Below are 448,761 nucleotides of genomic sequence, written 5' to 3' on the forward strand. Positions count from 1 at the left end.
ATTGCATCTAGAAATGAAACTCAGGTGTCTGATATTTAAAGGCTAAAAATCACTAGTTTGAATTCCTACATGAACTGTTTCCCCTCGCATTAATGAAGGCACATAGTTATTGAAAATTTAATTATACAGGCATATATGAACCTATTTCAGGAAAAGCCAAGTTTTCAACGTGATTAGTTTAACACCATAACCTCCTTCCTCCTCACACACAAATATAAAGGCAAACACAGCCTATTCAGAGACTGAACTTTAGCTGACTCTTTTTTTTTTTTTTTTTTCCCCAGTCATCATCCTCCAACTGCTTTGATGTTACAAGAGATTACATTGAGGTATGATTAGAAGGGATGCTGGAATTATGCCCACCTCTCCTCCCAGGATTTTTAAGAGAGATGTGAGTAGAACTTTCAGACTTTGGCTAAAGATGAAAGACCCTAAATATATGAAGTGTGGAAACATGAAGAACTCACTACATTCTCTGTAATCAAGTAGAACTCTCACAATTTTCTTCACTGCAATATCTCACTTGAGAACCTCCTCAAAGAAACAGAATAGTTTAAAAAACCACGTTTTGTATCAGATGTCTAAATCTATTTTTCAAATAATCCAGGTAGTGAATGTTTTTGTTCAGTTCTTCAACTGAGGTTAAAAATAAAAAAATAAAATAAAAATACTTGTTTATTCATAAAAATAGGGTTTGCACATTAGAATCTTAGTGCTTTTTTTTGCTACCAAGTATCTTGTCACAAAACAACCCCTCTCACCAGTCAATAAGGCCAGCACTTGAAATACAGTACCCTGCAGTGTGATGGTATGCATTATTCCTGAGGAGTAAATAGCTCCTACTCTTCCAATACCATCCAGGAGCTGGAAAAGAACCCTGTAAGATGCAGCTCCCATGACCCCATCAAAAGTCTTTGCAGAAAGCAGCTGCTCTCTTAATTTTTACCCACACCTCATCTCTCACATTTCGCAAAGTCAATTAAAAAAAAAAACAACAAACCTTTTGAATGTCTTTACATTAGGACATGTTTTTTAACTGAATATTATAACCAGCAATAGAATTGCTGAACATACTACAACTAGCAAATGATTAAGTGCAGCATTTAGGGAATTATTTTTTACTGACAATAAAATTGCTAAAATTAAACTTTCCTCAGTCTATCAGAAAATTATGTTTTATTCAATTACTACACGATAAAACAAATTCTCCCTAAGACCTGTTGAGCAAGCAGCATTAATCCTGCATTTTGACCATCAGCCAACGTAAAACTTTGCTCAGATTAACATTTAATAATACTGTGGGACCTGTGTTGGGAACAAAGTCAAAAAACAGTATCTAAATGTGATCATCTATTTTTAATTTGACATATTTTTTCCAGATCACCAAAAATGGTAGGATGCCCATAGAAAATATCTGTTCTCCATGTTTTAGAAGTCCTAAGCACAGAACTGAACATGTTGCTGCATAGGGTGCAGAGCTGTCATGCAGAAAATTTTTCCATGATAGGCAGAGGTTTTCCTGTTTGATGCATCAGCACAAATCTTGGACAAAATTCCATAAGGATTTTCCCAAATAATTTTAAATCAGTCCAGAGAGAATACGGCTTGAACAAAGGATTGAGAGTCAGCTTTCTGATTTTTATATGTAGCTCAATTGTTTATTTTCTGTATGATTTTGGTCAAGATCACAGGTATGCATCAGGGTACTCACCAGAATTTCAAAGGACTATGCAAAGTAGGGAAACCAAGACTAAAAAAAGAACAAATATGCTGCTCTTATTACCAAGCCAGTGATATCTTAACTGTGGCTCACCAGAATATCCAGTAAGAGAGGCTTTGAACAGGAGATTGGACTAGATGGCCTCTTGAAATCTTTTCCAACTCAACTGATATAGTAAAAAATGTCACGTTCCAAATGTCATGTTGTTTAGTAGTGCTGGTTATAGACCAGAAGTAATAAAAACAGTAATTAAAAAAAAAAAAATACTATTAGACTTTCGTGTGGGAGGAGGAGGGTAGAGATAGTGTTGAAGGTAGTCTTGCCCCTAATAATTGCAGCTGTGTTAATTACCAAAGAGTGGGAACTGCCTTGCCCTCACAGATGTGTCCAATAAGGATGGGAGTTATAAAAGAGTGGGTTAGGTGATGGAGAGCCAGCTAGAATCTGTTGGCTATGCTGTGAGGAGGACTAAGTGTGCTGGGTGCTGTAGCAGGCCTGAGATGGGTGCTGACTAGGTACTGCTCTGACAATTTATCTGTATATTAGATTTTTGGAGATGCTTTATCAAAACAGCACTTTCACTGTGATGATAGCTAATAGGATGAAGTGCACTGTGGAGTCAAAAGAGTATAAAGATGCTAGGTATGGCCACAATAAAAACTTGGATGAAGTTTCTTAAGGATCTGCTTTGTATTGTGTCTGCTCTGACAAAAACATCACAATGATACTTTTCCATTTAGTAAACTTTGGCTTATAAATAGTTTTCTTCCATGTTCAGGTAAGTAATCTTTAATAAATTTATGACTATTCAAAGTGCTGATATTTCTTGAGGGGAAAAAACCCCAGTCTATCAAGTTCTTAATATATTAGTGGCGTTTATCAAACTCAAAATGTGCTCTCTGAATAGTACACAACTCACAGAAAAGTACTTCTAAGTTCGCACATTTCATTATCACAGTGAGAAATGCCAAAAACAATAGCATTTTGAAGAACTGAAACAGCTTCCTCACACTGACTGTGATTTCATCTGTAAATTATGTAATCTAAGATTTATTCCAGAAGCATATAGGAAGCAATGAAAAAGCAGACAGTTACATAAATTGTCTTTTGTTCTTAAACAAATGAGAAGGAAACAAATATGCCAAGGTTAAGAACACAGAGTGAAAAATAACTGTACTGGAAAAACAGTTGCTCCTGAAATAACTGGTCACTTGTCTGAACTTTGGGATGGGCAGATACTGGAGTGCATGTTAGTGTGATTGGTCCTGACTAAATCAGTTGTAGTGAGAACTGGGCTTGCAATAAGAAAGATATTGATTAAATTATTTATTATTTGCCAGCCACTATCCTGAGCTCCTTATATATTATGCTGGAATTCCTGGAGCCAACCATTACTTTCCCCAAGGCTTGACTCTGCATATGTGAAGGCAATGGGTATCCTGCTCTTGACTTCAAGTGGAGAATGACTAAGTTCTGAACTTGATTTACCTAAAGTATGAAAAAATCCTCACTTGTTAATCACAAACCGAAGTCATGGCTAGCATTGTATTGTTATTCTCACTAAAAGCCTTGACCTTATTCACCAAAGTAACTACAGCTACAGTCAAAAGCACAAAATTTGTTTATAATAATAGCTGTGAAAATCCAACCTGCCCTGAAGCCAGGAAAGAGGCATAGATCCTCACCTACGTAATTTCCAGGAGGAGACTCTAGCAAGAAACACCTATAGATCATCCAAAGGAGACTGTCCCCTGCATTGCACTGCATCTGATCTGATCAGAGACTGAACCATCTCAATAGCTGTAGCTCCTGATAGCAAGCACTGACTTTGCTGCAAGGCTTTTTCCTGGACAATTCATCTTCAGTAATTCTGAGAATGAAGTTTTCTGAGAAAGGCAATATGATTTGGAATCATGATATATTTTTGGAAGATTTTTTAGAGGGGAGAAAAAAATACTTTCATACTCAATATGCATTTGGCTTATTATGACTCTGCCTCTTCTGCCAGAATGGTATCTGTATCACAAAAAGTCTTAAAACACCAGTCAAGTATACACAAAGATTGTTGTTGTACTAAATTTCTGGAGGAACTCTGCCTCATAATTTTATTCTGAATTTTCATAGAAAAAAAAGTGGTGATACTTGTTTTCCTTCAAAGTGTTTTGTGACCAGTGCTGAGCATCCAAATAGGCGTAAATTACATGACATAAGTACTGATAATCTCAGTCTTGCCTGCTTCTGTGTTCTCTTTTAAGCTATAAGTGAAAGCATGCTTTGGATCAGGAATTCAGCAAACACCCAGCTTTGAAGCTGGGTGGCCCTGACTAACCTCTCACTACTTTCTGCACAGCTTCTTCAGGAAAGGTAGCAAGTGCCCAGAGAGAAATCTCTCATGTACTGATTAGGAAATCCTGTTGGATGTTGGTGTGAGTACCTTCAAGAACAGCTGAGGATTAAATTCAGAATATATATGCTTCAGCTACCACATTCTAATCACAAAAGGAAGGATGAGCCTAACTTGTATTTTAAGGAAAAATGACATGAGCAACTAACTCCAGGAGGGAACTTAGTGCTACAGATCCTGTGTAAGAGGATCCATCCCTGTAGACTGGAGGAAATAGTCTGAGGAATGGGATTTGAAATTTCCCCTCACCTCAGATTAGATATTGGCTGAGATTCCTTCTTAGCAATAGAACGTTATAAATCTTTCAGTTCAAACCCACTCTTGAAGTTGTGTAGCAATAAAAACTGGGTTCTGTAGAGTAATCCAGAGGGAAAGTTCATAAACTAAATTTTATGATGTCAGACTTTATTGAATATAGCCTCTAATTTATTTTTCTTTTTATTACCAAATAAAAACAACAAATTATCAAGATATTTCCAGCAAAGAAATAAAGCTGTATGTATTATTACTCTTAAATAAACTAGAGCAGACCAAGACATACTTCTCTTTCTAAGGTCAGTCTTGGTTTCTTTAAATAAAAGGAAGACACAAGATGAGCAAAATATTTGTAACAAAAAATGTTTAGATGACTGTTTTGTTGAAGTCCTTTAATCTCACAGGTGTACATTTTTTATTAAAAACTTGTAAAATAAGATAGAAGTCCAGTAATTAAAAACATTTGATAGTGAAGATTCTGTGGCTGCTCCTCTCTGTCCTAAATGTTAAAATGAACAGTAGCAGGAAGGCATGTGTGCTCTTAGAACAATTTCTTCTTGTTTACAATTTCAGTAGGCTAAAATGAGTCATCGTTCTGTACAAAAAGAGAACTATGTGCTCACAAAAAAATGTTTTGGTACTATCAGAAAAGTTTCAGTAAATTACAATGTCAGAATGATATATGCAATTTCTTTGAATATAAATTTTTAAGTCATAGTGCCAGCAAGAATGAAAATATATACAATTTCTTGGAGTTCTGTTTCATGCTGCTAGCCTAGAGGACAGTATCTATTTTTATTTGCAACTTCTCAAAGGGCAGGTGTTATAAAACTGAATTAAGATCATTGCAATATTTTTCCCTCAGGAATTTCTGAAATAGAACATTTTCTAGGGTTATAAAAATTATATGTAGCATTTTAGGAAACGTTAAAAATTCTTTTCGTCATTAATTTCTCCAAGATTTTATGAAAGGCTCCTATATTAAAACATAAGCTTTAATGATACAATTTTTAAAAGTTTCCTGTACTAACCAAGAGTGTGACAGTTTTAGTGATGATTCAAAGGCAGTAGAATAAGACAAGCACTTTGTGCTTGAATATAACTCAGAAATTAGTTCTTAAGTGTAATTCTGCTCAAGTTACATTTTGGTAAATATTATCATGTCCATATAAATACTACGTCTTTTCTCAGTTTAATAAAAAAAAAAGTTGCTTTTCTCTTACCTTTGAAAGCTACCATATATTTCAGTAAGTTATCAAATCAGTTGGAGAATAATGCATACAATACATAAACACAAACTTCACTCTATATTACAAAAGATCCATGAAGGATTTGATTTATTCTTCAGCTTCAGTGTTGAAACATAAGCTGAGTTTAGGTGAAAAAAATGAGGTCATGGGGTTCTAGACAAAGAATGAACCGTACTTGTCTGAAAATTCAGTGAAGTAGATGAAGAGGCTAAAATCTTTTCTTCAGGAATGGAAAATCAAACAGAAAGGAGACATGTTCCTTCCTGTAAGTATTCTCCATGAAACAAGCTACTAGAAAGGTAAATCCTGTGTACTTTAGCAAATATTCCAGGAAAGGTATTTGTGTTTTGTGGTAGAGCACCAACACAGAAGAGGGCTTTTGACTTTCTTTGAAGGTCACAAAAGGGGAAGAGCAACAAGGACTTTTAAAGAACAATATCCTGTCACATCAAAAATCAAAACACTCTAGAAAGTACAGAGACAAAAGCATTCACAGCAAGTTTGCCAGTCATTTCTCTATTGACCTAAAAATTTCCACATACATGAAGGATTACCTAAACAACTATATCAGGCTTATTGTGAAAGCCATTTGGTATGAATAAAAATACTAACTCAGATCTGTGTGCAACCCTGCTCATGATGTTAAAGATGCTCTTTTTTTGCTGTTTTATATGATAATAAAGTACACAAAAGAGGAAATCAGTCCTTACCTTTGTGAAAATCAAAATTCAATGTACACAGGAGTTGTAAAATTGCACCCTTTTTTCTCACTGTATCTGGACCTACATGCAGGTACAAATTAGGGAAATGAAAATTTTAGTAGAATGAATGGACAGTTATCAGAGCCTCATATTTTCACTAAGATTTATTTCATGAGTAGAAATACTAATATTCCCATAAAACTTGTGTAGAATATGAATTTTAAGCAATTGAATGGGGTCAGAAGTGTTGGCTCTTTCCCTGTGTTTGCTGTCTTTTCTCCACGGATTTGGCAGTGAAGTTTATTAAGTTCACAATAGAAATTGTTGCTACTTCACAACACATCTCATTATGAAAGGGATTTATAAAGCCCATGCTGATTGTAGCAATGGGGGCTGTCTTACAGAAAAAGCAGAAGCTGGACAGGTAAGATTCCTAGAATTTCAGGCAGACTGTAAATGAAAGCAGAATGGGAAAAGACTTGTTAACTTCTCCATAGAAAGTCCCCTTAGTCACTTTGACCTGTCACTGCTTGGAAAATCACATAGAAGATTATTTCAGAGGGGTTTCTACAATTTTAGTCACAAATGTGCCATTCAAACTTTCTGAGGCAAGTCACTAGAGTTTATTTGAACTATAAAACATCAATGAAAGCTGCTTGTTCAAGAAAACAAATTGTAGTCAACTTTCATTGCTACTAAAACACATCTGTTTTGGCTACATGGAATCCAAATGAAATCCCATGTGAATTAATGTGTAAAACCAGCCAAGTTTAACATTCATTTCTTTATCATTGCTTTGATTTCTATTCCACACAGAAAATTTCCTTAGGATTTTGCAGATTAAGTATGAGAACAAAAAATTAAAATGTGGTGTGCACGTCATTGTATCATAGATACGCATTCTAATTTGAAGAAACATCTTATAAGAGGAGGGTGTGGATAAAATGCAACCACTTTGGCAAACATCCCAATAACCCACCTTGAAAGAGCTGTTAATTTCAAAGACAAGTTAGAATAAGTCAGCACTAAAGGAACAACAGAGAAGAAAAGGAGACAGAAGAGAGACAGGAAAGAGCTGGAAATCCTTAAATATTAAATTCTTCTCTTAGAAAGTTGTTGATTTTACAACATCAAAAATATAGAAACCTTACATAAAAAAAATAAATTAATCTCTCTATTCTGAAAACCATACTGTTTCTTGAGAACATGTGTATATGTATTGGGAATTGGGGAAGAAAAGGCACAGAATTTTAAGAAGGAAGCAGGAAGGCTGTATAAATATTACTTCCCTGACCACTGTCTGAAAAGTTTCACTATGGTCCTTAAATTTTTCCAGAGCTTATGAGGTTAGGTCTCCTACAAACAGTTTTGTATTCAGTTGTATATAAAGGTATTTGGAAGAAAAGATGAGTTTACTTGCACATTGTAAGTTAATGTAATAGCCTTTATATTTTTTTTTAAGTCCCAACTGACTTTCTGCCATACAGTGTTACATGGGGGAGATATGTGTTATATAGGTTGGACAGGTAATCTTATAAAACGCAGTTTATAGGGAAATATCAAACTGACCACAAGCATTTCAGGAGTCCCAGGAATTTTCCAGCCTGTGAATCAAAACAAAAAAGGGGAAAAAGCAGTGGACTTAAGAGGCTGTTTTCTTGTGGTGCTTTACATTGTTTGAACAATTGAATCTTTCACCTCATAATTTTTAGGAGTGCTTATTCTTCCTATCACTCAAAAGAAAGTATCTTTCCCAGGATTTTCTGCTTACCTAAAGCTGTCAGAAAGCTGGCTCACAGGGGACTAATGGGCTGCACCAAAAGACACATGGCCAGCATGACAAGGCAGATGATTCTTTCTGCTCTGCTCCTCTCTGGTGAGACCCCAGCACAGGAAAGACAGGGACCTGCTAGAGCAAGTCCAGAGGGCCACAAAGATGATCAGAGGGTTTAAACACTTCTCCTGTGGAGACAGACTGAGAGAATCAGGGTTGTTCAGCCTAGAGAAGGCTCTGGGAGGACCTTATTGCAACTTTCTGGTATGTAAAGGACACCTAAAAGAAGAAAGATGGGGACAGATATTTTAGCTGGGCCTGTTGATACAGGACAAGGGGTAATGGTTTTATACTAAGAGAGGGTAGACTAGATATAAGGAAGAAATTCTTTACAAAGAAGGGTGGTGACACATTGGAACAGATTGCCTGAGGGGGTGGTAGATGCCCTATCCCTGGAACCATTCCAGGTCAGGTTGGATGAGGTTCTGAGCAAGCTTACCCATTGAAGATTACCCATTGCAGGAGTGTTGGATTAGATGGCCTCCAAAGGTCCCTTCCAACCCAAAGTCTTCTATGATTCTGTATGTTTCTATTGCTGTTGCATATGCCACTGAGCATAGAAATTCCCATCTTCCTTTTAGTCATGGATTTATGCTGGCATTCTAAGTATGTTCTTCATAGACACCCAGATACATGACTATGGAGAAAATATAAATATAATTTTTTTTTAAAAGTCATGAGTGCAGAAATGCTAGTGTAAGCAAAAAAATTTGAGACAATTGGGTTAGTTAAGATGGAATTACTATATAAAAGATTTGATCAATAAAGGTATAAATTGGATTAGCAAATGTGACTGCATAGATTAAAAAATTGTATAAAATAACAAGTTATTATATTAACTCATTTTTTTTTATTTATTTTTATTATTCTGGCAGGTTGACTTCATTCTGATACACATGTAGAACTCAACCCAAGCCAAGAAAGTCTCTGCTCTGCCATATCACTCTATAGTAGTACTGCACAGTGGGATCTTACTTCTCTGTCCTGCTACAGATTTTCACCATACTTGAAAAACATTTGATATTCTTAAGACTTCTACACCTATTGGAAACCTTTAAATTAATCAATGAGTTCAAATGTTACTTGGAGAAATACAAGAAAAGAGACTTCTGCTTTACTGTGATATGGCACTAGGGCTTTGAGTTCTCTTTTTTAAGTTAAGAAATTATCCATTAAAAACAAACTTAAGAAAGTATAATTTGTGTATAGAATCAAGCACTAAACAATTAGGAACTGCTTGAATTTTCATCATTTTTGACTGCATTAAGATACAGCCTTTAACTACATAGTGTTTTCTTCAAGCTCATTCTTGTCCCATATCACACTTCTGAACTCCTGTGCAATGCTGACAAATCAATTAAATTGAGCATTTTACAGACTGCCAGTAGAGCATGTTCTAGATGACAGGCTTACTACCTTATTAAACATATGAAATGTTTAATGCCAAATTCAGTGAAGTGACTAAATCATGCCACAACTCACAGTAGTTCATAGAATTCAGTCTTGGCTTCCTTTTGCTGGAAAAACTGGCAGCCAGAGTCTGAAGAGTGATTGATTTACACCACTACTTATTATCTTGAATTCAGATCACATGCAGTCCTTTAAATCTGTGTCTTCCCTTTGCTAAGCAAGGTAATAATCATTCCTTTTGCAGAGTTGTGGTGAAAACGAGCAATATCTATACACTTCTGAGATAGTATTTATAGATGGAATAAAAAGGTGGATGAGGGGATTAATCATTTTCTCTGAAAAGCAGAGTTTTAATACTGAAAAATATATGTGGTGCTGGACAGTTTTATTGTCAGATAATGAGAATTATTGTGGATTTTTATCAAGGCCTTTACCAAAATGGGCACTGTTTTAAACTATGCTTCACAAAATATATGCTTCAGAAAACATATGTTTTCTGTAAAAATTCTCTTAAAAACCACCTTTGCAATTTACTAAAATGCAAATTACTATCGTAAATAAACTTCCAGTAATCACTAATTTACTTATTCATATACTCATATACTTACTCATATACTTATTCGTTTAACAGAATTTAGGATTCACATTCTTTCTGATAGTGCTGAAGTGGTGCTTTAAACTTGTTTCAGAAACTGAGGTCATGGAATGGTGGTTCTCTGAGAATCTGCAAACTTTGATATAAAGGCTGTGAACCAGTAGCACCTATGAATAGTTCATACCCTTTGCACATTATTTCTGTATTACCAAGGTTGGCCTGGAAATTCTCAATACAGGGGAAAAAAATGGAGCTTCAGACCCAAATCTAACATTTAAATCATCTTATAGATCCTTGAGAATTGTACTTGAAGCAAGTGGAACAGAAGTCTGCTCATATGACTAAAAAGTCGTAAGAGAAGAAAAAATTATAAATTAAGATTTTAAAACTGCTTTACCTTACATGGAATATATAAATTCATTTAACAAGAGGAACGAAAAATGTTTATATATAGACTCTTGCACCAGCTGATGACCAGATTACAAAAACATAATATGAAAGATGCCAAGCATGAAATCCTAACCTACTATTGAAAATAACACTGTCATTTATTTCACTGTGAACAGTTCTTTATTCCAGCTCCCAGCAGGACTTTGATGATCAAAATTACTAATTTTCTCTGAGTTTATCCCACAAGTACCTGAAAAGGAGGAAGCATTGGAAAGAATTTTGCATCACTGTAGGTTTCTTTCTCTAAAGAAATTGGAACATGTTCATTCTAAGCAGCAGCAGCTAGTTTTACATTCCACCAAAGACATGGAGAGAAAACTCTACCTCCTTAAAAATCACTGTCTTGCATGCAAGTTAATTTATGATTTATTACAATGAAACTATTTACAATCTTAATAAGAATATTTACAAGCTTTGAGCTCTGCCTCCTCCGTTAGACACTGGTATGTCCTCCCTTCCTGCTGGAGCTGTGGTGATTCCACACAGGAAAGAATATAAAACTCAGAGGGTGAGAGGGAGCCAAGGTATGTAACACAGAGTTCTGGATCTGAAACACCAGCAAGCAGCTACATAAAAGACATAGTGACACCTGCTTTTTGAGGTTTCCAAACTGTCCTTGGCAATTTCCTGTGATGAAATTTGTTAAAAATATGTCCTTTCCCCTTTTACTTACAGTGTTATTCCTTATGCTTCATTCTCTGCAATGTCTTCTCTATTCCAAAAAAGGCAGTGTAGGCATTTCTTTTTATCACTATTAATGACTAGTATGTCAGTGAAAAATGTCATGTACATTCACCTTGATCTTTTAAAATGCTGCATTTATACTCTTCTGAGGACTTCCAGTCTTTCTTATCCTGGTTTTCTAATTTCAAGGTACACCAAGAATTGAATAAATTAGCTGTCATGCCTTTAACTACCTACTTTTTAAAAGTCCACTTGTGTCATAGCTGACCCAGGTCTCCAGGCAGTTCATACATAGGAAAATAATTTTGTCTTGATAAAGCAAAACCAAATGCCTCACTACTTTGTAAGCATCAAATATTTGAATTCCAAGAGTAGGTGGAATAATTTTCTCAGCAGAAGAGATGGCCCATGCAGACTGACACTCTCCAGTAACAGTGAGAACAGTGACTACTCTGGCTTTCTAAAGGCTGGGAAGTGTCTTAAAAGCTTATTTCCTATTCTAACACAGTCTCAGTAACTAAGCCATTCACTGCAACTGATGCTGTCACAAAATGGGAGAAGGAACCTGTGAAAGACTTTGCAAGGTTGGATGACTTTTTTATAGATCATACTCTTTTTGTATGTCTTATTTCTTTCTGCATGTCTTTTCCTATGTCTCTGTCTTTATATATATTGTATACCACTATGCTTTGGGTCCTCATCACAACAATTCCTTTGCACAGTAAAAGTAACATTAGAATTTTCTTCTTAAAGACAAATTATTTCCAATATTCAGCTTTACAAATTAGGTAACAAGAACAACCATGCAAACATAGAATAGTCCAAGCTGAAAGGTGGCTGTTAAGATGATCTGGTCCAAACTCTGGAAAGCAGGTATCTAGATTAGGTTACCCAGGGCTCTGTCAAGCCAAGCTCTTAATAATACCTGTGAGGAACATTCCACCATTTTTCTGAGCAACCTATACCAGAGCTGAGTTGTTCTCATAGTGAAGAAAATCTTTCCTGCGTCCAGAGGGATTTTTTTCTGAAGAACTTGTGCCTATTGCCTCCTGTCCTGTCCTTGTGCATGCTTGAGAAGAAAGCACCTCCCTTTACACCACTGCTGCACATTCAAGTACTGAAAGACCGAAACTGCATCACCCGAAACCTTCTTCTCTCCAGGCTGAACAAACTCCGTTCTTCTGATTTTCTTCTCAGGGATTTCTTCATATGCTGTTGCAATATCTCACTCTCTTACTTGGAAATCTGACCTACAGTAACATATTGAACAACACTGCTTCTTAATGTGTACATTTAGAAAGTAAAGGAGAACCACTTCAAAGCCTTCAAAAACAAAACCATGTTATTCTAACACACTTAGTTCCCTAAAGCAACTTACAATTATTCATTTACTAGGTCACCTTCACTGCAGAAAACAAAATCAAGTCTTCAAAGTAAACAGCTTTAAATTTTGTCAAATCACAAATGGGTCAGACATGAGCTGTGTGTTAATATACATATGCACAGGAGAGAAGGGAACTGGCTTCTGAATTATTTTTAAAGATTTACGGTCCATGAAGCCACCCTGTGGAGTGATGCAGAATAACAGGTTTAGAAGTAAAGTACAATCAAAACTGGAGTTATAGTGAGCTTTTTTTGACATGTCTGAGGTCACTTAGTCCCAGAAATAAACTTTCTGAAGGAAGTGAGAAACAACCAAACAGTACAGGCACAGGAGACGAGAGAGTTATGAGATTGTTTGGGTATGGTACTGCAGTATTGCAGTTAAAATAACGTATCCTTGCTTTATCCTTTCTTTGCATGGATACACATTTGTAGCCCAATAGCTGCACACTGTTTTGGTCTCTGTTGGCTGTGGACCTTCTCAACCACAGCATTTTAGGTTGTAGTTCATATTTTAATTCAACTTCAGTTTTATAACAGCTTATGTAATTGTTTGAATCTGATTTTGAGAATAGCTATTTTACTTAAGTTATGAAAAATTGTCTCCTATGAATTCCAGAGCACCAAGCAGATAACCCTGAAGGGAAACATGCCTCACCTCTTTAACAAAGATTGACAGAAATTATCTGCTTTGAATCTTTAAGTTTTTAAATTAACCAGCAAAAACAAGAAGTAATTCTAGAAGTCTCCACAAAGAGACTTTTCTTCAATCAGTAGCTACAGCATTATTTTCAAAAGAATGAAAACTTTGCAAAATATGATTATAAATAAGAACTGAGCTATAATTTGAGATCCCATAATGTGACAATTCATTAATTCCATTACCATTAAGCACACTTTAAAACATAATATTAAAATGTGAATGAGGAGCAGGAAACTCTTCATGTTAAGTGCAGAAAGTTGCAAAGAATCTCACAGCAACAGACCAAAATAAATGGATGCTCCAAGATGCAGACAATACCTGGAGGTTCCCTTAGAAGTCCCTTAGAAGCTTAGCAGCTCTCCCACTCCTATTTGCAGGGACAATCAGGATGACAAATACACAGGATCAGGTACAGAATAAAACATACATAATAAAATTTTAAAATACAATAAAAGAGACAGGAAGAAGAATAATTTGTTTTACAGATCTCCAAATCTGTATTTCATATAAAGAACAGAATATGTAGCCTATAAGGTGAAAGTATTAAATCAGATTTCTGAAAGACTTTTTTCTGTTACTCAAAGAAAAAAATCTCAGCCTACATGTTACATATATATATGCAACTTTTTTAAACCTAAAATGGAAAAACTGTAGCCAAAAAGGAAAATACTGAAAAATGAAGCTGCAGAAGAATAAACATACACAGAAAGGATAAGAATACAGTCAAATTTTAAATTTTAAATATAGAACCTATTACCTCCTAACCATTTAGTAAAGTGGCAAAATGTTCATGTCATAGCCTAAACTTGCAGGAAAAAAGTAAAGGTTTAAAAACTCATCAAATCCAAACTTCCTGAAGAATTACATGTGTTTTTTGTCTTGACAGGCTTCATCAAAGATAATAAGAAGATGGTATCTAACCAACATGAAAGAGCTGTGAAGACAGGACAAGATTAAGCTATGAAGATCATGCAAGATTAAGCTGCAGAATAGACACAGATGATTCTGCATGTTAAGGTACTGTAGCCATACTTGGTGAAAAGAGGAGAATATCACAGAACTTGTTTGCTGAAGGTATTGCTCCTGATTAACATCAAGAAGCAGCTCTAAAATGAAGAAACCAGGCTGATGCTTTGTTGCTTTAATAATTGTCAACTACTGGTGCTCATTGTGCATAATGACTATTATGATTATTACTAAAAGGCTGCAGGGATTCAATACTGATTATTGAACAAGCATGACTGGTCCTTAAATTGATTTATTTCACTTATATCTTTTCTTCACAGATGTAATATTTTTATGAAAGCAACAGAAAAGCTCAAAGTTATTGCAGTCACTATGAATTCTCTTAAAGAATCAAGCAATGCAGTGTCCGGGCTATTTTCAGCAGATATACAGCATTTTTATCAGCACTGAAAAATGCTAAAGTGGAAAATAAGGGGTCTGGCAGCAGTATAAAAATGGTGCCATTTTTGTCACATTCCTACCAATTAAAATATTAAAATATTAAAATATTTTCCCTTAAATTTTTACTATTTGCAACATTTTTACTTTTTCTTTTAACCTTTTAACTGTTTTATATCACATCATATTGTGTTCTTTGTCTCAGTAGCATGTAGTTGAGGTGAACTCAACTGCACAGTTAATCTGAGCTGATACAGACATTTGTTTACTTGGTCCACATGCACAAAAACTGTGCATGTCCCAAAACATCCCTATTTTTACAACAGTGTTAGATTGGTCAAAAAAAAACCACTTTTATATCTCTACCTACACATTTTGACACAGCAGCTGCATTTTAAGTGCTGCTTTATAGTGTCTTTAATCAGCTAATTGTATGGAGGAATAGAAGAAATGCATGCTGGGTATTGTGCCTTTCTCAATGCTCCTCATTAATTAGTAAGCTTTGCAATGAGATAGCTCTGCTCTCACTGACTCCGCTGGGGAGAAATCTGAACTCGAGTGTCTCCTCCACAAATTTTACCATACACGTTTTTTGTCTCTTCTCCAGAAATCAGTTTTCTCCCACATTCTGTATCTTACCATGTTTGTTCCCCCTTCTTCTACCTACAATTACATAACTGTCCTTTTTGGTGTGGGATGGGAAAGTGAGTTTAGGAGTCTAGTTATTCTAAATAAATAAAAAAAAATGTTTATGAACCAATTTTATTTTCAATAGCTTAGTCTCAGTTACTCAACCTCAGAAAAAAATATTCTCCCAAGAATTTATATTGAGAAAGTAGTCCTGGGAATTCTGTTGCTTCCAGCTGAGCTTAGTGTGCCTTACAAGGAGAATTAATATTTTCTTAGGCAGAACCCCTTTCTGCTGGAAAGAGGCGATACCATAAATCTGGGTCAGGCCCAGATGTGCAAGTCTCTGGTGCCTAAAAGTCATCCCAGTATATTTTCATAAATGCTTCCATGGATTGTTTAGGCAGTTAAGAACACTGTGTGTACATTATAATAAATCATTCAATGTACATCTGCTAAATATGTGAGATATTAACTGTACATAAAAGGCACAGAGGTGAGGGCTAGAAGCCATGGCTCAATCATTGGTTAGAGAATTTTTCTAACAGGTCATAAAAACAATAACAAGGAGAGTCTCCCCCTACTTGAGCTTGCAGGATTCAAGCTGTCAATATACATCCCCCTATAAGCATGTGTACCTCCCACAACAGCTTTGCAACAGCTGAACACAGAATAAAATTGCAGATTTCATGACTCATCTGTTTGTCATTGTCTCCAAAGACATGTATCTGTCTTACTGTATAAAACATTCAGAACAGTTTAGAACTTTTTGCTAACACAGGTGCTTAATGTTGAAAACAGGATTGTGGGGTTTTTTCAGCTAGAATCATAATGTTTAATAATAATTTCAAACACATACAAAATTCACAGATACACATATGTAAGTTTCTTTATTCCTTCAGGCTAATTTGTTTCTGTTACTCACATTCCAGGTATTTGTTTCCCTGTATTTTCACATGCTTGATTTGATACTCCTCTTTTTGATACCCCTCTGGTATTTTTCGGTCTCTTTCTGCCTTTATATATTTTTTTCTCCACTTTTGGACCTCACTGAAACCCAGTCCCTTATGACATTATCATTTGCTGTCACCATTGTCAACATGGCATTTTCTTTCAATACTGTAGGTCATTAAAATTTGCAGTCTTTTTCTAAATTTCCTCTCATACCTTTATTTCCTTTCCTCTTTAATAATATTATATAAGCATCATATAATATTATATTCTTCATTATCTTTTTACATATCATTCATGTTAAAATCAGTTGTTCATTTTAATCACAGCCTGGTCCACTCATTACTCTTTCAAAAAATAAAATAAATAAACTAAGTAAAGGTATGACTGCTTCTTTACAGAATATCTTACAGAAAAAATGATAAATACCATAAACAAGCATGCTCATCCTAATATTCAGAATCTTCTAAGATAAATTAATAAAATGTGTTTATTAAGTGCTTAGACAAATATTTAGGCAAATCAACATAGTGTCAACAATTGCCGTAATTCTTAGATGCCTGAATTAAACTGGTTATACACCTTACAGTTTGCAAAAAAAATACTTTTGAAGAGACACAAAGAATTTGGGAATAGTTACTTGAAATCAAAATGATCAAAATCTAGGCATTACTGGGATTAATTATTTGGGATTACACCAAGGTCAAGCATAAATTCTAACTAAAAGAAGCAATTGTTCTAAGAGTGGAAGGCAGCCACTACTCATACTTTACAATGCTCATAGTAATATTGTGACACTGAGAACAGCTATAAACCAGAGCTATGTGGCATGAAATTTTCCATGAGTATCCTAGGAAAGAAAATGCAGCAGTAAACATCATTAGTCAAGCAAGACCTACATGTCATAAGCAATAGGCAATAGTCCGGGAAGGCCACAAGGTTAAAATGCTTTGTTTGAGTAATTATAGGATTTGAAGGATTAGGCTGAACCAAAGGATTTAAGGACATGGAGGGATTAAAGGGAGAAATAAATAAATAAAATTAAAGAGAATGAAGGTATAGACAGAAGCTCAAAAAGTGATATTACAGTCACTAATTTTTGAAACAAGAATTGTTAAATAAAACAGATGTCATTTAATGCAACATGATTTTGCTGTTGCTAGTCATTAACTGAGTCTGCAAAGACAAAAATTCTTTCCAAAATAGCTGTATGTTTCTGAGATTGAAGACCTAACAGAAAAAGCACGTATTTGGGGTGAGATGTCTCAGCCAAATTCTTTGTATCCCAGAATGTATTGCGTTGCTTTTATGAAAGTGAAATCCCAAAGTACAAACCATAGGTGAGATCCCAGCCACTACAGCCTGTTATTGAAATCTGAAAATTCATGCCATACACATGCGAAAAGAATTCCATTCTTTACCTTATGCTACCCTGAGTTAGACTATTTTACAAAGCTAAGCCTGTTTATATTAAAACCCTACTGCCCTTGCAAGCTGTTAATAGTGAGAATTATTTCAGGGTCTCTTTCTCGAATATTGCAGATGAAAAAAATTATTCAAGAGTTATCATGCCCAAGCAATCCATAGCTCACAATTAATAAACTGAGAAGATAACCATAACAGCAGACATAAAAAGGCTGGGGTGTTTTATGAGTCACTTCACAAATGCAAGATAATGGCACTTTGAAAAACAGCATTCAAAATAGGTTTGCAAAATGACAGCTCTTGGGGTCCAGGCTGGGCCGAGGCAGGAACGCAGCAGTCAGCAGCACCTTGAAGTCACTCCGTGATTCCTGCTGGCCCAGGCTCACCGTGCTACCGCAATGCTCTGCGCAGGGCTGGATGTGGTCACCGTGCTGCACACCAGGTCTGAAACCACAGAAACTGTCAGCGAGACGCTGACTTCAAACAACACCAAATAGTGTTAGCAACTCCCTAGGTGTTCAGTTTCTTTCAAAGTGATCACCCTAGAAGCCGAGTTTTGCTTCAGAAACATTAGGCAAAGCCCTAAACTTGTTAGCATTGCTTTATTATTTCCATATTTAAATAAAATATCGTAGTAATAAATAACAATTCTCAATATAAACACTGTTTTTAATATTACAGGGCTTTTTTTCTCTCTCAAGTACTATTTAACTTGCGTTTCTTGATTCAGACAGAATATTGCTTCAGAAAACTACAAAAATTCAGACACTAGCCCAGTTCACAGATCCTATAATTACACCTGGCCTTATTTCTAAAACGGGAAATGGACATAGCATCCAGAGGTGCTATGTAACAAATAATTCAAATATGACACACTGATTCATAATTCTCTATTCATTGAATCTGCTAACCTATGTCAGATTACAAAGACTTTACACATTTGAATAGAGCATCCTTTTCACCCTATTTGAGTATTGGCATCATATGGCAACAAGAAATATTATTGGTAGATATTTGCCTTTTGAAGTTCAGCTTTTCTGCTGAACAGAAAAATCAAGTTACTTTTCTTACAAGTCGTTATTATTTTTAGCCAAAAATCATTGTGAGGCACCTGTGCCCAGGGAGGCAAAGCTTTCGTTTCAGGTAAGCATTGTTAAAGTGAGAGGCGTGGCTTTAAAGCCCAGGAAGAGTAAATTCCACCCTCTGCCTCGGGGGATGTTCCCTATGAGCCCGGGAAGAGCTGCCCCACCCCAGACCCTCGTGGGGTGGCAGCCCAGGGTGTTCCGATTGGTTTGTGCTTCTGGGGTTTCTCCCATCCTCTGTCCCTATTAGACCCTGACCTTAAAGTCCACCCTGGTTCTGTTCCATAAAACCCACCACCCTGCCTCTGTTCTGGGCTGTCTCTGGATTTAAACGGAGTTTGTTCCTGTGTTGAATAAATGGTTTCCTGAGATTAACCAAGCAGAAACCCGTCTCGTTGAGTCCCATGTCTGTCACCAGTAACCAGCAGCCTCCCTGAACATGATCCTGCAGCCCCAGAACACTACAAATCATCAGTTGCTCGCTGTCTGAAAAACCAGCTTTCTCTAAAGTAAATATTCCCCGTGAAACAGCATCGCCTGACAGCTCATGCTGGCAAATTTTTCCGCGCTCCCTTCAGTGTGCTGAGTCCTGATCATCAAGTTTCTGGTGTGATTTTTAGTCCTCGAGCTCATTTGGAGCTGTTTGTGTTGCGATCGTTCTCACACAGTATGTGTTGGGGGTTGAGGGGGTGTTAGTTGTAAAGCTGTTCACCAGGAGCAGGGATGGCTACTGATTTCCCTCATATGGGTCACTGACCAGACACCAGATGGTGGAAATAGCCTGTGCTACTAATCTGGCCCAGAATTGGCAATTGAGAGGTGAAAACCTTTATCCCATTACCAATTGCCTGAACCATCCTGTCTCCTGCAGGCTAAAATTAAACAGTTAATAGTCTTGGAGTAAATACTGCCCCCTCAAATATCCCATCCAGTGCACATCCCAGGCATCTACTGCGTGTATCTGGGAGAAGATCCATAAATGGCAGTACATTTTATTGACTTTAAATTCTACCTAAGGAGGAATGAAAAAGAAGCCAGGCTGGTAAAATTACAGCGTCAATTCGGATAGTGCTACTTATGCAACATCTGGAAAGAAAAGTTTATTGCAGAAAAAATATCAGGAAAAGTAGAAAATCCACATAAGCAGTTCGTGAGAAATACAATCTGGAAATAAATGAAGTAGGCATCATAAGAAGAAAATATTATTGTGCAATTCCTTTTACAGGTTTCAAGAAAATAATCACATTATTGGTATTAACAATACATTGTCAGAACACCTTAATCAGCTCAGAACAGAAGAATCAGTTTTTGAAATAATACATCCTATCATCCCCGTTTTCTTTACCCTCTGCACATGTACTTTGCTATGCTGCACATTCAAGCTATTAATTTGTACTCATCCTGGGGTGATTTCCTCTGATAGTAAAGTGGGGGGGAAGAAGAAGCACATAGTTTGTGTTGAGGAAAAACACTCACTCCCCTGCATCCCGCTCCTGGACTGTGCTGCCTGCAGCACGGATAGACATCGGGACAGAGCTTCTCTTTGCTTTTAGTTAGTTTTACCTAGCCGAGGCAGAGGAGTTCCCCAGACTGTTTTTTTTTTTTTTTCTTGGATCTGTTCAAACCTGCTCTGGACTGAAAAAAACAACCAAACCCCGAGAGCTCATGCCTGTGGCCTACCAGGGCCTGGGCCTCGGCACTTTCCAGTGCCAAAGGAACTGAGAAGAACCTGACTGAGCTGAGAAACCCCACATGAAAAGGACTTTTTCTGGATTTGCCATCTCATCAAACAGCGAGAAGTTTTATTGTTTAATATTATTAAATTTCTGTTAAATAAACAGTTTTTTCCACTTTTCTCCTGAACCAGTTGGGGGAGGGGTCACTTGAATTTGCTTTTCTGAGGGGACCCCCTTTTGGAGGTTCTCTCCCAAATTTGCCCTAAACCAGGACAACACAACAGATTTCTCTATTGCATTCAAAATCACTATCAAAATTCCTGTTTAACAATATAAATTGCCAGAGAAGCTACTTTTACATTTGTGAAGATGACACAATACATATAATTTGGAATCCAAGATAACTGCCAGGGAAACAACACACAAAATTTCTGAGCTTCTCTATAACCAGACAGAATCATCATGATTTAACTTATGTAATGTACACACATCAGTTAAGGACCTGCATAAATGTTGAAAATATGAGAACACAAGAGGAAGAAGATAGTAGGATATTTCTAAATGTAAATATGTATACATTTCTATGGTAGACATGGAAATATTTAGTTCTATATAATTTTAATCCTGCAGAAAATTAAACAGACTACATGTCAGGATTTTAAAAAATCCTGTCCCATTAAAATTGTCAAAATTACCAGAATATACAATTAGACCACTTCACACATCATAAAGACTGCACTGTTCAAACGTAGAACTAACCCTAATCCCTAACCTAAACCTAACCCTAAACCTAAGCCTAACCCTAAACTAAACACAACCCCTAACCCCTAACACAAAACTCCAACCCTAACCCCTAAGCCTAACGGCTAACCCTCAATCAAACCCCAATACTTCCACAAATCATAACACTAGTCCCAAACCCTAACACTAACCGAAACCATAATGCATAACCCAAACACTAACTCAAACCCCTAACCCCTGAACCAAACATAAAACCTAACCCCTAAGTCTAATTCCTACCCATAAAAAAAACCTAAGCCTCAACAATAATCCGAACACTACATATAAAACCTAACCCTAAACAGAAGCCCTAAGTATAACACCTAGACCTAACTCTAATACCTACTCTAAAGGAAACTCTGATCTTTACCCCTAAACCATGCCCAAACCCAAACCCTGATCCTAACCCAAACCCTGACCCTAACCCTAAGTCAAACCCTGACACTAGCCCCAACCCAAACCCTGATACTAACTCTAGACCTTACCCTAACCATAACACTGACCCTAACCCTAGCCTGAACACTAACCCTAATAGTAACCCATAAACCCTGAATCTAATTCCAACCCTAATCCAAACAGTAACCCTAATCCTAACCCAAACCCTAAACCTAACACTAACCCAAACCCAAACCCCTAACACTAACACCAACCCTAACCCTAAACATTACCCTAACCCAAATAAAGACCCTAACCCTAACCCTAACTTTTACGGTAACCCTAAACCAAACACTAACCAAAAACCAAAACGTTACCCTAATCCTAACTGTAACCCTAAAACCTAAACCCTAAAGATAACCCGTAATTTTCACTCCAACCCGAACCTGAACCCTAACCGCTTACACTATGCCTAACCCTATCCCTAACCCTAACCCTATCCCTAACCCTAACCCTAACCCTATCCCTAACCCTAACCCTAACCCTATCCCTAACCCTAACCCTAACCCTATCCCTAACCCTAACCCTAACCCTATCCCTAACCCTATCCCTAACCCTATCCCTATCCCTATCCCTAACCCTTACCTCTGAGGCACTGAGGTCCACGAGCGGGCGCCCATTCCCGCGTTCTCTCCCGGCTGCGCAGCTCCGCCTCCGAGGCCGCGCGGGCGGGGCGGGGCGGGGCGGGGCTGGAGTCCGCGGCCGGCAGGGGGCGCGCGCGGCGGGGCGTGGCGGGGCGCGCGCGGCCCGGCGTGCACCGCGGTGGCATTTGAATGGCGCAGGCTCCGGGCGCCGGGCCCCGGCAGTAGCGATCGCGCCGCTCCTCTCGCCCGGGCCGGCCCCGAACATGAGCAGCGGGTGAGTGGCGCGGGGGTGTCCGGGCCGCCGCCGGGCGAAAGGGGATGGTGCAGCGGGGCCGCGCTCTGCCCCGCCGGGACCGGGCTCGGGTCCGCGGCGTCGCGCCGGGCGGGCCGGCGGCGGGGGCCGCGGGCAGTGCGGGGGCGCGGATCGGTCCGGCCGCTCCCCGGCGGCCTCGCCCGGCGCCCCGCACAGTTGTGCGTGGTGCCCGCCGCCTCCGGAGAGCGGCTTCTGGCCCTTCGGTCCCTTTCTGAAATGGTGCCAGCAGCCGTAGCTCGAAGCAAGTGTGTGCAGTGGCGGATACGTGCCAGGAGAGTAGGGAAGGCTCTGGTGCTGCCGAAAGGGAGGACAACAAGCTGGGTGTGAGGCCTGCTGACGGATTTAATTTCTTGGGTGTGACAGATTCCAAGGGGAAGGAGAGGGGGGAACCTTAAGTGCTTGAAGATCAGATCGTGCATTAATTACTTCGTTCAAAAGCCTTCAAATTATTTATTCAGTGTTGTGCTGGATGATTTGGCATGCAGATTTAAAATAAAGACATTTTGAATAGGGAAATCTTTTAAGGAGAAAGATTAGGTGGTGATCTTGGAAATCTTTTGTTTCTGTTTTTATAACATGTTCTGCTTTGGAGCAAGGTTAAGTCCATTTACTTAAAAGCAGCTTTCGTCCATCTCTTCTTGGAACATCATTTTTGCTTTTCCTGTTCCCCTGTTTTTTTCTTCCTCTTATTCTTTGGCTGTAATCGGGGAAATTATTATAAATATGTAGTTACCCGTGTTTATTAGAATTAAAGCATAACAGAAGGGAGATTTGTGCTTCTTTGGCCTTCCTGATTGGGAAGAACATGTTCTTGTCTAAAGAGGTCACTTTAATTTTCTATTAACAGACCTTGTAGTTTTACTTTAAATTTCTCTAATGTTATTCCATTGAACTCAAATTACCATTTATTTGAATTCCTAAACTTAAAACTCAGGATTTCATTCTAATACATTAAAAATAATATTATTAAGGTATTTATTTATGTATATTAAAAAGCACATGTTATTATGCTGATATGCATGTATTCTTATAGTTGCGTGTATATATATTCAATTGCCCACTTTCAAAACTTCTCCTTTATTTTCATTTTATTTCATAATGTATGTATTATGTTATATATATATATATATATATATAATGATTATGATATATATTTCATGTATATTGTCTCATAATAATCTAAATCAATTATCTAAAAAAACCAAAACTGTATGTTGGTCCTAGGGTAAGAAGCTTGACTGTAGATGAAGAAGGTTTTAGAAGTACTGCAAACAGACAACAATCAGTAAGAGAAGTGTATTTGAGGGTAGCATAAAAAGCCATGTGATCTGTAATCACAGACTGTTCAGCCAGGTGGGCATGTAGCGAGTACTTCCTTAGCCTCCACCAAATTTGGAGTTTGAGGGGTTTGCTAGTATGTCTGTCTCTGGGTTTGAGTTCAAAATTCTTGTTGCAGTTTTTTTTAAACTCCTTGGATTGAACAATAAATGGTAAAAGAAATTTCTGTATTTAATTTCATGGGTAGTTTCTTAAAGAGTTGTTTAAAACATTAATGTGGAAGCTTCAGCATTGTCAAAATTTATTTCTTTTATAACACCTCTCAGTCTCCAAACTTACTGTCCCTAGAGCGTTCATAAGTGAAAATCAACAGGTAGAACTATCTTTTCATTAGTGAAAGATGTCTTCAGAAAGGGCTTAACCACTGCTATTACTTTATGGCAGCTCAGTATATCTGTAAATACCTCCAGATGCAGAAAACTGAGTTATTGTTTGACTTTATTTATTTTTTTTTGTAGAAAATGTAAATAAAGTTCAGTTACTAGACTCCTGGGCTATCTCCACAAGGAGAACAAATGTGCACCTGGCTTCATCCTCACTAAACTTGGATGAACTTGTCGTCATTTTTGGAGGTTCATTATGACTGATTGTGGGTCACTTATCACTTCCATATGTAAGAGGAAAATGAGCTTAAATCTTAGGTTTAAGCTAATTTACTATACCTAGTTGTTCAAACAATATTTTTATTTACTGCAAATTTAGTGTAGTTCCTATAGTTTTTATCAACATAGAAAACTTTAAAGTGGAACAAATGGCCTGACAGGTGTAGCACATGAAAAAACTCTGTTCTACTGGCATATAACACTTTATAATGTTGCAGAAAAATTTTGCATTAGCAAAATACTCCTTAGAATCTTGAGCTCCACTTCCTTCTTAAAGAAAATTCAATGCTTAACAGCTGGTGAACATCAGTTCAGCCATCAGTACATCAATTACTAAAAGAGGATTTTGAAAAAACCAAACTGTTTCATATGCAAAGGATGTGGAAGCCTTCTAAAAGACAGGTGGAGTTTGTAACATTTATCAGAGCTAAAATGAAATGAAGTTATGACAAACTTACAAAATCACTTCAACATCATAAGATAGTACTAATTTATTTTTGTAAGCAAATTATTACCCTTTTCGAAGTAAATTTGAAATAACCATTCTTGGAAGTTTCCTGTGACCATCTGATAATGGCCAGTGAAATGAGTTGACCATTGCTGCTTCCCTGATGAATACATATTTGGAATGCTTTCAAAGCGCATGTTCCCCTCCTTGGGAGTAAAGATTAATTCTCTCTCTCATCTGAGTTTAATACTGTCATCCTTGAACTTGCAGTTGGGTTACTGTGGGGTGGAAGACAATCACAGGAACATTCGCCATGGCTGGTGCACATGGAATGCTGCAGGAAAAAGTAGCTGTTACAAATTTGGACAAGAAATGAGATGGAAGTATGTGTATTTTTAAAGGCATTGCTGATGGCTTAAGATATTGAACTATTTTATGTTTTGCTGCCATACAAAGTAGTCCAGCCTATGTTCTGTAAGAAAATAACATTATATTAATATGCATGTAGATTACATAACTTGCCAAGAAGAGTTTGTCCCTCTCTGGAGGCCGTGCCCAGAACTTAGGGCGATGGGAGGGAGTGGCAGAGTTGTTAATACTTGCCTTCAATAGATATGCACTTGGAAGCCTGTTAGTGCTGACTTTCTTTGCCCAATTCTGGTGTGACCTAAAGAGTTTTATTGCATCTGGGAGGGATCAGAGATAGAAAATATCAGTAGAACCATCAAGAAAACTTTGCACAGGTTCTGTCTGTTGACTGTGGGGCAAACCAGCTTCTTCTCCAGAGACATGGCTGCTGTTACTTTAGTCATTCTGCTTACTGAAGATTGAAGAGAATAAAAGGGGGAGAAGGGAAGATTGTCATCTGCTGTGAGAAATCATCCATGGTTTTGGGGAATTTGGTGGAATTTGATTCTGTCATTCTAATGAAATCATACATCTCTTCAGATTTGCAGTCTACCTTGCTCAGTTGTAAAACAGTTTAGGATTGTACAGTGGACCAAGGCAGAGCTGAAGGGACATGCATTCTATCCTTAGTTTAATTCTAAAAGCTTTGTAAAGTGAGAGAAATGCATTGGCCTTAATGAGATTGTATAGCAGATTGTCTTGATCAAATACAACTAGCTGTGCTCATCACAAGGGAAAAGTCAGAAATTAAAGACATTAAGGTATAGATTGTTTGACTCGGTACAAATTAGTATCTAATGCCAGCTGAAGAACCCTCTGTGTATATCCCAGAATTACAGGGGACTGCAGTGTCTAATTAGCTATCCCTAGAGGATACCTGATTGCAAATAGGAAATCAAAGTTGTGAGGAGCCATGTAAAGTGCCTTTAATCCTGTAGCATTCATCTTTTTAAATGTTGGCCAGCCAGCATTTTCCTAGGTGTTACTAAGCCTTTCAAAGCTGGTTTCTTAAGATATTGACTAAGTTTATTATAATACTGTTAGGTTTGTATATACCAGATTCTTCTGCTTGTGTTCTGCTCTGTCTGGACTATGTGGGTTGCATATCTGAATTTAATCACTTTCAGTCTATGTTTTTGGGGTTTTTTTTAATTTTTTTGCACATTCTGTCCTAGAAGGCATATAAAACATCTGAGTCCACAACATTGTGGCAAGTTCAGGTCGATTATAATTTGCACACAGCTTACCCTTGTTAGTTTTTATCCGATCTTCAGCTGTTGTCTTTTGACCCTTTATTTTTAAGGGTAAAAATAAGGGCAAGAGAGGGCACAACCTCTATGCAACTTCTCCAAGCCATTCATTTTGTAGGCCTTTGTCTTATTTCCCCTGTTGGCTGTAAGTAGTCTCTTCTTCAGACTGAAGAGGCTGATATAATCAATTGTTGATTATATGAAAGGTATTCCGTATCTTTTTAACTTGCCTTTGTCTGAGGTGTTTTTTACTTTACTTAGAAGCTTTTTTTACTTTTTTTTTTTAGGGTTGTTTTTTTTAAAGAAAGTTAACTAACCCTGCTCTCAATATTTGAAATACAGGCACAAGTTAGTTCTGTACACTGTAACAATAGTGTTCTGTTTATTTTTCTAACTGTTTATTGATCCATATGGCGCACTAAACAGTCCAACTGATCTAAAGGAAACTGTCCTATATGCAGATACTGTTGTGGGTGGCAGTTACTATAGAGACTGTGATCCCAATAGGAACCCAGAATTTTTTCCTACCTGGAGATACATAAGCTTTGCTTTATATTGATCTATAAGAATTGCTTCTGCTTATTGTACATCACAATCCTTCTTCAGTTAGGCCTTATCTTCACTGGTGTGACTTTGTATTGTTAGCAGTCTTCATCTACCCTTCTGCAAGGTAATTTATGAATATATTGAACAGCATAAACCAATGCTTTCCAGAGATTTTCCCCAGGAATCTGGAGGTGATTTTCTGCAATGTGGAAAGCTCCTAGACAGTCTCTGGCTGTTCCTGAGATACTTCTATGCGCAAAAGCTTTCCCTTTTTTTGCTTGGTTGCTTTGTTTCCTCAAGATTTAAGTGAGGGACTTGGAAACTCAATTAGTCTATTTAAAGGGCATTTTGTTGCCCTTTATCCATGTTGTACTATCCCATACTCTTAATAAATTCCATTAATTTTGCAGAGCAGGACTTCGTAGAATCATAGAATGATATGGGTTAGTACGGACTTTAAAGATCTTCTAGTTCCAATTTCCCTGCCATGGGAAGGAGGGTACACCTTCCACTAGACCAAACTGCTCAAAGCCCTATCTAACTTGGCCTTGAACACTCCAGGGACAAGGCATTTACCCCTTCTCTAGGAAATGTGTTGCATTGCCTTACCACCCTCTCAGTAAAGAATTTTGTCCTAATATGCAATCTAAACTTGCTTTCTTTCAGTTTGAACCTATTACCTTTTGGTCTATTATAAATGCTCTGGTAAAAAGTCCCTCTCCAGCTCTCTTGTAGCCCCTTCAGGTACTGGAAGGCCACAGTGAGGTCACCCTGGAGCCTTTACTTTTCCAGGCTATGTTGCCTTGGTGACAGCCAGGCTGAATCTTTCCCATTATGTTATTTGTTTGTGTCCACTAAGTCACACGATTACATTGTTTACTAATTAGCGAAACAGAGATGTCAGTCTGGATCTTCCTCGAGGCTCTTTAAATACTGACTGTGTTTTCTTTATGTACTTCGTCAGCTCCAAGGGAGAGATTCTGCACCTTGGCTAAAAATACAGCTGTTTCATTACTGCTCAAATGTTCACTGTTACTTCTGCATAATCTGAGACCCTCAACAGGTCTATGGAAACCTCTCTAAACTGTTGGACTGTGAAGTCGAAAGGATTTTACTTTGCTTCATCAGATGTTCCTTTATATCTGATCATCTTTAGACCTTTTGAATTTATTTTACCAGTCTTTAAGGAAAGAATTGATTGTTTCATTCTGTTTCAGTTGGGAGGCTGGGGAACAATATACTCTTATGTTAGATTTCTCAGAGTGTAAAATTCTCTTAATTTTTTTCTCCTGGACACATGCCACCTTTTGTAAGGAACTTCCATCCAGAGTCCTCTCTCTCCAGTTCAGATAGCTCCAGTTCAGCTATTTTGAGATACTAGATACTCTTTAGAGCCCAATAGTAAGAACTGATACACTAATTGAATTTCCTTGGTAAGACATTTCTTTCTAGCCTTCTAATATCTTCCAAAGTCCAGTTCTTCAGCATATGTTTTTGTGTTGCTCCAAGTTCAAATTTTAATACATAGCCCATTTTGAGTGCAAGTAATGGTTTTAACCAGCCTGATAAGCAGAAAAAAAGGTGTTTGCTTTTGTGAGGTTTTTTCTAAATTTCTGGGAAAAGTTTATTTACAAGCCTGTGTGGAAGAACTAGGAAGTGTGGAGAGCTAGCAAAGTGAGAACTCTTCATCACTGTTCCATAGTGTGAAAAAATTAATGAACCAGTCTTAAGCCAGACTTACATCTGAAAAAATATTGCCCTAAATAATGCTGCCATTTGCCATTCTTTCTGTAGTCTGAGGGTTCCATGTTCCCATCTTGCAGGGCAAGGGATTCTGTCAGTAAATGCTCTGTTTTTTGAGAGAGAGATCTCAAGTGAAGTTCTTTAGTACTGATACAATTCTGAAAAATACCAGAACATTTGAAGAATTTTTTTTTTTTAATTACCCTGTACCCTACAGCAGGGATTTTAATGTACCTGAATACAGCATCTGTCTTGTTTTGGGCCTGCCACCTGCTTGCTTTATTTGATGGCCTTTAGCTGCTGCATGGATCTTCATGGCTAATACACTGTTTCCCATCTGGTTTATTTATTGCTCAGTGTCTTAGTCTTTTAAATGCTGAAGTTCTTAATGAGGGGAAAATCTGCTACACAGAGTAAAAGGGATAGGGCTGCTGCTAAAGACGAAGGGGAGAGATTGGAGCACTCATGTTGAGACCGGAGTTTCACCATTCAGGGGAGAAAAACTAATACTGGAGCAAGTGGTTGTCTTTTAAAAGTAATATAGGATGTCTTGCTGAAACACTTCAAGAGTAGTGCCTCTATGCTGATATAGTAGTTGAACCTAGTCTCAAGTAATGAATCTTCTGATCAGTTACAAAAGATGCAAAATCATATGTGCACCTGTCTCAATCTTGATGTTGATTCTTACAGAAATACTTGTGTACTTCAAGACAAAGGACTTTAGACATAAAATAAAGTTGTGGGGTTTAGTATGAAAAATAGCCAAAGTACTGCTTTGACAAAAATGGGGGGGAGGGGAAGGGGATGTACATTTGCCAATAATCTAAGGGGAAGATCTTTCACTTTTTTTTTTTTTTTTGCAACCTCTGTTATTTTGATGAAGTTTGCTTTCTTCCTGAAAAACAGGAATCAAGAATCAGTTTTTTAGCCGTCTTTCACACTTGGAAACAGGTGTGAAACCAATTATTTTTCTCTAGGTGGCATATCAAATTCATAGTGGTCTCATTTTGCCCTATTCTTTACTTGAATTGTTTGTTTTGAATTGTTTACTTGAAATGAATCTTGTTTGTGTGACACCCTTTAGTGCAGGTTTAGAAATTGGTGTGAAAACAGAATCTCTGCCTCTGTTTCTTAGGGTGATTTTGGTTTCATCTTTTTTGAAAGCTAAATAGGGATTTTGAAATGCTCAACGTGTTAATAATAAGGCCTCCAGCTAACACTCACTAAAGGATGATGTCTTGGGTTATATATAGGACAGAAGATCTTGAAAATAGCTGAATTCTAGTGTTGCTAGCTGCATTTGAAGAAAGCTGACAGAATGTTTTAGAAAATACAACTAAATATCTTTCCCTTGAGAACAGGGATTTGAGAGATTATGGCATCTGAAGCTCACAATGTTAAAAAACAGAAAGTATTGCATATTGAAGGTCATCCCATTGATCTCCCCAGGAAAAGAATCTCTTCTTCCACTAAAAAGATCATGAAGGAGGTAAGCTGTTTGTGTTGTTTGTTGTGTTGTTTTATGTCCTCTGAGAAAAGGGAATACTTAAACAACTTTATAGTTCTGAGCAGTCTAAATCTAGAAGCACAGCACTAGAAAACATTTGATGTTTAGATGTGCAGTAGAACTTTAAGTTGAACAGCAGTTATATTATGAAAACATGTTACAGCATGTATTATAAGATGTGTTATAACAGACACAGGCAGTGGCTGCACAGATCAGTACATCATATTGTCCATATGAGCATTAGGTACTGATGCAGTCTTACTCATGCCTGTTTTTCTGCAATCTAGCCAAAAATGTTTCAATACAGGAATTTTGTCATGATAAAGTTCTTTCTTGCGAAGAGGACTACATGGCACAAGTGACAGGTGGAGTAGGTGAAAGAAACCCTTTCATTGAAATGGAGCTGTCATATAATCGTACAGCTTCATCTACCACGTTGGTGACATGTAGATTTTCACTGGATTCCTCCTACTCAAAAGTAGTTTTTATGACCCCATACCTGTGTTACTGGCTGAAGAGTAAGACAGTGGAGTACAGAGGAAACACCAGAGAGGCAAACTTACTGTAAGACCTCTTCAGACAGCAGCAAAGATGTCAATATCCTCTGTTTATTGAAATTTTGTATTAAAACTAACATTTTATGACCAGTGTTAACAAAAAAAAAAATCATAGCATTGTCTTGCTGATGCACACAATGTAAATGTTACCATTAATGCTAAGTAATGACCCTTTCTGGTAATACAGCTTTTTTTTCTCTATTGCCTTTCTCCCAGGGTAAGAAATTTCCAAAACAGCTGGCTTCATACACAAACAGGTAGGAGAGCTGTGCAATAATGAGTCTCTGCATTAATAAAAACAGAGAAGAATATTTGTGGCATGACTTGTGATAACCCAAATGCCATTAATATATGTATTAGGAGAAAAATGTTTCAAATAACCTGAAAGCTGACTGCTAAATTCATAATTACATATATATCTATATATATATATAGATATATATAAACATAATAATGCAATTGATTTGGTTTGGCTCAACCTTCACTAAAATAGTGCTTTATTATTGCAGAGTAACAGTTGGAAAGACGGTGACCAGTCCCCTCTCTCTTTTCAAAGTGGTATACTGTAAAAGGAAAGTTCATTGTTATACTCCAAAGCCTTGTTACAGAAAGAAACTGTGCCCTAAATCTAGGGGCCGTGACATGGCAAATAAAGAAAATGAACTGGCTTGTGCAGGGAATCTGCCAGCAAAACTTCACAACAGTCGTACACACTTGCTGAATTCTAGTGACTCTGGCTCATCTCAAACAGAAGGCCCCTCATCCAAATACAGTGCATTTTTTTCAGAGGTAGGTAGAGTTTGAAAAAACTCCAGTTTAAAAAAGAATTGTTCCTAGTAATTCACCGTGAAAGTTTTCTTTCTTTAGATTAATTTCCTTCAATTCTGCAGACATCAAGTCTTGTGATTTACAGTCTGTCAGTTTATGGTGATACAGTTGTCAACAGTAATAGTCCTGCCACTTTTCTTCATATTTGTGTCAGTTCAGAAGCTCAGATCTGCCAGACTTGACTGGGTTAAAATTGTACCAGCACCAAAGGAGAATGTTGTTTAAACCTGCTTGGGTTTCATGAACTGGCAGGACAGGTGTCCATATGTGTGTTTATTGAAGTGTAAAAATGTTACTGTATCAATGAGAATAAACTGGTGAGGTAGATTAGGACAGTTTTCCATAGCAGTATCAACTTCGTGTGAAACTAATTTAAGTGTTTGTATGAGCTTTATTTCTTGTTAGGATTGGTTGAGGAAACCTAGTGGATGCTTGCAGGGCTTCTGAACTGGCTAAAAGATCAGATATTTAAATTGAATGGGTTTTGTCACAGTGAAGGCCATTTAAGGCCTTTAATGTTGAAGTTTACATTTCTGGCACTGTAGGTTTTTGTTACTCATCGAGGCTTGCATGTATTTAAGGTGAGGCATGGCAGGAAAGGTAAGATCAGATACTCTCACTGTGCTGTCTTTTCACAGTGCTGTAAATGTGGGCTGCCATGAGGAGAGCCCTGAGAGGCCAGTGGGCTAAAGGTGCAAGTCTGTGGCACTTATGCACTGTTCAGTTTGATGGTTTCAAGACTTTTCTTGTAGCAGAATAGCTACAAAAAAGAGGTTGCAGAAAGATGGGTAAAGAGATGAAGACAGGGGAAGATTAATTTTCTGGAAAGCTAAGGACCAGATCACTGGCAACAAATGACTATTTAACTGGTTTGAGAGATGTGTGTGGCTCTGCAGTGTTCATTCCAATCCAAGGTCTAATTAATTAAAATGCCTGAACTTCATTCAGAGAACAAGCTTTTTCAGAAATGAACCTTTTCTGTCTGAGTTCGGAATAATACATGTAATTACTTGTGTCTAAATTGTGTCAAAATTAATAATCATCTAAATAAAAAGTTCTCAGAGTTGGTGAGCATTATAGGTTGATGTGCATGAATGCTCATTTTAATTATTAGATACCTGTCTTAGGTGGTAAAGAGGTACAAATCTTATTCTTGCAGCTTTCATGTGAAGTAGGTCTAATATTTTTGTGCCCCCTTCTAAGGGAAATTTATGGGTTTAAGTCTATTCTTAGATAAATTTCTAAAACCAACGCATCAACATACAGGTAGAAAAGTGTATTATGGTATACCAGATTATATTAGAGTATCTTACTGTTTCATTGCTGGCTACTTTTGGCAACTTTTTATATTTTTAAAAACATGCAGGTTTCTCAGGACCATGAAACTATGGCTCAAGTTCTTTTCAGCAGGAATCTGAGACTGAATGTGGCTTTAACCTTTTGGAGAAGGAGAAGTATAAGTGAACTGGTAGCCTACTTGGTGAGGTAAAATAAATCTGTTCTTCTATATCCTTAAAATTATAGCAATCTCAAATACGCCACAGTATTTTTAGCAGTTCCATAAGTGTTGTGACTTAGTTACACATGTTAAACCATAGTGGAAGCATATACTTCTACTACTAATAGTGGGATGTACTAGTAACACTTCTGATTTTATTCTTAATGTTTTAGGATACAGGATCTTGGAGTAGTAGTAGACTGCCTTCCTGTGCTGACGAGCAGGTACAAACAGAAAAAAGGGGGGGGGATTAAAATCTGCTTTTAACCACACTGAAGTTCAAGCACTTCTGAATCGTCTTGTTTTTCAAGTTTACAGGAAGAAAAACCATATGTTTCAGTTGGCTGCTGTGTCGATCTTTTGCCTTTAGTGAAATCTCTGCTTAAAAGCAAATACGAAGAGTAAGTATCAGCTTGGGATGTTTTTAAAACATTATTACTTCCTGGCTATGCAGAGCCCTGGAAATCAGTGGTTTTTAATCCTGACTCATGTTCCCCCTGCCCCTTCTCCCAGCTCTGCCTTTCTCAGGAAATGAGAGAGTTCTGGAATTGAAGCTTTCCTCTGAACCTTTATCTTTTAACAAAACAGTGATGCAAAAATGCAATGTTAGGAACTTGAGGAAGAGGACTGGCTTTGCCCTTATGCAGATTTATTTATCCTAAATAGTTAAAAAGCATAGCACTGAGGTGTTAGTATGCTTTATGACATGAAATCAAGGCAGAGTTTTCTTTTGCTTTCTCAACGAGAACTTCAGTTTACCACTTGGAAATTGCAGGCATAAGCAAGTATTGGAACTTATCAATTTGGCTAGATTTTTCTGCTTCCCGAATAGAAAATGTATTGCTTTCTAAAGTGCTTACACATTTATCTCAACACTTTATCTGGCCTGTAGATAATGCATACAGAGGGGGAAATGCATAATGTGTAAAATGTGTTATTACAGATATGTGATAGTTGGTCTAAACTGGCTTCAGGCAGTCATTAAAAGATGGTGGTCAGAACTGTCTGCACATACAGAAAAGGCAGAAGATGGGTGAGTATAGTGTTGGAAAATATTTAAATGGTTTTCTGTAGCCTGTTTCATCTCAATCTGTTTTAATTTTGATCAGTAGGAGTACAACTTGCCTATAAAAGGCAAAATTATAATTTTATAGTTAAAGCTTAAAAGTACTTTCACGATAGTAAAGTTACTGGTTTTGTTGTTCTCTTTTTGCTAGTTTTAATACATGTAGGACATATTCATGTCAGGGATTATACAAATTCTGTAGAAGTTGAATCAAAATTTTTCAGATCTTGTGGCAATATTGGTTGTATAGGCTAAGTCTGTATGTAGTAGTAATCATTAATTTTAGTTAAAGAGACTGCTGAAATGTACTATGTTATAAAATGATCATTCTCTTTCAGAAACATTCATATTTTAAAACAACAGCTAAGTGTTTTGTGGGAAGAGGAGAATCACCTTACTCTGGTTCCAGGATATACTGGTAATATAGCTAAGGTAATCCACTTCCGGTTGTGTTCAGTAATAAACATGGTTGTATCACTTACAGTATTCCTCTTGTTTTGCTTATGCTGAACTGTGGTTGGACAGAAAGACTTCTACTTCAGTTTCTGCTAATGCTCAAGTGTATTGCATGGTTTTTACAGAAATCTGGAGTTGATTCCTTATGATAGTTGTGTGATTTAGCATGATAATAATTTTCATCTTTTTTTCTTACTTTACAGAGGAAGCATCTCCCTAATAACAAAGTAGCTAATAGTAAAGAGTCTTAAAATTGATGTGAAAAAGGGCTGAGTTGAGTAGGTAGACTGTGGAAGGGACGGATGTTTTCTCTTAGATCTGTTGTACCTGTTGTTTTAAATGTAATGCAGAATGGAGAATCTTAGCCCAGGAATCTCATTGGCATTTGCACATCTGGTGACGAGGGCAAGTGACAGTATCCTGAGTTCTAAAGCTTAGTGCTGAATGCTTGGAAAATTATGAGTTTTTGGAGAGCAGAAGAGCCTAAGACAAATACCTACTTGCATTTCTCAGTAGGTTGTTATATCAGTAGCATAAAGAGGGTGTCTGGTAGATGCATGTTTTGCTGTTTGTGCTTATTTCTATAACGTGGCTTTCTGCAGTTGGGCACCAAAAGTTATACTAGATAGAAACCTCTCCAGATGGAGGGACCTGACAGTGAGAAAGGAGTTACAGAAGACACTTGGTTGTGTGTAGGATTTGAGTGAACTTGAAAAGAACTTAAAAATTGCATCTTTTACTTACATCTTAAGGAGTTTTGGGGAATCTATCATTCTGTGCCTACAGAATTGATCACTTTGATGTATCAAACAAGTAAATTATTTACTTTTTTTCTGGGACTGCTGTGCACCCGTGACTTCAATTTTGATGTCCCTACAGGGGTAATTGCCAACTTCTTCCAGAGTTTCAGTCAGCAGGGATGCAGAAGAACTGAGTTCTAACTCCCTACTTGGTAGAGCTATGAGAGCATGTAATATAGATTGCCTAGTTCTTTTGCTAGATCAGAACAACAGCTATAGGTAGTGTCAGTTTGTTTCTCTAGGGTTCAGGTTGCTTTATGCTCATTTGCTGGCATCTTAATATATATCAGGATAGATTGTGACCAAGGTCACCTGAGCAAGTCAGAGCAATAGTACAGGAATGTTGGGGCGGTTGGGTGAAGGATCATCATACATAACATGTTTTAACTACATGATCATATGATGATGATCTTTCCTGCTTAGCAGGGAGCAGAGGAATACCAGGCTAAACTGATGGCTTTGAAAACTAATTCTACTCTTCTTGCAGGCTTTTTAGTACATGAAGAAATGTCATTGAAAGCATTAATTGAAAGCAGTTGTGAAGATAACTTGTTCTAAAATTTGGGCAAATACAGTTATTCTTGTGTTATGGTCCTGTTTGGTTACCCTGTTTCAGACATAGAGTTGATGTTAGAGCTATAAGTAATGTGACAAACTTTCTCCTTTTTTTCCTTTTAGGATGTAAATGCTTATTTATTGCAGCTACACTGACATGATGGGGAAACAGTGTGCTTATGTGGTGAAACAATCCCCTAAAGTATCCCAGAAATTTGTACTGAAAGCCTTTTGAGAAATACTGGCAGAAGAGAACCGAACTGTCAAGCTCTATAATGAAACCACTAACATAACCCTAACAATCTACTTCACATTGAAGTGGAAAAATGTCTAGTAGGAGCAACTTTTACTTCAGTGAGGTGAAAGTGCACTATGTAAACTGTATGCCTTTGCTGCATTTGGGATTCACTCAGTTACTAGGTATTCCTTTAAATGCTACTGTATTTTACATCATGGAATAAAAGAAGATGAATTATACTGTCATGAAGAGAAGACAGCAGAACCAGTTATGAGGAACCAACAAAAACAATCAGCATTAAGAGCTTTTAAATGTCTCTTTCACTAGAGAACTCCAAAATGCACAGCTATCTTCCAATTACAGTAAAAAATACAAAAAACTTTGGGATATTCAGTTACTTCTATGTTTTAATCAAATTATTAAAGACAGTTTTTGTTTGCACTATTGAGAAACTATACAGCAAAGATGCCTTAATTACTAGTGTTTCAAAAAGCCAATGTGTTAAGATGCAAATAGCTATTATGTTCAGATTGTGATGAAAAACTACAAAAATCAGGGTTTCACATTGTGTAGTTAATGAAACATTGCACATATACAAAGATTCATGTATGAAAAATATTATAAATACCTGAAGTTAAGCTTGGATAAACAGTTATTGCAAATGTCAGCAGAATGGTGAATTTATGTCTAACAAATGTTTTTATACTGTATGTGGATTTCTAACACAGTAATCTTGTTCTGTATCATTCAAACTACATGCAAATAAGTAAATATATTAAATATATCTACTGTTTTTTCTTTTCAAGTTCAAAAAAATCAATTTATAGAATAATCTCTTCCACAATACTTTTTATTGTAGATATTTATGTCTCTTATTTGAAATGTTTACAGCCAGATGAGGCCGTGTTATTCAAATCACACCCTTTTTATACTACCTCCTTTAAGAAACTGAGAATGAGCTTTTGCAAAATTGATCAGTTTCTAACCTGATCAGTGTTGGCAAATTCATACCAACAACAGCATCAAGAATACAGCTATAAACTTTTACTGTCATATTGGTATACTGTTCTAGTTTAATTTAAAAGTTATATCTTAATAGCTCTGAGGGAATCTTCAGTCTTAGGCTTGCTGTTGCCTTTTTTAATTTTGTGATTAGGAAGCATGCTTTTTCAGGTAAAACTTGTGAAGTGCCAGCTCTTCACTTAAAAGTATACATGCACAGCATGTATGACCAAATAGACTACTTCCTTAAAAATAAGTACTTGCAAAGGTTGTTTTCATACCTAGCATTAAGCATGTGCACTTTTACTGACATGCAGGAGAAAAGTCTTTTGATAGCCCCAAGTGGTTTTGGTTTTTGCTTTACAGAATAAATAAATGAATTTTATGCTCCTGTAGTGGTCAAAAACTTCAGGCCTCCTGTTGCTTAGATTTATAATTTAGTTTATGTATCACTGTTACTGACTTCTGAAGGCCAACTTGAAATCTGTCATCAGAACTTGGTGCTTTTGGTTATTTGACAGTTCTGTAAACCACCAAAGGTTTTGCATTTCCTAGGGTAGTCAGTTACAAAGCGTTTCTGGGACATCCCAAAACTGCGAACTTTGTGGGACAATCTGGAGGCATTCACATAGCCAGTCTTTTTGCTAGAATTGTTATGTATCATTAGAAATATTTCATGCTCAAAGTTTTGAGATAGAACTTTTCAAATGTTCTTACTATCAATTACAAATCTAAAGGAACTATAGTATGACAGCATTCTTGTATTTACTGTTCTGTTGAACACTTAAATGAAAAGTAACAAAGTCTAGTTTCATCATTTGGGTGGCAATTGCTGAAACTCTTAGATTATTCCTTAAGGAGAATACTCATATTTTTTCTTTTATTTTTTTTTTCTAATAGAATAAAGTAACTCATGGCCATTTATTTTTGATAATATAAGAAAGCATAGTTGTAATTGATTAAAGGGATGCTCTAGTATTTAAAAATCTAGCTTGTATGTAGATTTAGATACATGGGCTTGTAATGAATTCTGTATGGCCATAGAGTTACCAAATCCTATGTCTGGACAGTGCTTTTGTTTTAGAGGCAAGGTAAGATTGACGTGAGGATCATTACTGAGGAATATCTACTAAAGTAATGCATTCTTTTTAACTGCCAAAAGTTGTATTTTGACAGCATCAATAATACAGTATTAAGCATTGTCATTAGTATCTGTGCCTTATTTTAAATGAAATTTTTTACTGTTTTCAGGCAGCTATTAGACTGTGAGGACAAGATTCAGGTGTCTGTGTTATGAAATTATTTTTTCCATTATGTTCTTAAGTCATTTAAACTATTAGCAGTAATATTCGGGCTCAGCTTCTTAGTTCTCAAATGGCTAGGAATCAGTTTTGCTGTTACAGAATGTACTTGTATAATACCTGGTCAAAGTTGGCATAAGTGTCTTAACAGCTGTGTAACTCTACTAAATTCATATAGTTGTCAGAGTGAATCAAAGAATTAAGTTTATGAGCTATCCCATGCATAAATGCTGATCTTTATGATGCTTTCAAAAAATGCTGTTTCTAGGATGTGCCAGAAGATCCAGGCAGAGTTAATGCTTTTCCTGTATGTTCTTGTGATGCAGAAGCACGTATGTACTTGAGGATGAAGGATGCCTCCACAAAGCTGTTCATGTTATACCACTTGATATGCAACTGATGTCTTTGAAAAACAGTATGCTTTACCTCAGTGTTCCCTGAAAGTACTTGAGGCTGTTTTGCTGAAAGAGTACTTTTAAGTGTGACCCAGGATTTGCCCATCTCCTAAACTGAAATTAAGTAATCCTTCTGGCAAACTGTCTCTTTCTGCAGGGCTGAAAAAAAAAAAAAAGTCCAGTATTTTGTAAATGTAAGTGGCCAAGTTGAGGTATTGCTGATAGCTTGCTGAAGAGTGAAGGTGGAAAAAACTGTGCCATTATTTAGCAGGGTATGAAGAAGTTAGCATGTCTTAATGATTATATATGTTTCTGTTTTGATGGAGCTATGCTTATTTCTCAGGAAAGAGTCCTCTACTCTTGTATCACACAGGTACTGCAGTTCCACACTCCTTAATAATGCTTACAGATTGTTGCTGGTATTAAGCCCTCCAAGACCTTACCCTCTGCAGTGAGATTCAAGTAAAATGATTTTTTCCCTCCTGTAGGTTGCTTTATTAGAGGCTGCAGTTTTAACACTTGAGTTGCAGGAGGGATGGGAGACTAGGAAAGCACAGAGTACACATGGCCTATTCTGAGTGACGTCAGCCCCACTGCATTATAAAGCAGGCTGTATTTTCATTTTCTGACATCTAAAGTAGGCAAGTTTGGAGCTAAATGTCTTTATGCATTTTGCATTGAAGAGATTCAGGTTTTGAAGATGGATTCTACAGTGTTAATTTGTGATTTTTTGGGGTTTTTTTCTTGAAACAGTGGACATTCTTGTGTGTGGAAACTTGAAAGTATCTTATGTGAAGCTTACATTTTAGACTAGCAAGTGGTTGCTTTTGCCAGTTTATCTTGCCAGATCTTCCAGTTCTACAGAAGATTGAATGTCTGTCTTCGTGTGGAGATTTGCAGCTATTTTTTGTGCGTGGTTTTCTGTTGCAAAGTGAACGATTCATAGTTAACGATTCAGAATACAAAACCATGCAAATTATGGTACTGGTGTGAAGTTATTCCAGCTTTGCACAATGCAAATGCTGAAGTTTATGAAAGCAGTTGATTCTTTTGAGAGGAACTTTATATTGAGCTGATGTTGCTTTAGTGAAGGAAAAAAATGAAGCAGTTTTAAAAGCCTTGGTAAAAGCCAGACAGTATAGTCTAATTTTTTCCTTCAGTCTACCATCCTACACACAGTAATCATTGTAGGCCACAGATAAAGATTCACAGAGAAAATAGATTGAGCATGCTTGTGTTATTAGTGCTTGTGTTATCCTTCTTTAAACAATTTATGTTTATTCCACAAGTTAAATAGCTGTTTTTATGTCTCCAAATGAGATTAAATGCAACTATTTTTCTCCCTCTTTGCACATATATTCTTTAGCACTTGATGATATTATTTATTGTTCATCTACTTTAAATATACTAAGAGTGTGTCTTGTTAGAAGTGAGGAGGGGAAGGTGAGAATTCTAGACAAAACACAGGGCTAGCTATTTAACATGATTCAGTTTGAAGCAACTGTGAAAAATTTCCATCTACAAAACTTTTCATGCAAGTTTTGTTAATACCTATGATACAAAGTGTGCACTCAGCTCTAAGTTTGACTTTGAACTTGGTTGGAAAAAAATAAAGTGCTTTTATTCTAAATAACCATAGCTACAGTATTGTTTCTTCTTCTTGTTTTTTGCATTGAGTACTAAGCTGGACTCAGATACTAACCTGCCATAAAGGAGGCAGGAGGTGTAGCACTGTCCCTTAAAGGGATAAAATGGAAATATCTGTGTAGTCTTCAACTATTGCAGACCTAGAATATTTTTGTTTCTGTCCTGGCAGGAGTTTTGTAGTACATCTCTTTATGTAGATTGTGGCTGCTGATCATTGCTGTAAAATGAGATCTGCTACTTTCAACTTGAATGTGTTTCATAGTGGTTGTGATTCATACAGATCACTGCTTCAATGCAGGCAGTCACTACTTCAAGAGCTGCAGTGTAGATGAGCAACTAAGTGTTGGGGTCTCAAACACCTCTTCTTTGCTGTAACAAAACACAAGGACACATTTATCTTTCTCTCCTTTTTATTCTTCCCTTGTTCTTTTATTTAAGTTCTTAGAACCATTTGAATCCCCTTTGTAAAGTGATAGATGTGAAAATGTGATAAAATGTTTTTACCAATATGCTTCTGACTTCTTTTAATACAGTTCTGTGAATAACAGTTTTCTGTGGATTTGGGAAGGAGGCTGTTTTCTGTATGTATAGGCTCGAAATAAACAGAACCTTTATTTACTGCTTTTACTGGACTTCACTGATACTGTAATCGTATTCTTGATACTTTCTTTTTTACATAAGCACTGTGTATATTGTGAAACAATTAACCCAAATCTAAATATCAAGATAAAGTTACATTCCAAAACTGCCTGCTCTTACAGGTGTAAGTGTTGAAATACATATGCACCCTATTATCATACTTTAAAGTGACCTGTAGACAGTTTGAAATAGCTCTTTTAATTTATGATGTCTGTCAAATTGAATCTACTGACCTTTACTTTCAAAAAACCCAAATTGTTAGGATCTTACAGTTGCCAATTCTACTCATTTCAGATATTCTGTGGATTTAAAGACTTAATGCAATAAGTATTCCACCTTCAAAAAAATAGCTTATCTTTTTGTCTTTTGTGATAACAGGGTTTTGTTATATCTCTTCTGCATGAGACAAACTTCTGCAAGAGTTAAATAATTTTTAGGAGGATTTCAGAGGAGGGTTGCCACATACAGGAAACTTATGGCATGTTAGGTTCTAAATGGGGAAATTGCACAAATACAGGCAGCTGTTAGGACAGTGCATATTTCATTACTATTGAATTGTCTTTTCTCATATGAATCAGCTGTCCCATTATCTACTTAGTCTAGATAAAAGTGGAATGATGGATTATTGGGGAGCTGAAGACTTAACAACTCTTGGCTGTAAGAAACTAAAACTGCTCTTTCCATTCTGATGAAATTGCTACAATGAATGCAGAAAGGAGTTATTTGTTGTGTGTTTGGTTTGGAGAGCAGATATCTCTTAATACTTTCTATGTCTGCTAATAGTACTTTGTCTTGAAGCTTAAAGACATAAGCATTTGTGTGTTTGCTTAAAATTTTAGTTACTAAAATAACAAGTTTCTGACTGAACTGGAAAAAAAACAACCTTACTGCATTAGTTAATTTCTGGATGACTGCCACTTTGTGTTCCAGCTGCAGGAAACAGTAAATTACAAAAGTACAATTAACTATCATGGTACCAAGTAGTCATAAAACTTGATTTTCAACATTGTTAGGTTTAGGCTGTTACTAGTAAAGCAGTAAAGCAAAGCAGGACTAAAGAAATGGGTGGCAAGTTTTGTTTTCAACCTTGTGTTTTGGTAAGTTTAAAAAGCTTGACTTCTTAATCAGCCAAAATGAGTGGTGATCGATGGGAGTGTTAATTCTGGAGTAATTCTGCCAGCTGCCAACATTAGCATAAGAATAAGCAGAGTTGTGAAGTTTCTTCATATAAATTTTCTTAGAGCTTTTTGCCTTTTTTTTTTTTTTAAGATGTTACAATTAAGGTGTTTTTGGATAAAGAGAGCAGACAGGGAAATTTCTAAATCTGTTAATTGGATGGTGGGGTAGTGCTCCAAGAGGTACCTCTAAAAATACCATCATCTGAGTGGTGGCATCAGTAATCATTAGAGGAGGTTGAGGGCTTGAACACCGGCACATTCTAAATAGGATTGTGGCCAATCTGCATGTCAGTGTAGGGAATTGCATAAAACTAGGGAAGGAGGTGTGTTTAAGATACAGTACAAAACCTGAAAAGTGTGCTTGTGATTGTTGGGAGATTGGGGTATGATGATAACTGAAAGTCTTTCCAGTTCTGTGCACCTAATCAGCAGCAGTGAGGCACTTCACAAGGGAAGGCTGGAGACCTGATGCTCAAAGAGCAGTCATCTTTCCTCACACTTGCTGTTTTTCCACTCCTCTGACATGCTGGGGCACATCTGCGTGGCTGAATTTCCAGCTCCACATCCTTGTCACTTACCCAAGTGAGAATAAAATGCCTTCACATTTGGCACACCTAGTTTCCCAGGTGATGTCTTGTCCCTCAGGTCTTCCAGGTTCTCACTACAAAACAACTTAGTGCCATTGAACTGTGAAAGCTCAGAGGTTTAGGCTTATGCCCTACACAGAGAAACTGTGGAGGCCAGTATGATATTTAAGATGAAACTGTTGTATTAAGAGGGTTTATATGTGTATAAATGTTTTTTAAACATGAATGCCCTACCAGTATTCTACTGGATATTAATTAAAAATGCCTACTACTAGTTCTGAACCTTTGCAAATGGCAGGCTGGTGACTAGTTAGGGAGAAATCCTGCTGCTTAGGGGCAAGTGGTTTGTTCGTTTGGGTTGGGGATTTTTTCCTATTCACCCAACTTGCCTGCCCCTCTGAGTGCAGTTCTTTAAATTTGTTGTTGCCAATTTGAATTTTCATTTTTACAAGCTTATGTCTTTCATGGTTTTCTGACAACACAAGACAATCAGGATGTTGTGTAGAGTAAGGATGTGTTATGTTCACAAAATGCTGGATAAGCACATATGCATTCATTTCTGTGGAGAAGTATCATTTTTGCCATTTCCTCTATACTCCAATACATTTCTAGTGCTGGCATGTCCCTTAACATCTCTAAAGGGGTTCTTTCCACCTCACAGTTCTTGATTCAAAAAGGATATTAGTTGTTTTCCAGATGCACAGAGAAGGTTGCTACTAAAGCTAAAAACCAGAAGGCAGGGGGAGGGGGGGAGGGAGAGACACATGAACATGACATGACCCAACAAGAAACATCAAACTGCAAACAGCAATTCAAAATTCAACCTAAACCAAAAAACTAGAATTCACTTGTCTCTAGCATAAAGTAATGTTGCAGCCAAATGACAACAAATACTGCTCTCCATTTTTCTTTAAAAAGAGTGCCTTTCTGATCAAGGAGTCTGACATTACAAATTGTATGAGATTTTTTAGGGTTAGTGCACTGTGATTTAGTTTACTTTCTAAGTGAATATTTGGTTTGTGACCTCAGCCACCTTACTCTGAAGGGCTGTAAATAAGAGGAGAACGCCCTTGGAGCTTTTCTTCACAACTGGCAGCTTACTGACTTCAGCTTTTACCCTTAGGGACTAGTGAGGCTTATTTCAGCATTTCTGTTTGCAAGATTTGGCGTATGTACTTCTGATGCTGCTTTCTTACTTGATAGCTCTCTCTGAGCTCTGGAAAACGAGTATTTAGCCTCTGGTGATTCCTTTAAGTTTAGTTTGATTGAAACAGTCCTGATGTCAAGGATTCTGCTAATATGAAAGGAGCTGTAAGACTTCTCTTCCTTTGTAAACTCACCTAATCTAAATCTTGACTCTAATAGGCTTCTATACTGAGAAATTATTAATCAACAGATCTTAGTATCCTCATTCATACTTTTTTTCCTGACAAAATTGATTTGCCTGTGGTTCCTTTGTGGTATTTACTCACCTTATGATATTTTTCCTAGCTTACAGAGCAGTTTCTATCCATTAGCCCTAAGGTATGTCTCCAAGATACTGCTGTCCATGTGTTCCTGGTTTAGCATAATTGTCTCATTTTTCAGGCATTTATATGAGGTTGTCTTTTGGCTAGGAAATGCATTCAGAACTTGAACTGATTTTAGTAGTCCGAAATAATAACTTCACTGGTGTTTAGGAGTACAGTTTTTGATGAAAGTATCATTTGTGCTGGCTTTGCAGCAATATAATTGAATTTTATGGTCTCAACAATGAGAGACTCAAGTGAGAGGAAAAACTAATTTGAGTCAGATGGCTCCAGCAAACCTATGTCTAGTGGTGAAATAAAAGGAAGATAAGCAGCACTTACTGATTTAAGGATGGGTTGAACACAGCCTAAATCACAGCTACTGTCTCATATATATGACTGCTCCTCCTCATGGCACTGCCAGCTGGGCAGAGCTGTGACGTGTGGAGCAGCTCCCCCTGATGTGCTTTGTGAGCTTCAGACACAGCATCACCTCTGCTAAATGAATCTTTTGTGAACCCTTTGTGGGATCCTTTCCTAGCTGCAGCATTTGAACATTTGGAACATTCGAAGATGTCCCAAACTTTCATCTAAAATTGTGTCAACAATTCGGTTATAAAAGAACCTGTTTTTCTTTCCTGTATATGCCTCTTCTAGGTAAAGATGTGACTGTGTGCTTTGTATGCAAGGAGAAGCTTCTAATTTTAAATGCACAAGCTCAGACTTTCTAATCTCCCTAATCTGTTTTGTCTGCCACAGAGACTGTCCAGCCAGATACTGGGCTGTGTAAAAGCCTGCGGTGGGACTTGCTGGTGCTTCACCTGAGCTCAAGCTCTCTGTGGCCTTGCTGAAGAATGCTCCTGTTCCACGTAGCTACACTGCAGCCTTTAAGAGGTCCAGTGGCTTTTTCATTGAGCATCACACTATTTTACAGACAAAGGGATAGCACATAGAATAGCATTATCGCTTTCAGAGTTGAGCAGAGCGGTGGGTTTGATTTAGGTTGGCTCTTTTCTAGACAGGTATTACCTGGGACCTCAGTGCAATATGTATTTTTGTAAAGAGTTTATGCACTGTTTCTTCCCCTCTCTGTCCCACCCTCCAGTCCCCACAACTTCTGCATGAAAACAAAGCAGTCCTGGCAATTATTTGATTTTGTTTCTTCCTCCTAATATTTTGACATGTCAATGTCTGAAAACATACCTTTACACTTGCAAGAAGTAATTCTTAACTAGACAGCAGAGTCTCTGTCACCTGGAATGAACATCAGTTTTAAGATGCTTTGCTGAATTCTTCAGGCTTGCAGGAGACAGTAAAAGTTGTAAATTAAATCTTGCAACACTCTTTCAGTAGATCATAGTTAATTTATTTGCCTAAAATAAGAATCTAAAAGCAAAGCACAAAGTTAAATTTGGGACTTTTGCTATCTGTGGCAAAGCTACTGCTTCCAGTGAGCCCTGTATTTTACCAGCCGTTATACAGAGCTTCCCAGAAGAGCCTGCTGTCAAGTGTATTTACAGTACATTTACAAATAATGAAAGCAAGTAGCTAGAGGGAAGAAAAGGCATTTCAAGGTCACTTACGATATTATTTTCTTCCAAAAATGTATGAGAAATAGAAAAATGAGCCATTTTAATTTGGCTCAAAAAATTGAAGAAGGAAACATAGGCTTCCAAACCCATGAATCATATGCCAAGTACAAACCTTCATGCTGCAACTGGAAAGACTTTATATGTTAATGCTAGCATTATAAATCTAAAAATTATTTCATTTAGCCCCACAGTGCTTATTTGAGAATTGGCAAACCCTTCATCAGGCTAAATTGTTAAAGTTAAAAAAATAGGTATTAATATAATGTAGACAGAATCACTGTATTCCCATAGGACTCTTACTTAGCTCTAGTCTAAGGCTGACATAGATATATTTGAGTCAAACAGGAACTACTACTTACTGCAAAGCTGTTCATCATGTTGCTTTAATGAAACTGTTTAACACACTGAATAGCAATGTAACAACGCATAGAAAATTAGCTTGTTTGCCATTGATTAATGATAGATAATGTTGCAGTTCCCCACAGTGGGTCATTTGAGAAGTTCTTTGTCATGTACTAACTCAGGCTCATTAAGGCATGTCTTTACTTGCACAGTCTGATTCGGCATAAAAACCCACACAACTAGGAGTGCACTTTAAAAATAAAAACAGGATTCATATTTAGCTGACCTAAGGTGAAATGGAGGTGTAATGTACTTCTAAATTACTTCATTCAGATAAACTAGGCAAAGATTGAAGGACAGAAGAACAAAAGTTTCTTATTTCAACAATAGCTTGAAAATAATTACAGGAGAATTACAGGTGAATACATTGAAATAAAACAGTAGGAAAAAGTTACAAACAGTTATTCTTCTAAGTGTTGAATTTCAAAGAAGTAGCAACTTGGTAAACTTGTTTAGGTATCAGCTGTGTGTATGTAAAGTTATGTATCACAAATTCCAGCCTTGTACACGAAACGTGTGTACAGATGAACTTAAAACCAAGGAGTTACAGTTCTCAGCTTCTCAAAAATGAACAGACTGTGTTTAAAAAAAAAGGTTTCTACAGCTACTTCTGTTCAATTCAGAGCCACTGTAATTTTCTCTGTAAATGAGAAAAGGAATTTAAGACCCAGCTTTGTTCCTTTTGCTTTGTCAAATATTGCAAGCTCACAGGTTTTACTACTTTTCATATTTAATTTGAATCTAGATTTGCTAATAGTACACACTGTAACAGCTTTTGTAACATTTTTAATACACCCAGGAAACTGTTTATCATCTAGAAATTGCTACTCCAATTCCACTTGCATTGTTATAATTCTAAGTTCCACTATAAATTGTGTAAAATAATACTACCTCCACGTCTCCCAAAAAATAAATTAAGGAACAGTAAGCTTTGAAATAGTGCAAATCAAGCCTTAGTGGGCTTTTCACCTCCTTGAAAACCATCAGCAGCCTTCTGATAGGCCAGAAATGGTTTAACTTCCAGCCAGAAAGAACATCTCTGCTGCTTTTGGCCTTTATTTTTTCAGATCTTCCTAGAACAGAAGTAACTGTAGCATAAATTAAGGAACTGCTTAAAGCTGTCTGAATTACTGCAGCCCTTCACATGTCGAATGCAGGATTTCCCAGACTCTCTGCAGGGCAGACAACTTGTAGACCTGTTCTGTGAGCGGGTCACACGCTTCGTTCCTGAACAAGCTTCTCTCTGTTAGAACATCCTACGAAAGTGCTTGCAGCTGCTTTGTGTTGCTCTGACCTCCTGTCAGATGTGAATCAACTCTACACAGCATGTAAGCTTCTTGAGCCTGAAATACAAAGATAAGAATGTCATTTTGTGGTGGATGGTTACTAACACTGCAGTAAAGCAAAAGCATGCCTTCAGATGTCATTCTGTGAACGATGTGATGATAATGCTGTATTATGTGGAGGCCACCTTGTGGCATTATGGAAGTCAAACCCAGATGTAAAGAAACAACAGCATTTAGACTGCATACCAAGAAATAAGGATCCTAAACTGCTTATATTTTTAGAGCACAAACATCACACTGGTGTGTCATTCTAGCCTCATGTGAATGATTACAGGTGCTGTCCATACAGGTAACAACACAGGAATCTGAGGATGTGTGTAGCACCATTCTGTGGGTCATAGCTTCTTACCTAGTCAGCTTGATGAAGCCTTCAATTATTAAACCTACTACTTGCATGGTTAATGCACAATTGGTGCTTAACAGACATTTAGGGACAATTTTTTACAGAGAACAGGAGCAGATAAGGAGTGCAGTCAAAATATTGTAAAACTGACTTCCAGGTTACCAACATGTTACATATTTGTTCTGCTTGCATGAGGGAGTCTGTAAATTTTTACAGCAGGAAAGGTATGCTCCTTTTCCCTGCACTTAATCTATTAATTAAATTTCCTCCACCAAAGAGTGGATTTTAAATTAGTAAATGTAAGTTCAGCTGCAACCAGACAAAACTGACTATCATCTTACAATCTCAATGTCAGCATTTGCTATCTCCTAAGATAAGTGTGCCAAAGTAGAGTATCCTGTTCATGTTTTTGGAGAAATACAAGAAGGTGAAAACAATTCATTCCTGAAAAAAAATAATAGTCCTGAAGAACTTTGTCTTGTGAGCTTGAGGTGAAAGCAAGCAAGGGAGTAGGGGAATGTTATCTCTCTGAGACAGGAAAGTCCTCAATCCTACATGCTGACTCCATGCTGTGGGGGTGGATGTGTTGGAGATGCAGGAATTATTCTGACAACGGCAGAGTTTGCAGGGGATTAAGAGATTTTCTGCCCCAATCATTTAGATTGCCAAAGACATTTTAGGTCATCAAGTCCAACCGGTAGCCTGACACTGCCAAGTCCACCACTAAACCATATCCTTAAGCATCACATCTCTGTGTCATTTAAATACTTCCAGGAATGGGGACTTCAGCACTTCCCTGAGCAGCCTATTCCCATGCTTGACAACACTTGATTAAGATTTTTTTCCTCATGTCTTACCTAAATCTCCCCTGGTGCAATTTGAGGCCATTTCTTCCTGTCACTTGTTACTTGGTAGAAGAGGCTGATCCCCACATTGCTGGAAGTTCTTTTCAGGTAGTTTTAGAGAACAGTAAGGTCTCCTCTGCGCCTCCTTTTCTCCAGGCTAAAAAAACCCAGCTGCCCCAGCTGATTCTTAGGATTGTGATCCAGACCTTTCTTCAGCTTCATTGCCATTCTTTGAATGGCAATCTGTTTGAAGCAGACTGGGATCTGGAGCAACTGAAGATGGCCTGTGCACTTTCTGCCCCATGTCAGAGACCCTCTCAGGGCATCTTACATGCAAGAGAACAAGAAGACTATTCTACCACTGAACTCAGGCTGCAATCCTGACTTTTCTGTCTGTGTAGCACAGTAAATTGCCAGTAGATGGCACACCACAATAATTTATTTTTTTTTCAAATGTTGCTGAAATAAATATGCAGCACAATTTTTGTTAATTTTGTGTTTAATCATAATAAAGCTCCTTGGGTACAAGAGAGCACAGTAAATTAGTTACCTGGCTGTGGCCTTTCACAGTACCTTCATGCTGAACTCTTCCATCTATCTTCAGTTTGTGTATTCTCATAAATCTGCTCACTTGGCTGGGCATTTTGATTTCTTCTCACCTCTAATTAGATTATCAAAAAACCAAACAGGATGTATCTATGAGGACTCCGATGCACATGTAGTTCTTATTTATTCTTTGTGTCAGCAAGGATTGTATTTTTGCTTCTACCAAACATTTGCAAACCAGCATTACTCATCTGGTGTGTTGAGTGTTGTTATCTGTGTATCTATATCGGGAGACTGACTCAAAGATTATGGGAAGATTAGAGGCAGATGGCTGAAGGTGCTCCCTGCTTGTCTGGTCAAAGTCAACACCTCTGTATATTCAGCCACAAAACAGATTTTGGACTGCTGCTGTTCGTGTATACCAGCATCTGTCTGGTATATTACAGTAAACCAATATCAATGACAAATCACCTTCATTTTCCAAAGCAAATACTTAAATACTAGCCTACAATACTACTTCTCTTTTATGGAAAGAGAAGTTTACAGTGCAATTACAATGAAACATTCAAAGGTGAATTAAATGCTTTACTAATGGTGACCTGTAAGCGAAAGACACGTAGCAAGTTTTGCTAGCATTCTGACTGTGAAAAGGATTAATCAAAATAAGTTCTACATTTTTTTGCAAACTTCTTATATCCTTAGGAGATTAAAAAACTCTCGTACTACTTAAGAGTATCCAACAGTATCCAAACCACTTAATTTTCTGTACACAGCAGTGATGATCTTCAATTCTGATGAAGCACTCAGAGGGATTTAATAGGTTTCCTCTGCTTTTTCAGTTTGTCTGTGAAACCAAAGGTGACAAGAATCTGGAGACAGAGATTTCAGTGTTAACAGTATGATGGCATTACATTAATCTAGGCCTTCTCTTTGTCAATCCATTACAGACTATCAGCTCTCACCCATCAGGCTGACAGTTCTGTAGCGTTAGTGACAGCGGGTTGAAGCAACTCGGACAAAACCAAAAATTTGCTTCTAAGGAGGGCAGAACTTTTAAGAAACTTGCAATTTTCTATGTAGCTGCCACTCAAGGAGTGAATCCGTCAATGAAAAGACAACTACAAAGGTCATTCTTGACTGTATTTTCAAGTTCATAGAATTGTTTGGTTGTTTCCATTGAACTGAAACGGTTACTTGGCAGTTTTATCTGTCTTTTGATGAGAGATTCACTTGCAATCAAGCTGCAGAAACAACTTTACTAATAGTAAAATTCCTCCCAGAATAAAAACAGGTAGCATCTCCCAGCTGCTAATTATTATTACTAATTATTTTGATAAATACATACCTGGATGTTTTATGTCTTTGTTTCCATTTGTACTACTGTAATTCTGAGATTTGTTCTTTTCATCTAGAAGACAAACACCCACAGCACAATATCAAAACTCACAAAATAGCATTGTGCAATCCACTCAAGCTGCTGTTGTAGCTAGTCTTAACCAGAAAAAGGCACTATGCAACCAAATTAATTTTTTACTCAGTTGTGTACACTTAAAAATACAGTAGCTGAATATATCTTTCTGTATGAGAAAGAACTTTTAATATGTAAAGAAGTTACATGGTGAGAGGACAACAGACTACTAACCTAACACTGAAAAGGGTGCATGTCAGTGCAACTATTGGATAAGGCAAGATGCTGTTTAATTAACTTCTCAATTTGTTAACAGGATGATATATACATATATATATAGAGAGAGAGAGAGAGAGAGAGAGAGAAGCTTCTTGGATTAGATTATGAAAGAAAAATAGGGGGGTCTTTTTCTTTGAGTTCTCCAAGGATTTAAACCAAGAAACTGTATTATGTAGGTTATAAAAACACATTATTAGGATAAGGAAATCCTTAAAACTGGAGGGCATGATCATTCATACTGTGGTCTGACAGTATCCTAATACAGATTCTTGAGGATTTTTTTTTTTTTTTTAAATTAGCATTTTTATATTAACCGCATGATATGTCACTATGAAGATGATGTCTGTCTGTGGTGTTGTACTGGAGTGTTATCAGTAGCTTTAACATAAATTCTTCTTAGTGGTTTTATTGGTAAGTATTTCTAACACAGTTTTGGCATTCTTTGGTTTCCACCCCAAAACTGCTGGAGTTTTAGATGTTTGTGAGCTTATGTGACACAAGAACATCATAGATCATACGTCTTCCTGATTTTCTCCAAAGCAGAGACAGCTCAAAGATATTAATAGACGAATAATTCACAATATCCCACTGACAGAGGATGACACATGCTTTTTAAATCATGCCTGGTATAATGTAGTATTTTTATTATCAGCTGATGACCAGGTTAATCTTGTTTAATGATAGTCTTTTCCACACGTTCAGTGATTAACTCTGACATAAATAAGTAGAAGGAAGCAAGTGTGACCACAATGTGACAATGAATACATATGACATAACAGGACGTGCTTTGTAAAGGGAAATTAGGGGCAGGGAAGATATTACAGCCTTCGTGATTTCTCCCATAAGTCTGTGCCTACCTACTAAGTAACATATTTTCATTCTAACTAATCATACAAACTTCAGTATTATAAATAATTTTAAAAGATGACGCTTTAGGCCAATTTTAATCTTTTGTAAGATTTTTTTGTTACTTTTCCCCCCCTAGAAAATTTTATTAGTCTTTTCAAGATAACTATTAAGATTTCAAACTACAATGCCTTAAATATATCTATTACCAAGAAGATACATGTACTTCTTACACATCTATTTTCTTCAGGTTCACATTTCTGTCATTCCACGTTTTAAGTGGCATCTTCCCCTTTGTTTTCACTCACAAAGCGGAACACGAGTGAGCACTCCCTGCCGCTCCCACACGCGGCCCTGAGCGGTACACGGTGTACGGGCTGTTCCGGGGGCGGGGCCATCGCGTGCGCGGCGGCGCAGGCGCGGGGCTGCGGCGCGCGGCAATGGCGGCGCGGGCCGGGAGTCTGTGGCTGCTGCTGCTCTGGCTCTCGGCGGCGCCGCTGCCCCGCGGCGCCCGCGGGTCGGAGCCCGTCGGGCCGGCGGAGCCGTCGGGCGGCGCGGGCCCCGGGGAGCGGTTTAAGATCGAGGGCCGGGCCGTGGTGCCCGGGGTGAAGCCGCAGGACTGGATCGCGGGGGCCCGGGTGCTGGTGGACGGGGAGGAGCACGTCGGCTTCCTGAAGTGAGCGGCGGGCGGAGCGGGGCGGTGCGGGGCGGGGGCTCGGGCCCCGCGGGGCGGCGGGCGGCCTTGCCCGGGCGGGAGCCGGCGTCTCCCGGGGCCGTAGGGCCCGCTCGCAGGCCCGGCCCGGCCCTGAGATGGCGGGCGGCGGGAGCGGCTCCTGCAGGGATCGGCCGTGTCTCGGTCAGCCGCGCACGGCTGCGGCTCCGGGGTGTGACAGAATCCCGAGCTGAGCTGCTGGCGGTACTGTGAACACTGGGCCCCTGACTTGTAAGGCGCTGGGCACGGCCTGCCGTGCATTGCCTTAGGTTTTGGCCTCAGCCTCCAGCAGACGTATCCAAACTGATGATTCCGGTTGGTGGACAAAAATTTCAGAAAGGAGTTCTAGTTTTAAGAAAAAACAACAAACAAACCAGCAGCCAAAACAGAAGCCCCAAACGCGTTTGCACTGTCTGGAGGACCGTGTTTATTCTCAGTTTCATTTCTAAATTCTGCCGCTTCTTATTTAAGAACCTCACCGTGGCTAAGAATTTACTCGGTGTGGAGATATGTTCGTTCATGGTAGAAGTTAAGAGTTGCAGCTCTGTGTTGAGTACCCGTGAAAAACTCTTAACTGTACTGGTGAAAGCTAATTTAAGGGACCTCACTTTATTCCATCACACAACATCATGCAAATGTAGCTGAAAGCTGTAAGGAATCATAATCTTATTCAGACTTGGGTGGTACTGGATATATTAAGATAAGCTAAAGATCTAGAGAATGTAAGACATAGAAAATATCTTCAGAATTAAGATCTGATATCATAATTTCAAGAGTAGACAAAATTCTAAATTCTTCTTTGTGATTTTGAATACAGTACAATGCATTGCTTTTAAAATATGTATAAAAATGAGATTATGTGGAATTAATATATACCCTTATAAATATTCATAATTTTAATTAATCCCTGTGCAGTAGCAGTTAACTGACTTTGGGTTCCGTCAGTAGAGTAGCAGAACAGATTCTACTCTGCAGATCTTGTAGAATCTTGACAGTGTAGCACCTGCTAAGCCACTACAAACAAGTTATGAGAGCCTGACATTATGTTTGGGAGCTGATTTAATAACTGCTATCTGGTTGGAAAATTTCTAAATACTTAATTGAAACTCTGAATTTCTCCAGTACTATAAGGAATGAAAAATAAAAAGGAAATTTTCAGGGAAACGTTGTTACAGCAGTTGCAGGTGGGTAGGTCCGTAAGTGTTGTGCATGTTAGAGATGTAGTGTGACGTATGTAATGAGAAATTCTTTGGGAATTCACTTTTAAAGGGCTCGTTTATTTGTCTTTCTGGTGCATATTACTAATTTGTTAGGATTTATTACACTTTTTGCCCTTTGAACAAATATTTGTATTAACTTTGAATCTTATTTCTAGGTGAAAGATTTTTGATGTTGCTCTTAACAGGGTAGACAGCTCTAGGTGTTTATTACTGGAGATTTCTTGAAACACATAGGTGGAAAAGTTCTGTACCTTTAAGGCAACTAACGCTGAAGCTTTCAAGCAACCTTTTACTAATATTTTCATCAAATATTCAAGTTTCATATTTTTAAATAAAAGCCACTTGTGTAAAAATCCCTTCTGTGTATATGTTCAGAGCTCTTAGTTTCCTTATTGCTGTGATTGAGCTTTCCAGTGTGGGCTGGTCCTAAAGGGAGCAATTAGAAGTAAAAACCTCTATTTCACAACAGAGGCACAAATTGCTATTTTTGTGCATTGCAAACTGTCCCTTATACCCAATCACACTATGTAGAATGTCAGTCTGGAGGGTATGCTTTCAGCAGAAGCACTGAAGCAAGGTAAACTTCACTGTATGCATTTCAAAAGGAGGAAGGAAGGTGTAAATTGCTTCTGTCATGACTTGAATACATGAAATATAACTTATTTCAGATCTTATTTGGGCTTAAATTATTCCTCCAGCAGGACAACACCTTGAGGGCACAGCAAAATCTTTAACCTAACAGGGAATTTTCACTTCTATTGCAGCATGTGTTGATGAACTTAAGGGGCTTGATATTGTGAATATTGACTGATTTAAATTTTCCTTTTGTGTCATTGTGGTTCTATTAAGATTTGTAATATAAAATGATACAGCTTCTTTTTTAAAAAAATACCAACAGAACACCCTGTCTTGTATTCTGGAGCATACTGAAATGTCACGGAACTTACTGTTTTTTTCAGGACAGATGGAAGTTTTGTGGTTCATGATGTACCTTCAGGATCTTACGTAGTGGAAGTTATATCCCCCGCTCATAAATTTGATCCTGTGCGAGTTGACATAACTTCAAAAGGCAAAATGAGGTGAGTCTTTCCTGATTTACCACTGCATTGATGAATTACGTGACAGCACAGTGTAAGAACTCATGGAAGCTATGCTGCAAGTCTGATGTTCTGTCTCAGACTGTGTCAGCTTTTAGCATCACATCTAGAAGCACGTTTCCCAGATTCCAAAGTCTGATATCTTTCTTCCTTTCATATTTATGACCAAAAATAAGAGAAAAGAGACTTTAAAAGTTCATCTATTTGTTTGCTTTTATTATTTTTTATGCAGCTATCCTGAAATAAAATCTAGGAATAAACTAGTTCTCTGCTTTATTATTTGTCAACACTTTTTTTTCCCCCTTCTTCTCTTTTCCATTTCTTTAATAAATGTACTATCAGTACTTGGCACAGCAAAATTTTTAAATATTTCTGTTGCACCCCCATGGGACACTTGTTACAGTTACTGGTTAATTAATACTAGCAGTTGCCAGTTTGCATTATTTCTGTAGAATTTTTGGCTTGTTTTCATGTTGCGGCCAAACCACTCTTGACTGTAACTGCAGAATATTCAGTAATACAGAAAAATCTATCAAGGTGATTTTCATTTAAATGAAAATGCTCGTAGTTAATTTTTCCTTATTCAAGCCCACACATCTTATCTTAACTTTTAGGAATGCAGCCATCAGTGTAAATACTCCTGCAGTATATTTAGGGCAGGTTAAAAAATTGAAATCTCACTGAAAACAGTGCCAACAGTCTGTTTATAATAATAATTAATATAATAATATTATAATATGATTATAATATGTAATTGCAGTCATAATATAATTATGTTTGAGCTTATAATAAGATCAGACAGTTTATTTGAGCTTAGGGTTTTCCAAACTCCAAGGAATTTTTTATTTTTTTTTATAGTTTGTTAGTATCTTACTGACAATAATTAATATGTAACAAATACAGAGATATAGGCTAAATATTTGGCATAGCCTCACGCTTAGCACTGTGTGTGTATGTAAGGGACTAGTAAGGTAACAAATTTGATGTTGAGTAAATTGCTGGGATACATGTGCAGAGGAAAGTAGCAGGAGGCTTGGCATCTCTACCAGTCCAGCAGGTAGAAACTATGATGAGGAATGCAGGTGAGGAGTCAGAGATGCATGAAAAACGATGATACTTGGGGAAAATGTCGACAGGGCTTTTCTCAGGGATGTGCTGCATTAAAAAATTACGGTAATAACTAGAAAGAGGAAACAGCATGTGGATAACAGATGTATTTGAGAAGATCTACGTGAAAATACCAAGTTTTGAAGAAAACACATAGTCATAAGGTAGGAGGGAAGGACATTCTATAGATGAGTATTTGGTGAAAAAAATCACAAGGAATAAATTATTTATGGAGAGAAGTCATCCCTGGAGTTGCACAAAGTGGATAAATATTCATCATGAAAAATGGGTCAAGACTGACAAAGATGTTGGTACTGAGTAATTGTCTAAATCTTAGGCCCAAATGAAGAATACTAGTGATGAACTGTGGAAAAACCTTATGAAGTAATAAAGACTGAGATTCAGTATTGATATATGCAGACTAATGCACTTAGGGAAAAGGTATTAACTTCTCAAGTAGGTGATGTCCTGAGCAAACTGGTTAAACTACACTACACTGTTCAAATCTGGCCCCTAAATAGCATAGTTTTTCTTGCTTATTTACAAGGTGACAAAAAATGGTTTGCTTTTGATTCCATAAAATATGCTGCTGAGAGAAATTATCTTTTCAAAGTGAAGCCTTTTCTGTTTGTAGTCTTTTACTGAAATTTGTTTGGATTTTTTAAAATATTCTATGTTTATATCTTCAATTATTTACATTTTGCTTAATAGAGCAAGATATGTGAATTACATCAAACCCTCTGAAGTTGTCAGGCTGCCATACCCACTTCAGATGAAATCTTCTGGACCACCTTCATACTTTATAAAGAGAGAATCTTGGGGATGGACAGATTTTCTCATGAACCCTATGGTATGTACAGGCAATTATTACAAGTATGCTAAGGATCCAAATACAGCCATTTGTCAGAATGTCAGAATAAAACAATTGAGGAAAAACGTGCATTTTTTTCCTTGGCTCTTTTGAGAGTATTGCCTTCTTGGATTTTACTTGCTTACAAATGGGAAGTTTTTCTTTGACATCTCCTCCCCTGTATACCACTGTTAATGTATGTCCTCTGAAAATAGACTGTAATCTCTTCCTTTGACAATGTGATGCTGTTCTAGTAGTACAGAGATCAACATATTGCACAATTGTCATTACAACAGGTATAAGAGAGAATAACCATTTGCCTTATTGGTCCAGCTTTGAAAACTTGTTTGAAGCACAATACTCCCTTAGCAGGTTTCATTCCTGACAAGTGTTGCTGTCTTACTGATTCAGAATGCAGTAGTTCTAGAGTTTGGCTGTTTAGTAGAGCTTCATTTTATTTTAGTAGGTCTAAAAGTGTTTAGAGCAACAACTAAGCTGAAGAGATTGTTCCCTGTTTTCTCTGTAGGTGATGATGATGGTTCTTCCATTACTGATATTTGTGCTTTTGCCTAAAGTTGTCAACACCAGTGATCCTGATATGAGGCGGGTAAGTGCATTCAACTGATGCATATGGAGAGACCAAAGATAATGAGATTTCAAGGCACAGAAATCTAATAAAAACAAAACTGTACTTTAAAGGAAGACTTAATGGGCATCATTTATTCAGCTAATAACAGTGTTGCTGTTTTAGCAATGTGTCATTTAATAAGTATCACGTGTGTTGAGGAGAGTGTGATGTGGGGTTTATTTGCACTTCAGCCTAAACCACAGTTTTCTATACTGTGAAATCCAGATGTTGCACTAGTATATATGCATATGGAGTCTTAATGTCGTCATTAAATGATCTGATTTATTGTCCTTTCATCATGCAACCTACTGAATAGCAGAAGGCTAGGACAAAATGGAGATTCAAGATGTTTGCTAAATCTTTATATCTTTTAAATACTTATTTTAACAAGTATTATTTGCCTGTCATGGGTGGCTGCTTTTTGAAGGCTTGGTTAACTGAAAACTCCTTTTTGTGTAAATGACCAATGTCTTCAGTAGTACTTTATAGGTGTCTCAGTATTTTTTTTAATAAGTAAGAACCTTTAAAAAGCATATCGGAGCTGTATAATGCTCTTTTGGCTATAATAAACAGATACAAAGATATGCTAGGTATTCATGGCATGTTCTTCAAACCAAGGTGAACTCTGGAAGTAGAATTTTAAAAAAGATAATCACATATTCCTTACTTTTTTGACTGATCTGACACTGCTGATAGGCTGTTCTGATGGTAAAACCATCAAAGCTTCTGATGATTTAGTTCTTATCAGATAACTGATGTGACTTCTTATGGAGAAATTTTTAAGTTGGAAGAATTTTGCTTATAATTTATCTTTAAAAATTAGGAAAAAGTTGTCTATAAGAACTAAATTATAACGGCATTCTCTAGGTGACCATGTATTAAATTGTTAACTTATGGAGGTTGTATGATGTTTTTCAAATTAACTTGTTATTTCTTTCTGGAATCAGCACAGTACTAATTATATAGAAAGTTTAATGATTTAGTAACTGTGCTTGTTGTAGAGTTGTAGTGTAGATGTAGTAGCAACAAAGGCTACTAAAATGCCTTGTAAGCACTTAAAGATATAATATTCTGAATGGGAGAAGGACAAGGTGACAATCCCACGTGAAACTCACTATTGCTATAAGCATTATCCCTTTGTGGATGTGCAGTTCAGCTGTTGTATGCATTAAAAGTACTTCAAAATTGGTTTATTTCAAAATGTGCTAGTTCATTTTATAGAACCACTGTGCTAAACCCTAAAGTTACATTAAGCTTACCTGGATATATGGTCTTATATTAAAAGCCTTTTTTCCCTGAAGGAATGCAAACTCAGCTGCAGTACTCTAGTAGCTTGGTGTCAGAAAGTAGGGCAATAAAAATATCTAATCCCTTCAAACAGCATCAAAAATTTGTTAATTTGCTATAAATAATGCTAATTTGAAAAACAAAACAAAAAGTGTGACATCTCTGAGAACACGGATCTGAATATCTAAACAATAGCCTAAATTTTAATATGGAGAAAAGTAGTGCTGAAAAGAAATAATTTTTATCTTTTAGATTTTTTTTTTTATCAGATGGTTGCCCTGCAAGACTGCTTAAGACATGGTTGCCATTTTCCATACACTGCAGCTTTTAGTTTTGGGGTTTTATGTTTCTGTGTGTATGTAGCTGGATGTTGGGCTGTGGTTGCATAAAACTATGTAGCTATATGTATCCTGGAGGACTACAAAAAGTAAAACAATATTTGGGAAAATTTGGTCTCTCTCTCATACAGTCTTTCAAGTGATGCCTTAGATACAGACAGAATTGTTACAAGCTATTAAGATTATCTGATCTTTGCCTGCAGGAAATGGAGCAGTCAATGAACATGCTGAATTCCAACCATGAGCTGCCAGATGTGTCTGAATTCATGACAAGACTTTTCTCTTCAAAATCTTCCAGCAAGTCTGGTGGTAGCAGCAGTAAAGCAGGGAAAAGTAGTTCTGGAAAAAGGAGGTAGTTAAGTTTTCCTCCTAAGTCTGAATTTGCATAGCTGTTTGTTACCATGTGGTGTCATGTTTATTTGTCTTGGAAGATCAAAAAGCCACTACTGTAAACTTTAACCAGGCACAACAACATATGTTATGCTACAAGTGTGGTTTGTAGCTTTTTTTAGACTGTATAAGCTGTTTTCTACTTGACAGTAAGCAAAAGATGACATGGCTTCAATACTGTATCTGTATAAAGTTATTGATGACACTGAATTAACTATATTGTTCTGTAGAGAATTAAAATAAATTATACAATGTGCTTCACAGTAATAAATATCTCAAGACAATGTATAAAAAAATTTCAAAGATAATAGAAGTGGAGTTCAGTTTTAAGATGTCTTTAATGTTTTGCACTTGTTGAGTTCCAAAATGAACAAATCATCCTTTCAAAATGGAGTTGTGAGTTTACTGGGTAAGTGATTTGCTATATCAGCTTGTCACATGTTACATATAAAATCATTTTATTTTATGCTGTTTGCTGCCTGTACAATTTACAGAATCACAGAGCGGGTAAGGTTGGAAGGGACCAATGGTCCGATCTCCCAATCAGGGTCATCCCAGAGCACACGGCACAGGATTATATCCAGATGGTTCTTGGATATCTTCAGTGAGGGAGTCTCCACAACCTCTCTGGGCAATCTTTAGTTCAAAGATTTTCCACTATATATTGCCCAGTTTTACTCTGATCTACTTTTGGCTAAAAACTCTTTGGGAGGAAAGAAAGCCAAGTATCTTGCATGAGGAAGTCACTTAAACTGCCAAGATCTTGAATCTTTCTTTTCTAAATTACATGTATCACTTCTGTGACACTGAGGGTTCTTATGCATTCTGTGCTTTCAGCTTACCAGTGGAATTATTTGAGGCCACATACTGAATTTTAAATGAAGTTCAAATTAACTAATTTTAAAATGAAAGAAAAGAACTTAAGGTGTAGTAGGAAGCTAAATTATTTTCAACTTATAAATTATGTTCCAAAGTATATAGCTTTCAAGGAATGCTAAGTCACTGGCAGAACTTTGTTGAGCATGCCTGTATATCTCTTATACAGTATCTATTCAAGCTACCCAGAGAAAAGTTGAAAAAACTGATTGTTTTTCACTAGTTGAACATTTGCAAATTAAAATGACAGCAGACCTGCCAAACACTATTAGCAACAGTCCATAACTTTATTTTATTTTTTCATAAATGCTGTTCTTCATCTTTACAGTTGGTAATTTCTTAGGTAACAGTGTTATGCAGCATAGATAATGTGTATCTGCTTCCAAAAATGGTATTTAACATCCACTTTCTGTACATCTGAAGTAAAATCAATTCTAATGCATGTATTTGTAGCAGAAGAGGGCTATAAATTTTCTTATAATACATATTTAGAAGTTATGCTGGGGTACATAAAAGTTGCAAGAGACTAAATATTCATTCATAAGATTAAGTCTATTTTTAAGGTGTTGAAGAAGAAATAACCCAATATTTTCTGTGGACAATGAAAGATTTCACTATGCAAAGTAAGCTGCACGTTTTTGCTCTCTTTTTGTTTTGTTTGAATGGTCTTTCTGTTCCACACAGCAAGTAAAATATTTTCAGTGGGGACAAGAAAATATTTTGATACTCTTGCTGGAAGGATCTACTGAAATAAATGTCAAGTTGCATTGGTAAAGAAAAAAAAAACAAACTTAAAAAAAACCTCTTTCAGAAGTATCTTATGAAAAAAATACATGAAAAACAGGAAGGAATTCTTTGAAGATGGAGGAATTAGCACTGTTACTGTGCTATCCTGGAAAGTACAAGCCACGAGTTACTTTTTTTAACAGTAATTAAAATAACAATTGAATTGCATTAGCTTATCATACTGATGCATTTTTCCATGTTAGGAACATTGTAAAATTCCAAAGGTAGGAACTAATAAAAAATTCCAAAGGTAGGAACTAGTATTTCTGCCTTCTTTCATGGTGTCTGTTCACGTTCTTGATTTGTCTTCTAGGGAGAATGGAGAATTCAGTCCATGAAAAGGTGAAAGTCTTTGTTCAGAGCTCAGAGTGAAAAAGTTCACAGGAATTGTAAAGATCATAGTAAAACTTTGGAATGAACGTATGGAATATTCAGCACTTCTCTTTTTCTTAGGACTTTGTATATGAAGGTTGAGGCAGCTCCTTTGTGCATCAGAATCAGATGCAGTGTCCTGCTTTCAGAAAAATCGAAGCCCAAAAATCTTGTACGTTATTCAACTCCTTTTCAGACACCTGTGTGATAAAAGCAATTTGTCGAAGTGTGTTAGTCTGCTCCTGAACTACTGGAAGTTACGAATTTTTTTCATTTTGGAGTGGAACCTGTGTTCAAGTGAGCAAAGAGGTTCTAGCCAGAGTGCCTTGGTCACTTAAGGTCAGTTGGTCATTGTTGTAGTTTAACCTCAGGCAATAGCCCAGCCCCACACAGCTTCTCACTCTCTTCCCCCGGTGGGGTGGGGAAGCGAGTCAGAAGGGTAAAAGAACATTTGTAAGTTGAGATAAAGGCAGTTTAATAGGGAAAGCAAAATCTGCAGACACAAAGCAAAACAAAGAATTCACAACTTTCCATGTTGTTTTGCAGGAGTTCAGACATCCTCAGGACAACAGGGCTCCAGCGCACCTAATGCGTGCTTGGGAAGACAAAGCCATTACTCCAAATATTCCATTCTTCTTCCTCCCACTTTGTATGCTTAGCATGATGCCATACGATCTGGAATGTCCCTTTGGTCATTTGGGGTCAGCTGTCACATCCCAACTCTGTGCACCCCCAGACCCCTTGCTGGTGGGGTGGGGTGAGGTGAGGAGCAGAAAAGGTCTTGGCTCTGTGGGAACAGTGTGCATCAGTAATGAAAATGTCTCTGGGTTATCAACACTGTTTCCAGCACAAGTCCTTAGCACGGCCCTACACCAGCCACTGTGAAAGCTCTAACTACCACAGTCACAACCAGCACAGTCAATTAAAGGTGTAATGTGACCTTGGGCTATCATAAATGCTGCTAGGCAAAACTTACTTGATCCTGTAGCAGTTATAATGAAAGGTTCAATTTCTGCAGAAAATAAATGTTTGCTGTAGTTCAGTTTTATTTCCTTACTTAAAGATTTTTAGGAGTCTTCTGGGTTAAGTCTGGCATCTCCATTTTCAAAAATAAACAGGAGCTGCCTTTTAGTGAGGTTTCTTGAGATAACATAAGAATTGAATTGAAACAACTGATTCCTCAGAACAGAAATTAAAGGTTTACTTGGTCTATAGACAAGCTGATTTCCTTATTGCCAAAAGGAGGAAGACATGCTCCCTCAGCTTGGACTGGATAATCCTGCTGCCTTCTGATTACAAGTTCTGGTACTTCTCAGGCTTTGTCATGCATTGATTTAGCAAGCAAAATTGGTTCATCAGTCTGCTGGAATTCTTTTATATTTTATCAGCTCAAAGAAGGATCAAAGAAATCCCAGAGCCAGCTGAAAGTAAGCACCAGAAACATTCAGTCAGAGGTAGGAATTCTCTGTTCCTGGCAGTGAGTGTGAGTAATACAATAAGCTCATTGCATCTTGAGGATTTGTCGCTGAAGAGCTCATTTAGCCATGTTCTGAATGAGTGGGCAGCTGAGTTTATGACAAGCCATGTAGAAAGGAGAGGAGACATATTTTGCTGAAATCTGTTTTAGCTATTAGTCATTTAAGATGGTCTGGAAGATGTCTGGAACAGTTTGAAATAATTTTACCAATTGCGTCATCAAAGATGCTCACATTCTACACATACAAGAAAGAAATCTAATGTACAGCTATCTCCCTTTTATTTTAAACTAAACAATACTTGGTGCTCTTTGTCTTTTTGATACAGTGGAGATGAAAATGGCTGTGCAAATGGGGTGTGTATTGCTTCAGAGAGACAGGCTGGCTTGTGACTAAGACTTGTATTTGCGAAGGGAACTTTAGTATCAAGTGCCTTGAGTTCAGATACAACTGTCACACTGTACAAAACATCTATTATTTCTGTTTCAATTTCTTGTGTATGAGTTACGAGAAGCTTGTCTCATAAAACTAATTGTGAAGATAAGTTTAGTAATGAATATTGAGTACTCAGATGTTGTGTTGCATTATGTTACGAGAAATGGTTTCTCCCTGTTGTCCGCCCTCTGGATTGGTGATGTGTTGGTTCCTTCCCCCTCACTCCTCTCCTTCAGTTTCTCCCCATTGTCAGTAACCTGCCTTCCCCCGCCCCCTTTCCCTCTGTTCAAAAGTTTGGCGCGAGCAATTCTCCGTCTCTTTCTGCCCTGGACTCGTTCGGATTAAAACTGGGACACTGTCCCGGGAAGAGAGAGCGTCCTTTGTCTTTTATCTCTGTCCTCACCTATTTCTTCCCTCCACCCCGGGTGGACTGCAGCTAGCCGGAAGAATTCTCAGGGTTGGGAGCGAGGGAAATTTGGCACTCAGATAAGTGTGGCAACGAGCTTGCTGAAAAAAATCCAGTATGTAATCTTGTTAAAGAGTATGTTTGTTAAGCATTATTGTGTAGGTCTTTATACGTATCTGTTAAAGCAACCCTTTCTAAGTAACTGCATGTCAAAATTTTGAACACAATCTGGGCAATTTAAGTACATACCATTTTCCAACAGTGAAAAGTGTATTATATCACTAAGATCCATTTGAATATCTCCACTTGGGTGTTAATGTACTCTTAATTGCATAAAGATCATGTGTGATCAGTAGTTCAAAGAGGGCAAAGTTTGTTTTACAGCTTGATAGAAGGACCTTATAGTACTAAAAGGATTTGATTTTCATGTTTAAGACATCTCTGACCTTAATTTTGTTGCTATTGGTAGTTAGTAGATAGTGAATTTTTATTCCTACAATTTTATGTTTCATTTGAGACTTACTTCTTTTAGGAAAATAACCAATATAAAATAAATAGTAACAAACCCTTTGTTGTTTTCATTCTGATGTGTCAGAATAAAATATGGATTTATATGGCTATATATTGTACTAATTTAACAAACTGGAGGAAAATGGAAGTGTTTACATCTACTGTTGATGGGCTAAGGAATATAGAAAAAAACCTTAAAATTTTAAACTTCAAATCAGTGGAAAAGCAGATTTACTGAGCAATGTTGAAGGTTGAAAAGATTACATAGATATATCTTCCACATCCTTAGGCAGGAGAAGCACAAGAGGCACCTGTGGTGCACAGGACATTTGGAAGGTCCCAGTTAATGGGCTTAATCATGGTCTATATCTCCAAAGGCTTGTTCCCAGCCAGGAACTGGCACAGAGGCCAGCTTGGCAGGAAGAACCCCTGTACATGCTGTGCTTTCCAAAACAGAGCTCGGAGACCCTGTGGCTCAGGAGTCATTTATTGCCCTCCTAACTTTGTTACCATATCCAGGAATTACTGGAAGGGGAGGGACAATGTTGTTATTAGGCATATTCCAAAAATGTATTGACAGCTATTGCACAAGCTTAGTATTACGCATCAGCAGATTCCCATGTGTCGGGAATCAACACTGCCAACTTCCCACGGAAGTCCTCTGACAGTGTTTCATTTAGTAACATACTTGAAGCTATAATTAATTGTAAGGAGAAAAATTTGGAGAAAGCCCCCAAACGTAGAAGAAAATTTAAGTATTGCTGTCATGGCAACTCATTTAACTCAAATATTAAAGTTTGCAAAAAATTGTAGCTGGAAGATGTTTCTATGATGTTCTACAGACATTGTTTTCTAGGAGAAGGTAGCGTTGGCAAGTGACAAGTGAGCAAATGAACTGTAGTCTCAGCCTTTAGGAGAACACTGGCTTCCTCTTTGGTATTTGCCAAATTGTATTTGCCTGTTACTCATGAGTGAAGAAAAATCCAGTTATGTCATGTTTCTTTCCATCTGGGAAAGATTGCTGTACCATTCAAGAGATGAAGTTCATCAGTCTTTCCCTCCATCACTGCACCCATTTAAGGCTCTTCCTGAAGTGGTACAATCTAGCCAGGTTTCCCCCACTCAGTGCAGGGTTCATTCTATGTAATAATCTTCTAATAAATACATTATTACACTTTGAGTTCCAAAAAGCAATCGGTATTGATAGTGAAAATAAAATAGAATTTTAAAGAATCTTCTTTCGTCACTTCAGTGACTTTAAAGGCAGGACCTTAGATCTTAATGACTGTTTTGGACATTATACTGTGTGATTATAATCAGGTGATTCAGGCCTTATATTAGTACACCATGCTTTTAGTCAGAAAATTGTATGTAGGAATAGTATTGAGTTTTAGTCTATTTTCAGATGGAGCTAGTGAAAGCTTCTTGAGGTCATAAATAGGCTGAGGCATTTTAATTTATTTTGTTTCTGTGTTTCAAAAGCCATAAAGGATTATTCATCCTTTTCCATAATAAATATTGAATTTTCAGGAAAACTCGTTCACGTTTGAAATTACAAGATTATTCCTTCAATTATGCTGTCAGTAACCTTTATGTAATTCCTTGTTTCTAATAAGGCTATAAAGATTTAATGACAGAATAATTTTCTGTGGAAAAACGAGTGGAACTTTAGCTGGTTAGCTCATTTATTGATGATGCACAAAACATCACAGTTAGGATCATTTGTATTATGTGTTTGGTTCTGCATGGCTGGTAGGAATAAATATTAATTAAAGACTCATTCAATCAAGGGCAAAGGTCATAAATATGCAACAGAAAGAAAATCTTTTGTGGCATTTTTCAAACAAAATTGAATTTTTGACTGATTCTTCTAGTTGAAATACAGACATTAAAAAAGTAATATAACAGGTGGTGAAACTCATTTGCAAACACAACAAGTAAGAAAAGGAAAAAAGGTTTTTTAAAGGAACATTTTTTTTCTGTATGAAATATTAGAATATTCTCCCCAGAAGTTCTCTGGATTCTTTAAGGGTATTCTTGCAGTCAGGTGCACATGGGTGTGGGTTTTCCACTGTGTTTCAGAATGGAGAATAGGACACTCATGTTCATGGTCTGGTGTGCAAGGCACAGGACTGCTCTTTACCATGCAGATGCATGAAGAATCCAGTTAAAATACTTGGGAGTAATGTCACTAAAGGACATGGAATGATTCACTTGAACACATCTCAGTGGTATGACAGGAAAAAGAAGTAACTTTATTTTCTGACTCCAGTACTTACAGATTCTTGACTATGACCAGAGATTGGGTAACTAAATTACCACCTTCCCAATCACACAGGTCCCGCGAAATGTCCATCAAAAGACATTTCTTAGAAGGAATGTGTAAACAACTCATGTTTATAGTTACTTTCCTGGGAAAGTAACTAAAACTATGAAAACAAGGTCAGAAGGCATAGTTTTCAGGGCAACAGAGATTTTCCATTCATGGGATCAGAGCAGAATAAGACTTGAAGCAAATTTCTGGCAGTAGGGAGGAGTGTTTATTTTTCTACCAGTTTGTGTTCTCATTCACCCATGGATATGGTTCAGAATGCTTCAGCTTGGCAGGTGAGAAATGAATAAGCTGAATTAGTAAAGAGTGTCCAAAGAAATTTGAGGTCAAACCTCCTAATGAGCCTGTATTTTTGCCATGCTAAACATTCTCTTAGAAAGAGGAGGAGCTCAGATGAGAGGTGGAGCAGTTACTAAAAGTTACTGAAAGTAAGAGTAGAATAAGTAGAATATGTACAGCATCCATCCACGTATTTACCAAAAGTGATGAGAAGATGAGAATTGAACTATGGTGTTATTACAAGGTTTATGATTAAAAGTTTGCTTCATAAAAATAATACCCCCACCTGTAGCTTTGTAAGGGTCCCCCACATTAGACATTAGCATCTACAGACAATCAGTAGAGATTCCTAGAGGAACCTTTTCCTGAAATCCTCTCATTTTTGGTTTTGAATTGTAGTCTTGATATTCCCTCTTTTCTTTTGGTTTGTTTTCCTGCTACTTCTATTCACATGGCATTTGCACAGAATTTTTTCACTTCTTTTTGCCCTTTGTTTTTATGAAGACTACAAGAGTCTTGTTGAAATTGCGGTAGCAAGCTCGATTGAGCTGGGGCTGGCAGAAATAATTGTATACATCACTTGTTCTTTCAAGTGTTTCACTGGTAGCAACCAATTATTTCTATCACCAGGTAGCTGACTAATGGTGGAGAGGTCATTTGTCCTGGAAGGACCTGATCAAATGTACTTTCTTTGTAATATGTTTCAGACTTACTTTATTGTTAGGTTTTTTGGTTTTTTTTTCCCAAAAGGAAGTGTACAATGAGGAGAGTATTAGAAGGATTTTATAGAATCCAACACGGTTCAGTACAAATACAAGAGTTTAGCATAGTGCACTGTTCACAGCTATTTCATTGGGAAAAAAAGATGATTGAATAAAATGTCCAAAGGGTCTGGATAGGTCTTCATGAAAAAAGTCATCTTAAATCCCATCAACTAACACCAAAAGTCACCTGTTGCTTTCAACCCACTTTTCACATAGTAAAGAAACACATTTGTAGAATTCTGCCTCTCAATCAAATCTGTTATTACAAAAAATCTGCATGTTCTTGTTCATACATTCATGACACTTCTTTATGTGTCTTTTTTATGACAGAATACACTTGCCCTCTGAAGCTCAAGAGCCTTTACAGCTTTGCAGTCCCTCGTTAGCCTTGTTTAATCTTCTTGAACATTGTTCAAATTTGATAGTTTTTTTTAAACTAAATAAACTTCCAATTTCTAAATTTGCTTCTTTGTAGAACATGATTACATCTAAAAGGATTTAAATTTCTAACTTGATTTACGCACTACTCATTTTTTGTTTGTTTGTTTGTTTTAATGGTGTTTTATGGTCTATTCTCATGTATTTTTAGTACTTGATATATATAATGATTACGTGCTTTTACATTCTAACAATTCCTTTATGTTCCAAGTTAGGAATTTGAATAAGGAATTGTTTCTGCAATAAGAATATGATGTGGTTTATCAACAGAAGTCTGAACCAGGAGTTAGGCTCTATTGTGTTTATTATTTTTAGCAGTTCTTACTTGCTTCTCTTAGCTCCTTTATGAAAAAAATCTAGACTAAAGTTACCTGTGCAGCTAGGTTCCATTCATACCTGTGGGACAATACATGCACAAGATGCTTACCCTTCTGAAGGGAACTTAAGTATTCCTTCTCCAGCCAGTGCAAGAGGTATTGGTCTCAGCAGTGGAGCACAGACAGCATGACTGCAGATACAGATGACGAAAAACTCCCGGCCTACACTGTAGGAATGTACTTTTAGCTTGTGTATGACCTTGTGCTGTGTTCCAGACGTTTCCAGATGATCTGGGTGACCATCATCTGCATCCCAAATGTGCCATAGCCTTGCAATACTCCAGTAGCCAAGAAAGGGCATAACCAGACTGAAGCAGGGGTAAATAAGAATTTAAACCATAGCCCTAATATCTGTACATGAACTTCCTTTAATTTCTAAATTCTATTTTTTTTCCAGACCCGATGTGTTAAAGAGGTATTGCAGGTTTTCTAGTCTGTACAAGTTTTTAGACTATAAAATATAGGTTCATAAAATGATAGTTCTTAAAATCTTTCAGTAGTCATTGAGCAGTCTGACTAATTCTTATTATATGATCTCAACCTCTTTCCTGGGAAGAGCTGTGGGCAGTAAAATGTGTTTTGACAGAATTTTTTTTTGCTCCCACCCTATCCACCCCCTGTGTATTATTCATGTTGCTATCAATTTTCCTTAAACAGTAGGCTCAAGAAACTAAGTCATGTACTTAGTGTGAGACAGTGAAATCTGTGATAAACATAATTTCCAGGAGAAATTGATTCTACAGTCATTTGCAAAGACACACGTTAGAGTGGTGTGATCTATGTGTTTTGGTTTGATTTTTTTGATTTGGTTCTTTTCCTTGGGCTCATCATCAGGCTGAGAATTTACTTTCTTTACTTAAAGCCTGCCTTATGTTTTAAAGCATTCTTTTCATGATTCTTCCAAGCACCCCTCCCTTTTTTTATTTTTTTATTTTTTAGCAATGCTACTGAGCTGTGAGGTTGCTGAAGAGCAACAGAAGTCACAGAATCTCTCTTTGGAAATGAGATGGTTGCCATAGCAATGCTTCCAGCTGCTTCTTGTCCCAGTTGAGAAAATAATTTTTAGACTCCTATATTACAAGGCTAAGATATAATAATTAAAACTAAATCAAATAGCTAACTGATTTAAAATTAGGATCAACACATTGCTTTTTAAATATCTTTGGGCTGATAATCATCTGAAATTCTCAACTGAAATATTTGTGCAGGTTATTCTCAAATATTTTTTTTCTATTTGTTCAAGTACTTGAGGTAAAACTGGTGCATTCAGATGGAAATTATTTTCAGCTTGCTGATTTTACTGGACGTGTTTTTGTAGTAGAAATTATCCTGAAAGCTGACTGCTACTTAGGTAGTGTTTAAAATATGACTCTGAGTTTGACTCATACTTTGCAATATGTCAAATCTGGATCAGATCTGAAATACTAGATACTTTTAAAGTTTATTTTCTCTGAAGTCCAGACAGCTGATGAACTGTTGGTTGTTTTGGTGGTCTCTAGTCAACCTCACTTTGAGCAGGATTATCACCAACATCGGCTCAGTCATTGTGTCTAGCCAGTATTAAAAATCTCCAAGTATGGAGGTTCCCCAACCCATCTGGGAAACCTCTTCCCCTGATCCACTACTCCTTGTGAATAAGCTTTCCCAAGTGTCCAGTTTGAATCTCCAAGTCATAGGTTGTGCCCATTGGACTGTGTTGTTGTCAGACTATGGGACTAATCATGCTAAAAGCCTGGTGACATTTGGGTGAATAGTGACATGCAAAGGAGCCCTAGTTAGCATAATCAGTGAAAACTGGAAGGCACAGACTTCTCTGCTTCTAAGGCTATCAAAGAAAAATTATTAGACCATTGTGAAACCCAAATAAAAACTCCCAGAGCTCCTGGCACAGTGAAGTACTGCCTACAGGGGATTTGCTATAGGATGCAGGGGAACGGGCACTTTGCAATTGTTTCAAGGTTATTATGGAATACTTTTAATGGGACACTGGGAGCATATAGAACTTTCTATTAAATGTTTAGTGAAAGGAGCAAAGGTCAGAAAAGGAGGGATCCATGTAGCAAGGAAGAACAAACCTGGTTTGATTTTTTTCTTGACCAGTCTTTGCTGTCTGCTTTTCACCACCTTACAATCCCGTTTGTATTTTTTTTAGTTCTCTTCTTTTCTGTGTTTTGATAGGTATCTTATTCTTTTTTATTTTGCTTATCTTTTTCCCCTTTTTAAAAGATAGACCCAATGAAATTACTTCTAAAATGTAATGGTAAATGGTTCAGAGAGGATTTCTGCTAGACCGTAAGGTACATACAGAATTTTATCTGTCCTTGCCACTTTGAAAATACTTAATTGCTTCAGTTTTTTTGAGATATTTTTCACTTAATCTGGCCTCCAGTCCTACTCCTTTATTCAAATTCATTTAATTAAGTATATGATCACTGTTTACTGCAACAAATAAATCTGTGCCATTTGCCCTTCTCCCTCATAAAATAATGGGGTTTTGGGTTTAACTTCTTTTTATGTCCAATTCATTTACAGAATATTTGTTGGGTTTTTATGTCAATTGATAGTGGTAACCTTTTTAATCTTAACCTCTAATTTTATCATGATCTGTTATTTTGTTATCCCTATATAGTCACTCTTAGGATTTCTCTGTTGGGAACAGCGAGGTAGTAACGACACGGACTCTCTTGTGAGTTGAACATGAGAGCAAGGTTTATTACCCCAGATCTTCTTTTATAGACAAGTATGAGAAAGTCTGGAAAGGTAAAACTCTTATTGGTCATTGAACTACCACATCACCATCATCATCGTCAGTGGGGTACACCACCCCTCTACCTTCTCTTGCAAGAAAACAAGAAACTGACAGACACCTCCTGCAAGGCTGTCTTCTGTCTCTAAGAATTATTTTGATTCCTCCTTATGATTTCCCAGGCAACTTTCTCAGGCTAGTCTGAAAAAGTTATGTGATTTGCTTTCCCACAGACACTGTGCTCCCTGCTTCCAGCTTGCATTTAGCATCCACATTTTTCCTTCGACTCCTCTTGCTTACACAACTTCATTCTGACTTTCAGATTTTTAAAGAACCTTTTAGCCACACCTTTTGCACTCTTACTATGGTTCTTACTTTGTGAGAAATAATTTGCCATTCCATCTTCACTGTAGTACCTTTTATTAATTACCAGCCTGCTCAAAGAGCTTGTCTCTCTCAGACTCTTAGCAAGAGAGGATAGAAGATAGTTGCCTAAGTTTATTGGTCTGCTTTTTATATTTTAAATATATTTTCATTCCAATATTGCACATACTTTTCCTCAGAATCACGAATTCTACTATCTTAAGATAGGTATCACCTAACTGACATTCCACATGAGCATTCTCTGACAGTTTTCACCTGCAGTGTTTGGCAATTTTTACCACCTTTAGAATAAAAAAAAATCAGTTACCACATGTTTTCTATCCTACTGTTTCTCAAAGCAAGCTGAATAACTTTTCATTTCCACCAGTCCTAACTGTCAGCTAACCAAACAGATATTTTCCAGCATCTTCCATGATGATGGTTTTGATTGTATTTTTCAAGTTAGGTCAGTGATTTTGCTGAAAGAAAACCCTCTTCAATTCTGTTAAGTTTTTACATCCTTAGAATTTAGTCTTGGGTTCAGCCAAAAGATACAAAGAATATGTTTTTAGTATTTACTTCAGTTCTTAAAATATTTTTGTAAGAAATCTCAATAAATTTGCTGAACATTTGAAAAGTCAAATGTTTCTAAGAATATAGCATTTATTCTGTTTCACATTCAGTCAAAAAATGTACTTTGGTTCATTCCCCAAATAATGGTTCATTTCACAGATACTGAATGTGTAAAAAGAGATAAAAAATTTGTATTAAGAATGGCCTTATGTGCAATGTGTTTCAACAGTTAATAACTGCTTTCTGCATTTGTCAGACAAAACACACACTTCATATGCCAATGTCAGCTCATAAGTTCAAGACAAAGTGAAAGCTGTTATGAACACTTTTTTTTGTTACTGATCCTCTGCAAAGGTACCAAAGTGCCTTTAGCCAAGGCTGCAAAGCAATTCAAAATCACTCAAAGCTCCAGAAGTATTTCTATGGTCTGATTTTGTTGTTTGGTGGGGATTTGTTTGTATTCCCAAAGCAATCACTTGTGCTGTGTGCCCATGAAACTTCTTTCAGGAAAGATACTCAGGGAGCCCTTTGTTATGTGTTTTATGTGTTTTGTCATATTAGAACATTGTCTCTTGTGTTCCTCAGTATACTGAACAACTTTCTTGCATGTAAGTTAGCATTTTGCATGCTTCTGGCAACCATACAAATCCATAAATCACCCATGTCAAGCCTTTTGAAGGTGCTGGGTATGCAAGTTGCCAGCCTGTGTCAAAGCCTTTCCCATAATGACAGAGCCCATCTTGGGCACAGTGATCATGAAATTATGGATTTTTAAGTTCTTGGAGAAGTAAGGAGGTGGGCCAGCAGAACTGCCTTGGACTTCCAGAGAGCTTGGCCCCCATCCTGAATTGCAAAGGAGTCTGGAAAGGCAGGACATTCTCCAAGAGGGAGATCTTAAATGCAAGAGCAAGCTGTCCCGTGTGGCAAAAGATAGTGGAATGGCCTAGCTGAACAAAGAAGTTGGACAGGAACTCAGAGAGAAAAGATTTTATGACCTTTGGAAGAAGGGGCAGGAAACTCAGAACTACAGAGATCATGTGATCTTATAGGGAATACAATGAGAAGGGTCAAAGCACAACCAGAATTTGATCTGCCCTGACAGACAATAAAAATATTTCTACAAACACAGCAAAAGGTGGGCTAAGGACAATCTCCATTCTTTATTGGATGCAGGGGTGAACAGTGACAAAGGACAAGAAAAAGGTTGAGGTGCTTAAAGTGGTTAACAGCAAGACCAGCTGTTCTCAGCCCTGTGAGTTGGAAGACAGGAATGGAGAGCAGAATGAAGTCACCAAAATCCAAGGGGAAAGGCTCAGTGACCTGCTATGCCACTTAGACACACTCAGGTCTGTGGGGCCAGGTGGAAGCTGGCGGAACTGCTCACTGAGCCACTTTCCACCATTTATCAGCAGTCCTGGCTAACCAGGAGGGTTAGGGGAAATGCAACACCCATCTACAAGACTGGAAAGAAAATCTGGGAACTACAGGCCTGTCATCTTGACCTTGGTGCTGGGGATGCTCATGGAGCAGACCATCCCAAGTGCCATCACGCAGCACATGCAGGACAATCAGGGGACCACGCCCACACAGCATGGGTTTGTGAAAGGCAGGTTTTGCCTGATCAACAGGGTCTCCCTCCTATGACAAGGTGACCCACTCAAGTGGATGAGGGAAAGCCTATGGATGTTGTCTACCTGGACCTGAGTCAAGCCTTTAATGTTTCCCACAGCATTCTCCTGGAGAGAGTGGATTGTTGTGGCTTGGACAGGTGCACTCATCTCCAGGTAAGAAAGTGGCTCGACACGTGGCCCAGAGAGTGGGGGTGAGTGATGGTACATCCAGCTGGTGACTGTGGTGTTCCCCAGGGCTCAGTTTTGGAGCCAGTCCTGTTTAATGTCTTTATCAATGATTTGGATAAGGGGATCAAATGCACCCTCAGTCAGTTTACAGACAACAAGCTGGGTGGAAGTCTGCTGGATAGCAGGAAGGCTCTGCAGAGGGATTTGAACAGGCTGGATTGATGGCCATATGGATATAAAGAATGTGTAAAGAGTATTTCCACACAGGAGAACCTGAACTGGAAAAATTTAAATGAATGCTTGTCAATTAGAAGGATAATTAAAACTTCAGCATACTGTAGAGAAGGAATATGTGGTCACTGAGCTAGGCAATGAAGTATCTTAATATGGCTAACAACAAGTCATTGTAGCAATGTTCTATTTTGAAATCTGTATATTATCAAATCATATCTATGTAAAGTACTCTGACCTTAAGATCATGATATAATTTCTGAGAAATTATTCTCAGAATCAAGAGCAGAGAGGGAGATGCAAAGATTTTAATTGTTTATCAAAGTTTTCGTCTACAAAAATAGATGTCTTTCTGAGCATGAGAGAATGAATGCTGATGCCCTTCTCTCTTCTAATTAAACACTTCCCACTTCACTTCTGCTCTGCCAGCTCAGATGAAAGTTTGGAAATCAACAAAGAAGTAAACAGCAAGAAAGCAAAGAAAAATGGAAAGACAGAAGAGAAGATAAACAGTGATGAAATATATGGTAATCAAAGGCACCAAAGATGCACAATTTATATCAGGGTGATGAGAGGCCCGTCAATAAATACCACTAGGATCAGTGGTGTTTTTTAGATTGTATCTATATGGACAGAGTGGAAAGGTGCATTCCCCTACCTTTTCTTAGCATACTATTTCCGCAAGATCTGTATCTGTTCAAAGCAATTTTATATTTCATAAGCTACTACTATTATACAGTATTTTCATGCCTTAGACAAGGCTTGTAATACTTGGTACCAGCCATAAATTAGATATTGGCAAACACACAAATATCAGAAATTCCCTGAGCTTCATAATGCTGAAAGCAGAGAATATGCATTCTTAAGCTTTTCCCTGTAGCTCTACTGCTGATCAGTGTCACGGAGAAGATACTGTTCTGACTCTCTGTGGACATTCTCCTGTGTAATAGATTGCTTCTGCTTTAAAAAGAAAGAGAAAGATCATGGAGTTTTAAATGTTACAAGGAAATATTTCCTAGAACATTGGCTGTGGGTATTGATTTAATTGTACATGAAATACAAATCCTCACTGAAGATTAATTATTGAAGAACAGAAATTATGACTTGACATGAATCCTGAAATAGAGCATGCACAGGTCTTAAATGTTCCATAAGTTTTAATCGTGATTTGTTTCAAGGACAGAATCTGATCAAAACAGGTTGCAGGGTGGATCAGGAAGCTCAAAAATGAAGTGCAGTCTAATCTTTGAAAGAGTAAATATAGATTAGACATCACCTAAAGGTCATGCAGAAAGACATTAGAACTTTCAGACATATAGCTACATAGAAATAATTAATTAATTAAGTTGATGAAGTTTTGATCTGAGCTAATATTAACTGACTCTTGTTAATCCACATAAATTAAAATAGAAACCCATTGAGCAGCCTGTTCTGCATTTGTTTGCTGTATTTTTAGAGCTCTCAGACACTGTTTCTGATTCATTCACATTAAGACATGAAGTAACTACATGGTTTATAGTTGGATTGTTTCTAATACTTAAAAATCAAGTCATTTCTGTGCAATTTAAATGTGACTATATCTCAGTAGAGCTTTGAGTTAACTCATCTATGCGAAATGACATAATAAATTTTAGCATCTGCCGGTATCTATTTAAGCAATATAACTTACTGAACTAAAATATCTTCATGGTTAATAAAGGAAATTTAATTTAATTACTATGTAATTTAAATAATTATGGAAGAACTTTGTACTTTGTTATTCATACATACTTGCAAGTGTAATATGTCAGAGCAAAGTCCAGCAGATAAAGCACAGTGTGAAATAAGGAATATGCAATTTTGCTGCATTTGAGACAGTACATTGGATCTGATTTATTCACCTGGACTTAATTAGCAGGCAAAGTACAACTGTAGAGACTGAGCTCATTCATGTTCTTGAAAGAGGTAAGGTGCCTGCCCAGTGCTGTGTTCCTTGGGTGCTTTCTTAATAATTTGAATACCAATTTCTATTCTGGAATTAAATTGATCTGTAAATCAATTTTCAATGTTAATGCATAAATATAAGTGAAAAAAAAATGTTGACTCCTTCAAAAATACTAAAAGATAAACAAAACAGTTCAAAAAATAACTCCAGATCCAAGTCCAAATTAATGAAAATCAGGCTTTGTGCTTGTGGATTAGGGTTTGATTTAAAGAAATTTGTAATTTAATATTCCATAATAGCAAAAATAATCAAAGCTTTCAGGGAAAATGATGCATGACAGTAGAAAATAAAAGTTCAGCAGAATTTAAATGCTTAAAAGGAAGCACCGTGCCAAATTTCAGGGAAGGTAATTTTCCATAATAAAGGTTTATTATGATCCCAATGTCAAATGACCAACTTTGCATAAAATGGAAATTTATATTTTAATAGTAAATCATAGCTGATTGTGATATACTGAATAATATTAGGTAGAATAGAAAATTCTGTTTTGCTGGTTTTGTGTATGGTAGGTAGAAAAGTTAACTCTCAAACCTGAACTTCAGTAGGATTTATCTTGGAAATTTTTTTAAAAATGTGTTGATTTTTTTTCACTCTGGAAAACTGTTTGCTGAGTCTGCTGCTAAGTCATTAGATTTATAAGGAATGTGGCTTTGTTGCAACATAAACCACTGTGGAGAAGGGTACTAGCCTCTGCAGAATCTGTGCTGACTCTAGCAGGAAATCAGCCCTGACTAAAGAGATTTTTTGCTGGATCTATTTTCTGTCTTCAGCAAAGCCACTATGTGGAGCCCAGTCCTTAAAAAAAAAGAAAAAAAAAAGTTAAACAAGCATTGAAAGACTTTGGTTAGAATTTAAGTCAATATATCCTTTGAGAGTACGGGAAACATTTGTTTACCTGATTCATGCTCAGCTGTTATTGACAGAAACTCCTCTTCAGGGAATCTGGGATTTGCCTAAGTGAGGACCGCAGGATTAGGTCCAGTAATAGCCCAAGCCTTCTTCTATACTGAATGAAGTATTAATAGATATGTACGTCAAAAGGTGGATAAAATGAGGCTCAAAGCTGTTTCAGTTCAGTATATTGAACCCTTGTTGGTTTTGAAGAGGCTAAAGAAAAGTTCTTCTGCTTTGTTTAATGCATTTTTTTTTTAAATCTGATTGAAACCTGTGACATGTTATTACAATCTGTAGACAGAAATTCACAAAAAAACATAGTTCAGGTTGAGCTCTCCAGTGCATGGAAACTTTTCCAGCAATAGGAAAGCCATGGCTCTGAGTACTGTTTGAGCTACAGTCAGCAGAACTAATGTTACTGTTTCTGTCCCTCTGACAATTGGTGTCTCTATTTCACTGCAGTTTGGATTCAGAGATTAAGAAAAATTCAACTCTGATAATTAAGAGTTGTGCTTTTTCTTTTGTCCTTACATTACTCTTGATGGCTTTTTGCCATACTCAAAATTACATTATGTTTCACTGCCCAGCATGGCACAAGGTGACAGGTGAGAGATGTTCTAAGGGTCTCAGCACAGCACTCTGTGTCAGAGAAATGAATGACTTGTCAGAAATGAGGTCTGAGACATCAGGACAGAAGAGGTCCTTCAGAGTTGGGAGAAGCCAACTTTGACCGAGGCTTACTGTATTGAAGCTTGGTATTTCAAAACCTTTTTCCTTCAGGACTTTTCTACTAGAAGTCACAAATATTGTCATTTTCAGCTTCAGCCTGTGTTACAGTTCTGTATTGCTGCAGGAGGACTGACGCAGAAGGAAGATGCTATTGAGGGGCTCAGCAGGATTCATGCTGTTCTTGCTCTCTCAGTGCACTGTGTCTCTAGGCACAAAAGAGGCAGTGGTCTTGGCTAATGCCCACCTTCTCCCCCAAAGAGACTATGAGAGACTGGGAAACGCCAATGAAAAAGGTACTCGTGAAGACAAGGAGTGATTTAGAAGTGTTCTGTGTTTTACTTTATTGCTTTGCTGTAACATTTTCAACCAACATATATGAAAGCTAGCCCAGGAAGAATGATTTGCAATATAAACATGTCCTGCCACAAAGTCCTGAACCTGTCTGTAGAAGTTGTTCTGTAATGCTTACTGAGAAGGGCAGCTGTGAGGGTCACTGTGTATATTGCTGGTTTGGACACCACCATATAAATTATTTAAATAATCCTTCTATAAAATCATAGCATCAGGTTTAAAGCCAGGTGAGCTATGTCTACCAGGGAAATGTAGTTTTTACTGAATTTTTCTCACAGAGATAACAAAATTGTCAAGTTTTTATTAAATACAAATTAAAAATATTCCACAGTTTAAAGGCATAAGACCATGCCTTTCAACTCTATGGAGAAGTGAGTGATTTCAATTCATAAACATATTTCTGAGTAACAGAACAATGAATATCATCCTTCTCTACAAAAGGAATTCTCTTTCTATAAGTTAATACATATGTAAATATATATTTGAATAAATTATGTTCTGACTCTTAAGAAACTTCAGATTCAATTGTAAAATTCAGAGCATTGTGCTGTAGTCTCAGAGATGCTTGATTGTATACTAGAGCAAGAAGTTAGCTTACAAACCTGTTACATTTTAAAAACCCCAGTAAATATTTTAGCCCAATAGAGAGGGTCAACCCAAGCCTTACATGCCATTTTTATTACCCTCTGTGTCTTCTGGTAAAGCAATAAAATGGAAGAGCACTTTCACCTATTTTCCTGATACTGGTGTTCAGCACTGAACAGAAATGTAGTTCTACATGCAAATCCATAATATAATTTAGCCTGGAGTTTGAGTGAAAAGAACTCATCCTAAGAAAATCCTCAGATGTTTATAAGCTTTATATTAACAATAAATATGCTTTAATATCTCCCTTCTATCAATGAACACATGGCATACATTTCAGAATTTAACACAAGAATGTTAGAGGTGCCTGAAGTATAAATTGGTTCAAGATAAATTAATTTGTTCATTGAAGAAAAGACTAGGTCTAGTTATTAAACTCAGTTGTCCTACAGATGGCACAGGGAATTGCAAACTTGCTGAGTACTCAGACTAGAAGAACACTGGTGGAAAAGGAATGATCTGTAAATAGGTTTTGGCTTTTCAACCATATTTCTATCATAAATGCAAAATTATACTTCCATTGTATGACAGAGAACAAACAAAAACAAACCATTTTTTGAATTTCTGAATATTTCCTGCATGTTCCTCCCAGAAATCTTCCCTCTTTAGCTGAATAAATGCCATCAGTTGCAATGAAGTCAGTCAGCTTCCAGTCAGAAGAGTCAGACACTCTAAAGGATAGAGTTCAATTTCTGAAATTTATGATTTGAACAGAATGTACTTTAATTTTGTGTGTGTGTGTGTGTGTGTGTGTGGTTTTTTTTTTCCTCAGACTATCCAAGGGATTGTTTTGAGATTTTACAGCACTCTAAAGGAAATTCCAGAGATGGCCTTTACATCATCCAACCAAAAGAGGAACCAATTGTTGTTTTTTGTAACATGCAGGATGGTGGCTGGACAGTGATCCAACACATTACAGCCAACAGTACTGTTGACTTTGACAGAACCTGGCAGGACTACAAATATGGATTTGGCTCTGTTCATGAGAACCACTGGTTAGGAAATGAATACATGCATCAGTTAACTGGCAGCTCAGTGCAATATGTACTTGGAGTTAAACTTGTAAATCTAAATGCTGAAGTCAAATGGGGACAGTATGAGCCATTCCTGATTGAAGGGGAAGAGTCTCAATACCGAATCAGGGTTGGTCTTTACAAAGGCAACGCCACTGATGCGCTGACCCTGGACACAGAAGCTTATCTCCATGACAACCAGAAGTTCACCACCAAGGACAGAGACAACGACAATTACTTTATGAATTGTGCTAAACTGGAACTCAATGGTATACCTGGGGGAGGCTGGTGGTATGATGCATGTGCTGGAGCAAATCTAAACCGCAGGAATGTGATATACTGGCAAAAAGACTGCAACAAGCAACGCCCATGCAAGTTTGCATGGATGATGATCAAACCTATCAAGCACCACCAGTCATACCCTACCAAGGCCTGCCCCTGTCAGAAAGTTGAACTGTAAACAAGCCGCGTGTATTGGACAGGAACATGGACTCTTGCTCAAGTGACTGAAATGATCTCACTGACTGAGTAATAACCCTAAGTAACCATGACTGAAAATTTAAATTGGGCCTCTGCAAGGGCTTTATGATGACATATTTTTCAGCACTGGAACATGTCAAAGAAATTTGCCAACCACACAGGTGAGAAACTGTCAGAAACTCAGGCCTTTAGCAGAAAATTTAAATAGCCAGAAGACTTAAATAATTCATTTTATACTATTTTAGCTATAAAACAAGTCTGGTATGAAATCCAGGATATGATGTCTTGTACAATATATGCATAAATAAAAATTCATTTCAGAAAGTTTTCCTCTGGTGTCAATGTCATTATTGATTACATGTCTATAATTGCACATCTTCATATATCATGCAGGGAGGAATTTTCCAGTTAAATACCTACATGTGCAAAATGCATATTGAAGAGTGTTGTGTAGCATAGGGCTCCAACAGGCCTTTTCTTTCCAACTTTAGTGAATAGTATGTTAATATTTAAAATTTGAATTAACCTCATCTCCCATGGCTTCCTTCCCTCTTCATTGACTCTTCTTTTATCTCCACTTTTTAATGATCCCATATACAGTGAAGTATTCAGCACAGGCCTTTCTTTTCTGCTTTCATTTTAAAGCACTAATGGGATTGCCAGCTTTCCCATTTAAAGCCACTAATCCAAAGCTTACAACCCCTCTGAATTTTTTCCCCAAGAAACTCAGTGAATACATTTTTAAAAGACCAAATTGATATTTCAATTGTTTATTTATTCCTCCATTTTCCCCCTGAAGATTACTTCACTTTATTTACCATTATTTGATTGTTACTTCTCCCTGTTCCATGCTGTGTGTCAGCTTTTTCTTTTTTCAATACTACTGTGAGACAAAAAGAGAATTCTGCCTTTATTTCACATGTAATAGTTTCAATTGTTTTAGTTCTCAACTTTGACATCAATTAAACAGTGCATTTTTTATAATTATAAAATAAAATTTAATTATAAATTATTCTGTTTTAAAACAATAAACAAAAAGATTTCAATTTTTATAACCTTGAAGACCTTGTTTTCTTTTACCACTATTTGAGTTGCTTCACACAGTTCTATATCATCGGAAAAACTGATTGACAACTGAAGAGTTTTTATTTTTGCATTTACAAAATGTAAGAATAATAATTAGATTATCATGTATGTTTTCTTACATGTTTCAGTTAAAGAAACTCCACCAACAAATACAGTCTAATTCCTGATTTTTAATTTAAAATACTATTTATAATTTTCATGAAAATTGCTTCAGAAAATAAATTCTTTTGTGTTTTGAGAGGACCAAAACTGTCATGGTTGCTTAAGATGAGAAACTATCTTGGAAGCAGAAAAGCCAAGAAAGCAATTTTTATTCTTTTTGATGCCATGCAGCATTTTCAGAAAGAGATACAACTATGTGATGTGGGTGAGGCAAACATAGCCCACATGCCAATTTTGTAGCATCTGATTTCTTTCCCCCTGAATTTGTGTTCAAAGACAGAAGTGTGATAAGGGAAGAAATGGTTAGTACCTGAATTGAGTTTATATCATTGAGTCAATTTAATGTGGGTTCTGCAGAATTCTATTAGGATGCCTCCAAAGCTGTGATGAGGATACAAGGAAATCACCTGAGTGCTGCCAGTCTCAGCTTTTGTTAGAATTCCTGGCCATATAGCCAGATGTTCAGACACCTTCCAAAAATGTATCCTTAATGACCTTGACATGGAAGCACAGAAGGGAAAGTCCACAGGCTGCATCTGATCATCAAAGGCAAGTAACCTGCCCAGCAGCACACCCTTAGCTTGTTTTGGAGCATTTTGGAGATCAGGACTCTGCAAATAAGCTGTATGAATAACTTGGGCACTAGCAGGCCAAATCCAGCTGCCCAGCACTGGAGGGATGCTTGTGTTAACTGGAGCCCTACAAACCTATGCACTGAATTCCAGTACAAAAATTAGATTTAAAATGCAATAAAAAATCATAAAAATAAGCCTACTTGCAAAAAAACTGACACATTTAATCAAACTCAGGGACTGAACTACATTCCACACCTCTAAAGTATGGATGGAAATATTGGGGCTGGGTTAGGAACTAAGTACTGGATGAAAACAAGTAAGAATATTCTAGAACATCCACCAGCATGGAACCCTTAGAAGTAGACTAAACTTCATGCCTTAGCAAAAGACTATCTTAACTGAAGGGATTTTTTTTCTTCCATTGCTGAACCCAGATATCTGATACCCAGAACAGTGTTGCAGGCATCTGGCCTTCTTTACTGAATCAATGAAATCACAGACTGAAATATGGGGGTTTCTATTCTATCCACTCCTAAGTTCTTCTGCCAATCACATTTCTCCTGTGCCCTATCTCTTTGCCTTTCCTGGTTTTATTGCCTCCTGCAGTATAGGAAGCAAGGAGGGTCATCCCAAGAGTGGCTGCTGAAACAAATTTATTTGGCCAAATAAATATGTTTCCAAAATGAGTGAGTATGACAAGGTCTAGAGCAAAAGGTTCCAACTCTAAGCACCTGTGAATGGGAGGCATATTCCACTTCAACCATGCAACCTCCCAACAATAGCAGTGAAATAGTTTTCTTTACCTCTGCTGTTTTGCATTTCTCCTTATGCTGTCAACTGAAGGAAATGTAAGCACACTCTTACATACAATACCATATTAATCAACTCAGAATTTATTTATTATTTGTCTTTAAAAATAATTCAATTTTCATATGAGAAAGTGCTTGCTTTTGTTTCTGATTTCCCAGACTTCCAGGTAACCTTATTTTTTCTGTATTAACCATAGATTAAAAAGTATGACAAAGTGGTTTCAAGAGCTAGCTGACTAATGTCATTAATTTACTGATGCAATATACTGCATCGAAAAATTAACAACATTAGCTGCATGGCCTCATTTTCTCCTACTAGAATTAGCAAAGAGTCGTTTAGTCACACTCATGTCTTTTGCATTTCAGAAGGCGTCAGGCCACAGTCAGAGTGGGAGCTATGGAGCTGAATCCAGACGCATTCTATAGCTGGAATCCTCCACTGTACCCTCTTCCATTCTTCCTCCTATTGCTACCTGATGAATTGCACACTAAAGGAGGCCTTATGGACAGCACACACCAAAAACAACAATCTGACCTCCATTACGTCTAGGCTGCTTCTGCATGTAAGGATTAAAAGATATTTCAGCTTCTGTTATGGCATTATAATCCAGGAATTCAGTAAAAACCCCCCAGCTTAAGAGGTCTACTGAAACAGAAGCCATCAGCAATCATGGTCTGGAGGAGGATCTGTTGAGAAGAAAACTTCTGAATGATTTGAAATGTTTGGTTTATTTGAGGAGGATTGACTTTGGTATTGCAGCAGATACATTAAGAAACTAGTGACATTTAGTGACCAATGGCAAAAATACTGAGTAAAAGGCAGTGCTTTTAGTGAGTGTAACAAAGACTGAAGTTCCTTAAAACTGAAAAAATACATTTATCAAGATGGAAAAAACAATTATAACACCATCCCTTTCTGAAACCACTAATAGTCATAGATTATCTCTTGATTTACAACATGATATCAATTTTTAATTGTTTTAACTACTTACAGGGTAACAATTAATAAAATCATAAACAAGAAGCTTATTAAAGCTTGAGATTTTATGACACTCATCTGTCAAATGCATGTGGAAGAACTTAGGGAGTTCAAAATACAGCAATGGAGATTTGGGGGAGACCACATAAGCAACAGCAGCCTCTTACTGACTTGCCAGGGGTAAAGCCAAGTAGAAAAGTGAAAAGACACAGTACCCTTTTCTAGAGTTAAGGTTTAGGCTGTGTTTCAAACCAGCAAAGCCACTGACTACCCAGCAGCTGCAGGATCATTATGGGAGCTGTCCTTTGCAAAGCTCCTCATCCAAGTAGTCACAGGAAGTGCCTAACTGTATCCAGGTGTTCCACATCTGTTTAAAAATTCTGGGAACTCTTCCAAGTATTTATCTACAAACATAAATTATATATGCAAATAGTGAATGTTAGTTGATAAATTATGGGGATCTGGAATATACAGCGATGCCAGCATATATGAAAAGGCAGAGACAAAAATCATACCCCCAGTTTGCGGGAAAATTCAATACTTGAAAATATAAAAGGTGCTGGGTCTTTGAAAAGCTCAGGGATGTGTATTTCTGCATCTATATTGATAATACATACATATCTATATATATGTATGTGTATGAAATTATGTACAACCAAAATGTAGTTTTACAAAAAACATTTCATTAGTCCATGACAATAATCAATTACAGTAAAAAGGTAATTAAAGGGACAGACAACAAGATTGTCCTACACTGCAAAAGTCCCACAACACTTTTTAAAGGTACAAAACACAATCAAGTACTAACTGATACTCTACTGAGGACCACATTTGTCTTTTTGTGGTTTTGATTTTTTATAAGAATAAGCATCCTACATAACAACAAAGTAACACACATCTCTTTATATAATTCTTGATATTTACATTGTACTCATGTGTGGCCATGTAATCTCTCACATGGTTAGGTGCTAGCAGCATAACTCGAGCACATTTTTCACAATTACATTGAACCAACATTGTTGCATCCATCACTGTGTATTCTAATAGTTATTGAGCAGAGAGTCCATAAACATTTACAGAACATTCTTGATCAACAGACGTCAAAAACAACAAAAATTACTCCATTCAATTTCAATAAGAGCCAATGCCTCATTTCAGCAGTAACAGTGCAGCTAACAGGAATAGTTACTACCTCATAAATTTTGCCTTTAAATACAGCTTGTGCCTTCAGAGAGACACATTCATTTGCTAAAAATCAAACATAGTTTACTGAATGACTGGTCTGATGTAATATAAAATAAATTCACTCTAATTACCAATTTGTACATTGTTACTTTCTTTACATAGGAAAAGCTCTGGATAGTGACAGAACAAAGCTGATGAAAGAGTTTTTATAAAGATCTCTGCTTTCCTTTCATAAGTAATCATATGCTAATGCACAAAAAATAATAGGCCCAGTATGGTGTGTTACAAAATCAATCATGTGAAGTTAGAGAACATATTTTTACATTAGTACACTGCTAATCTTTCACTGACAAAATTTTCCCCTCTGGACTCTGGGGATAAAAAAATGTTAATAACTTCCACTGTGATTTTTTTGACATGGAAGATTTATCTATCTGTAGGAAAACATTCTGATGGTACAATAATTTAATACATTATACAAACAATTTCACTGAGAGCAATGGTACATTCATGATGACTTATATAATCCCTGAAATGTGCAGCTGGGTAATGCCACCACTGCAATGTCCCACTAAAGTGTATAGTAGGTATAATATGAAAATTGTCTCAAACTAATATTCCAAAGTATCTCACTCAGAATTTTGATAGAAAAGCTAGAACTGAATTTGAACTTTATGTACATGAAGATCTTGCTCATTTCTTCAGAAACGTTTTTCTTTAGTATTTCCACACCTCATGACTCCTGTTGCAATTAACTTTGTTTTCTCAGGACCTTTTCTGAAGCTTCTTGTCTGTTCCCACCACAAGCAGCCAGGTCACCAGCTCCATTCCAAAGGCATTCTGCTGAAGGCAGCCCCTTGCTTACCCACTCACTCAGTCAGTGCTGTGAGGCTAACACAGACATCAGGCAGGCACCAGCAGTTCAGCTCTGGCACCAAAACCCCTCTCAAATTTCACCTAGTGGTCAGTCTCAGCTCAGGCCAATACAACCCAGTCTCAGAAGCCACAGCCACCAGAGGGGTTGAATCCAGCCACATCTGTAGCAGATGTGGTTTTGATGAACCAAAAGAGAGTGCCTGAAGATAACTCGTGTCCAAGCACCTGATAAGACTAATACTTGTAAAACTATTCAAAGACAAAGAATACAAAGTGTTTTTAATAGTTTGATAGTTGCTTAAAAAAAAATCTTTCCTCTTTAAAGGATGCCAGTTCTCTCACTGCTTATATATAGGTAAATGTTAAGGAAACTTTTGGAGCAAGGTGTAGCCCAACAAAGGAGATTGTAAAAAAGACTTTCCTTATGTTTAGATAGACTGCATCCATTATGCCTTACAGTCAGTTCTGATTTGTACCATTGTCACCATTGAATACCATTTGAATAAAATTTTAAAATTTCCTTCAGAGGTACTGAGAACTGGAGAAATTCAGAGGTGTCTTCTGACCATCACCACTTTTACAAATGATAGTGACTTGCATGATGGAACTGATATTGGGACTGGCTTCTTCATGTACAAAACACATTATCTATTTCTTCCACTATAAGCCCTTCCACTAAAAGCCTTCTTAAGTCTCCACAAGAGTTATTGTTAAAGTGGAACTATATATATTTTCTCAGTATTATATTCTCCTATAGTGTGTGTGCTCATTTGGAGTATTATAAATTTCCCTAATCATTTAGTATTGGGGTTGACAGCATTTACCCTTTAGATAGTCCTTGTCTCATCTCAGCTGATGGTAAAGCCTCAAAACACAAGTAGCACAGACTGCATTGCTTAGTACATTGAAAACTAAATAAACAATGCACTAGCAAAGAACTATAGGAAGAAACAGTTCTACTCTACAGGGATACAGACTTAATGACCTAACCTGATGACTGGATGACCATTCCAGTCTAATTTCTAGTAGTTTATAGTTTACTCCACCTGTTCTCAGGCTGAAAGAAAGGACATAAGACACCAATAATTGCAATGCAATTCTACTGCATAGTCAAAAACAACCCGTGTTGCTCATAGCAGCCACTGACTTTTTTATCCCAAGCACACTACTTCCATGCAAAATTTAACTTTTCAGCAGATTTTTTTACCACTAGACACAACAGCAATGGCTTTGAAAAGACAGAATTTGCTAGGTTACATCAATATCTGTATTTTCCCTTATTTCTTATACAAGAACAATTATGGCAGTCTGGTATTGCCCTGCCAGTATAGTTTCTCTTCCACTTTTTTCTTTTTCCACTGGCAGAAAAGCAGCATCTTAAAAGTCTTCCTGAAAGTTTTATTACAGAGGGCATAACACATGGGGTTAACAGTGCTGTTCACATAGCATAGCCAATATCCAAGGTGCCACAGTGTCAGGGGAATGCAGTCAGAGCAAAATGTGGAGATCAAAACCATGATATTATAGGGAGTCCATGTGATGATAAAAGCCAAAAGAATGGCACTTAAAGTCTGTGCTGCTTTGCGTTCCTTTATAAGAACCATCCGTTTCCTTTTGGTGATTTGGTTATTTATATTTGGATCCATGCTTTTGATGGAAGGGTCCTTTGATAGAGCAGCAGAACAAGGAGTTATTTTTACTTTTCGGCAACCGTTGTTGGCTTCCTGGGTGCCATCAGCCTTAACCACCAAACGGAATTTATAGGCCACACATTTTTTACTTTTTTGTACATGTTCTTTGGTAGGTGACAAAAAGTATTTCTGGTTCTCAAAATCACTTTCTTCAGGTTGGTCTTTGACAACAACATCTGTAGTCTCATTATACTCTTCTGCCTTACTTTTAGATGGACTTCTGTAAGTTACTTGGAAAACCGAGTCAGTGGCAAGTTTATCCTCGTCTTCTGACGATGCGTAGCTGCTGCAGGTGGTTAACTGGTCAGCCTTAGCCCAGTCCATGCAAGTACTTGCTGCCTGGGAAGCCTTCGCTGTAGCTGATGTACTTCGACTAGATGAAGACCAAGAAGCCTGACACCTCTCTCTTTTTACTAAGTTTTGTTGTTTGCAACTGAAGCAAGATTTGAGAAGAGTTTTTTGAGGCTTTACTGTCTCAAACTCTGCCACAGACTCTGAGCCCTGCAGTTCAGCGAGGTCCTTGGTGCGTTTCTCTGTCTCTTTATAAATGCGGCAGTACAGAATGGTCATCACAGACACTGGAATGTAAAAAGCAGCAATTGCAGTACCAAAGGTAATAATGGGTTCATACAGAAACTGTATCTGGCACTCTTCAGGTGGTACTGTTCGTTCACCCACAAAGTATTGCCAGCATAAGATCACGGGTGCCCACAACATGAAGGAAATTAGCCAAGCCATACCAATCATGATGCCAGCTCTTTTGGGTGTGCGTTTGGCCCTGTAAGTTAAAGGCCTTGTGATGGAAAAATATCTGTCAAAACTAATGACTAGGAGGTTCATCACTGAGGCATTGCTAGCTACATAGTCCAGTGCTAGCCATAGGTCACAGGCAAGGCTTCCAAGAGTCCAATGGCCTATGAGTATATAGGATGTATAAAGGTTCATAGAAAATATTCCAATTATGAGATCTGCACAGGCAAGGCTGAGCAAGTAATAATTGTTGACAGTTTTGAGCTGACTGTTAACCTTAAAGGATATCATTACAAGAATGTTTCCCACTATGGTTATTAAGCTTACAATTGCAGTTACAGTGGCAATAGTAATGACTTCCCAGAGGCTATGCCCTTCTAACTGCTTATGGTTGATGGATGAACTGTTTACAACAGTAGAATTGCTGAATAAATTGACTTCCATTCTTGTCCTTGGTGTATTGTCATCAGGACCTTAGCACTGTTGCAAACTGCTTTCTGTACTCAGAAGCATCCTTTTGGAGATAGCTAAAAAGATCAAAGGAAAAAAAGTGGAAATTTTAAGTAGCTCATTAAAGCACAGACTTCCATTAACTATCATGAAAACACTTGTGAAACAACCTATCATTATTTGTGTTCTCTTTTTAGCATTTTGATTGTTATTTCTACAATTGTGAACATAACTAAAACACATAAATGTGTATGCTAGGACAATGTGCTCTGGCATTTTATGACATTTCAAAATACAGTCTAACTATTATTTCATAAGACAGTCAACCACCCCAGCTCTTATATTTTGAATACCTTAGGAATGCTCTACATATTCTCAAAGACAGACATTTAAAGTTTTGCAGTGCAATAAGACAGTGTTGTTTCCTACAGCATTTAAAATGCATGCCAAGGTTTCAGAAATTCTGTAAAAGTCACCAACAGCAAAAAGAGAATAAGCGAGTACTGGGGATGCATGAATTAGGAACCACACTGGCATGGCAACAGCAAGAAACAAACAGGTGTTAGAAGTACTTGAGGCAATGGAGGGCAATTTTTGAGCAAATGAAGCAGGCGAACCCAAGCAGATGTTTGTAGAAAAAACTCTTATCAAGAGATCTTAGGACAGAGGAGACTGATAGGGTTAAGCGTGGAAGTACAGTCTGGGTAGTTTGGATGAGTGAATGGTACAATTGAGGATACAGAGGACTAAACTGAAGAGGAAGAAACAGAAGACAAGCACAGTGGTAAAAAATGCAAATTTAATAACCAATTTCAAATACCAATTTAATGCTTGCATAAGCAGTAAAAGCTGAAAACAGGACTACTCTATTAATGCATACATGCCACTGACATCCATTGCTTTCTACATTCCTCACTGCCGTTTCTTGTGCCAGTGAACCTGTATTAGGCAAAATTTCTTCCAAAGATACCTTCTGGGTTTTGAGTAATTCCATCACATCAGGCGATGCTAATTACTTATTAAATGCTTAGTCTCACTAAACTGTGTAATTTTGAAATAATCAAATAGTATTCAGTTTTAAAGTCAGAAATGAAACATAAATTATTAACAGATATTTCTACTGGGATCTTAGCCAGTGTAAAACTGGTATGATCTCTTTTTTCAAAGCAGACACAGGTTCAGCTAAAATTATCACGAATCACCTATTAAAGTCCATTTCCAAGTCTTTAAGATTCTCTCTACATCAGATTTCTATTATATGGTCCTCCCTATCCATCCACATCACTTCTCTGTGTTTTCATCTTTCATCCTAACTCTCAGAACATTGTTTTCTTTGGTCTTGGCAAGTGTCTTTTATTAACTGCAAGCTTTTACAGCCTCTTTCTCACATCTGTCTTTTGTACCAAGTAGTTGTGTCCTGTCTCTCACCAGCTGAATAGATTTTTTTATAGCCCCTAGCTGAACTTTCAGAAAATCATGTCATTTTCTTTCATTGTCCTCTTTGTCCAGGGAGGTCACCAACCTTGGAGGTTTTTAAGAGGTATCTGGACCTGGAACTGATTTACTGGTTTGGGGGTTACAGTGGTAGTTCTGGGTTCTGGACTTGATTTTACAGGTCTCTTCCAACATTGATGTTTCTACGATTCTCATTGCTTTTACTGTTTCCTTCACTTTTTTCCCCAGGTCTCCTAAATATCCACAAAAGTTTCATGTTTCTGCTTCAAACCCTGCTTTAATGGTGATCTCTTATTGCGACGAAACTGGATAATGGTAAGTTTCCTGATGTACTGAGACTTCTGGCTATCGTTCTTCTCAAAATGGTTCTCCTCCATCTGTGTGCATCTGTCATCTCCCATTTTATATTTAAATGTTGGTGCATCTGTATTCTGCTTATACACAGCAAATACCAAGCCTAATTCAACAGGATTCTAGATCATGTATAGACCTTGCAGACTAGCAACAATCACTCTTTCCAACCTCCAGAGCCAGTCTAGCAGCCAAGAATAGCTGAAGTGTCACAGCAGTTCTAATTAGTCCTATGCAAAGAAAGACATTTCATCCTGGTTCTGCATTCTGTAAAGTCTTCCCCGAAGTCAGTGCTGTCTTGATGGCTGGTGCACTGGCTTTACAAATCTTTACAAAAACTTGAAGGGTACGAATTCATTTCATGTGAAACAAAGGTGTGTGGACCAGCTGAATGACTGTGGTAGGTAACTAAGCTGTGAGAGGAATCTGTGTTTATGCTACCTCACATGCTGCTTTTTCTGTCGACAGTCAGCAATGTTGTTCTGCGCATTAGAAGCTCTGCGTGACTAAATTTTCAAGCATGGCAGTGTGGTAGTGGATTTAGTATGGCAATGTCAAGACAATGAGGGCTGTTCACTCTGGGATGGAAGGTGAGGATTGAACCTCTGGGATGGAAGGATGCCAAGGCAGGTGGGAGCTGAGTCCTGACCAAGAAGTAGCAGGATGTGGATAAGCACATTTGGTTCATGTGAAGGCCAGAAACAGTGATAGCCCAGTGCTTGCACAGCAGGTCTGTAGTGATGAGGCAGGTCTCAGACCAAGTCAAGAAGTCCAGGCAGCAGATCTGAGTCAGAATCTGAGCCAGGATTGAGGAGATAGAAGGCCAGGTGTAGATATAGCGGCTGCCTGGCTGTGATGTAGAACTGGTGAGGGCCAGTGGTACAACCTCAGCTAAATACAGTTCCCAAGGAAAAGGAGTGGGAGGCCCTCATTTCTAGCTTTCTTCAATAGGCCTTACCAGCAGAGCAGCTGGCCTTAGGCTTTTGCAAGATATCAGCTAAGGCTGATGGTCTTAAAAAGGCACAGTTATGAATGTCAGGCACATGAATAAACCTTTACAAACTACATTAGCCTCACACACAGGTTTTTTTTTAAAGTAGAACAATTACAGATTGTTTCAACTTTCTGCCTTTTTTTGCCAGAAGGTGGCACTTGCCTCAGAAGAGAGAAGACTGCTCAAACTACACCATGTGGATTGCAGATTTCAGAGCAACAGGAGAAGCAGAAATTGTTGTTGTTGTTGTCACACAGATGTTCTCGGTTCAAACTGCCATGGGTTGGAGGAATACTGATAATATGTTATGGAAACTATATAATTTCTTAATACATTTCTAGAGCCTGTGAGTGGGACTTCTGTATGCTATGGTAACATAATTTATGTTAATTGTCTATCATAAGAGATGATAATAGGGAGATTAAAACTGAATTATAGAATCAAAACGCATGTACAGTATCATGACTTTGCTATGTCTCATAATTGTTACTGCATGATGTTCACTCTTGTGAGTTGTAATGGTATTTATGTGCTGCCAAGAAGTAATGATATTTTTTCAATCTATCTGTAAGAATTAATTAATGTGAATTGTTAAATTTGTACCTAAATTCAGTTTACACTTATCTGCAGGCAGATCGTTCATGTCACAGATTAATTGCACCACAGATGCAGGCACAGCTTGGGTTCACCAGGTTTTATTAGCTCTATTTCATTCTGGGTCTGTCAGACCTGTGATGGCTGCATGAGTACTGATTGTTTGGATGTCTTTGCAATGTGCTTGCCAATGCTGCTCTCTGTTACTTTATTTATTTGCTTGTGTGCTAAGCTAATTTACAGATTTGCTGCCCACGATGCCCCGGAACTCAGCAGCCCACAACACAGGTAGTTGTGCAGCTACAGCACAGCCCATGATTTCAAAAAAATGGGAGTTTTGGTTATATTTTGCTGGAATGACTCCTGAGTTTAAAAACCCTTCAAAACCAGATTGATGTTTTAATGTGTGGTCAAAATGACAGCCAGTGTGTACAAGAGGTATCGGGCTAGCTGTTGTTAGGAAACTGGTGAACTTTCCCAAGAACAGCATGGGTGGCTGTTTAGTTTAAGAAGAGCAGGACAAGCCAGCCTAGCACTACGGCACAAAGCTGCTCCTGTGTCTCTGCTCTGTGTCCTAAGAGGAGAATGCTTCTCAAGAGGCTGCAGAGTCAACTCACAGGGTTCATGTAGCACAGGCACCTGTGTAACACCCTGTCAGCCTTGTGTCAGTTGCTTTTTCCCTCATTTACTACAGAAAGCAAAGCTCCTGCACTTGGGTCACAACAATCCCACGCAGCTCTACAGGCTGGGGCAAGAGTGGCTGGAAAGCTGCCTAATGGAAAAGGGGCGGAGGTGCTGGCTGACAGCAGCTGAACATGAGCCAGCGTGTGCCGAGGTGGCCAAGAAGGCCAATGGCATCCTGGTCTGTATCAGAAATTGTGTGGCAGTCATCACTGCCTGCCCTGAACTCAGCACTGGTGAGGCTACACCACACCCGAGTCCCGTGTCCAGCCCTGCCCTACACGGACACCGAGGTGCTGGACAGAGTCCAGAGAAGGGCAGCAGGGCTGGGGAGGGTTCTGGAGCACAAGTCCTGTGGGGAGCAGCTGAGGGAGATACATTTGGTTAGTCTGGAGAAAAGGTGGCTCAGGGGAGACCTTACTGCTCCCTGCAACAGCCTCAAGGAAGCTGTAGTGAGGTTTGTTCTCTTCTCCCTGGTAGCGGGTGACAAACCAGCCTCAAGCTGCAGCAGAGGAAGTTGACATTGGGTATTAGGTCAATTTCTTCACCAAAAGGGTGGTTTAGGCATTGGAACAGGCTGTCCAGGGAAGCGATAGAATCACCTTCCCTGAAGTATTTAAAAGCTGTGGGGCTTATGAACATGGTTTAATGATGGAAGTGGCAGTGCAGAGTTAACAACTGGACTGAGTGATATCCAAGGTCTTTTCCAATCTAAACAATTCCATAATTCATCTGGCTTTAGCGAAGAGCTCTATTTTCTAAACACTAAATACCTGGGGTTTGTGTTTTTATTCATACACGCGGACGCTGTTTTGCCCTCCTTGCTCGCTGGAACCTGCAGGAGGTCCGGGCCGGGCCCGGCGCCGCCCGCGGGCCCCGCCGCCACTCGCGCCCGCCGCCCGCAGGGGGCGCTGCCGAGGCCGCGCCGCCGCCATTTCCCGGGGCCGCGGCGAGCGGCCCTTTCCGGCAGTGGGCGGGACGGGCGCGGCCCCGGCGGCCCGCGGCAGGCGAGCCCGGCCATGCAGGCGGAGCGGGGCTGCAGCCGGCCCCGCAGGGAAGGGACCCGGCACGGCCGGCGGCGGCCCGGCGGCACACCCGACGCGGCGACGGAGGGAGGCGGCGGGGACGGCCACGGGCGCGGAGGAGGCGGGGGCCGGGGAAGAGGCGGCGCTTACGGGCACCGAGGAGGCGGGGGACGGGGCAGGCGAGAGCCTCGAGGTCGCGGGGCAGCGCCGCCGCCCAGCGCCCAGCAGCACCGGCGGGTAAGCGGCAGGAGAGCCCGCCCTCCGCGGCAGCCGGGGGAGGCGGAGCTGAGCGTTCAGGACTCCTTTGGGCTGGGGGCACGACCCTCCTCTTCCCAGCTCCTCCTCTCCCCTATCCTGCTCCTCCCCTTCCCGAGGTGGAGCCAGCCTGGCAGCTGTGCTCCAGCCTGTGGGGTGGGCTGCGAGTACCGGTGGTACCGCCCGAGACAGCTCGGCCGCTGCAGCCTCTCTGTGCCCTCTGCCTGCTCTGGGACAGCTCAGCCTGCACACTCGGTGTAGCATACACAGGGCTTTTCTTGCCGAAATACGTATATAATTTTGCGCTTAAAAAACAAAAGTCTTGTTTGAAAAGTGCATCTGAAAAAATGCATGCTCAGTTTGCAAATAGAGATGAAGAAATGTTGAGCATTTTTGGCACAGTTGTTTTAATGGTTGGACTCGAACGATCTTAGGAGATTCTTCCCAGCCTTAACGATTCTGTGATCAGAAGTTGAAATGAGCATGTGTCTTGTCTAGCCTGTGGTTCTCGCAGTGAAGTCAGGCTAACAGAACATGCCGTACAAAATGGATATCTGTGATTCACTGGATGTAATTTGTCATTAATACAAGTTGATAGTTGTGCTTTGACCCATTATAAAATGTTTTAGCAGATTAAAAGTAGCACAGACATACCATTGTGTACTGCAGCTACATATGCAGTTTCCTCTGGAGGTATTAAAATGTGTTCTCTAACTCACCATGGTATGAGATCAACACCGTGCCTTTAAAAAGAGTTTCTGTAAAAAATGCTTTGACTGCTTCATTCGTGTTGTTTTGCTTCTGTTAGCATTATTGCAACATAGAAACCATGGTTGTCCCTGGATTGGCAAAGAGATTGAAATGGTGACATGATACTGATTGGTGTTGGTGGCACTGGGAGTCCTAATGTAGATGGACCAGCTGCTACCCCAATTCCAGTATCATGTTGATTAGATTCACTTTGATTTTATGATGCCATGGCTTCAATTGAACCCAGACAGTATTTTATCTGTATTAGAATTCCCGTGGCTGCTGGTGGATTTTAAAAATACAAAATACTAATTTTGTTATTGTATTTAGATACATATTGCTCATGTTTTGGGAGATAAAAATTGCAGCTTGATTGGTATTGTTACTTAGAATGCTGGTCAGTGCTTTCATATGTAAGCAATATAAATTGCTTGTGGACAGGTTTGGATCCTGGATGTGAAACAACAGTGTTCCCTCATAAGCTGTAGAGCCATGCAGGGGAAATTCAGCACCTCTGTGTATTAGGGGAAATTTCTAACCTGGACTGATTTTTTTCCCAAGTCATTCAACCCTGCAATTAATTTTTTTCTTTTGGGACACATTACGGTATGTTTTGTCACTGATCACTTTGTTATTGACTTGGATATGCTCTTCCTCTTAGCCTAGCACAATGGCTTCATTTTTGGCCAAGGCTATTATGATCTGGGACTTTAAAAGTGAATCAATAGTTAAGATTTTCTGAGAACTCTGCTACAGATTGTTCAAGTGTAATGCTCTTCCTGCACTGGAGGGTTTTGACATTAAACACTGTACTATCTCATAGCACACCTGCCACAAATTTCATGTTTAGCAGCATGGATGGGACTGGCTTCCAGCAGTCCAGCTGCAGCATCAGCAGCTGTGACAGCCTGCAGCTGCTGAATTTTAGTGCTACCTCTGAGCCAATCTCATAATTCACCACTTCTGGAGTAGAGAGGGCCTCTTCCTTCTGTCAGTGTGGCAAACTCATCTGACAGGGAGTTGCCCCCTTTTAATCACAGCTCCCTAGTGTTCTCTGTGTTCAGCAGAGTGACTTATAAGACAAGAGTGTACTGCCTCAGTGGTAGGATGCTTGGCCCAGGGTAAACATTTTGTGTGAGCCAAGACCCCGCTGTCTTTCAGCAACAGGGGTAAAATCTTCTGAAGTGGTGATGTGTGAATTGCAAGCCTGAAAAGTCAGGTAATAAGGCAGGGAGTGTGATGGTTTCACCACATTCCCTTTCCTTACTGTGTGCTGAGATGCTGGAGTCTTCTCAAAAAAATAACTTTTTCCTTTTTATTTCCAGTGAAGTACAAATTGGCATTAAATTGCATAATGTTTTGGCAGCAATATTTCTTAGTCAATTGCATTCATGTAAAAGCATTGTCTTAAAATGTTGTATTTTAGGTGTTTTAATTTAATGGTTCCTAAGCTTGCATTTGAAGCTGCAGGAGGATATTATTTCTGAGCCATACAAGAGGAAGAAGAAAGTGTCGTGGTGGTACATTCAGTTTGCAGTTTAATGGGACACATGAAGACTGGACACTGTGTGCTTTACACTGTTGCTTACAGTCCTGTAATTCTTTTGTTTTAGTCATGGGTGATCAGCTGTGTTATTTGCAAAGCCAGGGAAGACCCAGCAATTGCTAAGTCAGTTCTCCCCTCTTCAGAAGCATGCTAAGGGAGAAGGAGATCAGGTTTGTATTCATGTTCTGCATGGTAGATCCAGTTGTGGCTCAGAATCCTAGAGAAGAAAGCTTCATGATTTCTGTCAGCTTATGAGAAGATGTCTCTCTGAGTAATCTCCAGCTCCACTTTTGAAACAGGATGCTGCCTCTCTCAAACATGAAATTGATTTAGAAACCGTGAGATAAAGTGTTCTTAGTCCTTGTGAAAAAGGAAAAGGATCTTCCACTTGTTATGTCTTTTTGTAACTAGTGTGCATGTTGATTTAACTGGCTTGATTACTGAAGATTTTGTGTCCTCTCTTCAAAAATGAATGCCTAATTAAGACCAGCTGGTTTACCAAATGGCAGATTTCTTTGTAGATCTGTCATCTTGAATAATTTTTCATTGTTTCAGTCTGCTTTAGCTCATATATGCTATATTAAATAAATAAAACACACTTGAAATTACTCATTTTTAGTAAAATATGGCATTATAATGCTAAAGTAAAGGGTCCGATTGACATTGGTCCAATATTATCTCCCACTTTTAGTCTAACTCAGAATTCATATTTTATGTACTGTCAGAATTTTAAAATTTCTCTAAGAGATATAGCATATTAAAATAGAATCAACTTTCTGAAATTGTAGATATGATGCTGGGTGTTATTTTAATGGTCCTTGACCACATTTTTGGGGGGGGTTGGGAGTGGTTTAAGGAGATTTTCTTTTGTCCTTTAAGTTTATTATATTTGCAATTTACAAAGTATTCTTTTAGCTTTCTATTTAGTGATAGACCAAGTATGCATGTGATGCATGCTACTACTTCAGTGCAGTTGGAATTGGCATGTCTGTTTCAGTGTTCCTTTCCTGGCTTTGGGCAGCGTTGCAGTAAACATTTTATTGTTACAAAAAGGAGTTTAACAGATGGATTTTAGTGCAGTCTTTCTCTTGTGTTGTTTAGTTTTAAGATGGCATCACATTAATTTAGTATTTATTATATCTTCATTATATCATTCTTGTGGTCCATGCACATGTGTAAGTGATCTAAGAGAACATCTAATGCTGTCAGCATCAGATAAATTTTCCTAACTAGTGTGAGCTAACCCTTTACAATCTATGCAACTGCAAAAAGCAGTTGAGAGGCACAGTAACAAAAGTAACAAATACAGATATATTTGATTTCCTTTAGGACACTATAACAGAACTTGTGCAGATAGAAGAAAAGATTTCTGGATCTTGGGGACAATCTTTTGACATTTTGTGTTCATGTTCTCAAAAGCAACTAGAAAAAACTTATTTAGATTAATGTACATCAGTTTGTAAGCTGTACTTAATTACTAATGAGGTGTGAAGAGCTTCTCAGGAGTTTCTCTTCTGTGATGGTTCAGTGTCAAACTGGGGTTAGTTAAATGGGATTCTGCAAAGCTTCATTCTGTATCTGCTCCTGTTCAGTTTTCTATTAATAATTCCAGGGAAGGATTAAAATATAGAGTGTTAAACTTTGCAGACAGTGCTAAACTGGCATGAGGGTGGAGCATAGAACACAGTCTCAACAAATGGAAGAAACAGACTGCATTTGGTGTGATTCAAGGTAATATATAGTACAAGCACATCTACATAGGAAACATCTGTAGAGTGTGTGACTGATTAAGGTGCAATTTTATAGAAGAGGACTGTCTGCTTAATGGATGAGAAGGTATCAATTAGTGATGCCATTACGTTGAAGAACTAGTTCTATTTTTGCAAGATTGGGACTATCTAGGGAAAGTTCAGAGGGAAGGAATGAAGAAAGATACAAAGAGGATATGACCGAGGATGAGAGGCTGAAGAACCTGGTTCTTTCTCTTTTTAGTTTATTTATGTATTTATTTAATTTTTTTTTTTTTTTTTTATTTTAGTCTGACAAAGAGGATGCTTTGGACAGGCCTGGTTAGCAGTGTTCCATAAATTAGACAGGTTGCTGCAAAGAGATCCGTTTTAGACAGGACAAGAAGAAATATATTATTAAGAAGAAAGAGGTTTAATTGGGGCTTTGAGAATAGCATTTGTGACAGAAACATTAGATACTTTGTGTAGGAAGTACATGGGTATCAGGACAAAAAAATACATATGGTGAAGGTTACTGAGCCTACTCAATAGGCCTGCTGTGTAACTACTTGTCACAGCCTGACTTATTTTTCTCTTATTTTTTCAAGGCTGTCTGTGCAATGGAAAAACAAAAATGCTTTTTATACATCCAAAGTTAATTTATTATTTTTTGTTTTTAGACAATACAGGAACTGTTTTTTTACAGTTCTGGGGACTTCAGAGTTTCATAATAGTCCCTAATTGTTTAGTGTGGAATGGTTTTGTGATATTTATTTTTATTAATTCAGCATATTTTATCAATTTTTCTGGCTAATACAGCTTGACAGATTTGTATGGAAAGCATCCCCTTACAGAGGTGAATATCATTGCTGCAGAGCAACTTCATGTCTGACTCTTTTCTTATAACTTCCCTGGAAAGAGCTTGAGGGCTTCTGCATTTCTCTCCTCACCTACTTAAAAGCTTTTGTTCCTCTTTTTTACTCTCAAGTTTCTGGGGTACTAATTTGGTAGCTTTTTGGTAACAGGTCCCAAATATTTTCTGGCTTAAAGAAATTACTTTCCTGGCTGCATATTTGGTTAATTGTGTGAAACACAGCTTTCAATCATAATCTTATTTAGATTTAATTGTCGAGTAAAGTGGTGTGGATTTTATTCAGAGGAAGTATAAAGTGGTAATCATTTGAATATTGGAGAAGAACTTCCCGTCATATTTAACGGAAGACTTTAGAATTTCGGGAAGAAAACTTGGCAGGTTAAGAATGCATGCATCCATGCATGCATCCGGCCGGCCGATGATCCAGTGCTATAAGGTACCAGTAGGTGGTGCAGGCAGCCCGGCCCTTGGCGCTGGCGGCTCCCTTGCTGGGAGGAATTACGTGGTTCGGAGTCAGGATGTGTGCGCATCATGGGGTTGGAATGTTCTCCTCATCTCAGGATGGTGTTTTCTGAAGGTACAGCACAAAAATGTGTGGAAGTCACATGTACGTGACTGATTAGGACTTGGCCCTGGGTCTTCGAAACAGCTGTGAAGTAAAGTTATTTGTAGGAAGGGTACACTTTGTAGTTCTGAGCTAAAAATCTTGTGCTACTGGGATGTTTGGTCCCACAACACAGTACAGGAGTTTGTTTGGGTACATCAAGTGAGAGACAGTAAGTATTTCTGCTGAAATATCAATAAATTTGTAGAAGTGATGCATTTGTTTAAAAAATTATGCCATGCAGTGCTGCTGCTGTTTTTCCATACAAAAGGAACTGGGTAGTTTCAGGAACCCTGTTTTGAGTTTCCAGACAGTCTAATAGTGCTGTACAGTCTTTTGTAGCAGTCAGAAAATTTCACTGTATTAAAAAAAAAAATCAAACAAATGCAGATAATTGATTCAGTGGTGATTTAGAGACTTAAAAAAAGTACAGAAGAATATTTCTCACAGGTTTTCACAATCACAGGATTTCAAGCCTGTGTGATTCAATGTTCTATGGTAAGGCATAGAGGGGGGGGTCCATTTATTTCCCACTGTTCTCTTTCATGTATGCAATTCCTCTGTATTATGTGTATGTAGGGGGCCTGGGGAGAGGGTTGTGTTTTCTGTTTATTTTTGAAAATAAGACTTCAACTTTTCTGCAGGTAGACACTGTAATACACTGCTGTAAAACCATAAATCTGCTGGAGTGTGTAAGAACCTACCCTTAAGGTTCTGTTTCTATTCCTGTTTCTCTTTTCCCAGAGGATAATTCTACTTTAGAGACTGTACAGTCTCTCTTCTTAACCCTGAAGTAGCCAAGGTCTTTGTCTTGTAGGAACAAAGTGGTGATGCTGAACTACAGTTCTTCCTGGGCTCTTTCACTGACATGTTGTGAGGCCTTGAGTTTTTTGGGATTGCCTGACAAACTAGCGGCTTGGTTGTTTTTTTGGATTTGCCTTGGTTGTTGGTTTATTTTTCTTTTTTTTAGCCTGACTTTTTTTTTTTTTCCTTCAGCATCCTGTTTCAGACTTCATTATTCATATTATACTACTTTCCTGACTTCATTGGTGTATTATGTTCCTGTTAATTTGTATCCAAAGGTGGCATGCCTATGGAAGCAACAGATGTGCAAATGATCCCATCCTCAGCACTTACTTTTTTCCCACTTCAACCAAATCGTTAGCAAGGATGTTGAAGGATTATTGTCTCAGATTAAAATGTTTTTGTAGAGACAAAATTTAAAAAGTGTGCTAATGAGAAAAAGTAGTTCCTTCAGTGTTTTTGGTGTGGCTCTTAGTTTGAATTGCTATCATTGTCAGGGCTGTGATGCATATTTGCCTTGTGGGTTATACTTGGGTGTAATATTAGTGAACTCAATGTGATTTCACTCCTGAAAAAGTCACAGTTGAAGCTGTCCACCAGTTGTCTAGAGAGCTGAACATGATCTGTATCTCACCACTGCAAACTGGATGCAAAGTTCTTCTGTAGTCACTGCTCTCTGTGTACCTAAGTTGGCTCACCAGTGCAAATTGTAGCATGTAAGGATATGATGGGATAAAATCAGGTGATTGTAGTGGATCCCAGTCCTTATTGGTAATCTGGATATGTTTGCCCTCTCAGAAAGTTTTAAATTACTTTTAAAGCTTCTTCACAACAGTGTTAACTTCAGGGTCTAGGAGCATCATTATGTGGTAACTCATTTTTCAGAATTATACTCTAAACCAGTGCCAAAATAGAATTAGATTTTAACATCTTGGGGTTTTAAATGTGGTGTTGCAGCATTGAGCACCTTGGATGATGATTCTTCAGTGCTTTATCTCAAGCTGCATGTGGATTTATTCTTTAAGGCTATTTAGAAAAGTATCTTTCACAGGATTTCTCCCTCCACCCTCTTCCAAAAAAGGTTGGAGGTGGATGTCAGATGTTTGAGTGGTGGTTTCTAAAATGTCTGCAGTAAGTTGCATTCAAGTTTGATATAAAAATAACAAAGGGTGTTTTTTTGAGTGAAAGCAGAGACAGATATTTGAAAACATCCATGGTATTATACCACTCTGGTATAGTTATGAAGCAGTTTCATAATGATGGTTCAAATATGAAACAACATTGCAACACTGAGCATCTCAAGAGGCTGATAGTGACAGAATAAACATGGAGATGCAATACACAAAAGTGGAGTTTTCCATGAACACTTGATTTTGTTCTGTTTGTGTACAATTGTTTGAGCCTTGTTTAATGTTAGGCTTTTTACTGATGGTGTATCTAGATGAGTCATGCTCTTTTCTTCAGCTGTAAATAGATTTGAACATAAGAGGTTTTCAGGATCTAGACTTTTTTTCTTCTGGTATTTCATACTGGTATTCTGCAACCTAAGTGATTTCCTTTTCAGAAAGGAACCTTTGTTTATACTCTTTATCTACAAGTTACATATGGTAGAGGGTGATAGTTCATACCAGGTCACAGTCACATGACTAATCTGTTTGAATTACCCATAACAGAATTTAAAAATCAAGGAGACAGAAAATTTTTTGCTATTGAAGTTATTAAGACAGTTTCTAGAACCATACTTTGTGACTGTTGAAGCAGTAAAAGTTTTATGTAGAATCTTCAAGAACAAGTCTCTTTCTTGAGTACTTGATGTTTTGGCCTTTAACTGGAGCATCATTCCTGTTAGGTGAAACACTGGTTTCAGAATAGGACATCTCTCTTAGCTAATTCTATCTTTAGCTAACTTAGAGTGCTGAGTTCCAGTATCCAACATTTATGAACCAGTCTTAGTATTTTATCCCTCTTTCAAAAATTCTCATCCCGTACAATAAAGACTAGAAGCTTTTTTCTTCATGCTACCTGTTCTCTCAGCTGCCCTTTCTGCTAATTAAGCTTCTCTTCAGCTTTGGTAGATCTCTCTAAAGGTCACCAATAGAGCAAACTAGTGAAGAGGATTACTCTTTGTAGAGATATTTTTTTCTTTTCATGAAAGAACCTTTGAGTCAAGGCTCTTCCTTCCTTAGTCTAAAAGGAGAAAAAAAAAAAAAGCTTTAGCTTTTTGCTTTTTCCTTTTTCCTTCAAGGTAAAAAAAATGTTTATAGTAGAAACTTTTATCTGTACTGGAAGATCTCTGATACCCAGGTGAACAGTAAGAAAGTAAATTGTTTCTGAGAAGCAGCACTGAAAAATCGCTGAAGGCTCATTACAAATTCATCAATAGGTCACTATGTCAATAGGAAAAGACTGTGAACGTCTTGACAAACATCAAGACATTTTGTATGACAAACATATGTGTCACCTCATATACATTAATATTTTTGTAGAAATAATTTTTAGTTTACTCTGGTGTGTGTCACTGTAATAGATTGAATGTTTAATAATATGATTTAATCTTATTAATACTGTTGGCAAATCAGGAAGTGCAATACATATATATATATACTATACTATAAAATATTCAATATCAAGATTTTTGTTTTGTCTTTGCATTTCATCAGGTGTAGTCTGGAAAACATAGGGCATAAAAAAAAAAGGATTTGCGAATATCTATACGGACTTGTTTAAGTTGGCTGCCAAGAATTGCAATTAAATGACTGTTACAAATTATTGTTTTCTGTTGAATAATTGAAAGGAGAAAAAAATCTTATTTAAATTATATGAAACCCTGAAGGAGGAAGTATAATGAAAAGTGGTTTAATTATATTCAGTGAGACAGGAAAACAGACTGACCTTATCAGTGTTTGTTTATTTTCTTGCCTTATTGTATTCTTTGTTAGCCCCAAAAAATACTGGTTATGATGCAGGAAAAAACTCTCTTAATAAGGTAATACATTATTTTCAGCTCTCTAAAAATACATAGCAAAATCATCATGTGTGCCAGTTTACATTAGAAACAACTTGTGGGTAATGTTACAGAGCCATTATCACTGATGCTCTGTGGTAAAAAGGCAGGCAGGGGATATAGAGCCTGTGTTGGATACAGAGAGTACACAATGAAAAAGTTTCAGTCTGCAATAACTACTGAAGCGAAGGATTTGAGGATGTGGAAAAAGTTCAAGCTGCGATCTGTTTTCTTCCCAGTTTCAAATACAAAGTGCAGTGAAGATTTTTTTCACTTCTTAGATAAGTGACCTGCCAATGAACTTGAAATAATTTTTTATCTGAATTTCCCTCAATTCCTTTTTTTTGGTCCCTTTGTACTTTTTGTACAAACATGATATTGTCATTAAGAGAGTAGGATTGAAAGACTGACGTATAGTGACATTCTTTTTGTGTGTGTGTGTGTGTGGTGATTGTGCACCTGCAGGACACATAGGCCAGCAGCTTCTTGAGTTCTCATACTGGGAGTGGCCAGGTGCTGTACAAAGTAGAGTAGAACTGGCTGAGAAGAAGAGGCTAGGTCTCCCACTCCAGAGTATGTAATGCCACTATATTCTCATGGGAAGTGGGAGATGCAACTTGGAATGCATTTGTGCAAAAAAGGCAGTTGAATTTATTTCCACTTTCTGGATAAAATGCTGTTGTGCAACAGCTGAAGAAACATGGATTGTATTTATTTGCACATCTCTGAGGTGTTTTGTTTTGGCACTTCCCTCTCTTTTGCCACAGTCCCCATCTATTCTCAGTTCATTGCAGGACAAGCAGAACTATTTTTGCTGGAGAAAATGTTGTTTCTGTCCAAAATGCACTGCCTTGAGGCCAAATGCATGCCTTACATTGATGATAAATAACTCTGCTTCTGACTTACCTGAGTCAAGACAGTGTGATGTCTCTACACCTTTTATCATTGTGATGTATAGACAGAGTCCCCAAACACACTCATTAATTCTCAGACTGTAGTATAGGAGTTGTAGAACATGCTCTGGCATACTATGCCTTTACTGTCTTTGAGCTGTCCTACTGAAGGAGCTTGAAAATGGTGTGTGTGGTTGCCTTCCCCACCATAGAGATGCATTGTGCATCATACAGCTGTATTTTAAATTACAGGGATGTGGATTCAACACAAGTCTATCACTTTCAAAGACAAACCCACCACAAATCAGACATTTGGCCATAGTTTGCTGCATTATGGGACAACACCTTGCACAGTGCCTGAGTGAACTCCAGATGATTAGTTCTTTTTCAGCTGAGTTGGTTCTGGGAAAGGTGCTACTGACTTGTATGAGAAAAGTTGGTAATGGAGGGTGTAAGTAGCTCCTCTCTTTTTACCACTTAAGTATTCCGTCAGGGAGATCCTGCCTTGACTGTGAGGACAGGAGTTGCAATCTCTTAAATTCATATCCTTGATGAATTACTATTTCACTCATTTCTCCTTTCCTTGTATCACTGAGTTGGCTGGTTTGCAGATACCTAAGAAAATGGATCAGCTAACCTATCATTAATAACTTACTGTTCATTGATTTTACTATGTGACTCTGTTGGTCCTAAAAAGTATCTCTTTTTTACTCCCCTTTCTGGAAATATTGTCAAATCAGGCTATTTGTAACTCAAGTTTTAGTGCTTCAACACACCATGCCATAAATGTAATAATGCAATTCCGTTTACAAAATGCATAATGGCTGGGTCTGCTAGTTTGTTCATAGAGAGATAATAGAGATGTGAGGTTTTTTGGTAGCATATGAAATTATATTTATGAAATGGCAATGCATTAGGAATGAAAGATGAAAAATGTAGCTGCTGTGCTACTGACAATGTTGCAGATAGAATGAAAGGGGTGAGGAAAACAAAATGCTATCATCTGGAATTTCTTATTCAGGACCTTTATAGGGTTTCAAGTTGGTAGAGTGTCTCCTTTTGCAGCTTTAATTTTCATTACATGAATATTTATGTGTTTGGAATATGCTATTATTGTGTGATGGTTGATCTGAAAAAGTGACGGTTCTGATGGTTAGATGTTGGTGGTTCCAGTTTAAAATCAGGAGAGAATTTCCCACTGTGAATCAAACACCAGTACTTGTATATAGAACCTCTAAAACAATGCCTTACACATCTTAATGACTACTTTAAAACCTTAACTGAAAAAGGGTCTAACAGCAGTCACTAATGGAAAATGTTCTGAAGTTTATGTTAAAAATTTTATTAATCAACATAAATATTTGTAGCAAAGGATTTTTTTAAAACCATATGACTTTGACAAAGGATACCTCTGTGTCCACATGTATTATGTGAGAAGGACTAGTAATGGAGAATCTGTAAGTCTTTAATGGAAAGAGAAAACAAAATTTACTTTAGAAAAAGGAGTTTAACATTGCAGGAAATTAAAACCAAGGATTTGGCTTATGAGTACACTTAGCCAATCTAGCAGATAACTGCTGCCAGATAGGAAGGAAGGACCTGCTTCTCAGTTCCCATATTTCATGGCATGCTTCCAGCCTATCTAACCATTATTATTTGTGCTTGTCTGATTCTGCTGTGAACTGACAAAGGAACTGAAGCTGGCAGAAGATTAAAAGTAGAAAAGAAAAGAAAACTATTGATGAAGTTTCCATCAGTTTAAGGACACCATTTCAAACAATCCTGTACTGATGGTGTCTTTCAAAATTTTTTCTTCTTTAATGCTGTGACAATTTAAAATAGAACATTGTGGGTGAATATCACTAAGCTATTTCCATGTTTTGAAATACATAGAAAAATAATGTCTTACTCCTATATGCTTTCTTTTTTACAAAATAGATTCATTTTAAAAAGCCCTAAATGTGTAACTTGTTACTATTTCTTATCAAATATTTTTGAATTTAAAGGTAGGTGATAGTTTTGTTGGTATTAAAATGCAAACTTTGGAGGTTTCCTTTCATGTGTAATATAGCAGAGCAAAAATCTTTTGAGAGGATTTATGGGGTGGTTGTTTATTTTTTTTCTATTTTCATTGTGGCAAAAAATAGATCTCTTGAGAAATTGTGTTGCGTACTTCTTGCATGAGAAAACCCTGAAGCTTCTTCTGGTTGTTTTTAATCTTGGTACAGTTGCTGGATTTTTGTTGGCTTTGTTCTAAAGCTGTGTGCATGTAGGGCTTGTTAAATAAACATTAGACTTGTCAATATAACTGAGGTCTTCTCTAAACCTTGCTCTTTTGAGGAGACTTCGTTCCAAGTTTATAAAATAAACTCTGTGAATTAGAATCAAATTTTTCTCTGTTCTGCAGATGGATGCTTTGACTCAGCTTTTGACATAATTTGTTGTGCTTTTACTTCATCACTGATACGGTTGCAGAAGTACAAAGCTTTTCAATATGTAGAAGTTTATAACAGATACGTTTATGGGAGAGGCTATCTTACCCACTGACTTATGAAGACTAATAAAATAGCAATATCCTTTAAAACATCTCTTACTTAATTGTTGAGGTGAATATTTCCCCTAATAGATTTTGCTTTCTTGATGTTACAGAACTCCTTATGTGTCTTCTTTACAAGTTATTGTTAAAGCTGTTAATAAAACTGCTTTTGCAATTTTAGAAGTGCTGGAATAAAACAGCAAAATGAAATACTAAGGATTAAGTAGACTGTTGGAGGTTTTCAAGCTGTGAGTAGATAAAGCCCCAACCTACATGGTCTGATTTCAGTTTTGACCTTCTTTTGAGTAGGCAGTTGGACAAGATGACCTCTTTCAATTCCTTTCAGTTTGGATTATGCTATAATACTGTGACATTAACACATAAGAATTGAAACAGTTTCAGGATATTGTCAGTCTCTAATGCAGTTTAGGAAACTTCTTTTTAGGAACAGCAGACTTGATAAAAACAATTATTTTTCTCCAGAAGATTTCCTTAACCGATCCAGAATACTAAGTGTAACTTGGTTTTGGCATAAGACATGCAACCTTCACATATGTGGATCCATATGTATGCAATATATAAACCTTCTGGGTTTTGCCAAGTACAGCCTATACATAGGAACAATCAGTAATCTTACTGAAAATGTTGTAACCTTTGTGGCAATATACTTACTTTGTAAGGTTTTCTTGAAACCTGTTATTTCTGTCAAGACAGAGGGTTCTATTTTATGTTTGCACTCATATTATTGGCAGATATTTGTAAGACAAAAATATCAGCTTTTGAAGTTACTGACAATTTGAAAGTAGAAGACCTACCAGGTTTTGTGCAAGTCCATGTGACAATTTCATATAAATTTCTTGATGAGTTTATATAGTTGCCAGTAACTTTCATAAAATCATTTCCATTGAATTAAAGAAAAAATATACAGTTGATTTTCTGTTGGTGGAAATGTACTAGCTTAGCAAGTTTAGAAAATCAAAAGTCTCATTATCTATAGACAGCAGCTGGACAAACTTCCTAAAGACTCTGTTCGCAGCATGGGAAGAGAGGCAAAGGGCTGCTTCTGCAGTTAATGCAACTTGTTGATACTCTAACAAATTTTCCAGTTAGTGCAGAATGAGTACTGAATTTATAATAATACTGTTCTCACAACATACCCCATCAAGTATCTTTCAATTTGGAGTTTTAATCTAAATCAGCAGAGTGAAATTTTAGCTAGTGGCTTTGTAGTTTGGAAAATCCTGTATCTAATGAGCAGCACCCTCAAAAAAGCACTTTCTCAAATGAATAATTACTTGGCAGGCTTTACCAAGAACAAAGTCTTGCCAACTGACAGTGCATGGTTATTAAGTTTAATTTATCTACAAGTCAACAGTTTTCAAACTGGGACTCTGAAAGCTGCAGTGCAAAACTTGAGCAGTGTGTATTGGATTGGTTCATTTTACCCTTGTAAGGCTCTCATTTGCAGAACTGTGCAGATAATGATGTACTAGCAGGTCACGGAGGTATTTCTGAGAGAGCATCAAGATTTATGGATTCTTTTCTAGGAAAAAGAAGGTGGTCTGCCATTTAAATCAGCTGTTTGCCTGTGGGGCTTTTATTTTTTTTCCCCATCTCAGTGAATCGAAGGAAGAGATTTAGCCCTAACTCATTCCAATTCAGTGAGGCATAAGATTTGTACAGAATGTGGCTATAGCTTGTGGAAATGTTAATAATGATTTGTGAGAAAGGTGGAGTACACATTGCAGTTCTGATGCTTGATCATGTTAAAACTTTAAAGACTGCAGAGAATATTTTAGGAGGTGGGGCTTGATCTAGTTGAACAGCAAGTTCTGCTTCCATTTACTATAGTTATGAATATAGTCTGCTTTTCTTAATATACCATACAGTTTATTATTTAGAGAGTCCATTAAATTTCCACCAAAAAAAACCCCCCAAATGATGTATTCCTTTGTCAAGTAATTACTTACAAGAAGAGGACCATATATTTTTAGGGGTTGTAATTAATTAAATGTTTAAAATAAAACTTTTGAAGATTTTTATGCTATATATAACTATCATGAGGTATTAGTCTATCAATCATACTAATACGTAAATTAAGCTGTCAGGGGATTCTCCTGTACCTTTTTGGATTTAAATGTAAATAAAGTGCATTTAATGAGCACTGTTGCTAAAAACGGAAATCTTTTTGAGATTGTGTTGTATCTGTAGTGTGCTAAGATTATTCCTGGTGGAATCCCATTGCTCCTGTTTGGTTACACCGCCAATAACTTGAAATTAAAAGCAAGTATGTCTTTCCAAGAGCAATTTAAGTCATCGAAGAGTGAGTGTCTCTAATATTAAAGAGTAACAGACTTTAACATCTCCACTTATGTGAAAATAGGTCTTATGCCTGTCCAGAGGAACCTCTAAGAAGCCAGTATCAGCCAAGCTGCCTTACTAATTTACATGCATACAAGCCTCCATATACAGACTTCTATTCTGTGAAACAATTTAATGTGTAGAGATTGTGAATGGCTTTGTTGCTTAATTATATACGGGTTTTTTGACCCTTTGACTTAGAAGTTCCTTCTGTGAAAATTTGGCCTTAACAGATCTTGCCAAAGTTAGGATAAGGAGCAAAAGAAATTGTCTCTGCACATGGACCTTAGTATTTTAAATATAAGTGAGAAAAAGGATATATGCTTACTTATGATGCAGCTGATAGTCTGGATCAGATTCAACCCAGAGGATGTTTTCACTTTTCTTGCTAGCCTTTTACCCCGATGAGAAGAGAAAATGAGATTGAGACATCTAGATAAGCTTGAATGTCCTTGCACTTGACCAGAGCTGTAGAGCAATTTTCATGAAGGGAAGAAGGTATCAAGACAAAAGTTTATTCAAGGAATTGGTGTGTGCTGTTGCTTGTTGTGAGAGTAGCAAATGTAGGGAGTAGACAGTGGTTATGAGTGTCCATGGACATGCAGGTATCCTCATATGGGAGTGACTGTTTATTGTGACTCTTAGTCAATATATATGATGTCTGGGGTATTGTAGGTGAGTGTCCCTAATAAAGAATGGAAAAGATTAAGGAAATGTGAATAAGTTGTAGGTGTAATAGTCAAAACAGTAATATAGAGATTCAGTAACAAAGGGGAAAAGTAGCACTTGATCAACATAATTTTGAAGAGTTTCTAAAGATATTTTGGGAAGGAAGTGAAGAAGACAAACAGCTGTGCTCTTTCTAAGAGATTATCAAAAAAGCTCAAATTATGTTTACATACTATAAAGTGACATATTGGGTAGAGCATTGGGAAGAATGCTACAAAATAAATAAGAACAGAAATCTAATGTACATGATACCTACATGGTGGAACAGCAATTGGCCCAAAGAAAGGTAAGCTGAACATCTGATGTTTCTGTTACTGTAGGCTATTCTAAGTACTGACAAAGATGAAGAATTTTAAATTTTTCCTACAGTGTTACCAGAATTGAACAGGAAGAAGGCTATAAGCTCTTGCTCCTGTGGATTCTTAAGGGTAATAAGTATAGTGTTAGAAAGTCTTAATGGAAGCCCTGACTTTTAATGCACTTTGAGTTTTGTTTTGTTAAAGGGCTGTGAGCTCAACAATTCTGTTGAGTGCTTGGACATGTGTGCTTAACATGGTAGGACTGATTGCACTTACAGTGAAGAGTGGTTGAGTAATTGAAGTGGGATGGAAGAGGTCACTGTTGCACTTTCTCCATTGTGTACTTCAGCCTGGGTTTGACCCAAACCACTCTGGGTTCCAGGGAAATGCAGAAAGATGACCCCAGGGGAAATTACTTGCTCAGAACAATCTTTACTTCATTTAAACACCTTCATTCCTGAACCACGTTCATCAATGTGTTCTCATCTGTAAGAAAAGTCAAACAAAAAGCCCACTTTTCTGTATTTTCTCAATACCATACTGTCCCTAACCTTGTATGTAAAATTAGTGTACTAATGTATTTTTTTGCTCTGTTAGACTGCAGATTGTGGTCATTTGTGCTATGCACTTTGCTTTCCTTTAGAAGAAAAGTGCAGTCACAGGCTCTCATAAAGAATAAAAACGCATCGCTTGGCAGATGACCAACTGTGCAAGTTCCTTTGCAGAGGAGCTTGGCCCTTTCACTGTTGTTTGAGTGCTTTAATGTTTAGACAGAATATTGCACGTATTTCTTTTGTTCTTCTGATATGCAAAATAGTCTGAAGGTTTCCTGATTGTGTTTGGTGGGGTTTTTGCATACTTTCCCCACTTTGAAAATTTCAATGAAATGTGCAAATGGTGATGCATTGCTACCTGGAACTGAGGCACAGCAGGTAGATGCTATACCTCCTCTGGTATCGTGATGTGTTAGAACACTGAGCAATAACATGGAGGTTTAATACTATTTAAAGGCCTAAATTTTTCTCCTAATGTGAGTAATAATTTTTTAAAGGTTATGTCTGAGTTGGCATAGAATTTGTTTCAGCTTGCATCTTTTTTTATTTGATTATGTGACAAGAGGGTAGTTACTTTATTTCATTACACATAGGACAGATGTTTGCTCTGTACTGATTAAGACTCATTTTCTGTAAGGTGGGGTGACAATGTTAGTAGCATATGGTGTAGCTGAATAGGCAGCTAAGAGAAAGGTGATTAAGGTGTATGTTTCTGAGTTTCTCTGGTTGTTACTTGGTAGCTGTCTCATGTGAGATGGACAAACTGTTTTCTGAAGTTTCACTGATAAGTTTTTTATGTATTTGAAAATTTTAACACATCTTTAAATTGATTAAAAGTTGCCTATTCAGTTGTGATTATTTGTGGTTTTGTTTTGTAGCTTGGTGGTGCATCATGTAAGATTTTCTATTAAATATTTATTGGAAACAGAAGCAGGTTTTTATTTGAAGTTTACTTATTTTAACAGTAAGACTCAGGACAGTACTTTGGGAATCAGGTTGCAAAGGTGCTGTTAATGCTTCTGAAAATTTATGGTTTATTTCCTGAAATTAACTATTTCTGAGAAGTGAAATTTCCTTGAGGTGCACAATGTAGCATAGCTAATAACAGAATGTGAAAAAGAATTTAGTCTGGTTTAAGAGAAAACATTTGTATCCATACTAGTTTACTGGAAGCTTGTTGAACTGTGAAAGTGATACTCCTGGGTTTTTTATGTTTTCAGCTGAAAGGAGTGAATTCTTCAAACAGCTCTATAATAAGGAATCATCTATAGTGTCATAGTTGCTTAAGATGACTCTGATCTTTTCTTAAAAATAAAGTACAAAACTATCTCTGTAGCACTGTTCTTGCTTTGACTTGTGAATTGTATCAGCTCCAAGTTATTTTGGGCACTGAATTTCAGTAGATTTTCTGGATTATAGCAAATCACATATTTCATAGGAGAAGAATAGAGAAGAAGTAACTTGATTTTTGTTTTGATGTAAGTGGATTTGGCCTTTGTTGTGTGGAAATTACAGCTCTGCCTCAGTTTCCAGTAATGCAGCTGTCACTTCATCTACTTGCTCACATAACCAACTATTTACCTACAACAACCATTTTAGTGTATTTATCTGATGAATACAAAGAAAAGAGAATTTACCTAAAAATTGCACAGAACCAGTGAGAATCCACAGAATATTTTCCTTTTTGTCATCTGTTTGACACCTGGGAGTGCGTTTGTGTAATTGTGACAGATTTAATCGCTTGCCTGTTGAGTGCTCCTCCCTCCAGGAAGCAAATCTCTTTTTGTGAAGCAACAGTAATTTCACCTAAACCCCAAGCTCTGGGAGAGCTGCATATATAGAGAATTCAAAACAGGGGAGAGTTTTCCACAGCTGTTGAGTACTTGTAGCAAATGCCTATTTTGCTGGTATCTTAAGTTGATTCTGCAATGAATTCTGGTTTTGACTGTAGGACTTTTTACAACGTTAAGATTAGTAGATTGACTGCTAGCAGTGTATTTAATTTTTTCATGTCTATTTCCATAAAATGACTTTCATGAAGGAAATTAAATTTGATTAATTATTCTATATCACTTGATTTGAGACAATAGTTGGTTATAATGGAAAGTCTTATATAAATCACCATTTTCAAAATGTTTTTCTGCAGAATGTATCTTCTATTCCACTTTACAAACATTGGGTTTTTTCAATTATCATCTGTATCACTGCAACACTTGGACAGAAACACTTGGTTTCAATTCTTAATTCCACTCCCTATCTCTCAGTCTTAGGAAGAAGGCTATTCATTATGAATGTTCAGAAAAAGAAGGAAAGCAATGGAACTTGTATCAGTGTCACTGCTTGACCCCCTGTAAGAGCTGAAGCTTTACTCAATGCTTTTAGTTAGACTCTTGAGAAATTACATACAGTTCACAAAGATAGTACCACCTAAAATGTGGGGATCCAGATGGATTTGTCTTTCTGGGTTTTATTTCTGTGGTTGGAATTGTTTGTATGAATGATTCTTTAAATACAGAACAAAATGCTATTAAGTTGCAATGGCTTAACTCTGCATTTAAATGTCACAGGTAGAGGAGGATGATGATACCGAATCACGACATGAAGAAGAGAAGCAAGACGTGAAATGCTATTCAAGAAGAAAGGTATTTTCTAACTGGAGCCGCTATGAGGATACAGAAAAAGAGGGACAGAGTGAAGCTGGGGAGTCACAGAGAGGAACAGACTTCAGTGTTTTGCTTAGCTCAGCAGGTAAGCATTTTCCAATCTGTAGGGTTTTCAGTTTTGCATTTTGAGACATGACTACTTTTCTAGTTGTTGTCCTTGATGATGAAACTCCACCCTAGAATACCATTCTTATCTGCCTCAGAAAGTCTGCCATTTATGTACTGAAGAGTGTTGAAAGTCTCCATGGGTGCAGCCTCATAGCACACAGGCTGCACTGAGCTGTGACAGATGGGGAGTAAGAGAGGGCTGCTGGCTAGTGCATTTATAGCCTTACTGTGAAAAGATGGGTCTGAGTGTGTGCAGCATCCAGTAACACTGAGCTTATTCTTGTTGATCTTGGTTATTGGGTTGCTTTCCAGGAAAGAAAATGTTGCTGATATAACTAAACACAACAAACAGGCAGCTGCTTGCTCTTGTTTGTTTCAACAGAGATTTGTGATCAGTGATCAGCACTGTAGAGATGTGTGCATGAATATTAAGTGTTACTCTCCTTCAAAATAATGACCAGTTGTTTTCCTCTGTTTAGAGGAGATAATAAATGAGGAGGGACAGTCTGTACTAGATCCTGGGGTTTTTCCAACCATACATGAATAGTATAGGGTTATTTCACTAAAAATAGTTACCTAAAATTATTGTAGAAACTCTTGATGTGCCATTGTGTTGGAATACCATTCAGTAAAAAGCTGCAAACAATGTATTGTGGCAGTTTTTGTAGTACTTTGGAAATTCTGAAATCTCTCAAATCTAAGTAATTGGATTTTTCAGTCACAGCTTGATAAGGCAAGTTAGAAGTTGGCTACAGCAAAGAAACAAAGAAGAGAGTTTCCTTTGTGCAAGAATCAATTTCTGAAGTTCTGTTTCACATGAATGTTGCAAAGTTGGGCCTAAGCTGTCAGGTTTTAATCACAATATCATGAATTGTGGATTGACTTCTCTGAATCTTGGGTTGCATGGCAAACAATGCTGGAGCCAAGACACATAGTATGGACCTCAGAAACATGTATGTTGCAGAGTCTGGGGAGCAAGTAGGTATAGTAATTCAAAACTTTTTAAATCAGGAGACCCGTCCCGAGGAGCCATGTCTCTATGGTTCAACTTTTTAACAACTTCTATAACTGTAGTTAACTTTCAGAATGTCTTTAAAATGTTCTGAAGAACAATGCTTTTGAACTGAGGATATAACAAAATAGTATTTAGCTCTGCTAATTTGTATTTTTCATGAGTTATACTTCAACCCAATTATTACCTCCCCATTTATTTTACTCTTTAGATTCTCTTAATGCCTCAAATGATAATATTAGAAGGTAATATTCATATATTCATCCTATTCATTAATTCTAAATCTTTGATTTAGAGAATGCTTTATTTTAGGATATATTTTTACTGTTCTCTAAGGTGAAATAAATTGATAAGAAACTGCAGTGGAATAAAGTACTTTCTTTTGGAGGAAGAAAAAAGAACCTTCTAAACAGTAATGCAGATTTTTTGGAGTCACACAAAAAAGCAGTTTGTGTGAGCAGTGTTCTTTGTTCTTTAGTTTTTTTGGCTGATGTGTGGAAACAGATAATACAGTCATATTTATTTGTGGTGGTCTGAGAAGAAGCTCACACATCTGCTTTATTTGATAGTTGCTGTTGTTAGTATATTGCTGTTCAGCATTCTGAAGATGCAAAATGATTCCAGTTTAATTGCAACAACCAGTAAGGAAGTACAGGAGAGGGAACGGAGTTACATTTCCAATTTTTCACTAATACAAAACCTTTAAAAAGTCTTAAAATCTTGTGATTTACTACTAATACACAACTATGTAATTAATACAGCAAGTTAACAATTCGGCAAAAGCTCAGATTAAAAACCCGATCTCCTATGTAGTGGTTAGGTTCCGTAATATTGCATGCAGGGTCTTAAAGAGTATGTCATCCTTCAAGATAAAGCTTGGCTTATCCCAGAAGATATGCTGTTAATTGAATGAGATAACATAGAAAAAATAATTTGGGATAATGTAATAAAGATAGAATTAATGCAAGTAGACAAAGTTAAATGGAGGAATTGCTGATGTCCAAGGAAATAAAAATCCTTGGTACATATTTGTTTAATATCATGTAAAAGTGCATCTATGTGTAATTCTTTACTTAAAATCAACCTAAAAATAGCAAAATAAGATATTATGTGGCAAGGACATCATGTTGATAATTAGGATTAGAACTTTGAAATCTAATACATAAATATTACTGTTGCTTGAATTAAGAAAGGACCAAAGTTATGCATTATTACACTACATTTTTATCGTTAGCAGAGGAAGGTGGAAAGTGGAAGTCTGAGGAAAAGAAAGGAGTTTGCAGATACTTGCAGAGAAGGTAGTCTTTCAATGGCTTCAATAGAAGACAAACACTGGGTTTTTAGGTTTTTGCCTACCATTCCAGCTTTCTCTGCCTCATGCCAATCTCTAGTGCGGCACTGATTCTGTCTTTTCAATCTAATATTTAGGCTTAACTAGTCCCAGACTGTCTCTTGACTGCATGTTGTTTCTCTGCTGTCAGCCCTTGCCTGCCTACTAATTCTTCTCACTCTTCCTTCCTTCTGTTGTTTTTTCTTCTTGTCTGTGTTTCTGATTCCTGTTGGTAGATCTTTTTTCAGTCTTTTGTTGTGAGCCAGCTCCCTTCTGTATATATTTATTAAAATCCAATTCTTTCAAATTCTGTCAGGGGCAGAATATCTGTCCCTCATTCTTTCCAGTCCTGGTGATCCCCAAGTCTTAGTTACTCTGCTTGGCATTGCTCATTTGGTTCAATTCACTACCACATCTTGTTATGTTCCTTTTACTTTCTTTCCTTGTCTAGTCAATCCCAGTTTATTCTTTCAGTCTTCCAGTTCTGGTCTCTACTATAAGCTGCTTTTTCCATCTTCTCTCCACATTCTATATATGTACCCTAAATCCTACTCAGGTTACCCAACAACATGAAGCAACAGACCATTGTTTTCAGGTGTTAGGGATATCACCATAGGTGAGGCTGCAGAAATATGCAGTGCAACACTTTGTGCTCAGTGTCCTACCTAAAGCCTGTTAGACGCAGACTTCTACAGTGGAAAATCTGACTCTCACTCAAAACTGAAAGTAAGAGGAAACTTAATTCAGTTGCCTGGCACATTGAGATGACATACAGAAGACCACTGCGGAGGTAGAAGCGGTAATTGGTTGTTAAGCTTCAGCAGATCTTCTAAAAGTTAGCTTCAAACTTCAATTTCTAGAAGCTTGTAGCTTGGCTAAATCAGGTCAGATTTTTCATAAAATGAGCCAAGTGTATCTCTTTCATACAAAATCATTGTGCAGTCTGACTTGAAGTTACTGATTCAGGGTAGGAAAGTGGTTACAGTTTCTCAAGTTCAAGAAAAATGTTCAAGTCATTCTCTGAGTTCCTTTATAAGGTGGTGGTAAGGGGAGGATAAGGAAAAGCCACCTGAAGCAGACAATAGGGCATGAAAATTTCATACTGAATAGTTAAAAAGGCAGCTGAAAATAGAACTTTAGAACTGCCAGCTGGCTTTGATAACAGCTGATGTCACTGGCCTGATGGAGCATCTTTGTTAGGGCTTATTATATTTCTGTGTAAAATAGGTGTCCTGGGTTCAGCTTAAGTTTTTAAGTATGTTTCTTTTTTTTTAGCATTTTATAATTTGTTTATTATTAATTATATTGAATATAGCAAACTTTTCCATGTTGCTTTTGTCGAGCTGATATAAAATACAAGTCAGTCATGAAGCCTTCAGGGAATGGGTCTTGAACAATTTAGTAAAAATGCTGTTGAAGCATAAAGAGCAAGAGACGTAGAAGTGATAGGATACCTTACTTTCTGCAAGCAGAATATTGCAATGTTTGTAGAGCTGCCCTCATTTTTTGACAGATGAGGGTTAAGTGACCTACAGTAAATTTAAGTTGTTCATCAGATTTTTGGCCGTGAACATAGTCTTTAAAAATATATATTTAAAATATCATTATAGAGCTGATCAAAATATATTCAGGCTTTTCCAAGTGTTGATTACTTTTCTTTAAATGTGTGGTAGGCATTAGCAGTACACCAGCCAAAAATTACCAACACACACACCTCAATAACAATACTTGAATTGCAAGATGATGTTTATCAAGATGAAAAAATACCATCTTGGACATGATTTTTTTTCCCATTTGGTTTTTAGGCCATGGCTGAATAGTTCTGGTGCGTTAAAGGTTAAGATGGAGAAATGCTGTGCAGTTCAAATAAAACTGGGAGAATGGTTTTGATATTGTAAGAATACATATAATTTATAATAATAATGCATACAATTTCGGTAGGTACCTACCAGCTGAATACCAAAAAAAATGTAAAATAAAAATCAAAGGAACAGTCACAGGAGTATAATAGTAATGAGCAGTAGGTATAAGAATTATGAGGTAACAGCTACATTCCCTTCCCTAAATACCTGATCTGTTTTTTTAACCTCTTTCTTTTGGGTCTCTGTTTAATTTTGGTGTGTCTATTGCAATATATTGCATTTTTGTCATTTGCATGGTCAGTACATGCTTGACAATTAGAAGTACACAAAATGCCCTTGGCCATCTTGGAAAACCTGAACAGATAAACTTGAGGAACAAGGCTTGCATTACAAGTGGGTTTTCCTTCAACTTTCTTGTCTCAAGTAGAGACTTTTCCAATTTTTCAAGGTTGAGTGAAGAGTAAATCAGTTTTCTTTTTTCAATGGTAATTCTGCTCAAGCAAAAAGAACAGCAGTAGTAGGGCATAGTTCAAGTACTAAAAATGAATCCTTTGAGTTTTAAAATTATACAGAATAGCTGAAAATCAGTTTTCTTTACAGAAATGCCTAACTCACTGGTGATTTGGATTATCCTATATATGAGGGTCCCATTTTTCAGTGGTACTTGCTTGACAACTGAGCTACTTCTTGGCCAGAAATTGGCTGATAAATTCAACTGATGCAAGACTTCCATGTTCTTGCTGTTCCCCAAGTGACATGAGCTCTGTGTAGAACATAGCAGTATTGGTTACTTCTTATCACTTACCATGGCTTTAAGATACAGGTGCCAGGTATCAGTAGATCCTGAAAGGTGATTACACTGTTGCACTAAGGATTAGTAACAGGTCACTTAAATATTGCTAGTTTATGCCCTCCATAAATAGGTATGAGCATATACTTTACTTGTATCTTTCTTCATGTTCTCTGTTTTTCACTACCTCATTCCCTAAACATTCTCTGAGTTTCCATGGCACGCTCTCCTATCCTGCTTCTCCTTCTAGCCCCATTTCAGCACATCAGAACTTTCATTTCATTTTTGATGGTCCTCTGGTAGATAACATTTCCCATCTGTAGAGGCTTTGTATCCAAGTGGTCTCACTTCCACTTGAACATGTTTTATTTGCAACAGGTCTGCTGCTTTGGACTTATTACTAGACTCAAGAGGTATTTATGGCTTATGTACCTGTAGGTATCTGAAATCAACAAAAATGCAGTCTCTCCCAAACTCCTTTTCTTCTCCCAAACAAACAGAAAAAAAACCAAACAACTTCCACAATAAAGATTTGCATTGAAATCACAGGACTTGGCATCAGTGGAAGCTGGTTCTCCATCTGCTCAGTGTTTCTTCCTAAACTGTTCCTAACATTACAGAAATTCATCTTTTTTTTTTTTTTCTAATCAGACAAGCCAAGCTGTCTTTTTTTTTTTTTTTTGCCTGAACTAAAAATAAGAAGTGCCAGATTTTAAGTATTAATTACAGTTTCTTGATAAATGTGTTTTCCTGTAATAGGTAGTCTGTGCCCATTATATATGCTTTCATATCTATGCCCTTTTCCCTCCTAAGTTTTACCTAAAGTATAATCAAAACTATGATTGAAGTATGGAAGTATAATGTGAATCCATGATTTGAATATAAATGTAGGATGTCTTCATTTTAACATTCTGATATCTTAGAACTGTGTGGCTTTAAGTATCAGTGGTGGTTCTGTATAATTACTGGTAAGTAATTAAAAAAATCTGAACGGTTTCAGTATTTAGGAGAAATTTGTATGCTCTATGATTCAGAATTGAATAAAGTAAGATTCACAGACTAAAGGGGTCAAATTTTGTTCCTATTAAAATCAGTGTGGTAAGCTTTTTCCCACACTTTTAATTTTCACATCTTGAGTGCGGTCATTTATTTGTGGAGTTACAGATTTCTGGATTTAAAAGGTTTTCCTACCAATACCCTTCTCTAACACTGGCTCCTTAATCTTTTGCCGCTACTTTATATTGGTGGTAATTCTGCTGAATTGTATTGAAGTATGTTTTGGTTATGAAATCACAAATCAGTTAGTTTAAATGTGGAGCAATTTGTCCAGTCTTGCTGTTGTCATGCCCACGACTTGAATTTGTAGTCTTGAGACCTAGATAAAAATGTCTATTTACCTGATTCATGGTTTCTTTAGTTTAATAATGTCCTTTGTTTTTATAATGCCTCTAAAACTGTTCTGCCTGACTAGGCTTCATCTTGGTCATCTGTGTTTCTGCCACATGATCTCTACCATTTCTGCCACTGGAATCCCCTAACTGACTCTTTTACTCAGATGGTACATTTCTCATTCCAGTATTCATTTTCAAAGTTCAGTGTGTTATTGACATGACATTCATGTTCACTTTCTCCTACTTTTACTGCTTTTTATTTATTTTGTGCCATTCCCTACTTTGATTTTTTTTAAAAAACTTTCTGATTTTCCTAATTACTGCATATTACTTTTGATTGATTTTTTTTTTTCTTTCGGTTTCCTTTTTACACTTTTGATTCTGTTAAATTCTGACCACTGTTTTCAGAGCAGACATTCTTTTGCTTATTGATAAAATACTGTTTCTTTTCTAACAATGACATTAATAGAGATCACTTCTATGGTAATACTAAAAGATGTTGATTGATTTGGAGAAGCTGTGTTTGTTTTAATTGTAATATTTTTGTTCTATCTCTCAGCAGCTTACGTTAGAGAAAGAAACAAAATAGAAATTCTGCAAAGTTTTGTAAAACTATAAGTTTTTGTTTATGGTAAAGATGATAAAACTATCAGATGTAGCAGACTGATTTAATTGTAGAAAGCAGACTGCATTTGCTGTTCCTTTTCTCATAAGTATTCATTTATTCCTAATATCTGTTAACAAACAAAAATAACTATGATAGGAATGTTTCCTTGTTAATTGATGTGTTCCAAAGAAGTGTTCTGATCAGCCTGTATGTGAACCACCATCAGAAGAGACAGCAAAACCTATTCGAGCAATTGTCTCAGAAATTCATTTGCAAGGAACAATGCTGTTCCTAAGTATCAGTTTTGGGGTGAAAAAGGACTGTGCAGTAGACAGTGCTCTAAAAGCTATGAAGTGCCTGTTTGTTCCTTAATTTCATTTACAGCTCCTCCTTCTTCTTCCATCTGTGATCCTGAAATTTCTCCTCAAATCTGGTCTTGACAGCTCAGGCTCTCCTTGTCCTGCTCTTCTTTTAATGCTTTTTGGGTTTAGTTGCTTTAGCCTCACTTATTAATTTTGAGGTTTTTCTTTCCTTGGTCTCATCCTGTTGTTCAAGAATTCCTGGTTCCTACATCCAACTTCTAGTCTAGGCTTTCTCTTGACCCTTCCCTTGCCTCATATTTTTGTACCTGTTCAAATCACTTTTTGGTTCCTCATCTATTCTCTGTTCTCATGCCTATTGTCCACTCTCAGCTCATCAGGGAAGTGGCATCTTTGGAATTTCTGGATATTGTATAGGAAGATGGCTTTTCTGAGCACTTTAAGATTTTTTTTTTTTCTGAAGCAGCTTATTTTTCATCTAGATTTGAGTAATTTTCCTGAAAAATGTCAAAGGCATATTGAGTCTTGCCAAAGCTTGTTGTTAATACAAGTCTTGTATTTACTGTCTATTCTAGCCTCAAGGACATTCTTTGTATCCGTATCCCATTGTTGTCCTTACTTGCAAACCAAGCCCTTGTGTGTGTAAAATGGCGAACTAAAAACTCTTTTGGCAACAGTTGTTTTTGAGGGTCAGAATAGGGTGCAAGTGGGGAAGAACTATATTTTCTTTGATTCTGACTAATTTTCAACCTTTACTGGAATGTGAGTCAGATGACCTTCCTTTGACAGTATACACTCATTGTCTGCGTTTATAAAGCATGGTATTTCTGAATATGTTGCAGATAATTTGGATTGTGAAAGCGATCATACTCTCTGCTTCCTTTATACTGTTGACTGGAAGATAAAATGGGTTTCTTTGACTGAGTACATGCATGTGCTGCAATATACAGAAAATGCTCCCTGAAAATTGTGTATCAGCTTGCTGCAAAGTAAAAGGGGGCACAGTGAAAGTACTATTTCAAGATGGGAATGATTTAAAATCATGATAAAATTCTATTGATTTTTGTGTAATAAATGCTAGGGGCCATAATTGCAGTTATTTATAGCAATTAAATTTTCATTCAAGACAACCTTGTGCTGGGAAAATGCTGGCAGAATGGAAATTTTGGAAAGCCAAGTGTTATAAATTGACAGTTCAATGGTAATAGGAGGTAATCTGAGTTAGATTTTTTTCAATAAATAAAATGCTAGGGGTGTAAGAGTAACAGTTCCAGACAACAAGTCTACACAATTTGTACTATTCAGGAAGAGATACTCTCTTTGCAGTACTCACTGTAATCTTTCCAATAACCAAGGAAATATACCAAAGTGGTTCTAATTGAAAACAACACTTTTTCCCTGACTTCCTTACAATGGAGCCATATTAGTGTTGCTTGTTTGTTTTTTTTCCTTCTAGGTGTGCTTAATGTTTCGAAAGTCGTTATAAGATAGAATTTGGCATGACAGAATTTGAAAATGCTTTGTATTTTGATTCTGCCCTTGATAATAAATTAAGGTCACTTCCCCTCTTCTCAAGAAAAAAGTTTGAAAGACACTTCAGTGTTATTATGGATTTGGCCCGTCACCAGATATGGATCTCATTGCCTGATTTGACTACATGAATGGTGCAAAAGAGTTGGCAGGAACATGACATGGAACAGCTGGTGAGAAGGGAAAGATCTTGCACAATCAGTAAAATACTAAAATTGCTATTGATAATAGTAAGGGTGGTAACATGTGTGTGTATTGGGTTAAGCTGGATTAAATCCAGATGCCTACTTCTGATTCATCTTAATGTACATTTTCAGTTAGAATATTGACAAGTAAATTTTCTAAAGTAAATTAGAGTCTACAGCCTCTCTTGCTATAAGTTTTCTTTTGTGTAACTCCTCATGGCTCTGTCTGCCCCGTTTATGTTTCTTCTGTTATTAATTTCATAATGCCTCATTAAATGTTCATTTACTCTTGGTTTTATATACCCTCTTTCTGTCCCACAGACAACTTTTTTTCTCTGAGTTGTATTTGATTATGAAAAAAGAAGGAGGAGGAGGAGGAAGAGTAAGAAGGAGGAATAGAAATCCCCAAGAAGAATAATCTAGCCTCTTAGAGGAAAATTGCCTACAAATATGAGATGACTAAATTAACTTGTAGAAATGTAATCTGAAAGCATCAGATCTCATACCTTTACCTTACAAGCACATTTTAGCTTGTCAAAGAAAATTGGTCTTTATAAATATCTCTGTGTAAAGTAACATTTAGCTAGAGACAAAGCATTTTAAAGTGCCTAAAGTGTTTGATTTGGTCATGTTATCTTTTTGTTTAAAAAAACCCAACAACAAAAAAACCGTAGTGATTATTTGTATTTAGTGCCTGTACTTCAGAATAGTTTATCTGTATCAGTGCATATGAACCTTCTTTTGTCTGTTAATTTATTAATAGAAGAGTCTTTTGTTTTTTGGGGGATTTCTATTTGCAATGTTTTCTACATCAAAGTGTTTTAACATACTACCATTTTCTACTGCTGCAGTGACTATACAAACCTGAGGAAGTGAACCATAGAACCCATTTGGGAAGCAAAATTGGGAATATGAATTAAAGACCTGTTTTTACAAACTTGCTCAGTAGAGGAAAAGAATATTTATGGTCTAAATTTTAGCACAAATTAAAAAAAACAAACTAGGAAGACTTTTTTTTATTTAAAAAAGTACTACAGAGGGATGTAATAATTTTACCTTGCAATTGTATATGATTTATGGTGGTGAGAGAGGCTATAGGCAATGTTTTTTTCTAAGTATCTAGAATAAAATAATATGAGCACTATTCCTGAAGTCTGTTGCTCTCCCAGACTGGTTGTAAATTGAAATTATTTCATTCAGAAGGACTATTTAAATAGTTTGTTCTGTTATGGAAATAACTCACTGAGCAAGCTATACTATATTTTAAAAATCTGCTGTAATGCATTTTTGAAAACTGAAGCATTGAGCAACCACACTGACAATGTAACCTCACGTGACTAGAATTCATTTAATCATAGAACAAAAGCACAATAGATTAATCCAAGAACAATATAACATGGACAAGATGTAATTTGGTGACAAGTGATAGTATATACCTATGATATCAGTCAGGAAGAAATGATGTCTGCATAATGACATTAAAAATAATTTATCTAATTTATATTACAATAGATAAAGGAGTTCTTGAATAGTCAATAGAGTATGTATAGGTGTTTAAGACACCTTTGGTATTTTTCTTGAGTCTGTATCTGAGTTCTGACGGCTGGGCACAGCTAAACTAAGAAATTATTCAATTTCCTCCTCCTCCTTGTAAGATGTTTTTAAAGCATATATAATTTAACTGTTAAATGAAAGAGTATTTCCCATTATTTGCTTTTAGATGTTAGATATAAAATACTGCCAAGAAACAAAAAGTAGAGTTCCTTCATTGTTTAACTTGCAAAACATGTGAAATAGAAAGCAAAATTAAAAAAAAAATAAAAAATCAGTTTCAGTAAAGTTTGGGACAAATTTGAGGAAGGGAAACTTGCTGCTCAAATTCCTTATTCACTTGAAATATAGTGGGCAAGGTTCTCTCTGAATGTACATGAAAGGCTAACCCCAGCATAGCCAGTAAAATTTATCAATTACAAAGCCAAGGAAACCCTTTGTGATTGGGTGAACTTTTCTGAATAACATGAGCAGTCATCAAAGCAAGTTGTGAACTAGTTAGTGTTTGACTTTAGGCACATCTCTTAGTACAGCTACTGTCAAAAGCTCTTGTCAGTCTTGATTTAAACATGTCTGCTTTGACTTCAGCATGGCTTTTGACATGTGTCCCATAATGTCCTTAGAGTTAAGCTCAGGAAATGCATGCTGGAGAGGTGGATTGAGAACTGGCAGGATGGCAGAGCTTGGAGGGTTGTGATCAGTGCCACAAGTCTAGTTAGAGGGCTGTAGCTGGCATTGCGTCTCAGGGCTCAGTACTGGGTTTTTTGAATTTGGTGATCATTGACCTGCATGGAGGGACGGAATACCAAACTGTGAGGAGTGACCAATACCCCAGAGTGCTGTGCTGCCATCCCTTGTGACCTAGACAGGCTTGAGAGTTGGGCAGAGAGGGACCTAATGAAATTCAACAAATGTAAGTTCCTGCAGCAAAGGAAGAATAATCCCAGGCACCAGCACAGGCTGGGGCTGAGCTGCTGGGAAGCAGCTCTGTGGAGAAGGACCTGGGAGTGCTGGTGGACACCAAACTGTCCCTGAGCCAGCAGTGCCCTGGTGGCCAAGAAGGCCAATGGGATCCTGGGCTGCCTTAGGAAGACCTTTGGCAGCAGATCAAGGGAGAGGATCCTGCCCCTCTGCTCAGCCCTGTGAGGCTCATTTGGAGTGCTGTGTCCAGTTCTGGGCTCCTCAGGACAAGAGAGACAGGGAGCTGCTGGAGCTGGTCCAGTGAAGGCACAGCAAGGCAGCATCTCTTATGAGAAAAGGCTGAGGGAGTTGGGCCTGTTTAACCTGCAAAAGAGATGACTGGGAGGGGACTTCATCAGTGCATATAAATATCTGAAGGGCAGGTGACAAGAGGATGGGGCCAGACTCTTTTCAAGTGGTGTCCTGTGACAAGACAAGGGGCAACAGGCATTAACTGAAACATGGGAAGTTTCATCTGAATATGAGAAAAAACTATTTTGTGGGTGCTGAAATACTGGAACAGTTGCCTAGAGAGATTGTGGAATCTCCCTCTCTAGAGATACTCAAAACATGCCCTGTTCTTGTGCAACCCATTTTAGATGAATTTTGTTTAGCAGGGAGGTTGCACTAGGTGATCTCCAGAGATCCTTTCCAACCCCCACCATTCTCTGATTCTGTGAATTTCAGTGGTGAAAAATTACCTAGAGCTCTTGGATTTATCTGATGTGTTATTACCTTAACTTTTAAAAGTGTGTATCTTATTTCTTCTCTAATTCCTTATAGCCTGAGGACTGCAGAGAGTTGCAGAATAAAACCGCAAAAATGACAGATTAAATTCTCTGCAGATGAAGATTATGTGAAGTACAGTGTGTGTGTGTGTAAACAGTCCCTATACATTTAAAGTCATCTGAGATGATTCTTATTCCTCCCTAGTTGAAAGCAAGTGAACTACAGAAACTGGGAAAAGAATAGAGAAGAAAACAGAAAATACATCATGGTGTCACCATATAAATCAGTGACACAGGCACAATGTATAGTTTTTTTGCACTTTGGATCCCAGAAGCTCCACAAGGAAAGAGTAGTATTGAAACAGTACTGCAAAGGGCAGCAGGACAACCAACAGTATGGAAGAATTTGCATATAAATCATAGCTAAGGATAGTATGAGTAGAGGTCTTCAACTGCAAAGGCAGATGAGAGCAGTATGCCATAGCCCTCTGTGAAATCACAGAAGGATTAATGTGATAAATAAGAAATTATTATTGTCTCTGCTAGTGGAAGAAGTAGGGAGTATTGAATGAAACTATCTGGCAGCAAATTCAAGCTTTGAAAAGCAAAGGTATTTTTTGATGGCAAAATACTTTGAGGGTTATCTTAGAAAAAAGGAATTATCTGAGGCTCAAAAAATCTCTGAACTGCAAATAGCTAGAGGCAGGCAGAATAATTCTGAGGAAATACGCCTGTGTGTGCACCCTGTTTTCAGTTGTCCCTAGACTTACACTTTTGGTTATTGCTGTGCAGAATTTGGGTCTGTATGGAGCTTCTGATGGATGTGGTGTGATCTTTCCCAAGTGATGTGTTCTTTCTGCCCTGTTTCTAAGCTGCAGAATCACTAAATTAATATTTGAAGTTTGAGATGGTATTAATTCAAAACTGTTGGAAGATATTTTTCTATCTTGAGGTCCCGTAAAAAATTCACTTGTAATTTAAAGCTCTTTAGCATGCTTGCAGTCTTCACCACTGGTTGATATTATAAGTATATAGCAGAGGAATAGCAAGTTGAATTCCTTGTAAAGCATTGATTCTGCTTATTGAGGCAGACTATACAAATGGGTATTTTTAATGTCTCATAGCTTCAGGAATATTGAAAACAATTAGGGAATGTCTTTCTGCAAGCGAAGAAATGCTATCAAATTGAACTATTTAGGTAACTGGATCTGTGGATTTGATATCAGTTCTGGGAAAAAAAAGAATTGAAAAGCTCATACAGGATTTGATTAATTAAGATTTAAAATGCGGAGGTAGCCCTTGCAGGACCTAAAATTTGGTCAAGGACCAGGTATCACAAAGAAAGAGAGGAAGGAGACGAGCAGATGTATATCAAGGCTGTTGGGCAGCAGGTTTTGCATTGCCAGGAACACACAGTTGCATCTGCTGTAACAAATCTCCCTTCTATGCAGATGCTGCTTTGCAATGTCGTACCCTTCCCAAAGCACTTTATATCAGCCATAAATGTATGTAAGCCCTTGTGGTTCTGTTTTAAGTCAGAGTTTGTAGTGATTGAGACCTGAATGTCTGCCCTACGCATTGTCACCTGTAGCCATAAACTGGTTTTGTGTGAACTGGCTCTGCTTGTTTTTTCAAAAAAAACCCAACAAAAACCAAAATGAAACAAACACAGAATTCCCCCAAAAGGAAAACAAACAAAAAAACCCAAAACCAAACAAACAAATCCCAAAAAAAACCCCAAAAATGCCACAAAACACCAACTCTCTCTATATGAATATGTATGAAAAAAATATATATGAACATAGATAAAAAAAAAAAAGTAATATATCCAGTATCACTCAGTTTGGCTTTTTGAAAGATAGCTCTTTCCACCTGGTTGGAAGTACTGCATAATAGTACCCTCATGTATTTATAGTGCAAATGGTTTGAAGTGTTTTGTGCCCTTTTTCTCATTACAGTAATTTTTGGAGGCAGGGGATTATTTAATGAAGGGCTTGAGAGAGATGTAAATGGCCATGGTGAATTTTGTGTTCATTTGTAACTCAATGTGAAATAGACTTACTGCATCAGTGATTTAACTATTGGAGCATAAGTTCTGGATTTCACTCCTTACTTTCTATTAGCTTATATAAGTTCTTTCAATAGAAGGATGGAAGTTTTACCTGTAATGTTTTACCTGTAACATAGTAGTCTTGATAGATGTGAAAGTAAGTGCAGAAGATAGGCCAGCAGCTCAGCAGTATGTATACCTCCAAGTCTGTGCTCCTATTTGTGGATTTTTTTTAGCTGAAAACTGCCCAGAAAAGACTTATTAAACTATATCTTACCACTTTAATATTTGCTACTTGCTGAATTAGTTGGGAAGGAGGTCCTTTATATATGGACCACATGTGCTGTTTTGCTAAGCAGATGTGGTCTCTTTGAGCAATTGCCTGCTGTTATTTTGTGATGTGGTTTATTCATTTCACATATGCAAACAACTCAATACAGAGTGGAAATGAAAAGATATCCTTGTCAGATGCCTAGTGATCCTTAAACAACTGATTATGATAAAGGTGGAAAAATAAATATTAACTTATTGCTTTCAGGTGATATGTTTTTACATAATTACACATTTTGGAAAACTCTTTATGACTCTTGGGCACCCGGTGTGATTCTCGGGGATGGTCCTGTACAGGACAGGTAGTTGGACTCAATGATGTTTATTTCTGGTTGCATGGAAGGTTAGGTTTTGGAACTAATAACAAGCTGTTAATTTAGTTAATACATCTGAATTCTTTGAGGATAATTGAGAGAAATAATGCACTTAAAATAAAAATGGCATTTATCTTGATGACTTAAAACTATTAATGAATATATCTGAAAAATCCACCTTTTAAAAATATTACCTATTGAAGAAATGTTAGTTTAACCCAATTCTTCTTCCCACAAGTAAGCCTTCAACTTGTTCTTGGCCTTCTCATATTTTCCACAGAGCTTAAAAAGCCATAACTGCAGGTCTCAGTACAGAAATTTCTAAAACACAAGGTTTTGAGTAAGCCTTTTGAGATCTTTGAATCATCAACTGATTTTTGTTAAAATAAGGATGTTGGCTAGCTGACATGTTTAGCGTTTGGAGTGGTGTTTTTTTGCGGGGGAGGTTTGTTTTGTTTTGTTATTAAGCCATGATAAGCAGTATCTTTTACAAAAGAGAAAGCAAAAAACTCAGAAAACATTCAAGTTAACAAAACTTCAAGTATGAGAACAGTACTTGGAGAAACAAAGGTTGAATTCCAGTTCTTATTTTTCTCTCTTTTTTAATATCCAACTCTGAATCACATCTAGCAGATACAAAGCTGTCTTCTGAAATCAGCTGGCTAAAGCTGTATTGCATTTGCTGCTCATTGCAAATATTACTGGGTTGTAGTAGGCTTTGATGGTTCAAGTTACGGAAATTGTGAACTGGTTCTATTGAAACGTACAGCCACATTATTTTATTTTATATTGTATTTTAGTTTATATTGTACAGAACATACTTCCTCACTTATGATTTTTTCCTGGTGTGTTGGATGTGAGACAAAGTATCAGTGCATGTTGTATAGGAGCTGTGAAGAGTCAGGAAGAATTCTTACTGGATCAGGGTGATATGTGAAGTGATACATGGGAAAATATGATTGAGAGAGAAAAGGACAGAAACTGGGGAAGTATAGTGTGGGAACCTGTCAACAACAAAATGGCTGGGTTATGGTTGCACTAGCAAAAATTCCATCAAGTTCTCATTAAATACAGAAAATGGAAAAATGTTAGAATAATAGAAATGTTTGCCTGTATTAAGCAGAAGACTTAAGTGTTTTAGGGAAATGGGTTTTCCCCCCTGCTATGGCAGTGAAAAGTATGACTAGTAGAATAAGTTTCAGATATATAAAGTATTCCACAGTAATATGCATGAGATGACCCCTTTCTTGCAGAAGTTGTTTCACATATCCTGCCATTATTTTGGGAGTATGTTGTTGACTCCTTATACTATGATGAGCTTTGTCTCATATCGACTTGAGTTTTTTAGTCTCATACTATTCTACCAGTCTTTGGCAAGTAAGTTCAGTTTTCTAGCACTTGCTAGAATTCTTAAATGCTTTGTGCATAAGTGAAGGGTTCATAACGGGTATTTGTGAATGGCAAATTAGTCTGTCTTTAGCAAGCATCAGGCAAAAGAGATATTGCTGTAGTAAGGTAGCAAAACATAAAAAAAACCAGAACTGAACAAAGTGAAGTTTATATTAAGTAAGAATGTCATATAATCAGATGAACTAAATAGAAACAAGCAAAGTGATACAGAGAGAAGTAGAGGAGATACTTAAAACAATGCTAGAAGAAGTATTATTACATCTTAACAGAAAAAATTGTGCGAAAACAATAAAAAACAGTAGCAGCAAAGGTGTAGTTTTTCAAAGCTGCTATTGATTATAAAATTGACCAGTGTGAGAATATAAATAGTATGTTAAAGGAAATAAAATTGCTAAGGCATTTTTAATTTCAAGGATTTTGTGAGGTTTTTGTATCTGAGCAAATGTATGTTTCTCTGTGACTTCTAAGTGTAATTTTTTTATTAAAAGGTATAGTGTTTATTTTGCAAGTCCTAATAGATGGTAGAATCTCATTCTGGAATGTTTTGATTGCTATTTTTGTGTAGAATTCATGTCTATGTGACTCATGTGAATGCTGTAAAGGAGTGAAAAAATGAGATGAGCTGCACCTTCTTTTTTATAATTTAACTGGGGAATGGATGTCCAGTCTTCTTATTGACACTCTGACATAGTACCTTGGGGTGCATTAACATGGTGCTGTTTCCTTACTGTGCCGTAGTTTACCTTTCATAAATAACTGATCAACACTTCTAGCTTTATTCAATATTCTTTTATATAAACAGAGATTTATTATTCTGTAATAAAATATATCCTCTTACATCTGCTGTGGTGCAAAATGTTTACTTTGCAAGATTAAATAGATAATGAAGTGCAGTAAATGTTTTGTGGTACTATTAACAGAAGCATGGCTTTTAAAAATTTCTTTCTTAAACAGCCATGCATGGAAATATGTATTAAAATATTTTCAAGGATTTAAATCTTAGAAATATTTCACTCTGGTTTAAGTCAAGAGATCATGTAGGAGTTTTTCCTTTGAATAACCTTAATATCAAAAGAGAGATGTTATTTTTACAGTGTAAGAAATCTAAGAACATTAAATATCTGTCATTGTAGAATTTAAACTTCAGGGTTAGTATAAAGAATTTTAAATTAATTGAGTAATTTTTAATATATTAAAGTATATGTTGATGTGATAAACAATCAAAGCAGTATATGAAATAAAAACTTACCTAGGAGATATTTGATTGAAGCTTTGTCTGTGCTCTGTCAGAATATACTGAGACTCACTCAGCAGATAGGAAGCTTTTTTCTATTTGAAATGCATTGTGCACTCTCGTCTTGTGATTTCTTTTCCACAGCGTTTCCTTGTTCACTGCTGCTTTGCTCTTGTGGTATTGGTTGTTTCCAGTTTATTTCCAGGTATCTTCAGTATCCAAGTTCTTCCACATTCAGGATTTTTGTTAATTCTGCCCTGATCAGGTAACAGAAAGGACCTGTGAACTTTGCATCTTTCCCTCCCCACCAGAAAAAAATACAAAAAAAGGGAAAATGCACTGACCCCAGTTAACTCAAGTATTCAGCACTCATTCAAAAAAATCTTTAAATATTTTATATCCAGTACATTCCGTGTGTTTTCTGGTGCTATTCCAACACTGAAAAGTTATTTCCCTACACGTTTTGGTAGCCTCCCCATTTTAGATTTTTGTAGGAAATATATATGATCAGTAGACATCAGGTCTTAACTTTTAATCCATGCAACATTATTCTGTGAAGGATGATGAAGGTCTGCCTCTCTCAGCTCCTCATGCTTCTGTCAGACACAGATGTGAAATGCTGCTTTAGAGAGAGGGGAAAAAAAAATCCTGAAGGGTGTAGTATTTTGTCATCTCTCAGGACAGTGAGCACGCATGGCATCAAAGAGTGGCAGATATGAGCTATTCAAACCAGTCTCTGAACTGACAGGATGACGCTTCCATATATAATAGAACCAGTAATTATTTCTTCTGATGGACAGCAGTGTGTACTAGATGAAAAAAGCAGCAGATGATAATACTAGGTTTGATGGGTTCTCTGTGTTTTAACAGCTTGTCATTAAGAAACAAATCAGGAAAAAAAATGCTGTTTTGGGATATAATCAGGTAAAACAGACCAGAGTTGTTTTGACAGGGTGGATGTCATTCATAGGGTTAAAAACTCCAGTCAGGTTAAGGTCTATTTAAAGCTAGCTTTTTATAAAAAAGATGTTCTAACGGATCTGCTTTTAAAATCACGGTTTGTGTTTTGCTTCATGTAGCCTTTCATTTGGGGAGTCTGGCTGTTGTCTTGTAGGTTTTCATTTATAACTTAATTTATAGATTAAATCCACACATTTCTTTTTTTTTTTTCCCTGCAAAAAGAAATCTTAATGTTTTAAAAAAATGTTTTTCGAAGGACTCTCTGTATGAAGATTGTGTTCAAACTCATTACACACTTCATATCATAGACACTCACAAATCTATTTCTAATTAATTTAGAAATTTAAATTGCCTGACTTAATGTTGAGGAACTGCTCTCTCAAGGTTAATATAGAAAAAATACAGAAGATATTTTGAAGAATTCACTTCAGTGTAGCATGAGCTTTCATAAATAAAAAGTATAATGGATAAAATCTTCATTCATAGCATCAATGTTGTTAAGGGCAACATATGAAAGATTGTGGGGAAAATAATGTAATGTTTTGAACTTTTTCTTAATATAGAGAGGTATTTTTCCTCTCTGAATCTTCTTTAGTGTAACTTTTCTTTTTAAATTTATTGACAAAAAGATATTTACAATCAATTTATTTCTTTTTTTGCCTTCTGTACCTTGAAGGTGAAGAAGTGATAAGATGATGACTACTTTAAAACCAGGGTGAAATATAAACCTCGCCAAAAAGGTGATGGGAGAAAGGGCTACTTCTGGTTTGTACTTGCTTAGTCTAAGTATGAGGAACCTCTCTCATCACTGAAGAAGAAAACTTATCTTTGTCTTCCTTGTTATGTTGGAGAGCATCTGGATAAAGCTTTTTCTAGTTTATCTAGTCAAAAATCATAAGCACTGTTATGCCCCCATATCACATCAAATAACTTTTGGAATATTTTTGGTCTCTAGCTTGAATTCTATCTAGCTCCAGACCAAATCCAAGCCTAGAAGTATATGATGGCTGTAACTTTAAATCGAAGTTGTCAGTTTTGTCTCTTTAGATAACAAGTCGAGTTGCCAAGGATACAATGGGTACATGATATAAAGTCCATGCTGAAAGTACTGGAATGAGGCATACTTTCTGAAATGATATTAACACTTTCTCTCTCATGATTTCTGTCTTCACATATACAGTCTATGCCCGGAGTTGCTGCCCAAGCTGAACTGGAAGTGTCCTAAATTTATTAGCATATTTCATGACAGTGTTGATTCTTATGAAAACCTTCCAAGTAATTGGAATCTGCCAAGGCACAACCTTTGTATTCTCAGATAATCTTTTGGGAGGCAAACACTAGCCTGGTCTGCCTCTCCCCTTGCAAATCCCAAAACAGACTCAAATATCAACTCTGTGATTATCCCCTGAAGAAGTCCTGAAGCACAAAATAGTTTATATATATATATATATACAAAATGTATAAATATCCCACTTTTTTCCCCTTTTCAGGACAAGGCAAACTGAGCTTTGTGTGTGTTAGTATCAAAAGTATGCTGCTGTATCAAACTTGGAGATAAGGATAATTCGGATAAAGCAGCATGATAAAATTTAGGGGATGATAATAATTCTGATATCTTGACAACTTTAGTCCAGGATAAGACATGATTGATGTTAAGAATTCAAACACTGAAGATGAAGATGGTTAAAATTTTTGACCTTGAATACAGCACAAGGAATTGTATTTTTACCATGGTGCCCTGAAAATCTTTTCTGTTTGGCCAATCTGCAACAGGAATAAGTTATATATAAGCTGCATGACGAAAGTGGGTATAACATCTGTGGTGGAAAATGTTGCTGGTATGACTGAAGTAGCAAAAGCTTCAAGCACGCAGCACTGAGCACTCCAAAGGGCCTATAGTCCATCTTGTGACTGGATATCTCCTGTGTGACAGTCAGTGCTGTACTAGGGGACTTACGTCCTTACAGAGTTTGGGTACCTTGGACTCACAGGGTGGCCTGATGAGGGATTCCATGTCTGTTCATAACACCAGCTGACATGAAGTTCTCACACCTCTGAGCCAGCAGTAGAGTATCACATGGTACTGTCTACATCCCTCTGCTTCGTTTCATTTTGGTCACAGGCATGTTGTCTTCTGCGTAATTTTGTGACAGCAGAAAAGGTGACTTTGTAGTGAGGCAAAAATCCCGTACTTGGACAGACTTCTGTTTCAGTTCCTACTTTTTTGAGTGGTCTTATGCACAAAAAGACTACTGTGTAGCTTTAGTTAACAATGGGTTGAAACTCTGCACCTGAAAATTTGATCTAGGGTGAATAATGTACTTATCTGCTTTAAGAAGAGTGCTTTTAAAGAGTTGCATAAGAAGTAATCAGAATGCTTTCTTAAAAACACTTTGCATTTTAAGTGTGTAAGCATTTGATTTGAAAGCTCGCTGAAATTATATTGCAATCTCACAGTGATATTTAATATTTACAGTATCAAAGCTTGTACCTTTGCAAATAGTAATAAGCCATGTATTGTCTTAGTCTATTCCCAATTAATAATTGAATTATGGATTCTTCAAGTCTTAAAGGCCAAGTCTTACCCCCACTGTATGAAAGTAATTCATCAAATATATTGAAAAAAACATTTTTCTAATAAGACTGAGTGACTAGTAAAGCTGTATCTCAATGAATCTTTTCTACAAGTTATAAAATGCAATGCTAACATTAGCATTGCAAATAAATTTGAAAAAACCTAAAAGAAGACATAGTGTTAGTGAACACTTCTAAGCATTTTCCTTGTTGAGAATTTTATCAAATATTTACTGTTTATCTAACAAACAACTATACACATGGAAATCCTATTTTTACCTTTTTTGAGACTGTCATTCAGCTTTTAGAGAGCTGTAAGATTACTGGTTTCAAGCAAGTTGATAACTAGTAGTTGTTTTTCAGACAAAAGTGGTGTATCTATCAGAATTTTTAAATTGCTGAAGAACTAATGTTCTGAAGGAAATGTCATTATTATTTCTGCTTTTGTTGCAAAAAGTATTTCATGCCTTTGTGAAAAAAATACTCCTTTGCCTTCTTTTATCCCTTTTTTTGTGGGGAGGGGAGGTGAATATGTTGTGTCTGAAAATAAAAATAGTCTTAAAAGTTTTAAAATTTTGAAATCAATTGGATAATAAACACTGAATAATTTTTGACTTAAGAACGTGTCAACCTGATTCTTTATTTAGAATTTAAAAGCAGTATCTCCTAGCTCTCAGTGATAGTAATACTTAGGCATTTCTTAAAATTTATTTTCTTCTCATTAAATGGGTGTTTCCTGTAGTCTGGAAAATGGTATAGATCAACAAGCTCAAAAGAGAAATGGAATGAGCTTAGGAGAAAAGGCGTTTTTGTTACCTAGGAAATGAGTGAGTAAAAGTACTTAGCACAACTGTTATCATGTCAGACATCTGAGGGCTTTTGTGTTTCCTAGATTTCAGTTATGGCAGTAAAGCTAGACTTGATACAAAGTGGCTTTAATATGAAATTCTTTGGAAAGACAGACAAATAGTTTGTTTTCTACTTTTCTAGTCAAAGTGTTGCTAGTAGATGAATTTGGACAGAATGCTGTAATAAAAATGTATACCACTACTCCTAATAATGATAATTTAACGTTATTTCTAGTGCTGTTGGTTGCTACTAACATTTTGTTGGAAATTTTATTCAGTGAAATTTTGCAAGATTGACACTTGCAATTAAACTTTTTTTTTTTTTTTTGAGAATGGTAACTAGTGTGCTGAAACAGATTCTAATGAATTTTTTTTAGAATAAATTAATGGAACATTTTTGTGTATTAAAATTTTACTGTCTTGGTATGTTTTTTTGCCTGTTATTTCAATATTAGAAGCAGCCAAAGATTTCTGCTTTTGTTTAACACAGTATTAGGAAGGGTAAGTCATGATTGTTTCACAAATATATGAGCTTCAATTATATTTTTAATCACATTTTAATTAATGGATCAGTGTTTGTGAATGTGCTGTCTGATTCAGCCAAATTACAGCAGGTTGCTGTTACTAAACTATTCAGATTGGTAACAAATTATGGAACTGTTTTGAAGACTGAACAGTCTTGCATAATTGCTATTTGTTAACTTGTGATATCTGATGAATATGTGCTCACCAGATGCTGGCCAGATATCTTTCGATTGACTCTCTTTTTTACAATGTTCATGAGCAAAATGGATTAGTACCTTGGAAGTGTTTTGGATTTTAAACTATTTTGTCAGCCCTACCCCTCATCTGTGTTAAAGGCAAGTTTTGCTGGTTTACTTGGGTTGGTTTTGGTGGCTTATTTTGGTGGGGTTTTTTTGGTTTTGTTTTGTTTTTGTAAAGGTAAGGAGCAATAGCACTGTGACCACAAATTTTGGAAGACTTTGTGGGAGTTGGTGTCAAAGATTTTAAACTTTTGCTTATGCATATCCTTCCTTTCTCTCTCACTAGAAATTTGATCTTTCTAGTTGCCATAACAACTTCATAATAGCAGCACATTTACTGCTGTAGTTAAGGTTGTGTCAGCACTTCCATTATAAGCTACTGTTTTTAGGAATTTCTAATTTATTCACAGGCTTAAAAATGGCATACAGTAAGTCTATGTAATTGGTTTTAATGTATGGTACCAACTTTTTGAAAGCTGCTGTTGTCTGATCTTGGATGGCATGTATAAAATAGCATATTGTTCCAAGTGGGCTTTTTTATTTTCTTTTTTTACTAAGAAGCAGCAAAACATTTTTAGTCTAAAATTAATTTTGACTGGTTCCCATCTGCCAGAGGTATGAGAATCAACATGTTCTTTTGCTTTACCACAATGCCCCATCATCAGATAGACCCATCTGTTCCTGTTAGTTAAAAGGTTAGTGTGAACGTGGCACTTTTCTGGGAAGCAATAAAAATATAACCTTTTTAATAACAAAGTTTCCTATCTCATTAAGAAATAAGTGTTTGACATCTTCAATACTTTTATAATTATTTTTATGTTAAATAAAGACTAGCAATGTGTAATGGTGGATGATTTTTTTGAAAGGCAAGAAGTAGAGGGAGAATCTGTTTCTAGTATTGAAAAAAGTCAGTTATTCATGCAGTTCCTCTTACAGAGTTCTGGCAAGGAATTGTGTATAACTACAATGCAACTTTCTGAAATATGGAAATTGTTTAACCTGGGAAATGTGTCAAAGCAGTTACATAATTTGCTGAAGGTGTTCTGTAACTCCTTGGGTGATACCACTAAGCCTGTGATAAAGGGATTGTTTGAAGACTTTATTTCACCCAAATATATATTGGGGTTTTTATTTAAACACATTTTGTCGAGATGAACAATGAGGGATGGGACCACCTTGCTTTGAAATGATTTATTGCTCAAGTAGCCAGATAAGATATCAGTCTCAAGGCATGAAGTTTAGAGGAGCAACAAGTCAGCCATAGCTCAAGGAAGTCATGAGCTTCTTCTTTGCACAGCAATATGTAACATTTTAGCCCAATAGGCAGTTGACACAAAGCTTGTTTTCATTTATTAACCTATCACCTTTGCTTAATTTTGCTGCACCGAATCTCTCTCTTAGCTACTAAATTGACAGGTCACACCCTCATACACACCTCTATTATAGTTTCTTGATCTCTAATCTACTCTATAAGTCACACTATTACAGCTTAAACCTCAAACTATTTTGCTTAATATAATTTCTTACCTACTCTAGGCATATTCTTACTTATAACTATAGAGATATAAGTTTATAATTTCTCTACCCAATGTGTACCTTCATCATTACATTAACCTAGGCTCTTTCCAAGGCTGCAGATCAAACCCTTCAGCATCTGTAGAAGTTTCTGTTTTTCAGTTTCCAACAACATTTATTTCAGGCAAATTTACAAGGCACAGCACAAACTGGCTGTCCTGAATAATTATGAACTATATACTTCTGAGGATTCATGGGATTTTTGTTTGCTTTGTTTTTTACCTATCTTTTTGCCAAGTGTATTGCATGACACTTGCCCCTAATACAGAATTGTGTGCTTTTGCTGTAGTAAACAGTATAACAGTATGTTATAAAAAAAGCCTCAGAACTTTCATAGTATTTTTAATCCCAAATTGTTCTTATTTTACTTTGAAGTCTTTGCTTACATAAAATTACTGAAATTTGAAACATGTTCTTTTTTCTTTAGTTAATCTATAGTTCTACTTCAGTGTACTAAAATATAGTGGCAGCTATTTAGACATTTGTATCACCTTGGTAGATGTTTGTAAAACTTCAGCAACAAGGTGTAACTTTAAAAGAAAGAATAATTTGATTTGAATAGTCTGTAGTAATCACAGCTGTTCATTTCAAAGACAAATTTCTTTGTTTTTTTTACTTTTAAAGGAAAATACATCTAATTTAATCATCCTAGTTAGAAAGTATTTGTTTAAGTATATCTTATTCTGAAGAAAGATATATAATAAATCAACTATATAATAAATATAAATAGCTTTTTTAAAGCTCATTGATGCCTTCAGCACAGACTTCCTGTTTGACTCTAGACAGGTGAAATATTCAGCCTGGATATCCTATGTCCAACTCTTTTTTTGCTTCACTCTTAATGTGTTTTCCATTTCCCTGCCAGAATTGATTTAATTGTTAGCTGTTTTCTATAACATGACTTTGAAATCATATTCAGAAAATTGGTTTTGAGTGTTTTTTCCCAATTGAGTATAAGACTGATCAGCCAAAACCCTATAAATGTTGCAAGAAAACCCACTTAACTGCTCCATAAAGAAATTATTTTGAACATTATTATGCTACATTATTATGGTATTTGCAAATGGAGTTTGTTTTTCTAGGTTTTATAGATGTCTGTATTTGTACTTCTATCATCTTTTGTTAGTTTTACCTTTTACTTCTTCCCCATTCCCTGAATTCATGGAGCTATGATTTTCTGAGGGTTCTTAGATCTGGAGGATTAATTTTAAATTTAAGCATGAAGGGTTAGTGGCTTTCTAGCTTCTGTGTTCTGCTGTGATTCTTATTGTAAAAGATTTTGTCCTTTCTGTGATAAGTAAGAATTAATGGAAAATTTTGCATCCTTTGCAGACTTCATAGCTGTGAGAAATCTGCAACTGTCTTCATGGGAGTAAATAGCTGAACAGAATCTTAGCTTGGTGCTGTTCTTCAATAATGCACTTCAGATGAGAGGAATCACGGAAAGGAGTTGTTTAATGTTGCAGGCTTTGGGATAAACTGTAGTCTGTCTATGTTTACTTTGCAATCTGTAAGGTAGTTCTCTGGAGCTGTTGAACTTACCTTAGTTCAAAGGTTTTGCTAGAAATCCTTAGAAAGATCTCCCTCTATCAATGATGATTGGAGAAAAAGATAAGTTTTGATATCAGTTGCACCTCAAAACAGCGGTATAAAATTAGTAGTATTAATATAGTCTGGGTTGTTGGGATAAGTTGTTGCAAAAGCTTTTCTTTTTTTAAAGATGTGCTATGTTGATCTTCAGTATATTAGAGATTAGGTTGGGGAAGTATTATTTATGAATGATTTAAATAGAAGTACAGTTCAGGGTTTGTGTTTTTTTAAAGCAAACTGTATAAGCTATTATCTATAATTGCCTAGGTACAGCTTGTTTCCAGAAACAATCAGCAATAGGTCCCCTTTCTTCTTCATGTCTTATATTTTTGAAAACAGTTTCCTTAAAAAATATTACATGGTTGCAAAATTACTGAAATTGAAAAAAGCTTTTTGGACACTGGACACTAATATAAAATTTTGTGTCCTTTCTTTCCAATAGATAAACATTAATTTCACTGAAATTCTATTGTTCAGCCTTCAGTTGAGCTAAGCTTCAAATTTTAAGTTTCAGACTTATCTGAAAGGTTAATAGTTTCCTGTAGTTTTTTTCCTAGGTTAACAAATGTTGTTTGCGAGCCGTGTGTGTATATGTCACCCAGCAGATAGTCATGTGTCTGAAAAACACGTGCCTGTAATTCAGGTGGTTTCATAGTGATGTTGTGTGGTTCATTCTCTGTCTTGTGATGTGACATGAGCTTAATGTTTGTATTCTGCAGAAGGGCAGAGCCATCCCACAAGACACAAAGCTTGCTAGTTTCCCAGTAAGTGAGGAATGATCTCTGAAGTCTTCCAGGAGAGGTAGAAAAACAGGTCTTGTTCAAAATCCTCAATAATATTTCTGCTGTGTCTCTGCTTTTATCCATGTATTATTCAGGAAAAAGAAGTCCTTTCTTCCTGCTTTCAGATTGTATACAGGTTTTTCTAAAGACTCATTTTGTAAGCTTGGAAATTTTGAAGTGAAATCCGTACACAAAAAATATAATTTGAACTTGCCTAATAATTAGGACATAATTAAGGACTACTGCAGTGGTACAGTTTAAAATCTAGTCCATTAAGTAATGAATTCATAATATTAAAGGTGCTGGAATTTCAGTTCATTCATCCAAATTCTGCATGTTACTGTGCAATCTATTAAGTAACCTTCTGTGGTTTATGTGTTTTAATCCTATAATTTTTCCAGGTTAAAATCGTCTACTGGAGCCTTTGCCAGAACTAAGAATAAATGAAGTAATGAATTCACTTTTGCAGGCTACATAAAAGCTAGTTCTAACAATAGATAAGGAAGTCTAAAAGAGAAAGGAATCCAGCTCTCATTTGGAAGGGGAATATTAATAAATGAGGTACCACTGAGCGTGCACACTGGAAGGCCAAAAAATCAGGAAAGATGAGAAATTTACAAATATCTCTGCATCATAAGTACATTATCTTGCTGTTTTACATAGATGTAGGAATATTCTTTGTTGAAATTCATACTTTTGCATTTTAGTCAACACTTCATTATTTAATTAAAGAATCCTGGAAGCAGGAGTTTATCTCTGCCCACTTGTGGAGCAGGGACTGGGATTGTGTCTCAGAAGGAGGATGTTTGGTTGAGGGTTTCTTTCTCTCCTGAGGATTTACTGCTGCAGCATTGGGAACTGGAAAAAAACCTCGGCAGGGTATCTTTATAATTATTTGTGACAGATTCCAATTAACTCTCTTTCATTTTAAAATTATTTCAGAATTTTTAGCAAGACTGTATTTTGATACCTCATGGTTTTTTTACAATTTCAAGAATGCTATATTTGCAGGATAAACTACGTGTAATGCAATACTTATCTGTTCGCATGCTGAGTGTTTTAATTATGCTTAGTTACAATTTTTTAAATTGCATTTTTAAAAGTTTGTCAAGTAAAGATGTCCTGAGAGAATTAGCCTCTTGCTGAGTAGTGCTGGGGTAAGCAGTTAGCATCTTCAAACACCTTTTTGGGCATGCAATTCTGGTTTTGTCACTGAAAATACAGGTCAAAAAGTGTACCCTTACACCTTAGTGTCCAATGCTTCTTCCTGCATCTGGAGTAGGAATGTACAGTAGGAAAGACCCAATAAGTTTTAATAGTTATCTCATTATTTAAATAGTACTTTAATGCAATTGTTTTCATCATTCAGCTGGGGATTATGAAAAAATATACTTTGTTTTTTCATTATGTGCTTTTTTGAGTGACTCAATGTATGAATGCATTTGTCAGTTGGATTATGAGTATCGTGCTTTATGCCTTATCTCAGCCTTATTTTTAAAGAATCTCTGTCTTTTCTTCCAATCACACAGACGTCAAGTCTCAGAGGGGAGCACAAGACTCATGCTTCTGTGATTCATCACATGGTCTCCTGCTTCACTGCAGGCATCCTGCATAATGGCAGCAAAAGACTCCTATCTCAGTACCCTTCTGTCTGTACGTGTAAAGCGTACTTGGGTAGAAGAGGAAAGATTTGCAGACTAAAGAGGCCTGGCCATCAGGCGCTGGGTGAGAGCCAACAGGGCTGTGCAGAAGCACAGAGGAAGCCTCAGGCCCTATCTTGAAGTTGTGGTACCTGCAGGACAGGGACATGTCTCACATGAGCAGATACAGATACATGTCTGCATCATCAGTGAACAGGATTACCTATTCCCATTGTTGTGCTTAATGCACACAACTTCTACAGGTGATTCTAATTTACTTCAGAGAACTGATTTTTGGGAAAGCTTGTCTTGTTGATTGCCACTTTAAAAGAGTGACGAACATTGAAATTTAGTGCTTTCAAAAGAATGCATCTCTGCAGTTAAAATATCCCTTACGAAGACACGGCCACTCGTGTGATGGGAAGAAACAGGAAGTTAAGTGGTGGTTCTGTTAATCTAGGGACTTTGACTATCTTCAGAAATGTCGGGCTTTGCTTCCTGCTGGGTATTTGAATGGAGCAGTGTTCCATGAAATCTACACTCAGATAAAATAGGCTGTGTATGCAGAGGGAAATTGTGTTGTTCTGTCCTTTGTCTTTCTAGGAGATTTGTTTGACCTGCCTCTTGAGGAATAGCGTATCTTCCGAGTCGCCTGTTTTCCATAATTTGAATTCATTTTTTGGGGTGGCCATCAAGAACCATTTTTCTCCCTTTCCCCTGCAGGGAGTGGGGAGTGGGAAGGGGATTGTCTGCAAAAATCATATTTGTTACCTATGTGCAGCAAGCCAATAATCAACTATCAAAAATTTTTATTATTTGTACATTTTAGAAAACGAAGGAATTAGTGTTCATTGGCTACAAGTTGTGTCTCTTATTTATTTCTATTCTATTTTCTATTGGTTAATGATTCTCTCATTTCCCACACTGATTACTCCACATGCTCAGGCTTTCTCTTTTTTTGGGTTGGTGGGTGTATTGTTCCAGTGGACCCAATCTCCCCCTGCTGGAATTACCTTTTAGGCAGTTGGAGCCAATTTCAGCACACTTGCTGGGTTGGGTTTATTGGTTTCTTCCTTATCTTGGGAGCTCTGCCAGGTGGTCCATAAATTCTGCATTCTTTATGTCCACTTTCAGTGGGCTTCCTACTTCCCAAGCCATGTTAACCTCGCCCTAGGTCTGAGATTGCTGAAGCATGTCCAGCTCTGTACCTTAACAAGGCAATTCTACCAACAAGTAATTTGTGTTTCTAGCTCATGGACATCACTTGGAGCTTGCATGTTCGTTGCTCTGTTTCATGGATTAAATCTCCTTTCTTGTTCATCAGTCTTGAAAGCACGCAAAGACCAAACATCAAAGAACATCCTTTCTTTAAAATATTTTTACATAGTCCACATTTTGCAACACTGTTGCAGTATCATGTTTAACAGAGAGACATAAAAATAAGAAATTAAATCTTAGAATGTAGAAGATATCTGTGTTCTTTAGCTCTTATTTGACTGGTCTGGGATATGTAAAATTCACCTTCTAGAAGCAAATGGGATCTGTGAAACAGCTGCATGCTTTTCAGTAGCTTTAGAAACAATTAGCAATGAGAGCAATTTCACGCATTTCATAAATCAGTGAGATTTTAGAAATATTTGAGACTATTTTTTGTATTAGTTGGGACAGTTAACAGTTCGTTTTTTTTTTTTTGTTTGTTTTGTGGGTTTTTTTAATATCATTCATTGGGTATATGGATAGATATGTATGCTTCAGAGACTTCCTTTTTCATCATCCACTTTCCTGTTATCTCGGTAAAAACTCCTGCAAAAAACATCTTAAATGTATTAAAAATATCTTGAAAATATTACAGCTGACAGCATTTTCTGCCTAGGAGAAAAGAAGTGCTGTTTGTTTAATGAATTAAAGATGACATTTACTTCCAACAGCCAAGGAGGTGCTGCTATCTGTAGAAACACCTTGGTTAACAATCTTGACTTTGAAACCAATCCAAATGCTGAGTACAAAATGTACCCTCTGTTATAAAACATGGTTTCTTTGATCAGGTGATCTACTTCTGAAAGTAAAAGAGAAGATGAATGTTCTGTTGGTATAACAGAAAATAGTCTTTTAATTGTAATGAGTCTCATTATAGAAGTATGTTGAGCATGTTGATTTAGATGTTTTATTTCTTCTGTGTGTGTTCCAAATCACTTTAGCCTTCTATGCAGACCATGCTGATAGCACAACTTCAAATTTTATTGAGCATTTTGATGTAATCCGCAGGATATACACTCAAAAATGTTAAATTATATCTCAGTTAAAGAGTGGAAACTATATATACCCATTTGGAAGTCCTTTATTTGATGTTCTTGAAGTAAGCAAGCACCTTCTTTGGTAAGACAATGTTCAGAAAAATGATATTGGAGTAATCAAACATAGAAGATTAGTCTCAGGTAAGCCTTACTTTTTATTACTTATAGTGACTTTGAAATAATATTTCATGTAAATGTAATAGTTTATACTTCTATAATACTATAATGTTGTAGTGGATGTGAGGGCTGGTTCTCTAGTGAATACTGATGAATGATGATATTTATTGATAGTAATGGATATGATTATAATGGATGGTACTTTATGAAAATAATAGAATATAAAGAAGAAATGTATTGAAAGTTAAAAGTAAATGTAGAATTTAGAATTAGTCCTTGTCTTGAATTTTTCTATTTTTTTAAACAAATCACAATTTTAATGAAGCTTTATTTATGGCAATCAGTAAGGAAAACTTTAGCAGCAGAGTTTCAGGTGGCTTGCTGCTGGGAATTCTTTGAATGAAATGTTGCCTAGATAATGATTTATTTATTTTTTGATTATGTTCTTAAATAGAAGTAGTGATGCCACTAGTGGAATCTACTAAGGAAACCAGATTTTAAAATATCAGTTCATTTATACTATTTGTTAATAAAAATAAGAAATTAAATTAGAGGAAACTGTAATATTTCTTCTGTAAGTATGAAAGGCACAATTCTTTTCTGGTGATTGCATTTTAACAGCAGTAATGCCCATCTGCTTCTCAGAGTTTCTTGGCAACTTCTGTGCACTAGAAATTATAAATGCTTTAAATGATACTGCAAGTTGTATAATTTTGTTTTACTGGAGCCCTTATTGGAACACACTGTTCTAACAAAGTGTGACTAGATATAATATGTATTTATACTTTCTTTGGTGAGTTTGGTGTGGAAATTTTTCAACGTTTATGATTAAATAAATCTCTCAGAAGCTCTGGCACTCGATGCAGAAAAGTGAGCTGTTGTAGAATGCATGTATTAAATTGTAAAATATTATTTCATTGGGGTTGTGTCATTAAATATTGGATGGATTCCTTTATTGTCTAGGTAGACACATCGTAATTTTGTTTATCCAGGTCAAAAATCAGATGACAGAGGGGTTTGAATGTAACTATTCTGATCTTCCCATATTTGTTTTACTGATACATAAGTGTAATTTTGGTGGAAAACACAGGAAAATAATCTGAGAGAGTTAAGACTGAAGAAAAATAGGGAAAGAAAATGGACACTTCAAACTAAAAAAAAAAACCCAAAACCAACTACAGAAACTCTGAATTTGGCCTGGGAAAGAGATTACCCAGCAGTTTGTTAACATTGCCCATGTGTGTTTGATACTTCCAATAAGAGTTGAAGAAATCAGATGTTTCTGGTGTCATGAAGGAACAGAATAAGAGTCTGCTGTGGTAAAAAAAAGCAGAGCGGAACCACACAAAGGATCTAGCGTAAGAGTAATTGAAAATTACATTCTTGTCTAATTATTTCTTCTACTAGTGTTGTAGGTATTTGAATAAAACTGGGCAAAGGAATTGCCCTGCTGCTGAGCAGGGAGGAAAGTTGCTATCAGGTAAAAGCAGGAGAATGAAAGCTTTGAATATCTTTCCTTTTTCGGATAAATTCACACTAGCTAGATCCTCTCTAACTGGATAGCTAAGGTATTTTTGACAGCATTTGGAAGAGGGTTATGAGAGAAATCTGTAAATGTTACCTGTTTCAAATTTCCACTTAGTTGAAGTAATATTGGAGAGGAAAGAATATCCTTCCTCTGTTGTTTCACTTTGCCTTAGGCAACTACTTGTCACAAGTCATGGAGGTGAGATACTATGTGATCGACCATCAGTCTGAAGAAGTACAACCATTCTTGAGTTCTAAAGAAAAAATATTAAATAGGGAGTCAAGCCTTGGTATGTTTGACTGTCTCTATATGTTTGATGTTTAGATACCAGGAATAATTTCTTCATGAAAAGGGTTGTTAAGCATTGGAACAGACTGCCCAGGGAGGTGGTGTTCAAGAAATGACGACATGGCACTTAGTGCTATGCTCTTGTTGACAAGGTGGTGATAAGTCAAAAGTTGGACTTGATAACCTTGGAGGTCTTTTACAACCTAAACGATTCTGTGATTCTGTGAAGCTGTATGGATGTTATAGGTTCACATGATAATTCAGGTTGTCAGTCTTCGGAAGGTCTCTAGTCCAGCCTTTTGAGCAAATCAAGGTCAGCTATGCTCAGTGTTGTGCAGGGCTTTATCCAGTAGGAATCTCAAAGGTTGGTATTGGCAGAACCTGCTCCACTGCCTGACCCATGGTGAAAATGTTTTTCCTTATATCCAGTCTGAGCCTCTAATTTCAATTTATTTCGGTTGTTTCTTGTCCTTCCCTCAATGCACACTGAGTACCCTGGCTCAATAATTTTGATAACCTCCCCATAGGTGCTGGCAGGTTGCTGTTAGGTCTCCCCTAAAGCTATCTCCTGTGCAGGCTGAACAAGTCTTATTCCCTCAGCCTTTACTCACAGGCAAGAGCTCCAGCTCCCAGCCATCCTAGTGGCTCTGCTGAACTCGCCACCGTTTACCGGTGTCTGTTCTGGGGGCCCAAACCAGTGCAATATTCCAGATGTGATCTGAGCACCTCTGAGGAAGCACTGCTGGCTCCCAAGCAGCTTGCTGCCTGGCCAGGCCCCTGCTGCAGCCTGGATACATCTTGATGGTGGAGATGAAAAGTGGTGTATGTATATTGCAGTTAGATAGGGTTTAGATTAAACATGGAAAAAATAATACTTACATAGAACAGCCAAATATTTTGAGTAAACTCGCTAAAGACACTGGAGAGTCTCAGTCACTGACTGTCTTCTACAACAAGCTAGGAAAACATCTTCCAGGAATGACATAGGAGTAGGTGAGCCTGCTTGGGAAAAAAAAATAAATCTAGATGTTCATTGTGAAGCTTGTTCAAGTTCTGTGATTTCACAGTAGTCTGAACAGGAACAAAAGGTCCCAACATTTTCCTTCTAAATATTATTAATTGCTTGAATTAACATTGTATGAAATAATTATGTTTATATGGATGAACATAGCCCTACATACCAAAAGCTGTAAATGTGAGAACAGAGGAAAATATTTGAGCATGTGTCACCATTTTTGTTCTGTATTCCATGTCAATCTGCATTATTAAAATTCAGCACTCAAGCAGGGCTCACTTAGCAATATCCTTTTATACTTCTCACACTTAATGATACTGTTTCCATCTTTTATTTGCTTATTGTTATATTGTTCTCAAAATAGTGTTCTTTTCTTGTGGCATATAATGTGTTACTGTATCACTGAAAGTTGAAAGAAATGTCTGAGGCAACTGGCAGTCCTAGAAATGACCACTTACATTTCTTCACTGTCTTCATGGGCTACTTTTTAAAGACTTATTTCAGACTCAGATTGGTTATATTGTCATTTTATTAAATCTTCTTTGAGCTAATAACCTGTAATGCAGTGAGCATGATTTAAATTGTACTCCTGATTGTAATATAGAATACAAGTATCATGGTGATCAAATACAATCAATTTGTATACTGGACTGTCTGATTACCATATTTTTAAATTTCTGTTACAAAGCTATAGATATAATTTATTGAATTTTTTATAAGAAATTAGGAGCAATGCCTCTTGTCAGGTGTGTCCATTTAAGTGATTTACTTTAGATTTAGTAATGCAATATTTATATCAATAATAGAATGAAAATTCATGGAGTTTGCCTCTGAAGAAGCAGAAACCTACCCTGGAAAGATTTCTTTTCCTCCTCATTGCTCCAACCAAAACTCAAATCAACAGATTTGTGTCTTTTTGTGTTTATGTGTTCTGGTCCATTTGGCAAATATCTTTCAGGTGTAGTGAGGACCAGGGTCACTACTGCTTCCACAGCTTGCTTGAAATACACGCATTAATGGTTGTGTTTCAATAAATGCTAACTAAAAGGGGAATGTAAGACTAAAAATTTATTTAATGCTTCATTACTTACTCTACTCCCTTGAGTTTTTAGAATGCTTTAGTTTGGAGAAACATTGACAGACATTGTTTCTGCTATATTTGTGTTCCCAGAAATACTCAAATATGACTATGTATTGTGGATTCTAAATGCAAAAAGCAAGCAGGGAATAGAGTCTGTGTGATACTAAGTCACACAGGCTTCTCACTCTGCCCTGGGAAAGAAGGAATCCAAACAGTCCTTGTTAAAGGACAACAATCTTTGCAGGTGTTGTTTAGTCAAGGGGTAGTGTTCCACTTAACCAACGATGTGGTGTGTTGCTTTAATGACCAATGAGAGTTTTACCTCTTGGACCTTCTCCAACATGTGTATAAAAGAAGATAAAGAATAATAAACTTCACTCTCTTGGACTGAGCTGAGAGAGTCATGTCGTGATTCTTGCCATTCATAATATAGTGTGACAGTGTATGACAACCTTCCTGTTGGTCATTTGTATGTTTAAAAAGGACAAATGAATTAACAAAAAATGGAATTTCTCCATCTGGGAATTTAATAAATTTGTGCACTTTGGACTAAGTCTTAAGAACTTCAAGGTTAAAAATGAAACTCTCTAAGCAGGTGTGTGTAAGTGAAAAACTGTCTTTGCATTAATAATCATGCCTAACATATATATATATACACAATATATTTGTGTTTGTCTAATGATATCTATTTTCTTTTTCCTGAGTGATCTGCTGATCATGCAGAAAAAGTGAAAAATTCACATGAAGTACTAACACAGAATCCTATTAAAATACAAGCCCAAACAAGCAGGAAGCAAGTTCAGGGTGCATTCTCTGTTTGTGCATCTATTCATGCAGAATTCAGGCAAGTTACTTATTCTGTTGTGAATTAAGGGAATTAAGGCAGATATTGTCATGTGGGGTTAGTCTGTTTAAAACCTGGGCAATATCTGTAGTAGAGCAAAATGGATAAATAAAAAAGAAAAGTGGCTAAAAAAGAAAAAAGCAGTGACTGCTTTGTGCAGTCTGATCCTCTCCTCTTGTAACCGGTATCTATAATTGTGTATAAATGAGAGACTGTTAGGACTGTAAATATGCTTTTCCTTTCTGACATGTTTCCTGCCTGTTGCTTGGTTACCAGTACTTTGCCACACATACGTGCAAGGTATTAGCTCATTCTTCTGTCTTCACTCTTTCAGCTTTAGTGAAATACATGATCAAAATTCATTATTTTATTTCTCTGCCTCTAGCTATTAAGGGTTAAATGACTTAACATCCTAGAAGATTTAGAAGTGGTTATGCATAATTTATTAATTTCATATGGAAGAATAGGCTGTTCCACTATATATGTATGAGTCTTTCAGGGTAGTTTTGATTTTTTGATTTTAGTTTTTTATTTCCCTTTTTTTGAAAATTAAGTTCTTTACTAGTTGCTATGAAACAGCTGAATGGCTTACCATAAACTGTCATCATGACCTTTGCCAATGATGGTAGTCTTTGCCATTTCCCCTGTAACTTATCCACAGTATAATGTTAGTGTCAGGATCACTACAGAATGACACACAGTATCTTAAGTATTTCTATTGTGTCTGTCGCCATGGTTCCTGGTAGCTTTCAACAAGTAGAATGAAGCAGTAAAGAATGCAGGTTAATATATGTTATATTTGTTTAAATGACTGATTTTAAAATTTCCCTGTGAATAGTCATGGAAACAGGAAACTGAATTAAGAGATTGTCATTGAATAGATGAATGCAAGAGTAGTCATATTCTCTCTGTATTGTCTCTTCCCATCAAAAAGAAAGGATTAATACTTGATTTGTAAATTTGTACCTGAATCAAACAGGCAAAAGTGGAAACAAGTTGAGAAAGTTCTTTAATGTCAGTTGAAGGTATGTTAATAGAATAATTCTAACTTGAGCAGTCCAGAGTTTTTAAATGAGTCTTCAATGCACTGCATTGAATTTTCTTAAAATATTTCTTCTGTGCATCTTGATATTGGTAGCCATTTTATAATTTCAATAATGTTAACTGATACTTGTTACAAATGTGCCATTTTACAGTAATTTCTGAGGCAAGTATGTCTTGGGGTATCAGATGTTGGAAGAGTAATGCCGTAGTTCAAACATTCATAAATGGAAAATGTTTGCAGGTAAGATGGCATATTTAACTTTTTAAAGTACAAAAAAAGACAATGTCAGCATGATGTTAGCACTGAAAACTCTAATGTAGATTAATGTATACATTAAAGTTTAAAATGCTTCTTTCTGAGGTAGTTGCTTTAGTAAAGTCCCTTCTCTTCCTTTCTGGAAGATTATGTGTATCATACCTTGAACTGTGTCTGAATCTGATAACTTCTTTAGGAGCTACCTACCATCATTATCATTTTTGGCATATTACATTTAACTCTCTTACTAAAGAGAAAAACCCTCTTACAGCTGAACTACACAAATATCAATCTTCACTTTTTAAAGGAAATCCAGTTATCTCTCTGCTTCAGTAAATCTGTTTTAAACTCTACATTCTTTAGGTGACACCAGTAGTGAAACTGTGGGCTTCCACTGCTTGTCATCCCAATGTGAGAAGAAGAAACAGGGAACCATCTCCTACCCCAGGAGCATGGACTATGTTAAAAAATATGCCTAAAAGCCTATGTAACTTTTAATCTCAAAACTTGAATAATTTTCATTATTCTCTTTGAATTCTTTTCATTCATAAACTAGTTTGGTACTAAAAAGTAAAATAGTGTAAACTTTCTACAAAAATTGCAAGCAGTTTCTCTTGTATCACATAAGTAGCCATTAGGGAATGAGAGTGTGTCTTCATTAATGGAACTGGAAGCAGGTATTGATTTATGGCTACCTATGCAAGTATTGACATCTGCTATTCTTTAATTGCTGTTGCTTATTCAATTCCAAGCAAAATTATTGCTTACTACTAATCCTATATCAATATACTATTATTATCATATTAAATTTTGGGGGGTTTTTGCTTAAGAAAATGGGTACAGATTTTCTAAAAGAACAAAGTTAACCCTATTTAATAAAAGCAATGAGATAAAAAACCCTCAGAAATAGTAGCTTGAGATGAAATAAAATCAGTAAGATTAAAAAACCCTCAGAAATAATAGCTTGAGATGAATTTAGCTTTTATTTAGTTCCTTACTGTGCAATTCTTAGAGGTCTCAAAATGCTGTCTCCAGTGGCTTTCAACAGTGAAAGTCAGAATGTGGCTTTAAAAAATGCTAAGTTAGCAGAGTGAAGAGCAGTTGGCCTGAAGGCAGGGGAGAGGTTGATGTGTGCATAAAGTCTTTCTTTCCTTCTCAGTTTAGTTTCAGTATTCTCATTTGTGTTCAGGTAAACACGTGACTGAAATTTTGATCTTAATGGAACTGGAGAAATAGGAAGTTCATGTTTTAGTTTTGATATCAATTTTTAATGCTAGCTTTATCTTGAGGTTTTTGAACACATTTGCATGGCTGATTATGTTTATGAGTGACTGTATCCTAAAGATACAGATAGAACAAACCTTTTCTGTGCTAATATGTTACTTTTAAAATGTTTCCTGGTGAATTTGTATTACCCAAACTTGGTATTTTGTATGTGTCTGAGTATCAGTGAAATTACCTGATAAGATTAAGTTTTTAACTGCTAACATGGTCTATATATCAGAGGCCCATTTTAAAGACTAAGGTAGAAAGATTTAAGCTTAAACAGTCCTTTCTCCAGTCATTAGCTTCAATGTTAATGATGGTAATAGTAGAAGGAATCAGTGCTATTTCCACCATCCCTTTTACAAGTTGAAGGAAAAAAAGTCCATGTCACTAATTTGTTTATATAATACATTTTACAAACTAGTTTACTAGAAGCAGTAGTACAAATAATCCTTTAAATATCATTATAGATTAAAGGTTTGATTCTGCCAACTTCATTCATATTAAGTTCTGCCCTGTTTTTCAAGCATTTCTTTGGTTTTAGTAAGACCAGTGTATAGGCAAAATTCTACTGAAGTAGAGCCTGTTTGTTTTCCTTGATTTTCTTGTATAGTTTTAAATTCATTGTACTGTTTTCTACTCTCTCATCTAAGTACTTTTGTATAATTAATGAAAGTGTGAGTTTTTCTGAGGTTGCCTTTCAGCTTGTTTCCATTCTCTGTCTTTTCCCCTGATACTCTGTTCATTTAGATGTGGAGGAATAGATTATGTATGTCAAAAAGCCTTGATAGCAAAAGTATCTGAAACAGGTAAAAGAGAGTTATTAGCCAGTCAGGTATGAACTGTAAATCAGTCAGGTAGGGCAATAATAGCACATTTTCTAGCTCTCCTCACCGTATTTTATTCATTATTTATTTTATAAAAACATCTGTATTCTTCAGAGTAGGATTCATTGGAAGGTGAATCCCTTTTTCTGAAGACTTTATAAGCCAGGCATTCAAAACTGTAATATTCTAGATTTCCTACCAACCTCAGCTTGTAACTAGGAAACACGGTGTATGAAAACTAAAGTAGAAAGTAAATGGGAATTTAGGTTTTATTGCTTCCCTGTGATTTAAATTAAAATTTGGTGACAACTGTATAGCCTTCTGTCTTTCAGATCCTAATGATTTCAAACTGGAAATTTATTAACATGAATCAGGGTAAGACTGTGTAGTCAACCCTAGATTTGACAGTGACAATGAAATTTTTTAATAATTCTCTGGCATAATACCCTGAAAACAAACAAAAGTTTTCTGAAAGTTGTTCTCAAAAATAGTATTTCCCATGGACAAGGAGAATACTAAGTTTATTTACTTTACAGTTTGTTTATATATACACTTCTCTGTTCCTGGTGTTTATGATCTGGACAGTTGTCACTCTATGTTATTACTGGTTTAAACTTACAGATTTTCTAACTGTTCTGCATTTTTTTGAATGAGTAAGAGGATGAGTTTTAAATTTCATTTAAATTTCTTTGAGAAACATATTCAAGAGCTCATCTTTACCTGGTGAGTTATGGTCAAAAAATGTGGAGCTTTGTATGTTCAAAAGCTTCACCTGCTGTTATGTTACATTAGAATTTGTTACATAGATCAAAAATTATGGTTAGATACACAAAAGGTGTATCTCATAAATCATATTTTGTTAAGAATTAGTCTTGTAAGTAATGTGTCTCAAATTTTTTTAAAATGCATTTTCTGTAGGCTTATTGTTCCACTTTTTTTACATTTACAGTCATACAACTGTGTGATCAGTTATATATTTGATGGTTAGCTATCCTGATTTAGACATTACATCATTCAGAACAGAAACACTTCCTTTTGCTAGTGGTTGTCCATCTCAAGTTCTGATTATCAATATCAAGGCTTTTCAGTTCAGATATAGGTAACTGTGGATTTTTTTTCTTTTAATGTTGATGTATTTATACATATATTGATGTCATATATGGAGTCTTGGTGAGTGTAAGTTAGATTTCTTTGAGAGACAAAGGAATGCACCAATGTCAGTGCAGAGGAAATGACAGAATTATTCCTGTGGTTGAAACAGAAGAGAGTTATTCCAGGCAGAGTACAGTCTTGATAATTTGTGTTTGAGAATGCAGTTAGTAGAACAGGGGGCATCAAGGGAGTTATTCAAGAAATTCATGTGACTGTAGCAAAAGTGAAATGTGCTGACTAGGATTTATGAAGAGAGAAAAATCTGAAAAGCTGAAATACAAGGTTTTACTTAAAACTGGGCAGCATATATTTCACTCTTCTTTAGTAATGAAACAAGTTTTTAATATCTATCCCTTATTGGAGGAAATGAGCTTTACATCCTTGTTTTGCAAATTTTTTGGACAAATTTGACCTCAGAGATGATTGCTCACCTCTACTCTTTGTTTTGTATGAATTAGAATTTAAAATTAAACTAGTTCTGTGTCGCCAGTTGTGATTGATTCCTTTGAAGAGAGAGACTCTATCTCTCTGGAGGTTTTGTTTCGGATGTCAGTCAGTGAACACCTGTTCAGTTATTGAATTATGTCCTTGAAGTCCTGATTGTGGTCAATGAGGGCATTGGCCTTTAGACATGAAAGACACTGAATAAAGGATACAATACAGAAAGATTGCTGTCCTTAGCAAATATTTTATAAAGCTTCTGGTATTTAGAAGAGTATTAGAAGAATTAGTAGGTCTTGTAACATAGACTTTGTTAGGGAGGCTTTTAAAATATTAGGGAAAGACTGCTGTGTAACAGCACAAGCACTTAACATGACTTTTGAGTTATAAATAGCTTTATCCATGCAGCAACATAGATGCTATTATGCAATTTAACTTAGCTACTAAAAAACACAGGTTTTTCCAGATGTGGAGTATTTGTACTATGGAAATTGAATACTTCAAAGTAAAGTGTTTTAAGTATATATCATTGTTTTAGAGTAAGTGTTTGTGCCAACCTAAATATAGATAATTAGAACTGTTTAATAATTGCCTTCTTCCATTAGCCTCCTTGGCACTAAAATACCAGCATGGTTAGCCCTCATTAAAACAAATAGATTAATTTCTTATTAAAATGAAAGACCTTTTTTTAATCATTCAGCTTCATACTATTTAGAAAAATGTTCAATTATTAAAAGACTGCTGTAATTTAATGGACTAGGAAGACATTGTACTTCACTAAATTATATGAAGTGCCATGGTTTCTCTTGATACAAAAATTATTCATCTTGTATTTCTCAAAGTATCTAAGCTTTCATATTATTTCTAGATAACAATTTAAATCTTAAATTTAACCCATAAAATTTGAAAATAAAAGTACTTTTTCTGTAAAGTGTTCATAAAAATAATAGTGAGTACTTTCATAAGTCTAAGTCTTGCAACTTCACAAGCAATGCTTCTTGTGAGGTACTAGTGCACTGTACTTCCTTATTTATAAAAATTAGGAAACGTAAACTGTAGAGATCTCAACAAAGCAAAATGAACAAAAGGCAAGTGTTAGAAGATGGTTACACCTAGGCATGTGTTCTTGCACATGGACATATTCCAAGAGGTCCAGGTGTGAGCCAGTTGCACTCCATAAGCCATGTGATATCAGGAGCCCCATGCTGAGTCTAAGTGTTGTTACTGCTTTGTTGTTATCTTTTTGGCAGTGCACTGCTTCACCTTGCTGTTGACTATAGATATTGAATCTTTGTTTTTTTATTTTAATCTAATGCTTAAATCAGAGGAAATAAAAATTACTTTACAAAAGCCAAATTAAATGATAGTTTGGTCATGAGTTTTACCTATGTGGTTTCAGGATAAAGCTGCTTTTTTGTTCTGTGGAGCAGGTTTGTATGATCACACAATGCATACTGCAGATATGTATAGAAAAAGGTCTCTGAGTTGTCTGATTTTCATGCTCTGGATGCATCTTTGTTGGTGTTTTAGTTTGGGTACAGAAATGAAGTATTGAGGAGAACCTCACAGTCATTCCAAATTAATATGATTTGATTCATACTATGGTCGTTTGGTTATGCAGACTTTGTTTTGGAAATATTCCCCTATTCATCGAGAGCTCTTCACTGTAAACTTTTGATGGAAACTTAATTAAGTTGTTTTAAAAGGTACTAAGTTTTTCTTTCCAGTGTGTTTAGTTTAACAGACAGAAACTATTTGTGAGAAAAGGTGGTGTAGGCATGCTGTTCCTAAAATTGATGTACTTCCTTTTAGGTTCCAGGATGTACTGATTTTTAACAGGTTTGTGTATTTGTTTGCATATCTCAGGAAATTCATGCTGTGTTTTAATTTCGTATGTGACATATCTGTAAGTATGCAACTTCTGTTATTCAGTTGCTCTCTTATACAGAGACAGGAAGTCTAGCTTCTTCAGATGCATCATTTTAAAAATAATTTCTGTGCAAGATCCAGTCATTTTGATATGACCTTTACTGTGTTTTGAAGTGAAAAGCTAGGGAATGCTGCAACAATGTTGATTTTTGATAGGGGGATAATAGCAATGCTAGTGTATTCTAGGCTGTTTCAGAAAAATAATTAGATAGTTGCTTTTTAATTAATTGTTTTGGTTGGGCCATAGAGTTTCTCAAGTTAGCTGTGGGGCAAGAAAGTTGTTGAGAAACATGTTTAATTGAAAAAGGAAAAACGGTTTTTGCAGAATGGAGAATTAGCAAGCAAAACAAATTACAGACATTAGCTTCCAGACATTAGCTTCATTTCTGTATTATGTGTGTATATGCTGAAAATGAAAGTTTATGTGCATTTATCTAACATTTTCCATAAAAGCACTTACATGCAAACAAATTTTTTCATGGATGAAAAATATTTTTTCTTTAAATTGAAGATTAGCATTAGTGAGACCAAGAGAGAGGTGTGGGTATTTTGTCCTTCTACAGAATAGATCTCTCTCATACCAGACTGATACCACAGCTATGTTTCTATGTCTTTTTAAGAGCAATGACTGCACAATCCCAGTTTGCAAAGAAATTCAATAGCTCTACCCAGGAGGACATTTCCCAAGAGTTCTGTTGGTAAAGACATGCTACATTTTCATTCTAAAAGGCATGAGTGTCCTTTAAACAAAACATATGTCATCTGCAGAATTCACATCACAACATTTCTGTAACTAGAGCCAGATGAGTTGCTTTGGTCAAAATTACTGAGCTGTATTTTTCTTTTAATTGTATTTAGTATGTTTAAAATCAATGTGGCCTCCCATCTGATATTTTTGTTTAGATTACATAAGAAAAAAAAATCATTATTTATAATTTGAATGTAGTAAAAATGGTTTGCATAATGCTTTGCTAATGTAAATGGTAGATTTTCTTTAAGATCAGTAGCTTTTGTTAAAGCTTTTTGTAACAGTGCTCTCCTTGCAATGTTTTTCATTTCCTTTTTCCTCACATTCATCCTTGAACATAGATCAAGATTTTCAAATTTCAGTCCGTGGCTACTCTGACCCCATTTTGTCAGAAAAATATATTCTGAAATATTTATATCTATCTCACTGACGATTCATGAGTTAATGCTTTTCTCTCACGCTGAGGAAAAAGTTTTAGAAAGAGAGAAGTGATTGGCAGTAGTCCTGCTGTTGTGTTGTGCTGACCTCATCACATGCAGGAGACATGCAAGCCAATTTTTCACTTGTGCTTTGATGTTACAGCTTCAGCTCCGTAAATAGTCTATACGGTTTCTTAGGAAAAAATTGACATCTGAATAATATTCTTGGTTTCAAAGCAAATGGGTTCTTAAATATTAGCAATTAATACTCTTTTCATTTCTAAGTAATTGAGCTTATTGCAATTTTGTTTCTTCACTTTTAGACACTCAATTGTAGGACTTTGTGTAAGAGTCTGCTCTTGAATAGAGCTAGTGTTCTGCTTCATCCTAGTTTATAATTTCTCTTCACTGCTTCTGACAGCATTTATCCATTTTTTTTTTCCTGCTGTGCCAGCTCTCATGCTTCTTGGAAGCTGCTTGCTAAAATGACAGAAAGTTTAATTAACAAACAAAAAAGCAATGCTTTTCTGATGGTTAACAAAATGAGTCAGCTCAGTAAGGATTCAGCATGAAGGAGGATTTGCAGCTATACATGTAGGACCTGAGCAAGGGGAGGTGTGAGTGGGAGAGCCCCCAGAGGCAGCCCGAGGGAGAAGGTGGATGGTTAGTTACAGAGCTGTGATGTGGAGGGGGAAGGAGGGAGGAGTGGGACACACATCCTTCTGACATAACTGAGCAGTGGGTTCTGTGCTAGAAGCTTGGTGCTTACAAGTACTACCTGTATGGTGGCCACTGCTGTGCTGAGCACTTCCATTTATTCACATATGCTAGGTATTAATGATGACAGCACAGATTAATATAAAAAGCCTTTTGCCATAAGCTTCACACAGTAAATAGTAATTAGATGGGAAGTTAACCAGTATTTTTAGAAGCATAGGATTATTGATATAACCTAAAATGAAGCGGTCTGATTTTTTGCTGGTAGCCAGAAGTAAAAATTGCCTAAGTATTTTGTATTGTCTGATATCTTCCTTCATATTTTGCTAAACAAAATGTTTTTTTCCCTTTTTATCGGCCTAAGAATGCTATCTAAAGGTAGTAGAGCTAAGGAATAGAGATGGGTCAGAGAAGAAATGTTTGGGAATTTGCTTACTTGTGGAAATGAGACTTCTGGACTGATTCAACAATGCTGTAGTTGAAGTAGATCTTTGTACATTTTTGTGCACTTCCGAATGCAGCTGTCTTGGAGAAATATCTTATTAATTTTAAAAAAATATTTTAAATAAGATCTTTTGATATTGTTTCTTAAGTGACATTTGTTAAATTTCTCTGTTCTCACTTTCAACTAGTGAGTGTATTTGGAATGTTATTCTTCTAATTCCAGATTTTCCTCTGTGTCTCTGTTTTACGTGGGTTTGGCTGTCAGGTGCTAGTTGGTTTTTAACCTTTATTGAAACTTCCATTATATTACTGCAGCTAAGGAGATGTTTCAAAAGAGACAAAAAATTATTAATAACAGTTTTCATTTTTATATTAACTTGAATCAAGTATTAAAAAATATGCACTTGCAAAAATAGATGGAACAAATTACGGAGTTCTAATAAATAATTGGTAGTTTTACTCCTGTCCTTAGTTTGTCACTTTCTGCTTTGTCAGTACTTCATAGATCTTTTGTATTAGTTATATATTAATTTTTGTTTTTTTAATATCTGCCAAAGTGTATTGTTAGTTACTGCAGAAAAATGCGCAGAAGAAACATCTTGCCAAGTAATGAGCCCTTAATGATGTCAGATTTATGTACAAAGTATTTTAAAAAGAAAAAGCACTGATAATAGCAATTTTTTTTTTCTTCAGGCTTGAAAAAAGAATTGTATTTACTTTCTGTCTTAGATGATTTTCAATATTGTATAAGAAATAGCTGGAATATCCTGTAAAGTTTTCTATACATAAAAAAGATCTTTATAGCTGCTTAGAAGGTCTGACCTTAGGAACTAAGCTCTATTGGCCCACAGGGAGAAGAAATCAAGTGTGATCAGCAAGGTTGGTTGTCATAGTCTCAGACTGTTAAGTTCAGATTTCTGTTCTCAAAATTAATTTCTCTTTGACTGTCACTTCAGTGACAAAAGTATGTGAACTAAATTCTCTGATCCCTCATCCATTTTTCATGTTCCTCTCCAAGGACATAGTACCCTGAGATCAAAACTCCCATTTTAACAGATACACTAGCTCTCTATGTTATGCCTAGATTTTAAATGAAAATTATAGCTTATACTTAGATGTCATATGCTTTGGGAAGAGAAATAGTTGCTGTTAAAACTTTAGATTTCAATAGGTTCTATTTAACAATGAGAAGTATTTTTTTTCAGCAAAAAGAAGTCACTACTATTGCCTTTTTCAGTAAAACACTAGGCACTAATATTGCATTCTCTGACTGATAGAATGAAAAATAATTGAGAGTTTTTACATAACCCACTGTTTTTTCTATTTCTGGGAATGTAAAACATCTATACATGTAGTAGTCTTATTTGGGCTGATAATAGAACAAAGCATTAGCTACTTTTATTTAACTCTTAATCATTGATTTTGTTGCACAAAACAGTGGTATTTCTTGCTCTCCTGTAACTACAAAGCATAAAACTACCTGTCTAGAGAAACAATTTAGAAATTTATCAGTATATGATTACCTGATACAATTATCTGAGCCTTTACTACAGGGATATTCATTATCAGATTTTTGGGGCTGCAACGTCTGTGCTTTTTAAACCTACAAAGAATCCTAGGAAGATCAGCTGACACAGTGTTCCCCAAGTAGCACACTTTTAGACTGTATGTTTGATTATGGCTGTAGCAGCTCTTCATAATCCTTTACTCATAAGAAAAGTGGGCTCTATTACTCATAGAGAACCCCAATGAAGATCAAATGAGTAAACAAGCTACAAAATGCACATGCTATTTCCAGCTGTTCTTTCTCTAATCTCATGAATGTGTCTCATTGAAAAGTTATTCAAAGAGAGAATAAGCCCTTATCATTGCAGCAGGCATGGGATTTGTGTCTTATCTCAGATGAGGAGACTGTTACTTCCTGCTTTCAAAGCAAGGAGGTGAATTCAACTGAGGGAATCGAACTATTTCATCTGCTGTGGTGTATTCACACTAGTTACTGTTTTTTCTTCCATTATCAGATTAAAAGCAATAGCAGAGGTACCTACTTTTGTAAATACTCATCTAGTCGACAAAAAGCTTTTGAGATCCTCACTGGGACTATGTTACAATACATTAAGCAGGTGTACAGGGTGCTGCTTTGACCTTTCAGTAACTGTGAGAACATTCAGGAAAATGTAGTGGCCCATGTGTGTTATTCCAGGCTGTGCAGTTGTTCATATATGAAGATATCTAGCTTCTGAAAGACACTTCCTGTGAGCAAATTCACAGACAGCTGAATGCAGTCATTAGTCTGGTACAAGAATCTCAAAGGTGGCAAAGGAAGCCTGAAAATACTATGTAGATAAAGAAGACTTCCTTTTTTTTTTTTTCCCTTTTGGGTAGCCTCTTACAAAGAGCTTTTGACTATGTCTGCCCTGTAGAATTTATGGCCACGGTTCTTGGCTCACAGAAGCATGAATAAATGCACTGTTAATGGATGCCAGACTGCCCTGTGAAATCAAGTTTGCAGTTTCCAGTATGAACTTGGCCACCTTTTAAGGGCATGTGACCTCTTACAGACATGTAGCACCTCATGCAATAGCTTTTTCATTATTTATTTATAGACATGGAAGAAGCAAAATTAATCTACAGTCCAGATAAGTGCATTGTAGAGAAACTGCATAGAGGGCTTTTTTGAGAGACCGACACTTTCCAGAATTATGGACGATAATCTTAGTATGGAGTCACGTTTTTATGATCAAGTCAGGTTTTCTACCTTGCTTTTCTACCTTGAGCTATTACTGCAAACTAAAATTACTTATAACTTAATGTTGGCCTAGCAATTTTGTCTTTCCTAGTTATTTGAAACATGTACCATCTATATGCTTGAATCTCAGGACATACCTGATGACAGAAGCTCAAGGAAGCAATTTGATATATAATAACCAATAAAATCTTACTCAATCTGAATGAGAAACATTTTATTACACCTATTAAATTCAGCTTCTCTAATTGTAGAGAAATCATATAAGAAGACACATTCGGATGAAAAGATTTAAATAATAATGTAATCAAGGTCATATTTCTCTTTGTACTTAACATTTCTCAATGTACTTAACATTTGATTATACTTTCTCTGTGTAGTCAGTGAACAAGCATGAGAGTAACTAGCATGTATGTATAGTTCTCTCCAGGTGACATTCACATTTTCATGTTCATTTACAGCAGTATTGTACAGAGGATATAGCATTTCTCATAATGCCAAAGTGATGAGAGTCAACTCATGAAACTGGTGCTTTCCTAAAGACATCTCATTCATCTGGTGACCACGTTCACTTCTTTTCATCAAAGATACTTCCCTTAGATCACTGAAGCAAAAAAGTCTTTCTTAAATGCACAGTTACTGAAGTTGGTGTTACTGAATTCAATTACTGGTGCTAACTGACCTGTTGAACTATACTTTAGTTTTCTTCCATGTATTCTGTGATAATTAAAAATAAGTTTGCCATTTTTGTTCAGAATAAAAAATTCAAAGCAAGTTCCTTGATTTTTTGTTTTGGAGTGTTCTAAGCAATCACCACTGTGGACAGGATTTCTGAGCCTCAGAGAAATTTAGGCCTGTCAGGAGCTCATCTGTTCCCAGGGAACAGTTCCTGGGAACAGTTTTCTCTCCAGAATTGTGTTATTGTAAAGAGATAATAATTCTCAAAGTAATACAGAGCAAATGTCCTTGATGTGTTTTCTCTGGTCCCACCAATGGGATCAAAGAGGGTGTTGTTCTACCAGTCAGGGTAACCTGATTAGAAAAACTATATAAAAGTTGACAAGCCGAAAATAAAGGCTTTCACCTCATGAAGCAGCTGTGTGTGTGTCGGATTATCTGAAGAACCCTCAATATTTCGTGTCCTCTAGCAACAACCACCTCCAACAACTCCTGGGGATTCCTTCTGCTCAGCCTAGAGACCCTGGGCTCTCTCCAGCTCAGGCCAATGAATGGGTGGCTGTTGCTTCCCATTTGCAGGTTCAACCAATAGCAAGGGCACGTCTGGCTTTACACCAGTCTGGTGATTTCTATCTTATTTTTATCTTCATGCTTAGAAAAATCTCACAGTGAAATGCAGACATGATAAACACGAAGATTGCTCATGAATTCAGTAGGTGGCATTTTCCAAAGTTTCCTAGTGTGCATTTTGACAGTCATAGAAAGAGAGCTTGTTTCCAAGATGATCAATTGCCAGTTTTTTATTTTTCTGAACTTAATACATTCAAGTGATGATGATAATATTTTTCAAAAGTATATTTTAAATGAGAGTAATTTTCAGCCTGTATTGTCTTCATTTTTATAGAACCAGAGAGATGCATGACTTTTCAGTAGTTAAGGGTGATTTTTGGTATGTTAACTTTTCATTACCAATTTTTTTTTAGCTGCAGAACTGATAAATCACTAATTGTGGATGTTGCACTACTATACAGTGTAATAAAAATATTTATAAAAGCACAACAATCTATTGATAACTAAGTACAATATTATGATAACCCATTGTACCATACTTCCTCCTCACATTAGTCCAGAATATTTCCCCACCATGACCTTTGAGGGCATAGGAAGAGTTAAGTTTTAGTTTCAAATGTGTCTAGAAATATATGACCTTTCCGAATTCTGTTTTTTCTCTTATCCTTCCAATGGTTGCTAATTCTTAGTTCTGAGTCATCCATCAAAACCAGCCTTGCAGTATGTCTAGTTTCTTTAGTGACTCATCATGGATTCGATGTAAGGTAAGGAAGCTGCAGCCAACAGGTTAGAGCAGCTCACCTCTCAAAACCAAAGATGAATAAAATGCAACTGAGCTTTGACAATTCAAGTATGTTTTTATCTGGATTTTCAGAGAAGCCTCTATATCCCCATATGTAATAGAAAATTTAATTATTGCAGTAGTTAAACTGACCTGAATGGACGTTTGGTTTTTTACTTGCAGATCTTTAGTTGATTTTTTTCCCACTGTGGTGTGGAATCCAGTGGGACACTATCACAGTCTCATGTTGCTTTCATCACCTTTTTCAGGGTGCCAGAGAGGTAGTCCATAGAACCCATAGCTGGAAATCATGAATGTGGAGTTCTCAGAGTAAAGTAATTAGGAATGGATAAAACTGTGTTTAGCTGAATTGAAACTTAGCCTTGAAATTTCATTTTTGTTTTCTTAAACTTAAGTCTCACTTTTTATATGTATAGTTTGATTGATATATTATTCTAGTCTTCCTATTTTCACTTTTTGTTAATGAATTTAACTTCTGCTGTATTCTGAATATTTTCTAGTCAGTGTGACAAAGCCCTGAGAGGGCTCAGATACCTTACTGCAGTTTCCTGTTGTATTCTCAAACTGAATAATCTGTAGAAGTTTGTATAGCAAATACTCATTTCACTGTCACTTCTGCATCTTTGATAACACTACTAAAATGTATTGTGGAAGGAAAATAGATATCAGGGATCTGGTTCTCCTATAAATATCTTCATGGTATTACTGGACATTCATATCTCTGAATAATTTGAATCCTGTCTCTTGAAAATTGAAAGGTACTCAGTGGGAGTGCAATACTCCAGAAGACTTTGTTGTTTGAAGTTTATTTGAAGATATGGTGATCAATTTTTTAATTCACTTCTGAAATAATTAAAAGCCTAGCTTTGCTGTTGAAACTCAGTTTTGAAAAATTTAGAGCCATTAGAAGAACACCTGTATTTGTATTCGCACTTAGCAAAGGCAACATGTGTGATGTGAAAAAGACAAGCAAAAGTTAGTTCCTCCCTTTGAGAGCTGTGGATTGTTGTAAAGCAGAACTGTTTTGAAGTTGAGCTCCATTGGTTGATTTTATAAAATCTGAGTGGTTAATTAACTAGACTGATGTTCGTTCAAACCTTTTTTCTTTTCTTCTGCAGTTGCCAAAATCTTTAATTGATTTTGAAATGACAACTGAAGTATCAGACTTCAGCAGGAGCATGTGGTAGCAGGACTGGCAACAAATACTGGTGTTAGATCTGAGCACTTGTTTGATCTTAGATCTTAAGGTGCTTTAGAAAGAACTGCTTAAGCCTGTAAAAAGGCTGTATTTGACAAATATGAGAACTGGCACTGTAGTACCATATGTAGTTTTCTTGGTTACAAAGGAGAGAGGTTTTTTTCTTTCCATCCTGTCCCAGTATATTCCTTCACAGTTGAGAAGATTGTTCCCATTTTTGGGCTGGCCTTCAGAAGTACTAGCTGAAGCCTGTGGAAAAACTTCCTCTGGACTGTAAAGGGAGTTGAAGGCCATATGTGTTAGACTGTAAGTAAAGGCCTAAGTGGACCTTGTTGTCATCCTAAAAATTCGATTGATTCTTTTCTAGGGTCCGAAGCTTAAAAGAAAAATCAACAAAGGTATTTTACAAATGTTAATTTTAAAAGTGCTAATTAAAATATTAATTTTAAAAATACCAAAAGCAGAAGTGGTATTATAATCCTGAATGTATGCTTAGAGAAAAGGTATTTTTGTTTTTCATCTGTGGGAGAACACATTGACAGGAGCAGTATCTTGTTGGATGCTTTTTGTTATTCTATGAACACTATTATTTTTCCTTTTTGCATCTATTTCATTAAGATTTGTAGCTGCTGAATATCTTTTACCTAAGAACTTTTCATTGCCTTCTAATCCTGGCTCTCTGATTGCTAACTGAGAAAAATTAATGCACCCAATAAGGCAAGGGTGACTGTAAACATTTAAAAAAGGAGGGGGAAAAGGGAAAAAGAAAGAGAAAACAATAAAAAAGGGAAGCCTTTTGAAACTCCTGAAAACAAAAGAAAAATGTAACCTTTTGTTTTGAAATACATATTCAGAATGAAATCAAACACTGAGAATAATACGTGATAAATGTCATGCATATTTCTGTGCACAGTGAAATAGCAATGCAATTTGAAAAGGCAGAGCAGAGAATAAAGAATACTTTCTGAATGATTCACAGATCAATTTCTGCTAAAGTAAAAAATTCATTGATTAGCGCCTGCTCATTATTTTTCAAGTAGACTAGAGGTACTTAAAATACCACAGTCATGATCAGAAACCCGGAAGAATAGATTTAAACAAGATTAAAAGATAAACGCCATAAACTGGGCTAGAACAGAACAGAGTGGTGGATGAATGAATAGGCGGGGGAGGTCTTAGCATGACATTAAAATAAATCATGATGTAATGTCCTTGGGGGCCAAAGTTGTGCAGGCTGTTTTTCTTTAACTCTATAGAGCTAGATCATAGGAAAAACACTACGAATGAAAGCAACAGAAAGCAAGTATGTCTAGTGAATAGCTGGGATACAGATGATTTTTCAATTTAGTCAGCATTACCAGATTTGTCACAGTCTTCAAGATCTTAAAACTTGAATTTTGATATTGCTATGATGCTATTTAATAGTATGTCAATAGTGTAATGGAAAATAGAATCTTCAAATTAATATTTCAAAATCAACATTAAAATGCACATTTAAATTTTCTGCTCTTTGAATAGAGAAGATCATTAAATAAAAATCAATACTTTTGCATTTTTGAGACCAGCAAAGCACTGTGTGTCAGTGGTAAATACATAGCCCAGATGGTATTTGTCATCCAGAAAACTGTAATTCTCCATTCTGCACCAACAATTCTTAATTTGTGGGAGAGCTGAAGGTCTTGTCACTTCCATACAAGGAGAACTTGCATAAGAAGACTTCAGGATTTGTTGCTAAGGGGCATTGTAAGCTATAGAATGTAGAATGTTCAAGACAAAGGCACAAGAGCAGAGGTTAGCATGTGGAGTACTGGTGTTTTCAGTTGAGCTAATCCAATCTTTATTTACTTAAGATAAATTTGTTAGAAAATTCCTCAAGGTACCTAATACAAAAGATGAGAGAAGCTTTAATGTGGCTACAGTTTCCTTTTAACATGGCACAAAGAAATGTAGATAGTAAGTAATTATTTTTCTTCTTTTCACTTTGCAGAAGAACTCTTAATTTCTTTTAAAACTTTGCATTGACCATTGCTCTGTAGCAATGGGAAAACTCCACTGTAGGTAATCAAAGCTTTTTAAAAAGCACACTTTTGTAAATTTGGACCAAGAATGTAGTGGCTTTCTAAGCCTCTGATAAGGCAAATGCAGTATGCTGTTTGCTTGTATTTTTCGCAAGTGAATATTTACTAATCTGCTGTTAATTTGATGTTCAGAATTCTCTGGTAAATCAATTCACTACTATCTTTGGAGGGGTATGAGTAACTTGCACACACAAAGAAATGCTTTCCAGGCTCTTGCATGCTTATAGAATTGGAGCTTCACAAGATTTACTATTTGCTAATTGTAATCCTAATTTTATTAACATTTCAGAAGAAAATCTTTCTGTCTTGTTTTCTGAAGTTGCTTTTCTTGTTTCATTAAAACAAAATCTTCAAGCTCATGTTACTACTATGATTTCTCATATCTTGCAGAACCCTTCATAAATGCAAGAAAGCCAAGCTTCATGCTCCCTGTATCAAACTGCTTGAATATTTTTAGGCCTGCACATTTGTGTATAATTTATGAATACTTTTGAAAGATAGTCCCATAGACATAGCATAATGTACCACCTACATGAATAGTGAATTATGCTTTAGGGAAGGATAGTACTAATTTGGATGTGATGATATTAAAAATAGTCAGAACAGCATCATAAAGAATATTTATTAATCATATAATTATATTCTTTGTTGTAAATGTTCTGTCAAAGAATAAGGAATCAAACTGTAGCACTAAGAAAAAGCTAGATTTTTTTCTGCTTTGAAATTCTAATAATGTGAGAGTTGTCAAATAACATGTGTACTTACCATTCAAAATTAAGACTGGTTTTAAATGCTTAAAATGGAAGTTTGAATGTTCAGCTGTCAAATCTATTATAAACGTCTATAATTTGTCTGCTATAAAATTGGAGATAAGAGGGATAGAGAAAGAGAAGTTTTCCAGTGTTAGTGTGGCACATAAGGATTGCAGATCTGAGATTTTTTTTTTCTCTAATTGTGTCAATTAGTGGTTATTATTGTAATTAAAAAATTATCAAGCTGATTAAAACAAAGTATTTACTAAGTTTGTTCATTTGTTTCCTCAAAGATTACTGTCATGGGAGTTTGGGCATTCTTTTTCTAAAAAGTTTTTTGTGGATTGAGGTACAGTGTCAAATAAAGTGGACTTATTTTATATATTCCTGTATTTTCTGGACAAGTAGGCTGTGCAATGAATTTTGAAGCTTTCAGAACAAATATTCTGACATCCTGCTTACAGAAAACAGTAGTAATCCTAGCATAAATTTATGCAATGCAATTAATCTTGGCTACCTAAGAGCAGTTTGTATCTAACTGCATGACAGTTAGATAGGAAGTTCTATTAGTGCAAGAATAAATGGTCCAATGGTCCAATGATGTACTCACTTCTGGATACGATACAGCAGTATGTTTTTGTGGACTGTTCACACAGGAGGTATAATGAACAATATCCTAATAAAGAATAATTGTGAGGAACTTTTCTTAAATAGGACAAGGTAAAGAACCTAGGCCAGTGAAGTAACATTCTGCAACTCAGCAAAAGCTATTAACATGCAGTTTCTGTTATTCTTTCTTGCAGCTAGCATAGCATGAGGTATCTAAACAACAGTAGTAGTTTTATTGTGTTTTTGAAACACGTATTTTACTTTGGATTTGGAAACACTGTAAAAATAGGTCTTTGTGTGTACTTTAGAAAAAATTAAAACCTCCCTAATGAACAGCAGAAGTTTATGTTGTCTGTTATGGGATATATTTTTTAGCTACTCAAAATATCAAATCTTAGCAGGGTAGGATGATGAATTATTTGCAAGCTGTACAGCCTAAAGCATCAATGAAGGGTGCTGTTTCAGCTTTAACCTCACTTCAGTATAAAACTAAACTGTTTATCCAAGCTGTCATTTTGCTTTAAAGTGGTTGTGTGAGCTTAGAGGTACTGTCTGCCCCAAGGTCTCAAGGCAATAATTTTGCTTACTTGACTGCATAGGAGTGCATTCCTCTCCTCTCTTCCTCATCCTTCTGTGGCTGTTCTCTGTGGTGCCACCCAGAGGTTCCTGTAAATAGGCAGGGCAAACCAGGGATCTTTTGGGATGACTCTCTTTCATTCTGATTGAATGTTGTTCCTCTTGGATTCTTTTTCTTTCACGATGTCTCTCCTCACAAGCCAGAATATAAGAGCACCTTGAGCCAGCAAATGCAAATGGATTCCTCTTTTGAGTTCTGCAGTTTGACGTTAGGCAAATCTTTCTTTGTAGGTGGGAACCTTGCCATTTCTTCTTTTCTTCCACTGTTGAATTTCAGCTTTGCTTCCTGATATGGACGTGGGCTGGACTGACATTGGTTGCTTCTATGGTGTTGGAGAAAACAGGGTCTTCACAAAGGGACAGATCATTAGTTCCCTTAAATTGTCAGTCTATACGGATCAGAAATTTCTGTTAAGCTACGTTTTACTCTGCTGGATCCAGGTTTATCAAAATATGTGAGTTCTCTCCCTTTTACCCAAAGGACTTTCTGTCCCTACGCCTAGGAAGAATCACAAATTTAATTGATCTTGTGTATTTATGCAGTAATTAAACTTCATTTTTATTATTAAGTTATGCAGCAATTTTTTCCTTTTTTTTTTTTTCCAGCCTACTTGAACGATACTGCTCAAAAAACAGTATGCTCTGTGGATTTATGTACTTTGTGTAATATTGCAAGCTGGCTGCAGTGACATTTAAAACTCACTAAGTATGTTATAAATTAGTGGCCTGAAAAAAATGACGCTAGAAAATGTCATAAAGCATCAGGAAAAATGTAAATATTTAAGGTGACCAGCTTAAACTTAATGAAAATTTAAGCTTACCTATGGGGAAATCAGTAACTTTAACCTTAAATATAACTTTATTGTTTATTCAGTAAAAAAAGTGAATACTGGAGCAGATGGGATTGGTACTTACAAATAGCCAGGCTACTGTAGTTGAGAGAAATTTTGAATATGCTTTTTGTTCAATGCATTTTAGTTTAATATTTTGCATTTTTGCAGCATTCCAAAAGCTATAGTAATGAAGTAATTAATAAAAAATTACATATGAAAAATAGTGATAAATTTAAGAAATTGTGGAAAAAATAGAAAACATTAATATGCATTGACTTGAAAGAACTCTTAGCTACAGACTAAAAAGAAGTTTGTGGACTGCCTACTTTTTCTCCATATTTTTCCTGCAGAAAAATATTCCTACAGGAGTGTAGACCTCTAAAGGTAAAAATCCCTAGCTATTTGCTTTAATTTAGGGTTGATTCTACTGAAGCAGACCCAAAGTCCATCTGGAGACACCTGAGCTAAAGTACCTGAATGTACTATGAGCTACTTTCTCACATACTTTCTTGACCTGTGATAGTTTATGTCTGAGGTATTTGCTGAGCCAGATGTGCAATCTTTGTGTTTAGAAATAGTTATCCTATATCCCTCCTTGCATGTTGTGCTGTCTGCACCATCTGGTGGCATGGAGTCCCACAACTCAGCTTCAAGTTATGAAGATTTGCCACATTTTATTTGAGTCTGTTAGCTGCTGGGTTAATTTGCTGCCTCAAGGTGAGAAGAGACAATGAGCAGTTAGTCCTCATCTGCCCCTTTTACGCCTTTTCTCTTTTTAGATCTCTTTCGTGTTCCCTTGGTTCCCTTCCTTTCACTTCAGGCACTAAATTGCTTCTGATCCAGAATTTGTTCTGTGCCTTTTCTAATGTTGTTACATTTTTTGAGACTGCGCTTGGGAAACCAAGACTCTGCACAGTATTGAGGCAATACTTGATAGTGGTGTAATGATGTTCTGTGTGTTGTTCTCTTCTGCCTTTTTAAGAATTCCACAGCTTGCTGCTTTGCACACTGTGTAGCACTGATTTTGATTTGGAATGGTGTTGGTTAGCTCTAAGCTTTCTTTGAGAACTGCTCTGTTTTGCAGAGTTGTTTTCAGTATTGAGCTTCATTTGCCATTTTAAAATCTACTTTCTTCCTCTTATGGAGTTCTTATGTCATTCTTCACAGACTACCTTCAACTGCACTAACACATGGTATCATCAGCAAATTTTATTACTTCAATTTCTCCTCTTTTCTGTTTTAATCGAGGGAAGAGATTAAACAGCTAGAACCCCAGAGGATTGCACAGGTTGTTTCTTTTAATGTGAAAATTGAAAATTTACTCTTTTCTTCCTACTTGAAGGTAATTATTTATTCATACAAAGCCTCCTCTTTTTGCTGCTCTGAAATCTTGGGTGGGAAAGGGAGTGGGATGTCAGTGAGAGCTCTTGGAAGTGCATGTAAATTATATGAACTAGATCCTGCTTACGTGCATGATATTTTGCTTCTTTCAAGAAGTTGTCTTAGGTCACACAGCAGAACTTCACATGCCAATAATTTCTGATAGTTTCTACTTTGTCCATCAAACACATTGAGCATTGTCTTCCCCAGTTTCTCTTTCACTGTTCCCAATATCCCTGAGCTGTCATTTAGCTCTTTCAAGCTTTAAAGGCTTAAAGGCATTCCTGTTCTTTCTGTCTTATTTCTTAGTCACCTGGTATTCATAAAGAAGCAAGAGTTGTACTGGGTTTTTTTGTAAACCTCTTTCAGTATAATCCTATTTGTTTGCTTTTCCTGACTCTTGTTAGCCTCTGCTTTAGTTTTTAATAAGATGATTTGTTTTGTGGGGGATTTTTTGGGTGTGGTTTTTGTTTGTTTTCTTTTTGAACTATTGTGTATTTTGGCATTTGTTGGCTTCACCCTGCTTCTAATTTGAGAAAAAAATTGGTATCTGTCTTTGATTTCAACAGGCTATAGTTCCTTTATGTGTTAAATTAGTTCTGTTCTTCCTGAACAGACACTCTTTGTTCCAGAACCAGCACTGGTTTCCAAAGATCCTTCCTTCTCACTCCTTTCTCTGTTACACATTTTAAATTTTGAAGACATCATTTAGCCTTGGTCAAATAATCCTCCTCTTTGGTCAGATGTTTTTATTTTAAAATGTGACTGATAGTGCTGTATAGTTGTGCCAGAGAAATAATTTAGAGTATTGTTCTTTTTGAATCTGATTACAAATATCCTTTATAGTTTGCAGGGCAAGCTACAAATATCCTTGCTGTCAGTATCCTATGGAGACAAGCTGAAAGAGTTGGGGGATTTCAGCCTGAGGAAGAGAAGACTCTGGGGAAACCTTATAGAACCTTTCAGTACCCAAAGGGGGCTAAAAGAGAGATTATGATTAAAAAGTGGGTTTAGAGTATTATATTTGCACTTGCCGCACTTCTTTACAGTCATGGCAATCTTAGAAGGATCATGTTAATTCCTTGCTATTCTCATCCTCCAGTTTCATCTCTGAGACTACAGAGTATTTTCCTCTGCCTTCAGTAATGTTTTATGTGACTGAGAGAGTTTTAACAAAATCATTCCACTGATATAATTTTTCCTAGTGAAAACTGTTTTCTTCCATTTTTTTCTATTTTTAGATGTTAAATTTCACAAATGAGAAAATATAGATTACAGGTAGAATGTGTTTTGATTCTGCTATTCAATGAATACTTGTAGGAAAAGATAATTGGGATAATGAAAAAAATGAAAGATACCTTTTATTTTAATAAGCTGATTTAGCTTTATTATATATTTGAGTTGTAGGAAAGCATGGTGGTTTAGTTCTGCCATTTTCATAATAATTTAACATTTTAAATAATAAACAATATTGTTTAATATTGGCTTATCATAAGTGTTACCAAAGACCACGTGTAAGCTTTACTTGAATGCATTATTTTAAGCTACTCTGTATTTGAAAGCCAAATGATACTTGTAGGTAATATAAAAATTATCCTCAAGAAGAAAAATCAGTTTTTATGTTGAAAGAAACTCAAGAGTTACTGCAAGTGGTTTGATTGCTATTCATGGAATAAAAGGAGGTTATTTTCAAGGTAAAGGAACTTGTGAAAAGATAATTGGTTAGACTAACATTCTCATTGACCTAATTTGCATTAAATATGCTACTGTGAATTTTAGTTATGCTTTTCCATTTGAAAGGCATGCTTTGTTAACTTACTAAAAGAGCCTAATTAAACTACAGTTTAAGTCATACTCTTTAATTCAGCAATACAATATCAAACTGAGTATCTTTGATTACCAACGTTGCGAGTGTGGACAATCATAAACCCGTTCTTGGTCCCAGTGGATTTTCCAAATGAAGTAGGTTGATTTAGCTAGCTTACATCTGATCAATATCAAATACTGAAAGCATTTAACTAATCCTTTAGTTTAATTTTACTCTTTTATAAACATAGAGAAACCTATTTCCTCCTTGATGCAGTGTGAGCAATAACTAGAGCAGTCTTGGGGTACCAAGAAAGTACCTATGCCTTTGTTTTAGTAGTAAGATAACTTTGAGCATCATTTTGGTTTTGGTAGGACTTATTTGCAAATGTAAATTAACAGACCTTTAAAATATGAGCTGTTAAAACATTAATTTGCACATTTTCATACCCATTTTAAAATTAGGAGACTAATATTTTTATTTCTTTGGTTTTCAGAATTAGTTATATATTAGCAGTAATCTCTATATTTTGAAACAGGGGCATTTAGTTCCTCTTGTGCAATGAAGGGGGAGGTGCCTTTGTCAGTAGTAAGACAACTGTGAGTGCTCAAGTTAAGTGTTTGCATCTGCAGATAGATGCATAAAAATATAGGGTCTCATTTTTCCACACTGCTGAGCATCCCTAGAAAAAGCATGGAACCTGGTGTTTTTATTGTATGAATTGTACATTTGTAAAATTAGCCACCTTATTAGATATTTAATTGCCAATTTCAGTGCTTATTTTTAATTATTGGCACTTGTACTGTTTTATAATGTCTGTTTTCTAAATAGTAATTTCTGAAGACAGTGAATATAAACCAAAACATAGCTGATCAGGCAAGGTTGTATATCAGCACAATAGTGCTGAGCTGTGTTGGATAAAGCAGTTGAAAACAGAGAAATGCATATTCAAGCTGGACTTAATAATGGCCTTAAATAACTATACAGACATTCAGCTGAGAAGATCACTTTCTTGCTGTAATGGTTCTGAAAATGACAATGATGGACGTATCAGGTACTCATTGTTACTATATTTGCATACCCAATGACTGCATGAAATGCAATGAACTAGAAATTCACTTTAGAGACTAAAAATTTTTTTAAAATTCATGGCCAATACATTTCAAATTCCACCTGAAAGATGATTAGATCTCTTGTTTCTCATTATTTGGCAAAGAAATATGCCAATTGCTATGCCATTTTGCTGCTTATTCATTTTGTTTGCAAAACAGAAACCAGATGATGCTTGCACTATTGAGTAAAACTGATGAAAGGTTTCACGCTCCTACATTTTGGCACAGGCAGACAATGTAAAAGAAGCCATTTTGGGGAAGGCAAATTATATATTCAGATTTTGTCTGAAGGATTAAGGGCATGATTCAGGAATCATCAAAGGTATGAATGGCAATTAGGATGTCAAGAGCCAAATGAAATCTAGATGATCAATTGTTGGTATAGCCATCGAAAACTTCCTCTAGGGCATTCATTCTCTTTTAGAGAGAGCTGTTGCTTCTCAACCAACTGCTGAAATAAATCACGATGACTTACAGGTGATCACATAGCAGGTCAGGTTGGAAGTGACCACAGTGGGTCATCTGGCCCAACCTACCTGCTCAAGCAGGGTCACCCTAGAGCACATGGCAGAGGGTTGTGTCCACATGCTTCTTGAGTATCTCCAGTGAGGGAAACTCCACAGCCTCTCTGAATGACCTGCTCCAGTGCTCACAGGAAAGAAGTTCTTCCTCACGTTTTGGTGGAACTTCCTGTGCATCAGTTTCTACCCATTGCCTCTTGTCCTACTGCTTGGCACCACCAAGGAGAGCCTCTTGACACCCTCCCTTCAGATACCTGCAGACAGTGATGAGATCCCCTTTCAGTCATCTCTTCTTGAGGCTGAACAAGCCCTGCTCCCTCAGCCTTTTGGCAAAAGAGAGGCTTTCCAGTCCCTAGATTAATCTAGAAACTCTCTAGTTCTCAGGATCAAATTTCATCTCCTTCATGTAATAATTCTGCATAACTTTTTTTCTTTTTTTCCTACTAGAACTCCTGAAACAGTTATTTATCCTCAAATTACAGTCTAAGGAGAAACATCTTAGCCTTCTCCTACTCTCTACCTTTGGCCATCATCTTGCAACCCTAATCTTTCATGTTTTCTCTGACAGACCTTACCGAATTTTTTTTTTTGAGTTACTGGATTTCTTGTATGTGTTTTTCAGTAAATAAATTTGTAGGTCTGTATTTTGTAACACAGCATGATGCTGCAATAAAAAGACTGCATTTCAAGCAAAATGATAATCGAGTATCCCTTATAGTATGAAAAAATTTCTACTGGCTTGAAGGAATGTGGTAGGTTAGAAGATACTGAAATTATGTATTTAACTGAATTTGTCCCATTTAAGGGTTTCTTTTAATTCAGTCCTTTTTGCATATGAACTGGAATTTGGGGTTCAGTACCTTTTTTTGATGATGTGCTGGAGGAGGGAGTAGTTCAAGGAAGAGCAGGAATATAGCTACGATACAACAGGAAGTCTTTAATTGGCTTATACAAAGTGGTTTAACAAAACATTTATAATTCATTTTTAGAAATATTTGCATGTTGGTAAGAAAAAATCTATTTACAGAACTTCTAAAGCTGTTCAATAAGAAATTCACTCTGTGAATACTGTGTGTATTCCTAGTATGTTGTCCCAATTGGAATTTTGAATGAAAATCTTCATGTTGGCATGGCACCTAACAACTCATCATTCAGTTTTGTTTTCATTGCCCCTTTTTAATACTGTTTTGCAATAAGCAGTTTAAAGTCTTATATAAGTTTGGCATAAATAAGTCTATTATTGTGACTACAAGCAGCATTAATATTAATTGAAAAATTTTGAAGAGGTGAGATTTAGTTCTTGAATTTACTTATTTAGGGTTTGGAACTTCAAAGAAAACTTTTTATTCTTTTTTAAAATAAATATATTTTTTATTTCTTAGGAGATTCCTTTACACAGTTTCGATTTGCGGATGAGAAAGAATGGGATAAAGAAAATGTATGCCATAAGCAGGTAACAGAATTATCATTCAAATGATTTTATATAGATAATCATCTGGGACAGAATATTTAGGCAGTTGTGCCTTCAGCAACAAATTGTTAATAGAATAATAGCCCTCTTTATTCTGTATATTTTTATCAACTTCTCTCTAATGCTGGGAGCTCTTGTCCTTGGGCCTTGTCCATTTTTTTCTGCTAAAGACTAATCAAAGCCACAGGCTCGGTTTTTAAGTAATGCTGGGAGGAAAGAACAAGAAAGCCCTCCAGTGAAGAAAAAATAAGGGACTGTCTCTTTGCTTCACTGACATAGGAATTCAGCCTTCCTTTTTCAGCTGTATTCAGGAGAGAAGTGTTTAATAGAATGACTATAACAAAACCTGTAGGAATATATTCATATATTGGTCTGGGAAGCATTCTAGTTCCTTCAAATTAACAGTTCATATCCTCTGGTTGAAACTTCATGCTCTAAATAATTAGGGCACCAACTAGATTTTTTGTATATGAAGTCTTCATGCTTGATTAAAAAGGAGCGCAGCAATAGAAGTCTCCTGTTTTACTCTATCAGGATACCTTAAAGTGTCTCAGTCTCTGGAGCTGTCTTTCTCATCCAAGTCACCTACATTTTTGCAAAATATATGCTTTTGTCTTCCAGGCCCTTCTTAAAATTGCTATGGAGCTCTGCTTGAGTGTTTCTTCTAACATCCACATGTATTCAAATTTCAAAGATTTGCTATTTATTTTCTAAAATATTACAATAATTATTCCCTGGGAAGTGGTATTTAAAGGTACTTTAGGGTTGCAAAGTCAAATTAAAGTGACGAAATAAACCCAAATGCAGCATTTGTCTAAACCACCACCTGTTTCTTCAGTGGAACACAGGCTTTCTATTTTTTCTCATCAGTTCTTACATTCCTAGTGTGCAGGATGGTGTCAGTATCCCAAATATTAATTTCTTCATGATTTCCTCAGAGTCTTTTCATTATAGCATTTGGGTGATTAGAACACAATAATTAATTCCTGAATGGCTAAAGCCATTGTGAGCAGACTGAAGCCGCATGTCACCATTACCCTTCCTTTGATTTCTTACTTTAATCCAAAATCCTGTCCCAGATGGTTTTACAGCATTATCTAATTTTTCAAATTGTCTCTGATGTTCAGCTGATATCTCCTTTTTGTTTCCCATCTTGGACCCATCTTTCTTTTCACTGAAAGCCAGATCCAAGTCTAATTTTCATCCTAGACACCATTTTCCAAAGTCCTGGCCTTTGCCTCTTAACTCACCTGTTTCTAGTTCTTTGCCTGTCTACACATTATGTACAGGATTAGAGAATTTTAAATGAAAGTAAATTGGTTATGAGGAAACAGAATAAAGCAGAAAAGATATAAAATTAATTATAGAATTATTAGATGTTTCTCATTCTCTGTCTTTTGTAGAAAACAGTGGCAAAGCATCAGTTTCAAATGTGGAATGGAAATGTCACAGTTTCAATATCAACAATAACTAAATTTCAATTTATTAAGAATGTTGTCTTTCATTTTCACAAAAAGTAAATCTGCATTTGCTCCATTGCATTTTGATAAAATGCAATAAAAATGTTTCATATCATGGTCTGCAGTTGAAAAAGCAAACAGTCATTTGGTTTTTCAGTAAAAAATGGCAATTCCAGCAACAAAGTATTCCTCTACTGTTCTTTTGAGCAAATAATGCTGTGTGCCATGAAGTGTTCATAATTTATTAAATACTGCTTTGATCCCTTTGCTTTTTATTAGAATGCCACTTTTATAGAAGTTTCTACTTAGATATCAAATTTATTCTTCTGTTATTTCTCAAAATTCCTCTTTTATCCTCAATATTTCCTCCTCTTCCCTATCTCCACTTTTTTACCTTCATTTGCAATGTTCATTCACCTTAATATTTTTGCAAGTATACATAGCTCTTCCAAAATGGACTTCAATATTTGTTATTCAACTATACTTTTTAGAATTTTTTCTGTTACCAGATTCATACAATTTCCTTGTCCTTTGCAACTGTGCAGAAGCTACATTTGAACATTATTATCTGTCAAAATAACTGAATTTTCTGAACATCTAGTTCATTGCTGGGCAACAAGAATTATTTGCTGGAGACTTTGTGAGGTTACTTGCACCAGTGAGTCATCTTTGATGGTGATCACTAATTCATTGTAAAATAAAATTCTTAGTACAGAATAGCAATTCTTATATCAGATTTTTTTTTTGTCCTTTTATTCTCATTACTGGATACCACAACTTCAATTTGGATACAAGAAACTGTTAAATCAACTGCATTGTTTCCTTTTTTAATTTACTTTAGTTTTGTAAATATATTGTCAGAACACACTATGTCTTTGATGTTCATTCTTGCTTCATGTGCAGGTGCTAAAAGCCTGTTAAAAGCCTGTTAAAAGGTGTTGACTGGCTTTTGGAAGCAGTATGAATTTCTTTGACAAATCTCTTATGATATGTCACAAAACTCTCCTAATTTATGAGTATTTATTCTAAATGTCTGTGCCAGTCTACATCATATTGAGAGGGACACATTTTTGTCCCTCCAAGTGAGATTTGGAAACAGCTTCTCTACTTCCATGAAAATATAGACTGAGAGTATAGGCTGAACTTAAGCATTTAGTTGTCAGATTTTAAAATATGTGATGGATATCAGATTTATCTTTGCCAGTTTACCCATGGTGAACGTGCTCAGAATGTTCTGCTGTACTCTGAGCTTGAAGTCTTCCTTTAAAACTCCTGAAATCTGGTCTGTTCTCTAGAAACCACAAATATTCCTGGTTCATTTTGTGTAATTTTGTTTTTAAAAAAGGGTCAAGAGAAAAGGCAACTTCAATACCTGTCACAGTAATAAGTTCTCAGCAGCAGTAGCATACCTTTCTCTAGTGTCATTTTAGAAGTGTTTATAACTATATACTTTGTTGCTTTTGGAAGTATCAAAACATTTAAAAAGATGGGCAAGTATGAAAAGGCCTCTGTTGCATTAAATTTAGCTACACAGGAGCTACACAGGATGATTGCTTAGAAAGTAGTAGGAACTCACTAAAGAATTGCATTTCACTCTGCATGAAAGCTTCACAGTTCAAAAGATGTTTCAGTTGGAAAAGCTTCTTATGCCATTGTCAACTTCCTGAACTGTTTTCTACTTCGGAATTTCAAGCTATTGTCTAAGGAGCATTCTATTTATACCTTGTTTTTTAACCTTAAGTGATTATTTGCATTCTAGGTTTTTATGTGTTGTTATTTAGACAAGCTGCTTAATAATAGTGTATTTTCAACTATTAATTTGTGTATTTCATTAGATTTCTTGAATGTATGTGACAGGTGAATGTAATAGATTAAAATTATGATGGTTTTTATTGGTGGATGATTTTGTGTTTGGTTGGTTGTTTTGGTTTTTTTCACAAGTGTACTGTGTGTTGAATTGTGTTTCAGTTCTCTACACTTTCTGTTGACTGCCAGTCTTTGGTCCAGGCCCTTCAGGAATTGCCTCTACATCTGAGGCTGAATGTAGCTGCTGACCTTGTGCAGGTAATGCTGTGAAATTTCACAAGAAAATGCAAATATTTTAGGAGAAATAATGTGTGCAAGAATGATTAGTCTTCAAACAGAAGTAGAACGTATTATATAAGTAAATGCATTAATTTAGACTGGTGTGTCAAGTGGCACGTAATGCAGGATACCCCACTATTGAAACATTTTGTGTACTTATTTGGCCTTAAACAAAATGTCTGGATGTACAGCATATTAGATTTGAAATCAGGTATCAGGTACCATTTGTCCAAGCCAGGAGAATTATGGCCCTTACTGTAGAATTAAGACTAACCCTAGGGAGAAGGACTTTGGGGGTGTTTGTGAATGAAAAGCTCAACATGACTCAGCAATGTGGGCCATGTTTCTAAGGAAACCTGACCATCAGGTTGAGGGAGGTGACTCTTGCTGTCTGCTCTGCCCTTGTGAGATTGCACCTGGAGAGCTGCATCCAGCTGTGGAGTCCCCAGCACAAGAAAGACATGGACCTATTGGAATGAGTGCAGAGAAAAGCCACAAAGTTGATCAGAGAGCTGCAGCACCTCTCCTTTGAAGACAGGCTGAGCTGGGGCTCTTGTTGAGACAGGCTGGAGAATGGAAGGCACTAGGGAGACCTTACAGCACCTTCCAGTACCTTAAGCAGGCCCACAGTGCAGAGCTGGAGAGGGGCTTTCACAAGGGCATGTATAGATAGGACAAAGGAAATAGCTTTAAACTTAAGGAGGGTTGGTTTAGATTTGATTTCAAGAAGGTTGTGACTGTAGGAATGGTGAGGCACTGAAACAGCTTTCCTAGAGAGAGTATGGACTCCCTATTGCTGGAAATGTTCAGTGCCAGGTTGGATGAGGCTTTGAACAATCTAGATTAGTGGAAAGTTCTCTGCCAACTGAAAGTTCCAAACCAACCCATTCTATGATTCTCTCAGTAGCAGTGTTAGTATACAATCACATATTCTGTAATAAGGGATAAAAGGAGCTCATATTTTGCATTTGCTTTTGTAAAAGTATCAAGATAACTTTAGTTTACTTTTACTTCTGAATTTGATTCTGCTCAAATGTACCTTCTTAAGTGATCAAATATAGGAAGTATGCATTATAATCCAAATTAGACAGAACAGTAATAATAGATAGATCATTATAAGGGCTCAAGTCCTTTCTTGTACTCCTAGGCATCAACACCTCTAGAGATCCCACAGATGAAATCTAAAATCTTTGAAGATGGGAAGAAGAGAGAGAAGCTGTTTCAACAGTCTCTGGCTCAAAGTGATACCGGGTTGGTCTCCCATCCTGTTGGTAATTCTGTTACTCCATCAGAACCTGTGAATAAAAATGGCTCTATGACAAATGCAAGAGAATCATTTCAAAGAATCCATCCACTATCAAATCAAGACACTGACCACTTGGATGAAGAACTAGATCTTCTCCTGAATCTAGAGGCTCCCATTAATACAGAAGATAGACCTGTGTCAGGTACATTATCCTGCAGCATATCAACTGAGAAAGATTTGAAAATGGATTGTAAGGAAAATGGTAAGTTTTCTCCCCAGCATGACCTTATTTAATTTCCGTTGCTCTCTGTTTTGGTGATGTTTTTGAATTTTTGATTAGCCAGTCAACTGTGCTGCTATCATCATCTCTGTCACACTATGTTTCATTTATCTGGGGCTGTGTTCTGACCCATTTTCTCATTTTCAGTTTTAACTCCTCAGTAACCTGAAGTTTCACCATTGTCAGTTCACTTTAAGCATTAAGTGAAATTCTTCTGCAAAACAGCATGGGGCTTATGATTTAGTGAAGATTTAATTTTTTAAAAAAAGTGTACTGCTAGGGAATTTTATTGCAGGGGAGATAAAGTATTCATGTAACTTCATCAGCCTTTAGTTCACTGTACTGCCAGTGTACAGAAGAATTGACAGATATTTCTGATGGCTTCTCCTAACTGCTACTAGCATTATTTTACAAAATGAAGTTTGGCATGGAAACTCTTTTTGGAATATTACTTGCTCTTCTTCAAGAAGGAGAGGTTGTGTTTAAACACAGTCAGTTGTGGATTAAATGCAAAACGATGCAGGATAGAGGTAGTATGGAATTGTTTCCAGATTTTCACTCTTTTTTTCACTTCTCTAGAGCCTTTAAAAGTAGATATGCCTGAAGAGAAGTGCACATCATCACAGCAGCAGCAAAGTGCATCTAAAGATGTTACTGAAGAAGAGCTTGAAGATTGGCTGGACAGCATGATTGCCTGAAGCTCAGATTTTCTCATATGAATAATTGAATATAGCAAACATTATGTAGAAACGTGAATCTTTCTTTATGTCCTTGTTATTTCCTTTCTCTGTATGCCAAATGCCTGTTTTTCTTTGCTGGCACTTAAAATTTTGTGCAAGCAAAATTTATTTTGATAAGATCAAAAATTGTTGAAGACCAATGATATTATTAGAAAGGTTTAAAGTTTGTGATGTATTTAGAGTTTTCTTTGCTAAAGAAGCCAACTACAGTGCAGAAAGAAAACATTTATTTCAGCTTGTACTTGCTCTATGTAGTTCTTAAAATAAAGCTGTGGATGAACAATGAATATATGTGTTTTTAGTTACCATTGTCACAAAACTCCATATTGTAGAAAAATGGGAAAGATGACAGCAACAGTTTTATTTGATTTGTAATACTTTATTGCAGTGGGCAGTTTTTATTAGAAGGAAAAAAAAAGCATAATCCTAACAACTTCTACTTGCAAGTGACTGTAGAGCATTGTTTTATTTTGGCCTAAGTTTTAAATTGTGTTCATTTTGATACAGTGTATGTCTTTTAACAGCAGCATCTGATAAGCTGTTATTGAAGGTAGTATATAAACAAACTTCAAGTGCAATTTGATACAGAAAGACAGAAAAGCAATACAGTTAATGGGTCTGTTCATCTAGAACACTAACAAAAAGTTTGCATAGCTATGTCTACAGAGGTTTTAAGGCACTTTAATGTTTCAAGGTTGACGAAGTGTTTGAAAATGATTTATTTTTAACTGCTTAAAGCTTTTCAAACTGTATCATAATACATTCACTAGCAAATACTGTGGGGAAAAATGGGGCAGCAGTTAGTTGAATTATTTTTTCTGAGGTACAGTCTCTGATGTTCAAGTTCTTCAATGTCAGATGTGCAATTTAGATGCCTTTTAGCCCTTTCAACTGTACTGCCAAACACCAGATTAATGATGTGGTTAAAAAGTTATAATTTTAGGCCATGTTTGAACTGGAAGGCTTAAATTAATCTGGTATAGTTTTTCCTAATTAAAATTCCAACAAAACACCTGTTTCATATATGGTAGGTACAAAAAGCCTCTGAAATAGTGTCAAATTTTATGTGTGTCTTGAAGTTTGGAGACATTTAAAGCAAATACAAGCTGTGAAATTACACCATGAAAAGAACAGGGTTTTTTTCTTTTTTTCTTTTTTTTTTTCTTTTTTTTTGTATACTGGATCTTAGCAGTTCATGAATAAATCATTTCTTTTGTGATATTAGCCAAGTTGATCCTCATACTGTTTTCGAAAGCAGTCGCCTGCTGGGAAAAAATCCCAACATCTTTCTTGGTACATCTTCCACACAAATGATTCCTGAAAATGAGAAAGAGTATTTATTTTACCAGTCACATTGTGCAGTTAGTGCTGTAGATAACTTTTAACAATAACCATGTACTGTGCCTGCTACCATGGAATAGAACTGTAAAGACACTGGAACTCAAGAGATTGTAAATCAATAATGTTTATAAAAGTTTTATATTTCTCTTAATTCACTACCACTGAAATTTAAGCTCTATTAGAAAAAGATCTATGTATAAATTAATCAATTTATATCAGAGCAAACCTGTTGATAAATTTGTATATAAGCAAATGTGGTTTGCTTTGAACGGAAAACAAAGGTACTTCTGTAGTGTTTGCCTAAGAGCTTCTTATTAGAGATAAGATATAATAAAGTTCTAGTTATTTTCTTACTTATTTACCTTTAAGGCTGAACAATGCTAAATATACAGTCATCCAAATACCTATCTAGAGATAAATATATATATATAGGCTATAAATATAGTAGCTTAACTACTTAAGCCTTTTGGGAAAAAACTACACCTGGTGCATTTGAGATTTTCTTTTCAGGGATAAGATGACAGTAAGATTACTACTAACTGACTTCTGACAGAAGCTGGGTGAACTAGCACAGTGCAGCATCCCCCCACCTTCCTTTTGTTTTAACCCTTCTTTTCTTTCACTGCCAGTAGACTCTTGGGGAGAGTGGCATCATCCACACTGCTCAGTGGTACATCAGTTCCACCTGCTGGTACACAGCTACAAGGCTTGAGAAGATAAAAATGTTGAAAGAAAAGCTTAATGGTTTTTCTTAAGTTTTATTTTCTACTCACCTGGCCAGTATGCTCAGTTTCATCCTTGTTAATTAGATACATCAAGAAGAACCTGAAACAAGTACATGAAGTGGGTATTAGTGCAGGAAACATCATATCTCTGCCTGACCTTTTCTAGTTCGGGGTATGTGAGGAAGAGTATGCCAACCAGCAAAGCAATGACACTACTAGGCATCTAAAGTGCTTATTCTAAGGGAGAAAATTCTGTCTGGAGCATGTCTTGTGTGAAAGTGCTAACATAAAAAAATCTGTAGAAGTAGAAAAATGCAGTTTAGCATTTCCTTCGTTTCAGTGTGAGGAGCAATACCTGAATTAGGCATATGCCGAATTCTGAGCACATATGCTCCAGCATCTCACCTTGGAAGAAGTTACTATGGCTACTGCATGAGAAGTGTGGTAAATACTGAGCTGCACCAGGATTTCTGAACACTGCTGCTATACAGTTCATAGGCTGAGCCTATCCTTCCCCAACAGCTGTGCTCAGTCAAATGTTGAGAGCTTCAACTAATTAGAAAGACTGTAGAGAACCAACAGTGGTCTGTTTAGAGGTAATACTACTCACAGTGGGGCAGTTTTGATGCAGTGAATTTGGAATTAGGGTTAGTATGTGCTTTCATTGTGAAGGAAGGAAAGTACGCTGAATTTAATAGTTTTCTAATTAAAGGGTAACATGGATAAAAAGATTGTTCACTATATATTCTGTTATGAAGAAAATGGCCATTTTTAATTTATGGTGAATTATAGGTTCCCATGTAACAACTAAGCAAATCAATATAGTAGAAAAGCTTGGATGTTGTAGACTGGTAAAACTATGGATATTGATAGAAATTGGCATAACATTAACCAATTGGTTGGGTTTTCTTTCATTTGAAAAAGTTCAGATGCAGTATTCCAAAGACAGACTGCTGTAAGATTTCACTAGCTTCTCCTTTCATTCTGCTGGTGCAATGCTTGTGTTATTTATTACCTTTGCTGTATGAGTAACATATAATGCAATAAAATATAATAAATATTATATATAAGTAATGTATAATGCAACAAGAATAACTTTTTTAATATCCTCTTAGGTCTCCTCTATATTTATTAAAGAAAGTGGAAGACCACTCTCTTGGGAGTTTGGTATTATCTAAACATGTGCAGCTCCTGAGTGCTTCAAGGTTTCAAAAAGCTCCACTAACACTAAAGAACTGTAGGAACAGAGTTAATTATTTTTTGGAGCTCATCTTTGAAGAACTTTCTACAAGTGCCTTTATTTGATTTGGTTTGGTTTGGGTTTTCTTTTTTGTCAAATTGAAGCAAATTTTCTATGGTTTTATCAGCACTACCAAGCCCCCAGAATTCACAATCAAAACTTTCAAACTTAAGCAACTTTTTAAACTGTCGCCTATCCTTCCCCATATCTGACTTTCCTCCCATCAGAATAAGGAGCTGATGTGCATTCTGGTCTCATACTACTAAGGTACCTCATGTGTAAGGTGAGCAATTTGAAGATAACCAGCAGTGCAGAATAGAGGAGGGGAGACCAGAAAGGAGAGGAAATATTCCTCAGTTTTACAGAATTCTGCCATGGGATTTTCAGCAATGTGTGCACCTAAATTACACTACATCTGAAAGGTCTATATCACAATTCCAATTGTAAAATGTACTTACAGATAGTTTGCCAAGTTATGTTCTTGCAAAGTATGTGTTTCAAAGCCATGTGGGGTTGTGTCAAAGTAGTCATTGCCAATTCCACAGATAAAGCATTTGGTCTGAAAACAAAAGTTGTGGTCACAGAAGAATTTTTACTCAAAGACACTAGTTGGTGACAATCTGGGTGAACAAGAGCAATGAAAAATATAACATGCTTCCTACCTCCATGTCTTCCCTCACTTGTTCTTGCTGGTCTCTTAATTCACCAAAAGCATCAATAATCAGACCTATTTCAAATGGAAAAGTAGCAACACTTCAGTACATAGTAATATTCATATTGCAATTAATGTCATTCCTCTAGTGTCTAGAATTTAGTGTACTTATACATACAGGCAGTCTCGAGAGAGGAAAGATTTTTGTGCTTTATTATAGTCCAATTAACCTTACACAAGCTCATCTCTTTTGTTCCCATGAATGAAATTAATTTTCACTCTCCTTTGCATAAAACTCTTATGTCCTAAGTCCTGTTGAAGAAAGACAGCTCTGCTCCCTCAGCCCACCTTGGACAGTTTGTGACTCTGCTTCACATTTGAAGCATTACTCCTCCACTTTCAACATTTTAAGAAAAGAATTGGATCATTCTGGGGACTGTAATATTTGTAACTTTTTCTCAGTATAGATGTGTTACATTTTTTCTTTGCCACCAGGTGCAGTCCACTTTTTTACCTAACAGCCTTAGAACAGTTTATACAATGAGTGTTTAATGCTGCCCATCACCAAGGAGGATTCTTGTTTGCTGTAAACCACAACTGCAAATCAATTAAAACTGCAAATAAGCCTTTAAAGAAAGGAGGAAATTTTGCTATTTGGCCATGGTGACTTTCTCCATGTCATTTACCCTTTCTAATTGGAAGGTCTCCATTCCCCAGTCAGCTGTGGTGATTCCAGGCTAAAAGTGGGAAGAGACTTCAGCAAGGCTCTCCCAAGTTTAAATGCTTAGTATAGAAGAACAGTTGTCGCCCTGAAAACACAGTTTTTCGATCTTGTTGACATAGTTTCTAAATACTTTCCCAGGACAGTAACTGTAAACATAGATATGTGTACATTCTTTCTGATACACGTCTTGTGATGGACATCTCTCACGGCCAGTGCGGTTGGGAAGGTGTTATCCTGACCATCCAATCCCTGGCCATGGTCAGAAGCCTATAAATCCTGGGAGAAGAAATAAAGTTCTCTGTTTTCCTTCACCACCCCTGAGCTGTGTCTGTGTGAATAGTTTTGTGTCCAACAGTGACAAACAGTGATCCTGCACACGGTTCATAATTGCTGGATAGTTATAAAAATGTTCATAAACACTGCGACCCAAATAAATTACATTCCTTGTGCTTTGACTTTGTGTAGTACTTGGGAAAAGGCATATTATGTATGAATTAGTATAAAATTATTACTTTTAGAATTAATGATTTTATAAACTCAAAAATAAGTCTCTACAGCAATACTGCTAAATTTGCTTTGAATATAAGTATGGTTTTCAATGATTAATTAATTTTGAACAATGTCTACTAAAGTAAGTGATGGTACCTTGAATAATGGCAAGTAGGATAACAATAACAAAGAAGAAAAATGTGATGTCAAAGACAATTCGGTACATTTCATAAGGGTCTCCAGCAGGGTCCTCGATTTCATCTCCAATGCCACCACCAGCTCTTACACCCACATACATGTGGAACAAGTAACACTAAAAAAGAGAGAGGAAAATTACAAATATATCTATCATTAATTATTCTTTTGGGGTTTTTGGTTTGGTTTTTGGTTTTTGTTTGTTTTTTTTTAATTATTCTGCTCTGCTAATTCTCTTGACTATAGTAACAAGAACACATAATATAATTTTCATGTATCAAACACACTGCACCAAAAACCTGTTACTGTCTAAACTAATGTGAGTCCACCTTTATGTACGCTTACTAAGAGGGGGAGTCAATACCAGCTGTTACCTGCTCCTTACTCCCAGGGTCTTTCAGACTGAGACTATTTTGGGGCTAATTTTTGGACTATTTTTCTTGTATTTACTGTTACTGTATTAACTGTTAACTATATTCTACTCCTTATAATAATTACTAAGATTCTATCTTGCTCTGAGTAAAGAGACATCTCTTAAAGTCTTGCAGTGAATTTTAGAAATGTGGAAAATATTGCCATAAAATAAATAGTGGGATATTCAAAACAAGTAGATCTACCTGTTTGTAGGTGATTTCTAGATAAATTAATTTTGCAGTACTGGATGTCTGATTTATTATATTGTGAATTAGTTGTGATCTGTGAAACAATCTCTGTTCAGTTCAATCCAGAAGAAATCACTTAAAAAAGTATTGTCCTATTTTTTTGCAGATGCAAATCTTAATCAAAAAAATCTTTAATAATCTGTATATTTAAGGTGTGTAAGTATTTTGGAATGGAAGGAGTGATAAACTAGTGATGTTCCTGTGTGATTTGCTACAGAATCTTGTAAACTGCCTTCAGCCACACAGTGTGAGTTAAAACAATATCGATCTCTAAGCACAGCCAGTTTTCTGGACTACGTACATTAGACAACAGTGGGTGTTAAATAATGAGTATAAAACCTGGCATTAGCAAACACTAAACAGCGCTATACATCCATTTTTGTAATGCAATTTTATTGATGTCATAAGATGCTGGTACTAATTTAATAGTACTTAATGTAGCTTAGACTTTATTTGCCTCACTTGATAGAGTGGTTTAAAATGTTTTATTATTCTGATTATTCCTACACCTATTTTATGACCAGACCATAGTATTCAGTTCACAAAGTTTGGGCAGGTTTCATAATTTCTATAATTTGCATGTCTAACTGCACTACGTGTTGAAAAGAAAGTTCAAGAATAGGGAGGATCATTCTGTGAAGTCCATGATATACTTTTGTTCTGAGGTGTTTTATGCTATCTTTGGTGTAAAATGCAGGGCAGAGAATTTCTGTTCCATGGGAGATATCAGCTGGCCCCAAACTCAGAATATCACATTTTTAATACCTGAATTTGTGCTTTCTGTATACAGTAAGAAAATCAAATTCTCTTCATACATTAATATGTCTCTGTAGAGTATGTGTTACTTTGACAGAAATAACATTCAGTGGCGATGGGTAGAAATCAGATTGTATATTGGTGTAATGAGATTATCACCCCTAATGAGTTGTAATTTCTGCTTTCTCACCCTTGACTTCTTTCTTCATGACTAAATTACTAATTGTAATTTTGGAGCACACTTTTATAACTAGTGCTAATAACATCACATAATTCATATAACCTAAATAAGGACAGGAAGAGCTTGTACACTTGCAAACATTGGGAACAAGTGGGGTTTCTTTGTTGTGACAACGCAGCTTCTTTTTGAAGCTCTGACCAGTTTGTAAAGAAATTCCTTTTTTACTTTGAGGGTTTGCCATCCTCAGCTGTAAAAGCATTGTGGCACATCATAAACCACAGTATTTAGGAGAAAAATTTAGAATACCTTCCTATGTGTCATCTATTTGCTGTTGAGTTTAGACCACTGGAGAATGCAGAAGGAATTTCAAGATTATTCGTATTTCCAAAATTATGTGTATCAAGAAGAAGAAGAACCCAATGGAATTAGCAACGAACACGTTGCTCCTCACTTATCATTCTATCTAAAGTATCTATTTGAAAATTCAGGATGATATTTGAGGCATGCAGGTGATGCTTTAGTTACCGTCATCATGTCATCACACTTCATGTCTGGTTCATCTTCATCTTCACTTTTGTTGTAGAATTTGCGGAAGAAGTTGAAGGCCACCACGGTGTAAAGGTACACGACTACAGCGAGGAGTCCCACAGTAAGCACAAGCTGTGTGTGGAGACATGACAGGAAAATAGGTTTCAGTACCATTTGTCAGAAGAGACATGACTGCTTGGTGCATTGCCTTAAATATTGAAAATGGGTCGTATTGTACAGTTCCCAATAAGGAAACTAAAGGCAGCAGTTACATCTGTATCACAAAAGCAGTCTTTTACACTCTTTAGTTTAAAAGTATAGTAACTTGAAACACTGAATATACAATAAAAATTAAATAATAAAAATAAAACCCTTTAGATAGTTTGACAATTTCCACTGGCACTTATTAGGATTTAAAAAGATTTATCATAGTCTATTTTCTCTTCCAAAGCTGTTTAGCAAAGCCATTGCTAAAGTGGAGAGAAAATAATTTTGATAAGAGTAAGTAATTTCCAGGTCCTGCCTGTAAGGAAATAAAATAATTAGGTGAAAAAGTTTAACAGTTAATGAGACTAGATTATATTGTCTGTCAGAGCTGGTGTTAGAAGATACAGCTCTGGAGAGCAGTTTACTGAAAGCTACATGGTTTTGAAAACGTAACAACCAGTATTTACTCTTTTAAAAGAAACATAAGAGTACTGAAGGACAAGATGATCAATTATCACTATCTGCAAATCTCTCAGCATGCTTCCAAAGTGAACATTTCAATTCAGAAATCTGCAGCTGTCTTTCAGTGTTTATATTTACTAGCCAGAAAAGCAACAGAATTAGAAAAAATATTCACTGCTTGTTAAGAATGTAAAAGCCATGGTCTTGAGTTAAAACAGTTTTGTCAATTATGCTCAGTTTTGACTATTACATTTAAAAAAAAATTGTAAGGAAAATACATAAATCATTACAATCATTAAAACTAATACCAAATCGGTCATCTGAAGTAAAATAAATAGTATAAAACCAGAGATTTCATTTGTTTGTGTGATGATAACACATCATCACCTTGTGTGGGTATATTTTTATGCCTCCTCCAAAACATTATGTGGTTTAAAATGTTTTGACAAATCTAGCAAGGCATGGAAGTGGGCTTAGAATATATGTTACTTCATTTGAGAAGGAATGGAATGTGTATGTTTGAAATTATATTTTGGGGAATTTAGATTTCTTAAATGTGAGATTAAAACAAACTATAAAGCTTGTTTTTTGTTGTAATGATAGCTAGGCACATGTATTCTTTGGAGATCAGATCATGATTCCCTGCAGAAATTTGAACAATTAGCTTTAGAAGTATACTTTATTAATCTGATTTTTGCATGACGAAGTGCCATTGAAGCATATTTCACAGTGCAGAATGCCCACACTTTTAAGCACATTTTTATTAGCCAGGTATTGAAATCTCAGTGCCCAGATCATTATTACTGCTGTAGCTAAGGAGGGCTTGTGTATTCTTAATATTTATCACCGATCAGCTCATCATTGAGAATATAGAAAGAGCTGGTTAGGTAATAATTCATATTCTTGTATTTTTCTAAAATGATGTGTTTTCTATTGTGTACAACACTTCTTTATCTGTCATCACTTTATGGGTATAGATTGTTACAATTTCATAGGATTTAACATGAATTAAGTGTGCTGTAGTAGATAAGATAATCCTATTATGATAAAAATTACTTGCATTCTGATATTTCCAGTACAAGAGATTTTTTTCCCCAATACTTTTACAAAGATTTTTTTTTTCAAAACTTTTCATGTAGCACTAACCTGTTTGCCATTGTGAGTGACTGAAGACAATATAGTTCGCAATGTCTTAAAACCCATAGCAATATCCAGCAGATGAGCAGCAAAGAAGAAGTTATTGTAGTGCCCAAGGATAGACATAGTTGTGTACCAAGCTAAGTATAAAAATGACTGCAGAGAAAGTGAAAAGTGGCAGAGGGTTAGCAGGTGCTGATGTGGATTGTTGGATACAGAACGTAGCATTTTTAAGTCACTCAAGTTGTTGTAGTAGGACACTTTGCCCGTGTAGGGTTAAACAGTTCAAACTTCACCCATCTTCTGAAAATTACCAGTGATGGAGGGGGACATCACACTGCTTTTGCTGTTGAAAAATGCTGGGACCAGCCTCACTCAAGAACCCCAAAAACAGACATCACAAGAATGTGAAAAACCTGTATATCCTGACGACTACTGTTACTGGCAGGGATATGGAAGGCAGGTGTTTCCTGATAGAGGAACCAATGATTGGTAGTACTAATAATTTATTTCAAGATGAATGGTGCTCTGCTGAGCCAGCATAACTAGCTTGGGTACATGTGAATTCCAGTCAATCACTTTACGTTCTGAAAGCTCAGTCCCGCTTTTTAATGGCAGGGATTTCTAGCACTCCCAGGGGTGTGTTTAGATTCTTTACCTGAGTGAGAATGCTCCCCAGGGTTACTCCTTGAGGCTAAACCAAAGAGGTTTGCCCACTGTCACTGATATGGGCAACTAACAATAACTGTTAAGCTACCTTCTAAATCATTAATTTAATAAAGAATGTACTACAATAACAGTTATAACCATCTATATTGTGCAGTATATAATTCTGATTAAAACATCCTTTAGTCTGACCACAAGACAGAAAAAAATATTTTTAAATGACTGTAATGCAATATTATTTGTGTATGTTTGTTTAAAATAAAAGCAGATGGTGGAAGACATACAACCATGTTTCGAGTAAATCAAAGTGTATTCTTCTACACTAACATACTTACATTATCAGTAAAAACAACTCCAAGCTTCCAAATGTGGTACTTTGTATCAATGGAGCTTAGCCTAAGAAATACAAAATTTTTGAAATGCATAAATGTCAAAAGTAAGTATTGAATTCTGTATTTACAAACAGCAAACTAGTTTTGGCACTTAACAATTTTTTGTTGAAGGTGGCAATATAAATTAATTACTCGTTTTTTGAGTGATCTGGGTGCTTCATTTTTCAGAGAGTATTCATTAATTATGAGCACCATAAAGAGTTTCTAAACCAACAAAACTGGTGTAAATTTCTAGAAGAATGACACTGCCATATTCTAGACTTAAGAAATAAAAATCTGTGCCAAAAGTAGTGAAATGTGGAACACAGATTGCTTAAATTCAAGGGGTAAGTGTTCTGTCTAGTGTAAAATACTGCCAGAATAACCAAGAGAAAATGTAATGCCTTCTGCAATATTCTAAATCATTTATTAGCCATTGGATGGCATGCAAATGGAAATCTTTCTTGTGTATCTTACATATTGAGCAAACAACTCTTGTAGGAGCATAAATCACTTGGGACTAGGACACTTTCAAGCTCTTATCTTGACTGACTGACTAAGTCAGGAAAACATCTCTGAATCTGCACTAGATACCTGTTGTCTAGCTAATATTTATCAATACTTTTTCTGTCCTTTGCTTTATAAACTCTGTCATAAGACCTTTTAAATGCTGCATTAATTATTGTTTAAAATGAAAGCGTGGCCAAGTATACCAGTCAGCATAAATTTGCTGATTTTTTTTCTTACTTTTATAACACAACTGTGTTTTAGAACAAACAAAAAGCAATTTTATTTTACTTTCACCCTATGAAGACTTATCTGTTTGAATTTCCCGTGTTGAGGAAAAATTCACAACAGTTTCAAAATGAAATCTTTTTTTATCTTTGATGGTGAGGTTATACCAACACATAATTTGCCAGAGAAGTTCAGAAGTCGTACCATGACACAAGAGATGCCTCTTCTGGTTTGCTCTCTTCCACTGGACTAAAATCAAGGGCACTTTTGTCCAAGCCCAAAAGTTCTGCAATGCGTTCTGCTCCGTATAAGTCTCCATACTTGTTAATAACCTAGAAAGGGAAGAAGAGAAGCTTTTTCTCACAGAAGCTGCTCAGTGACATTCACATACTTTAGACCAGCAGTTGCCAGGAATTAAAAAAGAAGTCCTTCACAATTAACACTACTAGAACAGTAAGAACTCCCAGGAAACCAGAGTAGCATAAAAAAGAAAAATAGAAGCATTAAAGGCTATTATCTGAAAACTTATGTATAATTTGCTGTCATTTAAGCTGGCTTTTTTTTTTTTTTTAGGGCATTGAGGGGGCTTTGTATCCGAAAGATGACAATGATTGTAAATTAGACCTGCTGGCTGATTGACAGCATGAAGTTATTTCAAGTGTCTGAGTCTAGGAAGGAAACCACAGCCTTCTGTCTTCCTCCCTCCTCCCACCTACGCCACAGCTGCCTGTTCGCTGAGACATTTAACACAACAATGACTTTCATAAAACAAATTCCAGTTCCCAGTTATTTCTGTATTTATGTGTACAGAAGCATATTATATGGATATCCAAATTAACCAAATAGTAGATTATTGCTCTGAAAAACATAATAGAAATATAAAAAGCCTACCTTCCGTTTCACAAATTTGTCCCAATAATTGTTAGGGAAGGACCTACATAGATAAGGCAAAGATATTTCTGGTTATTTAACTTGTTAGGGGAAAGGAAGAAAACAGTGAGAAAAAGAGAAAATACCCTGTTCCTGATCATTGCAAATTTTGTTCACTCACTGCACTTCAAATCAGGAGAATGATTTCTTTTCATGTGCACAACAGCTGCTATTAATCATAATTTGCTGCAATATCATCTTCTCCCTCCATACCCCCTTTCTTTTTCCCATCCACAGATACGATGGGCTACAAAAGGACAGCAGGCTACATACTATCACCTAATAAGCTTAACAATTCCATAATAGCAGGTTAGTCACTGCAATATAATTCATCTCCTAAATAAATACTTTATCACCCCTAGCCATAAAAATCAAACTAGACAATTCAGAGAAAAATAAGAGAATCTTAAAGCATAAATCATTTTTAAATTCACCAGATTAAATTTCAGATAGAGGCTGAACACTTGAGAATCAGTCAACTGTTTGCCACCAGAAAATTTAAAAATATTAAACTTGCAAAGAAAATTCAAGAAGATCATTTGCCAATATATAACAAATATTTATATATATAGCAGTATCACTGCTCATTCTAATGATATTATTGTATATTATATCCATATTGAGGAATGCAGGCTAGCAGGAAACACTACAAAACTGAAGGTTTTTCTGTTCTTATATCCTGGAAATAATACAGAGTTGAGAAAATATGCAGGAATGTAAAAGAAAAATAACTACCTAAACTAAAGGACAATATTGGTAAAATAAAGTCAGTGCTAGCAAGCAAGAAAAATGAGATTCCAGAACAATGTCCTCCTGGGATGTGAGGCAAACTTCTCAATGACTATGCTCCGATTTTTACCATTCTGATTTGGAATTATGAATTAAATTAATCCAGATAAAGGCAAGTGTTTCTAGTGACTCACATAGATGGAATAATCTAGTCCAATGTTCCATATTAATTTTTTGCTTGATTTCTCAGTCTTTTAAGCAAAGTATGTTATAGTGTAGCCAGCTTGTGTCTATCTCTTTTACCAAAAACATCCAATAATTTGTCAGGGTACGTCGCACTTTTAATTACTTTTTTCCAGTTATAGAAAGCACATTTCAGTTTATACAGAACACTGGGTACCCTCCAGCAGTGGTAATTCTGATTCTACAGTACTTGCACTAAACCTCTAGACACAGTTAACATCTGAGGGAAGGATTAGCCTGCTTAAATTAGCTGAAATCTTTAGTTTAACTTCAGTAGACAGTGCAACATGCTGAGAACAGACTGTACAGCATGTCATTATGGATAAGTTGACAGTATATTTCATTTATTCATGCTTCTTTCTGCTGAAGATAAACTTACTGGGTATCTAAATGGGTTGCTGTCAATAGTGAAAGAAACTGCTTGGAAAATAAGCAAGCTCTCTAGTTTCTCAATTACCTTTTGTTGTAATTTTAATAATTTGTGTTAGTCCATAGTTCTGAATAAAATTAAGAAAAATTCTTAAAACTTAGGTGTACAGGAAAAAAGCATTTAAGATTTTCCAGTATTTTAGAAATTCTAATCATGGAAGCATAGGTGGAAGGGACCTTAAAGATCAGCTAGTTCCAACACCCCCTGCTATGGGCTGTGTTTGTCTGTGTCACTCCTACAAACTGCTGCAGCTTGTTGAGACTCTTAGAATCAGTATGCAACTACTACACTATTTGCTAATGCCTACAACTTGACAGAAATTACTGTCAGACCTACTCAAATTCTAGGAATGTTGTTTTTCACTAGATTTACTCTTCTTGTTGCATACAAATTTCTTAAACAAGGAATGGGAAAGAAAGGGAGGAGAATATCACTGTACAAGTGAAATAGAGTCACTGGAAAGAATGGAAGTTTTAAAAACTTTCTTCATAGAGACTAATATGTGAAATGTCATGGAGAGACATTGTGAGGAAAAATATATAATCCTTGCAAACACTAGAAAATGAAAAAGAGGTGGAATGTATGTGTTATCATAGTACTCATTAAGTAAACAGATAATACAGGATTTCACATTAGACTCTACTACTGTTAACATCTAATATAAGGTGTTAAATGCCTTTCTTTCAGATTAATGAATTGGCAGGTGGACAGAAAAGGTTCTAGATCAGTGGCTTACTGGGCTATAATATTTATAAGCATATAGTAATTTAATTTTACTTACGGAGTATTTATAACGAGGCGATCCCATTGTCCTTTAATATCATCCTCAGTTGGTTGTTCAGTTATGTATAGTCCATCAAATTCCAGCTTTCTAGCTACCTCCTTTTCCCTCTTGAATACAACCAGAGGCACCTGTGAAAATGACAGTGGCCATCTCTGTCACGGTTTTTGTATTTTTGCTTCTTTATAACACTAAAAATGTAAGACCAAACATCACAGTAGAATCTCCCACAGGCAGATCAATGCCTGGGCAGCCTCGGAGCAATGGCCAGCTTGGCAGTCAGGTCCCAATCCTGCCCCACACATCACTTTTAATTGCTGAGTGTGATGCTACATGCCATGGAATATCACTCTGGTTGGTTGGCCCAGCTGTCCTGGCTGTGACCCCTCCCAACATACCTGCTGAGGGATGAGAGTGGGGAAAGCAAAGAGAGAGCCTTCACGCTATGCAAACATTGTCCAGCAATATCCAAATGTGACTGTGTTGCCTGCACTGTTTTAACCACAAATCCAAAACACATACACACTGCTAGGAAGAAAGGTAACTCCATTTCTGCTGTCAGAATACAGGAGGACAACACCAACCTATTGAGCAGTGAGAATTTGTCAACAGCTAGGTACAAATAGGTATTCCAGTATTAGCACCATCAACCACCTGGGGACGTAGCCAATGTTTAACAAACAGATTAGCAGTAAGACTAAGAACTGGCCTTTAAGCAGTAGTATCCAACCACACAGACAAAGGAGATGACAGTATGAATAACTGCCAGTGCTCTGAGAGCAGGTGCCATGTAGCCAGTACTTTCTTCTAAAACAAAAAACACCATGCCCTCCTCCTCTTCCTCTTCAGCAAAGGAGTTCCAGAGATTAGAGTCTTCCTCTACTTCATCAAGTGGCTCTTCTGTCACCTGAGAAAAATTTAAGCACATTGAAAATAAAATAAATTTAAAACCTTTCCCTTTACTCTAATGATACACAATATTTGCAAAGCCTGCTCAAAGGAAGATGATAGATCATTAGCTTTAAACATTCTTCATTTGCACAGCAGAAGTCTCCACATCATGTCATGTCACTGAAAAGAAAATCTAGAAAAAGCAAATACAGGCAGTTTACATATCTCCCTAACAATGCTGTGGCAAAACTAAAACTAATGAAAACATTCAAAAACAATTTCTTGGAAGAAGAGAGGAATGACAGGGTTATGTATTATGACTGAATTAGGGGTTTTTTGTAATCTACATAGTTCCTGATTACTCAAGTCTAAAAAGAAGTAAAATTTTCCTATAATTGACTTGTACACTGTTCATAACTTTTTATTTCATGACTCAGTTTAGAACTTACAAATTATATACAGGATTTCATCAGCTGACATACTGCCCTAAATTCTTCCAGTGACTTTAAAAACCTGCCCTTTAAAATAAAATCCCCAGGGCCACTTTTTTGACAGCTTTATCTGACAGCTGAAACCCTGTTCAGTCCTGTCTGACTCCCACTGACCCTGTCCTATGTATGACAGATGGACCTGCACTGATAGACACGAACTTTTGTCTTGGCCTGCAACAGAATGGGTTGTCACACACCAGACTCAAAGAAAAGCAGAAGAGAATGGGGAGAAAAGGATTTATACAACAGAACCTGAAACAACTCTAGATTCAGGTGAACCTCTAAGATTAGGTTTAAAGTGTGAATGTATAGCCTTCTTCATCAGTGAGCTAAACAAGAAGAACTGTAGCCTACTATAAAAAAAAGAAGTAACTGAGAATAACCAGATTAAATAAAGTCTCTTAATATCTTGAGAATAAGTGAAAGAAAAATCATTCAAAAGCTTTGATATTTGAGTTATTTTAGTAGATTTCAATTTTCCCAGAACAAGATTAACAGTCCAAACAATAATAGACTTATGTGATTAAATTAAAAAGTGCCTAGAAACTCAACAATAAATGAGAAATTAAATAAATCTCTTTTCATTCAGCCTGAGTAAAATAAAACCAGAATAGTTACAAACATTAAATTATTGTATCATCTGGTACTAACAAAAATATTTAAAGAAAAATGTATAACCTTACCTTGTAAAACAGAAGAATAAAATTGATGGCAAATGCAACAAATAGAGCAAGAAACCTTAAGTTGTAAAAATTTCTTGCCAAGTAGTGCTGAAAGTAAAAAAAACCAAAGTAATTAAAACCTGTGAGTAATATCAAAATAAGAAAAAATAGATAGCAAGATTTTTAAAACAGTAAATACATGATTGTGTTGCCTTTATACACCAGTTATAATAACCAAGGGCATTTCTCGGTAGCTCATTTCCCCTTTTCATGATAAATGGAATTAAAAATAACGTCCTTAACATTTTAAGTCAGAGAAGACTGAAACAGAAAAAAGTTAGAATACTGGGAAAAAATTACTTGAAAGTTTTCAGAGAATTCAACCATTTCATGGTTTTAAGAACAAAGAAAAATAAAAAGTAAAGATTCTAGAAATTATATTATGGAAAATAGGGAGCTCCTAAAAAGGAGCTCAAGAAGCTAATCTCTCCTGTTAGAAATTACACACAGAGACACTTAATTATATAACTCTATGAAGTATCATAAAATCACAGGAGATTGACTACAGCAAATCATCTGAACACTCATGCCAAATTTCCCATTACGATTACATTTCTCCCTTTAATATTTAGAAAAAATCTATTCAATTCTATTCTATTCAAAAGTCCATAATTCAATGACTAAAGAATTCAAGATAAACTTACAAGCATCTTTGTTTGATAAATTTCCAAAGCCTTGAAGAAGTTAGCCATAACGGCCTCTGGTTTCTCAATTTTTTGTCCATGCCTTCTCTTCTTTTTCTTCATTTTTCCCTCTTCCAACTGCTCAGATTGTACTTCCTTTGCTTTATCTTGTTTCTCACCATCTTCCATGCTAGAAGGAAAGTTAACTAAACAAAAATATCTAGCCAAATGTAAATGCATTCATTTTGAATGAATTTGAATTCATAAAGTTTACCTTTGAAATTCAGTTTTTATACTATATGTAGCAATAGAAGAATTTAGTAACTAACAAAAAAGAAAAGAAAAAAAAGTTGCATTTCCATATGTGTAACATAATGTTGAGGCATCAATATGATGGTCCTAAAGTACTGACCCTGATGGCACACTTAAAAAATTAACTTTGGCAGATAATAGGAGAAAGATAAATTACTCTGAAGTAAATATTTTAAACATAAAACAAAATAGAAAAAAAGAAAAATAAAAATAAAATTATGTATAGATTTTGAATCTGTAAAAATCCCTGGGACACATTTTGTCTGTCTACAAATATTTTAATCTGTTACTACAATGTGGCTGCAGGTCCAGGCAGAGAGGATGCTCCTTAATAGTAGGATGCTGCTAAAGCACAGTAAGTATTTTAAGTGCTGTTTAGGCAGTTACATATAGGATGACCAGACAAAGGAATGTATCTGCTGCCTCACAACTCAAGAACTGATAATACAGCTATAAGTAAAAATGGTTGGGTTAGTTAAATCTTGAGTTTTAATGATCCAATATTGTTGCATGAAAATTGTAGTGGGTAGTAGGGAAAGCAGAAAGCAGTAATGATAAATTGCAGAGGTCTTTTAAGACTGGTGCTCATTTTTGAGGGAAGTTATGCATATTTTTATGTGAATTTTCAAAAAGACAGTGGCCACAGGTCTATATATGCATAATTGTCAAGGGTCACAAAAATCAGATTGCCATTTTGTTGCCTAGTGAAATGGTCTGTCATCTTATATATTCGCAAAATACTTAGTATGCAACCCTTAGTGTATTTTCAAAATAGTGATGAGACAAAGTGTACCTAAAGCTCTTTGAATCCTGAGCATTTCTTGCATTATACCTGGCCAAATTATTTAGCATTAGGAACTACCAAAGAGTTAAGCAGGAATCTTGTAAAATTAACTTACTCAGCTTTCTCAGCTTCTGTTTTCCTTTGTGTTCCAGCTTCTTTTGCAATTTCAGATATCTGCAAAAATTATTTTAACTGTCAAAATTGATCCATTCAAATAAAATTCTGGTAACTTTAGTTACCATCTTCTAAGAAACAAAATTATTAATAATATTTTTATAACACTTTGCTCTTTTAAAGTGTTTGATTTTTAAAGATAGGGACCTCAGACTATATTTTAACAGTGAAAAAGGCAGAAATTCTTCTGATAGTCTTTTTCAGTATAGTATTATCAATACTCTAATTAGTCCAGTTGACTGAACAACTGAATTATACACAGTGATCAGGCAAATTATGTGACCAGCTGAGAATGAAGGTAGCTACATCCAGATCATGTCCTGATACTAAAGTCACCCACAAAAACTCAGTGGAGTTACTGATTGAAAGAAGAAACAATATATTAATGTTATCACCAAAAAGCTGAAAAATATCTATGTAACTACAAGATATCACAAAACCCAATTACTTGGCCGTGATCAAGTAATGCAACTGAAAACAGACAAAATACTTAAAACAACTTCAACTTACACGATGTTTTCTTCAAGATATTTATCTTAGCTGGGCTGATGGTTCATTAAACCTTTACTGGCATACCACACAACCCTCTTTAGTGTGTGTTTACAGCTTTCCCTTGAGATGAGGAAAACCAATACACAATTTTACAGTTGGCTAACTGCAGCAAAGAACCTGGGGCCTGGATATCAAACACCTTTAGGCTTGATGTTACAAGATCAAAGTCAACTCATTTCAAATGCAGTTTGAATATCTAAGCAGTGAAGTCCAAGAGCTGCAGGCCCTGATGTCCTAGACTCACAAAGAAATCTAAAGTGCTTAAATTTGTTTCCATTCCCTTTTGCAAAAACCTGTTAACTCTTAATCCTCTTCTGCATTCTCTTGAAGTGCTTAGACAGAAGTCATCTAGTGGTCCTGCATTTCTGGTTAATACATATATACAGTGATCTAAAGTTTCTGCCACCACTCATCTAGATGCCTTTCTCTCACAAGTATGTAGGAAAAGGATATAGGAAAGAATTTATTAAGTTGATCTTGCCTTGTGTATCTCATATTATCTGTGGAACCTCGCCCAGCAAACGATGCAGGTTTAACTCTTTCACAGTCTCCCCTAGGACAGCAAGCTGGTGGAGGGTAATTGAGAGACCATATTGATGGTGCCTGGTTCTTCTACAGGGTAGGGTGGTAGAAGAATGAATAAATCCCTATCCATCTTATCCATATATGCTCTCACAGTTTTCTCTTTTCCAGACTGAAGAGCCTTAACTTAATTCCATACACAAGATTTGTTCCATATCAGGTTTTAACAGCTCATTGATCTTCACTGAATCTTTTCCAGTTTCATCACACTCTTTTTGAAATGAGGGAGCCTGGTCTTTAAGACATAGGTAAATTAAGGTTCATGGAGCATAATAATATGGGAGTTTTCTCTCTTCCTTTCTAAACAATTCAAAATTTCAGTTTGCTTGACTGACATTATCATTGAACTGATATTGTTGTACAACTCAATTATATTCCCAAGATTTCATACTCGAACAGTAACAATGAGATGGAAATGAAGTGTTTTACAGGTAAAATTACAACTTTTCCTCCTGTATTCATCAATTCACTGATTTTTATCTGCTATTTTAAGGCAACTCCAGAGTTAGCTCTTGATTTTATTGCTACCACTAATTAGATTGATCAGCAAACTGTTATGTCACTACTACTTTTCTTTTCTAATTTGTGAACCCACACAACTCTCAGCACATATTCCTATAGAACCTTACAGTAAAAGCGAAGTCCTAAAAGGCTTCATCATATATGATTCTATAGGTTCTTTTGCAGTTTCCCTGGATATATGTAAATATCACTGACCTTATCAGTACACTTTTCCAGTATATAGACCTGATTTTCTATTTCTACCCATTTGTGTGAGTTTTATCATTGCAGATGCCTAAGAAATAAGCAGTGATGTCCTGAAGGGAATTTTTGATTCGTACACTGCTGTTTCTGCCTTGAGCTCCACTTGTTCTTTTATCCAGTCCTCTAACTAGATTATGCCAGGCATTTATATACACAGTGTCAAATGAACAGCAATTCTTGTAATACAGAATTAGTGCAAACTTTGCTTTGTTAAGTTTCACTAGATAACATATTAAAGGTAAAAGCTGGATAGGTTACATAACTGACTTCACATTAGTGACTCAAACTATCTGCAAAAATTATGGAGCATTTTCATTAATAGTATCAAACACATCTGTGAGAATTGAATAAATCAAAGTAAAGCGAAGAATAAATCAATGTGTTTATTCGGATTTGAATGAAAATATTTACTTTAACCGTTGAAGAAAATTCTAAAGTGTTTACTTATATCTCCCAAGATTCTTGCATTAAAATAGTTATTTTTAAATACCACACTATATTTATGCTAAATGAGACAGGATTTTAGTATACTGTAATTTTTAAGTCCACACATAAAAATTATTTCATAAACAAACAAGAAAAACAAATGCAAAAAATTTAGTTCAATTTAGGCAAGAACCAAAATCTGGAGAAAAACTTACAAATTACGAGAAAATAATGCACTAAGAACTTGCACAGTTTAGATTTATCTTGAAAATATCTGGAAAGAATATCCTAAAGAAGTGAGTTAATGATGAAAGAAAAGATATTTTTCAATAATAACTAGAAAATTAGAACTGAGGAGTAAAGTGAAATAATGCCTTTCAAATATGATAAATACATTTTGGTTTTGACATTTAGTTCCACCTACTTTTTATACAGAAAAATATTCTCTTTAGTCTAGCTGAGTGGAACAAAATATATTGTTTATAAACTGGAAAAAGAGTAAAGAATAATTACATGATAAAAATTAAACTAACAATAAATTCAGGCAAATATATTTAAAATAATAGGAAATAAAGGATACTGTATTGCATGCAAAGCATATAGAAAAGAAAATGTTAATGATAAGGCATTATTATGGAGATAATATGTTGCAAAACTACTTGAGGTATACTGTGAAAATATAGGGTATGCAGAATAAACAAGACCATAAATCATTTAAAGCAAAAACTGTGACTAGAAATTCACTTGCAGTTTATGTTTTAAATAAAGTCCAAATGAACAATAACAATTTACTGCACTGAAATCTAACCGCTGGGCTGAATTTTTCTGTGACAAAATTTCCTATTGGTTTTTGAATGTGTAGAGATTATCAAGTAGGTTCCTACTGATAATATATATTAATCAGTTAAATATAAAATTATCTGCTATTAGCATTCAGTAGTTTATTAGTAGTTATTGTAATTATCATTATTAATATCATCTTAAAAGAAATTGAAAATCTCTTCAATTTACCTGTAATCTTTTTTTCTTATGAACTGTGTTTTCCAATGGCGTCTGGATCTCAGTACCAAGGATTTCTGAAATATCTCCTAGTCCAGCATCATGACCATGTTTTGATCCTTCTTTCTTTGTAGGAATGCCAAAAATGTCTGCGATTATGTCAGCTTCTCCCTTTTCACTCTTCACAAATTCCCCAAGTTCAGCTCTTATGCCATGCTCAACACCTTCAGCTTTTTCTGCTTCCATAACATCATCGTGGATTCCAAACTGTGTTGGATCAGGCATATCCCCTAATATTTTTGTAACTTTTATGTTTTTGGCTCCTTCAACCAGGCCACCCCCAAATACAGTGCTCCAAAGAATCTGGAATATTCCCCACACTATAGAAAAGAACATTTGGAATGTCCCTACAAATAAGATCCAGAAAAAGGAGAAAAACACTTTCACCATCTCTTTTACTGTCATCTTTTTAACTTTCCTGTATTGTTTCCTAAGGTTCTTCACAGTGACCATTTTAAAAAAGTTGGCAACATTCTTCTTCACTGCAACACAGGCCACTGCAAAAGCTGAAGCAGGTTCCAGGGACTTTGCTTCTTCCTCATCATCTCCAATATCCACTACATAAGCAGGCTCTGCCTCTTCCTCCTCCTCGGGCCTCTCAGATGAATCTGTTTCAGAGATCTGGGATGCTAACTGCATTTCAAAAATTGTGTCCTCACAGAAATTCACAAAGAGTTCCATTTTTTCTTGCTCTCCACCTTCATTTACAACATCAAATATGAACTGTCTTTTAGATTCCTTCACCTGTGGCTTCTCCCACTGCATTCTACTGGATTCACTGATTTCAAAGTAAACTCTTTCTATTTTCTTGGCCCCACCCATTATTTCAATACGCCCGAGGTATGGTTCAAAGTAATTAAGAACACTTTCTGCAGGCTCAAGTAAGCTCTGAAGGCGTGGATCATTAGGCATGTGCTCTGAAAGGTTTGTTAGCAATACTACTACATTAAATCCAATGTCTTTGGCTGGTTCGTGGAATCTTTCCACAAAGTCAACATAATTAAACATATCATTTTCATCAGCTTCTGTACAGGACAGCAGGAATTCAATCTCTGACTGTATGTATTGTTTTTGAGCCTCCATTGATTTCTGAAATTCTTTCTTGGAAATTATTCCTTTACCATCTGGATCATACTCTTTGAAAGCATCTGAATTAGTCAGATCTTTTAACTTCAGGAACATGTCAAAGAACTTCAAAATCATTTCAACATTGCTAGATGATTCTACAAGCGTGTCCACCATTTGTTTTCCAATAGTTCCATTTACAACGTTACCTAAGTAGTGTGTTATAACAGAAAGTTATTTGACAGCTACATTTGAAATAATGACATTTCATATTTGTGCTGAAAACAGAACAAAAATGTTCTTAAATATTAGCCTTTTTCTTAAAACATGCTTTTCTCTAGCAGTCCTCTATTTCATGACTATGTATATTCCAGAATAATTCTTAAATAAATATGAAGAATGTATTTTTCCCCCAAAATTACATGATGACAGTTAAAAAGCAGTTTAGAAAGATGAACAAAATAATTGCACTTTACACTAGGAAGGTGAGATAATCATATTTGACCACAAAGAAAAGCAGGTCCAACCTTCAAGCAGTGACAGGAGCATGACTACCATATCCTTTAGTAGATCTAGAAGCTCCTTAAGCAATTCAATCTGAGCAGAGTCCTATTAAAAAAAAAAAAAAAAAAAAAAAAGACTGTAGGATTGTTTTTAATTTGTATTTATACAGAAAATTAAATAAATTTATAGAAAAATGGTATAAAATATGATCAGCTAAATTTCATTCACATTATTCAGCAACATTTGATTGTCATTTTATTATGGTTGCTATCATAAGTCTAATACAATATGCAACTTACTACAGCAGAGGTATTAACACCATGAAGTTAATCTAAAGCATTAAGGAGTACCAAAGTGCAGGTAAGGGACAGCAGAAACAAAAAAAACTTGGTTGCTACACAGATCTGAAAGTATCTGTCTCAGAAAGAATCCATCCTTTTTCACTTCACTGGCAATAATTAATGGCAAAATGCATTACCACTCAAAGAGGACTGGAACTGTTTAGTTTCATTACAGAACATGATAAGTCTAATGTAGATTTGTGTTTGACATTAAGGCTGTAAATACCGTTCTCAAAATTCTGATATACTTCTATAGGGTGGGAAGAAATCTTGTAAGTCAGAGGATGGCAGAGACACTGAATAAGAAAGGAAGTTACTGTTGCATTCAGTGCAGAGCTTGGCTGTGTGGATACATTAAGCAGAAGTCACAGAAGAACACAGAATCCTGGCACTGTGGAGTGGGACTCCACTGTGCTCTGCACAGTGACATGAACACTGCCTGTGCCCCCATGCTCAGTGTATTTGATTAATTAACTGGATAAGTTGACCAAATGTCACACTCCCTCCCTGTTTGGATGTTTCTCATCTTTTCTCTTGGCCTGCTTGTCTTCAGCATGGGAGCCATGCTTTTAATCTGCTCTCACAGATTCTCCAGTTTTGGCAACAGGGAGGAAGGGGGCAAACTGCCACCATCATTATCAGAAAGGTATAACTGAGCTGTAAATGTCAAGTTTGGTTTTAGTAAAGGTGAGTGCACAGTGACAATGCTGAAAATACCTGTGAAAGTTTCATTTGCATATTGGCAAACACATGAAGAAAGCCAACAACTGCATCCCACAGCCTGCTATGAGCCAGACTCTGTTGATTACCTATGCAAGGGCCCTTAAAAAAATAAGAAAAAGAAATTTTTTATTTATGTCAAATAAGCCAAAACAAATAAATCAAAAAGAAGTTTCAGGCAGCCATGAAGCTACATGAGAAGGTTTTCCAAGACCTCTGGCTATCTAGTCCATAAACACCAAATTGTATCCTGTTAAATACATCGCTGTTTGTGTGTTTTAGTTTTCACTTTACACTGGTCCAGTGATTCCATGTAACTTTACCAAAATTAAAAAAAAAAAAATAGTGCAAAGAATTTAGAAATTTTTGAAAGAATATGATCATGCTTTTTGAGCATAGAACTTCTCTGTTAGTACCTTGAGAAATACATTATGTTTACCTGGATATATTCTGTAAGAGAATTGAATATTTGTTTGGTGACAGCCAAAGCCTTAGAAAAGTTACGTTGTCCTGATTCATCAATTACATCCTTTCCTGAATAGTACCAATAGAAGTCACTGATGGATTCCTAAGAAAAAAACATTGTTACTTTTTCTAGTTTTGAATTCTCTATGCAGTATTTACTACCTGCATTTGTATCACCAAAACTTGAATGAGTAATTCAAATGAAATTTAGCATATCTGGAATATTTCTCATTTTTCACTCTCTTCAGAAGTGAGCAATGAAATCCATTATCAAACATCTAATTTCACACAGAATTCTGAAATGTCATCTGTTTTCAAAGGAAAAAAGAAATAAATAAAGATTCTTAATTTTAGGTATCCCTTTAGGGAGAATTTTTACATTTGATTCCAATAAAATGTGAATCTACAGAAGTGAAGGCAAATATGTTATACTCCATTTTTGTTTGTTTTTCACTCACCTGAAGACGCAAAAGATAGTCAACAGTACTAATGATAATATTCACTGTTGTGGTGTTGCCCATCTGAGTACGTAAGTAATTTTGAAAATCTGAAATAAGAAGTGATTTGTGCTTGGTTAGTATATAAAGGGGGAAAAATACAACATTATTTTTCTATTTTTATGGGGAATGCCTTCTTTTTATTGTCTTGTTGGATACAGATGCTTATGTGGTAGAAATTTAACTTTAGATCTCAATGTATATATGTAACTGAGGAATTGTTATCTAAGTAACTTAGAACAGGCTCTACTAGTAATATACTAAACACCAAATCTAAATTAAGACTTAAAAAATCAAATTGAACTCTGCAATTCAAATTGTTGTCATGCAAGTTTCTCCTCAGAAAACTTAATGCATTAGAGGAAAACATCAGAACTGGTTCTATTGCACTCAGTTGAGGAACAGATTCACCACTCCTTTTCTAGAAAATTAATTAAGTCTTCTTACCATTGTTATGCCCTTCACAGAGAAGTTGCAAAAATCTAAATAGATCTCGAGTAAATTCATCATGCTGTAAGACTTTTTCACCTTTAAAATATATAAATACAATGATTATGTGACAATTGTTATGATTAATTATGCAGAACATATAATCTTACAGTAACCTTTTAAACTGGAATTTTAATAAAAGAACCAGTATTTAAAAGCGTTAAAGCAATTTAAAAGAAACAGACTGATAATAATGAAAAGAAAAACTGAGACAGAAAAAGCAGAGCCAAAGTATTTAGCACTCCAATGCATCCATGGTTAAAAAAACAACACTAATTTGAAAAAAAAAGGCAACAGGATATATATCTAATAAGTAAATTGTTAGTCATAACTAAAATCATGCCTTAAATATGAGTGACACTTCTTTAATAAGCATCAAACTCTTTATTTAAGCTAAACACACAACCTGCTGCAGACCATAAAGCTAAACCTAAAGATATCTGAGAAGATGCAATGAGAGATTTCTCTGTGTATTTGCAACACACTTTTGCAACAATAGTATCAAAAACTGTAAACCCAAACATACCACGCTCACGAACGATGACTGTGGATCAAAGAAAAATAACAAGAATACAAGATAAGAATATTGGAAGTTACAATATTTTTCTTAAAAGTTATTGTTAAAGATATTGAAAAAAAAAAGAGCATATTCAGAACCCAGAGCCTAGAATTACTTATAATAAGTTTAACAATAGAAACCTCAAGCCACAGTAAATAACAGTTCTAGTTAAAGAAGGAAGCACAAATAATGTTTGAAGCACTGCTGGGATCAATTTCATTCTACTTACGAGTTCCTTCTTCAGTAACCATTCCCAGGCCTTCTGCTTTATTCTGTCTCTCAAAGGCATTCAAGTCAAGAACACTTCAAGAAAAAGAAAAAGAAAAAGAACACAAACATGAAAAATTACTATAGTAAGTAATGGAAAATAATTTTCTTCTACAAAATTTCTAGAGGCCTTCGACAACTATTCTTGACCCACTACAACATGCATTGCCTCATAATTTATTTAATATTCATATTAACTAAATGAGCTTTGGATGAAACTAAGGGTCCAGTGTCCAACTCTGAAAAGAAATGAGTCTCAGGTCAATCCTCACCACTTACCTAACTTCACTCCTGATAATGTACTTCACGGTTTCATGTACAAATGAGGAGTAGAAAAGGAGCCTGAAATACTACTTTTTATGTTTAAAAGTACATCAAAAAGATAATACCAAAAGGACAATCTGCTGTTGTTTCTCTCTCAGACTGTTTTCCACTAAGTTGTCAGTATTACTTTTATTATATTGTTTCTGCATATATTATTAATGGTTATATTAGTCAGAAGATGTATGGAATTCCTGAATCTTTATGCAGAAAACAGAAATGTAATCAGAGGTTCCATATCTTCCAGGGTCAAAAAACACTGAAGTCTGAATTTTATTTTGTTGATTTGGCATAGCTCAGCACATGGAATTGCAAATCATGATTCTTCTCACTATGCAGTTGGAATACTTTAGTTCAAACCATCCAATATAATTCTATCATTATCTAATTTTAGTTCAGTTAAATAGCAGTGCAGTCACATATTAAATCTAGTGACATCATTAAAACCGAAAGCATTTCTTAAAGCATCATTTTCATTCTCTTATCATGTTCAAGTTTTATCAATACCTCTTTTAATGAAGTCCTGAATAATACATATACACAATTGGTAATAATATCACAGCAGGGCCTGTTTGAGCAAATCTCTGCTAAAGTGTTTTATATAAATGAAAAAAATCCAAGGCAGATATTATTTAATTAGGCTGCAACTATTCAACAATAATTTCTGCAATGCATTCCTTCCACATTTCATCCTCTATTCATACAGCTGCTATACTTCTAATTCCCAGTCTCCTCTTTCAGAACCCTTCTGGTTCTGAGAAAAGGAGATTGTCTACCATAAGAGTAATTAAAAACACAGCAAGTTTCCATCTTCTTTATGGGAGTTCTTTACCTTAACTGATTTGAGCTGTTTTTTCAAGGGAATGGACTACTACTGTCTCACTGGTCACATGCCAACTCTAACAAACCTGATACCTATGCAGAGGATTCAGAAGAGACAGAGATTATGCAACTTGCCAGAAATGTGCAGAAACTGACAGCTTAGTAAAGCTCCACTGGCCTGTCTCTCCCTTAGTGGCAGCTTTTCTCCATCCTTGGAACCTACCAGACAAAAACCTGGAGGAATCTAGGATCAGTAAAAGAGCCATTATCTTTTACTTTTCTGCCTCTTCAAACTAAACCTTCAGAGGCATGTGCAGTCTTTACTTTCTCCTTTGGAAGAATACTCGAAAAGATTAACAGGTTATTCCTGAGATTCACAAAACTTTCCCACAAGAGTTCTACAACCTGTGACTCCTGTAATTCAAACCTTACACATCCATCTGCACTGAGCAATAAGCCACCAACATGAATAAAATGGAACTCGTAATAATGCAATTTATGGTTTTACCTGCAGGACTGCATCAAGCCAGAAAGGCTTTGAAAAAATCCAGCGTCCTTTTTCTCCTTTAGGTAGTCTAGCATTTTCTAAACGTTGTATATTTTTGAAGGGAAAAAATACAATGTTAACAATATATTATAATTATTAATTAATATTTATAAACCAAAATAAAATAGTAAAATAAGTAAGTAGCCTTATAATTAATGATATTAAAATTATATTAATTCAAATATTTTTGAATTAGTTCCTTGAAATGCAAATAACTGGCAAAAAATAAGATAATTGCTCTTGCACCAAAAATACACTGATATTTCTTCACTGTTTGGCTTAAAATTTAGTGCACTAATTTAAACAACAGGACACTAAAATTCACAAAATTACTTGCCTCATTTATGCAAGCAAGACTCACAGTAGTTAGAAAAGCATTACCTGTTGAACTATGGTGTTTCCACCATTTAGAATTGCAATACCAAGTTTCAGTGTTTCAACAACCATGGGTCCTGTATGACCTGTCAAATCAAGGATACACTCCTTAAAACTTGCAGTTATGAACTCTTCAATCAGAAATGCGGTCTGGAACTTTTACTTAGTGCAGTTTTTACTGACATTTATTTTGCCTCATTAACTGTCATTCAGAAGCTGTATATGATACGTACATGATAGGTTTAATGGTATAACACACCCATGTAAACTTTAAAGATATCACAGAGCATTACCTTTGCTTGCACTAATCATCTGAAGGACCATCTCAGCAGCTCCACGATCATGTAAGCGAGCTTGCTGATAGAGAGTTCTCTGTTTTTCCATTTCTTTCTCCTGGGTTTGGGAACAAAAATGAGAACAGACTACAGATTGGAATGGATCCAGCAAAAATAGGAAGATGAGAAATCTGAAGTTGTTGAAGACCATCTGTCTCCAAAATCCATGGATTGCTTGACTCCAAAGCTTCAAAACACCCCATCTTTCTTTCATATGAATAACCTAGTAAACCAGCTCACTGTGTTCAACACACAATGTGTTATGCTATTTTTGCATTTATTCTAGTGGACATATTTAAAATACTTCCACATTAGATTATAAGAAAGAAATGTTATTTAAACTCTCACCTCAAATGTCTTTTCTCTTTCTTCATCACCCTCTTCTTCTTCCTGACAACTCTTTTTATGTTAAAAACAGAAAACAGAAGATCTTGCTTATTACGAAACATAATAACTATTTTTGCTATAGTATTTCTACAAAAATGGCCAAATAATTTTTTAAAAGCAATTACTAAAGGTGTTAAGAAGCTTTTAAAAACCTGTAATTGTAAATATTTGTGTTCATCCACACTAAGAAGCTGATATTCCCTAATGAGTATTTCAGGGTATTCATCCAACTACATACACACCCTGTAATTGCAGGCTGTATAGTCCTGTGCCATATCTCTATATCCATATTTCTCTTCACAGACAAGCTCTCATCACGAGTCAGCTGTAATCAATGTGTTGTAAAAACTGACTTATCTTTGACAGACTTCAAGTATTAACTCAAAAATAATCACCCAAAGAATAAAGATAACTAAAGGGTTTAAACTGTTCATGAGTTAATCATATGCAAAAAAAAGTGCCAAGTGAAAGGAACAGGACTGCACCTACTGGGATTTTATAAAATTGTCTTAACATAGGAAATTTCTCATCCGTATATATAAAACTCTGAACAGCATTTGCTTCATTAAAAATACAGGTACTAGTATCAAGCATTCCATGTAAGAAACAGAAAGAAAATATTTAAGAAGCATCTAAAGTTAATGGTAAGTACCTAAAAGCAGTGAGGGATGAAGCTTGAAATTAAAAACTTACTTTTGCCATCATGGCAGAATAGGCAATATATAGAGGATCATGTTCTAGATTGCTGTGAAGAGTAAAAAATATGTTAAATTATTTTAAGATACAGTAATATAAAGATGTCATATGCCCTTTTTTATTAAGGGTATTTTATTAAGTAGTCTACTTGGAAAGCTATTACACTTGAAAATTGTGTCATGAATGACTTCTCATATCTAAATCCAAGTCTCTAAGTTTTCACTCAAACAATTTAAAGCTATGTTTGTGCATTCAATTTAGTCATGTTGGGTCATCATTGGCTTTTGAAGGTGCAGGAAAGCAATATGGAACTATAAATCAGAATAATTATAACTGTCAGATGGCAAGATTTTATTAGTCATAGAGTTTTTCTGTATATGAAACTCTGGAGTACTCATAAAAATCTAATTCTAATCATTCTAATCAACAATCTAAAATCAAAACAGAAACTGGAAATGAGATTTGTAAACATCAACAAAACCTTTTCTGACTTAGAGTGAAATGTGATGAATACCAAAATCAAAAACACACATCTATTACCAGGAGAGACCAGGGCAAGGTACTCTGATAAAACCTGAAATTCCTGTAGAATTAGTGTTTCTACAAGAAGTCATGCTCAATCATTTCTGCACTGGGTATTTACCAAGCTTTTAAAATGTCAAAAATAGTCAATACTTATCTCAATGTAAAGGTTATACTGAGTTTAAATACAAACACTAATGAAAGTGAGAGAGAAAAAGGTATTCACCATGTATAATAATGAACTACACTTGTGTTAAATCACTTTGTTAATGTTACTAAAATTCAGTTACTGTGTGCTTTTACTCAATGGGCTTTTCCACACAGCTCTTTTACCTTCTCTCTGTAAGAGCACTGCGACTAAAATAGAGGATAATCTGATGGAGTGGATCAGGATGGTTTTTCTCAGTCTCTTCTTCTTCCTCTTCATCTTTTTTTGGAGATGTCTGTCTCAAGATTTAGAATATAAAAGTTATGTTTCATAAGTAAGAAAAAATTTCAGTAACTAAGCTTAGGAAAGGATTTCAGTAATTTTATTCTATCCAATTTGTATTAACTGCCTGTGTTAATCTTATTCAGGAGTTTACAGCATAACCTGCAACATTATATGCCTGTATGACTCGAAAGAGATAAGAGTATATGATTTTTATTCATGTTTTTTGTAACTTAAAAAAATTCTCATTTGCAAGGTATTGAGAATGAGACTGGGAAGTTTTGGGGAAGCCTTATTCAAGAGAAATCATGCATCTCCAGTTGGCCTGAATTGAAAGGAAATTCCAGCTCAATTATTTCATAGTATAATACTGTAATAATTTTTAATAACATCATTATACACATAGTATTCAGACTAGTGCTTGATACAATATTTTCATATATCATTTCTAAGTAACCTTGGTTCAATTAATTCTCATTATTGTAAACTTAAAACATTTTTTGGCAGTTAAAAATATAATATAGTCAGAACTGGCCAAATATTAGTATATTACCCTTACCTTGCTTGTGCTATCACACCTTTGCAGTGTTTCTAGTTACTGTAGGCTTATTGCAATTACAGTAATAATTGTAATTACAGAAGTTTAATTTACTTCTCTAGGAAATCTGAAAGAATTGCAGGTACTGCTTTGCTTAATGGCCTCATTCTTTACTTTTACAAGAAGCAACGAATTCAAACAAAGACTGACCACGTAATTGTCCAGAACACGTGAAGAACGTCCCTGCCCATGGCAGGGGGGTTGGAACTAGATGATCTCTACAGTCCCTTCCAACCCCACATCTCTATGATATCAGATATAATGGGTCTTTAACAAGCAGAAATGGCTGTTTTTGTTAGCACTGAAGCACTTGCAGATGCATCTGCATGTGATCCATGAAGCTGCATATTAACTTTCGTGGTGTTTGGAGACTGTGGAGATAAGCCCCTTGGAGGATATTTGACAAGCTGACTATATAGAGGGAAGAGAAAGAGCAGTAGGCATTCTGAATCAATGTTCACTACCAAAATCCTGAAGTTTACCAATCACTTTTGTCAAGTACACAGGTAAACTACATTTTTGCTGAATATGGCTGCATATATTTACTTCTCCTTATGGTGCATCAAAAAGGAAAACAGCAAAATTAATTTGCATCAAAGCTGAAAATGTTAAAATTAATTATGCATAAAAAAATTAAAAAGGAAAAGGATCAACAGTGTAAAGCTTTAAAAAAACCCCAGTAAATAATATATACAAACATAGAAATTACCATAATGACAAAAATAGTCTGACTGTTCACCTGATTCATTTCTCTTCCCAAGAATGAGTATTGCATAGCTCATCTGAAGGCTTAAATCCCCTTAATGCACTTCAGTGCGCATCACAGGATAAATGTCTTTTTGACCACAGCAGGAAATGGCCTTATGCTCTGAAGCATAAGGATTAATATTTTATAACTTTATGCATACAGTACACAAAAATTAAATATAGTTTATAATAGATACATAGAATACACACTGAAGTGGGCATTGAAATATAAGCCCAGTTATGTCAGTACTTACAGCCAAATCCTGAACTAGTTTCTCCTCAAATGAATATTCCTCTGTTTCTATCCAAAAGTTCTGATAGCCATTGAGGAAGAGGTTAATAGAACGGTGCCTGGGGGGGGTTGTGAAAGTGAGATCAAGAGGGGTAACGGAACAGAGTATAACAGCTCAGATGGTTAATGGTTAGTAAGGATACATATTTGTACAATTCTGATCCTCTGATTGGTCAGTGAAACTAAATGCAAAACATAACTAACATTCAGTGACAAATCTGCAGGTACTTTTGAACATTCTTACTGGTTTTATACACATATTTATACATTATTTTTTTATTTTGAAGGCTAAAAAAGGCCTAAAATACATTATACATGAAACTGCAGGACTGATACCTTAATGGAAGCATGAGAAAAACACACACTTGAACAGACTGAGAATGAGCAAGTGGGGTTTACATCCACAAGGCGTGAATCGAAATTGCAGGATTTAGGACATCAAGACAGCAGACACTGGCCATCAACACCAAAGTAATTATCAAGTGCTTTCTAGCATAATATCTACAGACAGTCATTGCCTTCTTCCACAGAAAGAAGCCTAACCTCAGCTTCTTGTGTCCCAGTTCCAAATTGGGGCAGTATTAGCATGTACTCAAAGAACTTGCACTAGAAATATACAAAACCTGCTCTATAAAATAATGACCAATTTTAGAAAACACTAAGTCATATTAATTGCTACTGTATAATATTCATTAATTTAACTTTCCACAGAAAATAAAAGTCATGGCAATAAGACTACACATAATAATGGCAAAATAATTCCATCTTTACATTATTTTGGGGGAAAATCTTTTTCTGAGCTGCACTACATGAGGTTAGAAAGGCTGTTCCATGCAGCCTTTTCATTTACTTTTATCCTTTTGAAATTACTTTCATTTACTTTTTATCCAAAAAAGCAATAAAAATGTGCTGTATATACACCATTAAATACCTTTTAAATACACTGTGCACACAAATCAGTATTTTATAATGGAATAGCTATTGAGTCAACACTTTAGTCTCAATTGCTGACACTGGTGCTGTTTTATTATCAAATTTCAAAAACTGACCAATCAGAATCCCCTCTGAAAATTGTACAAATCCATGTTTTTATGATAATATCAAATCATGGCTGGGAAGGAAGAAGTGGGCGCATAAGCAAGAGGCTCTCCACAAGTTACATTACCGTTAACTTGAGTATAAGCCTGTCATACTGAGTTTTTTCATGTACTTTTTCCAGCCAAACACGTTGAAAGGTGCTCAGGAAGAAATTGCTAATTTTGTGTCTGAAGAAAAGCATATAGGTTTTCATTGAAGAAAGGCACAAGTTAAATTCAATAAAGTAGTCAGAAAGAATGTATTCGTAAACCGTGTTTGAAAAATTGCCATGTACAACTTTGCTGTATCTATGTGCATACACAGATGACAGACAATAAGACAAAGTATTTTCAAATTAATATCCTTAAAACATCAAACATAAATAGACACATCTCAGAGAAAACACTTATCACATAAGACACTTTTTCAAAGCCATGTACATTCAATAAACACAGAAGATGAAGTATTAGTACTTCCTAATGTAACTGATGTTTAATTCTTTGAAAAATGCAATTTTTTAAAAAATACAGCTCTTTGTTTTGTATCTCAGGCATTTTTCATCAAAGAGAGTTCTTGGACTTTTTATGGTAGAAATTCAGGTAATTTTTCTGTGATTTAACAAACACCTTCATATCAATGAATATGTCCATTTCTGAAATATCTTACTGAAATTCCTAAAAGATGATAGACATTAGAGAGAGTTTTGCAGAAAATTACCTTAAGGTCTGAGTTTAAAATTAAACTATACTGAAAGCCATCTAAATATCTGGAAAATTTTCAAAATAGTAAGCTTATTATTTACTGAAGATTTATTTTTTTTAGGATAAATGAAAGGTTCCTAACATAATATTTGTTTACTGCCCTTTAAATTAATTGACTCTAGCATCAAAGTTAGAACTAACAGTCCCAATACAAAGTTGCTACTAAAATGAGGAAATAGACAAGATAGAGAGCTGCATTTTAAACTCTGGATCAAAGAGATTTAAATAGTTCCTAGAATAAATCATACCCCACTTGAAATAATCTCCCTAGGGTTCAGACATGTCTGAGGAACGCTGTCAATTTAGATGATGGAGATTGTTATAATAGTGTGATAGCCTTATTTTCCTGTCAGAATCCTGTGATTTATCTAGGGGGAAAAAAAAAAAGTGTCTATAAGCTAGTGAACTTTAAAACTTTGGTTTGCACCTATCAGTTGAGCAATATACCTAGAAGCTTACTGATAGCAGCAGGGTTGGAACAGATGACCTTTAATGGTCCATTCCAACCCAAACTGTTCCATGACTTTAGGATTTCAAGTTCTAACTGTGCTTTCACTCTTGCCTGTTGTGAAGTGCAGAGAGCACAATTGTCGAAAACAGTTTTATGAGAGTTCATTTTCAGCAACTACCAAATGAAATAGCTGGGTAGATTCACCTCATATTCATATTCAAATTAGGAGTAAACTGCTCCACAAAATCTACCATAAAGTTTGAGAAGAAAAAGTTCAAGAAAAGTTTTTAACACAAAAACATTTTAAAAAAATTGACAGATTACATTTCAATATGGTATTATTCCATATTTTATTGAAAACAAAAAAAAACCCAAAAATTTAAAGATTCATAACCTCTTTGCCTCTTGTCAAATGTTCCATCAACATCAAATACAAAAAATAAAAGTGGGTGTTTTGTAAGACAAAAAAAGGATAAGCCCTTTTAACATTTGGGTGCCCATGCATTTATTCTAAGCATTTTAAGAACTTACAAGGGCAGAATACGGTTGTAAAAAAAAACTTGCTCACAAAAAGGTTGTACTGAAATGGTATTTCTTCATACCACTTCCTCCTGTTTTGCCAAACACAGCTCTTGAAGACGGAAGGGTTGATACTGGCTGGTTTCTTATGTTGTATTTAATCCTCTCCATTTCTCTGGTTGTTTAAAGAAGGCTTGGTGGTAGCATGAGAACTTGGAGAAGTTACTATAGTCTAGAACTACTCATTTTTGTAAAGGAAGGTTGTGTGCTTTTTAAGAAATAAACTGGCTTTTTATTTGTCCTGTGCAAAACTAATGTTCCTCCAGTGTGTTAGTGGCACAGCTACAGAGCTTTGGCTAAAGACCTTTACACCAAGTGTGTAAATTTGCTTTAATACAAGCATTTAAAAATCCAACACAACTCTTCAGTTAAATACTTCACCAAAAATCTTTGAATAATAATATTAAACACAAAAAGTGAAAAATTGCAGAAAGTGAGAAGCAAACTTAATTAAAGATGTCCTTAACCTCTATCTGAATAAAACTCAGATTTTTAAGAAAAAGAGTAAAGGAAGTTACTCCAGTGCCATATGATCTTAATATTCTGCTTATAGCAAGTAGATGGATCCAGGTACAGGATGCATTTTATCTTGGACTTTGTGTTATCTACATTCAACTGGAATATGAAGCAGAGCAACATAGAAGAGTAAAATAACATTCTGCAGTGCTCTCTGCACTGCTCTGCCCCAATAGTTGCTTTAATTCATATAACATTCTGATGTAGTAGCTTAAGATTGGCCCAGGCAAGCTACAGAGCATGAAGTGTTCATGCAAAAGGAGAGCATGAGCCATTCAAAATTAAAAAAAGACAAGAAAAAAAAAAAAAAGAGAGAGAGAAGAAAATAAAGAAACCACAGGAAAATAGAGAGTAAAAAGAGCAACCAATCAGAGACAAAAAATGGACAGAAACAGCAACATCTGAACGATTTTCACAGATAAGTTGAGGAACTATATAGAATACCAGACAAAAATGAAGCATGTTATTCTTATGGTGTTTTCCCCCTCAGATTATTTGTCATGAGATGACTATTTTGCTACTGTGAGAAATTAGCTGATGACTAATAAATTCTTGTCTCTTGAAATTACAGACACCTAACAACTAACAAACATGTAGGTAAACACACAAGCAGTATTTGCACTCAGTACACAACGCAAACAAAAGTTATGAAGAAATAAACCTTTCAGCCACTTACCTTGGCAGGTTGTATAATGGTGCCATTCTGAAACATGCAACAACAGCCCTTTTGCGTTGTTTGGACAGGAGTTTGTGCCAAACAGCTTTTTTTGATCTCAGTGGTTGTTCAACCTATGGGAAAATATCTTCTAGTATATGCAATGGAAACTTTTCAACTTTCATCTAAAATTTTCTATTCAGTTAGTGTTTAGCTAGTTAGCAAAGTAAAAAAAATGTTACCAATGCTCTGCATCATCTGAGAAAAATTATCTTTTGGGGATTTATTTTTTTATTAATAAGGAAAATATTGGAGACCTTCTATATAGAAATCTTTCAGTTTATTCAGACAAGCTGAAAATGATAGAATACGTCATGTGCGGGACTTCTCAGTAAATTTCAAAAAATGTTATTTTGTCTGTTTCTAACAATGCATATTCAGTTGTTCATGTAAATGTATTTCTGTGCTATATCATTTGTGAATGGAATGGATTAACTTTATGTAGGAAGAGTACAAATGCCATTCTGTATTTAAATTCCATCAATTGGATGAACAGGCAAGCAACTCCAAAGTTGCTACAGCATCCTATGATACAGAAATAGAAGACAGCCTAAACTCACTATATTAAAAATAAGTGCAGAAGCAAACACCTCTTCCTAAAATCACATGGTTTTCAGCTACTGTATGGAGATAATTTGTGTATTATTCTTGTGACTGTTCATGCAGTTTTGCAGAAATATATCCTGAGTTTTCCCTGCAGCTAAATGGAGGCACTTCAACAGATTACATTCAAAACTTTGCATCCATGCACATCTGTATTTGCATGAGTACTTGCATGCACACATGTACAAAACCCTAAGTTTTATCTGGACACTTTAACGATGACAGTTACTGTACCTGAAATAATCTCTGCAAGGAAAAATCTTGGATTTTTAAAACGAATACAGTATAGACATTTGGCTTTTTACCTGCTCCAGATGATACAGAGCAGCTGATATCCTCTGCACACGTTCCACATTTTTCTCAGGGTCAGTAGGTCCATCACTCTTTAAAATGTCTTTGTACAGATTTAGCTGCCATTTCACAGCTGGATCATCTGACTGAAACCAAACATATTTCATTTGTAAGCTGTTGAATGAAGGCACTGAATTTGATCAACACCACTACTACTCCCATAGTGTAATAAAGAATGTTACAAATGCTCCCAATTTCTGTCCCCTTTCAGACCAAATTAACATTTGCTAGCTGCTCAAAACAATGGCATTGATTCAATCTATTATTGAACTTAATTCTTAAGCAAGGTTCTGTATTTTTATTTCATTAAACCAAATAAAATACCTTGCAACTTATTTCTTCCACTCAACCCCATTAAAAATAACAAAGCAGGTTTAGTACTGGGATTGAGTTTAATTTTCAGAGCCTTTGTCCTGAGAGTGTAAAGCTGTTTTTTGGAGTCTGGAAAAGACAGCTGGAATTTCAGCAGGTGAAGATTTACATCCAAAGCTTTTGGTATTTGGTGGGTTTTTTTTGGGTTTTTTTTGCAAGAGAGAAATAGGAAAAACACATTAAATTACTTCTTGCCTCCATTTAAGTGTATGCAAGCATAAATCTGTAACAAATACACAGTCAGCTTCCATGACATATAACTAAGTTACTCTTACCATGTTCAAACATTGTAGGCAATGATCTAAATTATTTTTAATTTACAGAATGATGAGGACCCCATACTGTATTACCTTTGACAGTGCATTTGGCATATGAATTGTAGGAACATAAATGTACTTGTAAAACTCAAAAGTGCTAAGATGACACTAATTTTCATTTTTTATTACAGTCACTTTAAAATGTATATATTTTTACAAATACCTAATTTAATCATTAGTGAAAGCTAAATTCAAGAAGAAAAGCTGAGTAGTCGAGTTTCAATTTTATTTTCTTCTTGGATCAAATTGTTTGTAATTAGAGTTTTAAGACTACCAGTATCTCTATTCTTCACACTTGTCCCTGTCTATAGGTCTTCTGGAAACTTAAATATACCAAACAAAGTTACAAAGACATTTATTGCAATGAAAAATCATGAAGAATTATGTTAAGATGGAAACCTTTCTAATAGCTTTTTGGATTATCTTTTTTAATGTATCACAACAACAAAAAAATGGTTGCACGTTCTGTGTTTTAAAAGTGCACATCAGCATCTATAAGACAGATATTTTATATTACCTTTTCCTGCAAATGTAAGTTGTTGCGTAAGTGTTCCTTGACTTCCTCATCTGTGTCCCTCTGTAGAAAGGTAGAAGTCTTTTTCAATTCAGATTATGATTCAGTTAATAAGAACTTTTACAACATAGAACAGCTTATATTTCAATATTGAAATTTAATCTCTTTTGCTTTCAAATATGTAAGAGACCAGAAGGGGAAAAGGCCTTCTTTAATCATAAAACAAGGGTTAAACTTTGAAGGGAATTAAAGCTACCTAATTATAGTTCAGTATGTGGTGCAAAAGAACATGAATATATAAAACTGCACATGGTATACAAATGGAAAATAACAGGGAAAGTATGGCAGCTCTATATACTTTTTTTTTTTTTTAAAAGCACAATAATTATCAGCCATAATTGCTTACAGTGCACACAGGTATTTTAATAATATTGACTACTTAGATATCTATGGTTCAAAATTCAGTTTAGAAAGTTCTGCTTATTTTGCATTAAAAACTGTTAAAAGCACACTCTTACATGGCTGTATCTAGTCTTAGCCAAAGAGATGAGCTCTTGGTCTCCAGGAGTGCACATATTCAATCCAATAGGAAGCATCTTTTTAAGTGCAGCCACAATCAAGGATGTTTGTATGGAGTACAAGTCCCCTCTACGTTTTGATTTCTTCCTCTCTTGATCTTGTCCTCCAGACTACAAGTTTTAAAAAAAAGGTAAAAGAAAAGAAAAAAATAAAAATTACTTGAGTTCTCTGATCACACACTTCTCCAATATGCTTTTCACCTAATGGTCAAAGGAAATTATGTTCCTGATGTAGTACAAATAATTAAAAATGCTACACTAGAGGAAGGGTGTACAGTCTTGGACAGGAAACATAAAGGAATACTTTCGGTGTGCACCAGTGCAGAAAAGGCAGTAAGGTTGTAATGAGAGTTACACACTTTTGTGTGCATTCATACATATGATTTTGACAATACTTTCTGGATCTTACCTTTCAAATCAGAAACAACCCTGAAATTAAAAGCTGAATCATTCTCAGGGGACACTATTATTTGTCTAATGTTACAGAGAAAAATTCAGCATGTTTATATTTTTGTAAGAAATTTATTCAGAGGGTCTGAATGAATGAATATTGTCTGACTTGTCTCGTCTGAAAAACAGTATTATTTAAAATAATATGTAATGTTAATGTAATTATCAATGTAATATGCCAGTGAATTAGTGCCTCTGGGAAAGTATTGCCATTTGGCTTTGGATAAGATTGTAAATTTGGGACAAAATATTTAAAATTTTGTATCTTTGGATATCACCAGTACAAGAAAAAGGAAAACAAAAGAGACAGAAGTAAACAGCACAACAGAATAACATCTGCCTTATCTTCTTATGACAGACACTGTACAACATATTTCACACCCAACTTTTTCTTTGAGACAGAGAACCAAAATCTTTCAAACAGACCCATATATTTAATGAACACACAGTAAACAGCAACATCAAACAGCCCAGTTCTGAATTCTGTACCCAGATTAAACTCCTACTATACTCAAGGGGAGTTTTGCTTAAGATAAGATTTCAGGACTAGGCCTCCAGACTTGTACAACACTACAAAACAACAAATGCTTTCATTTAACCCTCCACATCCTTTTCCTTCTGTCAATTAGGATTTACAAACTACTGTTCTTATAACATATTGTGTAGTTCCACATAAGGATACAGCAGAATCCATTGCAATTCATTATTTCCCAATGAATGCCTCACTATTATCACAGTAATCACTGGAAGAAAAAAGGCAGCTGTACATATTCTATTTGGTGAAAATTTTTGGCAAATTCTGTCTTCTAGATGGTGAATCTCTATGGATACAGCTCATGTTAAGTATTTTGCAAGTGTGAGGGAACACGCAATGGATGTGGTTTCCTTTCTTAAGGAACTAACAATTGCAAGAGAGTACTTTGCCTCAAAGCTTTGCTTTTCAAAGTGCCTTAGAAATAGTGATGCAATGGCTTTAATAATGACATTATTTGTACTCTATGTTGACAGAAGACAAACAAATCCCACAATGTATCACTGTATTCCAGTGGCGTCACTATGCATCGTAAATAAGGAATAACAAAATATGTAATAGATATGTTTTTAAATGAAGAAAAAGGAGAGATACTGGTTTCTGCATCTTTTACCCCAGAGGACAGTTTGCATGTCCAATTTTCTTTATGTCTATGTAAGATTAATAAGATTGGTGAAGCTTAAAACTGAAGAATTTTCAAAATATTAAAAGATCCATTCTGCCTTTGCCATAAATTCTGCTGTCTCTAAATTCACTTCTCCAGCTAGTAAATGTATAGAGTCAGACTGAAACCTAAATGACAATGGAATTTTGTCTCTTTCAGTTCTAATGTGCACCTATGCACACACAATACCTGCATTACATACATAAAGAGCATTAAATCGGATATATTTTGCCTAAATAACTATGCTAAAAGGACCTCAAGAGGAGGAATAATATAATTTTGTTGCCTAATAGAATGTAATGATCTTACTTGTCTGAGGATTTAAACACAAAAATGGGTATTTCTGAAAAACCCATATACCAGAAACCAGTTACAGATTCTTTAGTAGATTAATAGTAACTAAATACAGAATGAGAAGGAAGAAATAATTTTACACTAAAAAATCGGCTAAAACTGGTTAAGATCATGGAATTAATATTTTTTGTCCTTCCATTCCTCTTTTACTATGAGAATACTATGAGAGCAGACATTAAATCCTACTCTGTATACCTGGAGAAGTTTGGCAGTAGCAAAGCATGAAATCAAATTATTAGTTTAACAGAGCTTCTCGCTTTTTAGCTCATGTCTCCAGTTTAATTAATTAAAAGCTCTCCATCATGTGTGCTTCTCAACACACAGGGTGAAGGAAAAGATGAAAGGATTTATGCTCCATTTTCTGCTTATTCTGCTTCACCAGTGAAGAACGCACCATAGGTCAGAAAGCACTCATCTATTTTAGAAATTCATATTAAAAAAAAATAAAAATATGAATGATGCAAGGGAAAGTGACTTATTGTTCACTGGAAGAAAAGTAATCTTCAAATATATTAAATACATAAAAGAAATAAGGATTATTCAAAATCTTTGTCATACCTCACACATTCAGGAAAGATCATTTTACTTTTGGAAAAAGGTAGGATTTGAACTAGGTATCTTATTTAAACTTATTTGATTTAATACAATTTTCTATTCATCTACAGATGGGGTACAGTTTATATCACATTTCTCCCAATAGTCTTCTTGAATATCATAAGCCAAATACATCTTTCTAAAGACTGAGACATTTCTTTTACAATGTCTACTTCACTATTTTAGCAGAAAAATAGAATGCAGAAGAACAGCAGAGGCAGAATGTACATCTAAAATAGTTACAAAATGTGGCTTTAGTACATTTTCACATTAAGCAATTTTTAAGAGTGCCAAAAGGAATTTCATCTGCTCTGGTCAAAGGCTGCCATTTTAGCTGGGACACAATTTATAGTAGGTGGAACCTGGTGCTTCACTTTGTGACGCCACTGCTATGATCAATGGAAAGAGTGCTTGGAGCCTGATCATGTCTAAATCTAAAACAAAGACACATCATGCACTTTGACCTGTACCTTTACTTGCATGGCCTGTATGAAAGAAAAATAAAGGGAAAAAAACAAACATAAGTAAAAGAGATGAAAGGATGATCATTTTACAAGTTACTTATAAACTTACTCAGCTTTATGAGGAGAGTAAAAATATAAGATCAGAGCTAAAACAATTGACTGTAAATGCATAACCAAATGAGATCTTAGTGAAATCAGCTTAATCTTTATTGAATGATTGAACTTCTGAATGTCTGTTGCTCTTCTACTACACACTTACATTTGTTACTTGCACATAGAAGGACACCAAGTAAGTTAACCTATCAATACACTGATTACTGCATCTTTTCCTGATTTTGTTGAAAGAAGAAAGGCGTCTGGAACTCTGGACAGTCCAGTAATGAAAAATATTCACATTTTCACAAAAATAGCTCTTTCTACGTCTTTTCCCCACCAAAATATGTTTGAGAAAAAACTGTGTTTAGAAATCAAACTATCACTGGCAAGGTGATAGCACTTAATTTATAGATCTATTTCTCACTGTATAGCTTATTACTCTTTTGAAGACAGCCTGAGAGAAAACTTCAGCTTGCATTTCTCAGCAGTGCCCATTTTGAGAACCATATTATAAACTCAGCTGTAACTCTCATATATACAGAGGTTTCTTTCCCATTTATTATATTAATACCATAAATACGCTTAACTAAATATGTATTCCATAGTTAACATTCACTATAATTGTGTCAGGAAATCTTAAGAAAATAACAAAATCATTTATTTATGGTAAAATAAAATAAAATAAACAGTTACTGAAAAGAATCCTCAACCAGGCATAGGAAAATTCCATAAAAAACTGTTGGTTAAAAACAAGCAGAAAAAAACCACACACGAGCCCTCACTTCTGTCATTCTGCCCTAACAGCAACTTCATTTTCTTGTGAAACCTGAATAAGTTTCAAAATGTTGATGTCAAGCTATTATTAACATCTTTTTATAGCCTACTCAATGTATTTTACATAGCAATAAAAACAGGTACAAGTCCAGAAAAGTGAAAGACTAATATTCAAATTTAGTGTTAGAGTCTTAGCATCTTAGAATCTTTAATACCTTAGACAAATAGCAAATTCTAATTTAAAATTTCAGTGAAGTGAAATATGTAGATATGGCATGGTTCAGCAGGTATATACAGGTGTATGTATACACTAAAGTAACAAAAGACATGATGTTAATTATATTTAATTTATTGTAGCTGATTATAAAAATAATCCACTCCTGATTTACCTTAGTCTATCCAAAGGAAATGTATTCTATGCAATAGAAATACCCTCAAAGAAGAGATCTAAAATTCCTGCAGAAAATACTAACATGAAATCCTCTAACTATTGTAAATTTGCAAACAATATGTACTACATATTACAGATGGGCACATACAACCAAGTTGTTTTGTATTATGAACTTGCATTTTATGACTGCTTCTAACTTCTATAATAGGTCTACTGAAACATTCTTTAAAATAGATTAAAAAATTAATGAAGGAAAGTAAAATAAAACTTCAGTAGGATATGCAAATGTTTAGCAACTGAGGGTGTATATCCAGCCACACATTCATTTAGATTCCAAAACTGGCACAGACAAATTGCCCACATACATATTATACAATTATTATGTACATGTAAATGTATACATTTTGTCTTCAATTCCAGTTAACTGAAAAACACAATAAGACATCATTTCCTCTTACATAAAAGGCTATTTTATCATGAGGCCTATGAAGAGTTCAAAAATTTGAATGAGTTTTGAAAGAGTTGAATGTGTTTAAATTCTCCATTTCAACACTTATCACAAATCTGGTATTTCAATGTGATCTAAGTTACCAGTCTCTCTCAGACTGAAACTTCTCTAACTTACCATTCCCCTCCGAGCATTCTGCTGCCATATTTTTAGAAAAGAAAAATTAAATGCTCAGCTGTTAATACATTTATTTGAAAAACTATTAACAAAGTTAATATCGAATAATTAAAATACAATGGGTAGTTAATGAATTTCTTGATTGCAATGATGAATCATCTGTTACCACAGCTATTAGCTACCAATAAATAACAGAATGCTACTCCTTCCTCCTCTGCTTTCTTTTTTTTTCTTCCAAATGGCATGTAAGGGTATACAGCCTTCTGTACATGATATAATACACCTTACACTCTGATGGCATTCCAGTATTTCATATCAGGAAAAACACTGAGTCTTTGCCTCTGTTACCTAAGGCAGTCTGAGATCAGCCTGGGGCCTTACTCCTTTAGGAGAGCCCAAAATATTCTGCCTTGGGCAATAGCTAATGTTCATATTCAGTTTTCTACACTTTTCATGCTTGATAAATATTGGATAAGATTGCTTTCACTAGAAATATTGTGAATAGAGAGGAATAAGTGATAGACAGGAAAGGGCTAATTATTCTGTTAACATGCTACTTTTTGAGATAAATGTTATTACTAAAGCAAGAAATTGTATGAGTGTGTAAGGATAGAAATAAATACCAAACCTACAAGGAAACCTGAAATTTGGCTAATTAGAAAATATCTTGTTTCTTTTAATGTATGCAGCCTTAAAAAAAAATCAGCTGTAAATTTATCATTTATTGAATGTGCTGGGTTTAGACCACTTACATTTTATATTATGAAATATTAGCAATTTCCTGCTTAGAAACCATATATAGAAAACCAATACAACCCTTTTAAAAGCCACTTCATATATTTCATCATGGTATTTAAGTCATCATGAAACAAATATCTAAATTATCAGCTGTTCTGCAATTATGCCTGCTGTTACAGTACCATATTAATAAAATATTCAGTCATGAACAATATAGTATTTTCTTTCTTCCTTTATTAATAACCATGCACAGTGTCCTGGAACACCATAAGCTGACATTAATATGCTTACAAAAATTACATGCATACAAAAAACACCAAAAACTCTCTGTACTGTATAGCCATCAGAATAAAAGTGTGTTTACATGTGCATCTACATCTCTGTTACAAATATATTCATACAACTATTCATACATAGTATATCTGTATGCTTAAATATACACAACAGGCATTTGAAAATATAATCTCAAAATCAGATTTAGCTAATAGAGATTCTTGATGTTAAATTCCTGTGGTTTTATCAAAATCAGAACAGTATGAGACCTACCTATTCCTTATTTTGTAAAGACTTGTCTTTTATTCCATGCCAAACTGACAAAAATATGACAGACACTAACCCTTTACCTCATGTTATGCTGTTATCAGTACTGCAGTGGGACACAATTTAGATTAAATATACTGTTTCTAATCTGTGATATCTAAAAAAAGAAAGTAAACTTATTTTTTGTCTCCTCAGGCCAGCTGTAATGTATAAATGTTAAAATACACATCATAAATGTGTGTGCAATGATTGCCACGTGATAAAAATAGAGAGCTACATATTATACTCTGTTAGAGTATGCAATTGCTCCTCAAACAGCCTGGATGTGCCTGCTATTTATTTTGTTAGTAGGGATGATACAAACATTCCAATTCTATCAAACAATTTTGATAAGCTGCATCTTGACAACAAGAAAACAGGTTAAAAATTTCCTTATCTCTTAACACAGAATTCTTTATAAAGTTGGATTTGTTTTTCAGTGCAGGTCATGAACTAATGATGAGAATATAACACGTTATTTTTGCTTGTAAAAATTCCAATATCAGGTTTGGCTTAGTCAGGTTTCAAAAGTTAAAATATTCATAGGGAAAAAAAAAAATTTAAAAAAATGGGTTTTAAACACATTTTAAAACACATTTTTAAAGATAATTAAGAAACTAACAACACATTTTATCTTCTTCTTTATTGTTTGAAATTGGGCTTGCAGTAGCTAGGTTACAGGTAACCAAAACCATAGTGAAATAAAAATCTTTAAACACTCCTCTGCTACACCTTCAGAACAGGATTACTCCAAACTCATAATAACTATGAATAAAATAAAGGGCTTCTTCACTATATTTACCAATACTAATTTGAAATTAGACTTCATCTGGCTTTAGCTGAATAAGGCAATTTCCTAAGCTAAGGTCAAAGCAACCTTTGACAATTACCTTGACAATTTCTCTATTATACAGATAACAAGATGTACTTTGAAGCCATCTTATCAGGGTCTTGTCATATTGAAAATTAACCAAAAAAGAAACGAATGTGCTAATTGAAAAGAAACAAGAAAAATGGTGCACATGTAGTACACTATATATATAACTAAAGATGTATATACAAAGACAGCAGTGCTCCATCAGAGCTGACAGAACAATGCAGACTGACATTCACATGAAAATGGTGAGGCAGTGTTTCTTCACTTGCGTGTATAAAATAGTCTACTTTTTTCTTTCCTGAATGTTCAATAACCCATATTTTATAATACAGCCCATATTTTTTTCTTATATGTGCAACTTTTTCAAATCAAGACTTTTATTTTAATCTTGTGTCTTTGAGTATTAGCAGACATTTTGTAAGTAACTCTAAGGTACATAGACTACATTTTGCATATTAGTTGTCACATCTGTCATCAAAAAACAAAACTATTTTTCTTCTCTTCTAACAGCAGAGCACCTGGAATCTGAATAGATTTTCAGACTCTTCTTTCAACATATTAAACACATAGTGTAGATTTACCTGATCCACGATTTTTTATTAACTTACTTTAGACATCTTGCTCTTGGTGTCTCCTGTTAAAAATGCCAAATTGTTGATTTCATTCTGAATCACAAAATTTTGTTCTTCTCTTTTAAAATTCTAAAGAAAAAAAAAAGACCACCAGAAGTTTAACTCATCTTCATGTACCACATTTATATTTAAAGAAATGAAAGGAAAAGTGTACATTTTATCTTACATGTGATTTACACCACAGGATAAAAACTTCAGCAACCATTCGAAAGAGTTCATCAGAATCTGCATCTGGTTTCTTTAGCCAATTAGCTCTAATTACAAAAATAAGAGAAATTTCAAATAAGATACTTAAAAGAAGACAGTTTAACATAATAATCTCTAATAGATCAGGTAACATTTTTCTAGTTAATCTAGGAATTCGCATCTGAGTAAAAGGTGTGAATTCAAGGTACAGCATTTTTAAAGACTTTTAAATTATTCAGGATTAAGATTTAGGAATCTTGAAACACACAGGACCTGATTCTCACCCTAACATTAAGTGAACTGTGTTCCTCCTGATTGATCATAGATTCCAGTATATTGAGTAATAAATATGAGTTTAATTATTAGGTTTTTTTACCTGTTGTTGTCTACATAACGTATCAACATTGGATAGAAGGCATAAAGGTCCCTACAAAGAACAGCAAACTCATCAAGAATGAGTAGCTCTGCTTCTTGGGTGTCATTTTTATTGTCTGCTTTCAGTTGCTCCTCTTCCATCACTATCTTCATAGCTTTTTTCTTCAATTTATCCAGTGTTGGAATAAAGTGAGATCTGAGAAGATCAGGTCTGGCTTTGCTGATGATAGGTTGAGCATAAACTGGATGTGAAAATACAGATAATTCTATGATTAATGCATAACTGGTACTTTTCATTGTATTAACATGAACACTGAAGTTCTAGAAACAGTAAAGGTTATGGGGCTTGGGCTTCATAAATTTCTGCACCATAAAATTATTAAGAAAACTATGAATGTAGGTTCATAAAAACTGCGTATTGGGAGACTAAAGAACTGTGGATTTGGATTATAAGTATTTCAGATTTATATAAATTAAACTCTCATGGTTTTGGCAAGTCCCATGTATTTAAGAATCTAAGAAAATAAGGATTGAGACAAAGTTCTCACAAAAATGCTTTTTGTTTTGTTTGGCTTTTTTTGTGTCTGGGATGGTTTTTTTGTATCCAATGTCAGAAAGCCACCAGAAAAATAGAATAATGGAAGAATTGATTTACCTGTTTTGCCTTGGGCAAGTTAAAATGCAGAGAATGACTGAGTAATTCAAGGTAATAGATCATTTTTGTACAAGTACTAGCAATAAAATGCAAACTACCCAAGTCGAAAATCCTTGCAACAACATGAGTATGTTATCACCTTATGTAGATGAAAAATCAGTACAAAACTGCAGGAAACACTCTACAAATAAGCAGCAAACATCTTACTGAATTTTAATCAAATCCTTTTTATTATGAAAGACATTCCAGCATTTAAAATAATACCAAAAACACAGTACTAATGGTACTGCTTATTCAAATTTAGCAGGAAATTATCACCTTTAGGTAGATTTCCTTGAACTAATGTTACTTCACATTATATTCTTACACTGTATAATATGAATGATAAAATGTAGATATTTCTTTAGCAGGATAGTTATTATATATTACTACATATATTATGTCATATTTAAAAAAAAAAATCAGCTTATTTAATAGCTTTAATACATTTATTCAGGAAAACCAACTAATTTTGAACCTGGCTTACTCCTGAGATTATTTCACCATTTACACTTCCTTTCCATTTTGTCCTGATATTTCATGAACAGAATTCACAGCTCTTATACCCTCAACTATAAAACTCAGGTGTCTTGAAAATCAGTGGAGTTCACAACTCCAAATTAAATGCTAAGGCTCTTATACAGTGCATGGAGAAGGAGATTTTCAAAATCTTTTACAGTGAATAGAAAGCTCTCTACTTACAGGGATGCTACAATACATACATATAACTGATAATAAAATATAAACATATTTCTCTTATTATTACTTATCTTTTATTTATCTTTCTTTCATGATGGTTCTAGTTATAATTTTTTGTTATTATATCACTGGGCAATAAGATAAAGCATAGCAAAGCAATCAAATATTATTAGTACAATTACTGTTCAAAAAATATTTTCAGTACCTGCAATTCTTTTCATCCAAGATGCTTCATCTATTCCCAGATTGTTGTTGATGATTTTTAGAATGTTTCCTAGAACGATGCTCAGATGCTCAGATGTTATCATTGTACAGCAAGGCCCAGCACTTTGAGGAACACTCTCAGACCCTCTTTCCCACCAGTAAGATAAATAGTTGCATAGCATGGGTAAGATCACCTCAATTACATGAGGCATTTCAGTATACCTTGCTCCAGACTCTGCTAAATCATTTATTTCCTTTATTAGTCTTTCCAACTGGGGGATCTCTGGGCACATTTCTTCTACTGTATCAGGCATACCTAAAACTGCACGTAAAGGTAGAAAACCAAAATATTAATTAGCAAAATGAAAGAGAACATCTATGTTCAAACCCTAAATACAAATGGCTCAGATTTTTTTCCTTCACCATCTTGGATAGGCAGAACTATAGTAACACTTTTGGGTATGCATGGGTATCTAGTTTCCCAAATTGTGTCTTACAGATGATGTGCATATAGCAATAATGTGAGCAACAGCTGCCATGAAGCTATGGCTTTGCCCTAAGATGTCCTGCAATAACCTGGTGAGCTATGTAAAAGCGCAGAACAGAGCTAATAATAATATTGGTTATGACAATAAAAGATTTTTAAATCATAGAAAATTCAGGGAGTTAGAAAGAAAGTTAGGCTTGGCAAGCCCTGGGAAAAGTGTTAAAAGTAGGCCCTGGGAAATGTTAGGCCTTGTGCTTGCTAAGATCATGTGAAACTGCACCTGTGTAGTCAGTATATGATAAATTATATGATTATTAGGTGTGATTAGATATAATTATTGTTTAAAGACTCATGAGAAACTAGGTTAGGGGTTTGAGGGGATTTTGGAGAAATCCATGCTTGGGTAAAATCAATGCATACAATAGAACAATGTAAGTTTAATAATTAATAGGTAAGTTCTATAACAATCAAGTATAAAAACATGTTCAACTCAAAACCAAGGGGGGTCAGATTTGGATATGTGTACCCCTGAAACCCAGAGCTCTTAATAAAGCACCTTTATATAATCATTCTGTGATTATGTGTTCCTGAATGCTAACAGTTATACTCTGGACATTGTATTCATAATCGTAAGTTTTATGCTGATTTACCAAAGATTAAGTCCACCTCAGGGAAAGGGAAATAAACAATTTAAAATTAAGGGCGGGGTTAAAATGAAACTGTACTTAGCTCATGAACTATCTCCCAACAAAAAATGCCAGGAAACAATTCCAGTTATCATATGCTTGTATTTGAAAATGAAGGATGCTTATTCAGCAATTAACAACCATCACATTCTAGTGCCAGTCACTCAAGCAAAATTCTTCCACTATTTCTGGATATGGTAATGGATATAATGCTGTTCCTATAAAGCAGACCTGACAGAGAGGAAGGGCTAGCAGAAGCTTTTCCAAACTGCTTTTATATGAAAAAACTTTATGAAGCATATGAAATAAATAGACCTGTATTTTTTTTCTTGTTTGATTAAAGGTAGAATGATTTTGGCAGGTAATGAGGAGTAAGTTGGGAGAAAAGCAAGCAAAGAAATTCAATGTAGAAGAACTCATGGTCCTTTCAACGGAATCAGAGAATGGGTAAGGCCCATTGTGGGGTTGTGTGTATAGACTGAGGAATGAGATGCTGGAAAGCAGTGTCGTGGAACAGAACCTGAGGACCTTGTTTGGCAGTAAGTTTATTATGAGCCAGCAGTCCCCTGGCAGCCAGGAGGGCCAACCCTGTTCTGGAGTTCATCAGGCCCCGCATGGCCAGCCGGGCAAGGGAGAGGATTGTCCTGGTCTGCTCTGAGCTGGGGCAGCCTCACCTTGAGGTGTGGCCTTACCTATTGTGTGCAGTTTTGGGCATCAGAATTTTAAAAAGGCATTAAGCTTTTAGAGGGCACCTAAAGGGGGGCCACAAAGATAAGGAAGGCTCTGAAGGGGAAGCCTTATGAGGACCTTAGTCTAGTCAATTGGGAAGTGGTCACAGGACCAGCCTGAGTTTCAAGGAACATCTGGACAATGCTGTTAGGCATGTGGTGTGATTTTCGGGGAGTCCTGTGCAGGGCCAGGAGTTGGACTCAATGATCCTTGTGAGTCCCTTCCAGCTCAGGTTATTCTATGATTCTATGATCTGGTCTTGCTCAAGCAGGGATATTCCTAGAGCTCATGGCATAGGTTTGTGCCCAGACAGTTCTTGAGGGTTTACTATGAGAGAGACTCCACAACCCCTCTGAGCAATCTGGTCCAGTGCACAGTCACCCACACAGGAAAGTTCTTCCTCATGCTAGGTGAAACTTCCTGTGCATCAATTTCTGCCTGTTGCCTGTTTTCTTATTGGTAGGTACCACTGAGGAGAACCTGGTTTCATCCTCTTAACACCCTCCCATTAGATATTTTGTATACACTGATGAGGTCCCCTCTGGGTGCTCTCTTCTTGAAGCTGAACAGGCCCAGCTCCCTCAGCCTTTCCTCCTGAGAGATGCTCCAGTCCCCTCATCATCTTCAGAGTCCTCCACTGGATCAGTTCCAGTAACTCCCTGCCTCTATGTTACTGAGGAGCCCAGAACTGGACACAGCACTCCAAGTGAGCCTCACAGGGCTGAGCAGAGGGGCAGGATTCTCTCCCTTGACCTGTTGCCAATGCTCTTCCTAAGGCAGCCCAGGATCCCATTGGCCTTCTTGGCCACCAGGCCACTGCTGGCTCAGGGACAGTTTGGTGTCCACCAGCACTCCCAGCTCCTTCTCCACAGAGCTGCTTCCCAGCAGCTCAGCCCCAGCCTGTGCTGGTGCCTGGGGTTATTCCTGCCAGGGGCAGGACCCTGCACTTGCCTTTGTTGCATTTCAGGCAGTTCTTGTCTGCCAATCTCTCCAACTTGTCAAGGTCCCTTTTTTGTCAAGGTTTCATGGAATTAATCATATTCTGCTGGGAGTTCCCTATACCAAACTGCTTTGGATCACTGATTAGACAACAAAACCATAGAAATTATTTTCCTGTTCACTTAGATCAGATATTATTCCTCTCACATTTTGCTACATGAACATGACTATTTTGCCAAAAATTTTTATAATATAGACACATAGATCTTAAACTAAGCTTTAAAGATTACAGCATGCACCTTTAGAAAAGTATTCAAATATCATGTTCAGAAAAATATAAAAAATATTTGGAGAAAGAGAACATTGTTGGCACAGTCTCAACAAAGTAGAACAAAGATTAAATGGCAAGCAATGAAACATCAGTAGCAGGAGCTCTCTGCTGAAGCATATATTCAGGGCTTTTCCATTATACAACTTCTATTATTTAGTTGGAGTGAATAGTTCAGTTTTTGGGGTTTTTTTTTTGGTGAGGAACAGTACTTACTTGCTCTTTCTCTTGCACTTTTTGTGTTGAAAACAGACAGCGGATTGTAATGGTTGAGGGAAGGTTCAAGGAATGCTACTGGGATGGCTGCCGCAAGAGATGCTAAACACTCACCAAGTGCAGGACGCTGCCTGTATAGGAGAGACACTAAAAGTCATCTGAGAGGAAAAGGGTATCACCAGGCTTTCAGTGCCTAGCATACATGACAAAAAGAAGTATTAGTATTTATAGTTGATTTTTAAAATATTTTTTAAACATTAGGAACTATCTGTCAACTTAGAAAAAACTAATTTCTCACATGGAAAGAGCCACAAAAGATCACAGTGGTGTAAGAAAAACAGTTTAAAAAAACTCCACTTCCACCAATGTTCTGGTTCTGATCAGGACAGGGTTAATTTTTGGCATGGACAAGACCCAGAGGTTACTCTATGCCACTTCATGTCATTGCCAGGGATAGGGTTTCTTAGGGGTTAGACATGCTCAGGGGTCCTGTGTGATGGTGAGCAGTTGCATGTGAATTGCTCTTACTGTTCATTGCCTTATTTTGCTGGTTTCCAGTAAATTGCTCTTATCTCAACCATTAGTGCCTCCAATTCTTTCCCTCCACCACAGGGACAGGGGAGGAGGGACTGAGCAAGTGGCACATGGTTTGGAGTGTTTCTGTGGGAAATACTGAGGGAACACCATTTTGAAACCAACATCCTTATTTGGCACTCAACACAGGGCAGGAAAGGGTGAGATAACAACAGATCTGGCCACAGCGGGTAGGAAGCAAATGTGATCTAAGAATTTGTTGTATTAGGTCACAATGTTGCTTGGTGGGTTCACGTTCATTGGTTGTGGTACCTAACCCTGTATATATTCCCATATATGCAATATGTGCTACTCATGGTGGTATTTTACAGAGCAGAGAGGCATCAGGATTGCTTTGTTGCTGCACTGTGCAATACCAGGTTATGACATGATAACAAGGACAATGAAGGTCATTTGGGATGTGTATTCAGTGTTGCTCTTCTGCCCTTACCTTGGGCACTACCTCAGGGAGTCCAGACATAATTGTACCCAGACTGTGGGAAGAAGAGGGTAGATAATTTCCCCCATCTTTTCACTCCCTTATCCTCCTTCAGGCCTGTTACAACTGCTTTTGTGGATTTTGAACTTCCCTTGGATGTTCAGAAAAGCATGCTCTTATTGCTTGGTGTGCTGGGTCCCCTCACTTTGGTCCACACCATGGAGTTTCAAAAGAGATTTTTAGGACAGTATTTCAGAGATCTACCCCAAGGGTGGATAGTCACAAGTGGTATGGAAGGTGCAAGAAAATCAGCTGACTTTTGAAGGATGATTCTGCTCCAACGGTTTTTAAGTTCACCCCCAGAGCAACTAAAGTGCTTGATAAAGTGGCAGAATATTTGAAGGAAAACTGCTGTGGCAGTTTCAGGGTGGTGAAAAGTTATGCAACATGCTGGGCTCTAGCTACTATTTTTGGACACATCTTGATACTAGACAGCACCTTCAGGGGGAGGAGGAAAGCAATGCATTATGGCCACTCAAACTGCAGCTGAACCAGAGGAACAATCTGTGCCAGTAGCAGTAATCCCTACACAGCAGAAAAAATACAAGACAGAGAGAATCAGTTTGCCTAGTGAGGGAGGAAGAGGAAGTAGGGCCCTCACAAGAAGGAACACTCAGGGTGAGAGATAATCACCTGATCCCTGTCCCTGGGAGAGCTGTGAGATGTGTGAATAGATTTCATCCACCAGTCAGGTGAGCCCCTCGTGACCTGACGGCTCCAATGCTGGGATGTTGTGGCCCAGAATATGAAATCAGATGGTAGTGAAGCCAAGCATCTGGGATCCCTGTCCTGGGATATGGGCATTGCAAAAGGGATTGGGAAAAGGGCAGAAACTCAGCCTCTGGAGGCAACTCCCGGCAAGTGTGAGGGAAAGGTGTCTTTTCAAGGATCATCTACTGGCACACCAAGACAAGTGGAACATCATGAAGAAAGATAGTCAGTCAGTAGAGCATTAGGGCTCGAAGTAATCAAGATCAACAGCATTTGGCATCCAATTCTTAACATTTATGTACCATGGAGATTTTTAGAGAAAAAATGTTCACAGAAAAATCAGAAATGACTCTCCAACATCCTAAACCTAAATGGTCTTCATACAAGGGATAAAATATTTGACAATGGAAGTTTGTCTTAACAGGGCAGTAGCAGCAATTGCATTAAGAATCAGTCTTGAGCCCCTGCAACCAGCAGAGCTATTTCAGCCATAAAAAGAGATATTTATCTATGAAAAGTGAACTATGACTCATTCTGCAATGGAAGGTAAAACTTCTTAATGTCCCTGCCAATATTAACTAGGAGAAAAACTTGCAATTTGATCCTAAAATTGAACATTGCTTAATTTGAATAACTGTTCAAGTCAGCTCAATCACTCACTTCTAAGTTTTGCTGAAACATTGAGCATTGTGTTTGAAATCCTACTTCCCACCTAGACACTGATGTCTGCCTACAGCTGTAATTTAGGAGCCTGAGACGAGTGAAAAACAAACTCTATTAAATCCATAGTTGAGAACTTCTCACACAGCCTTAGGAGAAAAATTTGTTTCCTTAGATATATCTAATCTGACCACTTGCCTATTCTAAGACAGTTGCTGCAGGCAAAGGTGATGCTGCTAGCACTGATTTGTTTAAGATTTTGCCAATCAAGTGGAGGCCTGGGCTGAGAGCTTTTCTTATTGAAAGGCAGCTCAAACACAATCATGTTTCATTTCCTCTGAGGAGACCCTGACTTCTGGTTAGCTAAGGAGTAGGGCAATTCCTATTTTTCCTATCAGATCTATGTAAAGGAGTTATTTAAGATTTTGAAGCCCAGAAAGAGAAGAAAAAGAGTATAGCTTTGTGCATAAATGTCTGAATGAGAACATACAGCTTGTGCACACGTGTGCATTCATGCAGAGTGGGAGGAAAGATCTGTCCACCAGACACCTCTTGCATTTTGTATGAAAATTCAGAAAGAATTCTGAATAAACTCTGGAAGGAAGGAATTGGAGACCAACATTCCTCACACTAGGCATAGCCTCTCCTAACCAGACTTGAATTTCTTCCAGTTTAGTCTCTCTCTCCCTATGGATCTTAAACTTTTCATCATAAGAAAGGCAGCAAAAATTGCCTAACCTAAAACTTTCATAAGTATGGGTTATGGGTAAAGATGGGTTATCCTTATCTTGGTTCCTGTCTTGTGACACACGGACAAGAAATTAGGATTCTCTTTTCTGAGCTAAGAGATACAGATTTGACCCCCTCCTATTGGAAGAAAGGGCTTGAAACACAGCATAGCAACTAAATGCTTAAAGGCATTGTAGACCTTATTCTTTTTTAAATACAAGTAATTGGTGGTTTCCTTTGTAGAGTTATTGGTTGTCAGAATACTCTACATATCCTCAGGATTTTATGCTCAGGACAAGTCTTTTGAGAGCCCTTTATAGACTTGTGTGTGAAACAGATGCTTCCTACTTAGTACTCAGCCTACTTATCACAGCAATATGTGGTAGAAAAACTTTGAAAATCTAATGGCAACCCAAAGGAAAATTTAGCTTTTCCTATGGGAAAAATAGACTCTGTGCAGATACACTGCCATATGCAGGATAAGTTATTTACTTCTATTGAGGGTTTTTTCCCTGTGGAATTGAATGCTAAATTATAGGAAGCTATTTTCAAGGGAAAGTGTATTTTAAACATCTCTCACTCTTTCAAATTCATCTTTCATCCAAACTCCTTTATTACCTAAGCAACAGACTCCTAAAGAAGAGAAAATTTTGCATGCTGAGTTTTACACTTAATACCTTTCAACATAGATGTTCTTTCCAGTCCCAAGAGAATAGAGGCTGCAAAGAATTCTGTAGCATGAAACTTGTACATCACCCACTAGAGGAAAATAAAAATACATCATCAATATTTATTCAGCTAAGGTTTACTTTTCAAATACCAAACCTCTGTTTCATGTAATCTGTTAAACAGTATCTAAAACTTTTAGCACACGAATCACTGAACATTCTGACTGTCCATACTCCACATGGTATTTATCTTCAGTGTCTCTAAATCCTGGTCTGTCATCTACATTCATTCTAAAGCCTACCAAATCATCAGACATTCCAAGAGGACAGCAGATACTTACTAATAAAATATTCCAGGTTATCACACTTGCAGAGTAAAATTTTAAGCTAAATGACATCACTCTGTGTGTCTAACCTTTAGGTACATAATCTAAAGGTTCACCATATTTTTAAAGAAAGTATTTTCATGATTATCCATCTTTTAATTATGACCGAAATATATACAAAATTTTGGAACATAATTACAGACATTAGAAACATTAGAACATAATCAGACCATTCAGCATATTGCTGAATCTCAAGGAATCATTTCAGTATTTTTAAACTAACATGCTAAAAATAGGGAAAATTCAAATTTGAAGACCTACAGTGGTTTTCCCAGATAAGGAAAAATCCACAGGGGACTTACAGTGAGTTGTCTCCTTTAATATAATGAAATGCAAATTTTGTATAGAAAACTAGTCTCTTCCACACATTTGTTAAGAGAGGACTTAAAGGGATATTTTAATTTCACTCTCAATGTTTGAAGAAATATCGTCTATAATTTACTTTAAGCTTAGTGAGCATTATTTTTGAACATGTACTCGAGATAAAGTATTATGTTGCTAATTTCAGAATTATTTCTGGAAATGTGCATGTTACTTAAAACAGAATTTCATCCTCTGAATCCATGCAGTCACTACTAAAAAGCATTTATAATATTATAGGACAATAAAATTCAAAAATAAAATAAAATACTTACGAAGTAAATCTATTCCAAAGTGATATTGTGAAATATGTTCAAAAATTGATGTTAAGATTGGTAACAATGCTACTGTAGTGTAATTGATATTCTGTGAAACACCTTTGATTTGTGTTCGTGAATGAGTAAATTTTCCCAGTTTAAGATTTTCTGAAGTTTTTTCCAAGTCTTCAGCTGCATTTTCAAAAAAGGCACGCAATCCTGCTTTAACAAGCTCAGATCCTGATTTCATAACAGTTCTGGAAAATAATAAGGGAAAAAATATCATCTTTGTCTTGATATTTAGTAGTCGTATAGAGATACATGTACATGTTACTTACAGTCTGTCAGCCTTTGAAGATACCCACATGTATCAGGGAACTCCATATTATGAACAGAAAAGGGCACTTACATCAGCACAGCAGTATAAGCAGCAATTTTAATTGTGTATTTAATACAAAATAATAAAAAAGACCTTGATTCCACAGTCTTGCCTTTCTAGTTTTTTGTGATTTGCTTTTGAATAAGATAATGCCTTCTCAGTAAAATGTCAAAAATCTTGAGAAAACTCCTCTATAAAATATGCCCAAAACCCCCCAACTCTTAATCCCTGTAGTTTTATGGGAGCCCCAGTAAGCCCCAGGTGTATAAGTCAGGATACTTCAAAGCACCCTTGTCACTAGAGGACATGGAATGATTCACACAAACACGTCTCTGTGGTGTGATAGGAAAAAGAGAGCTTTTATTTTCTGATTCCAGTATTTATAGATACTTGACAATGACCATTGGATAATTAAGTTACCACCTTCCCAATCACACTGGTCATGCGAAACATCCATCAAAAGATGTTTCTAGAAGGAATGTATAAACATCTGTTTACAATTACTTTCTGGGGAAAGTGTATAAAAACTATGAAAACAAATAAAGCTTATTTTTCAGAGTGACATCTCACCCTTTCTTCTTTAAAAAAGAAAAAAAGTAAAAGAAAATTAACAAAGAAAATAACCAATATTCTAAACAATCAGAAAGCTCTAGTTTCAGGGTGATACAACCTAAATTTAGAAAATGTAACTGCAATACCAGAATCACAGTCCCATTCCTTGACTTTTTGTACAATCCTCTGACACCTAAGTGAAGATTCCAGTGTTGTTCCCAACAAGTTCACAATATCAGGCTGCTGTGCAACTTTATCGAGGCCAGAAAGCATTCAAATTCAAAAAACTATTCAAAAACTATTCTGGCCTCAGTTTTAATATACATCATCAATTCAGTGATAAGCAGTAAAAGTTAGCAAATATAACTATGCCCATATTTTAATATATGTTGTATACTTCTAATGACAAATTTTACACTATGCACTAAACTTAATATCTGCAGGTATCACTACTTTCATTTATAAATGACATGATCATTGGAACTATGTCCTCAAATGAACTTGGAAAGGTTGACATTTTTTTTTAAGTGTTTGAATGACAGACATTGGGCAGAAAAATGTAGAGGAACCACTACAAAAACCACTAGCAAAATCTGCTAATATGGAGGGTAATACTTGATTTGTTGATGCTGTTAAGATCACTGATTGCAAATAAAGAATAAAATACACAGAAACAATCCAATGGCTTCCGAGAAGCTCTGAAACCTTCCTATTTTGCAGTTGATACAAAAGTCACAAACTTACCGTGTGTCAAGAGACTGAGCTAAGATGTGCAGGCAGTTCACCATTGTAGCAGAATCACTACCTGGTTAGAAAGAGATACTATGAAATACTATGATACTAAGAGATATATGATACTATGAGAGCACAATAGCACAGGAAACAATCATCTAGTGATCCAAAATGTCCTTACTGGAGATGCACAGTTTAAGCAAGACATTACCTAAGCCTCCCACCTTAGGTCACTGGAGAGGGAGTTAAGTCTGGTTGTAGAACTAATTTTTAATTTTTTAAGTCATTTTCCATATAAGAGCTAAACAGAATAATTAATGTCTACTTGGGGCACATTTTCACCACTTAACCTTGCAACATTCCGAACTCTGTATTTTGTAGTACTTATATTTATTTTACATTTTTTTGCCAATATCTTTGTGGGAGGTGTGTTATTTTTCCTTACATCCCTTTTAATCTATTGAGAAATTAGTCAACAGTTTAGATTCAACAGTTGGATGACAGAAATCAATTAGTATAAGATTACTTTTGAAAAGCTAAAAGTAGCTGCAAAACACTGATTTTTTTTCATGGAGTCTGAAGATATGACAATGTGCTATTTCTTCCTGCTTTGATGCTTTCTGTATTTTTTGAAGTGTTAGCTTCAGAACCATATTCAATGCCCTTACTAATTTCACTAGAATCTTATGGAGCATTTCGTAGAATTTTGCCTACAGTTGTGAAGATCTTCAGGTAAGATAGAAACAATGGTTATGTATTCTTTACATTTTTATCAATCTCTTAACAACTTACCAAAAAGTGAGATCCTATGTCTAACAAGAGCAGCTAGTTTGCAGAACAGGCTAAAGCAGAGAAGAACAGAGAAAGCAAAACAAGATAAGACAAAGGTGAAGGATTTATTTAGAATATGAGGTAAAGACTAGTAGGAATATGAAAAAGAAAACACAACATAGTTCCTGGAAAGTGTACTTTGAGTGATACATGATGATAACAGTGCATTAAGCAGGGTAACATTCTGAAGCTCCTGAAATCTCTTATTTTCTATACTTCACCACTTCAGAGGTGTCTTGAAATCTAAAACTTTCTTTTGACAGTGGTTTTCAACAATTGCATAATATATGGCTGAGTCATTCTTTATGGTTATTATTTCTGAATATGATTTTTTTTGTAAGAACAAAACAAAATGAGAAACATTTTAGTATTTTATTTGGCATTCTGCAGGAAATTAACTTTAAAAATCTTCATACTATTTAAAGTAACTTGCAAGGATGTCCTTTGTAAATAAAAAAAAAAATCTGCGTTTACCCTCTAATGATGATAATATGAGTCCTAAATATATACACACTGGAAGAACTTTTAGCAAGTCTATCAGATACTTGCATATCTAACCTACCTGTCAAAATAGTAGGATAATTAAGAGAATATAGCAGTATCTCCCTAAAGATTAAAGGGGCCACTTTAACAAAGACAGCTAGGCAGACTTGCATATTCTTTGGGCTATACTTTACAAATGGAATAAGGACATAAGCAAATGAAGCATATACCTTAGGACTTGGTATGGTCTCATACTAACCACATATTTTTATTGTTATCTTCACAATGGTAAGGAGATACTATACTTCCTATAAGATGAAAATGGCAGATAGTCACTTCTCTCAGTGAAGGATGCCCAAAGAATTATAAGATATTTCTGAAGTTATACTAGCAGGTACATGTGCTAGACATTTAACTTCTTCATGTGCCTTTGTAAAGCCACTTTCGTAGCCCTAGAATGCATCCTTCTGCCTTCATTAAGACCTGACTGACTTTAGGGAAGTAAAAGGAGAATTCAGAGAGGAGGCATGAAATTGAAATTTACACTTCCATCCTCCTGAGCCTGAGCTGTCTTTCCCAGCTCCAGGAGGACTATCTTGCAGGTTTGCAAGTGTCTGAGAGCTGAGTAAAGCAGAATCTTGAGGGCTTAACACTCTTACAACTGCTCTGGAAGGACTGCCACCCACAAAGATGGAAACAAAGGGTAATAATAATGCAGAGAAATGCAAACACGTGTTGAGAGAATAACTGAAGAATGGAATCTAGGAAGCTGAGTCCTAGGCCTGATCTTATATAATAACACATAACTAACTTTTACATTCAAAATTTATTATCTACTTTCTCCTGGAAAAAGCAGTTAACTGGTCAATGCAGTGAAGGAAAGTAAAAGAAATCTGAGCAATTGACAGCTAAACTAAGAAAGCATGAGAGTAAAATGGTTTGAAATACTGTGACACAAAATTTCAGAAAGGAAGTAACCAGCAGCACACCTCAAGGGGAAGAAAATTTTGGCAAATTATTAAAATACAGTCATAGTTAAAACACAATTGAATATTATTTAATATTATTTTAAATTTTAATTGAAGAAAAGAGAAATTCATATTTTCATATAGGCAGCACATTCTAAATTAAAAGGCAATTATTTTTAAAATAATTTTCTAGAATAACTTTGAGTCAAATGGCTGATTCCATCCCAGCAGTAAAGACACACAAAAATGATTAATTTACAGTAACACTTGTACAGGGGTAGAAGTAATTTTGTATTGAATCCATATTTCCCCCTAAAAAGCTGCTTCATGGTATTTTAAACATTTTTTGGTAGCTGAAAATTCAAGTAAATGTGTGACCATTTAAATGAACCAACAGTTGGCAGAGTTTCAACCAGAAACTGCCACCAACAATAAAAGAAAGCCCCATCAGAAACTAAGTAATTCCACTGCTCACAGAATAGTTTATTAGTATTTTGTAAATTAGTAAAATTAATATTTTAGTTAGCAGCTACAATTACATATTGCAAAATAGTTATGATATATACTTAACTCTAATTGTGTGTGTGTATATATATATATATATATATATATATATATATATATATACATATGAAATAAAGAATGACAAGATAAGGAATTTTATTCACTCACTGCCATTCTCATACAGAATAAAATATTCCCTTCCAGGTGAGGAAAGTAAATTTTTGAACTATCTGTTTTTCTCTATAATCTAAGAAGAGACCTTTAGTTCTCTGAATAAAGCCCTACTGTGGATATCTTAATTTTTTTACTTACCTTGCTACCATTTCCTTTTCCTTATTTGATGCATATCCACTGCTACTGAGGGTTTTTGATGGAGAAGACAGGAAGTAGAGGCAGTGATTTGTAAAGTACTGATCAACTAATGGTAAAAGAACCTAAGAAATACAGACACAAAATGTATTTTTTACAGAGCACAATGGTAAATGTAGCAGCAATGCTCTGATTGATCAAAGTTCATAAAAATAATTTTAATTCTGTAACAACTGTATTTTTTATTTCAGACAAAAACTTGTTCAAATTAAAACCCGAAGTCTTACTATTTTATTCAAAATTACATAAATAATAAACAGACTTTCATAGAGATATCTGTTTTGGATCTAATACTGCATAGGAGTATTTCTTTCTGCTAATTAGATGATGTGCACTTCAGTGATATCTTGTGGTAAAAAAATCAGATTAAATTTATGTATTCAGTAAGAGTATTTAATATCATATAATGAATAATCTGCCTTTTAATTTTTATGTTCCTTCTCATATGGAAACAGATATAATGAAGTATTTTGAAATATTTCCAGCAATTATACTGAGAAATGAATCCAGAAAGTATACTGAGATATTTTCGAAGAAATTTCAAAATATTTGATAACAGTTGGATTCATTACAATTAAATAATGGAAAATATATATTTCCATTATGTGAAAAGCAATCTAACATTACAAATCGACATATTCTGTACAGTGGAACATATATGAATATGAAATAATCACTCACTTTAGCAAAGAATTTGATTTCTTGGTCATGTGGAGATTTTTCAGTTTTTCCACTGGTTACAATGGCTTCTGCAAGGATACAGTCAAGGCAGACACAAATAAGAAGCTGTCTAATAGTAAATAATACAATAAATCTTTCAGATAGACTTGAAATATAAGTTTTATTCAAATAAAAATAAAAGAGCAGAAACTGTTTAGCTAATTACAAATTTTCAATAATTTAATCTGAAAATTAAAATACATTATTTAAATTTCTTAAATGCAATAAAAATAGTGATCACTAAAAATGTAAACCTATCAATCAAATATTTAAATTTCAACAAGTCTAATGATTTTAAAAATAAAATCTGCAACTTACCCAAATGTGCAATAAACTCTTGAGCAGAATCAACATATTTTAAAATTTTCTTCAGAAACTTAAAGGCAAATCTCTTTTCCATGGATGAAGCATCCAACTCCATGTCGTTCAGGCCCCTGTTTTGGAAAGGATTAAGAGAAGTAGCAATGATGATGGCAGTTGTACAAATGATGACAGTACTATGAAGCATTTCATGCCTTAATTTTTTATTATGGTAAATTGTTGGAAACCAAAATATAGAAACTTCTACAGATGCTGAAGGGTTTGATCTGCAGCCTTGGAAAGAGCTTAGGTTAATGTAATGATGAAGGTACACAGACACTGAGTAGAGAAATTACAAACATATGTTCCTATAGTTATAAGTAAGAATATGTGTTAAGTAGGTAAGAAATTATATTAAGTAAAATAGTTTGAGGTTTAAGCTGTAATAGTGTGACATAGAGTAGGTTAGAAATCTAGAAACTATAACAGAGGTGTGTATGAGGGTGTGACCTGTCAGCTTAGTAGCTAAGAGAGAGATTCAGTGCAGCAAAATTAAGCAAAGGTGATAGGTTAATAAATGAAAACAAGCTTTGTGTCAACTGCCTATTGGGCTAAAATGTTACATATTGCTGTGCAAAGAAGAAGCTCATGACTTCCTTGAGCTATGGCTGACTTGTTGCTCCTCTAAACCTCATGCCTTGAGACTGATATCTTATCTGGCTACTTGAGCAATAAATCATTTCAAAGCAAGGTGGTCCCATCCCTCATTCTTCATCTCAACACTAAATTTTCATGAGAAGAAGAAAATGACTATGACAGTTCTTAATTATCAACTATCTAGGAAGAAATAGAGAAAAATGAACTGACTTTAATAAGAGGTTTAATAGCTTATGATTAAAGTTTCCAAAGTACATGTATTTTAGGATAACAACTTTATTGTGCTACCTTATTGCACAAAGCCATCATGCACCTGAATCTAAAAAAATTAATGCTTTGGTCACTCAATTTCTACCACTGGCACATTTACATTCCAAGTGTTTGGGAAGTCAGCAGTTGCATCTTTACAAAATCAGCCACAGTACTACCCCTCATTTGATTAATCACTGTTAAACTTGATTTTGTCCTTTAATTTTATGAAGGAATGAAGCCAAAATTACTTCAGGTACTAAATGAAAAGTTAAATGCAAGTAACAAACTATTATCTTATTAAAGTATTTGAAAAAATTCAACAGAATACAATAATTTCTAAAGAGGCATGTATTACTTATTCTTTAAGATGAATTCATTACCTAAATCATGACTGATCATACTAGATATTAAAGAGGAATAAGAATACATGTGGTTGTCTGTCGCTAAAGGACATGAAATGATTCACACGAATGTCTCTTAGTGTTAGAACAGGAGAAAGGCCACTTTATTCTCTAACTCCAGTATTTATAGATTCTCAACAATGACCAGCAATTGGATAATTAAGTTACCACCTTTCCAAGCACACTGGTCATGTGAAAAGTCCATCAAAAGACGTTTCTTAGAAGGAATGTGATAAACAACTTATGTTTATAGAACTATCACGGGAAAGTAACTAAAACTATGAAAACATAATCAGAAGGCTTTAGGTTTCAGGGTGACAGTTGTCTGGGCCTAGATTAAAAATATTTTATTAGATTTGAAGTATAAATGAAACCAACATGACTGAAATTCTAAAATTCTGTAGGATCACACTCAAACTAGGGTTGGAAGGAACCTCTGAAAATCATCTTATGCAAGTCCCATCTCAAAGCAAAGCCCCAAGACAAGGTCGCTCAGAACCTTGTATGATAATGTACTGAGTAGGTTCAAGAATAGAAATCTCATCATGACCCTGGAGACCCTATAATATTTGGCCACCCTCACCATGAAAAAATAACAGTGAAATATTTTCTTATATCTAACTGGAAACTTCCTTGTAACCACTTATTACTTTTGAGGAGTTAGTGTATGACCTCATTTTCTCTATAACATTGCATGGTTGAAGAGAGACATAAATCCTATTGCAGCCTTCTGTTTTAAAACTGAAAAAAATCCAACCACTCCTCAAAGCCTCTCCTGGCATAACATTGGCATCCATCCACAGAGCATCTCAGTGGCTTCCCACTTGAGTGACTTTGTTCTCAATGTCTTCCTTAGCACTGGAGAACCAAAAATGGGACAACATACTCCTGATAGAATCTCACGATCCATCAACCTGCAGAACACACTTGCTGATAAGGCCTATTACACAGCTTTCAACATCACAGGGACACATTCCTGATTCATGTTCAACTCGCACAATTCTAAGAGCTTTTCTGCGTATGTGCTCTCAGGCTCAGCTCCCATATTCCTGGGATTATTCCATCCCAGGTATAGGACTTTGCATTTACCTTTGCTCAACCTCATAAGACTTCTGTCAGCCCATTTCTCCAGACTAGCAAAGCTCTGAAGGGTAGCCAAATTCTCCAATTCATTGCTAAGTGTTCATACAACAAATCTTCAAACAGTGGTTTCTGTCTTGGCATCCAGGACAAGAACAGGGATTTTTTTTTTTTTTTCATTTCCCTTTTGAAGTCACTTAATTCTATACATTTTTAAATTTATTCTTACTTGCTTTCACAAGTCATTAATTCTTTCATCTTCATTTCCTTGAGGTTCTCTTGTAATTTTTTTAGTTTGCAACTTCTTGATAGTCTCTTTATTCCAATATCAAAAGAACTAAACACTGATTGAGATTTTCTATTGGTAGATGGTGGGTTATACCTGGCACATCTAACTGGTTTATCAAGTGAGAAAGTAACAGTGACATTAAAGAAAACCTCTGGTTAATCATAAATAGCTACTTCATCTGCTTCTATACAGCCTCTTCAAATCGTAGCAGATAAGACTCAGCCCTTATCAGTTAAGATACAATAATCCTGCCAAAGGGCATGCAGAGACTACAGAGGGGCTGAATGGTGTGTCAGAGGTAGGGAAGAAGGAAGACACCGAGGAAAAAGCAAGATAGCAAGAAAAAAGGGAAGCTGCTGCACTCACTGCTGTGGTATAAGAAAATGGTCACTTGTACCAAGAGTCCTTACCACTGGTATGGGAGTGAATTGAGGAAGTAAAATGGAATATTAGACTAGCAATTTAATACAGCTGTGAGACAAATCAAAGCAAAAAAAGTAATTCTGGGAGGAAGTTGATGCAGAAGAAATTTTAACAACAAAAAAATCTAACAATAAAATGTGTGTTCTTGACCATGTCAGAACACAGTTAAGAGGAAAGAAATGTTTTTTTTTAGTCTGGGGGACCACAGCCAGAGAACCAAGGAAGACATTTCAATCCCATTTTAAATACAAACTTAGTAAGACTCTAACCTCCCATCTTAATTTAATTTATGAAAAAAATGAATAAAAATTCTATTTTAAGAGTTCTAGTTTGTATACTTCGATGACTGCCTATTAATTTATCACCTGTACAAATTATTTAGTATGAATTAACAGCTATGTATGCTTAAGAGGCATCTTCTGCTGCCTCACTCTCACTAAGGAGACTAAGTATTTAGCTGTATTTTCAGTGAGGTCACTGTAGATACCTTCTTTTTGAGTTTATAAGAAGTCATGGTTCCTAAGAGAGTACACATATTTTCCGAAATACTGAAAGACGTGGATAGGTCTGTAGGTATAAAAAACAATATCCAAAGACCTTGGAGAGATTTAAAGATACTTAACAAAATACCATGATGTTTCTAACATGTACTTGAGTTAGGCCTGAGAGATTTATCTGTATGTCATAAACACAAAAAGTATGTCAAAAATTTTCTCAGCAAAGAGCAAAAAACCCCAAAACAGAAGCAGATGGTATAAGTAAGTACACATGCTGTTCCGCCTATACATTTCCAATTATAAACAATTCCTATGTTTTAATGATTAGTCCAACATTTTCAAGAATGACATCTTGAAATGTGATAATTGCAATGACTACTTCAAAAGATTATATATATATACATATATGCATATATTCATCTGAAGAAAACATTGAAAAGAGGATAATCTTGATTCATCCTTATACAGTTACTGCAAACTCTTTGCCCCTATCAATGAAGAGTTGGAACCTGTTTTTTCAAGTTGATTTTTCCCATGATGTAACATGTAACACCGAAAAAAGTGATTTCCTGACCCAAACAGATGCAGCTGAAAAATTTGACCAATTCCATTGGTGTTTCAGCAGATCATTCATTTGCACTAAGTAGACCAGTTTTTCTTTTTCAGTGGCTCTGAAGCAACTATGGAAGTTATAAAAATATCTGATTTCATACCTACACTTTGGGTTCAGGCTGAGAGCCTGCATATGTGGCAGGAGGAAATTTTTCTCTGTAGTAATACAGAAATGTATACTTAGAACTGTTTTCTTGTCTCTTAGAAATATTAATTCTTGAAGCAAAGTTACTTTTTGCAGATGTTAAAAATTGATTTTAATAAATTTCTGAGTATACTTTCAATAGAGACACAGACTTGAAAAGTAGAAATAAATGAAAAAAGGTAACATCTGATTCTATGTGTGTACAGAAAAAAATGTTCATTAATACAATTTAGTTCACAAAAATGCTTGATGCCAGCAAATTGAGGTTTCCTATGTGTTAAGGTGTTTCGCATACAATAAAAGAGGAGATTTATAGTAGAGTAATTCACAATTCCATCATATAAAGCCACATTCTACAGTAGGAAGTCCCCACAGGGCAGCTTACTTTGAGACACAGCAATTCAAGTTACAGTAAAGGAAGTCTATGCTTCTGCTAGAGTAGAAGTTCATGCCCACAAAGGAGCCACTTTGTCTTATTACTACAGAACTCAAAGCAATATTTTTTTTCAAAAACTGGATTAAAAAGCAGTTTTAAATATATATGTTTCAGCATCAGAACTCAGATTAATTTTTCCATTGATACTGCTGGCTGCTAACTTTGACATTTTGTTATCCTCTTATCTATTGTTGCATTTTGTATTTATACAAAATATATATATATATATATAATATATATATAAGTATGATCACATACTTATTAAAAATGTTGCCTGAATATGCTATTTTAGAAGAGTCTTTCTGAACATGAAAATAACTCTGATTCATAGAAGATATGCTGAACAGTAATTATGTTAATAACTGCCAGTCTGCAGTGAGATAAGATTAACATGCTGGTTTGTGCATTCAATGCAAGCAAGCAACTAAAAAAACATGCAACTTACCGAGATATGATTATACCATTGACTTGAAGGAATTTAAACAGTTCTTGTGCCTTTTCACGGTCCCGTGATTTCTCCTTGGCTGTCAATGTGTCATAAGGCACCAGTAAAGGGTGACTACCTCCACCTTTAGTAAGTTGAAAGAACTGTAAGTTTTTCTACTGTAACATTTATTCTGCTTCATGTATAAAAGGAACTAGTCACTTTTGATTGTCTTACACTGTCATCTTTCAGATTGTTTCTTCTCCCTCATTCTCCTTGTCTTTTTTGGTGTGGTTTGCAGGATTGTGGCTTACCTTTGCTTTCCAACTCCATTTTCTTCTTTTTGGCCCATATATTATGGTAGTTTTCTGCCATTACCTCAACCATTCCCTACATCAGAAAAAAACAAGAAGCAAGATTAGGTGACAATTAAAAATTCTGTAATGCTATTTAATTTTACGATCTTGAGTTAAGTCTACACTCTTGTCATGAAGAAACATCATAGTTAAGTGGAATTTCTATATTCAGCTATTCTTTGAAGTCAGCACAAGCACAGAACACTCATGTTGTTGATGGCCCCTTCCCTAGCTTTGTGCTTAGTTTTCTCTGGGAATTCAGGAAGCGCCAATGGCATGAACAGTAGAATTTTCATCTTTCAGTATGTAAATAGCATGCACTCTTTCTACAACAGCTTATCATTACTACAATCACACATACACTCATTAAACCTAACAAAATTCAACTTGTTAATAATAATGAAAGCAAGTACACCCATTTGTATATGGATATTTATCCTTTCAGCATAATATATGCAAAACACAAATACAAACCTGAAGCTCCCTAGAAAGTGCCACATTAGAGAGATCAAGTGGTGTTGGGCTATACCCATTTCCCTGCAGTGGAAAAGAAAATTATTCTCAGACAAAATAATTTCAGATAAAAGAACCAAATATTCTATTACAATGTCTCTGTCATTGACCTGATTAGAGTAACACCATTCCCAATTATACTTTCTTGTAGAAACAGTTCACCTATTTTGCAATGTTCTGCAGGCACTGGATGATTAAGAGAATAGGTTTGCTATTGTGGAAGCATGCATGTTGCTGCACATACTTCGATCTCTCTATTCACAATGGGTGGCAAGCTGCAAAGAACTAAGCTTTTAGTCTGGGAGGAGACCAATCATGAGACATACAAGATGTGCCTTCAAAACATGACAGAACCATGTGGGAATTAAGAAAATTAATATATATGGTGTCTTACGGCCTCATTGTCTTAAAAACTTTGTGGAATCCCCTCTTTAGTGTTGCACAGTGTTTATTATAGTGACATGATTTCCAGTTTTAGAACTCTACCATTGAAAGTTTCTTTTCACTGAAAGAATATAAAATTGACATAATTATTTATAATTTTTTAGTAAATTATTGAAAAGGGCATTTGTTTTCTAAACTTAAGGCATTCTACCTTACCTGACTAGACTGAGATATGCTACGAAGCTTTTCATTTTCACGCTGATGCATCATTGCTTCTCCTCCCTCCTTGGTTCTTTCTAGGCTCCATCCCAAGGCTAACATGGTTTTCAGTGATTCTCTGGCAGGCCAACGATAAATTTCCTTTTCCTTTGAAGAAAAGAATACAAATTTGTTTCTGTATTTAGTAAGTAGTAAAATCACAATACAAATATTCTGTCCTTCTCTATAAAGTGCCACATACCCCAAAAGTATAGAAAATTTGTATATTATACAAGAACACAAAATATAGTTCAGATTTAAAATACTTACAATTAAAAAAAAAATATTTTTAGTGGCATTTATTGCTGGGTTATGTGTTAGAAGCTAAGAGCACTGCAATGAGCCCTGGAGCAAAAATGTAGATTGGACCTGGAAACTTATTCATTAGTTCTACTAGCACAAAACAACAAAAAAATGATGGTTCTGTGAGTGCTATAAATCAGCTAAACAAGTATGTATCTTCAAATACATCAAGCACTCAAGACTTTTTTTAGTCTTCCTATATTTATATCTCTGCACAGATACAGAAGGTTACTAAACTATACACCTCTTCATATAAACACAGTTACCAATAAAAAAATAAGCAACAGCCCATATTGCAACACTCCTTTGAAAAGTAAAAGTGTTAGAAAAACTCTGAAAATTTGTGGCAAAATTCTGAGTATGTCATATTAAGACTTATCAAATCAATTAAATAAAAGAATTTCAGGTTGCTCAAAATGACAGCTTTTAGGGATAGATCTGACTTATGTTCAAAATTCTGATTTCAGACAATTCAGAAAATTCTCTTTGAACTGGTTAAATAACAACCAACAATACTTTGGCTCCTCCCCAAAGATTCCAAAGCAATTTATAAACTTTAGGAAACAACCTCTTTAATTCCCCTTGATTCTTGTCATGTCTGTTTTCTGAATAGGAAGAGGGACATATGTAATTGACTTGTGTCTCCCAGTGAATCATTACAAAAATAAGTAACAGAATTAAAATTCATTTCACTGTTCTGAAAACTTGGAGACATTTTGCCTAGTCAAGAAATTCAAAATACTTTAAATGTTTTTCTGCATTTTCAATTGAATCGTCTCCTACGCATTTTTTACATTTTTCTACCAACTTTATGGAAGACAAAATTGTCTTCAGATATGTTAAATTATGCTTTTATTAAGCTCCAGGAGTTTCTGCCAGTCATTTCGCATCCATGGAAGCCTGAAAAAACTGTGCTACTGATATTTTTTAATTCAAATTTTCCCAGGCCTATGAAGAAACAATGAACATTATGACTAATGGAAGCAAATGATAAAAGACTCAGTGTAAGATTAACTGCAAAATCACTTCAGCATAAAATTGTACCTATTAACTGTAAGAATTCTTGTTTGTGCCTCTGCCTGACATCTAACAGAATATATTTGAAATGGATTTTTAAAAGCACATGAATCAGTCTACTTCATATTGATACAGCTGAAATTTCCTCTATTACCTTTTCAGCTAAAGTTTTGAAAGGCCTTATTAATGGGTGAGTCTTCATATTTTCATCCAGTGAAACACCATATTTCCATCCACTATTAGTCTGAAAAAGAAAAAACAGCCAAAACCCCCACTGAAATAAGATGAGAACAACATTGATGAGTGAGAGCAAATTAGCCAGTTTCCTTTGTCACATCAAACTGCTAACCCACTCCAAGAACTGCTCAGCGCCACAGGAGAGGAGCACGCATCCATCTGTGGACACGCAGGAACAAAACATGCCTGAGACAGAATGGATGCCACCTGTGAGCACTGAGACAGCACCAAAGATTGTCCCAGTTCTCTGTCAGGCTAAAGTCAGAAACACAGAGAAGGATATGCAACATTGACCAATCAAGAACTGAAGAATGTAAGTAATGAATCCCTTACCTTAAACAATAACTGAAATTTATAGTTTGAAATTATTCTGTGTATAGTTACATATGTATGTGTACATTCATTCTATGGGGAATAAAGCAGGGAGTACAATGGAACTGATAAAGGATCATCTCTCAATTGCCAATACCTTCCTCTACAAATTTGTATACATAGGCCCCCCCCAAACAAAAGAATTATCTCATACAACTCTTCCATAAAACTGCTATTCATTTGTTATTAATTGTTGCAATAAATTATTTAAGAATTCATTGTCTTTTCTTGTAGCTCTGTCGGAATAATGAAACAGAAACATGACATAGTGACAGAGCATTTGGAAAATTGCAGAGCAATTCAGTACATAACAAGCTTTTTAAAGCTAAGAAGAAAGAAAAGCTACAACTACTTATCTGAAATAAAAAATTACATTAGGCTGTACTTTCTTAGATCATGGAACTGCTGCAGTAAAATTGAACCTCTGACTCCCAGTCAAAAGGCACCATTACCTGGCAAAGAGATGCCTAAAGAGCTATATATTCTTACTTGAAAATAAAAAAAAAAATAAAAAAGAGAAAAAAACCTCCAAAGAACAACAAAACCCCACCAAAACCACAAACAAACAAAGAAACAAAGAAACACCCAAACCAACCTCCCTCTTTTCAGTCCCCTCAAGTCTCTCCTAATAAATTCTTTGAAAAAGTAATGTATTGCAATGCATTTTCTTAAGCAAGGGGTTTCTTCCACATATCCTAAAATAAAGATGCAGACATCCATACACTCTGAACAAGGGCCTATCAGTTAAACTGCCCAGTTTCAATTTCAATATTCACTCTCAGAATTATTTACTAGTCCTGGACCATTGCCAGTCTTAAAATAACTCCTACCTTTTCAAAGGCCCATTTATCATGGGAATGTTCAGCATACTTGCTTACAATATACTCCAGCTTCTCAGGAAGTACAAGGCTGTAAGCGAAGAGGGCAGTGGTCATTCAATCATAAGTTACTGCAGTCTGATTTATGAAAAAAAGTCAGCATAATATAGCACTAATCAAAATGCTTCACCTCCAAATGAAGGCAAGGCATTTGGCATGGGAATTCCTTATTCTTTAAAATAAATGCCACAAAAACTGCATAGCTATAATGGCATTTACAGAGAAACTTTAAGTATGTAACAGTCACACTTTTTAGCAACTGAAATCACAAAGAAACAAAAACCTGCTCCACCATAATCTGCAGGTAATTTTGTTGCTAATTCTTAATATAGAATAATATTAATATGGATGTTTCACAATGCACAATGATGGAAGGATAAGACTTTACTAGCAAGAGTGAGCTAGCGATCCTCAGTCCTTGAATAAAAAGTCCGCATTTAAAAGCACAAGATTACTAGGAAGGCCAAATCTCTATTTAATCATCCTTCTGAGATCAGTTCTCAAAATTAGTTCTCAAAATAAAATGAAGATTTTATAAAAGTTGGGCTACAGACCAATTGAATCACCGTATTTTTGTGATCTTGTACAAATTGTCATAAGCACATGCAAAATAATGATGGTTTATAATTTATCTATCCCAAACATTTGAACTATTAGGCAATAGAGTACATAATGAATATAGAATTTACTATTTTCTCTGCAGACATAAGATGGAAATATTTAACAGCTGTTCAGGGCGGAGAAGAATATGTTTTATGTCTGACATAACAGAATATCTTGCAGTGAAGTATTTGGCAGGAGAAGCAAAAATCCCTGTACTACTTCTGAAAGTTCTAATACCACTAACATGTCAGTCACCAGCCAACTCTCCCTCCCTACAGAAGATAAAAAAATGTTAATAAGGAATAGTATAAAAATATTCAAGAGAAGGAAACCACTATGAATTACATGACTCACTTTGATGTGCTGACAGGTTTGGGATCAAAATTTCCTTCTGGATCCACTGAAGTCTGCTTTTCCAAAGTTGATGTAATTCGTGTATCTAAATAATCAGGGGGCAAGGCACCAGCTATAGCACTTAGACAAGGCAAAGCCATTCGAAAGAGCTCTGGATCATACTTCTGCAGGAGAGATAGGAACTGGTTGGAAAATCCAATAGAAAAACATGCAAAATGTTAGTAAAATCCAAGCAGCCATAGCAGTGTACAAATATTAGAAAATGCAAACAAACAGTAAATCATATTTAAAACTCAAACATAGAGCAAAATTATTATTGCATGACATCTACTTGCCATTATATCAACATGATATATTCTTAAGACTACTCAGATTGGCATGAGCGTGCTGACACTGTGTATGTATATGCAATATGAGTTCAACTCGAGCTTTCTTTAGGCCATGAAGGCCTGTTTAGGGAGGATCAAGGCTTGTTTGCCTAGTTACAGAGCATGATCATCTGTAAAACACTGCCTTAGCTCTAAAATAAGTAATTACTGCAGAATTAGCAGAAGCCATTGTCATTTTGCCTTTCTTTTACCCTGCACTATTTAATTTTAAAATATGCTCATTAAAGGAAATCGTAATTTCCTGTAGCAAAATAATTTCTTCATTTTTAATGACATCAAAGTTATAGATACCGTAGAACAAAAAAGAATGGTGGAGAATACTAAAGGTCATCAGATCAGATTTACACAACTTTTCTTTCACTGGGCTAACAACCATTTACAGAAAAATAAAAATGTTGTTCTAGAAAGCCACCAGTATTGGCAGAAACAGGTCATGTTAATTTATCTGTTAAAATCAGAGATGCAATAATTGGAAAGATTTTCACACTTGTGAAAGCAGTAAAAGAGAGGTAAATGCTACTAAAATCAAATACAAATAAAGCTTTTATTTCCATATTATAAATCAGAATGCCTATAGGAACAATCATGTAAATCTGTTGCTTAGAAAGAAAACATAAATTGAGACACAATTAATATGATTTTTTCTTGTTCTAAAGCAAAAACTGATTTTTGATTGGGCTAAATTTTGATCCCAAGCAAGCACAAAAAGTGTTTACTCAGTAAGACATTTTTCATATCAGAAACCCAACTTTTTCTTACTGAGAGAAAAACTGAGTAAGTTAAAAATTCCCAATATCAAACTTGGTAAACAAAAAAGGAAAAGTGTTTACTTCATAGTACATTGCATCATATCTCTTCAGCTGGTCAATAGGTGGAAAACAAAATACAAATATATATTTGAAGACTGACAATGTAAATTTATTCTGCATATACCAACACTTTGATAAGCACATACATATATTTATCAAAATTAATTTTATGTCAGTAAAAAGTAATTTAAAATGTTTAGTAGAATCAAGATAGGAGAGCAAACAATGCTGACATGTTAGTGCAGTGAAAACTAATCAGTGTATATATGTGAATATACATACACATATCTCCTTATTAGTAATATAAAGCTTATGAGTATATCAAGCAAAGATTTGACATTTCATCGGCTTGGAGAAAATCCTTCAAGATTCAGCATTCAATTTTTCACTTCATTAAAAGCACTCATTGCCTCCCATATTAGATGAAGCAACCCTTAAAATAGGAAATTTCTGATCTTGGCACAGCAAATTATCACTGTAATGCTTTTATGCCCACCCCATAATGTAATGCGAATTGCAGCCATTACCTTATGAGACAAGGAATCAAATATTCCCCAGAAAAGTTTTTCAGTTAAATGTAATTCTTCCTCTGCTGCAATTCCATAGCTTCCCATTCCTGAAGGTAGACAGTAGTATTTCCAGCACTGCTCATAATGATTTGTCAGAAGCTAGATTTTCAAGAAATAAAAATGCATGTGAAACATTGCAATTTAATAAAGTAGAAAAAAAGTCTGTTATGTTAGACAGTTACAGGAGTAGTATTATTTGTGTCTCTTCATTTCCAATGGCTCAGAATAATGGTCTTTTTTACTTCTTTCTCTTTTAGGAAGAGCAGCAGAGCCCATACTGTGAAAGTATAAAGCCTGTATTATCTCCAGTTCCTGCTGTGGGATTCTCAATGATTACAGGGAGTAGAAAAATTTCAGAATTGTTACCATTTGAGCACAGACTAGCTCACAGGAAAAAAATAGAGACAACAAAATGGGTATAAGGCAGGACATGATAGATTCTCATGAAAAGTTTTATAAATTCAAATTGATTTAACTCCTGTCATTTGTAGTTGATGTCTTTAGTGTTATTCAAAACACTGCAAAAGACACCTGCAGTACACCCTCTTGACTGTGACTGCTCAGTTCTGGAAAAATTTACATAAAAAGCTATCAGACAGGAAATCTGTGAAGTTACAAAACTAGTATATATGATTACTGGTGCACTTTCCATAAAATTTCAAATTTCTACCTGTTTTTTCTTTAGAGCTAAAAATTCTAATCCCGTGGAAATTTTAAAAATTTCTTTTACTATCAGACTAGAATATTGACATTTTAGTTTTTACTGCAATTCTGTGTAAGAAGAGAAAATAATAATTAAAAACCAGACTAAACACTCCCTCTATACCACATTTGTAGTCAAAAATTAATGATGCTCCAGAGTAAGTTTGTGAATATGGCAGCTCTGCTTTACAATATTATAAAATTTCAATTTTTTCACAAAAAGACACAGACCTAAGATCAGGCTGTTTTAACCTAACCAAAAAAAACCCAAAAAAACAAAAAACCAAACCTGATAGAATAGTTCTAAAGAAGATTTCTATCATCTAACAATTGTAATTCTGTTTTTACAGAACAAGAGGATAGATAAAACTTCAGTTACTCAAAAATAAAAGGTGAATTTTCTTCCCTGCATCCTGTCTTTTAGATTCCTTGGATTTTAAAATTCACTCCTGACTGTGCATCCCACCAAGAGTTATTATAGTTCATATAGCAGAAGAAGAAATCTCAAGATAACACTGACATTTAAATTGATACATTCAAATACTCTCTAGCTGAATCAACGGGAAAGTCGACAGTTCACTATACAAACTACCATAATCACCTTACTGTTTGCATTAGGCATGATTTTAAAAATTTTGCAGGCATTAAATTTAATTTGAAAGACTACAAAACAATAACATTATTTTCAATTCAGAAGTAATTTTACATTACTTTACCCTTCCCATTCTATTTTTAAAAACAAGACAACAGTTTGTTTTGAAGTTTTATGCTGGATGCATGTACAGAAAATAAAGTATTTACCTTGAGAGGCATTTTACAGTATTCATTGAGCAGGGGCACATCAAAAACCAGCCTTCTCAACAGCTGTTGTAGCATAGAGGGACGCAAATGGCTGTAATTTTAAAAAATAGATGTTATTAGCAAAATTCATAGAGTTCATTGTAAATGAAAAAAAAAATTGAAGTCAAGTTACATATTGGGAGACAAAACACTTATTAAAAGTATTTTGAATAAACAGTGCTAAGTGCTTAAGAAATCTCACTATCTACCTATAGAAGGAAATAGCACAGAACATTGTGCTACTTCAGAACCCTCTTAGGCAAACAGACAAATCTATATTTTAGTTCCTGAGGTAACACAGGTCATTTATTTCATTCAAGAATAAAATAGTCTTAGGTCTACACTACAAGTAAAGAAAGAAGTTGTTAAAATACCTATTCTGTACAAAAGAAGTTAATTTGTACCCAGCTATCATACGTACTGGCAAATAGCAAGCAGGCATTCCTCAATAGCATCTCTCTGAGCTTTCGTGAGGGACCGTCCCTTGGATAACCTATATATTGTGTGAAGCGTGGAGTCAACCAGAGAGGCATGATGCTCTGTTCCAGAAAAGAGGGGAGCACATCTTTTGAGTAACGGAAACACAGCTGAGCAAATATATCTATTTAGTGCGAGAGCTGCCTCTGTGGTACTTAGAGAAACCTGTATGAAGTAGTAAATGATTATTAGTATCACACTGCATAAAGGTCACTAAATATGAAGGCTATAAAACATAACAATGTAATAGTCCTTAAATCTCTTAAGTGGCTGGGTCCTAACATCGTATTCTCGGTATATACATGAAGACTAAAGACATTTCTTTTTCACCTGGAGAAAATTCAAGTCATCCATTTATGTCCCATCTCTTGTGCCCCTGCATTCTGAATCAATAGTAGCAGAAAACAATATGTACCTTCTATCTTGCTGAAATAGGTTATAAACCCCACTAAGCATTAAATAAAACTTGTCATCTCAATTTCTTCATGCATCTGGATTTTCAGGGTAATTATTGGAAATAAACATGAAATAAAAGCAATCATTAGGCCTATTGCAGTATACTCAATGTACTTACTGATTACTGTACAGCCTGTATCAAAAGATCTTAAACTACTTTTACACCTCATAAAGTGCTACTGAATGCTTATAGTCAGACTTATGCACTATAAATTAAGAGTAAGTGAATGAATAATGATTTTATTTTAGAGTGAGCCCATAATAGCTTTGTTTAAAAGCTGTTTTGACTTGGAATTCCAGTTTTTTACACTTACAGAGCCACTATATCCAGCCACTCCACCTAAACTCAATAGTGAAATACGTACTGTATCCAAAGAGGCAGAAGCTCTTAAATCTGGCAAAAATCCAACTTCCAGTAGGTGAAGAAGGAAGCTTTGGTCCTTAATACCATAGACACGGTCCAAGAAGAGTACCATGGGTGCTTTATGATCAGGACAGAAACTGGCAGACATGTCTGGCTCATTTACTGTGCCATCTACACAAATATACAATGCAATTTTTAATAGTGGGTAACTGATAAAACAAGAAACAGCAAAGCAATGAAAGACATAATTACATTTAATGTGTACAATCATATACTCAAAGAAAATTACATTCTTGTTCAGTTTTGTTCTATCTTGAAAAAGAATAGTTTAGAATACTAGGTTTTTATTATTTAAAAAACCCTATTATTTTGTAATTTAATTATCTTTCACTCTTAAATAAAAATTTAGAAATGCATGGTAAAATATTCTACCAAATCACTGGATAATGTGGAAATACAAAGGGACTGAGCCCAAGCTTGAATATTTTACCTAAAGACGTATCATCTCTAGAGCCACTGCTGGAGACAAAGTATTGGCCCATTGGAGTAATGCTTTAAAGTATTTCTTATGTTCTTACATTCTCTGCTATACATGAGCAAATATCTCTGCCACTGGAGCAGCTCAAATTGATGCAGATCTAATTAAAACTTGAAGAACAGTTCTCTGCTTACATTCAACTCTAACAATACTGCTCTATTTTTAATCGGAAGACTAATGTGGCAAAAGACTTTCATAAAAGATAAATGGTCTAATATTCAAATCGTCTAATACTTTTGTATTGAAGTTACCTTTGTTAACTGTGGACAACTTTAGTGGTATACTTATAATCCCCACCAAATCTTCAGTTGGCACTAGGGATCGAAGAATTGACCTGATTCGAATAGCTTCCCCTTTTCCACTTTGAATGAGCTGTTAGAAAAATTTATCAATAAAGAAATTCAGTACTGAGGGACATAAGAAAATTTTCCTCTAAATATTTCTATTAATATGATTCTTTTCCAAACACTGGAAGAAATCGTACAGTAATTCAATTTATCCAAGAATTAATGAAATTGTCAAATTCAGTTGTTCCTACTTTATTATCTGTTCTTATTTTTATATCAATGATTTCACAATATTATAAATTCCCAATAATGCAAGAAACTCTACATTGGTAAGATTCTTAAGCCAAACAGATATAGTGATGAAACCAAATCTTATGAAAAGTCCATGTTACCTAGAGAACCCATGGTGACAAGTTTTGAGCTTCCTTTTTTACACAACAAATGGATGCAGATCTGTGTGATGTGCATTTTTCTATTATTTCTATTCTGTAAAACCTTCAAAAGGCATTTACAACAATGAGGTGAGTAATTCCTTTTAACTTCTAGCAGAAATCAGGTATTCATAAACTGTGTCTGAAAATCTCTACCACAAATTTTTTTAACATGAAACTGTCTGGCAATAGAGAGCTACTACATATAGCTAATAAAGTTAATAGGTTTTGTAAGAGTAAGCAGGGAGGTTGCAAGCCAAATTTCTTACTCTTATTGTATTGAGATACACAGAAGATCCTAAGCTACTGAAGAATTTTGAGCACCAACAAGTAACAGTCAGTCTAATTAAAACCAAGTCTTGCACGTGGCTGTTACAGGCATTACAGTTGAAAAAGCTATTTTACATATTTTTCCATGTATTCACATGGAAAACACTTACATGCATTTCTGGTGCACAGCGTCCAAGTAAATCTATGAGAGCTGAGTAAAATGACATGATTGCATTTCCCATGTGCACAGTCTCCTCTTCCTCCTCCTCCTCATCACTAGAAAGTTAAAAATAACAGTGAGTGTTTTTGCTAATCTAAGTTTTATAGTCCTTCTCTGGAGCTAGAGACATGATCCAGAGACTATTCACCAGACATATTCATCCCTTTGGCTCCAGACTAAAGGATTTTTGTCTCTAGAGTAAGCACACAGGCTAACTCTAATAGCTGGCTTCACACAGGCTTTCTACTTTCCTCTTTTACTTTACCTTAACTTTAGGTTCATTCCACAGAGTCTTCTCATTTATTTTGTCCTTCAGGCTTTTTCTCTCTGTAACTCTTATTCCACTTTTATCTAGCTAATGCTTTATGAATGCCATATGACAACTGCTTGTGGATGTGAATCTCTAATTCTCTGTTTGTACAATGCCTTACACAACAGGGTCTATTATCCACATACTGCAAGCATGATTGAACCAGCTATTACATCCCCATTTGCCAAGCAAGCATTCACATTTACTTACCCTTCTCTTTTATATGCCTGGGAAGGAAGGTCACGACTAGGATTCTCTGAGATCCTGATAGCTTCCTGCATAGCGGCCAGCAGACCATTTCCTCCTTCTCCCCTAAGGTCTGGCCCGAAGCACTCTGGCCGTCGAATAAGGAGCTTGACAACAACACTTGCATTTTCCTCAACACTTTCACCTGAGGAACAAAAATACACATATTTTCTCCTGAAAGATATTCTTAAGTAGAAGAAAACTTTGTTTTCTCCTAGTTTTTTGTTACAAAATACAAAACAAGTCCTCATCCTAAGGCGCTGGTTTGAGATTCCCATGCAGCCCATGGTGAAGACCATGGGTGAAGCAGCTGTGCCCCTGTGGCCCATGGAGGCCCACAGGGATGCAGAGATCCACCTGCAGCACATGGAGGTTCATGGTGCAGCAGAGATCCACCTGCAGCCTGTGAAGAAGACCCACACTGCAGCAGGGGAATGCCTGAGAGGAGGCTGTGAACCTGTGGGAGGCCTGTGCTGGAGTAGGCTCCTGGCAGTCACCTGCAGACCTGTGGAGAGTGGAGCCCACACTGGAGCAGGTTTCCTGGTAGGACTTGTGGGGAACTCACACTGGAGCAGCCTGTCCTGGAAGGACTGCACCCCATGGAAAAGTGCCCCACATTGCAGCAGTTTGTGGAGAATTTTTGCCTGTGGGATGGAGTCACATTGGAGAAGGTTGTGGAGAAGTGTCTTCTATGGGAGGGACTGCATGCTAGAGCATGGGAAAGACTCTTCTCCGGGAGGAGTGGCAGGAATACATTGATATAACCCCCACTCCTGGTCTTCTTGTGCCAAGGAATTCCTAACATGATTTGCTACCATGGCTACAGGTTAATCTTCTCAATTACGTGATTTGCAAAAAAATGAAGAAAAAAAATACCGCTATGAAGATTCAAAAAAAATTTGCAATAGTAAGCATATAGCAATAGTCTTGTGTTTGTAATGAGAAGAGTATACATTAACCTCTCTTCAGATTTAACATATTTTTATGATTAAGAAATTAATTTAAAGGAAACCTTTTGATGGAATCTGGATGCCAAGAAATTACTTACTATTGGCAAAAACAGCAAATCGTAAGAATGACAGGTAACGTTCACCCTCTATTGGGTTCCATCCAATGTCTGGATATCCTTTAGCCAGCAATACTGGACAACTCTGCAGGCCACAACCTGCCAGGTAGGTAACAACCTGCAATACAGAATTAATCATTTATTCATATGCTTAGAAATACATTTCTAAAAATAGCTATAAACCAGAATGAGTACAGCATTTTTTTATTTTTTTTTTTAATCACAAGATTTTTTATATTCTGGGCATTTAACCTAAGAATCTAACATAGCTTATTATTTTATCAGTCATAGGGTTTTTTTAATGAAAAAAGGCAAGGACTCTTTGTTTCCGAAGTTACCTAATTATATGATGACACAAAATTACAACAACATGAACAAATGTGAAATGTGAAGTGTAGTAAAATCTACTTTTTTCATTTATCTTGTATAATACATAAGATCTTTTTGACAGTACATACACAACAACTAAAATACTGAACAGCTTTAAAATCAGATCAATAACAATGTATGGTTTATTTGCTACAACAGAAAAATAAACATTTGGATATATTTTAGTTTATATAGAGTAATTCTAATTTTAATGGATATGAAAACCATTACAATTATTCAGAAGAATGATAAATAACAATGAACAGTTTTAAGAGTCTGAACACAGAAAGACTAAAAAATTTTGGTAATACAAAAATTTCTAACACATTTCTTATCAAGAGTAGTATCTTTAAATAAGGGAAATCTCTGAGAAATTATGACAAATTCCGTTAATTATAGTAAACTGAATTTCAGAAATATATACAGAATAATTTCTTCATTCATCTAAAAGGAAATTTGCAGATAACTGTTCATTTCAAATAAAAATCGTATGTTTGTGCAAATGACAATACATGAGCATGGTTATAGCATGTAAAATAGGTAATGACCACAAAGAATCTTCCATGAACTTGTAAAAAAATATACAAATTATAAGTTCTTAAAATGGTAGGCAGAGAAAATGGATGGCAAAAGGGAGATAAATGATGAGATTATACTTACTCAGTGTCTTAAAAGACATGAAGTTATGAATTTAGAAAGAAGAATTACATGTCTGCTGATACATTATACAAATTGCCTCCAAAAGGCTGCAACAGTGGAAAAATGGGCTGATGTGGAAAATATGTTTACTACAATATCCAGTATACAGAGCACTCTGAGGAAAAAGTATGTAATTCCTGACAGGACTTGATAGTTTTCAAGCATTTATTCAGAAGATACAAGTGAATGCATACTTGGAGGGGTCTAGAAATGCAGCTCATAAAAAAATGTGAGAACACCAGTAGAATAAATCTGTTTCTTCTAAGATTTTATGATGTTACCACCAAGCCATATGGTTTTAATCTATTCAGTTTACTACAGTGTGTCATCAAACCGTGGGATACATTTCTAGTACAATCCTCTGCTGTCCACACAGTCATAAATTTGCAGTAAAGAGTTTTGTAGGAAGCAAAGCAATGCAAAGTCCCCAGGCAGGTGCAAAGGAGAGCCACTTTATTGCAAAAACCAGGCCATTTTAAGCAGATCTTTTTCCATTACATAGTTTTAAATCATAACAAATATAATCCAACCAACCACCATATACCACTGTGTGAGCAATGTTTATATAACTTGTTTTTCTGCCTCCAATTCAGCTGAGTCACTTTCCCATAGTCCTTTTCTGCTTAGCCAAAGTAGCAGGCCTGAGCCATGATTTTACAAGGGTAACAATGTGATTTCACAATAACTTAGCTAATAGTTTTATAAGGCATTACCTATGTGTAACAGAGTTGAAATTTGCAATGGCAAAAGTTCAAAAGTTAAGTTGTCTATGTGTAATTTATTTGCTTTGCACACAATTTTTATGGTATAAACTTCAGTCACATAGAAATGCTGTATCATTCTGTGAGTAGGGTGTCTGTCACATCCATCAGCTCATATCCAGACAGTATTATTTTTTTTGTAGTTATTTAGTACATAGATTTGTTTACTGAAAAACCTCCACATACTGCACTAGATAAAGTTATTGTCTCACCAAAGATAATACATTGTGGCCAATACATTATGATTCTTACAGCTAAAATGACTAACAAATTTGAGAAGCCCAGTCTGAGGCACATACAGCCTGATTTTTTCAACATAATATACTGCTTGTGTTACAGCCTGTATCTGTTACTGTTTGAACATTCAGTATTTGTACAGTGCCAAGTATTTCAGTAAGCAAAGTGCCAAGTATTTCAAGGTAAACAATCAGCAAATGAGAAATATAGCCAACAGTGAAATTTAGTTTAAGTGACTTCCTCTACAGTAATTTCCATGAAAATATAAGACAGTCACTGTTAGTGTTCCAGTCACTAGTGTTGTATCCCAAGGATTGATATCAATACCATTCAATTTTTTATTAATGACATTCAATTTTTTTATTAATGCACTCTGCAGTTTTGAAGGTGATAGAGAATTGCTGATCCTTCTCAACAGCTTATTACCAAGTAAGTATATTGCTGTGCTGTCTCACACTCTTTCCATTCATGTTCTTGCCTGTCTTCCTCAAGCTATTGCTGTAATATGCCCATTTATTTCACTTTCACAACTTTTCCTCTCCCACACCGTATACTGATCACAAACAGTCCCACGAGTTCCACTGTCATCACAGGATCCTCTCATACTGCATAGAGACTTTCTCTGCGCTAAGCTATCATTTAGAGGTTTAACTACTCCTTGTATTTATATTAAACCCTGTTCTGTTTTCTGTACCCCAATGCCCAGCTTGCATCTCTAACTTCCTTTACCTGCTTTCCTCCTCTTCTGACTGTGCACTGCCATCTCTAAACCAATTTTACTCCTGTGATATATAAATAACTTTCTTTCCATTTTTCACATTTTACCACATTTTCCAGCTCATCACATTCCCCTTTATTCCTTACCATTGCCAATGACTTGAGTTCTGGACTCAGTTTCCCATTGACCATATCCTTAAAATCCTGTTTCACCTTTCATCTTCAAATACCTGCCCTTCCATTTTCTTAACTTTAACCTCCATCCCCACAAATATCTATGTTTTAAGCCAAAAGACCTGTGTCCTTTATTTAACATTATTCTTTTAATTTTCAACATTTTCGTCCCCAAAAACCACTTCTTGATTTTCCTGTTTCATATCTTTTTTCTAGTCAAACTTTCTACCTGATAACAATAGTGAAAGGATGCAGAAGATAGAAATAAATCTATTTTGCTCTGATTCCCAATAAGCATAAAGTAAAATCAGGGAAAATACTGTTCAGTCAACCTTACCTTGAAACAACACATACCTAGAGTGGGTATTTCTGAGGACAACATATTCAAAAATTAGTATGACCAAACCTATCCTTTTAAACCCTTTTAGCACAAGTACACCATTTAATGAATGAGTAAATAAATCAGAGTGGCCACCTTATCAAGGTCCGGTTCCTCCAATGCGAGTGCAAGTTCATTGTTGTCCATCACAGAGGCTGCTGCCACATCGAGTGGTGTCGAGCCCCTCATTGAAGGAAACGCTGTAGAAAAAATCAACACATAATAATTAGATGGAGTTTGCAGTGATCGCACTCATGCAGCAGAGGGCAGCAATCACGCTGGAATCTAGAACATAAGTACACTCATAGTACATTTTAGGACAGTTCTTCATCTAAGAAGACAGTCAACTGTTTTTAATAATGTGAAAATGCTGAATGTTTTTTCTGACTTCACATCCATATCTGTAAGCACACTCAACCACAGTGATTTTAAATACATATGGAAAAAATCAGCATCAACAATATTGCAAATCAGAGAAATACTTTTTCCTTAGGAGACCAACATGTTAACTCCATAATTCTGCACAGCCTTATCAAGCCAAGATTTTAAAACATACCTATGTTTAGCAAAAAGAACCTTTCAAGCTTCACTTACCTGTTTTCTTTCTTTAATCATTTCTAGTTTTCTGTATTTATTATGGCCAAATGCACACATGAGCAGCTAAATTATTGTGAAATCACATGCTGTCTTGCCTTGACATATCTTATTATTATAGCCATCTATCTAGCCAACAAAATTTTCCTTGTGGTACAAGATCTAATGCACATGCATTAAAAAAACATACATTCAATATTTAAAAGAAAAATATGAAATTTACTTCAGTAGTCTAAATTATAAAGGCAAAGAAAATTAAACCAGATGAAACAGGCAAGCACCATAAGGAGTCAACTTAATCTTACATTTCAAGCCACATCTATTTTTGAACGGAAAAATGTTAAACCACACATTTAATACTGATATTTTCAAGGTGTTAAACAGACTATTCTGTTTCTAATACAATTCATAGACACATAAGCATGAAACAAAAGTGAAAAAAAAAAAAAGAATTAAAGGTGAAACCACAAGGTGGTTTAAGCATATTTCAGCCTGCTATACAAATTAGACACCAGTCTTGTGATATCACAGTTGCTCCTACTCCTGCTTTTAGGTGTTGCAGCTACATGGCATACCCAGTCCAACACTGCTGTTTTCCAGTAAGTAACTGAGATGCTCAAACATGGCCTTTTGGTTTTGACGACTAATGCGACAGAAGTAGCACAGGAACCGACAACAGCTTGCCACCATCTTAGGAAAAGCGATCTGCTGAAGAGGAAAGTTGACAAAGCAGTGAAATATGTTAATTACCAATCTGTTCCAGTTCTTCTTCCTGCACTCCTAACAAGGAAAGTATAGTGAAGTTACCAAGGTGATAAGCAACTGACAGTTGCTTTGGTTCTAACTTAAGAAAGGACCCACATTTCCTTTTAACTTTCACATTCATTAGGACATTAAAGTGTTGAAAAAGCATTTTTCAGGGAACTGTAGGTGACATCAGTTTGAACTGGCAAGTTTTTATCCTCCCACCATTCCTTCAGAGACAATATATGTCTCAATACAGCCTCATGATTAACCATTCATTCCAAGAAGCTGGACATCTAGCTTAAACAATCTGCTGCCACAACCTAGGAAAATGCCCAGTCCCTACATTTCATGATTGATCATTCCATCTTTTGAAGCTACAACACTGAACAGAAAGAAATGTTCACGTGGTCCCTTCTGTCTACGTACAATTCATAAAGACAGAGACATAAAATAGGTTATTTAGGGTGGCCAAACACATTTAATGGCACGACATCAGGTTACTAAACAGTTGTCTAAATCTGCATTTCCTTTGAAGGCTGTAATGTTAATTTCTGTAAAGCATTTTTGTAGATCTGTGTTATTTAAATTTTCTAGGAAAATATTTTTTTAAATAAAATTAGAAGGCATTGGGGGTTGTCATTGTTTTGGGTTTCAGGTCTTTTTATCACCTTTAGCTCTATGTACGAGTTGTAGCAAAACTAGGGTGTTGTTATACCCATAAATTAGCAAAGTAATAATAATTTTGTAAGTAACTGTAACTTGCCTTAAAATGCAACAGAAATACTAAAACTGGTATGTGAATGCTTTGTAAAACTGCAATGGTATAGGCAGATGCAATGTATAAGCATTTAAGAGAATTATATGAGCAATATGACCAAAGAGGCAAAGAAAGAGGGGTGCAGCTGCACACAGAAGACAATCAAGTTATGAAAAATTGAAAGACAGAGAAAAGATAACCAAAAGGTTGAATATTGGGTTGAAAATTGTTCCAAATACATAAGAAAAATGAACGGCCAGGCAAAAGGATATTAGATAAGGAAAACTGCGATCAGAGGAAACCCCTCTTTTTGAGGTGGAGGCAACAGGATAAAAAAAATCAGGCATGAGCAAAGAGAGGAAAGAAAATATGCGCATTTCACTTCTCACTTTCTTCGGGAGTGAAAATTTTCTGTTAGGCTTCTCAAAATTTATGCCACTCTGCCTTTAAAATAACATGTATATATATTCAACCATAACACAGAGAAAAGAGAGAACACAACACTGCAAGAAAATTTTTGCTCAATTCAAGTACATGAATTTGAGCATTAAAATTTAGACTGGGTTTAGTCTCTTATAATTTATTGGTAGTAACACTTCATTTGAGCTGAAGAGGTAAATTTTCCTACCAGAGCTACATCTCCAATAAATGCAGTTAAATTATATATTTAATTTAAGAACAAAAGATTTTACAATCCTATTAAAATAAAAATGAAACACCTATAACAACTCAGGTTTTAAAAATCAAGGCAAGGCTCCTGGTCTTCTGCCTCTAGTAAAATAAAAAGGATTCTACTTTGTCATTAATGAATACTTTAATTTGGACAAGCAAAAGCTTACATAGGATATATTTTTATTCACCTTTTGAACATCATAGTATGTTTTTGGGGAGGTTCAAAATGCAAAACATATAACAAATTGTGGTGAAATTACCTGAGATTTATCTCCTCCAAGCACATTGACCATCACATCCATAACAGTCTCATGCATGCCCAAGACTCTCATTAGGTTAGGATGCTGATAAAACACTTTGTTGTTCATTATATCCCTAAAATGGAAGAAAAGACAATTTGTTTTTAAGAAACCCCAAATTAAAGTTAATGCATTGAGATTTTAAAAGTATGCATTTATTGCATTAATATAATTTTAAATTCTTTGAATTCAGCATAATACAAAAACACCTGAGAACAAAATATTTCACATTTCAATATGCTATCATTCCTCTAATTCTCATAGATTCTTCATAATAAGAATATTAACCTCCAAATTATTTCAAGATGGCAATTCTTCATCTCTAAATTGCTCCTACCATCTGTTCTGTTTAAATAAAAAAAAAATAAATCTGTGATGATCTAAGTGGAAAAGAATATGTTTTGTTAGGTTTTAAATTGAGAACAGAGATCAAGAAAATGAAATCTAATCAATCATATTTCTGCAGCAATCTCTTAATTTCCTCAGTTCAATAAGTAAAGACAATAAATAGACTTAGTATTTAAGGATATCTACTGTATGTATTTCATCAGTATTTCCAAATTCTGTCAGAAGTGGCATACAGGTCAATTATGAAGGACTACTTTAATTTTTTTCACTCTGTCTACCACTCTCTCAACATTTTCTAGAATCTGCTGTATTGTTTTCATAATCCAGAAGACAATTTATTGGTTTCAAAATAATCCAGGGACTGGGTTTCAATTGAATCCAGGGATTTCTAACATCTTAGGACAACCTGTTTAAAAACACATGGCAAATAACAGGAATCATGCCTGTTTTAAAGAAATACAGAAAACTGAGAATGAATGAGTCTCAATACAGCACTGCTTGGTAGGTGTTTATATACATACTGTATTTAGGCAAAAAATATCCTTTATCCCTCATATAATTCTCAGCAAATTCACAAACTCTGCATCAGGGACAAATTGAGTAATACTGTCACACACTGCCTAATGAGTCACTGCCATGGCTCAATTAATTCAATTGAAGTGATTAGTCTTCGCAATTTTTACAAAAACACTACAAATTTTACATTGAAATAGTAAGAATAATGGAACTTTCTTAGAATTGTAAAGGAGAGAATTTTTTTAATATTCCTGAAGAAAGACAAATATAGTTCTCAGGTAACAATACTATAATTTTCTCTCTTTTTAAATGCACCATTTTAATTGAAGTAATGTACTTCATGTGATTTTTTTTCCTTCCAACATTAAATGGCCCAACCAGCATTTACTCACACAAGAGGAATAACGAATATGCAGGAACACACCATAATACCTGCACTGCTTAACAGAGGTAATTTTATAGCAAAGATGCAGAAAATATTCTCACATCATCTGGTGCTATATAAAGGAAATGTCTTCTGAATTTCCAATTGAAAAGACACCACCAAGTTTATTCACTTATACCTGAAATCTAATATGACTTTAAGTTTGGGAAAAATGCAGTATATATATACACCAGCAAAAATTTTAGTGATCTTTTTCTCCAGAATTGCTAAAACATATACATGTTTAAACATCAGGGTTTAAGCATCAGGCTTAACTGTAGTAAAAGGAGTCCATTTTCTTTAGATAATACCCTAGATCACAGAAAATTTTACCCTTTTGATACTGTTAGAGAGATCAGTTGGAGTCACCTTGGAAATATATGTGAAAATGTAAATCTCTGGTGCATATTTACACTTCAGCAAAGCATTCATTTTCATTTAGGAAGAAAAATTATAGGTTTTACTAATATAACAAAAAGCTTCACACCAACTTAAAAAAAATAAATCTGTTAATTCCATACCCTAATCCATTAATCATCAGCAATTCCTCCTCTTTTCCCATCCTCACACTGAGAAGTGAGCGAATCTGGCCCAGTGCTGCAAGCAGATTAATGGTATCCTTCACAGAGGCAGCACTGATAGTGTATGCTTTCCTCAGGGCTTGCAGTAGCTCACCAATGCTGTCATATTGCCTACGAAGGAGGCTGTACATAATCCGAACTAATTCAGGATCTTGGATCTGATCTTCCTGGGACCAGCGCACCATTGTCTGCGATATGAGTTCTTTCAGTGTAGCTAAAAGCAAAATACATTAAATGTTAGTAGTTCTTCCAACAGAAAACATCAAAAACATGTATTATAGTAAAATATGTAAGAGTAGTCAACGAAGTAGTTGTAAAAAACCACAAGCAGACGGAACAGGATTTTTTAATTGGAAAAGCAACTTTCAGATCTTTTGAGATAAGTGTAATTTTTTTGAGAAATAGAAAACAATAAACATCTACTTAAGGTTCAAGTCCATACCAGCACTGTTAACAGTGAAAACCTTGAAGTTGACTTGACTCTGAGAATCATCCTTGTAAATTAAATGTCGCATTAAGACTTTTAATTTATCCCTCATTTCTACATCAAGTCACTGTCACTTGGGAATGCACTTTCTAAAAACACCGTATTGTTTGGAACTACAGAATAAATACTGCTTGAAGCACTTGTACTGTAGACAATGCATATTCAGTGATGCTATAAATAATTTTGCTGAGGCCAAAGTTTAGGGAATTTACCTGAAATTCTTTGTTCCAACAAATGTTCGTACTTGATATCAAGTAAAACAGGAAAACCATCTTACATCTTAAAACAATGCAAGTTTCCTTCTTCTATTACCAATAAACATATGCCTTGACTTTCCCAAAGAACAAATGGCAAGAACAGCTCCCTCCCACTTTCCATCGCTAAAGTGTTTATAGATAGTGTAGATCCATTGGGGTTTGTGTCTAAACAATCCTTGCACTCGCTAACACTTCTTTCTTAGTTTACTTATTGTATTTACACAAAGCCATCATTAATTTTGAGATTCTGTTCAATAATTAGGCTTTCTATCTGTGGGAACAAATTCTGTACCTCACAGATAGCTCTAGTCTTAGTGGCATGCCATACCTTATCTCAGCTTTGACTTGATGGTTACAAAAGTCATTATTAACACTAATTCATTGCCTCTATGTGTTTATTTTCAGAGTTCTAACTTGTTTTTAAATACAAAATTTACTGATTCATCATTAAGACTAGGTTGAAATTGCTGGCATTCCTCCCTTGGGTAAAAGTTAATTTGTCATAAGAAATGAATGTATGCTTAGAGGAAAGGAAGATTTATTTGTAGTAAATAGTTCCTTCTGATGAATATTCACACTCTGAGAATGAATGAGTAAAGCCAAGACACTCAAGGCCAGAGATTTTATCCTTGGAAACAGGTACACATTGTGCACATCACCACACCTCTTCATGGACATAAGAGGATTGGGAGCACCTCCAAACCCCTTTTTCCTTTAATCTCTGAATTCCAAATTTCCTGTTGTGTAAAGGGAAAGTGCACACATGGATTAAAACCTGAGTCTCCAGCTACAGTCAAGTGTATAATATATTATTTTTCATCGTGCTTTGAATGACTTAATCCATGTGCATATTTGCACTATGCATCACTCCAAGAAGCCCAAGCTTGAAGAAATCATCTGAAATTTCTAGAAAAATAGACAGTGTAGGATCATTTTTCCAACCTATATTTCTTGTAAAATATACCAAAATATACCAAAGTTCTGGTACATTAAATAAGTGAACTGCTCTGTTCCAAGCACCAAACACCATGTGCCCTGAGGTTTTAGGAGTGAATACTTCCAAATTCATGACAATAGAATCCACATGAAACCTGGAGAAGAAATTATACTTCCAGATACTGAGTAGGTCCTGCTACCATCAAAGAGAAAGCAGATGCTAATAGATGAGTCACTGGAGAATGAAGCCCTGTTTCATGCAGCAAAACAGATTGTTATAAGGTTTAATGTATTTACAACAGAGTAACAAACTTAACAGACCTTAATATGCTTTCAGATCAGGACAAACACTCTAAGGTGCTTTCCAGAGCATGCAGATCATGTAAGAGTTGTCATGAGTTATAAAATAACTTTGCTGCCTAATCTCAACATAACTCTCGATGAAATTATTGAGCCTGAAATAAATTAACCATTCCACATCTGTACATAGTCCTACTGCCAAACTAAGCAACTTGGAAAAAAAAGAGGAGTAACCATCATTGGTTGACCAACCTCAAGTCACTTGAGAACCCTGCACATGATATCTGGATAGTGTTACAGAAATTTAGAGCTAGAAACCCTATCTTGATTCAGAAAGGTAATAAGAAACCTCAGCAAAAACATGTCTAAGGGAAGACTTGGAGAAATTTGGCCTTTTGCCTTGCTTAGTCCTCACTATCCCTAGTCACTACTAAGGATTGAAAACTCATAAACATATCACAGCAAAGACACAGTTTGTGAGATTCATACCACACATCACCTTCAGTGGGGTGAATTCCCATGTGGCATATGAGCACAGTGGCAGTGAGAATCAGGTGAATTGTTCAAGGAGGCACAACAAAAAGGAACTGCAAGCATGGAACCAATCTCGCCTATATAGACCACCCCTTGCATGTTATGGAAGAGGGCATGAGAATGGATATGTACAGAAATACTGCTCAGAATAAGAAGTTTGTGATCACAACTGTTTTGGGGGCTTTATGTGCTTGTCTGTATTTGTGTGTTTATGTAGCCTATGAACAGGTTAATAGAAGGGAAATGGAGATAAGGTCTAAAGTTTAGAATTCTTGAGTCTACATTATTGTGTTATAATTAGCCTTTCACAATTCTTTATAAAGAATATGTAAATTTTCAACACTATAGCTAATGATCTGGATCCAAAATCTTCCACTAATTTTAATTTGTTTAATTTTGTTTAAAAATGTATCTGAGGTGCTCAGTATGCAGAATAACAGTTCTAAGAGTTAGAAGAAACTTAAACAAGTAGTCTGCTTCTTCAGCCCCTTATAAAATTTTATTACAAAATACACTCCTGTTGACTGTGTAAAATTTTAACACTTGCATCATGAAAATATTTATATGGAAAGAATACTTACTAGGAGCTTTCTCTTCTTCTTCCTTAGGCTCCAGTTTTTCTGCTCTTGGTGGACCTTTGATTTTGTACATTAATGAGCGGAGTTTGCCAGTCAAGGAGGAATCTTCCTCTTCCTCTTCCTCTTCTTCTAGTGGAATACCTTAGCATAAAATAAAACTGGTTAGAAACAAAACTTAATCTTTGAGGTTTAACTCCCTTAATATTTAAACAATATTAAAATAGCTATAGGAATATTTTTTAACCAGCAAATTCCATACTGGATAAAAGAGGAAGAAGTAAGGCCAGCAGTTTTAACATATAGGACCAGAAAGCACCCCTCAAAGTATGTTCATTTAAGTACACATACTTCTTACATCCAGATTTATAGTGTTCATTTTTCACTATTATGATCAAAGAGGTGGTACTTTTTTAAGAGTCTACTATGGCAATTAAATATGACTCACGGTCATATTTGATTAAATATGTGATCCTCTGTTTCACATTTTTGAATGTAGGCTCAAGAAAGAAATGTATGGCTGTATCTTACAATACAGTACAGTTTATCAGTTGAGATATTTAGCAGCCATAAACAAATATATTAACTGAATTTAAAGCTGTATGAAGGCAGACATTGAGAGATTATGTGGGTAATACATGCTTTTCATGAAAATGTATACAATGAGACAGGATATAATTTTATCAGGTAGTTTAATACAGTTCAATTCACTACACTGCTTCACAACCATTCCGTGTCTCTCACACCTCTAAGTGATCATCAGACAACATGTGTTATACGCAGAAGCAAAGAACTAAGCAGGCTCTCTTCAGATCAGAGACAATTGTGCCAAGCTGAAATGTGAGCTTTTTGCAACTTGCTTGTCAAAGAGCAATTGAGAAAAGGAAAAGCTTTTCAGACAGGACACTAGAGGCAGAACCTCAAGCAGAGGGAAAAAGAATAAACTGCAGTGGCTAAAACTGGTACTAAACAATTAACTAAGAAAGAAAATAGAACATATGAGGTATCAAGTTGGAGAAACTTTTCTGCCAGCAGCTACAAAGGGGGAGTTGAAATTATGACTAGGAATGACTAAGTTATGAAATTCAAAGGCACTGGGAGGAAACGAAAGAAGTCAAAATTGAAATTGGACAGTAAATATGGAATTTAAGAAATGGGATAAGTGAAACCAGCTTGAGAAAATGAAAAGTTAAAAAAGAAAGGATACAGTCAGTCTGAAAAAAAGTAAGAGCAGGAAATGCTGCCAGTAATGAAAGGAAAGAGAAAGCAGATAAGGATATTAAAGGAAGAAACTATCTGGCATTGAATTAAAACCTAGGCCCTGGACACAGGAGAGGAACTCTTAAGAAGCTGAAATGGACAGACAATAAGAAATTCACTGGGATCATGAGTTAAGACAGAGTTGGACTGGGGTGGATGAGGTCTGTGACTCCTCCAGATGTGGTCTCATTTACTGTTCCATATCATTAACTGTTCTTTCTGCATCCTCTTATAGTTGCAATCCATTCAGAAGCTGACTATCTCTGGTTGTTACTGGTGCATTGCTTCCTTCAAGTGGCAGAAGTCTGTGCACCAGTACAGATGGCTTCAACCCAGATAACTCAGTTTGACATATCATGCTACAAAATATGCTGTAAATTTGTTTGGTTTTTTTGTAACCAAGAAATTGCACATAAAAAATGTGATAGAGGATCATTATTTTGCCAGCAAAATTAACCACTCAGCTAGGACGTGCTAGGATTAAGACTGCCTGAGTAACTATTTGCTTATATTCATTATGAAGAAGCCTTTAATTACTTGATTGCATACATAGTTTTCCACTTAGATGGCAAAGTATACTTAGTACTAAAAAGCTGATTAAACATTCCAAGCGGAACTCCTATTCATTTAATCTGCAGCTGCGATTGCTTAGTAATGATTTTCAGGACCAAGTCAGGACACAGATAATGAGGAGCACTTATCCATAGCGACCACCTCTGATAAATCTGTACAAAGTAATGAATTTGGTTTTTCTTAGAATCCAGAGGACCTTTGAACTATTTTAGTCATGAGACAGTGCTTTCTTTATCTTGAACTCCCATTCAAAATATATGTTTGTAATGTAGTAAACAAATATAAAAGTACATCCCTAAAAAGAGAAATCACAATGCATACAATAACTAGTGTTTCACCTCATTTAATATGAAGAGTGATCAGGAGATAACTAACTCAATGATCATAACAAGCACAATATTTTTAAGCTAAAATTAATTTATTGTGGAGTTAAGGCATTTCAAAGTAAGTTGTAGGTCTTTCATAATCTCCATTCTGGAGTCTTAGAGTACTCTGTGCTGCCAAATGGTCATTACCTTTGGAAACCAGAGGTCAGATCAAGGGCTAAGTGACTGAACAGTGGAGGTAGCTGTAATATTTCATTATGATAGGTGTAATAAAAACAGAGAGAAAGAGGAGTAAATAGGAGGATACTAATTATTCACTTTAACACTTGTAAGAAAAATGATGGAATGAAAGAAACAAGTTTTGGTAAGCACTTAGAAGCAAGGATGAATAACAACAGAGGACTGTGAAAACCAAACAACATTAAACCAATCAAATTTCTGCCTTTCAGACACAAATCTTGATTTTAAGGACTTCTAATACTGTTTTGTACAACACCCTCAGAAGTAAATTGATGGAGCACAACTCAGATATCTTCAGACCTACTCATCTTTGGCTGAGGCTAAGGCTGAGGCATTATAATTGGCTTATCATGAAATCAGAGCTTGCTGGTTGCTGGAGATTCTAAGAGGATATAACAGTGCAAAATAATACCAGAGGCCTTAACAACACAAGCACAGAATGGTACAGGAGGCGCCATGCCTCCAAAGAGAAAACAGAAACTTAATACAAGGTCATTAAAACAATACAATTCCACGAACCAGGTAACACTGGTTTTAGGGATAACCAGCACAGAAAGATTTATCAGACTGTGTTGGTAAACGTTTGATAATGACCTCAAGAAGAAGGGTGGCCATCATCCTTTTCCTGGGGAAGAGATCGAGATGCTGCCAACTTATTGTAATGATGTTGGCCCCTTCTTTTTGGACAAGATGGATGCCAATATCCATAGGACTAAGCAACACACTGGAAGAGTAACCCTGAATATATCTACCAAGTAGGCCAATTGAAAAAGCTTGTTTATTTCAGTTCTAACTACATAATTACTGGGAACGAACAGTAATAATTAGATGACTCAGACTACATATGTTAATAACTCCATGATTGTCTGAATTAGACTAAGATCTCAATAAACTCAATAAACTAATTAAAAAAATAGACATCAAAAACCCACATAAAATTGCACAGGAAATCCAAATTAAATGAGTGAGGGCAATTCAAGCTGCAATATTCAGTGCAAGAGTGTTTTATAATGACTGAATCTCACACTTATGCATACTACATACTAAGCTAAAGCAGGCAGGGAACTCCACATCTGCTGTTTTTTATTAAATTTCTGAGGCTCACTTTTGCAGCAATTGTGTTCCCTCAGTACCTTTATCTGCTTGTACTCATACATGTGCTTATATAAATCTTTTAAGATAAGCCAACCTTCTTGTTTGGGTTATTTTTTTCTCCCGATAAGCCTAAAACTTATATATAAACAGAATAATATCAGATAATACTTAATAGAGATTTAACAGTGAAACTTAAAATCATGCAGACTTCCCATATTTTTTTCAATATACACCAAAGTTTGTCAGCAAAGTCAGTTTGTAGGCAGTAATACATCTAATAAAAAAAAACTCTCATGCTAGTATATTTTTCTACTGCTCTGTCAAGTGCCAAAAAGACAAACAAAACTTGTATTAACAACTTGCCACTCACCACAGTGAATTAGAAGATCATCGTGAAATTCATATAGTTCCTCCCGAATCTCCTCTGGACAAGGACAATCCTCTCCCAGTTGAAAATTCAGCAACATATTAATCTTTAAGGGAAAACATAGTTCAAACACTGAAATAGCCTAAGACGTATTCTACTATATAGCCATACTTTACCTGTTTATAACATTGATTTACAGCTTAAGTTCTAGAACACAAGTTTCAGCACTCTGATATTCACTATTTTGCAGCACAAAATAAATTTATTTTCAAATTCATTTTGGTTCTCCAGCGAGTCAGGACTTTATTTTGTCCTCATAAGGATTTTTTTTAATCTCTAATTCAATCTATTTTTTTAATATTACCTGCTCTTGAGGAGGAGACCGAAATTCCTTAGTTTTCTTGGCAGTCAATGCAGCAGACATGTTCAAGGCTTGCATGAGTTCATTGTACCTGTATTTCTGGTTATACTGCAATTTTGATACATATCGGTCTGCAAATGATACAATTGCTTCCACTCTATGTTGCAGTTCACAGTCACAAAAGTAATTGAGTAAATGACACATCTAGGGTAGAGAAAACAGACAATCTCAACAGCTTTACAAACTCTGGGGAAGAACTTCAGTACATACTATACACTGCATCAGACTGTAAAAATGAGGCACATTTTTCCCATATTTCTGTTTTAACACTGTAAATGTGACAAAGTGGTAGTTTCATTACCTGATTGATAATATTATATAGCACACACAATCTTTCACTCCATGCACTCAAAATATCTAGAAATCACATACTAGTTTGGCTTGGAAGGGTCCTTTAAAGATCACCTGGTCTAACCCTTCCATTTTTATGAAATAAATACAAATTCACATATCTATTTTGAGTGTAGATACACATAGAAAGAACTGAATCATCATCAATTTTTTTTAATGTATTTGAGATTTTAAGGCAAAGTGGAATTAAAGACCTTCAGAATTTCAAATCTTATTAAGTAGAGAACAGACGAAAAGCACAATCTTTTTTTTTCATCAAGAGTAGAATATAAGTAACATATTTATAATAAACGGTCACCTGAAGCTTAACAGATTCTGGTAATCTTGTCTGCAACAAGCCCTTTGCAGGAGCTTTTGCTTGTTTGATTGCTTTCTCCCCAGCTTCTACTGCTTTTTCTTCAACTTGTGTCACTTCTTCCTTCTCTGTCCTCTCTTCTGTTTCTTCCTTGTGATCTCCAAACACAGTGGGATCAATGAGGAGTAACACCTGCTTCACATCATCATCATCAAAAACACCCATTATAAGCAATGTTGCTATCAGTTTAAGAACAGGAACAAACTGGAATGCAACCTGTCCTCCAACAGGGTCTCGTATATGACTCCCACTACACTGTACTGCCTCTGTTAACATACTTATGGCCTTGGATTTGAGTATCTCCAGGGGTATCTCTGGGATGGAAGTCTGATGATCTTCGCTGGTTGCAATAAAGCAAGGAGTAGAAAAATTGAAGTCTGGTTTAAGACAAGTGCTAAGCCCTACTCCAGGTAAACCATGCTTCTTTGTTTCATCGGGATATAATTTAATATTTCGAGTTTCATCTGTAACTGGAATGATAAATTCATTGCTCATCATGAGCTTGGCTTGCTTGGCATGCTCCAAGTGAATACTAATGAGCAAGTCATAGAATCCAGAACGTAGAAGTCCAGGTAAATATTGATTATCTATTGTAAAAAACAGCTGAGATATGTCCACATGGCTACAAAGTGCATAAGCAACTCTAGTGTTACCTAGAGCACTAACTGAGCTATAGAGTTTTAAAGTGTGGTAGTGAAACATCATCAAATCTTCTTGTTCACACAGTTCCAAAATATCAACACATCTGTTATGAAATAAAGAAACAGAACACCAATCAATTCCATGAACAAAGACTTTGAAAAAGGAAAGCTTTATAATCTCTAAACAGTTCATCAGCTCCTCTTCAAACCACTAATATAAAAGTTGATACTAAATCATTGTAGTATGTGCATCATTAAAACGCAGTAAATGGTGAAAATAATTTGTTGAGACTCTTTAAAATTAGTACTCCATAGGAAAAAAACCCCAAAATCTAAGATGGAAATTCTTTGGAATCTCTTGTAAATTAGAAATTGTTTTTAAAGTAGGTGTATTAGGCATGCTGAAAATCTGCATTAATACATTACAAAACAGTGCCTTTCTAGTTTACTCAGGATTATTTATTCATTTTTTCTACAAGACCAGTGTTTTTCACTCTTTTCTTGAATTCAGTTTTATTAAAAATAAATAAAATTGAGTTTTGAATCATTAAAAGAAATTGTAAAATTATTAATAAAAGTACAGCTGTTAAATGAGCTTTCCTCTATGCTTTTGCTGATAGTTTGATATTTCACTGGTTATGACATTTGATGTTTGGATAGATGTTCATTACCCTCACTCTGAAGATAAAACCTATTGAAAATCAAAGAAAGGCATGATCTTGTCAATAAGAACATAAGAACTTAATGTAAATTTAGTGCAGATGAAACAGGAAGAGATAACAGTTTTCTTTAATGGAAAAAATCATCATAATAGCACTTGCATGTTCTTTATGCTTGTTTTTCTCAAGCTGAGAAAAATCTCTAGCTTTAAAGATCTACAGATATAAGAGATGTTATTTAAACTTAAATAAAATCAAATAGTCACACTTTGTTTTATACATGTAAAACTTAGTACATGGAATTCAGTCTCTTATATTTATTTAAATTTCACGAATACAATAATATCTGATATGGTATCAGGTAAGATCAGGAACTCTCAACAACTATAGGGCAAGTATTGTGTAAGGCAGGTTTAATCAGTAGCTGTTTTCAGTATGTTTTGTCCACATCAAGTAATTTTATCTCATTATCAATGTACCTGTTTTCTTCTGGGATATGAAGTGCCATCATCTGCAGAGGTTCCAAACACTGTACTACCCAGCCATGACGTTCACTGACACGCTCAGTTTCTACTCTTAGAAAGCTGTTTGGCATGCGGCTCCATAAAACAGGTGTAATTGTTTGTACATCAAGGCGAGGGGGGCACTGAGGAATAGGATTTCTTTCTTCACTTTTAAAAATTGCTGCCGATAAAGGCATGGTATTCTGAAACAAATATATGTATTAATTATTTTTGAAACAAGTAATTGTGAATAAACCCATAACAATAAAAGGAAGTATAACTTTTAAAAAGCGAGGAAATCATAGAAAGGTAGAAGTTATTATTGCAAACATAATCCATTAAAACCCACCAACATTAATGGTGTTATCCTCAAATAATATTAATTTATTTTGACAAATACAGATAATCAATTAACTGCATATAATAACAATATTTACAGAAGCAAATATAGAAGTCAAATTACAAGTCATGCCTTTGATTCAATGTTCCTAATCAAATTTAACATGCAGCAATTTGCATGGAAATAAACAGATTTAAAAGAGGATATTTACAGAAAAATTGTCTTTCTAGAGAATACAAAAATGCTTCCTACCTTTAATTTACCAAGTTCAAACTGAATCAAGTTAGTGCTTGTAGGCTGTAAAAATGTTGCTGGAAAAAGCTTCGTGTTTGGTTCAACCTAAAAGTGAAATGAGGTTAAAATTTTTCAAAAATTAAAAATGGGAAAAAAATCATCTCCCTGCATATGATATAAATACTGTATACTTTACTCTTCATTATTAAATAATTTAGATACTGTACTAAATGAAGTGCTGAATAGCGTCTACCTATAGTAAAATATAGTAAGGTATTTGCAGTTATCTTAATAGGAACCACCTGATTTTGAGACAGGTGTTTTGTACCCTTATGTGCCCTCAACACCTACAGGAGAAACTTTGGTAAAACAGTGGAATTTCTTCTCAAAAACATCCAAATTCAATAACTCGTTCTAGAGACTGAGAGCATGTCATGAGATCAGGATAGTACCAATTTTTGTTTCCTATTAAGATTAGTGATTTTCTAATTCATAATCTAAAAGTAGAATAATGCAATTTTTTTAAAGAGCTCTTTATTTTCAGGCCTAGCATTGATCTCCAGTCTTTTAAAATCATGGGGAATCACACTAATTTTAAAGTTTCTGGTTGTGTTCAGGACTTTTATGACAGCTACATTAACTTTTTTCCTTATTATAGGGGGGAAAAGTGCATGTCAGTGTAAGAAGACCAGTTTATTCTGAAGAACACTGAACAAGATTACCCACAACCACTGCCATGAAATAAAGAATTAAATATATATATACAGAATACTATATTATTTTAAAAAAATTTAGTGCTCCTGGGTGGCTGAAAAAAGTACATCTGTAAAATGAAGTCAAAGTTTCAGAAGGTCAATTAAATATATTAACCATATCATGGTGCATTTTGTGCATCATGTAGAGACATTTTACATAATAAGCACAACTACAATATTTGTGCTGTGAAGAAGTACAGCTTCTAACTTTGAGGACAACAATCTATCAAAAACTGTTTTCTCAGAACTATGACTATGGGCATAATCAAAATAATACAGGGCTAGGTATTAACATTCCAAACTTTTTGGTAAGTTAAGAAAACAACAACCCCAAATCAAGAAAATAAAAGGCATTCTCTTCTGCTTTGTGTACTGGGGTTTTTTTCTGAATATCATAATGACATTTAATAGATCAAGAACTACAGAAAAATTAATTTCCTCTCTTAAATGTGTCTCTTGTATGCTTTTTAAATGAAAACAGCATACAAAATGTCCTTCTATTTCAGTTAAGAAAACTGAAAAGTGCATGCAGATTGTTATAAGACTAGAATAATTACCTAGACCAGACAAATATCAATTATTTGTGGCAATTGGAATGAGAGATCTGATTTATTAAAATATTTTAAAGGTCTTCACCATAAAAATATTCAAGACATGGAAATGAAAACTACATAATATTATTTTCATTGCTTTCAAAAAAAGAGAAAATATTTATATTACTCAAAATAAGCAAAAATTAAAAAATATTTCACCCTTAGTTGTAAGAACCTTGTTGGATTATACTATTCTATATCTATAGAAAATGCTGGATATTTGAGTTTTTCAGCAGACCAGGTGTAACAGGTTTATTGAAAAAAATATTTCCTAAAAGAACTTGAGGTATTTTTCCATGAAAAAGAGAGAAAACAGAGGAGAAGAAATGGAATTTTCTGAGATAGTTTTAAATTTAGTACAGAGAACATGGTTATATTAATTGCAAGTCATATAAGGAAAAAACCAGAAACTATAATTTACACTAAATTAAACAATGTGCGTCTTCCACATCTGTCTTTTCATACATCTCCTAGCAAGATAAAAAGAACAGCTAAAGTCTGTCCATTAAAAAAACCCCACAAACACCCACTACAAAGAAACACACCAAAGTTTCATGGGTTTGCTCAGAAGCTTCTGTATTGATTTGTATCTGGTTAGAAAAATAACAAAGCAGGGCTTAAGCTCTTTAATTGCCTGCTTTCTTTTCACACTGTGTTGCATTCAATATTCTCCCAGCGTGGCACCCAAGTTACTGACCACTATTACAAAATATCCCTAAATTGCAATTACTAGATAACTTCCCACCTTCATTTACATGCATGTTGCATGTGCAACCCTGCCACATTCATTTTCAATGGATGTCATTTCCACATTTAATTTTCAATGCACACTATAAAAGTTCTGTTAAATTTAGTTAAATAACATTTTAGTTTTTTCTGTATTACAGATCTGAAGAGTTGACATAGAACAAAGCAATGAATTGTTGTTAACACTGGTCAGCCTCTTCCAGAGTGAGTGCTTACCACAGACAACTGATCATACTAAGAGAAATGTCAGCAATCTGGTGCTGAAAACTCCTGTCTACCACTGATACATTTGCAAAATGACACCATGTTTTGAGGATTTTAATAGCATTTAGGGCCCACACCACTTATTTTGGCTTTCTGCATTAATGCATATTTGAATTTCAGGTTTTGAATCTTACCAAATCACAGCTATCTGCAAAAGACACAAACCCTGGTAATAATTAACTAAAATTTTCTTCTTAATTCATGCAAAAAACTTACTATATGTAAAGTCTAATTTTGACCTTCTGCTAGTTTAAATATTTATTTCTCCTTCATTGTATAACAGATTCAGTTGGAAGAAAAATTTAAAGAATTAACTTTATTAATCAAGATTCTGAATGACACAAACTGAGATGTAAAAAAAAATATTTACCCGAACATATTGAAACAAAACTCAAAAATCATAGCCTTACAAGAGAGTGAGAAAAAGAGGGATAAACCAGAATGATAAAAGAAAACATGTTAGTATCACACAAATGGCGTCCAGTAAGATTTCTGAAAAAGAGAAGTAGCATCAAAACAAAAGCTTACTAGATATCTTAGATTAGATATCTTCCTGAAAATCTGATAATACCTGATAACAAGTGCCAAGCTCTCTTCCATTGGCTGTGAATGACACCATTCCAGTAGCCAGATCAACAAAGCATCCAATTTCTATATCAACATTACTGCGACCTGATCTCTGGGAATTAGCAATTACATCTCCTCCCCAAACCATGTAGCAGTTGCTGCGCTTCACACTGAAAGAACAACAAGAACAAAGCTTAGGTCACACTGAACTTGATGGAGATAAACTTTTCAATGGAGGAATACTTAGAGATTCTCAAAGGTGCTTGTTATGCTCTTAGTTTGTTCACTCATTAACAAACCTTTTTTTTTTTTTTAATGTATCAGCATCATCATGGGCAAGGGGTCAGACTAAACCCACTTCTTTTCTTTTTCATAGTTATGAAAAAATTCCACAGGCTTCTGTGTGCACCTATTACAGTGCATACAAACAAGTTCATCCACAGGAAGTAAATATAGATATAAAATTAAAGAAGCATCTTTCTTAATTTAAATTATTTTCCAAAAGAAGTTTTCTTTCCAACAGAACATTCATGATAAATTCACTTAAACATGTCTACGTAAAATATTCATATATAAATAAGCATAGAAAACTCATACTCCATAATCAATTTTCTTATTAGTTTAAATTAATATTAAAAATAACATCAAGCTTGTGAACATGTATTTTAAACAACAGTATTAAAATAAAAACTTCAATAAGCTGTAAATAGTTCCATACCTTTCATGAACTCTGCCTCTCTCATCACCTAAAGTAACTGTCACTGTACAATTTTTATTCAGGTCAAAATTCTCACTGTAAAAATGATAGTCTGGTGTTACCCATCCAACCCAGACAGAGGATGGGTCTTGGCCAGCAAATATCCTTAGTGAGTAAAAATACTGAAAGGAGGAAAAGAGCATATTAGTAATAGAAATATAAAGTATTTTATCAAGGAATACTCAAATAGTGATTTTAAAAAACCCTCTTCTATACATCAAATTTTAATAATAGTAATTCACATTCCTCTAATAATTAATTTAAAATACTCTTAAATTAAAAGTGGACTAGTTAAATTAAAATATGGACTAGTGTTTTAAGTTGTTGAGGTTTGTGTTTACACAAGTTGCAAGCCATGCAACTCTGGACATCATTATTTATAAACAGTGTTATATCATAGAAAATTATTAAAAGGTTTCAACAGATCAGTTTCTAACAGACATGCTGCCACAAATAAATTTGCTTCAAAACATTGGAAGAACTAAGTATATTTACTTACTGTAGTAGAAGGAGGAGCAACTTCTTGGCTGTGCTTTCTGCAGATAAAGGAAAATCAGTAAATAATTTTAAAAAAATAAATTAAAATTAAATAAAAAATTAATTAAAATTAAATTGAATTAAAAACATAATTAATCTAAGTATATATATTAGGCTAAGTATACTTAAAAACTAACTAATGTAAGTGAATTAGCTAACTAGTTTGCTTAGTACTGAGTATGCATTAGCAAATACTGTACAGGATACCAATATACAAGTAAAATAATTGATTGCAGTTAAGGTAGACAGTGGGAGAAGAAGCAGATTTACTGCAGTTAAATAAAGGTAGAGGTAACTCTGAAAGGTGCAGGGCCCATTAATACCTGGTATATTTAAAAACCTGTCCCGCAGTCTTTTTTCTTTTAATGAATTTATCACTTTTCTGGTAACAATAGGCTATTGAATAATGATGTTGATGAGCAATAATCCAGTGGGAAAAAGACTCTGAGCTGATTTTCCAGCCTAGTTTTTGAAAATCATAATAACTCAGAAAAAATGGAGCTGCTTAGGCAAAGATCTACAGACCTTGTGATGAACCTCTTTAGAAAAGGCTCTCTCTTGTCTGGACACAGCATTCTGCAGCAAAGGTGTCTTATAAAACCACGAAGAATAAAACAATCTGAGTAACATGCATTTTATGGTAATCTGTGCTCAGTGAAAGAATAAGTATAAAATTTGGAGTATAAAATAATAAAGAATAATATAACGTAATACGTTTACACTGAAAACATGAAATAGGATAACCAAAGCTGAGTCTAACCGTTTTTGGAAAACATCAGATGAGGCATTTTCCACACCCATGCCAAAGTTAAATGATGAGTGGAACTCAATGGGCATACTCAATCGACAATATATCATGTCTGAATTGCTGTTCTGAGTACCAAATGTCTTGTGAGTAACTTTTAACCGAGGTGGACTCTCAATGGTTCCATTAATTCTCCATATCTAAAAATAACAGAAATATTTTTAAATAATACTCTCCAAAAAATGCTGAAAACTTCCATTAAGCAACTAAGAGGATGAGAAAATTGAAAGAGACAAATTTTTCACAATTAATTATCTTTAAAGCTATACATCTTTGTTTTCTGGCACTGAACATAACCTGAAGAACAAGGGAAGCAACAGATTCAGTATATCCTAACTGCATTAAATATTTTCAAGATGTTCCATTTAGGATTTAAAAAATAAGTATATAATTTATTGAACCAATTCACTTTGAGTACACAAGTCATTGAAAAACTGCATCATAAGAATCAATAATTTTCTACCACAATGAGAAGAGTATCAATTAGAATTGTTCAGAGGGTCATTATGGACTTTGGGTCTGATATTAATTTCCTTTGTGCTGAAAAAGTGAGTTTTCAAACTCAGTGCTAGGAACATTTCAAAAACTTTTAAAGACAGAAATAGTGATGAAATAATCCTGATAAAACGAAAAATGCTGAAATCATTTAGCTGGAATTCAGTGAAATTTATTTTGCTTAAGATGGAAATATTCAGAGACAAACAGTTTAGGATAACTGGGTACACCTAAATTTAAAGGCCTAAAGAGATTATAGTAAAAAAATCTCCTCAGGAATTCAAACTTTTCATTTTGGAATATATTAATATGGAGCAATTTATATAAAAGAAAGGAGATATTATTCTGCTCTAGGACAGATTAGTTAGGGAGTTTTGGAATTCCTATCACTGATGCATCATAATGAAAGAATCTGTGACACCACAGGTACACTTAAATGTCTTCAGACTTCAGCTGAAAAAATATCAGATATTTTAAAAAAAATTATAGTAGAGAAGGTTTAAAAAGTGAAAGCACATGTAAGATAGAATATAAAATAACCTCATAACTGACATGCTTCCAGTAGCTAACCATAAGATAAATCAGTAAGTCATATAATAAACCAGATAGGTGTATCCATAGGAATGCATACTACCATATATGAAACAGAAGATAGACAAGATCATCTGGAATTATCTAAGAGAGACTTAATAGAGTTATATGACAAACTATCTGATGACAGTAAGTATTAGTAAGGATTTAATGTCACAGCTTGCTAAACAAACAGTCGTTGAACAGGTGTCTCCCTGACATGTAATGTTACCTTAATGTGAGGATGATTTTTTGGCACATTGACAAATGTTGGTAAACGTTTACTAAACCACATAGCAACATCTCGGTTCATGTTAACAGCAAAAGGTTCAAAACCTTCTTGGAGGCCACACATTGTGTAATACTTGAATGTACTGGCATCCATTCCAAGGTTCATGCGACCAATCTGAGATAGCCCCAGTGCACAAATTGGAACAAAACCTAAAGGAAAAAAAACCCAAACAAATAAAACTTAACAGTAACTTAGTTTGAAATAATTTAGTTTAAAACCAGACATTATTTTTGACCCATCTAATGTGAACTAAACTTTAGCTCCTACAAGTAATGCACATGAAGTGATGACAGTAGCAAGGATTTAAAGCCACCTTAAATACTAATGTCTAAGTTCAATATGAACTTTGGCACTATTCCATTTAATTTGTTATCTTTCTGATTTTTAGACTTATAAGCATGGCTTTATACCACAAGCTGGACACTGGAAGCCAGTCTTGGCTAGATCAAAATTAACAGAAGTTAAGTATGGTCTCTGAGGGCACCAAATTTTCAAAAGTTATTTGAGATGAAGTTCAGTTATTTCAAGATATTTGTTTAAAATTTACTTTATCATCATTAGGTAAAATATATTTTTTTTTTGCTAGTCCTCATTCCTCCATCATTCACAATGGACATATACACATTCCTTTAATGCTAACATTTTCTATGACTTGACTTTTTGATCTCCACATGCTCTTAGAAAGGGATGAAAGGCTGTTGACTTATTTCACCATATCCCCAAGAAACAGAATTTGAAGCAAGATTAGGGAAAACCCAACAGTCCAACCTATAAAGGAGAGATTTTGTCTCCTGAACTTTAAGACTTCAGAACAGCCTTATTAAGGCAGTCCCTCATTCTCTACCTTTATAAAAACTCTATTAATGTTAAGATCCAAGAAGAGCAGTGAGAAATTGCAAAGTTTTCTGGTAATTACTAGGAGGTATGAAGCTATTACTGGTTGGAGGAGATACACTTGCAAGGAAAATGTCAATGCAAACATAAAGCTAAATAGTTTGAAAATATTCTCCAATTCTTTTACTACAGTCATGTAGATACTACTTTTTGAAAAACCAAAGACAAAAACAGAAGAGGGAAATTTGTTGTGTTGAACAAAGTTAATTTTTATTTTTGCACTGAATGCTTTTCCCTGTACTCCTCCCCAGGTTTGTGGTGTTGGTTCCTTCCCCTCACCCCACCCCTTCGGTTGTATCCCATTGGTTGTGGTTCTGTTCTACTCCGCCCCTTTCCCCCCAGCTTAAAGTCACCCACCACCTATTGTTCTCTCTCTCTTCCTTCTGGAATTTGTTCCAGGAATAAACTGTGGGACAGCATCCCATGGAGAAGGAGCCTCCTTGTCTTTTACCATTGTCCTTGTTGGGCCTTCCCCCCCTCCTCCTCCCCAGTGGACTGGGGCTAGCTGGGTGAATCCCAGGGGAGGAGGAAGGAGGAAGATGACAAACTTTTACCAAGGAAAATGGGAAATTTGGATAAGTCATTAATAGGACAGAGAAAAAAAAAATTTGACTCAAGTTATGTTGCAAAGATCTTTCTTTTGGACATAGCATATTTATGCTTCAGTGAGATTATCAGAGACTGCATTTTCAGGTTTTGGAAATTTTCCAGGATGCTTATTATTACCACTTCTTAGCACTGAAGTCCTGAGAGAAAGCCTAGCAACAGTGAGAAAACTTATCCACTCTGACTGCTGAAACCCCATTAATGTAGTTAAAAGAGAAAAGAAATTCAGTTTGTGCCACACAAGCACTCTCAAAATAAATTTTTATGAAGTTAGTGTATAGCACAGTTTGAAGGCTCACATCAGTGAAATATGACTTCTCAGCTCACTGAGTCATTATAACAGACTAGTTTTTCTATCTGTTGTACTGTTTTGTCTTCTAATAACCGCATGACTATAAAGTGGAAGTTACCATTTTCTATTGCAAAGTCAGCAAACGCAAGTTCTGAACCTTTACTGGTTATAAGCAACTCTCCATTCAGAGTAAAGATGATTGACTTGTCATCCAAGTTTATCATACAACCAACCACGTCTCCTGGTTGCCAGCTTCGTCCAAAGAATCCGCTGCCTTGATGCCAACACTGGCCCTAAATGGAAAACCGAGTAAATAGATACAGTGCTAAAATTAAAAATTAAATACAAAATAAATGAAGAAATCCAGATAATTTATTTTCCAGGATTGCAAAGTTATTTACAAACAGTACTGATAATGACTTTTGCCTTAGACATAACAGAGACACAGAGCAACTAAGGCACCCTTAACTTCAGCAATTTGGAATCTGACAGCTACTGTTCACTGGATTCGACTTCTTACACACAGGGTCATTATTCTCATTTTGGTCCCTTAGGAGTCAAGCTTGGGAAGAAAGTACACACAGAAGGCAGGAAAGACAGAAAAAAGAACACAGACTGTGGTTCTCTCAGTTAATGAAGAACCTTTTTTTTGATTTTTGTAAAATACTACTTATAAAAAAATGGGAGTGAATGCTGTATCTCGCTTATAATTATGACAGACTTCTGTACTTAGTTGGGTATAGCCTAGGAAGATAAGCATAAAGCAACTCTTCTTTGTTAGCATAATCTCATGACCAGAACCAGTATGAAACAGGGCTCAGAGATATCTTTATATGAATCAAAAACATTCCAGTAGTTAATGTGAAATACAGAGAGGAATTCTATCCTGTAGTTCTCTGTCTAGCCTGTTCGTAGATCAAAAGAGGTAAAGGTGTACTGACTTTGCTTCCTTCAAATACAAATGCTTGGTCATCAGCTCCCAACTCTATGTCAGGTCGACAGCCTGGCCTGGCCCAGCCAACACGCATATCTCCACCTGTCACAGCTTCAAACTCAAAGTACCACTTTCCAGACTTCACTGCATAGGATTGTTCTACTCTGAAAAATCGTATCTTGTCAATGCTGACTTTTTCCACTGTTTGGTCAGCTGTAAAAAATAAACAGAGGAAAAAAAAACCTCTTTTAATAATAAAATTAAATTATAAACATCACTAAAAGAGGCCATGATTATTATCAAAAATACATACCTATCTCTTGGTCAGGTGGCTCAATACTGTAACCATAGCCTGCAAATGTTCTAACAGCTTCACGGAGGCTATCTCTGTTTGATTTTTTAGTACGTTCATCTAATAATGCATATGGCACTAGCCGAGGATTACGTTTGTTCTTAAGATCCTGAAAGGGATGGTAAAAAACAAGGGGAAAAGTCTTATTTAGACATCACAAAGACTGAATAATGAGACGTGTACTTTGGCATCATGTGATGATTACAGAAGAGAAGCAGCATTAATGAAGAAGAATTCTATGAATACAAGCTCAGTTAATTATCTGTTAATAACACCAAACGCTAAATATAAGAATGAAAGAGAAGGATGGAAATATATTCTCATACATGTAGCAGCTGCAACCATACAGGTCTGACAATCCAGACTATTATAGGTAGGGCTTCTTTTCCTGCTCCCAACCCACTCTGGCTCTTCCAATTATTACAAGACAGTCAGAACTTATCATCTTAACTAACGCTCCCTCCCAAAGATGTGCTAGAATAAAAAAACCTCACATTCTTTATTTATTCCAAATGCACCTAAAGAAGTTCCTACCTGCTGAATGCCATAGGTCCATCCTTGTTTTATTCTGTCTTTTGCCCAGACATTATGTGCATTTTCTGCTAGTTTGTCAACTAGAAATTCTTGAGAAGGTAACAATTTCACTTCAGAAAGATCAAGAGGGGCAGGTTTATATCCATTTGACATCATATAACTGTAAGTCAACAAAGCAAAACAGAGAGTAAAGATATCCCAGTTATAGTATTTAAATCTTTCTATGAGGCATTCATAGGGTGGAAATCACAGTCTCTCTCCAGTTTTTAATCTCCTACTCTCCCTTTCTTAACAAAAATCTTACATTGCATTTCATCATTGATCAGAATATAAACTGGATTCCAGCAGACCATCTCATTTTCCAACTACTTGCACAATAGCTAATTAAATGTAACTCAGATTCATATTTACATGCCTAAATGGTTGCCATAAAGCAATAATATTATTATTGAATGACTACTTTTTCTGTATTTTTTTATATTTGTCATTTAAACACTTCAAGAAATTTCTATCTTAAAGATCTGTATGATGATTTCTTATGAAACTCTTTTATGTATTATTAAGTATTTTAATTAACTGTTCTGTAAGGACTGCATTATCATTTTTTCCAAGAGAAGAAAAAAATTTAACTGTTGTTCTTACGACTTTTTCACTGGATAAAGAGTTTAGTAATTTTTCAGCAGTAGCTATTATCTTCTCCAACCCTTCTATATCGTATAAGGACTACCTGCCTTTTTAGACATATTCAGATTCTCTTTTGCTCAAATCAGGTTGTTTCCATTAATTAGGATGTTTCATATAGGCAATAGGTATTTTAACAAGAGAATAATAGCGAACCAGTATTATGATAGACTGCCCACAGTATGAACCTTGAGAATAGATATTTTTTACTTTTTTAAATTAATGCTATCAACTGGATCAAGATTATCATCTCTTATATCACAAAACTATGTATTTTACTGCTCACTTTAAGCAACTAGTTTTGTTTCTTATGGATAAATTTCTTTCAGGAAAGAAAGACATATGGTGGGTTGATAAACTGATGTTAAATGGCAAATGTCCAACTTGCTGTTTCTGTCTCTTACAATACAGTGGCAAATCCTCTTTCAAGTAAATACAGTTACCACCAAATGAATAGACTGTTTACTATGAGACAGAAAAGCACTGCGAAGTTGTATTTAACTTCGGAGTCTCTGTTCTATGGTGATGTAACACCACCTCAATTGCCTGTGGTTTAAGCATGTGACTGTTTCTGAACAACTTCAGGAGGTGATGTAGCACAGCAGTATTCACATTCCAGCATCATCACAGGCAAGGTAATGGCCTAACCTGAGATCTGTAAGACTTTGTCAGGTATGGGGTTCACATCTAGTACTCTTTAAATTAACTTAAAGTATTTTATATTTATAATAAATATCATAATATGTAACAATTACCATAAGGTACATACTTTTTAGGAAGTTTGACTTTTTTAAGATCTTCCTCAGCTGCTGGATGAGCATGAACAATGTGACATCCAAGAGCCAAAAGGGTTCTGGCATAAAAATGACATTAGTGAAACACGTTATAGTTCTCATGCATTGCATAAATAAGAAGAAATAAGATTTAAAAAACATGGAAGTAATCCAAAATAATGGTATTTAAAAACACAAATATTTTAATTTATCAGGCATTATAAATAAGCCCTTTAAAGACTGAAAAGGCACAAACCTATGGCTTGAGATTTCTACCACTTTACTAAAACCGAGGATTTGGTGGTAGTTTTGTTCCTTTGTCTCTGTGTAGAGACAAAGCTTTTCTACATCAGTCTGATTGGGTTCCTGGGACTTCTAGTAAGGTTAGCAGAATATCTTTGAAGGAGATATTTAAATGTATTCAACAGTATGATGAACTTGAATAAAAATAAAATTTTGAGACTATTTTTTTTAAAATTTAAATCTCACTTGAGGGTTTCAGTTGACATTTGTAGATTATAATTCTTCTCTGTCTCAGGCAGTTTTGAGAATTCCACAAGACATGGGTGATGCCTTTTATTGTCATCTCGTAACTGCAAAAGAGTAACAGAAAAAAGTTCCTTCCTGATAGAATCAAGAATCACAGTAAAAACCCAGTAAATTCTTTGCAGTAATGAAGTTAATAATAAGCTATATCATTTATCTTTGTTCAATAACAGTTACTCACAATTATATAAATCTTCTTTTCCCATGATTCCCATGATTTATAATACACACCATAAATACTCCTCCATAACTAATGAAATAACAAAACAAGGGAATTTGAGGAATTTGAATGTTTAAAAAAGTCATCAAAAAGTTAATACCACTGTCTCCTTCCAACTTACATGGTCACCTGTTGTTAGTAATGTATAGACCACCCCTGCATACCCTGTTCAAATTCCAAGTCCAGGCTTTGGCTGGTAGGAGACTTAACCTAATACTAGGTGACTATACCCAGACAGGTCATCCAAAACATACCTTGCCATATGTCCAGCCCAGTTCTATTTTATTCATTCCCCATAGTTCATGGATATTTTCAGCTAGTTTGTCCCTGATCTTTTCAAGATGAAAAGGAAGAGCAATCTAAAGAAAGAGCATAACAATTCTAGAAGTAAGAAGAGGTTCCAGTTACCACAGCTTATATATCCAAGATCATCTAGTTTAGTTAGTACATCACAACAGACAATTGAAGAATTGCTAAGAAAAAGGGAAGACTTCATATTGTGAATTTAAATTTTGAACAGACATATCTCTTGGATCCCATTATTGCAAACTTCACATACCTGACTGGTGTCTATTGGACAAGGGATGAAAGAAGCTTGCGAGAGAAATTGTGTTGTACCCAACAAATCCCTCACTCCTTCACAATCTCTTTTATATTCTTTGACTGGTTCCAGTTTCATCTTCTCTTTTGGAAGCAATGCTTCATAACAGGGAGCATAGCCAGCAGGAGGCAGAAATTTAAACTCTCCATGACGTCCACCCAACAAGAAACGAACTCTGTGATTTTCAGTGAAGCAATTAGACTCTTAAATAGTCAGCACATACTATCATTATGAATAAATAATGTAGAAGTCTAAGCATTTATTTTATTACTACCATTTACAAAAATGCATGTGTGCTTCACATTTTGGTAAAGACCAAAAGGTTACCAAACATTCATACTAGCAGATACTGTCAGTAAAGCCATTACCTACCCACTATCTTTTGAAAATTTGTTTTGGCCAAAGCAAAACCAATTATTTAATGTAGTAGCATATTTAAATATTTCTCACTCAAAATCAAATGGTTTTAAGTTGTGAATTTTTTTTATGGATTTAAAGGATTCAAATCTAATTTGAATTGGACTGTTACTCTAAAAATACTATTGGGATTATTGATACATAACTTGAAAGTTTTGAAGTTACTTCCCAGTGAACACATACTGACAGTTTAGCACATGAGAGAAATAAAAAAAACCCAAACAAAACACTAAAAGCATAATACATTAAGAAAGCAAACAATATTATACCAAATATTACAACTGGGAATGAGTTACAGAAACACAACTAAGATTCCTTGTGAACCCCTAAAATGTTCTTTTTCTCCTCAAATATATACTTTTCATATACATTTAAGAGTATACCAGATAAAACAACAAGGACAAAATCTACCCAGCTGTGTACTTTGGTCCTCAAGTGGGAAAACTCTAGCGGCAAACAAACACAGAAATGTTTTTAAAAAGAAAAGAAAGCTTGTTATCTCTAGGAATTAGCCCTGACATTTCTTGTGATGGGGTGACCAGAAGCTTATAGGAATATTAGAACAGATCAACATGTTTTGTTTACATTTTTCAAAAGAGAAGAAAAATTAAGACACCAAAACACGCTCCACTCATGAATTCAGGATTCCCATGTACAAATATTTTCTTTGGTAGTGGTAGACACAGATGACAATACACATCTGCTGTTAACATTAACTACTATGAACTACAAAGGAAAATGCTCTCACAAAATATAAAAGCAACATCAAATAAGAATGAAGAAAAAAAGAAAATAATTACACTACTTTTGGCAGATTTCTTACGGTAAAAAGTAATGAACATTTTCAAAAGTTTTTTATTAGTGCAGCAACATAGTAGGATCATTCCTGGGGGATAAATGAAATTGATTTACTAAACCTTTCCCAACCTTCCTTTATTCTGTTTGATTCTACAGAAGATTTTCTGAACTCATTGAACATAATATCAATTGAATACAGTAAGTTTGAATATCAGTATTTTATCTATAGAAGAGGTAAGAAATGGGCAATATTAGCAAAGAGATTCCAAAACTGCTTCTCATCAATTCTATTTCCTACTGTGAACACAGTATCAGTTTTCATGATGATTTAGGTTTTTTACTCCCTGCTGAGAAAGCCAGCAAGAATCTTAATTAGTGTCAAATATGGTGCTGTGTTTCTAACATACTTTTTTCACTGATAATTGGAATGAAACAAAATTAATTTCCCCTAGGTCACCAAATACTCATAAAATAATACTGTCCAGACATTGTGACTTGGTCAAATAGTTTACAGGCTCACATTTCACTTTTAAGTGAAATCATCACTGAACAAATGATTACTTCCCTGCCTTCTTTCCAGCTGCTCTTTGGGCAGAACTGAAGTAATAAAACAGAATAAACCGTACTAGAATTTGGACAATATTTTGTATGACAAGACAGCAATGAAAACAATTAAAATTAAGTTGTACTTACTTTACACCTGCTGATAAGCTTACAACAGGGAAGAAAAACCCTTCTGTACTGAAGTTCTCAAACATTCCCTGTACCGGCTGTCCATTAATGCGGAAAGAAATGCTGGGTACACCTAAATCCAAGCAGCAGCTAACCACATCATCAGATGCTAATAAATGCTGATTGACAGATGCTACAGCTCTGGGTACCCGGCCTAGGATAAAAGTATTTAGGAATCAGAAGATTTAGGCCAGCTTAATTTTAAAAATTATTTATTCAGTCATTTCTAATGGAGTATGTTATGGATGCCTCCTAGACTTCTCCAAAAAAAAGATAACTTCTGACACTGGAGAATTTTTCAGTAGTGTTGAAATAAAATACTGAATTATGTGTGTGCACACACACATATTTTATATACAAAACCCAATGCTAGAAAAACGTTAATATAATTGATAAAGGAAACACTTTCAGATTATGAATTATTAGAATTAATGTTATAAAATTTACTTCAGAGTATTCATATACACTCTCATTAAAACACACCTTTCATTTGCATGGCCCCACTCTTATTTCAGAGCAACTAAAGAATACCTAGATGTATATGGCATTTAAAGGCATAGATAAATATGAGAAACTAAGGATTTTGTCTACATGCCTTGAAAATTGCACATTAAAACATAAGCCACAAATTGAATGAGATAAAAAGTAACCATCATTTACTGTGCATGCAAGAGAAATAGGGAAGAAAAAATAATGTGCTAGTTCATAATTAAAGACTCTACCTTATACAAAAGGACTAAAATAATGAAGTTGACTGTAGCATGGCAATTTTTTTTTATTGACAAAACTTTAATGAAACTATTTCTCAAAATTTTAATTCAATTTTTCAGATCTATCAATAGGTTTAAAAATAACTGCCATTTTCCTTCAACTGTAGATTCAAAGTAAAATAATAATACAAATGTCGATTAGTATAAAATTAATTTCTCTAAGATCAATGCACCCATTGATTTTGGACAGAAAAAATTTAGTCAGTATTGATCTAGATCTGGAAAATGCCATTTTGTGATCAAAATCATGAAAACAGAAGCAATCTGCTAAAAAGCATAATTGGTATCATATTGGTATAATATTGGCTAACATCTCAGACAAGAAGGCTGATCTGAACCTCTAAAGAACTTAATGGTAAACTAGAGTTCTAAATGTAGCTCACTATAAAGTAACATGACATATATACAAAGTAATGGAAGGCAAAGGTAGATAAACCTTAAATGTAAAAATAAGTGGTTGCTCACAAAGTACTCACCAGACCACAGATGAAGGCCATCAAACCCAAAAGAGTAGAGGTCATCACCAACACCATTGCCTCCCCATCCTTCTCCACCTCCAGGATAGGGGGCATAACCTGAAGTAGAGGCCCATCCAACTCGTAAGTGGGTGGGTTCTGCCGTCAAGAATGGATCAACCTGATCAATTATTAACTCAAAGTACCACTTCTTGTATTGTGCAGAGCCCTCAGCAACACCCAAAAATATGTTTGGTCTTATGCTAAGAAAGAAAATGTAAGCCAGTTAGTATAAACATAAAATGTGACATAGGAATTATATTGCTGTATAAGTGTCAAATTCACTTTACAAGTATAATACAAGCGAAGATATCCACAATTTCCTTATAATATTTTAAAAAGTGAACCATTTTGTATAAATTGATAAAGCTGCTGTTGAATCATCTTCTAAGGTAGAGATTCTATGTTTTGAAAAAGTTACAGTGAAAACAGAAATGACAAGATCATTTCCTAAAATCAAAAAAAACCAGGAGTGAGGTTTGCCAGGAAATCAAGTCCCTCTTAAAACGCACATACTTCAGAGTATGTTTAATGTGCCCTGTTTTGACTCAGAAACAAGCAACTTTCATGTTTTCATTTTGTAACAGGTCTGATTGTGAACGAGCAATTTCTATTTGATCCCAGGTTCCATACAAATGCATATTGTCAGTAAAATTTTTTTTCCAGAAGTTAATACATAATACCTTATCACTTTCTAAGGTGTGTTTCTTAATATTGAAAGCTTTGGGTCATTTCTCAGGTTACAGTCTTTTATTCAATTAATTATTGAAGATATGGAAATTCAATTTTTTCTAATATAACAGTAAAACATGTCACTATACCTTGTCACATCATTAATCAAACGTGTTTGCAAAAGTAAGTCTCTTCTAGGCAGTAAATTGTCACAGATCAAATTCTGATTGGCACGGACTGCAACTCCATTACAGACACAGAGAGAGCAAAGCACATCGAGAACCTTAAAAGAAAAATCAGAAGAAGTAAGGTAAAGGCAGCTAGGAGCATACACTGTTATTCAGTTGTCAGCTTAATTTACATTCAGCATAGCACTAAAGGAAGGGATATAATATACATTATTGTTTTCTATAAACTTTTTCACATATTTGGACCAAGTGTAGTCTGTACTACCCATAGACAATATCAAGCATTTGCGGAACATAAAATCAGAGCACAGGGTTTGAGAGTGCATCAAAAACCTTCCTTTAAGATTCCTTATTCTCATTTTGATCAGAAAAAACAAAGTTAAAAGAGATGTATGTCAACTCTTTAAGACTTTTTAATTAAATCTCATAACAAATTTGAATATAAAATTAAATTCCTTGACAAATTTACTACAGCCCAAAAAACTTGATGTTTTTCTAAAGCTTCAGATTTTTATTTTTTTTTTCTTGAGTCTGAAAATTGAAAGAGATTGATACCATTCTTCCAGAGTACTGGAGCAGGAGGTTTTGGAAGAGAGAACACAGCAACATAATGTTGCTTACTGCTGAGGAACAGAGCTGCACACTTTCACAAAAAACAGAGAAGCTTCAATGTGCACGTGACCTCTGACAAACAGTCTTTGAGCAATGAGCCCAAGTGGTCTAAAGTGCTACACATCACCTCCACTACAAAAGACATCTTCACACCATTGATTATGTTATTAATATTGTACAACTCCAGAAACAGCAGAATATAAAGTTCATTTCAGCTACTCCTGTTGTGACTAGTGAATTTAACACAAATCCACCATTAACAGCTTACCCTGTTTAACCTAATATATTTACTTAAACACTTTTCTATGTCCCAGCCCATGCATTTTCCTTTCTACCACCACTGCTATCAGGCAGAAACCATCTAGCAGAAGGATAGAGGTAATTATTTAGAGAACCACATAAGGTCTGACCAGTACTCAGCTATAAAGCGTCTTAGTAACATTAACGATTACCAGCAACTCACACTTTACATGTAAACTGATAAATAATCTCTGTGAATTTGCTGGCTCTATTTCTGACAGAAGGCTTTTTAATTTAAAAGGTCTTTAAACTCAATTATTTCCAGGACTATTTTGCTCATTATTTTTTTTGTTTCCTAAATCTCAACAGAATTTCTAATCTTGCAGGAGAACAAGATGTATTGTTTGTGGAATAACAGATAAATTGCTTTCTTCCCACTCTTCATTACTTGCTGAGGTATAGTCAAAGACACCTCAAATGGAAATGAACAAATCCATTCCCCAGTATAATTCTTCTCCTGTGTACATTTTCCATTCCTTCTCTAAGTTCTTACTCTAAGATCTACACTGAGATGTTTCAAACAAAAGATTTTTTCTAGGTGACTGGCATAACACAGTAATCTTGCTAAGAGATAAAAATAGTAAGCTAAACTTCCTCCTGTAATTTCAATTTTTTTTATTATGCCTACTTATATCAGTTCATACTCCTTAACCATGTTTAAAAATTCTTTTCTCCTTTACTGTTGGTTAGGTTCTCTGTATTAGTGATTTACAAGAGAAGGTAATTTCAGCTCACTAAAACTTTCTCTGTTCTTCCTCGAGGTTATCAGTCTTTCAAATAAAATTTTAATTGAGGAAGGAAACTCACATCAGAAAATCACACAAAAACCTATATCTTCATCTGTGTTGTGATGTCATCCTGGTTGCAGCCAGAAACTGTTCACTTTCTTCTATCATAATAATTTGCATATTGATGTCTAAATTAATTTCATCCAGTATATCTTCTGGAAACTCAGGGTTTTTTTCTTTCTTCAGAACACCTGTGTTTTCAGATATTTGGATTATTTTTCTGATTTCTCAATTTATTTTTTTCTTTTCTGGTACTATTATTATTACTCAAGTTAGGAATGACTTTGCAGGATATAGTTCTCTATATCTGTAGATGCAATGGTAGTCCACTACTTCTCCAGAGCCCTGAATCACAAAACAAGCTACTCTTCCCACTTTCTTAAAGCAACCAGAATACTTCATTTTCTCACCAAATCCAATGTTCTGACTCCTTACCAACAGTTCTTAACTGTTCACTTCTTATACAATTTTTTGGTATTTGAAAATTGCTAAAAAGCAATTATATATTAAACATTCTTTTAACCTCAATAGATAAATTTTGCAAATGTACATTAAGGTTATTGTATTCCTTTAAAGGTACTAGAATAAAATATTTCCATGTGTTTCTCATCTTTTCCCCCCACAAATTATTGCAATATTTACATTACTCCTTAGTTTTTCCAAACATACCTTGTATTTGCGCCCATGTTTATCCAACAGTGAGATAATAGATTTGATGTGTTCCTCAGATATTAGATTTAGCGCTTCTGGGCTTTCAATCAAGATGCAGTGCAACACTTCCAAAATACCTATATGAAGGCCACAGAAACAATGTTGTCAGTAAATCACCTGCACCACTGAACACATCCTGAAAGCTCAGTAAGAATTTCTTACAAGATGCTGTGTTTTCTCTGGCCTAAAAAAAAAAATTAAACCACTTCTAAGGAGTAATTATATGAATATGGTACATTAGGAATAAACGCATAATAAAATGTTATTTTATCTTTTCTTTTAAATATAACTACAACTTTAAAACCTTGAAAAACTTGAAAAAATTGCAAGTTTAGTTCCTTCTTTTCAGTGGAAGAAATAAAGGTTTCGATAGGGAGCACTGTATAGTATACCAATACTTTGTTGAATACTCCACTGTAAAAAAAAAAAACAAGCTACATCTATATGGGGTTTATATGCATGCCACATGTGTTATTTCATAGTACACCATTCTTGATACTGTTTGATCCAATCTCTTAGTTCATCAGACTCATGTTCAACACTGACTGGATGTAGTGCACATAACAAATGTATTGAAGAAAAAAAATTGTCATATGAATGTCTCTTTAAATATATTATTTTTGTCAATTAAAAAAAAAAAATCTCCCAGCCCAAAAAAACCAACCAAAAAATACCCCCCAAAAAATTCCAAGAGTGTGTTTGTTTTCTAATATGTGTTGGCTTCAAGGAAAACTGCTCTGTCAATAATGTAAAACAGGCATTGACTGACTGATAGTTAATTTACATGTAAAAGTGAGTCTCACCTGAGGAAGATTCTAACCTGTCCAGTTTACTGATTAGCCAATCAAGATTACAGGAAAATTGAGCACAGTTGTTTCTGTTGCCACGAATGAGAGCAGCTGTAAAAAAACACAAAGTATAATTTTATAACAGGAGATTTCTGTTATAAATCAACAATGTTTTCTGTATGTATTTTAAACAATTTTTAGAGTAACTCCATAAAGCAATGAACAGACAAGTCCTCATATATTACCATAATAAAGAATTGAGATTTTCATTATTTGAATATCAGTAACTGACACAATTTCAAAGGAGCACATAGTTTTTGAAGTTAAAGGGGATAAACAAGAATCTCAACAAAAAAAAATGTTTTGTTTATGTTTTATTTTGTTGCTAAATTTAAATGGTAGTTATCCAGCACCCTTGTTTAATGTCAAGCACTGTCATGATCAAGGGGCTGAAATATTTCTTTTTCTATTTCTTCCTACCAAGTATGGGAAGATCATATGCAGAAGCTTGAGATCAAGTGCAGATTAGGCATATTGGTGTTTAGTTCTAATTTCTGATTACAATGCTGTAGAATGCATAGTTTTTAGTCTTTCAGTAATGCAGACTGAACTTTGAAAGTTCATCAACATTCAACTCTTTCAAGCAATACTGTTGGTTTTCTTCCTTCTAGAAGTCACAGATCCTTGGGGAAAAAAATAGCTAACAAAAAAAACACCTTTTGTATACAATTGTCAATGATTTTTATTATGAAGCACAATAAATATTACATTAGAACAACCGTGTTCAAAATCTACCTGCAGATGAAAATCAAGATAAAATCTGAAAAAAGTTCACATAGTACTAAAGAGAGTTTCTTCTCATCCTATTTTTCTTTAAACTCATAAAACTGTAGTAAAATGCACCCAGTAGTAACTTTTAGTTTCTAAAGCAATGAGATTTCATCAGAAGCACCTGCATGTCTGTTTTATGTGAATAAATTCATGCTTCAAAGCACTTTCCCTAGTTTCTTGTATTCTTATCCTGACTCTCAACTTCTTATTCTGATTCTCAACTTTCCACGATGGATCAGGACTACCTTCCTTTGTAATGGAAATAGAATGTCTTTAATCTCCATCAGAAGACAAGATTCTCCTAAATGAGGAATAATGCAAACTAGGTATAAAAAAAGAAATTTAAAGAATACACATATACATACTTTTTCTGCTTTAAAATTTTGGTCATTCTACAGCACAGAAGCAGCTTGCTCTTGAATAACAGTGTTTTAGAAAATCTGGCACTGATATTGAAAAATATTTATTTTTTATGTAATTATATTATTTTTATTAACATTAAAATTAATATTAAGCCTCAAGTGACAAACATGGATTGAGCAGACCTGACTACTGTTTTTAGACTTTTCTTCAGTTTCATATAAAAATACAGTTTTCCAGTTTTTTAAATTATAAAATAATAATTTACTTCTGTTTGCATATCACAGGTACATTTAAATAAAGAAAAAGGTTTTGGCATGCTTCACAGAACTTTTTCCTTCTGAGATCTAATTTTCTGATGTATAATTGCTCAGTAATTTCTGTTCTCTGTAATAAATAACAGTAACTATATGGAAGAAATTCTGTAATTTACATAATAAACTGAATAACACTCAAAGTATTCTTTGGTGGTGAAGCAGCAAGTAGGATACCACGTGTACATATTCTGGGGTGGGGTTTTTTTGTTATATTAGTAGATTTTTTAATAACTTACCTAACAATTTATAAAGGAGATTCAAAATTTCTTTCCATGATGTACCACCATGTTCTTCTCTTGCAATTCCTGCAAAATGAGCTGCGCTGTTGTAGTCATTTAAGCGATCAATGCAATTTAGAACTAGTGCCAGCATTCCCTAAAACACATATGACAGAGAGTAAAGTGAACTGAACATGAAAAAGCATCAGTCATTGTTTTTTTAAAGAATTTTTCCTGTATAGATTGGAAGGTTGCATTATTTTAAATTAAGAAAATCCCAAACTACAAACCAATTGTGCTGAAAAGATTTGAATACATATTTTTCTATATAAAAATAATTAAGTTTAGAGAATGATTCCATGCTGTTCCTTACACAACTAGGTATTATGCAAAATAAGGAATCAAAGTCTGAAACTAAGGCTTTTACAATTTTTAAGGACATTCTTCTATATATAAAATCTTCCTTGCATAAGGAAAAACCCTTTAAATTTAGATCAAAACCAATTTTTATTATATTAAAAAACAATTATATTAAAAAAGGTGGAAATTTTACTATCCAGTAAAATATCTGTAAACCAAAGAATTTTAAATACTACAAGATATTTGTAACTTCACATTGATTGCACACTCAAGTGGTATTGAAAACCTGCAAGCAATTCAAACATGTCTAAAAGCATCACAAACTATGTTTAGCATTTCTATAAAAATGTATTTATTCAATTTTCAGAATGTAATTAATGTAATTCAACAGTTATGTAATACATATCTGTGGTGGTTTAGATTTGCCAATTTGAGTTTCCCGGCCAACACACCAAATAACGCGGAGGGTTTTAGCAGTGGCTAAAATCACCAGTGCACTTACTCATTTCTTGCTGTGAGATATGGATTAGGAGAAGGGCAAAACAGGCTTAAAACTTAAAAGGTATAAAGAAACTTGATTAGGAGGACTACAAGAATAAGAAGCATCAGAACACCTTTCCTCCTCCTCCCCAACTTTTTCCTTTCCCAACTGACCATGTAGAGAAAAAACCTGGGATGGTAAAGGAGTACCAACTATGTAATAGTCTTTCATCTGCTCTTGTAGAGAGAGGGGTTTTCTCTTGTCATGCCATGGAGACTTCTCCACAAGAAACAGTTTTCTTGTTGCTTTTCATTTCTATGAATAGCAGCTGCCTGGGCAAAAAGTTCTGCATTGTGAAATTCTCATTTTCACAGCCCTCCTAGAGGTGTGTCTATGGACCATGAACTCATGAGGTATTATTTTAAGGACGAGTTATTCAAAGGCAAAGGTTCTCTTCATCTGTCTCTGTGATCATCTCTGGGGACAGAGATTTTCCTCTTCTCTCCCTGAGGGCAAAGGGTCTTCAACAGCTCTCATATCTCTCTCTGTTCAAGCTTCTCATGGGATTACAGCTACTCCAATATCTGCTTGGCATCATTAATGGATGCCTCTGCTCACATCTACAGTTTGAATACTTCATATCCCCGCAAACTCTCTCATGAATTAAAGGAGATATTTCAGTGTATAATTGTCCATCTCCATGGTACTACCAAAAGAACATTTCAGCCCCATTCGGCATCTCCTCATTCTCCTACCATCTGAGGCTTGACTCAGATGACCCTAGTGTCTTCATGTTGTCTTTCTACATGTCATCACTCCTTTTCTCTCCCTGGAGAGAGGAACAAGGTCTGCAGGTCTCATCTGTGTAGTGAAAGGGTTAATATTTTGCCCAGTGGCCATGGCAGTCATGGTGATGGATTTCAGGCCGCGCTGGGCATGGCCTTAGTGCTGGCAAGTGTCAGCAGCCATGGCCCAACTCAGCCTGGGACCAGGATCCCGCAGGCTCCATCCCCAATTTGGGAGCCTCTGGGGCTCGGCCTGGCCTCCCCCAGGCAGCACAGGCCATGGGGGAGTGGGGCCGGCCTCACCAGAGCTATGTTACCTTTGAGGCCAGAAGCCAAGGGAGAGAGAGCCTGGGTTTGTGGGTTTTAAAATGTGGATCTCACAGAGGCAGATCTAATTTCTAAATGGTGCAAAATGTTGTCAGTTCTCAGAACTAGCCAGCTATTGGCCTTTCCCAGGCACAGAGGAAGCTCCCTGCAGTTTCTCTCAAAGAAATCACCTCCGTGGGTGTTTTCTTCCTTCCTTCCTCAAATGTCGATCAAGGTCAAACCACCACAATATCTTTCTCTAAAACTGGCATTCTTACAGTTTCTAGAGGTAAAAAATTCACAGGGCAAAAGAGACATCAGAAATAACATCCATTATTGACCCAGGTTTTATCATTCATATGGAGTATCAAGGCTCTATAACTTCACAGAGAGAAAAAGAAACTTCTTATAAAATAAGATCCGTTTAAAGATGCTCAGAAGTATTAAGATCAAATTTTATGACAGTGTGTGGCTTGTAACAAGTTCAATATACTTGTGTATATATCTATATATTTATTTCAGCTAGGAACATTACATCATAGATCATAAAAATATAACTAGATAATATGCATACATCCAGACTTTTCTCAATGTTTGTGAGACAATACACTTAAAGTAATGCAAAAATCCCTTTCTCCATACCTCTTCTTTGAATAGATTTTGTCTGTTTTTGAGTGAGCGAAGTTTGTTTTGCTTATCTTCATGTTGCAGGTCTTCTTCGGGAAGCTGGAAATAAGTGATGAGGTCTTGCAGAGTCTGAGCCATCTCCTCAACAGGCAGGGCAGTGGGTGAAAATGCTCTGTTGTTTCCGCTGTGAAAAACAAGAAGACTGGCAGCATTAATCATCTTCCCACTGTAATTTACTAATGTAGCAGCCTATTCTTTTTGGTGTTTAAATCAAGTCTTGTAACACGTATGATGTGAATATAAGCAATGGATGAACTGAACATCATTCAAACATCTGTTATTTGTGTGCCCAGCACTCAGAGCTTCCTGAAGTGGAATCATATTTCCCTTTCTGCATTGATATAAACATAGAGAATGTTTTTTAAAAATGAAAAAAATTAGAAGAAACAATATAATTCCGCAAAAAGAAGAAAGAGAGATGAAAGTTCTTTTTTTTTACAGTAATTGATTATGTTTAGATGCTTTAAATCCCATTTAAATTACAGGTGTAATGAGCAGTAACAGTTATTGAAGTTATACACCCACAATCTTCTGGAAAAAGAGCACAAAAGTAGCAGGTAATCCTAACCATTAATAGATCTTCTGTGTCTATTTCATACAGTAAATAAGAAAGGGTGGGATTTAAAACTATATAGCGTTTCAAGTAATCTCTGTTGTCAGTAAAATAATGTCTTTTCTGTCCAAGTATTTTGTCAGTCTTGTGTGATAACCCAGTGCTCCACAGCCTGACTACTATAAATAGTATCATCTAGCAGGCACTGACTGTTGGCAAAGGTGGCTCTGTTTTAGATCCTCAGCCCAAGAAATACAAAGGTTCTTGAGATACTGAAGTAATAATGTTTTAAACACAGGCTCATATGGTAGGCAAATAATTAATGACAAACTATTTTTTTCATCAAATATTATATCAATATTACAAGGTTGAATACTTCATCATCATAATTAAAACTGCTGCCAAGCACTACAAAAATATTGTTTCTTTTGTACAAAGTACATTCTTACAGATTTAATTACACAAAGTTCTAGGTACCATTGAACACTCACTAACAAACTAAAATCAGTTGGCATGTTTTCGTCAACCTAGATTATGATCCACCTTGCTTCTGGCTCCAAGATATTAGATTTCATGTTAATAATCTCACACAAACTGTTCTATTTAATGGCATTACTAATCAAAATTCCAAATTTCAATCAATAAAAATATTTCTAATAGCTTCTAAATTCAAATACTTGAAAGCAGGACATAAGGACTTTCGTAGACAAATTCTTATAATTTCAGAATACTTTAGAAACAAGGTAACAGCTACCTTATAAAGTGGCTGAATAAGCTTGTAGTATTGCGAATGATTCGAGCAGCCTGGGATTCCTCACGCTGGCATCTTTGTAATGTGAGACCATCATCCATATGACCTTCTTGGTGTAATATAACCTGTTGAGAGTCAGTAATTATCACAATAATTATTTTAAAACACTTTTTGCTTTAAAATATGTTTTTACTTATTTCAATACTGCACTGAAAAAAGTAATTTGCATATATAGAGATTTGTTAATCACTTTATCTAGACACCCATTAAATAACTACAAGTTTTTCAGTCTCACATAAGTTATTAAGAGAAGACATTGTAATGTATTTTTATTCTTCCACAATTCATTAAAAAAGATACTCTTAAAAAATATTTTCAAATTGTAACCAAAAATATCTTTTTTTCCTATATTCTAGCTCTCAGGAAAAGAGGAACTTCACTTTCTTAAGCATCATTTATGAAAGCATTTATGCTTTAAGACTATAGACAAGAAAAATCAAGCTGGAGTGACAAACAAATATTACAGTGTTGCTAAAGGAGCAATAGTGTTTATGAGCAACTTCTGATTTATTTAACTATGTCTACACAATATGTTGTATATGTTCTTATCTGAACCAGATAGGAATATCATATGAACTTCAAGCAATAACAGAGATCCTTTTGTGGGATTTTAATCTCTCACTTTGAAAAAAACCACACAGTCACAGAAAACTAGCATCACTTTTAGGTGTCACAAAACCAAATCTTGGTCATTTTGAGTCATTAAAATCCTTCAGGAATTTTTTAAGAAGTAAATGTGAGTTATCCTGCTTCTTTGTCCAAGAAGCAATCTACTGAATTCTCCACCAAAAATTGTATCTTTTTAGCTTTGAGTTAATAAAAATTTGCAACCCACATTCCCAGTTAGCAGAGTAATTCTGAGGGCATGAATAGTTAACAAAAAACAAGTAATGTTATACAAGTGGTTCCTGGACAAATGGGGAAATTATTTACCATCAGCTTTTCTACATACTAGCATAGAGCTGTATCAAAGCACTGGAAAGTGCTTTTTCTATGCTTGGCAGAATCTACACATGTGCTGTGTTCCTTCAAACTGCTGAGGAACAGCTTTTAAAAGAGACAAGCATCACCTGCTGAGTTTATCTGGTCAGCAGAATCCACAGAAATATGATAGAGAAGATGGGAAAGATATTTTTGAATTACTACATTAATAATATTTTCTTGAGACTGGTTTAAAATTTGGTCATCTTTCCTCTTTTTTCAGATATTTCTTTTTATAGAATCACACTGAGGGTGACTTTGCTAGCTTAAATATCACTGTTTCCATAGAGAAAGTCCTGAGGTCTCTAAACTGAGGAGTAAGTGAAGATCTGCTCTTCCCATAACAAAACAGTAAGAAAACATTTGACAACCAAATGTTTCCTCAGGCCATTGTACACAGCTCCAGATTTTGGAGCTACAGGAATGAAAACATTTGACAGATAGGGTATTAAAGCTGTCATGCCTTGCAAAATAATTGCATCTTTATTATTGTAGAGCAGATGTGCGCTCTTCTCTGTAAGTATGGAGTGGATGAGGGAAAAGTCAAAGGACCTAATCTTTCCTAAATTAGGACAAAAAAAAAAAACCCAACCAAAAGCCCACCAAACTAGAAAACCAACCCAAACCTCAACTAAATCATCCAGAAACATCACAATGACAGGAAAGTGCTATTTAGAATTCCAGTAAGTACATCACAGGCAGGAGCATCCAGTGCTGACTACATCAGTTCCTCAGATAAAACACTTCTCTGCATATAAAAGGGGCATTTGGAAGTGCCTTGCTTGTTGAAGTACAGCAAGGTACTGAGCCACACTGTGAGCAATGGCCTCCAGAGCGTGAATCTAAACCACATAGCATAGATTTTTCTGTTCCCTGAACTCTAGAATTCCAAAACTCTGCAGGAGTTCATTTCTTGCACAAAAGCAAGCTCTCAAACTGAAAAGACAGACATCCGTCACTCACTGGATGGTGGAGGGATGTTGACAAGAATACTGATGTAAACAACATCATTACATGGCAAAATCTTGAACACTTGGTTACCACAATCTCAGAGAGAGACAACAAATAAAAATTTTGTCAGAAATCATGCAATAAAAGCCTCATAATCTATGCCAGAATTTCTTTCACATTTGTTAGTATAATAATTAATTACACCAAAGATAAACAACAGAAATTTTTATGTGGAATTTTTAGTACTTTATAACAGAACTAATCTCGTTGTTTTCTCCACTCTATAGCTTTACAGAAGCTGACAGTGATAATAGCTAGGCCGTATCAGAAAAGCATCATTTGCCTCTTGCAAAAACAAGGTATTTCTCAATTCTCCTAGGGCTAATGAGTCATGTTACAAAAAGTGCAGGCCAGCTTCAGAAGAAATACAGTGAGTGAATGTGAAAATTGCCTAACACAATGATGGCAGAGGATGAATACTGAGCAATGACTTCGCTTCTAATGCAGAAAAATTAATTTTATATTAAATTTAAAGGGATATGTATCTCAAGTTGCTTACAAGACTATAGCTTAGTATCATATATTGCAGGGTATGAAAAACTGTTTCATGCCTCCATAGGAATATCAATTGCATGAAGCTAGAAGGTTTGGATTTTCTTCTGTTTGAAGGCACATAACAAGAGAATTCTCCAGGTGAGAGAGCAACAAAAGATTTGAAGTCTTTGAACATGAAGGAAACAATTTCAAAGGAGAATAAAAGAGGCAGGCAATTATGGAGGTCCTTTTAGTCTCTTGCTGCTGAGCAGAAAACTGGAGTAACAAAATACTAAATGCCAGAGGAAGCTGTTGTAAAATTCTTCATTGAATACAGAGGAAGAATCTACACACTGCCTTTTCAAGAAGTAAAATTGGACCCTCTGAGGAAACAAAATGACACAGCCACTTGCGGCATGGGAAATGAAGAGGCCATCATTGTGTGGTTTAATTTTTAACCAAGAAAATACTGAATGACTGGCATTTAAAGAATTTCTCTGATCAGCCAGGTTGCTGAGAAGTGAAGGGGCCGGGCACTCACTGCCCATTGGTGATGACCATGTGTGCTGCATATGAATAAATGTGATTGTGCCTAGGGAGTGTGAGGAGGACCTCATTGTTCCGTTCTGCAGTGCTTGTGTCTGGGTATTCCCTTATGAATGTACAAGTAACTAAAGAAGAATTCCAACTGCTTTTCAGTAATGAACTTTTTGATTTTTTATTTTTCATGTTCTAGTGATGGATTCAAGTTGTAAAAATCTACAAACAGGGAACAAAGGAATCTATTGGTAATGACGAAGCTACATGAAGCTAGTGCTAAACCCCCTAACACTGGATGAAATATGAACCTAAAATTTGAAGACATAACAGGTCATATGCCACTAATTAAGAATATAATTGTGCCCTAAAATCAAAAGACAGCGAGAAAGACCTTCTTAACATCACATCACAATTACAACTAACATTTTGGGAAGATGTTATTTTCCTGATATTGCTTAAGAAACTTGATTATTTTCTAAGGCCATTTCTTAAGTGACAAATTTAATTGCCATTTCACATAATACCTTTAATTAAAAAAATCTGAAACAGATGACTTATTAGTTTACACCAGTTACAACAGTTAAATTTCGATTTTTAAATACTTATCCAAATGAGGAATTTCTGTCTTTTACTAGTGTAAAAAATAAAAATTGAGCACAAACTAATAATTTCTTCTGAGAAAAAAAGTAATAAAATACATTTCTTAATGACAAAGTTTTTCTTCAATTACACGGTGGTTACATTAATATCTATCACTGTTTTCATTTTCAGAGTGAAATATCCACATTTTCAATAAGATCACAAAACAAAACCACAAATTGATTTCACAAGTAATTAAAAAAAACCCCAAAACATTACCTTTCTTTTCAAGGGACCTAAACGTGCTGATTTAGCATCCTGTGCTTTGTAAGTCAGCCATAAGGCAGTGGCCACATGTTGGACAAAACAGATTGAATCTCCATACTTTATTTCTGGGACTCCCATTCCATCAATGTCACGTTTGAGACTAGACTCCTGCTTTTCTTTCAGCTCCTAAGGAGATAAAACAAAATTGGTATTTAATCTCTGTATTGGAATAGGATAAAGCACTGAATTCCACCCTGATACATATTACAATACTGAACAATATTTATGCTACTTATGCTGTTAAGATGCAGATAAATTTCAATTCACACAACTTCAGCTTCCATCCAATTAATCTTTCAGACAGTGATTAAAAATATCTTCAAATCTGAAGCATCATTTTCACTGGAGCAAGAAAAATCAAGTCAACTCCATTACAGTGGATTCATACAAAAAAACCTTTAGATGTTTATCTAAGCTGTTCAATAATGGAGTTACTGATGTAAGTAAGGTTTCAATTTAACAGTCTGTAGAACTCAATGTAGCCAAAATATTTGAATTTTAGCTTAGACATGAAAAAGAAAAAGAAAAATAAACCTGTTTTGCAATGTAGTTAAAATATTTTTTGTTGAATAAATTTTTATTTATAATTTGCATATAAAGGTACATGCATTGCTTAGAATAATGCCTCTGTATTGAAAAACCACCCAAAAAGAAAATATTCATTATTTTAAAAGTACAAATTGCCTTTCATATTTACTTTACTTTTGCATTTCTCATTTTTTTACATTTATTTATTTATTTAAATAAATAAATAATGTTTTTTATTTATCTACTTTGTAAGAAGATTCGGATTCTTTTAAACCTCTTTTAAAGACATTGCTCAATGGTTGGTTGGAACACCCATTTTTTAATCCAAATTTATTTCTCAATCCGGTTACACTTCATTTAAAACTGGGTGATTTTAAGGCTTCAGAACTTTACAACAAAGTAGTTGTCCTTTAAAAAATTTATTCAGGAATAAGAACAGAATTACTCTGTTACTTGCTATTACTTATAATAGCAAGTTATGGATATATGTGATTGCGCTGGTTTTATATGTGTAACAAGTTTTTTTATTATATAATGTTCAGCATCTATGCACTAAGCAGGAGTTGTATTATATCTATGCTAATCTGCTTTCATTGTAAATTGTAAATTGTCACATTTCAACAACAATTTCAGTTGAAAAAGGTAACACTATAATGCCAAGATGAAGTTGAATGAAATTACAAGACATTCCTTTCAGATACATTTCAGTTTCAAGACTATGGGGAACACGTGTCACATCATATTTGTGTGGACTGGGCTGTCACCTACAGAAAAAGATGAACTATTTCAATACCCATTTATAGTGAAGATATTCAGTGAAAAATACAATAAAATAGAATAAAATCACAAACTGTCACAAATTAATTATTTGTCTTTACATAGGAACCTGAAGATTAAAACCTTTTTCTTCAAGTCTTGTGTCTGCATCAATAATCAAGCATCAATAAAAATTTCAGAGAAAGAAATCATGTGGGAAGAAGCGATCCTAATTAAGTTACTTTTTTGAAAAAATTGAATGATACTGATTTCTTTTGACAACACTAAATATAGTGAATAAACCCAACTTTTTTCATTTCAGAAATAAATTTTTAGAATTATTTCAGGGGCCTGAAGACTGTTTTCACTTTGAGAAATACAGCAGAAATTCCTTTTCATCATGTTTTGCTCTTTGCGCTCTGTCCAGCTTCTCTAGGATTTCAGCCAAGTAATTTGATCGCAGTGTGCAAAGACATGGTGTATTTTGTAACAGCTGAAAGTCTAGTCAGATAAAGATTACTGGGGGAGAAGGGGAAGAAAACATTCTCTTATCTAGATATTTGTACATAACAGTAAAATATCCAAACACTTTGGCTTTTAGAACCCTCTCTTCACAGCCTAGTCTCAGTTTAACTCCCTCAGGCCGCGAATTAAATCAAAGAAAAAGAATTGCATCATGGGCCTGGAAGGTGGCAAAGGAAAAATAATAGCAACAACAACAAAAATAAAATACCCAAAACCAATCAAACAAAAAAAGATGCAATGAACCAAGGCCAAAGCTGTCAAACATGATATTTTCAAAAGATGTTTAATATTCTAGAGGAAGGGCAAGACTTAGAAAGTGCAAAAGAATTGTAGATTCCTATACAATAGAAAGAATATGAGGAATGGCAATGTGAACAGAACAAACTCAACTTTCTTTACAAATATTTTACAGTAGTAAAAACACAGTAGGGGCAACATTTTTGTCAGCTTAAGGGCTTGTTTAGACAGCCCTAAGAATGGCTGTCTGCTGGACTCCTACTAAATCTAATTCATGAGCTGATTAAAATTTTATCTTTTGATTTGCACACTGTTATTGCATTAAAAGAATTGCCATAGATACCCCAATTCAACAAACGAAAAGGATAAAAAGTCTACAGATATTAGAGCTTGCTACTGGTATTATTGTACTCCGTATATTTTGCTTTGTACATTTGTACATTCCAGTAAGCAAGAAAAAAATGTTACTTTCATTTCATGTTCTATTTTCTCTTACCATAAAAATAAGTAGAAAAAATTGTTTAATACTGCATTTGAAATGCAGTGCTTACTGGGAAATTATAATTATAAAATATTTACTTAAAAATAAATATTTGAGCTTCTAGAGATAAACGTAGGTAAGGGTCTTTGCAATATCTATCATCTTATTATAAAACCAAATTAAGCTTTATGATTACTACCATACTATTACGACATCCTAATGACATGTTGAGTCCCTAAGACAGCTACATGTTGGCAGTAATATTAAAATGATATCAAATCCTTCTGCATGAGTCATCTGTGACTTTTGAATGTGTCAGAATGTTACTTACCAAGACTATATCAATAACTTCTTCATTGTCAATTGTACATACCACCATAAAAATAAAATATGAAATCTCAAATATTCATTCTGGGCTACACAAATCAAAATAAACAATTATTTTTAAAATATGCTCCTGTTTCCACTGTCTTTAGTCTCAAGGAAATTTGTAAGCAGACCCAAGGTTCTCCTCAGCAGTATATACTGAGCCAAGTACTGTGCTGGAATGAGAACATCCCATTTCAAAACAGGATTCCATCTGGTGTAGAGAAACTGCTGTCTCTGTTGTCACAAGGCATTACAGATCTGTTGCCTTAAATATAAAGGTTGAAATTTTAAAACTTGGTCAAAAGTATATTGAAACCAATAAAAGATGTAATTTGGAGGGGGAGGTGGTCCATCAATTTCTGAGTCTTCTAAGATTAGTTTGCAGCAATTCGGAAGCAGAATAGGCATGTATTACATGTTATTTTCATTGAAATCAGCACCATAGTGTGCTTTAGCATATACCTTAACTTTATTTTTTAAAGTTTCCTTCTGTTCTTATTTATGTAAAAACATGTTAAGGGAAACTCTAATTTGAGTTTTATAATTTAAAATTAGTGTTTTAATTTCCAGTGTTATCCATCAAAAGGAAAAAGCCACTGAAAGTAAATATTCTATGAATGCCATAATAGGTTTTGACAAGCAAGAAACACACAAGATAGCTGAAGTGGAATATAACAATATTGAGGATGAAGGTGCTTTTTCAACAAGAGGGTCTCTATAACAACTGCTGTAAAATAAGACTTTATTTAAGTCATCTGTTACAGGGTGCTGAGTAGCCTTGAGGATTTTCATAGCCACATAGCTCTGCTTTCTGGCAAAGATAATATCTTTTTTCTATAAAACCCTTTTGCTGGATTTTTCTATAAAACCCTTCTGCAAACTGGAAAGAATACCACAATGAAGAAATGTTTCATTTCTTTTTGGATACCCAGCAGCAATGCTTATTGTAAACAACATGGTGTGAACTGGTGTTGACCCTACCTAGAGCAAAAGGCTGGACTAGATGACTTCCCAGCCTCCTTCTCAACCAGAATTATTCTATTAGTCTAAGGGATGAGAGTGCTGTAAACAGACAGGTTACCAGCACCCTATTTTTAAGAATCTGTGCACAGCTGGATATGAAGACAGCTATCTTGAAATTTCTCTGAATTCATGCCATGTTAAGGTATATGAAAATGAAAATGTTTCTTCATTGAGAAAATGAACCAATAAAATTTTTATAAGTACATGTATGCAGAAATTCAGATTAAAATACCTGCATCTATCTAGACTGTCTATTACACCTACGGTGCTTCTGCCCCCCTCAATCTGTGTGCAAGCAGCACTTGGCTTTAAGAGCCTTTTTCTTCTTACAGTCCAGGTAGATCTTTGGGATTTATTCCCTTCCCAAACATCAACTTTCTTTCTTCAGGAAAAGTTATCATTGCATGGAAACACTAATGTCTCCACCCACAGGACACTGCAGCCCAAACAATAAATAACAATCCTTATTCTTGGCACCAAATTCATAACCTATCACAAGGTAAAAACATTCTCTTCTTTATAGGACAGCACTAATGGGAATGGATGATGAGACACTGAGCTTGGATTTAATATAAAAATGTACACATTAACAACCATATTATGTATAAACACAGTAGGCATGAATGATTTTTGCAGAATTAATTACTACTGTACCTCAGCTTAGTCATTTTGGGTGCAGCGCTATATTTCACTAGTGTGCCTTTCAGGCACACCAGAACAAAAAGAGTAGGATAATAAGTAATTTTTACTCATTATTTAATGTGGTATGCGCATACATAACCACTAAATTTCTATACTCAAAATTAATACATTTATATGCACAGATTAAAATACTGAAAAACAGCAGGACAGCTGGTGTCAAATTAGGCAGTGAGTACATCAAAGGAATTTTAACTCGATGTCTAACCAGTAACTGTAGCACTCCTGGGATACTCACCATTCTTACCAATGATTTGCCAATAATGGGAAAAAATTACAGCTGTAATAAATGCCCCGGCACAACATCAAATGTACAAGCTATAGTACATTGCCTTTGCACTGAATAAAGGATGAAAAACTATGGGGTAAGTAAATCTTAGCAATCTAAGAAAATTTCCTGATGGTTTTTCAATTATTTTGTTTGGCTAAAATAAAAAAATTAATGAAATATCGTATGCAATCATACTAATAAACATTGTTATTTTCAACATCCTAAAAAGAAGTATTTGATTTATTATACTAACAAAAGTAGCATTTTTCAAGACCCTTACTGTTACCTTTTATCTAGTGCATAGCTGATTTTAAAAATTCTTTTTCACTTTGAGATTTCTTTTTTCTTAATGATCATATAGCACTAAGAATTATTTGGAAAATCTAGCTTTTTTTGGTTAATAAAAAACTCCACTTTAACACCTATAGCAACTATTTATAAGTAAAATCATGAAAGAATGTAAAAATGTTTGATCCTTGATTATAAAACCTTTCAGTTCTTGAGGGAAAAAAAGTTATTAGTTTTGCCTACCTCCATAATTATTCTTCATTGTCTCTCCCTTGTAATGTTTTTCTCAGCTGGAAACAATGAAAAAGCTAATAACATGCAATTAGCAGCTCACGAAAGAGCATAATTTGAAAACATATGGTTTAGAAATCACTGACTACATTTGCCTTACATTTAGGAAAAATTTGATTGTGTTCTGTTCTTATCAGCACACTGCATAAAGAATAGCAACTGAACTGAATTCAATTGAATTCAATTATGACAGATAGAGCTGGAATGTGTAACACTCTAATGAGATTCTGTCCAACTAAAATAAGTCTATAATTAATAAAGTATTCATATTTAATAAACCACCATATCTTGCACTGTATTTGCTTTTAATCTTGTTTTTTAAAACTGGTAACAGTTTCATTTATTCTAAAGTTTATTTATTGCTCTTATTTTTCCTCCATGAAACCTTTGTTATTCTTGACACAGGTTGTTTACATTTGAATTTAAGTGCACAATGCCTAGCCTTAGCTTCAATTTAGAAATTACAAGCAATTTTTACAGTTGTTGAAACAATTCAGATTAGATTTTAGTGCTTCACATTCGGAACAGATTTACATAGTTTTTATTTACCTTTGATGCTCTAAAACAAAAGGCTGTAGATGCTGTGTCTGACTTTTCTCTGTCTAATATTACTACTCCTTCATCCTCACTCAGAGCCAAGTACTTTCCTGTTGTAATATGTCGAAGACGAAAAGGCTGCCCCCATCTGATGTTACTTCCACTCCAGCTAAACATGAGACATCAAAAAATAGTTTAAGTAAGTAAAACTAGAATTTTTTCTTTAGGTTTTAAAGGATGTTCAGAAATAGAATATGCTATATATATATATATTCCTTTTTTGGTTCTGATTTCAATACTTGCATTAAATCAGATGAAAACTGTTAATTCATTTGCAGAGGAAACCCTGGAAAGGAGTATGGCTTCCATCTTCTTGTTTCTATACCCTCTCTCTGTCTTATCACGGTGTTACATATGGTGTCCATAAAAAAAATCCTAAATGTGTAATTAACTATTACATTTTGGTTGACTGACTAAACAAACAAATTAAACCTAAGTGGGGCCTCAGCATCCCACAGAATTATCCTACATCTGTGTTAGTTATGAAGGCATTTCACTTACAATCACAAACACACCAAGGGTAAAACAAACACAGTTCAGATGGCCACCAAAGGCCATATATAGTCTTATGATATATATTGAAATTTCACTTGCATGGAAATAACAGACAGATAATCATATAGGAAGGAGATAATTTTAAAAAACCCAAAATACAAAGAAACACAGAAGAGGTATAACTGCTCTTATTTCTACTAAAGCTTATAATACTCCAAGAAAAATTAGGAATTCATTTTACTTTTGTAAAGAAGCAATGCTTTAAGTACACATATCTCATAGGCAAAGCTGCTTTTGATATGGGAGACAGAAAGAAATCCATTCTATCACAGTACATTGCTTTTTATTATTGACAAAGAGCCTACTAACACGTATCATAAAGCATGGCAAATAAATATTCTGCCTTAAGGGTCTTTAACAATCAAATATCTATTAATATAACAGAAGTTGCTAACCAAAAGACTTTTTAAAAGATCAGTACCTTATTCGAAGGGGTTCTACTCTCCACAGTGACCTTGCTCGAATGCCAGCTCCTCCAGTTTCATAAAATACTTTCCTACAGAAAAGAATAGGAAGACCATCTTGTGTTTATTTGTGCTTACATAGTATTTATAACTTGCTTCTCTGGAAACTGTACATGACTCACTACTTTTCTCCCAGTAAACAAATGTCATTGAACGGACAGAAAATTCCTACTCATCAGTGAGACTACGATAAAAAATCCAAATGTCTCAGGTAAATGAAATTATTTCCATTAAGGTATACTCTCTCAGGAGCTGATAAAATGCTTAGCTTTGAAAGTGGCTGGGAATGTCCTGTAATTTGGTCAGACATAAAAATATGTAATTCTGACAGTTCCCAAGATATTGATCTACATTACCAATAGTTTTAAATATATAGCATATTTTAAAATAAAGATACGCATTTTCACATGAAAACAACAAGAACATGACATCAGAGACTTAATTCCTTAAATTATTTCTATGATTCTTATTGAAAGGCAAAATAATGTGGTGATAACAAAAATTCTGTACTATAATCCTCACAAAACAGATAACACATTCAGAGAAATAAAAAACAGGAAGGGAAAGAATTAAGCCTTTACTGTAATATAATTTTCTTTAGCTACTGGCTGAAGGTTAGTAATGTTAGAAACTAATATTCTATTCAATAATCAAATACAAAGAAAAATTATGGTGGATTAGCCCTGTTCACAGGAAGTTTTTAATGTCTTAATTATCACTGATGTCTTATCACCTAATCACCAGAATTTGCATAAACTTTCTCATTTATAATGAGTATAGGAAATACAATGGGTAATAGGAAAGGCCTGAATACCTACCAAAAAATGAAATACTTTCTTACATGTAATTCCTCTGAGAAGGATTAATCCACCCTAGCATGCACAGAAGCTGGACCTTCTATTGTACTTAAGTGTCTGAAAAAAATGCGCAGCAAGGGAATTTTAAATCTGCCTTCCTACTCTGGCAAACTTGACTGAATACAGCAAATGCATGCATAAAGATGTCACAATCTAGCTGTTATATAGCTGAATTAAAGTAGCAGTTTGAAATGCAGAATTTTAACTGGCTTTCCAAATTGTCAAATTCTTTTCCTATTTTTGACAGCTAACAGACAAAAATTTAAAAAGCTGTTTAGTAATGTTATGCAGCTATGGGACCTGAAAATCAACTTTTAAAATAAAAGCTTTGTTTTTCATATCTGAGCAGTATTTCTACACCTTTTCTTCTATTGAGAATACTTAAAGGTTTCTTCCTTGAGCAACACCAATAAAATCCTGGAAGAGTAATATAGAATCAGATACTGGAGCATGGCTAATCATTTGCACCCAGCAGCTTCATAAGATAATGGACTTGTACTTACACCTCTACTTTACTTAGGAGTCACATTTAATGGCACACGTGATATCAAATACTTCAGAATGTTAGTTCACCAGAAGAATAAATATTCCTCATAGTAAAGATAGTAATATTCCTATACATCTTATCCTGCATGAAAATGTATTGGTACTCTAGAATGAAAATAAACCAAAAAAAAAATCCCTAGCTTTCAACTCATCCTCATTACCAGACTATGAATTTGATCTTTCAAGGTCATTTCCAACCTGGGCTGTTATATGATTCCCTGAATGTACTGAATGCACAATAACTATCTGGAGCTCTCCATTTTCATCCAATGTCTCTGGTTCTGCTGGCCTTAATGATTTTACTTTTGGCAGACTCTGAATCCTAGCTAAGCTCAAAACTAAGTATTCATTTCCATTCTCTCTGAGCTCCTTCATTTCTCCTTGGTCCAACTCAACCATTCTATCTCTAAAGGACTATCATAGGTATAGTTCAGTATCACAGACATAGTTCAGTTCACCTGATATAGTCATAGTCTCTGTTCACCTCAAAAATATTTCAGATATTTTTCCAGCTTTTTCTATATGCAGTGCTGGACTAGAATTATTGACCTGCTCTTTCAGTAACGAAGCTGCATGTAAAGAAGAATTGCTGCTCTTTCACACCAGGATCCACATAACATTTTTTTCATCTACTTGATTCCATCTATCCATCTTTTTTTTTCATGCCAAGCGAGATGATGTTCAATATATCCACCCTAAGTACTTCCATTTGGCCTGTAAAAAAAGACCTTAGGATTCTTGTCAGAGAATAATCTCTTTGTGAATTGTTAAAGAGCATTCTTTACAGAAATGTCCAAAGACGAGATTTTTGTTTTATGGAAAGAGAAATCTTCACTCTCATCTAACAACTTATTTAACATTTCTAATTAAATGCATAGAACTGATTAAATAAAGAGGTGGAAACAAAAACAACCATTTTCTACATCTCTCTCTCCTATTTTTATTACTATTGGGGTTTTTGTATTTTCATTTTATTTTGGTAATGGAAACGTGACTCCTACAACTATGACATAGTACAAACTTGGCCTTACGTCTGTCACTCAGCTCATAGATCCAAAGGACAGGATAACTTCAAAACCTCTGTCACTACCACACACCATTTGAAAATGTTCAATTCACTTTGTGAATTTTGCTGGTTTTCACTTCTCTTTAGGACTTGGAGATATTTTTAGTCCACAGAAATGTAAACATGGGAAATTTAGAGCTGACAAGTTTACCTGACATAATTGAATTGAATTTGATACTTGTGGTATCAAATTACTCAAAGCATAACTTATTTCTACAGTAAGTAGAAAGGTCTTTTTTGTTGAATATGATTTTTAAAGCTAGCAGGTTTGTGTAGCAAAATTATTAGCTTGCGTTGCTTCTGATTAACAAAAAATTTTAAAAATACAGAAAAATTCAAATAATAAATCAACATAATAGATGACAATTGTAGATAAAAGTATAATACAAAAGTGGTTTAGTGTAGCTAATATGATGCAATTTTCTTAACATGTTAATCAAATTTGAGAAAGCCAAAAATTTTGAAAAAAAAGAATGCAAAATATATAAAATATGAAAGTCATTGTATAGGCCAGACTTCCAGAGATTTTTTAGAGATTTTTTTCACATGCTAACACTTTCTTACCTCTACTTATAGTAGCATAAACTAGAGACAAGCAACATAACAGGATGAAATCTCAGTGAAAATCAACAACTTGAATTTCAACAGTGAAAGAACTCATGACTGATTTTCTGCTTAGAGGCCTCAACCTCTTGTACAATGTCACTACCTAATTAAGCACTGTTGTAAAGAGTGTTTAATCTACCTAACTTCACGTTCAACTGACATCCTGTTTCCTTTTTGAAAGAAGGAAATACGAAAAAATACACCATCACTTACTTGTGCTGTGAATCATTCTGATCTGTAGATGGAATTGTCAAGCACTCATCATGGCCATGGAAAAAACGTACTACATGCCCACCAAGAAGATAGCCTGAAAAAGAAGCTCATTTACTCATTAGCTAAAACATTGACTGAAAATAACACCCTCATAAAAGTTTAATAAATTCAAGACCCAGATATGATCTATTTTCCAAGTTTGCACTCATAACTGAAACTAAACAGGAAAAAATTTAATGTGTCAATATACTATTTTTAGTACCTTTATTTTTTAAAAATATTTCTTCTGAAAATGAAGATAAAACAAAAGCTAACTTTTAACATTTAAAACTCAAATTAGGATTCTGAGACAGAGAAGAAAATTAAAAACTTCCTTAAAACAACAAAAACAATTATTGTTTTGAAAATTGAATGCTTTAGGTAAAAGCCAAATCAAATAGATAATACCATCGTTTCCTCCCCCTTAATACAATTTAAATGATCTAAATACAAAATAGTTTCATGATCTCATAGGTTTCTTCTGACATTTGTCATTTGTGCCAAAATCAAAGGTGCACAGCAGCAGCAGGAGACAGAGGACAGAAGAACACTTTGCACTTCTGAAGATTAAGTTTAATAGAAGCTAACTTTCCAACCCATTTAACACAAAGAGTACAGGTCAAAACCAGGCACTCTGCCTCACATTAAAAAAGAAAAGACAAGATGTAGGAGAATGACTCATCAGATCCTAGTCCAAACCATTCTGACCTTGTGAGTGAAGTTACTGCCTTTTAAAAGAACACATAAAGGAAGAAGTGTAGAAGGAAACTTTCATACTGTCCAGCTAATTTCACATAAATTTGTAAATGAGGAAAACTTTAACTGACAATTACTGTCTTGCCAATTAATATAAAAGTCAAAGCAATGAAATAATAGGAAAAAAAGTACTTTTCTGTTATTTAGGCTTTCTTGATGGTTTTACAAATAACATAAAAACAGCATTGTCTAATTCCTAATCCAGTTTTAGATGCAGGAAATCCCACTCTCTCTCTCTACATTCCGCTTGAGCTAGACTGTCTTTTGACATCCAATCATCTCTCACATAAACCATTCTGAGAATGTACATAAAACCAAAGCCTAAGTAGCTGAGAAAAAGTTGATTGACACACAGAAAATCTCTTCTTACTCCACCCTAACTTTTTCTTTGTTTTTAATTACAGTATTTTGGATTATGCAAATAATTCTGGGCCACATAGTATAAGGGTTCCAAATACAGCAAAGGACCACTAAGATTAAGAAATTGGTTCATGTCACACATGAGAAAGGCTGAGACAAAGAGCGAGAGGGAGAGGGAGAGGGAGAGGGAGAGGGAGAGGGAGAGGGAGAGGGAGAGGGAGAGGGAGAGGGAGAGGGAGAGGGAGAGGGAGAGGGAGAGGGAGAGGGAGAGGGAGAGGGAGAGGGAGAGGGAGAGGGAGAGGGAGAGGGAGAGGGAGAGGGAGAGGGAGAGGGAGAGGCTCTGGGGGGACTATAGGATCAAAGTCACCTCAGTTGTGCCTACTGATGGAACCAGAGGCAACAGGCCCACACTGAAACATGGCAGGGTCTGTTTGAGCATCAGGGAATGTTCCCGAGCACTGCCACAGGTTGCCCAGGCATGTTGTGGAGTTTCCTTCCTTGGAGAGAGTCTAAAACTGTCTAGATATATTCCTAGACAACATGTTCTAGGTGGTTCGGCTTGGACACTGAATTGGACCAGATCGTTTCCAACCTCAATGACTAATTCCATAAGCTTTTAGGAAGTTTAGCTGCCATATCTCTTCAGGTACAGAAATCTAAAATATACCACTGGTCTTCCATGACCTCTCTGTGTAGCTTATTATGGTTTTCATCTATTACAAGTTTTAAACTTTGCTGTAGGATGGTTTCTTTACTTCTTTTTGTTTCACCTGTGAAGCCTAAAAAAACACAGACATTTCCAGGGTTGATCCTGATTCGATTTATGACCATAAGGGCAGGCCCCCAGACAGCCATTTTTAAATATCCAGCTCCAGCATGCCAAAGCAATCAGAAAGTATTACAAGCAAAATCCATATCCCATATGATTTTAAAATTAAAACCTAACACTCTGAGACAGGTTTCTTATGGGCCAGTGCACAGAAACACTGTGGGATGCTGATTTAAACCACTTGAGGTTAGAAAAACTCAACCATTGTTCAAATAAGACTACTAAATTAAGTCTAACACTAGGGTAGTCATCTTACATCAAGACTTACTATAGCTGACCTCAGGGAAGTGCTATTTCTCTCTCAGTTCCCTTTAAAGCTCCAGTTTGTTCTATGTTACTGGATATTAGTATACCATAAATAGTAAGTTTTAGAGACAAGCCATACGAAATTATCCTAACTTAAAGACATTTAAGTCCTTTGTGAATGTCGTGTGCTGATACTTTGAATAGAGCAAAGGTTAAGTACAGTGCTTGCTACAACCAGGAGAGATACTGACTGGATCAGACTTTCAGTACAGAAGAAGAGGTTTCTCAGAATAAGGTTATGCTTCTCAAACACAACCATAAAGTGCCATAAAATTTCCAGGAAGAAATCCTCACCCTGTGTTTTAGGATTTAGGCTGAATAAGAGAAGACAATAAGGATGCATGGCTATGACATCCAGAAAGGATGTTGAGGAAATGTCCATAAAAAGCAGAAGAGACAGAAACAGGAACTTTGGGAAAACTGCTTTCCATTTTGCCTGTACCTTTATTTCTCTTCTGTTTTATCTGTGGTGGGAGAATACTATTTAGGAAAATTGTGATCAAAAAGCTACGTTTTCTGACCTTAGTTATTCTTCAGCTCCTACTTCCCAAATTAAATGAAGTTTTCATTTCTCATTAAGCTTTTAAAGCTTTGTTATTCTAAAGTTAAAGTACTCATTTAGCATTTCTTCAGTAAATCCAGCCAATGTATCTGTATTTCCCTGTTTTTCCTTTAAGTATTCTTCTGTCCTAAGCTCCTTTTCTTTATTTTCATTACATTTTATTCTCATATATTCTCATTTATTCATTATATTCTGAGGGCTTGTTTTTTTTTTTATTTTTCCCTCTTTATCAAAAGCATACTGATTAACCTAATTTATATTCATGTCTAAATAAATAAAATGGCAAACCTTCTGTAATATTGCTTCCTGAGCATATAGGATGCACATTCCATAGTGTCTGCATAAAGGAGGCATCCACCTGAATATTTCCATTTGACACGGAGAGATGCTGAAATAAGACAATGGTAACAGGAAACAATGAAAATTATGCACTTAAAATATTTAGTATATTAATTTATCAACAGAAGAGAATGTATCATAAAGCAAATACACTAATTTCTTCTAAAATTAGTATTCTTCTAAAATTTGGCAAAAAGTTATGGAAGCAGTCTTGTTCTGGAGGAGGGACTCACACACACACACACCACCCCTTCAGTGCCTAAATATAAAAGTGCATTACAACCAGACATTGCTACCTAGATTAGTAACAAATAATTCATATGAATCCCAACCAATCTCCCGATATCCCTGCAGAATTTTGTATTTTCCCACCACTTGACCATTATCTAAAGAAACAAACTTACCAGGTATCTTTCAGAGGACACACTGACCAGGATAAGGTCATCACCTATTCGAACTTTTTCTCCTTCTGACCTTTGCTTAGAAGCAGGGTGTATTGTCCACCAGCATGCCTCACCTACAGAACAGAAGCACTAATCAAAGTTCTACAAAACAGACAACTCCCAAGAAGATTAAGGATATCTTTATACGGCATTGAAATAGCATTAGAAAAATTTGTCATATAAACTATTCACCTTAAAAAAAAACGCACTGTTTCTCTTTTCAACCATTTTTGGTGATTTTCTTTCTACTTGAAACTTTTTGTCAAATAATCTTTTAATTTGATATTTCCCTTTTCAAGTACTTTTAAAGGGAGTGTTTACAAAACCCTGCTCAGAACTTCTCTCCCTTGGAGGCTCTCCTTGCCAGGAAATTGCTGACAGCTGCCTTGATCTTATTTATCACCTTTTGTCTCTTCTTTTATTTAATGGTCATGTTTAATTCATAATCTTCTGTATCACATAGCCTAACAAACTTGGAAGCAGTTCCAATAGCACTACAGACCATATAATTACAAAATAGCCAATCCTAAGGGTGACAACCATAGAACATTTCCTACACATTAAACATAAGATTCCAGGTCACTCTGCACACACACACAAACACACACACACACAAACACACACACACAGAGCCACTCACACGCAGACATTCTGGGAAGATTACCTAATTAATCTCACAATTTCACACTCTTCAGAGTGTGAAAGAAAAGACCTTGAAGAAACTAGTTGAACAAAATTTATAAATTTTGTAGAATCAAAGTACAAAAATTTGTTTGATTAAGATATCTCATGTAAAACCTCCATTTAAAACAAAATACGAAGGTTATGAAACTAGCTATAGTGAAGACAATAAATAGAAGCTACATCCATACAGGTGTAAAATGCTAAACTTTCCAAGGGAATAATTTTTAATAGCCAGTGATTTTTCCCTCTGCTACATGAAGAATATTTCCTGCAGCAGAAAGTGATTCATTAGCACAGTCCCATAGGTGAGGGAGTAGAGAAGGGAAAGTGATATTATGGCACTCAGTTTATGAGCTTTCCAGGCTTGCTGAAGTTACCAAAGCTCTCTGTGCAGAAACATAACTAAGCTTTTCTGAATATTACCTATGTGTACAAAGGTTTTCTTGTGTATGTACAGTTAAGCAAATACCAATTAAACAACTACAGACAGAACCTCATATTATAGAACCTCATAGACAGAAGCAGATATGTGTACAATAGTTCTATAAAAAGGCTATAAAATTGTAAAAAAACAGATTTCACTGAAACTATTTTAGTAGAGATTAAACACACATATTCCTTTTATCACATACATTCCTTTTCTCAACATGCCTAAAGAAAGTGTTCTCCATCTAAGGCAACAATCAAAGCCTAGTAACAATCTGTAATATCTGTCTAAAGCCATTTTCTGTATGGCTATAAACAAACAAAGGACAAACTTCACTCATTCAAAAGACAAAATTTTGTAGTTACCTGAATAGATTCAAAGATTATGATTTACAAATATTTTAACATCTGTACTGCCAGTGCATCTCCATCATCAATTAGTCTATTTGATTTTAATTTATTTTCAAAATAATGAAAAAAAACAATAGAAAGCACAGGTTTATATTAACATAAACGGTATTTCTTTATTTGAGCTTGACATTAATGAAGTGTGTATACAGATACTTGGATTTTCCCTTCAAGATACATCTCGGGCTGATTATTACAGTCACCTGCTACTTTCTGAGGAGTACTCATCACTTTCAGAAACCATGAGCACTATGTAAACAGCAACATGTCTGTGTTTCTGTTTGTGGCTCTTTTTGGCTAAGTCACCTTTAAATTTATTTAATATAGCTCCCAGTGGCAACTCATAATTTATATATGTTTTCATGGAAGCAAAATTTTTTTTACTGTACTTCTGTCAGCAGTAATGGTAATGGCAGTACTCCCACAAATACATTAACTAGATTTTAAACATTTCTCCTAATGTCATGTTTGTGTTGTATCTCTTCCACTTTGTCCCATTATTGGATCATCCATATTATGTGTATATTTCTATCCAGCTCTTTTAACAATGTCTTCCCCACATATTTTCTTCTCGTTTTCTGCACTACAAGTTGCAAACTTCTTTTGTTACTTGGTTACAATATATATTGTCAATGCACCAGTATATGGCTTTTCTGTACTTTAAATGTCAAACCAAAAAAAAACAAAACCAAAAACAAACAAAGGCATCAAATGTATTTCATTCAACACAAATTTTTTATTCTGACCATTATCATGTACTTTAGTGCAGTTGTGTTAAGTCAGTTTAATTGTAAGACTCTCACATTCTTACACAAAGTCATTTCATGTGCTGAAAATCATTAGTACTAACAGTCATTTGTTTCAGTCATCTTATTTCTGAAGAACATATAAGGATCCCATTCCTAAGATTACAGTTACATTAAACTCAATGCTTCTTCTAAAACCAGAAATGGGTGACTCATTCTACTTCAAAAATAACTCTCCATACCTGCTGCATTTTCTCGTAGTCCCACATCAAATGCAAGTTTATCTGTCTGGGATCTTGATGATGTTAAACATGTCAAATACTGGAAAATAGTGAAGTTATTGAAAACAAAAACCCAACAGTATCCATTAACACACATGCCAAATGAATACATTCACATTACCTCATCTAACTATCATACTTAATTTTTTTTAAATGAGTTAAAGATGATGTTGTTATTCATACAGAAGCTCTTCCTGAACTCTAAATATTAAAATCCTTTTCCACTGCAGCACATTTCCACTTCAGCTGTGCAATTTAGCATCTACCTTCTGAAGTTTTATACAGCTCATCAAATAGGAACAGGCAAACATCTAGCTACAGCCCTATCATAATAAGTTTGATTCATGAAAACATTAAAAAACATACCAAAAGGCAATAATAATACTTGCAACTCTGGTATATCAAGGCAACTACAATTTTCAAGGTTCATAAACAAAAGCAACATAGTTTGAAGATTAATGTAGTGTTTCCTAGTACAGGAAAAAGGTAATAAAGTGTTTTCCTGACTTCTCATTTCTTCAGCCTTGTATTAGGTGTATTTACATGGGCCCTAGTTGGTCAAAGATTCAAAACAGCTGAAATTTTTCAGTTGTAGAATACAGTATGATGAAATTTATACAAGGCAGCCTGAAGACAGCATCTTTGTGGGCATAATCCCTGGGAACTACGGGATGTCAAATGGAACACCTTACCTCATAAAATATGATAGGGAAGAAAATAACATATATCACAACAAATTAATTTTCTGTAAGAAATATTTGCTATTAGAAGTATCATTAAAATGGATTCCTTAAGGACACAGAAATTATCCATGACCAAAGGAGCTTTTCTGCTACAATTCTGAGGTAGATAAAGAATCTGAATTTAAACAATTCTATTGTATTGAGACACTTCAAGTTATTAACTTCTTTTTCATCTAGTGCAGAAGATAGCTTGGAAAGAACATTATTCCAATTTTTTTTTATTTTTTTTTTTTAATTTTGGTGCAAAGACGTTTATGATTCAATGGTACTCATTCTGTGCAGGTGCTCCCTCTCTTACCATTTCACTGAACGAATGTCGAAGTAGTATGGCATGGCCGTACAGCAGGGTCCGGTGGCCACCCCCTTGGGCTGCCTGCAGAACAGGATGGAGAAGGTCAGAACTCCACTGCTCTGAGTGCACCATGGTCAGAACTATGCAACAGCATGAAGAGCTATGGCAGTTGAAGGAATAAGTGCAAATATTCCAACAAATTATGAAATGTACACCCTGGGGGGAAAAATCATAATAATGAAGTAGCTACAGCAATAGCCAAATATCTGCCAAAGGAAAAAATGTTGTTCTTTGACCAAGACTTTTATTATTACCTGATTTTTATTATGATTTAGTAAAACATGGCATTTGCAAAAGCATGTTTTAAGCTAAGATGCTACTTACCTTTCTTATAAACTTCATGTAGGCATTAAAAAAATAACAACAATATAAATAAATATATACATACAGAAACTGAAATCTGAAAGAGAAGATAACATACCTACTGCCCAGAATAGTTTTAGCATATACTAAGAATATCTACTTGCTAATCATAATCTTTAGCATTGTCATGGGGTGACTTTACCTTTAAGATAGCTTTGGGAGCTAAGGAAGTTGAAGCTGCTGGAGGCTGATAAGAGTCTTTTCTCCTGACCAATTATCTGTCATTTCTAAGAATTGACAGCAGTTTTGACCATTGAAAAGTAAGATCAACTTGTAAACACCACCTTAAGATGTAAAGCCAGAGTTCTCTTGCTCTCTTTTTGGTTTCCAGCTTCTGAAAAGTAACTAGGCTCTGTCTCAGCTTTCCCCCCGCTCCAGGCTGGACAAGGCCGCAGAGGACGGAGAAGGGGGTCGGGGGGAAGAGAAACGGAGCCAGCCAGCCTGGCTTAGTTTGTAGTTTCTGCTGCTGGACTGAAACCTGACACCATAAACACTTGCAGCTTTTCCAAGACTTTAATTCTTTTACTACTTAGATAAAACGTACAGATTACTGCTTTTTCTCAGAGAGACAGAGAGAGAGAGACAATCAACATGAAGCAAACATCATAAAACCATCAAAGACAGTAAAGAAAAGAGTTAAGTTTTAGATGGGGAAGAGAGAATAAGGAGATGCTTTATAAGCTGAAATATTTTTCTGTTAAAGCTATGGAGATGGACAATAGTGTTCTGAAAAAACTACTTTAATTCATGACAGAGTATATTGGGTGGAATGGAGTGTTCAAAGTGTGGGTTTTAAACAAAAAGTGGAGTAATTGTGATACAGTGAGGTGCTGGAACAGAGTGAGGCAAAGATTTGAGGCCACTTGAGGCAATGAGAAAACTGTTTCCAGGGAAGCTCACAGAGACAGATGAAGAGAACTTTTGCCTTTGAATAACTCATCTTTAAAAATGACATCCCTAGACTCATTGACCCATACACACCTCAGAGTGATGTGAAATGGAAAGAGTGAACTGATGGCAGATTTCCGGGCAGCTGGCATCAGAGAAATAGAAAACTATATCAGAGATGGTTTTCTTATGAGAAATTCCATAGATTAGCAGAAGAAGACTTCTGTTTCTCTACAAAGACTGATGAAAAGACGCTAGCAGGAATTGGGACTGTTTTAAACACCAAAGTTCCAAAGTTTTTTGTCTCTATGTTGTCATGTGAACAAAGGAATGGTGGGTAGTGGGGGATAAAAGGGTTTTCTGGAAGTTTATTCTGGTGTTCTTATTCTTGTAGTTTTGTTAATAAATTTTCTTTATTTCCTTTTAAATTTTAAGCCTGTTTTGCTCTTGTTCTAATCCCTATCTCACAGCAAGAAATAAGTAATTTTTTAGTTACTACCTTAAAACCGCAACAAGCATGTTTCAGATTCATTAAAGTAACTGCATCCATAGCTTCAACCAACTAACTAACTAACTAGCTAAGTTACTAATTTTGAATATGTAAAACTATGACAAGATCAGGGAGAGGCAAAACTGGATTTTCCATTTGCTTCCTTTAGAGGATTTAACATGCATCGTTTGAGTTCCTTTTGGATGGCATTTAAGGTCAGTTCTCATCCTTGGATTCATTTGGAAGGGACAAAGATAAAGGATATTCTAAGAGCTCAAATAATGGTTATACATGTGTTGGCAAATGGTTTTACACACTGTGAACAACACATAAGTTAAACTACCACCCAGATTCTTCAAAATATGTCACTCATAAAAAATGGTTTTAATCCTACAGGAACTTATCACTGCTTGGTGAAGAAAACTGCAAAACTATGTAGAGGTGAATATAATACCTCTTTTATATATATATATATATATATATATATGTATATATATTTTTTTTTAAAGGAAAACCTTAACAGCAAATTCAACAGTAATTACAAACAGGTTGTCAAAAGAAAATTACACTTATTCAGTTTTCAACAAATAAATGAATACTGAGAACATGCAATGAAAATCTTCCTGCCATTTTATTAAAGTTTTTTAATGAACTACTTGTAAGTTTGAGGCTAATTAAAAAAAACAAAAAAACAAAAGAAGAAAACACAACCAAATCAAAACAACAAAACCTACAAACTGAGTAAGCTACAGTCTTCCTCTAGAAAAAATCTGAAACTAGCAGCAGAACTCTGTTCCAAACTAAATTTAATATGAAAAGCAAATATTTTTTTTTTATTTCAGCCTTGCTATTAGTATGAACTGCTGTGTTTCTATTTCAGTTTCCCCAGTGGTTTGTACCTAACTTGAAAATAAATGCAGGACAAACACAACAGATTACATTCGCTTTTTTTGTCTATTTCTCCTTAGGCAAGAGTGTGATCTTTTTTACCAAAGAGATTATATGTCCTCTACTTCCAATCACAAATAAAATATTCATATATCACTATTAACCTCAGATTAAATCTTTCAGCTGCAGTTTGCAGTGAATATTTTGGAAATACTAAAAATTATGTAATTTCTTTGTAATCCTATAAATGTTTAAATCGATCTTTTGATTTCCTAAGCCTATTCTTTTATTTTCATCAAGATTTGTTTTGTACAAGGCAATGTAATTGCAAAAATAAAAAAAAAAATCGCCCTTTTTTCTGCAGTGGAAAACAAAAGATCAGTATTAATGTAGTCTGAAAACCATGTATGCAAAAGTTGAAGTGCCAGATCAGGGGTGATAGAACTCCATCTTTCCCATCTGTGCAATAATATGTGCCAATTAAAGATCTGAAGTGCAGAATAAGCCATTAGGTGGTAAAATAAGTAAAGCCCTAGAGTTTTATCATGCTCTGTTTGTAAGAGAATAAAAGTTCAATTCAGCTTGATTCAGCTGAAATTGGAGAATTAGGGTCAAAGCATCAAATTGATAATGTTTCTGGATTTGTGGATCACAAATATTCAAAAGACAGTTGCACCGTCTCCTCGCTGCCAAAGAGAAATTAATGGGGTTACAGAAGTGGAGCAATAATGTCCCAAGAATACTATGACATAAGAAGCCTTCCAGAAAATCCTGAACAATTAAATAACTGAGGACAATCTATATTCCAATTTCATGTTTTCTGAGGTCAATTTACTTACCCCTTCACTAGCATTATCCCCTGTGCTGGCCAGCATTTCTTGAAGGGCTCTGACAGATAGTGACTGTTCAAGGACAAAATTACAGACGCAAAGGTCTGGAGGGACATACTGTAAAAAAAAAATAAAACAGTGCAAGAACAGATCAGAAGAACAGATTAAAAAGGATGAAAAGTGTGTTTGAACATATGTTTATTGTAATTTTTGAATCTCTACTTAATGTATACTCATTTGGTTTTGAGGTACATGCTATTCTCCTGCATGAAAACAATATAAATCCATTCTTCATAAATTGACAACACAGCAATTTTACTTTCCTTGAGCTGTATTCCTCACGGTCAAATGAAACTTCTTCAGGTGCAAATGCAAAAACTTTTCCCCTACCTATTATTGCTTACCTGTCTTTTAGAATGACATTGTGGATATTGTATTTGTTCTATAATGTCGCTGACAAAACAGAAGAGAAGGTATATGATCTTATATCATGTATGAGGTTGATAGAAGACACTTAATCCAGTAACTAAATAGCTAAGATTCAGAATCTTATGACATCATAATAAGAACTCTTTTAGGAAACCTTAATTTTTGAATCAATATATCTGCTGGTTTTGAAATATGAAACTTCACAGCAGACTTTTATTTTTTTTCCAGTTTCTTGGCACTGATATGTCCAAAGAAATATATGTCCAAGAGAAAAAAGTCTCAAGGAAAACTATCAATGTACATAAATACATAGCAGAAAAGCACAAAGGCAGTTCCAGTGACTACACAGTAGAACCCAGAGAAAGGACAAGGGAAATTTATACAAAGTGAAGTACAGGAAATACTGTTTAAACATGACAAAAACCCCCTACTTTTACTGTGAGCATGGTAAACAGTAGAACAGGTAGCCCAGAGAGGTGTCCACCCTTGGAGATACTCAAACTCTGCTCCAAGTGTCCAAAGCAATCTGTTCTGCCTGAAGCTATTCTAAGTAGAGAGTTTGCACTGGATGATCTTCACAGATTCTTCCCAACCTTAACAACTCCGCATTCTGTGATTCATGACAAAGATCATGGCTGTGGATGAGCTTTACAGTGGATATGCACTTCTTCTTTTTTAAATCAGAGCAACAAGAAGAAATGAAATTCTGGATAATGTTGTTTTTTAAGGTGGTGAAAACTGAAGAAATACAAACAATTTAGGAAAAAGATGCAGAGAGAAAACAAGAGAGAGAGGAGGTCCTTCTCTGCTTGGTTTAACATTCTGCTCTAGTAGAGGCTTACAGTTTCATCTCTCCTTTGTCCTTTCAAACTCTGCTTATTACCCAGGGGTTTTTGGGTTTTTTTCTTCGCAAATCTATAGCTTCTTTTTTCAATTTGCCATTTTTAAACTTTTAAAATTCTCTTTCACTTAATTATTCTTGTTCCTATGCATTTAGCTTCCAGATTGCTAATGAAGTCAGGAACAACACTTAACACCAGTAATTAACAGGTGAACAATTCTTCTAAAATTATCAGTCCAGTGTATCAATATATTTGAACCTACAGCACTAATAGAAAGACAGGGACTCAGTGAACTTAAATCGTAAGAGTACTCTGGAGACTTTATCTTGAAAATAGGAAGTATTTCAATTACAGGAATTTTTTCAGTTAAAGAATAGAAGCTTTTGAGTGTCCACAGGTGTACCTCAAAATTTATTTGGAGTCTCTAGGAAATTTTTGCAAGCAATTCTAAGATGCAGTCAGGAAGAAAAGCATATATAAGGTCCCTCTAGCATCACATTTAAGAAACCATAATTCAATGTGCTAGTGAATAAGTAGGTTAACATTCACTGATCAGTTACACCATTTGAGAGTATCATCTTCTTACTTTAGCTTCTGATGTTGGCTCCAAAAAGCACAGGCGATTCCCAAGTCCCTCAGCTGCCAAGCAAAACTTCCTTTGTTCTTTGTGAATGCTGGCAACACACTGAAGTACTACTTCATCATCCTGTCACAGTACAAAGAACAAGAAAAAAAAATTACTTGGAATTTATATGCACAGTGTAATGTTAGGAAGTCCTGTAACATCTGTTGAAAATGAAGGCATTATACTCTAAATCTATACTCTAAATCATATAATGTGCATATGCAGAGATTCTTTTGATGCATACCTATAATAGAGTGATAAACATATAAATATTTCCATATAGATTTACACTGAAGACTTTATCAAAGTGACAAAGACTGCACACTGTCTCCAAGGCTTTTACAAGTGTGTGTCCTTCTGTTTCTTTAGTGATATGAAACAAACTGTAAGCACACTGTTATAATGCTTACAGTAAGAAACCTTTACTCTGATTTTGCAAAGAGCAGAGCTATATGGTAGCACAGTAAATGATTAACACTATTTCTCAGAATGCAGAATCCTAACTTTTAAATTTTCATGCAATATAGAAACTTCTGTGTACAACCAAAGATCCAAGAGGCGTTTTTCAAGAGAAAGTTCAAATAAGTCATAAGAACTTGATCCTCAAAAGACATATCCAAATAATAAGAACACTCTGGAAAAGCACTTTTACAATTTGTTGCATAATATAATGCCAAGCATATAAGGTGCCAAGCCCTTTTTCACCTCTTAATATGTGACACTAATGCTGATATAAGTGAGCCAAAAGAGATTATTTTTAGTGTTTGAGGCATGTCAAAGCTATATACAGAATTAAAAATAATTTTATTTTCCAAAACTTGTCCACTAACAAAAACACCAGTGGAAACAGTAGCTTGTAGAAGCACTTATTTTTATACAGGCATGTAACAGTTCATGAAAAGACACTGGCTGACAAATTTTTAAGGGGGCGGAAGCTGATAAAACAGGAGTGATATGATATGTCACTGTCCCCTCCAGCTACAAAGTTATGCTGGTGTCAATTATTATTATCAAAGCAGATACACAACAGCCGCCTGTGCTGAGCTCTGAGATCACTTGAACAATTATATTCTAAAAGCAGCAGTGCTATTTACACTCCCCTTATGCAACTGCAATACTATGACACTAGCACGGCTTTCGGGCACTTGAAATAAGAGCTGTGAGAGGCAAAGTAATTTTCACCAAAGGAATTAAGTGACACACCCTTTAAAAGGGAAATCAGAAGCGTGTTTTTCACTTGGGTGATTTCACAGGTGTGTGCAAGTTACTGCACTTTTTTAGGAGACCCTTTAGTACTGCTTACTGACTTGGCAACTATTACATTTCAGACTAATCAGCAGCTGTCAAAAGTATTTTTTTATCTAGCTTTGCATGACAGTCAATAGTGGTTCAACACTACAAAAAAATAATTCAAGACATTTTTGCAAACAATTCTAAAATGTAGCAGTTAGACACAATTAATTAATGCTAAAAAATATCTGTCCTCCTGTTGCTTCTGCTTCCATTTCTATAAAATGCTCTCTGAAATTTTCAGCTTTCATGTTCATTAATAATTTTTTTTTTGCTTTTTAATCTTTAGTGTAATAAGTTACAAAATATTACCAGTACAATTAAGTACCCACTATATGTCTCTCTTAATGAATTTTTAGAAATTTACATCAGAATCATATCTATTTGGTGGGGACAAATTAGAACAGATGTAAGAAAAAAATAAAGATGATTAAAACATTTTTCATCATCTGGTTCCTGTATCAATATTTGAACATACATATTTTAGAGTTAAAAGTAGTAAAATACTAAAACATTAATTTATAAATGCCAGAATTTAGAATAAAATTTGAGATTTGAAATTTAGCATGCACTTATCAATACATTGAATTATTTCTAAATAACTCAAATTGCATTTATTTTCCCTATTTCATTAAAGTTTTCATTATTCCACAAAGGTGTGTATATATATATAGCCTCTATTATAATTCATAAATAATGCCATCAGACTTTTCACAAGGGCATGTCCTGTCTCTATAGGACAAGAGATAACAGCTTTAAACTGAAAGAATGATATACACTGGCACAGGGTTCCCAGAGAAATTGTGGATGCCCCAACCCTGGATGTCCTCAAGGCCAGGTTGGATGGGGCTCTGATTAATCTGGACTAGTGGGGGGTCTCCCCACCCATGGCACTGAAGTGGAACTGGATGATATTAAACATCTCTTCCAGCCCAAACTGCTGTATGATTCTATGAACATACACCAAATTCCTTAAAATGAGAATTAATCAAATAAATGAACTATTTTCTTTTTAAATCCACATATATAAAAGGGCAAGAGTTCCTAATATAGCAAAATTAATATTTTAATATTATAGAATTAGGAAAAATAAGCACTTAGAATTTACACTGGCATCAGAAAAACTTTACCAATCATTAAGTGCAGTAACCCCAAAATACAAGCACAGAATGTCTTAAGAGATGTATGCAACATTCAATACTGATGTTTTATGTTAGTCCCCTAAATAGCCTTTGTGCTACAACACTTAACAAGCTGGGTATTTGCTATGTAGGATAAAAAAAATAGCTTTTTAAAAGTGGCAAGAATATTATATTATATGGTATTTCAGAATGTTTTGGAGCAAAGTTTTAAAAAGTACTCACTCATGACTGAGCATAAAGAATTAGCAAAATCTATACAATCTGCAAATGAGACAATTATTCCCTGTTAAGATGATTCAGTATTAATGTATTCTCACTGAAAAACATCATTCTGGCTGAGGTCTATAATTGCTTTTCTGGCCTGAAGATGCTAATGGAAATGAGTTTTATGGAGCTGCTATGCTATCATGAAAGTGCAGAAAATATCTCAGCAGTACCTTGTTTTCAGGACCCAGTTTGTGAACCCTGAATTCAACAAATTTAAATGGTTTTGATTCAGTAAGTGTTTAAAATGCAATTTTTCTCATCCAGCAACTCTGAAATTTCCATGTTCTAGTCCATTTATTTTTGGGGTGTGGGATGTGAGGTTTTTCTGGGGGATTTTTCTGGGGATTTTCTTGTTTGGTTTGTTTGCTTGTTTGTTTGTTTTGGTTGGTTGGTTTTTAATAAAACATTTATAAAAGGCTTAGAGTGCATAGAATCACAGATAGGAAAGGACACCTATAAACAGTGGTCCACTGCACATGGGCACTTGCACAAGAAACTGCTTTTGCTCCTCTGCCTCAGAAAGAACACACATTCTCATGACTGGTTTCCACCATCAAGTTAGCCATGAGACACTACCATGATTCTATCTATTCACAAATACAGATGCAGAGCAATTCTTAATTTTTTTATTCTGAATGAAGCGGAAGTGGAAGTTCTCCTCTTCTGTCCAGAAATCTCTTATCTGGTTAAGATTCATCTCTCAGCCCTTTAGCAAAAGGACATACACAAAGTGACTCCATCCCAAATCTAAGAAGGTCTATACATTAAAACATGTTGAAATTGCTAAAATATAATTCAGAAGGTCTGAAATACTGCAGAATTTACCTAATGTCATGTAGCTAATGTGCCATAATACCATCCATTGTCCATTTGTGTATTCACACTGCATAACTTCTGCAAAAATAATAAAAACAGTTTGGGGGATTTGGGTTTGTCTTGAAAGTAGGTAACCACATGACTTCGTGTACTGCTAAAGTAATTTTCTACTTGCTTTGGCTAGAGCTGAAGCTGCATTGCAAATTTGACTATATAGTAATGTCAATAAACACTGAGAAGCAAAGGTATTTCTAAAACAGTTACAAATTCAATATGTTCAATTTTAAGAATGAGAAAGTTACGAAAATAGAAATTGACTCTACACAAAATTATGTAAAATTTTGTGAATACATTAGGTTTTTTTTAACAGAGAACTTTTATTCCTAGCCTTCAGCAATACAGAATTAAGCAGTATACTATATAACTTTAAAAATGAATTTTTAAAGAACCACAGTCCAGTAGTTCATAACCAAACACTATTTTATCTTGCTGTTCAGGCTGTCTTCATCCTCAGGTTTCATAATACAAGTGATGGTGAACTTAAACTGAGTTTCTGTCACAAAATAACAAGTCAAAACATAAGCAAAATTGATTTTTATTACTAAATTATTTGACTATCTGCAAAGAAATTCAATGACAAGGGTGTATTAATGTACTGCTGACATGACCTTGCTCCTGCACAGTTCGCTAGTTTTCCAGTGCAGGATTTGAGAAAAAAGAAATTCCAACAGTTAGTGAAACTCATTCTTTATTTATGTTGCATATATATATTCCATAATTTAGAGTTGTAGTGATTCATATAGTACACATAAATCTGTATAGGGTTTGTATCCAAATATAGACACACTTCAATATATTTTATATTATATATTATTATATATTATTATATTTTATATTATCAAGCACAGAATGAATACACTAAACATATACATGCAAATGTTGCTGGAAAATGATACCCTAATTTTAGTTTATTTCCTACTGAGTTAACATCTACTTTTTATTATCTTGATAAATAAATATTATCTTGATAATATTCAGTGCTGAAAATAAACTGATACAGTAAAATTGACATGACATTGAAAATTAATCAGTTCTAGATAATTAATCAACTTTGTTATTACACTACACAAAGAAGGAGTTTTCTCAAAAAAAATACATATTTTGGCTATAATTTACTCACAGCTTCAATAAACATTCAGGCAGGTACTTTCATAGCAATGACTAACTTAAATGCAAAGTGATACAGAATTGTTTAAAAGTACATTCTTCTGTAAAACCATGGAAAAGTTTTCAAAGCCAGTTTATACCCAGTTTTTACAAAAAAATTAAGATCACATAGTCAATATCCACCTACATCATGGGTAATACAGCAGCTTTAATAAAAGCTGTAGGTTAGGCCATTGAATTTTGAGACAGTGTTTTGTGGGAAGCAAGTCTAAATCACCAGACAACAGTGAAAATACAGAATTAAGTAAGTAGTCAAAGTGCTTTTTTCACTTGATCTATTTGGTGGGGGGTTTTTTGGTAGAGTGATAAATCTTTATGCAGTAGTCAAATTGTACACATTGTATAAGGCTGATGATGTATATGCAACATTTTTCATACCCATTCCTAGGTTTGCTGCATTAAAGAAGGTAATTGAAGGTGACTCAAATTAGCAAGCTGATGAAGCGTATCAAGAGTTCCTAAATACTAGTATAAAAATAAAGTGAGTTAACTATGTGTTTCAGTTGTATAAATCCATTTAAATGATCCATTAAAAACAAGTTTGTAATTTACCTAGTTTCCGACTTCTTAGTAGATACAGTCAGATTTAACACTAATTCTAAAGCAGAAACTTGATAAAACGCCATTTTAAAGGATTCCGCTACTTCCACATTTGAAATGAGCAGAACTTTTCAAACCTATAAACTCATACACTATTATTGGGATTTATTGCTTCAGTTATTGTTACTGCAACATTTGGCAAATTTGTATTTTTTCTCCCTTTTACATTGTGAAAAATTAATTTCATAAAACTGACACAGAAAACTGGTATGGTTCTGGTTCTGGTATGGCTTATTATTTCTGCTACTGCTCTGCTACTTCAGATGAAGGATGCGGAAAAATTCTGGCTGATGAATTTATTATTTACCAAGGCAACACAGTCTTAACTATTTAGACTTCCTAATTAAGTTCATAAAAATTAAAAGCTTCTTTGATTAAATCTTACTTGGGTTGTTTTGGGTTTGAGGCTATGATCCAGAGAAATAATTTAATGTATTCATTTCCCATCTAACTAGAACAATTCAGTTTGCTTAGGTTCCTGTACTGCAAAAATAGAGTAATTTTCTTGCAATTAAGAACAGTTGTGTATCACATGTCCATGCAGACATCAGAATCAGAGCAAAGTACAAACCTACATCAGAAGTCTTGCCTCATAGTCATATCACTTTTCCTCTGCCAAGTAACTGAGGTATAACCCTCAACGAAAGAATTCATTGGGGTAAATTTCTAAGAGCTCCTGTATTAATCTTAATTTACTTGCTAAGGGAATTCCATTCTTAATAAAGAATATAATTGTTCATTGTTGCATGATGACTGAAACTCATGTATAGTAGGCAGTATAGATTTGACTAATCGAAGTTTTGAATATTTTGGATTTTGTTTTTATTGGAAGATATTCTCACATGAAAAATAATTTTTACTACAGCTACAAAACTAGTGTATGACATGGACTTTTCATTTTGCCTAATCTTTGTCAAGATAAAAAGCAACTTCTATCTTTCTTTGACTAGTCATGAGAAAAAAGAAACAGGAAACCAAGTAAAACCTCAAAAAACACTTTTAAGTCCCAAAAAGACCCAAACCCAAAACACATAGAAACAAAGAAACAAAACAAAAATTAACTGCACACTACCAGGCTTACACACTTACCCGTATGTAACCTAGCAGGTCTTTACTGGTGACTCCACATCCATCAGCAGCCCCCAAACATTTCTACAGGTGTCTGTGGAATCCTGAGACTCACTGCATAGTGGGGAGCTATCAGAGGCAGCTTAGGCAGCTTTGCCTTACCAAGCACATGGGGAAAGGTACGCTACAGACATGCTTATGTGAAGGAGCAGGCACAACCAGCCTCGGTCTGTGAACTTTGAAAGGGAGGACAACTTGTGGACCTCCTCTTTGGACATAAACTAAGAATGTACATGGGGAAAGAAAGTGTATTTTATCCTCCAGGACAGTTTGGTTGTGTATTTTTTTATTCTCTTTTCTTCTTCAGATCAAAACAATGACAAGTCACCCAGCTCTTTAACAACTCAAATCGCTCTTTTTAAGTGAATTTGAGTAATATGAACTTTAATTCTGTGTTTTTTCATAAAATTAGAAACAAACAGAACAAAGAGGCAATACGCAATGCATATAATCCATGTTGAAGCTATGTGAACATTTAGAAAGTTCTGGGATTTAAATAATTATTTTCAAACTTATGTTTGGACATATTATTTGTCCTAATTCAAATGCTCTTATAGTAACTTTATACTTCTGTTCAACTTAAAAGGCTGTGTAACAGGTACTCACATGGACATATTCTATTCAGTATTTCCATGTTTAAGAGTTTCTATCATATTGTCAGGCAGTACAATAAAAAAACCTGTGCCTGCTCATCAAAAAATACATCACAATTATAATACTGGGAAAAAAATTAAAGAAAACTGTAAACTGCTAAGAAAGGTAATTTACCAAGAAAAATTTAATTACTTTTTTTAAAAAAAGACTCGAACTACATTTCCAGTCATTAAACAATTTTTATTGTTTTTTTTTCTTACATACATGCCAGCAAAACAAAGGTTTCCTGTTTACAGAGCTACCAATTTTGTCTCAGAGTAGTTACATTCTGCCATTCTGCCAAAGAGATATGAATCTTCTGTATATCTCTTGAGACCACTTCTTTTTCCCAGACTATCCACTTATAACAGTGAAGATAAAATTTTTCAGTAAATATTAACATACTTGCTCCATAAATTAATACTAGAAATATTGTTTACTAGAGGATGTACCCAAGTAAAACCTAAAGCAAGGTTTAATATCAGAGTCAGCTTATGACCCAAAAAAGGTTCATAAAAGATTCAAGTTATATTTTTCACTTCTGTAATTAGAAAAGCTTATACATATCTGCTGCAATATGATAAAATTCATTAGGACCTCCACGCAGAAGTGCACACTGCATGAATATTTTGGTCCCAAAATACAGATATCACAGTCATGTAAATGAATCAGGAAGAGGTCACATGAGTATATCATCTTAGGCTTCCCTTTGCTTCAATTGTCTATAAATAAATCTTCTGGTAAGAAGTATGTGTTAACATCTAAAACAAAGGTGTGCTTAGACACCTCATATTATAAATCACCATAAAGCCCACAAAAAAGTGAAGGAAACCAATATCCAGAGCAGATCTTATCCCAGAGATGCTCATGGGGAGGTGCATTCTCAGGAGATTTAGCTTTACTTCCAGTACTTGTTATTGGTTGTTTTTAACATATTTTTATGAATTAAAATCTTTTATTTCTTTGTAGTAACATACTGGGGGGGGGCCTGTCTGGGGCCTGTCTTCCCCCAGCAAGCATACAAATTTCTCCCAGTAACCACAGCCTGTTCACTGCAAATGGATCCTTATGATGACAGCAGAGTTCTTTGATGGAAATTCACACAGCACCCTCTGACAGTTCTCAGAAGATTTTAAAAATAGAGTTGGGGTTTCCGTTGTCAGTCTACTCCTTCAACAGTGGTTGGACCAAAGCCTAATCATAACTCTGGATCATACTCCCATATCTTATATCAAGCCATCAGCAAGGCAGAATAAGAAAATATACAGCAATAAACCACAAAAAAATGCAAAACGAAACAAAAAACCCCAAAAAAACCAAAATAACACTCACAAAAAAATCTATTTTAATAAAAAATTGCTTCAGAAGGTCAAGTAGTGTAATATTCACCATTTTGATTTTTTTTTTTCAATCCAAATCCAGGTGGTATAGTTGCCATTGAAGCATTTAGATAGTTTGCTGTCCTTTGTATCACAGCTTTCTTCACCTCTCCCTTTATGCAGTTCTTCGTGGAAATGAGATAGCATTAGAGAGTGACCACAAAGGGATATCCAAATACCAAGACCAAGAATAATATCCAAAATATTTATCTATCATCTATCATTAAATCTGAGTACTAAATATTCTTTAAAAATCACTCCTTTGATTTCAAACTATAATGCATGAGAAAAAAAAGACTTATTTATAGAGCTGAGGTAAACTAGCTGTGCAGACCAGGCTGGTGCACCTCAGGCAAATTAAATATGTCCTCTTCTATCAGTCAGAGCCATGTCTTTCTTTAAGGAAATGTTCTGGTTTCAGCAGGGGTAGAGTTAATCTTCTTCACTGTGGCTGGTACAGGACTGTGTTTTGGATTCGTGCTGAACACAGGGTTAAAAACACAGAGATGTTTTTGTTATTGCTGAGCAGGGCTTGCACAAAGCCAATGCCTTTTCTGTTTTTCCTACAGCCACACTGAAGAGGAAGCTGAGGGTGAATGGGAGGCTGGGAGGTGACACAGCCAGGGCAGGTGACCCCAGCTGACCAAAGGGACATTCCAGAACATGTGACATCATGCTCAGTATATACAGTGGGGGGAAGAAGGAAGAAGGGGGAGCATTTGAAGTGAAGGTGTTTGTCTCCCCATTCACCATTACAGGTGAGGGGGCCCTGCTCTCCTGGGGATGGCTGAACACCAGCCTGCCCATGGGAAGCACTGAATTCATTCCTTGTTTTGCTTTGCTGGTCTGCACAGCTTCTGCTTTCTTTATTAAACTCTCTTTATCTCAATCCAGAGGTACTCTTTCTGATTCTCTCCCTGATACTGGTGGGGGAGTGAGCGAGAGGCTGCGTGGGGCTTGGCTGCTGGCTGAGGTTAAACCATGACAGAAAGGAAGTGACATTAGGTATACATGTTAATTAACAGAATGGCAGATTGACTAAAAGCACCAAGATATGTGCCACACTGACCAAGGAAGTGGAATTATCTGAGATAGGTGTACCCTGCCTAAATACCTTATCATTACCTACTGGATGGACATCGTAGAGCAGGTTCCAAGGAGGGCTGTGAAACAGTCAGAGGTTTGGAGCAGCTCTCTCATCAAGAAAGGCTGAAAGGGTGGGAACAATTGTCTCATCAAGAAGGCTGAGAGATCTGGGGTTGTTCATCCTGGAGAAGAGTAGGCTTCAGGGAGATCTCAATGAAGCCTTTCAATACTTAAGGAGATTTGTAAGATGAAGAGACACTTTTTACCAGGGCTTGTAAGGACAGAATAAGGGACAACAGTTTTAAACTAAAGGAGTGTAGATTCAGATTGGACTCAAGAAAGAACTATTTTAGAATGAGGGTGATAAGACACCAGAACACGTTGTCCAGAAAAGCTGTGGATGTCCCATCATTGGAACAGGTCTCTGAGCAACCTGATCCAGTGAAAAATGTCCCTGCCCATGGCAGAGGCTGGACTAGATGATCTTTAAAGTTCCCTTCTGACCCAAACCCTTCTGTGATTCTATGAGTTGTGTCAGTACTGGCATGCTTTGCAACTCTCACATTCATAACCTCTGGCAAAGGTTATATAAGCAAATGAAGAAATATACTATATCTATTAAGAAAGGACGGTGTTATAGTTCAGTTTATTGGAGCATCCTTTTGGAGAGAGAAATGAATGTAAGATACATTATTGTGTATATACATAGTTGTATAGATTTTGTTTGTTTTACCCATTTCTTTTATATTTGGTGCAAGTGAAGCAGGCTAACCAATTAGCAACAGGAAGGTATAACATAGGACACCCATTATGACAAATTTCTTTTCATTTCAGAAGTTAACTGGTAACTGAAGTTCATAAATGTAAAAGATTTTGGTGTAATAAACTCAACCTGCAGGGTTTAGCTTAGAAATTTTTACTGTTTGAAAGATGATCATAAATATTAATGGAATAGCCAGTGTCTTGTCTCAATTACAGATGAACCAATTTAAAAAACTTGACACCTGACAGCAAGAAGGAATCCAAATAGAAGCTGTCAGCCTTTTGGAATCTTAGTGCATGACCACTACCAGATTAGTAAAGATACCAACAGCAACAAACATTTAGATCATATCTATTTCAAAATGAGAATGAGTGTGCACTGCATTTAGCATATTCTTTAAATCATGTATTCTGTAACTTATCTCTCAACCATAAATATTTCAGATATTTATTTAATACCACACCTTATTAAAGATGTACAATTTCCCTTTTGGACTAACAGTTTTTACTAGGAAACTTAAATGCTGACTTTAAGGCAAAAATTGTATGGATTTTTTTACAGAACCCAATACCATTCAGGATTTTAAACATGGTCTATATCAACTGTTGACAAAAAGGATATCTAGCATACAACTTTGAAAATTAGGGACATACAATGAGACAAAAAATTATCTACCTTAAATTTTAGGAACTCAAAACAAATTGGAAAAGCTCCTAAAAAATGATTAAACAAAGCAGGATTTGCTCAGTCACTACATGAAGTTGTAGGCTAGCTGTTTCCTACATGAAGATAGAAGGAACCTGTTAAGGTACTTTTTAAAAAAAACAGTATTCTCAAAGGAGATTTTACAATGTCACTGTGACCTGAATTTAAGTCTTATCCTTGTCAGGTGTAGGCAGCAAAACCACAGATAAACAGACAGTGGCATTTAAACACAGACAGAGAGTTTGCAAGATCCAGGACTTTGCACCAGGTCTCAGAACCAGAGTGAGCCTTTGAATAGATAATAAATATTTCCATGCTTATCCAGATTTTAGGAGGAAGGAAAAAAATAAAAATATGTGAGAGCTGGAATGTTGCAGTATAGATATCTTTTTGCCAATGACCCAAGGATAATATGACATCAGTTATGAGATGATAGGTCTGAAGCAGAATTGCAAGGTACCGCAGGGTCTAGAATTGTTAAATGCCTCTTTGTAACTATTTTATATCTTGGGGAAGACAATGACAGATTTTAAAGAGATTTTATCAAGAAAGCAGAGGTTTAGATTAAATCTGGGGCTTCTTCCCCAAACCTTATATAGACAAGACATAAATATGGCTGTGAACATATAGCTGAGGAGCTGTCAGGCAAACATGGATTGGTAAGAATGGGAGAGCTATGAAACTGGTTCAAATTTATGTGTGTAGATGGGGGATCACAAATTATATAGAGAAAGAATTCTAAAGGAAGTGCAGTACATGTAGTTACCCTGTACTAGTAAATATACAGATATAACAATGTATATTTTTGCATTCAGTCAATATACAAATATATAAAGGGCTGTTGTAGCACTGTATTATGAACGGTGAAAGTAACGACAGAGACTCTCTAGCCTTAGTGCAAAAGAGAGCACTTTTTATTGTTCCAGATCTTCTTTTATAGACAGTTACAAGAAGGAAAAGATAAACTTCTCATTGGTCATCAAAGCAACACATCACCATCATTGGACAGCTAGGAACACCCCTTGACTGTTTCTTACAAGTAAACAACAAGGATCCAAACAACACCTGCAAAGGTTGTTTTCCATCTCTAAGAACTGTTTGGATTCCTCCTTATGATTTCTCAGGCCAGAGTGAGGAAGTTGTGTACTTGACTTTCCCACAGGCTCAGGCTAGTGCCTGAAGCCCAAAAATCTCTTATTTGACCACTGTCAGTTCCCACAGGCTGTAGAGGACATAGAGGAGTTTTACATGTAATGCTCTTCCTCAAACAAGTAATTAAACTTCTCTGATAATATCCTTATTGACAGTGTCAGAACAGTGTGCCATCACATATGTGGTGGTATATATTACCTAGACAAAAAGAATTCTGGGTATCGTTTTTAAAATTTACTAGAAAATTGATACATTTCAATGGCAAATTCCATTCTGTGGACACACACACACACACACACACACACACACACACACACACACATACCCAATTCAACATCAACCACAATTACTTCCCCAATGTTAAACCACATCATTAAAGAAACTTTATAGTTTATAGAGCTATAGCGCCTACAAATTATTTTAAAATATGCTTAATATGAAGATATAATGCCTTTGAAATCCAGCTTCCATTTCTTAATCCATACTCCATTATGCTGATACTGCACTATGTATATGCACACACCTGTTCATTTGTTGTGGTTTTTCTATCAGTAAAACTTTTTAAAGAAGTCTGCTAACATGAAATACATTCCTATTATAACAAAAAATTCTGAAAACTATAAATTACTGTCATGTGTATTTGACCTTAACTATCCATTACAATCCTGAATTACGGCTTCTGAAATTTATTTCAGAAGTGAACTCTGATATTTTTGGAAATTCTTTTTAACAAAAACCTCACTAATACTTGGTAATCATCCGCATCTGTTACAGTTGAAAAGAGAAAAGACATCAGATACAGGGAAAATTACAACAGAAATCTTTCAGACAGGATTTGAAAAACACAGCAGCTCCTTTAACAGCCTTCATACAAAATACATTTTAAAAAACCCCAAAACTACTAAATAAAGTAGAAGAGCTATCACAGAAATAAAATCTGAAAATTTAAGTACCATCCATTCCATGTCAAGCATTCACACATATTAAAAAAGCTGGGCTATAGAAAGTGAAATACTCGAGGTTTAGACAAGAACTGGCAGGGACAGGATATTGAAAGAGCATAAATGAATCATATCCATCAACTATACCCTCCAAAATAAAATATGCAAACCACCAACAAGCAGCTGCATGGCAGTTTTCCCTGCATAGTGGTTTAAGTCTTACAATTACTGCTACTCCAGTAGGAGATACCTACAAATCTGCAAGCCGTAGAAATGTCCTTAAAAAGTGACATATCAGCCACTATCCTCTAGCAAACTGAGTGGGAATATGTGAGCTAACTACATGTTCAGTCACTGATGTCTTTACACCGGACCTATAATTGAGGGCAAGCACAATTACTGGAAATAGAATGAGTTCTATAAAATTAGGAAAACTATTTCTCAGTGTCTACTAATTGATGTTACAAAGCATAATGAAGACATACTAGTTTGCTTTGTGTGTTTTCATAAATTAGATGGTGCCAAAGGAAAGTGCACTTAATTTTGCAATTAAGATGATTTTTATAGAAGATTCAGTATCACTGTATTCCCCACTGCTCCTGTCCCAGATAAGATGTTAGTAGTGCTTGCTTACTTGCAAATGACTTCATAAGGCTCACTTAAGAATCTGTAACACCTGTTCTACCAAAAATCAGCCAACACATTCACTAGCAAATTAGAGAGGCAAACCTTGATATGTTTTCAGCAGACAAGTTCATAAAATTTAAATGTTTAATAATCATTTACATACATTGCACTTTACAAGTTCACATCAAATTATGTTCACCAGCCAGCCACATCACAAGAAGCAAAGGATACCCAACTGTATTGTCACCAGGAAGCAGGAGGGGACCTAAGAGATGAGGGGAATGGAGCTAGGTCTCTGCTCAAGGCAAGAGGTGAATCCCCTCCCAGCCTACCTCACTTTCCCAAGTGCCCTTGTACAACAGGAATGAGGCTCTGGAAGTGAGGATCAGGCAAGCAGCAACATGGACTAAGGTTCACAGGTTGGGGAATTGTTCAGGGTGAATTAGTCTAGCTGACACACCATGCCTGCCTCAGTTATGAAAAAAAGCCATCCATGGCTCCCTTCTGAGAGACACAGAGGGATCAATATGCTGACCAGACCCAAACCATAGAGAAGTTTGCTGCCTCCTTGGGGTACAGGTTAGAGACGTAACCAAGAAACTCTCCAGTCTGGTACAGCCCTCTGATTATAATCCATTACTGTTTTTTCAGGTGGGCAGCAATGAAGTCCCAAGAAGCCTGAGGAATATCAAGAGGGACCTCACCACTTTAGGATAACTCGTTGAGAGATCTGGAGCACAAGTAGTGTTCTCTGTTCTGGCAGTTGCAGGGGAAGGTGGGAGTAGGAAAATTACACAGATGAATAACTGCTCTGAGCCTGGTGTTACCAGCAGGATTTTGTGGTTTTTCATCACAGATCAGTTTACAAAACACCAAGCCTGCTGACAATGGTTGGGGCACACTTGTCCCAAAGCAGAAAAAAGATCTTTACATCTTTAGCAGGGCTCACTGAAAGAACTTTAAATTAGATTTGAAGGGGGAAAGGGATAAAACCAGGCTTGCTAGAGATAAGCCCAGGGGACTTATCAGGGACTTCATCACTTTCTACAACTACCTGAAAGGAGATTACAGCCTGGTGGGTGTCAGCATCTTCTCACAGATAACAAGGGATAGAATGAGAGGAAATGGTCTAACTGCAACAGAGGTTTAGATTGGATCTTAGAAAAATCTTCACTGAAAGGGTAGTCAGGCATTGGAATATGCTACCCAGGGAAGTGGTGGAATCACCACCTCTGGATTCAATGTGGCACTTGGGGACATGATTTATTGGTGAACAATGTGGTACTAGGTTAACAGTTGAACTCAGTGATCTTAGAGCTTTCTTCCAACCTCAAAAGTTCTGCTTCTATCTTGAGTCGGAAGTGATCTTTAGAGACTGTCTAGTTCTACCCCTATGCCCAATTAGAGTCAACATCAATGAGGTGCTCAGTACCATATCTAGTTTTAAACAGTTCCTGAGACAGAGACTTCTGAGCCTTTCTGGACTACCTGTTTGATATCCCCAAAATAGGAAAAAAATAATTTATTTTCAGGACCAGGATTGAAGTTTGTTAGTGAAACTCTATAGACTCAAAAGCACACAAAAATTTGCAGTTCCCTCAGTTATCAGCCCAGGCCCTCTGCCCAATACTTTGTCCTCCTACTTGCCACCTTGAGGTTTGCTTTGCAAATTACACACACATGGCCCTCATACTCCAGGTTAAGGGATAATGCAAACTCCAGTGTTACCCCCAGCAGCTGGTGTTGCAGTCCGCAACTCCAGGATCTCATCCAGAGAAGCAGCAGGATTCTGGGGACCAGCATGAAACAACAACCGAGACGGGCTCCCATTCATGAAACCATTTATTCAGCATGGGAACAAACTCAGGTCCAGAACAGAGAGCTCTGAAGAGAGGCCCAGCAGGAGTTTTTGAGGGACAGAACACCAGAGGGTTTACACCTTTGAGGGTGGAATTCAGGGTCAGGGACCATTAGAAACACACCAAGGGAGAACCCCCCAGGGACTCAAACCCAATCAGAACTCCTGGGCTGCCCTTCACAAGGGGTTTGGGGTGGGACAGTGTTAACTCTTTGCCATCCCTGAGGCACACTGCCACAAGCTGGTACTTAGGCCTGTGGGCCCTATGAACCGTAGTTCCCACTCCAGGTACTCACACTAAGACCCTCACTTCATTTCACCCAAAACCCTACAGCTTGTACCTAGGACTGATGACCCATGGTCCTCCACCGCACTTGATGCTGAAACTCTTGCTTGCTCTGGATGCTGGTACAGAAAATGTGTGGCCCTTACCCAAAGTCTGATTCCAGTTCCTGCCTCAAATTCACTCACCCCAGTTCACTCAGTAGCTGTCAATCCTTCTAAGATCCATGGAGCCGAGAGCCACTGATGAAGATGCTCTTACTTGTTCCATTTGCTGGCACCACATAAACAAGGACTGCTTCACCTGAGGTCTGATTCCTGTAGCTGGCTCCAAATTCACTTCTGGTTTCCCTGGTTGTTAGCATCACTCCTTACAGGAGTGATGCATGATTCTCATGCACAGGGAGAATAGGGAGCATTAAATGTGAAGATAAACTGCTTTGATCAGGCAAGCACACTCACTGGGCACTGTTTATGCAAAACCAGCCCTTTTTATAGCTCCACCTGTCAACCCACTAGCGTCACCTTCATCTTCCCCACTCCCACTAAACAGCTCTTCCTAAATTTTGCAGTCTCACAGATTACCTTCAAATATTTTAAAAACCTTCATATTTTCTGCCTTATCAGTTACAAAGCTCTCTAAATGCTGCCTGTGTGTTCTTAATGGGCCATCAACAAACAGCTGAAGAGCCCTGGTCTTTGCCATTGTCTCCATTTTCCTGTGTCTACTATATTTGTATCTCTGTGTGGTTTTGTTTATCTGGCAATGCCCCCCACTTCATCCTTCTCCACTTACACCTTGTTTTAAGAATAAAAGAAAAAACATTCAGCAAATATTTTAGTGCTGCTTGTTCAAGGAAATTATTGGGGAGAAGAACCTATAAAATTCTTGAACTTTGTAACTTTAAAACCAGTAACAAGTGCACTGCTTGTTGAGCACTTTATACAGCAGAAGAAGGTAAAGGCTCCATAGTATATTAGGTTGGCATATGTCCCAAGATGTGTAGAACACTTGTGGGTTTTTAATGCTACACCACCATAAACACTTCAATTGATTGCCAATGCAAATTCAGCACACAGATGTAAGCAAGGAAACAGAATAAATTCTTATTTCTGATATCCTACTTCAAATGCAGACGCTCTTGCAGATTAACAAATTTTCTTCCTCAAGTTTACAAGTTACTGTGTGCCTGAACTTTCAAAATTCATGATCATACTGCCTGCTTCCATGAAACCTTAGTTATCCCTAAGAGCTAAATTAGATTTTCTTATCATGAATACTGAGGCCGATTTTATGCTTGCACATATGCTAAACTGGATTCATTTCTCTCTTGACATATGAAGAAAAGGAAATTACAAAGTTACAAAATCTATCACCACTTCAAAGTGTCTTACAGGGAAACTGTTATATTCCCACTGTGAGTTTCTGCCACAGAAATTACTGCCTGACATCCATTATTTCAAAATGTTCATGTCTACAAAATTCATCCGGGGAAAGAAATTACTAGAGATATGAAGAGTCAAGTATTCTGTAACTCTGTTTTTTCTTTTTTCTCTTTTTTTTTTTCAAATCAAGAATCACATTTTTCTTCACACAAAACTTCTAATTTTCTGTTAATCTAAACCTGCAAAGTATAACCAGCAAAACCTCTCATTCTATTTTTATTACCACTGGATAGATAAATGATCTAAGTTAAATCAATTCCACTCATACTTCAAATGGAAGTATCAGTGAGATAGGCAGAGATTTAGAGCGCATCGGCTAGACCTTGTCTTCATCATGGGTTACACAAGAAAGAAGAGACAAAAAAAAATATGGAAAGACAATTAAATGTTCAGATTTTAAGAGAATGATTTTAAGAGACCAGATTAAAAATTAATTGAGTGACAAATCATGTGTTTGAAGTAAGAGAATGGATGAGATTTTGCATAGCTGTGCCCAGACAAGACCAAAAACTTGGAAATTATCAATTAGTGCAGGTCTTAAATAATGAAGACACAGTTATGAAACATAAGCATAGAGAAAAATCTCTTCAAACTAATGCACCTGCCACCACCTCCTGTACTTGCTTCCTTTGTATCTTATCCTGGATTAATAAATATTCTGTCTCTGCTACAAACTTCTTATTGTCTCCATATAAACATAATCTCTAATTATCACCTTGGATCCATAAAAAAGCTAGGATATTGAAGATTACTATAAACTGTATCACAGAATACAGTAGAAAAGGACACCTGTAATTTCTGTAGAAGTTCAGTAACCATTAGGATGAATTCCAAAGCATAGATCTTTAAAGTTTATCAGATTTGTTCCTTTTTTTTTTCTAGTAAGTTCTGTACACCCAAATTCTGCTATCATTTCTACCATTCCCATCCTAACCTAGACTTTACTACCACCAAATTTTTGCACTCATGGAGTTTTTTGAGGTCTTTAGATGCTCATTGAAGATTTAATAAACAATATAGGCCGATTTAATTATTAATTTCAAATCCCACATGATCTCAAAATCAAATTAGTGTACTACTTCTTTTTATTTGGTGGTAAGGCACAGAAATTTGAGTTCTTAAGTAAGATAATAATGAGATGCTCCTGCAGTTACTACTGACACATTCTCTAACACTGTCATCTTGGCTTTTCTCTAAAAATTACAAGAGGTTTGATCTGGAAGTCAGAGAAACTTTCAGAAAAGTATCACTCATTAAACTGTCATATCCATTTTTTGAAAATTCAGATGTTACATAAACAAACTGTTTACTGGACTTGATTTCATTTATTCAAGTGTCAAAAATGAAGACTTGAATGTACACACTGTGTATCAGACACAAATATAGAAGCAAAGACAGATTTTTGACTGAACACTCTTGTTTAGGTCCACTGAACTTGGATCCCTTACATAAAGCTCCTGAAAATCTGAACCTGGATCTTAATTTCCTGTCTCTAGCCTATTTGTGGGGAAAATGGGAGTCATGCTACTGTCTACTCCTTTTATTTGGGGAATGGGTGGGAAATCTTCTGGACAGAAAACACAGTTTTGTGTAAAGTCCTATTCACATCTTGAAATCTGTAAAGTGCTTTTTAATCTAAGGACGAGATTGGTTGACTATTTTACTTCAAATTATTTTGGGACCCAGGGGGCTCTGAAATGATCTTGAACCAGATTCAGAATGTCATGTTAGTTGGTTAACATTGATATGTCAATCTAACATGAATACAAAGTATTCATTATCAGCAGCCAAAATTAAAACTGTGACACAACAATGGATGTGTATTAAAATGCTAAAAAAGAAAACCAAAACCACAGAAAACCCAAACCTCATACACACTCCAAAATTATGCAACAGCATATTTTGTCTAGAGTCACAGAAGTCATTACTGTGGTATTAATCAGATAAAAATTATTTGATATGTCAGCAAGCCCCATTACCCTTACTTTATCCTTCATTCTCTGTAGTCAATAATGCACTCTGCCTTACAAAATATTTTTCAACATCTGCAAGAAATTCTCACAGAGCCACAGTAAAAGGATAGAATTGAACTTCTTTGTCATCATGTAAATTCTAATAAAATTTTACATGTATACCTGTATACATGGTGATAAAAACTGGCTGCCTATTGGAGATCTTTTGGAACATCTCTTTCTCCCCAGACAAGATTTTTAGGCAGAAACAGAGATCAATAGGATATCTAACACAGAAAAACTTCCACCCTTGCTTGAGACTGCTTAGTAAATGAGCATGCAAGGACATGTCCTCTTTAAATGATAACACCAAGATAATTAAATGCACTAAGAAAATTACAGGTGTACTTAGGGCAGTTTAGCCCTCACATACATACCTTTCATCAGGTTGCCTAAGAAAGTGTACAGTGCTTAACTATGTTTTGACATACAAAAACAAAGAGCCTTTTCACTTTTCAGTTTTTTTACTAAATGCTGACTGTTCATGCTATCAGCTGGTACATTTCAAATGAGAAAAAGCTACCAATTAAACTGAAAGTAGGCTACATAGTATCTTCAGTAACCTTCAGCAGCATGACATCTTTCAAGTGTGGTTGTTGTGATAAAACCCTAAGGATAAGCCTGAGTTAATTGCTAGGAATAACATTTCCTTCACAGAGATAAGAGCCAAATAATTAAATCATAAACACAGCAGACAAATGCATAATAAATATATCAGGCTAAATGTTAAAATCATGAAACCCCTAATTAGAATACAGACACTTTTGTCAATTAAATGAATGAAACTTATTAGAAACATATTTGTGCACTTTTGTGCAATCAAAAAAGATTGTGAAGATACTGATCATCCTTAATGATTACTTCTCTGTACTCTATAGGGGAACTCAAAAAAGAGGTCTTAAAACTTTATCGATAATCATTATTAAAATACTTTTTAATTATTTTTAAATATTGTTACCTATAAAACCACATTTTACAGTGAGGCAGATTTCACACTTCATGGGCATCTATGGTTTACTAATGCAGTCAGATAATATATTATTTTTACATGTACTGCAAACAAATGACATACTTTTATACTGCAGAAAGGGCAATTGAACTGCCAAGGCACCATTCATTTTCCTTTTTTAAAATGTTCAGATGAGAATGCTGACATTATTTTAATTGTGCAACAGGAGAGAAAAAGCTATTTCAAGTAACATTTTTCCACATACAAATATTTCAGACCTCTTTGCATCTCAATTGTTTTAGTCTCCTAAAAAGGTTATATGCTGAGGTTTGAGAAGAGTTAATACTTGGTGAAAGGCAGGTATGAAAATAATGATGTTAACCAAGTGTTTTATACTGTTAGAGTTTAATAGGGCTCTCTGCCACATTCAAGTGTCTCACATTCTCTCCTCCATCTTTAACAGAGCAGATATCTTAGTTCAAACTAAAACTGGCTAGAATAACAGGAAATTTACAGCCTTCTACACCCAAAGTTAGAAAAAGCCTCAATTCTACAATCTTCCTTCTGTACGTTCTGTATCTAATCTGTATTCATTAGTACGGGGCTCAAAGACATCTGAAGCGCGCCTACATAACCATTTTCTTTTTGTATTTTGACCCATGTCCACTAAAGGAAAGTATTCTTATGTGAACAGTAACACTCCTGTAGGATCCTCCTATTTCTAGATGAAGTTTTCTGCATCACTACTAAGTGATTCACTACTGACAGATGCACTTCTGCATCAGTCATTTTTATCTCCTTCAAAAGATTGCATCATTACTTGCAAAGTTCACAGAACATCAACATTAACTCTATATCAATAATTTTAATGGGAATTTTTAATGGGAATTCAAAAGGTGTCTCTAAAGATTCACTGGAACCTGCCTGACAGAATTCCTATATAAAATCAGCAAAATCTTAATGAATAAAATGTGTTTTTCCCAGTTGTACTTAGACATGAAATTCCTAAAAGAACACTTTCAAAGAGTTGAACCAACCTTGACCAGCTATCAGTTCCTCTTTTTCAATTTTTTACATCTCTCACATCCATTCCTTGCATCATTTCTCACTGCAGTCTTTGTCATATATTGATTTTCTTCACTCTTCATTTAGCACATCAATCTTATAACCATTTCTCTCTGCTTGTATATTCTATCTGCCTTCTCCATCCCACACCTAGTGTGTCTATTTCAGTAGAAGGATAGTTCTGGCTACTTCTGATATGTATGGGCATGCCAAATGCCCAGATACTGTTTTTAAGATGCAAACTCTCTTTCTTTATGGAAACATATCTTGAGTGAAAATTTTATACACAGCTAAAAACACACGACTGTAAACATTTTTTTTAAAAAGAGTGCAATGAAAAAAGCCAATCTAAACTTTAAATCAGTGTCAGTTTTGTGGTTTGATAGTTGTCAAATATCCCTGCCAGACTCAGTGCTGCATATAAACAAATGCACAAGATTTAATATACAATAGAGCTATAAACACTTTTTTTTAAGCATGACGAAATGTTGGTCTGTTACTAAACTGAGTCTCCATTAAAAAAATATAACTATATTTTGTACCAGGTAGGTGCTAACAGGGCTCCATCAGTTCGAATAATCTGTTCCTTGTTTGTAATCAAAATGTAAGACAAAGATCCCTTTACCATTACATTAGGTCTGTTCTTCAAGGTACGCCGTCACATGTATTCCATTCAGAACTCATTTCACGTATGTTAATGATACTGGTTTAATCATGGGTTTCAGGATCAGCAAAATGTAGAAATGTAGCAGGCTAGAGACTTGTCTCCAACAAGCTGATATCACCTTGTCTACAGGAGTCTAAGAGGCAGACACCAGTAGAAGTCCTCCATGGCATACAAACATATCCAAGCCAAAACAGCCTGTGCCACGGCCACCAGCGACAAAGAATGTCAGGAATGATGACTTTTACCACCTCTTCTCTGCCTCCTTCCCCAACCCAAGTGTCAAAAGGGAAAAAATGTTCCAGATTTCTCTACTTCTCTGCCACTGTGCCTTCTTCTACCTTATATATAGCCCCTTAATTCTTAGAAGGGTCTTTGTTTTCACCTCTCTCATCTCTTTTATCTCTTATTTTGAATGGGAAACACAAATGGGTAAATATGATGCATTTTCAAAAGAGCAACATCTTTTTTTTAATCTCAAAAGCTACATATCTATCTCCTTCATCAAGACATTTGCCACACTGGAACTTTCTATCCTGTCTCTCCCTCTTTACCAAGACCTTCAGATTGAGGATTCTGACTCAATTCTGTGATTCAGTGATATTCCTATCTAAAGAAAATTGAAGAAAAATGTGAAATTCTATTTCAATTTATCAGAAATAAAATAGAAGCAGAAAATGAAGTAACAGAACCTGACAGGCAGCAAAGCAGAACGAGACAAAAAAAAAGTTCATAAGCAATTATTTCAGTAAGTATATAGCACAAGCCATGAGTTCAATTAAATTTGAAGGACTTGTACCACCAAACTCTTTCACTCCATGCATTTCCAGCACACAAATAATTGCGTCTAAGAAGTTCTTCAGGAAAAAGTAAGCGCTCACAGCACCTATACAAGAAGCCATATAGGCTGCTTTATTTTCTTAATATGTGAAATCTGAAGTTTGAGAAAGCTTCTAACTATTTTTGAGATACTGCACATTAATTACAGAAGTAAGATAAGTACTATCCCTTCCTAATATCTTGTCCACTGAATATAAAATTCTTCCAGAGTACTATGTGCAGTATTCTGCTAACTGAATTAGCTATTGATGTATGAAAGAAAACTGTTATAGGGGTGTCGCTGTAGGACACGCAATGACTCACACAGACACGGCTCCTGTATAACAGGGAAAAAACTGGTTTTATTCTTACAACTTCAGTATTTATAGATTGTCAGCATAGACCAGGGTTGATAGTTAGGTTACCACCTTTCCAATCACACTGGTCGTGCAAGACGTCCATCAAAATATGTGTATCAGAAAGAATGTATACATATCTATGTTTACAGTCACTGTCCTAGGAAAGTTCTTAGAAACTCTGTCAACAAGATAGAAAAGCTGAGTTTTCAGGGCGACATGGGGGTAGTATCAAAATTCTGTTTCAAAAAGCATCAGATGAACTTATTGAATAATCTGAATTAAAAACCCAAATAAAATCCTCAAATGCCATTGGAGAGTGAAGGGAGGAGCTTACATACAGGGCTGAAAAATAGGCAAGTGTATGAAGCTTAACAAGGGCAGGTGCTGGATTCTGAGCTGGAACAGGGCACCCCTGGTTATGTATGTAGACTGGGGGATGAGATGTTGAAGAGTAGTGCCCCAGAAAGGGACCTGGGGCTCCTGGTCGATGGCAAGTTGAACATGAGCCAGCAGTGCCCTGGCAGCCAGGAGGGCCAGCCCTGTCCTGGGGAGCATCAGGCCCAGCATCACCAGCCAGGCAAGGGAGGGGATTGTCCCCTCTGCTCTGAGCTGGGGCAGCCTCACCTCCAGTGCTGGGGGCAGCTCTGAGAGACACGGTATAGCAAATGCATAAAGTGTTAAAGAGCATCCACAGGGGGGCTACAAAGATGGTGAAAGATCTGGAGGGACATCTATATGGGGAATGGCTGAGGTCACTTGGTCTGTTCAGTCTGGAGAGAAGACGGACAGGAGACCTCATTGCAGTCTGCACCTTCCTCATGAGGGGAGAGGAGGGGCAGGTACTGATCTCTTCTCTATGGTGAGAGTGACAGGACCCAAGGCAGTGGCCTGAAGTTGTGTCAGGGGAAGTTTAGGTTGGATATTAAGAATAGATTCTTCACCCAGAGCGTGTTTGGGCACTGGAACAGGTTCCCCAGGGAAGTGGTCACAGCACCTGCCTGACAGAATTCAAGAAATGACTCATCAACACTCTCCGGAGCATGGTGTGATTGTTGGAGTGTTCTGTGCATGGCCAGGAGTTGGACTTTGGTGATCCTTGTGAGTCCCTTCCAACCAGAATATTCTGAGATTCTCTAAATATCTGGTAAGGTATTAGTGTTTTCTGCTTCTTATGAGTAGGCTCATTTAAAAATTAATTTAAATGAAAATTGAGGGAGTTTGCTATGCATAGTATTATAATACTTTAGATTATACACAAGTGAACAAATAGCCTGCACTAATTTATATAAAATAAATTATAAATAGAGCTCTCAAACAACCAGAGTTGATTTGCAGAAATAAAAAGTAATTAGGAATACTTCTAAGAGGCTGATATAACTTCCTAGTTCTTAATATTTTCTCAACAACTGAGTTGAGACACTATGAAGCACCATGGTGTGTGATGACATGACATCAAATATCTTCATCATATGATGAAGGACAGGTTTTGCTGACTCATAGTGAAACCAATCACAAGCTTGATGATTATCATGTGGTGCAAAACTGAGCCTTTTCCCTGACTGCAGTGAAACTCCATGCAGCATATATATGCAAAAACCTCTAAGCATTTCTGGTTGTACTGCAAGAATACCTGGTATATCCACTAGCCAATACACAGTTACATTATTCTCATATAAAATGAATTTCATTAGCAACAGTTTTTATATGAGAAATCAGAATAAAGCTGAGAAAGCAGTAGTTTTGTGTATAAGGCTCCAAATTATATAGTAATTTATATGGTAAAACATGAAAAAACAGGTTTTTTTCCTGCAGAAAATAAGCGTTATCATAAAATTGTTGCCAAAGCTTTGCAGCTTTTACTGAGTGAATGAGAGAAGCTGTGTTTTATATACAGAAAAATTCAAAAAGGTTTGCATAGTCACAGAGACAATGAATATTTCTGTAAGTTCTAGGAAGATTGGACATTTATATGTAAAATCAACATAAACAAAGTGGAGCTGTGAATGTTGGAAAGATATCAACTAATCCTGTAATGCAAGCCTGGCATAACTTTCTAACAGAGACACCCTTACTTTCCAATCCTGTCTCACAGTAGTTGGGACATCAGATTTCTTTTTGTATGACTGTTTTGTCACTGGTTTGAAATCAAATACAAAAAAAGTCTTTGATTATTCTAGTGCATGCTAGAGGAGTTGCAAGAAAAAAATTTCTGAATATAATAATTTGAGAATTATTTAATAACTCCAAACAAAACTAATTTTATATTGAAGGAATAACACTCTTCAATGACAAAAGGCAAAATATTTAAGTAACTACAGAGTCATCTCATACAGCTAGCACTATAATCTCATGGTGATTATATGTCAATTATAGAAATAACTGACTCAAATTTCTAAAATAGTGCTTATTTTTAAATGTATTGCATTAACTGGACATCATTAGAACATCCTGAAAAGTTGGCATTTAGGTTTCTTAGCCTGAAGGTACTTAAAATACCTTACTATATTTTTAGTGAAGCATTCTTTAGAGACTACACCATTAGTAAAAGTATAAACTACAATTCCATTATTCTACATGTCTGAACATTATATGATTTTTACGATAAACATTCACAGATAATTTTTTTACATAAGCCTATTCTAAACCTCACATCTGGGAGAAAATTTATATTCCACAAACCTCAACACATTCAGAGCAAGCAGTCATTTGTGAGTTCAGCAGCCTTCATGGGATAGCCTTCTTGCTAATATCATTTAAAAATAAATGTATAATACACTTTGTCTCAATATAGGTTTCACTCTGCAATGGATAACATATACTGAGAACTTAAAGTAAATCCCATCTTCTGAAAAAAGTGCTTCCCTAAGAGTTTTTATTGAACATTTCAACCTTAGCATCACAGAACTGAACCGGCTGTTCTCAATATGATGAAGCAACTTGGCAATTGTAGAGGTCTGTACTGCATTGCATTTGAAGAGATTCCTCCCTCTCTTGTTCCTATAAGTTTCCTGTTTCTCCTCTTCTCTCTTTCTCTGTCTCCCTTGCAGAGATTTCACAGTACATCTTACTTAGATTTATTTGCCTAAGAGCACAAATTCAGCAGCTTGATTGGCATTTTCCTGCTTTTTATATCAAATGTACATAACTTAATATGTCTCCAGAGTTTAAGGGCTAATCTCATGTTTTAGTGACAGTGCTTTTGTCTGTGTAAACGTAAACATTTAGTCAATGTTTTTTATTACTAAATCTCTTTTCTGTATTGGAATTGGTCAAGCATGCTAATATTCTCTTTTCTGCTTCCTATCCTCCAGGTAATGTATTTCAGACATCAGTCTCCTCTTGGCTTTCACAGATAATTTTGGAAAAAAAAAACCAGACAAATAAATAAATAAATAAACTGATGATAAATATTCCAGACAGTGAATTTAATAAACAAGATAATGACAGTATTTGCATTATATTAAATTTTATCATATAAAGTTTGATTAATGCCACAAGAGCTATTTACCAGACAGATGTGAAAGACTGAATTTTTGAATTAAGACTGTCTGTAGTCTGAGATTCAAGCACACCAAACATAATCAAATGTTCTGAGGTTGTAACTCTTTGATGTAATTACAAATAAAAACAAAATCCAAACACCATCACCACTGCTGACAAAAAAAAAAAAGCAGCTGACAAAATACATATGGATAAGTGTACTGAATTTTCTGTTCTAAATTAGGAAGTCAGTGAATTGGAGACAGGAAGTGATATGAGTTGCAAATCTATTGCAGATTATGTGTTATCTCAGACAGGAGAAATAGAAATGTAGCTAAATTGAATATAAACTTTGTGCTTCAATTATGTTAAAAAAAATCAAAATTATCTTTCTTAGGCAGAATCTCTTAAAGATGTTTTGGATTTTTTAAAGGTAATTCCAAAATTAATACACAGAAGACTTCATATTCTACTTTTCTTCCCTCTTCTTCCTTGAGGTTCCAATAACCTCAATTTTAAATAAAATTCTTTGCTCAGCAAACTTTAAAAACACTGCAAGAAATCACATGTTCAATTATCATTAATTCTAATATGCCAGTGTAAGCAATATCAAATTTGAGGATACAAAGAACAAGTCAACTTGATAGTACTGCAAAAAATGGAGTTACAAAACTGCTGGTACAAATTTCCTCCCTGTATGCCTGAAAATATTCACAAAATATATTTTGCCCCACTGAAAAGTAGAAGTTACCTGTTTTCACACATATAAAGACATGAACTTCTCATACTGTTAAGAACCTGGATAAAGATTAAACACAATGGAGAAGAGCAATTTCTGATTATGTTAATTTTTTAGCCAACAAGATCTGCTTAGTGAAAATATTTTTTTATACTAAAAATATAAAAGGAAATTTAAAAATCAAATTCAAATGTGTATATCATCATTTCAGAAAGGAAAGCCTACTCTGAGTATTTAGCACAAAAATATTTTAGTTAATTTAGCAAAGCAAGATCCTGAAAAAACCAGAAGCATGGCTTGATTCTGTAAAATTAACTTGCACTTTTTTGGTCAGTGATGGCCACAGAGAGTATAATATTCATTTTATTTACATGTTAAATATATTTTTTCTTTTATATAAATATATATATATATCCTTGGTCCTGGTCCTGCGACCACAACTTCCCTCAAATGTGCTATTTCTGCCAAACAGAAGAGAGTGGAGACTCCTATTCTGCCCATCAGTTTGTGCAGCTTGTCTGGTAGGACTTGTAATCAATTTCACTTCACTAGGAAATGGTTGGTGCCACAGTTCTAGGGGTGCCACATTTCTAGGGGGCATCAAATCTTATGTTTTCCTAACCTAGAGTTTCAGCTAGGAGGGCAATTCATGCTCTCTGAGTATTTTCTAAGCAACATGAGGCAAAGACAATGAATAATTCTAAGAAATATTTTTTTGTATGTTTAGTAAGACCCAGGTAAACAGAAGTGGGACATATTTTAAAGATGCAGTATCCAGAATACTGCATGTAGTACCATTAAAGACTGATGATGCAAGCAACAAAACAATTTCAACTACAATAAAATGTGTGCAGTTTTCAAGCTGTGCTGGTTTTTTATAGCTATGTCTTTGGCTAACAAGAAATAATTAATTCTGAATAACAAATTCAACAAAAAATAATATACCATCTATTGTGACTCCTATCAGAATAGCAGCATACAGCTTATTTCAACACAGAAGGATATGAAGATCTCAGGAAAGTTGCCAGGATTTCAGTATGGCTTCATTATAATGACTAAGTAATAATACAGCAAAAGTCAAAGTGGAAGTGTAACCAGAAGGACTAATATGAGATTAATTTTATGTCCTCTTAGACTGCCAACACTAGATTTCTGCTTAAGAGAGAACAGATATATAGAAAAAAAACCAATAAAATCTACATTCAGTATGCACCAGACATGAGACTTCAACATGAGATAGAACTTTCTCTCCCTGGTTATACACAGACAGCTGACTGCAAATAACTGAAATCCACAGAAATATACATTGTTAGGTTTTGGATAAAATTATTTCAGAAGCAGTCAAATCAGTTGTATAGCTTCTGATATGTCACTGTGGTTTAAAATGATCACCGTTACTTTGAGGAAAGTGGTAAGTATTCACAAACAACATTCCTCCTTGTACACTCCACAAATTACCATACAAATCTAAGTCCGTTATCTTAAAACTGTTCTGAAAACTTTCTCATCATCTTCAAATGTACAGAGGTTACTTTATACCTCTTGCACTAGGGTGGAGTGCAGACCACCTTGCAAAACCCTTTTACATTTCTCATTAGAAAACCTATATTCTCTAGTGTATTTTATTCTTTCTGAATGTGAGACTTTTATTCAATATGATTCATAAGAATTTGTCACCTTTTCCCTTCAAAATTTATTTTATGCTAAGAAAGAACAGGCATTCCAATGTAACTTACAGAGCATCTCTGTCACAGCACTGTTTCTTTTCTAAAGGTCACAATTATTTCATCATCAATTCATGCAAGAATATTTCCATACTCATAATACTTTGTTTCCCACATCCTGAACTTCAAACGTGGCAATGGCACTGTTCCTGCAAATTGTGAGACTACAGTCTGACTCATCATCTTAGTATTACTTTGTCCTAACCCTGTATTTCTCTTCTTGTTCATGAAGAAAACATGAAGTGATGTCACCCTACACTAGAGGATCAGCTGCATCCACACTTAACAAAACCTTGCTTGGGGGAAGTTAGGAAGGAAAGGCAGACAGTTAAAAGAAGACTGGAATAAATTTAACATTAAATAAGAAGATTTCTCTACATTGACAAGATTCCTAAAGAGTTAAACTGAATATGGTTACCATGGAGCTAAGACTCCCACAGAAAAAAATTACAGCATTTTGAAACATTTGTTGGAAGCACACAGGCAGACAAATAAATGACACTGCATCACTTTCAGGCTTTATTAGGTCACCTAAATTCTACCTGCAAGTGGAAGCTGAAGGGAAGGATTTTTATAGGCTTTTACTGACTATTTCAGCCATAGCCTTTCTAATTTAGAAATCTTTGGTGAGAACTGCAGGTAAGTTTCTTGGGCAATGGAAGGCTTCACCATATTAACGCACTTCTTTATTATCGACAATGGCTCCAAATGAACTGAGGGGCTTGGTTTAACTGTGAATGAAAAAAACCAGCAACAACAGCCAAACAATAAAAAATACAAAAGAATGCTGACTTCAATCTTTCCCCTTCTTTGTAAGAACTTCATCTCTACTCATGAATTTGATTATGTAAAAGGCATCCCATGTCTGAGAAGATTACTGGTAATTTTTATACCAGTAGTATAAAAAATGAAAAGTAGTACCTATTTTTATACCTTCTCAGTAGCTGGGCACGACACTGACTTTTGTGAATATGTTTGTGTTTTGTCTCAGACCTAATTAATGCATACTACAAGAAAAGAGTACTTTCCAACTCTAAAGCCATGGTAACAAGGATGTAGTCAAGATTTTAAGGAATTTTTAAAATAAACTATTTCTATTATCTGTTGATGTGTAACAGTTAGCTCTAGTTCTACTCTAATGCACACTGATTGCATGTTCTCAAATACACCATGTTTTCACCATGGGCTTCCTGAGCACAATTCAAGCAATATTAGGGCTATCACACTTTATACTTCATAAACTCAATGATCAGGAATGTCATTCCTACTCCTTGAGGATAGTTCTCTCAGTGAACAGAAATCCAGCTATGACTGTAAACCTGCTTAAGAGAGTTTTGGCCTATAGACAGATACAGTGCTATTCCCAAATTTTTCCTTCTGACTCAGCACGAAGGACTCTTTCTCTGGCTGATTCTGTCTCAGAGGGCACACTTCTGATAAAGTCCTGTGCCTCATAAAATATTAAGCTGGGTGAGTAAATACTGTTAGAAGAACAAAGTCATTCAGTGGGAACACATAATCTGTTAACAAACTGCTTGGGGAAGAGCGTCTGGAAAGCTGCCTGTGAAAAAGGACCAGGGGGAGTTGGTCAACAGCTGCCTGAACATGATCCAAGAGTGTGCTCAGACAGCCAAGACAGTCAATGGTATCCTGACTTGTATGAGAAGTAATGTGGCCAGCAGGATCATCCCCCTGTACTTGGCACTGGTGAGGCTGCACCTTGAATCCTATGTTCGCTTTTGAGCCTCTCACTATAAGACAGACACTGAGGTGCTGGAGCATGTCCAGAGAAGGGCAAAAAGGTGGTGAAAGGACTAGAGGTGTGGCTGAGGAAACTGGGATTGTTTAGCCTGGAGAAAAGGAGTTTCAGGGAAGAACTTATTACCTTCTGCAGCTCCTTGAAAGAGGCTGGGGTGGGAATCAGTCTCTTTTCCCAAGCAGCAAGATGCACAAGTACAGGTTTACATTGCATATTAGGAAGAATTTCTTCACTGAAATGTTTGTCAAGTTTTGAAAGATGCTGTCCATAGAAGTGGTTGTGACAACATAACTGGATGTATTTAAAAGATTCATAGACGGAACATGGTTTAGTGATGAACACAGCTTTTCTAGCTTAACATCCAGACTCAATCTTAAGGGTCTTTCCCAGCCTTCATGATTCTATAGTTCTTTCCTATGGTGCTGTAAGGAGAAAGCATATTTCTGGAACTACTTCTTTCTGAATTAAAGTTAAATTTTCTTCAAAATTGAAATGTGATACTGGAAAGAAAACACTCTTAAGAGCATCAAAAGCAGTATTACAATCTTCTCTGACTGATGCCAATGTAAATAAAGACTTGTGACTACCTGAGCACCTGACATTTCACCAGTTTCTCTTAGACAATACAGAAAGATTGCGCTGAACACACTCAACATGAATCTAGGAAATTTACCGCCCTGTACCTACCAGAATCTTGCCAGAAATACCTTGGCAGGCCAGGGATTGTTCCCAATAGGCAGTACAGCTAGTATCCTGGCAATTTGTTTAGCTGTATGCATGTAGGGTGTATACCTCCACTTTATCTCAAGGCTAGAGAATTAACTGTGGCTATTCATTTATTAACATAGTTAGCGATTTTATAGCCTCTAGAGGAGGTTTAGGTACATAACTTGTCTGCTTTTTTTAGGTTGGTGTCTAGGTTGAATTTATATTCTTTAATATATATCAATATGGCCTTGTTATGAAAGGTGAGCAAGGCCTGATCAAAAAAGAATTTACTGTGTCACTGTCCAAGAAGTGGTTGTCACCAATGTTTAAAGGAGAGTGAGACAGCAGAAGTATAAACAAGAGAAAACAAAATTTTAAGGAAACCAAGCATCCAGTCACATGAAAGTAAGCTAAACAGACTCAGTTTACTTCTTCCAGAAAAGAAGAAAATTTGAGAGGGAATATAATTTTTCTTTATAAATATATTGATAAATTACAGTTGAAAAATTTACACATAAAAAAGACCTATAAATATATTAAAAAATTTAAAATTTAAAAATGAAGGACGTTTACTAGATTACTGGGTTGGTACCTTGATAAAAGCAGCAGGAAAAAAGTTTTAGTTAGCTATAAAACTGAATTTCAGTTCAAAATGGATTCAATTACTCAAAACGTTCTTCCCAATCCTCTGTTCTTGTGAGGCATAAACAAATGTTTCCACATTAATGTAAAGCAAATGCAAGACTAATCTGAGAAAAGATAATTCAGATGGATGCTATGTGGTAAAAATGAGGCAAACAAAAAGACTGGAAAGTCTCAGTGACTTAACAAGTCTGAAGAAGAGCCTGTGAAGATGGTCTTTGAGGAGTAATGACAGAGAAATTTCAGCATTATCAGCTAAGTATCTTTATTGGTTGCTGTATTTATTCCATATTTAGGAAAATGTGGCCATGCTTATTACTAAATTAGATTCCACTTTGAAGCTGAAAAAGAAAAGTACCAAACTATTTGCAATTTTCCACTAAGAGCAAGCAAACTCCTGGTAAGACCCACAATTTTGACAAGTCATGCATATCAAAATTAATAAAAAGTCTGCAATTTCCTATAATTCCTTGATATTTCTTACGATGCCAAACAACAAGAGACAGAAGGACAGTTGTTGTCACTGTTTTTTACACCCTCAGGTAGAGCTAAAGGAGAAGTGGGTATGAACTGGTGTGTCAATCTCTCCTTGAGAATTTTCACTACTAATGTGTACTCACACTGACTGAATATAAAAATTGGTCACCCTAGTCAACTCTATCCCCATACTTTTATTTTTTTATCACTGTGATATTGCTAACCTTCTTGTCAAAGAAAAAAAAAAAAATCTCTGTGAGATAATTGTACCTTAGTGTTTTCCTTCTTATCTCATTAAATAATTATATGTTTTACAACTCATGCTTCCGTTGTCCACAAAAATCAGATTCATTTCATGATATTCAACAAGCCAATATTTACACAGTTAGAGAGACATTTATTATTTATTTCAGAACTGTGCAAGCCTGGGTGTCTGGTGGTATTCCACAAAACAAGCACAGCATCTATCAAAAATTTTTACTTTTTGTACATTTTAGCAAACTAAGGAATTAGCATTCATTGGCTACAAGTTGCATAAGTCTCTTACTTACTTCTATTCTATTTTCTATTGGTTAATGATTCTCTCATTTCCCACACTGATTACGCCACATGCTCAGGCTTTCTCTTTTTTTGGGTCGGTGGGTGTATTGTTCCAGTGGTCCCAATCTCCCCCTGCTGGAATTACCTTTTAGGCAATTGGAGCCAATTTCAGCACACTTGCTGGGTTGGGTTTATTGGTTTCTTCCTTATCTTGGGAGCTCTGCCAGGTGGTCCATAAATTCTGCATTCTTTATGTCCACTTTCAGTGGGCTTCCTACTTCCCAAGCCATGTTAACCTCGCCCTAGGTCTGAGATTGCTGAAGCATGTCCAGCTCTGTACCTTAACAAGGCAATTCTACCAACAAGTAATTTGTGTTTCTAGCTCATGGACATCACTTGGAGCTTGCATGTTCGCTGCTCTGTTTCATGGATTAAATCTCCTTTCTTGTTCATCAGTCTTGAAAGCACACAAAGATCAAATATCAAAGAACATCCCCTCTTAAGGGGATAGTCCACATTTTGCAACACTTTCTTTAGATGCCATCCCTTCAGTCAAGCAAATTCCATTTCTGTTAAGTTTGTGGTACTAATCACAAACGCCCATTTACAAAACATTCAGGTTAGGATTTAGTTTTAGATTTTGGTTGGGGAATCATCTATAAGATTATAGATGGGAATCATATATAAGATTACCCACAGATGATAATTCCCTGCAGAGGTAACCCACTAGCATTTTCTGAGTTGTCTGTTTGTTTGCTCTTGTGGTTTCACCTGCTTCATTTAACTTTTATTTGACACCTTCATTTTGCACTGTAATATTTAAAATGTGTGATGATCCCTCTTCATACTGACCATTCCTTGTGCACTTGTCTGCAGCCTGTCCACCCACACATCCACTTTGTGTTAGGGAATGCTTTTCTTGCATTTATACACAGGTAGATCCTAGCCTTTATCTGGGTGCAACAGAATAAAAATCAAACCTGGTCAAATATTCAAAAATAAGCAAAACAGTTTATTGCCCTGATAGTCTTTACATTTGTGTTATAACACAGGTACTACTGTGTTTATTTAGATTAAAACCACAGTTTGCATAACAGCTGCAAACATTAAGAGAGTCCTTTAAAGCATATTAATTAGGCTAAAACATGGGTTTTAATCATAGTTCACTTGAGATGGTTTAAGATAATTCTTTCAAATTTAGCCATCATTTGATAACTGGACTGAAATTACTACTTATTGCAACATAAGGAGTGGCTGTTCTACTTCTTTAATGCTAAGTCAAATCTTAATATAAAAGGCATAGAAATTAAATATCCAGTTGGCTTTTTTTAATTGAGCTACAGATGCAGAAGGTCTCCCTTTCTGCATCTACAGGCTCTCACATTTAGAACATTTAGAACATACTTTCTAATTACTATTTAACAGCTGTACACTCTCATCACATATAACTATCAATGACTGACTCTAACACAAACCTCTAACATTTTATCAAGTTCTGCATATGAGCATTACACTAATTTGTAAATAGCTGAGGACCTGCAGCCAATGATTCAAGCATAGCTAATAGTCACAAGAGCCATGAAAACTATCTATGTACTAGACAGAAAGTAACCAGAGTGAATATGCATATAGAATATTGTAACAGGAGAAGAAATACTTGGGAAGAAGCAGGTGTTGCCATTGCTTCAGACCTCTATTTTAGGACAGAAGCACAGTGCCCAACATTGTCTAAGACAGCATTTCTGCAAATATTGTAGCTCTTCACCTTGCATATCCTTATCCCATCCCCCAAACGCTTAAAAATCAAAGTGCAATTATCCTATAATCAAACCACCATCCTTAAAAAACCCAAACAATTGTCATGTGTACTGAGAACCCTGACTACGTAAACCTCTTTTTGAACAGAAGTTATTTTTGGGATGCTATCTCAATCAAAGAAAACTGCACTTGTGTGGTGACTTGGTCAGATGGGAACTAAGTCAGCACTGCAAAAAGCTCACTTCTTTTGCCAGGTTTGTACAATATTACAAGATCACAGAATTAACTAGGTTGAGATCATCGTGTCCAGCCTATGACAAAACACCGCATTGTCAAGTAGACCCGGGCACCAAGTACCACATCCAGTCTTTATCCTTAAACACCTTAAACACCTCCGGGGTGGTGACTCCACCACCTCCCTGGGCAGCCCATTCTCATGCCTAAACACCCTCTATGTGAAGAACTTCTTCCTAATGTCTTATTCCTAGTTTCCAGAAAATAACTCTCTTTGCCTATGTCCTCTGCAGCTGCATTTAAGAGCAACAGCTCTGGGACTCCTATTGTAACAATTGCAAGCAGTTGCCTGGAAGTAGCCTGAAGTGAGGATGATCTGTCATCGACTCCCATGTTATCATTGGCTCCCTGTCTAGTTTGTTTTAGAAAAACAAGGAAAAGAGACACAGATTGGAAAATATAAAAGTAGTAAAGTAATCAGGATGCAGTTAAATTGCATGAATACATGATGGAACTATGTAATATGTGATTAATTTTCTAAATAGCACTAGAAATATTCTATGGATGTCATGGACTGTCTGAAGCAGAATATCACCATTCTTCATCTTTTTTTTTATCTTGAAGATTTCTTGTCCCCCTTCCCCTCCTTTTTTTGCATTGTGGTGAAGACATTTCACCCTTTAGAATGTTGTGATTCATGATTCTAAATGGTCTTCATATTGGCAAAGGTAAGAAAGGTCATATTACCACTCTAATTGGCAAGTTAAGCTTCACATACAGTCATTTATTTCGTCAGTGATGTTATTTAAGCCTAAGGTCAACCTTGAGAGAAGCTGGCTTGTGAAGATCCCTGGCAGAAAAAAATGTGTGTTTCTAACAAAAATAAACTTCTGTCATGAAATTCAATTAACATGCTCTGAATGAATCTAGAACCTTCCACATACCACCAAGCTTCCTGAATTTCAACTAAATCACAGAAAGTCTGTACTTCCAACTCAAAGTTGGTGGTTTTCAGTAGCAATGCACCACTGGATACACCATTACAGCTTATTGCTTGTGACAAGTAAATATCAACTATGACAGGAAATAGGAACTATATGCTGGTAAGCAGTAAAAGGTCATTAACAAAAGCTTCTGTAACTTATCTGAAGTTAGGTTAGCTAGGCCATGCACAATGAGTCATCAAATTGTGGCTTTTCAAATCAAAAACTAAATAAAAATGTTAGTAAGAAAAACATTCTCCGTTCTGATAAAGTCCTCTTCTTTAATAAAGTTCTTTTTTGAATATTATCAATATACTCTCATTTATTCATGTCAATGTATTTTAAATGCATGTGATAGCCTTTCTTTCCTCTTTGGGGAAACTCTTTACTACCTAACTTAGCAATCAGTGCGTCTTCTCTACTGGAAGAGTAATCTTGCTGTTTAAACAATATTTACAAGATATGACATATATTGTAGTACATTCTTTTGGACCTTAACATTTATTAAGGCCTAACTGATTTAGTAGTTCTGAACTTCTCTTAACTTTCACAGTGATACAAGCATACCACACAGCACTGTTCATTTCATGCCTAAAGGAGATCTGATGCAAAATGTGTAAATGAAAGGATTCTGAAACTCAGGCTGATTTGTGTGAGTAAAGCAAGTGATTCTCCTCCAGGCCAGCTTTGATATACTAAGCTTTTACTATTTCATACATGAAACTGAAGCAACAATGGGAAAATGTTCCCATCACTGGTGAAGGATATAATTCCATGTACTATCAAATAACACTGTTGTATTCCTTTCTGTGAAACTTTATCCAGTAAAATTGTTTTTTGCAGAGCAGCTTAAAATCACTATTAAAAAAACATTAGTCTTGAAAAAGAGTCATAATAGTTGCTGATTTTTTCTTCTCTTATAAAACAAAAATGTATTTTAAAAAAATATATTAATATACTACTATCAAAGCTTTTTTTAAAAAATGCTATTGTAGTTGTTTTTACCATGGATGTACAAAGCAACTTTCTTCCATCTTTCTAGAAATCAAAATATTGGAAAAAAGCTTCAAACCATGCAAGAAACACGTCATGATTGTTTTACAAAAAGATATATCAACATCTTTATTAAGAGAAACATGACAATAAAATATTATGAGTCTAATTAGAAACAAAATCAAAGATAATAATAGAATCCAAATATTCTACACTTATATTACCTGGCACAATAGGAGATGCAATAGCACCCAATTGTACAGGTGGAAATATTTTGGACCTGTACAAGATCCAGAATTTTACCTCATTCCATTTCAGGGAAGAAATTCTTAAAAATTTAGGGATATCTTGAGCAAAACTACAATAAACATAGTAAATAAATCTTGAAGAAAAGCAAATACCTAAAGCAAATATGGATAGTCAGCATTCACAATGACTGAAGGAAGAGGTGTTGATTGACAGAATTACTTTAAAGAGTTGTAACAGCAGAAAGTTAACTAAAACTGATAGATTTAATAAGGCTTAATTGAAACTTTTGAAATAATAATCAACGATTAGTGATCCAGTGAGAATACCTATCCTTTATAATCAAGAGTTGCTTGAAGAGCTATTGAGGTACTGCTGAGTATTCAAGCACTCAGCTCTTTTATTCACTCACACAACAGAGCTACGTTAAAGATGGGGCCAGTCTGACATTATCTAAGACAGTCACCAAGGATTCAGTGTAGTACACAGAGAAATTTTTTTGGAGATGTTTTTGAAATATTTGAGCTAGAAATATTTTTTTTGTTACACTGTGTAAAACAAAAATTGAAAATGAACAAACAAAAAAACTTAAAAGCTTTTTAAATAATCTACCATCCCAGTTGACACATGGGTGATTCAGCCAACAAAAGTGTTAGTTGCCCTCAGCCACCTATAACTTCATCTACACCAGATTACCTGCAACTACTTCCAGACATGGTAAAAAAGTAATTAAAATAAATAAAGATTTCTAACACATCTGCAAAACTTTACTAGGAAAGCAAGTAATGAGCAACACACAACTCTTAGAGAGAAGGTTCAGTGTCTGAAAATTAAAAATGTTAATGTTTTCCTATGCATTTTAAAAAATCTCACTCTTTATTAATTCTAGTATATCAAAGTAGTCAACGAAATAAAGGAAAAATGCAAAGATTTTAACAAAGGTTTGGCACACAGTAATCATTATCTTTCCACAGATAAATTAGTAAATCAGATCTTATCAATCCCTATTAGCATTTAGTCCTGTAATGGTCAATATGAGAGCAGCCAAGAATCTTTTGTCCCCTGAATGTTCTTCACAAAAATGTTACCTTGTAATTACAAATGAAACATGCATAAGATCAGAATGAGGTCTTCCAAATTCTAAACTCTACTTTTCCCAGCTTTGGCCACATAGAAACTATAATGTCTATTGATTTTGATCTCTTGAAATGTGCAACAGAAATGGATATGCATATGAGAGGGCAGTTAGGCTGGTAACTTGGAGCTTAATACTGACAGGTGGGGTTAATTTTGTTTTAGTCAAAATGTTAACTAACTGTATCAATATTTCTGTACATTCTTCATCAGCTTCTGAATTATACAAACTCCTGACATTAATCATCTTTAATATGTATCAGGTGTATAAGTCCCCTGAGAATTTTCCATATTCAGAAAAGATGAGGCAGTGAAGTCAAGGAACATCAGATTGAGTCTTGGGAAATGGGAGTCATTTGCCCTTGAGCATTCTAGTGAATCATCTGTGCCATTAACACTAGTATATATTCTAAGCTTGATGAGCCTTGTACTCCCATTTGTACGTGGTACTGCTGATGCAGTTCAAAAGCATGTTAAACTTCCAGTGCTGTAAATTAATTCCACATCTTCTGTTCAAAAGGTGTTTCAATTTGGAAGTTGAAATTCTATTTTTTGTACGAGTAAATTTAAAACATTTAAGTTGCATTTCTTCTGTATTATTTTCTTACTTTGTTACTTTGAAAGAGATTTCAAATTGTTGCAATTGTGTCAAGAGAAGTTGTTTTTCTGGCACAAGGTATTAAGAGAACATGGTTGAGTGCTGAAGTAGCTGAAATACTTAAGACTGACAGGGATGTTTGCTGTGGACTAAAAACAGCTCAGGCGGGAGCTGACTATTCAGCTCACAGAGGAACCAGCACTTGCTTATTTGGATAAAAGCCCAGTAGAAGGAACAAACTTGATGTTACTACTGAATCTTTCACCTTATGCTGCTGATGTCGCTACTGTTACTTCTGCTGACTGTGGCTGACGCTCCTCCGCAGAGATGCGATGTGCCAGAAGAGGGAACTGGAAAAGGGTGTTTGCAGATTGGTCATCAGCTCCTACTTACAGCTGAGCCCCGTCTGCGGAGACTGAGAGCTGACTGACAGCAGGTGTGCAGTGACTGACAATCAACAGCTCCCTGAGCCTCATACTGACACACTACCAAAAGCAGATCGAGCAGGTCTCAATTTCCCTATATGTTTTTGTAATTCCAATGAATATCCAATCTTGAACTACTTTAGACACACCCTGAGGTGTCACATATTTGCCATTTGCACTTCAGAACACCACTGTAATTTTCAGAAAACGCGTTTCCAAAAGTTACCCAAGCACATGAAGTATTAGAACATACATTCTCTTAAAGTAATATCTGATACTCAATTTTAGATCTTCCAGCACCAAAACCACTATATCCTACTAAATTATAGACAGAGGAAATGGTCTGGTGATGTTGTCCTGTCGTTAAGGACAGAATAAAAATTTAAAAATTCTATACTGAGAAAATAAACCGAAACACTCGTTAAGGTATACATTAATACCCCATGTTTTCCTTCTGAATCTTTTAAAGTGTATTTATGTTACCATTTTTTTTTTTTAATTGAGATGTTAATTTTACTGTCCATAGATGTGTGTGCTCATTATATAGCTGCACTGTTATTATATGCCCTTTAGGAAAATGTGCATTTTGTGTATGAAGTCAAGAGACATAGAACTTTTAGCTAGTGTCCTCATTGAATTCAGTATCTTCAAAATAACTGCATGCCAGTTTTATTTTTCATCTCCTCTATGTCTGCAACTCTGTTTTAATTTTTGGAATGTGTAGCTAATGCACCTGGCAGCATTTGGCTGTGTGGTCACAGCACTGCCATGGGAACTGAGAAGAGGCAATATTCACTGCTGGATTTCAATATGAATCATACCCAGTTAGTATGGCATGGGACTAGAGATCAGAAAACCTACTTGCTGTATTTAATCAAAACGCATAACATCACCAACAAATTCACTGTTTATTGCTGAAGATAGTAAATCCTATTTAGACAGCAAAAAGCAGAGCATGAGCAGAAAACAAATCCCTACAACAACCACCAGTGTGGCTAGGAGGAAATAGGGAAATATATGCACGGGTATTAATTTAGGATTATTGCATGGTCACAAATCTTATCAAAAGGCTTTTCACTCACTGATATTCTAAGGCAATATTGAAGAGTTTTGCTTGACCGTAACAAATTTGATGTTATTTCCACAGAACTGCATCAACATCAAATACCTGCAGAAATACAACGGGGGAAAAAAAAAAAAAAGGAAAATAAACTAACAAGGAGTTAGATCTATCCTAGAAGTTAAATCAATCACCAATATATTCAATGTCACAAGTATTCTAACAATATACTGGATTTGTAACATTGTAGTATATACACAGATTTCTTTATGAAATAGCATCTTTAAAATTTATGCTGTAGAAAGAAGCAGTGGAAAAGCATGATGCTGAGCTCATGTAGTATAATGTTGCTTTGATTTTAACTGATGTAGACTGGTCTAATCTGAAGCAACTTGTTAAAGTGCAAGTTGTTATATATAATTACACATACCCCATTGATATGATATGCTATATGATACATCCATACATATATCATACATACATGTACTATGATTATATGTTGTTTTGCAATGTGTCTCTGAACTTTGCAGAATTTCTGCCTATTCTATAGAATAGAATAAAATAAAACATGCTAAATAAAACAAAAGAAATGTCTCAAGGAAACCAACCAACCAATGTACCATCTCAAGAGTAATGTCAGGACCTTTTGGAAGTGTATTCCTACCTCAACTACCTTCAATTTGATAGAAAGAAATCTTCCTTCACCTCTGATTAATCATGGCGCCAGTCTTCATTGTTCACCATTTTATCTGCAATAACTCTACTTGTCTTTTCCTCTTTCTGCTCCCCTTTACCTGATGCAGTCTTCCAATACACCATCACCCAAAAAATGCATTTTTCCCAGATTATTTATTACAGTTGGGGTTTTTATAAACTTCAAACAACTTTCATTAAACTAAATATACCAAACTACTGAAGTGTTTCCCTTTCCATCTAAACATGGTGCGAAGAACTATTTAATGCCAGGAGCCTAAAATACACACTTACATTTATTTCGTTCCAAAAGAGAAATTATTACAAATTAATTGAAAAGCTGATATAGATATCAAACAACTGCTCCAACATGTTTGGAGGTTAAAAAAAAAAGACACGCACTACAGACTGAAGCGGTGACTGTTGTCTTTAAATTATGGTAGACCATTCACTTAAAATTCTGCCTTGAAAAGAGTTGCAATTAATTGCATAAGATTTATTCTTTATTTTATAAAAAATAAACACTTACAGCATATCACAGCACATGATGCATTGGAAATTTTGTCATATTCTAAATCTGTCCTTGATATGATCCTACTTTCAGCAGGGAAATAGTCCTAAGCACAGAATGACTATGAGTAGTTTTGCCTATAGTGACAAACTGGGCAAAAATATTCATAAAGTTGAGAACACATGCAGGAAGTAAAAAGGCAGTTGAATAAGTGAAAACAAACTGAGCAACATTATTTACAATGAAGGACACTACAAGTTCTTAGAAACATAACTGAGGATAAATTTACAATATTAAATATGATATCCATGGTAGAAAATTAAGGAAAATAAAAGTGATTGTAAATAGTTGTACTGCTCATAGCCTGAACTTTAAGAAGCAAAAAACAAGTCTATTTGAAAGACTCTTTAAAAAGAGAGGAAGAAACATGATGTACTCTGTTTTGTCGCATAATTTTTGTTGTACCACTTAAAAGCCTTAGAAGTATGGACTGCTACACAACCGTAAAATTACAGCAATAGGATCAGAAGGGGGAGATTTAATGCACAGAGATAAATAGATAAACAGATAAAGAAATATTTAACTCAAAAATAACTGACCTTCTAGCACACAACAGCTCTCAGAAGCAATTCAAGTTTTACATAACATTCTTTATTTTTACCACTTATTTGAAGGGGTTTTTTTGACTGACTAATGAACTGCTGTGTCGTGAATTGCAGCACATTTCAGTGACAATAGACAAAATGTTCTAATTAATTTGAAAACAATACAGTGGAATACACACAGATGTTCAAAAAGCACACAATTTGTGCCAGCTCCCTTAAAAAGGGCATCAGGAAGAATCCACTGATTTGATCTCAAGTCATTTCTTATCCTTTCTGTATTTTTCTATAAATTCATGCACAACTCACTGTAATCAGTTTCCATATTTTCCCAGTTTTTAATTAAGCACTGCTAAAGACTTCTCCCTAGAAAATATCTTCCATTATTGCTTGGTATTTGAACATTTGTCCAACGTATTTGTTTACAAGTATTGGTCTGGTGGGTATTTTATAGGAGATATCTGAACTTTAGTGAATCAAGCCACAGAGATTTGTGTTACAGATTATCAGCATGCAGTTAGTAGCAAAACTATTAGATATAAAGTTGGTCTATTAAGGAAAACTTATTTTCATATCTCCACTTCATATGCTCTTTGTTATGTCACCAGAGATACACCACTGGGAACACAAATTTGACGAAACAACATGTAGTAGCAGCATTTAAAAATATCTAGTTTTATGCCACACTAATCCCTGATAAACTGAAATGATTTAGTACAACTCTTAAAAGAGTTTTTAAGAAGCATGATATAATCACTTTTTCTATTTATATTTGGCAATAGTGTAAATGATGGAGGAAAAAAGAAATCTAATTCACACTCTACCTGAGAGTTCATATTGTAAATCTGAAGTTACTTCCCATCTCATTGTAAATTGTAACATTGTAAATCTGAACAGTAGAAGACCTCATTTTCAAGAAGTATAGATAGGAAAATAAATATGTGAATGAGCCACTCAATTGTCTTGATTCTGAGCAGCAATTCAATGCACAAATGATCCTAAAACTATCTGTAAACTCATTGTGTAAATTTACTTACATGGACTAGATCTTGATAAAAAATTCCAAATACTCTTTTCTGGGTCTTTGTAACAGTAATCACTATATTTTGTAAGTATATCAGATAACTACACTCAGTCTGGGAAGAAAATTGTTTCCCATTCCTGTTGTAAACTTTTAGATAGTGATTGGAGAGGTTTAACAGAACACTTTGAAAGAAGCTGTTAAAAGAGCATAAGTTAAAGAAGAACCAATTGGTAAGGCCTTTGTCACTCACAGAAATGAAGGACTAGTAACCAGCTGGGGAAGAATCACACGTACGCAGACACATGCACAAAGGCATATGTACACTTAGGCACAGACACACCAGCAAAAAATCTGTTTATGTTTACAGAAAATTTGTTGACTAATGAACCATCTGAAAAAAAAAATATTTCTATTAAAATAAGGAGAAACTCTTTCCATTAATAGCATGAATTTCAGGAAAAATAGCAAAGCAACAGACCTATTACCTATTGTGTTACCACCACAATTTGGACTCTAAGATGGTGAATGACTTTGATATGCTTCATTGCATTTAAAGTGCTTTGGGCAGGGGTGGGACTTCCCCTCCATCCTCAACCATGTTCTCAGTTACTGTTAGCAAGCTACTATTCAGGTACTTCTAATGGAAGAAGGCAAAAGCTCTTTGCTCCAAGACAGAGACCACCTCATACTTGACTAATTCAACAGCAATGGGAACTTGTGAATAATTTCCAGAGAGGAGAGGACTTTTTCAACTTATTATAGCAGTAAATTCCCAGTAGCTAGGAAAGGCTAAAATGAGAATACTTTACACTCACTCATTCACATTAAGGGCAACAAGTTTCTTTATATATCACTCAGTATGTTATCTCAAAACAGCACAGGTTATTGTATGTATTCTCACCTAATGCTGCATAATGTCAGTGACATTGATTTCTCATGTATTCACGCCTTAGGAGGGGGTAACAAATTCACCCCCTTAGGAGGGGGTCACAAATAAACAATATGGGAAAATCATCTAAACGAATGGGAAACTAAAACACATCAGTACTGCATTTTACACACATGCAACAAGTGGTTTGCTTCTCCCTTCCATACATGACACACTGAGACTCAAAACCAGAAGGAAGCCACCAGCTAGAAAAATAGATAAACAATTCCAAGCATTATTACAAGAAAGAGGACACCAAAGATTTCATAACAAAGACACAACAACAGGGTAGCAGTGTAGGAAAAAAGTATGTGTGCTTATATATTTATTTATGTTCATGCTGAAATTACAAGTCAAGGAAAAATTCAGAACAGAAATTACACAGTATAAATAACACCTTCCTTGAGATGCTGTCATTGCATGTAAAGGCTTTACACAAGCATTGGGACATACTTGAAATGAGTACTGAAGACACGCTACTACTAGAACAATGATAATGTTGTTATCCTCTCTGGAATTTATTCTTTAGGTGTTTCTCCTTCCCATTTCTGCCAAACTAATCAAATATAAGGAATGTTTTGGAACAGAAAGTGACAGTAAAAAGTTTTCCATCAAATCTTATAAATGTGCCCACAAGTTGCTGCTCCATAGAAATACAGATTTTATTTTCATGCATTAAGAAGCTTCTTGGCCTTTCATATGAGAAGAGAACATAAAAGTGAGGCACAAAACTAAACAACTTAGATTTGGAAGACAAAAATGTCATAACCAACAAAAAATTGAGGACAAAAGGACATTTGTCTTTAAGATGGCAAGCAATGATTTAAGCAGATTTTTAAGAGTCGATTCTCTTGCTTTTTCAAAAGATGCTGTAGGATATCTTTGAATCAAAATATATTTAATCTTATTTTATACCTAATCAAGAAAGAGCTATCCCCAACACCCTAAAATAGCCTAGATAATTTCTCTCTAAAGACTCAAAAATTAAAATAGGGATATCAGCATTTTCAAAGGAAGATTCAGCTCCATAAGCCTGGGAAACATTCAGTAGCAATCCAAATTCCCAGAAAATATTTTGATTTGGAGAAGATCCTAATTGATTAACAATTTCATTGGAAGAATTCTTAAGGACTACTGTACTTTATGTTTGTAAGCACAGACAACTGTTTAGGCAGCAATAAAAGCTGTAAGAAATCAATACTGAAGGTGTATCTCACTGTAGCACTCAGTATCTAATGTATGTTTCTTTTCTCAGTATATTAAGAAACAACAATTTATCCCTTCCCCACAAAGGTAAAGGAAGTTTTATAATGGAGAGGAGGCAGCAGTAACTGATATGATTGTTTAGAGCAAGAAGTAGCTAGAACTTCCAAGACAGAAATCTAGTCCATTCTCTCCCCTGTAGAAGATTTTCTTGCACTATATGGAACACTTCAGCACAACGTCCCTTTTGCTATTTCCATTTTTGGCCCACACCTCTATTTAGCACTTTATTTCAACCATTGGAAAGAAGTCAAATAGAGTTACTCTAGCGTGAGAATGTATCACAGCAGCAGAAATTGCCACCTCATGTAGCACACACAGGCTACCCATGAAAGGGCAAAGCTTCTCACTCCATCACTGAGGATGGCTGTCCAGCCAAGGCAACATCCTAGAAAGTGAAAGGATGAAGGACACATTTAAAACTCCAGTCTCAGATTAAAGGCTGGAGTAATCTGCTAAAATATGTAACTCTAAAAAGTGTAGTGGATGGGAGGAATGTTGGAAAAGATTCTTCATTGTCATTATTCATCCCCCCCTCCATTAAATTCTCTGAGGCTTAAAAGTGCTAATGACACTTCATCACAACTTAACAACTTACAGCAGCAGCCATCACCTCACTCCAACCTTTATTTCCTTAAAATAACTTACCCCAGCCCCTCACAAATCAATCTTGTAATTTCTTACTTTGGGAACTTAGCATGTTTTATTTTAGTGACTTATCCTTTTAAAGTTGAATCAATTCTAGAGGAACCTGTTTCTGGAACATTATTTGTGATAAATTCAAAGTAAAGATAGCATGGAAAGAGGAGGGAATACACACATTTAATAGCAGTTTTTCCATCCTAGTTACACAACAACACACTCTTAGTCATGCAGGGTAAAAATAAGGAGACACAAGATGAGACACGAAAAGGATGTTATTCTCTTCCCAAAATTTGATGCATGTACACTACTTGCTTAAAAGTCCAAATTAGTTGCCATACTAGATTTGTGTAAAGCTTTAGGAAAGAATGGTGTGAGGGCTCTTTATAGAAAATTACACCAAGTGGAGGATATTTCACTAATTAACACCCCTTCTCAAAGAAATGCTTATGCCCTTTAAAGATAAGCTCCTTTTAAGTAGAGAAAAGACCCCAAACGTTTGCAGAGCCCTGACTTCAACATCTGTTGGTATTCTCTACACACAAGTGTGATTCTGTGTGCATGCTTATCAGAAGAGGTCATCGGGGGCTTGCTTGGTTTATTCATCATTTTAAGGCACTCCTATTTGCAAAGCTTCTGTTAATGTCAGTGAAATCTAACCCAGACAGAAGTTTCAGAGGTCACATATTTGGCATGCTACATTTAGAAACCCAAGTACAAAGTTGACGAGGACGCTTCAAACACAGGGGATTACAGCGGAAATAGGTCTCCTTATACCAAACTGGCTATTGAGCAGATTCAGGGAAGAACACCCTGAGACTGCATGATGCTATTAAAGCTTTTATTCTTGCTTTATTTTATCCACTGACTAAATCAATTCTGCCATTTGGCAAAGCTCAGCACAGAAATAACACTTTATTTTCAATACAACAGAAAAGAAATAGACATGAGGCACAAAATCATGTACTACATGACCTATAAAAAGCAGATACTTACAGTTCGTAGGAACTGTATTTCATCTTCCCCTCCTTCACCCCCTTCAGCCATGGCTCTTGAGGAGTCAGCTCTGCTGAGGCTGATCGCCTCCACCGTCAGCTCCCTGCGCTCTGTAGCGCTCCTCTCCTATCAGTATTAGCATATAGCTAATCCACAGCCATATAGGGAGCTCAGCTAACTCCACTGCACTGCAGACTGTCAGTCAACCCCCTCACTGCCAGAGCCAACTGCGCTGCTTTTCCAGCTCAGAGCAAGCAATTCGCTCCCTTTTCTCTCTACCCTGGAGGCAAACCCCCCTACTGTTAAGGTGTTGCAGGAAGCATTCTATGCATCACTAGGTGTTGATTTTTTTCCCTTCAGATACTGTCTGGGAAGAACAATAATGCTGAAGTGTTAATAAAAGCAGAGCTTGAGCTTCCATTTTCACAGATCAGGATAGCCAATTTTGCACTGAAATGTGTCAAATTCAGCAATTCTGAACCTACTGATTATGCAGCAGAAGGATGTAATCCCGATGATCACAGGACAAGCTGATTTTGACAGCAGGTATTTTCAGCTTGCTTACAATAATTTCCATTTCTTGATTCTCTGCATAAGCAGCTGCAAATCTGATTTCCAAGATGACTTCATGATCTGAACCAACTATGTGTAGTTATTTGTGCTATCCCTTTACATGGTATTTATACCTATAGCCTAAGGACTTCAAGGGCTTTATCTGTACCTTTTCAGAACTACAAATGAATATTTCTCAAAGATGGCACATATTTACCTCAGAATCCATAAAACACAGTTATGTTAAAATAAAACTTAAAATAACTTTAAATTCTAGTTCAATAATGAAGAAATTTGTAATTCATGAAAATTACTATTCATTACTTCAATATGAGCATATAATGAAGGGAAAAAATAGATCAACACTAGAACAAAATTTAATTAAGTGAAGGAAGGAAAACAAAAAGGACACAAGGAAACAGCAGAAAGCACTGAGGAGGCTCTACCCAGCCAATTCACTGCGTGATCTTGAATCTCGTGACAAGATTGCAACCACAGCTTACCCCTACATTCAACCCCTGGGAAGAATTACCCAAACTTTTTGCAGTCTCCATTTAACTTGATTAATTCCCTCACAGACCACCATATGCATACAGTACTTTTCTCAATAAAAACATATTTATAGTTTGCAAAAGAGTACATAGGTACAATAAGGGAACAATATCTTTCCTGGGGTCACAAGGACGAGTGTAGCACACTGAAAACTGAAACTACATTCTCTGTGCCCACAAGCTAATAATTTATGGACAACTGTCCTCTGGATGTGGCACCCAATGCACACTGTCCTTCCACCCTGCAAAATTAATAGTATTCTGATTTTGTACTAATTCAAATAAGCATAGTCACAAGCCAGAAGATGAGATGCCCAAGATTTTTTCTCCTTGATGGGCAGAACCCTTTGAAAGATGTTTTATTTCATTCTTTCTTATTACCCTGAGAAAATCCATCCAAAAACTAAAACCATTCACATTACCCAGCAACAGGCAATTTCAGGTCAAAAGCAACTCAGAAGCCTTTAACTGATATAGTCATACAGGTTCTCCCTGCCTGTCCATCCACTCACTCCCTTTTCCTCACACCACAGTTTTTGTTGGTTGCTGTGAGGAAGAAAAAGAGCTCTGTGTGAGGCAAAGGAAATGTGGCAGAAAAATGCTTCTCTGAAGTGCCAGAAAACTGATATGGTTGGCATCTGAACATCCATTTTTGTGTTTGGGGCTTTTTTGTGGTGTTTGTTTGAACTCCAGCCATCTTTGAATCAATGTTTTATCTCATTCCTCCTCAACAAAAAGAGCATACCATAACAGATCTTCCTTATGTAATACTGTTATTCCAGAAAAAAAAAAAAAAAAAAAAAAAAAAAAATCTGAGAAGTGGGGAAAATTTGCCCAAAAACAAAGCGTGCCACTCAGTGATTTTACTAAAAAGAGCAGGATGTGAGGCCTACTATGACACAAGCTTATCCATACATTTATATTCTTTTCTATTTTGCATTCTAGTAGGTTTTCTTGACCAGAGTAGGTGAAGACAGGGGTGTTGTAACTAGATGATTTCTAAGGACCCTTCCAACCCAAACCATTCAATGATTCCATTATATGCACAATGGATTTATTACAGATATTGCATGACAAAACCTACATATACAAGAACAGCTTTTCTGTAACATCTTAAATGAAACAAACTTTCAAGTGTACTACTTTACTTTGAAAGATTAGAAGCAAGAAATAACTAAAAACCTGAGAAAATAAGCACAATTGAATTTCCTTCACAAATAGAAATTGATGTCATTTAGCATATGTGCTGGCCAAATTTTTTTTCAGTTATGCAATTAGATTTCCAGATAGTAAGTTCTGAACATGCCAAGCTGAGATTAATCCACCTGAAGTGAATGAAAAGGGGGGAAATATATATCTTCTCAAGTGCTTTCCTCATATGTTTGAGTATTCCATTAAAATGCTTCCTATGAAATGGAGAAAATTTAGAGTAAAATAATATATTGATATCAGTTAGCATAAGTAACTATAGATATCTATATCTGCAACTCCTAGTAAGGCAGATAGAGAGGATACCAATCTTTTTCTTTTAAGCAGACATCAATCTGCTAGGATATTTCTTTGAATTTTTTTAAACAACAGACAAAGAATATGAAAAAAATGAATACTGGGAATACCTTCAGCATTATAACAGATAGGTAAAATTCTGATTCATGTCAAACCAGTAGGTTTGGGGTTTTGTTTGTAAGTTCCTCTATAGTTTGATACTCATCTTTACCAAGTATCTCATGCATTGTTTTGGGAAACAATATCCTTCTATAATAAACAAAATTTTTTGTTAGATTTCCTCTTTTTAAAATGGTCAACTGTCCTGCAAAACCATTGCATGGCACTTCTGCTCCCTAGATTTTATTTCTGATACATGTTTAAGGAGAAAATTATTCACCTACTACAGCATAATGAGATCCACATCTCCTCAAGTTTTCTATCTAGGAGTTCCCCATTGCGACAAGACTGAGATTTGGCTGTGATGGTCACATATCACACACAGTGTATATATGTATATCTATCTATGTGTAGATAGATATACATATATACACAGTCACTCTGCTTTACTGGATATGATTGTAAAGTGCAGCATTCCACTGTGAATGCCACACAGGTCCAATAATCTGAATAATGACCACTTGTGTATTTTATGATACTCTATTCATAACAAATCAATCTTCAATCTGTAATCTAGCACTTTTGCTACTAAACACACTCTGGACAGAGTTCATGGTACTTTAAAGCTATCAGAAGGACTTGTCCATCAACCAAATTTAAGGAAAACTTCCTTTCAGTTTTTATTATAAACATGCAGCTAGGTTATCCTTCAACATAAGGTCTCCCCTCTCACCAAGGGATTCAGACTGATTGACTCTTCACTTGTCCTTGATTGTAGAATAGAATTTTTATAGTAGCAGTAGCCTGACAATAAAATAGTAAAATGGATATTACAAAGCAAAATAAACAATCATCACTCTGTAAAAATTGAATATCTGAACAATATGTAAATAGCTTTTGTTGTGTGTATTTTACCTTGATGAAGATTGACTTAACATGCCAAATCAAAGATGAATCAAATACCAAGTAGAAGATATTTACAAAATCTGCAATGGTTATACATGCACGCTGACATTTTAAAAAGTACAGGTAATACCAGTTACCAAAGAGTCAGTTGGGTGAGGAATTAAAATTATATTCTTTTTTATATTCTGTAATATTATATTACAGGCTTTAGTGCTAAAAGTTAGGAGCTGCTTAAAAGATTGTCATATCTCTGCATTCTTTATTTGCCTCTTAAGCACAGAAAATATGCAGAAATACATATTTCTTTTGTTTTGAAATGCCTTTAAAAGAAAAAAATTGTTTTCTTTACAAAAACTTCACAAAAGTATTCAAATTCATTATGTTGACTATCTTCAGCAGCCAGCTCCTTGTTCATTAATGTTAGTCACTTAAACAAGTGAACATTTAGTTCACCAAATAGGAAATTACTTCTGTGACTATCCAATAAAAATGTTCTTCATTTGCTTCTAGGATTTTTTATGTTGTCATTTTCTCTTGTTACTTGGATTTTTTCTGTTTTTGCGGTTTTTTTTGGGGTGGGGGTGGTTCTTTTTAACTTAGTCTAGATGTAAATTTAGATTTAAATTTTCATGTAAAATGTAAGATCTTGGTCACAGATTTCCTCAATTTTTAAAAACAAAATAAAACCTTTGATGCCATTTCTGTATGAAAGCATAAAGTGTATTATAGTGTTTCAGAATTCATAACGGTATCAAAATCGCTTGTAAGGCCTAATTCAGTGGCTTTCTAAGCAAATTCAGCATTACTTAAAGCAAAATGAGGAAAGAACAGTATCTCAAAACCTCATGACCAGTGATCAAACCTTTATGTTAGATTGCCATCTGGTGGTAAAGTTTAAAAAAGGTTCTGTGACTGGGTAAGCATAACAGTTGATATTATTTTAGCCTAAGGTATTGGGAGTCTTATATCCAATTTTACATTAGATTATGCAGTACATTTTTCCACAGTGGACAAATGTCCCTGGTCAAGCGAGCTCACCCTAGAGAACATGGTACAGGATTGTGTCCAGACAGTTCTTGAGTATCTCCAGTGAGGGAGACTCCACACCCTTTCTGAACAATCTGTTCCAGTGTTCAATCACCCACACAGTAAGGAAGTTCTTCCTCATGTTCTGGTGGAACTGCCTGTGCATCAATTTCTGCCCATTGCCTCTTGTCCTATTGCTCGGCACCACCAAGAAGAGCCTGGATCCATCCTCTGATACCCTCCCTTCAGATACTGACAGACCTTGATGAGGTCCCCTCGCAGCCATCTCTTCTTGAGGCTGAACAGGCCCAGCTCCCTCAGCCTTTCCTCCTGAGAGATGCTCCAGTCCCCTCATCATCTTCAGAGTCCTCCACTGGATCAGTTCCAGTAACTCCCTGTCTCTATGTTACTGAGGAGCCCAGAACTGGACACAGCACTCCAAGTGAGCCTCACAGGGCTGAGCAGAGGGGCAGGATCCCCTCCCTTGACCTGCTGCCAATGCTCTTCCTAAGGCAGCCCAGGATCCCATTGGCCTTCTTGGCCACCAGGCCACTGCTGGCTCAGGGACAGTTTGGTGTCCACCAGCACCCCCAGGTCCTTCTCCACAGAGCTGCTTCCCAGCAGCTCAGCCCCAGCCTGTGCTGGTGCCTGGGGTTATTCCTGCCAGGGGCAGGACCCTGCACTTGCTGCTGTTGATTTCAGACAGTTCTTCTCTGCCCATTTCTCCAGCCTGCTGAGGTTCTTCTGCGGGGCTGCACAGCCCTCTGGGGTGTCAGTCACTCCTCCCAGCTTTGTGTCCCCAGTGAACTTGCTGAGGAGGCATCTCCCCTTCATCCAAGAATGTGAATTAAGATAAAGAATTATGGACCCAATTGTGAACTTTGGGGAAAGCCACTAGTAACAAGCTCACAAATACACCCTGTGCCACTGATTATAACCCTCTGGGACCTGCTGTTCAGCTAGTTCTCAATCCACTTCACTGTGTATCCAGTCCACACTTCCTGAGTTTGCCTATGAGGATGCTGTGAGGGACAGTCTCAAAAGCCTTGCTGAAGTCAAGGTAGACAACATCCACTGCTCTTCCCTCATCCATCCGGACAGTTGTTTCATCATAGAAGGCAATCAGGCTGGTCAAGCATGAACCTTCAGTGAATCCATGCTGAATAGTTCTGACCACCTATTTGTCATGCATGTGGATAGAGATCGCCTCCAGGATCAGGTGCTCCATCATCTTCCAGGGAGCAATGTGAGGCTGACTGTCCAATAAGTCCCTGGGTCCTCCTTCTCTCCTTTCTGAAGACAGGGGTGAAATCTGCTTTCTTACAATCCTCAGGAACTTCTACTAATCAATACAAACTTTCAAAGATGATCATGAGCAACCTAGCTACTGCATCTGCCAGCTCTCTCAGCACTTGTGGATATATCCCATCAGGATTCATGGATGTCAATTATTTCTAAGTGTTCTCTAATCCAATCTTTCTTGACCAAGGGTGTCTTCCTTCCAGCATTCCTTACTCTGCTCTCCTGGGTCGGAGATTTCTGAGGGTTGGTCTTGTTAGTAAAGCCCAACACAAAGGTGTTCAGTAACTCTCTGTGCTCTGTTATCAGCATCCTCCACATTACTTTTAGTTTTTCTTCTGTTACTGAAGTTTCTTCTTGTTGTCCTTGATATCCTTGACCAGATTTAATTCTAGATAGACCTTTTTCTTTATTTTGTCATTTTTGCTTGCTCTGACAACCTATCTGCATTCATTCCAAGCAGCCTGACCCTGCTTCCCTCTCCTATGTATTTCTTGCTTACACTTGAGTAATGTCATTACTTCATTCTTTATTTATCCTTGCAGGTCTTTTGCTCCCTTTACACAATTTCTTGCCCATTGGGGTGCATCATTCTTGAGCCTGGAAGAAGTGATCCTCAAATATCAACCAGCTCTCTTGGACCCCTCTTCCCTGCATCACCTGTTCTCACAGGATTCTCCCAGAAAGGTCCCTGAAGAGGCACTAAAATCAGCTCTCCTAAAATCTATGGTTGCAACCTTGCCTGTTGCCCTGCTTCATCCTCACCCAATACTGAACTCCCCAGTCTCATGGCCACTTCAGCCAAGACTGTCCTCCACCTTCCCATCTCCAATGAGGCCTTCTTTGGTTTTAGCATAAGGTCAAGCAGCACACCATTCCTTGTGGGATCCTTCGCAACCTGGGACAGGAAGTTGTCACCAGTGCTTCTCACGAACCTCCTGGACTGTGCTTCGTGGTGTTGCTTCTCCAGTAGATACAAGAGTAGTTAAAGCCCCTAAAAGTATCAGTGGTTGTGACTTTGAGACTGCTTCTGGCTGACTGCAGCAGGCCTCATCCACTTCCTCATTCTGAGTGAGGTTAAGTGTTTTGGCTAAGCAGAGTAAGAACTGAACTAATTAGAGTATTTAGAAATGCTGGCTTTGTGTCCTGTAACAGTTGCATGATATAGGGAGATTATCTCTGGGAAACCAGAATCATTCCTGGTCTCAAAACAACACCAACACCAATTTTATGTTTCTGCTTCATACTATTATATATGATATGGACAAACTTGAATTTTTAAACTTGCTTTATTCTTGACATATGTCATATATTCCCAAATCTTATCCATCTCTCATAGATGAAGCATGACCATTTCAGCATAATTTTCTATAAGAATATGAGCATAGATTGTTTTTATGACCAATTAGGAAATTTTAATGAGTGATTTTCAAGGTTTTGAACAAAGTTCACTGAAACAAAATCATAATTTTAGAGAAGTGCCTATGGCAATACATTATGAAGAACCTGGAGTTTGTGCAAAGAAAATTTCAGCCAATCTGCCAACAGAGAACTGCACTAATTCAGTTTGAATTCAATAAAAGCATGACCAACCATTTTCAAAGGACTGAGATGGAAAAATCTGCACTAGCAATGCCAAGTAGCTGCCTCCCCTAATGTGATACAGAGTACTGACAAGCCAAGTGATAAATTCTCAAACTATAACATGACAGAATTAAAACTTATTATGTAGCTAGTGTTTCTCTTGCATCTACTATGTAATTCAAGAATTACCACCAGAAAATGCCATGACCATTTCAGCTAATTATAGAGCTACAACTATAAAAATAGTCTTAATTTCTGTAAAAAATCTCAAAGCTTTTTAAATGCTAACTTCCTTCAAGACTATTGTAATTGTCAATAAAATTACTATAGCTTTTCTAATCCAAACAGCTGAATATTAACAGATTGCATATTTACAGTGTTTTGTATTCAGCTATGTTGTTCAGTTGTGACTGGTAAAATAAGTCTCCCAACACTGTATTTGGATTGCCTCTGAGAAAATTGTTCAAGCACTTTTCATTAAATTTACTTTGGTTTATGATTTACCTTTCTTTTCTCAGAACTTTTATACATAAATATTTAATTACTTTATATAAACTTGTTATATAATATAACCCACATTTTTAAACTCCATGGACTATTACAATAATCATTAATTAAATTAAAAATTAAAAGCATGTTAATACACACTCTGCCTTAGAGAAAATTACCTATGGTCATTTATTGAAAATATTGAATTTCTGAATATTACTACACAATTAAAACTGCCCTATATATCATGCTGATATTACAGTTTTACAGAGTATAAATGTCTATAAAATTACTCCAGCTTATTACACATGTGGTAATTACACTGTGTATCATACAAACAGGTATCATTTCTAGGAATACCAAGTACACAACCATACCTATTCAAGCCATAAGGATCTTCATCTTATCAGTTCAAGTTAGGTCTAAATTAAATTTAACAGCCATATTAATTCAAAATTTATATAAGCATTTACATTAGATTTTCAAATATAATTAGAAAGTTATATAAGGACTGCTAAGTCAAAATAAAGCATTTCAGCCCATTTCTGACATCGCCCATTTGTGAATAATTCAGAAAAAGAAAGTAATAGAATAGAGCAAATCTGCTGTAATAGTCTCACAAAATCTTTCACTTTCTGCAAAACTACAAATATGGGATTTTAAAATCCCATTGTATTTGAACAGTTGAATGTAGTAACTACAAATCAGTTGTAGAAAACAGCATTTTATAAAAATGAATTTGGATAACTAATAAGATAAAGATGCAAAAAAAGTAAAAAGTAAACAGAATTTTATTCAACAAAGAATTCCAACTTCTACTTTTTAAGACACTGTTTTTTAAAAAACACATCTTTTTCCTCACTTCTCAATGACTGAAAACCAAGAAATCTAAAATTTTCTGCCATAAAATGACCTGTGCTGTATTGAATGCTCCTTGGTGAAATACAAATTTAGATATGTATTGCTTTGTGCTTTAAAGGAAGTAGCCATTCTCATTTCTACTTTTATGCATATTCTTATTTATTCACCTCTTTGTTTACTTGGTTTTATTTTCAAGTTTTGTTGTCAATTTTATACAGTTTTAAATAGGCAATTTAACATCCAAATGTAAGACTTTTGTCACAAGTTGTTAACCAAATGCTTTTTCTCAACTGGAGCATAGACACTATGACACATAGACACATTAATCTTACTTGTGTTGCAGCAAATGCAAACGTGCTGGAGATGCTTTAATTAACTTTTGTAACAAGATTCCGAAAATATTAGACATGATCTCTTGAGAAAATGTAGAAACCAATTATATGACTAAGTCTTCCAAATATTCCCAAGATAAAGGAGTCTAAATCAGAAAAAAAAAAAAATCAATAAAAATGCAATTTAAAAAATCTGCTTTCATCATCTACTTTGGATTAATTTAGGTTCAAGAGCTCTTCTAGAAATGTGCAGTTTAATTATTTGCATTCATCTACTGGATCTGAGAAAAGGAATATATTTACTTTAATCAATTACAAAGAGATATTGCTCTCTAGATAAAGCAGTCCTAGAAGCCCAAGCTCGATTAAGAGCAGGTATTAGCCCAGATAGAGATAGAGAAAATTGTGATCACTCAGACTATTAGATGGTCTAACCAGCTTTAACAAAGAAAACTGTTCAAAAATTGCGTTAAGTGGTTTAATAAAGAATTAAAATTAAAAAATAGGGCAAGGGCATGTTGTTCAATGCTATTTCAACTAGTGCACTATTCTGCCAAGTCCAGTAAATTGCTTAGGTTCAGAGTACCTCAACCTGACCACAGGATGTGTTTTTAATGGTCCTCTCCCCCTCGGTGCATGCTGTGCTGAGTGACTGGCCATCCCAGTTTGCATAGTTCATGCGGACGGGACGCTGCTGACTGAAAAGCAGCGAGACTCGGGTAGTCCTGTCTTCCTCCCAGGAAATCATCTCAGCTCCTAAATCGAGCATGTGGTAGTCACTTCTGCTCCCCCAAGCAGTCAGGTTCCACGGCCAGGCTCGGAGCGGGAGCTCAGCCCTTTCCCGGGGGCGGATGAGGGCCCGCAGTGTCTGGGGTGAGGGCCCGCAGTGTCTGGGGTGAGGGCCCGCAGTGGCTGGGGTGAAGGCCCGCAGTGTCTGGGGTGAGGGGCCGCAGGGGCTGGGATGAGGGGCCGCAGTGGCTGGGGTGAGGGCCCGCAGTGGCTGGGGTGAGGGCCCGCAGTGGCTGGGGTGAGGGCCCGCAGGGGCTGGGATGAGGGGCCGCAGTGGCTGGGATGAGGGCCCGCAGTGGCTGGGGTGAGGGGCCGCAGTGGCTGGGGTGAGGGCCCGCAGGGGCTGGGGTGAGGGGCCGCAGTGGCTGGAGTGAGGGCCCGCAGGGGCTGGGATGAGGGGCCGCAGTGGCTGGGGTGAGGGCCCGCAGTGGCTGGGGTGAGGGGCCGCAGTGGCTGGGGTGAGGGCCCGCAGGGGCTGGGATGAGGGGCCGCAGGGGCTGGGGTGAGGGCCCGCAGTGGCTGGGGTGAGGGGCCGCAGTGGCTGGGGTGAGGGCCCGCAGGGGCTGGGGTGAGGGGCCGCAGTGGCTGGGGTGAGGGCCCGCAGTGGCTGGGGTGAGGGGCCGCAGTGGCTGGGATGAGGGCCCGCAGTGGCTGGGATGAGGGGCCGCAGGGGCTGGGATGAGGGCCCGCAGTGGCTGGGGTGAGGGGCCGCAGGGGCTGGGATGAGGGCCCGCAGGGGCTGGGATGAGGGCCGCTCCCTCCGGGCTCCGCCGCCACGGGCAGGGGTCGGCCCAGGAGCGCTCGGAAGGCCAACACTGCCAGGGGCAGGTGCAGATGGGTCCCCAAAAAAGTGCTTGAGAACAATATGCCTAAATAGATGTGCTTAGATTCGCCACGTGTCCGTGCTGTTACAGCGCTGCTCCCGGCCGGGCCAGTCCTAGAGGCACGGAGAAGTCGGAGGGGCAGCAGCAGCGCCGGGGATGCCGTGCACCGTGGCTTCACAGGAGGGAGCCCCTGACCTGCTATCTACAACTGCCTAATAATTGAAATAACCCCAAAAAACAACCAGTTCCTTGTTACTTAACTTTTGTAAGCATAGTTAAATGCCACGTGTCCCACCTGTTGCCTCAGGGAACAGAGGGAAGGAAATGTGGAGTAGTTGATACTGTACTGCCTCACCTCAAATTTGCTTCTGTCTCCTGAGCCCTGCACAGACAGGTTCAAAAACACGGCATACTGAAATAAGAAATTGGTGGAAAATAAGATTTAGCCTTCAAAATGGCACAAAATTTTACCTAGACTCTAATGAATCAATTCTGCAGCCAAAGAAAGTTATGGCTTTTGCGGATGAAATAAAGGCAGCTGCTGCAATTTGTAACAACTGCAAAAGACTGCACAGGTAAAGCTGACCACGTACTACAGGTGCAGAACTTGCCTTTATCTCCTCTCAGCAATTAATTGTATGTATTCTTTTCTTTTAGCACACTGGGTACGCCAATGGAAAGTTACTAAGTTTGAAGGAGATCTGTCCAAACAGCTCTAAAATATGCAAACAAAGCTCAATCAAAATATAGAATCATCTTCGCACCCCTCAACTCAAATTATAGTAAGCCTTACCGTATTTTCATGTTGGAGGACTGTAACTGAGTGACTTGGATTGAGGAATTAATTTTATAGCTTTGTGCTTACCTTTACAGCTCCTCAGTACTTTAGCTAGCAGGTACTGAAGTTTCATGTAGTTCTGAAAACCATTATGGAGTTAATTTGGTGGTTTTCTTTAATTATGTGTGAGTCACTATGCTGTATAGTGTGGGAAGAATGTTGAAATAAGTCTCTTTTTTGCCCTAGAGAGTTTCCAACAAATACTTCAGATAAAAATAATTAAAAAAAAAAGTATCCCAAGTGTAAACTAAATATGACTTCACAAAGGAAGGGAGTTACAATGAAATTCAAGAAACCTTTGATTAATGTTATTAGTGCCTTTTCACAAAAAGAACAGCCCCTATTGTGTCCAGCTGTCCTAGCAAAGTCTTAAAAAACAAAATAAAATTAATTATTTTGGGTTACCATTTAAAGTATGATCAGTGTTTAAAAACTTGCTGTGAAAGGACAGTAAGAGTTGAGAAAGGAGAATCAACAGTTTTCTTCATGAGCAAAAATAAAACTAACAATAAATAAGGATAATGCTTTGCATAGATGTTACACAGTAATTGTTCTTGAGTTAATGAAAGTCATGGCTAAATACTGTAAACTGTCATGTTGGATTCACTTCAACTTGCTGTCAAAGAAAGTGCCACACAGTATTGGTCCTAATGTTTTTAATTTTTCCATTTTCAAAAGTGTGTGTTTAAAAGAGTTGTATTCACACAAATGTGGACACTATTTCATTGCTTCTTGACCTGAATATACATATATCTTTACATTTACAAACATCATGGAATTTTTGGCACATTCTTATAGTTAAATGTGTGAGGTCATGTATATCTGAACCTGTGAATTTGAGCATTAAGATCCCTGTGACATTTTGTCTTTTTTTTGATAGATAGTATTTGCTGGCGTTTTTGATTGACCTGATGCTAGATTTATACCTATTCCAGTCTTAGCATGATCACGTTTATTTAGTCAAGGGGCAAAGATTAATTTCTCTTTCATTTCCCCATTTCTAGATCAATATTCATATTGTATGAGAATTTCAAACTTATTTTTATATAAGATTAAAGTTTTTGCCCTTTTTACAGCAGAAATATCCTTCCTCCCAATCTAAAAACAACTCAAAAAAATCTGCTGTATCACCATTAAATTACTTTTTTGGACTAAAATATTTTAAATATATTATCAGTTATTTTAGCATTCTTAGGTTGACATCCTAGGTTTTTCCAAAAGATACTTGAACAAGTTTTTTTGAAAATACTTCTTTCTCAGTTACCATTCTGTCTGTTAGAATTGTGTTAAAAATACAAGTACATATCTATTTGTAGGATTTGTAGCTCCGTGGCCAGTTGCACTGAAGCTTTCATAGCTTAGAGACATGCTGAGCAAGTTTTTCAAAAGACAAGTATTATTACTTTAACATAACTTCATCCTACCTGTTAGGAAAATCCATTTTACCCTAACAAATTGGGAAAATGTAGCTAGTTGTGTGTCACCGTATCTATATATGGTTGTGTTTCTCTGTTTTGCTTTCTCTCAAATTCCTTACCCACCTTAATTTATGGAAGTTGTCAACTTTGAGCCCAGAATGCTGATTTGTAGCAGTAGTTGACAGAGCTTTATTCAAGCAGAATTGCTTCTCTTTAGCTTCTAGACATTGCAGAAGACAAAGTCAGAGACTGCCTGCTATTATTCTATCCAGACAGAGATAACACCACCTGCCTAGTACTGCTTTTGTCACATGTCTAAGTTCTTCCAAGGTCATGAATCATTCAAATATTTAAAAGAATAAGATACCTAATTTCTACCAACAATAGAAAATTTATTAACAAACCTTTCTGACAATGAATGAAGGAATTCAATGATATTTACATCTCTCTAGCTTTAGTTGTGTCACATACCCTGTCCAACAGATCACTTGAGTAAGAGACACTGGTAGAATACCATCTTTCTAACAGGTTTATGGGCTGAGCAGCACACCATCTGCACTTGTTTCCTGCTTGGGCTATGGTTGAGCTTATGCAGTTAGTTTTAATCCATAAATCCTAAATTACTAAATCCTAGGTATTTGTGGTCACCTCTTGCTTGGTGCTACTAGAATTATATCCATCATATTTTATATATTAGATGGCTATTGGAAGGTTCTTTCACTTTGCATAATTTACTGGTGTAACTTTTCTTTTTAATTATGGGAGAAGTATAAAAAAGGTAAAAAACACAGATTAGAATATACTGCTGCATTAAAAATTATTAAAAGACATTGCAGATGAGGTTATACTTCTAATTTGAAATTAACAAAATAAAGCAATTACACTTGAATTTGAATAAGCGTATGCAAATCTTAAATTACATAGAAGTTACTATTACAGCCATTTAAATAACTTTTTTTGATACCTTGCATTATCTTAATTTGTTTTCATTTACATTTCTTCTATAAATAATTTGATTGATGGCTTTAACCTGGTTTGTCATAAAATATGCATGTTTGGTTTCGGTTATTTCCTTTTTTTCCTGGACCTATTTCTCTTTCTTAATACATATAGGTACTATCAAAACTGCATTTAAATTATCTTGACAATATTTTTCTGGACAAAATGTCGCATTAAAAACATTCTTTTCCCTTTACCACAACTCCCAGAAATCTGACACTGGGGAATTAATTTTATACTGACATTATAGATCTTTCAGCGGTTTTCTTTTGAAAGTTTTGGTAAAATATCAAGCAGGCTGGAAGTGGTTTCTAATGGGAAAACATAAAAAATGCACATTTATTTAACATTTATAATAAATTTGGAAAATGAGATTAAATTTCATATTAATATTAATGAACATACTGAATTAGGATGAATATAAAATTAAAAGGCTGTCAGAAATAGGGTCAGTGTAACATCTGATGTGGAAAAGTGTAAATACATTCTTTGTGGTTTGAAAGTGGCTTGGTAATGTATGAAGTTAAAATCTAACAATAATTTGTAGTTCAGTGAAACTACAAAATAACTTGATCTGAAGCTTCATAACTATGAAAACATCATGTCACAAAGCAGCTATAAAGTGTATTTTTCTTTTTTCTTTCCTGAATCTAAGTACCATTGCTTAGCATTATTTCCAGAACTGTGTGTCAATTCAACCTTCAAATATGCTTCCTTAAGCCCCAGTTCAGCTTCACATGTTCAAGCTCATCTTTTGCTCCAGATTTTTTTAGTCACAAATATTTATCAGTTTTGCATACATCTCTTTGAAGCGGGTGTATTCTTGTTTGAGTAGTTCTATTACAGGTCTTCCACAGTAAATCTGAATGTAATACAATTCCCTGTTGAGAACTAGTTCTGTGACAATGAAAACTTTCAGTTTGAATTCTTTTACTTCTTACATTGTCTTAGCTGTTCTTCTGAGCAAATATATAACCCAAACTTGAATTACTTTACTGTCTCCTGAAAGTGTGTGGGGAGACCACATTTTCACACTCCTTAGTTTTATCAAGCTGCTATCTCTATTTCAGTGTATGTTTAAATTTGGAGGGTTTTTTTTGGAGGTCATTGTTTGTATTGGTACTTCAAATGAAAGGGTTTTCAACAGTAATTAGAGCAACTGAGCACCACAAATTTAAAATCTGTTGTGCTCCTTCTCCTGACACTGTCTTTAAGCAGCTAGACAGAATTTCTTGAAGGTCATTTGTCTACTCCAAGCAGTAGCTCACTTTCTAGGTGGTTGGTTTACTGCACTGATCTGAGTCTGCAAGGTGTAATTAGTTTTAAAATACTTCATAGCTACATTGGTAACTGCTTTCTTTGGCTGATGCCTGACTATCTCTCAGGGGATGTCTAACTCTCCCTAGAACATAAAAGCAGTGAATGGCATTTTGGCAATCTTTCTTGCCTGCTCCTCTGCCATGTGCCATTCTCACACTAAGGTGTAAGGGTCTTATTTATCCAGCCAGTCTAATTCCATGCAGAACTTCTTTGTAAAAAAGATCTTTCTTTCAAATACTGTGGTATCTTACATCTGTATAATGTGCTTACAGAAATAACCACTTTTGGTATCCTGCTTCTGCTATGAGTATTTGAATATTTTGTCCCAGATGCAAACTTGCAAAATTTTTTAAGAGTTTCAAACTGCAACTATGAAATCAATATACGAAAATATTTTGAAAAATGCATGAATAAGTTTTTTGCTCATGCAGAAGAAGAAAAATACGTTCAAAGTTTCAGTAGCTTATTGTATTCTTCTAAAGCTTCTTGCACTTTTAGGGGTGGGGGGGCATATTTCAATTTGTTTATTAATCTAGGAAGCTTGCACATAGCTAACCCTTGCATTTCTAAAGTCAAGTAGATTTTAGAGAAAACAAGCTACTATGTGGCAGTTTTTAATAAAAGATGAGTTTTGTATCTTTGTAACTACTACTGTCTTCCAGTGATTTTTTTGACGTTTACAGTTTTGACATGTTTGTGCTTTATGCTGGAAAGTGACTCTGGATAAGAAGTTAGATTGCTGTTATTACACCTACAGGTTTTAAATCCTATGTTCAGGGTCCAAGTTGGATATTAGGACCATTAAGTTGAATGTCTTTGCCCAAAATTTTGCTATTCTAATATTTTTACATGATTAAACTTCTGCTGAGTAGATATACCTAATGGCCAGTCCCTCACTGTCATCTGCTTTTGAGTACATAAATATTACACCATGAACTTTGAGGAAATAACTGGCTTGTACAAGTAGAATAGGTTATTTTTTTCCCTTTCAGAGTGTGCCTTTTATCAATATGATCCATTGTGATATATACAAATCCTTAAAAAAAAAGGGGCTATCAGGAATGTTTCTGAATAAGAGACCATTTACCCATGACAATTAATTTCAGGCACTTCCAGTTTATTGTTTCATTTTACCTGCTCACAGACAATGTACCAGCCATACACAGCTTACTTCAAAGCTCTATGATTAAATCCTGCTGCAGACGCTGAATTCTACACTTACTGTCTTTCCCCAATCATCAAAGCAAGGTTTCTTAGTTTGCTTTTTTTCCCCCCCATGCAAATACTATGTAAATAAACTTTTCAGCTTTTTCATTTATTTTTTTTAATCTGTTGGTCACTGAGCCTATTTCAAGATATATCAGTATCTTTTTTATATTGTATGTTGAGGTACATAAATGTCATATTGCTTACAAGCCTATATTTTAAATGTAAAAAATGCAGAAGCTTTTTTTAAAATAAGAATTTTACTTAAATCACTGGAACTATACATTTTCATGCCTTCTACATCCAAAGATCAATATTACTTCAGAAAGATACAGAATTTATCCAAGTGTATAGCTGAGGGAATTCCATGGCATTCAAGGCCATGGAAATATTATGCTAAAGCTAAACTAAAACTGTTAACACAGTCAGACTGATGACTGTCAGCTGATTATCCTATTTAACATTGTAACCGCTGTGTTCAAATCTGTTAGGATTGCAAAGCTTCCAACTGCTTGGAATCTGAAAGTAAATTAAGTAACATTTGAAAGACAAGCACCACTGCTACATATGAGTCCTCTTCCTGGAATAATGTGGAGTATAAATTGTGTTGCTCTCTGCTGCCTCAGACTTGGCATGCTCTGATTTTTTGTAGACAGTGTGCATGCCAAGTCTGGTCAGCATCAGACAGCTACAAAAAGTTCAAATTAGAGACATAATTTCAAGAAACGCAGTCATTAAATGTCTGAAGCATTTTAACTTTGGGATTTATTTTGGTGAGATTACGTAAATGATGGCTGTAAATAAAATATTTCTTAGTAATGTTCAGCAAGAAAAGCTACTTCTGTCCTAAGCTAAATATTCTTATGAGAATGTCAAACTCATATGATCGATTTATGAAGTGGCACAGCAGCTGAATGTGTGATTCTTTCTCTTTTATTCTGGAAAAATTGAGAAAAAAACCCCACAGACATAAAGAGAAAATTGTTTGAAATAAAGGTTTTTTCATAAAGACCGTATCTAAGCTTAGTAGCTAATTGTGCTCTGACAGTAGTTCATCATGGTCTACTCCTGTAACTATGTGGAATAACAGATATTTTTCTGCAAAAAATATATTTCTTTGCAAAATATGTGGAGAATGGGGTTTTTCATCTCAGTCCCTTATTTGTGGTGATCTTATACATGCAACTTTCCCTTGGAATGTTCTTTGACTCATCAAAATGTGAAACTGGGATTCTCCCAAGGTAATAGTTTAATTAAATTTTGCAAAGCACTTTCACATTTCAAAAATCAGTTGAAGTAAGTTCAGTTGCCTTCAGAGAAGTTGCAAGAACCATTGTATATTTCTGATCTTATTTTGCAAATATTTGCACACAATGATGCTGAACATTCATGTTTTAGAAAAGGTGCGACTCTTTTTTGTACGTAGATTGCTTTTCTTCTCCTCCTCCACCTTTCCCTTCATACTGCTAGGCCTGAGGAATTACAATTTTGCATCTAATTCATTCTACTGTTTCTTGACTGCATCTGTTTGAAATATGTATAAAACCTCTGATACAGATAGAAAAACACTGATTGTTTTCCTGCGTTTCTATTTATTGTGCAGAACTGTGAGATGTTTTGTATTAAAAACATTGGATCATTGAATGTTAGTGTGTTTTTTCCTTAAGTAGGCATTTTTAAGATATGCTGTATCTGCTAAGTAAGCTTTTTTTAGTATTTTGGTCTCTTTATTTTCTCTCCTGACTTTTTAAATATTAAAAGGTAGCATATACATAAAGCATAAAAAAGTGAATACTAGAGACAGAAGTCTGAATTGCTTTTATTAGCATATAGATTAGTGTGCTGAGACTGACACAGGAACCAAGAGGTTCTCCACTCATGCTCTGCACAGTTTTCCATGAATCCTGTATTTTGAATGTAACCTTTCAACATACTGAAGCTGGGCTCTTAGTTACAGCTTTTACCATCTCTACACAAACTGAATCCATTCTGCTTGAGGAAATGTACCTGTGTTATTACGTTTGATTCTAGATTCACTAGTGACTGGAAAATAGGAGATGTACCAGAGAAAGAGAGAAAGAGGGAAAGAGAGAGGAGTGATAATGATTTTCTGCTGTCCCAAGAACCTTTATCCTCAAGACCGTTTCTGAGGGCAGTTTGTCTCCACAATCTTTCAACCAGTACAACTGGTGCATATATCTGGTCATTATAAATTACCTTTCTTTTCTTTTCTTTTTTTTTTTTTTTTTGACACAGAATTTCACTACTGACCTAAATAAATGTCTGTATCTACCATTGCTGTTAATCTTTCCCAGAAGGTATTTAATGCTATACACACACACACACACACACACACACACACACCACACTTTTTTCATAATCTTAGTGTTTAGTTTGCATGAGAAGGCATGCCAATATTATTGTTTCCATAAGGATTTCATGGTGTAATAGTTTCACGTAAATCTATTGGTATATAGTATATGCCAAATAGTAAACTCCTCCTTTTTCAAATAACAGACAAGTAGTTGGTATTCATAATCATTAGAGAATGTTTGATATTTCCATATATTTGTTTACAGAATACAGTATGAATATAAGGAGAGCTTTTTCTTGATATAATTTTATTTTGATATTTTAATTGTCACCAGTTTCCTTAAATTTCTTCTTGTACTAAAGCCTGTCAGACAATAGCTCAGTTTCATTGTACTGATGAAATTAATGCTACTACTTCACCTTTAGCAGTATTTTAGCCACTTAAATGCATACTCATTTCCAGAGAGAACTTCCACATCATTTTCTGAAACATTCTGTCTGCTTTCTGTAACAATCCTGATTATGTTCTTTTCCTATTAAAAAAAAAAAAAGTAATTTGTCACCCTGCTCTAAGAATTTCACATACACATACTTGTATTTGTTGTAAGATTGGCTTCATCCCTGTCCAAAATCAGGTCATTTAATAACAAGAGCTGGCAGCACTTCAAAGTCATACATAGAGGATTTTGAAAATTACAAAGATTCTCCACTGCTGTCTTTTGAAGTTCCATTTTATTAATCAGAGAAAAAGCCATTTTGGCCAAAGTTACTTAATCATTTCAGTGATTTGGTATAACTTGAAACAGGCAAATCTGTATTTCTCATTAGGATAAAATCTTTGATATTGATGTATGTAATGAATTAATAATGTAAACTATAATATTTCTGTATTAGACAGACAGAGGTCAAGAATTTATGAATAAACCAAATTAACACAATGCAGTATATGTTGCAGAGGCATAAAAAGAGCACTGCTCAAAACCCCTCCATCCAATCCATATTGAACATGCATTTCAATATATTTGCACTTATGTTGTCCATATAAACCACATTATTGGTTTTTTTCTGTATGAAGATATAAATTAAACAAGGTCCTAGAATTCAATTCTATTTATTCTAATAATTTTTAAGAAATCAGATGGTTTCTTATACTTAAATAGATGGGGGGGTTTTGTGTTTGTTTTTTTTCTTTCCCCATCCATTATGTCAGACAATAATACCTGAATTGTAATTTGTCCTGTTAAGAATTCAATAAAATTTCACTATTTGTTCTCATTATTATTGAGCAGAGTCTCTACTGAGTTTTAGATATCAGAATAAAGCAGGCAGCCAGGACAGAAGGGATCAGAATCTGAAGTACTAGTTAGTACATGGTATTCCTGGAATGATGGCTCATGCTGCTGTTCCAAGGCATGGGATGTTATGGATTGAAGAATATGGGATGATGACACTAGGGAGATTTGAGAGGGTGCAGGAGGAGGAACTGAAGCATAAAGAGCCCTGGGTGTATTTCTTATGCCATAAATATACTCAATTCATGTTTCTAAACAAGTCAGGAATAGATTTAAATCTTTTTGGTGCAAAAGTGGGCATGTAAATTTAAGTAAATTGTTGCACTATGGAACTGCATTTATTGCAAATTAATGCAAAAATTAATGCAAAGCAAGAATTTTAAGACAAAAATATTAAATCTTACATCCCTGTTATATGGAAGTGTCAGCTCTGATGTGCAATTTTATTACAAGAAAATAAACATATTAAAAGACTGAAATATCTGTTCAGGGATGAGAATTTGCCACAGGTATGGGGGAAATAAAGGGAAAATAAGGTTGTCTTATGCATGATAGCTCTTGGCTTTTTAGTTCTTCAAGTGCAAATGTACTGGTAACAATTGCTTCAACAGCAAGCTGTGATGTATTTCCTACTCCACTTTTTGCATTATACAGTTCATGTTCTCCTCATGTACCTGTAGGTTACCCATACATCTTCATGATAATGTTTCTGACAATACTACAGAAAAATATTCATCCTTTGAGAGAAGAGCAGAAAGAAATATAAATATGTAGTTGGCCAGCCGGTATCCTCATTGTTAGTCCTTAGAACTTAGTTTAGAGTTAGGTTGTCAGACATCAAAGCCAATCAGACATTACTTCTGAGAACATTGTTGGTAAAGTGTTTAATTGATTGTTATCTATGATTTCTGGTGATTTTCCAGCCTTTCCAAATAAAGGAGAAGCCTGAACAGGAGGCTGTTACTCATTGCTTTGCTCCATGAAGGTCTTCACTGGTATGAGCCTTCCACACTCAGATGATCTGAGACTAAAATAAGTGATATTAACACTAGTTCCGCTCAACAGCTTGGGTTATTCACTGGAATCCAGCAGTTTATGAAAGCTCCTGAAAGGTTTAAACAACAGCTATTTTTTATTACCATACACAAAGTCACAGATTAAGAAATGAAACGGTAGCCAAAAGCAAAGGTTGTCTCATTCAAAGCAGGGTCAGTTTGCATACTAGATGTAGTGAATAGCTTTCAGTTCTAGTTAGTGTATTAACTTAGCAAATAGATGACTTCCAAGCTTTAATTTCCTTTAAAAATTTAATGGTTTCAAGTTCCTTTCTGAATACATTTCTACACAAGTTCTTGCAGGTTGCTTCATACAAATCTATACTAGTGTTCTATATGGGGTAAATGAAGCAGAAGGCAGGTTGCATTTATCCTATGACAAGATGAAAAGCTGATTACGCAGATGAGTGCAGATGAAGTGGAAACCTCTCAGAGATTAGGTTTTGCTCTCACTGTGCCCTACATTGCAGCCCAGCCTGACATAATCATTTCATGTTGGTTGCTTTCTGTGAACTCTTGTTTCCACATAAATCATGTGCTTGCAAAATGAAGTTACTAAGAAAGTAATTGTTAATCTTTGTCTGAAAGTACTAAACATCAGAAGAGCAAGACTTTCAGCCAGGGTTTTTTCCATTCCCTTGTCTGCAGGTGTGTGTCAGTATGCAGAGTATGAGCTAGTACTTCTATAGGTGACCAGCTGATGGTCAAAAATTTCAGGTAAGAAGTCAAAAAACTCATTTTGTTAAGTTTTCAAAAGGAAAGGAGCATGTGAGTAGTCTAAAGTGATAAAAATCTGGTAGTCTCTAGTATTTCAAACAGAGATGGAAGTTTGTTGTTTGAGTTCAGTAAGATCATAATTATTTATGAAAGATCTACATATTGAGATAGTAAAAAATTTAATTAACTAATTCATGAAGCAGAATGAAATGGGACATTTTTGGGAGGCTACAAGTTACAGTGAGAAAAGGTATTTTGTTGCAATATTTGAATACACAGACAAGGGTCTTACATGCCTGTGGAAATTACAAGTTGTGTCTGTTGCTAGAAATATTTTAACCCTAACTCTGTTCATTCAGAATTGTCGCTTTTGTTTTTACCTGAGTCAGTTATTACAAAAGCTTTTTATTTCCCTTATGGTGCCTTTCTGAACGGAAAACTTTCAGAGAAGAGTGGCAGGAAGATTACTTGCAGTAAAGTGAGGTTCAGACCAATGAAATAGGTCCTTGCTCCTAAAATTGTGTCCCTTGAAATAGCAAGGTATTTTACGAGGTGGTTTAGGACTGCAGCTTGTATTCTGATTTCCCTCTTCTAGCAGCGTTAGGAGTACTGGAGAGGATTTCTTGTCCTCTAATGTCGCCGGTCAGTTATGTCTGGCTTGCTTGAGGGCTGTACTGCAGTTACGGTGGTGAGCGGTACGACATGATTGGCAGCGATGCTCATCCAGGAGGAGAACAGATTTGACGGATTATGCAACGGCAGTTGACGAAAATAAGCAGGCTGCTGCCGCCGTGCTGCCTTAGGCTCCCTCAGCCCCACGCTTTGCCGGAGGGTCTGTTTCTGACACCTCGAGGGGCAGGAATCCCGGCCCCGGGAGCGGCGCTCCCGCTGCGCTCCCGCGCGGCGACCGGCCCGGGGCCGCCGCCGGACCGCGCGCGGAGCCGGCGCGCGCCAGCCGCGCAGACCGCCTATTGGTCAGTGTCCAGCCGCGCAGCCCGCCCATTGGCCGGCCGGGCTGTCAGTCCCGCCCCGCGGGAGGGAGCGGTGCGGCGCGCGCCCCGCAACGGGTGCGATCCGTGAGGCGGCAACGGCAGTGGCGGCCGCAGGGGGAGGAGGCGGGGGCGGCCGGGAATAGCGCGGGGCGCCGGGAATAGCGCGGGGTGGCCGCAGCCCCGCAGCCCCCGGCATCCCCTGTCCTCGCCGGCACCTGGAACTGCAGCAGGAGCGTCGCCACCTCGCGCGCTGCTTCTCGCAAGGTAATATTCTTTCGTTCGCTTGCCCCCAGCGCTCTGCCCATCTGTTCGGTTCCCCGCAGTGGCTCTGTCGCAGTCGAGTGGATTACAAAATAAAACCACTAACTCAAGACTGCAGGGAAGGGATCTGTTTGGTTGTCATTAGCATCTCGTCTTCTCTCTGGCTGCTTGTTTATAAATAGCTTCTGTGGGATCACGAGAGCTGGGATCTCTTAGTTTCTCTTGCGGTCCGAAGAAAGTCCGGAGATTTCCTCCCTCCCCCTTTCATGACAGTGCTATTAAAGTAAATTTAACTAGATTACTTCCCCCCGCCCCAAAATGACTCTTAAAACTATCCTCGATTTCTTTTGGTCTGGTGTGCGGGATAGGCGCAGTGAAGCGGGGAATGCAGATTGTTATAGTTCCTTAGCGTTTGATGTGTGCAAATACCGTCGGGCACGCAGGAGGGCAGATGAGTGGGAAACACGTGATTAATATTTACAGCGTTCGGACAATCTGTTACTCTGTGTTGTGAAGCTTAGAGGGGTCACCATTGCAGGTGAGGCTGATGAGCTGTTACCCTGAGTTAGAGTGCATTTGTATGCTGACATTTGCTGATGTCTTTTACACGTAGGAAAAAGGAAAATGCTGCCATTCTGGAGAAACCCTTCTCTTGCTGCTTTGCACAGGGTCCTTTCTTGTGCTGTGATATTAAGCCACATCATGATACAACAGACAGAGAGCTGGTCTGAGAACTGTATATATTTAGTCCTTCCGGCTGTCCCACAATCTTGTCTTGTGATACTTGTTTTCTCAAGTGTGTAGCAGGAATCATAATGAGTTCTTTTCTTGTAGCTTCACAGAAAATCAACCAATTTTAAAAAATTGCTGAGAAATTACAGAGGAAGGAATTTTGAATAAGTTCCTAATTTTAGTTTTTTTTTTACACCCATCCTTTGAATCATTCATGATTAATGATCATTTCACTTGTAGAAATATCTTGTGCAGGTGTTATCATTAAGCTATTATGTATACATTTCAAGATATCTTTACAATTTTATCAGTAGTATTCCTGTGAAGTTTAGGTAAATCACTTCCACAAAATGTTGTGAAACTTTTATATTTCAGGTAAAGTGGACTGTGTCAGCAGGTGAATTGGCTTGTTTTGGTACATTTCAGCAGAAGCAGTTCAGCAACTTTGGGTTAAATGGAGAGTGAAAGAAAGAAGAATTGCTTTTTGGTGTTACGATAAAAAAAGAAACTGTCCACACATAACATCATTAACTTAATTTGAAGGACTGTAGATAAAAAGTTGCAGTTTGTTATGAAATCAAACATGTGAGCAATGGAAATAATTTTTCACCTGAGTTGAACCTATCTCACTAAAAGTCAAGTAGCATGGACATGCGTGTTCCTGCATGGTTTTTTAATGGATGTATGTGTAAGGGGTACAGCTACATGGGCGTAGGTGACTTAATCATGTAGTAAGTAGTAAACAATGGTAGTAATGTTTCTCTAATATTTTGCATCTTAAGAAGGTAGGATTGAAGTAGAGGCATGGGTAAAAGATTATTATCTCTGTAGAAATTTTCTTACATAGACAGGTATTTCCAGGAAATTGGAACTTTTCCTTTCAATTTCTGTTTTCAGATTTTCATATCTGTAAAGTGAAAGCTAAAGGCAAATACCAAGTAGAAAATTGGGAAATGTCTGTGTTTCAAAATAAATTCCAAGGTAATGAATGTCACCTTTATATTGACATTTGTCAGGATATAAAAAGGTGGTGAAGAGACAGTTCTGCCGGGGATATGAAGAACTACTTGGGAGGGGGTTTGTGGTTTTGGTGTTTCACTGGGGGTTTTGGAGTTGTTGTTGTTGTTGTGTTTGTTTGTTTATGTTTACCTGAGAAAAAACCTAGGCCCTCCACACTGTCATTTAACAAGGTCATCCTTTGTGAAGCTTTGATCCTGCTTTAACTAGCACTCATAAAATATTTGAAAATGGAGCCAAAAGTCAAAAGCAGGCTTTGCAAATAAATCCAAATAATACTTTCCAGACAGTGGTCAAGAGTAGGGAAAAAAAAGCAAGATCACAGAGGTCTTCATTCATTAAGGCTCGAGGGCTGGATGGCTTTTTGCTCCTATAGTGTAGTATTTAAGAACTGAATGAGTTCTATTCTTAGAAAAAACAACTTTACTATGTGCCTTTGAGTTGCTTTTTACAGAAATTACTTTGCATCCCTTTCTCCACCCAGTCTTCCTGGAATCTTAAGTCGGTCAGGTTTTAATTTTTCTTTAGCTATTTTGGCATGAAATAAGTTCCTCTTTTATCTTAGATCTCATATGACTTAAAAATATGTATAATCTGAAGGTATATTCCATTAGGCTTTAGGTATCAGGAGAAAGTACCAAGATGCAGGAAACTGGCCAGCCTGGAATAATCAAATTGACTCAATGGAATCCAAACCTTAACCAAGTGTAAATTGTTTCTACTGTTTCAGCGTATTTTATGTATTTATACATTATTCCTTGATGAAAACCCTTCTTTTTTTAGTAAATAATAATGTCATGGCTATAGTTTCTAGTTGTGACCATTGATGTTTATTTCCCCATACTTGGAGACAGTAGGAGCAAAGACTGCAATAACATTTTAATGACAAAGCTCAAGTTGGTTCTTGATTTATTTTTTTTTGAAATCCAGTTTTATGTCTAATGGCCAGGGTAGTTCAAACCTCCTCTGAGACAGTGGAGCCTATAGAACTTAGATCTGCCTGTAATGAGAAACCCAAGGAAAGGGTTCTTTTTGCCATGATCATTTAGTCTTATGCAATTTCATTACATCTTTCCAGAGTAATATTTGTGATTTTTCTTGCCTCTAAGTGTTGCCAGTCTAGAGATACAGTATGTATAGCTAGATATGCAGTATGTATATTCTGGCTGAGAAGGTGGAAAGAAAGCACACAAAATGCTATGCATGAGTTCTTATCCAAGTCACTCTCTCCTAGTCAGGCAGGTACTAGAATTTCTTCTCTTTCCATGGAAGATCGAACCTCCAATCATTACTTTGGACATTCAGCTTGACTTTAAATCCAGTTCTATGGGGCGATAATGAGGGCTGATTATGTCCACAAGACCATATACATTTTATTGAGTTAGGCCCTTAGAAAATTGCAATAGACCTTTAAATTCTGAATATTGAATTGCGTCTGTCCTCCATTTAAAGAGCCATCAAGTCTTATAGATTAATTTAAATGGCACTACTGAAATCTTGAAGTAAAATGAGAATTTCTTATGTCAAGATTTAAGTTGACGTTTTTCTCATCCACTTGATCCTGTAGTATTTTAAACTTATATTGAAATACTGTGTTCTTCATGTCGTAATCTTATTGCTTCTTTTCTCAGTGAGGATTGTATTGTTGCTTAAGTCAGAACTTCATGGGGGATTTATGCAACCTGTTTAAACTTAAACTAATTTGAGTTTTATCATTATTTTAAAATATTTTTATTGGTAAAAGTGCATTTGCTGTTGGCAAACTTGCTGAATTTAATAAAAATTCTGTATTCAATCTTCCATGATAGGGAGGAGACCAAAAAAATGATAATGACATATAAGCAATTAACCATTTTCAAGACTTTTAAAAATGTTAATGATATGCACTTGGGACTGATAAAACAGATTAAATGTATATTTAAATGTATACCCAGTGCTTACTTTAACAGGCCTTTTGTAAACCTATGATTTCTCCTAGCAATTTGGTTTATATTTTTTTTGCTGGTTGTAGTGATGTTGAAACCATGAAATGCTACTAGAAAAAAGTTGAAATGAAGAAGAAAAAGGCAACCACAGTTCTCTGATGTAATATTTTCTTCTTTGAGGTGTTAATATTATTATCACAAGTCATTACATCCCATTTTATCTTGTACAGCCAAGGTTTTCAAAACTTGAATTATTGTTAGAATTTTTGAAACAACCCAATATTCCTTAAGGGTAAAGTAATTTCAAGACCACTAAAATTTTTGAAGGGAGAAAAGTTAAAAGTATTATTGAGCTTATTCTAAACCATTGCATAATTTTTGAAAAAATATGCATAATTAAAAATAGGTTTGTTAATTTGTCAAATACATTGCTTTAGAAAATTGTTCTTGATTCTTAAGAACTTAATGTGAGACAGAGTGTTTGACCTTTAATTACCGAAAGATATATTCAAAACCTTCTGTATTTTGTGGAGTCCCTCTATAGTAATAAAATGTTTTTGTACATTTATAATGTTTTCATTGCTGCTATTATTCTTTGAATTCAATTTCTCTCTTGTTTTTACCACTGAAGTTTCCTTATGATTTGCACCTTCTTTTATGATTAGTCCAAACTTTTTGCAGCTGTATTTTCTTCCCTTGTTCTAGAAATAGCTCAAACATTTGCTGCAATGTAGCCTTTTAGTTTCTTTCTTTGCTTTCCCTAAATACTATGTTAAGTTTTAAGTTCAGCATATATGGCCAGATATATCTCTGAAAGTGATGTTTGGTGAAAGACCTCTGATCTGAATGACTGTATACTAAATGCCTCATTTAAATATCATCATGACACTAACAAGCATGGGCATTCAATAATGAAATAAATAAATAAGTATGTTCTTTCTTGGTTTGGGGAAATGAAAGATGTTATTAATACGGTACAGAACAAGATGCAGCTCTTGCTGAAGAGTTGGCTCTTTGAACAAGCAAAATTAAAGCTTTTGGACAAAGATTAAGAAGAAGATGATCCTTTCATTTAGAAAATACTTATTTAATTCACATTGTTTTCCTGTAGAAATACCCAATACTTGCTGCCAGAAGTGGAAACAAGTTACTGTGTATCCTGTAAAACTTACCCATTGATAAAGTATTGAGAAAAAATGTTTTATTGTAAGGGGTATTATCTATCTGGGTTAAAACTGGAAAAAGTCATGTGTTCAGTTTATGACTGAAGTCATTATGTTCAAATATGATATTGCAAGTTTGCATCTTTTTGTTCACTGTAAATGTTTATTTTTTAATCTTTTCCTGATAATACAGTATTTTTGTGCTGAAATATGTCAAGATTATGTTTTAGATAATGTGAATAGTTTGTCTTAGTAGCTGTTCTGGTCTAGTATGGCTTTTTGTTTGTTTGTTTCTTTGTTGCTTGAAAATCAGCTGACTATTAATAAGTGCAGCTTTTCATTAAGACATCTGTAACCTGAGGCAAAAGATATTTTCCTCTTTCCTCTAATTACTTTTTACATCGCTATATGAGTTCAGCTGAATATTAGCCACTATCCCCTGTACACATATCAAGGAGTAGTTTTCTATTTTAAGTTATAAAATTTTATTGTGAGTCTTCATCTTAGGTACAAGGGATATAGGGGAGGTGTAAGGTGTGTAGGGATGTTGTAGGGGAGAGTTGTGTGAATTAGGTATATATATTATTACATTGATGTAAAATTAGTAAAGCACAGTATACCATGTGATTGTTGTTGAGGAAAGAACCCTGTCTTTATTTTAAAATAGATAAAATAATTGTAACATTTATTTTAATTTCTGGATTTGGCAAAATACACTTTTCATAGACTTTTCTGAACTATAAGAGACCCACAATGATCATTGAGTCCAAATCTTAAGTGAATGGCACATACAGGGATAGAACCCACAACTTCATCATTATTAGCACCATGCTCTAACCAACTGAGCTAATTACAGGTTTTCTTAGTATCAAAGAGAGTTTGGGGTAATGTTTGTTTGCTTGTTTATAAGCATCTTTTGAATCCCTTTGAATCGTAAGTTTGGGATTCTACATATGGTGTGAATATTAGGAATGTTTTTAGTGGTACTTACATTTCAGTTTGCCTCTTAGCAGTCAGAAAACTGTTCTAGTAAAAAAAAAAAAACTAGAAGCAAGATGATTGACTCATCTGCTCTCCTGCTTCTTTCTGTGCCAAATGCCTAAGAGCAAGGTGGAGAGTGTAAAAACCTGACTGAAGTACAGAAGGAATTTGTCTGTTTGTTTGTTTAAATGCTGCACTTTTTGAAATAGTCTGTTTCAAACAGGCTGTTACTGTATTATTTCTTTGGGATATGTGTTCAGATTGCCTTTGCTCATTCTCTGCTTTAATGTCTGCTGGTTTGCTACTTAATGTACTTGCTACATTAAAGAGTTTTCATATTTGTAATATCCATTGCAGACTTCTTTATTAACAACCTCCTAAATAGTCAGATGGGTGAGTTTGTGATGCAAATCTCATTTGGTAACTAATTCTTGTAAATTAGTCACCTTTGATAAACAGATTTTGACATTTTTGTGGTATGGTTGACTCTAACAACAGTTTCATGAGGACTTGTGTGACAACTTCTATTTTTTTAAACTTGCTGATGCAGTTGTGCCTGAAACAGATAGATACTGCTTTGCAAAACTGAAGTAGGCTAAAAAAGGGATGAGAACTTTCATGTCAGACTCCTTTTGGGAGCTTTTTTTTGAGACCTGGTTTTGCAAATAATACATGTATTATTGTATATTTGACTAGTCAAACACAATATACATTTTTTTGTGTAATTGTTGAGTATTAGTTTTTAACCCCAAAGTATCATAGTTGCTTTTTTCCATCTTCTTTACACTAAGATGATAATATGCATCTATGTCATCATTGCAGCTATGTCAAATGTGACACTGATCTACAAAGGACCAGACCAAGTATGGGAAACTTTGGGTACTAAGAATGTATTTGTTCCTAGTGAGGCATCATCTTATTATTCAATCCAGCCAGAAACTTTTAAACCCCATTTTAATTAACTTTTCATGCCTTGTGTAAATTATCTTTTTGTTAAATTATGGTTTTTGTTTTCAAGAAGTTTCAATTTGCTCATCTTAAGATCACAAGGATGATGTATTCAGAGATCTGGGTTTCAGATTTTTTGTTTCATGGACTCTGTCATGGATTTCCTGGTTCTTGGTGTTGGATTAGATTGAACACAATGACACAGCCAAAGGTTGCATTTATGCTTAAAAATCGGTTTTGCTACACAAGCCTCTTCATTGTGGATTAACTTAATGACTTTACACCCTGTGTTTTGGGCTGTTTCTCTGTTTCATCTGAATTTGTTGGCAAGACTCTAATATGCTTTAATACTTTCCCTGTGACATTGGATGAGATCTGAAATTTAATAAAGCAGCTTTCTGCCTGGCATAGGCTCTGTCTTGTATTCCTTAATGCTCTCTTTGCAGGTGTAATTCAGTACTTGTGAAGAGCAGTATTTTAAACTACTATTGCTAACAATACAAAGTATCGTTCAAGCTATTGTACAAATAATTTGGTTGGTATTTGTGTGTGTGTGTGTTTTGGTTTGGGGTTTTTTTTGTTGGTTTTGGCGCAGTTCAATAAACATAATGAAGACTTAGAATTGGAAAGTTCTTTATGTAATTCCTTTATTTATGTCAAGACTGCTGGAAGGAGCTGTAATATTTTGTCTTTATGAAGATATTATAACCTTTATCTTTCTAATGGCAATGTTTGTAAGTCCAATGAAAATTTGAAAGAACCTCAGAGAAACCTGAGCTTTTAGACAAGGGAAGGAAATGATGGTGTTTATCTCTATTTGTCTCTATCAAACCAGTTGTGCTCAGTAAACAAATACTATGGTAATTTCATTTCATTGTCTTTGAGCTTGTGATGTGAAGCCTTGGTCTGTTCATATTTTTACTACCTTTCCTCTACCATGTTTTTTTCTGTTGTGATGTGTTAATTAGCTGCATAGCTCAGAAAGTCATAGTGTGCTCAGAAACAGTTTGTCCCCTAGTAACAATCAGATATTAGGGAGAGCTGGGAAAGTAGGGAATTTCAATTCTGGCTTACTTGAGTATAAGAGAAAGGAGGAAGACCGTCTGTCATGCTGAGAAGTGAATGATGTGTCCTGCTAGAGAAAAGGAACTGTAGGAATGGAGATCCGGGTTTCTAAGATAAGAGCACGTTTTGAACAGCATGATAAATGGATGTGTTGGCATTAGAATTTGAAGACCACTATGTCATTCTTTTGTTGTTAAACTGAAAGAAAATTCATCAGCAGACCAGACTTACTTCTCAGCTGCCTATTTAACAATTTCAGCCGTTCTTTCTAGTTATTAGCTTTCTCTAAGTAGATGTTTTTTTCCTTGAAGCAGTACTTCTCACAACCTGAATCCCACTGTTCTGCTACTATGCTTTGGAAAGTTGTGTAAGAGAAACTTAGCAATGATGTTGAAGGTGGTTTTCATTGCTCCATGTTAAATGTTCTATACTTGAAATTTTAAGTTTTCTTGGAGTAATGGGTTTTGTATTTAACTTGTATGCTTTGCTTTATTTTACAATATTTCATTCCCTGTAGTAAGGTTTGCAATGGAAGTAGTTTTATAAGCAGATTGCAAAGTGAACAAAAACGTTGGGAATGAGTGTTGTAATAGCATGTGAAAGTCCTTTACCAGTTTCTTTCCTTGACATAATTCTCCTGATAGTTTCTTATAGTGCTTCTGCTTGTAGAACAGGGAGTTCACTTCTTTCTTTGTTTTCCAGTGGAAGATTATAAAAAATGCTGAAGGCAATGAAGTTAAAATGTTTTCTTGGTTATAAATATATCTGGTAGTAGAAATAAGCTTCAAAATACCAGTAAGTGGTGCTGTGCATGGAATCACATTGTCTTTTAAATGAATGTTTTGATACAGAATATGTCATTGGCCTAATACTTGCAAAGTGTCCTTTCTGTTGTTGCTGTTGTTACTATTACTGGGTTTTTTTTCTAATAACTGACTTTTAATATTTAATTTCAAAGTCTGTGTAATTTTTTTCATTACAAGGTGTTATGTTCTACTCACAGTGATTCTACATTTTAATGTGTCAGTGTGTATGTACCAAACCCATTGTTTTATTTGGTGTAACTAAGAAGAAAACAAATGGGATGTAGCCTTTGTACTAGGTTCCAACTGGTATGAGTTTGTTATTCAAAGTTAATACCTCTAAAAAAAAAGAAAAAAGAAAAAAGGTCAATAGATTTGTATATCTCTAAGTGAAAAAGAGCTTTTAATTAATTATTTAAATTTAATTAATTTAATTATTTTTGCAATGTGATATAAGGAGAGCTGTAGGTCTTGCTTCAGTAATGTAATAATTCAGAACTCAGATTAGATTGCGAGAGCTGCTTGGTTTTTGGGAGGTGCATAGCTCAGCAAATATATGCAGTTGAGACAAGGGCTAGCTAGTTCTCTTATTTACACATGTGATCTCATGTCACAAAAAAAACCAAAACCAAAACCATGCATGTTACCAAAAGTAATGTGCTCTATAGAACAGGGCTGCCTTGAACCTGGTGATATCATAGATGTTTTTTGAGAATACTGAATTTGATTATAATGTCTGGATCTCTAGCTACTGGGTCTATAGTTTCCATTATGCTGTTTCCTAAGGGGTGTTCACTACTTGATTGAAGAATGAGTAGGGTTACAACAGCTCCTAACATTTCTGTATGCAGAACCACTCTTGACTGCATCTGCCCGTGGCACACACACCCTGTGTCTGCATGATCACCCTATGCTAGAAGAGCAGCAGGCATGCGCAGCTGGAGACAAGGAAGACTGGTGAGGCAAGAGGTGAGGCTGCTCTTTTAGGTAGTCCTCAGCCTTGCCTGTAGCTCAAACTCCAGACTCATACAATGAGTTAAAACAAGAATAAAAGAGGAAACAGAATGGCATATTTTTCTCAGAAGCTCTTACAGATCTATGAAACAACAAACCAGCCTTCAAAAAAGTGGTGACTAAAGGTTTTGCACCCCTCCTATCACTTCCTATACTTGAACAGTGCTCTGAATCGTGCTACTCAGCTCTTAACTGTTGGTGAAGAGAATTCAGAAGCTCATATGGCTCTAATGGAACACTTTTCTTACTGTAGTCTCTCTCCTTAGGATGTCTCCTCTGTCTTTAAGGATTGTGTATACATTTTAAGAATTTTGCTGGCATGAAGAATGATACTACTCAAAGTAAATGGAAAGACTGAAACTGTTTAAAGAACATTATAAACAGATGCAATTAAATCACTGCAATAAATGACTGCTTGTTGCTAAGATGTTTTGGATAAATGCTGCTTGATTCTTACAGTTGGGCTTCACTAATTACTTATAATAAGTTAAGGGTATCATTATAAAATGGTATCTAACTCTGCATAATAAAAACTGATACAAAACTTGTATAATTTTGGACCTCAGCAAAGCTTTCAATAATGTGTCTCACAATATCCTTCTGGACAAAATGTCCAGCATAAAGCGGGATAAACACATCATGTGATGTGTGAACAGCTGGTTCATGGGTCAGGTGCAAAGGGTTGTAGTGAATGGGGTGACATCAGACTGGTGACCTGTGGGGTTTCACAGAGCTCCATCCTCGGCTCTGTGCTCTTCAGCATCTTAATTAACAACCTGGATGCAGGACTTGAAGGAATTCTTGGTAAGTTTGCTGATGTCACTAAATTGGGAGAAGCTGTTGACTCCCTCCAACACAGAGAAGCCCTACAGGGATACCTCAACAAATTAGAGGACTTGGCAATCACCAACTGCATGAAGTTTAACAAGGGACAATGCAGGATTTTGCACCTGGGATGGGCTACCCTGGATGTATGGACAGACAGGAATGAGAGGCTTGAGCATAGTGCTGTGGAAGAGGGATCTGGGGTTCCTGGTCGATGGCAAGTTGAACATGAGCCAGCAGTGCCCTGGCAGCCAGGAGGGCCAGCCCTGTCCTGGGGAGCATCAGGCCCAGCATCACCAGCCAGGCAAGGGAGGGGATTGTCCCCTCTGCTCTGAGCTGGGGCAGCCTCACCTCCAGTGCTGGGGGCAGCTCTGAGAGCCACAGTATAGCAAAGATATAAAGTGTTAGAGAGCATCCAAAGAATGGCCATGAGGATGGTGAAGGCTCTGGAGGGGAAGCCTTAAGAGGGACAGCAGAGGTCACTCACTTTGTTCCACTTGTAAGAGATACATTACAGCCTTCAGCATCCTCATGAGGGGAAGCAGAGGGGCAGGTACTGATTTCTTCACTCTCATGAACAGGGTCAAAACTTGAAGAAATGGCATGAATCTGAGTAAGGGGAGATCGAGGTTGCATATCAGGAAAAGGTTCTTCATCCAGAGGGTGTTTGGACCCCCAGGGAAGTGGTGACAGCACCAGCCTGACAGAGCTCAAGAAGCATTTGGACAATGCTCTCAAGCACATGGTGTGACTCTTGGAATGCCCTGGCAGGGCTGAAAGTTGCATTTGATGATCTTGATGGGTGCCTTCCAAATCAGCTTGTTCCATGATACTATGATATATGTTACATAGTAATATGACTATATAAATAAAATTATATAAATGTATATTATATAAATAAAATTCCTTTTAAATACTGTTGCCTAAGTTTTACTCTTTTAAAATTATGAAAATTTCTGTTGTATTTATGCTTTTTCAGTTGAAAATGGAAATTCCTGCATTTTCCAATGTAGGAGCAGGTGCTCTTTTTTGTGCTTCTGTGCTTTAGGTCTTCCCTGATGCTTATGCATTTCCTAGTGACTTCAGACTTCTCCACTTTAATTGCGGTAACAAAGTTCCCCCTGGATAAAAAGCAATTTAGTTCTCAAAAGGAGAAAAAAACCTTCCATTCTGTATCCAAATAATGTAAATATATCCAATCTGTAGGAAGAAAATATGATGAAAGAATAGGAAATAAAAAAGTTCAAAAAATCTGACTATAGAAGTACAGTTACACTACTGCATGTTGATTCAAAATAGATTTGTAGAGTACCTGTATGTTAGCCAAGTAAGCAAAACCTATATTTTTTTATTATTCCAAGTTTTCTTGATGTCTTGGCAGTTCCATAAAATCGTACAAGAAGAAAATATTCCACCTTTCTTATTTTCTAAATGTTTTCTTGGTAAATATAGCAGTGAGACCTAATTACATTGTGATGGTGTTATGCTGGTGGTTGTGCTGAGCAAAAAGGCAATAGGCATGCTTGAATGGTTCTTTTACCTAAGTGTTCAACAGCATGTTAACTTTTAAGAGAGAGGGAAAGAGATTCCACCATTCAAAAGCAAAGTCTCTTTGAAATGGATGTTTTAGTGACCGACTTGTGGCCTGATGGAACAGCATTGACTGAGAACCCTGGAGACAGATGATGTGTGAGAGAGAAAGATTATGACTCCAACTATGAGTGTTAGCAATGCCATTATTTTTGTGTCAGATTTTCAAGGTAAAAGATTTGTATCAGAAAATACTGAGAGAAGATTGTTCTTCTGCAGGCTTGTTATTTGTCATATTAAATTTGCCATAATCAAGTTTGACAGGCTTCTCTTTATTTTTTCCAGCAGACAATATTATTGTTGAAGATTAGTCAGATGCCTTCCGTCCATTCCCTGCCTCACATGCTATGTCATGCAAGCTTTGGAACACTTAGAACATAATTTAAATGAATGACTAATTTGGCAAGCATAATGGAAGGCACACATACCATCCTTGAACTGCACAAACCCATTATGGAGCTTTGTTACATCAGCTTCTATCATCCAGAGGGGAAAGTCAGAGGATTTTCGTACAAGGGCTCTGTAACTCTGGATAGAATCAGTAAGCGTTTCTGTAGCTGTTACCAAGTAAGTGAGAGGTTAGACATGGACCTGAGAGAACAGCCATATGAAAACTTTGGAGATATTATTTTCAAGCAAACTACCACAAAAGACCTTCTCAATGAGCTGTATAAACTAGCTGCTGAAAAGGAAAAACTGTTATCCAGTGTTTTGAGATCTCATCATGTTCCGGACCTTAAGGCAGGACATCAGGAGGAAAAGCGACAAGATGTTTCCGGAGTCCTGAAACTTAAAGGTGATAATTACACAGTTTACACATCCAGTCTTACACATCAGCCGGAGTTATTGCTGGATTCTACAAAGAGAGACAATTTGAATCACAAAAAAATGAGGAAATACAGAAGGAAAGAGAGCTTTGAGGAGATCAGACATCGGAAAGAGGGAAAAAAGATACATGAACATCTCTTTTTACTGAGTACACAAGACATGCAACAGAAAAATAAGAAGATGGTCTCCACAAGACTTCCTACCAGGAATTATCCCAGCTCCTTTTCTCCCTCCAGCTGGCTAACAGTAAAAGGTAAGGATAATTTACCAGTAGACAAAACAATACAACCAGAAAAGTGGACAGAAGAGGGGTATTTTCTTAAGAGCAACAAAGCTGTGAAATTGGATGCTGACTTACCAAGTTCCAGCTCAAAAGACATCAGTGATGTTGCTGTTGAACCAGTGGATATTGGAGAATGCACTCCTGAAGTTACCAAGGTACAAGAGAGGACCAGTTTGGTGAATTCATCTCAGTACAGTCTGTCTAACAAACTCGAGGCATTGAGTAAATCTGCAGCTGCTAAAATCTTGAAAAGTAGCAAGTATGCTGAGCCAGTATGCAAGGAGAAACCAGGAATCACAGTTCTTGCTGAAGTCCAGGATTTAGACACTTGTATTAAAAAAGTTACCAAGCCCCCTGCAGAGTCTTTACCTGATTCTCACAGAGATAATGAAACCATTTCTCTTGTTCTCACAACAGCACATAACGAGTTTTTATCAAGAACTGATGTATTTTCTGTAGATGAGGCTGCTGGAGACTCTAATAACAGTGTGCTGCAGGAAAAGGAAGAAGACAGCTCTGGTTTACAGTACAAAGCAGAGAGAGTGCACATTACTGATGAGTCATGCAACCTTGTGGGAGCAGTTAATAAAGCTCTTCTGAAAGTTATCCGGAGCGACAGTTTAGATGAAGCTGCAGAATGGAAGAGACTGCAACAAATTACAAGAGTAGACAGAAACCTGCCAGGCTCACTATATGAGAAAAGGACCACGGTATCCCGGGGAAACGGCAAGCATTTATTTTTGAACCTGCCTGTAAATGAAAGTCCTGAGCTTCCTCAGACAAATAATAATCTTAAACTGGAAGAGAAAAGGCTGCATTCACCCCCATTAGCAGCAGTGAGTAATGTTTTTAGTAATTCATATCCGCTATCTAATACACACAAACAAATGTCACCTATTCCTTCTCCGTTATCTTCGAGACTGCCTAGCCCACAGCTGCATCACCGGATCCTGCCGTTACCAACACCGAACACTGAGGACGAATCCAAGTTTGGTGACTATGGCCATGGAAGACACGGTGCTATAAACTTCTCTTTCAGTGATTTGGAGCCACAGTTTTACCGGAAGTTTTCTGATCCTGGAGAATTGGGATTTGCCAGCAGACAACGGGGCCTACGTCAGAATGCAACTGCAGGACATTCTGAAAAGTGTGCTGTGCAAGAAAAATTAACTATTCAGACACAGCAGAATTTCTGTCCAGGTCAGTCCTATTTCATACATTTTTAAACTAATAGAATTAACCAAGCATGAATGTCTTGGAGTATTTTCTGGGTTGGTTTTGTTTGGGGTTTTTTAGTACTAGGTATTAATAATAAATTTTATGTTAAATAAAAAAGTATTTTTCACTGCTTATGGATTAGATGAAAAGTTGTTGAAGTTTTTAAACAAAAGTTACAGCTATAAAAGGCTTCAAGATACATTTTTATGTCAGCTTATTTTCAGTCCTGTTGTTACTGAATTACCTCTTAGCCAAAGTTAAGGAGAAATCTTTCTGTATAAAATGAAAAAAGCTTGCACACTTATTTTCCTGCTTTTCCTAGGCTGTGTTCTAGTCATTTAAAATGTTATGGTAACATCTATTCTCCAAAATATTCTTTTTACTTGTTTGGCTTAACTGATAGAATATTTTCTGAACAAGCTGATTTACAGTGCCTTAAGTATAGGACTGGTGCTTTGCCCATTTAGCTATAAGAGGTTGATGTAAATTCTGTAAGAAAAAGCTTGTTTCTAAAATGATTGCATGCAGGAGTCATGTTACAATGTATTTGAATACAGTGCATGGGATTATTTATAAAGATATACTGTGTAAAAATGCATAATTGTATGACATCCTCAATAGCTATTTTTGTTAGCTAGAACATCCACAGCTATAGCCTTAATTTTTAACTTAAGAAAGAGGAAGACTGAAGGACCTAGTTCTTCAGTGGTCTAGGTGTGGCTCAGACTGGTACCTCTGTCTTACAGTGGGGGCTGGCAGTGCAAAGTGACATGAAAGGGGGATTCCAAAAGGGGAGGTGCGTAGGAATGTGAAATCATTACCTTATCCAGAGGGTGCTGAATACTGCCTGAGGTTTGCATTTATGCCTGCTACTTCTAGAAGTTGTGTTAGTTCCACTCAAGACTACATCAAATTTAAGGTGTTGTTTGGTGAGTTGACAAGGCTGAAAAGATGGGTGCTATGCTCTTCTTTCATTCCTTTCTTGGTTCTGTTGTGCTGTCCTACCTCTCTCATTACATCTTGTACGCATCATACCTTTCAGTGAGCTGGTTTAGCTGACAAAAACAGGAATTTCACCCCTTTATAAGAGTAAAGTAGCTAATCTTTTTCTCTCTGTTTTACATTAGTACTTTTTATATAAATGTATCATTTGGAATTGTTGTAGAACTGTATTTGGTCTGTACTCTTGTACTGTCTTTGCTTGGGATAGGGTTAATTTTCTTTACAGTGGCTTGTATGGGGCAGTGTTTTGGATTTGTGATGAAAACTGTCTCGGTAACACAGGGATGTTCTAGCTTGTGCTGAGCGGTGTTTGCACAGCATCAATCCCTTCTCTGTTTCTCACTCTGCATCCCCCCAGTGAATAGACCAGGGGCTGCACAATAGGCTGGGAGGGGACACAACCAGACAGATGACCCAGACTAACTAAAGAGAAATTCCCTGCCACATAACGTCATGCTCAGGAATAAAAGCGGAAAGAGGGGCTTTAGAGGAGTTAGCCATCTTTTGCTTGGGACCTGGCAGGGCATCGGTCTATCCATGGGAGGCGGTGAGTGATTGCTGTAACATCACTTGTTTCATTCTTTCTTCCCTCTCTTTCCACTTATTTTTCACTCATTAAAAAATTTTTTTGTTTGTTATCTTGACCCCCAGTTGTTGGGGTTTTTCCATGCCTCTTGCCCCATGCCACTTGGGGGAAGGGAGGAGGGAGGGAATGAGTCTGTGTGTGGTTAACCCACAAGGGTTTTACAAGAAACAAAACAAAACACATACATACTAATGGCATCTGTTGGCTGGGACTCCTGTCTGTTGAGCAGAAACATCTTTGTGAAGAGAAGAAAAGCAGACAAGCCCAATTTTTGTTCTTGTTTACAGTTAGTTACCTGGCAACATTAGTACAGAGAGAAAATATCACAAGTTTTTTGGTTTGGGTTTGTTTTTTTTTTTTAATTTTCAAGTATGATTGCATGCCAGCATTATTACTGGAATGTCAGAAAACCTCTGACTTTAAAGAAAAATTCCCTATTTTGCTGGCATATATAATACTGTAGATGTGTCTTTGGATCTGGGATAATATGACTTTCCATTTCCATCTGAACTTTGGGGGGAATCATTCATATTGACAGAGCATTTGGAATCCCACTCTTCTGTAAACATACATGAATAATAACTGACAATAGTTCAGTGAGACAAATGATGTATCTTCAATTTTAGTTAATGTAAATGATATTAAGATTTACAGTTATAAACTGGCATTCCTGGTTTGATTCTTATCAGATTCCTGCCATGTGTGAAGAGCAGAGTTCACGACTATTTTTCAGATTTGTCTTCAATGGAGTGTTATTGTGAAATGTTTTAATTCCAGTCTGTTATTAAATTTTCTAAGTATCTACAGTGACTCTAAGAATTACGGAGAATTATGCTCAACTTTTTGTCAGTCAGGTTGATTGAAGGATATGCTTCATGGCAAAAATGATGACCTTTTTAATATCTTTTCAAAGTTCTGTTGCTGTCACAGTATGCCCCACTTCTTCCTGAAAAAGTTTTGGAGCCTTTTGTTACCCGTGTAACTTTGTATTTGGAAAATTTCATTATTAGTTAACTATTCTTATTTATCAGTTTAAATTATGAATTGGACTCGTCATACGGCTCTACACATAATTTTAGTTCTCTTTTCTTATTGTTTGTAATCACGATTCTTAACAGTCTCTCTCAATAATTGGATAATATTCCTTCAGTCTAAGCTGAAACAACTAAGGCAGAGTGCCTTACTTCTGTACTTCCACTTTTTCTCAAATTCAGTTTCTTTATAGATATATAGATACATATATGACACATATATCATATTTCATTGCACAAAGTTCTATTAGTAGTTATTTCGAAAGTACAGTTTACTGCATCTTCTTGTTGAAGTGCAACTATTGGCCATGGGAATAGGCCACAGCTTTCATCTTAGTAAGTTAATAGTTAACTGGGAATAATTTATAGTTCAACTATAATTATTTGGCAATTTTCTCTGTAGGTGGGACTGGGAATCAAAATTCCAGTATTAGCATGCAATAGTTCTATTTGAATTATCAAAATTCTAAGAAAAAAACTTTAGAATAACTTAAGGTTTTCACATGATAAACTGCTCAGTTACAAGCAGCGAAAGCAGAAGTACAAACACTAAAATAAAAATAAATGACATTTATTAAATCCTCAAAAATATACTTCCTGCATTTCTGTATGAAATTCTTTCTACTCTAATATGAAGTACATCATGCTTTTGTAGTCTTGGAGAAGCCTTTGAAAATATCTTCAATGTATCTGAATATCAGACACATTGTCTCAGGGAAAGATTTTCTGAGACCTTTTAATTCCTGTCACTGCTTCTCTCTCAAGTTGTTCACAACAGTAGAAAAACTAGGGAGAAATTTTTCAGAGCTATTGTATCAATTTAGTACTGAATGATACCAATATGCTATTTCACAAAGCATTGCCTGTAAGAGGAAGAAGATTAGGGATATTTTTAGCAGTTATTGAAGTGAGTTTGATTCAGAGCAGGAGACTTAAAAATAAAAATCACTGGTTATGACATATTTTCCAGGACAGTGGCTGGTGACTGTGCTTTAAGTCAGGATGAGCTTGACAAGGGTGATTTACCTCACTTTCTGTTATATCTTTTTACTCATAATGTGGAAAAAAGAATAAAAGTCTGCCAAGTGGGAATGGTGAAAGCAAGAAAAGGAACAAATGAGCAGGATGATGTCATCCTGTCCCCAGCCAATGAATAATGCTCCTTTTTTGTTATCTGGTAGTTGTGAAGGAAGAAGATACCCAGAAAACACAGAAATTCAAAGTTAATAGGACTGTAGAGAAACTGAACCAAACTTGGACTAGAACTGAATGGTTAAGGTTTGTGTCAGGTAAATGACCGAGACTTACGGGACTGAAAAGACAGGCCCATTCTCTTCTTACTCTCTTCCTTCTTCCAGTGAAGGCCTCCTGTCTTCACTTTTCCTCCCCTTCTCTGTAACAACTTTGATGTTTTTCTTGCTTTTTGGTAATCTGAGTCAAATCACTAAGCAAGATGGAAACTGAGCCAGCAAGGAGAGAGGTGAATAGCTTTGGCTGGTTTAGTGAGTTGAACAATTTACAGTGGGCTGAGGAAAACCACAGCTAGGATGAGGGACAACATGCAAGTGTTGCAAAAAGGACAAGTAAGCAAGATCACCCCTCCTGCAGGGAATCGTTTGATCCCCAAAAATCTCAGTTGCATCCAAAACCTGGAAGCCAGAAGGCTGGCTGGAACTGGCTAAAACAGAAATTGTTAGGAGTGGGAAATGAGATGAATCAAGTTGGATGGAGAGACTGATATTTTGAGTGCTGAGTACTGAAGCAAGAAGAACAAGATGGAGAACAAGTGAGAAAGGGGAACTCCAAGACTGAGTAGAGAGTGTTATCTTGGCTATGATAGAGAGTATTTATGGAGTATCAAAACAGGTAGAACACAGCTGATTAGAGATGAGATAATTTTTATTTTTGTTTTGTTGGGAAAGTCTGCAGAAGGAACTGTAACCATTAGAATGTACATTATGGGTATAAATCTATCTGGCTTGCTGATGATTCATGAAGTCATTGTGCAGAATCATGTAATTTTGGAGACGGAGAGAAGAGAAGGGAGGATGGAAAAGGAAAGTGAGGTAGTGTTCTGGTTTTAAAGTTGTCAAAATTTTAACACTTAGATTGTGTTATAGGGAAGACATCTTAACTGCTTGAAAATGTTGGTGAATATAAGTTTTTAAGATTATTTCTCAAATTATTTTCTTTAACTGACTAATTAAAGATGTTTACCCAAGAGTTCTTTGCAATATATTCTGGATGTAATTGTAGATGCATCTATCCCTGTCCCTGCTGATTACTAGATGGAGAATGTTGTGTTTGCTTCTTTCTGCCAATGAGAATTTTATGGCAGCAGTTCACTTTCCATTAGAAAGAACTGAAAACAAACATCCTGGTAGTTTTATATGGTTGTCAAAAATGATGCACTGCCATTTGGAGACGTGCCAATTGCTAATGGCTGTCTCTGGCAGATCAATTTCTCAGTCTTAAAATATAAAAGAACTTTAACCTATAAAGAACTGTTTACTATATAGATAAATATTTGAAGAAGTATTATTGAATTGGTGTAAGATTGTATTTTAATCCTCAAAGATTTTGAAGGGAGTAAAAAGCACAAAATGATACTTTCAGTTTGATAGTTCACTCCTTGATGGCTGGAGAAACACTGTTCATATCTGTGCTTTAAGAGCTGCCCTACTCCTTAGGTCTTTCACTGCCTGCTAAGACTGGGTTATCCCAGTTTTCCTTCATTCATTTCTGTTTGCAGTGTAATCTGCTTACTTCCATGTGAGGAACACTGTGATTCTACAAATACAGCAGTTACATGGTCTATAGTCCTACACAACCATTTAAATTTCCAGCATTAAAGCAGCAAGATGTGAGAAGTTTTAGTTTTGGCTTTGGTTTGATAAATTGCCATTAACTATGAGATAATGAATCTATTGCAGTGCCAGCTCCAGAAGAATTGTAATTGAAAAATGACATACAGGCAACATTTTGTCCCAGATATGTAATGAAGGTAGCAAAAAAAATTAATATCAAGGTACTATTTGAATATTATTTTGTATTTTCCTAACTTAACTAACTCTTTAAGCTGAAAAGGGACAAATAGAGTCACTTAAGAGAAATAATAACAAGACCTTATGATGTGTTCCTGAACCATGGTTTTGGAAAATGAAGTTTCACATAAACAAAACTCTCTTTGAAGACTCTTATAACAGGAGACAGATTATATTACAGTGTTTTTGATGTTCCTTTTATAGGGAAGGGAAAGGTTTATAAATATCTTCTCTAATTGAAGTGGTTCAGAGAATTGCTAATTAGCATTTTAAAAGCACTATAGCGTTCTGTCCACAGTAAGTATGCACTTCATGAAGTAAGTTTGCATATGGATCACATGGAAAGATGATGCATAGTTTCTCACAGGTAATTCACATGAAAGTAATATACATGAGTGTATTGCTTCACAAAATGCATCTTGTTCAGAATAAATGTTCTTTGAAGATGCTATAAAGGAGTTAAGAATTAAGAGACTGGTATAAGAAAAGAATTAAAATAAAAAAAGAAGTGAGAATTAATCATAGAATCTCAGAATCATTTAGGCTGAAAGGACCACTTGAGATCATCTAGTCCAACCCTCTGCTCAGGCAGGGTCACCTAGAGCAAATTGCCTGGGCCTGTGTGCAGGCTTTTTAATTTCTCCAAGAATGATGACTGAACAACCTGTCTATGCAACCTGTGTTAGTGTTTGGTCACTCTCACAGTAAAGGAGTGTTTTCTTTTGTTCAGGTGGAATTATGTAAATTTTCTATTTACCATTTTCTATTTATTTCTCAGTGTTATAAATACCATTAACTTCTACTCTAAACTTGTTTCTTTTAGCCCAGCATGTCTCTAATATCCTATGGGAATTGTGTTACCTGCAGACTCAGTGTGGCTAAAACAGAGTTAATTATTTCTGAAGATCTTTCCAACTATTGGCTTTCATAGAATCGTAATGAGTAACCCCACTATCCTAACTGTCACTTAGGTCTCCCTCTTTGATAAGGATTTCTCTTGCTCCTTCTAGATACTGTCACAAGCTGTACCTAAATTTTTTCCTGTTAAGTTTTCATGTTTTTTCTATATATGTAATCTTGCAAAATTTGCTAGTTGTATATCCAACTAAAATTACAGTCACCACACAGCTGTTGAATGGATCTTTGTTTTCCTGGTATATTCAGTGCAGTTACTCATTGTACACTGTATTGTGACTGCCTTTGAGGATATCATCCTGTATTCTCTATTGAGTCTTATTATAAATGTTAATGATAAAAGATCCTTAATGTTTCATCCCAGTGAAGTCAAAATATTTTCATACCAGTATAAACAAAATAAGGCAATGCTGCACTGCAAGGTAGACTTATGGCAGTTTGAAATGAATGTAGGCAGGACTGTAAGTTCAAGACATGGTCCCTGAGTTAAAAAGACCCTCTGAAGACTGGCCTTGATAGATTCTGTGAACAAATAGCTCCTGTTTTAGTTGAATGACTTCTCAGCATGACACACTTAAGCAACAGTTATATTTTCTTCTCTCTTTGTAACATGTGACTCTACAGTCAAAGGCAATCAGTGAGGGGAAACCAAGTGAATTAAATTGGAATAGAAAACCAGAGACAGCTTAATGTTTTATGCAGGTCATAGATTAACAATTTTCTGTTTCATGGGGGGAGAAAAGGCTAAAACATTCCTTCTGTTTTACAGTTTGTGCACTCAGTTTGAGAAGCTTACTGTAATGAAATGGACTTCTTTTCTCATCTGTATGAAAAGAATTTCTTGAAGTAAAATACTGGGATAATGTGGTACTTGTAATTTCTTAAATCTGAATGTATTCTGCTGACCACTTTAAACAAGCTGATAGAAATGATTCAGCTGAAATTTTCTTGATGGATCAGGATGATATATAAACTGAGATCAGATTCAGGTATTTATGTCTGTAAGTATGATTTAATAATGTATTTAGGAATTTTTAAAATCTCTAATAGCTACCCTTTGGTATGTTGTCTGTGAAAAAGTGACATAGCACCAAATCCAACTTGTAAAAGAAGTGAAAAATTCTGCATACTCCCTGCTAAAAAGATACTTTACAATACTGAAAATTAATAAAGATTCAATTTATGTGTTTGTGGTGTCCCATACCAGTAAATAATCTTGAATACAATTTCATTATTTAGTTGTGATATGAATCTATAATAATACATTTAAATAATACCTTTAAGTAGTGAATATTATTTATGAGTCATAGCATTAAAATAGTGCACCTAGTGGTTTAATGATTTATTTAATTGTGTGTCAGAGTAATTTTCTTCAGGCTTAGATTATGAGTACCCTTGCATTTAGATTATGGTGACTTCTCAATTGCACTAAGTGTTTATGATTTTCTAGACCATATTCAAAGATCTCTTCAGACTTGTCTGTTTTGTTGCTGGGATCAGTGAGGTAAAAATAGGACAGAGAAAATAGAGGTGAGATGTTGAGAACTGTTGGATGTACTTTACATGAGGAATTTTAAAGGCTATGGGAAATTCATCTCTACCAGAAGAAAAGGTGAGGAAAGAAGGAAATAGAAATAATTCACAGTCCCTCACCTGACTGACATTCTCTATACACTTGCCCTTGCAATGTCCTGTGTGATAAAGATTTCAATGCTTTGTGATTGTCTACATTTTTTTTTTCACATTTACATTTTGGAAGTGTTAAAATGCAAAGTGGTAGGTTTTTTTCTCATAAGGTTTGCTTTTACAATGAAGAGGCATATGGGACATTTTTACATTCTGAATACAATGAGCCTCTCTGAAATTGTCATAAGCAGCCACTTAGCATTTCTTTTCTGTCAATACACAATTTAATGATTTTTGACTTGGATAGTTCAAAACTACTGAGATTAAGTGTATAACTGATGAATGGTTTAGCTAATCTGCTGCCATGTTTGCTTTCACTTTGCTTGAATTTGTTGGAAAATTAAGAGGGGAAAATGTGTTCTAGAGAAATCTGACTTAAATAAGGAGGGGAAGTGGTATACTGAATTTCTACCCTATAACAGTCATTTCAGTATTTGTTTGCCTATCTCATGAGTAGAACTGTTTATTGATTGTTACCCCTGCAAATCTGGACCTATTAAGTCACAAAAATCACCAAATATTTGAATATAAAATAATTCTTATTATGTGTACAAAATTAAGTAAATTGATTCTTGTTCTCTAAGCTTCAGTGTTTCTATTACAGAAACGTAAGTAAAACTAACAAAACTGTAGTACAATCAAACAAAAAATTACTGCTTCTATGAGTGCATGGACTTATTTTTGAGTCATACATTGTAGAAAAGCTAAAACTGGTTGTACCCATCCTTTTACCCCTAACACTTCACATTTTTCAGCAGCTAGGCTGGTAGCCCTGGGAGGCCCTGCCAGCTGGAGGGCACACCCTCAGTTCCCAACCTGCTCCTGGCAGCTTTAATTGTTACTATTTGCAAAATACCAGGTGCTCTCTGTGACCTAAGATGCTAATCATGCTTACCTCATATACATAATTTGTGTATGGGATCTGATTCATATTGTCAGTGTACTTAGAACAAATAGCTTGATTTCCATGCCCAGAGAAACCGAACACTGCAGCTGCTAAGGCAGGCATATTTAAAAGCTGCAGAATTTTCTTAAGCATATCATGGTAAATTAGGAGAGTTAGTCAGCAGTAGTCATTCCAAGATCTTTGGAGCAATTACTCAAAAAATGACTTATTTTATGCAGCACTGAAGTCAGTGGTTTTGTAGTCCCTCAACTTACCTTTTGTTAATATGTACTTGAGTCTGATATTTTTTGTTGCAGAAGTAAAATCTAAATCTTTGTTAAGTTTGTTGGAGAAAGTAAAATTTTGGGGTGTTTTTTTTCTGTGTTAATTTTATTTAAAACACATGACCTGTAAAGCAGCTGGCATTGAGCCATTTCATCTCACAATAACTAAAATTTAGAGTTTATCTTCTCTAAGTTTCTTCTAGAGTATATATTTTTGTCAGTAATGTAGTTACCAACTTACTATAAACTTGAGCATATGTTCACTAATTTCCTGTTTTTCAAAGTGAAATTTGTTCTGTCTTAAGAAATTAAACTATTCAAGTATGAAAAATATATTGAAAAAGTTATTAAAATAAAAATGACTCAGTCGTGGACATTATATGTTTTTAAATTAGTTAAGTTAAATAATTATTAAAATATAACTACAGTTATACATAAGGTAATATAATTTATATATAGTTACATGTACATTTTCCAATAGACATTACACTTTAAACTTGAGCATGTATTTAATATTTTTGCAAAGTCAGGCCAGCCAGATTTTTTTCTTCTTTTTGGAAAATGCCTGCTTTCATAGAAATAAAATTTAAAAAAAAAGAAAACCCCAAGCAAATTTTTTTTCCAGAAGTAGCAGCCTTCTAAAAATCGTTTTCCAGGCGAATAATAGACTCCAGCTAATATACCAAGAACAGAAGATGGCAATACATCTTTTTGCATAGGCAAAAAGAAAAGTCTTGTACAAAATCTGAGTACTTATTTATCATCCATTTGTACCCTAATTTCCTTTCATATGCTTCTTTCATGGGATATGAACCTAATAATTTTTGTACTACTTTATTACAACAGATCATTCTTTAAATCTGACACATAGTGAAACTGTAGTTTTAAGTATCAGTAAGATAAACAGCACTATATAAATTCCCAGGAGTTGTTCACATGATTTTTTTCTTGTGATTAATTTGCGTTCCACTTTTATACTTGTTTATGTAAGTTATACTTTGTTAGGCAAAAATGAAAGATCTTTGTCATCCAAAGATGGGAAGAAAAATGTTAGGACATACTTTTTTAGGTTTTCACTTTTTAAAAAAAAATTTTAGCCTTCAGGTTTCCATCCTGTCATCTTATGTTTAGTATGAAGAGCAGTGCTCCATTTGAATGTTTTTCTTGTATCATAAGAAAAAAAATCCTAATTTTGTTGCTTAGTTTGTCAGTATTAATCCACATGGAGAGTTTTTCTCCAATCTGTGGATTAGTAAAAGAGGCCATACGTAATTAGTCCGAAGAGCCCTATTTTTCGTCTCATCAGGCATTGAATATTTGTCCTTTCCATCAAAGTGATCGGATAATATTTAAACTATTTCACCTTGAAACCAAAACAAAAAAGTTTGTTTCTGTTCAGATTTTGGTTTCCTGTAAAAACTTTGAATTTAAAGGCTTTATTTGAAGACTAGCAGAAAATTAGCTGTATTTGCAAACTGTTTCAGATTTCTAGGGTGACACTTTGCAAAAGATCTCTCTTTTATTAAACAGATACCTTTGAGATAGCTAGGTACAGTGAGAAGACTTTTATAACTCCTCCAAAGTGAAATGTTTTTTATCAAAAACAGGCAGAAGTCTGGGTTTTTTTAAATAAATTAAATAAGTGAAAATTTTTCCCTCCATCTTCCATGGTATTTCTAACCATATGAATTGACTCTCTAGTCCTTCCCCTCTGTTTAATTGTATTTCACTTATAATAATGTAGACGCTTTGTATGAGAGGAGTCACATAAGGGTGTGTTTGCATGGCATGTCCGGTCCACATCAGCCACCCACTGCTCTTCCAGTTTGGTCCATGGGACTCACTGGATGGGTGCTCAGGTGGTTCAAAGAGGAGCCTGAGCCCGAGCAATTCTTGCAGAGTTGCAATTGTTAAGATATGTCTGCACAGACTACACACATCTATCAAGATCCCTATGGCATGGCTGGTGTTACACAGCTTCTCTCAAAGCAGTGAGTTGCAGTCACTCCACTCTTGTGACACAGAGCATGAAGCTTTACTCAAGTGGGTTAGGTGTAACTGTAGGCTCAAAGGGGATTCCAGGCTACAAGCAAGGCTGTGCCATAGCCTCGGCTAGAGGCATTAATAATGTGGATGGTCAGTGAGAGCATAAAAGGAGGTTCAATTAACTTTGTAAAGTAAGTTGCAGCTCTGTCATCAGAGGGTTGAATTCTCTTATGTGTAATTCATTGAAATTGATGTTAAATGTGCAAATGGAGATGACAGCTGGGTGTTCCAACAGAACAAATGAAAGGTTTCTTGGAATTCAGGTCTGCTTTAGCAGCTTTGGCTGCTAAAAACAACATCTAATGATACTCATATTTAAATAGTCATTACTTTGAATAGTCATGGAAATATTTCCACCCATCCTCTTGTATAGTAGCATGCTGCTTTGCTTTCTTACTCAGCAGTCATCCTTAAAACACTCCCACAACCCCTTCATCATGTTTCCTTCATTTCCATTACTTTTCTCCTTCGTCTGACTTGCACTCTCCTATCTGCACCTTTTGAAACAAGCTCATACTTTACTTGTTCACACAAAATGATCTCTGCCACCCTTTTCAATATGCTGGGCAATTACCTGTAAGATAATTTCACAAATGAAAGGAAGGAATGCTGAATGTTACCTTCTTATTGCACAAGATCTTTGGAATGGCTGCAAAATTGTGCAGAATGGAAGAAGCACAGTTTTTAGGTGCCCTAGGGGTGTCTGAGGCACAGACACAGAGCTGGCAAATCTGACCTGGAATGATCCACGCCTTTGTGGACTGGAGTAAATTAATTCTGGCATCTAACATTCATTTAGGCAACTGAGTCAAAATAATTGTATTATAAATGATGTTTCAGCTTTTTATTGCAACAATGTTGTTAACTTCATCTAGCCAAACTATTAAAAAATGGATTTATTCCATTTTTTAAAAATGGAAAAAAAAAACCAAACACATTTGAATTTGGGTCTAGACTGCCATCATACATTTTGGTGCTTTATAGTCTTTGTTCATTGTTCTAAAAATTGAACTCTATTTAACTCTGTATTCTTTCTCCTGGGAACTACCTGTATTTCTGTATTACATTTCTACTTAAGTATAATTCAGTCATTGTCTCTGTGTCATACTCTGTGTCAATGCAGTAAGGCACTTAATTTGATTTTTAACCATAAAACTTTACAGACTATGTTGGGATTTTCTGGAAAATGATTTTATGGTACTCAGTCCACAGTTGCAGCATCCCCCTTTTTTTTAATCCTAGCAGGAAAATTGATGAAGTGAAACTAATTGTACTTTTTTGTGACACAAGTATAGGGTTCAGGAAGACAAACCTTAGAGGTCTTTGGCCAGTGTGCAGAATTTGCATAACAGGTTTACTGTTACAACAGAACTATAAGCACAGAAATAAGAGGAAGTTATGCTTTTCATTTGATTCTTTTGGCATCTACGTGTTGAAGATGAAAGAATTTTAAAATAGGAAGTATATCTTCTGTATGAATCAGAAATATGAGCAATGGCATTTTGCTGTCACATTCCTGTAGTGGTGTGCTTCAGAATGGCGTATGTTATCAGTGTGCCTTGAAAGAGAGAACCGCCCTTTTCAAGAACAACACTGAATGCAGGCTTAACTCAAAGCAAGACAGAGCATATGCTTATGATTGATTTAAATAGGAATGCTTTCCAAAACAAAATTATAGGCTAGATGGCCAACACTTGCGAAGTTGTCATTTTATATTTAAAGTAAACGTAATAATACTGGCAACCTTGAGGTTGCTGGATTGCGTAGTGACTGGTATTTATATCTGGCTCATTAGCAAGCTAGTGAAAAATTTCATGTGACAAAAATCCATTTGGCTAATGAGCCACCTTTTAATTAGAGTCTGAACTTCCAAAAGAATATAGCTTATTGTTTCCTCAGTAGTGTAATATAACTGCATAAAACACTTGCAAAAGTGAATTGAATGACAGAAATACGTTCTAGTGGATTAAGCAGACCACTTGTTAGGTACTTAGACATCTAAGGCTTTGTTTTGCCAGACCAAACAGAGGCCAATAAAAAGGGCCAGGTTACATATAATGAAGAGTGTTTTCTTTTGTTTTGGAATAGAACACTTTGAGTTCAAGAAAGCCTTGATAAAGCTTAGATGCTTGTGGCTTCTTCTGGTTGTTTGTACAGTTATTTTGACACACAAGTGTTATTGAACATACATGTACTATCTTGAAGACACTATGCAAACAGCCATACACTGAAAAAATGTCTTCCCCAAAAAAGTACTTTAAAGAAAATAAAAAGCTGTCTCCTAATTTGACTAGTTTTAACATGTAGATGTGTCAGAGTTGAGACTGTGAAATGTTGCTTGTCATTTTGGCAGATACTTGTTAAAATATGAATAAATACAGGCTGTATTAAAAGGAAATGTAGGTGGTGACTAGTAAAGTCCTAGCTTTTTTTTTTTTTTGCATCATTTTTGCTCTGCAATTTTAAGATTGCTATAACTAGCCAGTCCTGTACTGAAACACAGTGTAAAATAAAGGAAATAAGCTAAGCAATGTTGAGAGGTGGTTGTTCTGAAGTAGCACATATCCTCCTGACTTCTGAAACCTCCTCCATTGTGTGGTTCTCCTTTCATTCTCCTCTTTATCCCTACAGTTAACCAAGTCCTAGTCAGTCTTCATCACTAGCTTAGTATCAATGTTCCTGTGCCTGGGGATATGCATATCCTAATATCCAGCCTGGCCTCTCTGAAGGTCAGGAATACTGCTCTAGCCAATTAATATCATATCATGATACTGGGGAGAAGTGGTGTGAAGAACTGTAGAAAACATTTACTAAGTAGAAAAGCAGGTGAACTTAAAGGAAGTAAATAGGAAGCCGTGAAAAAAAACCAACTAAAATTTCACTTCATACATTAAATTAAGCTGGCCATTTCCTCCCACCAATGAGAGCTTTGAATCTGGACAGATAGTCCCAATGTAAATGTTTGTTGAAAACTCAGTAAATTTCAGTAGAAGCAAATTGGGAATTTTTAGAGAAGAAGTAACCACCCAAAATATTATTCCACTTTATGAGATCTAGTGCTCTCACAGTTCAAATATCTGTCTCAAAAAGTATATGGTAAAACTGGGTCATATTCAGGAAAGGACAACAGGCTATTTTTAAGTACAAAATATTGTCTTTAGCCTGGGAGAAAAACCCTAAAAATAACAAGATGTATAATAGAGATTGTAAAACTGAGTGGATGAAGAGATTGGATAGGGCTGGATTTTTCTCTCTCTCTTTCCTGTATACCAACAGAAGTGCACCAAAATGTTGATGGTGGAATGAATATGGTAAATGTACACCATCTTCTTTGAATGCAGAATTTTCAGTTGGCAACAGTTGAAGAGAAGTCATTCATGGATGCCACTGTAATTTAATCTTGAATTCATATACTATTCATGTAGAGTACATCTCAATACTTGTTTACAAAAAAATCAAGATGCCAGGAAAAGCATAAATGTAAAAGATAAATAGCTTGAACCTTTAATTTATTCAAAGAAAGTTTAAAATACTTTAAGCAATCCATTAGCACTTCCACACCCTCATGTTTTCACAAGTAACAGTATCAATATAGGTGGCATAATTTATTTTCAGAAGTACTGTTCGCCTCTCACTTCTTGTGAAATCTGTGAAAGTAAGGAATATTCAACAGCATTGAAAATGGGAAAAATTGTCTAGTGGTTGTGGACTAAATCTGACTTAAGATTTCCTGAGTACCAAGAAAAAGGAATAAAGATTTTTTTTTAAACTAATTAAAAAGCTGATGGATTTTTAACTGATTTCTTTTCAAATGTCTAATACAGTGAGCTTTTGATTAGCTGAGGCAAGTGAAGCTTTGGACCACCATAAATAAAAGAGTGGATAATATATATTAAAAAAATAAAAGTAAAATAGGCCATTCCATATTGCTATTTAAGTTTAGAGGTAAAAAGAATACAAGGCAATGTCAGTGGCTCAGCTCAAATTCTTATACAAGTGCTGACTGGAAATGTGAAGAACACATCTCAGGGCTCCATGAATATGGTTATACTGGTTTTCTGAGATTTTGGATGAATTGAAGCCTATTTGTGAGTCACGGTATGCTACAATAAAGATAAAACCTATTTAACTGAGGGTTCACTGTGAGCATATACAAAAATTGTATTCTATCCAGAATACTTTTCCTTGGCAATAGGAGTTAAATATTCGTGAAAACTCAGAAAATTTGCTGGATTGGTGATCAATTCCCTTTGCTCAGTCATCCAATTCTCCTAAAACTGTAAAAGTCAGTATAGGTCTGTCTATACCTATGAGATTACTTGATAGTGCTTCAAATGTTACATCATATAATGAAAATATTTCATCAACAGAAGCCTAGAAAGGCTTTGGAGTTTCTGTAAGCTCATGATGCACTGAAAGGCATTCAGAGATACTTGCATTAGAAAAAAGTCAGCTGAATCTTTTGGAAATCTATGTGATGTTGACCAACTTAGGTTCAACAGGACCCTGTCAATAGTGATATGGAGTGTACGGATACCAGACCTAGTGAGAGTGTGAACTAAGGTAATCTTCTGTTTGCTACTGCCCTCATGCTGAGATATTACCACTCAGAGTCTGACCATTGCAGAAAGGTCGTCACTGCTTGTTTTCTGTTCCTGTCTTAGCAAAGACTTCGGTATCAGTTGCTACAGCACACGTGAAATAACATAGCTGTAGATCTTTCGGACATGAATTATCAAATAATTTTAGGTGTCAGACAGACTTGTTTATATCTTTTATGATTGGATGCAAGTATTAATGTGGCTGCTTTTTCAGAAGATAATGGAAATTCCTTAATGACTCAGAACTGAGGGATCCTACAGTTGCAGAAATGCATTTTACTTGTCCTGGATGAAATTTTTCACTTACTAGTTTAGAATCACAGAATGGGTTAGGTTGAAAAAAACCACTGAGGTCATTGAGTCCAACCATTATCCTAGCATTGCGAAGTCCACCACTAAACCATGTCTGTAAGTGCCACATCTACACATTTTTTTATACCTCTAGGGATGATGACTCAACCACTTTCGTGGACAGCCTGTTCCAATGCTTAAGAAATTCTTTCAGTGAAGAACTTTTCCCTAATAACCAATCTAAATCTTCCCTGGTGCAGCTTGTAGTCATTTCCTCTTGTCCTACTGCTTGTTACTTGTGAAAAGAGAACAAGCTCCACTCTGCTAGTACCACCTTTCAGGGAGCTATAGAGAGCAATAAAATCTCCCCTGAAACTCCTTTTTTTTGCAGGCTAAACAACCCAAATTATCTCAGCTGCTCCTGACAGGACTTCTACCCCAGACCCTTCACCAGATCTTTTGCCCTTCTCTGGACTCCCTCCAGGACCTCAATGTCCTTCTTCAGGCCCAATACTGAGCACAGGACTTGAGGTGTGGCATCAAATATGTGCAGTACAGGGGGACAGCCACTGCCCTGGTCCTGCTGGCCACGCCATTGCTGGCACAGACCATTGGCCTTCTTGGCTGCCTGGGCACACACTGGCTCATGTTCAGCTGGCTGCCAGTACAACCAGTAGGCCAAAACCCTTTTCTGCTGGGCAGCTTTCCAGGCACTCTTCCCCCAGCCTGTGGCACTGCCTGGGGTTGCTGTGACCCAAGTGCAGGACCTGGCACTTGGCTCTGTTGAACCTCATACCATTGGTCTCAGCCCAGTGATCCAGCCTGTCCAGATCCCTCTGCAGGGCCCTGTGACCCTTCAACTGATCAACACTACTGCCCAACTTGGTGTTGCCTATAATCTGTCTGAGAGTGCACTTGAGCCCCTCATGCAGGTTGTAGATAAATGCATTTAACAGGACTGGCCCCAACCCTGGAGAATACCACTTGTCACTGGCCACCAGTTGGATGTAGCTTCCTTTATGACTGCTCTGGGCCTGGTCATACAGCCTGCTACTTACCCAGTGATGAGGGCACCCAGCCAAGCCATGGGCTGCCAGTTTTTCCAGGAGATTGCTGTGGGATACAGTGCCAAAGGCTTTAGTAAAGTCCTGGTTGATTCTGCACATTCACAGAATGTTACCATTCTCACTCAAGATAAAGTATATGTTAAAGCAGTCTGGACAGCATTGGGAATGGGGTTAGATAGAAAAGGAGACACTAGCTGTCAAATCCTGACTCCATCTCTTAGGTTCTGCTAGATTGGTCACAAAACAGGTGATCCTTTTGCTGCAAAATCTTGTGTATTTTGTTTTTCATGAGTTGAGCAAGGTTGCTGCCCATTTTCCTGGTTTCCTGATTTTCAGTATATTTTGTGCTGTTGTGTGTCTGTTGGATAAAAGGCAGAAGACTGTCACATGCAATGCAATGTTGTTCTGAGAAGGCCATGCAGGCCATGTGCATTCTCCTATTATTGCAGTGCAGTCTTTTACTGGTGAATCATGGTCTAGTTATAAATAACATGGTCAGTGTTAATTAATTTTGTTGCTGTCAGTAATGTCCCTGGTTATCTATACAGGCTGTTCTTTGATTGTTGCTTCTGGTGCTTTTGCATATTTCTATCCATATTTCATTATATCAAATCTTAACATTCGCACTAAAATATTTATATAATGACATGAATGCAACGTAAAGGTGGCTGGCCTAAGTGACCTCTACAAATAGATGCATTAATGTTAAAGCTTATTTTAGGCAACTTCTATAATTTTGAAGTGTAGGGTAAAAGACAGATTATTTAAAATCAATCCTACTGTTATTCATTTTTTATTTACCTAATGCCTAAGCCAAATCCTTTTGGTGGTGACTTTACCTTTCTCATGGTTAAGAGTGAGAACCAGTATATAAGGAGAAATATTATAAAAAGCACATGAGAAAAGTGATGTTTTTCCATATAGTTCTTAATTTTCCTTATTGCACTAGCTACAGATTTCTAATATTTTTTAAAACTGTTGCTTGCAAGGTCAAATCTTGCTAAACAAAATAAGGAATAAAAATTTTAAACATCAGTCTCCTCCTCCACATTCTTTTAGCTAACTGGCTAAGACCACAAATGAGAGAACTAGTTGTAAAAAGTCACAGTGAGACACTTGCCATTAACAGCAATTACAGGATTAGGAATGCTTCCATTTTTGGTAGTTGCTTTGAGTGTAATCTATAACAAATATGGTATGTGCTCTGATTGCATAGAAATTAGTTCAGGTATAATGAAGTTATAAACAGTTGTAAACTGGTTTTGGAAAATTATTATTATCTATTTTACAGCTCCACAAGACACTTAGCATATACTTACTAAGAAAAACATACATGAATTTTCAGGTAATTTAAAGTTTTCTGTAGTATTTAATTTTTGTATGTCCATAAAAGGCTCACTTGGGAAATGTATAATTAATACATGCTGATTGGATATTTAACTGGATTACATTGGATTTTACCTCCATCTGGAAATTACTGTGAACTCTGAAGTTCTTTGGCATTAAAAATGTGCCATTCACTAAAAGTTCCTGGCATTGCAGCTCAGAACCTTGGCCTGAACATTGGTTGTGGCATTTGAGCATGGACACGCAAAGTTTCATTTGGAATAGTAAAAGATGAAGAATTTGCAGTGAGGTGCCAATTGCTTCCTGTGTTATATCCTCTTGGAGAATCAGCATTTTTGGCTCTTTGTTTATAGTGAACACTTGAAGTGCATCTTGCTTGCATCTTAAAGCAAGAGTGGGCTGGCAAATGACAAGGCAGGTCTTCCTTGTTATTTTCTCAGTGTAACTAAACTCGTTAAATTTGAGTATGTGCTAAAGCAGTAGGCTTGGATGGGGCCAAACTGGCTCAGTACCTTTCAGGTCTGTATCCTAATTCAGAAAATACATTCTGTACTTGTTACTAGAGTTCCTGTTCCTCGGGTTTCTCCAGCACATGCGGATGATACAGCATTGAATCTTGAATATGGTTCTCATATATTTCTGCTAATGATCTTGCCTTTTTCTTTATTTTGTTTTGGTTTTGTTTGGGCTAGGTTTTTTTCCCTAATCTAAATTGTACTAGTTCTTTTACAGTAAGTTAGTGATAAATATTCTTATTTTTTCTATTAAGGTTTGCTCTCTTACGGATTTGAGATTTTTCTATATTCTAGGATATAGAATAGATTGAGGTGAAGAAAAATAAAGTATAAGAATAAAGTATATGAATTACTGTAAATGTAAACCCTTAATAAATAATAAAAAAAATATATATAAATCACATTCAGTGTCAGACCAAATGAAAGGTTACTTTAATACAAACCATTTAAATTTATATAAGGAATTTTTAGGATTTGATAGATGTTGCTAATTTTTTATTAAGTTTATAATGATACTGAAGTATTTTTTAAAAGCTTTGAGTTGTATCACATGCTGTTGCAGTTGATATAATCTGCATTGAGAAGTTGCACAAAGGTTTTTTACAATAAAATAAATATTTTGGATTTCCTTCATATCAGTATGTTTGATTGTTGCTCAGTCAAACTTTCTAGGCCAGAGTGCTTTATTTTCACCCTTTTTTACTGATTTTTTCTTTTAATGATAGGCGTTCATGTCAAGCTATGTACAGTTTTTCACCTCCTGCAGGAAGATATCCTTCTTCAAGTTCATACTTCAGAGTAACTTACTGATTTTTATTTGCTAGCAAGAGAGGGAGGTGTTAATTTTAATTTGCAATAGATTTTTCTGTTAGTAATTGGATGTATTTGAAGCCACTTACACATTTTTTTCTCAATTATTAGCTGTACTAAGTTGTATTTACTCTTTGCAAGGAGAAAGAGGACACAGACAAAACACAATAAACGGTTGATTGTTTTGGATGTTGGTACTTTGGGAGTTTCTAGCTTTCTGAGCATTACAGGACTTTAACTGCCACTGCAGGGTGCTGCTGCTCCAGGGCTTTGTTCCCACACTCACCACTTTGAGAGATTTGATTTAAGGACTGTGCCATTCAGGCTTCTTTGTTAGAGCAATATAGCAAGTAGCAGGCTTAACATTTGCTTTTTAAAATCCACAATTTGTCATCATGCAAAAGGAATTTCTAAATGTACTGTGGAAACAGGCAATCTTCAGCAAGGATTTTGCTAAACTGCTTATACTGTGAATTGCCCATGCTACAATACAGATTTTATAAAACTATATAAATTAGGGGGAAAGATGACATACGTCTTCATTCCCAAAGACAGCATTTAGTATAATTTTCCAGTTTCTCTAGCCTTGTACTATGGCTTTTCTTCATATAAAAAGGATTTAATCATCTACCTAGGGCACAATGTTTACATTTCTGCATAGGCAACTACACACTTCTTACATTCTATCCAATAAAACAGAAAGAACTGTATTGATGATGAGATTTCAGTCTTCTCTTGAGTCTCTACCAGAGCAAACAGTTTCTTCTATTTGCTTCTTTCCCATTAAGAAAATCTGTAAAATTAAAAGGGAGGGAGGATGGCTTCCTCTAGGTTTTTAAATCCCCTTTCTACTTCTCTTGTCTTTATCCCTACTTATCCATATTTCTTCAACTTCATAGTAGACTTTAACTCTAGAAAATCAAACCCTATTGTCCTCTGTTTCAGCTACACACACAGGAACACTGAATGCATAACTTATATGTTTATGCACAATTAATGCCTTTATATGCTAACAGATATGAGATACCACAGATGGCATGTGGATGGAACTTTGCAATATCATCGAACCACAGAATCTGAAACTGCTGAGACTATTTCCAATGCTCTTTTAATCTGAGATTTAATACATTGGTGTCTGTAATAACAAAAACAAGAGAGACATTTTAAAGAGGAAAAATGAGAAAGCTTTTGCTGCTTAGAAAGGAGAAGGTCAGACCAGAGGGATGGATCATGAAATTTGAGGTTCCTACTGCAAAACAAAAAAATTTGGTAGGATCTACATATTTTGGATTTCCATAATTTTAAAAGAATATGTTGACTCAGTTTATCTTCATGTTCCACCAGTGCTTTCAATAACAATGATCGAGCCTCATCTATTTGAACAAGGAAGTGTACCAAAGACTGTAACATGCTGTGATTTGCTGACTTAAGATCTTGCGAGAGCTAAATCCCTACAGTAATAGCATTCTCTTAAGTCAGTAATGCTGTAAATCCTCTAAATGTAGTTCTGATGTTTAGAGTGTTCATTTCTACTGTCAAAATGGTGCCTTTAAATAGGCAACTTCTGAGTTAGACTGTTTCAGTTTTGTGGCTCACTTGCTGAAAAACCTACTTGGTTATTAATTTTGTTTCTTAGTGTTTTTTTTTCCGAAAAAATTTAAGACCCCCAAAATTTTAAAGTTCCACTAAACCTGACATTCTGAGACTCATTACCAAATGCAAAGTTCTTTGCACTTCTTCCAAGAGGCAAGCAGTGAATACAAGTATTTAATTAGCACAAGGTTTCCTTTATTAATGCATATAAGATTCATTCAGTCAACTAAGCAACAGAATTACATTACAGATGAATCAATGTGCAAAAGGAGTAAGCATTATATTTTTATCCTATGTGGTATAGTAAAGCAAAGAATGGAGTGTGATTGAAATATTAATATATAGTGGTCAGGAAACAGCTAAAACCATTCAGTTTAAACATTGGCCTCAGAGTTTAGTGAGTTGTGGTTAAGCAAACCATGTACTGAAGGAAATGGATAGCATGACGTCCTAATTCCTTGACATAGGGGAAAAAAAAAGTTTAAGAAGCTGATTTTTTTCCCCCAAGTTCTTTTTCCTAGACAGCTGAGAAAGCACAAACAGGTTTTCTAGCGAGAAAGACTGCCCATAGAAACTGTTTCATAGAATTGTATATTCCACAACACGAACTTAACAGAAATGTATTACATGGTATCTAACACGCCTGTTTGCTAATTTAAGAATTTGTGTTTAAAAGACTTTGTATGACAAGAATGGCAATTTGTACGAAAAACATCAGATGCAATTACCATATAATTATGTACGTATAGCATAGGACTAGAGGGTTTAGGAAATCCTGGATATTTATTGTCACGGTCTGATAATGGGACCCTGTCTGTACCCCTGAGGTTTGAGTGCTTCATCTGTCTTACCTGTGACAACATTAAAAAGTTGTTTCCTTTCACTCGCAAAGTGTGCAAGGTAGAAATTGCCAAAGAAGCATTAAGTATTCGGTCTTCCTTTATTTACATGGCTCTGTCTTCCTTTCCCTTGGGACAATAGATGGCAGCAGATCTGTATTTGGGCAGTCTTCTTTGTACATACAGTGCACACAGGAGGCACTCCTGTAACTGTAAAACCTGGAAGACAGTTTGAATAGCAATTGAACTTTCTTGAAAGCCTTCATTTTTTCAGCAGTAAAAAAAATGACCTTGATTCATATAAGTTGGCTAAGGGATAAACATACGCATTTTAAAACTTCCTAAATTTAGCCTATGATTCAGTGATATATACATGTGTTTGCATATGCATGCATAAAATATATATGACCTTTTCTTTAAATGCACAATCAGATTACAGTAGGTTGCCAGTTAAAAAAAAAATGTTTCCTGGATAAGTATAAGTAGCAGTAAAATCTGTCAGAGCTGACAGAATGGAGAACTTAGGGAAAAATATGGCCAAACATTTAAGAATTTGCTTAAAATAGAATACTTAGAGAGGTGGTTAAAGCTCTCCTTTCATATTCCACTCCCTGCTGGGTTGGATGGGTCCCTTACCATAGAAGTGGCTGTATGCTAATGGTGTGTGCAGGTGTGTGCTGGTTCAGGGAGCAATGCAATCATCAGCTACCAGGATAAATGCACAGATAACAGAACATTAAGTAGTAATTACATAGAGGGTGGAGAATAGAGGCTTCGTAACAGACTTGGGAGGAGTCTGCCAGCAGCAAAAAATGCCATAAATTAATATAATGGTGCATAAAATTAAATTTGGACAAAAACTGAATCTCTGCAGCTGAGGGAGGTATTCATTTTTTAGAGGCCCAAAAAGCATTTGGCAGGATGACTATTCTTAGCTGAGCTACAGTTAATTGTGGGAAATACCAGCTGCTGCAAGGAGGAATTCTGATTGTGGCCTCTTGCTACAGCTCTGTATCACTTAATGAATCAATGGAAATTATCAGAGTAAGCATATTATGGGTAAAAATCACTGCTGAAAAGGAATTTGCTCTTTAGCAGTAGCTGACATAGAACAGACACCTTGATCAACACAGCTAAAAATAATTGATCCAAAATGACTGCAAACTTTGAAGTATTAGAGGTAATGCTGAGCAGGGTGGGCAGCCAATGAATTGGTAATTACAAGGATAAAATTAATTCCCAAAGAGCATTGAATTAAAAATGGTAGTATTTACTGGGCTTTACTATGTATATTTGCATTTTAATGCTGTTTACATTTTTTTATGAAAGCATATATGGTTTTTGTAAGTTATATGAACAGGATTCCAATTTTTTTCATGACGAAAAGTCAGTAGATAACCACAAAAACTGTAGCACTGATCTGTGACAGAAATCAGGAGAAGCACCCAAAACCTGTCATAGGTTTGTTAGCATGATACAAATAATGTCCAATTACCATAAAAATGGTGATTTTTACTTTTTCCGCTCCACTCACCTGGAATTTCCTATGTATTTACCATGTCATAATCATGTAAAGGGGGGTGGCTAGAGGTAACTGGGCTAATTGTATGGTGCAACAAAAACAAGGTCAAAATTCCACCAATACATTTTATTTAGCTTATTATAGGTGGAATATTTGTATTCAATATTAAAAGCATGATGTTTGTATTTCTGATCTTAATGCTTTCTAAATATCAAAATGACTTAATGAGTAGGTTTTACCTGGGGTAGGCTTAATTTTCTTCACAGTGGCTGGTACAGGGTTTTTGATACATGGTTGCTGCATGGTATTTAGTTGCTGGCTGTGGTTAAACCACACCACTTACATAATGACATAAGGGCCGACAAAAGAAATATTTTATCAAGTGTGTAAAAATATACGGAAACCCAATGACTCAGAAAGTCAGAAAGCAGTTCTCTCCTTAGATCCCTGACCTAAAAGATAGGACATCTGGACTTGAGAATGTCTTAAAACGTGCTGTCTTGTGTTTGAATATCTTGATACAGTTTAATAATAGTTTAATATTATATGCAGTGAATAATTTCAAAATATGTAAAGGTATGTGTAATACTCTTTTGCAGAAATGCTGTATTTTGATAGGATCTCACTCTGAGATTTTATCTGAATAAGATGAAAGATGAATTTATTCACACAATAATGACTGATCTGTACTTTGGATTATTGGCCATTTTATCAAGTATTATACTTTACCATGCTTATTGATACAGTCCGGCACCTAAATTATTTGGAACTGTAAGCTATCAGAAAGTTTTTAAATCAGCCTATATTTAAGCAAACATTCTTACAGACTCTGATCCTAGTGCTTCTTTTTTTAATATAATTTAAAATTAGGGAAAAAGAAAAAAAACAACTTTTAAAAATGACAAAATTATGTGTGCCATTAATAGAATCAGAGAAGGGCCTGGATTGAACAGGACCATAAAGATCATCTAGTTCAAACCCCCATAACATGGACAGGGATATCTTTCACTAGACCAGGTTCTCAGAGCTTCACCAAATCTGGTCTTAAACTCTTCCAGGATTGCTTTTATAGTGCTAAGCAGCACTATAAAAGCAGCCAGGAATTGTGATAATATCTGAAGCTTCTAGTAAAATGTTCCAAAATGGATGTGTCTGTGAATATGAAAGAGGATATATGTATATATCCCATAGAATATAAAAAGAGCTGTTATGTATCTTATGTCAGACATGACACCTCAGAGAACACACTACCTTCATGAAATTAATTGGTTTTCTCATTGCTAAAGTGGAGGCTATCATGCAGAAACTGACATTTTTGGTGCATCTAATAAATCAGCAATGCTGTGACCGGAAGGGAGAGTGCTGAGTGGTTGCAGTGCATGACATACAGGAGCACACCAGTGGCTGACACGTTTTGTTCTTACCTCTCCCATTAAATCCATGGCTGTTTGTACCTAAACCATTCCAAGACTAGGCTGATACTATATTTTAAGGTTACTGGAGAAAGGTAAAATCTTAAATATCATTTCTGATTGAAAGACTCTGCTTTTCATGGACTGGGTATAAGAGACTAAGGTGGATTGGCACAGTCCCCACTAAGGCTGTGTTTAGCCAATGTCAAAAAGTTTGTTAAACCAGTTCATGGAGCTTCCTTAGTGTAGTTTTATACTTCACACTCACCTCTGAAATATGTGTGTGTAATGAGCACATTTAGGATGACCAGTGCCTTGGCAGAGGTGAAAACTCAAGAATTTGTGTCTGTATGTGGGGGAAAGACAAGCAGCCGATTTTTTTTTTTTTTAATGCTAGATCTGACCCACAAAATTTAAGGACAAAAATATTTTTTTTCTGAGTCAAAACAAAGTTGGTATCCCCTTTATACCATTCTGTTATTATTTAAACAAACAGGAGAACTGAAAGTGCACGTGTTGGTAGTGTGTACCAGAGTTTCAAAAAGATACAGAACTTTCTGTATGCAGGGATTATGTGCAGATGCATAGAACTATTTAATTTAATTTCATTTCATTTGGGCCTCCCAGCAGAGTCTGCTTTAAACGATGACTTCACTGAACGGCTGACTAGTTTGGATGTGGCAAACAGAGATGAAGATACGTGGGTTCTGGATTGCAGACTGGGGCATTCAAACTCATTTCCTTATTCAAGTGAGAAAGAGAAAATCAGCAGAAATGTGCTGCATCTGAGCCTGGAACTGAATGTGAGTAGGACTGTATTCACCCCATGTTGGATTTCAACAAGCATTTATTATATACAAATACATTTTTGGTATGGATTTATTTCAGGTCACTCTAAAAACATGTTCCAAAATATCTGACAAACTGCGAAGTTTTGGATGGGATACATTTTTCCAGATGGTCTGTGAGCCCATATGTCTTTGTGCAGCTGAGAGCAACACAGATGGAAAATTTTTGAAATTATATAAATGGATTAAGACACATGATGTGCCATTTCTAAAATCTTGACGGGTGTTTAGTTTAAATTAGTTGCTTCCTAGAAATGCATTGCAGGAGCAAGCTGTGTGTGTGCACCTGTGCACATGTGTGTGTGTGTGCGCTCACAGCCCAGCCATGCTGCTGCTTCTCAGACTTTTGGAGAAGCTGAACTGGCACTGGAGTCAGACTGGCCATGATTTTATGGGAAAAGTTTCTAAACTTCCTAGGGTATGAAACAATGATGCTTCAGAGGGCAACCTGAGTTCATCATAATGTCAGGCCAGCTTCATGAAGCTGGAAATACTTACATGCTCCCAGGGTGAGCAGTAAGCTGCCTACAGAGATATGTTTTGGCAGTAGTTTTCAAACTGGAAGGAAAGGAAACAGAATGTAGAAGAGGAAAGAAACGTGGGAAGGATTGAATGGTTGAAAGAAATTGCTTTAAAGATTAGATTGCATAATACAGTTTGTGCAAAGAAACATAAGACAAATTTGTGTAAGAGTGACATCTATTGGTGGAAATACAAGAATTGGCTTAGAAGTACATTTAAAATGCCTTTTAATGCTTACAATCACCATTGTTACTCTCTTGAGTTTGTTGTGAAATTGATTTCTTGCCCTAACTTTCTTTTCTTAAAATAATTATTTAAAATAGTCTTGTACCAGTGTGAAGGTATGGGTTCATCCTTGTAATAAATTGTTGAGATGAAAACAAATAACAGAACTGAGAGGAACTGTGACATAGCTGTTATCACTGCTAGATATATATGCCACAACAGGAAGTATATGGTCCATGAGGATTCTTTGTCTGAATTTAAAAGTCCTTGTATAGAGCAGGAGGAGTTATAAGTGAAGGTCATTTCAGAACAACATTTTGAGTAAAATAAGAGGTATCTGAGATTAGTAAACAGGGTTTTTTTCCATCTTCTTACTATTTTTTAAAAGGAATACTGTATGTCTAAAAATCTAATTGCATTAAAAAATTGAACCATTTCAGTTTCTTGTAGTTAAAAAGGAAAAATATTTATTCCATTATTTTAAAATACTCAGAACAAAAGTCTTAATTTCTATTAAAAAAAAGGGTGCTCAGAATGAGCTGATGGACTGTTAGGGAACCCACCAAGGCACTTTATCCTGCAGCTCACTCCCTATGACTCTCTTTCAGGACAAAATTCTGGGTTGAATTACAGAGCCCTTGTATCTCCAAGACTATTTTTCTTCTTCAGGATGAGTCCATGGCATTGAAGGAGGAGTTGCCAAAAGAACAGTAGTGAGAAGGCTGCTGCAGCAGTTGCTGCCATCACAATCTGTTTGGACTGCAGTCCGGCTAGAAGTAGCCTGTAAGAAAGATAGTGGCCAAAACCAGGCTGCATGAGTTGCTCTGGTGACAACAACCCATGGGTGTTCCCTTCCTCTTCAGGGAGGGATGTTGTACCCTGATATTGTCTTCCCTGTGCAGTCATCAGACTGGACAGCAAGACGATTGTGGTAAAAAAGGAGCCAGTGTCTGGAGAGCAATTCTGAAGCTAAGATCTTGTTCCCAGGAAATAGCATCTAAAATAGACCAATTTATTTATTCACAGTTGCACTACACCCAGTCATGTTATCTATGGGCCTTTTCTGCTTTTAGAAGAAAACCTTAGCCTGACTGATCAAAAGTTTGGCACTATTGTTTTAAAATGCACTTATGTTCATAATAACAATGTGAAAATGCTATTTATTGAAAAGCTCTGCTTGCTCTGGATTAGGAGCACCCTAACATTAATGTAAAGTATAGTTGTGTGTGTGCATATATAGATACACTAGTGTTTGCTTATGGAATAGAATGGTTTGGGTTGGAACGGACATTATAAATCATCTAATTACAACTCCCCTGCCATGGGCAGGGACACCTGTCACTAGAGCAGGTTAAACAGGGCCCCATCCAACTTGACCTTGAACACTTCCAGGGACGTGGCTTCCAGATCTTCTCTGTGCAGCCTCTT

At 35.7% G+C, this 448,761-nt stretch overlaps 6 protein-coding genes and 1 long non-coding RNA gene across 12 annotated transcripts; 4 read left to right on the forward strand and 3 right to left on the reverse strand.

Moving 5' to 3' along the window:
- Window positions 1-22,487: 22,487 nt before the first annotated feature.
- Window positions 22,488-41,471, forward strand: KATNBL1 (katanin regulatory subunit B1 like 1). 2 transcript variants are annotated; one of them, XM_058855111.1, is made up of 10 exons: window positions 22,488-22,627; window positions 30,363-30,490; window positions 31,282-31,322; window positions 31,575-31,854; window positions 33,260-33,378; window positions 33,565-33,615; window positions 33,703-33,792; window positions 34,335-34,424; window positions 34,796-34,889; window positions 36,392-41,471. In XM_058855111.1, the coding sequence occupies exons 2-10, from the start codon at window positions 30,377-30,379 to the stop codon at window positions 36,422-36,424; spliced, it is 912 nt and encodes a 303-aa protein (XP_058711094.1). In that variant the 5' UTR covers window positions 22,488-22,627; window positions 30,363-30,376; the 3' UTR covers window positions 36,425-41,471. The 2 variants fall into 2 exon arrangements, with proteins under 2 accessions (XP_058711094.1, XP_058711105.1); XM_058855122.1 differs by having other exon boundaries at window positions 22,497-22,627; window positions 30,358-30,490.
- Window positions 41,472-45,534: 4,063 nt separating this feature from the next.
- On the reverse strand, window positions 45,535-52,750 carry LOC131580424 (uncharacterized). 2 transcript variants are annotated; one of them, XR_009277870.1, is made up of 4 exons: window positions 52,604-52,750; window positions 51,183-51,245; window positions 49,865-49,950; window positions 45,535-48,100 (listed from the first exon to the last, which is right to left on the reverse strand). It is a non-coding gene; the product is annotated as an uncharacterized LOC131580424 (long non-coding RNA). The 2 variants fall into 2 exon arrangements; XR_009277869.1 differs by having other exon boundaries at window positions 49,842-49,950.
- Window positions 52,751-52,752: 2 nt separating this feature from the next.
- On the forward strand, window positions 52,753-60,329 carry EMC7 (ER membrane protein complex subunit 7). Its single transcript, XM_058841605.1, has 5 exons — window positions 52,753-53,046; window positions 55,262-55,381; window positions 57,218-57,356; window positions 57,883-57,963; window positions 59,813-60,329. The coding sequence occupies exons 1-5, from the start codon at window positions 52,811-52,813 to the stop codon at window positions 59,963-59,965; spliced, it is 729 nt and encodes a 242-aa protein (XP_058697588.1). The 5' UTR covers window positions 52,753-52,810; the 3' UTR covers window positions 59,966-60,329.
- An 18,184-nt stretch (window positions 60,330-78,513) lies between these two features.
- Window positions 78,514-80,877, forward strand: LOC131574497 (fibrinogen-like protein 1-like protein). Its single transcript, XM_058828971.1, has 2 exons — window positions 78,514-78,661; window positions 80,137-80,877. The coding sequence occupies exons 1-2, from the start codon at window positions 78,514-78,516 to the stop codon at window positions 80,835-80,837; spliced, it is 849 nt and encodes a 282-aa protein (XP_058684954.1). The 3' UTR covers window positions 80,838-80,877.
- Window positions 80,878-87,827: 6,950 nt separating this feature from the next.
- CHRM5 (cholinergic receptor muscarinic 5) lies at window positions 87,828-89,414 on the reverse strand. The gene has a single exon (XM_058855985.1). The coding sequence runs from the start codon at window positions 89,412-89,414 to the stop codon at window positions 87,828-87,830; it is 1,587 nt and encodes a 528-aa protein (XP_058711968.1).
- Window positions 89,415-94,274: 4,860 nt separating this feature from the next.
- Window positions 94,275-182,265, forward strand: AVEN (apoptosis and caspase activation inhibitor). The gene is made up of 6 exons (XM_058829274.1): window positions 94,275-94,757; window positions 114,024-114,204; window positions 176,079-176,149; window positions 179,596-179,691; window positions 180,860-181,220; window positions 181,818-182,265. Exons 1-6 carry the CDS (start codon window positions 94,515-94,517, stop codon window positions 181,934-181,936), a joined length of 1,071 nt encoding a protein of 356 aa, XP_058685257.1. The 5' UTR covers window positions 94,275-94,514; the 3' UTR covers window positions 181,937-182,265.
- Window positions 182,266-182,336: 71 nt separating this feature from the next.
- On the reverse strand, window positions 182,337-382,785 carry RYR3 (ryanodine receptor 3). 4 transcript variants are annotated; one of them, XM_058829270.1, is made up of 104 exons: window positions 382,641-382,785; window positions 335,233-335,352; window positions 333,385-333,492; window positions 329,863-329,937; window positions 328,783-328,861; window positions 326,238-326,350; window positions 325,783-325,882; window positions 322,643-322,736; window positions 319,312-319,386; window positions 318,288-318,444; window positions 312,223-312,396; window positions 308,302-308,423; window positions 306,950-307,118; window positions 304,394-304,532; window positions 302,665-302,760; window positions 301,820-301,938; window positions 299,412-299,545; window positions 298,552-298,793; window positions 297,267-297,459; window positions 295,317-295,533; window positions 295,012-295,116; window positions 294,481-294,584; window positions 293,988-294,071; window positions 292,538-292,697; window positions 291,965-292,112; window positions 291,659-291,864; window positions 290,836-291,010; window positions 288,866-289,074; window positions 287,524-287,708; window positions 286,726-286,762; window positions 286,188-286,348; window positions 285,474-285,639; window positions 282,562-282,648; window positions 281,946-282,172; window positions 280,110-280,911; window positions 279,404-279,604; window positions 279,043-279,145; window positions 275,185-275,322; window positions 272,030-272,303; window positions 270,182-270,296; window positions 268,321-268,450; window positions 267,248-267,351; window positions 263,798-263,933; window positions 262,714-262,894; window positions 262,144-262,249; window positions 261,237-261,357; window positions 260,449-260,618; window positions 259,572-259,792; window positions 259,112-259,202; window positions 257,567-257,707; window positions 255,842-256,005; window positions 254,837-254,915; window positions 253,552-253,641; window positions 252,036-252,185; window positions 251,397-251,459; window positions 250,881-250,956; window positions 250,588-250,711; window positions 245,369-245,484; window positions 245,012-245,079; window positions 244,274-244,395; window positions 241,968-242,017; window positions 241,188-241,248; window positions 239,531-239,769; window positions 238,519-238,600; window positions 234,670-234,800; window positions 231,286-231,606; window positions 229,689-229,929; window positions 229,293-229,380; window positions 229,103-229,195; window positions 224,421-224,435; window positions 221,297-221,467; window positions 220,782-220,841; window positions 219,530-219,661; window positions 218,583-218,695; window positions 214,485-214,581; window positions 212,789-212,898; window positions 211,931-211,982; window positions 211,199-211,249; window positions 210,809-210,908; window positions 210,522-210,601; window positions 210,102-210,178; window positions 208,413-208,486; window positions 208,151-208,168; window positions 207,583-207,663; window positions 207,097-207,185; window positions 206,613-206,741; window positions 206,171-206,275; window positions 205,136-205,217; window positions 203,496-204,817; window positions 200,101-200,159; window positions 198,911-199,079; window positions 198,228-198,314; window positions 196,872-197,069; window positions 196,163-196,293; window positions 193,941-193,983; window positions 193,254-193,381; window positions 192,279-192,339; window positions 191,287-191,433; window positions 189,469-189,603; window positions 187,306-187,462; window positions 185,947-186,011; window positions 185,743-185,843; window positions 184,093-184,144; window positions 182,337-183,295 (listed from the first exon to the last, which is right to left on the reverse strand). In XM_058829270.1, exons 1-104 carry the CDS (start codon window positions 382,689-382,691, stop codon window positions 183,200-183,202), a joined length of 14,610 nt encoding a protein of 4,869 aa, XP_058685253.1. In that variant the 5' UTR covers window positions 382,692-382,785; the 3' UTR covers window positions 182,337-183,199. The 4 variants fall into 4 exon arrangements, with proteins under 4 accessions (XP_058685253.1, XP_058685252.1, XP_058685256.1 ...); XM_058829269.1 differs by having other exon boundaries at window positions 268,321-268,453; XM_058829273.1 differs by lacking the exon at window positions 224,421-224,435.
- Window positions 382,786-448,761: the final 65,976 nt, after the last annotated feature.

Source organism: Poecile atricapillus, chromosome 1, assembly GCF_030490865.1.
Source record: "Poecile atricapillus isolate bPoeAtr1 chromosome 1, bPoeAtr1.hap1, whole genome shotgun sequence".
NCBI classification, from domain to species: Eukaryota; Metazoa; Chordata; class Aves; order Passeriformes; family Paridae; genus Poecile; species Poecile atricapillus.

What these genes read in the sequence shown, in the direction of transcription:
- CHRM5 (XM_058855985.1), bottom strand. Translation starts at nt 89,414, where the DNA reads ATGGAAGTCAATTTATTCAGCAATTCTACTGTTGTAAACAGTTCATCC.
- RYR3 (XM_058829269.1), bottom strand. Translation starts at nt 382,691, where the DNA reads ATGGCTGAAGGGGGTGAAGGAGGGGAAGATGAAATACAGTTCCTACGA. An exon ending in AGCTTGGCACTTGTTATCAG is followed by an intron (nt 282,649 to 285,473) that starts GTATTATCAGAT and finishes TTTCACTTTTAG; the next exon opens with GTTGAACCAAACACGAAGCT. An exon ending in TCACTCACAATGGCAAACAG is followed by an intron (nt 189,604 to 191,286) that starts GTTAGTGCTACA and finishes CTCCACACACAG; the next exon opens with CTTGTGCTTACTGTGGGACT.
- EMC7 (XM_058841605.1), top strand. Translation starts at nt 52,811, where the DNA reads ATGGCGGCGCGGGCCGGGAGTCTGTGGCTGCTGCTGCTCTGGCTCTCG. An exon ending in GAGCACGTCGGCTTCCTGAA is followed by an intron (nt 53,047 to 55,261) that starts GTGAGCGGCGGG and finishes TGTTTTTTTCAG; the next exon opens with GACAGATGGAAGTTTTGTGG. An exon ending in GTGATCCTGATATGAGGCGG is followed by an intron (nt 57,964 to 59,812) that starts GTAAGTGCATTC and finishes CTTTGCCTGCAG; the next exon opens with GAAATGGAGCAGTCAATGAA.
- LOC131574497 (XM_058828971.1), top strand. Translation starts at nt 78,514, where the DNA reads ATGCTATTGAGGGGCTCAGCAGGATTCATGCTGTTCTTGCTCTCTCAG. An exon ending in GGGAAACGCCAATGAAAAAG is followed by an intron (nt 78,662 to 80,136) that starts GTACTCGTGAAG and finishes TTTTTTCCTCAG; the next exon opens with ACTATCCAAGGGATTGTTTT.
- AVEN (XM_058829274.1), top strand. Translation starts at nt 94,515, where the DNA reads ATGCAGGCGGAGCGGGGCTGCAGCCGGCCCCGCAGGGAAGGGACCCGG. An exon ending in GCGCCCAGCAGCACCGGCGG is followed by an intron (nt 94,758 to 114,023) that starts GTAAGCGGCAGG and finishes TAAATGTCACAG; the next exon opens with GTAGAGGAGGATGATGATAC. An exon ending in TAGCTGCTGACCTTGTGCAG is followed by an intron (nt 179,692 to 180,859) that starts GTAATGCTGTGA and finishes TTGTACTCCTAG; the next exon opens with GCATCAACACCTCTAGAGAT.
- KATNBL1 (XM_058855111.1), top strand. Translation starts at nt 30,377, where the DNA reads ATGGCATCTGAAGCTCACAATGTTAAAAAACAGAAAGTATTGCATATT. An exon ending in CTGGCTTCATACACAAACAG is followed by an intron (nt 31,323 to 31,574) that starts GTAGGAGAGCTG and finishes TTATTATTGCAG; the next exon opens with AGTAACAGTTGGAAAGACGG. An exon ending in CTGGTAGCCTACTTGGTGAG is followed by an intron (nt 33,379 to 33,564) that starts GTAAAATAAATC and finishes TTAATGTTTTAG; the next exon opens with GATACAGGATCTTGGAGTAG.